The sequence below is a fragment of the Ambystoma mexicanum genome, chromosome 1p (genome assembly GCF_040938575.1).
Source record: "Ambystoma mexicanum isolate Mex_15411 chromosome 1p, UKY_AmexF1_1, whole genome shotgun sequence".
Taxonomy (NCBI): domain Eukaryota; kingdom Metazoa; phylum Chordata; class Amphibia; order Caudata; family Ambystomatidae; genus Ambystoma; species Ambystoma mexicanum.
In genome coordinates this window covers 691,492,826-691,999,732 of record NC_090921.1, presented here as the reverse complement: position 1 = coordinate 691,999,732, position 506,907 = coordinate 691,492,826, and the positions used below count along the sequence as shown (strand labels likewise).

Sequence of the window (506,907 nt, the reverse complement as noted above, 5' to 3'; positions counted from 1 at the left end):
TGCGATTTGGCAGTGTGGGTCCTCCCGGGTGTGCCCCGTCCCCCCTCCCCAGGCCCTGCAGGCAGCCCACACTACAGGGGACTCCCCTACACCCCTGGCCATGCCCTGCAGGCAGCCCATCCACCCCGGGCATGTCCCGCAGGCAGCCCATCCACCCTGGGCATGCCCTGCAGACAGCCCACATGGCACCATGCACTTATGAGCCCCAACACATGTCCACCCACCATTGATGGCCACCTGCCAGCAGGCCCCGACTCATGTCCCCCTGCACCCCCACCGACCCGGGCACCTGCCAGCAGGCCCGACTCATGTCCCCCCTGCACCCCCACCGACCCAGCAGTGACGGGCACCTGCCAGCAGGCCCGACTCATGTCCCCCTGAACCCCCACCGACCCAAAAGTGAAGGGCACCTGCCAGCAGGCCCCGACTCATGTCCCCCTGCAACCCCACCCACCCACCCAGCAGTGATGGGCACCTGCCAGCAGGGCCCGACACATGTCCCAACAAACAACATGTCCTAACAAAACAAACCCATGTCCCTAAAGCCAACCCTAATCCCCCTTGCCCCCCCAGTCCAAGCATGCAACCATCCACAGAACCCACTCTGAAATTACCCATGCCATGATAGTCTAAATGAACCACCATGCCCATGCAGGAATACACAACGGAGCCACCCAGTGGCAACGCATGACTGAGGAAATGTTTAATGAGACATGCACAAAACCAATGACCGAACACACCAATTTAGAAGTTAGAAAAAATGTATTAAAAACAAAATGAACTGACTTGGAGGAATAGTAAAATGAAAATCAATGTACAATGACAGATTCAGAAGAAAAAAATATTTAAAATCCAATGGAGTAAAAAAAAAATATCATGTACAATAAAAAAGTGGTCCATTGCCAATGTTCATAATAAAAATATAATCCAAAAAAAAAAACATTGATCCATGGGAACATAGGAAAAGAAAGTATGTACAAGTCTGCAACTATATACAATGGAAGTCCAAATGGTCCATGATCCACAAACAAAAGGAAACCTACAAAAAAGTCCTATGAAGAAAAAACTATATACACAAAGTGGAGCAATGTCCATTAACTCCAAAATAAAAGAAAAACAAAGGAAACCTAAGACTAATGAACTATATACAATGGCGGCGGGCAAGTCCTATGGCTCACTCTGTGATGTTCCGGGCCAGGGCATCATCGAACTCCACGTTGATGTCCTGGAGGCCACGGAGGGATGCAGTCATGGCCTGTTCCAACTCCCTGCGAGTTGCCTCGAGGCACTCAGCCCGCCTCAATGCCCTGCACATGGAGTTCTCCGCCCTGACCATAGTGAGCCGTTTCTCCTCCGCCCGCCACTGCTCGGCATTTATTCGCTGGCCCAACCGCTGCTACACGGAAGACGCTCCCATTCCAGGGTCCTCTGGCCAATGCCTGTCCCTCTGATGTTGATGGCCCCGAGCCATGATGCCTCCCACGCTGAGTCTGCCGCTGCCTCCGATGCAACTGCCTCTGCCAGCACAACGGCTTCCGGGCTGATGGAATCCACCGGCGCCGTCGTGCACGTGCCCTGCCCGATTATGCCGGCACATCCTCCATCTGCTGGGGTCCAGTTGCTGGGTTGTCCACCCCTGCTGGACCTCCGACTCCCGACTGTGGCAGGGATGGGATCTCCTCCAAGCTGGCTGCGTTGGTCAGGGCAGGTCCACAGGGGGCCCTGGTGGCATCTGGGCCAGAAGATGGCATGGAGAACGACTGGCGCATAATATGCACAGAGGAGGAGAGGGCCACCAGAGTGCCCGACACATGTAGGAAACCCCCGACCATGGCCCCTCCCAATTGGGCCACGTTGGCACGCAGCTCTTCGTGATGACGTGCGTGGTCCCCCCAGGAAGCACGCACGTCATCCCGAATATCACGCATGCGCAATGCGACACCAATCAGGACGGACTCCATACGGTCACGGGTCCCCTTGTCCGTAGGTAGAGGAGTGCCAGATGACGTGGACCTCCCCCCTACCTGCGGACGGGCCTGGGATGGGGCATCCCTGCTGGTGCATGGTGGTGCAGTCACAGTGTCAGGGACAGTGACATGCACAGGCCCCTCCACGGTGACCTGTGCAGCCTCCTGTCCCTGGACTGCACCACTTGCACCAGTGGTACCACCCCCACCAGGCCCCATGTGCGGCTCAGTAGCTGCCTCCTCCTCCTCTGTGCAAACCACCAACCTGGATGGCTCCACACCATCTTCCGCCGTCGCAAGCCCCTGTGGGGGCTCACCCGCCCCTTACGCTGCAGCCATAGTAGCAGACGTGGCACCAGTCCCCTCGCTCCAGGATGATGATAATTCCTGGGAGGGTGACTGGGCCTTGCGTCGCCGGCTGGTGGAGGCATCCCCACCGCTTTGCTCCACAGCGCCGTCTCCGCCCTCTTCTTCACTCGCCGCTGTGTAGAGGGAGACATAGAACACAAGCATCAGGGTACTGTACAATGGTCCCCTAGACAGGAAGCAATAGCACATGAGTGGCACTGTCAAACGTCACTTCCATCATGTCCCTGCACACACACATCCAGACATGGCCCATGTCACACATACAGTCAAGTAGCAAACTACCAGCACACTGCAACATGCCCTGTTTCACACAGCAATGCATGGCCACTTACTGCTCGACTCCAGATGGGCCTGCATCCTGAGGATCTGGTGGTGAAGCACTGGGCGAATGCGCTCCAGGACCCTCATCTGCTGGTTGGTAAGCTGGCTCCGGCGTCCCACTGCATCCACTGCGTCTAAGATGCACCGGGCCTTCTTGAGGGTCCTGGACTTGTAGTCCTCCCAGCGCTTCTGGACTTGTTTGATGTCGCGGGGTTCCACCCCCTCTGCGTTGAGGGCACCCACTATGTCCGTCCAGATCCTCCTCCATCCTTCCTTGTTGGCCTGCAATGGTGTGAAGAGGGCATCATAATGCCCCAGGACTTGCTCCACCAGGATGCCAACTTCATTGGAGGTGAAGCTGGCAGCGCTCTGCCTCTCAGCTGGGGGGTTGCCACTGGTGCCAGATTGTGTTGTGTCGGACATGGCAACCCCTGAGGCAGGTGTGGGTGGGCAACTGGGTCCTGGGGCTGGGCTGTGGAGAGATGGAATGCCAGTCGGGAGTCCTCTGTTCCAGCAGGGGTGGTCACAGCAACTGGACCCCTGTAGATGGCAGATGTGCAGGCACCAAATGGCAGGGCACGGTGGCAGCAGGCAGGCAGGCAGCAGCAGGTGGCTCGTGGGAGGCTGCTCTGGGCTCTGGGTGGCAGTAATTCGGCCTTCTGGGCAGGAGCGTGGTCTTCTGTGTGTTGTCGCGTGGCCAGCTTGATATGGAGTGAATAGGCACATGAAAAAACTGCACGTCAGCGTGTAATTCGAGCAAAGGCCCTTAGTGCATAAGCGCATCTGTGACGTGACACGCGTGGGTGTTCCCCTGGCACAGGTTGAAGATCCCACATGGGTTTTTATCGCTCTGTACGTGCTTTTCGTGGGAAGCAGTGCGTGTGTTTTCCAGGCATTGGGGTTCACATGCGATTACTTCACAGCGGGTGGGTGTTGGCTACGCGTTCTTCTTCTACATGCAAGGCAGACGGTGAGTGGCACACGCTATTTTTCCCACTGCGGGTGTTCATGTTTGTCGTGCACCCCTTTTTTTACGCGCATACTGGCCTGCGCGTTGATCGCGTACATATTTTTTGTGTTTCTGGCTGCCACAGCGTACTGCATGTGTTTTTTTTACACTCACTTGGGCATCAGGGGTCGCTTATCTCTTTTTCTTGCTTTTCTGGGATGCATGTGTGTTGCGTGACACGTCATTTCTCCTAGGGGGCCATAGAATGGGACATTCATCGTAGCTGTATATACGTGTTTTTTTTGTTTGCGCACGCTTTTGTAATGCGCAGGGATGCTACCGCCTGCCTTCGTGTGGCGGACGTGTTTAGGCCTGTGTGTGTCTTTGGCCGTGCGCGGGTTTCCCCTATTCGAGTCCATGAATACGTGTGGTTCGCGGGCGTGTGGGCGTTTTGTGTGCTTCAAAGCAGTACATCCCAAGTTACGCCCTTATTTTCATGCGTTGTTTCCCATTCTGCCCGTTACGCCCCGTGTTCCGCCCCCTTTATGGTGTGTGCGCTAACGTTGTGTGCTTTCACTGTGTGCCTTGCGCACGGCTTTCTGGATGTTGCAATGACGTGTGCACCCGTGTGCGCCACGCACGGATTTGGCGCACTTCCCGGGGGAATCGTGCGCAGAGCCTTCCATGAATCGTGCGCGTGCGCTTTCACGCTTGCACCAGCTTGCGCCAAGATTTTCGGCGCACATTTGTTCCATGAATCGGCCCCTAAATATCTTTGACATTGGAGTAGAAGGTGGGTGTAATAGGCCAAAGGAAGGCATAATAGATTAGTCTGTGTGTGTGCCTGTGTTTCAAGCCCCAGGTTTGAACCCTGATAAGGCTGCTCAATATTGGTGCACACACGGTGATCTATGTGTAACATGCATGCCATACTTCCAGTTCCTAGTTAGATACTGATACATGTTTGCTCTATCTGGGCCCTGTAGAGCCCACATCACCTTGAGACATGTACCTGTGTGATTCCCAGCACAAGTAACTGATCCACACTGACCCCATATGCTTCACTTTTCTTCCACAATTTCTCTTAGGTCTCTTGGCAACAGAGAGACAGCTTAGGTCTGGCGAAGGCTACAAGGTGCACAAAGCAAAGGTACACTTGGTATTGGAGGGGCATTGCATATGGGGTGATCAGTCATGACTCCACCTGCAACCCGCTATTTCAAACTGTCCTCCAACCCCACAGCCCAAAATGTTGAGGCTGGCTCCAGTGCTGCTCTGAGGCAGGAGAAGCACGTGGCATAGTTTTGTATCTAAAGGCCGCGTTCCCTTACCAGCTTCTGAAGCTGCAGTTTTCAGTCCCGCTTCAAGGTGACAGCAGCTCTCCTGGCCTGGGGCTATTGACTGGCAGAGCGCAGGTAACCTCTCCAATGCCACCCTTGCTGCCGATCAGAAATCTGAACGGAACATTTACATTTCTTCACACCACTCGCAAGTACGTTTTTACCCCAAATCCATAGCTCTCAACTCACACGCTTTTGACGGGTGTCACCCGCCTGTAAAGGGCTGACTCACCCGCCAAGCCTCCTGCACGCCCATTGATTCCAATAGGCGTCTCACCCGCCAAAAACAAAATCGGGTGATTTCACCCGCCTTTTCAACACAAATGGTTGAGAGCTATGCCCAAATCACTTAATTAAACATAATAATAGTCATGCATGCTCTTGGGAAGGACCATTTTGGGTGGTATGGTAAATGGTGGTATAAAAGCAAAGTGTATGGCTTTTACGCCTCCCTTTATCGATCCAGTCCGTTTTCAGGCAGTGAATAGGTGGAAGAGGGGCATGGAGCAGAGAAAAGATCTCTGTCAGCATTCCTCCTCCTCCTCCTCCTCGTCCGTGTGTTTCATTGTACACCTCCATGAGATTTTCATGCAGGCAGTCAACAAATGGATTCCTATGGAGTCTGCATTGATTTTAAGCCATAGTGAAAATGTAAGGTGGCCCATTATGTTAAAAGTTCACATTGCATGCTTTGGACCACTGTAGGAAAGGTCCCTAGACGGTCACACCAGAAAAAATACAACCCGCTATTGAAAAAGGATCCATACACCTCTTGCAAGGAGAACAAGGTTTATTTCTGCACAAAATCTGAAGCGCCAACAAAGAACTCCCAGCCCCTTCTGTCCATCTTCTGCCACGTGGGCAATGCTGCATCAATCATCGGTCACAAGGCTGCTAATTGGCAATCGTGTGCTACCTAAAACAACACATCTTTATCTATGTAGCTGTGCACCTGGTACGAGCAGACGGGGGCTCAGGGGAAAAGCTGAGGTCATACTAACTCACACTCTTCACTCATTCCCAGAAAGGCCGGCACCTCTCCAAGCTCTTCCACCCTCGCTCTGGGCTATGTCATCCCTCACCTTGAAGCACAAATCACGTGACCTAGAAGTGAAGGCAGGAAACCCCTGCTTTCTGATCTTTTTGATCGATCGGGGGTCTAGCGGGTACCTTGGAATTCAGAGGTCCTAAAGCTGGGACCTTTGGGTGCTGTAACTTAGAATTGGATCGGGTGGGGTTTGGAAGCCCATGCCCTCCTTCTCATGGAATTGTATCATACAAAGACGCACAACCCTCCTCCCATGGCCTTGCAGGGCACATTCTTCCCAGAGCACGAAGGTTGGCAACATTTTAGACAATGAACGGTTTATGGATCTGTGTAGCTCTGGCCTTTCTCACCAGTGCTTGGGATACAAGCTTTTCCTTTGCTCATATTCGCGGCCTAGGCCTGGGATGCTTACTGCTGCTCTGCATTTAAGCTTTGTGTTCCAATATGGGGGATAATATTTAAGATGGCTGCTATCCCTGTATGTGCACTACCTCTATAAAGCATGCAATGATGTGATCATGTAGCGGCCTTTGACGGCACCCCTCTCCCCTCTGGGCGCTTACATTACCTGTCGCAGGCTTTGCCTTATTCTGAAGCACTTGGGGTTTGGGAAGATCATGTCCCCTTACCATCATTTCCCCCTTTAGATAATTCTACATTAACAAACTCCCCAGTAGCTCCACCTTTACTTGTCCCCTGCTGGCGTTCCTCCTCCAGCCTTTTAGCCTCTAAATAAGGTGGTGATCATTCCTTTGGAGCCCATGCTCTACATACATAACGCACGCTCTGGCCAGATTGGGCATCCTCTTCAGGGGTGCAAGACTATACATACACACATACAACTGCCATCACCTGCGAAATCAGCCCAATGGTCTGTGTAATGCTTGGGGTCAGGTGGGCAGTGTAGTGATAGTGCCGGGAGAGTGTAAGCATTGCTCTATCACCACCATGGGTGGTTTTTGTTTGGGTCATCTGTTTGGATAGCACTGTCTTTTGTACCGCGAGCTGCATTTGATACCCCGATTGACTGATAGTTACTGCTTTGGCGCAACATCGAAGTCCCAGGTGGCAGGTGCAGAAAAGTACCAACATGAACACTATCACAGGCACCAACAGTTTGACGATCGCTCCCATCCATGATGGTGCCCAAGAGAAAAGGTTATCGAACCAATCTCCTTGCTGTATGCCAGCTTCAGTCTGCATGTGTGACCCGAGGGTGTGCAGTACTCTTATTATTTGTGCAAAGGAGCCATTCTCTGCGTCATATGTAGGCTCGAATGCGCAGAAGAATCCCCATTTTTGTCGCAACCAACCTCCCCTCCCACCCCTTCCATCGCTGTGAGCAGATCGAGCACATATCGGTCCTGGAGGGTCATCAATTTTATGGCACACATCTCAACCTTGATTGCGTTGAGGTTTTTTTCTGTGTCATTCGCAAGCTGTATGATCTCCCAACTGTGAGAAACCTGAAGGTGTCTCACTCGCTAGTCCTCGGGGATCTATCATCCAGATGGCCAGAACACAACCATCACTTTTAGATCCAGTTCCTGTGGGCAGACCAGTGTGGGAGGATCACCTGGATGGGGGGGGGGTCTTCGAGGAGTGGAAGTGGGGCACCGGACGGCGAGATGCGGTCTCCCCTTTCCTATAACACCTTTATCCGATCCTTCCAGGTAGAATACTTAGGGATTCAACCTACCGCCCCCTTTCTGACATACAACTCACTGTGAGGGTGTAGAGGAGGTCCCAAATATGGCCTGCACTCCAGCCGCCCATTTTGAGATGCTAGAAGCATACTCGCCAAGATATGTGACGTATAAGGAGCAAATAAACCAACAGAGAGCCACAGTAGGGCTCTGTCCAGTGCCCATCAGAAGGACTTGTATACCTATTGAAGCACCAATAACCAGACAACCATGGGCTGCACGGTACCCATTGAGACAACCGTACCAGCAGCTGACGCGAAATGAAGACTACTTACAAACTGTCCCAGAAGAGACCCAAAGGGCTTTCATTGGAGGTGAATGCTGACGTCACAATGGTCTGGACAGACTCACAGATGAAAGAAACGACAACCAAAAGGTGATAAACAAAGAGGAAATGTTGCGAATAAGGATGTAATGTACATGAAAGAAGAAACAATGCTGAACTATGTAGAAATTTAACCATTTAAACAGAATGGACGTATGTTAGTGGCTAAATGCCTGTAAATAGGCTTGGAACGCAAGAAGCTAATGAAACGATACTGCTTAGTAGGAGGATAGAGCGGCAAGCGCCAACTACCTCAAGCAGCACACTATACAAGTGCGACTCCATTTTACACAAGCATAAGTAAGCCTAGGATGATAGAGGACGGAAAGGCCAGGATTCATAAGTTAGCTCAAAGTCAGACAGAAGAGCAGAATCGAAACTCAGCAAGAAGCAGCTCTCCCCTTTCCTATAACACCTTTATCCGATCCTACCCGGTAGAATACTTAGGGATTCAACCTACTGCCCCCTTTCTGACACAAAGCCTTTCTCACAGGCAACTCACTGTGAGGGTGTAGAGGAGGTCCCAAATATGGCCTCCACTCCGCCACCCATTTTAAGATGCCAGAAGCATACTCGCAGAGATATGTGACGTATAAGGAGCAAATAAACCAACAGAGAGCCACAGTAGGGCTCTGTCCAGTGCCCATCAGAAGGACTTGTATACCAATTGAAGCACCAATAACCAGACAACCATGGGCCGCACGATATCCATTGAGACAACCGTACCAGCAGCTGACGCAAAATAAAGACTACTTACAAACTGTCCCAGAAGAGACCCAAAGGGCTCTCATTGGAGGCGAATGCTGACGTCACAATGGTCTGCACAGACTCATAGATGAAAGAAACGACAACCAAAAGGTGATCAACAAAGACGAAATGTTGCAAACAGTGCTTTAAGTGGGCCGGGGCCTGCCGGGGCCGGGCCCCGCCAGTCTCCAAAAAGTGGGGCTGAGCCGGGGCCCTGCCGGGGCCCCCCGTCCCACCATGCCATGGCAGGACGCATTATCCCGCCACGGCCGCAGCCGCGACGGGAGATGCGCCCGCCAGTGTAACGTTAGGCAAGTGGACAGAAGTGCCAGCCAGCCACAGAGTCGCTGAGGCTGGCTGGCACTTCTGTCAGTCACTGTAACTTCCCTGATGACCCCCCATCTGAGGGGTCATCAGGGAAGTTACAGTTCCTTTGTTTGCCCTCGCCAGGTCACTGACCCTCTGTGAACCTGCAGGCTCCATGATCTAATATGCAGATTAGATCATGGAGCCCGCGGGTTCCCAGAGGGTGAAAGACGCCTCGGGCTCTGTGATCTCTGCTCTGAGCAGAGATCACTGAGCCCGAGGTGCCTGTCTCCTTTGGCAAATCTTTATAAAAGATGCCTTGAAATGTGTACGTTTCAAGCCATCATTTATAAACGTAGAAATATTTCTAAGTTTATAACAGACGGCTTGAAACGTACACAATTCAAGGCATTTTTTATAAAGCTTTGTCGACGGACAAAACCACCTTGGGTTTTGTCCGTCCTCAACGCTTTATAAAAGATGGCTTGTACGTTTCAAGCCGTCTTTTATGAACATAGAAATATGTTACAAATGTCTATGTTTATAAAAGGTGGCTTGAAAAGTACACAAACCATAGTAAGGTAAGCACACAAGTGTGCGTAACTTACTATGGTTTGTATACTTTCAAGCCACCTTTTATAAACATAGAAATATGTAACATTGCTATGTTTATAAAAGAAGGCTTGAAAAATACACAAACCATACCAGTACGCATACAAACATATAAATGCTCTACTACATTTATATATTTGTTTGCGCACCCTACTATGATTTGTGCACTTTTAGGCCACGCCCACAGCGGATGCCACGCCCCCAAACGAGGGCCCCCCCTCAATTTCTTACCCCACTTAAAGCACTGGTTGCAAATAAGGATGTAATGTACATAAAAGAAGAAGCAATGCTGAACTATGTAGAAACGTAACCATTTAAACAAAATGGAAGTATGTTAGTGGCTAAATGCCTGTAAATAGGCTTAAAACGCAAGAAGCTAAGGAAACGATGCTGCTTGCAATGCTTAGTAGGAGGATAGAGCAGCAAGCGCCAAATACCTCAAGCAGCACACTATGCTAGTGCGACTCCATTTTACACAAGAAGAAGTAAGGCTAGGAATTCGAGGTCAACCCGAGGAAGGGAGGAGAGCAGCAACTCCGAAGAATCGAAACTTAAGAGCATAGAAGCCTGCCCCGTGGAGGTTGAGATAAGGAGGCCCAGGCAGGTGGCGAGGCTGAACAAAGGATCTAACACACAAATAGAGGAAAATTGAAGCCGATCCACGGTGAACTGACACGTGACCAGCCTGGCGCAGAGAGGTGCCCACATCTGATGTCAACCAAACCCAGAGGATGCCATAACTTTTCCAGATAAGAAGTTACAGTCCGAGGCCACTCTCAGCCAACTAATTGACACATATGCCTGAAGGTAGTGATTGATGGAAGGGAGGCAGGGTGAATCTTGGGCCATCCCGCACCTGGGTGTCCAATTCTGCATGCTGCTAATTAAAGTGGAGATTTATTTCCAGGGGTGTAACCGACCCAATCACGATGGATCAAATAATCTATGGTCCTATAGCAAGTAGAACCAATAAGACAATGTACTATTAGGGACATCAATTACGAGTGATGTAGAGGGATGGGCATAGACGCCCACCCAAGAAGAGTTATCCAATCCCCACACTCTGTTACCATATGCAGATATAGTACCTATACTTAAGTTACCCTTCCCGACCAATAAGATTGCATGTATGAGTTTTACACGTCAATGATGACGAGAATTTGCTATAAAAGTTACTGTTTGCATGAAGAAGGGGGAAGTTGAAGCAAGACAGGTGATCGCAGCTCTGATGATTTCCATTTGTTTCCCCTTTTTTGTACTTGTCATTAAACGGACTTCCCTTTGCCAAAGCATTGACTTGTCCTTATTGATTGTGTTGGAGTAAGAGAATCCTGCACCCCATCCTCCTCAAGGTGCAGCTATCTCGTTTTAAGGTGCCGGAGGGCGAGCTCTGAATCTCATGGGCCCGTCCAGAGGTCACTCAGCCCTCGAGTACACTTGGTAGCGTTGAGGATGGTTTTGACCATCAACTAGTGAATTTTGATTATTGATAAGAAACCTATTGGCCGTCGACACAAAGTAACTCTAGGTCTTCGGCAATATCACAAGACCTTCGCCATTCAGCTGAGTAGACTGAGAAGCTTCCTGTGGACAATGATAGTGTAAGTCCATCAAAAAACTGCAGAGGGTCTGAAAGAACCTGCCTTACAAAGCATAACCCTTCTCATTCCTACGGGCAGCTGATCGGACAAAAAGACCGAAGGAGGCGGTAAAGGAGGCGGTGATCCCGAGGATCCCGATGCTTTGGCAAATGTTCCTAGGCAATAGAACAAGTAAGGGGAAAGGTAAAAGAGGGATGTGGAGAAATAGTCAAAAGTAGAGAAGTTTATATATAGGGGAATAATGACTCTAGAATAATTGAATAAAAATAGAGTATACCTGGGAGGACACCCGAGATAAAAAGGAGAGTATACCGGGGAGGACACCTGAGATAAAAAGAGAGTATACCGGGGAAGACACCCGAGATAAAGAGAGAGGATACCGGGGAGGACACCTGAGATAAAGAGAGAGGATACTGGGGAAGACATCCGAGGTAGAGGATACGCCTTGTTCTTGCGCTTTAATATAGCGGTCAGAAGAAACGTGAGCTCATAGTCCCACATAATAGGGAAAGACTAGGATACTATGACAATTAAAGACGTCATAAAAGGAGTTTGTTTAAACTCCATGTCAGTGTATTGATTAATAGGCAGAGATATCTGTGTCCAGCTGGTGCCTGTCTAGTCTGTCTAGTCTGTCTAGTCTGTTTAACGTTCGTAATACATGTTCTGTTGATGTGTCACATGTAAAGAAATGTATCCCTTTTGATGTTCGAAATTGCTTAGGGGTTTTATGCGATTCTATAGTTTTCTTAAAAAAAAACATTTTTATTATTTTATTCAAACAATACAACCCAAACTTGCAGTGCATACAGTAACATTTCAATTGTACATCGCTTACTTGTGTTCACTGCTTCCCTTATCCCACCCCCCATTTCGAGCCTACTTCTCCTCACGTTCTGTTCCTGCATCTTGTGATAGGGTTTCTCTTTCCATGGGTTATGCTGGGTCTCGCATTGACTCAAATAACTCTGCTATTCGTGATCTCCAGGCCATCAGGGTCTCTGTCTCCTCCTCCCCCCTGTATTGCTCGATTCTTGCCATACCATGGTTTCTGCCTCTGCCCATTTCTGCAAATCTTTCCACCATACCTCTAGTCGTGGTCTGTGGAATGTCTTCCATCCCATAGCAATTCTCCTCTTTGCAAGCACATATGCCAGGTCCTTTAGTTTGCTCACATGCTTGAGTTTCTGTGATCTATGGAACCCCCCTAACAAGCAGGCCCACACTGTATCAACCACAATCTTAATACCTCTTTCTGCTAGTCTGTGTGCCACTTCGCTCCAAAAGCGCTCGATAACCGGGCATGACCAAAACATATGCACCATACCAGCATTCTCTTCATCACATTTAGGGCATGCTTGCCGTCCTACATTTTTAAACCTAGCTATCCTTTGGGGTGTCATGTATGCCCTATTCGTAATATACAGTTGCATCTGCTTTAATCTTGCATTCCTCGACACCTTCTTATGATACCCTTGGGCCCGTTCCCACATACCATCATCCATCCGGCTCCCACTTCCGTCTCCCAGTCTTGTCTCAGTTGTACTACCTCCTTTCCTACTTTGGACATCATCATCTCGTATATTCTGGAAATCTCATGCCCCCCCTCTGCTATGTCATATATTGTATCTATGGTTACATCTGGTTCTTCCTCCAGTACCACTTCGGGCCATGTCCTCTTAATTCTCTGCACTATTCTGTGATACGTGATATACTGGCCTGCATGTAACCCGGTTTCCTCCCCCAACACCTCAAAATCTATTATAGTCCCCTCTTGCCAAATATCCCCCATTTTTGCTATCCCAACTGGTTCCCAGTGGTTTCTGATTATCATCCTTAGTTACTTTTCTCCACCCGCCAGTGCTACTAGTGGTACCTGCGGGGAACACGGGGATGGGTTCTCCATCATCTAGCATGCCCTGTGCCACATCTTCCATCCCAGTACCATCATCTTTGGATGCCCTTCCATTTCTGTCTTGGGCAGCCACATAATCTCTTTCAAATAAAATGGGGCACAATCTTGTCTAAACAGCCTGTACTCAGAGGTCACCTCCTCTGAGAGCCTTTTAGCGACATATTGCAGCTGGCTTGCTTCGTAATTAGGCAATTTTATACCCCCTCTCTCATAGAAATTCTGTAGCTTCCAGAGGGCCACTCTATGTCGTGTGCCATGCAAGAGGAAATCCCTGCACATACTGTCCAATCTAATGAAGAACTTCTTTGGTATCAAGTGCGGTATATTCCCAAAGTAGTGCAGGAGCCTAGGTAGGACCACCATCTTCAACATTGCCCCACGTCCCATCATTGCTAAAGGCAGCTTCACCCAGAACCTCATGCAATTTTCAATGTTCTTAAGGCTACCTCTGTATTGCCTTTATGCTCCTCTTCCACCGTGTGGTATATATCTATCCCTAAATAGCAAAATGTGCTAACCTCCCATGGTATCTGTAACACCGGTAGCTGTTTCAACGGGATCCCTTTATATCCATCCAATGGGAACATACTAGATTTCTGAGGGTTTACCGCTATACCAGACAGCCCTGCATATCTTTCCATCACTTCCAAAATGTATTGGAGGTTTTCCTCCGGGTGTCGCAAGTACAACAACATGTCATCCGCATATAGGGAGATTAGATGTCGTTCCCCTCCCACAGCAATGCCTATCGTATCATATTGTTGCCTTAAGTATATCGCTAAGGGTTCCAGGGCTAATATATAGAGCATAGGGGACCATGGACATCCTTGTCTGGTACCCCTAGGGAGTTGCCACCTTTCAGATGTCACTGCTCCTGTTTTAAATCTCGCCAGCGGTTCACTATATAACATTTTTGCCCACTGTAGGTATCCAGGCCCCATGCCGTAGCCAGCCAAGGCGGCCAACAGCCATGGCCATTTGACCGAGTCAAAGGCCTTTATTGCGTCCAGTGACACAATTGCCAATTCACCTTTGTTCTCGTTCCCATGCCTAATAACTCGATGGAGTCGTCTGAGATTATTGGATATGTTCCTATTCGGGACATAGCCCGTCTGGTCAGGATGTATTAATTTGCCAATAACCCTCCTCAGTCTGTTTGCTAAAACAGCCATCAGTATTTTGCTGTCTTGATTTAACATTGATAAGGGTCTGTATGAACCACAGCTATGACCTTCTTCCCCTTCCGACAGACCAACCACGCGTATGTTGTTGCGTCTCGCTCTCCCTTCGGCCTCCTCTGCTCGGCTCTCCAGATTGGCTACCTGCTGCTTCAATATGTGGACTTCCTTGGCGTTGTTCGTGCTGGTATCTGTATTGATTTTCACCCCACTCTCCAGGCCACTGGTATGCTATTCTATAGTTGAGAGGGAATCGCACCTGAATTGATATTTTTGAGTAAACGAATAATGTTAAAATTTTGCAGGAAAAGATTGGATTGGAGCTTGCGTTATTTGGTGCTCGCTCATATTGTTGGGAGTGGTGAAATTGCATGAAAGTATTGTTAGAAGCAGAATTCAAGCATGGAAGATATTACTCCACTAGCTCACTTGTGTAAACAATTGCCTAAACATGCACCCAAGCTTAAGAAATACAGTACAGAGTGGGTTAAGGGTACCGCCCACAAGATGTTTATGCCGTGGCCACGGAACGGGTCCTTATCTAAAGCCGTCTTACAACGTATGACGACTTATTTGCATGCCTCATATACAGGAAAACAACTAGAGAAATGCCTCGCTATTGTAGAACTTTGGAAAATGTTTGAACAGTCGAAAGAGGAAGAGCCACTTGCAGACTGGATATTAAATGTATGCAGGGAGGGGGGTGAGACGCCTACCGTGCCACCAGTCCCGCCTGAGCCAGAAACAGAGGGAAGTAAGTCAGAGCGACTCTACCCATTCAGAGAGCTTGGGGCAGCCATGGGGTATAGCAAGCCCGTATATGAGTCACCTACGTACAGTAGTGACGACAATAAGGGGAAGGATCAGGAAATGAATTTCACCTCCGCAGTCCCGAGGGACAAGGAGAGACGTGACGATGAGAGGAAGGATCAGGCACAGATTAGTGCACCTCTCGATAAAGAGAGAGAGGGGACGAAATGGAAAGAAAGTGAAGACAGAATTGATGGTATAGCATTCACAAAAGATGAATGGATGGGAGGACAGATATTGCTGAAACTCGATGGTAAAGGAGGTGATGATGTGAGACCGAGAGAGAGGTCTGATGAGACACAGAGAAGGGAGAAAGAGAAGGATAAGGAAATAAGGGACGAGAGAATAAAAAGGGCAAAGAGTACGTGAACAAAGGATAAAGAGGCGAAAGGATGAGGAAATTTGAAGGGCAGATGAACGTAGAAATGAAAGGAAAAGGGAAGAAGATAAGGTCAGAGAAGAAGCGAGGAAGCGCAAATAATTCGATGATGACATTGAATGTAAGCATAGACAGAGAGTACGTGATCTCGAATTTCTGGAGCGGGAAGTTAGAAAACCCAATCCTGTTGTAGAATGGGAAAACATAGAAGAATTCTTCCCTGCGTACGATTCAGTACCAGGAACGAGGGGGGCAGATATTGAAGATGACTTCGACACCAGAAGCATCGGGGAAACGATCGACAAAATATATGATGAAATGGGGTTGGAACCAACATCCCAAAGGGAAAGGGAAGACGAGTGCTAGTGGGAGCAGGAGACTGTCCCTGGATAGGCTAGAAATCAGTAAGAACGAAGATGACGCAAGGAGCTGCATGAATTGGGAACAATCAATGTCTGACTCTGGAGAGAAGATGGAGTGCGAGGCAAATGAAGAAGGGAGACGGCGCAAAAAGTGGCTCCCAAGGGACAAAGGGGTACGATGGTCAGATGCTAGCGAGTCCGCACCAAGGGCATCAGAATCGACATCACAGTCTGACCGACACGAAGGAACACCCCATGGTCAGAGGGGGGTGCTGGCGCCCGCCTATGCAGACAGGTTGAGGACATTGCCAGGTAGAGGGTGATGTGGCAATATTACCCCAGTGATAGACAGGAGAGCTATGGGGAAAGAGAAGGGAGTCTGCGCGTTCCAATTTCTGCTTCTAAAAAAGGGGGGAGCGAGGCCGCAATATATTCCATGGCCACACATGGATCGAGAGAACTTGAAAAACAAGCTTCCAATGTTGACATCGGGAGCTGGGAAGTGGGTACACGAGTTAGAAAAGATGACAGGGGGTGTCACGTTAGCTATCGGGGATATTAAAGGTCTCCTGATTGCAATACTCGATGAGAGAGCAGATGATGTATGGGCATGGGCTGGGTACCCTGATGTTACCATAATTAACACTGCCCACGACGGAGCACCATTCAACACTTGCAGATCAGCAGTATGGAGAGTGCTACGAGTGCTTTACCCAGATACTTCTGATATGGGAGCTATAATGACTCGCAAAATTAAGGCGTCAGAAGATCCGTTAATTTATATCCAGAATTTCCAAGACGCGTAGGTGCTCGAAACGCATGAATCTTGTATGAAATCTATACCTGTGTTTTACCACATTTTATGCCAGGGGTTACCAAAGCCTGTACAAAAACAGCTTAAGAAATTGGTAGGCGTTGAGGCTTAACCTTGGGCCGAAATACAGTTGACGATTGCACATTATTGTAGACTGTTGGAAGAAAAGAATCGGAAAAAGTAGGCAACTCGTAAAGGTGAGGAAGCAAAGCTAGTGCAAAATAAATTATCCAAGTATGCTCTTGAAGGAGCCATGCTAACTAGCCCAGCTGAACAGAATGCACAACAGGTGTCTATCCCACAGCAAAATAACAAGGGTTTCGTAGGACAATACCCAAGGGGAAGGGGATTTAGAGGAAGAGGATGGCAGAGTAATCAGGGAGGTTTCCAAGGGAATCGAGGAGGTTTTCAAAACGTGCAGATGGGCAATCCAGATAAGTGAAATGGAAAAATAGGCCCGACCACCGCCAGTGTGTTGGCTGTGTAGAATGACAGGGCATTTGGCGAGCTCGTGCAGAAGCCAAGGCACGTGGCAAAATGGCCAAGGATTGGGAGCAGGCACGATGAATCCGCCTGCAATCTCCCAACAGGGCGGTGCACAGAATCACACAGTGCAGCAGCAAGCACCAGGCATGCAGTAGGGGGTTCAGCCCCTGAGCATGGGGAACTTGCCACAAGGGAGATTCCAACATGCACCACCGCAAATGTCTCGGGGCACAAACTCTGGAAGGGGAGGCAACCCTGGGAATGGAGAAAATCCACAAGTGTACAGTGGACCGAACTTGTATATGAACTAGGACAGCTCACTGAGAACCCTGATGTGCTCTATCCTATCAGTGACACCAGACCCTAACAGGGAACCAATGGTGAATGTCGTCATAGGGGGTAAAGAAAATTAGTTGACACGGGGGCAACACGCTCGTGCATACGAGAAGGCAAATTTTCCTTGTCTGGCGAGGCTATAGATACTCAGAGTTTTACAGGAGCTCACAGTCGAGTTCCCTTTACAGACGCACTCCCAGTCTCCATAGGGGAATGCGAAATGAATGTACCTTTGTTGTATTCGCGCCCGACCCCAGTAAACATTCTGGGTCGAGATCTAATGACAAAATTAAATATGACCATCTCGTTTACAGAGGAGGGCATAGTATGCTCTACCCCGGGAATGCATTATTCGAACGTTTGCGATATGATCAGAGCCTATTCAGGACACGGAGCCATGAGAGCTATACAACTGGAACCTGAGGTTTTCACATATGGCATACGTGTACTTATGGCGGGATTACCAGGCCTCACAGACAAGGTCAGGAGAACCCCAGACTAATTTTTATTCAGGCCGAGAATACCAATGCATGAAGAGGAGGGACAAATATTTCCCTTAATGATATCTGCTGCAGCAGTGCGAAGTAGTATAGCATTAGTTGAAGGCTACGATGATGAAGGCAGACAATGGTGTGCAATCATTGCCATTGAAGAAAGATATCGAGTGACTGACGTCACTGATGATGATCTGTTTGAAGAATTACCAGACTCAGAAGAGACAAGGGTAGAAGTGAGTATCATATTTTGGGTAAAAATGATCAAATGAGAAGTGCCCCAGAGAATGATGTTGGCACTGATACGTCCAGAATACTTTGATGACGACATGGCCCGGGTGCCTGTCTCAGTATGGACCACAGGACCATATGACGTAGGCGTCCTGAAGGGGTGGGAGAAGTAAAAATTTAATTGAAACCAGGAGCAATTTTACCAAGAGCACGACAATATCTCATGTCCTGAGAGGCGGAAGAATGGATCGCAAAGACCATTTCTGCCATGATGGACCAGGGCATCTTAGTGATGTCAGAGTCACCATGTAATACCGTGATTTATCCTTTCAAGAAATCAAAAGGAGGGTCTTGCCGTTTAATCCAAGATTTAAGAGCGTTAAACGATATTGTTCAAGCTGAGTTCCCTCTAGTCCCTAATCCTTTGACGATTGTATGTAATATTCCTGTCGAGGCAAAGTATTTCACAGTGATTGACTTGAAAAATGCCTTGTTCTCAATCCTGTTGCACCGTGATTCACAAGATCTGACGTCGTTCACATTCAGACAAATGCGTCTGAAAAGCACAAGGTTGCCACAGGGGTACTGTGAGTCCCCGTCCATCTTTAACAGAGTCCTCCAGATGGACCTGAGCAATATTGCAGTAGAAAGTGTCGTCTTGCAGTATGTAGATGACATTCTAGTCTGCAGCACAACAGAAGAACAATGCAGGCACGATTCAGTTCAGCTACTGACTATACTGGCTGAGAAAGGCTATAAGGTTGACAAGGAAAAACTGCAATATTGTCAACAGGAGGTGCTGTACATAGGCCAGTTAATTTTGCATGGGGGGAAAAAGGTAACGCCAGAAAGGGCTGAAGCTATCATGAACATGGCAAAGCCAATGCAGAGCTTTTTAGGCCTGTGCAATTATGTTAGAGCATGGGTGCACAACATACGGCCCGCGGGCCAGTTGCGGCCCGCCATGCCCTTTTGACCGGCCCGCGAGGCACAAAGACTTTCCTAATGGAGGGCGGCCCGCCCTCCATTAGGAAAGTCTTTGTTGTCTTCCGGGCCGGTGAAAACACTGGCCCTCATTGGCTCAGCACACACACGCATCACGTCGCTCCTACAAGCCACGTAATGCGTGTGTGCTGCACCAATGGAGGGCCAGCACTACGGCTGGTGTAGTCCATAAGGCTTGATGCCGGAAGGCATGCCAGCCTTGGACCACGCCAGCCATAGTACGATTCCAGCGTTCCAGCTTACCTGCCTTCCAGCACGTCTCCGGTAAGTGGTCTGTTTGTGTTTGTGTGTCGGGTTTGTTTTGCTTTATGTTTGTGTGTGTATGTTGCAGGGGGGGTGTGTGTCGGATGTGTATGAATGTTTGTATTTGAATGTATTTTGTGTGTATGTTGAGATGCGGGGGTGGGGGGGTGTGTCGGATGTGTATGAATGTTTGTATTTGAATGTATTTTGTGTGTATGTTGAGAGGCGGGGGTGGGGGGGTGTGTGTCGGATGTGTATGAATGTTTGTATTTGAATGTATCTTGTGTGTATGTTGAGATGCGGGGGTGGGGGGGTGTGTGTCGGATGTGTATGAATGTTTGTATTTGAATGTATTTTGTGTGTATGTTGAGATGCGGGGGTGGGGGGTGTGTCGGATGTGTAATGAATGTTTGTATTTGAATGCATTTTGTGTGTATGTTGAGATGCGGGGGTGGGGGGGTGTGTCGGATGTGTATGAATGTTTGTATTTGAATGTATTTTGTGTGTATGTTGAGATGTGGGGGGTGTGTGAATGTTTGTATTTGAATGTATTTTGTGTGTATGTTGAGATGTGGGGGGTGTGTGAATGTTTGTATTTGAATGTATTTTGTGTGTATGTTGAGATGCGGGGGTGGGGGGTGTCGGATGTGTGTCGGATGTGTATGAATGTTTTGATTTGAATGTTTTTTGTGTGCTGAGTTGGGGGGTGGGGGTTCGGGTCTGTATGGGTGCATGTTTGTGTGTGTGTGCTGAGTTGGGGGGTGGGGGTTCGGGTCTGTATGGGTGCTTGTTTGAGAGTTTGCTGATTTCGGGGGGGGGTGGGGGGTTCGGGTCTGTATGGGTGCATGTTTGTGTGTGTGCTGAGTTGGGGGGGTGGGGGGTTCGGGTCTGTAAGGGTGCATGCTTGAGTGTGTGTGCTGAGTTGGGGTGGGGGGTTTGGAGTTGGGGGGGTGGGGGGTTCGGGTCTTTATGGGTGCATGTTTGTGTGTGTGCTGATTTGGGGGGTAGGGGGGTTTGGGTCTGTATGGGTGCATGTTTGTGTGCTGGGGTGGGGGGTTCGGGTCTGTATGGGTGCATGTTTGTGTGTGTGCTGAGTTGGGGGGTGGGGGTTCGGGTCTGTATTGGTGCATGTTTGTGTGTGTGCTGAGTTGGGGGGTTTGGTTGGGGGTGAGGGGGCCATGGGGTGGGGGGTTTGGTTGGGGGTGAGGAGGCCATGGGGCATAGTGTTTGGTTGGGGGTGAGGAGGCCATGGGGCATAGTGTTTGGTTGGGGGTGAGGAGGCTATGGGGCATAGTGTTTGGTTGGGGGTGAGGGACATATGGGGCATAGTGTTTGGTTGGGGGTGAGGGGGACATGAGGCATAGTGTTTGGTTGGGGGTGAGGGGGACATGGGGCATAGTGTTTGGTTGGGGGTGAGGGGGCCATGGGGCATAGTGTTTGGTTGGGGGTGAGGGGGCCATGGGGCATAGTGTTTGGTTAGGGGTGAGGGACATGGGGCATAGTGTTTGGTTGGGGGTGAGGGGGCCATGGGGCATAGTGTTTGGTTGGGGGTGAGGGGGCCATGGGGAATAATGTTTGGTTGGGGGTAACGGGGCCATGGGGCATAGTGTTTGGTTGGAGGTAAGGGGGCCATGGGGCATAGTGTTTGGTTGGGGGTGAGGGGGTCATGGGGCATAGTGTTTGGTTGGGGGTTAGGGGGCCATGGGGCATAGTGTTTGGTTGGGGGTGAAGGGGCCATGGGGCATAATGTTTGGTTGGGGGTGAGGGGGCCATGGGCATAGTGTTTGGTTGGGGGTGAGGGGGCCATGGGGCATAATGTTTGGTTGGGGGTGAGGGGGCCATGGGCATAGTGTTTGGTTGGGGGTGAGGGGGCCCTGGGGCATAGTGTTTGGTTGGGGGTGAGGGGGCCCTGGGGCATAGTGTTTGGTTGGGGGTGAGGGACATGGGGCATAGTGTTTGGTTGGGGGTGAGGGGGCCATGGGGCATAGTGTTTGGTTGGGGGTAAGGGGGCCCTGGGGTATAGTGTTTGGTTGGGGGTGAGGGGGCCATGGGGCATAGTGTCTGGTTGGGGGTGAGGGGGCCCTGGGGCATAGTGTTTGGTTGGGGGTGAGGGGGCCATGGGGCATAGTGTTTGGTTGGAGGTGAGGGGGCCATGGGGCATAGTTTTTGGTTGGGGGGAGGGGGCCATGGGCCATAATGTTTGGTTGGGGTGAGGGGGCCATGGGGCATAGTGTTTGGTTGGGGGTGAGGGGACCATGGGGCATAGTGTTTGGTTGGGGGTGAGGGGGCCATGGGGCATAGTGTTTGGTTGGGGGTGAGGGACATGGGGCATAGAGTTTGGTTGGGGGTGAGGGGGACATGGGGCATAGTGTTTGGTTGGGGGTGAGGGGGCCATGGGGCATAGTGTTTGGTTGGGGGTGAGGGGGCCATGGGGAATAATGTTTGGTTGGGGGTAACGGGGCCATGGGGCATAGTGTTTGGTTGGAGGTAAGGGGGCCATGGGGCATAGTGTTTGGTTGGGGGTGAGGGGGTCATGGGGCATAGTGTTTGGTTGGGGGTTAGGGGGCCATGGGGCATAGTGTTTGGTTGGGGGTGAAGGGGCCATGGGGCATAATGTTTGGTTGGGGGTGAGGGGGCCATGGGCATAGTGTTTGGTTGGGGGTGAGGGGGCCATGGGGCATAATGTTTGGTTGGGGGTGAGGGGGCCATGGGCATAGTGTTTGGTTGGGGGTGAGGGGGCCCTGGGGCATAGTGTTTGGTTGGGGGTGAGGGGGCCCTGGGGCATAGTGTTTGGTTGGGGGTGAGGGACATGGGGCATAGTGTTTGGTTGGGGGTGAGGGGGCCATGGGGCATAGTGTTTGGTTGGGGGTAAGGGGGCCCTGGGGTATAGTGTTTGGTTGGGGGTGAGGGGGCCATGGGGCATAGTGTCTGGTTGGGGGTGAGGGGGCCCTGGGGCATAGTGTTTGGTTGGGGGTGAGGGGGCCATGGGGCATAGTGTTTGGTTGGAGGTGAGGGGGCCATGGGGCATAGTTTTTGGTTGGGGGGAGGGGGCCATGGGCCATAATGTTTGGTTGGGGTGAGGGGGCCATGGGGCATAGTGTTTGGTTGGGGGTGAGGGGACCATGGGGCATAGTGTTTGGTTGGGGGTGAGGGGGCCATGGGGCATAGTGTTTGGTTGGGGGTGAGGGACATGGGGCATAGAGTTTGGTTGGGGGTGAGGGGGCCATGGGCATAGTGTTTGGTTGGGGTTGAGGGGGCCATGGGGCATAGTGTTTGGTTGGGGGTAAGGGGGCCCTGGGGCATAGTGTTTGATTGGGGGTGAGGGGGCCATGGGGCATAGTGTTTGGTTGGGGGTGAAGGGGCCATGGAGCAAAGTGTTTGGTTGGGGGTGAGGGACATGGGGCATAGTGTTTGGTTGGGGGTGAGGGGGCCATGGGGCAAAGTGTTTGGTTGGGGGTGAGGGACATGGGGCATAGTGTTTGGTTGGGGGTGAGGGGGCCATGGGGCATAGTGTTTGGTTGTGGGTGAGGGACATGGGGCATAGTGTTTGGTTGGGGGTGACGGGGCCATGGGGCATAGTGTTTGGTTGGGGGTGAGGGGGCCATGGATCATAATGTTTGGTTGGGGTGAGGGGGCCATGGGGCATAGTGTTTGGTTGGGGGTAAGGGGCCCCTGGGGCATAATGTTTGGTTGGGGGTGAGGGTGCCATGGGGCATAGTGTATGGTTGGGGGTAAGGGGCCCCTGGGGCATAGTGTTTGGTTAGGGGTGAGGGGTCCATGGGGCATAATGTTTGGTTGGGGGTAAGGGGGCCATGGGGCATAGTGTTTGGTTGGAGGTAAGGGGGCCATGGGGCATAGTGTTTGGTTGGGGGTGAGGGGGTCATGGGGCATAGTGTTTGGTTGGGGGTTAGGGGGCCATGGGGCATAGTGTTTGGTTGGGGGTGAAGGGGCCATGGGGCATAATGTTTGGTTGGGGCTGAGGGGGCCATGGGCATAGTGTTTGGTTGGGGGTGAGGGGGCCATGGGGCATGGTGTTTGGTTGGGGGTGAGGGGACCCTGGGGCATAGTGTTTGGTTGGGGGTGAGGGACATGGGGCATAGTGTTTGGTTGGGGGTGAGGGGGCCATGGGGCATAGTGTTTGGTTGGGGGTAAGGGGGCCCTGGGACATAGTGTTTGGTTGGGGGTGAGGGGGCCATGGGGCATAGTGTCTGGTTGGGGGTGAGGGGGCCCTGGGGCATAGTGTTTGGTTGGGGGTGAGGGGGCCATGGGGCATAGTGTTTGGTTGGAGGTGAGGGGGCCATGGGGCATAGTTTTTGGTTGGGGGTGAGGGGGCCATGGGGCATAGTGTTTGATTGGGGGTGAGGGGACCATGGGGCATAGTGTTTGGTTGGGGGTGAGGGGGCCATGGGGCATAGTGTTTGGTTGGGGGTGAGGGACATGGGGCATAGTGTTTGGTTGGGGGTGAGGGGGCCATGGGGCATAGTGTTTGGTTGGGGGTGAGGGGGCCATGGGGCATAGTGTTTGGTTGGGGTTGAGGGGGCCATGGGGCATAGTGTTTGGTTGGGGGTAAGGGGGCCCTGGGGCATAGTGTTTGCTTGGGGGTGAGGGGGCCATGGGGCATAGTGTTTGGTTGGGGGTGAGGGGGCCATGGGGCAAAGTGTTTGGTTGGGGGTGAGGGACATGGGGCATAGTGTTTGGTTGGGGGTGAGGGGGCCATGGGGCATAGTGTTTGGTTGGGGGTGAGGGGGCCATGGGGCATAGTGTTTGGTTGGGGGTGAGGAGGCCATGGGGCATAGTGTTTGGTTGGGGGTGAGGGGGCCATGGGGCATAGTGTTTGGTTGGGGGTGAGGGACATGGGGCATAGTGTTTGGTTGGGGGTGACGGGGCCATGGGGCATAGTGTTTGGTTGGGGGTGAGGGGGCCATGGATCATAATGTTTGGTTGAGGTGAGGGGGCCATGGGGCATAGTGTTTGGTTGGGGGTAAGGGGCCCCTGGGGCATAGTGTTTGGTTGGGGGTGAGGGCACCATGGGGCATAGTGTATCTAGGGTCAATAAAATATATATAAGTTAATTAAACAGGCGAGATACAATAACTAAATAGAAATAAATTATAACAATGGAAAATGTGTAGTACAAAATGTAAGTTTGAAATGCAAATAAAAATCGTTACCCCTCAAAAACATTCTTTTTCCATGTGTTTAGTACAAATTGGGGGTTTAAAAAGCCTCCTGCCTCGCCCCGCCTACCGCCCCGCCCACATTTACTTTTCGGCCCACTATAGCCCTCTTGTAAGGTACTTTCGGCCCTCTGTCAAAATCAGTTGTGCACCCCTGTGTTAGAGCATGGGTCTTCGATTACAGCTCATATACCAAGCCTTTGCTCCAGGCCCTGAAGAAGGCCCAGATGACAAAGGAAAAGATTGAGTGGACCGAGGCGATGGTAAAGGGGTTTACAGAACTCAAGAGAGCATTTGCATGGCTCCAGTCCTCGGAATTCCTAATTATGCAGAGGAATTCTACCTGTTCTCGCACACAAATGGCAGCGTTATGACGGCAGTGGTCGCTCAAAAAACCTTATTGGGGTACAAATCCCTGGCATATTACAGTGGGAATATGGACCCAGTAATGAGAGGCCAATTCGTATGCGAATAAACCTTAGCTGCACAGCGTTCGCCATAGAGAAAGCGACAACCATTGTAATGGGATGTTCCATGACGTTATACGTTGAGCTCTCATTGTTTGCCATCTTAGAGAAACCAAATGGTACGCTGACAACTCAAAGAGCTCCTGCCTATGAGGTGATTATATCTAACCCATCGATCAAAATAGTTCGATGTAAAACAGTGAACCCAGCTACATTCATAGCTGAGCCAGTCACTGAGGGAGTGTCATGCCTGCACCATGGGCGCATACATTGGCTATCAATATGGACAAATTGTTATTCATTTATCTACAGAAAACTCTTGGATCAACCGCTATTCACTATTTGGACTTTATTTCCCATTGGCGAGACTTTGGTGCCTTTTTATTTTTCCCAAAAAACTACACTTACCATAATGCACTTGGCTATAACCATCTATTCCTGGCTATTCCTATTTTTCTTCATCAGAACTACAATCCCCAGAAGCCCTAGGGATTTGCTCTGCTTCCACCAGCTCAGGAACAGAGAGGGAGGTGGTCGATTGTTTGCAGGTGTGCTGAGCCAGGTGCAACCAATTAGCCTGCCTCTGTGCTGGGCTGGGAGTATAAAAGCTGCTGCCTGCGAGAGCTCAGTCTCTTGCATTGAGAGTCCTTCCGGCTCCTTTTTGCTTCGAGCTACATACTTTGTATGCTGCTTCCTGCTTTCACCTGCTTTTTGTTCCTGTGCCCTGGCGGGCTCCTGCCTTGCAGTCTGCTACACCCTGCTGCCTACAGCCCTAGCCTTTTGGGCTCCAGCCTCCGCCCTTGCCCTGCCGGGCTCTCTACATTGCAGCCGATCACGCTCTGCTGCCTTCCAGCCTCAGCCCTTGCCCTGCCGGGCTCTCTACATTGCAGCCGATCACGCTCTGCTGCCTTCCAGCCTCAGCCCTTGCCCTGCCGGGCTCTCTACATTGCAGCCGATCTCGCTCTGCTGCCTCCAGCCTCCGCCCTTGCCTTGCCAGGCTCTCTACATTGCAGCTGATCACGCTCTGCTGTTTTCCGGCCTCAGCCCTTGTCCTCTGGGCTCCCTGCTCCACAGCCTGCCTCACTCCGGCTGCCTACAGCCCTTGTCTTCTGGGCTTCCTACTTTGCAGCTGATCACGCTCCGCTGCTTACTACCTACTTTTTTCCGCTGGGTTCTCGGCCTAGCAGCCCTCTACAGTCCTCTGCAACCTTCTACGGTCAGCGGCCCTGCCCCTCAGGGCTCACTCCTTGCTGCCCGGCCCTTCTGGGTTCCTTGCCGTGCAGCCTGCTTTACTCTGCTGCCCTAAGCCCTTTCCCTCTGGGCTCTCTACCTTACAGCCCTGCTCCTGTGGGCATTCTTATTGCTTTCCTGCTCCTCTGAGCTCTCAACCTTGTTCCTTACTGTCCTCTGCTATCCAATCCTGTTACACGACTTTCCCTTCATTTCCTTCTGCTAGTTATCTACCTCCTTTTCCTGGATTTGTCTGTAAGTATCTTCTCTTGTACTGTTTGTAGACCCTTTTGTACAGAGCCTGTCTGTTGGTTCCCATCAGTCAACCTCTGCCCCTTCCCTTGTCTCGTTTCTACATTACAGACACCCTTAGCTGCTGTTCCAAGCCATGAGCAAACAGCGTGGGCCTCTGTTATAGCAAACTGTGCAGAAGGCTAGAGTTTTTCCTAAGGTTCGTGGAATACTCTTTTCCTATATCTGCATACACCCCTTGAGGGAATCCATTCTGTTGTATCTTATTCCTTGCTACACTTGACTACTCTTCGTTCTCATTACTTTCAGCTGTGTGTGTACTATTCTGTCCACCTTACTTCGGCACAACCACCCAAACCCTTTCTGGGTGTCCTGTGCCACTCTTAATAGAGTGCCATCCCTGACAGAATGCAAGAGCCAAAAATGTCTTGTTCCATAGGCAGGAAAGGCACACACAGACCAAGGATGCTTTCCTTTCGGGTTAAGAAACCTTTGCAAAAATCTATACTTTCCCTAAAGACAGCAAACAAGAATCTTAGTCTAAAGAACAGTCTCGCCTTAGTAAACAAAGATTTACAAGCACGGTACTACACTCACTGGCTTGCTGACCCTTCTTCCATGTATAACTACTATGACATTTGCGACTATGATCCACAGTCCTTATCGGTTGAAGAGCTACAGCAAGATAATGAATTCTTGCAGATCTTGTTAGCCCAAACAGTGAAAGACACTCCTGCTTCTGATAATTTTTCTAACACTGTTATAGCCAAGGATATTGCACTCATTGTGGGGGTCTCTAAACCAGAGTACGCTGTTGCTAGAGTGATATGTTCAAGATCTGCTTGGCAAGCTCCCCAGTCTACTGGAAACCCTCATTTGACAGGACACGGCATTATGTATCCTGAGGTTAGTTCACCTAGTCCTGGGTACAAAAGACCAATACTGACCATCGGTGGTCTTAATACTTCCCCAGTATCTACCAATAACAATAACCTTAAGGTCAGTCTTCCCATTGCTACAACCGAATTTTCTGCCACACCAGATTCTGAAGCTTTAGATCAGGCTAATGATACATACCTGCTACAAGAAAAACTCCTACGCCTTAAAAGAAAGACCGAAGATCTCTATGATGACTTTGTTTATTTACATAGTAAAAATTCTATGAAGGGACAAAATATTCCAGACCTTTTGACACAATGTCCTACACCCGAAATACTGTCTTTAGAGATCGACATGGTAAGGCCTGGAATTGCCACGCAAAAAGGGATACAGATTTATACCAAGCAGATGGAAGACCTAAATTTAGCATATGCATCCCTTCTAAAGTCTGACACAGCTCTTTCACTTTCCAACCACAGTAACTCAGGTTCTGGTACTCTAGACCATGATTCCAATCCTGAACAATACCCGGTACCTGCCTGGAATCCAGCCTTTCTATCAGTCAATACCCCAGACCCACCAAGTAATTTGAGCACACCAGACTTTGAAGATCAGCCTTCAGAACGCTTACCCAATCATGACCCCACATCTGTCTTATTACCTGTTACTGTATCTGCTAGCCCAATCTCTGCTGCTCCTCCTGCTAATACTTCTAAATCTGCTACTCTTGCAGCATCTCACATCACTCTTTTCGCAGCAGTAGCACCCCCTTCCTCTCTGCCTGCAAGGACAGAACCTGTTACTAAGTCAGATAACAACTTTTCTTTTGGGACTACAGCTCTGGTTGTTCTTGCTGGCGCCTCTGCAGCACTAAAACTACCAGACTCTACTCTATCAGTCTCAGGTGCGTCACTGTCCGCTGGTTCTTCTATGGCACCCACTCTCACAGTTGCTACAGCATCGGAACTATCCACAGCCATTCATGATCTCTCTGCTGCGGTGGCTTCTGAAATTCCTACAAATCATGGAGAACCCGCCACTGTGACTCCTGACGTTTCTGCGGCTAATCTTGACTCTGCCATTGCTGTGTCTGATGCCTTGGAAAACCTTCCTAAAGCAACCAACTCTGCTGTACCTCTGGCTCCACCTTTCACCACCTTACTGTTGCCTTTTAAATCAAGCTTTGCCATGGAACCTGCAACAGACATTCACAGTTCCTCTATTCATGAACACTCTGTTGGGTTTTGTGCTCCAAAGACTGTCTTTTCTGATTTCTACCGCAAAGGTTCAGCACATTGATACCGTCTCCACCTTTCAAGACTCCCACCTTACAACCTTAAACAGTTTTTGGTGCTTCATGATGTGCCTATTTGGAATAAGACTCTTTCACGGTGTGACAGACATTCTTCCTGTTGGTCAGTCTTTAGGGAGCCTGGAGAGGGGTCTGGAGAGGGGCATACTGTCATGCCTGCGCCATGGGCGCATAATTGGCTATCAATATGGACAAATTGTTATTCATTTATCTACAGAAAACTCTTGGATCAACCGCTATTCACTATTTGGACTTTATTTCCCATTGGCGAGACTTTGGTGCCTTTTTATTTTTCCCAAAAAACTACACTTACCATAATGCACTTGGCTATAACCATCTATTCCTGGCTATTCCTATTTTTCTTCATCAGAACTACAATCCCCAGAAGCCCTAGGGATTTGCTCTGCTTCCACCAGCTCAGGAATAGAGAGGGAGGTGGTCGATTGTCTGCAGGTGTGCTGAGCCAGGTGCAACCAATTAGCCTGCCTCTGTGCTGGGCTGGGAGTATAAAAGCTGCTGCCTGCGAGAGCTCAGTCTCTTGCATTGAGAGTCCTTCCGGCTCCTTTTTGCTTCGAGCTACATACTTTGTATGCTGTTTCCTGCTTTCACCTGCTTTTTGTTCCTGTGCCCTGGCGGGCTCCTGCCTTGCAGTCTGCTACACCCTGCTGCCTACAGCCCTAGCCTTTTGGGCTCCAGCCTCCGCCCTTGCCCTGCCGGGCTCTCTACATTGCAGCCGATCACGCTCTGCTGCCTTCCAGCCTCAGCCCTTGCCCTGCCGGGCTCTCTACATTGCAGCCGATCACGCTCTGCTGCCTTCCAGCCTCTGCCGTTGTCCTGCCAGGCTCTCTACATTGCAGCCGATCTCGCTCTGCTGCCTTCCAGCCTCCGCCCTTGCCTTGCTGGGCTCTCTACATTGCAGCTGATCACGCTCTGCTGCTTTCCAGCCTCAGCCCTTGTCCTCTGGGCTCCCTGCTCCACAGCCTGCCTCACTCCGGCTGCCTACAGCCCTTGTCCTCTGGGCTTCCTACTTTGCAGCTGATCATGCTCCGCTGCTTACTACCTACCTTTTTCCGCTGGGTTCTCGGCCTAGCAGCCCTCTACAGTCCTCTGCAACCTTCTACGGTCAGCGGCCCTGCCCCTCAGGGCTCACTCCTTGCTGCCCGGCCCTTCTGGGTTCCTTGCCGTGCAGCCTGCTTTACTCTGCTGCCCTAAGCCCTTTCCCTCTGGGCTCTCTACCTTATAGCCCTGCTCCTGTGGGCTTGCTTATTGCTTTCCTGCTCCTCTGAGCTCTCAACCTTGTTCCTTACTGTCCTCTGCTATCCAATCCTGTTACACGACTTTCCCTTCATTTCCTTCTGCTGGTTTGCTATCTACCTCCTTTTCCTGGATTTGTCTGTAAGTATCTTCTCTTGTACTGTGTGTAGACCCTTTTGTACAGAGCTTGTCTGTTGGTTCCCATCAGTCAACCTCTGCCCCTTCCCTTGTCTCGTTTCTACATTACAGACACCCATAGCTGCTGTTCCAAGCCATGAGCAAACGGCGTGGGCCTCTGTTATATCAAACTGTGCAGAAGGCTAGAATTTTTCCTAAGGTTCGTGGAATACGCTTTTCCTATATCTGCATACACCCCTTGAGGGAATCCATTCTGTTGTATCTTATTCCTTGCTACACTTGACTACTCTTCATTCTCATTACTTTCAGCTGTGTGTGTACTATTCTGTCTACCTTACTTCGGCACAACCACCCAAACCCTTTCTGGGTGTCATGTGCCACTCTTAATAGAGTGCCATCCCTGACAGGGAGAGCCGATACATGACTGTGCAAACTACGAAGAATTCTACGATGAAATCCCAAGGGTAAAAGAAAATGCCCTAGCAGAAGGAGAGATCGTGTTCATTGACGGTTCTTCAAGAATCGACCAAGAAGACGGACAAATATATTCAGACGTTGCCGTGATGAAACACATAGCAAACAGAGAATTTTCGAGTACTCGTCAGTGCATGAATACCATCTCATTACTCAGCACAGGCTGCAAAGTTATTGGCGTTGATGCTCGCCACTGAGAATCACGCAGACCAGGAAGTAACGGTGTACAGTGACTCTGCCTATGTGACATCCACAGTGCACGCAGGCCTAGCGCGCTGCAAATGGAGGGGCTACTTCTGAGCGTATGGCACGCCAGTGCAGCATGCAGCCTTATTGGACAGGCTGATTAAGGCACTACAGCTCCCAGTGGGCATAGTGGTCGTGAAATGTGCCACCCATACTCACGGGACAGATTTGGTGTCGCGCAGAAATCATGCAGCAGACACGGAAGCCAAGCGTATGGCATCCAAAAGTGAGACGATAATGGAAGTAGAAGTGGCGTGCACCTATGAACACAAATGGTGGCACAAACCACACCCGAGGCCTATAGTAACATGGGGCAGACACAACTGATGGAGTTACAAGGGGAGGCACCACAAGATGAAAAGAATCTTTGGAAACGTTGAGGGTGTTCTTTAAACCCCTCTGACGGATTATGGCGGCAAGACAGCACTGGTAAACCAGTCATGCCTATAGCCCTGTTAAAAATAGCACTAGAACAATTGCATTACCCCTTACATACGTCAAAAGAGAATCTAGCAGCAACGCTCGCGGAGACTGGTTCATACCGAATTTAGCAGAGCATGTTGCATTCTTTATGGTGAACTGCATAATCTGCCAGCAATTCACCGCTGGGCACACATTAAAAGTAGTGAGAGGAGTCCTCCCCCGGCCCTTTTCAGCACTTACATACCGACTACGTCGACATGATCCAAGTGTGTAACGGGTACAGGTACTTAATTGTAATGGTGAGTCCATTCTCTAGATGGATAGAAGCAGGTCCCTGTACACACCCAGACTCAACCTGTGTGGCCAAATTCCTGATGAGGGAAGTGTTCCCTAGATGGGGGTGTGTGAGGTGATGAGGTCAGACAAAGGGGCTCATTTTGTTAACTCAGTCTTTGAACAGATCAGCTTGTTGCTTCGTATGAAGCACAAGTTCTCGTCGGCGTATCATCCAGAAGGTAACGGTATTTGTGAGAGGCTCAACGGCTTGTTAAAGGAAAGGATAGCCAAGTTGAAGCTTACTCTAAAGAGGGGATGGTTGCACTGCCTTCCACTGGCATTTTATGCTCTTCGAAACCAACCAGGCTCCGACCATCATCTTACGCTGCACGAGATAGTCATGGCAAGGAGAATGAACACCCCTCTCACCACACGAGATAGAGCTAGATGTGATGCCCAGCCAACCAAAGAGGTCCTGGGAACCGAATTGTCACACTACTTGAACCGTATGACATCCAGCCTTACAGTAATTTCAGACCAGCTGCAGTGGCGACGAAAAGGGTGCAGCACAGCACAAAGCATTACAGAAGACTCTGCAACAGACCCAGCTCAAGGTCGTTGCATACCACTCGTGTTCCCTGGAGACGCAGTTCTAATCAAGAACCACACTGCCATGATGCCTACCCCTGGAGCACCAGGCCAGGCCCAGCACCCCCGGGAGCAGGCATCACGCCCCCGGGTAAAAGCCCAGCGGCCCTTTATAGGGGCTCTTTGGACTCTGTCCTGGTGCTGTTGGCGCCAGGCTCATGTTGGACATCGGTCCTGGCGCCATAGGCGCCAGACTCATAAGGGGAAGTGTTTGGTGCACTTACCTGAAGCAGACCATGCTGCACACTCACCTGATGCAGACCATGCTGCATGAAGAACCAAGCCAAATGAGGCTTAGGAGGGACTATTTTTCTGAAGGAACTATTTTGTTACTTGGGTGGGGCTGTGGAAGAATACTCACCTGGAACTTCTTCCAAGGCTATTTAAGCCACGCCCGGACAGCCACACGTGCTTTGCGTTGTTCTGCATCCCAGCAGCTGAACGCTCACCGTGTCTGCTCCTGCACCTGGACTCCAGCCACGCCCGCCTCAAACCTGGAACACCTGTAAGGGAATAAGAGAAGAGAAAGGTGAAAACCAAGAACTTATTCAACCTTCTTACCTGCATCCGGAATCTTCACGCCAGCATTCGTGAAAGAAGACTTCCATTTAAAAGCACTGCGTTGCTCGCTGCAGCGCCGCGCTTAACTCACCTGTTCCCGAGACGCCGCCCGGCTCCATCGCGGCTCTCAGCACCGGTCGCCACATCTCTGCACCTAGGGGAGAGAAGAAGAGACAAAAGGTGAGCAAGGGAACACAAGAGGAAAGCCGAATTTTCAGCCATATTACTTACCGCCTTTTCTTGGTGAACCATTCCACATCTCGGGTCGGCGCAGCATCTTTGGCAGGTACCGCACCCTGGCCCCTATGGGGAAAGGACAAAAGACATTACTGGGGAATTATAAAGACATTTAGAGGGGTCGCCCTCATCACTAACTCACCTGATTTTACCACCGGCAATTTAACCCCTCAACGCATCGCCTTTGTTCTGCACCTGAAATAAAGAACAGAAAAAACAACATAAAAGGAGGCTCACACTTGAACTTTTGCATCTTCATACTTACGGCGTATCGCTCAGAAAAGTCAAGTGGATTTGCCAGCGCCATTCTGAAAACCAGTGAAGTAACTGGACGAACGCGCGCCCCTGCACCAGAAGCAGGATGGAGAGTTCATCCTTCCAAACCATAAGGTGAGCTTAAACCGGGGGTTTTGGAGGAAGTCAGAGAAGAACGAAGGGGGAAAGGGGGGAGAAAGCACACTATTTAGCAGACAGTTAATCCCCTTTCTCATCTGCAGAAGGATATTCCTACGGGCCAGACAAGCAAGATTTGGGGGTCCTGTCTAATCGGTGGTCCGAATTCTGCCATCATGCTTGAAGAGGCCACAGCAACCCAGACCAGACCAGCGCCTCCGTGGGAGCCAGGTGAGCATTACACACATGAAGAAAAGGTGGGATGAGCCGAGATTCAATGGTCCTTTCATCGTAGAAGACTGCACTCCATCTACACTAGACAACGGGGAAGAACCTCCGCACGTGCAGAAAAGATCCATGGTGAGGAAGAAGGACGTATGAGCAGAAAAGCTAAAACAAAGAATCCGTTTGCAGTTGTGGCTTAAACTGGACAGTTCCTCTAAGCAAAAGGGGATAAGGACATAACGGACACTCTATGCATCTTAGTTGTAGGATGATGAAGATAATTGTGTATCTAAGCCACAACACGTTTGATGACTTGGACTTGTAGAGCAATCACACTGAAGCATTGAAGAAAACAAGACTCAAATAGATTGTGATCAAAGGCTTTCGTCTACAGAGCTAAACACAGCCTACTGACTCATCAAAGAGAAGGACATCGCCTAGCAACTTCAATGGTGTCACCTAGCAGAACTATCACAAGGGATGTGTTGTCCTGTTTTCAATTAGTGCTGGAGACATATCCGTCACTTGTAGGGAGAGTCACCAGTATCACAGACTTTATTCAAGATCCTGCCAACAAGAAAGTAATCTGGCAACTGTTAACTATCATCGCAGAAGCCTGCATTCAGTTACCTGAATACAGTGATAAGGGCACAAATGCTTCCACCACAGGCAATTATAGATGAACTCGTCAATACACTCTTCTTCCACATCATAGAAGAGTGCCCAGCTATTGTCGGAAGAACCACTGACACGCTTACATTCATCAGAGATCCAACAAACACTGAACATTTGAACCAGCTGTGGGTCAAGCTGAACTACCTAGTAGCAATCCACGCAGCAGGAAAGTGCAGGGACTGTTCACGTCAAGGGAAAGGCCTGTTATCCAGAACCCAGCAAGCAGGACAAATGTCCCTGTCACTCGAGGACAGCCGATTAGCGCACAACGTCCTGGTTTGCCTAGTCACTGACTTTCCAGAAATGGTGGGGAGACCTGCCGAGGTTGATGTCATCACCTACATCAGAGATCCAGCTAATGTTGCTCATATGGGAACGCTCCTCCATGGTATCATGTTCCAAGTGGAGCTGTCCAACTTTCAAAGTGAGTATCTGAGGAGATTCCAGTGAAACCTTCCGCCGTGGGACAGATCGTGGGAGCAGGGACGAGAACTTCACCGTTTTATTTTATCTTATTTTTTTACTTTGATTTTGATTGAGTGCTAGTTTTCTATTTCTTCGCATTGAACAGGTTCCAGCATGTCCTCAAGACTGAAGCAAATTCAGGGGGTGGACTGGGATCTCACCTATTTTGAATATGCACAATAAATGTGACTCACCAAAGGTGTTATTCTAATCTTTTTCCATAGTCTAGCAAGGGAACTGTAACCCATAGCCAGAGACAATCGTCACCCACAAGTGGGGGGCCCTCGCGCAGCACCAGACTGTAACGCTCACCTGATTCCCACAGAGGCGCAGGTCTGGCTTCGAGTGCTGATGCTTCTTCAATGGTGAAGCGCAGGACTCTGGAGATGGACAGGAAGGGCCCTCTACTCTGGCTTCTCCGGATCGCAGGAATATTCCCCTGTGCGTGAAAATGGAGTATTACCTACTGACTGAGTTATGCTCTAGCCTCCCACTCTCTTCCAACCCTCCACGATACCCTTCCACGATTCCCCGTGAAGTCTCACCTTAGGGTCTGAAAGGACGAGCTCTCCATCCTGCTTCTGACACAGGGGCGCGTTGAACCCAGTTACTTCACTGGATTGAGGTTGGATGGGAGTTCAGGTGCGCTTGATTATACTGGTAAGGCGCTGTAAAAGTTCTGTTGCAAGTTCAAAAGTTCAAGCTTTAAATAATAATGTTCATTGTCTTTTTTCAGGTGATGAATGAAGATTCCTTTGGAGACTTCTTGCAACAAAGCGCTGATGTTGATGTCTGTTCCCCATAGGGGCCGGGGTTCGGAATGCCGGAGATATGGCGCCGACCCGAAGTGAAACGTGCAGTTCCAGTAAAGATCTGGTAAGTCCTAGATGAGCGCTCAGGTAATGTTTTTGCATTCGCTCATCTAATGTCTTTGTCTTTTTTCCCCATAGGGGCCGGGGTCCTGCTTGGAAGCAGCAAGATCCGAATGAAATGGGAATGACCCAACAGGTAAGTCTTAGAAGGAAACTGAGCTTTTCCTATTCCCTTCCTTCTCTCACCTCTTATTCTTGTCTTTTTCTCTAGGCTCTGGGAAGTGGCTGTGTATCCGGATGATCGCTGCTGAAGATGGAGGAACCCAGGAAAGGTGAGTGAAATGCAGCGCTGCAGCGATCGTAACGAAATGCTTTTAAAAATGATGTCTTCCCTTTCAGGATCGTCGGTGATGTCTCCGTGGTGCAGAAAAGCTGGTAGGTCTCTTGTCTCCCTTTGCAGGTGACCCAGGATGCTGACAGGCATGGCTGAAGTCCAGATGCAGGAGCTGACACGGTGAGCGTCCAGCTGCGAGGAGCAGAACAACGCGAAGCGTGAGTTGCTGATCGGGTGTGGTTTAAATAGCTTTGGAAGAAGTTCCAAGTGTGTATCCTTCCTCCGATCAGGTATGTATCCTTCCCCGACCACACCCGGGTGGAAACTAGTCCCACAGGTAAAGTAGTTCCTATTCAGGCCTCAAGAGGGCCTGGATGTGGCAGCATGGTCTGCATCAGGTAAGTGCACATTAAAACACTTGAACACATGTCTAGCTTTATGAGCCTGGCGCCTAAGGCGCCAGGACAGAGGTCCAACATGAGCCTGGCGCCTAAGGCGCCAGGACTGCGTCCAAAGGGCCCCAGCTTGGGCCCGCTGGCACTCCCCTGGGGGAAATGATGCCTGTCTCTGGGGTTGCTGGGTCGGACCTGGCTCCTTGGAGTTAGGCATCATGACAGTACCCCCCCTCAAGGCCCCTCCCAAGGTTCTTCCCTCCGGAGGTTTGGGCTTGTTCGGAAATCTCTGGTGAAACCTTTGTACTAATCGAGGTGCGTGGACATGGTTACTAGGCTCCCACGATCTCTCCTGAGGTCCATATCCCTTCCAGTCAACAAGATAGAAGAGTTTCGACTTTTCCACCTTGGAGTCTAAAATGTCTTTAACTTCGAATTCTAATTCCCCTTCAATTTGAACTGGATCTGGAGGCTTGGACAATCGGGTTCCTGGTTGTACTGGCTTCAAAAGTGATGCATGAAAAACTGGATGAATACGCATGTTGGACGGTAGATCCAGTTTAAAGGCCACTGGGTTGATTATAGCTTTGATGGGATAAGGTCCTATGAATCTGGGATTGAAGGTTTGCGGGCCCTTGAGGGGTAAATGTTTAGTTGCTAGCCATACCTGGTCTCCTACTTGGTAAGGAGGAGTTTTACTTCGGTGCAAATCAGCGTTTTCTTTATACTTTTTCTTGGCTTGCTGTAAATGAGTTGCAGCTTCTTTGAAGGCTCGGGTTATTGTGGAATGCAGATGATTTACTGCGGGCATTTCCAGGGTCAGAGGTGGATCTAGATCAGACGTCCGAGGATGGTGACCATACAAAGTACAAAAGGGGGTTTGTCCGGTTCCAGAATGCACTGAATTGTTGTATGCATATTCTGCGATCCAAAGGATGTCTTTCCAATTTAACTCGGATTGGTGTTACATGCACCGAAGATATTGCTCGAGAGTCTGATTGGTTCTCTCGGTTTGTCCGTCGGTCTGGGGGTGGTGGCTGGTGGATAACCGCACATCTATTTGTGCTAGTTGGCAACACTTCTTCCAAAAATGTGAGATAAATTGACTTCCACGATCCGAGACTAAAATGGAAGGGAAACCATGTATGCGAACTATATTCTCCAGGAATTCCTTGGCCAAGGTGGAAGCTGAAGGCAAACCCTTTAAAGGGATAAAGTGGGCCATTTTGGAGAATAGGTCCACAATTACAAGGATTGTGTTGTAACCAGCACAAGGAGGCAGATCTGTTATAAAGTCCATTGACAGGGTGTGCCATGGTGCCGGTGGAATATCCAAGGGTTGAAGTAGGCCGGCTGGCCTTTTCTTTTGAGCCTTGTTTTGGGCGCAAATTCCACAAGACAGTACAAAAGACTTTGTCTTTTCTCCAAGAAGGCCACCAGAAGTGGCGTTTGATTTTTTCCTCCGTTTTAGCGATACCAGGGTGTCCTTCCATTAAAGATTCATGATGATGGGCAATAACAAGTTCTTGCAATTCTTTATTTGGCAGAAACAACCGCTCCTGGAAGTAAGGTAAGTCATCCTTAACGGTGTAATGAGACCCCTTTTGACTCCATTCCAGTAAGGTTGAAGAGTCTAGAAGTTCTTTTACTTGCGTTTGGATATCCTCAATAGATTGCAATGAAGTTAAGCCTAAGATTCTTTGCTCAGGTCTGATGGGCACAGGTTCTAAGCTCAAATTAGGTTCTTCCATGCCAATCCGGGATAAGGCGTCTGCTTTTCCATTCTTGCAGCCAGGGCGATAGGTAATTACAAAATCAAATTCCGCAAAGAATAGAGCCCATCGGAGTTGTCGTGAAGATTGAGCTTTGGCCGTCTTTAAATACTGTAAGTTTCTGTGGTCCATAATTACGGTGATGGTGTGTCTTGCCCCGAGAAGGTAGTGACGCCAAGCCTTGAAAGCAGATTTGATGGCCAGTAACTCTTTATCGGTAATTGCGTAGTTGATTTCAGGAGGAGAAAACTTTCTGGACCAAAAGGCCACTGGGTGTAGTTGGTTAGTTTTTGGGTCTCTTTGCGACAGGACAGCTCCCATGGCCGAACTGGAAGCATTGGTTTCCACTATGTACGGGAGATCTGGGTGCGGGTGCTTCAATACAGGTGCAGAGGTGAATTTGGTTTTCAGGTCCTGGAAGGCTTGTTCGGCCTCAAGAGTCCATTCGAAGCGTTTGTTTTTCTTTAGGAGAGCGGTGATGGGTTGGACTGTTCGGGAAAATTCTGGGATGAATCTTCGATAGAAATTGGCAAAGCCGAGCATGCTCTGAACTCCCTTCACCGAGCTTGGAGATGGCCATTTGAGGATGGCGTCCACCTTTCGCGAGTCCATTCGGACTCCTTGAGGTGTCAGGATGAATCCGAGAAACTCAACTTCTGTGGTATGAAAAACGCATTTTTCGAGTTTTGCAAATAGTCTGTGCTGGCGCAGTTTCTCAAGAACTGCCCTAACATGTTTTCTGTGATCAGATTCTGAAGAAGAGTACACCAGGATGTCGTCAATGTAAACAATGACGCAGACATCGATAAGTTCCCGAAGAACATCATTCATAAAGTACTGAAAGGCGGCAGGTGCATTGCACAAACCGAAGGGCATCACCTGATATTCGAAGAGCCCAAATTTAGTGCGGAATGCAGTCTTCCATTCGTTGCCTTCTTTTATGCGCACCAGGTGATAAGCTCCTCGGAGATTTAAATTGGTGTGCACACAAGCGTCTTTCACCTGGTCGATAAGCTCAGGGATCAAGGGCAGAGGATAACGATTCTTAATCGTTATTTGATTTAGGGCGCGATAGTCTATACACGTTCTAAGGTCGCCTTCTTTTTTTGGCACGACGAACAGAGCTGAAGAGACAGGAGACTTGGACGGGCGAATAAAACCATTGGCTAGGTACTGATCTAAATACTGACGCAAATGCAGGTTCTCAGGTTCCGTAAGAGCATAAATCCTACTACAAGGTAGTTGAGCATTGGGTACCAGATCGATCTGGCAATCATAAGACCGATGGGGAGGTAACGTGTTAGCCTGTTCTTTCTGAAAAACGTCTTGGAATTCTTGGTATTCTGACGGTAGCTGTACAGGGTTGGAAGTTGCTGTGGCTAGACCCATAGCTGGATTTCTTGGATAACAAGTTGGTTCACAATCAGGAAAACTTATCGTCTTTGCTCGCCAGTCAATTCTGGGATTATGTGTTTCTAACCAAGGAATTCCAAGAATTACTTGAAATTGTGGGGCCTTGATCACATCAAACACGATTGCTTCCCGATGTCCATCCTGACCCACCAGTGTCACTTCAACAGTGGAATGCGTTACAGGCCCTGAGGCTATTTCGGTTCCATCTACTGTAGTAATGACATCTTGGGTTACTTTCGGGCAGAGAGGAAGCTTAATCCTGGAAGCCAATTCACGGTCTATGTAATTTCCAATAGCTCCACTGTCGATGTATGCTTTTATAGCATGCAACTGCTGAGGCTGTTTTGGGTCCACGAGCACCATTGGCATGACGAAATGCAAGGTCAAAGAGTTAGTTTTCAAGCTCGGCAAGCGGACCCCTACGCTTGCCGGGCTAGGTCGTTTCCCGAATCAGGTGTCACTAATTCGTTATCAGTAGCTCCAACCACCTTCTTAAGTGGTTTAACTGGACAATTTCGAAGAAAGTGACCGGAAGTCCCGCAATACAGACAAAGTTGCATTTGCCGCCTTCTCTCTCGTTCTTTCTGCATTAATGGTCCTTTAACACCACCGATTTGCATAGGTTCAGATACGTCGGTACTCTTGGAGGTAGCGTGGGTTTTGATCGGTGCTCGGTTTTCATACTTGAACCGATCTGCTTTTCTATTTTGAAGCCTGTGATCAAGTTGAACCACCAAGTCAATGTAGTCTGCGCAGACCTGGGGTGGGTTTACTATCTGAGCTAGAACATCCTTAAGCTCTCCGCGCAGGCCTCGATGAAACAATGTGATCCTTTTGCTTTCTGGCCATCCAGTTTCCACAACCAGTCTGTTAAAGGTGGCTATGTAGGACAGAAGATCCTGATGACCTTGTCGTAAGGATAGCAGTTCGTTATCAAGGGCCTGTCCTTGAGAGTGTCGAGCGAACAATCTTTCAATGCTGGCCTGGAAGCCCTGAAAATTCTGGAGAATGGGATCATCCGGATTTACCAATGGAATAGACCAATCGGCAGCACTGCCACTGAGGTAAGATAGTATAAAGGCTACCTTGGTCTGGTCGTTAGGGAAGGCTCCGGGTCTGCATAGAAAGTGTAAACGACATTGGTTCTTAAAGGCGGCATATTTCTTGGGATCCCCAGCAAAACGTTCAGGCGGGGCCAAAGGCATGTGTCCAGGTAGATTAATTTGTACCGGGTTACTCAAACCCATTGATGTGGAAATGTCTCCGGAATTAGGTAAAGGAGTGTGCCCTGCCTGGGCCTGTAATAACCTTTTGGCTAGGTCATCAGTTCTTTCCTTAGATGAGATCAGTTCTCTTTTGAGAGCGTTAGTCTCCTGGCGGGCTGAGTGCACCTCTGCCCGTAATTCCCCCAAAAGCTGGGCCAGCTGGTCAGTCTCGGAAGTCTCCATAGCGCCCGGGTGGGAAATTGTGGGTAGGCTTCGCGTTCTGTAACGCTCACCTGATTCCCACAGAGGGGCAGGTCTGGCTTCGAGTGCTGATGCTTCTTCAATGGTGAAGCGCAGGACTCTGAAGATGGACAGGAAGGGCCCTCTACTCTGGCTTCTCCGGCTCGCAGGAATATTCCCCTGTGCGTGAAAAGGGAGTATTACCTACTGACTGAGTTATGCTCAAGCCTCCCACTCTCTTCCAACCCTCCACGATACCCTTCCACGATTCCCTGTGAAGTCTCACCTTAGGGTCTGAAAGGACGAGCTCTCCATCCTGCTTCTGACGCAGGGGCGCGTTGAACCCAGTTACTTCACTGGATTGAGGTTGGATGGGAGTTCAGGTAAGCTTGATTATACTGGTAAGGCGCTGTAAAAGTTCTGTTGCAAGTTCAAAAGTTCAAGCTTTAAATAATAATGTTCATTGTCTTTTTTCAGGTGATGAATGAAGATTCCTTTGGAGACTTCTTGCAACAAAGCGCTGATGTTGATGTCTTTTCCCCATAGGGGCCGGGTTCGGAATGCCGGAGATATGGCGCCGACCCGAAGTGAAACGTGCAGTTCCAGTAAAGATCTGGTAAGTCCTAGATGAGCGCTCAGGTAATGTTTTTGCATTCGCTCATCTAATGTCTTCGTCTTTTTTCCCCATAGGGGGCGGGGTCCTGCTTGGAAGCAGCAAGACCCGAAATGAAATGGGAATGACCCAACAGGTAAGTCTTAGAAGGAAACTGAGCTTTTCCTATTCCCTTCCTTCTCTCACCTCTTATTCTTGTCTTTTTCTCTAGGCTCTGGGAAGTGGCTGTGTATCCGGATGATCGCTGCTGAAGATGGAGGAACCCAGGAAAGGTGAGTGAAATGCAGCGCTGCAGCGATCGTAACGAAATGCTTTTAAAAATGATGTCTTCCCTTTCAGGATCGCCGGTGATGTCTCCGTGGTGCAGAAAAGCTGGTAGGTCTCTTGTCTCCCTTTGCAGGTGACCCAGGATGCTGACAGGCGTGGCTGAAGTCCAGATGCAGGAGCTGACACGGTGAGCGTCCAGCTGCGAGGAGCAGAACAACGCGAAGCGTGAGTTGCTGATCGGGTGTGGTTTAAATAGCTTTGGAAGAAGTTCCAAGTGTGTATCCTTCCTCCGATCAGGTATGTATCCTTCCCCAACCACACCCGGGTGGAAAGTAGTCCCACAGGTAAAGTAGTTCCTATTCAGGCCTCAAGAGGGCCTGGATGTGGCAGCATGGTCTGCATCAGGTAAGTGCACATTAAAACACTTGAACACATGTCTAGCTTTATGAGCCTGGCGCCTAAGGCGCCAGGACAGAGGTCCAACATGAGCCTGGCGCCTAAGGTGCCAGGACTGCGTCCAAAGGGCCCCAGCTTGGGCCCGCTGGCACTCCCCTGGGGGAAATGATGCCTGCCTCTGGGGTTGCTGGGTCGGACCTGGCTCCTTGGAGGTAGGCATCATGACACAGACACTTTAAGACACTAACTTTCGAGAACCAACAATGGAGTGAGCGAAAGGAATAGAACATTGACATTTTTCTATGATCGAAATGGGAGCCCAGAACAGTAACCTGGTCATCCCACCAGCAGAGGGGCAGGCCCGCTTCCCTGGAAGGAAATGCTGCCACCTGTCTTACCGCACGATCATATGTATATGCATGGTGATTATCATTGTCTTTTTGTCAGTAACAATCAGAACTGCATTCTTTATTGGTGCACAAAGCGGTCCAATTGCAGTGCACCCACCTGATAATGTACGCATGAGTCCCACACAAGCGCTTAGACCCTTTATAGTTATTCCAGTCCCGAGAAAATCTGATGATATGGTAAATGAACTAAAATTGAATGTAATTAGCAGTGATACAGACACACTTGAGTTAACGAATTAAGAGAAAAGCTGGAGACAGGGTCAGATCGGAACAAATGAAAACATAGCACTGACCACTGCACACAACCACACACTAAATGCACATGAACTAGGGCAGGTGTCAATGGCTGCAGAACCTCAAGCAAAGGCAGCAGAGAGCACAAGACTGCCTGCCGAACAATCAGCCTCAGATAACAATGAGAGAGACTAAAAGAAAGCAAGTGGAAAGCCGACTAATGCAGACACAGCAAAAGCCCTCGAGAAGACAGCAGCAGCTACATGAGAATTCACTGCAAGAACACAAATGTTGATAGATAATTTATTCCTGTTCATAGCTAGAACGAAGAAACTCCATGAGGAACTAAAAAATAAACCCGCAGAGACTGCATCGACAAACACACAAGTTCCATCCGAAGGGACAAGCATCGGACCTAATACACAGCCATATGCAAGGCCTGTGTCAGGCTGGATAACATGGGCACTTATACGCAGAAAAGGAAAAATGCATGAGGACCAGGAAGAAGCAGACAGAATCCTGGCCACTCGAATGTCACTGATTAAAAAGCATGCACCATGGATTGATGTGCCTGAGAGCCCTCCAGCACGGAAGAGTCGCACAGACGCGGTTAGAGATGTAGTTATAGCTAACTACAAGAAGACATTAAGAATCAAGAGAAGCCCACATGAAGATAACAATGAATTGAACAATTAACTGGACAGCACAGCGCATCTGGGGAACAACATTTGGTACCAGCACATGAAAGAAGTTGGAAGACGAAATTCAGAAGGAGAATGCTTTGTGTGTGCACTCCTACCGTACAGCATGGGAAAATCCAAGAACTTTGTGGCTGTAGAAATTGATGTCCCGACAGCACACTGTTTGTCACACATAGCAATGTGCCACACCAGAGGACGGTTTATGGGAAAAGATGCCTCACTGATATGGGCAACTGAAACAGCATATCCCGATGAAGATGATTATGTCCAGGACATTAAGACAAGAAACAGAGCTCATACCAGGAATCACGTGATCAGGTATGAAAAGCCAGAAGTGAAAGGAGCAGGAACAAGATGGGAAATTAACCCGAGACTGAACGTCCAAGGAAAAACTCCAGAAGAAGCCCAAATTTGGAAGAATAGAGGCCAAATGCAGATTTGGGGAACAGTGCTTTCACCAAACAGATGGGAAGAAGGAGTAGTGATATGCCGAGCGTGGATGGTCTTTGGAGCCTGCAAAGAAGCAGTAGAAAACTCACAAAAACTGTGCAAATCTCTATGGCCAAAGTTGGTAAAGTTACTAACATGGGTCGAAGATAGAGGGGGACCATTGCAGATAGTGCCACTGGAAAACCCAAAATTGTGCTTCAGGAACAATGGCACGAGGAAGATGGGAGAGAATCAGAACTGCAGACACATCTTTGAAGCTCCAGGTATGACTCACGGAATTGCAGTAATTATGGATCATTACTGGGTGTGTGGATCCAAAGAATACATAAGGCTGCCGAGAAATTGGGGAGGCATATGCACAATAGTGAACGTCCACGTTCCTGCACTAGTGATTCCGAAGAGTGACCTGAACATTGACAGCTTTCCAAAAGCAGATGCCCACCTGAGGAAAAGGAGATCTGCAGAACTGGTATCCCGAATGAAGAGAGAAAACTACTTTTCTGCCAAATCGGAAGAGGCATTACATGCAATCCCATATGAACACAGGCTCTTCAGACTCACCTCATCAGTGTTCACAATGATCCTCATGCCATGGATCCAAGTTGGAGTAAATACTAAATGGTTGCAGATAACCAGATGGGAGTTATTGCAGACCATTAACACTATCATAAAAGGATTCAATGCTATTAAGGAAGAACTAAGAGCAATCCGACTGATGGCCCTCCAGAACAGATATGTACTTGACATGATCACAGCGGTGGATGGAGGTGTTTACACAAAAATTGGAGAATTGTGTTGCACATTTATACCTTCGCATGACGAAGAGAATGGATCTTTAACAGAAGCCATAAGTATGCTGACAAACCTACAGAACCAGATGATCAGTGAAACTGACGAAGTTGATGATGACAGCTGGTTTGGAACACTATTTTCATGGGTCCCACAATGGATGGCAGACATATTCAAGTTTCTGGGAGCCCTACTATTGATGATACTACTAGGATTTTGTGTTATCAAGATAATCATCACACAATGCCAGAAAAGTGCAAAGAAAGCCATTGGGATGAAGATCATGATTGAAGTCAAACCAGGATGGAAGCCGAGAGCCCTAACAGATGAAGAAATAAGAGACTCCGTGAAGGCCAGCGAATTTGCGCCAGAAGGAACAAAATGTGTGTATCCCAGAAGACGTAGACATTATGAAGGAAAATTGATCTATTGTAGCCCAAATGGTCAGTGTCAGTTTATGACCTGGAACAAATACGAACATGTAAAAACAGCAGGAAGCCTGAAAGGAGTGACAAAAATATGGACTCCAAAGAAACACACGTTTACACCATCATGTACAAACCCAGAAGCCGAAGAATTGGATGCAGAAGATCCAAGTAAAAGTAATCTAAAGGAGAAAGAAGAAGTGGTTGATAAATCGACCAGAGGGGGGTGTGTAGAGGAGGTCCCAAATATGGCCTGAACTTCAGCCACCCATTTTGAGATGCCAGAAGCATACTCACCAAGATATGTGACTTATAAGGAGCAAATAAACCAACAGAGAGCCACAGTAGGGCTCTGTCCAGTGCCCATCAGAAGGACTTGTATACCTATTGTATTTAAAAAGGGTATCTGAGTCCTGCTGATGGGGGTCCGGGTTGAACCGTGAGTCACCCGAAAGAATATCCTGCAAACCTTGTACTAAAGAGATCTGGGCCCGACTGAGAGGGATCCAGGTGAATAGTGAATCACCTAAAGTGAATGCTTGTCAAAATCCAAAGAGGAAAAGAACTTATCGTTTTTGTTTGGTTGCACTAGGCCCTCTGAATGAAGAGTCTTTGAGGAGTAAAAGAGACTTGCATACAGAAGGTCCCGATGTTACGATTGACTGTATCCTTGTGCTAAAGAAGTCAGAGACTGTGCTACGCTCAAGTCAACTGCCTTGTCCAGTGCCAAAAGCGTGGGTAAGGGAGGCCAATGGCCTGAACATCCTGGCATATCATTCAATCCACGTCAGTTTTGTGACATGTTTGTTCCAGAATGGCGCACATGCTTTATTCACTTTGGCCAATACTTCATCTCCGAATCCCAGTAGCTCTCATGCTGCGCAACTCATTGATGTATCTTGCAACCTGCTGTCCATGTACTTTATGCCTCGTAAATTCAGGTATGGCCTCTGCAAACATTGGATGCTTCTAGGATTTTGAGTGCATTGCAACTGGTCAGGGTCCATAGCTTCTAGTCACACACTTTGCACTTGAAGGTGCCCCGCAGCCTACACAGTGGCTGATGAACCAGGCATTGAGCCTCTAAAATTGGTAATTCTTGTGATATTAATACTTTGGCTGCTCCAGACGTGCGTGGTTTCAATGAGCAGACATAACTTCCATTCACCCTCCTTTTCCCCACGAGTTCATGTCTGCGTACCAACTATTTGAGAGTTCTGGATGGTGAACGTCTTCTATAGTATCTAAGCCAAGTCCACGGTTTTCGTCATACTTGGACTTCCTAAGTTTCCTCTTTCTACATGCTTAAACTTTGCTATATAGATTATCAAAAGAACTGGTGATAGTAGAACGTATTTTGGAAAGAATAATAGTCATTGTTACCATTGACAGTATTGTTACTTTTGACTTGGTCATTGACATCATTGATATGGGGATTCGTGGCCATGGTGTTGGGTTTAAAAGAAACAGGGACACATTTTAGTATACCTTTGGTAGGATTTACATATTGAATAGACCCATTAATAGTAGCATTTGTTTCCATGCTCCCCCCTCTATTGCATGCCCACCTCTTATAAAAGTACATTCCAAATATATAACTAATCCAAACATTAATATTGCAAACATTTCAGCAATATAATGTAATGCGCATAAAGTTACTTTTCCTATTATAAATGGAATTATTGAAGCCAGTTGAGACCATCGTAAAAACCACGTGAAAAAGAAATGAGCTTAAAAAGAGAATGAGGGGGAGAGAAGGAAAGGTAGAACGAGAGAGAGAGAGAGTGAAAACCGAGAACTAGAGAGAGATGGAGAGAGAGAGAAGAGAAGGAGAGTAAGGATAGGAAACAGTATGTGGGACTACGAGAGTGCACTCTCTGTGCAAATATAATGTGTAGCACCTTTGTGTAGGGCTTGCTTGACGATATTCCTTTACTGTTTTAAAAGAGACTCATGGGCTCTGGTCGAAGGTGGAGTTTGGGTGCCATGGACATGGAGAACTTGTTTTGCGGACATCAGAGAGGTGCACCCAGTAACATAGTTCCTTTACTTTCACAGCAAGGGGAGTGGCATATATTACTTGGGAATAGCCGTTATATCTGGGTTGGTTCCACCAGCAGATACTATTTTTAATGTAAATCCAATCGGCAGGGAAGAACTGCAGTGGGGGTGACGTTGCTGCCGTGTCCTTTGCAGCACTGATTGCTTTCTATGTTTGGGGGGGGGCACAATCTGTTGGGAGACAAATGGTATGGCCTTCGTTAGGGAGGACAAATAGCTGCTCAATTCCTCCTCCAAAATGGAGGCTGCTCTGTGAGCGTCTGATGCTTGTCTAACAGAAGAGAGCGGGGTGTGTATGCGGTGCCGCGTTACCACCTCATGGGGTGATAAATGGTGGTCTTTACAGGGCTGTGTGTCCAAACTGAATAACGCAAGTGGCAAACAATGCACCCAGTTTTTCTTTAATGTGGTGTACAATTTTTGACAGCTTGCTCGTTTATAGGCCATTGATCAGTTCTACAACCTCGTTGGCCCTGGCGTGGTAAATGGTGCACATCCGATGCACGATGCCCAGTAATACTGAACCCTCTTTAAAAAGGTTGTTAAAGAAATGTGTGTCGTTATCTAACCTTAATACATAACACACGCCCCATCGAAGAAAAATCTTCCCACACTAATAATTTGGCACCGCATTTAGCGTCTGGATGTGCACAAGGTCCCGCCTCCACCCATATCTTTGCTGATATTTCTTGCCTCCATAGCAGATCTGTTGGGGGCTATTTAGACACTCTTTTCACACAAAGCTCTTTCTCTTCTTGTGGTGCTCATCACCCTGTAACTCAATCAGTTGTGTAATTGGTAGGGCATTGTACGGTGCTGGCAACTCTTCAGTGTTTGGTGTTAACACAGGACACTCTGAAACTTGAGGAACTGGAAGGTATGCTGCCGTTTTCCCTGCTGCATCCATGGCAGCATGATCGAGTGAGACCTCATCTGTGTGGGCGGTGAATTTTACGACTGCCACTACAGATGGCTGGGAAAGTGCATGGATGAGCTTATCCAATAATGCAGCATGTTCAATGGAGACCTGTTTGTTCTCCTGAATCTCCTCCTCTCCCACTGTGCAAGGTCTGCATGCACTGTGGTGGTGACATATGCTGAATTGGAATAAAGGGTCATGTGGCACCCCTGGGATGCTTGTAGCGCTTCAATAAGCGCTGAGAGCTGGGCAGTTTTAGCCGGAAAATGCATTGGTAATCCCTTCTGCACTAGTGTTTCATATTGGCCAGCCACTATATGGACCACTGCTTCACCACTGTGCCGTAAACCTGTGTCCTGGTCAACTGTGGCTGACCGTCAGCTAATAGTACCCCCCTCCACCTCCTTCGAGTGGCTTATCATGTGCTTGTGGGATGTCATCTTCCTCTCCCTCAAATTTTACACAGTCATGGTTGGCTAAGTCCTCGCCAGAACACATTTCTGTCAAAAAGGTGGCTGGGTTAACAGTTTTGCATCGTACAATGTGAATGTTTGGACTTGATAAAATCTCATATGCAGACGCTTGCTGCATGGTCAGTTTGGATTTGGAGCATTCTAAAATGGCAAAAACTGCTTGCCTGACGTACAATGTTATGGAGCCTCCCGTAACGATAATTGAACTCTTCTCAATGGCAAATGTCACAGCAGTGAGTGCTTGTTCATATGCAAATTAGCCCTGCATTTCTGAATCCAATATACCACTGTAATTGGCCAATGGCTTGTGGCCCATGGGGCTCTTCTGTGTCAGCACTGCAGTCATCAGTTGTTTGTTGGAGTGGGAAGATAAATAGAGCTCCTGGATGTAGTCTGGGGTTGCTAGCACTGGCGCGGTGGATAGGACCTCATTGAGGTCATTGAAATTAGTGACCATGGCCCTCATTACGACCCTGGCGGAAAGTGACTGACCGGACCGCCACAGCGTAAATAGCGTTTCCGCCATTGCACAAAGGAGCAAAGTGCGGCCCATTCCGACCCATCGGGCACGAGCACCACGGCATGGCGGAAGTGCAAAGTCCGCGATGGCGGAAATGACCCCAAAACGGCCCACACCGCCGCCGTACGGCACCCTAGGTGCAATACCGCCACCCATCACAGCGGACACCGCAGTGTGCGCCTACCGGAAAGTACGGTGACCGGAAATATACGGAAACGGAAGTTAAAACATGGGCCCGGAACGGGAAACATCCCGCCGTACACCTATAAAACCACTAAAACCACACAACCACTAAAAACACTACCCTGAGACACACCCCAACCCGTCATCCACCCTAGCGAAACCAAGAAAAATGGGAAAAGTAGCGAAGAAAGCGTGCGACCGCAAGCGGCAGGTCCACTTCTCCCGTGAGGAACTCACCGTGCTAACAGAGACCCTCCAGGAGAATGCTGCCGTCGTCTTCTGCACACAAATGACCAGGACGGCACTTGCAAACAAGAAGGCCATATGGGCTCTGGTGGCACAGCGGGTAAGTGCGGTGGGGACCGCACCCCGCACCCCACAGCAATGCCGAAAGCGATGGGACGACCTGCGGATACGTGTCCGCAGCATACTCTCTGCCAACCGCAACATTGCCACAGCCACCGGGGGAGGTCCTGAATCACCCATCAAGTTGACCCCCTGGGAAGAAATCTGTGCCTCCACCATCGGAATGGAGAGCATAGAGGGAGTCGGAGGGATGGAGAAAGGAGTGCAGACATCCGAAGATTCAGGTAGGTGGGCCAGATAAAACAATGCCAAATCCACAAAGTCCAACCATGTGAAGTACCATGTGTCCACATAGTGCAACAGAAACACATGTCCAGGAGAACGTCCACACACATCGGCCTGATAGCGCACGTTAAAACCCACAATAAATACATAAATAATTAAAAACCCCTAAAACACGCACTACACGTGCAGCAGGCACACCCTAACTGCAGGCTGCCAAACAACTGCACCCTCACTCCACACACAAATGAAAGCACCTCCAAGGCCCCGACCCAAATCACCCTCAGGTACCACCCCAATGCATGTGATACAATGCCATTCCAATTCCCACAGACCCATCAATAACCCTCGCCCTCCTTTACTCCACCACAGGGTCCGATCCAAACGACGAGCTTCAGGACACCCCTACCAGCACACCTGCAAAGAGGGCCAAGACCAACGGCCAAAGACCCTCCACCTCAGCTGCATGCATCAAGACACGGCAGCAGCACAAATCAGGTGGCAGCACAGAGGAGGGAACATCAACAGGCACCCCAGCAGCCAGCATGCCCACACCACCACCACCACAGGTCCCCCCAACGGATGCCACAGAAGGCACTGCCTCTGGTGGCAGCAGCACCATAGGTGACACCCCATTGATGGCAGCATGCTCCGACACAGAAGACGGGGATGTCGAAGACAGATCCATCCATGACCTGTCCCAATCCCCCTGTCTGTCCCATCCCGTACAACATGAGGATACCACGCAGGGGCACCCACAAGACGACGACTGGCCATCCCCCACAAGCCCTGTGGCAAGGCAACATGAGGTCAACAGCCCCTCTGTGACACCCCCGCAAATGGCCATGGCCCAGCAGAGGCAACAGTCCCTCGACCAGTTAATCGTGCAACAGCAGCAACTGGCCACGCTCCTCAAGGACCATGCTGATGAATGTGGGGGCACTAAGGCAGACATAGAAACATCAACTGAGACATTTAGGGCAGAAATGGAGAGAGGTACAGAGACACTAAGGGCACAAATGGAGAGTAGCACCGAGAGCCTGGGAGTCCAAATGGAGAGAAGCACCGAGAGCCTGAGGGGGGAACTGCATGCGATGTCCAAGGACGTATGTGCCGAACTTGCCGCAGTGCGCCGTGTGCTCACTGAGCTCTCGCAAACCCTTAGGGACATGCATGGACGTGAGCAGGCAGAGACATCATCCGTTGCAAGTTCCGTCCAGGGCAGCCCCCAACGTATATCTGGGAGGAACCTGCGCTCCACAGGCAGGGGTGCCCCTGATACCCGCAGAGGGGGCTTGCAATAGCGACTGCCCACTGACAACGAGCATCTGTGGACACTGGTGTTCGGGGGGGAGGTAGGAGGGTGGAGGGGGTGTGTTGGGCTCACTTGGGTGGCGGGTCGATAGGGTGTACAACATGATATCACATATGCCATAAACAGTGCACGATCAACCAATGAGATGTGTGGACATTGATCTTTGTGTACTAGGCCATCATAGGCGTACAGTCCATATTGTGCATGTCCCAGACACACACAGTGCCACGAGTCCCGTGTCCATGTATCAGCCACCAGGCGTGAGTGCTAGAAGCATACATCAATGAGATGCTGACGAATGTCACGGCCCTCCGGTGCCTCGCAGACTCCTTGAGGTGCTGCCACATCCCCGCCCTCATCATGACCATCATCAGGTGCTTGCAGTTCTGCGTCAGGGGGCATGGGCACATTTCTACGTACGCACATGTTGTGGAGCATGACACATGCCATCACCATCTTTGCAACCTTCTCATGGCGGTACAGGAGTGCCCCGCCAGACCTGCTGAGGCAGCGGAAACGACCCTTCAGTAGGCCGAATGCCTGTTCAATGACTACACGGGTACGTGAGTGGGCATGGTTGTAGTCCTCCTCATGCTGGTCCCGTGGGTTCCGGACTGGTGTGAGGAGCCATCTCTTCAGTGGATATCCAGCATCACCTGTATGTGGACGAGAAACGTATGATGTGGAATGCCATTGCTACGTACGCACACCCCCCCCCCCCCTTCCTGCCAGGTCATTGCCGAATCACATACCCCACATTATCATGCATGTAATGAGACTCACCGAGTAGCCAGGATCTGTTCCCTGCGTGTCGCTCCATGTAGCGTGGTATTGTAGAGTTCCTCAAGACCATAGAATCATGGGTTGATCCAGGGAATCTGGCACAACAATGTGTAATGATCCTGTTGGAGTCACACACCATTTGTACATTCAGAGAATGAAATTGTTTTCGGTTGCGGTACTGGGCCTCCATGGCATGTGGGACGACCAATTCCACATGGGTGCAGTCGATGGCACCAATGCAACCCGGTATGCCGGCAAGTGCATGGAATCCCACTTTTGTGTTGGTAATTTCCTGCTCCGAGCGTGGTAGGGAGATGTAGTCGTCTGCGTGCTGCAGGAGGGCATCGAGCACTTGCAATAGTGTCCGTGAGAACAGTGGCTGAGAAATGCCATGCAACTGTCCGACTGTGTGCTGGTAGGTGCCTGTGGCCAGGAAGTGGAGTACAGACACCACCTTCAGTAGGGGTGGGATGGCGGTTGGGCTATCTATCATGCTGACAAGGTCAGCCTGTGTCATGTCCACAATGGCGGCTATGGTGTCCCGGTCCAGACGGTAGAGGGTGTGGATCTGCTCATCAGTGAGGTTGAACGGATGTGCTCGGAGGCGTGGGATTGCGGGCTGCCTGTGTGGTGGTAGTGGCTGTGCTGGCGGCCCTTGCTGGCCCTGCCTTGCCCTCCTCATCCTCCTGCGTCTCCTCCGTGCGGCCGGTTGTAGTTGGTGTTCGTCTTCTTCCTGGAGTTGGAGTACTTGCAGTGCTATCAGGTCCCCCAGGGCCAACATCGCGAGTCCTGCCGGTAGCATTTCGGTGTGGTTGTGGGAGGAGACTGGCTGTGCAATTTATGTGTTTTCAGGCTGTATGGCCTCCACCTGTGGTTATTCATTCCACCTGTGCAAACTGCTCTCCCCTTTGGCCGAGCACGTCCCGCACACAACGCTGCAATTCGGGGAATGGCATCTTGCTATTGCAATCATGTATTTGTACCCGATGGCCGTGTAACATTGGTTGATATGTTCATTCTGCTATGGTCCCATTGTTTCACATACTATCTGTGCAGTCGCGAACAGACTTGTGAAGGGTCAGTGGTCCGTAGTACTCGAGTAACGGTGGGCCCTCATGCATCACTGTACCGAGTTGCAACGACGGGCGGGGCGTCCCATTTGTGGGTGAAGGCAGTTGCCATTTTCACACACAGCCGCACTAGATGGATTAATTAGTGATTTCAAACGGCCACAGATGCTTCTTCGACGTGATGTTGCAAATGAGGAATTCGAAGGGCGGCGCTTTCGGTTTTCAGCTAGCGGCGAGGAAATGCCCACAGGTCTGACTGCAAATATAACGTACTATTGTTCAATGTCCTTGGGACAGGGGCCATGGCGAGGATGCAATGATTGATATGAATGGTTTGGGATGCGCAATAGCGACGTGGGCGATGAGGCCGGACGTTCCCAAATACATGTTACTTCACAACACTGGCATTACGGGCTGGGGCACTGTGGATTTTGCAGGCTGCATAACGCACAGACTCAATGGATATTTCTAATGTTATGTGAGTAAATATTCTGGCGTTTTAATCCCGGGATGAGGGAATGATGAATGGATGCATGGGCAGGTGATTTGATACAGAGTTTGCCATGTACAGGGCTTCTTGGAATCTATACGCCTCCCCTACGCTATGTGATGCAGGGCTGCCATAGTGGGACCATCGTCTATCTGGCCTTGTTGAGCCCTCCCTGTCTCGACGCGCCCTCAGACACTTGTGTCCATGCACGTTACCAATCCCATCTGATGGATTCTGTTTTGACAGACGCATGCACAGGTACACTCGTTTGTGATGGTGTTTACACCTCGATATAGATAGTTATGAGTCGCAAGTGGTTTTTGGGTGGTGATGAACCTTTGGAGTGGGCTAGCATGCATATGGCTGTGGATTTAGTGTGCTCATTGAAGTGAGTTGTTCGAATGTAGTTCTGATGGCCATTCTGTTCTTTTTCTTTTCTTTTGGTTGACAGGTATCTCCTCCCCTTTTGCCACTGCCATCTGTATGCCACTCCTGCAGATGGGTTTTACTCCCGACACCTGCTGCTTCGTGTTAATCAGTGGAGCAGCATTACGATCTTATGGGACGATCGCCAATGGGCCACATGCCCTTACGCAGTACTGGTGGCTCGGAGCAACATTTCGGCCTTTCAGCTGGACTAGTGCCTCCCCATTGGGACGGCCCTGCGGTTCTGTGCGCTTCCATGTTGCCTTTTCGTACGTGAATGTGGCTCTGTGTACCATGATGGAACAGGGCGTCACACAAGTAGTGGCTGGTCATTTCTTGCGGATGCAGCCCACAATGGTGAAATGTGTTTTGGAGTTCATGGCCTGATGGCTGTATGGGCTTGGTGATTTTGTTGTGCATTAAATTTCTATTCTGATTTGGCCCGTGTAGCGTTCTTCTTTGCAAGTGATGTGGCATATTCCTATTTGGGGAGCGATGTATTGTGAGGAGATCTGCATTGGGTTCCAGCTTCGGAGTTTAGTTGCGTGGTACTGTACTGGACGCGTTTGCCTACGAAGCCCGTGAGGTCAGGGATGGGGGCTGCCAATATGACTGTTTGAATGTTGTCATGCTCAGGGGCGGGGGATTGGGTTTTGTGTAACAGATGCCGGTCAGCCAGGTGGACTGGTGGAATGATGTGATTTTCGGAATATTGCTGGTCACAGGTGCCTGTGTTTGCGTGCGTTTCTTGGTGGGGGACTGTGGTCATGTCCATTGGGATGGCTTCTGTATTCGTGCCATCTGTGCCCTGCAGCTCCCATTGGCCCCTCTTGTGTTTCATTTGTTCGTTGGCATGCATGGGTGACTTGTACATTTCAATGGTTGCATTGTGACTTCATTGCACCTACGGGGAGTTGTACTTTGTGGGCAGGGAGCGGTGTACAGGCACTCAGTGGGGCCGTTTACAGTTGATTCGCGATGCCGTACTTCTCACCATGGCGGAATGGTTCATTCCGCCATGCTTGATGGCGTTAGGTACATGTCCGCTAGGGTCGGAATTAGCGTACCCTTGCGCCATGGTGGTGTTTACGGTTTGGCATGGCGCGCGCGCGCGTGCTTGGTGCAGTTAGCGTTGGCGTTCACTACGGTGTCGCTAATGGCTTCGTATTTTGCGGTGACGGGTCATAGTCGCACCGAGCGCTATTCGATGGCGGTATTGCATTTCCGCCATCGTTTTCCGAATTCCGCCAGGGTCGTAATGAGGGCCCATGTCTTCAGTCCACACTATTTTGTTATCTTTTTGGGCTTCCTTGAGACCCTGTCAGAGGGGACTTGTGTATGCTGCATAGTCAAGTATCCATGTCCTACAATATTTGCACAGCCCAAGAACATTTGCATTTCTTTCACTGTTTTGGGTAGTGGGGTGGCACGCACAGAGGCAGCGCAATCAGGAATTATTCTTTTGCCATTATAAGAAATCAATTGACCCAAATAGAGCACCTCCTGGAGGCCGTACTGCAATTTAGTCTTATCAACCTTGTACCCCTTGCAGGCTAGGTGCTGTAGAAGTGTTATAGAGTCCTTCCTACGTGCTCACTGACACTGCACACCAATGAATCATCAACATATTGAATGATAGTGCTAGGCACCTGGATATTGCCCAAATCAGCGTGTAATATTCTGTTAAAAATGCTGGGGGACTCGCAATAGCCTTGAGGCAGTCTTGTGTGTTCAACGTGCATACCCCCATGCATAAACGCGGTGGGGTATTGTGAATCGGGGTGCAAGGGAACAGAGAAGAAGGCATTTTTGAGATCCACCATGACAAAGTGGATCACCTCTTTGGGGATGTTGCAAAGTATTGTCACAGGGTTCGGGACCACTGGAAATTCTGCCTGTACAATGTCATTAAGAGGGCGCAAATCCTGAATCATTCTCAAACTCCCCCCTTTTGCCTTTTTTTATCGGGTATATAGACGTGTTGCATGGGGAGGTGGATGGTACAGTTATCACCTGATTTAGTAGAGTGGCAATGATATCCCATATCCCCTTCTAAGCCTTTCTTGAGAAGGGATACTGCCTCACCTGGGGCAACACAGCACCTGGCTTGAGTTTTATTCGAACTGGGGTCACTCCTTGTGGACATTTGTTATCCAGAGCCTCTCAGGGACCTGCGCTAAACTGGTCTCAGTGAAGGGGGCAGGCTATGAGAGCCATCAGAGAACATTGCCCTTTTCTGTATTTCACCATGATGTCACTTGGAATGGAAATGCTAGCACAATCTTGCCATCACCTGATCGATCTTCAAACAAGTCTGCAGCTGTCACTTCTTTGAGAGGCATTGTGAGTTTCACCTGATAGAGGAAAGTTTCCCTCACTGATGCATGATTTAGTGGCACCTGTGTCAACCATGAAGATGAATTTCTTGTTACCTATCTTAGCGCCCACCAAGGGTTCCTCGTCAGGGTGGACTGTCATGGGCAGGACTGGGCACGCAAGAGTTCTCTGTGGGCTTTCCTAGTCAGGGTATCTGCTGGTACCAGGGAACATGAAAGGGTTGTTCCCCACCACACTCACTCCCCTGTAGGGTACAACAGTGCCATTCAGCACTGCGTTGTTTGTTGGCAGGGTACTTCCATACATGGTGGTCTGTTGGGGCTTGATTGTGTCACCTGAGGACTCTGCACTTGTGCACCCGGGGTTGTGGTAGCCGTTGGGTGAAGGCCTAATGTATCTCATAGGGTATAGAGGTTGGTCTTGGGAATTGTACCTGTGGTTGTGTCTTGAGTGGTGTGCAATAGTTGCTATATGTGTTGCATCTTAACCCCCTGCCTGCTCCTACTTTCCTTGTGAAATGTCCCCACTTCCCACAGCTCCAGGATTGCAAGGGTCCCATACCCACTCCCTGAGGTTGCATACCCCTAAATCCCCCTATGAATCCACCCCTCCTGTGCTGCTGACCTTCTTGCTGCCACTCCGGGTAGAGGAGCTGTGGTCTACCTCCCCACTGTCCTTGTCCTCCTCCTGACCAAAATGCTGCTATTCCGACATCTGGAGGTGTCGGGGTCTGCTCCGCCACCTACGTCGGCACATTTGATGATACCATCCCTTCAACTGCTATTTTAGCTAGCTTTTTCTGTACTAGTTTCACTTCCTCCACCTATAGCCATTGAGCCGTTTCCTTCTCTCATTCCTTTATTCTCTTACAGTGGTGTATTATTATACTTTGAATCTCAGCCCACCCCTTCACTTCAATGCCCACTATTTTTTGCACCTCCTTGGGTAAACCCCTTTTGATAACAAAATAAAAAAGAGGAACCGACCGGTCCCACTGATCCCTCATCTCTGTACGCCACATCTCCTGAACTTAATGTATTGCACAGGTTCTTCATTGTCTCCCATGGTATACTTCATGATACACTGCAGGTCTGGCTTGTCTGGGTACGTTCGCCATAGGGCATCCCACACCTGCGCCCTGATATTGTTAAAGGGCGCAACATTGTGCACTTCATCATCTAACTTTGCTCCTGGATACCCTTCTTTAACCCACACATCTCCAGCTTGGTCCCCCATTATTGCGACAAGCAAGCTTTTCAAGGGTATCCATGCTGTCTGTTTTTCAAATGCATATATCCATTTTCCGGCCTCTGAAGATTATTCTTATCCTTTTATGCCCAGGGCACATAATGTGTCCTGCTTATGTCTTTATGCAACAACGGCATCTGGGTACCTGTACTCCTCCCTTCTTTACGTCCACCACTTCCCTTTTCTTTCCTTGCTAACACCACCCGGCCAAAAATGTTCCTTAAACGCAGTCCCCACAAACTTTCCACCCATGGCGTGACCTCCGTTGCCTGCTGCACATCCCCTTTATTGTCCTCAATCTCATCCGCAGTATCCCATTCATCTTCCCTTAGCTCTCTGTCCGTTTCCCTGTCAGACTTCACTGTCCTGTATCCCGTACTCCCTGCCCGCCCGTCACCATCCCCCTCATTCTCAATGTGTACATCCTTTATTGCAGAGCTGTCTAGTCTAAATATCTCCTGATCTCCATTCATCTAACCCATTCCCCTTTTTTCCTCCCCCTTCCTGTGTCACCCGCAATCGAGCCAATTCCACCCACACAGTCTCCAATGCCTCTTCTAACTCCTTCTGAATCGTACTATCTGGGGGTGGGATGGCACTTGGTGTTGGTATGTAGGATGGTGGGACAGTAGCTGGAGTAGGTACATATGTTGTGTGTGTATATCCTGTGGCTGGGCGAGTGGTGCGTGGATAAAGCCCTGTATGTGGGAGCGCAGCTTTGTTCTCCTGTGTTGTCCTAGACATTGTGTTTATGTTATGTTATGTCATGTTATCTAAACTTATAGAGCGCACGGTCGCCCAAGGGCATCATGGCGCTGGAGAGAGCTGCTTGCGGAAAGGGAGAACCAATGAAAATGGAGAGCTAGAATAAGATGGTCTTAAGGGCTCTTCTAAAACCAAGATGGTTGGAAGTACTTCTGAGTGACAGTGGAAGATTGTTCCAGAGTTTGGCAGCTGCAATAGAGAAGGCGCTGCCGCCAACCCTTTCACGGTTAAACCTTGGAACAGTAAGTAGGTTAGTGGCGGAGGAGCGTAAGTCACGTTCAGGGATATAGCGAAAGAATTTGGATTGCAGAAACTCAGCTCCTTGGTCGGGGACTGCCCAGAAGACAATACACAGCGACTTAAAATGGACACGCTGGGCCACTGGAAGCCAATGGAGTCGGTGGAGCAGTGGCGAAATATGAGCGCCGTAGGGAGAGCCAGTGGCTAACCTGGCCGCCAGGTAGTCAGGTAGTGCATGCGCTGAAGCCGATGTGTAAGGCCGATCGGTTGCGACAGGTAAAGAGAGTTGCAGTAGTACAACCACGAAAGGACTAATGCAGCCACCACAGGGGGGCGGATGGATTCTGGTATCATGGGTAAAACCCTCTTGAGGACCCTGATCTGATGGTAGGCAGCCTGGCACACAGCAGTAACCTGGTTGGTCATAGAGAGGGAGGCAGAGAGAATAACACCCCGATTTTTCACTTTACTAACTGGGCTGGGAAGGGGACCTAGAGAGGTGGGCCAGAAAGCAGAGGTCCACTTTGAGGGATCAGAGGGACAACCCACCACCATTACCTCCATCTTATTGCCATTAAGTTTAAGCCAATTATGGTCCATCCAGTCACCGACTGCCCTCAGACAGTCATGAAGGCATGACGAGACCTCAGCCTGATCTTTATCTGGTTGGATCAGGATTTGGGTGTCGTCAGCATAAGAATAACAGTTGAGTCCGTAGGAACGGATAAGGCAGGCCAATGCCCAGATATAGATATTGAACAGGATCGGGGAGAGTGAGGATCCCTATGGGACACCGCAAGTGAGGGGGCAGGAAGAAGAAAGAAAAGGGGGCATGGCAAGAGTCTGTGTACGGTCTGAGAGAAAGGAGGTAAAACACGCAAGGACTGGGCCAGATATCCCAATCTGCGCCAGTCGTGAGAGCAGAATGGGGTGGTCAACCGTGTCAAACGCAGCTGACAGATCCAACAGAATCAAAGCATCGGCTCCACCCGCATCAACTAGCCTGGACATGTCGTCTTGTACAGAAACAAGCGCACTTTCAGTACCTCTCCCTGGCCTAAAACCAGCCTGAGCATGGTTGAAGATTTTAGAAGAATCCAGAAAAGAGGACAAAAGGGGGTGATAAGAGATTCCAAGAGTTTGGACAGGAAAGGAAGCAGAGAGATAGGACGAAAATTGTCGGGGACTGTGGGTTCAAGTGAGGGCTTCTTGAAAAGGGGGATGACCCTCGCAGATTTCAGCCCCGATGGAACCAGTCCTGACTGGCAAGAATTATTTATGGATGCAGTAATATCTGCTAGCATGTCAGGGGCGATCTTCTTCATAATGGTGGCGGGAATGGCATCCTCAGAAGAGGATGATTTAATTTTCAAGATAGCCGCTAAGACCTCTGCCCTTATGACACCTCCCTCTGCGGTTTGAGCCCCCCACCCTTTGTTAGGGTCCTCCACATCCTCTTATCTTCCACAGATCTAGTATCTCCTTTCTCTTCTGAAGTTGTTTACCCTTATACTTAACAGTTAAGAACGTACTCATGTGATCAAATAACCCTCTATTGTGGGTGCCATGCCCTGGGCAGGAGCGGGGCATCCCCCCTTGTGTCTCTACCACCCATTGTTTGTGATACTTCTCAATTTTATCTCTGTACAATTGTAATGCGTTATACATGTATTTCAATGGCATCCCCCTTCTCATCTTTGCAATTTGTGTGCTAAAAAAAACAACTTGTATAAGTATGCGATGCACACACTTTGATCACAAAAGTCACTACCAGTGCACTGTTCCTGCCTCCCTGTCACCTCCAGTCAGCTCTTCAGCCTCCCCCCTTTCAACACGCCCACACACACACTATTACACTACACACTCTTAAAATTAGTTATCAACACTGGCCCACCTCTGGCCACCACCTTTTGCACAAAAATCATAATACACTAAAATAACAAGCTAAAATAACCAGCTAAAACAGCCACTACTTCAACCGAACCCACTACTTATATGGAGCTCCTACTTTCTGCCTCCTTATCACAAAACAAATGGCGCCATCATCTTCTCTAAATCGGAAAGACTCCCAAAACTCCTGTTTTCCTCCATATAATCCCCTTAAATTATCCAAAAATAATAATAAAAACGAAATCTTGACATGTGGCCTTTCCACACTCCTCCTTCACTCACACACACCACATACTCCCTCACACCCTACGCCTCATTGTTATCCCTCGCAAGGGGTGTACTCACGTCTGCGTATTCATCCAAGCTGCTTCGTCACAGGGTCCCAATAACAGCCTGCACTCTCCCAGGATCTGCACCCTGCTCCAAAAAGCAAACAGGAATTCTGTAAAAACGGCTCCTGCACACCTCTGTGGTTTGCACGCTTGGAACTGGTTGCTGTTGGTGGGCACGCCCCCTTCCGAGAAGCTGCCTGGAAGCCTCTGTCGTCAAGGGGGTTCACTGGGATCATGTCGGCATCATCAAATGTAGGAAAGCCCCCTTGACACACCAGACAAAATGCAACCCACTAGGGAAGAAGGCCCAAAACACCTTTTGCAAGGATAACAAGGTATATTTCCGCACAAACATAGAAGCGCAGGCAAAGAACTCTGCTGCCACGGAATGTTCTGCCAAAATCAGCACCAACAACACTTTATGAAGTCCGACAGCTCCATCAGTGACATCATCACATACAGTAAAAACCTGTGCTGCTGGTTGGTGAGACCCTACACATAAGTCACCTGCTTCACCGGGGATGCCAGGCCAATTTTCCCAGCCCCGTCCGTAGCATCTTCTTCCTCCTGGGTAATGCTGCATCCGTCATCGGTCAGAAGGTGGCTAATTGGCAATTGTGTGCCAACTAAAACAACACATCTTTATGTTACTGTGCACTGGGTATGAGCAGACAGGGGCTCTGGGGAAAAGCTGAGGGCATACTAACTCACACACTTCACTCATACCTTCACCCTCGTTCTGGGCTATGATTTCATCGCTACCTGCACCTCACAGCACAAATCACGTGACCTAGAAGTGAAGGCAGGAAAGCCCTGCTTTCTGATCTTATTGATCGACCGGGTTTACGATCAGTTGTATGGTGCTAGTGGGTACTTTGGAATTCAGAGGTGCTAAAGCTGAGGCATTTGGGTGCTATAACTTAGAATTGGGACTGATGGGGGTCAGAGGCCCGTGCCCGGCTTCTTGTGGGATTGTATCGTGTATCGATGTTCAGCCCTCCTCCGATAGCATTGCTGGGCACATTCTTCCCAGAGCACGAAGGTTGGCAACGTTTTAGACAATGAAGGTTTTATGGATCTGTGTAGCTCTGGACTTTCTCACCAGTGCCCAGGATACAACCTATTCCTTTGCTCATATTTGCGGCCTAGGCCTGGGATGCTTACTGCTGCGCTGCATTTAAGCTTTGTGTTCCAATATGGCTGCAAATATCTAAGATGGCTGCTATCCTCGTATGTGCACTACCTCTATAAAGCATGCAATAATTTGATTGTGTAGAGGCCTTTGATGGCGCTCCTCTGCCCCCTGGTCTCTTACATTACCTGTCATGGCCTTTGCCTTATTCTGAAGCGCATGGGGGTGTTGGAAGATCGTGTCCCCTTCCCAACTCTGCCAATGTTAGCACTTGCGTACTGTTGTGTCCCCTGCATCCAATTTTAAACATTTGCAAGGCAGAGTATAACAGTGAAGAGCAAATGTCTTTACTCTTCACTTCATTCCATTTTACAAAAAAGTAAACGCTACCTACAAGTGACTACGCAACATGTGCAGCGTTTACTAATGGATTCGTATGGAGTCTGCCTGCTCATTATCAGGTGCAAATGTTAGGCAGATTCTATAGGAATCCGTTGGTTTAACACCAGCATGAAAATATCATTCCGGCGTAAAACATGGTGTACTTCCAAGACTGAGGAGGAAATCGAAGCGGAGATACAAACTCTGCTTAAGCCCTGCCTACCCCATGGAAGAGCATGAGAAGGAGATGGTGCACAAACTGAAAGGCTAAAGACATTACGCCTTACTTTTACGCTTACATTTTGCACTATACTTATTGCAAAATGACCCCTAAAGCGTTAAAGTGAGTTTTCCTTTTGATTTTACTCTTTCCTTTTTCACTCCGCCTCGTGAGGGGTTAATCTTATGCAACCACAGCACCTAAGTGCTGATGGTGGTCGTCCCCTGCATGCAATTACCGATTTTCATCAAATGAAGCTCTGTGTCTTTATATGGTTGCCCTGCACACCCCAAAGATAAACGATCAAGTTTAATGAGCTCCACAGCACGTGATTCAGAACAGGGGGCATTGGGAACAAAGCATCAATACGTGTTCAAATGCAAGTCAAATATAAAACCTAAAACTGATAACCCACAGTGTTAAAATGTCCATATGTTAGTATATGCCTTATGAGTTAGCTAGGTTTACCCTGTAAAATAATCGCACTACCGCCACTGTCAATCTGGTGTTATCATAGGAAACGAGACTTCATAGAAGACATCTGAATGTTACTTTTCAGGATCATGGAAAATCTCGAAGATTTCCAACCTTAAATTCTGCAGCAGTGTACGCTTTATCATAATGTGATGGAAGCACTCTATTTCTGAAGTATTTTCACAGTATATGCAGATATGTGAGGTTCCAGGAGAGATATTCCTGATGCTAATAATTTCTCATGTGGGAATGAGATTTAATCTAAATCTCAGGAATGGATTCCTATATCGAGCATCGGGAAACCTCTCCAAATATCTGGGAACACAGCTGTATCTCCTAGTCTCTGAAGCTATGGTTGTGTACAGTTTATTTTGCCGCATTCAATCACTTGTATTTCCCCAATCCCATTCATACAATTTCTTTTGTTGCTGCTATATGGTTAGATACCAAATATCCTCCAGAAAGGTTCAACTTTTCTAGAAGGTCTTGATTTTTTTGCTGAAAAGGGCCTAGGATTTCCAGTCTCAGGTTCTCCATCTGAGTTAAATGATCATGATATAAAGAATGTTTCAATGACACAATAACATTTCTATAAAAAAAAGTAGCAGTCTCCATAGATAATGGACTTACATGGATATGAGGTCAAGTTTGTATCTCACAATTATGATAGGCATGCAGGTCAGTAGCGACAGCGCTTTTCAACATATTTGCTCTGCCTGTTGGCCCAAATTTATGGAGTCTCTTATGTGAGACATTTCAAGGCCATAACCAATTGCTGGTAGAACCTTCGCTATATACTAATTAAATTAGATACTCTAATATGCCATATTTCATGATCATATTTTTCATTTGTAGACAAAGTTGTTCTGTTTAAATTTTTAGTCTTTGTGCCAGAGAGTAGATGTGGAGGACAGATGGGCACTCAGATATTCAAGATAAGTGACTATTTCCAGTTTCTCTACTCCTAATGTCCAGATTCTTATTCGTTTTAGAGAATCTAATGACTTTTGTTTTGTTTGTATTAATTGTCAATCCATTCTCCACAGAGCATAAACAGAATTTGTCTATAAGATTCTGGGTTAACCAGCAGATTGTACACCCTGGCAACTGTGGAGAAATAAATGCAGCTTTTCCCATATATTTCCCCAGATCAGACACGTAGATGTTCAATAGGCATGGTGTCAGGATGTCGGTATTGATTTTGATAGGGCTCCCTGTATATTCATTATGACTTGGAGTTTGGTGTCTGTATGGAGATGAATAAAGCAGTTTAATAGTTTATCTGGGAGTTGCCAGTTCCTCGGCTTGAGCCACAGTCAAGAGGGGTTTACTGTATTGAAAGCCAGGGATAAATCAATACTACAGATAAACAAGAGTGGAGCACCTTTTGGGGAGAAAACATCCGGTATGAAACCGTTTAGGGAGGTACTAACCCGCTTCCTGAACACTGTTCTGAATTTGGACAGTCGGCACATTGTATTAGCCAATCCTCCATCTCCTGGTGAATCAAGGACGCAAAATTGTTGCTCTACGCGTCTAATAAAGCAGTAGGGTGGTAATGTGCTGGATTATATTTAGCCCCTTTCTTTAAAAAGAGAATAATGCATGGTATCTTCCATGAATGGGATGTACTTTTAGATTTTAGAATATCACTAAATAAGAGTTATGGAATAGAAGCCCATAATTCAGGAGCATCTTTAAAGACTCTATTGCTGAGACCACTTGGACCAGGTGCCCGGGAGTTAACCTCACTGCTTAAATGAATATTCCCACGCCCATCCTCCACTCTTCCATAGTGATCAATTCTCTGGCGCTTTATGTAGGGAATCTAAATATCTCACCAAGTTCTCCTCAGTTATGGGGTTCTATTGAATCTCCTTTTGTTTTTGCTGGAAGTTACGTATGAGAGATCAGAAATCGGAAGGGGTTGTCCTCAGAATGGCCTCCAACATACACTCGCCACCTCTTTGTAGTAACAGGTGGTGATGGCACTTGACCACATTTTTGTATTGTTGATGGAGGAGACATTTTTCTCTCCGCTTGTTCATTCTGAGGATTGTTTTGTTGTTTTATTAACCTAATGTCCTTCCGTTATTCTCATTTTCTTGATTTGAACTACTTCGTCATGTGACTGCAGATTGGTTTTTACCCCATTCACATGTAGTCGATTTATTTTATTGGGAATAAAAATGCCAACATTTTCCGTTTGTAATGTGATCTGTTTTTTGACCGAATGTAGTACTATTAAAATATTATTAATGAAGAAGTGTGTTTGGCTTTAGTAAGCTGGTTAGGCAGTGACTCCTCTATATAGGCCTGTTGTGTTAAGTTGCTGATGTTAGTTGACTGATGAATTTGTGTACTCTGAAAACTGTTGCGTCTTGTAAAAAAGCGGATATAGCCAGAAACCGCTATTAGAAAATTATACTGAAGTAATTTCTCTAAACAACGCCAGCTGACAATTCATACCACTCAATTAGTACTCATGATTTCTTTTTTATTATTTGCTGTGCCCTGATACGCGTCGGCTCTATCTCCTGCATCGCATGGGGAGAAAACAGAAACCCACCGCCTGAAGTCGGGAGAGAGATGCCAACTAATCAACTGCACTAACAATTTCCCCCTCTGCATACATCTCTCAAACTCCAAACACAACCACAAACCTACAGCACAGCAAACCGCACAAACTTCACTACATGGCAACAACAAAACAAAAACACACGTAGACACGCACAACAGTACACGACGACTACCGGCCGCAAAACACCCTAGGCCCAGCCAACGGACCCACCGGGCTGAGGCCGCCAACAGCACATCACTGCTCTCTTGCACTTTTCCAGCTCCTTCCCATTAACCAACCCTTCCTTTCCTTTTCAGAGCCGCCAGAGCGCCAGGGGACCACTTCAGTGGTGATAGTGCGCGGTACAAATGTCCTTTAACATTAACATGAACTAGACTTTGCCCAGCTTCGAGAAAGGCTTGAATTAGCCGAAACATGTGTCGCTTAAGGGCACAGCAAAAAAGAAAAAAGAAATCATGAGTACTAATTGAGTGCTATGAATTGTCAGCTGGCGCTGTTTTGAGAAATTGCTTCACTATTAAAATATTACTTTACCAGACTATTAAAAAACAATCCAGTTCTTATTAGAGTTTAACTTTAATCCTGTGAGAGTAGTAGGCTGTGCTAGTGCCACTCCTAAATTCATTGTGGCAATTAGCATGTGATGGTCACTAAGGTCTGTTTCTTTGACATGGACATTCAGACAATTGCTAAATAACATCTCAGTGACAAATATATAATCTATTTGCGAATGAATCGAGACTCTGTGCCAGGTCATTTTACTCAGTATGGCTCCTGTAACATTACCAATGAGCATGTGTAATTCCCCAATCGTTGAACAGTAAGTTCCACTTTTGGCCATGATATTTTTTTAAGTTAGCATGAATATTATCCACAAGATCACAGACATCTTTCTCTTTTTGTAATATAAGACCACCGGAATGAAAATCACCTGCTATCAAGATCTTCCAATCCAATGTGTGTCATACATATATTTCACTGAGCATTTTAATCTTAACCATTATTGCTTTAATATTCATTAGTAATATGCTCCTTTTAATTGGGCCATTGCATATTATTAGTTTGGCTACCAATAAACCTGTTACTTTCTCAAATAAGAGCGGTACGTGGTTCTTTGTGGTGATTATCGGGCTGTCTGACAGTCTGCCACCGTTTTACCAAATAGCCAGTTGTTGGAGCGTATCGTATCCCTCCCAGATGATTGGTGTCATTGAACATGCTTCCTGACGAAGCAGGATAGTATGATTGCTAATCTCAATGCATAATTTTCTATTGTCTAACAGTTTTTAGAAACCCCTCGCTTTCCAAGATAGAATTGATCTTTTTTCTTTGGTAGTAAAGACAATGGGTCTCATTATAACATAGGCGCTCCCGTAATGAAGGGTGCCGATACAGGGCCGGCACCCTTCATTACGGGACGCCCTATTATGAGGTTCCCTTTGCGGGACCCGGTAAGGACGCCTGGTAGAACCAGGCGTCCTTAGCGGGTCCCGTGAGGGGAACAGGGAGCTAATAACGGGCCGTTATTTACGGGCCCGTTATTAGCTCCCTCCTCATTCCCATTGAGCCCTATAGGGGCTCAATGGGAATGGGGATGGGTTCCTTCAAGAGGAATTACCGGGTCCTCCAAAGTCGGAATGACCTGGTTATTCCTCATTGAAGGAACCCGGTACTGGGACCCCGTATGGAGGCAGCCATGCCCTTGTTAAGGGCATGGCTGCCTCTATACTCGTAATGAGGCCTTATGCCTTCTGCCTTTTCACAGTTCCTTCGATAATGCCGCTGATAGCCAGGACCAGCACACGTTAACCTGTGAGGTATGATTTTTCAGATCTGTCAGGTGTACCATGCGATTTAAATGGGGCCATCGGAACAAAATATTTTTTGAGCTTCTCCATACTTTTGAGTTATCAAACTTCATACTTCTTTGTCACATCTGAGGGCCCTTATCTTTTCCTGGGCTAATGGAAGGAACCAGATCATCCCCCATTTGTCTGAATGCCTCAGTGTCTGCTAACAACATGGCATAAACCGCCTTTGAAGGGACTTTAATAGCTACTATGCCAGTTCTACTAGAGTCAAATGAATGTATCAATCCCAAGCATCGTATTTTATTTAATAATCCTAAACTGTTTAAGCGAGTCTCCTCTTGGTATGTCTAGTTTCTTGTACCATCGGCCTTACCACGGGGCACTTGTATCTTTGCATACCTATGCAAGCCGCTACCTGCACATACGCTAAATTCTCGTCATATCCCTGGTCTGTTGAGTTGTCTGCTGCTGTCCAATATTCCCTGGCTCCCTCATATTGTTGGATGTCCAAACTATTCAGTTGGACATGTTCCTCGCAATGGTTTGTCTGCATACCTTGTGCAGCACATGTCACTTTGGGGATGGTGCTTTTCAGATTTGGATCACTCGATTTATCAGATGCAGCAACTGCTATCTCTTCTGTTAAATGTAGTGACCTTGGAGGTTCCTTGAATAATGTTCAATTTACCCTTTTTCTTTGCTGATTATTCATTTTCAATCAATTTTCTACAGTGTACAACTTGTGATTAATGTTATTTTAGGGTGGATCAGTCTTTGCTTTAGCTAGCAGATTTGCCCCATTTTTTCCTGTTTTTTTGTTCAGTGACAGAGGCTCTCACTCTCTACTTCTTCCAATTCCCCTCCCCCTTCAGTTTAATTGTCCACTGTTATAAGTGGCCCATTCATCTCAGGTGCTGGTGTCGTACTGCACACACTGTCTGTTGTGGCTGCAACTATGCTTGACCCTCTTTCCCCAGTTAACGTTGCTCTTTGTATTGCTCCCTGAGGTGCACTGAGAGTTGGTTTGAAAAGATGAGGGTTCCAAGTTTCAAGCAGTAGCTTTATCACACTTGGCACCAGTGTGTGAGATTTCACTTCATCTCTAATGTTGTAATAGAAATTAACAAACAAGCTGAGCACTACAGTCAATGCTGAGATGGTAGGGGAGGTCAACTTGTTTTTATGATCCACATCTCCAAGTAGGGTGTATTCGGGGGTTATCAGAGGTGGTGCTAGATGACGAGTCAGAGTCTCTTCAATATATTCACAAAGCCCCTCTTCGATCTCCTGGATTCCCTCGGCATAGCATACACAAACTATGCCGGTGATACGCAAATCCTCCTCCCCCATTGTGGTACCTACCCTGAAGACTCTGACATGCTGAACTCTACCTATGCCACCATCCAGGATTGGATGGCAACCCACGCCCTCTGTCTCAACGGCAAGAAGACAGAACTTCTCATTGTTGGTTCCTCCAATGTTTTAAAAAAACTGGACTCTGAGTACTCAGCCTTCAACATCAATGGCACACAGAACCCATTCTCACCTGCTGTAAAAACCCTTAATCAACCTCAATGCTACCCTCTCCTTAACCCATCAGATAAATGCTATATCCTCCTCAGCAGCCTACTCCACCAAACTCATAAACGCTGCCATACCTTTCCTCTCCACTTACAATAGCCTGTGCCGTGGTGGGTGCCAGGTTGGACTACTGCAATGTCCTCATTGCTGGTACCTTGGCTGACATACAAAAACTCCAGACTATCCAAAATAACGCCCTACGGGTCACCCTGAACCTTCCCAGATCAGAGCACCTATCAGCTGCCTGCAGAGCAGCTCATTGGCTCCCCACCCGAGAAAGAATCGCATGCAAGATGCTCACAATCGACCACAGATGCATTTCTAAATCTGATTCAACCTATCTGGTTCAGAAAATCGCCAAGAATCACTCAACCAGGCCCACCAGAACCCTTTATACCAACAGACTGGTTCAACCCAAGTTCAAACATGTCAAAGCAGGCGGGTCAAGCTTCCCAGTCATTGCTTCTAAGTATTGGAACTCCCTCCCACATGCGCTAAGGATGGACGAATCCTAGTGGGCCTGCCGCAAAGCCCTAAAAACCTGGCTGTTTGACTAACCTGCTCCTCACAAATCTTCCTTCGTAGCAGATATCTGCTGTATAGCACAGCACCAGAACCACAAGGATTTGAACCCACTGTTCATGCTACCGACTTGTGATGTTTAGTACTTAATATGTAACCGTTATGTATGCTAGTAAATGTTATCCCTGCCTCTGGGCTACATATAACTGGTTTCTCCAGCGCCCTGATGCCTGAGGGTTTGTGTCGCTTTACAAATGAAAAAAATAAATAAAAACAAATAAAAGAGCTCATTGAGTCATTGGCCAGCAGCTCCGTTAGGAGTGATGGTTTAGCTGACCGCAATGTCCTTTGGGTGCTATCTTTATCTTGCAACGATACTGAAGCTGTATCGTCCGCTTCAACTAAAATAGAGTCTTGTTGACTCAGAGAGACATCCATAGCATTATTTCCAGCATGCTTAGGTCATTAATACAGTCTGCACTGGTATGTTCATCAGTCCTGATTTGCGCTGCCTTAATTTCTGTGCTTGTACTTGCTAGGGGGAAAAGTCTAATTTATTTATTTTGCCCTGGTGTCATGCCTTGACTCGAATGATTAAAAATTAGTGACAAGGCAGGCGCTCTGTTGCCAGTCAAGTTTTCCTGCATTAGCTTCTCCTCCAAACACACGTTTTCATGACTCCATCAATCTTCAGGGAGGCTGTGTTTCTTTGCTTTTTCAGGTGTGTCTTCATTTCCTTTTCAGGTGTGGCAAGTTAATTGACTCTAAGGATTCTGGTACTTGTATTTTTCGCACTTAATTTTTATTGCAGGTGGCTGGAAACAACTCCCTCCATAGCACAAATCTTCCCCTTGATGGGGGTAGGGGGAAAGCCATGGTTGTGGCTCTCCATTGTAAGGCATGATGGCCCTGCTGCTGCTGCCTTTTGAGCCCGGGACTCCTGGAACAATGTTTAAAAATTAGTGACAAGGCAGGCGCTCTGTTGCCAGTCAAGTTTTCCTGCATTAGCTTCTCCTCCAAACGCACGTTTTCATGACTCCATCAATCTTCAGGGAGGCTGTGTTTCTTTGCTTTTTCAGGCGTGTCTTCATTTCCTTTTCAGGTGTGGCAAGTTAATTGACTCTAAGGATTCTGGTACTTGTATTTTCCGCACTTAATTTTTCTTGCAGGTGGCTGGAAACAACTCCCTCCATAGCACAAATCTTCCCCTTGATGGGGGAGTAAAGGGAAAGCCATGGTTGTGGGTCTCCATTGTAAGGCATGATGGCCCTGCTGCTGCTGCCTTTTGAGCCCGGGACTCCTGGAACAATGTTTAAAAATTAGTGACAACTCAAATGAGTTGTGGCTTTTTTAGGTGAGGCACATATACCGTTCCTCAAACTCATCTTATTTGTTTCTGTGCCCGGTAGAGCCTCGCCAGCAGATCTATCTGCCACAAACATGCTCTGGTTCTTTTCCATGTTAAATGAGTGGTTTGTGACATTTTCAAGGCGATTGGCAGACTCTGATTTATTCCGCAGGTTAAATTGACTAATTACAGGACACTTGCCCTTACCTGCCATTAACTGCTGACAACTGCACTCGCCTTGTAGCACTGTCTGTGTGGCAATCGTTGCTGTGAATGACTTTTGAATGAGTTGCAGGTCACCCTGTTTCACTTCCCAGTGGAAACACAATACCACAGGGGGAGAGAGGCTAATTTCCGTGATGATGTGGATCGGGAAAATTGGCAGTAAAGGTTTTTAACATCTCTTTTTCCTTATCTGCCTCATTTTTGGTCATATGTCAGGTGGAGTTAGGTGGGCAGGACAGTTTCTAGCCAACCAGGTGCCCGGAGCGAAGCACTAGAAATCCCCCCACTCCTCCCGCCCAAACTGGCACACGTCACTCCCAAACTACACATCTGTGTCGCGAGACAAACCCCCTCCTCAATATCAAATCATTGCTATACAAATTAAGATGGTTTCATTACATTGCAATTCTAGTACTTTACAGAAGAAATCTAATGTAGAAACGTAGATGTTGCTGCCCAAGTAAATTGTTCTTTTTCCACATGCTCTTAGGGAAGGCCTTGCCTGAATGTAGTTTCAAACTGTCCGAACAGGCACACTGCGGTGTAACCAGCCTGCTGGGATCTGAGGGCCTGCCGGGGTCTGAGGGCCCACTGGCCCTGTGTTGCAGGTTGTTATTGCCCCTTGCGAAATACAAGTGAGGTGGTACCAACCATATGAATTATTTTCTGATAGAAGGTTATCATTCCAAGATGGACAGTCTGGTACACTCCTTTTGTACTCTTTCAAAATACCCCTACGAGAGTGGCAAAGCAGAGAAATAGCTCCAATGGGTGTTCCTGTCTGCTTTGCATTGAATCACAAGAGCGTTTCAGCCATATAACAGTGATCAGATATCTTTATATTTGATAAACAAGTCTGTGATAAAAGGGTTATATGTGTGGAACTCTAAATTCATTACAGACACATGGCTTGGTGCTCACACCACTGTTCACAACACACACCCTAACATTAAAATGTTTGCAATCATGAACCATACATACTCATTCGGCCAGCTTACGTTTTTGGATGCGAGTATAAAATGATTGTAACATTATCCACTCAAATGGGATACAAGGGCTCTTTTGCTTCTTGTTTCTGGAGAATTTTAGATGAGTAGGGGTTAGATCTAAGTATGAGCATGTCCAGCCCCCAAAACAGAAACATCTTTAGGGAATTATATCTATAGACAGGAAAGGATACCCTGGCCTAGTGGATGTACAACTTGAGGCAACTTCTTTGTTTGTTTTATGTGTTAAAGTGTAAGCACAGTATGGCATACACGTTAGAGCCACATACACCAAAGTTCCAGTGTGCTATTGCATGGACATGGGACACATACAAAAACAGGCATATGTGCTGTTACATAGAGGAGCACCAGATGGATGTCATTATCCAACAGGGTGCTGACTTGTGCAGTGCACAAATAATTGCTGCACACATATCACAGCATTGATTTGCCATGGACTACTGTCTGGATGGTGTCACAAAATGTACCCTTCTTTCCTTATCAAGGTGTAAAGTTACATTGAAGTGCCATCTAGTGGTTGGCTTGTTAAGAAAATGAAAAGAGCTTTGATGCTGAGCAGATGCATTTAGTCCATGTCCCAAAGCAGTCACTAGAATTACTAAAAGTAATATACAAAACCAAGTTTTGGTGTGTCATATAAAAAGACGTGAATATAGTTAATATAGTTTAAACTTTTTCTGTGTTGCACGTTGATTCCCTTGGAAGAATGCATAGGTTTGGTCATCCTACTGATGCTTTGTTCTGGCTTTCAGAATAAAAATATCCCATGTTCAGTTCTTAACATAAATGTTAAGCACATACTGGGCCTCATTACAAGTGCAGCGGTAACTGTGCCGGTAAAACTGGCAGGTTGCCACCGGACTTGTAAATTTTACCGGTGCCAGGCACCGGGGGATTACAACTCAGGCATTCCGGGAAGTCAGGCGCCGGTAATTTGTTAATCCCCATTCCCATCTGAGTCCCATAGCACTCAATGGGAATGGGGGGACCACGGAAGCACCAGCCCTGTTAATATTGGTGCTGGTGCTTCTATGTAACTCTGTGGGTGGGTGCCGTTCCGTCCGCAAGGTCTGACCCTGGCGGGAGGGACAGCACCCACTCGCAGCGTAGTGTGCCGGTCCGGTAACAACGGTGGCAGTAGGCTTACCGGCACCGTTGTTACCGGACCGGCACCCTTGTAATGAGGCCCACTGTGTAAAAACAATGGCTCATTAAATGAGCCATCGCTTATAAATTACCCCCACTTTAAAGGCCCTGCCAACACAAAAGGCAAGGGGCACAGGGTGGGTGTCTCTAGTACATCTCAGAGGTTGTGTTTGCAATATGCATTCCTTTGTCTGTAACAAATGAATGATTCACTTTTTCTCCAGTGACTCAGGGGCCACAGTCTGGGTGGACCCCTTCCTCCGCCTACCCCCCCTGACCTATTTGGGTGTGCTCCCTGGACAGTTGCCTGCTTCACCCATCCCAGGAAACGGGTTTGAGGGCGGGCAGACATACCATATCCACTTCCATTTGCTCTCTCCCTGACAGACGCAGGCCCTTTACTGCAAGCATGGATTTTCATGTTGCTGGTAATTCTTTGGATTCTTCTGTTATCCGCCTGAAATGTTCACATGTTAAAAGTAGACGCATATCAGTAGGAATTCACTATAAACTAGTTGAGCAGCCCGTGTACACTGGCCAAAGGGTGTGAAGTAAGAAATGTTCAGAGTGTTAATATATTATGTGCTATATTTTGATGTAATTTATGTCAAGAGAAAATAAAATTGACACAGTAGGACCACTATTTTATTTTATTGTTATAGTTATATATAGCTCAAAGAGCGTCTACAACTGATACAATTACAAAATGTTAATACTTAGAACCTTAAAACATTCAAACATACCAATAACATAAAAACAGTCTCATCAACAAACAACAAATCGACATTAATTTCAAATAATCATCAATTCAGTTTACAATTCATTATCACAATTTCAGAACTACATAATGCCATATAACAATACTTTTTAGTGTATAAAGGGATAATTAAGTGTTATTGCACAGTAAATCCAACCGCAGTGTCGTTACTAGTATTCGGTTATAAATATTACAAAATATATATGTATGAATAGTAGTAAAAACACTACTATACTACGTGTAATTGAAACAGAGCAAACGACCATTTACATTCCAGGTGTTAAATACAGAATACAGAAGTTGCTTTCACATTTATACACTGCCAGCATTGGAAATCAGGATCTGTGCAGCTTTCCAAACCCTATACAGGGCAATATGAATCGCTTCAGTCGGAGTATTAGGACAGTAGTGCCAGAAGTGTATAGATGACACATATTCAATGCGATGAACAAATCGATCGTATTCACGATCATATGTAGATACTAATGCTGGACATTCAGTTACAATGGGCCTTAATTTCTCTAAATTATCTTCAACATTACAAATCCTACATGACCGTTGGCCTATTTCTAGCCTCCATTGGGTGCCATGAGTGGCTCTTACGGGCAATTGATTGGTTCTCATTTGAAGTCGAAATTTCCAAACCTCAGAATTCAGGCAATGGAGTAGATACCTCTGCGGGTGACAGAACATATGAGTAATCCCATCTAAATATTGATAATCATGAAGGGAGCTCATATGCTCAAAATTACTTTCCCAATCTTTCATGGCAACTCGTTTTTTAAATGCAAACTTGATAGCAGAGTATCGGCCACGTCGTGAGCGATCCCATGACCATCCCAAGTCAGTGTATAATTCCCTACACATCTGACTATATCCATTAGTGAGGTCGATCTTATTCAGTTGAATAATATTTTCCCCCACAATGGATAACATATGACTAAATGTTTGACAGCAGGCTTTCAAAGGTAAAAGACCTCTAAGTTGTAATATATGAGCTTTCAGTTATGTCAAACCAAATTCAGCTCTGATGTATTGTATCGGACATGAAGGTGGAAGGTCGAGTATATGACGGCAGAAGTAATCTTCCATTTTTTCAAGCCAGTTAGGTTCTTCATCGTGTGTGCTTCCAGTCTATATCCTATAACACGTACAAACCACTGCTGGTACAATGTTAAGACCCCTTCAGAGAATAACCAGCATCATTTAGGACGAATCGATGAACTAACATTGTTATTTGTCTGGCTCAGAGTGTTTTCCACTCAATTAATGAGGGATAACAGTGCTATTATCCAAATCAACACCTATATATTTGTAGGTCTCAGTATATTCAATCACACCCCAGCTGACTTCCATTTTAGGTCTATATACTTTCTTAGAGGCAAACAGCATCACTTGTGATTTTTTTAAGTTCACTTTCAGACTGTGTTCGGCAGCAAAAAGGCCAAGCTCTTCCAGCATCTGCTTCATACCTCTTAAACGCGCGTCGGCTGTTTGCACTCACCTATGTTGAACAACTGGCAGTAATTGCGACAATGATGATTTTGGGTTTTGGTTTACCAATTTGAATAAAAAACCACATGCACCAACAAAAATAAGACTGGACTTATAAGAAATAGGCCTAACTGCCAGAACCTTGGATAAACGAATCCAACCAGCGCCAATACGCAATCAAAGGTTTGTCATCCCAAAAGCAATCAATTGGGAACTTTGGAGTTGGTCCCCAGACGAACCATGATCATGGCTGCAGGCTGTATCAAAACCACCAACAAGTGGTGTGTAGCAGACCGAGAGTCCCGATCCACATAACTCCAACCAATTGAAACTATCATCCAAGGAGCCCCCCCCGTCCCTAGGAAATGACCATGGTCTCTGGTGTTCCAAGAGGCAATACTACACACTGATGGCAAAGCTCCTTCCAATTGACTGAACAAGTTCTTCAGCCACTTCCAACCAGACTGGTTATCAGAGACAATAGTAGGCAAGACAAACGGTTTACACGTAATACTGGTTTTAGATGTGCAACAATGAATGCATTCAGGGGTAGGAGTAGATTGTGGGGGCTCCTTATCTCTTTTTGGGGGTGAATAAGCATGTAGTTGGAAGAACACAGTGGATTAGAATCATTGCACCAAAAACCTGCTTCAAAGGTTCTACAAATTCAAAATCACACAAATTGAGAATTCTTAGCGCTGGAATTTTTGTAAATAGCGCAATCCACGTTGAACGGTTAATGGGCTTTTTTGAGCATTTGGGAGGACATTTGCTAATAGTTACAACTCTCTTATTATGCACACTGCTGCTTTCAATAGGAGGATGTAATATTGGAATAGTCTCCACAGGATCTGTTCGAGGTATTTGCGATGTAACATGAGGCAAAATGGAAGGTGGATTTGCCTTTATCGGAATAATTTCAGGGTGTATAGTAATTTCAGGTTCCGTATTTATAAAAGGCAATTCCGGCTCACTTAGATTACTATTTTTAATCAACCAGCTGGTCAAAGTGCCTGATTTCGTTATTTGTCTTTTCCTGCAACATTTTTCACGTTTTTTAAGGCGTCTAGACTTATTTTTCGTCATACCAGGCGAGGTAACTGTAGAGTTGAGTGGTAGCCAGTGCAGAGAGTCATCATCCTCAATAGTGATAGAAGGCAAAGGTTTAGGATTTCGCCGCTTGTGTTTTTTTAAATAATTGTCTTCTTTGTTTGTGAGTAGGGTAAGAAAGTGGGGTTTCTGAAACATTGTATGAGCTGTGATTTTCTGCACACCTTGATTTCTGAAGGTCATTCTACTGAAGATTCAGAATACAGCTTGTAGAAGCAATATTAATCTGGTTTCCAATTTTTGAGGAAGGATTAAGCTTCAATTCCTGTGTAAGACACTGTAAAATTCGTCACACAACTTGATGAGAATTTTTAATGCAAAATGTAATAAACTATTGAAGGATAATATAGAAGTCCCCGCCAGTCCGTGTCCCTTATCGTTTATTGTGGTTTGTGTACAAGGAGCGGCATAAATATTATCATCATTAAGCATTCCAGGGAGCGAGGTAAACACCGAGGAGTGGCACCTTACTGGTGCAGACATAGGATACAACAAGGGGGAACTCGATAGCCGAGGAGAGTTTACAGGGTTAATAGCTTCAACGTCTAGAAATCCCTGCCCATTGTTGTCAATTGGAAGTTCATTACGGACCTCTTCGGCTTCGGCAGCAGCGCGGTTTGAACCGCAGAAACGGTAACACAAGTCGAGAAGGGAATTATCATCAATAGCACCTTGAGAATTCGCTAGCGACAGGCTGATATTTGAAGATGGCTTATTGTTGTGAATTTCAGCCATCACAAAAGGTAAGCCGTTAGTAGGATCTGAGCAGGGATTGGGTTTGCTCGGTTTGAAGAAATCAGTGATATGACCAGGGATTTTAGTAGGAGAAGGTGAGCCCGCATTGAGAGAAGAATAAGCAGACGTTTCTTTACCTTTGGCATGTTTTCCATTAGGCAAAACGACCCGTTCTTCGTGACGATATCGAGAGTTTTTGCCTCGGGTTTAGATTGGCGAAGATTATTGTTGGCGGTGTCCGGACTCCGCTGTCCGTGAGCCCCTCACCCCCCGTGACACAGAGACATGGAGACAGCGATCTTGCTAGTGTGGGCTCCCCGGTGATTGTGATGTCACTGGGCACGCCCCATTTATTTAACTGCGCACGCGACGGAGTGAACGTCACCCCGTCGTGTGCGTGCCCTTAAAGGGCCAACGCCACACTCCTCCTTTTCCATAACAACAAATTGGAAACAGGAGGGACTAACTATCACACATTTATAAAGCACGCAACTATGTACATACCAAAACCCCCATTTATTAACAGCCACCCTGGATCCCCCGAGGGTGCCTGTCACGGCCTGACCATTGACCCCCGGCCAGCCTCCCCAGCTCAGTCCGTTACATAGTCTGTGAGACGGGCAGGTTTCCCACGCCCTGTTCTCAGGGGGTACCTCCTGCCAACGTCCCTGGCCGGTGTCTCTTGACCTGGTCGGCCTCGCGCCGGAGAGTCCACGGCGGGGCTTTCACCCCCACCTTCATCCAAGGCATCCTCACCCTCTCGGTTGTCCGGGCTGTCCACTCTCGGGTCGCCGATTCTCCTGAAGAAGGAAGCATTGCTAGTCACGGACGACGTCCCATCAGATGCTGTCACCATAGAGCCCTTCACCGCCACGACATCCAGGGGGGCGGGTTCATACGTGAGGGACAACTTGCCTTGTGGGTGGCGATTCCTCACCTGCACCTCATCCCCCAGATCGATGTGTGGGGGTCTCAGGCCCCTCCGGATGTTTTCCATCTGCGTCCTTGCTCGTCTGTCCTCCTCGACCTGTTCATTGTCAATGACGGCGGGGTCCCTGTCCCCCACCTCCGGTATGACGTCTCTTGGGCATCTTTGGAAGAGAGCCTCCGCCGGTGCTACACCCATTGAGGAGTGAGGTGTGGTCCGATAACCCCGCAGGAAGACATACAGGGCCCTCTGCAAGCACTCACCTTTTCCGTGGGCAATCCTGAAGACTTTGTTAAGGGTGCGCATCATGCGCTCTGCTTCCCCGTTGGCCCGGGGCCACAGTGGGGTCACCCGCCGGTGCTGAATGCCATACTCCCTCATGAGCTCGGCAAAACTCTCGCCCTGGAATGGTGCCCCGTTGTCGGAGCACAGCACGGAGGGCAAGCCATGGGTGGCGAAAATCTTCTCCAGCGCCACCACCACGTTCTCAAATGCGACGGACTCTATGAACTCGACCTCCGGGTATCGAGACCAGTCGTCCACCACAACTAGGAAGTGAGTGCCTCTCGACGTGGACCCGGAGTCTGCGTGCACTACTTCCCATGGCCTGGTCCCTCTTGGCATCGTTTCAATGGACGGTTCCCGCTGGGCCGGTGCCGCAGCCTGGCACCATACGCAAGACGCCACAAATGCTTCCACCTTCCGCTCGAGTTCCGGGAACCACACCTTCTGGCGGAGGCGAGCTTTTGTTTTGGGCGCCCCTTGGTGGCCCTGGTGCGCCAAGGCGATGACCTGTGCTACTTTGGCCTGGGGCACCACGATCCTCTCACCCCTTAGTAGCAGCCCCGACTCCGAGAATGTCAGTTCTTCTCTACCTCTCCATAACTGCTCGAGAGCCACTCTGGCCTCACATGTCCTGCGTTCCACCGCCTCCAGCACCGTCTTCCAGGCGCCCCTCTGCATTGCTTCCCTCAGGATGGCAAAACACTCGTCGCTCTTCAATGCGAGCTCCAGCTCCTCCACCTGCATGGAGTTTGGGGTGGCCGTTTCCACGACCAGGCGGACATGTTCTTCGGCCTCTTCAGCCGACCTAGACTCCTGCGAGTCCCCTCTTGGGTGTCGAGAGAGATAGTCCGCCGCGTTGTTAGCCCCTGGACGATATGTCAACGACACTCCATACTCGAGCAGGGCGAGCATCCAGCGCTCTATTCTCGCTGGTGGACGGGATGATGAGCCCGCCATGATCGGCAACAGCGCCCCAGAATGTAGAGGCGAAAATATCTGCAACCCCACAGCACCGCCAGGGCTTCCCTCTCAATCTGGGAGTATCTTTGCTCGGTGTAGGAGAGCGCCTTGCTGGCGTATGCTATGGGTCGAATCTCCTGGTCACTCCCCACTTGTGTAAGCACTGCTCCCAGGCCATAGGGGCTGGCATCCACTATGATCTCTGTCTGCAGGCTCGGATCAAAGAACGCCAGGGTGTCGTCCGCCGCCAAGGCACCTCTGATATCATCGAATGCCGCCTGCTCAAGGGGGCCCCACTGCCAGACGGTGTCCTTCTTTGTGAGAGATCTCAGCGGCTCTGAACGGGATGCCAGATTCCTGATGAAAGGGCCACAGTAAGTGACCATGCCCAAAAAGCTCCTCACCTCTGCAACATTTTCTGGCGGACGCGCCTCCTTTATGTCCCTCACTTTGCGGGGGTCCGGCGACACCGCATCCGCCCTAAATACAAATCCAAAAAACTCGATTGTTGTTTTCAGGAACTCGCACTTGTCCTTGTGCAGAGTAAGTCCCAGCGAGCGAAGGCGTTCAAAGGTCTTGGCCAGGAGTGCCAGATGCTCCGTCTCCGAACTGGCATACACCAGGATGTCGTCGCTGATGTTAAGGACTCCATCCAGATCAGCCAGTGCTCCTCTTATGATGTTTTGGAACACCTCTGCCGTGGAAGACACCCCAAAACTCAACCTCTTATATCGGTAGAGACCTCGATGTGTGGTAAACGTTGTGATGTAGCGGGACTCAGGGTGCAGGACCACCTGGTGATAGCCTGCTCTCAGATCCAGTTTGGAAAAGAACCTCGCCCCTTGCAGTTCCGCTATAATATCATCGATGGTAGGGGTCAAGTGCCGTTCCCTCTTTATGGCCTTATTGGGGAGTCGCATGTCCACGCAGATCCTCACCGCGTCGGGCTGTTTGGGCTTGCGTGCGATGACAATGGGAGACACCCATGGGGTGGGGCCCTCAACCTTTTCAATAATGTCCAGACCTACAAGATTGTCCAGCTCTCGATCCACCAGATCCCTGAGGTGAAAAGGAACTCGCCGGTGCTTCAGCGCCACTGGTTGGATCGACTCATCGATGTGGAGCCGGACCGGCTCACCCACCAACTGTCCAATGCCTTCGAACAGGGAGCTGTGTTTGGCCAGGAGTACCTGAATGTTGTCTAGGTACACTGAATATGCGAATGTTACAATTCCCAGAGCTTCGGCCGCAGCACAGCACAGCAGTGTGTTGTCACTCACCGGTGTGACATAGAATCTGGCCCGGATATGTGAGTCGCCATATTGAACATCAGCCACGAACACACCGTCCAAGGGAAGGGGCTGGTCGCCGCTGAAAGCGAAAAATGCGTGCTCTCGGCGCGGTCAGCGTGGGCGGGGCCTGCATGGTATCATAGTGCTGTCTGGCCATCACATTCACAGACGCACCGGTGTCTACTAGCATTGGTATAGAGTCTCCATTGACCAGCACATTGCACCTGGGCTGTCTCTTGGAGCGGGATTTCAGCATGCTCACACTGGACACAAAGAAAATGTTTTCATCATCCTCTTCCTCCTCCTCCCATCTCCCGAGGGGCCCCTTCGTCACCCTGGTCCACTTGAGCAACGTTGGACGCCCTTTGGGGTCGGAAGAAACCGGCTCGAACAGGCCCCCTAGGCACTACCTTGGGAGCTGCAGATCGGCACATCCTGGCGAAATGGTCCGCGCCTCCGCACCTACCACACTTCACCCCAGTCGCAGGGCATTCAGCCGGGTGCGGGAGATCGTACCCACACTTTGGGCACGAGGAGGTAGTCCCAGGCGGGCGCGGGCCTTGAGTGTTCATGGGGAGCCTCGCTCCACGGCCTCTTCCGACCGCGCAGACCTCCTCCGCCTTGCCTGGGCGGGCACTAGCTTCCATTCTGGTCGCCCGCAGTTCAGACACTTCGTGGCATCTTCCCAGTTCTAAGATGCGGGGAAGGGTGATACCAGGCTCGCGCAATATCTGGCGCCGCAGTTTCCCAGAGGCGCACCCCTGAATGAGTTGATTGCGAATCATGACTTCAGGGTCGTTCCACGCACATGGTGCCGCCAGTCTCCGCAGCCGCCGTAGAATACATCTAGAGTCTCGTCATCCTTCTGCCGAGCCGTCCCCATGAGAAAACGTTCATAATCCGCATTGGCCATTGGCAGAAAATGATTATGGAGTGCATCCTTTGCCGCCGCAAACGACCCATCGCTGGCTGCAGGGACAGAAAAATCTCATGCACTGCCGGGCCAGCAGAGTACAGGAGAGTGGCCAGCTTGCTGTCGTCGCTCGTCTCCATCGTGGCCCTGAAGTACATCTCGAGTCTATCCATCCACATCTTCCACCTCTGTCCCAGGCTTGATGGAGCGCCCGAGGTATCAAACTCAGGCATTGGCTGTAGGGACCCAGGTGGTTTCAGCGGGAGGGCGGGCGGAGGCTGAGCAGCAGGAGCAGCAGCAGCAGCTTGACTCATGGTGGATAGCACACAGGCACCCCAGATGATATGATTAATGGGTCCGCAACTCACCACCAGCAAGCAGCCTCCTGATACGGTCTAAATTCTGCCTCTCACCAGATGTGCCCCTCGTGGATGTACCGCTCCAGCCAGCAGGCAGGACAAAGAAGCGTCCAGAAATTGAGCAGGGGAAAAGACCCAGAGTGCATTCAGCAGGCTTCCAATGGAGTCTCACCCATCTACTTGATGAAAAACAGTGAAAATGTCAATGATTCATTTTAGAATTGACACGTGCTGTTTCCAGTGGCTGTCCGCCGCTGGAATGTCCAAAAATTATGTCCGGATGGCTCACCGGCGCTTCGTTATGAAGCCGTGAGTATCCGAGGCCTATTCATCAAAATGGCCGCCGGCCGCGTGCGTCTCTCCCCTCTCCGCGGTCAAAATTCGCTGAAGCGCTCACGTAGGATCATCTACGCTACGAGCGAATGTCTCCGCCTGTTCCAGGAAGTGATCCCGGCACTCGTCGCCACTGTTGGCGGTGTCCGGACTCCGCCGTCCGTGAGCCCCCCACCCCCCCGTGACACAGAGACACAGAGACAGCGATCTTGCTAGTGTGGGCTCCCCGGTGATTGTGATGTCACCGGGCACGCCCCGTTTATTTAACTGCGCACGCGACGGAGTGAACGTCACCCTGTCGCGTGCGTGCCCTTAAAGGGCCAACGCCACAATTATAATGTTTATTTTTAGGCGTAGTCTTTCCAGGCATGTTCAAACACAAAACGTAGAAGTTAAAAAAATTTCAGTAAGTGCAACCAGCTTCAAGAAGGCAAATTCAAGCGTGAAAAATGCTCCTTAAAGTTGCACTGACCACAATCAGAGGAAGAGATAACAGTAGTTAAAAAATAGGTATCCTCGTTACCTCGAAACCGACAAACAACGACAAACCCTCAGCTGCACACTACGCGTGAGTGGCTATGCGGATATAGAGTTGTGTCCACAGCACAGAATGTCAGGCAGTAGAAAGTGTAGAAAGACTACATGTAGCAAAGGGATCCAGGGAACCAGCAAGTATCTCCACCCCTGACAAACACTCAGCTGTACACTCCGCATGAGTGGCTATGCAGATATAGAGTTGTGTCCACAGCACAGTGTCAGGCAGTAGAAAGTGTAGAAAGACTACACATAGCAAAGGGATCGAGGGAACCAGCAAGTAACTCCAACACAGACAAACACTCAGCTGCACACTCAGCTTCCACTATAAAACCTAAGGCAACAGCTCCCTCTAGTGGTGATGTTGTTGAAATGCCCATTTTGTTCACCTAGAAGATGAACTTGAAGTCTTATTGGTGTATGCATAAGGCAACACCTCCCTCTATCGTCCTTTGCGCCTTGAAACATATTGTGTATAGGCGCATTATAAATACCCAACAAATAAATAACAGGCGAATCTGGCAGGGCAGCTTCGGACAAACATACATCTGGCCTTTTATTTATATAGTATGATGTCTCCCACAATTAAGCGCGGAAGGATTTTTTCACTTTTCCACCAATGTAGTGGAAAAGGGAAGAGTAAAGGCGAGTTTGCCTTTGTTGTACTCTACAGTTTTCCACTGTGTGCTAGAAAATAGGAAAATTGCACAGGGAGACCGTTTGCACCTTTTTTGTGTGAATGGATGTGTTCTCTTCCGTGCAATTTACCTGTCAAATGCAAATGACCTTGGAGGCTTTTCACATTAACTGCTGTGGTTGATATGGGTTGGAGCGGGAGTAGCTTGGTGTGCATTGTAACTCGTACTACAAAGTGGCATGAGAACTCTGCACTGAGGTGCTCACATTGGTGGGCACTGTGAGGAGCTTGCACTGGTCTAAGGAGCTGTAATGGCACTTGCACTGTGTGAAAAACCTTCACTGGTAGACCACGTGAGACAGTGGTACTGGTGGGCAGTGCGAGTCCCATTTGTGGAAAGTATGGGAAGCTGGCACTAGTGAGAGAAAAGTAAGATGCTTGCACTTTTGGGTAGTGTGATAAGTTGTTAAGGCAGTGTGAAGAGGTCACAGCAACTCTTCTACTGTTGTGAGCTATGATGGATAAGTGGGAGGAACTTGCACTGGTTGGTATTGGAGATCGGTTGGCAGTGTGAAAACCTGAACTTTTGAGCTGTGTGAGAAACTGGCACTATGATACAGTGTCAAGGAGCTAAAGTGGTTTTGGGCAGAGTAGAAAGATGTTACAGGCAGGACATGTGAGAGTGGGGCATTAATGAAGACGGTTAGGAGTTGTACCGTGGACTTTTGAGACACTGTCACCTCTGGTGGCCCATGTGAGAGGCTTTCACTGGCAGGAGAGCAGGGCGAGAATCTGGCACTAATGGGTAGGGTGAGAAGCAGTTTGGAAAGCTGCCACTGGTAGACAGTATTCCTATGACCATTTGTCCTCATTGAAGGACTCTCCAATCACTGCATCCTAACTGATCAGATTATCTTCTATTTCACTCACTTTGTAGGTATTTTAAACCCACGAATTCACATCCTGGTTGTTAGTTACATTATTGATCTAACTTTACTATTTTACACTAGATATCTGACCAGAGGGTCTACAGCCTATATCCAGCTGCTCACACCCACTTTCACTTCATTGAAAAACTCAATTCTGCAAATTAATGTTGCTAACCAAAGTCCTTCATGTCTTCTGAGCTCATCCATGCGCTTTGCATTGGGACCAGATGGACCACTTATTCTTTTTCCAAGTAACTCATTGTCCTCCCATTGTAGGGTAATGATGAGTCCGGCGCCCAGGTTATCATGCACTAACTGTAGTGTGGCAAACTTGCCCACGGGGTACAGATCTCCCAGTCTCATCTCCTTATTGGTGTCCCATCTTTTTTGAAGTGCAGTGTTCTAACCCAGGTAAGTGCCACAAGGAGAGAAACGGCCAATATGGGGTTTCGCATCCCACTTTAGTGAATAGGGACGACCAGGCTTGCACCGTAGTGGCCCTAGGATCTATATCTGTGATATTCCCCTTGATACTAGTGAACGGCATCGCCTGAATATTGGAGGGGGCAGCTGCAAACTTTTCGGCTCGTACATGGGCATGTGGTTCGCCTGTGGTAGCCCAGTATCGTGCATAGAGAGCCTGTGCTGCGTGATAGTATAGTAAGTAATCATGGGCTGTCAAACCGCCAGTTTAATATCTTTCACACATCCTTGGCCAATTGAGCCTGACTGCTCTCCCTCCCCACACAAAAGCTGTGGAAAGGTTTTGCAGTTTTTGGAAGAAAACAAGTAAAGGAGTTTAGGGACCACAACCATTTTAAGTAGGGCGACCCGGCCGTATAGAGATATCGGTAAAGCCCCCCAGATTTTTCGTTTTTTGTTCTAGGGTGTGTAAATATGCTTCGTGATTATTTGTGAGGAGTGTTTATCTGTCTGTAGACATTCTTATCCCTAGGTAGCGTGCGGTAGTGGGGGACCATTTAAACCCAGTTAAAGCCGGAGACTGTAAGGTGGCTGGAGTCAGTGGGATAATCTCGGACTTTGCTTGTTTAATTTTATAGCCCGAGTAAGTAGAGAAAGTGGAAATCTCATTCATGATAGGGGGTAGGTGTGTCTCAGGGTATCTAACATATATTATAGTATCATCGGCGTATAAGGAAAGGACCTGCGGGGAACCTCTGATACGGATGCCCCTCCATGTGTGTTCGTGTCTGACCTTGGCCGCCATACCTTCAATTGTGAGGGAAAATATGAAAGGGGAGAGAGGGCAGCCTTGACGGGAGCCTCTCTCTAGTGTGAAAGGGGATGATATAGTATTGTTTGTTCTTACCCTTGCAGTCGGCTGCTTATATAGCACACGGATATACCCTGAAAATGCTAGTCCAAACCCCAATTTTGCTAGGATCAGAAACATATAGTTCCAAGAGACAGAGTCAAACGCTTTTTCAGCGTCAAGCAGCTTTGGCTTTGGGATCAAGTTGTGATGTAATAGTGAAGAACCTCCGCAGATTCAGTGCGGTTGAACGTGTTGGGATAAACCCTGATTGGTCTGTGTGAATCAATTTGTTCATATATGGGGTCAGGCGATTTACTACAGCTTTGGTGTAGATTTTGGTGTCTGTATTAATGAGGGATAAAGGGCGATTGGATGGGGGGTTCTGGGGGACTTGTGCGGCTTAAGCAGAACTGAAATTACTGCTTCCCTTATGATGGTTGGCAGCATACCCCTCTCAAGAGTATCTTCCCAAACCGCGAGCAGCCTGGGGGCCATTTCGTCCTTATATGTTTTGTAAAAGTCGACTGGGATCCCATCCAATCCCGGGCCCTTCCATCTCGAAAGTCGGCAATGGTCTGTTTGATTTCTTCAATTGTCAGTGTGAGGTCCAGTTTTAGCCTTTCATCTTCGTCTAGACCAGGCAACAGGATAGAATCAATATACCTCTTGAGATTTTCTAGATCAACTGAGTCTACATTGGCGTATAGTGAGGCATAAAACTGTTTGAACACTTCGTTGATTGCTTCTGGGGATGTTTGAACCGATCCAGTGCAGTCGAAGATGCTGGTGATTTGTCTAGTTCCCATCTCAGTTTAAATTAGGTCGCCATGGATATGCTGGCCTTGTTCCCTTCACCATATCTTCATGCTCGAATGGGTTGTGAGATGAAATGCAATTCTTTCTCGGCTAGGGCTTTAAATATGTCCATTTAAGTTTGAATTTTCAGTAGGTGTTCCCTCCCCTCATTGGCGGGCTGTTGGACCTTGAGATTGCGGAGCCCTCTCTCAGCTTGGGTAAGTTCCTTTCTTATGTCCCTCAAGATGCCATAGGATGTCCCCATCAGCTGTCCTCTCAGCCACACCTTGAACGACTCCCAGACCGATCGCAAGGATTGTACTGATCCTTCGTTACGCAGAATGAATTCTTCAATTTCAATTCGGAGGGGTTCTACAACAGATTCATCTCTCAGCATATTAGGGGGCATGTGGCAGGTTCTGGTGTTATGAGTCACATTTCTTGATGTCAGCCGTAGGAGGACCGGGGAATGGTCCGACAATGTCCTCGGAAGGATTTCGCAGTGCTCTACTTCGGCGATCAACCCCGGCGAGCATAACCAGTAATCAATTCTCGAGCTGGAGCCATGAGCACCGGAATAAAATGTATACTCTCTCTCTAGTGGGTGAACTTCACGTCAAGTATCTACCAGCTGTAGTGTGGCCATCACCTGCTTCAGAGTCAATGCCGCTTTAATATGCTGCTTGCAGTGTCCCGTGGTCAAGACCCAAGTCCAGTTTTAGATTCAGATCTCCTCCCCACATCACTATTGCGGTGCCAACAGGCGACAGCAGCTCCTGTCATGCCTGCGCCATGGGCGCATCCATTTACGCTCAATTTGGACTATATGTTTATCATTTATTTACAACAGACTCTTGGATCCATCTATATTTACTTTGGGAACTTTATTTCCCATTTGCGAGACTTTGCTGCTTAATTATTATTTCCAACAAACTACGCATACCATAATGCACCTGGCTACAAGCATCGATTCCTGGCTGTTCCTATTGGTTATCAAAGGAACTGCACCCCCCCAGAAGCCCTAGAGACTTGCGCTACTTCCACCAGCCCAGGAACAGAAAGGGAGGTGGCCGATTGCCTGCAGGTGTGCTTTGCCAGGTGCAACCAATTAGCCTGCCCCTGAGCTGGGCTAGGCAGTATAAAGGCTGCTGCCTGCAGTGGCTCAGCCTCTTGCATCTGAGAGTCCTTCCTCCACCTTTTGCATCTTCCTACGGATCTTGTATGCTGCTTACCTTCACTCCTGCTTGGACTCTGCCTTGTTGCTTGCTCCACCCTGCTGCCTCCAGCCATAGCCTTCCAGGCTCCCTGCCTCACAGCCCTGCTCCTCTGGGCTCTCCACACTGCAGCTGATCACGCTCTGCTGCCTTCCAGCCTCCGCCCTTGTCCTACCGGGCTCTCCACATTGCAGCCGATCACGCTCTGCTGCCTTCCAGCCTCCGCCCTTGTCCTGCCGGGCTCTCCACATTGCAGCTGATCACGCTCTGCTGCCTTCCAGCCTCCGCCCTTGCCCTGCCGGGCTCTCCACATTGCAGCCGATCACGCTCTGCTGCCTTCCAGCCTCCGCCCTTGTCCTACCGGGCTCTCCACATTGCAGCCGATCACGCTCTGCTGCCTTCCAGCCTCCGCCCTTGTCCTGCCGGGCTCTCCACATTGCAGCCGATCACGCTCTGCTGCCTTCCAGCCTCCGCCCTTGCCCTGCCGGGCTCTCCACATTGCAGCTGATCACGCTCTGCTGCCTTCCAGCCTCCGCCCTTGCCCTACCGGGCTCTCCACATTGCAGCCCATCACGCTCTGCTGCCTTCCAGCCTCCGCCCTTGCCCTGCCGGGCTCTCCACATTGCAGCCGATCACACTCTGCTGCCTTCCAGCCTCCGCCCTTGCCCTGCCGGGCTCTCCACATTGCAGCTGATCACGTTCTGCTGCTTTCCAGCCTCAGCCCTTGTCCTCTGGGCTCCCTGCCCTGCAGCCTGCCTCACTCCGGCTGCCTTCTGCCCTTGTCTTCTGGGCTCCCTGCTCTGCAGCCTACCTCACTCTGGCCACCTACAGCCCTTGTCCTCTGGGCCTTCCTACTTGCAGCTTATCATGCTCCGCTGCCTACTACCTACCTTTTCCGCTGGGTTCTCGGCCTAGCAGCCCTCTACAGTCCTCTGCTACCTTCTACGTTCAACGGCCCTGTCCCTCAGGGTTCACTCCTTACTGCCCGGCCCTTACGGGATCCTTGCCGTGCAGTCTGCTTTACTCTGCTGCCCTAAGCCCTTTTCCTCTGGGCTTTCTACCTTACCGTCCTACTCCTGTGGGCTTACTCATTGCTTCCCTGCTCCTCTGAGCTCTCAACCTTGTTCCTTACTGTCCTCTGCTATCCTATCCTGTTACACGACTTTCCCTTCATTTCCTTCTGCTAGTTTGCTATCACCTCCGTTCCTGGATTTGTCTGTAGTATCTTCTCTTGTACTGTTTGTAGACCCTTTTGTACAGAGCTTGCCTGTTGGTTCCCATCAGTCAACCTCTGCCCCTTCCCTTGTCTCGTTTCTACATTACAGACATCCATCGCTGCTGTTCCAAGTCATGAGCAAACAGCGTGGGCCTCTGTTATAGCAAACTGTGCAGAAGGCTAGAGTATTTCCAAGGTTCGTGGAATACTCTTTTCCTATATCTGCATACACCCCAAGAGGGTATTAATTCTGTATCTTTTCCCTTGCTACTCTTGCCTACTCTTCGTTCTCTTTCCTTTCCGCTGTGTGTGTTCTTGTCTGTCCACTTTATTTGGCACAACAACCCAAACCCTTTCTGGGTGTCCTGTGCCACTCTTAATAGAGTGCCATCCCTGACAGAATGCAAGAGCCAAAAATGTCTTGTTCCATAGGCCGGAAAGGCACACACAGAACAAAGATGCTTTCCTTTCGGGTTAAGAAACCTTTGCATAAACCTAAGGTTTCCCAAAAGAGAGCAAACAAGAACCTTAGTCTAAAGGACAGTCTTGCCTTAGTAAACAAAGATTTACAAGCACGGTACTATACTCACTGGCTAGCTGACCCTTCTTCCATGTACAATTATTATGACATTTGCGACTATGATCCGCAGTCCTTATCTGTTGCAGAGCTACAGCAAGATAATGAATTCTTACAGATCTTGTTAAACCAAACAGTGAAAAACACTCCTGTGTCTTCTGACAAGCCTTCTAGCACCGCATCAGACAAGGATATAGCACTCATTGTGGGAGACTCTAAACCAGAATACGCTGTTGCCAGAGTGATATGCGCAAGATCAGCTTGGCAAGCTCCCCAGAATGCTGGAAACCCTTATTTGACAGGACAACGCAGTCATTATCCTGAGGTTTGTGCATCTGGTCCTGGGTACAAAAGACCTATACTAACCATCGGTTGTCTTAATGCTTCCACAGTATCTACTAACCACAATAACCCTAAGGTCAGTCTTCCCATTGCTACAACCAAATTTTCTGCCACACCAGCTTCTGAAGCTTTAGATCAAACTAATGATACTTACCTGCTACACGAACAACTCCTAAGCCTTAAAAGAAAGACCGAAGACCTCTATGATGACTTTGTTTATTTGCATTATAAGAATCTTATGAAGGGACACAAGTCACCAGACCATCTGACACTATGTCCAACACCTCACATCTTATCTTTAGAGATCGACATGATAAGGCCTGGAATTGCCATACAGAAAAGTATACAGACTTATACCAAGCAGATGGAAGACCTAAATATAGCATATGTATCCCTTCTAAAGACTGACACAGCTCTTTCACCTTCCAGCCACAGAAACTCAGGTTGTTGTACAGACAGAAAAGAATTAACTCCTCCGGTGGGTCAAATCACGCAGACAGCCATTACACCCCAAAAAAAGGGTGGTCTTCTGATTGGAAATCCCTCTGAGTCAAAGGATGGTTCTGCCCTCACCCTTGCCTATTGTCCAGTACTCACACTTACAACCTCTTCTGAAATGACAATGGCAGCTGAAGAGACTGGCGCAGTTCACACCGAGCATGCTGAGTTGGCAAGCGGGGCTTGCCAAAGTGTGGCTGTGCTATCAGACAACACTCTTGAGCAATCAACATCTTCAGTTTCTTTGATACCCCCTGAATCGCCAGTGGTTGTGGTACCCGATCTACCAGTAGTTGCAACACCTGAACTGTCTGCAGCTACTACAGCACCCGAACTTCCAACTGCAATTCATGATCTTCCTGCTGCTGTGGTTCCTAAACTCCCTGCCACATTTGAGACTCCTCAAGTCTCTGCTGCAAATCTTGAGGTTGCTATAGCTACTGTGATTCCTGAAGCTACTGCTAATTCTGATGCTCCCGATGCCCAGATTTCTACTTCCTTCGCAGCTGTGCTCGCTGCAGCAGAATCCTCTGCTACACAACCTGATCCCTCAGCACCTTCTCTTCCTGATCCTACATCCGCCATGCTAACTGTTGCAAGGTCAGCGAAGGGTTTTCCTGTTAAGACTACTGCTCCAGTTGTTCCTGCTGGTGTATCTATAGCATTAAGACTGCCAGACTCTACTCTACCAGTCTCAGGTGCGTTCCAGCCCGCTGGCTCTCTCATGACACCCACACACCCAGTTGCTACCGCCTTGATACTCTCTACAGCCATTCAAGATCTCACTGCTGCTGTTACCTCTGAACTGTCTACTAATCATGGGAAAACCGCCACTGTGACTGCTGAACTCTCTGCGGCTAACCCTAACGTTGTCATTGCTGCTCCGGATGTCTTGGAAAGCCTTCCTAAAGCTACCAACTCTGCTGTACCTATGGCTCCACTTTCCAGCACCATATTGTTGCCCGTCAAAGCAAAATCTATCATGGAGCCTGCAGCAGTTTTTCGCAGTCCCTCTCTTCATGCACACACAGTTGGGGTCTGTGGTCCAAAGACTTCGTCTATTCTGATTTCTACATCAAAAGTCCAGAACTTTGGTACTATCACCGTCATTCAAGACTCTCACCTTGCAACCCGTTTCTGGTGCTTCATGATGTGCCTTTTTGGAGTAAGACTCTTGTACGGTGTGACAGACATTCTTCCTATAGGTCGGTCTTCAGGGAGCCTGGAGAGGGGCCTGGAGAGGGGCCTGGAGAGGGGCATACTGTCATGCCTGCGCCATGGGCGCATCCATTTACGCTCAATTTGGACTATATGTTTATCATTTATTTACAACAGACTCTTGGATCCATCTATATTTACTTTGGGAACTTTATTTCCCATTTGCGAGACTTTGCTGCTTAATTATTATTTCCAACAAACTACGCATACCATAATGCACCTGGCTACAAGCATCGATTCCTGGCTGTTCCTATTGGTTATCAAAGGAACTACACCCCCCAGAAGCCCTAGAGACTTGCGCTGCTTCCACCAGCCCAGGAACAGAAAGGGAGGTGGCCGATTGCCTGCAGGTGTGCTTCGCCAGGTGCAACCAATTAGCCTGCCCCTGAGCTGGGCTAGGCAGTATAAAGGCTGCTACCTGCAGTGGCTCAGCCTCTTGCATCTGAGAGTCCTTCCTCCACCTTTTGCATCTTCCTACGGATCTTGTATGCTGCTTACCTTCACTCCTGCTTGGACCCTGCCTTGTTGCTTGCTCCACCCTGCTGCCTCCAGCCATAGCCTTCCAGGCTCCCTGCCTCACAGCCCTGCTCCTCTGGGCTCTCCACGCTGCAGCTGATCACGCTCTGCTGCCTTCCAGCCTCCGCCCTTGTCCTACCGGGCTCTCCACATTGCAGCCGATCACGCTCTGCTGCCTTCCAGCCTCCGCCCTTGTCCTGCCGGGCTCTCCACATTGCAGCCGATCACGCTCTGCTGCCTTCCAGCCTCCGCCCTTGCCCTGCCAGGCTCTCCACATTGCAGCCGATCACGCTCTGCTGCCTTCCAGCCTCCGCCCTTGTCCTACCGGGCTCTCCACATTGCAGCCGATCACGCTCTGCTGCCTTCCAGCCTCCGCCCTTGTCCTACCGGGCTCTCCACATTGCAGCCGATCACGCTCTGCTGCCTTCCAGCCTCCGCCCTTGCCCTGCCAGGCTCTCCACATTGCAGCCGATCACGCTCTGCTGCCTTCCAGCCTCCGCCCTTGTCCTGCCGGGCTCTCCACATTGCAGCCGATCACGCTCTGCTGCCTTCCAGCCTCCGCCCTTGCCCTGCCGGGCTCTCCACATTGCAGCCGATCACGCTCTGCTGCCTTCCAGCCTCCGCCCTTGCCCTGCCGGGCTCTCCACATTGCAGCTGATCACGCTCTGCTGCTTTCCAGCCTCTGCCCTTGTCTTCTGGGCTCCCTGCTCTGCAGCCTACCTCACTCTGGCTACCTACAGCCCTTGTCCTCTGGGCCTTCCTACTTGCAGCTTATCACGCTCCGCTGCCTACTACCTACCTTTTCCGCTGGGTTCTCGGCCTAGCAGCCCTCTACAGTCCTCTGCTACCTTCTACGTTCAGCGGCCCTGTCCCTCAGGGTTCACTCCTTACTGCCCGGCCCTTACGGGATCCTTGCCATGCAGTCTGCTTTACTCTGCTGCCCTAAGCCCTTTTCCTCTGGGCTTTCTACCTTACCGTCCTACTCCTGTGGGCTTACTCATTGCTTCCCTGCTCCTCTGAGCTCTCAACCTTGTTCCTTACTGTCCTCTGCTATCCTATCCTGTTACACGACTTTCCCTTCATTTCCTTCTGCTAGTTTGATATCACCTCCTTTCCTGGATTTGTCTGTAGTATCTTCTCTTGTACTGTTTGTAGACCCTTTTGTACAGAGCTTGTCTGTTGGTTCCCATCAGTCAACCTCTGCCCCTTCCCTTGTCTCGTTTCTACATTACAGACATCCATAGCTGCTGTTCCAAGTCATGAGCAAACAGCGTGGGCCTCTGTTATAGCAAACTGTGCAGAAGGCTAGAGTATTTCCAAGGTTCGTGGAATACTCTTTTCCTATATCTGCATACACCCCAAGAGGGTATTCATTCTGTATCTTTTCCCTTGCTACTCTTGCCTACTCTTCGTTCTCTTTCCTTTCCGCTGTGTGTGTTCTTGTCTGTCCACTTTATTTGGCACAACAACCCAAACCCTTTCTGGGTGTCCTGTGCCACTCTTAATAGAGTGCCATCCCTGACAGCTCCACCATCTGAAGATAAAATGCCGGGATGTCAAGATTAGGGCCATAGGTGTTTACAATAATAACCTCCTGATTATTTAGTTACCCCCATAGGATCACATAGCACCCTTCGTCTTCTATGATGGATTTAGTCACCTGAAAGTTTAGACGTTCGTGAACAATTGTGAGCACTCCTCTAACCATCGTAGAGTAGTTCGTGGCCCCCTTAAGGAGTCCCCAGTTTCGCGCAAATGTGTCAGTGATCTTTTTTGTGGCGTGTGTTTTTTGTAGGAGGAGAATGTCCACCATGTGTCGATTTGCGAAAGCCAGTACCTTTCTGGCCTTTATTGGGTGGGCTAGTCCCCTGATGTTCCAGGTGAGCAATTTAACTCCTTGTCCCTTAGTTGCCATCTGGGTCGGTATAATTGACCTCCCATGGATTGAGCTCTATTGAACGTAGCGCTGACTTATTGATATTTCTCATGCCCATATTTGTGATGGTATCATCTCCTCCTCGATGTGAGTCAATTTTCTCGATACTGTATTTCGACGCACTCCCTTCGTGGTGCTGTGCCATGTGCGTTCCAACTCGTGGGCAACAGGCCCTATAGTCTCCCCTCCCCTCTCCCTCAATATCCCCCCAATTGGACAGTGTAAGACCCAAACTTAACTTCAACATTTGAGAAAAATATTTGGGCGGCACTGATTGGTGGGTTGGTCTATGTCACCCTTCCGACCCGACCAATCTGATGGCCACTGCACCATTATCATATGAATTCAGGTGACCATTTCTTAAGTGTTCGAGCTGGACTGTGAGTTCTTGTCTCTTTGTGTTTGCGGGATATTCTGTTCAATGTACCTCATGGCATCCTCTGGGGATTCAAAGAACTGAGCCCTCCCTTCATGTTGAAGGCGTAATTTGGCAGGGAAGAGCATTGCGTATTGGATGGAACGCACTCTGAGGGCTTTCTTGACATGGTCGAAGGTGCGGCGAGCAGCCTGTACACTGTTGGAAAAGTCGGGATATATGTATATCTTATTGGAATCGTACAGCAGCGTGCCCCTCTCCCTAGAGAGGCGGAGGATCATGTCCCTGTCGCAGTAATTAAGGAACCGGGCGATGACAATACACGGTGGGGCCCCAGGTTTAGGAGGAGCAATCAGAGATCGATGGGCCCTTTCTATTAATTAATTGTTGCGAAAATTGGGCATCTGGGAAGATAGTGCAAATCACCTCCTCAAGGTGCACTTCCATTGGGGTGTTAATTTGTTTTTCTGCCAGCCCGACTATTCTTATATTATTGCAGCATGACCTCGATTCAAAGTCATCGCATTTCATTTGTATTTGGGAAAGGCTCTTTTTGATGGACTCAATTTCCTTGCCATGGGTTGTAGTCACATCTTCTAATGTACCAATTCGAGTCTCTGCCTCAGCCATTCGCGTGCTCACTTTGTGTAAGTCTGTCTTGATTGTCTGTCTTGATTGAGGCCATAGTGGATCCCATTTCATCTAACTTGGAATTTACTGGAGGGCTGTCATATGTTGGTCAGGTATGCCATCAGCCGGGCCTTGGGGCGCCGGCTGACTGTTATGTAGGATTTCATCGCTCCTGCCCTCCTGTGTTGGATTCATAAATGCATCCATTGAGCCTTTTTTGTTGGTTTTATTGCCTCTCGTCATGCCTTCTGTAGTGGTGTTGCATCGGCCAGATTGCAGGAATCACGGAGTGCCTCAGTGGGGGGAGTGTCAGGCCGTCAGCGACCCAAATTCAAAACTGTGGCAATGTAGGTATAAGGCAGCCCTCCTGACGCTGTCCGGCAATAATTACAGGATGTGGACGTTAGCCAAGTTACCCGACCACCTCAACTCACTTCGCTCAGCGCAGCCCTCCTCAGAGGTGAATGCTGGTGGGCGAACACCCCACCCGACTGGTGACCCGTGCAATTTAGGATGTGCGCAGTCGGATCTCACCTCCAGCACCCTTCATATGGAATTCCACCTACCTGGCAGTCCGTTTGTGGAAGGTGTCGGGGGGAGGATGCACCCTGAACCCAGCAGCCCTGCCGCTCGCACACAGCGCACACGGCAGCCGCTTGGGAGGGGATATCTGACCCAACCTCAATCAGATTGCAAGCGGGGGGTATGTCTCTCGGGCAAGAACCACTCGACCCCCAACACTCATGGCAGCCTCCAAGGGATGGGCGCTGTCTTTGATGGTAGTGCGATCAGGTATGACTGGCCTCCTTGATGCAACCTGGTGAGCCTGGGTTGCCGGAAAACTCCGGATTGTTGCGCACACTTGTCGCGGGTCTCAGGGGTGAAGCTGGCAGCCAGGAGGGGGTCTAATCAAATCATCGCGGGTCGGCGGCGAGGGCCTGCAGCGAGGACCGCGCACACCCACGACCGCCCCAGGCCAGGGAGAGGGGTGCGGCTCAATACGGCACCGGCCCGCCGGATGGCAGCCGCTGGAACTCTAGGATATGGCTTCTGCAGTGACTCCACATGATTCCGGGGGGATTCCACAGCCCGGTGCAGGCAACCCCTATGGAGCCCCAGCTCTGATTCACATCAGGGCGCTCAGACGTTGGAAAGGAGGATGATAGCCCTTCGCTCCCGCTGAACAGCCACTCACTCGGTGGCGGGAGGCTCAGCTCATCTCCGAGCACACTCTGGGGAATCAAGCTCCCCGCCAATCCCACCAGCTCCAACTCCCCAGCGACCGCCCCGCAATCAGCAGCCGATGGCAGAGACCACCAGCGGGTATCAGCGGGATGGTCTCTCGCTCCCCCGAAGATGCGCAGCCAGGCCTTGGAGGGGGAGGGGCGGGAAGCACAGCGCAGCCCGTGGCTCTCACATAGGGAGCCTGCGGTTTCTTTCAGTCGATATAACTCTGTGGATATCCAGGCCTGGGCAGCTCAGGGTGGATCAAAAGGCACGCCAGGAGGTAAGTCATGCAGCCCAACTTCAATTCAATGGTCTGTCACCCAGAATTCACAGGATTTAAGTTCAGATCTTCTGCTTATGGCGCAGCTACTCAATCAGGCGGCCATTTTCATCGGCGACCAACATCACCCACGTGTTTTTTTTTTAAAGTTGGCATTTTCGGCCGTTGCAATAATCACTTTAGATGCGGATGGTTGAAACACGTATCGGCCACAGAATAAACACCATTTGCTTTGAACTACTGAACATTGTACATTGTTATGAACTCTTAATACCTCCTTACCCAGCACAAGTGATAAGGGCTCTTCTTCGTAGAATTGTGAAACTTCACTTGAGACAGAGGGGCACCGCATAGCTTGAACCCCCTCACATGCAGCAGGTCCTATATATCTTCCTTTTGATTGGCGCAGTCGTTCTCTCTATTCTAGTGCCCACACGTTTGGTTCTGGTAGACGGTATGACCGCACGTGCTATTGAGAAGCACAAGTAGGTGCCAGTGGCAGCTAACCTGAGAGGTTTGCACTGCTTTGCTTTATTTAATGCCCCACGGTGGCCTTAATCTGGCAGCATGTTCCCTAATATCCCCAAGTGTGAAAAAAAATGTTTTAATGTGGAATTTTTTCTCCACGCAGCAGAGAGCTGCGTGGAGTTGCAGTCTGGCAGCTCGTACCTTTGTCTGTCTGCAAAAAACAGTTGCAGTCTTTTTTTCATCACCCTTCATTGAAGGCGGACCCTTCAAAAACCCATCCCGGCCGCGAAGCGGCCGCGGAGAACTGCGTGGAGGTGCAGTCTGGCAGCCCGGCAACCTGGCTAAAATGGTGGACTCGCCCGACATAGCCGACGAGGTTGACTCGACTGACATGGGAGAGTCGGTAACAAAGTGAGAAAAGATCAAGACAGGGCCTGCAGTAGAAGATATAGCAGAAGACGGGGGACGACTTCTACGAAGCGGCCGTCTTACTTTCAAGGATCACCAACCCCGTTTTGAACCACACAGGTTCCACCCGTTCAGCGCCCCCCTTCTCCTCCGAACCTAAGCTGTGACACAAGCTGTGACACCAGGAAAAGATATCAGCCACTCGACTCCTCTGACACTGACACCGATGTAAACCCGAGGTGCGAGACTTTGGAATCCAAATACTCCCCTTCAATTCCCCCGCTCAGATCTCCCCACAAATATAACTCACCTCCGGGTGGCTGCTCGACCCAAGGCTCCAACGGCATGGCGTGTTCCAGCAGCGACGTTCTACGAACTACAAGCCACCAGCGAGAGTTAGCAAACGACCCTGCAGGCGAGACTACTGCGCTGCATTTGAACCCCGCGCGCCCCCTAGTTAACAATTTACCAGCTACTGTACCGCTGCAGCTTCATTCCTCATTCCCTTCCGGCTGCTGCCTCGAGCTCCGCAGCTTCTGCCGGGACGGCAACATCACCTGCAAGGGAAGAAAGCAAAAGAGCAAACATCAAAAGTGGAACAGACAGCAATACAAGACAACAAACTTTACAATACAACAAAAACAGACGAGGAAAGACAAAGGCAAACAGGAACACTTACCTGGAGTATAGTGGCTTAGTCGCAGCAGGACTGGACTACCAGGTGCAAGGGACCAGTGAAGGAACTCGGTCCAGATCATACAAGCGCCCCTGCCAGAAGCAGCAGGATGGGATGCTTGCCAAAACTAATCAACAGGTGAGCTTTTCAGGGACAGCGAATCCCACGGGTACCACGGTTTGGGAGAATGGGTCTGGAAGGGGATCAGGCCCACAAGCTGGCGTACTCAGGCCCCGTATTCTCCATGCAGGGGCAGTCCCGGGCAGCATCAACTATTAACACCACATAAGCGCAGAGGGTGAAGTCGGACCCGAGCAACCTCTCCCCCGGGAGGGCTGTAACCGTGCCCCAACGCCTCCACAGCGACCAGGTGAGTGTAACAGGCCCTGAAGAAGATCAACTGGCCGAAGCTACCCAAATTAATAAAGACGCCAAGATCAACAAATCCACAGAGCCTAAACATCGACTCAAATTGACATTACAACACTACAGAGATGACTCCCCAGTGAGCATATCACGTTCAACATTGTCCACTCCGACAAAGGGGAAAACATAAAGGGATACCTCAAAGACAACGGAAAGAAATTCACCCAACAAAAAACTGGCTCCTTTTGGGAAACTATACAAATCATTGAACAAAACATTAAAAGAATACACATCCATGACAGCTTCTATGAGCTCCAAGTTAACACACTTGGAAGGCTACATCATGGCCGCAGAAGTTTGGAAGGGGAATACAAGAGACCAGGGAACAATGACAGAGAACCTACAAGCACTAGCCAATTCGATAGACCAATACAAACAAGTGGTATTTCAGTTTAAGAAACCGTCTGTAACCACTGGAACACAAACACATCAAGTTCAAATCTCAGAAAGACCTAAAGAAAAAGCCCAGGAGAGCGAGGTCATCGACCTCAACTCGATGGCCAGTAAGGAGAAACTGCAACCAAACAACCAAGGACTACTAGATGCGACAAAACGCGGTAAAAAGGTGGAGACTAGCATGAGGAAAACTAAGTATACGCAAAGTACAATGGAAGAGGGGCGACCAGAACGTTGTTACTCAAAGGCACGACAAGGAAAGTATATCAACCTCAATCAAAAACCAGACAGAAGGCCTGGCTTCAGAGAACTTGCACCATAGGTGAATCAACACAAACCCGAGTTCCACTCAAAATGTTCCAGCAAGAGCAAGCACCTGAGTAAACCTTCAGGTGTAACTGAGAAAGAAGGGAAACCAACTACACTAATATATAATAATAATAACAACTCTGCTTCAGCATCAGCGTGCAAAAACCCCAAATCGACACACAATAAGCATCAAAGGGAGAACACTATCACGTCGAACGAGACCCTGAAAAAATGGTTAACAATCCTCGACAAAAAGTCTCCAAAAAAAGGAAATTTACTGAATTTAAAAAAAAACTTAAACAAGTCCCACAAAGATTTAGGAAACAACACGATTGATCTGCTTAACATTAGTGTGTACTGTATAGAAAATTCAGAATTAGAAATCCCTCCTCCCACAGAGAAAAAAAGGAAAGGTTTCATTTGCTGAAGAGCAACCTCCCCTGCACAACCTAAGGAAGCACCGACCAGAGGACGCCACAGGACCATCAAAAGTGTTTGCACAAAAAAGGAAATGACAAAACCTGGGAGAGAAACAGGACCAGCCCAGCAAAGGGAAGAACTTGTTGACCATCCAGTCCAAAGTCAAACACAATCCTGCCCATTGTGGACAGAAAGCATTGTGAAAATCACTTCTCTAATCATAGAAACAAAGAGAAACCAAACTACTGCTATGAGCAGGGGAACACAATTTACACAAATGACATCCATAGACACCGGACAAAATCTTTTGAAAAAACAAGTAGTTACAACCGAAGAAATTCAAAACTCAACCATCTTCAATTTCTGAGCAAATAAGAACATTGGCCCTTTTTACACACAAGAACCGATCTATAAGGACCTTAATGTTAGAAAAACGATCAAACACAGGTGAAACAATTAGTTTAAACAGAAGAGCTACCCTCAGGTTATTTGACAGAATCTAGAAGGAACACCACATCCGAAGTGAAGACCTAAAGGTCATAGAATTCGCCAACAAAAGAAGGACCGACAGTATTTTCCTGCATATTACATCCCAAACCATAAAGAAATTATTGCTCCTCACAGCCGGCAAACTTCATAAAATGGGATACCACCTTCGGGAAACGACCATGGAAGAGAGAGGACATGATTCACACTCTACAAAGCGAGAGACAAGAAATTGGCCAGATGAAATCAATGTTCTCAACAGGAAAGAAACTAACATTGCAGTTTCGAGCGTGAAAGATCAATCACAACAAAAACCATTGAGCAACCTAAGAATCAGAAAAGGCGACCTCAATAGAGACAAATCACCAATCAAAAGAAAGTATAATGACTCGACCTGCGAGCGAAACAAAACAAGTTGTCCTGTCTGCCCTCTTTCTGACAGACTTTTCCAGTACAGAGAGGGATCAAAATCGAAAACCTGCAGGTCCGAGAGCCACAACTGACGGAAACAATGACAGTCGAAAGAACATAAATTTAGCCCCTGCAAAATCAAAACTAGGGAAGAACATCGACAAAGACTCTAACAGATGGGCATGGATCCCTGCCACCTTGGCACGATACACTAGGAAATAGCAACCACTTACAACTACTAACCGCCATAAAACTGTCGCTGTCAACGGAAATATTCCACAACAAAGATTAACAACTGGATCATGGAACACTAGAGGCCATACACATCTCACGAAGGTCGGAGACATAAACATTGGCCCTTTTGACCTTCTAAGCCTCCAAGAAATGTGGCTCCTCCTCCCTCCTAGCATAGACGGTTACGAGACTCTACTATCTCCAGCACTCAAAGGAACTAAAGGTCGCCCCACATCTGGTCTTCTAATTGCGCTTCGCACAGGAGGGGGCCTGCGACTAGTGTGTAGTCTGGTCTCGTCTACCTTCATCCAAGCGGTTCTTCTGGAATAGAACCAAAGCCTAAGGTCGTTGAAGACCATAATGGTGGATCTCATCTTGTGGATGAACATCTACTGGAACCCCACTGTACAAACAGCAAAAAATGTCCTACCCTCAGGTGACTCAATGGGAAGTGACAACGGCTTAAAACGTGGCCCACATACTCATATGCGCGGACTTGAACGCCACCTGCCCAGATCTAGGAAGAGAAAAAGTACCATCACAGAGCCAAAACCACCACAGAATACAATCAACCATAAGAGGCCGTGCATGGGCCGACCTCATGGACTCTCGGGACTTGTACAATCTAAATCAACTAGACAAATCTTTACCGCCTGAGCCAACTTGGGAGAGTGAAGGGCACAAGAGCACCATTGACCACATTTACTCTTCGAAAGAACTTTACTCAGTCATCGACTCATTCAAAGTAATCAAAACAACCAGTAGCGACCACAACCTCCTAACATCATCATGGCCAGCAACTAAAAAAACATATCAGACATTGAACCAGGAGGTCAAAGTTAACCCTCAAAGGACCAGGCTAAAGTTGACAAAAGAAGCAATAACCCGGATTACGACAAGCTACAAGGGTCAGCATGTCCTAGACACTGACGTACAGGGATAATCAAATTTGGACTACTGCCCGCTCCTTAGCCCCTACTTATTCCAAAGGCCAACAAGAACTGGCCCAGAAAAGCCACATCTGCACAGATATAGTGAGGAGTTTAGTGTGAGGAAGGCAAGCACGTGAAAAGCCACAAGAAGTGTGCTGACCCACCCATCACAACAAAACGTAGCGCTGGCGGCCAAACTAAGAAGAAGCTACAAAATGTGGCTATTGACTTCCCGGAGCAGACTATACCAACATGAATCTGAGATAATGCTACGTGCAATCTGCAGTAGAAATTCCAAAGGCTTCTGGTCTATAGTTAAAAACACAACAACTACAGAAACAGAAATACTAAACAGCGTCAGAGAGGAAGCATGACTGACGCATTATACCAACTTGTTCAAACACCCAACAGCTGGTTCACCTAATGCTGTAAAACACGTCCCTTGCGTATGGGCTATTGCATACGACAGACTAACTATCCTGAAAAAGATAAAGATGCTGAATAACTCAAGTGCCTCAGGCCCTGATGGAATCTCCAACATACATCTAAAAAAGGACCCAGAGGAATGGGAAACATTGATCCTTTAGATTTTCAACAGATGTTGTACCACAAGAAACATACCAGGATCCTGGAAAATGGCCAACATAGTCCCGATTTACAAGAAGGGACCAAAGAACGACCCTAAAAACTACAGGCTAATAATCTTGTTCGGTGTTATAGGCAAGATATTCGGGTCCCTCATCCTGGACGAATTCTACGCCTGGCAGAAAGAATCAAAAACAGCGGACCCCTACCAATCAGGGTTTGTAAAAAACCTCGGAACATTGATTAACATAATGCGGATCAGCATCCTGAAGGCTAATGTGAAGGAAGTTTATCCAAAAATATGCATAGCCTCTATAGCTCTGGTCCAGGCATTTGACCATGTGAATAGAGAAAAACTGTGGCTAAAATTAAAGAAAGTCAGATGTCGAGCTGCTATCCTGGAGCCACTTAAAGCCTTACACCTCGACACCTCAATGAGTGTGCGCCTGAATGCAGCATGCCAGTTATCCAACCCCATAATTACATCAAGAGGGGTGAAACAAGGATGCCCTCTGGCCCTTGCATTATACAACGCTTATATGGCCGACTTCGTTGACACAGAAAACGACACCCGTTCTTTTCCTTCCACAATAGGAGAGTCTAAGGTCACAAGGCCTCTACGTGGATGACATCATTCTCGTGGACCAAACATTCATTGGATTACAGCGCCAGCTTAACAGCCTTTCGGCATACTTAAGGAAAAACAACCTTGACCTTAATGTAAACAAAACAAAGGTGATGATCATTGGAAATACAACAAAAAAGAGAAGAAAACCATATTGGTATATGAATACAGAGAAACTGGAAATTGTGACAAGTCTTACCTACCTAGGAGTCAAATTATCGTGCAGCAGTACAGAAAAGACTATGCAGGAGCATCTCTATGCAAAAACAACAACATTGGCAGCCCAAGCATCGATCTTGGAAAGAAAATGTTGTAAATTCTCACTAATACCAGTGATAAACTTCTATAAAGCAAAAGCCATTCCGGCTATTACATACGCTGCGGAGGAAATGCCACAACTACCATCCACATTCTGGATCAAACTGGAAGGCCTATTATGGTGCAAGGTCCTACAGCTACCAACTTCGACTCCAATGGCAGTAATCAGAAAGGAACTCTGCCTGCCATCATTGAAATTCGTGGTAGAGAGGAACAGCCTGTTATTCCTGTGAAAAATCTTAAGACCAGACTGAAAATACTTGACATCATTCACAAAGAAATGACCAGTGGAAAAAACCGGATGATGACAGCCTGGTTAAAAAGTAATTTAGCTCTGTTTGAAACAATCGGAAGTTCCCAAAGGGACCTTGAACGCATCCCAGACAAAGTCAAAAGAAAAACTTAAAATCTGGGACTGGATCGAGACACTGGACAAATCAAAAGAGTACAAATCAGCCACCCACTAGACAATGAACACTCAAAAAGTGGATGAGGTTTGTTTCCCGACAAGGCACTTCGCACAACCTACCTAAGAGCCTGCCTGAACGTTTTAAAAAACGAACAAAGTCCTATTTTTTCCGAAACGATCAGTGAGCAGTATGTGCCGTTACTGTAAAAACACAGACCCCGTTGAGACAGTACGGCACCTTCTGTTATCATGCATACGGACCACAAACCTAAGGACTACGTACCTACAACCATACAGGTACAAACAGCTCACACTGGACGAAGAATCTTGGTGGAACTGGATGAAGAGCGGAGACAATACATCTCTAACCATCGCTACAGCAAAATTCTTGCAGAGCCTGTCACTTGAAGAAAAAGTCCAAACCCCGATTTCGCACAGAGAGAAAAATTCAAGACTGAGTGAAAGCACAAGCCCGATGAACACTGTCGTCTAATTTGTAAAAATTGTCAAAGTCACAATTAAACACAAATTAAAAAAAAGTATTGCTGTATTTTAGGCATTTTCAGTATTTGTTTTTAAAGGTGCACATGAAATATTAGAAATGTATGTTATTGTATAGATATGACATTTAAAAGAAACTGTATTATGCTACAATCGTATAGAGCTAAAGATTTGGTTTGTAACTAAAAAGCCATTTGAACTATATCAATCAATATAATATCCCGACATGCCTTGCGTGACGCAGTTGCAGGTAGCACTGTTTATGAGCCGTTCATCGATCTGCGCCGCACAATGTGGGACGAGTCAGCAGGCCCACAGAGCCGGCTGACCCTCGACCCTCAAAGCAGGCGTACTGTACACACACACACACACAAATGCACGCGCACACGCACACACTGACATTTGACGCCAAAATCATTAGACTCGCTAAGAGGCACTCAACAGCGTTCACAAGTTAAATGTGATACATGGGACCTGAGGAGAGTTTCTTTTGATAGGAACAAAAATGAACTTGGCCGTGTCCCGAATACACTTGATTGAAGAAGTAGTCTTAGAGTCTCTGCTACTACTGAGCACTGAATTAAATGAAAGAGCTAAATTTAGAATAGCTCGCTTATGTTGCCTTGATGCTATATTGTTTGTCGCAGTGACACCTGTGCATTCATGTCTGTTTGTGTAACATGGTTTTAATATTAGTATCGCGATTGCGTTGACACGCACACTTTTGTAATGTGTATTAATGTTTAAGAATTCTCTTGAACCCTTGCAATAATTGAGGCCTGTACTTATATGTGGTTTGTGTTTTATATATTTCTTGTAGAAAGTGGTCATGCTGATCAACTCTGGGGTATAAAGTCTTTGTTGACCCTTTGAAGGAATCGTGTCCTGAAGATGGCCTAAGAAAAGAGGGTTTTAAGACACTAGAGATAGTGTCTGAAACAAAAAAACAGCCGAAACATGTCGACATCTATCTGAAATACCCTCATGATTTAACTGTGGGATCCATATACAAACAAAGCATTTTTGTGTTGTTTGTACCCCCTTGTTCCATGAGTACATGTGTACCTTGTTCCGTCATAGCGAAATAAGGTTTTTTAACTAATCCTGTCTTGTTCAATTGTGCAATGTTATTTGTAGGGCATTTGACACCCCCTGTTTTATCCACATAAATATTAAAAGTGAATTTATTTTTTCTAAATCGGTGCCTGTATTGGGGTAATGATGTCCCTTAGTAGTAAGAAGGGATGTGTCTAGTCTGTAATTGAGCGTCACGGTGACACATTAGGGCAACGGAAAGAGGGGTAATCAGACTCATTCTCTGTTTTTCTCTTAGAATGAATTCCCTTTGAGTTCTGATCCCCCGAGAAAAAAAGTTTGGAAATTTACCTGGTTTAGGTAACATTGTATAGATGTGACATTTAAAAGAAACTGTATTATGCTACACTCGTATAGAGCTAAAGATTTGGTTTGTAACTAAAAAGCCATTTGAACTATATCAATCAATATAATATCCCCGCATGCCAGTTCGCAGGTAGCACTGTTTATGAGCTGTTCATCGGTCTGCGCCACACAATGTGGGACGAGTCGGCAGGCCCACAGAGCCGGCTGACCCTCCACCCTCAAAGCAGGTGTACTGTACACACACACACACGCGCGCGCACGCAAACGCACACACGGACATTTGACGCCGAAATCATTAGACTCGCTAAGAGGCACTCAACAGCGTGGCTTGGGTGTATAGGCACGCGGTGGACGACATGTTTCTAAACTCTGTAGTCGCAACAGAACTAACGCGTGCACACCTTTCTCTGCTCATGAATGCATAACTAAAAAATGTGAACGTGATACAAACAAATGGAAGCAGGTGCGGAATCCGATTCATTTCCCGTGTTGCTTGCTTCTTTCAGGTAGTGCCGTTGCCAAGGCTCTGGTGGCGGTGAGGTGAAAAAAACAGTTGTCCAAACTCGATATCCTCAAGATGCTTAGTTGGAAACCTATTTTAAGAAAGACGACATTGGATCCTTCTTAAAACTTCATCGCCCTCCCCCACCCGCAGCCAAGATCCCCTGTCCCCCTCCCCTTGCAATTAATGCCCTGGGACAGGTGCCAGCCGGTCCTGCCTAACGAGCAGAATATAGCGCACTTCCACTGGGCCGACTTGTATATTAATAACTTTGGAGCGCAACACAAGCTTTTCGTCTTTGCAGCATCGACTCGCGCCCGCTGTGATAACTCCCCACAGCCCGCGTTAAGTCTTCGTTTTTCGGGCCTGTGCTTCGCCTTGTGCCAAGATGCTGCAGGTCCGAAATGTGTATGGTGGACGCTTCAACGTCATGAAATGATGACGACGACGGAAATCAAGTGGTGGTTGCCATTTGATGAGCCCCACTGCATACGTGATGACCAGCGGATGGGACACACACACACACACACACACGGTTAATACGAACTAGCCTGGCGGTGGGCACTCGCCCAATGGTGAACGCACAGGCGGGCATCAAGACCGCAGCAGGCGACACATATGTCCCGATTCTCACAAATATGAGCATCTCAACGAGAGGTGCAGGTTCACAAAAGTGCGCCTGCACTTCTCATTGTAAGGCATTCATTCACAAACAAACGTACCCCAAATTCACGCTGAGCAACAGAGTAAAACACGAGCACAAGAAATGCACGTGTGAAGTCACATCCGACCAGACGCGCAATAAAATCATGCATTGAACAAAATGCGCAAGCACATGGCGGATGTGCACATTACTTTCGTAAACGGCATCACGTTGCGTGAAAAACACGCGCCTCCGATGGCTGCACTAAGAAGTGGCCATTTCCCCAGAAAAGCTACTGCAACCGAGATGCGGCCCCACAACGCACGTGTGGGGGATTTTGGAAGCTGTACAAACAGTGCCGGCCCCAGGTCTGCCAGCCCTGTGCGAGATGTTTCAGGGCGACGCTCCCTTCCCCCACCCCCTAACATTCTGACAGCGCCCGCCAGGCCCTCACTGAACCCTGCCTGAGACTCTTTTCGACTCAAAGATGTTTGGTTGTCACCTAAACAAATGTGCTGGTGATTACTTTTGTTAAACCTAAACCTTTGTCAATAGCTGCCAATTTTTACGAATGTGTATGCAATTAGAACTGTGATGGGACATTTACAAATGAAAGCGCCTCACGGTTCCAATGACCTCCCAAATATGCGCCTCAAATGCCTATCAAGAACAAGTATCAGCTGCCGAACAACAGAACTGAGCCCCTGTTGGTCTTGTAAAGTGTCTCTAAGAGCAGGGCCCGGCGAGGCGTGATTCTTTAATTGGCGCTGCGCCTTCATGGCTAACTGTCAGGCATTGCTGTGCCAGTGCTCTGTGGCTGGGGGGAGTCGGACCAATAACATATATGCTGTAGCAGCATTACACGGCACACCAAGCCCGTGGGGGCAGAAAGAAGGGCCCTGCAAGTGGGACAAGTGGAGAAGCAGCCTTGCAGGCAACGTTCACATCTTCCGGGATGCTTCCTGCAGAAGCACCGATAGGGACTGGAGAAACAGGCACTGCAACATTATGATTGTTATTAAGGCATATATTGAGTGCGGACCTAACTTCGGGAAGCAAAGGAGCACACATGTTTTTTTAGCACGCTTAATGCCGGACTCCAGCCTCTAAGCTCTTAATGGCGGGGCTAGGTATCGAGCCGCGGGACCAGGTATCGGGCCGTGCTGCTTGGCACCATTTTGTTTCCAAGATAAGCGCATTGCTTCTGAACTATCCTCCCTGCAGAATCCCGACAACCCCTGTACTGGTCCTGTATGTGCCCCTAACCAGTGCAGGGAATGGGCTGGAACAAGACAGAGCGGCGTTCCGGCAAAACACATCTTGCCAGAGTGCCGCTCCGTCCACCAGACCCAGGGGCTCCCAGACAGGGTCGGACTGGGACAGGAAATAGGCCTGTTAACCAAAAAAAAGTGGCCCACACCTCGCGACCCTTGACCGCTGATGACATCACCAGAAGTGACATCATTTGACCCCACCCCAAAGTGACATTCCGGGAAGTGATGAAACACAACCTTTCTCCCCTTGAAAAAACAGGAAGTGGCATCCAATAGCATTGTTCCTAAGTACACTAAATTACTGTGAATCCAAGCAGTCGTCCAAGGCCAAATGATAATGTTATTGTATAGCACTTACGCTTAAGCTGTTTTTTATAGAACAAATATGCATACAATATCACACAACCTGTGTTGGTACTCATTTATCCACCTAAGAAGGATGAGAGGCTTTTCCAAACCGGCCCAGGCATGGCCAGAAACTGGCCCCCACTCACCAGGGACAATTTCGGCCGGCCACAGGCCTGAAAGGCCGAGGGGCCAATCTGACCCTGCTCCCAGACACAACTCTCCCAGACCCTGGGTCTCATCTCGGCCCGAAGCTTACGCAGCCTAGTCTTCTGAAAGCTGTCTGCTCATTGAAGCGCAGGTTGATCTCATTGCACAACCCGTTCTTTTACATATGAGCGTTCAGAACACTAAGTACTAGTGGAGACTGCATACAGAAGCCTCACACAGTTTTGAAGCTGGCCAAACAGGTATGTATGTCCTGTAAATTTACAGACATATTTTAATTAGGGTGAATATTGTGACCAATCAAAAGAGAACAGTCCATTATTCGCTTAAAAGGTTTTCTTGCTGAATCACTAGAAGACATGTTTAACATTTAAAATTGTGAACAATATGATGTTCCCATAATGCTCTTTGCTTTTATGCAAATCGGCATGATTGGGTTCTATATAGAGATATTGTGTAGTGCAACCTGGCCGGGGCCCACACTCCTTGGCCCCACCCCCTCCTTCCCAAAGCTCCACCCACCTAAGAAGTGGTGGTTCCCCGAATTAATGTTTTCCATTTCCAGCACTCCACCTAACTTGTGCTTGGTGATGTAATAGGGTTGAAAGCTTCGCAGCCAGGTGTAGGTGACAGATCTCCCGGCTACACCCCCAAGTGTCATGTAAAAATAGAACATGCTCTTTACAGGCCTGTCAGGTGGAATGACTTTTGGCTGGTGCACAAAGAAAAGGACACATTGGGCCTCAATACAACTATGGCGGTCCGGGCACTACGGTACCAGTAAGCATGCCAGTACCGTAGTTCCCGGACTGCCATACTACGTGCTCCGCCCACGGGTGCCGTTTCACCCACCAGGTTTTTCCTGGCGGGTGTAACGGCACCCGCGAGCAGAACACGTCGGATGCACCGGCACAACTCTGAATGTGCCGGTGCATCCGACGTCTCCATCCCCATTCAGCTCTATGGGGCAAAATGGGGATCGGTATGCCCTTGATTCTGGCACCCGCAAATGGGAAATTACTGGGTCCGCCGAACTCAGCATGACCCGGTTCTTGCCCGGCACGGCTACCGCCAGAGTTGTAATGAGGCCCATTATATCTGTAACTACGCATTTGAACTTGCTGTGATAGCAAAGCTTGCAAAGTAGAGAGAGTTTTAGACAGCACGTTAAGTGATATCACTTCTTGCTTCTGTGAAATAGGCAGGGTCTGCTTCAAAATCCCAATTATATCCATCAAACACAGCCCTCCACCCTTATCTGCTAACAAAGCAGATAAGTGCCTAGGACAAAGCAGATCACAACTGAATTCATTAAATTACAGTTTCACTTTGAAGTTGTTTTCTAGCTGATGTCAGAAAATTGAAGTTCAGTGCCTTTTACACCACACAAGGAAGCATGTGTAGGCTAATTCATGGCAGCAGTCAGGGGAAAGCTGGCAACACCAGGGCCAGGAATGACTCGTCCATACATTGCACATTCTCCCGTGCTTATTGTCAATAGGCGGATGGTAATGATATGATATGATAGGTTATTTATAACGCGATTAAAACCCAGAAGTTTCTAAGTGCGGACCCAGGGATCGAACCTGTGGTGCTCCGGGCTGTCTTGCTTCCAAGGTGAGCACGTTGCCCCTGAGCTATCCTCCCAAGACGAGTTTTAGTTTCTGCGCATTTAAAAGCACACCCATTTTTTGTAATTTGGGATATGCTTGAAATGCACAGAAACCCCTTGCTTTGTGCATTGGTTCTCACACACATTAGGTGCAAGCAAAGGGTGGCACTAATGCACGTCTTCGGTTGTGCCAGTAAAAGGTTTTGATCATCTGGTCAACAGCATTCAGTTTGCACTGTTTGAGCTTCCGGCGTTTCTTCTAGTGGGAGGGATGAAAGTTTATCCACTTTTTTTAAAAGGCTGTAAGGATAGTGGATTATCTATCTTTACTGATGAAGGCTATCCCATCTTGTGACTCATCAGACCCTCTTGCTCCTCAGCTAGTCTAGCCTATTGCCCCTTTAGTGGCCTCTCACCTCGCTGCATTCTTTAACTTGTCCTTCAACTCTGCTTGCTTTCCCTTTATTTTCTTAAAACGGCCACAGTCATCCCTCTCCTAAAAGAGCAAGCGCTGACCAAACCTACCGGCAAACTTTGGCCCTGTGTCTCTCCTTCCACACTACTCTAAAGTGCCCGAAAGGGTTGTTTTGAGCCGTCTTACCAATTTCTCAGACATCCACAACTTTCGAGACCCCCTAAAAGCAGGTTTCCGCTTCTGTCACTCCACGGAAACTGGTCTCATGAATGTCTCCAACTTCATCGCCTCTGCTAAGCAATCAAACCTATCCTCTATCCTAATTCTCCTTGACCTGTCCACTGCCTTTGACACTTTTGTTCCCTCTGATCTCCTTAATACTCTCTTTTCTTGGGATTAGTGATCAAGCCCTTGCCTGGATCGAATCCTACCTTGCGCTTCGCACATTCTCTGTCTCCTGGGGAAACAACACCTCTCAACCCACTCCTCTGTTGGTGTTTCAGAAGGCTCTGTCATGGGTCCTCTCCTCTTTATAGTCTGCACCACTGTCTTGGGGCACTAATCTTCTCCTATAGGTTCTCGTACCAACTCTTTGCGGACCACACCCAAATATTCTTCTCTTTTCCTGGACTCTCCTCTGATTACTCTAGCAACATTTCCAAATGTCTCTCTGCCATTAAATACTGGATGGTTTTGCACTCTCTGATGTTAAACTCTACCAAAACAGAGGTGCTCTTCTTCCCTGCAAAAAACGCTCCCCCATCTCTCCCCCTGCCTATCCAGTTCACACCTGACACTCTCCCCTACTCTTCTTTAGCTAGAAACCTCTGCATCATCTATGACCCTTCTCACACCGTCACTACTTTCATCTCCAAAACTTGGACAGCGCCTCGCTTCAACCTCCTGATAATCAGGACCATCTGGCACCTCCTTCCTGTGAACACTGCCAAGCATCTCTTAACCACTCTTGTCTTCTCTAAACTTGACTACTGTGCCATCGTCCTCTTTCGTCTTCACAACTATCCTTTGTGTCCTCTCAACAAGATCATTAACATCTCTGCCAGCAATTTCTTTGAACTCCATCACTTCACACCTACTTACTAGTACCGTCACCAGGCTGGATGGCTGATGATGTAAAACAGGGCCAGATTTACATTTCTTCTCCTTGTTCACAAGTCTATTCACAATAATGCACCACCATGTCTACCCTCTTCTATCAAACTCTACAAGCCTTCTCGTAATCTCTGCTCTGCCTCCTTGAACAGCCTTGTAACACTGCACCCTCCCTGTGCTTCCTCTCTTCTTGCTCCACTTGCATGGAATTCTCTTTCCCCGAACATTTGAGAAACAGTCCACATAGATTTGTTCAAAACCAAACTGAAAGCCTGTCTCCTTGCCTCCACGTTACCCTCTTAACCTACCTCTCATCTTCCTTCAAGCTTACATGTTTCCCTCGCCTCCAACCTGCCTCTCTCCCTCACTTGCTCTGCCTCCACTCTAGCACTTCTTCCATCATGGTCACATCCTAACACAGCTGGCTGTACCGCCTACCTGCAACTAAAAATGTCTAATGTTGGGTGCCCTTAATCTATGTATGTCCACCCATGATTTTGTCCCTGGTGATTTTTCAATTTTTTTCCCTTCACAAGCTCATCAGAATGTCACACATACCCCCCCCCCGTTGTAAGAAACTCGCTGCTTCCGTCAAATCTGATTTCTTATGTATTGTACGTTCTTTTTTGATCAAAAGTGCATTGTTCCTCCCTGAATATAAATAAATACATATCTAATAAAAATAGATCAAATGTAGCACCCATTACATGCAGAACCAATGCAACATCAAGCACAGCATCTCTGAGCATCTCTCTCTCTCTCACACACACACACACACACACACACACACACACACACACACACACAGACACACACACACCACACACCCCCCCCACACCCCAGGTCACTCTGTTTCAATGTACCCACCCTAATACTGACACCAAGGATCAAGATAGGCCTCAATACCAGAGCACCACTAAGCCAAAGGCATACTCTAAGGTTTGCGATGTATCACACCTGCTCCCTCTCTCCCTGGGGAAATCTTCACTGAGGGTCCTTGCCGCTTTAAAAGCCCTCCACACCAGGAAGCCACGGAATGGCAAAGGTTGTGCTTACCACAGAACAATTTCTATCCCCGGGGATCAGTACTTTTGCCCCTGTCTCCCAGATGGGCTGCATTTCTGCAGACTGCACCCATTTTGTCTATGACTGGAAAAAGCAGACACGGTCCATAGGAATCCATTGCAATGATAGCCACCATGTTTGCATGGCTGAGATCAATACAAATTCACTGAAGTAATTAGTGGAAGGCGTGGTAAAAGGCACGAAATCTCATGGTCTGCCAGGGTTTCTGTGTCTTGCCTCACTGCATGCAGTGAATCGCAATAATCTGCTGGAGAGCATGACACAGAGGAAGCTCCTTCTGACAGTTTCTCCGACTCATCGGGAACGAACATTGGAGGCCATGTAGTGTGTCGATTTGTGCTCTGGCCTCTTTGGCTAATTTGTATTCCATGAATTCTAAGGAGAGTCAATTTCCCTAGTGATGTGGATTTGACTCACAGCAAAAACTTTCTGTTTCAACATATTAGTTTATTATTTTGCCACAGAATATAGAACTGTGATAAACTCAGACATTGCACCAATAATACCCATGCACTGTGAGTATAATGCACTTGAATTAGAAAAATATCTGCATCCCAACTACATGTTGCAAGATAATTGCGTTCTGTTCACTTGTTTTGAGTTGGTGTCTGCTGTATCCTTCACGAAGAAGCAGTCAACTCGCTATATCTCTACGACCTTCGTCTGGACAAGCCATAGCATACTGTCTGTACAGCACTCAATGGTTCTATAACCAGTCCAGTCTTGTGTGAGGAGCCAGAGATTCCTCTTGGAATGGTATTGGCATATCTTAAGAGATGAATTTTGACTGCAGGAGAAGTGTTGGATGTCTGAGTGGGGGAAATTGTGTATTGTGCTGGAAGCTTTAGCTCTCTGTACGCGTTTCGATCAATGATAAAAGGTTGGATGTTGGCAGGCACAAGTTCCAATAGGAACAGGATTACTTATTGGTACAACCCTTGTGCTTGTGGGACTGGGTAATGCTCCGTAGTCCTTTTAGGAAGCCAGACAAATCTAGCATGAAACAGTGTATATAAAATTTAATATCACAGGGAAAGGGCGTTCCAGTGGTGGGGAGTCGAGAGCGAAAGTTCTGAAATGGAAAGGAGCAAAGAGGCAGTGACAAATTTAAGATCTGTTGGGAAATTGGCAATGTTATTGCTCCTTTTATGTGGTTTGAGACAATGGGCCTCATTACGACCCTGGCGGTAAGGGATTTACGCCAGCGTTAGCTGCGCTGACCCCTTACCGCCAATTACGAGGTCCCTCAGCGCCATGGCGCTTTTAACACCTGCTTTTAGCAGGTGTTAAAATCCATGGCGCTAAGGGACCATGGAGTTAATTACGCCACCGTAATTTACGGTGGCGTAATTAACGCCTTCCCCACTCCCATTATGCCCTATGGGGCAAAAATGGGAATGGGGAAGGGTAAATGGGGATTGGGGACTTACCGCCCCCGCCAACCTCGGAATGGGGCGGTAAGTCCGCCAACCACCATGGCGTAAACGTAGTTTACGCCATGGTGGTAAAGTCACGGCCCAGGCGGTAACTTACCGCCTGGGTCGTAATGAGGCCCAATGACATTGATGGAATTGAACAATAAGGTCAGTTTCCCGTATAAGGGTGGATGGGAGACAGCAATCCCACCAGCTTACATTTGGTCAGGGTAACATGGAAGCCAAGTGTGGGTGGTTGAACAGGGTGGAACATTGAGGACTGTTGTAAAGGGAAGAGGGGAAACTAGGAAGCGGGCTGCTACTGAAGTCGAGCAGATTTTACTAATATTTCATAGTTCTTAACAAGGTAGCTTGGTATTTGAAAAGACAAAGATGTAGACTTTGAGTTTGCTGTTGAAGAGGACTGTATGGAAGCAGACAAACGGTGCAGGAAGAATGTGGTATAGTAAGGGAATTATGGGATAGTAAGGGTGCTTTTGGGAATGTGGCTGTGTTTGCCAACACATGTAAGCCAGGGCATTTTGGGCTTGGGTGGCATATGTTATGTCAAGTTCTCATACTCTTGAACCCCCGCCCCCATTCAGAAGGTGCATGTACTGCAAACGTCCTATCGCTTTGCACCCTTCCACTCGCAATCACAATCTGCTTCATCCTCCTCTCTCGAATCAATGCCAATAGGACATCTAGGCTATACTGTTCTACTTTGGTACTTCTGGAACTCCATTAAGGTTTCTAAGGCATCTTTCCTTATACAATCCTTTAAGCTTTTCTACCTTAAGGGAGGTAAGAGCTTCCTGCTTGTATATATCTATACTGTAATACCATTTTCTCACAGCCAGAACTTGTTTTGTACAACAGCTCTAGAAGATGGTTTTTCTGACCACTGGCGTCTGTTAGCCTCAGTGTATCCCAAACTACACAGTATCCCACAACTGTAATACCACTTATTAGGGAGTTTTAGTAATGTCCACCCATGGTAGGACTGTAGAAGACTCACTCTTAGGATTACAGGGCTCCAACTCTTAGATTTGCCCTGAACTACCCAAAAGGTTTGGTAGCTATGGTCGAGCAGCCAGGCTTAGTCTAGGAGGGAGAAGGGCTGCAGTTGAGTACAAACTTTGAGCATACGTATAGTCAAGGAAACACGCACTGTAGTTATATACACATATGGTTATTTATTATATATACTAGAACAATGTTAAAATCAATGTAATTCAGGTACGTAAAAATAGCCCACACAGATAGATATATACAGTGGATATTTGCTGTTGCAATAGTCAGTTCAATAGTAGACCTTTAGATGATAAACAGGTAAGTGTAGAGTAGCTTCAGTTTAGCAAACCATTCATCAACCAACATTTACTTAAATAGCAATACTGGTAGGTAAGCAACATTAGGAAAACCGTTTCTTTAAGAGTCCAACCCTATCTGGTGAATGAGTGTCTCAACAAGTCAGATAAGGGCATGGGGGGGGGAACCAATGACCCTTGGGTCGCAGAACAAAGGAAGGCAGATGCTATGAAAGTTGTCAAATATCAGAAGAAGCTTGTTGCTAATAAGTAAGTAATGAAATTGGATCCAAGGGGTTCAGGGGTGGCTAGGTAGGCCACCTGGAGGATTGTAGCCTCAAGCACAGAGGTCCTTAGGCACGGGAGAACATGGTTGGGTCGCCCACCCCCCAGTTCGAGTCTCTGGCCTTGGTGGCTGGAGGAAGAACTTTTGGCAGGAGCAGGGATGCCCAGCAGATGATCTTCATGACACCTGGTTGTGGAAGCTCGACATAGGCATTGTAGCAGCAACGGTTGTCACCTGGTACACTTTCTTCCTTCTCTCGGTTCTCGACTCAGCTGAGGGGACTTCTATGATCAGGGTTGAGCCCAGACAGATGCCCACAAGTTTGCAGCCAGAACCGTGCTTCATGAGATGATGCACCGCATCAGTGCCAGGGTTTTCGGGTATTGCCGGCTGGGGGGTAGCACTTTCGGTGGGATGGCTCAAACTGTAGCTGGTCTCGAGACTGGTTAGGCCCACTAGTTCAAGGGAGGAAGTCGTCCGGTCTGGATCTTCCCTGTTGCGCAGAAGAAAGGGCTGGAGGCACAGCGGTCACTCAGTCGACTTTGGCAGTCAATGGAGGTGGCTGCAGTCATCCTCCTTCTTTCCTCTTCTCCGAAATGGATCTTCCAGTCATTGTCTCTAGCTTCAGCGTCAAGACCCTGACCTTTTATGCAGGAACCCAGCCAATCAGCATGCATGCTAGATTCAAACTCTGGGTGGTGGCTTTCCAAAGGAGACAGCCAGGCACCCAGTCAGAACTGCATCCAAGCAGACGCAATGGAGGACAAAAACCTGAGGAGTTTCGGGGACCTCCCAGTTTTCTGTCCTCCCGGACCACTTGTGCCTTCAGGCGGGCTTCCCAGTGGGAACCCGGCGAAGACAAAGGTGTGAGCAGGACATCTCCCACTCAGGTCGGCAGAAGAAGGCTAAAAAAGGACAAGTTTTGTGAGTTGGCAAAAAAAAAGAAGACAAGCACCATTTTGGAAAAAGGGTGCCCCATGTGTCCCTTACTGTAGCTGCGAATACAGCCTGCAATATAAGTTTCCCAAAATAGGTAGAAAATCATCCACTGCCACCAGCCACTCAGACCTGTCACTGTAACCAGAAGGTTACAAGAGCAGTGAGAACATTGATACAATGTGTGGGGTGTGCTGATCTCACAAAAGAAAAACATCTGTAGGATAAAAAGTATCCTCCTAGCCTGGTAACATTGTTAGCACAGGAAAATAAAGGAAACCCACATGGGGAACAGAAGGTGCTGCGTGCTGCAATAGGAAAAAACGGATGCCTCTCCTATTTTAGACATCAGAAGAGTAAACAAAGAGATAATCTCCCCACCCTTAATAGGACCTGTCACGTTATACTGAAGAATAAACGCAGGTACCAAATTTGCCACTGCCTGATTGGCTTCATTAAGGTTTGTCGCATGCCATTGAATGAGATTGTGTGCCATAGTTAAGTAAATGATTCCATTTTGATCATAAGCATTATCTGTGCATTGCTCCTTTAGTGGTTTAAGAATGAGACATAGCGGAAGGTGGTCGCTTTCATCCCATGGAACACTGGCTATGTCTGCAACCAAAGATAAACCCTCTGGGTTAGCAAAAACATAGTCTATTGTGCTAGCACATTTCCCATCAATACGTGTAAAGGCCAGTTGTGCATCCCCAGGACACAAGCCATTTAGATGTATGAGTCCATATTCCACTAACATTTTCACCCATGCTTTCACTTGCTTGTTTGCAGTAGGTGATTTAACAGGAGCCGACTTCAACCCAAGTTTAACCACCTGTATCATTTTTGTGGATTCTTTCAATGTCATCACAGACCAAGGCTGCCTCACAGAAATCAAAATTCCACTCTTGGGGCGACCTCTTGGCCCTTTGATAGCTAATTGTTGTACGGTGCATCAAAGTGAACAGTATCTACCATCCAGGTTTCCGGTAATGCAATAATGGTAAATGTCTCCATTTGTGATACCGGACACTCTTCTCCAAAAAGGTGAGCAAATCTGTGTGTGTTCCATCAATACAATAAATTAACATCATCGACACACCGATGCAAAGTGTTGCTTAAATACAGACAGTAACCGCTGCCAGTACCCATCTCCCGATTTGTCCACAGCACTATCCTTATTCTGGATCCATTGAGGACCTATTTTTGCAGATCGAATTTCATCATGGACAGCGATTGGATCACCACCTTGCTTAGACACAGTACCTTGACTATATCGGACATCCGAGCTCTCGATTGGTAGTGTAGTATTGACAGGCAAGTTACCGACGCCAACAATAGCCCGAGAAACGGGCTGCGATTTAACTGACAAAATTAGCACAATTTTGCAGGTGTAGCCCAATCTGTAAAGTTTTTTCTCATATTTGAGTATGTAATCAAGTGTCGCCTATGCCTTAAACCACAAATTTGTCACATACCCAGATATGTGTTCAATCTGATCAACAATCCTAATGTCATTAGTGGTTATCACCCTCAAAGCAGCTACAGTATGGGCCTCATTACACGGTAGGCGATAAATTACTGCCTTTACCGGCATGGCGCTAATAACACGTCCGTGTAGTAAGTAGGCCGCTAATAACGTGGCATCACGAGTACGCGGGCATGAGCTTAACGCCATGCCGGTAAGGACCCCGTAAAGGCTCTTAGCGGCACCGAAGAAAGCGCTGATAGCACTTCCGCCCTCCCACAACACGCCATTAGCAGTGACGCTATTAGCGGTCACCGTAAATAAGCGGACCCGGAAGTAGCGTCATCGCACAGGAACAGCAAATAGCACAGCGGCCATCTTTAAAAACACAATCCATTGCCATCCTCTGCCCCCAGGACCTGCATCCACACCAGAGCCTTCCAAAATCCTTCACAGACCAACTGACAATGCCTAAGGCAATTAAAAAAGGAGCAGAGCGGCAGCACAAGGAACGTTTTTCAAATGAAGAGCTTACAATGCTCACTGACACGCTTGCTGCCAACGCAGAGGTGGTGTTGCCAATGACCTGCGGCGTGCCACCCTAATAAAAAAAAAGCAGATGTGGGCAGAGGTGGCCCGTAAAGTCAGTGCGGGGGGCACCACCCCCCGGACAGTGAGAGATGTCAGGAAGCGGTGGGACGATCTCCGCCTCCCTGTACGCAGCATCCTGGGTGCCCACCGGAACCTGGCCATGGGCACAGGAGGCGGTGGAGGATCCCCAATTAAACTAATGGAGTGGGAGGAGACCTGTGCAAGCACCATAGGGTCGAATCAATCGAGGGAGTCGGCGAAATGGAGCGTGGTGTGCCCACATTGTCAGATGGAGGTGAGTGTCCACACAAAGCACTGCACTGTGAAAGATGAGGTACTTCCCCAAATGTGAGCCCTAAATCATCTCATGGATGTGGCCATCAAACATACATGCACACAACCCAACCCATATGCGTTTCACATCCCAACACACACACATGCATGCATCACCACAGACACGTGTCACCCAGACTCATGCATGAATGACCCACCCAACAGTCTTAAGACCTGTATGTCCAAACATGAAGTCAGAATGCATAGAACAGCATGAACTACAACATCTGCATGAAGCACGTTGACCAATCACCAATGCCATCCCCCTCTTTGTCCCCCACAGGCTCACAAACTGACAGCGATGAGCAGGACACTCCGACGCAGGCTCCACCCACTAAGAAACAACCCAGGGGAAAGGACTCAGGCAACATCGCCAGCACGTCGAGGGGCACAGGGAAGAGTGCATTTGCGCAGAGGGCCAAACCCACCAAGCCACCCATGTCACCAAGACGTGAACGTACGCCTGAAGCAATTGGAGCACCCACTCTAGTAATCCTCCCCCGCACTATCCACCTGCAGAAGGGACACTGTCTGCTGCCAATAGTTCCATCGGCGAGGCAGCAGCCACAGCACCCATGTCTGATGTGGAGGACACTTGTAACTCGGCCATAAAACAACATACACCCAGCCCCCAGCAGTCAAAAGAACCAAGCCCACACCCCACATCACATTCTAGCAGCCATGGCCAGTCTGGTGATGAAATAGTGGCAGGGTGCTGCGGCACCCACCCCACAAGCAAGACACAGTGGCCATGACATGGCCATCATCAGACAGCGCCAGGAGGACATCACTGCGCTGGATGAGGCAGCACGTGCGAGGGAGGAGTGCAGGGAGCAAGCAAGGGACAACAGACAGGCCATAGAAGCCAGCATCAACAGGCTATGTGAGGAAATGTCACTTGTGAGGCAGGTCCTCACGCGCATAGCAGACGCAATGGACAGGCAGAACCCCCCACCGGCACCGGAACAACAGTGCACCTCCTCCTCTGCCAGCTCAAGGCAGACCAGCCCCTGGCGCAGGTCCATGCGGGCTATGCGGCGCACAACCTCTCAACCCCCCAACGGTGGCAGTGGGGATGGGAACTAGGGCCAGCCAGATGTTGCTGACACATGTACAGCTATGCAGCACTGATGTACAAGCCATTCATGGGAGTGTTGTGGGGGGAGGGGGGAAAGGGTGTTTTGGGAGTGTTGTGGGGGGAGGGTGTTTTGGGAGTGTTGTGGGGGCAGGGGGAAAGGGTGTTTTGGGAGTGTTGTGGGGACAGGGGGGAAAGGGTGTTTGCATAGTTGGGTCCATGCACTTCTTTAACTAATAATACATAAAACACCCTGGTGACAAGATAAATCACAGGAGTGGACATTTTCATTGTGTATGAGTGCTTTATTGGTGGACAGGGCCCAGTGTTCACTGCACCACAAAACCCAGTGGCCAAATACCCACATCCATTCAACAAAGTTCAACCATGTGTATTAGAAAATGTGGTCGATCAGATGCTGGCGCACAGCATGTCCCTCCTCGGCATCGCCACCTGCATAACCTGCAGCCCCGTCTCCTCCCACCTCATCCCCATCATCATCCTCAGCAGGTGGTTGCAGTTCAATGTCAGGGGGCATTGGCACATTCCGTCTGATACACATATTGTGCAGCTTGACACATGCCATGGTGATCTTGGCCACCTTCTCATGGCCGTACAGGAGTGCCCCGCCTGACCTGCTGAGGCACCGGAACCGTGTCTTCAAAAGGCCAAATGTCTGCTCAATTACCACGCGGGTACGGGTATGTGCACGATTGTATTCCTCTTCGTGCCTGTTCTGTGGGTTCCGTACAGGGGTAAGGAGCCACCTCTTCAGGGGATAGCCAGCATCACCTGCATGGTGGGTGCAACAATGGGTATGTGTAAGTGTTTACATCAAGTGGCACCTGTACATATCACACAAATCAACTTTGCATTATGAATGACATCCACAAATCCCTGCATGCGTGGAGGCAATCAGAGTAACTGCAATGTGGGAAGGTGAGGTAGTCCTTGCAAGTGGACATGCACCGTGCATGCCTACGGCAGTTATTGGCATGTACTGGGTGAGGTCAAGTCATTTGTGTCTCTTGGTCCTGGCAACGTATGTACCACACTGCTAGTGTACTGCCACCCCGAAGTTGATGTCCCCATGCTATGATGCGGCACTTCAGTAGTGGTGTACGGGTGTGGATCAGTACAATGGCTACAGGAGATCCCTTTGTATGCACTCAAGGCTGCATATTCGTTGTGATGTTGTTCAGCGTACATTTCCAATGCCCATTTTGGCTGCATGTTGCTGCTGTGTTATAGAGGGTATGGTATGATGTGCAATGTGCATGTGGATGGATATGGCATGTTTGGCGTAATGGATTGATTTCTATGTTGTGCAGATTACTACTTGCATGTGGTTTTGTGTCAGGTCCATTGTGGGCTGCCTCGGTGAACAGTGGTGTAAATCTGTATGTCCATTGTTTATCCGGACAAATGTTCACACCCAGTTCGAGTATGCATCTCTCCCCCCCCAATAACACCCAGTTGGAGTATGCATATCACCCCCCCAATCACACCCAGTTGGAGTATGCATATCCCCCCAATCACACCCAATTGGAGTATGCATCTCCCCCCCAATCACACACCACATCACACTGCCATGTGCTTGCCCTGCTACTCACCAAGTAGCCACGAACTTTGTCCAGCATGTCGCTCCATGTAGCGTGGTATCGTTGAGTTCCGCAGGACCATTGAATCATGGGTTGATCCGGGATATCGGGCACAACAATGTGTGATTATCTTGTTTGAGTCACATACCATTTGGACGTTGATGGATGGTATTGCTTTCTGTTTCGGTAGACTGCCTCATTGTCATGTGGGACCACCAATTCTACATGGGTACAGTCGATGGCCCCGATGCAACCTGAGATGCCTGCCAGTGAATAGAAGCCAACTTTGGTGTTGGAGATCTCCTGGGCAGTCCGTGGCAGGGATATGTGTTCACTTGTGTGCTTCAGGTGGGCATCGAGCACCTGGTACAGCGTGCGTGAGAATACTGGTTGTGATATGCCATGCATCTGCCCTACCGTATGCTGGTAGGTGCCTGTGGCCAGGAAGTGGAGCACAATTACCACCTTCAGTAGAGGGGCGATGGCAGGAAGGATGTCTATGAGGCTCACAATGTCGTTGTGTATCATGTCCACAATGGTGGTGATGGTATCCCGGTCCAGACGGTACAGGGTGTGTATCTGCTCAGGGGTTAGGTTGAATGGACTGGCTCTAATCCTGGGGATTGGTGGCTGCCTCTTTGGTATGACTAGGTGCACTGGTGGGGCTTGCTGGGCCTGTCTAGCCCTCCTCCTCCTCCTCCTGCATCTCCTCTGTACTGCCTGTTGTTGTTGGTGCTACAATGCAATCATGTCCTCCAGCCCATGTAATGCTGCTAGCATTGGAATCATCTTGGTGTGGGAAGGGGTGTGGGAAGGGGTGTGGTGTGCTCCTTTTGTGCTGCCCCAGTCTACATTGCCTCCACCTGTGCTGATTGTGGCCACCTGTGGCAGTTGGGAACACTGCACATGTCCCTTCACGGGCGGTTCGCAATGCCGGTATTTCCGCCATGCCGGTATGGGCTTTTTGGGCCTACTCCATGCCGCTATTAGCATGTCCACATGGCTTGTGATTGACTCCTATTTCCGCCATGCCGCTATTGCCGACATGAGGGGCCGCGCGCCCGCAACCTTGCCGCTATTAGAGGCACCGTTCTTAGCGGTGCCGCTAATAGCGGATAGACCAGTCGTAATTGGCAGGAGCGGTTAACGATACCGGTAATCCTTCACCGCATCGTTTTTCCCTTACCGCCTACCGTGTAATGAGGCCCTATGTAATATACAAAGTACCGCTTATTGATTTAGAGGAGGTAAAATTATTGTGGAAGATACAGGCTGGAGTTGAAGTGCCTTACCTCACTCACCTAACTCTGGGCCAACATGTACTGGTATCAGGATAATTGGGGCAACTATATTTGTACCCCATCTGTCCGGGAGCTTGGTCTGGACCCGGATGCCATAGAGCAAGTACAACTAGGGGCAGTACAACTCCCTATTCCAGCCATGCTTACCCCAGGTATATCAGAGTTCTCTGTTACCGGAGTACAAATCCCATAGGTCGGTTCAATCACTTGGTCAGGCCCCACTAATGATGTTAATTGAGCATCAACCTGAGCCTCAGAGTTCTAGCCCAGAGCTCTGCCCCAGTCACCAGCTCTAAAAGCTCAGTACCAGGTGTTAGGGAGAATTCTCTCTTTAGGCTGAATTCCCTAACCTAGTGAGTCCCCCAGCAGCTTTGCTGGATTTCTGGAGTTTGTTTTTTTCCTCCTGCCAAGAGTGAGACTCTTTTTCTCCCGCTCTTGGACATGATTTATGGTATTCCTTTGACTGGTAATGTGTTTTATGGGCTATGGGGTCCTTTACTCCATAGGGTCTCATGTGTTTTTCCTATGTGTGTTACACAGCACCCTCCGTGCAGTAACACAGGGGTGTCATAGTGACACCCCACCATAGACTCCATACCCTGGGACTGACTACTGTCTCCCAGGGCATGTAAAGTCACCATTGGCTTTACTAGTCCCAAATTAACCATCATATTGTGGACGTACTGGTTGGGGCAATTCGATTGCCCTGGGGTCTGTTAGTCGAGGGGGCACCTCTCCGTCCCCCCTGATCGAGTTTTGGCTGGTGGCAGTGGAAACTACTTTTTATATTCGACCGCAAATATTTTCCTATGGGATTTTCCCATTGTTCGAGGCTACCAACTTTAATTATTTAATTCTCATAGCCTCGAACATACCGCCGGTTTATTTAATTAATATTAATTCGCCAGTTGGTATTTTTTGCCAAGACTCGATTCTAAAATGGCGTTTGTGTTCTCTTCTGTGACTCCAACCCAAGTCGAGCCCTTTGTTCCACTTTTTGGCGGGCTTCTCCACAGAAGCCTCCAAAAGTGGTGCCACTCTGTCTGGGTACCACAGGGGATGTGGGAGGGGGTTTAGGCACCCTGGACTGAGTTACCTTGGTAACTCAGGTCGCACTCTTGTGTGATTGGCCCAAGTGGTGAGCCGGCCGGCTCACCACTTAGCATGTTTGAGTGACAGCTAGGCTGCGTGAAGGGGGGTTTTCTGTATAAAAGCAGAGCTTTGGGGACTGGAACTTCAGAAGTCGCCACAGGACCTGAGAATCCGACGAGGGAGAAGCTGAGCCGACCTGCCACGACGACACCACCAGTGGAGCCCTGCAGAACCGACTCACCACTTCCCGACGACAGAGAAGATCTCCCGGCTGGAGAGGCTTCTTCCCCTGACTGGTGGTCACAACCAGTTTTCCTTTCTTTCTTCGCACCCCAGCCCAGTTTGTGGTCGAACTGCCCGTGCCAAGCACCCCGGCAGCTGGATAGCCACTCACCACTGAACCGCAAATGACATCGCCGCTCCTTGTACCTGAGAAACTCTGCGGCTGGTTTCTTCCCTGGCAGTGCAACGGACTCCTGTCTTCCTCCACGACGAGATCCTCTCTTCCCCCGGACGAAGCACCGACTTGCACCCGCTGCCAGGAACAACTGCCCCCGCTGGAGCGTTCTCACCACTTTAAGGTACTGTGTCTGCAAGGCCTCCCTTTCTAAAGATTGCTACAAGGTAATAATAACCCCTTAACCTTCTGGACTGGGCTGGCCGCCTTGACCCTCTAACTGGTCCCTTTCTTTGGTCCAACTCCTTTTTGAACCTTTACAAGACTTTTGTGTACTGCAACTGTGTGACCTTGGACACATTTCGTTTGATCCTCTTAAAGCGGATCCGGCCTCTTGAACTCAAACTTCACGGTTTCACTTTGCCTCTCTCTCTTGTTATGTTCTGGTAAAAGTGTTGGGATCTGTTTCAACTTGTTCTCTGCTTTTCTCTCCCTTTTAAACCGAATTATTAGAGCGCCATCTACGTTAAGCGTTCACCGCTGTCTGAAAATAAGGGGGGCTTTACTTAAGACTTGTCTAATATTCTTTTATGGGAGTGTATATCTTTTAGTGACCGTGTTTTTGAATTGCTTACTATTAGTGCCTGTGTGTTTTTCTAGATGTGGTTTTAAATAAATAATTATATCTCTTTTACACCAAGCCCTGGTCAGTGTTTACCTGTTCTACTGTGTTCTCTTGACCTATTGTGAATACTCTGTATACTGCCTAACTCTTCTTGAGGAAGTCTGACTGCTCAGCCACAGCTACCAAGTGAATCTGTGTGGTATAGACTGCTACCAAGTGGGTTTACTGCCAAACACCTGTAGTCTTAAATCTTTTGCAGTGGTCCCACAGGTTTCTGCCTAACACCAGGTCCCAGTGTTTCTTTCACAACACACGCATTCTTGCGCTGTTTCAGGAGATTGTACATGAAAGCCTGAGAAACAGTGTTCACCTTTTGCTTTGCAATACTTAACGTTTTCTTTGCTTTACTACAACTTGCACCTCTTTGTCTGCTGAGTGCTAGGTAACAAATATTTTGCAGTTCTGTAGGAGAACCGATTGGATGTCCAATTTGTTCTCAATACACTCACATTTCACCACCAATGTTGTCAATACATTTCCAAATGCCCAAAACACGTCATTAGAGGACATGCTATTTCGAGCTTACATCATTCATGCTCTTATTAATGGCTCCACTGGGGACATGGTCCACCACATACCCTTCAGTGCACGCGACACCATCCACACTCAGTGACGAGACTATACCCCCTTGCATGTCATCAGATTTCACATCACACTCGACTTGGTCTTTTGGTCCATTCATCCGTGCTTCAAAAAAATTCAGAGGATCTACTTCCGCATGACATGGGGTAGATGACAATTCCATAATATCCCCCATATACTCCACTTCAAGATCCACATTTGACATATCGAAATTAGTTAGCAATTTAGGTGAAATTCCATTGCCTACTTTGTGACAGCTGTGTATCATTGCAGTCACCACCACCTTTTCTACCACTTGTGTGTTATTTGCCACATTTGCTACATTTAAATCTAATTGGTCAGGATTCGTGACCAACTCACAATCAACATGTTCAGACTCATGAGCAAGGGGCTCCATGTTATTTGTGTTAGCAACCGCCCCCACCTCACCCTGTAGCACCACCTCACTAGGGGGGCGGATTACTGATTCTAATAGTTTAACTCCCACACAATCCAATGACGTACACTTTATTTTGCAGCAATATCTTCCTCTATCTTGCTTAAGGCCTGGGCTTTTGGGAAGTAAGTCAATATTTTTTTAAATTTCAACCCACCTGAAGATTACTAATAGTCTTCAGTGTGCATATCCTGCGACACCGCTGCATAGGTTTCAGTGGACTTACTATATTATTAGCTTGTTCACAAGGGAGATGATCTGGCTTATCACCTCCTCACGCACCTGCTTGCATTGTTTGCATTGTTTCCATGCTCACTACGTAACACTGTGTGGGTCGGACAAGTTGTCTAAACCAGTTATTAAACAAGGAGTGAACTAAGCTTAACCTCGAGAGCATATCTCTCATTTAGATAGAATTGTAAATATTAGCATGTGCCACACTTAGATGGAATTGTGAATGATAACATGTACCACACTTAGATGGAATTGTGAATGATAGCATGTGCCACACCTAGATGGAATAGTGAATGATGCCATGTCCCTCACTTGGGTGGAATTGCGAATGATAGCATGTTCCCTCACTTGGATGGAATTGTGAATGGTAGCATGTGCCTCATCTAGATAGAATTATGATTGGTAGCATATCCATCACTTAGATGGAATTGTAAATGGTAGCATGTGCCACTCTTAGATGGAATTGCAAATGGTAGCATGTGCCACACTTAGATTGAACTACGATTGGTAGCATATCCTTCACTGATAGAATTATAAATTATAGCATGTGCAACACTTAGATGGAATTGTGAATGATAGCATATCCCGCACTTAGATAGAATTGTAAATGACAGCATTTGCATCACTTAGATGGAATTGTGAATGATAGCATATCCCGCACTTAGATAGAATTGTAAGTGATAACACGTCCAACACCTAGATGGAACTGTGAATGATAACATGTGCCGCAATAAGAAGGAATTGTGAGTGATAGCATGTGCCACATTTAGAAGGAATTGCGAATGTTATCATGTGCCACACTTAGATGGAATTGTGAATGATAGCATGTGCCACACTTAGATGGAACTGTGAATGATAGCATGTACCACCTTAAGATCAAATTGTGAATGATAGCATGTGCCTCATCTAGATAGAATTATGATTGGTAGCATATCCTTCACTTAGTTGGAATTGTAAATTATAGCATGTGCCGTACTTAGATGGAATTGTGAATGTTAGATGGAATTGTGAATGATAGCATGTGCCACACTTAGATGGAATTGCGAGTGTTAGCATGTGACACTCTTAGATGGAATTGTGGGTGATGGCATGTGCCACACTTGGATGGAACTTTGAATGAAAACATGTGCCACCCTTAGATCGAATTGTGAATGATAGCATGTGCACCACCTAGATAGAACTTTGAATGATAGCATATCCCGCACTTAGATAGAATTGTAAACGATAGCATGTGCAGCACCTGGATGGAGTTGTGAATGGTAACATGTGCCACACCTAAATGGAATTACAAGTGTTATCATGTGTCACACTTGGATGGAATTGTGAATGATAGCATGTGCCTCATCTAGATAGAATTATGATTGGTTGGTATCATATCCATCACTTAGATGGAATTGTAAATGGTAGCATGTGCCACACTTAGATGGAATTGCAAATGGTAGCATGTGCCACACTCAGATTGAACTACGATTGGTAGCATATCCCTCACTTGTATAGAATTATAAATGATGGCATGTGCAACACTTAGATGGGATTGTGAATGATAGCATATCCTGCACTTAAATAGAATTGTAAATGACAGCATGTGCAACACTTAGATGGAATTGTGAATGATAGCATATCCTGCACTTAGATAGAATTGTAAGTGATAACATGTCCAACACCTAGATGGAACTGTGAATGATAACATGTGCCACACTTAGAAGGAATTGTGAATGATAGCAGGTGCCACACTTAGATAGAAATGTGAATGTTAGCATGTGCCACACTTAACTGAAACTGTGGATGTTACCAAGTGCCACACTTAGATGGAATTATAAATGGTAGCATGTGCCACACTTAGATGTAATTAGAAATTAAAACATACTGCGCACCTAGATAGAACTATGATTTGTAGTATATCCCTCACTTAGAATTGTAAATGATAGCTTGCACCACACTTAGATAGAATTATGATTGGTAGCATATCTCTCACTTAGATAGAATTGTAAATATTAGCATGTGCCACACTTAGATGGAACTGTGAATGATAACATGTACCACACTTAGATGGAATTGTGAATGATAGCATGTGCCACACCTAGATGGAATAGTGAATGATGCCATGTCCCACACTTGGGTGGAATTGCAAATGATAGCATGTTCCCTCACTTGGATGGAATTGTGAATGGTAGCATGTGCCTCATCTAGATAGAATTATGATTGGTAGCATATCCATCACCTAGATGGAATTGTAAATGGTAGCATGTGCCACTCTTAGATGGAATTGAAAATGGTAGCATGTGCCACACTTAGATTGAACTACGATTGGTAGCATATCCCTCACTTGGATAGAATTATAAATGATAGCATGTGCAACACTTAGATGGAATTGTGAATGATAGCATATCCCGCACTTAGATAGAATTGTAAGTGATAACACGTCCAACACCTAGATGGAACTGTGAATGAAACATGTGCCACAATAAGAAGGAAATGTGAATGATAGCATGTACCACACTTAGATGGAATTGTGAATGATAGCATGTGCCACACTTAGATGGAATTGTGAGTGATAGCATGTGCCACACTTAGATTGAATTGCGAATGTTAGCCTGTGTCACACTCAGATGGAATTGTGAATATCATGTGTCACATTTAGATGGTATTGCGAATGTTAGCATGTGCCACACTTAGATGGAATTGTGAATGATAGCATGTGCCACACTTAGATGGAATTGTGAATGATAGCATGTGCCACCCTGAGATCAAATTGTGAATGATAGCATGTGCAACACCTAGATAGAACTTTGAATGATAGCATATCCCGCACTTAGATAGAATTGTAAACGATAGCATGCGCAGCACCTGGATGGAATTGTGAATGATAGCATGTGCCGAACTTAGATGGAATTGTGAATGATAGCATGTGCCACACTTAGATGGAATTGCGAATGTTAGCATATGCCACTCTTAGATGGAATTGTGGGTGATGGTATGTGCCACACTTGGATGGAACTTTGAATGATAGCATGTGCCACCCTTAGATTGAATTGTGAATGATAGCATGTGCAACACCTAGATAGAACTGTGAATGATAGCATATCCCGCACTTAGATAGAATTGTAAACGATAGTATGTGCAGCACCTGGATGTAATTGTGAATGGTAACATGTGCCACACTTGGATGGCATTGTGAATGATAGCATGTGCCTCATCTAGATAGAATTATGATTGGTAGCATAACCCTCACTTAGTTGGAATTGTAAATGATAGCATATGCCACACTTAGATGGAATTGTGAATGATAGCATGTGCCGCACTTAGATGAATTGCTAATGTTAGCATGTGTCACGCTTAGATGGAATTGTGAATGATAGCATGTGCCACACTTGGATGGAACTTTGAATGATAGCATGTGCCACACTTAGATAGAACTGTGAATGATAGCACATCCCACACTTGGATAGAATTGTAAATGATAGTATGTGCAGCACCTGGATGGAATTGTGAATGGTAACATGTGCCACACCTAGATGGAATTGCAAATATTAGCATGTGCCACACTTGGATGGAATTGTGAATGATAGCATATCCCGCACTTAGATAGAATTGTAAGTGATAACACGTCCAACACCTAGATGGAACTGTGAATGATAACATGTGCCGCAATAAGAAGGAATTGTGAGTGATAGCATGTGCCACATTTAGAAGGAATTGCGAATGTTATCATGTGCCACACTTAGATGGAATTGTGAATGATAGCATGTGCCACACTTAGATGGAACTGTGAATGATAGCATGTACCACCTTAAGATCAAATTGTGAATGATAGCATGTGCCTCATCTAGATAGAATTATGATTGGTAGCATATCCTTCACTTAGTTGGAATTGTAAATTATAGCATGTGCCGTACTTAGATGGAATTGTGAATGTTAGATGGAATTGTGAATGATAGCATGTGCCACACTTAGATGGAATTGCGAGTGTTAGCATGTGACACTCTTAGATGGAATTGTGGGTGATGGCATGTGCCACACTTGGATGGAACTTTGAATGAAAACATGTGCCACCCTTAGATCGAATTGTGAATGATAGCATGTGCACCACCTAGATAGAACTTTGAATGATAGCATATCCCGCACTTAGATAGAATTGTAAACGATAGCATGTGCAGCACCTGGATGGAGTTGTGAATGGTAACATGTGCCACACCTAAATGGAATTACAAGTGTTATCATGTGTCACACTTGGATGGAATTGTGAATGATAGCATGTGCCTCATCTAGATAGAATTATGATTGGTTGGTATCATATCCATCACTTAGATGGAATTGTAAATGGTAGCATGTGCCACACTTAGATGGAATTGCAAATGGTAGCATGTGCCACACTCAGATTGAACTACGATTGGTAGCATATCCCTCACTTGTATAGAATTATAAATGATGGCATGTGCAACACTTAGATGGGATTGTGAATGATAGCATATCCTGCACTTAAATAGAATTGTAAATGACAGCATGTGCAACACTTAGATGGAATTGTGAATGATAGCATATCCTGCACTTAGATAGAATTGTAAGTGATAACATGTCCAACACCTAGATGGAACTGTGAATGATAACATGTGCCACACTTAGAAGGAATTGTGAATGATAGCAGGTGCCACACTTAGATAGAAATGTGAATGTTAGCATGTGCCACACTTAACTGAAACTGTGGATGTTACCAAGTGCCACACTTAGATGGAATTATAAATGGTAGCATGTGCCACACTTAGATGTAATTAGAAATTAAAACATGTGTCTCACCTAGATAGAACTATGATTTGTAGCATATCCCTCACTTAGAATTGTAAATGATAGCTTGCACCACACTTAGATAGAATTATGATTGGTAGCATATCTCTCACTTAGATAGAATTGTAAATATTAGCATGTGCCACACTTAGATGGAACTGTGAATGATAACATGTACCACACTTAGATGGAATTGTGAGTGATAGCATGTGCCACACTTAGATTGAATTGCGAATGTTAGCCTGTGTCACACTCAGATGGAATTGTGAATATCATGTGTCACATTTAGATGGTATTGCGAATGTTAGCATGTGCCACACTTAGATGGAATTGTGAATGATAGCATGTGCCACACTTAGATGGAATTGTGAATGATAGCATGTGCCACCCTGAGATCAAATTGTGAATGATAGCATGTGCAACACCTAGATAGAACTTTGAATGATAGCATATCCCGCACTTAGATAGAATTGTAAACGATAGCATGCGCAGCACCTGGATGGAATTGTGAATGATAGCATGTGCCGAACTTAGATGGAATTGTGAATGATAGCATGTGCCACACTTAGATGGAATTGCGAATGTTAGCATATGCCACTCTTAGATGGAATTGTGGGTGATGGTATGTGCCACACTTGGATGGAACTTTGAATGATAGCATGTGCCACCCTTAGATTGAATTGTGAATGATAGCATGTGCAACACCTAGATAGAACTGTGAATGATAGCATATCCCGCACTTAGATAGAATTGTAAACGATAGTATGTGCAGCACCTGGATGTAATTGTGAATGGTAACATGTGCCACACTTGGATGGCATTGTGAATGATAGCATGTGCCTCATCTAGATAGAATTATGATTGGTAGCATAACCCTCACTTAGTTGGAATTGTAAATGATAGCATATGCCACACTTAGATGGAATTGTGAATGATAGCATGTGCCGCACTTAGATGAATTGCTAATGTTAGCATGTGTCACACTTAGATGGAATTGTGAATGATAGCATGTGCCACACTTGGATGGAACTTTGAATGATAGCATGTGCCACACTTAGATAGAACTGTGAATGATAGCACATCCCACACTTGGATAGAATTGTAAATGATAGTATGTGCAGCACCTGGATGGAATTGTGAATGGTAACATGTGCCACACCTAGATGGAATTGCAAATATTAGCATGTGCCACACTTGGATGGAATTGTGAATGATAGCATGTGCCGCACTTAGATGAATTGCTAATGTTAGCATGTGTCACACTCAGATGGAATTGTGAATGATATCATGTGTCACATTTAGATGGTATTGCGAATGTTAGCATGTGCCACACTTAGATGAAATTGTGAATGATAGCATGTGCCACACTTAGATGGAACTGTGAATGATAGCATGTGCCACCCTGAGATCAAATTGTGAATGATAGCATGTGCAACACCTAGATAGAACTTTGAATGATAGCATATCCCGCACTTAGATAGAATTGTAAACGATAGTATGTGCAGCACTTGGATGGAATTGTGAATGATAGCATGTGCCGTACTTAGATGGAATTGTGAATGTTAGCATGTGCCGCACTTAGATGGAATTGTGAATGATAGCATTTGCCACACTTAGATGGAATTGCGAATGTTAGCATATGCCACTCTTAGATGGAATTGTGGGTGATGGTATGTGCCACACTTGGATGGAACTTTGAATGATAGCATGTGCCACCCTTAGATTGAATTGTGAATGATAGCATGTGCAACACCTAGCTAGAACTGTGTAGCACCTGGATGTAATTGTGAATGGTAACATGTGCCACACTTGGATGGAATTGTGAATGATAGCATGTGCCTCATCTAGATAGAATTATGATTGGTAGCATAACCCTCACTTAGTTGGAATTGTGAATGATAGCATGTGCCGCACTTAGATGAATTGCTAATGTTAGCATGTGTCACACTTAGATGGAATTGTGAATGATAGCATGTGCCACACTTGGATGGAACTTTGAATGATAGCATGTGCCACCCTTAGATAGAACTGTGAATGATAGCACATCCCACACTTGGATAGAATTGTAAATGATAGTATGTGCCACACCTAGATGGAATTGCAAATATTAGCATGTGCCACACTTGGATGGAATTGTGAATGATAGCATGTGCCACACTTAGATGAATTGCTAATGTTAGCATGTGTCACACTTAGATGGAATTGTGAATGATAGCATGTGCCACACTTGGATGGAACTTTGAATGATAGCATGTGCCACCCTTAGATAGAACTGTGAATGATAGCACATCCCGCACTTGGATAGAATTGTAAATGATAGTATGTGCAGCACCTGGATGGAATTGTGAATGGTAACATGTGCCACACTTGGATGGAATTGCAAATATTAGCATGTGCCACACTTGGATGGAATTGTGAATGATAGCATGCCCTCATCTAGATAGAATTATGATTGGTTGGTAGAATATCCATCACTTAGATGGAATTGTAAATCGAGCATGTGCCACATTTAGATGGAATTGCAAATGGTAGCATGTACCACATTTAGATTGAACTACGATTGGTAGCATATCCCTCACTTGGATAGAATTATAAATGATAGCATGTGCAACACTAAGATCGAATTGTGAATGATAGCATGTACAACACCTAGATAGAACTTTGAATGATAGCATATCCCGCACTTAGGTAGAATTGTAAACGATAGCATGTGCAGCACCTGGATGGAATTGTGAATGGTAACATGTGCCACACTTGGATGGAATTGTGAATGATAGCATGTGCCTCATCTAGATAGAATTATGATTGGTAGCATAACCCTCACTTAGTTGGAATTGTGAATGATAGCATGTGCCGCACTTAGATGAATTGCTAATGTTAGCATGTGGCACACTTAGATGGAATTGTGAATGATAGCATGTGCCACACTTGGATGGAACTTTGAATGATAGCATGTGCCACCCTTAGATAGAACTGTGAATGATAGCACATCCCACACTTGGATAGAATTGTAAATGATAGTATGTGCCACACCTAGATGGAATTGCAAATATTAGCATGTGCCACACTTGGATGGAATTGTGAATGATAGCATGTGCCACACTTAGATGAATTGCTAATGTTAGCATGTGTCACACTTAGATGGAATTGTGAATAGCATGTGCCACACTTGGATGGAACTTTGAATGATAGCATGTGCCACCCTTAGATAGAACTGTGAATGATAGCACATCCCGCACTTGGATAGAATTGTAAATGATAGTATGTGCAGCACCTGGATGGAATTGTGAATGGTAACATGTGCCACACCTAGATGGAATTGCAATTATTAGCATGTGCCACACTTGGATGGAATTGTGAATGATAGCATGTGCCACACTTAGATGAATTGCTAATGTTAGCATGTGTCACACTTAGATGGAATTGTGAATGATAGCATGTGCCACACTTGGATGGAACTTTGAATGATAGCATGTGCCACCCTTAGATAGAACTGTGAATGATAGCACATCCCGCACTTGGATAGAATTGTAAATGATAGTATGTGCAGCACCTGGATGGAATTGTGAATGGTAACATGTGCCACACTTAGATGGAATTGCAAATATTAGCATGTGCCACACTTGGATGGAATTGTGAATGATAGCATGCCCTCATCTAGATAGAATTATGATTGGTTGGTAGAATATCCATCACTTAGATGGAATTGTAAATCGAGCATGTGCCACACTTAGATGGAATTGCAAATGGTAGCATGTACCACATTTAGATTGAACTACGATTGGTAGCATATCCCTCACTTGGATAGAATTATAAATGATAGCATGTGCAACACTAAGATCGAATTGTGAATGATAGCATGTACAACACCTAGATAGAACTTTGAATGATAGCATATCCCGCACTTAGGTAGAATTGTAAACGATAGCATGTGCAGCACCTGGATGGAATTGTGAATGATAGCATGTGCCACACTTAGATGGAACTGTGAATGATAACATGTGCCACCCTGAGATCGAATTGTGAATGATAGCATGTGCCTCGTCTAGATAGAATTATGATTGGTAGCATAACCCTCACTTAGTTGAAATTGTAAATGATAGCATTTGCCACACTTAGATGGAATTGTGAATGATAGCATGTGCTGTACTTAGATGAATTGCAAATGTTAGCATGTGTCACACTTAGATGGAATTGTGGGTGATGGTATGTGCCACACTTGGATGGAACTTTGAATGATAACATGTGCCACCCTGAGATCGAATTGTGCATGATAGCATGTGCCTCATCTAGATAGAATTATGATTGGTAGCATAACCCTCACTTAGTTGGAATTGTAAATGATAGCATATGCCAACACTTAGATGGAATTGTGAATGATAGCATGTGCTACACTTAGATGAATTGCGAATGTTAGCATGTGTCACACTAAGATGGAATTGTGAATGATAGCATGTGCCACACTTAGATGGAACTGTGAATGATAGCATGTGCCCCCCTGAGATCGAATTGTGAATGATAGCATGTGCCTCATCTAGATAGAATTATGATTGGTAGCATAACCCTCACTTAGTTGGAATTGTAAATGATAGCATATGCCACACTTAGATGGAATTGTGAATGATAGCATGTGCCACACGTAGATGGAATTGCAAATGTTAGCATGTGCCACACTTAGATGGAACTGTGAATGATAGCATGTGCCACCCTGAGATCGAATTGTGAATGATAGCATGTGCCTCATCTAGATAGAATTATGATTGGTAGCATAACCCTCACTTAGTTGGAATTGTAAATGATAGCATATGCCACACTTAGATGGAATTGTGAATGATAGCATGTGCCACACTTAGATGGAATTGCGAATGTTAGCATGTGCCACACTTAGATGGAATTGTGAATGATAGCATGTGCCACACTTAGATGGAACTGTGAATGATAGCATGTGCCCCCCTAAGATCGAATTGTGAATGATAGCATGTGCCTCGTCCTAGATAGAATTATGATTGGTAGCATATCCCTCACTTAGAATTGTAAATGATAGCATGTGCCAAACTTAGATGGAATTGTGAATGATAGTATGTGCCGCACTTAGATGGAATTGCGAATGTTAGCATGTGCCGCACTTAGATGGAATTACGAATGTTAGCATGTGCCGCACTTAGATGGAATTATGAATGATAGCATGTGCCACTCTTAGATGGAATTGTGGGTTTCGGCATGTGCAACACCTAGATAGAACTGTGAATGATAGCATATCCCGCACTTAGATAGAATTGCAAACGATAACATGTGCAGCACCTGAATGGAATTGTGAATGGTAACATGTGCCACACCTAGATGGAATTGCAAATGTTAGCATGTGCCACACTTGGATGGAATTGTGAATGATAGCATGTGCCACACCTAGATGGAATTGTGAATGATAGCATGTGCCACACTTAGATTGAATTACGATTGGCAGCATATCCCTCACTTGGATATAATTGTAAATGATAACTTGTCCCACAAGTAGATGGAATTGTGAATGATAGCATGCGCCACACTCAATGGAGTTGTAAATGGTAGCATGTACCGCACTTGGATGGAGTTGCGAATGGTGGCATGTGCCATTCTTGGATGAAGTCGCGAGAATTGGCCTGCGTCGATTCTAGATAGAGTTGTGGGTGTTAGCATGCCCCACACTTGGGAGGAGTCGCGAACATTATCCTGAATCGCATCTAGATAGAAATGCAAATGTAAACGATAATATGCCACCCTGTATCCCTGTGTACCCTGCTTTCCTGCTCCATCTGTCTCTATGTGTCCGTGTGTCGCTGCGTTCCCCGCCATCCTGTTCACGTGCCTGGTCTCGGGCGCTTTAAAGATAACCATCTTATCGCATCACTATGCTTACTCTCTACTATACACCATCAATCAACTTGAAGACAGCTACACCCCTGACTAATTCCGCCTAGCTATTCACATACAAATATGACCCCATGAACACTTCTTCACCCTAATAAAACGCAGCTAGCCGAGCACATTCCAGCCTTATTGCTTACATATGCATCCTTCAGGCCTAACGCAGCCAGAGCCTAGTCTGGGTGTCCACCCACCAGGCTGCACACATTCAACCGATATCTTCAGCACCACACCTAACGCTAGGATGCAGCTACCATCAGGCAATTACATCAGCTGCACACATGACTGGTGCACCCACGCACCCTACGTCTCTACCTCTCTCAACTGACCAGAACTACGGTTCCTGAGGCTTTGAGGTCATACCAATGATATATAGAGCGCCATATAAATGCCAAGTAACATAACATAACATAACAATGTCAGATGTCAAACATGTGAGCGAGCGAGCACCAACTATTAAAGAGAAGATCTTTTGGAACTTACTCTGATTTCTTCGCATCCGTTCGGGTATGCATGTGCGACAGGCTCCAATGCTGAAAAACTGCCCGCAGCGTTTCCTTTAACAAATTACTGTTGCTGCCCTCAAATGTGCGATGGGGTCAGGGGGAAGCAAAGAGGAAGGAGGAAGGAAAGAGCTTGCCGCACCGTACTCTAAAATCCAAGGCACAGGGCACCGGCGCTGCGCACTGCAGAACAGCAAAACAGCACTTCCAGTGCACTTCTAACAATGTTTCCCTGATTAAACTGTGATAAGTGAGGTGCCATTGCTAGAGTGGCTATATTGCTGCCTTTTTCACTTGTTTCCTCTCTGTATTTAAAGTGAAAATGTACAGTCATCTATAGTAGTAGGGCATTGCTGAACAGTTTGTGTAGAAGTGGGAGAAATGTATTTCTCAGAGACGGGTACAATACTTAGTGTGTGAACAAATAAATAGCCCTCATTCTGTAAATAAATCACCTATGAAAAGATGGGAGGGTGACAAATAGCACAATGCAATTTACTAGTGAGTTTAAAATCAAAGATTATTTTGCCAACATAAGAAAGACCACACACTGTTATATTTAAAGTACGTCTGTGATGGTGATTCAGCCCAACCCTTCTGAGCATGCAATGCACCCAGAGCTATCTGCTCATTTAATTTGTCACAACACTCAACCTAACAGCACAATGTTTGCAAACCACTTGGCATATGTATTTTGCACAGCTTGAGTTGTTGGATGTGAGGCTTTGGCTGTTACAGATGTCTGACAGGAACTTCATTTCACCAAAATGCCAGGGGTAGCGGTAGTGACATCACATGACTCTTGCCTTATGATGATATCACAGGAAGTGATGTCATTGGACCCCGCCCCCAAGTGACATCATGGGCAGTGGTGGCAAGCATCCTTTCACTCCTTGACAAAACAGGAAGTGGCATCATGTAACATTTTTCCTCACTACACTAAGAAAAACATGGTTAGATATCACTGCATATGATATACATTTCATACAAGAATGGATCACCACATAAACGTTCATATTAGTGCGTAATTACTGTGAATGTAAGTAGACGTCCAACACAACAACCTGGACTATCGTACATCACTCAGCTAAACTGTAAACAGACAGAGCATCTCGAAGAGGCCTAAACTCCAAAGTGCAGACATCCAGTGCCTGCCACTTGTCTGGCCACAGACTGGAAATAGCAACTGATCAACACAAGACCAACCAGAAAAATGATGGTCTGGAGAGCTTTGCAGTGGTTATGAATTATTTTAAACCTTCCAGCCATCGCCTTTCTGTTTTACTTATTTGGTCATCAACCCACTGTTTTTTTGTTAGCGGGGAAGGCGGTGTTGCAGGTCACAGTAATTGTAGGTTTTTTTTTATTTTAAAATGTAAGTCGCAGCTCCACGACATCACCCCTAGAAAAGCTTGCTGTCCTAGAGACCTAGGCTACTCCTCACTCATGACACGCAATGAGGCTGGAATATGTCTGGGGAAGCTTGTGGTCTCGTTCAAAAAAGATGTGACCTAGCAGTTTGGGCCTGACTGCCCCTTTTGGGGTGGGACCAAGCATGATTTGCATATGGTCTTTCGCCTTCTGTAGTGGCTTGGCAGGCTAAAAACGGATGGTCTGGACGGTTGCCCAGAGCTGTGCCAGTGCTTATAAATGACTTTGAAACCTTCCAGCCATCACCTTTCTGTTTTGCTTATTCGGTAAGTAACCCACAGTTTTTTTTGTTAGATGGGAGATGGAAGGGAAGGATGTGTTACAGGTCACAGTAATTGCAGGTTAAAAAAAAATATGAAACGTTAACAGCAGCAGCAGCTCCATGCCACACTACAACTCTGCGGGTGGAGCCACTGCGCCCGACAAGTCTGACCTGCCAGGCGAAGCGGCACCTGCCCTCAGAGTTTTCCGTCTCCCCACTAATGGGGAACAACATTTTCCGGCGCCTGACATCCCGGGCCATCAGGACTTGTGGCACCGGGATATGAGGTGCCAGAAAAGTGTTACGAGTCCGGCGGCAAACCACCAGTCGCACCGCCGAACTCGTAATGAGGCCCTATGTTGAAGTACTAACTACAGGAGCATCTCACTCCTGCAATGCGCTTAAACAATAGCGGATAGGAATGTCTTCTGCTGAAGACAATAGGGAACGACAAGTCTCTGAATATTCACTAGATGAGCTCGAGATTGGGTATCATTATGGCAGTCTTGGTCAGTTGCAGATCCTCCTAAAGCAAAGCCGGGGTGGATGGCTCAGGGGCAATGCACATGCCTTGGGAACAAGATGATGCTGTGCATCATGGGTTAAAACCCTGGTCCAGCACTTTGAAGCTGGAGGAGTCTGGCATTAAGCACACTATAAATGCATATGCATGTGAGTGCTGTTTTGAATTCTTGTTTGAATTTCCTTGTTAAACGTGTCTCTCGTGTTTACCTAGAAGCGCTGTCAAGATTTGTATGTTCTCCATGCAGTAAGGACTGCATTTAGCCTAGCTTGCACTTAACTGTGACACACATTTAGTATGTTGTTACATTAGACGCTTCTAATTTCTTGCAGCTAGTGTGCTTCTCCCGTGCTTTCAAATTGTAGTTCTTGAGAACTACATTCCCCAGCTACCCCGGTCCTCTTCTTCCACCTGGTGGCGCGTCAGCACTGGCGCCTATACAGAGGCCTATTTTCGACAATTGTCGTCTGGGCTCAGACGCTCAGCGCTCTTTGCCTGCCACACTGGTAAGTCCTCACAGAAGTAACTGGGCAGGTCCATTGTTGTTTTACTGATTCGGCTGCTCACAGTACTAATAGTGCTATTGTCTACCAGGCTGATATTGCAACCATCACCAAATGCTATGGTTGAAGTAAGTGACACCAGGGCGGAGAATACAATCCAAAGAGATGACAACAGCCAATAGCTCCGAGTAGCCTCTACGGGAGTGCAACTAAGTCTCCTCTGACAATAAATGATCAGGATAAGGGATTTCTAACTTCATCTGATAACGCTAGTTGTTTGTTACCTCTCAAATGTCTACTGTTAAACAACAGAGCTTTAGTTAAACATGCTCTAGAAGTTGCAGACTACATTGTAGAAGAAAACATTGATATATGTGCCATGTTCCAAACTTGGCTACATGCAGCAGCAGGCCCCTCACTATCACTGGCAGTCTCAGAAGGATATAGTATCCCTAGGAAAGATTGTCTCTGTGGTAAAGGAGGTGGGTTGGCGCTTATTTTTTGGAATGACTTATCCATTAGACAGGTGAATCTTGTGGAAATATCAAATTGTGAAACATTATCTGTTAAAATTGAGCTCAATCCGAATACCACACTTAATTTCTACATTCTGTATCACACGCCCTCGTCTATGCCGGATTATGCAGCCAACCTAAGTGAATCGATCTCTTCAACTCTCAAACTTAAATCCAAAGTAGTAGTGGTTGGAGACTTCAATATGGGTTTCCACGACTTATCAGGCTCTTTGGTAAAAGCAACTTTGAGTGCATTGGAAATTCTTGACTTCACTCAATATGTATTGCAAGCAACACACTCTGGAGGTAGAATACTTGATTGGGCAATGGCAAACGGAATTGAACTTGATAAGACCGAAGTGAAACCGCGTCCATGGTCCGATCATACTTTCATAAAATTCGAAATACCATTAATTTCTGCCATTAAGAAAGTCAAACAGGCACTGGGGAAAAGTCCTCTATCGTAATTTACGAAACTTACTCCAGGGGCTTTTGCTCCCTTTCTTAAAATCTTGCTCAATATATGTCAGCTGCTCACTTGTCGGCAGTATACAATAAATTGATGACTGAAGCTGTAGATAGTCTAGCTCCTTTGAAACTAAGACCGAAAAAAACATTCCCTCCAAAAGATGGTACACATCAGAAATCTGTAACCTGAAAATTAAGAAAATCAAGACTGACAAGGAAATGGCAGAAACACTATCGGCTGGCTATAAAGCTAACTGTAGCCGTGCAGCTAAAGAGCACAAAGAGGCTATCTGCACCACATAAAAATGCTCCTATGAGAATAGCGATAAAATCAGCCGCATCAGACACAAGGGAACTTTTTAAGATCCTAAAAGAAGTGGAAGACCCTTGCCCCAACAACGTTACAGTCGTGAAAGACTCAGACTTGTGCAATCAAATTGAAAAGGCTATGGTCAGTAAGATCTCCATGATCAAAGGGTACATTGAAACCAGTCTTGCCCAATTGAATCTGCCATCTCTCTCTACTCATGCTGAACACCAGTCTCCTCGGTTTAATCATTTTACCTTTCAAGAGGTGACTGAAGCAGAAGTTCAGGGTATACTAAGCAGGATAAAACCCACCAGTTGTAGGGGAGATATTGGCTCTGCTAATATAATAAAATCTTGTGCCCAGTCGCTTGTCCCACTGATTACCAAGTTTGTAAATGCATCGTTTAATGACATGTCCAGTAGCCTTACACAACAAGCAAGCATTGATCCTTCCTCTCTTGAAGAAGCCCTTATTGGATCCATGTATTGCGGGCAATTGGCGCCCATTCACGAATTCCCCTTCCTTCTGAAGGTGTTGGATAAAATAGCACATGGACAGATTCAGGTGTTTCTGAGTGCACACAGCATACTAGGGCATAAACAATCAGGCTTTCGGAGTGTGCACAGCAATGAGTCCACCCCGTTGGACCTCAAGACAAACGTTCTTCGATATATGGAAAAAGGGTAAAACATCTCTGCTGATGCTCCTAGACCTGACTGCCGCATTTGACTTTGTGGATCATTCCATCCTAGCCAGCAGACTGCTAGAGAGGGCCTTTTTCTCTAATGAAGCAGTTAGTTGGGTGCTATTGTTTCTGTCAGACCTAACTGCCAAGGTCTTCCATGAGGATGCCATGTTAGAAGGCGTGGCCTTAAAGTGCGGAGTACCACAAGGCTGGTGTCTATCGCCTACCCTCTTCAATATATTCATGCTCACACTTTTTCAACAACTTGAGGATGATGGTACCTATTACGCTAACTATGCTGACGATGCTCAGTGTCTTTTTTCACTTTCAGGTGATTACATCAAAGACACTGAGGTTGTCAATGCCACGTATAACCAAATCCATCTCTGGATGTTGATTAATGGCCGAGCCCTGAATAACTCTGAGACCAAGATCATGATCCTGGTCTTCTCCCTACTCTCAAGAAAGTAAAAACCTTGGGTGTTACCATTGATCGAGGACTCGCAATAAAGGCCCATATCAGCTGCCTAGTGTCAAACACAATGCATTACATGAAATTACTGGCACAAATCAGACCGTACCTTGATGTGGCCAGCTATGCCACTTTAGCCAGGGCTGTCATTGGGAGCCACCTAGACTATTGTGCCAGTACCTTACTGGGCTTTGGTAAAGGGGAACTTAACCATCTGCAAGTTGTTCAGAACAACGCAGTGAGGGTTGTGATGGGTCTGCGTAAAACTGATCATGTGTCAACAACTCAGAGAGCGTTACATTGGCTCTCTGTAGAAAAGAGAGTTATGTTTCACACGCTTTGCATCTCACACACCTGTTTGTATGGCAGAAGTATGTCCTACCTAGCAGCCCAGCTTAAATGGCTACCGAATAGATGCAGTCTTAGATCCAACAACACTTGTCTACTCCATATACCCATGGCAAAATGGACACAGGTAAAAAGTGGATGTTTTCCATTTTCAACCCCACGCCTTTGAAACACCTTTCCCCTCGACTTGAGGTTATGCCCTAGTCTGCTCTGTTTCAAACGTAAGCTGAAAACCTTCCTTTTTAAATGAAATTGATCACTGCCCTGCTTACCTCCTACCGGCTTCCCCTACTGATGTATTGCTCTTCTTGTTTTGTGGTGTATGTTAGTCCTAGCGCTCCCATGCTTCCGGGCCTTTGTTCTAGCACATTAGAAATAAATAAGTAAATCACTACAAATAATAAAGGTTTGTGAATGCTGTAAAACACCAGATGCTATGTGGCACCAACACCTCAAGTGCCAGACCATGCCAGGCAACAGGGTATTCTTAACCACGAGGGCATTGGCAAATGTGGCTGAGTGTTGCAAAAACACACTTCAGGCAACCGCCAGGCTAAGAGGATTTGCCCTTAAAGCTCTGAAAATATCTGAACAGCGCATAGGATGCTCTTCTGATTATTCCATGGAACATAGGAGAGGTGGGCAAGATCACTATTTCTGAAGTCGCTCCCAGAGGGGGAACATGTTAAGCAGGGGCCATGAGGAAACATTTGTTTTTCCAAAGAAGGTATACCGGTGTGGCAGAGTCAAGGAGGCCTTTCCAAGTCCCAGGGCCTATAACGGGCTTATCTGGACTCCAGCTGGTGTTTGCAGTGGCATTTTCTGAAGAATAGATCCTTACGAGCAGATGACTAGCCCCACCCCTGAACATCAGGTTGTTGACAGACCAACAGTGCAGGGAAGATTATTTGCCACTATTAGGTAAGCAGAGCTTTGCAGGCCCAACCACTCCAGGAGATGATCATTTCCAGTCAGAGTTTCCCTTATTTATGGTGCAATGAAAGGACCACACTAGCAGGTGACTCACAGTTGGGGTTTGTGCTAAGCAATATCTAAATGTTCACACTTACTCATGTCATGCATTCAAACATCAAGTCATCTCATGGCTACTCTAACAGGAAACCTTTCATCGTGCAGGGGATCTTCTCAAGGGGAGGAATTACCCAAGAAGGGAAGTTGTTACCCTGCATTCAGACGTTGATGGATTGTCCAATGACCGTTGTGCATTCTCTTGTCACGGTGGGGAGATGGGAGGCTATTGCAATTGGAAAACTCACAGATTGTCATGCAGAGCTTGCGTTCCAGAGTCGGAATAACTAAGGCATCCTTCATAGGAACCAAATTCCTTACAGCTGCTAGTTGGTGGAACTGTCCGTTCACACGTCTTACTCTAGTGACCTGCGTTATGGCCTCTGTGTAGCTTCCCCTTAAAAGTACCTTCCTTCCGTGCAATCATTCGTCAATTTTATTTATTTATTTATTCATGCTCTTCATTCAGGCGGTGAGTGCTTACTTGTGCTTTCAAAACGAATGGGGAAGCAAATGCACGTATTGTCTTGCAATGTGGCTTTGTTTAACATGGGGCAAATCCTGCCAAATGCTGGAGGATCTCTCTAAAAACACTTATACAACAAATCCTAACTGTTCATTTTGGTAGTCACTCTACCAGCCATACCCATTCCCAATGCTTTAACACAAGGCATGAGAGCAATTTACTTATGACTGAACATAATTGTACATCTGCAGTGTCAAAATGAAATTTGCAGCTCTCAATCAAGTTAAATTAGATACAATTATGTAGGCAATATGTGTCAGTACCAGCCACTTGCCATGCACATCAATAATAAAATGAAAAAAACTAGAGCAAGAAGCTTAATGCAGCCACACAATAGAACATGTGACAGAATTACCAGAAGGACACACAAGAGATGAGACATCATTTAGAATATTGTATTTATTTACAGTTGGAATTAAAAGACAGTGTTCCAATTCCACATTAAAAATTGACCTGAGAGTCCCAAGTTGTAGATGAGTGGGAGCGAATGCCCCCGAGGGATGGGAGGGGTGGGCGGGGCTCATGGTGAAGACATTGGGGAGGGGTGCTGATTTAAATAATCCTAAACGCTTAAACTGTCAGCTGTGGTGGAGAAGAAAGGTTAAAGATGGATGGAGAAAATGGGGGTGGGTATGAAATGGGGGTAGTCGCCGAGGGTCAGCTGCTCTTATGTCTTCTTCTGTTTGCGACCTAAAAAGGGAAAGAAAGAGAAAAAATTCATTTGCCTCAGGGTTTTGGAAATGTGTAGGGCGATGATCTCTTCTCTAGGAGGACGGCAAGGGTGTAGCATATATCATAGTTTTCTCTAATGAAAACCTATATACAGTTAGACCTCGTTTGACTACATATCACACTTACTCTATAATGAACATACATGTAGCCCACTTACATTACACTTGCAAAAGGTGCGTATATTTTTCACCAAGGAAATAAAAAAGTTACTGACTTGTAACAGTCAGTAACTTTTTTGTAACAGTTTTGCAGCTTCCTATGTGGTTATACAGTCACATGTCCTGCCATTTTGTAGTTGGATCTGGGATTATCATCTCAGTAATGGTTTCAAAGAAAAATGATGCATCGCGGCTCAAGGCCAAGTCTGCAATCTGAATGCCTCATGATGGCGACCAGCACTGAACCCCATGCAGCTGTTCAACAGATCTCCTCCAGGTAGCTAGTACTTCTGAAAGCTGCTGTAGGTTTGCTTGTAATGCTCTGCAGGTGTGCTTTGCAACTACTTCCCAGCCAAATGGCAGCACGTTGTAATACATTAAAGCAATGCATCTTGCACCGCTGGCCTTGCCAATACAATTGCCCTTTAATGCTTGGCCAAAAGTGACTAGTAGATGTAGACCCTACATCTCCTTCATTCTATCTAAATGCAATATTTGTGCTCGAATGGCATTTCTTTGCTTGCAGGCTGCTTTCTGGTGAAGATGTTGGATTTTTGGCAATTCACTGGTTTGGTTCCAATCTAAATATTGACTTGCCTTGGGGAGAAATGTTTTAACTGTATAACCGTGTTATAAAAATATAGTGAATTATTCATCCACCAATAACACTTGAATTGTATTCACTTTAGCGACTGACGTGATGATCATCACTAACAAGGCCAATTTCTGTGATAGATGCCCAATGGCCCGCTTGTTACCAGTTCAAACTGTGGTCTCATCAGTCGTGTTAAATCTGTGCCCATTTGTCATACTGGTGCTGGCTTTCGGTTGAGGTAAGGTCTTCTCAGTAGCTCCAGGAAGGGCTGAGGCGCTAGATACTCTGAGTTTTACTAATATGCAGTAAGTGCAGATAAGTGCACCCTAATTATGGGATAATCCTACTCCTTATTTACTGATTGTAGCAGGCAGTAGCACAATACAGCGGATAATAAATAATCGTGAATAACAGGATACAATATAAATTATCCATAAAAGCAGCGACGACGTGACCATATCATGCCTGTCCACTCCTACATGCCTCTGGAAGAACACAGGAGTTTTTCTCCCTGGTGAAGCAGCCAATGACCAGACTGGGAGGTACTGTGCCTTTTCACACTGCGCCAAAAGTGACTGATGTTTTTGTCATAGTTTCAAGAGACAAGGCCCCAAACCATTGCAGTGTCTATTGTCATGCATCTTTCTACTCACCTGTGTTGCACTGGTAATTGATTTGTATGCATTTCTAATTCTCTTAAGGGTCTATGTGTACGAATGTTTTATAAGGTTCTGTGTGGCAATGGTTGCCTGTTATTTGTATCTGCTTAGTGTCTAAACTAAAGGCCTGATTAACACATTTATTGCTATATGCTTACCTGTCTAACTTGAAATATTGGTGTTGCTCTGTGTAGACTCATTATAGCCCTTGACCACTCTCACACCCTTCCTGAGAGTATGCCCTGCTGCCCTGCTACCTCACCTTGATTGGCTTTGGCTAACCTTTCAGTGTCTTCCCTGTTTATCATAATAGGGTGGCCACCCAAAATCCTCCCACGAGGGTTAATTTTTTTAATCCATTTTAACCATTTAAATAGCAAATTGTCCAAATATGGATACATAAAGATGTTGCTCGTCTTTAGATAAGCGGCTGCTATACACTTGGCGAAAGGTCAGGGCACTAACTTCAGACCGAAAAGTAAGACTTTGTCTTTATGCTCCATCCGCACTATGAACCTCAGAACAGGACTGTGATCCTGTCTGATGGGTATATGGAAGTAGGCATTTTGAAGATCTATTGCAGCAGGCCTGTCCCCTCCTAAGTGGATAGGGCGCTATTTGGTGCAATGTCAGCATACTTACGTTTTCTCTTTTCGGCCACTTGTTCATCAACCTGAGGTCCAGAATTCATCTGAAGCCTTTCTTTTGTACTTTTTTCCTCACCTGGAAGAACTTGGTGTATATTCCTTTCCCCTTTAAAACTGTTGGCACAAGTTCCAGTATATATTGTAGTCATAATAAGAGTGTTACACTTACCTTAACGAGCAAAGCACATTATCAAAACCTAGAAAAAACATACATTATGGGCAGTGTGGTACATTCCTATTGTATTCTTTTGGAATACTTGCATGGGAAAGGGCAAGGGGACAAATAGCCACAATTTGGGTTCCAGACTTCTTTGCATAAAATCAAAGGGCATTTTGGTCAAAGACTTTTATTAAAATAAACAAGGGTTGGGAAACACCTCTCGGTCCCTGCCGTAGAAGTTTTTCCCTACCTAAAACCAGAACTAAGGATCTGTCAGCGGTCTGAATGTCCAAAACAAAACGTCCTGTGTCCAAGGTTTCATTCTGACCCTCACATTCTAACAAAACAAAGTGAAAAGGGAAATGTCTTTGGCCTTGAGTGATGTATAAATGTTCAAAAGGGCAATGCATAACTCCAACACAAAATGTTCCAAAATTATAGAGTTTTTCTCCATAGGGTAGTTCCCCTCCCCTTTATTTCTCTTCTATATGGGTTCTGTTCAGGATTATCAGTCTCTTGAGCTTTAACACGACTGGTGCAAAACAACTTCACTCTTGGGGTACCCGGAGTACCTTCCTGCCAGGTTTCCTTTCTCCTTTAATACATTTCCTTTGCCTTTTCCTGATGTGCTCTGATCAGGATTTCTTGACTCAATTTCTTTTTACACATTGTTCATCTTCATGCCTGATATGCTTTCCTGTCAGGGCTTCCTTATAAAGACATATGTTCACAATTAACATCCACCTGGTATACTCTCCTGTCAGGGACTTTCTTTTATGAACACTCTTGCAATAGGCATCTGCCTGGTATACTCCCTTGCCCGGGTTTTTCATTCATATATATAGATATAGTCTTGTGGCTTGCGCTGGCCTGGTATATTCTCCTAGCAGGACTTTCTTGTATAGGTGTTTTCTTAAACTCTCAAACTGCCTGGTATACTCTCCTGCCAGGGTTTTTGTTAAACCCACTTGTAACAGCCTAGTATATTCTCCTGGCAGAATTTTCTTAAAAATACTTGCAACTGCCTAGTATTTTCTCCTGTCAGGGCTTCTTGCAACTGACTGAAATTCTCTTATGCCAGGGCTTCCATATGCGGGCTCTGCGCATATTTCCAATATTGATAGTCTCTTACAAATATTCTTTTACTGGTATTGTTTCTGCCTGGTATATAATTCTACCAGGACTTCTTTCACATGTGTATTGCATACACTCATACAGTTGTAAGTCTCTTATTCTGTTTACTTTTCCCGTTTTATAGTAATGCTCACTTGTATGTTTTTTTACAAGTGCTGTCTTATTTATTAATGGTGTTTTGTATGTCTGCCAAAACTCCCAGGTGTCCCTGCTTCCCTTCCATGGACTAACCGGTTCTTTCTGGCGTATTTTGTCTCTCCCACGATAAGCTGGTAGCAAGCGTTGGGCGTCCTGCTCGCCCCTTCCGTTTCTCAGCTTCTCTGTTTGCCGTTGATCCTGCTGGGCTCTTCAGCGTCTTCCCCAGCCTCCGGTAAGGTGGAGGCTGCCTCTTGACACCTGCAAATGCCCAGCAGACTTCTCCAGGCTTCTGGCATCCATGCAGCACTTTTGTTTCTCGCGGCAAGCTTCACTTCTCCTTCTTGATGAGTCGATTGTCTCCATGGAATGCCTCCCAGCCCCTCGGTCTCTCGGTCGATTCCAAGGGATGCAGTCTTCTCCCACCACCAGCTCTCCTTCTTCAGCTGCCTCTGTTGTTTAAATTTCACCGCTGTAGGTAAACGCTCACAACAACTAGAGCATGACTTGTACTCTTGGGCTTGGGGGATCTGTATTACTCAATCCATATTCCTCATCTCGGCATTGTTGTGCTTATGGGAACGGAAGTCCATTCTTGATGACGTGCATATGAAGTTTGGGCAAAAGTTCTTTGTGGATTGTAAGGGCACGTTAGCTCTGAATTACTTGTAGGTGGAATCTGGGAGGATGTTTTCATGAGTTGTAGAGCAAAAGTCCGATTTTGATAGTTCACATGCAGATCTTGTTAGAGGTCCTTCAGTACCCTTCCTCGGTGGATGAGCGCAGGCATAATAATTTGCCATCAAGGCATTGGCTATAGATGGGGCATCCTTAAGGGAGGAAGGAAAACACCATGCCTTGTCTGATAGTGCCCAGCTGCTCCCCTGGAGGTTGTCCCCTCGCTGCATGTGATCAACCCTCATTTAGCCCCCTCACCCCCAAGGTCAGGATCAGGTAGTGCCTGCCACCCCCTGGCTACATGGGGTGAGGTTACCACCAGGAATGAAGTGATAACACTATCAGATTCATCACAGAACATAGGAATGACCACAGCTCTTTGTATTTGACAAATATGCCTTTGATAAAATGGTTGCATGCTTGAATCACTAGGTACATAATTTACACTGGGCTTGATCACAATTGTATTTTTGCCACAGTAACCCGGACAGTAAATATTGGTAGCCCACACCTTGTTTTTGCAGAGGAGTCGTGTTGCTAGCATATTACGTTAGAGGGCATCCACATATTGAAGGAATTAAATTAGGAGATATAGAAAGCAAACCCCTCCTATACGCTGATGACATCCTTCTCATACTGACTATACCAGAGGTAGCTTTACCCCCCTTACTGTCTGTCACTGGGAATATGGCTCTTTTAGGGTATAAAATGAGGCAAGATGGAAGTGCATCATCTGGGCTCTTGGACAGCACCCTTCAATCTTTCCTCGGCTTCTGGGATACAAGTCACTACCAGTTTGAAATACTTGGGCATTAAAATAAAGAGCACTCTGGGATCTACAGCCAAATCGTACATGTGTGAGAAGAAGGAGGGAGATCTAAAGAGTGGGAGCCCTCTTCCACTATCTCTAATGGGGGGGATCGCACCATTCAAGATTGTTTCCTTCCCTCGACTTATATTTTCTATCTTGTTCCTCATGGTCCTGTGGAGCTCAAATCCTGAGTAGGTCTGTATATAAAAAAGAGAGACTTAAATCAGGTCTTACTGCTCAAAGTCCTTTAAGGCACAATAGCCACGTTCTTATCAATAAAAACCCTTCTTCAGGACGACGTGGGATTCACTGGAATAAAGGTACTTACATCAGTCTTTCACTAGTGGAAGTTTTGCCTCCTTTGGTTCCCTATATCTGATGTATAACCTCTCCAGGAAGGATTTTTTGAGAAACATCCAGCTTTGACAATGCCTTCAGCCTTCGTTGAAGCATAAGCTGGAAGGAGGCCAAGTAGTTTTGCCAAATATTGCCTATTTGACCAGATTTGCTGGGACTAGGAAGCTGATTTGAGTCACCTTTACGATGCTCCAAGAACACAAAACAAAACCTTTTCCATTGCTTAAAACGACCTAGGAAAGAGATCTGGATATAAGCATTTCTAATGAAGAGTGACTGGGGGTCTTGGAGAGCTAGTTGTCACGCCCTAGAGATGTAAATATCCATGTTGTCTCCTAGAAAATCTTGGACAAGGCATATTGGTACCCCACAAATTTACAGAATGTTAATAAGTCGTTGTCATATTCTTGTTGGCACGACTGCCATCCGCAAGGCATCCCTGCATGCCTCCTATGGGACTGTCATGTAGTTGCAAGCTTTTGGAAAAAGGTCTTTGAGATTATTACACTGGTCTTGTCGATCCAAGGTCTTGCAATATTGGACTTCCTAGTTATCAACTGGATCTAACGAATCAACAATGTGGAGAGAGACTACTGGCCTTGGGAAATGCCAAGAAAATAATTATGCAACACTCGAAAGACATGAATCCGGGACTCTTCTCTGAGTAGTCGGATCTCATGATTCAGGTGGAGGTCTTCGAATGCTCTCTTGTGAAAGGAACATGCCAAGAAAATAATTATGCAACACTCGAAAGACATGAATCCGGGACTCTTCTCTGAGTAGTCGGATCTCATGATTCAGGTGGAGGTCTTCGAATGCTCTCTTGTGAAAGGAACATGCCAAGAAAATAATTATGCAACACTCGAAAGACATGAATCCGGGACTCTTCTCTGAGTAGTCGGATCTCATGATTCAGGTGGAGGTCTTCGAATGCTCTCTTGTGAAAGGAACATGCCAAGAAAATAATTATGCAACACTCGAAAGACATGAATCCGGGACTCTTCTCTGAGTAGTCGGATCTCATGATTCAGGTGGAGGTCTTCGAATGCTCTCTTGTGAAAGGAACAGTTACTGAGGATCAGAGCCCTGCCACTTTGGGAAGCTTTTTTGCAATTGATTTGACAGTCAAGACGTGTTAGGGCCGGTTTTTCTACTCATATAAGGTTTACTGATGCTACCTTGCTCTGTTGGCTAGCCTGAATATTTCCTTATTTTTCCGTTTTTTATGTTACGAAATATTTTAAGGAGAATATTACTGCTTAGTTATTGTCCCATGGAAAAAAATTTAACAAAAAGATATTCTCAAAAAATGTTGGTAGCCATGAACTATACATACTGATTCAGACAGCCTCAGGATTTGAATGTGAGGATAACATGGCTGCTTTTCTTTCTGGTGGATAATGTTTGCTCTCGTCCACTTAATTGTAGAGAATCAGGGCTGGAAGGGGCCCCCAGAACCCAGGGTAAGGATAGTTTTGCACATGCTCAGTTGCCAATGCCCAGACATCCTTAGAAAAGTATATATATGACTATATATATACATATATATCTACATATATACTTACAACTATGAATAGTGACACTACCTAACGTACTTGGGGACAATTGTTCTCCGTCTTAGTAATAATTGGGACCCCGGCATTACCGCCTCCCGCGAATGGCCAATTATCGGCCCACTCATCTCGAAATGGGCCGGTTATTGCCCAATCGCAGGAGGTGGTGCCGGTAGCGAGCATGGCGGTAGCCGTGCCTGCGATACAGGCACAGCTACCGCCATGCTTGTAATGAGGCCCAATGTCTCAAGGGGTTCACTTGAGTACACCTTGAGTCCATCACAAAGCCGCACACTACAATTAGTACTGCTGATCTTTCTTTCTAAAAACCGTTTCCAAGTAAATATGACCTGTTACTACAGACACCTTTCAATTGCCTCACCTCTGCCTGAATCCCACATTTTGTTGATCTCTGCCCTCTTTCCTATACCCCTAAACACCATCATTTTACCTCTGCAGACTTCACCCTGGCAGGGGCACTTCATCAACTTCCAGAGATAGGTTGGCGCTCTGAAACCACCAGGGTGGTGATTTGGCACTGTATGAAAGGTTTGTAACATAACAAACACAATATTAAACTTATCTATAAATACACAGCGACCCAGGGAAGTAATTACTTTGGCATATGCTGTACAGAACAGTGGTTGAAGGGGCTAAAACTACCCCTTCCATTATGGCCACCACTGCTCTACAAGTTGCTGTTCCTTCTGTTTACAAAGAGCAATACGGGTGGCAACCAAGCGAAATTGTGCTGCAAACAATGTGTAGTCAATTGTATTGCAGCAAAGGGCAGATCACATGTCTGCGAAGATTACAAATGTCTATGACCACATTTCTCCGTCAGATATCAGTCTGCAGTCAAAGACCCCAGTTAGGCCTGTTAGGCCTAACTTACAGAAATAAGTATTGGCACAAGAGGAAGGAGAACAGTGTTGCTACATCCAACAAAGGAACTGAATCTCGAATCCCACCAAAGCTGCAGAGTCAATCAGAAAACTCTCACCATTCGGGCAGTTCCTTGAGAATAAAGAGGACCATAAGCTCCTATGAAAACTCTGCAGGATTTCAGACAAGAAGGAGGCCACAGAAAACCGGTCATGCATGTTGACACCATACTCCAAAGCGGGTGGATCTTGCCACAAGGCCGAGGGGGATCAAAACACAAAGTGAACTATTATAAAAGGTAAAATATGTCTTTATTGATTTAGAAATAATGAAGGATAAATGGGTGGAAGACTATAACCACCCAGAAATATGCAGGATGACTATTCCTCTAAGGACCATAGTGAGGCGACCCATTTACTCTTCCAGATTCCACTACTATGTGGTACAGAAAAAGGTCATAAAAATCCCTCAGTTTTGAGTGTCTTTGCAATTCTTTATTGCTTTTCTTGCCTATGGTGTCAGGTTGCTTCTCGTCGTAGATTACCCGACCCCACCACCAATCAGGCCAGGAAGCCTCTGCACGTATGCTTGTGTGTCAGACTATTTTGAATCCTCTCAAGGATCATCTCGGGTCTGGGGTTGTTGGTTGTATCCATGACCCAGTGGGCTAGCGATGTTTGGTCTTTTCTCCTCCCTAATGTGAGGAACCTTTGAATCCAATTGGTCTGGCACATGCAGCTTTCCTTCTCACCTTCCTGCTCCTCCTTTTCCCTTTTCTTTCTCCTTCTGACCTAATCCCTACTCTCGTTTCCTAAACTCTCCTTCCCTTCAACAGCTCATCTCTAATCCTCCTCTCCACTTTGCTATTTCTTTTCACTCCTCCAACTCCTTCTCCCAACTCCCCCTTCCCTCCCTCACCTCTCCTTCGTTCCTCGTCAATTCCTTCTATTCACTTTTCTCCTTTTCCGATTCTCCATCTGCGACAACCTCTTAACGTTGCACACAACCCATACCTGCTGGTCTCTTATCCTGGTTCTCCCCCAGTTCCCCAATACACCGTGATCAGCTATGGTTCGTCATGAGCTGAGCGATGCGTTTGGTGAAATGGCAATGACTGCATGTTTTTGCTGAGAGTATGGGCTTCTTGAAGCGTTACAGAGGGCTGCCCATCAATGGGAAATCTGCCATCTTGGTTTCAGAGGCCATGTTGTTTGTGCCGCAGATGCTTCGGCAGCAACAGGTTTGTGTGTGGTTGAAGTGCACTGTGCGCTCTCAGAGGTGGTAACTGCAAGGACAGCATTTTGTGGTTTTGGGGGGAGGGAGGATCACAATCACCTGCAATTGCCTCCTGCTGCCAAGATGGTTTATCAAACCATTCCTGAGTATTCAGGGGGCCCTTGGCGTACGAGCTGCGAAAGCGCAGTGGTATGTTTGCAATTCAGAGTTTTGGAAGGATTCCTACACTTAAGCATGGTCTGCAAGTATCTGGTCACGCTTATTGGGGCAACCACGGCCTGGGGAGCCTGTCCTGAGCAGCTGGTACTCTGCAGAACATGTAGGGTGAGCTGGTGGAGTCTCAGTGTCGCACGGTGGGTGGGTGGTGGCACCTGGCCCCCATGGGTTTCCCAGCCTCATTCCGCAGTGTCTAGCACGCGCCACACACGGCCCCAGGACCAGGAGCTGGGAGTACGTGATTATGGCTTTCATCTAAAAATGTAAAATGGAGCTGACGGGTCATGATCTGATAATTATTCATAATTAAGCTAAAAATAAGCAGAGTGCAAGCTGAAGAAATGACCACAAAGGTGCACGCCATGTGTGAGATAAAACATTGATTCTCTCTTCCCCCATTAAAGTATAAAAGCTGTATTCATTTTGTGGTAAGTTTGAACTTCCATCAGGTGTGTGTGTGCGTGCGTGTGTGTGCGAGAGATAAGGAATGTCACCAGATTTGTCCAGATTTGAGGGGCTCCCAAATGACGTGAGCTTTAACAGGGCCCCGGTGCGGTCCCTAGAGCTGTATGGACTATCTAGGCCAATGACCTTATGGTCTTTGTTTGGCTCCTCTCCTAGCATTATAAATTGCCATTCCTGCTCCTTCCTTGATTTGAGTCTGTGTTTTTTCCTTCCTTCTCCTCCTCCTCTTGATTTCTAGATGCAGAATGTATCAAATGTTAAGTTGTCCATTTTCCGCACAATGTATTCTATTTTTTAATATTATCTTTAGTTTAAATAACAATTGATTTGCAAAAAGAACCACAGCAACTCCGCTACGACCTGACTTTCTGAAAATTATTGAAATCCTAACTATTGCTCCTAATGACCGTGCGGACAGTCCCCCAGGGGTGATAACTTATCAGCCAACTGCTGCATGACCAACGTCCCTTTCCCTACCGCCTCCATGGTGACCTCAACTAATACATGGTTTATGGTTCGGCCCTCCAATATTTGCTCCTTGACTAGCGCTTGGCCGAGGAACCTGTAAGCGCTCCCAAATCTTGAGTACCTGCAAGCCATCCAGCCATACTGTTCTTTACCCACACAACACACACACGGAATACTCACGCGTCTCATTGTTTCTGGTGATGGCCACAGAGGCGCGGGCCCGTGGTCCCTGCTGCGTGAAGTGGTACCCAAAGCGGATGATGGAAGGGCAGTTCTCCACCATCGACGCCATCTCCATCTCGACAGAGTCACCTAGATTGTGGCGCTGAAAGGAAAGGGGGGATCTAGGTCACATGTAATGAAAGGGTGTGGCGGGGATGCAGCTTCAGTCACACCACCTTTCACATAGGGGTACTTCTAGTGTTGCCACCATTGCCTTTTAAGTCCCGGCTCCCGTGTCTACATGTAACATGCTGTGTGATACTGGCCTATGCCTTTATTGAGGTCTCTAAAGAGTCTTTAAGGAGTGGACACGATGAGGCAAGCTAGAAACCCGTGCATCCACACATAACTGCCTTAATGTGCCACTGTAATCCAATTAAAAAAGAAAATATTCAGAAACAATATCTGTAATGTAGCAGTGCACTGGTGCTACAGAGCAGTGCAACATTACCACCATAGCTAGCTTACCACAGTTATAATGGCCTCTACCATATCTATGACAACATAGCGGCGTAACAAAATGTGGGAGCCCTCCTGCAAGCCATGCTGAGGGCTCCTATACCCCCCCCGCACCCACAAGCTTGCCAACAAAAACCCTGGCCGAGCCATACTCTGTGTCAGCCTGTACCACCATGCATGCGCAGTGCACATAACGATCGTGCTGCTGCAGGGGCACGCCGTGCCCTGCACTAGATGAAAGATGCAAGCATGTGTTTTAATCAAACTTTAAATCTTTAAATCTTTCACCTAGTGTAAAAACAAGGGGGCTGTGCCTGGCTCCTGAAGTCCTGAGACCCAAATCTACCCGTCAACTCTGTGCATGGCCAGTAATAATACAAACAATAATAATACCATAAGAAAATGTCTTTATTCTGGCAGTCAGTATATGCTAGTATCACCATGAACGAACATTCTCTTGTTGGCTTTGCCCTTAATGACAGTAAAAATCTCATGCCACAGGAAGAAAATATGTTCATGCTGCTGCAAAAATGTTTGCCCAAAACCCACACCACCATGTGAGAATACTCTTCATGTTGACTTTGCCCTCAATGTCAGTAAAACATGTGCTGCTGCAGGAAGGAACCATTGCCTTGTTTGGCTGCACAAATGCTCCCACTCTCCCCATGTAAGAACACACAACATATTGGCCATGCCCCTTCTTAGAGTAAAAAATGCCATGCCACAGAAATACAATGTCCAGCCTGCCTGCCCCATTGTGCTATAAACCCCCCACCCCAAACCCTCCTCCAAGTAATAACATTCATCATGTTGGCTTTGCCCAAAAATAACAGTAAAACATGTAACAAAACGTTTATGCTCCAATGCCGTCTGCCTGGACACCAGTCATGCATGCACACATTCATACCCATTCTCCCACCAGCCACTTATCCAGTGGCTGGAATTTCTTAATTAGAGGGGTGTAAATATTTCCCACAAATATGGCAGAGTGACCGAGCATAGCGAAGGTGCCCAAACCAACCAAAGGAGTTTGGGGTGTGTGGGGGGGGTTCTCCCCCACCCGCGAGAAATTATATTTAACAATGGGCTAAAATTGTGAACTATACCGCATACCTTATGTGGAAAATTGGGTAAAAATCCAGAAGGTTTGCAATAGATTTTGTAGGGTAACCCCAATCCAAAAATCCAATAGATGCAACTCGCCAACAGTGCACAGGAGCATTAACCAACACATTTCAATGCTGCCTTTGCCCACAATATCTGTGAGTATAAAACAATGTCATGCTGGCTGTGCCCATACATGTCCATAATGACTGCACCATTATAAGCCAGTATTCTCAAATAAGAACATAATCATGTCTGCTTTGCGTATAATTCCAGTAATGAAACTATAAGAAAACATGTCCAGGCTGGCTTTGCCAATATATGGCTGCATCTCCATGCAAGGACATACTCCTGTTGGTTTTGACATTAAAAATGTCATGCTACAATAAGAAAACATGTCCAAACTGGCAGCACCAAAATGCCAGTCTAGCAACATAATAACACTTATCATGCTTACTCTAACATAGATGGCAGAAAAAAAGCTATGCCACATACAAAATAGCTAAATTGACTAAACCAAAATGCCAGTCTAGCCACGTAATGACACCTCATGCTTGCTTAACCATTGATGCCCAGTAAATATTGCTATGTTGCAGTAAGAAATGGCTCGACTGGACAGTGCCAGTGTAGCCTGGTAATACTAACACTTATCATGCTTACTTTATTATAAATGCCCATTTAAAAATATCATGCCACAGTACGAGATAGTTAGACCCGCTCCATCAAAATTCCAGTCTACCCACATAACATGTTTGCTATACCATGGCTGGATGCGCATTAAAGAATGTTGTACTAGCGCACCCCGCCCCTCAACCACCAGAATTCGTTCCTCAGTGGCAGCCCAGTACTAACACATGTGCACACCTTTCACTCACTCATTTACACATGCACCCAGCCACCCATACATCATACACTCACTCATTAAATAATACATAACACAACCTTGCATGCATGCACACACACATACATCAAACATGCACACAGACACACAATGTATTTTTCGAACTTGCTCTGGACTCAAATTAGTCTTCCCCCGATGAAGGACACTGCTCTGCTCCTGCAGCCAGCTCCCAGGCTTCAGCCTTCATCACAAAGACAGGAACCAGGAAGCTGGGAGAGCTTACTGGTTCCTGTCATGCGCAGTGAGGCCTGGAGCGCCGCAACTGGATCTTTTCTTTTTGAAGTCAGAGTGCATGCACTCAAACTTTAAAAAATAATGAAATAATTTATTTGTGAAGTCGGAGCTCTATTTCTTCGTGAAGTCGGAGCAATTGCACTCCAGCTTCACAAAGAAATTAATTGACTGACGAAAGAAATCCTTTCTTTCTGAAGTCAGAGCACATACAGTCTGGCTTTCTGAAGCCAGTCATGGGCCCCCATATCACCGGGGCCATGGGGGTGGGCCCGCTATGCCAGTGTGATAACAGCCATCATGCCGGCACAATTACATGTATGAAATCATGTGTATCACATACATCACAGCCTTTGTGGCAGAGTATCACAGTAGCACTGTGCATCAGTGGCGCAGGGCCCTTGTGACAGAGTGCCCTTGTGGCACAGTGCATTGCTGTGATGCTTCAGGATGGTGTGTAGACATGAAAGTGCAGTGGACAGGTCCCCCTTACCTGGTTGTCCACCTTGAGCTCCAGCAGAGTTGAATTCTCCTTCATGGCTTTAATGACAGCCATCATGCCGGCGCTGGTGATGAAGTTCGACTCAATGTTGAGGCTCTGAAGTGTCTTGTTCTCTTTAATCATTTCTGCCACTGCCTGCAAAGACAGCAGAACACAGACATTTGCATCAGTAAGGGGTGCAGGTTGCATGCGGTGAGCCCATGATCTAACCAACAAACCAGATCACATTTCTGGTGGCCCTTCCCCGAGCAAACCAATCAGTGAACAGCCACATCAAGAAGAGTGACCACAGTATGCAATCCCCCAAAAGCCACAGCACTGTCACATTTACAAACAACCTGAGAGGTGAATAATAAATCAGAGGCTATGCCCATTAAGAGCTTAGCCGCTTTCAGGACCAGGGGTGATGACTTATCTAGAGGATCCCAGGAAAGAATTGGAAAAGTTCTTTACCCACGGGATTATACATGAATGGAGCAATGCCAGCGCTGAACAGATTTATAGGGAATGGCACCTCTGAAGGGCAGTGATGCCTCTAGCTGCTCCCATCAAAATAATAATAGCTTAGCATTTATATAGCGCTACGAACCCTCAGGTATCTGAGCGCTGCTTATTATTACCCACCGTGTGTGGTGCACATTTATCGACCTCGAAAGAATGAAAAGCTGAGTTTGGCCCTGTTGGGATTCGAACCTGCGTCAGCAGGCTCTGCACAGATGTCAAAGCGAGTTAATGCAAAAAAGCCATAGCAGAAACAGACTCCCTGCAGGAACTGGTTAATCCTTAACTGCAGGGCAATATGCTTAAATGAGTGGGTCTGACAGTTCGTATCAGAAGGGGAATGGGTAAACTAAATGGCCTATTGTTTTTTGTGCAGGAAATGTGAAGATTTTAGGAGCTTGGCAGTGCTTCTCCAATAGGAAACGGACACAGTGGCTGGGATGGAGGGTCTTATCTGCGGGGACATGGGCCTATTGGATGTGGCTGGTGATCGGCAAGAAATAAGCTAAAAGCATGGATCTAACAGCCCCAGTCTTCAGGAAATGGCCCACGTGGATGGGGGCTGGGTGTCCTTATCTTTAGGGAAAGTCACTATATGTATTCTTCTAAGGCTCACCTCCTAGCAACTCAATTATTCATTTTGGAGGTTTTTAATTCAACACTTTGCTAGTCTTTGATTCGTGCTAACGCCAGACATATTAGCGGAAAAGTCGTTATATTGGAACAATGGGGGAGGACTTACTTTAGCGACTGGGTCGTTACTCCGTGTTGCTACCAGGCTCAGCTTCTTAACATGGGTGTTGGCTTTCATGGCTTCACAGATATCCTTCAGCGTGGGGATTGGAATGTCCTGCAGAAATAACAATCAGACATACAAGCTTAAGGTTTTGGCAGGTGCACAGTAATTGATGTCCATGTTATCAATCCCTACAAACCGGCACTGCTGCCTGAACATTGTCTGAGACACCAGATGTTGCCCCGAAAGGCCAGGGCTGTGCCCGCCACAACACAGCCTGTACTCGGCTAGCAGACTCGGCCTCAGAGTGAAAGATTCACTGCAATCCTCCATTCAGTTACACAGCCATCCGAGAAGCGAGTAGGTCCACGCTCCAGTCTGATCTGTTACCACATTCTTGGCTTTCAATTGCTCAGCACATCACACTCAACTCCTCCACTTGGACAATGGTCATGGGAGAGGCATTAGCAGCCACACTACTCATAGAGTTTGTCTCTTAGGGCCTCTGCCCATCATCAATAGTTGGCATCAGGGTGATCCCTGCCACTCCCTCTGTGGAAGGCAGACCATAACCCATGACCTCAAACCACCCAGTGCCCTGAACCCAGCCAACAGGTATCTCATGCAATTGGAAGTCAATTATCTGGACATCTATATGTGTAGCTAATGAGAAGGGACGCATCTCATGACTTATCGGAACTACCCAAGATCCATTTCTCCCAAGGCTTGTGCTTCTGTGTTGCGTGGAAGAAACCATATGCAGCTCACTTGCGATGTGTGTACTTGTTTATTCCTAGTTATGATATGATAAGATAGGTTATTTATAACGCGCTTAATACCCAGAGCTTTCTAAGCACGGACCCGGGGAGCGAACCTGTGTTGCTCCGTGTCGTCTTGCTTCCAAGGCGAGCACGTTGCCCCTGAGCTATCCTCCCGAGACAACACTCTCTGGCAGAGCAACACTCTCTCACTATCCTGTTTCTGCGTTCTGCTGTTCTAAGCAGTGGTTTCCGGGGTGAACACTTATGGGGGACGCCGCATATAAATCATTTAGTGCTCGAGTGGTGGAAGAGGGATGCTTGCACCTGTACACAAAGTGGAGGAACGGCATAAACCGCCTGAAGTTCGACAATAAATCCCCATGTCTGCATCAAAACCAGTCTGACAGTAATTCGATAGTGCCTCCATCTACCTAGGCAAGGAGGGCGGCCAGGTAGGATCCCCAGTCAGAGTGATTCTTTGGTGTCAGGGACTTCCCTACTCGCAATGTATCATAACTTTACAAATAGTTGTGATTTCTGAAACTAAGCGCAATGATACTTACACCTTTCTACATGTGGTTGAACAATATGTTATTATGAAAGCTTTATAAATCAATTTGGATTTGTTTGTGGTTATTTGAAGAACATGGATGTTAACTTCGATCAGAAATTACTTACATGAACACATTTACAGATGGGGATTGCAGCATTTCCACGATGGATGCTTGTACATAAAGATGAGAACAATTAGTGAGCCAGCGTATGGTGGTGTAAAACATTAGGACATATACCAGGGACTAAACAAACAGAAACAAAAGTCAACAATTGTGCTTGTAACTTTTGTCACTCTCTTTCCCACTCCCAAGGCCATCCAAGTTTGGTTCGGGGTGGGGGAGTCGCTGTCTTCTTTCCCTATTGTATCCCCCTACCTACTTCCAACACACAGTCAACTCTTGGATCATACATTTCTGTCAATGGGCTATTTCGTTCCAGATCACATTAACTCTATTCAGGAGGGAGTTTAAACATTACTTCCTGGCTCCCCACAATTCATTCAAACTCTTGAAGACACCTCAAGGCCATCATGCAACCATAACTAGACTTTTAATACAACTCAACACATTTTAGCAACAGTACACACCACAAAGGGAGATTCAATAAGGTCACTTTGCTCCCTTTTCTTCTGATATACACCTTCTCTGAGCAAACACACACTACTTTTTAGATACTTCCCTGCTACCACTATCACTCTTGCTTCTGTACATCTCACCCCACTGTTCTGAACCATGCCTTGTGTTTAAACAAACAGGGAAAGCTTGTATAAGCTATCGGACACGGACAAGCCGTTGGCGTCCTTTTAACCGTTAACAAGGTACAATGCGGTAGCACAAAAACAACATTTTAATAGGAGGGTAGTTAGTCAAAGATATTCATAAATGCAAAGCTAAGTAATTGAATGCTCAGACTCAAGAGAAAAGGAGGGCCACCCGGCTCAGCGTATGTCACCCTGGGGAAGAACACCCTGTCCCTATCGGGGATGCCTGTCCCTGGGTGGCGCGTGCTGTATCGCCTATCTAATAGTAATAGAGGAGAGGACTCTACCTAACCTTCTATACTGGTGGCTGTGTCTGGTGGCAGACGAACTATACACAATAGCAAATATTAGTGGTGTTTTCCAAATAGGTGTTGCAGCGATAGACAGAACTGTGAATTAGATTGTGTAGCTGCTTGGTCTAAGTGGAGACAACCTGGGAAACAGGTCAACTAATTGTATTCCATCCAAAGTGTACAGCTTTAATCTAGCCCTTTGGTCACAGTAGTTGGAATGCAGAAAGTACAAATGGAAAACCCACTAGCAAACAATATGGTTAAAACAGCTGAAGAGCTGAAGGGCTACAAGTGGCTCTTATAAAAAAACAGCTCACTCAGTGGATGTGAGTGTGCAAGCAACTAATTATTCAAATAGTATCTCTCTGCTAATGTGGGAGATATCAATAGTTGGTCATGAGAGCCCTCATGACCAAAGTGGTCGACCGGTTTCAATGGCGTCGGTGGATAGAGCCATCTTCATCAAGATTGTTATTCGAGCTGCAAACTGAATTGTCGGAGTTCAGATTTGCTGAACTGAAGGTACCCTTGGGGAGTACTGATGTCTCCTGTAGGGAGGCAAAAAAGGGGGGGAGAGAGGGGAGGAGGGAGGTAAGAACCACTTGGCAACAGCTTTTGACTGCATGTGTGGGAGTGGTGGTCTTCCTGCATCTGAGAAAGTATATGGGAAACCAAATGAATTGGCCAGAGAATACAGGGGCGGTTAAAGGTGCTTGGACACCAGTGAATTGGGCCTCGCCGTCACAAGTGGGAGTGAGGAGGGAAAGGTTGTGCAAGTGGTGGGCCAAAGCCCCTGGATGGTGGAACTGGACACTTGGTTTATGGAACAAAGCCAGTATGCAGGAGGTGTTGGTACAGTGGCTGCAAAATTGAGGTGGAGCATGCTGTGCAGGTAGGGTGAATGGGCAAACAATTACCTCTGTAATGGAGGCCAGAAGGAGCAGGGGAGAAGCTCTTGTCAAGGGTTGTTTCCAACAACTGCAACAGCAAAAATCATTGCAAAAATAACTGCAACTGCAGCAACAAAAGTAATTGCAGGTTAGCACAAGACTGTTGTGGGGGGTGCCATTGAGTATGGCAAAAGCTGGATAGAATGTACCTGCTCAATGTAGCTGCCTGCTCCGTGCACGCCGGGTGCTGTGCAGCAGTGTACAGCTCTGAAGGCGTACGAGTAACGAAGTGCCCAATCACCTATAAACACAAAACATAAGCGCGCTCGCGCTAGTGCTATTGTGACGCGGCGGGCATCTTGGTTACGCCCTGTTGGAGCGAGATGCTCAATTATCAGAAAAGGAGGTTTGATCGCCTCCCAAAACAAAACAAAAGCCACTCGCGTTAGCATCACAGCATGCTCCACCTCCATTTTGCAGCCACTGTACCAACACCTCCTGCATACCATCTTTGTTCCATAAGACAAGTGCCTCAGTTCCACCATCCTGGGGCTTTGGTCCACCACTTGCACAACCCTTCCCTCCTCACTCCCACTTGTGACGGCGAGACCCATTTCACTGGTGTCCAGGCACCTTTAACCACCCCTGTATTCTCTGGCCAATTCATTTGGTTTCCCATATGCTTTCTCAGATGCAGGAAGACCACCACTCCCACACAGGCAGTCAAAAGCTGTTGCCAAGTGGTTCCTAACTCCCTCCTCCCCCCTATCATTCCCTTTTTTGCCTCCCCACAGGAGCCATCAGTACACCCCAATGGTACCTTCAGTTCAGCAAATCTGAACTCCGACAATTCAGTTTGCAGCTCGAATAACGATCCTGATGAAGCTGAATCTACCCACCGATGCCATTGAAACCAATCGATCACTTTGGTCATGAGGGCTCTCATGACCAACTATTGATATCTCCCACATTAGCAGAGAGATACTATTTGAATAATTAGTTGCTTGCACACTCACATCCACTGAGTGAGCTGTTATTTTATAAGAGCCACTTGTAGCCCTTCAGCTCTTCAGCTGTTTTAACCATATTGTTTGATAGTGGGTTTTCCATTTGTACTTTTTGCATTCCAACTACTGTGACCTAAGGGCTAGATTAAAGCTGTGCACTTCGGATGGAATACAATTAGTTGACCTGTTTCCCAGGTTGTCTCCACTTAGACCTAGCAGCTACAGAATCTAATTCACAGTTCTGTCTATCGCTACAACACCTATTTGGAAAACACCACTAATATTTGCTATTTTTGTATAGTTCGTCTGCCACCAGACACAGCCACCAGTATAGAAGGTTAGGTACAGTCCTCTCCTCTATTACTATTAGATAGGCGATACAGCATGCGCCACCCAGGGACAGGCACCCCCGATAGGGACAGGGTGTTCTTCCCCAGGGTGATATGCGCTGAGCCGGGTGGCCCTCCTTTTCTCTTGAGTCTGAGCGTTCAATTACTTAGCTTTGCATTTATGAATATCTTTGAATAACTACCCTCCTACTGAACCATGCCTTGTCACCCATCTTATCCCAGCGTGGCCAACTCCCCTCCCTGATTTCCCTCCATTCATTTCCTCCCACAGACCACAGTCTTGCTGGACACCCTGCGACGGGGCACAGTTTGCTCAGCCACAGACAAGGGCTGGGCACTCTAAGACCACTGAAGAGGTGACTTGCCCAGTAAGAAACAGATAACCTACTTTAACATAGGACACCTGGAATCAAAATAATGGCAATAATGGCAAACCCATGTATTCTCAAGTAAGCATTCTATTTATTAGGAGACCATATACAAGTGGTGCCAAATGAACTGTAAAAGTTGGAGATTCCCAGAGACTGTAGGTACAAAAATAAATCAGTCGGGACGGTCTTTTGGCATAAAAGTAAGTCTTCCTTGAAAGACCACAATACAGCAATGTTAGAGTATGGGCGTAAAATGAAAGATTAGGTCTACTGGGTGAGTTAGAGACTCTGAAACAGCTAGAAATCCCAATTATTTCACTTAACCAACATGTGCGTTCCTAGGAAGATCACTTTACCTTGCAGGGCCCAATTTCCTTTAAATTTTAAAATTGTGATCACCAAAAGTGTTTCAGTTTAGCATGCACTATAAAAGAATCATTCATCTAGTACTTCAGACTTCACCTTTCACAGGATGTCAGTACTTGGGCAATTGAGGTTGCACTTTCTAATGATCACAGCACTTGGGCTTGTGAGGCTGTAACTTACATATGATGACTATACATGTGAAATGGGGTTTATGGGTAATGGTCCGATAAAGGTATGTGAGGTTACGCTTAGCCTATTCTAGCAGTGCCCGGCAGGTGTGGCTGTATAAATGTATAAAACACATTATGGCTATAGCCGCATGTGCGTCTTCAACAGATATAACATGGCAGTTACTGGTGTGACAAAGCTAGGAAATTCTGCCCAAGGGGACTACGGAGGTAATCCCGCTATGCTTAAGACTCCTTAGGGGCAGGGCAAGCGGGTCCCCCATCCCCACCTTAAGGGACAAGTAATCCCTAGGCAAAGATTTTGTTAGACCTCCCCTGAAACAAGAATCCCAAATGTTTGTGGGCTATATGGGAATTGAGCAATGTACTAGGGTGCAGGGCCATTAAAGACTATGATTTCTGACCTGCAACTGTTAGAATCGCTATATGTTGAAAAGAACCAATCAACTTTCCCTCCTGTTACGTGGACGAACATAAGGCTCTGGCAACAATATCTAAGGGGGGGGGGGGAGCCGGATGAGCATCCGCTTGGCAGCTGAGCCACAGCAGGAACACAAGCACATCCTGGGAAAAGTGGGAGTCAGACAACTCCTCCTTGCATCCGGCAGGGGCCATGGTAGAGGAGAGAAGTTCACAGATTGCTGCTTCTGACCGAAGGGTCTGGAGCTGGGAAAACTTGGCCTGGCTGGCATCAAGCCACTACGGGAGTCGCCAAGCTGGGGCACAGGCAGGAGCTGAATCCTGACCATCGTCAGCCACATAGGGGGAACAGCGAAGCCAGAGCCACATTGAGGAAGAAGCCCAGGAAGCCCTCGAAGTAACGCGGCCATGCTTGAAGAATCCCCCAACACAGAAAGTATGTGGGTCATTCAGGGAACCCGGGAGGCAGACGGGTGGGTGGATTAACCAGATACCCTAAGCACGGGTGAGCCAACCAGAAGCCCAAGAGTTGCATGTATTAAAACAGAGAGCCCAAGAAGGGCTAGAAACAAGAACTGTGCGAACTGGGGCGACAAACCCAATGCCCATACACAGAGGTGAACAAACCAGAGTCCCAGGAGGGGTGTATAGTGAGACAAAGAGCCCACGAGGGGCTAGAATCAAGAAGTGTTGGAACTGGGCTGACAATCGTCATGCCCCATGCAAGAATGCTAAAAGCCCATGAGGGACTAATATTGAGAATGGCCTGAACCGCAGTGACAATACCCATACCCAACGCCAGGGTGAGAAAGCTGAAGAAAAGAATACTCCACGAGGGGGTGAAAGCAACCTGATAAATGGACGACCTGAGAGGTCATACAGCCCATGAGGGGCTGAGGCACAGTGTACCCCATGATGAGATGAATGCTATGCAGTACACAGATGGCCTGGAGGGCCAGATAGCCCACGTGGGGTTACAAGACAACCACAAGAAAGTTTGCAAAACCAAATAAGGGCTTTCAGAAACCAGCCACTTGACGTCACTTGACACCAAGTATAGCGGGAACCAACTTACTTAGGTAGTTGGTTATTTAGGTTATTAGTGGTAGGGTAGAACAGAAGATGGAATAAGTTTGGACAGAAGACAGAATTTTGGTCAAACATCTGTCAAGTCCAGGTCAGATTGCCTGAGAGGCTTTGATAGATCTTGTAATGCAGTTGGATGTTCGTCTTTCTGAGAGAAAAGGGGAGTGAAGACGAACGTTGGGTAATGGAAAAATAAATCCTCGAGGGGAAAGACCCAGGTTGGATTTTTTAAACAAAGAGAGTACATTCAGGATTCAAGAACAGGTGGGTAGGATTAGGGGGCACCTTTCTAAGGAAGAAAAGGATAGACGAAGAGAAAACAAATTGTGGCTATATTGAGGTAAAGGTGGGAATTTATTAGGCAACTGCCCCAACACTCTCAAGCAATTCCAGATTTCTGCAAGTAAACGTCAACTGGTCGCCAATACTCTTCAGGCAGCAGTACTGCACATTACGGTGAAAATATCCTTGTTTTATGAGACTATCTTGAAGGGGAAGGGTCCAGTGATGATAGATTCAGGAGCCAGGGGAAACTTCATTTATTGGGGTGTCAAAATCTCTAGGTATTTCTTTGGTGCAGAAAGCTTTGGCAGGACATGTGAGGGCAGTGGATGGTTCGGCACTTCAGGACCCATTACTCATGAAACAGCTCCTCTAATGATGATCATGGGAGAGAGTCATGGGGAGTTAATTGATACCCCTCAGTTAAAGATTATTTTGGGAATGCCCTGGCTCACTTTTCACAACCCGTACATTGACTGGGGTAGGCGTGTTATTGATTTACAATCTGAATTCTGTAAAGTGCATTGTTTAGGATATCAACCATTGTAGAAGTCAGGGTTTCAGGGGGTTTCTGTGGTTATAGGTTTGGCAGAGGCAAGATTTATGTCATATTCAATTGCGCTGTGGTTGGAGAATCGCTGGAGTGCTATCAAGATTTCAGAGATGTATTTGATGAGGTTGAGGCAGGAGAATGATCCCCTTATAGACCGTTTGATTGTAAAATGGACTTAGAACCTGGAGTTATTGTACCTTGCAGTAGTGTTTATTCCTTCAATGAAAAAGAAAATGACTACCTCAAAGAGTATCTCGCTGAGAATTTGCCCAAGAAGGAGAGAACTCTTTAAGACATGTATAGACTCGGCCTGTGTATAAAGTCACAATGAAGAATAGGTACCTGTTTCCTCTCATCTCAGAGATGCTGGATCAAATACAGGGAGCCACCATTGTTTCTAAACTGGATCTGCAAGGGGTCTATCATTGGTACGTGTTCGGGAGGGAGATGAGTGGAAGACGGCTTTCAAGACCAGAGTCAGCCTTTCTGAGTATCAGGTGATGACTTTCGGCCTCTGCAACGCTCCTGCCGCATTCCGATATTTCGTTAACAAGGTTCTGAGAGAATTTCTTGATATCTTTGTGGTCTATATTGATGATATATTGATCTTCTCTCAGAGCCTAGAACAACATCAAGAACATGTCATGCACGTCCTTTTTAAGTTGAGGGAAAATCATTTGTACGCCAAATTGGAGTAAAAACAATTTCAACTTGGAGCCTATAGAATTTCTGGGATTTGTGATTCCTCCCAAGGGCTTGGAGATGGATCAGAGGAAGGTTTTAGCAGTTCGGGATTGCCCATCTCAGACCAAGGTGAAGGAGGTGCAGAGTTTCCTCGGCTTCGCTAACTTTTATTGAAGATTTATTGAAGGGTTTCTCCCATTATAACCCCGACAACACGTCTCCTAAAGAAAGGGGTTTCTTCTAGTTGAAATTCCAAAGCTGAGGAAGCATTTCAGTTGTTAAAGGATCCCTTTACTTCAGGGCCAATCTTACTGCATCCTGATTCATCCAAGCCATTTTTTGTGGAAGTCAACGCTTCAGATTTGGCAATGGGAGCTGTGCTGTCCCAGAGACATGAAGAAACGGGGCAGCTTCATCCAGTTTCATTCTTCTCTAAAAGATTCTCTCTGGCGGAAAGAAACTACATTATAATGGACCGTGAACTTCTTGTGACTAAGGCAGCACCCAAGGAATGGTGGCATTTCTGATGGGAGCAAGGCACAGTAACTGTTTTGACTGATTATTGAAATCTTCTCTTCTGAAAAAATAAGCCAACACTCTCACCCCAAGACAACTAAGATGGTCTTTATTCTTCGCTGATTATGGTTGTGTGATAACATTCAAGCCTGGGAGTTTGAACGGCAAGGCTGATGCTCTTTCTCATCAGTTCCCCGCAGGTGATCAAGAAACAGTTCTGGAAGAATAATCCCTGATACCTCCCTATCGTTTTGTTTTGGGAGGAACTTCCCATGAAGAAGGTCTGAGAGAAGACATTCAGAAGAGAATGAGCCAGTCGGAAAGGGAGGTATGGGTACATTTGGATCCGGCTAGAAGACTTAGAGATGGTCTGCCTTTTCTCGATACCAAATTATTTCTTGCCAGCAAAGCCCTGCGGGAAGGAGTTGTAAAAGAATGTCATGAATCAGCTCTTCCAGGTCATTCTAGTTTTCGTACCACTCTAGAATTGGTCAGGAGAGATTTCTGGTGGAGTACCATGCGGGTGGATATGCTAAACTTTGTGAAAACATGTGAAGTTTGGCACGGTCTAAGACTCTGACAGGGAAACCTTATTGCTTTGCTGGAGCCACTTCGAATTCCTCTGAGACCCTGGCATACTTTATCTTTGGACTTCATAGGTGATCTCCCTATAGATCAAGGCTGTTCAACTGTGATGGTGGTGGTTGATTTCCTCACTAAAGAAGGACATTTTATTCCTATCAAGGGTGAGGTAATGGCGCAAAGACTTGCACATTGTTTGCTTCAGAGGGTAGTACGTTTGTACGGATTAACTAGTCAAGTGATTTCAGACAGGGGTGTTCATTCCTTACCTGGTTTTGCAGGACCTTTTGTAAGGAGCTGGGGGTTGAGGTGAAGTTGAACTCAGGTTATCATCCTGAGACTAATGAGCAGGTGGAATGGGTAAATCAGGAATTGGAAAAATACCAAAGGTATTATCTGCAGGCTGGTGACAGTTGGGTGGATTTAATTTGGTTAGCTGAATTTGCATACAACAACTCTGCTAAAGATTCCACTTCTATGTCCCCATTCTTTTGTAGTAGGGGTTTTCATCCATTGTTCATGATGGACGAGATCAGGAGGGAGTGTGCGAGTCCTGAGGTGGAGGAAAGATTGGAGGCCCTGAGGTCAAATCTTCAAAGAGCAGTTCGAAGTTCACAAAAACGTAAAGCAAATTACAAGTGTTTTGCTGATCAGAAGCGTAAGGCCTGTCCTGAATATCAAATAGGTGATTGGGTATGGTTATCTACCAAGGATTTGCGAATTAAAGGGAGGAACAAATTTAGTCCACAATTTGTTCGCCCTTTTGAGGTTGAGAAGGTAATAAATCCAGCGGCGGTGAGGTTGAAGTTGCCCGCTATTATGAAGGTGCACCCAGCATTTCATGTGAGTCTGCTAAAACCACTACAGGAAGGAAGTAGGCTGGGTCCCTTGGCCTCATCAATACAGGTTGAGAATAATTCAAAAGAATATGAGGTGAAAGCTATTTTGGATTCTAGGAAACTGAGAGGGAGGCTTCAATATTTAATTGACTGGAAGGGTTTTGGTTGTGAGGAACGTTCATGGGAGTCAGCTATGGATGTACATGCTCCGTTATTGGTAGCCAGGTTTCACAGGAGGTGTCCAAGTAAGCAAGGCCCTGGGACAGGGCCGTGGAGAGGGGGTACTGTCAGGTCCAGGGCAGAAGAGTTTACGATTTTCCTGTGGGTTTAGGGGTTCAGTATTTTTTCTTTCTGATTCTCTACTGTAACTTTGGTTTAGGCCTTAACTCTTGCATTCAGAGTAGGGAAGTTCCCCCAAGCCAAGATGGAGAAAGAGACTCTACACCCTGATTGGCTATTGAGACAGTAAAGTCTTGAAGGTCAACATTCTAAACTGCCTTTCATTAGTCAAATCTCAGGTGGCAGGACATGTTTAAGAAAGTTCTTAATAATTAGGCCCAAAGACCCAAGCAGCAAGATACTACCCTAGGAAGAGTATCAGGAGTCAGGAGAGTTGAGAAACTGGAAAGAAGAAATCATCTGCAGGTACTCAAGGCAGCTAAGTTCACACTTGTGTTCATCTATACTAATGTTTAGTTTTTAAAACAATAAGAACTCGTTTTTTTCTGCAGTTTTTGAATAAGAAGAATTTATTTGCCGTCAAAGGAAAGTCCTTGTTGAGAAGCTGTTCATTTCAAGTACCATGTGTTTGTTTATGAACGGCATGCTACCTTCTGTGCGGCGTGTTACTGAAGGAGAGAGAGCATGAGGCATACAATCTCTAACCTGTGTCATGATTAAAGAACTGTTTGGTACTGCTTACCTTTGCGTTCTGCTGCTTAACGACAAGAAGTGTTTGGTGCAATTTGTGTGGCGACAGCACGGAAGCTCGTAGGAGAGATCTTTGAGGTAAAAACTGCTGGTGACTGAAGTGTGGCAACTCAGCTTACATTTTTGAGACGAAAGAGGGCTAAGCGCCCTCTAGAGGACGTCCTCAAATACTGCATGTGTGCAGGAGTTGTTTATTTTCCTTTTCTTCCATTAAATTAGTTGAAAGGACACCGTTTCATGGATATGAGTAAGACATATGTGAACTAGAATTGAACCAGGAAAAGAAACAAACCAGATCTGATCTGCAATAATGGAAGAAGTAATCAGCAAGATACCAAGACTTCATAGTGCAAGCAGAATAAAGGTTAGCTTAGTCCCATTTTAGTAAAGACCTTACCAAGAGGATTCATGCCAGAATTTGTTGCCCGCAGAAGAAAAGCAATTTGTCTTCAAAGAACTGGAAAGAAGAACTCGGATAAGAAGTCTCTCTGCACTAGTCTTTATGTACAAGTCCTCTTAGCAGTTCCAGAGGGCAATTCAGGTATGTTATAGACTTCAAGGGGATAATGAGAGAGGGTAGTTTATTGAGGATGTAAGTTAACTTGTTCTCTCTCTCGCCCAATTCAGATATCCACCAGAGTCAAGACCAGGATTCAGATCTGTTTGTTATTTTATCCACTTCCCCTTTCTATTGGGGGTGTCCCGGACTTAGACATTTTTTAAACCAGGTTGAGGATGCAACACCTTGGAGGGACTGTGGGGTTCAGCAGCTTCTGAGGGCATCAGAGACGATCTCGACCGACACAACATCTAGATGAGCACCCTTTAATCATTTTCTTTTGAGGTTAGGGAAACCCATCATCTTAGCTTTAGGGATAGTTAAGGCCTTATTTTCTTTCGTTAAATCTTATTGACTCATTTCTTCTTGTCCGTCTCCTGTGTCTGAGTTAAACACTGGCCATAGTAGGAATTACTGATATTTAAAAAAAAGCAGTGCTATTGGGTTATGATGGTTCTGCTGGGCTTGCCACCAGGATATCATCACTGCAACCATTACATATTGGGCCACTACCATAGTTAATGTATGATTGAAAACTAAAAAAGCTGTTTGTCCACTTAGTACTATTTGTTTTATTAATCGTACACTGTTATCTTTTATTTTTGCAATGTCACTTCCTCTGATGTCACCAGTGGCAAACATCATATGTGATATCAGGGTTAAAGGTCATGTGCATTCATTTCCTACGATGTAATTGGATATAGGACGTTACTTCCACCACATCTGGCAATTGGGTGAATTAATGTCCCTGCATTTTTATCAAACTTAAACAATCACTGTAACTCAACTGCAACATGTCTTGGACACCTGCTACTTCTTCTATCCTTTGCAGTCAGTTTAAGGCCCTACTTTGGGGTGGAGGTCACCCTTCTTGGCTGTTGAAATGAAGCACTAACTGTAACTAACAGCGGTGAAGAACATTTAGCCATGCTAGTTATTAAATTAAAGAAGCTGTGTAGCAAAGGCTCTTCTTACCCAAGCTTTTCAGTGGGGACGTGCTTACTGTCTGTAGATTAGCAAGTGTTTAATTATTAATTTCCGTCCTCATTTTAAATCTTACCATTGCATTTTTTTCATGTACATGAACACAAGATTCAACAATTATTTCACACTCCACATAAAGTTTCGGATCAAACTGTCCTTAGCAAGAGGTCTGTGAAATGAATTGTACTAAATGATCTACAATGAATTACTCAACAGAGGATTTTTGACAATCAGCCCTTTTGATATCAGATTCTGCTGCCAAGCTGTACTTGTTTAAGAATAGTTTATTTGGTACATTGTGGTATCTTACATATTTTGAGTTCAGTTAGTGTTTACCTAGGCTACCAAGGGAATTTAAAAAGAGTTGCTCCGAAAGAAACCACGTTGATATTAAAGTAATGTGGTCTTGGTAGAGGGCAATTCTGCAAATAATATTGCTTCGCTGTGCGTGGCACTGCAAAAAAATAAATATGCAGTATTCTCATATTAGTGGGATAGTGGCAAAGACGAGGAGCAGACAGGCTGTTGTGTTGGTGACTTAATGTCGGAATTACCTGTTGGCTGTGTGTTGAGTATGGAATTCTGTTGTGTTAATGTGGGTAGTGCTAGCCATAAGGGCGGTACCAGAGTTAAGGTGAATAGCGCTGGATGCATTGGAGTGAGTTTTAATTAGGCTAACCGTCATTTATTTACAAGCTTATTTGCAAGCTTTCATGATCTTGTGATCACTTCAGACATGGAACGAATCGTTCAAAAAACATTGCAACATAACCAGACCCTTCTGGAAGCACTTCAGATGTCACAACACCCACACATTGCATTTTCAATTTCTGAATGGCACACTAAACTAAGTGGGGACAAGGGAAAAAACATTGTTTGAATGCTCTCAACAAGCCATGAGCTCTCAACAACCCATGAAAGGATGCTACAGAGTCAGTCATAGTAGGTAAAGCCCTGTTTAAGACAGGTGTATGTCAGGCTGGCCCCTTTGCAAGATTGGTGGGAGCACAATCACCCACATCTTCCTCTTGCGTGTCTAGAACCTTGCCACACCAGCCTCCACGAGTCAAAGGCCTAATACTAACACATGACTAGATGCACCTCCACTCTACCAGCCTCCTCCCTACCAGCCCAGTGGCCACTTTACTACCAAAACGGGTCAGTAGGCAACTGGCCACACAGGCTGGGGCATGGCTTTGGCTATAGATACTCCAACCTTCAGCTTGCACAGAGAGGGGCGGGGGGGGGGGGTTCTCATAAGGGTGAGCCTCATGACAACAATGAAACATCAGAGGGACATTGAAGGTCAGCTCACCAGGTAGGAGGTTACAGGTTGCTTCAAAATATTAGGATAATTGCTAGTCTGCCTTTGATCTCTAAGGTCTTAGTGCAGTGAAAAAGGCCCACATCAACTAATAAAGAACTTGTTAAATCCTGTCCACTTTTGTTTTAGTACCCACACAATACATTTGTGATGGCTGGTAGTATTTGTTTTACTAAATCTCTCAGTGGAATTTGTTACAAATACGATTTATAGTCTTTTGTCCTGGTTGACCGAGTTGGCAATGATTAGATTTAGTGGACTTTGTTAGTTCAACTCCTTGTGGAAAGACAAGGTTTCTGCCATCAGATTTCATACATTCCCGGCTTCTTAGCGAGGAACTGAGTGTGGTGTCCCCCGGGGTCCTCCGTCCTCCTCAGCTTCTATATGGCACTTCAATTACAGCTCATTGAGTCATTTGATGTTGCCCCTACTAGCTATGTTAAAGACTAATGACATTGGCCTGAACCAGTATAAGCTGCTTTCAAACTGTCTAGCTTCAGTCGAAATTTACTTGTAAGGCAATTCTCTCACCAGTTGAATGGAGTGAAAACTGAGGTGGTACTCTTAGCGGGGACTTCGAGTTATGAAGTGTATAATATTCAGGTTATCTCGTTCCATAATCACATCGAAGTGCAAAGTAAAGAACTTTGGTGTGTGGAGGGAAGCTCAATTCATGGCTTGTGTGAAGAATCCCAGGATGTCGTCACTGCTTCCGTAGGGGCTGCCCCATCCCATGAGGCCAGGTGGGCGATGCCGCTACCCGATAGTCCCCCTGGTGGTGGTACTCAGTGGGTGGATCTCAAGCAGTGGGAAACCCCCTACAGGCCCAGTGACGACTATTGTGGGAGAATGCAGTATCTGCCTAACACCTACACCTCTCCTTCACCCCACTCTCTCCATTTCATATCCCATGTACTTCTATAAGACTTGAAATGAGAATAATAATAGGGAGGAGTTGAAAGACTGATAACCACTGAGAAGAGGTGCGAGCTAATAAGGACTACTCTGCGGAACCGATATGAGCGGTCGAGACAAAAATGACACAATAGGCACATCATATTACTAAAAAGGAAAGAGGGACTGCTAAGAGAAAAAGATGCTTCCAGGAGGAGCGAAGGGCAAGGAAGTCATCCGGCTTGGCGTGGGGAGAAGATTGCTGACCGGAACACGGTGGCAGCTCTCGTGGGGACCCCAAAACTATCTTCAAATGGCAGGCAGGAGAGAAGGGTGGAAAACCAGGGGCCAGGCAAAGGCAAGCCCTGGACCACTTACTAACTGTGGCACCACCGCAAAGGAAGCCGAGCCAGAGAGAGTGAGAGCGGAGACCCGAATGGAGCTGCTGGAGCAGTCCATGAGCAGAGCCACACTTCCGTATTTCAGAGCTGCCACTGAGGAAGCTAAGTCAGAGAGCATAAAGAGGAGACCTAAACGGAGCACCTGGAGTAGTCCAGGTGCAGAACCAGAGAAAGAAGAGCGCTCTCTGGCTACCCTTCTCATAGCGCTGCAGAGCCACTGCAGAGAGCAAGGATCCCAGGAGAGAGAGAGACATTGGAAGACCAAACGGAGCGACTGGAAGCATCTGTTGGTCTCGAGGAGACCCAACTTTCAACCCATAGGCACTAGGTTTGTTAGGGAAGGCCATACATGTACGAGGAGCCAGAAGGACTGGGTGTGGGGCCCATAGCAAAACCAAGAGTCAGTAAAACCCAATAACACCTGGCAGAACAATGAAACAGGTGTGCAAGGAAGAAACAGAGGGTCATTCCTTTTTTGGGACTGCAGTACCTGGACAGAGAGTAAACCAGGTCTGCGCACAGGATCTGGAACCCCCAACAAATAGGAGGAGTATCCAAGCCACTCTTCCTCATTGCAGTACCTGGTAGAGAAGGGGACCAGGTCTGCCAACCAGGATCAGGGACCCACACAGATGGACATGGGAAGAGAGACATGTTCCCCACTAGTTGAAACTGAACTGTGGGAATTTTACAACCCAGAAATACCTTTTGTCCAGGGGAAGTGAATCATTCCTCTGGATCAGAAAGATATCCCCTTTGATTGGTTCCATGTGATAATGTCCCTGCAAAAATGTCGCCATGCAAAATATTTGCCGGAAAATTGATGGTTTTTTGCAGAGATATTATTAGATGGAACATGCGGGGGACACCCCTGCAGCCTCCAAAACCTTTTTTTTCTCAAGGGGAGTGGGTACACCCCCTGCAAACCTCGCTACCCCTGTCCCTATATGTATGGTCACCTATATAATGTCACAAGAAACGTTTCCTGCCGACATTATATACAGCAACCATATATATAGGGACATTATAACCTGATAGCCTTTGATTTAGGTTAGCATATAGTGTGAGGGACAGAGCTAGGATTCTGGCATTGGACTATGGACATTAGTATTTTTGTTGAGGCAGGGAAACCCCTCTTAGAGTTGGGGCACGAAGCCACAATGACCCATCCATGTCAGAGTCTTACTTCTGCGCCCTTACACTGGCCATAGGCAAGGGTGAGATGGACATCAGTCCAGGTCACTGAGGCTGGACGACCAGCTGTGTTTGTTTATTCAAAGAGGTGTCCCTGTTTCCACATCTCGTTGTCTAGACTGCAGGCTCCAGCCTCTAAAAGCATGTACCTTGCCACATGACTTGTCAGCCCAAATCAAATGCAAAAAGGCAAGAGCAGCAACAAAGTAGGTCAGTGTGTACAGCACCAGCCAAGGTCTGTGCGCAACCTGCCCACGCGAATCAAGGTAGTACCTGCCATGTATCGGCAAACAATAAAACAAGTGACATTGAATCTGTTAAAATAAGCACACAAGAAGCACTTCCGTTTGTGGAGTCATTTATTGTAATAGTCATTATCATTAATGAAGCCTTTTCTTTTTCATTGCTTGTTCATTTATTCCAATGTGCTTAAGTTGTTGTGCGGTAGGTCTGGGATTCGGATCCAGACCTGACGTTTTCTCTCAGCATTCTAGTACTTGCAGTTTTTCTTTTCCCATTGTAATGAATGATAAATCCTAAAATATTTATAGAAAAGGGGATTGGATGAGGTACTCATTCATAACATGGGACTGACCACTCGAGATCACAGAAAAGAGTCATCTGAAGCAATTGATGGGACACACTCAGGCAGACTCCATCGAATAGTGGAATGAGTAGGGGTCCTAATCTAATTTCAATGATAATCAGATTTTGGAATATTGATAAAAAATGAAAGACCCCCTCACCCCCTAACAACCTCCTGCCCACCCAGCTATTTTTTTTAAGTATCCTCTGGAGGAAGCTTTATAGCCAAAATTAGAAGCAGACTTTTTCAGAAATAGGTCAAATCCGTTTACCTGGAACTGTGCATAATTCTATACAATTCTGCTGGATTTGCGATACATATCAAAGGCAAAAGTACTATCTGCAGTTCAGGGACACTTTTATATTTAACAGTTTCTGGGGAGATTTGATGAAATGGAATATACATTTCAGTCTCTTATTATTTGCCAATTGCCTTTCCCTTAACGGTGTACCTTTCCCTCATTGCGAGCAGGGTAGGAGCTAATCATGGTTGTACTTTAGGGGTCTCTATGGTACCAAGGGGTACCCCTGGCCACTAAGATCAGTGCCATTTCCATGAACAGAAAGCAAACAGGGACTGGAGGAGAGCCCTCTTTACTTTCCACGGTTCCCACGTCTTGTTCTCACATTTTCCCCTCAGCAGCATCATAATGGCTGCTGGAGGGTTCTGGGAGAAACGAGAGGTGGGAACTCCTCCTCTTACCCTTCAAGTTCCTGATGCAACGCGTGAGGAGCGGGAGATAGAAGCAGTTGCACATGTTGGAGCCAATCAGAGTACACAGGAAGAGGAGGCTGCGCGTGAGTCACTGGAGAGACTAGCCGAAGAAGCTGCCCTCGTGTTCAAAGAGCGTGTTTAAAGGCAAGTGAGGGGTTGGAGCAGCAGCACCACAACATGTCTAGTAGTGGAACATTATAGAAGGTTACTATATTGAATGACATGACTCGGGCTTTTGAGGCTGCACTTGACATTTTATGGCACTTTTCAGCCAGTGCCTAGCATATGGTTTTGGCAAGAGATGGCAGCCCATGCACAGCTGGTGTGTGTGTTACCGTACATCCGGTGGCTATACTTACACTGGCATTTGAGGCTGCACTTGGAATATGGCAGTGCCTGCAGATGTGAGGCCCTCTGTAACAAATGAGGACTATACCAGGTGAATGAGGCATTAACTGGCAACGCATGGTATAGACGTGGCTCATGTTATAGCTGAGTTTGCTAAAAGAAAAGGCCATAAACACACATTTTAATGATTTGGTCTTTGATGTATTTGCGATTCAGGGAAGGATGATATACATTTTCCCACTATGGTTAGTATACGTTTTGTAAGGATGTGGAAGCTAGACTTATGAGCTCTTCTTTATTTCCATCTTATCAGCATCTTTTGCTCGGAAAAATATCCTAAAGACCGGTGTCTTATTAAGCTATCAGCTATATAAGGTCACGGCGCCCGGCCATCTTCCTTCTTTTTGGCAGGTGATCCTGGGAGGAGTGGAATTCCGCTGTGACTTCATTGTGATCCAAGCGCGGGACAGAAAGATACCCAGCAGTAGCGCATGGCCGCAGTCTCCATCCAGCAAATCTCGAGGCTGAGGAAGAACAAGAGACAGAGGTGAACGGGAGAGGAAGAAACCGCTGGGCTAATCCTAACCTCGGTGTCCTTAATAAAATCATGATTCTCTACCGAAAAGGGGAGAATCTATATTTTACAGCATGACACAGAGGCCAGCATTATGCAAGTTGGAAGCCATGCTATAACTAAGGATGCCGTGCTATATATGGTGTGGTAGAGTTTACTCCAAAAATAGAGGTGCTGATGATTGCATCCTGCAGGATTCACCAGAGCCACCTCCCAGGCGTGGGGCCAATACCATCCAGAAGTTCTGGCAATGTGATATCGGGAGCTTAGAAGCACCTAGGGGCCATTCTGCACTTACACACATGCAAGCAGCGAGCAATGCAGAGCTTGCGGTAAGCAGGGAAGACTGGGTAGGACATCGAGGTTGACAGGGTCCATAGTGTGGCAAGATGGAGAAATATAAACCTTGTGGTTGGTATGCTGTAGGAGCATCTGGGACCCAAATATCTATAGGCAACAATAGACAAAAGGGTAGTGGGTGTGAGGGGAAGGTCCCTGAGACAGAGCAAATCATTATCGGGCTAGGGGAGCAGCAGGTGGGGGACGTCAACATCCAAATGGATGAAAAATAAGGGGAGGGGGGTTTGAGATGCGGGAGAGGCTACTCAAGATCATCTTCTCCGCCTATCTGAAGACCAGAAATGCAATCAAGCCCTGATGAGGTTGGTGACCTAAAGAACTGGCCAGTGCAATGAGGCTACGCCGCTGTCGAGGAAGAACAGTATATCCAGCGCAGGAGCCCAAACAGGACTGATGTCTCGTTCAACACACCAGCCAAGTGCACCAAGAGGAGCAGTAGTTTTTAAACATTCCTTTTGCCCAGATGGAACTGATGTAATCTTGAATCTGTGAAGGAGGTAGCTCAGCCTAGCAGGATATTCTCCAGGCAGCAAGAGTCAGGAGACCCTGTGCACACAATGGGTTCCAGGAGATGGCTGGGAGCGATGGGAGGAGGGGAAGTTTGCCTGAAAGGCTACGAAAGACTGAAAACGGTTCTGGAAGTGCCAAAGGGGGTCTATCCTGAGAGGAGTCTGGGGACCAGGCTAAATTGTAGACCAGTTCTGGCTAAACGCATCGCCTGGTTGCCAAATAAAGAAGGGGCAAAGCAGCCAGTTCAGGTGAGAGGCAGAGAGGTCAGCCTTAAAGGGGCCACATGTGTCCTGCATGGTAATGAAAACCTCCCTCCCCAGGCAGAGTCGCTGGAGTCAGTAGAGTATCGCCAGTGTCAGTCTAGTAGCTTATTTGTCAAACCAGGAAGATAATCCACAGACAGTTGCAAGTGCCACTGCGCTAGGTCTACTAAGTGCTTGGAATGTGTGCCTCCCGTGTGGTTCAAGTAATTGCCAGCTCAGACCTTGTCCATCCTTAGAAGAATGGACTTCGTAGAGATGCCTAGCAGTAGGCTATACAGGCCAAATAATGGAGCTCTAAAACATTTGTGTCCTTCAGCTTCACTCTAGCTGCCCCATCCGCAGCCCTTTCTGTTTGCATCTTTCTCCAGGACAAAGTTGGATGTGGACACATAATGGCGGAGCCACTCCAAGACTCCATGTGGTGAAGCCATTAATGGGCATCATGTCTGGCCAGAATGGAGACTAAAAGCTTCTGACCCCAAGGATATGCATGCCTCAGGTAAAAGCCCTTGAGATGCTAAAGGGTGATAGAGGATATGGCCTGGAAAATGTGCCTGAGTCATATAGGACTAGGAACCCAAAAGGAGAGCCAGGGTGGAAAGTAATAGCCAGCGAAAATCCAAAAACGTGCAGAGCTCCTTCAGGGCACGGCAAACCTTGTTGCTCAGCAGCTTCAAGGTGCATGAACTGGTGCTTATTGGAAACCCCAGAAATGTAGTGGACCCAGAGGATTCCAAAGAGTGCTTCCCAAGGTTAATCATGATGCCCGAGGACTGAATGAGGTGCACTGCCATGGAGCTGTGCATGTGCAGCTTGGTCTCATCTTGCACCAGAAGGAGCAGGCCATCCAGACAGCTATTCTGGTGGACAACTGAAGGCAGAGCGCGGCAGGTATCAGGTCTTTCACCAAGGGGCCAGAGATCAACATGAAAGAGAAAACGTTTAATGGACCAGGTCTTGCCTGCAAAGCAGAACCTGGAGAAATCCTGGTAAGATGTGCAATTGGGACGGTGATGTAGGCATGCTTAAGGTCGATGCAGTGGAGCCAGCCTCTGCACTGCAGAATGTCTCTCTGAAGAGGCATTACCCGATTGTGAAGTGAGGGTACATTACCCGGGTGTTGAGGGATGTGAGATTGATGGTGGGCCTCCTACCTGCATTGTCTTTTTTTTCAACCAGGAAGAGCGTGCTGAGGAAGGCAGTGGTCAGTGACCTTGCCTATGGTGCCCATGAGAGTGGGGGTGGTAACGTTTTGATGTCCTAGGCATGCTTGCACTGGTTCTAGGCAGGGGATGCATCCCCAGCACTGGGTTATCCAAAACTCTGTCTGTAGAACACACAACCTTCTTGACTGAGGTGAAGACATTGGGTAGGGATTAGTTGTCTGGTGCAGAAGCCTTGGATACATCCACCTCAGAACCTTGTGGGTCCTCCAAGTGTCTCCGGTTTTGTTGGCATTTTTGTAACTGCCCCCAATGGTACCATGTGCGCCCATCATTGGCAGGGTTGTCGGGCCCACATGAACCTGTGGGAAGGACCTGGCAGCAGGGTGGGATTGAGGAAAGTCAGGCGTCCAGATGGAAACAAAGGTATTTTTAATCCGCCCTAACTTCATTCCATCTTTCCTCTGGCTCAACTTTATTCACATGTTTTGTGTGGAAGGAGAACGGTGTTGAGGAAAAAAAGGGCCACATCTTTGCATCCACTGGTAACAGTTGCATGCAAAAACCCTGCATTGCCTCCTTGTCACACGCATGCGCGTCAGATTGCACACACCGGGAAGACCCATATGGGGAACGTCGGTCTGGATAACAGCTTCTGTAGGGACACTAGAGCATGTCTGTTGGTGGAAAGGTGGGTGGTTGGAGGGGGTAGCAAGGTGATGTGGCTCTCTCAAGTGCATTTAAGCTGCTGATTCAGAAGATAAACCAGAAAGGACGCCGAAAATGAGAAAGCGGAGCTTGCACAGGCAACAGAGGACAGCAGAGTAGAGATAAGCAGTTGCAGGCACCTAAGAGATATGCGGATAAGGGAGAAGCTTGCCCCAGAACAATAGCAGATGCCGATCAGTGCCCAACACCAACAGTAGGTAAAGTCAACGTCTAGAAAAGGCAGGTGTAGGTGACGAGCAGGAGATAGAGCAGAAGCAGTGCTACTTATGTGAAGCCAGAGCAGCCAAAAAGAAGCATGATGGCTGGGTGCTGCTGCCTTACATAGGCGCTGTGCTATTTTGACATTAGTTTGTCTGATGTCCTCCTTATTGAAAGATTTTGCTCGAGTGCCGCCACTAAGGAAGAATGCATAATACTGGCCTTTGTGTCATGCTGTAAATTTGCAACACATTTTTTTTATTTCAAGTACAATGACAGAAAGGAAACATCTATGTACTCTGTGACGTACGCAACAGTAATCTGCCGGTAACTCTATGCAAAGTGAACCACCCTGCCCATATGAGATGACGGCTAACATTTTCCTCAAAGTGGAAAATTCCCTGGCATCTTCAAAGCCGTGTGCAGTGTTACACAATGTGCTTGCTCCTTCAGTTCGGACCCTAAACGAAAACATTAATAACAAGCGCCATTTAAATCTTTTGTGAATAATTTTGAAGTTCCTGTTATAGCAGATGTTTCTAGAGGTATTTCAATTAATATTCTTACATTTTCCTTCTATAACATGAAGCATATGGAGGCAGAGCCAGTCGGGTGAACCACAATCTGTTATGTTACCACAAGGTTTGGCACATGTGTGTGCAGATATTCTATTTCTGCTGCATAGGGTGCCAAATTGTATTTTTCTTCCGGGGCTATTTCTAACCAAAGGCCACCATGGCCTATAAGCTCAGATGGGAGGGGCAGCCTGAATGTCGTATATTTCAACTACGGTGATTACACATTGGAGGTCATTACAACTTTTCCAGTGCGGAATGAATGTGCCGTATTACCGTATACTGGCACGTTTCCCTACCAGCAAAGCACTAGTTTGCCAGAAGAGCTGGAGGTAATTACGACACCCTACTGGCAAATCCATGGAATTGGGATTTACCACCCTTACTGGCACTCGTAATCCAGCAGCAATTCCGCCGAACTGAGTGCTGGTCATGGTATTACCATTTGCCGGTATCCTGGCAGATTTACTGGCATAGTTGTAATGACTCCCATTGTTCTCTCATGTGTGACCAGGACTGAGTTGATACCTTTGCAAACTCTAGACTAGATCACTGCAAGAGGTTTCAGATTGGCCTTTCAATTTGTCTGGTTCGAGAACTATGTTTAACACAAATAGGGTGCCTGCAAGCCCTGCGCTCACATCCCACGGCTAAACAGATGACATTTGATTAGTGGCATTACCCATGGTCTCCTTAATGGATACTACTTCCATAAATATCGATCTTCAGCATGGATTCTCTCGGCACGCCAACCAATTGTGCTTTGGCGTTGCCTCTCATTCTCACTAATCAAAATATCTCCCTTCTAAAAAGATTGCTTAGGTTAGACGGGGCTTCTGTATCGAGGGGTCCAATCTCTTTCACTGTTGTCTCTGAGAAGCAACCCCCAATTATGAGGAATTTAGAACGAGAGTAGAACTCCATTGGTCCACATAATCTCACCATTTGAGTGGCTGTGAGGGTCAGGTAGTTAACCAGCAACTCAAGATGCTTCATTCTGTATTGGTGTGTCTTATATGTATTCCTTCACACATAGCAGTAAGTAATCACAAGGTTTCCTTGCAGCAGAGACTTGATGCCTAGGAAACCCTATCTTCACGCGCGTTCTCTCCGTATCGTGCATCGCGTCTGTTAAGGACACCTGTATACGATAATGCACCCTGTAAGACTTTTAGTTGGTTCTGCTTTCATCTGTTCCCATTGGCGTAATATGGATGAAAGTGTATGATGGCTGCTGCCCTAGGTTACTCAAGCATTAGGGCCTGAGACTATGATTGGGGAGTTTAACAGTTTTGGATGGCACAAGGACCAAGGTGATATCAATAATACTCAAAAGGTGTCTGAGGAAACCTGCCCTTGACGCCGATTTAGTTGGTGCAGTAGAACCAAATGGCATCAATGCACCGAAGACGTAAGTCCGAACGTAGAAAAGGGGCTATGGCAGATCAATCTCCTGAAGTCTCAGATGCAGGGTACAGTCAGCTGAAGTTCACTTCCAGGGTAGGTGGCAAACAAGCAGCGTATAATGTACAGCTGTCCCAAGCAACATGCGATATCTGCCCAACACGTGATATCTGCCCAACACATGTCTGCCCACCACGCGATTTCTGCCCAAGTGGAACTCCTTGCAAAATGCAGTGGTCAGGTTTTGCCAGGCTGGAAGGGGTGCCTTAGAACCAGGTATTTCTATCTAAGAAATCCTTTTTCAAAAGCAAGGTTTGAATACCTCAACTAGAAATACCAGCTATTTGCTCCAGGTCTATGGTGTGATGCCATTTTCCACATGGCGGTGGCCAAGAGCAGGCTCTGTCCTGGGAGGGAATATGAAACTCTAGGGGTGGGGCTCCCTTTTACGCCATTTTCACCTCAAATGGGAGCAGACTACGGAATGCCAGGGTAATGGCTTCGGGGGTACAGTCTTTATCACCGGTCTGTTAGTGAAAGAGTAGAACCCCCGATCGGCAGCGGTGTCTTCCCTCCACTTCAGCCAAGACTGGTTTATGGGGCAGCAGTCTGCTAACGGGAGCTCCACTGAACCCCAATATGCAGTGCTAGGGAGCAAGAAAGCCACAGTAGGCCAGCAGGCAAATGGCCGGCATGCCCTAGGACTGAAGTCTGGTAGCATGTCTCCTTCCACTGGAGTATGCCAGAGTGAAGTACTCTAAGCACACTGATTGTGCAGCAGGAATCTGGGGAAGCGCTTGCACCGATGACTTTGTGCATGGGGCAGGAATTCAGATATGCCATAAGCGAATCCAAGGGCCTTGTGCTAGGCCAGTAGTATTCACTTCTAAACGACAAGAAGAAGTCTGCGTGGGTGCACCTTGAAGTACATATCCAGTCCCTCACAGGGAGGGAGTCTGTTCACGTTGCTGCCAGATGTACCATTGTGTTTTCACAGGGGGGGCGGGGAGGCTCCAATTCCTGGGGTGCCCATATGAACATCAAACGACTCATGACAGGGTCTGCTCAGGGATTCTGGGCAGAGTAATCCCACAGGGGTCAGGAAAGTGTGGAAGTCAGCTGTTGGGACTTGGTTGGCCAAATGTCTTAATCTTAATCCTCACTCAGGACATCTTTGCTGCACCTCTGTGCATGTGCCTAGGTCATCAGGCTGCACCTCACTGAAGAACCCCAACAAGTCTGGGCATGCTTGTCTGTCTGTGCAGGTGGGGCTTAGCCCTGTAGCTCTGTCTGGACGTCAACATTTGGGGGGCAGAATCAACACGAATTCTGATATGGTGGCTCACATCTGTGTTGGCAGACATGAGATAAAAAGCAATGGAATGGAAAGTTACCAAGAGGAATTCCCAGTGTTTACATGTATCGCTGGGAGAGGACTAGATTTTATTCCCTAGTGAAATACACTGTGGGCCCAGCTTGTCCCGGCCACACACATCTCTGTGCCCCCCAGGAAAGACAGTCCCTGTATCTCTCCCCATTCATTAGATGCTGCTTCCTCCATGCGCTTTCTATGGAGGGCTCACAGTTCCGAGTAGCGAGTCTCCTACAGGAGTTGGTGAGGGCCATGAATTATTTCCACTGTTCCTGACTGGTTATAGCTCAGAACACAACACAGGACTGAATAGGGCCAATCATTACATTTCCCGACAGGCTGGTGATGCAGAAAAGCTGGGAGACAATCCCATGGCAGGTGTACGAGCCACGTTATCACGACTAGATAGTACTCAATGCTCTCATTTTAATTTGGACAAAAGTAGAAATAAACTAAAAGATTTCCTGTCCTTCCAACAAGCTGTCAAACCTATCAGGGCTAAGCGCCAGAAACCAAAATCACCAACAGACATCACATATCATCAGGCACTAGGGGGCCCAGCAGGGAAGTCCTTTTTTCTGACCCTTACGTTTCAGACCCTCAAGGAAGATTCATCTGGGAGACTGTAAAACGAATGCAGCAACCGGTTGAAGATCACAAAATGTGATTGGCTTACCTGCTACCCCTCTGCAGATGACACACGCATCGTATACAAAATGACAGCACCACCTGACATACTATTAGAAACCAGAAGATTTTTCAGAGAAAGATTTGAATGCTCTGCCTTTTTCATTATGGCTGCAAAATAAATGGATCACAATACCAAGGGAAATCTGCACCCTATAGGACTACCTGAAATTCAGGAACAGTCTAAAAACCCGGGCCTTCGATACTTAACAGGCAGAGTTTAACTTGCACCCACCCCAAGCAGCGGAAACAACACGTCTCAGTAGTTTGACTTTGACACGCAGAGACAACTCAAGGAAACGCCAGCTCCTGACTGCCTGCTTAGAACACAATGCATGGCACTCTGGAAACTACAAGTACTAGGACAAATCACATCAAGGCACCACCAAACCCTGACAAAATGCCTTCCCTGTCTCCTGGAATATCTGAACATCAACACAGGATATATTCATTTATCGACCACTAAAATCCAACACCTTTCACCACTATGCCAGTGACAGCAATACCAATATTCTGTAATCGCTACAGAAACACCAAGAACATTCCCCACCACTTTACTAACTCTCAATTTCTCACCACTTTTTTTCTCACCACACACAAATGCAAACTAGCCACTTGCACATGGCTTTTAAAAAAAGACCATCTCCCCAGACTTAGAGCATTAAAAACGTACATCTCGAACTACAACGGACATACTCAGCCCCTAGCCAACACACGCCCATACTAGAAGCAAGTGGCCAGCTCCCTTGATGCCTCCTACATTTCACACCTAGAAAGTTTACAGCCATTAAGAGCTCAGGGTACTTCCGGTCTGCAACCTCAAAGCAAGGCTGTGCAATATTGCCTTTCCATCTCCTCCCAACTATCCAAACCCACCACCTCAAAACAAGGCTGTGCAATCTTGCCTTTCCATCTCCTCCCAACTATCCAAACCCACCACCTCAAAGCAAGGCTGTGCAATCTTGCCTTTCCATCTCCTCTCAACTATCCAAACCCACCACCTCGAAGCAAGGCTGTGCAATCTTTCCTTTCCATCTCCTCCCAACTATCCAAACCCACCCGCTCTCTTCCAGATCCACCAGAACATGCAAATGGCAGAGGTGCGCGGTACATATCCCAATAACACAGCATAACAAAAGGGGCTGATTCATAACTACAATTAAGCCATTACCATTGGGAAGACTGCTTGGAAATAGCAATGGCAGCCCTGTAAAAGCCCATAGTTGTATGTTGCTGCATGATGAATGCTAGAGCTAGCTCAAAGTGATCCCAGGAGAGTGTATATTTGAGAGGGAGGGGCCGGGTGTGGGTGGGACCAGCTAAAGGTATTAGCATGGCAAAGCACAGTCAATGGCTGGGGAAAAAAAACACCAAACAACACCCACAGGCTTTGTGTCCTTCCGCCGCAGCCCATCTCACCCTAATCTGTACTCCAATAGGAATAATTTTGGCATTATATGTGACACTGATGATATGATAGGTTATTTATAATACGCTTAATACTCAGAGGTTTCTAAGCACTGGACCCAGGGATCGAACCCATGTTGCTCAGCGTCATCTTGCTTCCAAGGCGAGTGCGTTGCCCCTGAGCTATCCTCCAGAGACGGACGCACCATGTAATAGCCAAAACTAAAAAAGATCTGAAGTACATCAAGGATGGATGTGCTGTGGAGAGCCAGATCCCAGAAGACTGTTCAAAGCTCATGCTAGGCCTGCTGTGCACACTAATGCCGCCGGGCGGTAATAGGCTAAATATAGATGTGGTATATTAAAAGCCTCTGTTCAAAATAAAAAACAAAAATGGAAAGCATATCAAAAATAGAAAGGAAAAATACATACATGGTGGTTGATGAAGGTCTGGTTTTTATTTTAATCTACTAAACCTGTGTCGCCCTTCAAATTCCCTGGAGCAAGTCAACATTCTCCCAAAAAAGCCTTTCGCTAAAAGGGACAACTCCCGACCGGCATCTCTGGGATGTTTCGTGCCATGGTCAATACCCTAAAATGTGCTTCACATTAAAAGTGGTTTCATGTGTACAAAGTGCTGTACACATGCTGTTATGTCAGTGGCCCTCATTACGACCCTGGCGGAATTCGGAAAACGATGGCGGAAATGCAATACCGCCATCGAATAGCGCTCGGTGCGACTATGACCCGTCACCGCAAAGTACGAAGCCATTAGCGACACCGTAGTGAACGCCAACGCTAACTGCACCAAGCACGCGCGCGCGCCATGCCAAACCGTAAATACCACCATGGCGCAAGGGTACGCTAATTCCGACCCTAGCGGACATGTACCTAACGCCATCAAGCATGGCGGAATGTACCATTCCGCCATGGTGATAAGTACGGCATCGCGAATCAACCGTAAACGGCCCCACTGAGTGCCTGTACACCGCTCCATGCCCACAAAGTACAACTCCCCGTAGGTGCAATGAAGTCACAATGCAACCAGTGAAATGTACAAGTCACCCATGCATGCCAACGAACAAAAGAAACACAAGAGGGGCCAATGGGAGCTGCAGGGCACAGATGGCACGAATACAGAAGCCAATCCAATGGACATGACCACAGTCCCCCCCTCCCCGAAACGCACGCAAACACAGGCACCTGTGACCAGCAATATTCCGAAAATCACATCATTCCACCAGTCCACCTGGCTGACCGGCATCTGTTACACAAAACCCAATCCCCCGCCCCTGAGCATGACAACATTCAAACAGTCATATTGGCAGCCCCCATCCCTGACCTCACTGGGCTTCGTAGGCAAACGCGCCCAGTACAGTACCACGCAACTAAACTCCGAAGCTGGAACCCAATGCAGATCTCCTCCCAATACATCGCTCCCCAAATAGGAATATGCCAATCACTTGCAAAGAAGAACGCTACACGGGCCAAATCAGAATAGAAATGTAATGCACAACAAAATCACCAAGCCCATACAGCCATTAGGCCATGAACTCCAAAACACATTTCACCATTGTGGGCTGCATCCGCAAGAAATGACCAGCCACTACTTGTGTGACGCCCTGTTCCATCATGGTACACAGAGCCACATTCACGTACGAAAAGGCAACATGGAAGCGCACAGAACCGCAGGGCCGTCCCAATGGGGAGGCACTAGTCCAGCTGAAAGGCCGAAATGTTGCTCCGAGCCACCAGTACTGCGTAAGGGCATGTGGCCCATTGGCGATCGTCCCATAAGATCGTAATGCTGCTCCACTGATTAACACGAAGCAGCAGGTGTCGGGAGTAAAAGCCATCTGCAGGAGTGGCATACAGATGGCAGTGGCAAAAGGGGAGGAGATACCTGTCAACCAAAAGAAAAGAAAAAGAACAGAATGGCAATCAGAACTACATCCGAACAACTCACTTCAATGATCACACTAAATCCACAGCCATATGCATGCTAGCCCACTCCAAAGGATCATCACCACCCCAAAACCACTTGCGACTCATAACCATCTATATCGAGGTGTAAACACCATCACAAACGAGTGTACCTGTGCATGCGTCTGTCAAAACAGAATCCATCAGATGGGATTGGTAACGTGCATGGACACAAGTGTCTGAGGGCGCGTCGAGACAGGGAGGGCTCAACAAGGCCAGATAGACGATGGTCCCACTATGGCAGCCCTGCATCACATAGCGCAGGGGAGGCGGATAGATTCCAAGAAGCCCTGTACATGGCAAACTCTGTATCAAATCACCTGCCCATGCATCCATTCATCATTCCCTCATCCCGGGATTAAAACGCCTGAATATTTACTCACATAACATTAGAAATATCCATTGAGTCTGTGCGTTATGCAGCCTGCAAAATCCACAGTGCCCCAGCCCGTAATTCCAGTGTAGTGAAGTAACATGTATTTGGGAACGTCCGGCCTCATCGCCCACGTCGCTATTGCGCATCCCAAACCATTCATATCAATCATTGCATCCTCGCCATGGCCCCTGTCTCAAGGACATTGAACAATAGAACGTTATATTTGCAGTCAGACCTGTGGGCATTTCCTCGCCGCTAGCTGAAAACCGAAAGCGCCGCCCTTCGAATTCCTCATTTGCAACATCACGTCGAAGAGGCATCTGTGGCCGTTTGAAATCACTAATTAATCCATCTAGTGCGGCTGTGTGTGAAAATGGCAACTGCCTTCACCCACAAATGGGACGCCCCGCCCGTCGTTGCAACTCGGTACAGTGATGCATGAGGGCCCACCGTTACTCGAGTACTACGTTCCACTGACCCTTCACAAGTCTGTTCGCGACTGCACAGATAGTATGTGAAACAATGGGACCACAGCAGAATGAACATATCAACCAATGTTACACGGCCATCGGGTACAAATACATGATTGCAATAGCAAGATGCCATTCCTCGAATTGCAGCGTTGTGTGCGGGACGTGCTCGGCCAAAGGGGAGAGCAGTTTGCACAGGTGGAATGAATCACCACAGGTGGAGGCCATACAGCCTGAAAACACATAAATTGCACACCCAGTCTCCTCCCACAACCACACCCACTCCGAAATGCTACCGGCAGGACTTGCGATGTTGGCCCTGGGGGACCTGATAGCACTGCAAGTACTCCAACTCCAAGAAGAAGACGAACACCAACTACAACCGGCCGCACGGAGGAGACGCAGGAGGAGGAGGAGGGCAAGGCAGGGCCAGCAAGGGCCGCCAGCACAGCCACTACCACCACGCAGGCAGCCCGCAATCCCACGCCTCCGAGCACATCCGTTCAACCTCACTGATGAGCAGATCCACACCCTCTACCGTCTGGACCGGGACACCATAGCCGCCATTGTGGACATGACACAGGCTGACCTTGTCAGCATGATAGATAGCCCAACCGCCATCCCACCCCTACTGAAGGTGGTGTCTGTACTCCACTTCCTGGCCACAGGCACCTACCAGCACACAGTCGGACAGTTGCATGGCATTTCTCAGCCACTGTTCTCACGGACACTATTGCAAGTGCTCGATGCCCTCCTGCAGCACGCAGACGACTACATCTCTCTACCACGCTCGGAGCAGGAAATTACAAACACAAAAGTGGGATTCCATGCACTTGCCGGCATACCGGGTTGCATTGGTGCCATCGACTGCACCCATGTGGAATTGGTCGTCCCACATGCCATGGAGGCCCAGTACCGCAACCGTAAACAATTTCATTCCCTGAATGTACAAATGGTGTGTGACTCCAACAGGATCATTACACATTGTTGTGCCAGATTCCCTGGATCAACCCATGATTCTATGGTCTTGAGGAACTCTACTATACCATGCTACATGGAGCGACACGCAGGGAACAGATCCTGGCTACTCGGTGAGTCTCATTTCATGCATGATGATGTGGGGTATGTGATGCGGCAATGACCTGGCAGGAAGGGGGGGGGGGGGTGTGCGTACGTAGCAATGGCATTCCACATCATACGTTTCTCGTCCACATACAGGTGATGCTGGGTATCCACTGAAGAGATGGCTCCTCACACCAGTCCGGAACCCACGGGACCAGCATGAGGAGGACTACAACCATGCCCACTCACGTACCCGTGTAGTCATAGAACAGGCATTCGGCCTACTGAAGACTCGTTTCCGCTGCCTCAGCAGGTCTGGCGGGGCACTCCTGTACCGCCATGAGAAGGTTGCAAAGATGGTGATGGCATGTGTCATGCTCCACAACATGTGCGTACGTAGAAATGTGCCCATGCCCCCTGACGCAGAACTGCAAGCACCTGATGATGGTCATGATGAGGGTGGGGATGTGGCAGCACCTCAAGGAGTCTGCGAGGCACCGGAGGGCCGTGACATTCGTCAGCATCTCATTGATGCATGCTTCTAGCACTCACGCCTGGTGGCTGATACATGGACACGGGACTCGTGGCACTGTGTGTGTCTGGGACATGCACAATATGGACTGTACGCCTATGATGGCCTAGTACACAAAGATCAATGTCCACACATCTCATTGGTTGATCGTGCACTGTTTATGGCATATGTGATATCATGTTGAACACCCTATCGACCCACCACCCAAGTGAGCCCAACACACCCCCTCCACCCTCCTACCCCCCCCCCCGAACACCAGTGTCCAAAGATACTCATTGTCAGTGGGCTGTCGCTATTGCAAGCCCCCTCTGCGGGTATCAGGGGCACCCCTGCCTGTGGAGCGCAGGTTCCTCCCAGATCTACGTTGGGGGCTGCCCTGGACGGAACTTGCAACGGATGATGTCTCTGCCTGCTCACGTCCATGCATGTCCCTAAGGGTTTGCGAGAGCTCAGTGAGCACACGGCGCACTGCGGCAAGTTCGGCACATACGTCTTTGGACGTCGCATGCAGTTCCCCCCTCAGGCTCTCGGTGCTTCTCTCCATTTGTGCCCTTAGTGTCTCTGTACCTCTCTCCATTTCTGCCCTAAGTGTCTCAGTTGATGTTTCTATGTCTGCCTTAGTGCCCCCACATTCATCGGCATGGTCCTTGAGGAGCGTGGCCAGTTGCTGCTGTTGCACGATTAACTGGTCGAGGGACTGTTGCCTCTGCTGGGCCATGGCCATTTGCGGGGGTGTCACAGAGGGGCTGTTGACCTCATGTTGCCTTGCCACAGGGCTTGTGGGGGATGGCCAGTCGTCGTCTTGTGGGTGCCCCTGCATGGTATCCTCATGTTGTACGGGATGGGACAGACAGGGGGATTGGGACAGGTCATGGATGGATCTGACTTCGACATCCCCATCTTCTGTGTCGGAGCATGCTGCCATCAATGGGGTGTCACCTATGGTGCTGCTGCCACCAGAGGCAGTGCCTTCTGTGGCATCCATTGGGGGGACCTGTGGTGGTGGTGGTGTGGGCATGCTGGTTGCTGGGGTGCCTGTTGATGTTCCCTCCTCTGTGCTGCCACCTGATTTGTGCTGCTGCCGTGTCTTGATGCGTGCAGCTGAGGTGGAGGGTCTTTGGCCGTTGGTCTTGGCCCTCTTTGCAGGTGTGCTGGTAGGGGTGTCCTGATGCTTGTCGTTTGGATCGGACCCTGTGGTGGAGTAAAGGAGGGCGAGGGTTATTAATGGGTCTGTGGGAATTGGAATGGCATTGTATCACATGCATTGGGGTGGTACCTGAGGGTGATTTGGGTCGGGGCCTTGGAGGTGCTTTCATTTGTGTGTGGAGTGAGGGTGCAGTTGTTTGGCAGCCTGCAGTTAGGGTGTGCCTGCTGCACGTGTAGTGCGTGTTTTAGGGGTTTTTAATTAATTATGTATTTATTGTGGGTTTTAACGTGCGCTATCAGGCCGATGTGTGTGGACGTTCTCCTGGACATGTGTTTCTGTTGCACTATGTGGACACATGGTACTTCACATGATTGGACTTTGTGGATTTGGCATTGTTTTATCTGGCCCACCTACCTGAATCTTCGGATGTCTGCACTCCTTTCTCCATCCCTCCGACTCCCTCTATGCTCTCCATTCCGATGGTGGAGGCACAGATTTCTTCCCAGGGGGTCAACTTGATGGGTGATTCAGGACCTCCCCCGGTGGCTGTGGCAATGTTGCGGTTGGCAGAGAGTATGCTGCGGACGCGTATCCGCAGGTCGTCCCATCGCTTTCTGCATTGCTGTGGGTTGCGGGGTGCGGTCCCCACCGCACTTACCCGCTGTGCCACCAGAGCCCATATGGCCTTCTTGTTTGCAAGTGCCGTCCTGGTCATTTGCGTGGAGAAGACGACGGCTGCATTCTCCTGGAGGGTCTCTGTTAGCACGGTGAGTTCCTCACGGGAGAAGTGGACCTGCCGCTTGCGGTCGCACGCTTTCTTCGCTACTTTTCCCATTTTTCTTGGTTTCGCTAGGGTGGATGACGGGTTGGGGTGTGTCTCAGGGTAGTGTTTTTGGTGGTTGTGTGGTTTTAGTGGTTTTATAGGTGTACGGCGGGATGTTTCCCGTTCCGGGCCCATGTTTTTACTTCCGTTTCCGTATATTTCCGGTCACCGTACTTTCCGGTAGGCGCACACTGCGGTGTCCGCTGTGATGGGTGGCGGTATTGCACCTAGGGCGCCGTACGGCGGCGGTGTGGGCCGTTTTGGGGTCATTTCCGCCATCGCGGACTTTGCACTTCCGCCATGCCGTGGTGCTCGTGCCCGATGGGTCGGAATGGGCCGCACTTTGCTCCTTCGTGCAATGGCGGAAACGCTATTTACGCTGTGGCGGTCCGGTCAGTCACTTTCCGCCAGGGTCGTAATGAGGGCCAGTGCCTTTCTTGATCCGCCTGTTGTGCTCAATTGTATAGACCTTTGTCTGGCATAAGGCCAGATGGGCAAGTTCACATGCAATCCACATGATCTGCTTCACACTTGCTGAACTCTTCTATAGTGAATCAGTGAGCTGTAAAGTGGTCTGCACAGGCACTCCCATTGACCATATCATTACAGCGCAGTATAAATCCCATGAACATAACATAACAGTTTACACTGGTAGCAACTGTATGACCATGTCTTCATTGTGATGGAAAAGGTTGTCTTCTAGGTATCTACAAGACCATGCATCTTTCACATTTTTCTGACTCTTGTGAGCACACAGGTAAGGTAATTGACGTTCATCCTTCAGGGTCACACCTGACTGTAGTTTATGCCATTGGACCTCATTACAAGCATGGCGGTAAGGCAACACCGGCACTGGTATCACTACCGGCACCGTTGCTACCGTACCGCCATACTAGGAGTTCTGCTCGCGGGTGCCCTTGCAGCCACCAGGTCTGAACTGGTGGCTGTACCGGAACCCGCGAGCAGAACATGATGGTAGCACCCTCCCCATTTCCCTCTGAGCCCTATCAGACGGTCCCGTCTGAGCCCTATCAGATGGGAATGGGGATGTACCGGGCCCTGAACCCGCAAAAGGGCAATTACCGGGTCCGGCTGGGCCAGAATGGGCCAGAATAGCCCGGTAATTGCCCATTCGCGGGTGCCGGACCCGGATGCGAGTTTGGAGGTACCCTTGCCGGTAAGGTAAGGCAACCGGCACGGCTACCTCCAACCTCGTAATGAGGCCCATTGTGTTCTAACATAGGTAAAAGCAATATTGACAGTTGGGGCAATGAGCGGCCCGGAAGCCTTCTGCACTTGTATCTAGCATCTTAGTAGGTCCACCCTTCCCTGTTCATTGACCATCTCTCTGCCGCATGTGCAATCTCAGATCCCCGCCGCTGCCATTGATCCTTGCTTGCATATCATCAGACACTGGTTTAACACTCTGCCTCCTTGGAAAAGGGTCAATCTCCTTTTGGGTGGGGTGTCTGGAGGTACTGGGTAACGTAGTGTGGTTTGTGGACCTCCGGCTTGCCACATTCTCCTCTGAGCGTTACATCAAGGAAGTAGGTGTCATCTTTACCAAAGGACATTGTTAATCAAATTGGTGAATCCACCTGGTTCAAACTATTTAGAATCCAGCACAGATTTGATTCTGTCCCAGTCCATGGCACATTTATACACATCTATGGAATATGTAGTTATGGACAATTTATGTCCATATTTCACCAAATGCTAGTTTTCAACAGAGTTTGGTGGCAATGTCGACACCTTGTAATTGCAGAGAATGGTTGCACTCAAACTTAACATTGTTTTTGTATAATATTAAAAGTGCAGTAACTGCACCAGAACTCCTTAGGAATGGAAACTGTAGTGCCTCTTGTTCTGCTTCAACTGCTTTTTGGGGTATCACTACATATTATCCCCACTAAAAATATCGCCGTATTTATGGTTGTCTGGAACGGCCATAGGCGATATTTTTGGGGGAGATCATTTTGGGGGTTTTTGGGAGCGGGGTGTGCCCCGCTCCTTTAAAAATAATGCAGGTGTTGCGGGGGTGGCCCCACGCAGGTTCCATGCTTTAATATCGCCGCAAAAATATGCCGATTATTTTGTATGGCGATATTTTTGCGGGGATATTAACACATGGAACCCTTTTTGGGGGCTACTCAGGTGTACATACTCAGTTGCGTCCTTTGCATAGGCCTATAGGTAAATGCCGGCGGACACTCCATCATTACCTCACTCTGACTTTCCCCAGCCCTCTTGGCCTTACAGAAATAGCAACAGGCCTGAAAAATTAAATGTCCCTACCTGCCAATCCACTTGTGGTTCTACATCGGGGACATCCACTATGTTCCTGCGCGTACACTGTACGTGTAAGTGGTATACGTATACCAAGTGGAACCGTGACCCCGGCTGCGGGCAGAGTGGGCAGGAAGGGAGCAACATGCAAAACGTTTTTCAAGGGTTGGCGACATGTGGCTTAACAACCAATTGCGTTGAAAAGATGTCTGTTTAGCTGTAACTGCTATTGCGTGGTAAGGTGGGAGAAGTGTGCTTTAACTTCAGAAAGAACAGTTCTGGAATGATGAAAATGCTTGCAAAAAGTAGTCAAACTGTTAACGGTAAAAGTTAAAAGTAGTGGGACGCCGCTCCGGACCGCTCCCGGTCACTTCTACCACCGCCATGTGCAGACTGAGCAAACCTCAGCCAGTCACGCGCTTCTTAACGACCGCTGCTCTACTTCGATCTACTCCTGGCACCACCTGTTCCTTTTCATCCTCATCTGTTCATCAAACACCAGACCAAGCCCTTCCCCACTCTCCAGGGATAAGGTGTGTGTCAGTGTGTGAACACTCCTGCCAGGTGGAGATTCGCATAACAGCGCTTCGTCTACACGCCCGGTCAGAAACAGGAACGGGCTTCCATTTGGCACAGCCTGCCACCTGTTGCTCTCTGTGTCACCGCTGCCAGCTTCTCTTGCTGCTATGCCCTTTTAAGGCGTAGCTTCTTTACCTCTGCTCTCTGCCACAGCACTTGGGCGCACAGCCGCTTTAACCCCTTTGCATTACCTGGCTGGTGGCCGCCTTCTTGTTAGGGCGCTTTAGAACACAGCATTTTTTATCACTACCCTTGCCTTCTGCTGGGTACTTTACTCCCGCCCCTCTTTTTACTGTATTTTCTTCCCTTGCACTTTAGCACCGCGGCACTTACAACGCCTTTCCTCTGCACGGCACCACACTTTAGCAGGCGGTCACTTCCCTTCCTCAATATCTACTGTTTTATCTGCAGCTAAACGTCTCTACTTCGGGCACAGCCTGCCAGGCTCCTGACCATGCGGACCTAGGCCACCGTCCTGGCAAAGGGGTCCCATGGCAACAGGACCTGCAGGCCTGTGCCTCCATGTGTAGGCCTGCCGCCTACATCAATAAGTGAGACACGGACTCAGACCAACCTCTTATGGAGTCTGCAGCCGTTCTGTCTCACGTGCCTGCAGGGGCTCCCTTTATTCATCTTGGGCCATGACACAGTCATGGCCCATCTTAAAGGGGCAACACACGTGGGAGGGACACATCCCCTTAAAGGGGCAATACACATGGGAGGGTCACACCCAACAGTCTCCAACACCCACCTTCCTTCCCCGGAACTTCAGCAAAACTCTATCGTTACCGCTCCCGTCCCCTCTCTGATGTCTCAATTGTAGCACACTGGCACTTAGCCGTTTCTTCCCCTCTCTACCGCCTTTTCCGCTGTTGCACTGTGGCAAAGCGCGTCTTTGCCACCTCTTCCCCCTCTGTGTCCTTTTCACACTCCCCGCGCCCCCTTTCTGCGACACTTTAACACATTGGCCTCGCTTCCTCGCCTTGTCAGCTGCCTTCGCGCTGTGCAGCACTTCAGCGCAGGGCCTTCTTGTTGCCACCTCAGACCATATACACTGTCCTTTCTGCCACCAACCCATTGCACACGTATTATTTCTCCGCAAGCAGTATATGTACCTGCAGACTACCGAGCTGAAGAGGGCTATGGAGTGCGGAAGGGGTGGCAGCACCGACTCTCCTGTCTTCGAGGGTCACAGCCAGGTCAGGCTTTCAGGAAAACGAAAACATTCATCATATAAGATACGTTAGCATCTACTGGGTGCAAAGGGACACTCGTTTACCTAGGCAGTGGTTATCCTGACACCTCATAGGTTTCTAGCTGAAGATGTGTAGGGGCCCATTTCAACATGATGGTTGGGCCCCCCTGCTTAGAGCGTAAACAGTCGGAGGCACCGTGGGGGGAGGGGGGGGGGCGCTTTAACACACATAGTGGATGTGACGTCACCAGAAACGAGCAGATCAAGGTGAAATAAGCAATTTTCATTCAATTGGCTTTCCATAACCATTCAAATTGCACAGGACGAATGGCATTTGGCTTTCCTAAAATCAATACACACCACCATCGAAGAGAGGATATTTTCTTCTAAGAGCGATCGCAAATGTAAAAAGGTGTGCATGTTTTAAACTCCAGAATCAATACCAAGGAATATGCAGTCCCAAAATATGTAATGTCAACTTTAGTTGTATGTTATACCGCGCCCTCTGTATGTTATTTTCTCATCAGGTTTTATGGTGCAGTGGTGAAGTACCTGGCCTGCGAACCTGGCGATCGCGGTATGAATCCCTAGGTTAGCATAGATTCAAAAGAGACAGGTTCCCATTTTACCTCTAAAATACCAAGGGGGTGGCGGCTGCCCTCTGAACAAAGTGGTTTGACGCCGTCCACCCACGTGTCCCCTCGACTTGAGCTCTGATTTGGCAAGCGAGATAAGTTTAATAGCCACAGATTATCACACAATGGTCACTGAAGAGCTCTAAACCCTTCTTTGTCAGCAAGTAGCTGATGTGGAGGAACCAGTGTTAAAAGGCAATGAGGTGATGACACTTCTATATATCCTGTGGGAAGAGAAAACACCGCTTGTAATGGAAGTGCTGCAAAGTGCACATTTAAAGCCCGGAACGAAAATAAATACATGAATATATTGCCGTGTTACAAGACTGTTGACTGGCAACATGGGGGCAGTTGCTGGGGAGGGGGGGGACTTGAGACTCCTTTCATTTGAAAGAGTTGAAAGGCCCTGACACAGTCCCTGTCTATCCTCGTGGTAAAGAGTTGTGTAGAACCTCTGCTTCATGCTCTTTTAGACCTTTTGAGAGGAATGAGATATCAGTGTTTGAAGGAGACCCCTCACCAGGGGACAGTCCCTGGTATTCCAGTAGGCCTTGTTTGCTAGGTTTCGGCTTACAGGGCTCATAGTGTCCCTCTATGCCACTTACAGGGCTGCATTGGTGAGGCTCCCAATGCTGCAAGGCATTCAAATATGTCCTTTTCACCAGCGAATTTCAGTGAAAAATGTGTGCCCAGGGCTCCAATAGTGGACGATATAAAGGATTGTGGCTTTATCAGACACGCGGCACGTGCAAGCACACACCAAATACAAACCCCACACCAAGGACAGAACCCACATATTACACACTTCAGTGACACATACACATCCTTGATTTTAACAAGCAGATGTTTGGGCTCGATGATGCTGGGCAGAAATGTGGAGTGGATTATACTGCCTGGTATCTGGATTGGATTGTTCAGGCTGGGGCTACAGGTGCACCACTTAGGCATAGATCTATAACATTGACTATAGTGGGTGCATATTTGGATTGGGTTTACTGGATACTATCTGGAATGGATTGAACTGGTTGGGATAACACGTGCATATATCTGCAATCGAATTAGTCTGGGTTACAGATTATTATGGCTGGAATTTCAAAATGGGAAATCGAAGCCTACACCCCCTAATGTTTGTTTGGCTGGTGATGGCTGGATGAGCCCATTGGCGTTGGTGGTGCAAGAACACAGTATTGGATTCCCAATGAAGACACGGGTGCGGAACAACCTCAGCATCCCCGCGCCCCCTCTCACCCCGACCGCCCCTGCCTCCATGTACAGGACGAGGATTTTACCGTGATATTATTGAGATTAACTTCTTCTAAATCCTTGTCGTTGCTCTTGATTTTTGCCAGGGTCTGTTCCACATTGGTAGGGTTCGGGGGCTCATCGGGAACCTGTTTGTATGTGTCCGGTTGCACCACACCTGAGAAACAACAAAACCCAAATTACATACAGTTTAAAGCCAAGTGAGTACATTGAAGCCTGGTCAGCATGGCATAACTATCCACGTCACACGATTTCGGACATATAAGTCTATTACCCTCTGTAGAACCCACCAACATTTTAGGTACCCTAAACACCCCCTTACTAGCCTGGGAGAAGTAATAGTTTCCGTCACTTCAAAAAAGTGGTCCATATTCGCCAATACGAATGTAGGTCTTTTAACACCATTTTATATGATTAGTACTCAGAGTTTCTGTGGAAATGTATGGATTTGAAAACTTATTGGGCTATTGACATTTGTTCAAATCAATCACTACATGGTGCAATAATTCTTTAAACGTGCCCACCCTGGCCTCTTGGGATAACTCTTCGAGCCTGGCTGTAAAGGCCAGTCTGAGATGAAAACCACCAAATGAAGTATCTAAAATGGGTACTGGCAGAAGTACTTGGGCGGAGGTGATTGGTATTATTGCTGTTTGCATTCCCTCCAAAATGCAAAGACTGATCAAACAAAACTGGGGCTAGCGTCAATCTTTCCCAGATGCTTCTAGACTGTTTTATGGAAGCGGATTACTTTGTGGTAACTCTTCTCGTCAGTAATAGGACAACCCTTCTAGGGCAGGGCGCAACTGGAGCAACCATTAGTTGGCACATGTCTTTCCTCATTTAAGAATCAGAAGTACAAATACCAATACGGCCGCATCAATGACCAGGTCTTGCCCAACACAGATCAAAGTCTCTGTTCCGCTACTTTCCTTTCACACCAGAGTGCAAAGACCTACAGGAGCAGACAGAAGGGTTGCCTGGTGAAACGTCAGCAGAAAGATGATCTATGAACTTAGGAGTGCAAGAGTTACAATGGCGAGTGCCATCTACTTAGTCCTGCTTCCATGTTGTTAATAGGGTTTGTACAGCGCACCACTGCCAATTACATGGTCTCCAGGAGCTCTGGCGGATCTGAAAAAGTGTTGCTGGGTTGGATTAGTCAGGAGGAAAGGGAAAATGCAACATTTCCGTGCTTTGTGTTTTTACATGAAGACCAGAAGTACATGTGAGTATTCTACATGTGTTCTGATTAAAAGCGATTTTGGCTTTGTGTCCAAAGAGGAGACCTTGTTTGCCTGGCGTGCAGGGGTGCAATGCTTATGAGCTGTCCTGTTCTTATTGGAATTTAGAGGTGTAGAGCTCAGAGGTCAGGGATGGGTCTATAAACAGTGATTTGTGAGTGACTAGTTTATGCTTCTGTGTGATGTTTTATGTGCAGATGTGCAGAGCTTCAGGATAAAATAGGGTTCATGGTCCAGCCTTGTTCTTGTGTGAGTGTGATTACCGTCAGAAGTCTGGTATTTGTTGCTTTGTGTTCGTTTTCATTGCTCTTCGCTTGGTGAGTGTGGGTGCCCTGAATAACTTTCACGGTAGGGTATGGATGTTGGTGGGAGCCATTGCAGCATTCACTTGGAGTTTGTTCCCTGTCCTACAGGCACTTGGTATTGTGTCTGTGGTGGTGTGGTGATCGTTGTTTGGACGCTGGTCGGTAGGAATTCTCCATATACCACAGGAGTTCTCCATATGCCCCGTACTGGTTTGAGCATCAGGCGCCAGTGTGGTGTTCCCCCTGGGTTTGTTGTATGTCATGAATCTGAATGCCACGTGCAGTGATTTGGTTTCCTTTTTTAGCATTGGCTGGTTAGCTTCTCTGTCACTTACACATTGAATAGCCATATCTAAAGATTTTTCCTGAATTTAAGGTGCTCATGGGCTAACTGTAGAAACTGGGGTATCACTTCCTGAGGCACTACAAGTCTTCTGTAGTCTCCTGGGGTAGACTCAATAGGCTCACTGTAGAGAAGGCCATCCTTCAAGTATAGCCTGGGCTTCTGTGACTCTTGCCCTTCCAGCTGGGAAGCTGCCTGTTGGCGAAGTACTTCCAGAGTAGGACACTCTCTTTGACCTCTGCTCCTGTGTAGTGCACGCTTCTCTAGGCAGCGTGTTGGAAGGTTCTCCACAACAAGTCTACCTACTTGCATACTAATAAGCAGATAAACAATAATTCCTTGTTAAGTTTGGAGTATACAACCAAGGTCTTGCCAAAAATGTTTTCCGGTGTGCTTTGACTGAGTATCTAATCTTGATATTGTCTCATATGTTTAATGCTTGCAGAAAGCATGCAAAGTAGCCCAGGTGGCAGCTCTGCAAATAACATCACCCACAATGCATCATTAAAAAGCAAGTGCCACATCTTGGCCCTAACCTCATGTGCATGAAAGAGGTTTGGAGGGGTTATCTCTGGTTGTCTCCGACCGATTGACAGCCCAGGATGCAGATGCCTTGAAAGCCATTTTCTGCTGGAGAAGACCCACCATAAACCTTCAAAGGTCTTTCTAGGGGTTTGATAACTTTCTTGTGGCAGCATTAGAAGACGGGTTCTGGAAAAGTAAGCAAGCTAATGTTCTGGTTGATTAAAAAAAATCCCAAAGGATCATTAGGAAAAGAAATAAGAATGGAGTGGGACTATTTTATTGCCCATATAGAAATCAGTGGTTGCCTCCTGAGAAGAGAACACCTCTCAATGGCCAGCAATTTAAGCTTTTCTTTAAAATTATGTTTTTATTTCAATGTATGTTTTGTTTTTTTAGCATTTTTCAGTGGTTTTGTGTTTTTTCAATTTTATGATAAATATTTTAACATAAGACAGCTGTTAAGGGATGTATACTCCTTTATAGGCCTGTATAATGACTGCGATGGGCTGATATAATAAGCCTCAACTTGCTCCATTTACGTCCCTGAGGCCAAAGGCTAATTGTTGTTATGGCTGAAGGTGCTAATGGGGTCTCGGGCTGCAGGAACATGTTATATCTTCATCCGGGAAGCACCAGGGATGCACATGGAGGTTCTAATGTACTTTATTCAATTACACCATCGGCACCCATAAGACACCGCCCAGCTTCTCCCCTTTTCCAACCGTCTATGACGCTCGCCCTTTTCTCCCCATTCCATGTTCTATATTCTATGTGAACTCACATTCTATCTCAGCTCACAACACATCCCCCACCCTACAATTAATAAGTACCAAAGAAAACAAGCAAACGCTCCACTATCTGGAAAACTGTGAAGTAAACTATACATAAACTATGTACTCCAACTTAACCATGTGTAAGCAGGCTGTGTGACAACTCTGTGCAACCTAATCAACATTTAGAGAATATAGGCCCTAACGCTTAAATAATATATGCATTGTAAATGTATCTAGTCATGTTACAATCCTGTGTCCACTTGGGTGGTCTTCTCACTCTCTTATTCCTACTTACAGAATTCCCCTCACAATGTTCCGTATTTCCTCCACTCTCCCCGTTTTCTTCAGTACTTCCTCCACTCCCACCTCTCTCCTCACTCGGCACGCAACAATCATTTCTTTAATCCCAAATCCAACTACACCCATCACCAACTTGAACCTCCTTCTCCTTCCTAGCAAACGTGCCTGAATACGTAGCCCCTCTCTTCAAATTCCAAACGGAACCATCTTCTATTCTCACTTCTCAGCTAGACCCAGAAATTACCTCACTTAATCCTTATTTCCTAGAACCGGTGCATTCCTGATTGCCTCTAATGCATCATGCTTGGGTCTGTACCCTTCTCCGTTCAAAACAGGCCCCAAATATTCTACTTCCGGTTTTTGAAATGTACATTTTGATCTTTCAATCGACAACCCCTTCGCCTTCAACCTCCTGAAAGGCTGCTTCCAGGCTTTTGTCATGCTCTTCTAACCCTTCCCATAAATCAAAATGTTATCCTGATAAACCTCTGTTCCTGAAAATCCTTGAGTGACACCATACGATGAAATATGGCTGCTGCTGATGCCAGCCCAAATGGCATATGGTTAAATCATTACAATCCAAATGGCACGATGAATTAAGTAATGTCCTTGCTCTCTTCAGTTAGTGGAATCTGATGGTCATGCTGCTAATGGATCCAAAGTTGTGACAATTCTGCTCCACTGACAATTTAGCATCTCTGATATCTTTGATAAAGGGTACTTGCCCTTTTTTAAATTTTTGTTTCCATCCTTGAGTTCAACACACTCTTATTTTTCCATTCTTTTTGGCTGCAACTACTATGGGGAATATCCACTCTGATGATTACATTTTTCGATTATTCCCTCCTTTTCTAATCTGTCCAACTCCTTCTCCACCTTCCTGCTTAAAGTCTTTGGAATGCTCCTTGCTCTAGGCATCACCGGCTCAGCTCCCAATTTCAAAATGATCTTGTGTGCATATCCTTTAACACAATTTATGTTAGAGGTGAGAATATCCTCTAATTGCTCATCTTCATTTCCTCCTCCCTTCCGTACGGATCTTCATGACATGGATCCAATTTTATTTTGAGTGCAGCTTGGTCTTTTCACCCCAGCACCTGCACACCCTTCTTTGCAACAAACACTTTGATTGTTGCCATTCTGCTCTGAATTCAGCCAGAACTTGGAAATATCCCATTATCTGAATCCTAGTCCCTTCAAATCCTCCTGGCTTTTTTTATATCTGTCCTGCATAAGGTTGCTTTAACACCTCACTGTGTTAACTCCTACCATTTCTCTCTAGGGATTATGCTATATGGCGAACAACTGTCCACCATCACCTTCATTCTTATACTTCCACATGCATCACACAACTCAGGCATTTGAGGTCGGACTTATTTTCTTCACATATTATTTTTATCATTCTTTCATCCTCAGATGTATTGTCCTCTTGTACCAAACAAACTCTATTTTTTATTTCTACACACAACAGCAAAATGCCACAATTTGCACATTTAAGATTTGCTGCAGGACAATATTTTAAGTTTCAGTAATGCCCGCTCTTCCCACAGCAAAAACATGTTTTTTCTCCTTCTTCCAGACGCCATTTGCTCTCTCTCCTTCTGTTTGATGCCAATTCCTATTCACACTCTGCTCCTTATCTCCATCATTTGGAATGTGAGTTTTTTCTCCTTCCTGGTGTCCTTTTCCTTCTCTTTCACATGTCCTTCCATCTTCTTCCCCACTACATTATCCTGCGAGTTTGCCAGGCCTCCTTACTTCTCTGACTTCGCCTGTAAAACCTCTTTTTTCCCCTTTAATTTCCTTAAAGCACACCTGTGAGTGCTTTATCTTCTTCGCTATTGCAATTGCTTCTGCTAGTGTAGGGTATCCACACATCCATAGTCTATGTTGTATGAGTGTGTTATTCGTGTGTATAATAATCTGGTCTCTAATCAATTCCTCAATTGTAATCCCCATTCCAAACTTGCAAACTAAAGACAACGTTTTTAATACTGAGACATCTTTTTCTGTCGATTCGTCACATTTCTGCACTCTCTAATAAAAATTAAACCTGTTCATAGCTACTTTCATTTCAGGTGCATAGTTTAGCTCCAATTGTTTCATGGTTCTTTCATATATGTCCATGTCGCCTGCTCGTAAATCTGTCGCACTCAAAGGAGCTAGCTGCCTGTATTTCGGCTATCCCTCTGGTCCAAGTGCATGTAAAAGCAGTAATTTATTTTCTGATGTCAATCGTTCATGTTACACTGTCTTCATATAATTCCCCTAATATTCTTTCCATTCCATCCACATAATTCTTGATGCGTCCTGAAACATTAAAATATATCTGCTGGTGGGTGGATTTTAATACTCTGCATTATAGTAAAATGTATTGGTTTGTGCAATTTCCAATAATAATTTAAATTTCTTGTGCACCAACTCTCTCATTGCAATCAATTCGAGAAAAGAAATAAAATAATCACTGTTCCACTTATTCAGTTCAGTTAATTCCTCTCTTCTGTTCTCGTTTTCGTGTAATGAAGTAGGGCGCAGGCACACCAGGATGAAGTATAAGGAAAGTTTATTGTTAAAACCCTGCAGCATAACTCCCAACAACCAACAACAAGAGATCCTTCCCACCAACTGACAAACCCCCACATTCCATGTTCCACAGTGACCTCACAGCCTTCTGAATTAGAACGTGTGATAGCTACCACACATCTTCCCCCCAAATTCCTTTAACTTAATGACAGGTGAGAACATACATAACAGTGAATAAAACAATGGAATAACTTCATAACATTTCATAATATGCATACTAAACAGAGTAAACTATGTACCTTGTAAATACACAAAGAGACCTGACAAAGACAATTGAATAAAAGATACATCCTGATACATAAACATAAATCACCTAATATAATTCTTCATCCATACTGGCCCTCTTCTTCTCCTAACTGAACCGCCACCAACACAATCACCCCAATACTAATATCAGCAGAGCCCACTCCAATGACCTCACCAGAGGGGTAGTTATACCCTATTCCTACTCCACAATCATCCCCGAACACATCCCCCAACCCTGGAAACTTCCCCCATGCACCACTCCTTCGTCCACACCTTCCACCGCCACCACTCTATCAAGATTCCAAATGGACCCATCATCCAGCCTAACCGCATTGCCCAAACACTCAAGGACCCTTTTGGGCTCTGAAAATTTCAACATTCTTTCGACTGTATGCACCCCCTTCTTCACACGCACCCACGACCCAACCATCACCTCGACACTCGCCTTTGTTCTGCGAGCCAATTTTGCATCATAATAACTCTTGTTTCTTGTTTTTGCTTCACTCATCCTTTCCCCCAACCTTGTATCAAAATCTAGACTCTCCTGGGCCCTCCATACTACATCACCAACCTTAGTCATTTTGTTCAACCACGCAGGATTGAGGCCCGTGTTGGCCTCCCTACCCCTCATAATCCTAAATGGTGACACCTGCATTACCCCATTAGGAGGCATCCTTACATTCCATAAGAATCTCCGAACAGCTTCTTTCACTTACATGCCATTCCTCACCCCTTGTTCAATCACACCCACCAACACCCTCTTAAAACGCTCAACAGCACCAATAGACTGAGGCCTATACAAGGATGTGAACCCTCTCTTCCTAGCATACTCTGACATTTCCGCACACCTAAATTGGGTAGCATTATCACTCCACAGTTCCACAGGGAAACCAACCCACTCTTCTGAACACTTGTTCCAGAACTTAATTATCTCACCACTAGAAATGTGTTTGACCCACCTCACCTCCCGCCACTTGGAAAAATAATCCACCAGAACAATCAACAACCTATGCTCTTTCCCAAACTTCTCATACGGTCCCAGATTGTCTATAGCCACATGCGACCACGCTCCCTCAGGAAACTGCAGCAGCAAAAATTCCTGTCTGTGAGTCTTCAATGCCTTATCACAGTTGCGACAAGCACCACTCTCCCTAATCACCCGCTCCACCATCACATCCATTCCTGGACAGCAATACCTCTCACTCAACTTCCTCTTGGTGCACATCGTGCCAGAATGCCCTTCATGAGCTTTGTTGTCAAGCTTCTATCTAAAACACATAGGTACCAGCAACACCCGTCCCTTCCCCTCAACAACACATCATCCTCCAACATCAACTGGTCCTTAATTTCCCAGTACACCCTCAACTCATCAGAAAAATCTTTTTTTGTACAGCTAACCCTGTTTCGTCCACAGCACTACCTTTTCAAGCACAGAATACTCTGCTAAGCCATCCTTCCACTCGCCTTTCTTAATCACCACATATTAATCTGCAATCTCCTCAAGAAAAGCCACCATAAGTTCCTCTTCCTCCTGCACAACCTCCAAATTCCCTGTTCCCTCCAAAGGTGCCCTTAACAGAAAATATGCCACTCTAATAATAAAACCAGGTACATATTCTACCTCAAAATCATATTCCTGTACTCTCAAGTACAACAGGCAATCCTAGGCGTGGTTCTCATCATTCCTTTTTGACTGAAAGTACCTCCACCAACGGCTTATGATCCATTCTCACCAAAAACCTTTTGCCCCACACATAGTTCCTGAAATGTGCAATTCCCCACACACATACCAGCAACTCCCTCTCTATCACCGAATATCTACTCTCGCACTCTGTGACTGCTGTCGATGCATGACAAAGTGTCCTTTCCTCTGTTCCAAAACCTTGAGAAAGAACCGCTCCTAACCTTTTCACACTGGCATCCACTGTAATAGTCCACTAATCCTCCACCTTGAAGCCTCCCAAATTCTGTGCATCCCAAATTTCATCCTTTATTACCTCCAAAGCCCTCTGACACGCCTCATACCAAACAAACTCCACACTCCCCCTCAAAGGTTTGTTAATTGGTTCCGATACAACAGCGAAATTCTTAAACTTGTAAAATTCAGCAAGACCTGAAATTCCCCTCACTTCATCCTTATTCTTAGGTACTGGTGCTTCTCTTACCGCCCTCATGGCATCCTTCTTTGGGCGATACCCCTTCCCACTCACTCACGACATTTCCCAGATACTTTACCTCCTCCACCCTGAATTGACACTTACTCAATTCAATCGTCAACCCTCTATCTCTGAGACTGCTCAAAACCTCAAACAGCCTCTTGTCATGCTCCAATGCGGTTTTCCCATATATCAAAATGTCATCCTGGTACACCATTGTACCTTTAATTCCCCTAAGGGCCTTGCTCATCACCTTTTTAAACATTACCGCTTTGGACGCTAGTCCGAACAGCATCCTGCGAAAACACAATAACCCAAAAGGTGTGATAAAGGTTGTTAAACATTGACAATCTGTGATATACTGCAGACAAGACTAGGCTGGTAAACACAGCCGCCTCTCCCACACTGCTCAACATCTCCGTGATCGCCTGCAATGGGAAGTTGTCCACAAGAATGTCCTTATTGACGCCCCTAAGGTCAAAACACATTCTGATCTTCTCATTCTTCCTCTGTGCCGCACTATGAGGCTGATCCATTCCGCCTATGAGCAAACCATCGCAAACATCCCACCTTGCTGGTAAACACTTCTGGAAAATGCTCCTCCTCCGTGGCACTGCTATGTACGAACAGAACTGTTTCATTACTCCTGGGGTCCAATCTAATACCCAAGGCTGCCTGATCTCGCCAACCCAAGATGTCCACACCTTTCCATGCTATGTACATGTTGACCACCGCCAGCCTTCCTTTGTATTCCACCACTGACTGGAACATCCCCTTCATGGTAATCCTGGAACCTTCAAATCCACCAGGATACTTGATGTTGGATCTCCTAAGCACTCTAGATAAGCCTGCTTCCCGCAGCTTCTCCCATCTGGCTTCCCGATTGTATTGTGTAGGGTGAACAACTGTACACCATTAGCTTAACCTGAAAACCATCTATCCTGGTCTTAAAACATCAGCACTTCATTTAAGAATAATCCCCTTTACTCTCCTGCACAAATAGTACTTGATCCTCATCATCGAAGCTTTTATCTTCATCATCATCTTGAATACAGGAAACTTTTATCTTCCTCCGGCACGTCACTGCAAAGTGTCGCTTGAGACCACAATTCGTGCACTTTTGGTTAAGCGCAGGACAAGTTTTAGAGCTGGCAAAATGTCCATAACGGCCACATCTGAAACACTTCCTGTTTTCAGCATCAGAAGATGGCTACCCCTTCTTCTTCTCTACCATGGCTTCACCTTTCCGTTTAGGTTCTTCCTTCTTTGCATTACCTTTTTTCCTTCTCTTGGTGACCACATTCACCTGGCACTGTTCCTTTCCGGAATCACTTTTGCCCACCTCTGACAAGTCACTCTTCTTTTTCTCTTTTATGGCATGGGAACACAACAAGGTGTGCTCCACTTTTATAGAAATAGCCTCTTCAAGGGTGGGATTCCCACACATCCACAAGCGTTCCTGGATAACTGTATTATTTGTGTGGATAATAATCTGGTCCTTTATCAACTCATCAGTCCCCATCTTTGCAGTGAACTCACATGTACCTGCCAAAGTCCTCAGTGCACTAACATACTCCTCCACCGACTCGTGCTCCAGCTGCTTCCGAGTGTAGAAATTATAGCGATTTATAGCTGTATTGGTCCTGGGTGAAAAGAATATGTCCAACCGAAGAAGAGCTTTTTGATATTCATCCATATCACCCCCTCCTTGGGCATCAGTCACGAGCGGCAAATCCCTATATTTCTTCTGGCCTTCCTGCCCTAAGGAATGCAACAATAACATCTTTTTGACCGGGGTCATTCCTTCATATTCAATGGCACCCAAGTAGTTCATCCAATATTCCTTCCATTAATTCCAGGGTGTGTTTGGCGTACCAGGACTTGGCAGGAAGGCTTCTTGAGGATGACAGTCGCCAACATTTCTCCAGCACCGGAACCTCAGCCAGTCCCTCCTTTCCAACTCCTTCACTAGCTCCCTTGACTGGAAAATACCCACTCAGCACCTCTCAGCTAGTGCAGAGTGTCAAACCAGAAGTAAAAAAAAAAGTATTAAAAACCACTGGAAGAAGAATCGTTCAGGAGCAATGATGATACCGGGTTCATTGTTTACGGTAGGTTGCTGCGACAACCAAGATGGCCACTCCACGCTTCCTGATGCTCGCTGCTCCTTCTTCTAAGCCGCGAGCACTCAAGCTGCTTTGCTCCTGCCTCTCAAACTGCTCCGCTTCGACTCCCAAGGGAGTGCTTGGCACATGCAGCTCCTGGTCCACCCGACCACAGACACGCCCTTGACTCGCCGACAGCGAGCCTGTCCTCAGGGCCCTCCACACCATATCCGCCGCTGGGTTAATAACACTTGCAAACACCAGAATTAGTTACGCAGGCGCGCATCAGCACAACAGGCCCAGAGGAGACTTCCGCTATTCTCATCGCCAAATTGAGGTAGGGCGAAGGCACACCAGGATGAAGTATAAGGTAAGTTTATTGTTAAAACCCTGCAGCATAACTCCCAACAACCAACAACAGGAGATCCTTCCCACCAACTGACAACCCCCACACTCCATGTTCCACAGTGACCTCACAGCCTTCTGAATTAGAATGTGTGATATTATTCAGCTCAGTTCATTCCTCTCTTCTGTTCTCCTTGTTGTGTAATCATAAGGTTGCCTTGGCAACCCTTCTTTTCTCTTCCCGTCATTCAGTGTGCAAGGCGCGTATTGCAAAACGGTTTCTTAATTCAGCATTTTGTGGCACTCCGCATACCGTTGCTTCGGAAAAGCAATCAGGACTGATCCGCGCCCTGAAACTGCTACTCCCATGACACAGAGGCATACGTGATGGTTGGTGCAGATGAGCTTCACTCCCGCTTGTCTCCAAACTGTTACAACTTCATCCAGGAGCCAACCAGGGACGCAGATGGAGGTTCAAAGGTACTTCATTGAATTACACCACCAGTACCCATGCCAGCAGACGGTAAGACACCGCACAGCTTTGCCCCTTTTCCAACCGTCAATGACACTCGCCCTTTTCTCCCCCTTCCATTTTCTATAATCTATGCGAGCTCACATTCTATCGGAGCTCACGACAGAACACATTGTGATACCAGCATTTGAAGAAAACATACTTCATGAGAAACTTCATGAATGCTCCAAAGGTGTTTAGCAAAAGTGCAGTGCAAAGTAAGCTGCAAGCTGAGGTTGAGACTGAAACTGACCCACCAGATCTGGCACATGTTGATGGCGTGGTATTGGGTTTGAGCACAGTAAAGGCTGACCTGGGATGGAAGTAACCTATCTGGGGAAAGTAAAGTAGTGCCAAACTATCAGTGGTGCTACTGTATATTGGAGATGGTGGAGACTTTAAGATGAAGACCCAACAAGATCACTCACCCACAGAACCTTAAGACAAGCCTTAGGTGTCAGCATTTTCAGATGCTATAACCTTACGGGGAAAGTCCTGCAAGCCATGGACAAGATAGCAGGGAGAACTTTTGACAGGTCTAGTCATGAGAATAGTGTGCCTTAGTAGCTGTTGAAAGCTCCCGGGACACACGTACTTTTTTTGAGTGTCTGATGACCTTTGACTTCTAAGCCGCCACAGCCCCTGATTCGGTCGCACTGAGAGCTCCAGGGCCTGGAACATGGGGCGTCCACATCCTGTGCTGGGTAGCCAGCAAAGCCAGCAAAGCCAGAAAGAGCCCCTACTAGAGTGAAGCCTTAGAATGCCAACAGTGCAGGGACAGCACCCGATTTCTTATTTTGTTTGTGTTTCTCCTGACTCATATCCTCTCTAGGTGAATTCAGGTGGAGCAACCACTTTTTAGAGTCGAAATTGACTTTTTGCAGTCTTCAGGACTCTTTCTGGAGCCCGTCTGCCCAGGTAACTCGGGATGGGATGGACCAAGCCCCAGTTTTAAACGGAATAGACACCTCCCTACCTAGCCCATTGTTTGGCTGAATGTGCTCCTCAAGACAGGGCCCAGTGTTGATTGCATTAGGGAAACGTCAGGAACACCAAGTGTAACTCTTTGAAGACACCACTGAAACATTCACTTGAGCAGGCCAGCTCTGATAGCAAAAACCATACACTAAATCGGTCCGGTATGTTTTGCCTTCTGAACTTCTGGTACCGTGCGAGGAACTTCTATGATGGCTAGCAGCCAAAAAGCCTGGTGAGCCACTGATTGTATTTCACTCTTCTGTCTGAGAAGGACTTGAACATTGTCATGGAGCTGAGGTGGGGGAATCAGTGAGACCCATGTACCCAAACAGATGGCTTCAATTGGATTTATTTTGGATAACACACATAAAGTTTCAACTTGGAAAAAAACCTCAGGATAGTTTCTCCTTGGATCTCAAATTAGTACAAAAGAAAGTTCCTCTTCTTGAGTTTCAACAGTCTTACAAGTCCGAGAGCCTTCTTGGCAATCCTTGGGTGGGCTCAGTCATGCCCAGAATAAGGGTACTTAAGGGCCCTCTGCACATCTTTCGAAGTGTCTAAATGCTGTTTTCTTTTTCTCTTTCACTTCCTTTGTAGGGTCCTGATGCCGGGTTCACAGTCGATGTCCAGATCTGGGCAATCATTGGAAGGAGGCTAGAGGCTTCTAAGAACCTGCACTGGCCCCTGGCTGGATAGCTAGGTTGGAGGGAGGTTCCTCTCGCTTTGGTCTAGGGGATGTCTAACTGCAACCCAACTCCCTTTTTGTCTGTTCTCCTCATGCCTCCACAACAATCTTGTTCCTCTGGGACATGTCTCCGTTCATATTTCCCTTCCACTGCTATACGATTCCTCATTCTGAGCTCTTGTGACATCCAGGTTGGGTTGCAATGACTGGACACCACACTGGTCCACAAGGCATGTAGCTCACTTTAAGTACCTCCCCTCTTCGCCTCAGCTTTCACAGGCTATGCCTCTTCCACCTCAGCTTCACTAATGGCTCTGCTACCTCTTGGTCTGGCAGCATCTCTTTTAGCAGTCTCACTACCACGTCCTCCTGCCCTCTTCCCATCTCCTCCTGATATCCCTTATCCTCCTTCTGATATCTCTGGCTGCTTCACCATCTTCTCCCGATATCTCTCTGCCTCTCCCCCCCCTTTGTCTCCACCATCACCTGTTGTTTCCCCCTTCTTTCTCTGCCTCTCTCTCTCTTTCTCCTGCTCCTAGGCACCACCTCTCTTGCCCCCTACGTCACTTTCTTCAGTCTCCTCCAGCTTCCTCATCACCATCCTCCGTCTCTTATCTTCTCTCACCTCTGCAATGCCATGTTGATGTGTGCAGATATGAAAAAAGAGAACGTTCTGTGTGTCTAGGTTTTAAATATGTTGTGAGTTGTCTGGAACAGTGAGTAATGTGTGCCTCAGATTGCTAATGTAAACTGTTTGTGTGGTTGTCTACAGCGCCTCTGGCAGTGGTGTCTAAGGCGTGTGGAGCATCATGTTTATGTGTCGGTGGTGGGTTAATGTGGCGTTTAGGGACATTCAGTATAGACACATGTCTTCTGGTGGTGTAACCTGGGTTGTTTCGGTGTTGGAGTTGTGTGACAATATGTGTTGTTGGTTAGTGTAGGAGGTAGAATGACTTTAGGTCCATTATTATTGACAGACCGTGCCCAACAGCCCACCCAATAACAGCTGGGGACAACCTTTTTCACTATGGAAACATCACAGTGGTCGCTTTTATTTGTTTACATCCATGGGAACATTCTTCCGAGAGCTTTCATGCCTTGTTATGTCATATTGTGTAATGTTAGGCTAAGCCATGCTACCTCAGGTGACAATATTCCCTGGCACAAATCCAGGGCCCACAGTTCCTAGTCAGTTGCTCAGGACCACCCTTCTAACTGTCCACTATAATCTCAAAGACACCCTCAACTCTAGCGCCACTCAGACTTACATTGGGTATGGTGCAGTGTAGATGGACATGCACAATGAACTAGCAATTGACAAGATCAACCATGCACCAAATCACATCCACAGCGTTACCATTCTGGCAGGTGCCATTACAAATGTGCATTTTGCTTTTAAATACTATCATATTTTTGGGCATTGTAACTGCTCCAGTGTGCTTTAAACTGCACCATTCAGTACTGATTTGACACTGCTTCCTGCTAACATTCCTTGGGGAGGGGGACCACGGGAAGAGGGTCACAGACAAGTACGATTTCCTGGCAAATTCTCTGGAGGGGGCTAGTCCTTCCCTGGAGTTTCAGTTGTAATGGCTTCCTCGCGAGTGGGCAGTTTGCTCCTGCAGGCAGAAAGGGATAGTTCCCACAAGTCTCGCCCAGTGGTTTCTGTCCATGTTTCCATTTGAACAATACAACCAGGGGCGGCAGAGCACTAAGATAAGCAAAGGAATGATCTGGAACCCTGAGATAACAAACATCCAAACAAACGGTTTCAGGGGGCGTTTGCCCCTCATTTTCCAAAGCTCTTCCCGCACGTTCGTACTCACACAACTATGCACTGTTAATCTGACAGTAAGCACACAAAGAGACATCCTCGAGCTAGCCTGCGCCATGCACTTACTGTTGATGCCTTCCTTGTTGGTGATTATTCCGGAAGTGATGGCATCGTAGTATTGCTTGTTACTCATCAGTGTGTACATGCCGAGGATGGCTGCAAAGAGACAGAGGCAGAAGATTACAAATGCATCAGAACATGTATCACACATGAAGAGGGCAGCTGCCTCTGCAAAAGTCATATAGAGAGGGAGATAACAGGGCAGCTAAACTGTCACGTAATGAAAGAAATACGTAGATTAAATACCTGGTTTAAAGTAAGAAACAAACAAGCCACACCACTCTTCGTAATGTTAAGAGAAGTAAGCAAAGACGATACATTGAGTTGGTTAGCTAAACTCTGCGTGGGCTTTTTAAAAAAAAAAATGTTTATTTTTGAACAAGGCAGGAAAGCATTACATTCACTTAAAGTCTACATTTAGGATGCGTTATTATACGAAAGTGTTACTCCCTTTACACCCACCCGCCCTGTGTTTGTCCCGTGTTCAGGTCCCTTCTCCTTGTTCCTGCTCCTGAGGGGCGGGCCCACTCTCTAGCACCCTCCTGGCCAGCTGGGGCTTGTATGTTAGTGCTGGGAAGTCTCGATCGAACTCAAGGACCAGGTTCCAAATGTTCTGGAAGCGGTGGAGGAGACCCGCTCTAGCTGCTGTCACCTTTTCTGTGATGAGCACATCCCAGAGCTTCACCCACCAGAGGGGCAGGAGAGGGCCTCCTCTGACTTCCATGTGCGGGACACCACTATTCTACCCGCCAGCAAGCATTGAGATAACAGTTTGGCCTTGGGGCCTGTCCGTGGATAGAGACGGGGTACCGGGGTGCCCAGGAGAATAGGTTCGGGCTCTAGTGGAAGTGAAATATGCGTGATTTCTGCAATGACCGCTAGGCATTCCTTCCAGAAATCCTGAGCCCTTGGACAAGTCCACCACATGTGAAAGAAGGATCCCAATTGGCCACATCTTCTCCAGCAAGCAGGGTCCACAGAGTGGTTCATGTAGTGCAGTTTTAGCAGGGGATAGTACCAGCGTAATAGGATTTTATAGGCGCATTCTCTATTCGTGACGCAGGCAGACGCCGATTGGGCGCGGATCCAGATGTCCACCCAGGATTGGTCCTCTATGGGGTGTCTTAGGTCAGCCTCCCATTGTGCCATGGATCGAGATTTGGAGGTGAGAAAATCTGTTTGGAGCAGCTTGTATAGTACAGAAATCTTACCTCGGGTTGGTAGGTCTTTGAGATTTAGTTCTATGGGCGTAGAGGCGCGAGTTGCTTCTTGGTGTGTCTGTGGGTGGATGCACCAGTGGCGCAGTTGGAGGTATGTAAACCTGTCTTTTTTGAAAGGTTTCTTTACATTGTTCGTAAAATAGAGGCTGTGCTCCTTCGAATAGTTGCCCCACTGTTTCTAATCCTCCCGCAATCCAGTTTTTTAAATTTTGGTGAGCTGCTCCCGGTGAGAAGGCTGAGTTCATAAAGACTAGGGATAAGGAGTTGAGTCCCCTTGGGATCTTCTTTTGCTTCAGCGTTTTGGCCCATATGGCGACAGTATGTCTAGTGGCTAATAGTAAGTCCTGCAATTGCCGTCTCGTTGCCGCTGGGAGGTGAGGAAGAAAGCATAGGGGAAGAGCCAGACGCTATTGTTCCAAGTCCACCCATCTGGGGCGATTAGTGACTGTTTGCCATGCTTGGGTGCAAGCTAGTTGTGCTGCCATCTGATATTTCTGTAGATCTGGGACCCCCAAGCCGCTGAGTTTTGCATTCCCCATCATCGTGTCTTTCGGAAAACTGGGTTTTTTCCCCCATCCAGATAAATTGAAGCATTTTTCTTTGTAGGTTCTGAAGCGACGGGGCCGGGACCATCACCGGGAGTGCAGAGCATGTGTACAAGAATCTTGGGAGTAGGTTCATTTTACACGCTGTGATCCTGCCCATCAGAGAACTCTCTAGGGACGCCCAGCGCTTCAGGTCGGTTTCCAGTTCTTGGAAGAGCGGAGGAAAGTTCAAGCGATATACATCTGCTGGTTTGGCTGGGATCTGGACCCCCAAGTAATTGATGGCTTTCGTTTTCCGTTGGATCGGGCACATCAGGATAAGGTCTTCTCGCTCTCTCGATGAGACTCCCACCCTGAGCGCTGCTGATTTGTTGAAGTTAATGGTGAATTCTGTGACCCTTCCATAGTTGTTTAATTCTGCCAGGGCGTGTGGCAGGGAGCTGCAGGGGTCGGTGATGGTTAGGAGAACATCGTCCGCGTAGAGGGCCAGTTTGTGGTGTGATGGGCCTACTTTGAGACCCTTGTCGCGCCTTGAAACACTTGTGTATAGGCGCGTTACAAATGCCATATCATATCATATCATACCCTTGATTAGGTGGTTCAACCTAATCCGTTGGGCGAAGGGCTCCATGATTAGGGCGAACAAGAGCGGGGACAGCGGGGATCCCTGTCTAGTTCCACAAGTCAGTGAGATGGGGGCCGATAGATTGCCATTGATTCTAAGTAGGGTTTTGGGCGCTTTATAGTTGGCTAGGATCATAGTACGGAATTCCAGCCCAAAGCCGAATGCCTCCAGAGTAAGCTTCATGAATGTCCAATCCACCTTGTCAAAGGCCTTTGTCGCGTCTAGTGCTATGAGGACCATCCCTTGTGAGTCACGGGAGGCCAGGTCCAACAGGTTCAGGGCTCTGCGAATATTGTCCGCCGTAGAGCGGTTTTTCAGGAAACCACTTTGATCAGGTTGGATTATGTCTGGGAGAATGTGAGCCAGGCGAGTTGCCAGAATCTTCGAGTAAATATTGGTATCAATGTTGAGAAGAGCAATGGGTCTGTATGAAGCTGGGCTCCTTGGATCATCCCCGGGTTTGGGGAGAAGGATCGTAATCGATTCTTGTATGGAGGGGGTTATCACGCCGGTCTCTCTGAAGGAGTTAAACAGTTGTGCCAGGGGAGCGAGTAGCTGTTGCTTGAAAACCCTGTAGAACCTGGTTGTGTAGCCGCCTGGGCCTGTTGCCCGGGATTTGAGAGATTTAATGGCTTCATCTACCTCCTCATTGGCGATTGGCACGTCGAGGAGGTCTCGGGTGGAATCCGGGGGAGTGCTGCTTTGCGTAAGTATTCCATTTGTTCGTTCGCCTCTCGTGGTGGGGGGGTCTTCACCTGTTTCAAATGCTCCGCTGCCAGGCGTTGTTTGTCTTGCTCTGCATAGTAAGTTCGACCTTGCGTGTCCCGGAGTCCAATGATTGTGTTGTTTTGTTTTGCTTTGTCCAGTTTGGCTACCAATAATTTATTTGCTTTGTTATTTTTGGAATAGTAGAATTGTTTTGCTTTTGCCAATTGATGTGCTGTATGTTCGGCATAGTGGGCCTCGATCTTTTTCTGTGCCATGCGAATGGCTCATTGGGTTCTCGGCGACCATCCTTTTTCTTTATGAGTTTGCTCAGCTTTCCGGAGGTTGTCCTCAAGGGCTAGTCGGGTTTGACGTCTTGCCTTGTGGAAGGCCACTCCTTGTGCTATTAATTCCCCACGTACGACCGCTTTCATGGCATCCCAAGTGTTGGCAGGCGAGGTGTCGGCTGTAGGGTTTTCCCGGAAGAAGTTCTTGATCGTAGTTGCGATCGAGTGCCTAAGCAGCATTTCATTAAGGATTGGGTCATAAAGCGTCCATTTACATTGGGTCTGGCAGGGGGGGGTTCTGAGCTTGGATCTCCAGGGACACTCGACCATGTCTGACAGAATCCGTGGGCCTATGGTGACGTCATTAGTGAACGAGAGGGTCTGAGGGGAAACCAGCAGGAGATCAATCATCGAGAAGGTTCTATGAATGTGGGAGTAGAATGAAAAATCCCTTTCCGAGGGGTGAAGAACCCTCCATGCATCTACCACCTCCAGCGTTCTGAATAGCTGTAGGAGTGCCAGAGCTGAGGAGAAGTCTCCGGCTGATGGAGGATGGGATTTGTCTTTTGTGGGGTACGGATCTCCGTTGAAGTCTCTGCCGATGATAACTTGGCCCTCCAGGAAGGAGGGAAGGGTAGCGCCTAGGGCATCGTAAAAGGCGGCTTGGGCAGAGTTAGGAGCATTTATTGATACAATGGAGAATAGCTACCCGAGTAGCAAGAATTTCACTGCCACGAATCGCCCTTGTGGGCAGAGTTTCGTGTCCAGAATTTGGGGATCCAACCCCTTCCTAAAGAGAATAGCAGTGCCCCCTTTCTTGGAATCTCCGGAAGCGCCAAATTGATTCGAGAAGAGGCGGGAGCGAAGGCGCCCGAAATCGGCTGATAAAAGATGCGTTTCCTGCAGCATGGCCACAGCGGCATTTTCATCTTAAAGTTTTTGCAGTATTGACTTGCGTTTAGCTGGGGAGTTTAGCCCTCTAACGTTCAGCAAGACGAATTTCAGGGTCGAGTGATCTGAAGTGAGAAACGCAGGTATCGTTGTGTTTAGGGTGGGGACAGTACGCGAGGCTGTGTCAGCCAGCATCTCGTAGATCCTGCGGATGCCAGCTCTCCTGCCATTGAAATTTTTTCTCGGACCACCAACCGGGCGGCGGAGATTTAACTGGAGGGGAGCAGGTTTGTCAGTCCAGCACCCCCCTTGGCCAACGTGGCCAGGTAACTGTTCATAGCCAACATTACCAAACCTATCGGTATCGCCTTCCAAGGATTTAGATGGATTGATCCTCAGAAGCGGGCATAGGCCGTGGGGTAAGGCACGCCGCCCCGACCACCGGGGCATTCTCCAGCTCAACATGGCTGATGGGGTTCCTTCAGGTGAGGCAATTTCTTCCGTCTGAACCTCGGGACTCTAGACCAGGAATTTGATTTAACATTGGGCGACCTTGGGAGATCCAATTTGCTGTTCTTCTCAGGATTTATGGGTAACTGAGCTTCTGGGGGGGGTTAGGTTCATGATCTTCTCGGTGTCTTCCAGATGGCTGATTCTTCTCTGGGTACCTTTGTAGGAGAATTGTAGGGCTGTGCGGAAGAGCCACCGGTAGCGGATTTGTTGGTCTTGTAGAAAGGTAGCCAGGGGTTGGAGCGCCAGTCTTTTTTGAAGGGTAAGGATGGATAAGTCTTGGTAAATTAGGATAGGGGTGCTCTGAAAGGTTATTTCATCCCGGGAGCGGCTGATTGCCGAGATGGCTTCTTTTGTCGTGAAAAAGTGGACTCTAGTGGTGACGTCTGGTGGAGCATCTGATTCCACCAAGCGGTGCGGGCGCAGCCTGTGTGTGCGATCCAGGAGGAGTTGTGACTTTTCAAAGTCCGGGAGAAGGGCTTGGAATAGGTCCCCCACATATTCTGCCAGGTTTTTATCTGCAACTGAGATCGGGACCCCCCGGATGCGTAGGTTGTTGCATCTGGCCCTGTTTTCCAAATCTTCCTGTTTAAATTGTAATATTTCACATTTATCCTGAAGGAGTTTGATTGAGCGTTGGACCTCCCACAGGGTGGACGCATGGTCCTGGGTTCGGTCTTCAACTTCCCCTAGTCTCTGTTCCGCCTCTGTGACCCTCTGGTCAGTGTTTTCCAATTTGGTAGATAGTTCCAGCATGCAAGCTCAGAATTCGGTTTTAATGTCCGCCATGAAAGCCCTAATGTCATTTTTCGTTGCGTGAGTGCTTTTGTCTTCAGGGGCTTCCTGAGAGGTGGAACCCGGGAGTTCTTGTTTTTTAGCTTTATCCATTGACATCAGCATCGCTGCAATTTCTGCGTTTTTACCGCCTTTGGGTTGTTTGGTCATCTTGTTTCCTGGTCGAATAGGAGATATTGCATTCCCTAGAGGCTGGAGGGGAGATTTCAACAATGATGGGGGGGAAGTGGAGCACCAGAGGTGGGTAAGAGGGTCGTAGAAGGTGGGCAGGGGCGCCCCAGGAGGACTGGAGGTTTTCTCGTGTGTCCGGTTAGTGGATGATGGTGAGATGGTGCAAGAGGATCATCAGACCTGATTGGCTCCCACTGTTCTGCTTATGAGCTGCTTCCGGGTCTATGTGGCTTGTTCCCCCGGGGGCTTGGACTGCCACCCGGAGCTCTGTTTCATGTTAAGGCCAGGAGTGAGGCGGGGGGATCTCGGCGGAGAGGCAGGGCTCCACTGCTGCTGGGGGGGGGTCCCTCACTCCAGTGGCGGTTGTTGCGGGCCGCTGAGCGTGACGGTCTTCGCTGCCTGTGACGGCCTGACGTGAGAAAAGCTCTGGGGCAGCACAGCGTGGTGGATGCCCACACCCCCCCCGGCTCACCTTTACACTCAGATGGCGCTTCCTTAATTGGTGCCGGTGGGGCCGTCTGTCCCCAAAGCGGAGGACTTCCGACTCCTCCCGGGGCCCCAGGAGCGCTGCTAGGGCTGCAAGGCGGGCCTCCGGATCGTGTGCGGGAGGCTCCCTCCCTACGACTGCCGAGATCTCACCGCCGGCTCAATGCTGCTGGGGCCAGGGGACGGCGCATGAAGGCCGGACTGCACGGGTCAACGCCGGCGGCAGCTCCACAGGTTCACAGCTGCATGCCGAGTCAGGGCGGGGAGGGGAGCTCCCGCTGGAAGGGCTCGGGTGCGGGCTAAGTGGCGGGGTGCCGCAACAATGATTATTCAGGAATGGGAGCCCCTCCTCCACTCACGCCGTCCTCCGGCCTCTTCGGTCCTCTGCACGTCCGTCCGCCATATTGGCTTGAGGTGTGGGTGGGTGATCGGAGCCTCGTATCACCGCGACCGGACCTCAGCGAGCTCCAGGAGTGCGGCCAACTCCGCTACAGGGTCTCACGAAGCCTCAGCCATCATTAGGTTCACTGCTATGGCGTTATATCTTCCCCAATTTATTGAGGCAGCGGGCACCCCACGGAGGCCATCAAAGGAGCGTCCTCATTGTCGGCGTTCCAGGCCACGCCCCCCTGTGTGGGCTTTTTAAAGAAATTAGAGTGTCCCTTAGAGATTACTACTGATGTGTTAACAATTACAGTTCAATGGCGGTTGAAATGGGAAATGTACCAACATGTCGCCCTCAGAATTCCGACTCCCGAAATGCCGACTTCTTTTTTTTTTACCCCCCCTTACACCACATATATATGTGGGGGGGCTATGGGATATAATAGTAGTATGGAGGCTGCAGGGGTCTCCCCCCGCATATGTATGTGGTGTAAAGGGGGTTGGGGAAAAAAAGGTCATCATTTTCAGCCGTTGGAATTCTGGGGGTCATACTAATCACATAGATACGATGAAATGCCTCAGATGGGACTTTATGAACACTCTGGAACAGGTGGGAAGGTACACATCTCTCCAAAAGAGATTATGCAAACCTATAAATTGTTCAAAACCCCAGCCTTACCGACCAAAATGTCCATGTCCCTCTCTGAGATTTTTTCTTTCAGCTAGATTGAAGCAACCACTTGCTTAGCTGTACTTGGCCCTCGTATGAACTTACTGCGTGATAAAAGAATATGTCGGGCCTCACTATGAGGCAGGCAGCCGCGTAATGAACGGTGCCGCTACGGGACCGGCACCGTTCATTACGGGCTGCCCTATTACGGGGACTGCTGCTGGACCCACTAAGGAACGCCTGGTCAGACAAGGCGACCTTAGCGGGTCCCTCTAGCACTCCAGGATGCTAAGAACGGGCCTGTCATTAACGGGCCCATTGTTAGCATCCTCCCCATTCCCATTGAGCCCTTCGGGGGCTCAAATGGGAATGGGCATGTACCGGGTCCGAGTCCCGCAAAAGGGATTTACCGGGCCCTCCAAAGTCGGAATGGCCCGGTAAGTCCCCTTTTGCGGGACCCGGACCTGGAACCCGGTATGGAGGTAGCCATGCCGCTTTTAGTGCCATGGCTACCTCCATACTCGTGATAAGGCCCGTCTTTGTAATGACCCTACCGGGTATAAAAATCTAAGGGCCTCATTCCAAGTTTGGAGGTAGCCATGCCCTTGATAAGGGCATGGCTACCTCCAAACTTGGGTCCGGGTTCCCTGAATGGGGAAATACCGGGCCATTCCAACCTTGGAGGGCCCGTTATTTCCCCATTCAGGGAACCCGGACCCAGTACATCCCCATTCCCATTTGAGTCCCCATAGGGTTCAATGGAAATGTGGAGGATGCTAACAACTGGCCCGTTAATGACGGGCCCATTGTTAGCATCCAGGTCTGCTCGCGTGCCCGCTAAGGACGCCTGGTTTTACAAGGCGTCCTTAGCGGGACCCGCGAGCAGACCTCGTAATGAGGCGGTAGGGGGTTAACAGCGCCGGCAGCTCTACCGGTGCCGTTAACCCCTTACCGCCAGGGTCGTAATGAGGCCCTTTTCATGCAATGTACTAGGTTGAAGGTCTAACAGCGGAAACTACTGAGTAAGATGAAATATAACGAAGATACTTTGGAAACAAGAATGTTTTGGGGTTGGTGTATGCAGGCAAACACTAACCTGATAATTATAGCCTTGAGGACATTATGGAATATTGCAACAGATATAATGGATAGGATGCCAATTGATTTTATTATCCTGCTGTTTCAATGGGCCTCATTACGACCCAGGCGGTAAGTTACCGCCTGGGCCGTGACTTTACCACCATGGCGTAAACTATGTTTACGCCATGGTGGTTGGCGGACTTACCGCCCCATTCCGAGGTTGGCGGGGGCGGTAAGTCCCCAATCCCCATTTACCCTTCCCCATTCCCATTTTTGCCCCATAGGGCATAATGGGAGTGGGGAAGGCGTTAATTACGCCACCGTAAATTACAGTGGCGTAATTAACTCCATGGTCCCTTAGCGCCATGGATTTTAACACCGCAGGTGTTAAAACCTCCATGGCGCTAAGGGACCTCGTACTCAGGCGGTAAGGGTCGGCGCTGTTTACGCTGCCGTTATCCCCTTACCGCCTGAGTCGTAATGAGGCCCAATGTATCTATTAAGTTATATACTCAGAAGCGCTATCGAAATTTACAGTTACATTTCTAGGTAGTTTATATATTGAGAAACCATTAAATATTGCTTAACATGTTGTATTGTATTTCAAATTATGCTTCAACTTTTGGTATGCAGTTTATGAACATGTATGAAAAGCAATGTCTTACTGTAACATACCTAATAATAAAAACAAACAAAAAAGTAAAGAAAGGACAGGCTAGGGCAGCTATCACACAACAAAAGGCAAGTGCAGACCAGGGAAGTTATTGCACAACAAAAAGGCCAGGGAAATGGTAGCATTGACTCAAAGAAGATTTTTCTGAGCCTGAAAGGTGCAGAGATTTCTCAGGCAAAACGGTGTTCCATGGGAATCTCTGCATTCACCCATTTACTGAATATCAGCCTCTAGGGCAGCCACATGCCTGCATGTATGTGGAGTCATGTGTGTATTGGTACCTCTTTCCCTGCCCCAGTTCATATCAGCCTCTGCATTGGTCAGGACTATTTCTCTACTAGTCCATGTGGTTCCTCATAGGCATGGCTTTTAGAGTGGTCTGCTGTACCAACACAAGACCAGAGACTACAGCTATCTGCATGCAACACCCTCCTCATACCAGTGGAATGACTAGTAGACCCCAAGGAGCAGCAGTGTCCAGAGACCATTGTCAGGGACAACAAGTGCAACACTGCATCAGAGTTCAACACCAATACCTGGCCAGGAACAGAAGAAAAGGAATGGGTGCCTTGTGAGAAATTAACTTTTGTCAACCATGCTAGAGCCGAATGGGAGACCCAACGCCTGCCACACAGTCATTAGACACACAACAGAGGAAGAGTGGGGCAGTGGCAGCAGAGCTGGAGCCAACAGGAAGCAGCACAGCATTTTGGGAGAAAAGGGAACACCTCCCAAGACCTATATAGACAGTGGCCTACCTGATACAGGGGGAGAACAGAGAGGAAATAACCCTGGAGACCGCATAGCAGGCTGGAAAGAAATGAAGACTAAATAGTGGGGAGGGGCTCAACGCCCTTATGAAGACTGCCAGGAATAATTCCTATGGTGAAATGACATGAGTGGTTTGGGGGTAGACAAGGCAGAGATTGGCACAGGTGCACAGCTGACTCAAGGACCTAATGGGAGCATAGAGAACCTTCTACATCAGAAGGCGATGGCACTAAAACCAAGAAGAGTCAGTCATGAGAGAGATATTTGGGTGAGGTGGGAGGAGATGCAGGAGGACCAACAGACCAGAGAAGAATGTGCAGTGGTTGGAGGAAGAATTGGGGTAGAGTACTGGCAGGTTTGGACAGAGTGAATGTAAGGTTTTGGGATTGAGAGAGTGGGATCCATTTTGTTATGGGTGTGTTTTTGTGAAGGCGAGAAACAGTGAGAGGAAGAGGAAGATTAGGAGGGAGGAGGAGAGAAAATATACGAGGAGAGGGAGTAAGATCAGGAGGAGCATAGAGGTAGGAGTGGGAAAGGGAGTAATATCAGGAGGAGCATAGAGATAGGAGTGGGAGAGGGAGTAATATCAGGAAGAAGTAGAAATGGGAGGAGTGAGAGGATGACTAATGTCAGGATGGAGGAGGTGAGTAGAGATCGGAGGAGTAAGAGGTAAAGAGAAGGGGCAAGGCCCAGAGGAAGAGAAGAAAGGAGGAGCAGAGGCAAGAGTGACAATAAGAACTGAAAGGCCATTGACAGAGTGGATGAGGAAGGCGAGATGGTCAGGCTACCTCTGTTTCGGTCACCTAGGGAGACATTAGTTAAATATGTTCCCTCACATAACTTCCGTTCAGCTAACCTTTTGCTTCTCTGTGTACCACAGGAGTATAGAAGTACAATTGGTGGTTGGGCTTTTTAAGTACCAGCTTCAGTTCTTTGGAATTCACTTCTACTTTCTTTGCTGACTCCCTCGCGTCATGTGGCTTTTAGAAAGAAGCGTAATGCCTTTCTTTTTGTTTTGTAACTAGGAGTGGGTCTGCCTTTCTTGTATTATGACTGTCTGCTTGCTGATTCTGGATCTTTCACTGCCAAGATACCCTTGGGTCGTATCTGTGCTTAACACATTCTCCTAGGATGACAACAACATAGGAAGTCCCTGAGGAGGAAAGATAGATCAGGCTATGACATTTGGCCTTCACAGAGCAGGGCAAGCTTAGACAGAAGGGGAACTCTTTCTATAGAGAACCAATAGTATATTGAGTCTTTTGGGTGAAGGGAGTTTGGATTAGAGAGGTGGAAGGTTGAAGGGGACCATGTAAGCACCACCCCTAGAATCGGAGCCCCAATTGCTTTTATTTGTCTGTTTTATCTTAATAAAAACAAAAAAAACGCACTGGTACTGTCCAGTGAGATATTGACAACTCATCACAATAGACTGTTGTAATAATCTGGTCAATATGAATGCCTGCATTATTTCAGATGTGTGTTGGACGTCTACGAAGAGGAGAGTTTGTGAAAGACGAAAGTGGCAAGTTTTGGTTACTGCATTTACTTGGAAGTGAAAAGACAGCTTTGACTCCAAAACCTTTCCCAGGTTTTTAACTGTTTCCGCATGCAAAGTGGGGCGTCCCAGGGTCGAGGGACATTGTATCAGTAGATTCTTCTGTTTTTAAAGGCTGCTTATCAAATCTCTATTTTACTTCCATTTAAGTATAGGAATCTCTGTTTCATCCTTTCATGGAATTGTTGTTAGGCTGGTAGGGCAGATTGATTGCCTTTTCCCTTGACTAGATGACTCATAAGCTGGGATTCATCTGCATAAAGCTTGAAGGGATGTTGAGGGCTTCCCAAGGAGGGGCAAACAGTCTGATGCACACATTAAATACCGAGGGCAATAAGGCAGAGCCTTAACATGCAAGTTGTCAATGGCCATCACGCTTATGAGCCTGACCACTTCCCAAGGGATCGGCCAGTTTATATCCTGTTGCCATTATGAGCACCAGGGAACGAGGCTGAGAATGTGTAAGGAGAAAATATCACACATACTATCCAAGGGTTGATATCACAAAGAATGGCAAAGACCATGTTCGTACTGAAATAACTGAGTGCAGAAGTTTCACAAAGAATCAAGCTCTTAATTTAGTACAGATGATACACTTTGTGTGGTTGCCCTGTTCTGGGAAATGCCACATTCACCTTATTCACAAAGAACACCTGCACATTTCCTGAGGGAGTTGCGCTAATGCAAATGATATGCTGCCCTGACCCCTTGAATAATTAATTCATTTTTTATAACACGCTGCAAACTGGCGTGTTATAAAAAATGAATTAATTATTCAAGGGGTCTCTAAGCGTGGGACCGGGATTCAAACCTGTGTTGCTCTGCGTTGTCTTGCTTCCAAGACAACCACGTTGCCGCTGAGAGGATACTCTGGGCCCTGAGCACTTACATTAGTGTTTGCCATGCACACCCAACTATGGCAGTCGATACTACTGTTGTCCTTGGTAAAATAAAAAAATAAATGCAGAGAAGGGTCAGCAATGGCCATTCTGCCACGAGTGGTGTGTTCTCACCCGTCTGGACGAGAACACACCACCCATGGCAGATCGCACCACAGCAATCAGCCCACCCGGGCAATCGTAAAACAATTACAGACCGCAGTCCAAAGACGTGGCAATTAGCCAAGCACACAATGCCTTGATAAGGGCGCTGAGGGGTCGAAACACGTCTCGGCTGACCACTTAGATTCATAATAAACCCCACTGTATTAATCAAGTGTGGCGATATCGAATCTATTCAAAACAAAGAGCAAGGTATCTGGGTACAAACAAATCGCAAATCCAAATGAGAGGTGGGGGCAACACCTCTACAAACCCGTGACCGTGCATCTCATAAATCTGGAATAAGTAAACAATTAAAACAAATAGAGTGAAGCACATGTGGAGACTATGATCTAGTGCCCAAACACTCTCACATATTGGGCCTCATTACAACTCAGGCGGTAAGGGTTTTACGGCGGCGTAAACAGCGCCGACCCTTACCGCCTGAGTACGAGGTCCCTTAGCGCCATGGAGGTTTTAACACCTGCTTTTAGCAGGTGTTAAAATCCATGGCGCTAAGGGACCATGGAGTTAATTACGCCACCGTAATTTACGGTGGCGTAATTAACGCCTTCCCCACTCCCATTATGCCCTATGGGGCAAAAATGGGAATGGGGAAGGGTAAATGGGGATTGGGGACTTACCGCCCCGCCAAGGTCGGAATGGGGCGGTAAGTCTGCCAACCACCATGGCGTAAACGTAGTTTACGCCATGGTGGTAAAGTCACGGCCCAGGCGGTAACTTACCGCCTGGGTCGTAATGAGGCCCATAGTCTTTTGGTTGTAGCCTCGGATAGAAACTCAGGGGCTAAAACCAAAAGGCTAGCTAGCCCTGAGTTCCGACAGTCCCGACATTAGAATAGCCCCAGATCTTTTCCAGACCTAGCAACATCCCTTGTGGTGGGGATTGGGGGGGCGGCAGTCTGGGAGGAGTGAGAATCTCTCCATCAAGCCTGTGAAGAGGATGAGGTTGCCTGTTTCTTGGTGGTCAGTCTTGGGTTTCTTCTAACTCTGTCTGACCCCAGGGCTGCTTTGCGCATGCCGAGCCCCAAAACCCAAGCCACGGATCATCCCAGGAATTAAAGAAAAGAAGCAGAGGACCTGAAGAAATTGAGGAAAGATGGAGAGAACCCGAATTTGTAGAACAAGGAACCAAGAAAGATGTGTGGACACTGAAACTCCAAGACTGAATTACTGAGGAACTGGGATCTGAGGATATATCCCATGAAAGGATCCTAGTTTAGTAATTAGGGAAATTCGAAGACTTTGCTGTTTGAACGTAAGTAGATGTCATCCTGAATTTGGGGTGCAATGTGTATATTGAAGAGTGACCATTCCATTGATTCCCAATGGTTGTTACCTGCGGAAAAGCTTCCAGGGATCTGGGAAGTGATTAAAATGCATTTTTATTTATTTTGGCCCAACTTTGTAACCTTACTCACTCTATCTCTACGTCTGTCTGGTCAGCCCTTACTCCTGAAGGCAGTAAATGCTAGAACTCCCAGATCTCCCCCACACTGTCCATTGACAGCATGTGAGACCTAGAAACACACCTTTCCATAGGTCTAGAAAATCTGTATTGGGCGGGGAATCTCTGATAGATACATGCAGGCAGCTAAACATAGAGAAACACACGCAGCCTAGTTTGATTGGGGCAAGGAGTCCCAGGATTTCCTGCCTCAATAGGACCAAACTCTGCATGATCAGATCCTGGACATTAAAGCTAATTATAAGGCAGAGCCAGAGATCAGGTGCTTGTGCTTGGCGTGCAATCCTGAACTGCAGCTCTCTGTCAAATGGGCACTATTAGTCAGAGGAGTGCCAATATCCAATGGTCCAGGCAGGCAGATAAGTGTGAGGGTCAAACCACTAAGGGAGAAGGTGAAGGCCAGGGCCCAGAGCTATTCAAATGTAAATAAGCCCAGGCCTAAGCAAGTGAACCAACAACATATTGTCCCGATCCAGTTATTATCCAGAAAAGACAGCCATGCTGCCCTAGCTTTATGGGGAAGATGAAAGCATTCCGGTGGCGAGAGAGTGTGAGGATAACAGGAGGAGGTGGAGAAGTTGGAGTGAGAGGGGTAGGTGGAAACACAGGAGGGAGAGAAGGAGGAGGCAGAGCAGCTGGAACAAGGGTAGGAGGAGGAGGGCAAAAACTGGAGTATGCATACCAGAAAGGGCCTGGGGCTAGAGCCAGTAACCCGGAATTGGTTAACTTCAGGATATCACAGGAACCTGATGCCCATTTTTAGTATCCATGCTAAGGCACAAGGCATGTTAAGGACCCAAAGACAAGCTGGGAGGGACCATCGCCCCTAAAGGGTTGCTGCAGTGAGTCAGGGGTGATGTATCCCTGACGAGTGCCACAGGGACAGGGTGCTGTATCATCAGGAACGGAAAAACTATATCATACAGACCTAGTTCGGATCAGGATAGGCGGGCAGTGAGTCGGCCTTCAGCACAGCCTCTAGACTTTGGAACTAGTACCCAGTCAGGGGAGAGAAAGACCCTGTATCCAGAATTACCCAGCTGGGAGAATGCAGCCTGAGTGTCCCAAGCGAGACAGCCAAGACTAGGAGACCCAGAGGGCAGGAGGGGGAACTATGCACCTGCCCACTGCAGACCACCAAGTACGAGGGGTTCAATTGACACCATAGCCCATCTCTTCATCTCAGGAGGTGATGTGGATAAGACACAGACACCAAACCTCAAACCTGGTCTCAGAGGGCCAGACCCACCGGGACTACAAGAATTGTGCAGTCGCATGATAATTCCCTGACACTTGGAGCGACTTTGTTGGAGACTGTCCTGAGGGACCATTGATTCTTTAGAACAGGAACCCCACTTTTGAACTCAGGACCGTTGGTCCTTCTAAAGCAAGGTATACACTGTATTATATGACCCATACTAACACTTTGTTTATATTAGAGAATGATTACACCTTCTGTTATTCAAGAAATTCCATAGGCAAAAATGAGTTGTCCCAAACCATACCGGAGGCCCTTACATTTTGGGTTTCTAAGCTGGTAGGCTATTGGTGGATAGAACCATGGAAGGGAATCATTGAGGTGAAGGGACGCTTTATTATTGTGTATGTTATTACGCTATTGCCCAGATGGCTATCTATGTTTTGTTATTAAGAGTTGTGGTTTGGGGACTCCAGTTCCATCAAAACAGCAACGTTTCCCCATGCTCCGCCAAAGTAAAAGAAAGACTAAAATAATAAGTTCCTTTTAGAATAAGTCTGTATTAGCTTACCAGGATGAATCCCTGTCTGACCCGGCTTTGAGTGGATTCTCATGAAATACCTATAGAATACCCCACTGGTGAGACTGAGACCGATCCCCGGGAAACGGAACCCATGGAGGAAGCTATGGAATGAGTGAATCTTATCCAACCTGGCACCAACTTAGTGGTCAAATGGCAAGACAAGATGCCATTAGAAAATCTTCTGAAACAGCTAGTAATCATTAGGTTGATGCTGAGAAGTGATTCCCATTAGGTTGTGTAAAGACCACCTTTACCCACTGAGTCCGATCCTCTAAACTTTCACCTGTTGTCTTTTAATACTAACTGGTTTGTGAAGACGCTGATCCTTTATTTATTCATTTTTTAAATACATTTTGACCAGGTTGCAGAGACTTCCGGGTGGGCCTGAGACAGATGGTGAAGATACATTGCTTGTATGCAAACTGGGGAATTACAAGCCAACTACACGTTTCGAAAACCCTCATGTTACAACAGCATGTGATCATACTGAGGTGGAGATGTCAAAGTGTATTGGCCATGATCCTGACATTTCTAGGCAGCAACTAAGGGGAATTCAGCTAAAGAAACCACTCACCAACACTCATATAAGATTGAGGATTTCATCAATAAATGGTTAATAACCCATTTAATGCAACTCAGACTGCCAACGGCCACCAGAGAGCTTACCTGTCCTGCAACCCAGTGGTAACTCCACCTAAAGCTTTCTTTAGGCAGGGAAGGGGGGAAATAACCCCTGCCCGGTTAGTGGACCTCAACCCAAGGGAGCTCCTGAACAGAGTAAAACCCTCCGATCCAGACAACAAGTGTGGGAGGCATACAAGAACTATGAGACCCCTTCCCACTGCCCTTGACGGTGCTCCTCCAAATGGCATTCCAGTGGAAGGAGAGGCCATGTTTTCCATGGTTGTGTGGATTCTCAGCAGGAAGAACCTATGGATATAAGCTAGACCTGGCCAACACCCAGCGTAAGAAGCCGCCTATGTATCGGGATAAGTAGAGGATGGAGGATGAGGAAGATGATGATGCTGGGGTAGGAATGCTGGCACAAAAACCTGGGGGTCTAGGATAGAAGCTCCCTGTCCAGGTGGGAAGGGCAACCACTGAAGCTCTTTTAGATTCAGGAAGTCAAGAAAAAGATGTTGGGGCCCCTTTTGTATTCACCAACAACTATTTTAGGGGAGACCAGTACAAATTGCATGCATGTATGTATGGAGGCATAGTGGTATACCTGTAACGCTCACCTGGTTCCCCCGGAGGCGCAGGTCTTGATCTGGCGAGGATACTGTCTTCAGTGTTAGGCGCAGGGTTTGTTTTGCTCCCGGACTGGGCCCCCTTCCCACCGACAGTTTAAGCTGAAGAGTGAGATGTCTGCAAGGGTAAACCAAGGTATTAGTGTTTGGAAGGTTCGGAAAGTTCCTAGACCTCTCGCCCTTTCTTTCCCCGTGGAACTGGGTTGATATTGCGCTTACCTTATATAGGTAAATGCCGGGCTCTCCATCCTGCGTCTTGTGCAGGGGCGCTGGGTCCAGTTGCTTCACTGGATGCGAGCTCTGCCTCTTGATAGCAGAGGATTTGCTGAGAGCGAAGACGCCGTTAATGCACGAGCGTGCCTTGTAAGTATTAAAGTTCCTTTTGCATTGTTCTCTTCTCTTTCAAAAGTCTTAAGTCTGTAAAGTCTATGTCTTTCCCTTTTCAGATGCTGTGACGATGAAGATTATCCTTCTAATGGCACGTGAGTAGAAAGACTGCACTAGCGCTGGAGAATGCTCCGTAATGTCTCTTTTGTCTTTGCAGGTACTAAGGTGCAGCGCGAACAGATTGAAAGCGAACGTAACACAGGTAAGCAGTCTTGTAACTAAGCGTTACTAACCGATGTATCTTGCCTTGCAGGTGCCGGAATGCAGCGCGAGCTGAGTTGGAACGGGCGTAACACAGGTAAGCAGAACTTGTAGTTGAATATTACTGACCGATGTTCTCTCTCTTTGCAGATGTCGGATGCCGGAAGAGAAAGGCAGAAAAAGGCGCCTTGGATGCTGCCGTTGGATTAGGTAAGTAGATTCACTGCCTTTACTTTAGCCTAACCTGTGCCTTTGTTTTGCAGGAGCTGCAGAAGACTGAAGAAGACTGAAGATTGGATTCCAGAAGGTTATTTCGTGTTCACAGGATCTGGAGCTGGAGGTTTCCTGGAGCTGACACGGTGAGCGTCCTGCTGCAGATGCAGAATAACGCGAAGCACGTGAAACCAATCGGGTGTGGTTTAAATAGCCTTCTGTAGTGCTTAGGCGTCTCCTTCCACGGCCTCACCCAGGTAAGAAAAGAGTTCCAGATTTCTAGAAGAGTTCCTTTGTTCTGCTTCCAGGGAGTGGCTCCTGCTCCACCCAGACAGAAAAAGTAGTTCCAGGCAGAGAAGGATCAGGAGACCAGTTAGCTGGTAAGTAAGCAGCATGGTCTGCTACAGGTAGGTCCACCAAGCACTCTTATCTAATATGAGCCCGGCGCTTCCTGTGCCGGGACCAGTCATCATCATGAGCCTGGCGCCACTGGCGCCAGGACAAGGTCCAGAGGGTCCCTCTAGGGACTGGCTGGTTCCTGGTTTCAGAGTCATGGGCCTGCTTCCAAGGTCGTGGGGCAAGTCCTGACCCCTTGGAAGCAGGGATCATGACAGCCCCCCCCCTCAAGGCCCCTCCCAAGGTTGACTTCTCCGGAGGTCTTGGTTTGTTAGGAAATGTCCGATGAAATTTCTTGATTAGTCGGGGTGCGTGTACATGTTCTGCAGGTTCCCAAGATCTTTCTTGGGGGCCATAGCCTTTCCAGTCAATCAGGTAGTGTAGTTTTGATTTGGAGATCTTGGAATCCAGGATATTTTTGATTTCAAACTCAAGTTCTCCGTCAACTAGGATAGGTTCAGGAGATTTAGTCAATCGGGTTTCTGGTTGAACAGGTTTTAGTAGTGAGACATGGAAGACTGGGTGCATTTTCATGCGAGGGGGTAACTCCAACTTGACCGCTACTGGATTTATTATGGCAGTAACAGAGTAGGGTCCCAGGTATCTTGGGTTAAAGGTGCGTGGTCCCTTTAGGGGTAAATATTTTGTGGATAACCAGACTTGATCTCCTATTTGGTATTGTGGGGCTTCCTTTCGATGTTGATCTGCTCCTTTCTTGTATTGTTCCTTGGCCCTTTGAAGGTGGGTAGTAGCTTCCTTGAAGGCTTGGGTGATGGTTGAATGTAGGTGGTCAACTGCTGGTGTTCCAAGATCCTGAGGTGGATCCAGGTTAGAGGTTCGAGGATGATTACCATACAAAAGAAAAAACGGGGTCTTTCCGGTTCCAGAGTGGACTGAGTTATTGTAAGCGTACTCGGCTATCCAAAGGATGTCCTTCCAAGTTCCTCCTGTCTTTTGCAGCATGCAGCGTAGGTACTGTTCCAAAGTCTGATTGGTCCTTTCGGTCTGACCATCGGTTTGTGGGTGGTGACTGGTGGAAAGCCTCACATCAATTTGAGCTAACCGACAGCAACTCCGCCAGAAGTGGGAGATGAATTGACTTCCTCTGTCTGAGATTAAAACTGAAGGAAAGCCGTGCAACCGAACGATGTTTTCAAGAAATTCTCGAGCCAGGATTGCTGCTGACGGTAACCCCTTTAGTGGGATGAAATGTGCCATTTTTGAAAATAAGTCTACGATTACCAGGATTGTATTGTATCCGGAACAGGGAGGTAAGTCAGTGATAAAGTCCATGGAAAGGGTATGCCAGGGATGAGGTGGGATTTCAAGTGGTTGTAAGAGGCCTGCTGGTTTTTCCTTAGGACTCTTGTTCTGGGCGCACACTCCACAGGACATGACAAAGTTTCTGATGTCTTTTCTCCAAGATGGCCACCAAAAGTGACGCTTGACCTTTTCCGAGGTCTTGGCCATACCCGGGTGTCCTTCCATTAAGGAGTCGTGATAACAAGAGATGACTTGATTTTGTAAGCTGGTACAGGGTAGATAAAGTCGTTCCTTGAAGTATAATAAGTCGTTCTTTACTGTGAAGTCTTCCCCCTGAAGCTGCCATTTTTGTATGTCCGTTGGAGTTACAAGTTGTTTAACCTGGGTTTCAATTTCTTCAATGGATTGCATGCTGATCAAACCCAGGATTCTTTGTTCAGGAATAATAGGTACGAGCTCAGGGTTAACCATGTGTTCCTCTACTCCGATTCGAGAGAGGGCATCCGCTTTACCATTCTTATTGCCTGGTCGGTAAGTGATTATAAAATCAAATTCGGCAAAAAATAATGCCCAGCGAAGTTGTCTGGAGGATTGAGCTTTGGCTGATTTAAGATACTGTAGATTACGATGGTCAGTAATGACAGTGACTGTGTGTCGGGCTCCTAAGAGATAATGCCGCCAGGCCTTAAAGGCGGACTTAATAGCCAACAGTTCCTTATCGGTAATGGTGTAATTGATTTCTGGGGCTGATAATTTGCGAGACCAAAACGCCACGGGGTGCAACTGGTTGGTTTCTGGATCTCTTTGTGAAAGCACTGCTCCCATAGCAAGGCTGGAGGCATCGGTCTCGACGATGTAAGGTAGTTCCGGGCGGGGATGTTTTAAAATCGGGGCGGAGGTAAATTTAGTCTTTAGCTCCTGAAAGGCTTGTTCTGCCTCGGTAGACCATTCAAAACGTTTGTTTTTTCTGAGGAGAGCTGTAATGGGTTGGACTACCCGAGAAAAGTCTGGAATAAACCTGCGATAGAAGTTGGCGAAGCCCAACATACTTTGAACCCCTTTTACAGATGATGGTGAGGGCCACTTGATTATTGCATCTACTTTCCTCGAGTCCATGTGAACTCCGTTAGGTGACAAAATAAATCCCAGAAATTCGACCTCAGTAACATGAAAGACGCACTTCTCTAATTTTGCAAAAAGTTTGTATTTGCGGAGCCTCTCCAGTACTGCGGTTACATGTTTTCGGTGTTCTGCCTCAGAGGACGAATAAACCAGAATGTCGTCAATGTATACAACTACACACACATCAATGAGTTCACGGAGCACGTCATTCATAAAGAACTGGAATGCGGCCGGTGCGTTACACAACCCGAAGGGCATCACTTGATACTCGAACAGTCCATACTTGGTACGAAAGGCCGTCTTCCATTCATTGCCCTCCTTTATTCGCACCAAATGGTAGGCTCCTCTGAGGTCTAACTTAGTATATATGCAGGCGTTTTTGACTTGGTCAAGTAGTTCTGGGATCAATGGCAATGGATACCTGTTCTTAATTGTAATCTGGTTCAGGGTACGGTAGTCTATACACGTTCTTAAGTCTCCCTCCTTTTTTGGCACGAAGAACAGAGCTGAGGAGGCCGGGGACTTCGAAGGACGGATGAATCCGTTAGCCAGGTACTGGTCCAAATATTGCCTTAGGTGGAGATTTTCAGGTTCAGTAAGGGCATAAATCCGACTGCACGGAGGAGTGGATCCGGGAATCAGGTCTATCTGACAGTCGTATGATCTGTGGGGAGGCAAAGAATTAGCTTGGTCTTTCCGAAAGACATCTTGGAATTCCTGGTATTCAGGAGGCAGTTGCGGACTCTCAGAAACAGTTGCAGCTAGTTTGGTGGAGAGCTGAGGGTAGCAGGTAGAAGCGCATTCTGGAAACCGGATTGTCTTTGCTCGCCAATCAATTTGAGGATTGTGTTTCTCCAACCAAGGAACTCCCAAGATGACTTGAAACTGAGGGGCCTTGATCACATCAAACACGATCTTCTCTTGATGCCCATCTTGGCTTACTAACGTTACTTCCATGGTGGTGTGAGTTACGGGTCCGGAAGCTATTTCCGTCCCATCCACGGTGGTAATGACGTCTTTCACCGTCTTTGGACAAAGAGATAGATTCATCCTGGCGGCCAGCTCACAGTCCAAGTAATTCCCGATTGCGCCACTATCAATGTATGCTTTAATGGCATGCATACGATTAGGTTGTTCAGGACTCACGAGGACCATGGGCATGATGAAATGCGAGGTCAAAGAACTGGTTTTAACGCTCGGCAAGCGGACCTCTACACTTGCCGGGCGAGGTCGTTTCCCGGCTCAGAATTCTCGGTACCTTTATCAGACGCCCCTACTATCTTCTTCTTGGGCTTCACTGGACAATCTCGAAGAAAGTGCCCTGAGTTTCCGCAATAGAGGCATAATTGCAGTTGTCTCCTCCTTTCCCTCTCCTTTTGGGTTAAAGGTCCTTTTACACCCCCTATTTGCATGGGTTCCACGGAATCAGTTCCTTTCGTAGAACTTTGTGGCCTTGAAAAAAGTCGGGTTTAAAATCTGGATCGATCGGCTTTCCGATTCTGTAGTCGATGATCCAATTGCACAACCAGATCGATATATTCGGAACAGTCTTGTGGAGGATTTACCACTTGAGCCAGAACGTCTTTTAATTCCCCACGCAGACCTCTGTAAAACAGTGTGATCCTCTTTTCCTCCGGCCATCCGGTTTCCACCACTAGTCTGTTAAATGATGCAATATAAGTCAGAAGATCTTGATTGCCCTGTCGTAGTGAAAGAAGTTCATTGTCCAAGGCCTGTCCCTGATAGTGCCTTGCGAACAGTTTCTCCATACTGGCTTGGAAGTCCTGGAAGTTATGGAGAATGGGGTCATCTTGAGACACTAAAGGAACAGACCAATCTGCGGCACTGCCACTGAGATAAGAGAGCACGAAGGCCACTTTAGCCTGGTCTGTTGGAAAAGCGGCGGGTCTGCACAAAAAGTGCAAGCGACATTGATTGAAGACACAGCAAACCTTTTTGGATCACCTGAAAAGCGTTCGGGCGGAGCCAAAGGTATATTTCCTGGTAGATTGATTTGTACCGGATTCGAGGAAGCTGGAGGAGCGTGGCCCCCACTTGGGGTTGGTAGAGGAGTTTGTCCAGCTTGGGCTTGCAGCAATTGTCTAGCCAAATCGTCTGTTCGCTCTTTGGAGACCACTAACTCCCTCCTTAGGGCATTTGTTTCCTGACGTGCAGCGTGTACTTCCGCCCTCAACTCCCCGAGTAATTGGGCCAACTGGTCTGTGTCTGAGGTTTCCATTGCGCCTGGGCGGGAATTTTGTGGTAAGGCTTCGCGTTCTGTAACGCTCACCTGGTTCCCCCGGAGGCGCAGGTCTTGATCTGGCGAGGATACTGTCTTCAGTGTTAGGCGCAGGGTTCGTTTTGCTCCCGGACTGGGCCCCCTTCCCACCGACAGTTTAAGCTGAAGAGTGAGATGTCTGCAAGGGTAAACCAAGGTATTAGTGTTTGGAAGGTTCAGAAAGTTCCTAGCCCCTCTCGCCCTTTCTTTCCCCGTGGAACTGGGTTGATATTGCGCTTACCTTATATAGGTAAATGCCGGGCTCTCCATCCTGCGTCTTGTGCAGGGGCGCTGGGTCCAGTTGCTTCACTGGATGCGAGCTCTGCCTCTTGATAGCAGAGGATTTGCTGAGAGCGAAGACGCCGTTAATGCACGAGCGTGCCTTGTAAGTATTAAAGTTCCTTTTGCATTGTTCTCTTCTCTTTCAAAAGTCTTAAGTCTGTAAAGTCTATGTCTTTCCCTTTTCAGATGCTGTGACGATGAAGATTATCCTTCTAATGGCACGTGAGTAGAAAGACTGCACTAGCGCTGGAGAATGCTCCGTAATGTCTCTTTTGTCTTTGCAGGTACTAAGGTGCAGCGCGAACAGATTGAAAGCGAACTTAACACAGGTAAGCAGTCTTGTAACTAAGCGTTACTAACCGATGTATCTTGCCTTGCAGGTGCCAGAATGCAGCGCGAGCTGAGTTGGAACGGGCGTAACACAGGTAAGCAGAACTTGTAGTTGAATATTACTGACCGATGTTCTCTCTCTTTGCAGATGTCGGATGCCGGAAGAGAAAGGCAGAAAAAGGCGCCTTGGATGCTGCCGTTGGATTAGGTAAGTAGATTCACTGCCTTTACTTTAGCCTAACCTGTGCCTTTGTTTTGCAGGAGCTGCAGAAGACTGAAGAAGACTGAAGATTGGATTCCAGCAGGTTATTTCGTGTTCACAGGATCTGGAGCTGGAGGTTTCCTGGAGCTGACACGGTGAGCGTCCTGCTGCAGATGCAGAATAACGCGAAGCACGTGAAACCAATCGGGTGTGGTTTAAATAGCCTTCTGTAGTGCTTAGGCGTCTCCTTCCACGGCCTCACCCAGGTAAGAAAAGAGTTCCAGATTTCTAGAAGAGTTCCTGTGTTCTGCTTCCAGGGAGTGGCTCCTGCTCCACCCAGACAGAAAAAGTAGTTCCAGGCAGAGAAGGATCAGGAGACCAGTTAGCTGGTAAGTAAGCAGCATGGTCTGCTACATGTAGGTCCACCAAGCACTCTTATCTAATATGTGCCCGGCGCTTCCTGTGCCGGGACCAGTCATCATCATGAGCCTGGCGCCACTGGCGCCAGGACAAGGTCCAGAGGGTCCCTATAGGGACTGGCTGGTTCCTGGGATCAGAGTCATGGGCCTGCTTCCAAGGTCGTGGGGCAAGTCCTGACCCCTTGGAAGCAGGGATCATGACAATACCTTGAGGCTAATCTAGCCCTCAGATTTGAAGGCACAATCATTCCTGTAGAGACAGTCATAATGTCAGGGCTCCATGATCATCATGGGGTTAAGAAGTGGAATGACCCATTGAAGGGCCCCTCAAACCTGAACAAGAAGGTAATTTCTCCTCCCGGTTGACCTTGAATCGCAGCTGTTTGAAATGCAGACAATCAAAAAGAGTTGAGACAATTCTCATTGAAACAGGCAGGCAGAAAGGTTTCCATCCTTCCCCTGCTTGATTCTAACATGGCAGACCCATGCAGTGGCTAAGCCTTAACAGTGTACAACTAGCCTCAACTACAGATAAGGGGGAGAGGGTATACCCATAAATTGGCGGTGAATAAATAGGGACAGTGCCGTTTAAATGTAAAGAAACTCGGGCAAGAACATGACAACCAATCGGAGCCATTATTGTCCCAATCCATTTATTATCCATATTACAAAAAGCACCCATACCCCACTAGGTTTGTGAGGACGAGGACAATGTTTCAGCATGGAGGGACTGCTAGGAGATCAGGATCAGGAGGATTTGGAGAAGCCAGAGCGAGAGGAGGCGCAGGGGACCTGGCGATAGAACCTGGGAGGGGACTGATAGAGAGTAGTGGAAAGGTTGCTTATGCAGGTAAGGGTGCTATATTCTCTAGAGTTTCTTGAAGTGAATAAGGCATGATTTGTCACCTAAAGGCTTGCTGAAGTGAGTTGGGGCACTATATCCCCCCAAGGATGGAAGCGGAGTACTATATTCCTCGGACCCAAAAAGTAGTACCAAAAAGGCAGGACGGGAATCATACTAGGGTGGCAGTGGGCCAGCCATGAGTACAACCCCTAACCCTAGAACTAGTCCCCAAGTGGGGAGGGGAGCCAATACAATACAAAACTAACCTGTTGAGGAGGTGGGAATACCTAAATGACTGGCCAAGGCAGGATAACCAAGCTCAGTAGATGCCGAAGGCAAAAGGGGGAACCATACACCTGTCCACTGCAGACCACCAAGGTCATGAGGTGTCCAACGACTGCTAGAGGCAATATCAATGTCCTAGAAGGTGTCACATGCAAGGTACAGACAACAAACCATGGCAATGCTATAACTCTTGACCCTGTAAGATACTTTGTCAGTTACTGTCCTGAGGGGGAAGACTCCGTCACATTGTTTTCTATCGTTCAAGAGCAGGTTATACACACTATCATTTGTTCCATCCTTCTTTTATTAGAAAAAGCACCCTTTGTCTGTTGTGCAAGGAAACCTCAAGTGCCTACCAACCATGAGATCTTTACTGTCTGGGTATGCAGGCTGGAAGGCTATTGGCGGAGTGGAGCAAGTTGTTATAAATGCATAGATTACTTCCCTGGTAACCACAGTGCTAGCTATGTTTGGTTATTCCCCGAGGTGTGCAACCTCCTTCTATTTACGAATAAATTCTGTGTCCAAATGTTGGTCTCAGGATGTTCTGTACCACCCTCTTTGTGACATGTCTCATGAAAACAAACAAAAAAGTGCTCAATGAAGTGTAGCAAAATTAAAAATGAGCGTAAAACAAAATTATACCCAAAAGTTATTATTTAAAAGAAATTATTACAAAAGTGATATATAAAATACAAAAAAAGCAAGATTACTAAGAAGGAAGAAATGGGGAAGTAATATTTCAGACATCTATATATGTATTTATGAAAGTGTGTTTGTATGTTCGGGGTTGGCTACAGTCCCATAACAGTTGGTGGGCTGAAATTTTGGCTTGAGGTTGGCATACCATTCTGGGGTGTACTGGCAACACTGAAATCTGATCAACCCCACCCATTCGCCCTGCACAGGGCAGGGTCCGGCCCTGTGCTCTCAATATAGGCGATTTGAGGAGATTGACGATTTTGCGACTTTTTCAAAAAGTGGACGTTAGGACACAAGGTCAGCATACCAGTCTGGGTTGTACTGGTGATAGTGACATCTGACCAAGCCCACTAATTCGCTCTGCACAGGGGTGGAGTGGGGTCCGGCCCTGTGCTATTGGGATGCCGATTTTGCGATTTCTTTAAAATAGGAAGTTAGGAAACAATATAACATACACAAGGCTATAGCAGACCCCCATGTGCATGTCAGTTACAGACCTGGGCAATGCCAGGTGTTATGGCTAGTATGTTTTTAAAAAAGAAATTGCCACATGTAACAAGGTAGGGCAAATGGCTTAGGACCAGTGCCCTACAGGTAGCGCAACAAGGTTTAAAGTAGGGATAATGGGATCTGTGATGAATCAAAGGTATTTGTCACTTCTCCTCAGGGGGGAGCCTCCCCCTTTAAGGATAGGGAGGTAAGACCACTCCGCAAGACCCGCCCTACGGGTCTGGGTAAATGTCACCTCACTGGGAGAGATTCCCCATTAGGAGACAAGAACTCCCTAAAACACACAACCTAGTAGCATACATGGTACTATCTGCTACGAAGGCTAATGTAACATAAACATATTTGCTGAAGGTAATGGTGCAACCAATCAGCCTGGAGAAGGAAAGGAGAATGACCCATATTTAACTGGGACGAGTGGAGGAACATGGAAAAACAGAGAGCATCCTACTCCAGGGAAGCCCCTGACGTGAGCACGCCTTGGAGAGGTGGACCTGAGACTAGCCACGGAGCCCACGAGTTTAGAAGAGCTGCAGAACGCCAGAGTGAGACACCAGAATCCGGGAATATCCAATGACAGAAGAGCCATTGTGTAACAGGAAAGCAGAGTCCTGTGTAAGGTGGTGGTGAGGTTGTATCCCTGTCGTGGTGGGCAGGATGCCTGACGAAACACAGTGAGACTATCAAAGAAGGCAAGTGGAAGCATGCACAGCTCCCTAATGGTGATCCCAGTATACGACATAAGGGAAGCTGAGAACGGGAGACCAACGAACACACAGAACGAGAAGGCAACTGTGAATGCAAGCAGCTTCCCAACGTCAACCTCCGTATAAGGCAGAAGAGAAGCCGAGAAAAGGAGCGTGACGAAACCAAGGAACGAGAAAGTCAGTATTGAAGAGGATCACCCGAGCGAATGCCAGTACCTGCAAAGTTCGCAGACATACAGAGAGGTAATGGCGAGAAAGTAGTAGCAGGAGGCCGCTAGGGCAACCGACTACGAGAAAAGAAACCCGTCCCAGTACTCACGATGAGTTACTGAACATAATTCTGTGTAACTGGAACTGTGTAAAGCTGATAAAGAGGAGAATGACTAACACTGTATGGGAAGTTTATGAAGACTCCGAACAAAGACCTGATAAAGGAAGGATATTATTTGAGCACCAAGATGAAAAGGGGTGAAACTGTGGCATAGCACCTTGCAAAAAAGAAGGACAGATAAAACGATCAAGTGAAGAAGTTAGTTATAACGAGAGAACCCAGGAGAGGGGAAATATCAAGTGGAAAGAAACCACAGCCATGCTGAGAAAACATGGATCAGTAGATTATGAGAGGTCTAAAACCTCCAAAAAGAATGTGAGAAAGTGTCACAAGAAAAGTTGTCACAAATACCTAACTAAATAAAGTACAACACCCAAGACTATTTTAGAGGAACTACAAGAGTTAACCTAAGGGATTAAAAGAGACTGTTACAGAAGATTGTTCTAGACAAGCAGCACAAGGAACAGAGACATTGATACGAGACTGTCAGAAGATATTGGCACACTAGGAGAATTAAGCCAATCTCCTGGACTTGTTTACGTTAGTTATCTTAGTGGAAGAGACAGGTAGACAAAGATTTGGACTGAGGACTTTTATTTCTTTGGGACTTCCTGATGACAGACAAGCACCTTTAGTTCCTTTAGATTGGTATGGAGCTCCCTCCAGAAATAGGGGAATAGAGGTATTTTTTCGTATAATTTGAATAAATGTGCATTAGAATGTCCTCAAGGAGTCCAACGCCTTCTTACGACCCACCACAGACCACACATCCATGTGCCTGAGATAAACTGGGAAGCAGAATGAATGATGGTATTTAAAGGTGCATGTGAGGAGCAGGAAACCCCATCAAGAAGGTAATTCCTCTATGTGGAAGAGATAAGACCAGTGTCTGAACAGCAGTAGAAAAAGCTCAGAAAAATAAATAGCATTATGACGGATTTAAAGAGGAGAAAGGTAATTTAAAATTAAGATCAGTGTTGAGTATAAAATTGAAATATTTTACAAAGGATACTGAGGTAGGAGGAGTAAAACTAAGAGTGGACTGTGAGGATATCCAATCATGGGACACAGAAGAAGAAGAAAAGTCCAAAAGAAACTTTAGTGTTAATACACAAGAGAAAGTAGGCAATCGCCATGAACCATCCTAGTTTTGCCCTGCTTAAGAACTTTGTCATGTTAAGTTACTGCATTTCCTCCAGAGCATTATCTTGATACTTTCAACAGTTCTTAGTCCGTTTTCCTCTGCCTTAGTGTATTTTGATTCTAGTCTCAATGATGCTCCCAGAAAATAAATTGCCATTCTATCTCACACTTCCCCAGAATATGTCCATGCTACTTTCACAATGCATCTAGAAAATGCTCAGAAAATGCTAATGCCAGTTTCAACAAATGCCGCCAGCTGGTAATTGCACAGAAAATGGGAATCTTTCCGGCGTGTTTCCCCCCAGCTCAGAGCTGGGGTTAAAAACACGCTGGATTCGAGATTGGGTGGACCCTTAAATGTTGCTGTGACACTGTTATCACCACATTTAAGGGCTAACGCTTAATTTGTGATGAGGCCCACAGCATTTGTCCTCTAAAGGAGATATTCCTACCACCATGCCAGAAGAGGTTATGGCCTATTGTCTTTTTAACTTCTCTCAACCTCCTGTTAAATCTAAGGACAGACAGGCAATTAGAACTAACAGTCTTTACCAGGGTCAAGCAATTAGCAATAAGGGCCTGTACCTGAAATTAATTGCCCCACCCAAGAAGCATAAAAGGCTGCAGTGGGAGGGGAAAGTAGAATGGTGCTGGAGCAGGAGCTGGAAGGCTGGTAGTAGCAGAAGGAGAGGAGCACGAAGCTGGCAGTTCATGAGGAAGTGTGTTTACACTTAAGGGACGCCAGGCCAAGAGGAAAGCAGATTTCACTTGCAAGTCCTGAGAGAGTCCTGTGTTCACAAACTCTGCTTTGTTGTGGCTGCACTGAGAGAGACGTGCTGAGGTTGAAAGTCTTCCCAGGGGAGCCTAGTGGCTGTGACTGCAGAGCTGTGACCATGCTGCAACCCGATTCCTGTGTACAGAAGAAAGCAGAGGAGTTCAGGAGACTCTGTGGTTAAGGCCAGACTGAAGACACCTATGCTGCCAAGGGGTGTCGGCCCCAAGAGTGCCTAAAGTAGTAGCAGAAGCAAAAGAAGTCAGGAAGTGGAAGCAGTTTGCAAGCACAGTGTTCCTGGAGCCGGTGAGGCTTTGTGTGCAGGTTCACTTTAAAAACCTTGCCAGTAACTGTTATCAGCTGTATAATAACTTGCGTAAGAGTGGGAGCGAGTAGAAGTTGTTCATTGCTGTGAAGAGTCCTGTGAACAATGAAAATGTATCAAGTGTGCTTCTAATGCAAGTTGGAGTGTTCGTGTATAAAAGAAAACTTTCATTTTGCACTGGTGAACTGTTTAATTGTTACCGGAGTGGTCGCGTGTCTCCAATTAAGAAAAGGAACGCTTTCCAAATCACTCGGAAACCTAAAGCTGACTTTCACAAAGTGTTACAAGCTATCTTCCATCAAAGAGGTCACGTGTGAACAATTGAGATTCCGACCGGAGCCAGAGTATAACTCTGTGTTACTAAAGGGGAATACAATTCTTTATGGGTCTTGAAGTTGAAAATCCTCCTCAAAGAGTGGTTGCGTGTACCTAAAACTGTTTTTATTCATAAGATTGATCCTATTAACATACAGACAAAGACTTCTATAAATGTAGAAGTTGTTAAACTGACAAGAAGAACGAGCATTGCCCAAGCCAGTAGGCAAATCCTTTCTATCGTGAAACCAGCCCTGTTGAGATCTAGTCACCTGCGTTCTGAGGTCGTTCAAGTTGGTGAAGGTCCAGTGTCCTGTGACACAAGTGTGACATTGTTATCCAAAGCTCGAGGTGTGGCAATACAGCCTCAGGGTAGCTATTGGAACCATAAAGGTGTGAATGAAGCTGGGGAAGGGAGCCGGGTGCTTGCAAGAAGATTAAGTCAACAATGTGTAATGCTGAGACTGTTCAAGTTGAAAGAGGAGCAGTCTGGAAGCAGAGGCAGGTTAAATTGGTATCAATAAGACAAACAAAAGAGGTAAAGCGGCTGCCCCTTTCTTATAGCCTAGAAAATAAGAGTGCCTTGCCTACCTGCGGAGGTCGAAGAGTCTTATCTTTAAAACATCTAACAATTCAAATTGAAGTAGAACTTCCAGAGCTGTGGTTGTGTATAATACTGTCAGTACATCTTACCATAAAGCTGGTTGAAGTAGTGGCACATTATGGAACAAAGGTACCTGTTCCCATGATAAAAGTAGCAGAAGGGGGTTGTCAAGAGGAAAACAGCACCCTTAGCAGAAACATCCTGACAATTATACCAAAAACACTGCAGAGGTCAGAAATACAAAGGAAGTTGTTGAAGTAGAAGTTGTTTTTATTCTTTGAACTGTGGCAAACCAATCCTGGAAGGTGGTTATCCAGGATCAGCATTGGTGCTGTTTTCGTGGCCGGAATTGGAAGTGGAACTTTACAACAGAAAGCTGAAGAACTGTTGCCAGTGGTTTTTTTTGGTGAACTTTTATTTCATTTGGAACTTACAAGAACTGGTTCAAGACTTTAATTTTCTTTTAGAACATTTGGGAGGAATTGACTTTGAGCAATTTTAGGAAAGGGATTTACCCCTGGTAGGTGGAGGTCACCCAAAACACTGGCTCTTGGTTATTCGGTTATTTATATTGTTTATGTTTTACTTTAAATGTTTTGTTGTTTAGCGTGAGGGCCAGTTTGGATGATGCTAGGAGTATTTTCCTTAGACTAGGTAGGGAACTCCCTGTTAAAGTAGGTTTAGTGAGGATTGATTTGCACTTTTTACCTTTAATAAAATGTTTAATTTGGATAAAAACACAAACAGTTGTCCACTTTGCATTACTGAGACCTCACACTGCCCCTTTCATTTTGCCACAAAAGATGGCCCAAGGCCATTTGATATTGACCCAGCCTTGTTGTCCTACTTGTTGTATATTACTCGAGGAAGTATGCCCTGTAAAATTGAAAGCCCACTTTTCATCTCATGAAGTAGCTTCCTGCACTTTCCTCTGGCTTTTATGGGTTTAGTATTTTGATTTTCCTACCAGTAAGGTTTAATCCAAAGCCTGACGGGGAGTGTGGCTTTTTAATGTATTCTTCCTTAGGAGTCCTTAAAGCTCTGAGGGCAGGGCTACCCCAGTGGTGCCCCATAGTGTGAGAGAGAAGGTGCTCCTTTTGTGTTAGTCATGTGACTAGGCTGGTGGTGGCTTTTTCGCCTGTGTAATGCGATTCCTCTGTGTAGAATCTATTTTACCTGGCTGGGCCCTTTTTGAACTCCTCCGCCATTCCATAAAATTGAGGTTGCCTTTGTTTACTTATAAAAATTGAGGTGTCCACATGATTATCCCTTGTCCCTCTTTTTGTATGTGAAAGGAGGCAATCTTGGGTAACTGAATGGCTGTATCCCAGGACTGGGAGCTGTAGTCAGCATGAAACCAGTTCTGACAAGGATATGAAAATGGCAGTCTGAGATAATGTGAATTCGCTACCATTATATGTGAATCCTTCCTGATTTTATCGGTGTGTTTGGTAGGATAATCTACCATTGCCTGTATACCCCTATGTTTGAATGATACTTGGTGTGTGATTGGGTGCTCTGTTCACACACTGCCTCCCGAGGGTGATAAAAGCAGACCCACTTACTGATTCCCTGTTTCTACTGCTTAATTCTGTACATGCACACCTGGAAGACCAGTTGCTCAAGGAAGGGCCAAAGCTTTGCACCAATATTCTTTGATGCTACACCGAATCTGATGTTGAAGCTCTGCCTCTCCAGAAGACCAAAAGGAACTTACTGTGACACTCCTTTCCTCTGATCCAGTGGGGACAACTGGATCACAGCTCCTGATCAAAGGCCTTGGGCCTCATTACAACTTGTGCGGAATGGGTTTAACGGCGCCGTTAATGGTGCCGGTGCCGTTGAACCCACTCCACACTATTACGAGGGGACCAGGGAGCTAACAATGGGCCTGTTCGTAATGGGCCCGTTGTTAGCTCCCTCCCCATTCCCATTGAGCCCTATGAGGGCTCAATGGGAATGGGGATGGACCGGGCCTGGGTTCCCTGAAGGAGAAAATACTGGGCCCTTCATACTCGGAATGGCCCGGTATTTCCCCATTCAGGGAACCCGGACACGATTTTGGAGGCAGCCATGCCCTTATTAAGGGCATGGCTGCCTCCAAAGTGGGAATGAGGCCCCTTGTCTTTCTGAACCACCTGACCATATTTGCATTGTTGGATCCAGTAGAGGGAGCCTCTTCGATTGTGGTCGACCTCGCCAGAAGTGTCGCTGTTCTGTGTTTGCACCCGAAACTTCGGTGGTTGCCAGCTTGTGGTACAAGTCACCTTCCCAGCCTCAAGAATTCCTGTCCTAGAAAAGCTTCATCAACTGTGAATGGATGCATGCCTGTTGTTGTCTGTGTGTTTGGCTGTCGCAGGAACTCTCCTTTCTCAGTCTTGTGAAGTGTCCCGAAGAGTCTTTCATCAGTGAATTTAGCATTTCTTCCTCGCCAAGGCTTGCTTCTTGCATCTGGAACTGACAGGAAGAATCCTTGCACCCACAGCTCTTGAGCACTTCTCACCAGAACCGACGGTGGGAAATCCAACCTTCAGGGACCCATAGTCCTCTTGGAAAATCTGATTCAGGGGGTAAGTAAACACAAATCATTTGTCTACCCGTGTCATCCATAGGACAACATTTTGTTTCCTGGTATTTGATTATTGTCGAACCGGGGAAGTACATTCTGAAAGAGAACGCATTTACTTACCTAGTACCATTGTTGAATATCTCCTTTGAATCCATCACCAACACAAGTAACTTACCTGCTACAGATACATTCTGGGGAGAAGCATTGTGACATTCTTCTTAGGGATTGGACTGTTAAAGTTGGGGAAAATCACTTGTGACTTGGTTTCATCTTTACTGTATTACTTTGCTTACCTCTTGTGCTGTTTGTCATTTCAATGCATTTTAAGAACCTATAGTGAATCTATATATGTTTACTATTGAGTATTGATACTGAGTATCGTGTGATTATATCACCTGCTAGTTTAATTATTTTTAGTGTTTTAAGGCCTAGCATAAATATCTGTATTTTTATACATTCCTGTCTAAATTGAATTATTGTTTTGACCCCACTCATTCTCTCCTGAGAATAGCCTTAACGCTTACCCACGCTTACCTTGAATGGGTTTTGGCTAACCTCTGAATTGCCTGCTCACTATAACCAGGGTGGTCTCTTAAAATCTGTCCAGGCCAGATTCTAGAAATCCATTTTAAAAAGTGCCATCTATAGAGAATGGTGAGATCAAGTTTAATTGGGATGTTTATTTTACCAGATTAATATATTCCTTCAATAATGTGATGTTTCAACAAAATGAACTAAAGGGATTCTGTTGATGTTTTAGCCATGAGGTAGTTTAAGGAAAATGAGAAAGGCAAAGTGGAGCAATTGAGTTTTGATTTGTAATCCAAGTCGAGGCATTAATGAAGTAATTTTAATTGCATGAGAAAGTTAGAATTTGGTGTAGTATAAAAGCTCTATGGTAAGTTAGGAAATCAAGGAATTTGACACCACCTTTATTCTTAGATTAAGTTTATTTAATGTCATTTCTGGGGGTTTGTTATTCCAAAGAAACTTGGGAGAGCAGGTTTTTTAAAAATTATATATAGAATGTGGTGGAAATCTATGTTGCGATCATTGGGATTGTGTATAAGACAAAAGAACTAATGGTCATTTGAATGTAGTCAAGGCAGCCCCACCATGTCCAAAATAGCGGAGACCATCTTGAAATCATATGTTTAATTTTCCAAGAATTAGTGATACATTTAAAGCAATGGTTGTATCAATATCTTTTGAAATATGAATGCCAAGATATTTAAACGCTTTAGGGGACCAAGGCATACCATATAAAGAAGTATTTGTGAGAGAACATTCATTGTTTAAAGGGTGAATTTCAGATTTATCGTAGTATGTTTATATCAAGAAACTGAGGAAAAATGAATTGAGGCTATTAGATTGAATATACTGAGCAGGTTTAGGTAAATAAAGCAGAATATGTATGCATAGGCAGCCAATTCGACTGAGCAGTCCCCCTCTAAGTATCCCAGAGATATTCTCATTCATTCTCATTTTTTGTAGGAGAGGTTCCAAGGCTAAAATATGGATGGGGAGTAAAGGACAACATGGTCTGGGTCCCCTCGGAACAGTAAATGATTGTGAAAGTAATTCATTAACAAAAAGTCAACTACCCTCTACCTTACCCGCCTCCCAGGACTCTCCACTGTGTTGATTGGCACTTGGGCCTAGTATTTGCAACACCCGCCTGGTGTACCTGAAAAGCAGACCACTCATTGCTGCTTTGGTGACCCAAGCCCCATGCTGAAAGTGTATTCTGCTCATTTGTGTGTGCTGGGCCCCTGCAAAGCACTTTGTAGCATTGTTTTCCATCTTGGTTGTTTTTGCCACGCCCAAGGTCCCTCTTCCGTCTCTCCTGCCTGGCTCGCAACCCTCTCCCCTGTGTTGATAGGGCCTAGTATTTGCAACACCTGCATGGTTTTCCTGGAAAGCAGACCACTCGGTGCTGCTTTGGTGACCCAGGTGCCGTTCTGAAAAGGTATTCTGCTCATTTGTGTGCGCTGCGCTCCTGTAAAGCTTTTTTAGCATGTTTTTGTCCATCTTGGTTGTTGGTGCTGCGTCCAAGATCTCTGAGCCCCTCTTCCACCCAGCCCTCTTCCGTCTCCCCTGCCCACCTCTCAGCCCTCTACCCTGTGTTCATTGGCCCTTGGGCCTAGTATTTGCAACATCTGCCTGGTGTACCAACCGTCCAGATCTGTCATCATGCTTCTTGGATATGGACTACTGGATGACGACCAGCCGCCTCATCCTCAATACTGTGGAAACTGAAATCCTACTCTGTGGGAAAAGCATTGCTCCTCCCGGACCGCAATCCCTAGGCTCTACAGCGGTAACCTCTACCTCGGTGAAAAACCTCAGATGCACTCTGGACACAGATTTATCACTCTCCTAACACATCAACTCTGTTTCCAGAACCTGTTTCTTCCACCTACGCATACTCGGGAGTATTTTTCCTTACCTCACCTATCCACACCATTTCTCTGCCATCATCACCATCACCCTCATAGACTTTGAAAACTGTCTTTACCTAGGGGCTCCAGGGTTTCAGCTAAGGAAACTACAAAGAATCCAACACGCTGCAGCCCACATGCTCATTAACCTACCTCCCAGAGAACACATCAGCCCTCCACTGGCTCCCCATTGGTCGACGCATTACCTTTAAAGCCATGTGCATCCCCCACCGGGCGATCCACAACGCCATGTGGGAATTCCTTCAAAACAAAGTCACTCACTGCAACCCCCTCACGCACAGCATCTCTCCTACTAGTGCCATATTACAACTCCTCCAGACTGGGCAGATTCTCTTTCTCCATCCTAGCGCCAATCGCCTGGAACTCGCTACTCCTGCACATTCGCAATATTGACAATCACCTGGAATTCAGAAAGGCCCTCAAAACCTGGCTTTTCCCCCCTCCTCTTGAAAGCCTCCCCCACTCTACACTCTCGAGGGGCGCACACAAACGCTGACCAAAACACAACAACATTCCTATCCACCAATGCTCCAGGGATGCTGACAGCGTTTGCAGCAGCACACTGTGACAAACTTGTCCTCTCCAAACACAACAACACTCCTACCCACCAATGGCCCACGGATGCCAGTAGCATTCGCAGAGGCACACCGTAACAAATTATCGTTCTCCACTCACACCCCCACCCCTCATCCCTGCGGGCCCTTCTCCCACTGCTCAGACTTTTGTTCGAGGGAGACCACGAATAGCGAGACCAGCCAATCACATTGGATCAAGAAAAATAACACTGCAGTCGAACTCCATTCAAGCCTATGGTACGTATACCTTACACCACGTCTGTGGACACAGGCCACAGGCATGGCAACCCATCCATGCACTCTAGAATGCAGCTATGGCTATGCTATTCATCTGGCAGCAGACATAGACGTCCACACTGAAACCCCTTACATACCTCAACACCTCTGCCATTAGCATACAGCGACAACCAACGAAAACAATTTGCTCTAGCTGGGCACACATCGAATCTTCAGCACTAGCACTCTATCCTAAACCACCAACAGCACCCACCCACATGCCTGACCTCTGGGCTGCTTACTGGTGCCTAGCTAGCCCACCTAAGTACTAACCCGGCAAAAATGCACACATGCATCTTTTAATTTAAACTCTTATAACCTCCTACACATGGACACCGAGGGCATCCAACCATAAAGCGCATTGAGGCCATACAAATGGGGAAACAGCGCCATATAAATTAATAATACAATACAGTACAATACAATACAAGGTATCATGAAGTAAGACACGGACAACAGATTCACTTTTCTAAAAATTGAGCTTTTATTTCTCAAATGTCAGGATGGGGTAAGGCCTAACTTGCCCTATGCTGAGGTGGAATTACCTACCTAAAGAAACTAAGGATAGTATGTGTCATAAAGTTCAACTCAAAAGTGTGTCTGTGTCCAAAACCTATGCTTGCCCTCACAACAAACTTTATACAGTGTGTAGGGATGTCGGCAACCAAAGAAACAGTGTCCAAAGTAAAGTTCTGAGCTTCTTACAGCTCTTAGCTTCATCCTCAGGTTCAAGCGGTTCCAGAAATAAAGGTCTTGGAGCTCCCTTCCCCAAGTTCAACAAAGTTCCAAACAACCTCAGGGTTCCCTTCCCCAAGTTCAACACAGTTCACAGTCAATTCAACTTTGTCAGCTTTCAGTATGAATGGCATTCCTTTTGGCTTCCTTTTCATTCACTTAGCTCTTCCTTCTCTTTAAGTCACTTCCAAACTAATGAATCAAAACAAAACAACTTCAATCTCCTTGTTTTCCTTGGCTCACTCGAAGTAGGGGTTACTCTGTCTAGGCGCAGTTGTCGGACCACGCGGTCCACCCATCACAGGTCACGCAACCGATAACCCTTGGCACTTTATAATGTTCACTGTTTCCTTCCTGCACTTGTGACATAAGTCTGTTTGCATTCTGGTTTCTTGTTGGCAGTCACTTGACTCTGCCAACACGTGCCTTTCACACGCTTCTCTTTACTGTGTTTATTCTTTGTTATCACCTCGCTTTCACACCTACCAAAAGCTTCTTATTTGCCTTTAATGTGCTTCACCAATTCTCATTACTGGTTTTCACTTGGCTTTTCGCTTTCACATTAATTTCATTCTGTTCCTAAATACACATAACTTGCTCTCCAGTCGTGAATCTTTTTTATTTCACGTGTGCATAACTTTTCTTTAGTTCGATATTCAATATTAGTTAAATACTTGGTAATTCTTTCAACACTTAATAATGTCCATCGGGTGTCCAGACCCATTTATCATCTGCATTCAACTGTTCAGCCCCTTCTTTGGCCCATATTAAGCCCCCAGAGCTTTCTCGGTACGTGTGCTCTCTCCCTGTCACTCACCGGTATGCAGTAGCTCCTCCGGGTGTCTCTCATATATTGGGAGCACCGGTGAGCCACGCTCGCCTCTTCTGCTCCTTGTTGCTGCCTCCTGCAGCGAGGTGGAAGCTTCTGTGCACTCGAAAGGAGTCAGCTCATGGGTTACCGCTGTACGAATCTCTGTGGACATCACCCAATGTCGAAGTTGGAAATACCAGAGCCTTTCCCCCTCGCCCTCACCAAATTCCCATTTACAGTCCTCGAAGGATTTCACCTGCTGATCACGAAACAGGTCCCTAATGACCCTACATCCCCCTTCCTCCCACTGCTGGAACGCCCCCTTTTACAATCCCGGAGTAAAGTCCCCATTATTGAAAAGGGGGGTGAATGATGACGGGAACGTGGTAATCCCCAATTTCTTCACGACCCCATCCCATATATCCACCAGGCCCTTTGTGATACTGCTCATATGGAGATGCGCCGCTCTGAGCCTACACGGAAGCCAAAGTACCTCACCTAGATGATGCCGAGCTACCGCTCTATCCATCTTAACCCAGTGCTTAATATAATCTGCTGAGAACCACTCCCTAATTACCCGCAGCTGTGCCGCCTCATAATAGCGGCAGAAATCTGGCAAAGCCAATCCCCCCTCCCTCTTGATGCAATCAACAGTCGCTTAGCCAAGCGCGGCTTCTTACCGTCCCAGATAAATTCACTAGCTGCTCTGTTCAGTTCCCTAAAAAAGCTAGCTGGGATAGCCAATGGAATAGCTTGAAACAGGTAGAGCAGCCGCGGGAGGATCACCATTTTCAGCTCCACGCCCCGTCCAAGCCACGATATCCTTAGGGAACTCCACTTCCTGAGATCCTTTTTAATTGCGGTCAAAAGGGGAGGATTAGCCAAAATCTTAGTATAAATTTTCGCGTCCAAATTAATGAGTGCTATGGATCTGTAGGAGGTACAATCCTCTGCGCCCTTGCCTGCCTTGTGGATTAAAGACATTTTTGCCTCCTCCATGGATGGGGTAATGCCACCCGAAGTGTGAAATGAATTGAATAATTGTGCTAAATGAGGGGATAAGATGTTGGAGAAAGCTTTATAAAAGGAGGCCGGGAACCCGTCGGGACCCGGCGCTTTGTTATTGGGGAGAGAAGCGATGACAGCACGCACCTCATCCTCCGAAATAACCTGACCCAATGCCTCCGCATCCTCCTCAGAAAGACACGGAAGGGACAAGGTTCCCAGAAAATCCCACTGGGACTGAGAAGACGGGTCCTGGGGAGTGTACGGAGCTTCATAAAATCTGACTAAGCGTTCCGCGATATCTTCCGAACGGGAAAGCCTCCCCCCCTTTCATCTTTTATGGCCGTGATCGCATTTCGCTCCCTATTCCCCCGTAATAACTGCGCCAACAGAGAGTCCGCCTTATTCGCCTTCACATAGTACAGCTGCCTGACCCTCAACATTGCCTCTTCGGCCTTTTTAGTCCTGAAAACCCTCAGTTGCCCCTCGGTCAGCCTATACTCCCTATACGCACTACTGGAGGGGGCCTCCCGCAACCTCACTCTCGCCGCCTCCACCTCCCCCTCCAGCTGGACCTTCAACAAACGCAGCTGTCTGTTCCTTTCTGCCTTTAGAGCGATGAGTTCCCGTCTCAGGGTGGCCTTAAAAGCATCCCACTGTATACTGAGGCTCGTATCTGTGTCATTATTTCTTTCAAAAAAGGATCTAATGCAGGTGTCTAACTCCTCCCTAATCAACTGGTCTCTCAGAAGTTCCCCTGGGAAGCGCCAACTCCAGATCCCCGGTCTATACCTACCCACTTGCAGTTTCATCTGCACAACCTTGTGATCCGCAATACCTATTGGGCCTGTCTCTACCTCCTCAACCCCTCCCACCAGGCTGGCAGATACCCAAATGTAATCAATTCTCGATTGGGATCTGTGCACATCCGACAGGAACGTGTGACCTTCTTCCTCTCCCCTCAACACCCTCCACACGTCTTTCAACCCTGCCCCCTCAAACCGCTCCCTCAGTTGAGGAGAAGCCACCACCCCCCTCTTCCTCCTGCATGCTGCGTCCGATCCAGCCGTCTATCCCATGCCAGATTAAAATCTCCCATCAGGACAATCTGTCCTCTCGCAAATCCGTCCAGCGCCACTAGAATCTCCCTCAAAAACCGCTCCTGTCCCGCATTTGGAGCATACACCAAAGCAATGGTGTATGTGGCCCCTCTGCACTCCCCCCTCACCATGAGGTATCTCCCATTCTTGTCTCTAAGGACATTTTGAACTTTGAAATCCACCCCTCTACCAAATGCCAGAGCCACCCCCCCCTTCTTGGTCGGACCTGACGCAAAAAAGATCTGCGGAAAGCCTTTCAAACGCAGGCGGCCCTGATCAGTACGCAATAGATGTGTCTCCTGCAGCGCCACAGCATCCGGGAGATGCGTTCTAACAAAACATTCCAATTTCGCACGCTTGAGGGGGGAATTCAAACCCCTCACATTATGCGTTACCCACCTAAGAGCCAAATGACAACCTGCCCCTCTCCAGTTAGCCCCCCTCTCAGCTCTATTTCCCAGTCTCCCGCTCCCCCCCAGCCCTGATCTCCCCGACTTCACCGCTTCATTCCCCCCGAACCCCTTCCCCTCACCCCTACCAAACTTCCCCCAGCCCAGAACCCCCAATTTAGGACTGACCGACCCCCTCCCCCTGCCCTCCCGCCCTCCTCCCACCATTTACCGGATGACCTTGTTGTTTCTTGTTCCAATATGTTTTACTCCTCCCCCCCAGGCAATATTCACACCCCATGAGTCCACCACCCCCCATCTGCTACCCCAAAGCCCCTAGGGAGCCCCAGACCCTTCTCCATTGCCACCGCCCTTGCCCTCTGCATTTCGAGCTAGCATCTTACCCGTGGGGCCTAGCCCTGCCCCCTTCTTCTTGCCTCGCTCTCCCACCGTCGACCATTCCCATGGCCTGCTCCTCTCTCTTTGGCCCCCCCGGGGTGCGGGATCCCCAACAACATGGTCCCCTCCTCCGCTATCCAGATCAAGCTTAGAATGCTGGCCGCCTCCTGAAGCGTAGTCACTCGCTTCTGACTCCCCTTCCATGCAAATACCAAACCAAAAGGGAAGGACCACCTATATTTAATCCCCTTTCTTGCCAGCTTCCTGAGCACCGGGCCCATATTCCTTCTTTTCAACAACGTGCTTGCAGCCAGGTCTTGAAACAACTGAATCTCTTGACTCTTATAGAGAACTGGCTCTCTCTGTCTGGCTGCCCGTAACACTGCTTCCTTCTGTCCATATCTAGCAAAGGCCACCACCACCTCCAGCGGCCTAGGGTTTGTTCCCCCCAATGCCCGACCAAGCCTGTGGGCCCTATCCAGGACTATCGAGCACGGGTCATCCTCACACACAAGCTCAGCGAAAATCTTCTGGCACTCCTCCTTCAGCTGATGATCCGCCACAGCCTCGGGCAGCAGCTTAATTTGAACATTGACCCGCCGAGACCTATTTTCTAGATCCTCCAGCATCACCTCCATATTCCTTGTCGGGGAATCCAGCCGGTCTATGGCTTCAGCATTAGCCATTGTCTCTCGCTCATTCTCCTGTAGTCCCCTCTCCAGTAAATCCGTCCTTTCTCCTAATTGAGCGACTTCCCGGCGTATGTCGCCCAGAGCCGCATTGAGGTCAGTCCGCATGAGTTGGAACTGCTCCTGGAACGCCTGGGCCAGCGACTCTCTCAGAGTCAGCATTTCCCCTCTGAGATCCTGCCTTGTCATCTGCGCTGATTCCGCTACTGCTTTGCTACCTCTGCTCTCCTGCGAAGTGGCTGCGCCAGGTTTATGCACCTCCTTAGTGTCTGTAGCAGGCCACAGCATAGGTAAAGTTCCGTGCGAAGCACTGCCAGGGAGACCACCCCCTCCAGTCTTTCCTTTGGATCTGGAGGACATCTGTGCCAAGTCCAAGCCACTCCAGGCGTCACGGAGCAGTTCAGTAGATTAGAAACACCCCTCTGCCGGCCGCAACCACAGTTTATTTAAAAAAAAATAAAATAAAAAGGGTCTGGCTCCTGCGGGGAGCATGCCTTCTCCTCCAAGGGGACAGAGTGGGTGACCCCCCCGTGTGGAGCCCAGCTCCCTTCCAGTTGCAACCAACCAATCCTCTCCTTTGAACAAGAGACTGCAGCGCTCCACTGATGTTCACCCTGCAGAAAAGTATTGCCACCCTCCCTATATCGAGGACCCAGACCAGGGGGAGAGCCAGAATGCCGGAGTTTGACTTCCCACCTACAGCGCCTCCACCGTGCGTCTCCTGTGGCACAAATCCGTCTGCATGCAACCGCACCACTGAGCCTCCCAGCCCTTCTCCCCAGGCAGTTCACAGCTCCAAGCACGATCGGAGGCAGGGGAGCACGGCTCTTAGGGGCCCCACACAGGCTCTTAGCAAGCCTCTCGCCAGAGGGGAGCCAGCCAGTCCAACAGCACCCACACTCGTCTCCCCCGTCCCAAAGTCACTGTGTTCCTCACGTTTCCACAGGCCGAGAGGCTCCCCAAGCTGCCTCCTATGCCTCCACAGAGTCTCCTGAGGCGATCCAAGTGAGAGCAGCTCGCGGCCGCCTATCTATCACTCCATGGGCAGCTTCTCAACAGATGCCACGTTACTGTTCGATCTCGTGGCTCGCCCGCCTGCACACAGTCCGAGGGGGCGGTGGCACCACTCCTCCAACGCTCCTCACCGTCCAAAATGCAGGGGCCCCACAGAGGCCACTGCCCGGTCTCACGTCGACCTCCGGAGCCTGTAACTCCACTGAGGGGGGGGCAGGGCAGTCTGGCCCCCAACACCGCCTCCTCCTGCCAAGGGGCGCCACGCTCCTCCTGCTCCCGATGCGGGGCTGCTGCCCAGGCGCTATCCTCGTCTCCACAGAGGCGCCGGGACCATCCACGCAGGTATATCCCGCAACTACTCCACTCCACACTCACCCGCGCTCCGCGGGCCACCCGATCCCAGATGCTGTGCCAGCGTGGCACGTCCTCCATGCCGGCGCTACACTTGCCAACGCCCCCCATCCCGGGGGATTCAACTCTCTCGCTACCCCTGAATGCGGCTAGCCTCCACTGCCACCCAGATGCCCGCCTGACAAGGAGGGGGTGGTGGAACCGACAGATCTAGGCCCGTGGGGTCGGAGCAGCCGTCGGCACGTCACACTATGCCGGCGGCCAACTTGGAATCTCGTCACTTCTTTTTATATACACCTGCAGCCTCTTAAGGGGTTGCAGGTGCAAGTCATTTGCCTGACTACAATAATTGGGACATGCCTGACTTTCAGAATGGTGTTCTACTGTCCTCTTCCTCGTCCCAGTACCAGAGTGGTGTGCACAGGTGGAGGTGTGCATTCCTCCTAGTCGCCTCTACCTCATCCCACTCTTAAAGGGACCTGAATGGGATATAGGTGGAGTGTGTGATAGGGGGAAGAGTGGTAATAACCTATTAAATGATGTTTGGGGGAGGGTACAATGTATTTTGACACAGAAAAGGGGGATACCATGCCTCACCTAAAGTCACCCTTCCTCCACTACCCAAGCTCCCTACACCCAGGTGATCGTCCCTCGCATATCCACCCCCAGGGTCGTGATTTAAAAGCGATGGCTCTTACCTGGTCACCTTAGAGGATGATCCTAGGGGAGCAGATGGGAGGATGCCCTTGGGTTCCTCACAATACCTTAAGCATCACAGAATTACAGCTCACATAGTCCCTCCTGCAGATATCCCATAATCTGTGCCTGTTTGTACCTGATTTGTAGTTTTGCTCAGAGAGGCATGTATTGGATGTTCAACTCCCCCACACATTGCGCTCTTCAAGGTCTAAATGGTACACAGTGTTAAGAGGGTCAGGGGGAAGTGAAACTGGAGAGCAGGGAAAACAAAAAATATAAACAGCACACACTGTTAGGGGTCTCTCGGGAAGGCGGGAGGGGATGGTTAAGTGTCAGTCATTGTATGAGCAGTCCAGTTGAAGCTCAGTATGTCAGGTCAGTCCCTTTACAAGAACAGTGGTAGCACAATCATCAACTTGTCAGGTTTGAGCCTCCCGACGTCTTAAAAAGGGGATATACAGACAGTTTATGTTTTAGGCCTGTGACCCTAGGAGCCCAGTGTGGTAACTTTGTGTGAAATACCATATCTGGATTGTGTTACATCACAATTCGTGAGTAAAGGGTGGGGTTTGAGTAGGGACAGGGGCTTTGACCAGTCTCTGTGAAGCTTTTTAGCTGGGAAATTTTGAGGGCAGATGGGTCTGGTTTGGAGGGAGTCTGTCAACAATTAATTGCCTTAGAGAGGATGGTGGGGCTGGTGCAGTGCCAGTTGAATGTCTATGAATGGCTTTGGAAAAAACTATGGAAAGTGTCAGGTCTGGATGTTGTGATCCCTGTATCTCTTTGCAGGGGCGTAGGAGACACCTAAAATCTGGGGGGGACAGGGGACATCTTGGGGACTTAGCTTTATTTATTTATTTATTTATTTATTTATTTATTTATTTATTGTGTTTTAGTTAAAGAACTCGACTTTTCACAAAAGTAGAATTAAAATAGCAGTACGTATTAAATTACAAATATCACTGCATAAAACGAGAAAAGAAGAAAAGAAAACAAGAAAATTAAAGGATGCAGCAGCAAAGAACATGTCTTTGTATGTTGCATTTCTGGATTTTTCATCTGACTATGAGCTCATGGTAAGAGAGAGGAAATAACAATTACTTCCAGTGGGCCACAGCTAGGACGGCAGCTCGTTAAGAGGCAGATCACCTGTAAGTGGACTCCTGCCAAATAAAGGAGTTGAAGCCTTTTCTATCAACTGCAAGTTGCTACTTTTTTTGTGTGGGGGCAAGGAGACGTGTGTGTCTCTCGGAATGGAAAAATGGGGGTTTCAAAGAAAGAGGAAATCTTGTTTGTACCTCTGAGTAAGCCCTGTTATGTGAGTACAGGGACCAAGTGTGTGATGTTGCTGCTTTGACTGTCCTCCCGGGGGCTGGGTGGGGGGGCGGGTACAGCAAACAAGGAGGATGAGCGATCGCAAGCCCACCCCCTCATAAGCACTCCCCAGGTCCGCGGCCGGATGTGTCGGACCCGGGGGATGCCTACTAGGTGGGTTGTATGTGGACCCAGGGGGTGGCCAGAGAGGCAGCCCGCTATGTGGGCTGCCCCTCTAGTGCCCCTGCGAGGGCCGGGCCAGCCTCTCACGATGAGTCTGGTCTCTCTTATTCCATCTCATGCTGGCTTCAGAGCCTAGCCTTTCTTTGCCTTTGTTATTCTGAATGCGGAGCTGGACTCTGTTCCTTTCTCGTTTAACATTTGCTGCAAAGCCTGATATATTTGATTCTCTCATATGTTACTAGGACGGCAGAGCATGAGTCCTCTGCCCTTTTACATTATTCAAAGAGCCCCTCTGGCCTTTATTTGCCTCTCCCATGTCTCACTGCTTGCTTGCTTAATACATACCTCCTTGCTTGAACACTCAACATATTCTCCCTAACACAGCAAAGGCAGCTGCAGTCTGTCTTAACTTCTATGTGTTCCGTGTCTTGAATTGGCCTCTTATTTCCGCTTTTCTGTCTGCAGGGGAAAGGCATTTGCCAGTCACTGCCATGATGGTTCTACCTGGCCATAAGAGGGCAATGGCTAGCCAATATCGGAAGAACATGTGCATATTATGCCAGAGGCTGGCAACTGCCCTCCTAATGCCTACACAAGAGACAAAACTCTTGCCTTTGTTTCTAACAGTAATTCAGTGGACGAAGAAACACAAGAGCACACATATTGCAAGTGTGATGATGTCACACTTGGTTAAGACATTTTGATCACGCCAGGAGCTAATTTCCAGCTGCAATTAAGCAATTACCATTTAGACTTCTGACTTTAAATAATGTTAGTATCACCTGGAAAGCACAGAGATTGCTCAACCTTTAAATAACGTTAGTATCCCCTAGAAAGCACAGAGGTTGCTCAACAGGGTTCCTGGAGCACGAGGGGTACCCTACTCGTGGGCATGGATGATTGTAGGACATTCTTGCCGTTTTGGAGCCTGGCCCCTACAGCCATGATGGGGGGAGGGGCCTATTACTTTTTGTTGTACGTACCCTTTGAGGGTGGGCAGACACTGGGCCTCATCACGAGTCTAGCGGTAACCCTTAAATGTGGCGGTAGCGCTATTACTGCCGCATTTAAGGGTCCGCCAGATCATGGCTTTGGCGGATTTCCCCCCCCAGCTCTGAGCTCTGGGGAAATCCGTGGCAAAATTGCCGATTTTCAGCACTATTACCGCCGGCGGGAAATCCGCCGGCGGTAATAGCGCACATTTTCCCCATTGGGCCCAATGGGGCATGAGGAATTCCCGAATGGGCCCAATGGGGAATGGGAAATAACCCTTCCGCCAAACCCGTGATCCAGCGCTAATAGCGCCAGAGGGTTTGGCGGTAGGGCTATTACCGCCCAACTCGTGATGAGGCCCATTGCCTCCTACTTTAGCCCACCAACAGCTCTGCTTTGCAACTTTATCACACATACCTGTCTGGTGGCATGTAACTCAATGCTACTAATGTTATCAGCCTCAGAAGTCTGGAATCCTTTGCCACATCAACTAGGGTACAGGCTTGCCACCTGAGACTTACCCATTTCTGAGTCGGCATCTGTCGCCCTGTGGAGAAGACACACACAGAAAGAGCAGAGCACATTGCCCTTGTGGGTTTTTCACACTTCTTCCTCCGGGTGGGCACAATTGACACCGGAGAGAAAGTGGCACTTGCTGGGCAACATTCTCCCACTTTGACAATGTCACCCAAAGAGCGAAATTGACCATTTGAAATACCTCTGTTGACTTATTATTGCGCAATCCACACTGATGGGTTTCAGCACCTGCTTAGCGCGAGATGGCAATTAAGGGCATTTGCCAACGAACTCAAAAAGCACAGGACACCCTCTTACCAGCGACATGCCATGCTCACTCATTCAGATCACGAATTGGCATTTATCTGGGGTCATGTTAAATTTGTTTATTTATTTATTACATGTGTAGCATTATGCAAAACCCCCAAGCATCAAGGCACAGAGTAAACTGCATGGAGTGGACCACTGCCATTGCCGCACATTTTTACTTTTCTGCTACAAGATGGAAGGTTTTAGCGTAAAAGGCAGGTGAAATCACATTGCTTTTCCACTTTGGAAGAGTGTAAATACCTCACGCAATTAGTGATTGCTGGTGGAATTGACAGTGGCTTCCTCTGGACTGCGCCCGCTTTTACCAGGTTTTATTTCCAAGCAGATCCCAGAGGAACCCCTTTTCTTATTTCCAGCATGAGAATCCATGCTGGCAGTAAGGCCGCATTTGTCTGGTGGAGCGGGAAATACATGGGGTCCTGGTGTGTCCACTCGGCTCCCGAACCCCACCCAGAAAATGCACGAAAATCTGACCAATTAGAAAAAGCAACAGTAACAGGGTTTTCAACCACTTTTTCTGAACCAATTGACCTGGAAAATGCTGTGTTGCATCGGAAGCTGAATGCATTCACTCTGCCATTTATCCCACTGGGAGATTAAGCCAGGTGCTTAACACAGGTGTTACATATTCCTGTGCACAATCTGCATTTGGAGAATTAACTAACTGAGCAACCTTACAAATGATATCTCCTCTGGGGCTTTACCGTCTTAACCCCTTAACTGCCATGGGTATTTCCCCCCCGTGCCAAGGCCTTTTTTGGTGATTTCGGTATGTCACCATTCAATCCCTTGTAACTTCTTTGTTACATGAGATATCTCAGCCAAAGTTGGCCCCTTTTTCCCCACATGTAGGCGGTCGTGACACCAACTAGGAATCCTAGTATACTGTAGGGGGGTGAGAGAAAATAACCAAAAAGGAGAACATTTGGGGTTTTTTCAGAAAATGCCAATAAAATGCTGTACAAAGAAGCCTGTGGTGTTTTCCTTGTAAGATCTAGGAACAAATAGTTTTCTGTGCTGGATTCGCCATTTTCCAAGCTTTCAAGAACCGATTGAGTGGAAACCAAAATAACATATTTTGATATGCTAATCAGCCGTTTTGTGAGAGGTGGGCGATTTTGGTGTTTTTTGTCCAATAGGACATGTGTCGACGGAATGGAAGAAAAGGGTAGGAAAGCTGAATGGGAAGCCAGAAAGGCATACATTTCTGAAAAGTAGACAATATTCCAAGTTTAGGAAGGGGTGATTTGCACAGGTCAGGCAACAACTATGTAGGGAAAGATTCCATAGTTTGGGGGGAAATCGGGAAAATGACAGAAAAAAACACAATTTCCGCACATTTCACTCTGGTCACCCACCGAAACACGCAGCCAACAACACATGGACTACCTTCCCGCGTTCTCACAGGTTTCCCGATGAAAACGGTACCTCACATGTGTGGGTGCACCTACCTGGGTGCAAAGGGAAAAGCCTAAAACACTGTTAACCCCAAGTCTTTTCGCACAGCAGATTTTCAGGAATTTTGCTCATGTGGACAACCTACAGATTTGGGCCTAGGGTGTCGAAGCCACGAAGGAAAACAGGGAACCCCATGCATTTCCGAAAAGAAGACACCCGTGGGAATCCACAGAGGTCTGACTTGGGCGAATCACCCCATAATTTATGACCCACAATCCCTGACAAAGTCTGAAATTTAGTGGAAAAAACACAATTTTCACTTTGTCTGGGATTATGGGTAATACATTCTGGGGCGATTCAATCAAGACAGGCCTCTGTGGATTCCCACGGGTGTCTTCTTTTCGGAAATGCATGGGGTACCCTGTTTTCCTCCGTGGCTTCGACACCCTAGGCCCAAATCTGTAGGTTGTCTCCCCAAATCCTTTGGGGGTTACGAGTGGTTTAGACTTTTCCCTTTGCGCCCAGGTAGGTACACCCACACATGTGAGGTACCGCTTACATTGGGACACCTGTGGGAACGCGGGAAGGTAGGACATGTGGTGTTGGCAGCATGTTTCGGTGGGTTGCAAGAGGGAAATGTCTGACAATTGTAATTTTTTCACCAAATTTGAGACTTTGCCGAGGATTGTGGGTAATGCATTCTGGGGCGATTCGTGCAAGTCAGACCTCTGTGGATTCCCACGGGTTTCCTCTTCTTGGAAATGCATGGGGTTCCCTGTTTTCCTTCATGGCTTCGACACCCTAGGCCAGTGGTCTTCAAACATTTTTGGCCTGGGTCCCCCCTGAGCAACATTTGGGCATGCCGGTCCCCCAAATGTGCCAGATGAACATTTTTGCCCCATCACTGCACCCTATTCCAAGTACAGAAACTGGGCTCTCCCCCACCCTGCTCCCACCACTATCCCAGTGTTCCCGCCCATCCTGCTCCCACCACAGTCCAATAACACAAGCATACACACATCCATACACATATTTAAATAAAAAATAAATCACCATAAACGTAACTTCTGCAGGGGCCTGCGCGTGGTTGCTAAAATACCCGAACCAGGTTGCTCTGGCCTATGTGCGAGAAGATGCAGGAGCACCCCCTCGCACATACATGCATGCAGTGCCCCAGCCAGCATTTCCAATGAGCTATGCAAGGCTGGCGAAGCAAAACATCCCCAGCGTTGTACTGCTCAGTGATCATGTATGGCTGGGGAACTGAACTGTCAAAGGCAAACATTGTTTCCCTTTGACAGTTCAGCCAGCCCAGGAGCACTCCCTCAGATGGTAAAAATCAGCTGAGGGAGTGCTCAGTGTTTCACTGGGCTGGCTCCACGGCTACTCCATAATGGTTGAGGGGTCCAGTGGGTGGATGCTCCCTCACCCATTAACCCATTATGGATGAGCCGCCAGGTTTGGACTGGCCTATAGGGCAATAGGGCGATGACCTTACCAAAAATGCAAAATGCTAGTGTAGGCCAGTTAAAAGGGCCACTTTTTTGGCCAATGTGAGCCAGTTTGAGGAGTTACTTCACTATGCAGTTAGTAGTTTTGACCATTGTTGCTGAATAAATATTCTTTAAATATCACACTTTGTTTACATTTGAACAAAAAACACCCCCTTGGGTACTATTCAAACATGCTGTGACTAAAGGACTGAATATCTATTTGCAACTGCTGGCCACTTTTTCATTGGGGACTAAGGCCGTTTTTATGGTCCAGTCTGACCATGTGAGCTGCCCCTGGCCATTTCCTCCAATCTAAAAAGAAATGAAACCCCCCCTTTTTTTTTTTTACATTTCTAGCTGGCCTCTCGCGCCCCCCCTATGGGATGCGGACATGCCCCTCTTGGGGGGCGCACCCCACAGTTTGAAGATCTCTGCCCTAGGCCCAAATCTGTAGGTTGTCTCCCCAAACCCTTTGGGGGTTACCAATGGTTTAGCCTTTTCCCTTTGCGCCCAGGTAGGTGCACCCACACATGTGAGGTACCGTTTTTGTCAGGACACCTTTGGAAACGCAGGATGGTAGGACATGTGTTGTTGGCGGCATGTTTCAGTGGGTGGCCAGAGTAAAATGTCTGAAAATTGTGGTTTTTTTCCACCAAATTTCAGAGACATTTCCCTCTGCCCACCCACCTAAACACGCTGCCGACAACAGATGTCCTACCTTCCCGCGTTCCCACAGGTGTCCTGACGAAAACGGGACCTCACATGTGTGGGTGCACCTACCTCGGCGCAAAGGGAAAAGGCTAACCCACTGATAACCCCAAGCCTTCCGGCAAAGCAGATTTTGCTCATGTGGACAACCTATAGATTTGGGCCTAGGGTGCCGAAGCCACCAAGCAAAACAGAAAACCCCATGCGTTTCCGAAAAGAAGACACATGTGGGCACCCCACTTTCCACTAAAAACATCCATGGTGGTTTAGTGACCCCCACCCACCCAAAACAAGTTATCATTTTTTAATTTTTGTTTTTGTTTTGCCTCTTTCCTAGGGAAAGATTGTGCTAGCAATCTGCCCCCAGGGAGTGCTACATGAGATGCCCCCCATCCATTTGGGGTTGGGGGGAGAGGGCCTTTTCACTAAAAACATCCATGGTGGTTCAATGGACCCGCACACCCACCCAAAACTGGTTATAATTTGATTTTTTTTTGTTATGCCCCTTTCCTAGGGGTAGATGGGCACATGTGTGTGGCCATCTGCCCCCTGGGTGGGCAAAATGTACTGCCCCAGGCTTGGGTGGTGTCTCTGCCAATATTTGCTGTCGCCTCCCCCCTTCCCCAAATGGATGGGGGCATCTCATGTACCCCTTCCTAGGGGCATACATCTGCCCCCAGTGAAGACTACTAGGTGCCCCCCCTTCAAACACAAACAATCCTGGTGGTCTAGTGGGCCCCTCACCCCCACCCAAAACAAGTTATTTTATATATATATATATATATATATATATATATATATTTGTTTTGCCCTTCCCTAGGTGCAGATTGCACATGTGTGTGACCATCTGCCCCCGGGCGGGGGGTCAAAAAGTACTGCCCCAGGCTTGGGAGGGGTGGCTTTGTCAATATTTGCAGTGGCCTCTCCCCCCACCCCAAATGGATGGGGGCATCTCATGTACCCCTTCCTAGGGGCAGAACCTGCCACCAGGGAGGGCTACATAAGGTGCCCCCTCATCCACTTAGGGTGGGGGGGGCAGAGTGCCACCCGCCTTGCAACAAACCCTGGTGGCTAGTGGTCCCACCCACCCTACCCAAAACTAAGTTTTTAAAAATAATAATCTTTTTTTTGTTTGCCCCCCCCCCCTTCCCTGGGGGCAGATGATCACCCATCTGCCCCCAGGGTATTGCCCCCATGCTTTGAGGTCCAGGGGGAGAGGGTAGCTTACATAGTAAGCAGCCCCTCCCCCCACTTCAAAAACAGATCCCTGCACGACACACCAAACACATATTCTGGGGGGGATAAATTACATTACATCCCCCCACTTAAAATTGTGGGGGGATTTGTCCCCCCTGTCACAACCATGTCCTACGCCCATGCTATGGGTGGAAAAGGTATGTTAGTTTAGTGACTCATGAAACTGCGATGTCTGTTCAAGGCCCCTGCCAGTGTATTAAAAATGTGCATGCATTTGAAGTCATAGATCTTCCTGCCTTTGTCAGTTCTGAAATTACTTTGGAGTACAGCAATTTTGAGATCATCAAGGGTATTATTAGCTTCTGAAAAATGCTCACCCACTTATTTATTTATAAAACGCTTAAACCCATAGGCATCAAAGCACATTCAAGCATTAACCATGGACAAGATGGACTACACACAGAAAAACAACGAAGCAAAAAGCCGGGCCTCATGAAATCAGACCTAAGTGACACCCCGAAAATTCTGTAAAGTAATCTCTAAGGAAATGAGTTTTCAACAGTTTTTTTAATGTAACAAAGTTAGAAAAAGAGCTCAAGCGTGGTGGTAGCATATTCCACCAATCCGAGGCGATTGTCTGAAGTGATTTGCCACCAGCACGTTTACGCTTGTAGCACTTGCAGGATAGGAGTTGTTGTGTACTAGAAGGAAGAGATCGACATGGTTTGTGAAGTCTCAATCGAGCCTTTAGATAAAATGGGGCATCACCATATGGTTTTGTACTTGTTTCTCTGAGCAACTGGCGGCCAGTGCAAACTTTTCAATGTTGGAGTGATGTGGGACCTGCTGGGAAAATTATTGCCACAATCCGAGCAGCAGCATTTTGTATCACTTGGAACATTTTACTCTCATGCGACGGTGCTCCATTGAACAGTGCATTGCCATAATCTAGTTTGGCCCCTATAATGGCCTGGCTATGGTAGCAGCATTGGAATCAGAAATAAGTGGCCTTATTTGGCAGAGCACGATCAGATAATAGTGGCTGGAGCTAACTGTGGCTGAAACTTGGGCGTCCATATTCATCTCAGTATTGATATCACAGTCACGAGAAAAGGGTGGGGTTTAACTAGGAATAGTGACCCTGACAAGTCTCTGGGAAGCTTTTCAGCTGGTGCATTTAGAGGGCAGATGGGGCTGGGTTGGAGGGAGTCTGGCAGTGATTAATTGCCTTAGAGAGGCAGGTGGGGCTGGTGCAGTGTCGGTTGGGAGCCTGTGGACGGCTTTGGAAAAAATTATGGAAAGTGTCTGGTCTGAATGTTGTGATGTCTGTATTGATGTCTGTATCTCTATGGGTGGAAAAAGTGAAAGTCTGTTAGTTGGGATAGTGACTCATAACAACCGCAATGTCTGTTCAAGCCCCCTGCCAGTTTATTGAAAATGTGCATGCATTTGAATTCATAGCGCTTTTTAGCTTTGTCAGTCCTTTTATCATAAGCATAAAAGTGCATTGGAAACCCAAATGGCTAAATAAGAGTTGCAAGTGGAATAGTGTATAGCAAGAATAGTAAATGACTGAATACAGATCCTTGAAGATTACCACACAAGGACACTTCCCCTTCTCCGCGACTGACACAGTCACCTTCCATCTCATCTACAGACCACCCAAACCAAACGCTGCCTTCATCAGCGAGCTCACAAACCTGGTCACCACCATGTCTCTCACACACACCAACAACATTTTCCTTGGTAACTTCAACCTCCCAGGCAAGCCAATGAAGGACGCTCTCCTTGGCCTTCCTGACACCCCCCGCCTCATACAGCGACTGAAAGACCCAACGCACGAGAAAGGTAACATCCTTGACCTACTCATCAATGCACTGCCTTCGCTCCACTACAGCTCTACTCTTCCGCTTGATTGGTCTGAGCACCTGGCCATGCCTTTCAACATCCTGCACACCACCCCAGTCAAGCACTCCCATCAGAAACCCATGAGACAAACCTTCAGGTCCTTTAAGAACTTCCTGGTGGAAGCCCTCATGGAAGACCTTGCCAACCTCCACCTCACATGGACTGAACACCTCCAACCGAACTGTGACTCTCTACTGGAAGCACTCAATGCCACCCTCAGCCTCCATCGACCAACACAAGTCTCTGAAACAACGCACCTGCAAACCGAAACCAGCAGCACCCTTGTACACGCAAGAACTCAATCTCAGCAAAAGAGTTATCAGGAAACAAGAGAAAACCTGGTGCTGCTCCAGGACCGCATCCGACCTGGCGCTCCTCAAGAAACTCCGAGCAACTCGCTGGCAACTAATCAACACAGCCAAGGCCTCCTACTATCACAACACCAATGCAGAAGCTGACAACAAAAGCAGAGACCTATTCAAAGCAGTCAAGCACTGTGTGAACCCGCTAACCAACCCTGCTATACCACACTCCATTGATAAATTCACTGCAATCAACACCTACTTCATCAACAAAATCTGCAAGATCCACCAGCACATAGGCACCAGCTCTGCATCCACAGACCCACCTCAAGTTCCCTCCTCACAAAATCTCCAGACCCTGGACAACATTCAAGACACTCTCTACAGAGGACCTGGTAGAAACCCTAGCCACCCTCAAAGCCACATCCTATACAAACAACATCCTCCCAGCATCCATCCTCAAGACCCTCCCTGAAGAAGCTCTCCTTCCCTACCTGGAGATCATCAACAGCTCACTAACTCAAGGCACCTTTCCATCGAACCTAAATACAGGACAAATCACCCCATCATCCATCTTCCCTTCCTAGGCAAGATCATCGAGAAAGCGGTAGACGCGCAACTGCAGCAACAGATCGACACCAACAATGCAGCAACAGAATGATACCAACAATCTCCTGCAAACCTACCATATCTGGGTTCAGAACCAGATGCAGCACAGAGACAGCAACCAAACAGGTCGAAGATGCCCTCAATATCTGTGACAATGGCCACACCTGCCTCCTGGTTCTACTCAACCTCTCTGCGGCTTTGGACACAGTAGAACACTTGATGCTCCAGGACACCCTACACCAGCCCATGGGGATCAGTGACCTTGTCCTACACTGGTTCAAGTCCTACCTCGTCAACCACCAGCAGTTTGTTCATATGGACTACTCTAGATCACCAATGCTACCCGTCACCTGTGAAGAACTGCAGAGTTCCATCCTCTCCCCAGTGATCTGCAATCTATACATGGAGCCACTGGGAGCCTTCCTAGCCACACGTATCATCCACAGCCACCAATTTGCTGATGACACAGCTATACCTCAAGATCGACTCCATTAAGGACATCCACACAGTCAAAACCTGCCTCTCGCGGATCCAGTCTTGGATTTCCAGTACGTACTTGAAGCTCACCACTCTAAGACCAAATTCCTACTCCTCATCAAAAACACCGAACACCCAGACATACAGATCTGGCTATCAACCATGAACCCTGAGGGCTTCACACCCAGGCTTACCTCCTGCGCCAAGTCCCTCAGGTTCCAAATCGACAATACTCTTTCCTTCAAGACACACATAGCTAAAACAACTCAGATAGCTTGGTTTCAGCTCTCCCTCCTGAGAAAAGTCAAGCCCTTCGTCCCTCCCAACAACTTTAGGTCCACCGTTCAAGCACTGGTCCAATTACACCTAGATGGGGACAATGCCCTCCTCAAAGGCCTCCCATCGTGCTCACTTGTGCCCCTGAGAAGTGTCCTACACGCAGCTGCACACCTCATCCAGGGTCTACGCAGATAGGACCGCATCATCCTTCACTGGCTCCCACTGCACGCATAAATCACCTTTAAGTCTTGCTGCATCATTTATAAGGCCAAAAAAGAAGGTGGGTGAGGCGTGCACTCCCGGTCCTGGTCAATTGAACCTGTTGTAAAAAATAAGTAGCTGGGTCAAATCCCAAAATGGACAAAAATTCACAGGGTTAGATCCCTTCTGCTGCAAATCAGGTACTTAGTAATAACAGGGTTAGATCCCTTGCTGCAAATCAGGTACTCAGTAATAACAGGGTTAGATCCCTCGGCTGCATTTCTGTGGTCTGTAGTTGTTCTCCTCCTAGCGCTTTCTTATCTCAAATAATCATCAGGGAGGCTGTTGAGCAGGTGTGTCTAATTAGACTCAAAGGATTCTGGTAGCTGTAGTGAAAACGTTTTTTTCTGTTCAGGTGACCAGCAACCGACACCCCTCCAAAGCACAAGTCCTTCCCAAATTTGGGGGAGGGGAGAGAACCATCTTTATGATTCTCCAAAGTGGGGCACAGTCACCCCGTGGTGCTGCCTCTGGAGCCCGGGACTCCCATAGCATTCAGTACAAAAAAGAAGGTGAGTGAGGCGCGCACTCCCGGTCCTGGTCAATTGAACCTGTTGTAAAAAATAAGTAGCTGGGTCAAATCCCAAAATGGCCATTTCCTCCAATCTAAAAAGAAATGAAACCCCCCCCTTTTTTTTTTTTTTTTTTTACATTTCTAGCTGGCCTCTCGCGCCCCCCCCCCTGGGATGCGGACATGCCCCTCTTGGGGGGCGCACCCCACAGTTTGAAGACCTCTGCCCTAGGCCCAAATCTGTAGGTTGTCTCCCCAAACCCTTTGGGGGTTACCAGTGGTTTAGCCTTTTCCCTTTGCGCCCAGGTAGGTGCACCCACACATGTGAGGTACCGTTTTTGTCAGGACACCTTTGGAAACGCAGGATGGTAGGACATGTGTTGTTGGCGGCATGTTTCAGTGGGTGGCCAGAGTAAAATGTCTGAAAATTGTGTTTTTTTTCCACCAAATTTCGGAGACATTTCCCTCTGCCCACCCACCTAAACACGCTGCCGACAACAGATGTCCTACCTTCCCGCGTTCACACAGGTGTCCTGACGAAAACGGTACCTCACATGTGTGGGTGCACCTACCTCGGCGCAAAGGGAAAAGGCTAACCCACTGATAACCCCAAGCCTTCCGGCAAAGCAGATTTTGCTCATGTGGACAACCTATAGATTTGGGCCTAGGGTGCCGAAGCCACCAAGCAAAACAGAAAACCCCATGCGTTTCCGAAAAGAAGACACATGTGGGCACCCCACTTTCCACTAAAAACATCCATGGTGGTTTAGTGACCCCCACCCACCCAAAACAAGTTATCATTTTTTAATTTTTGTTTTTGTTTTGCCTCTTTCCTAGGGAAAGATTGTGCTAGCAATCTGCCCCCAGGGAGTGCTACATGAGATGCCCCCCATCCATTTGGGGTTGGGGGGAGAGGGCCTTTTCACTAAAAACATCCATGGTGGTTCAATGGACCCGCACACCCACCCAAAACTGGTTATAATTTGATTTTTTTTTGTTATGCCCCTTTCCTAGGGCTAGATGGGCACATGTGTGTGGCCATCTGCCCCCTGGGTGGGCAAAATGTACTGCCCCAGGCTTGGGTGGTGTCTCTGCCAATATTTGCTGTCGCCTCCCCCCTTCCCCAAATGGATGGGGGCATCTCATGTACCCCTTCCTAGGGGCATAAATCTGCCCCCAGTGAAGACTACTAGGTGCCCCCCCCCTTCAAACACAAACAATCCTGGTGGTCTAGTGGGCCCCTCACCCCCACCCAAAACAAGTTATTATATATATATATATATATTTGTTTTGCCCTTCCCTAGGTGCAGATTGCACATGTGTGTGACCATCTGCCCCCGGGCGGGGGGTCAAAAAGTACTGCCCCAGGCTTGGGAGGGGTGGCTTTGTCAATATTGCAGTGGCCTCTCCCCCCACCCCAAATGGATGGGGGCATCTCATGTACCCCTTCCTAGGGGCAGAACCTGCCACCAGGGAGGGCTACATAAGGTGCCCCCTCATCCACTTAGGGTGGGGGGGCAGAGTGCCACCCGCCTTGCAACAAACCCTGGTGGCTAGTGGTCCCACCCACCCTACCCAAAACTAAGTTTTTAAAAATAATAATCTTTTTTTTGTTTGCCCCCCTTCCCTGGGGGCAGATGATCACCCATCTGCCCCCAGGGTATTGCCCCCATGCTTTGGGGTCCAGGGGGAGAGGGTAGCTTACATAGTAAGCAGCCCCTCCCCCCACTTCAAAAACAGATCCCTGCACGACACACCAAACACATATTCTGGGGGGGATAAATTACATTACATCCCCCCACTTAAAATTGTGGGGGGATTTGTCCCCCCTGTCACAACCATGTCCTACGCCCATGCTATGGGTGGAAAAGGTATGTTAGTTTAGTGACTCATGAAACTGCGATGTCTGTTCAAGGCCCCTGCCAGTGTATTAAAAATGTGCATGCATTTGAAGTCATAGATCTTCCTGCCTTTGTCAGTTCTGAAATTACTTTGGAGTACAGCAATTTTGAGATCATCAAGGGTATTATTAGCTTCTGAAAAATGCTCACCCACTTATTTATTTATAAAACGCTTAAACCCATAGGCATCAAAGCACATTCAAGCATTAACCATGGACAAGATGGACTACACACAGAAAAACAACGAAGCAAAAAGCTGGGCCTCATGAAATCAGACCTAAGTGACACCCCGAAAATTCTGTAAAGTAATCTCTAAGGAAATGAGTTTTCAACAGTTTTTTTAATGTAACAAAGTTAGAAAAAGAGCTCAAGCGTGGTGGTAGCATATTCCACCAATCCGAGGCGATTGTCTGAAGTGATTTGCCACCAGCACGTTTACGCTTGTAGCACTTGCAGGATAGGAGTTGTTGTGTACTAGAAGGAAGAGATCGACATGGTTTGTGAAGTCTCAATCGAGCCTTTAGATAAAATGGGGCATCACCATATGGTTTTGTACTTGTTTCTCTGAGCAACTGGCGGCCAGTGCAAACTTTTCAATGTTGGAGTGATGTGGGACCTGCTGGGAAAATTATTGCCACAATCCGAGCAGCAGCATTTTGTATCACTTGGAACATTTTACTCTCATGCGACGGTGCTCCATTGAACAGTGCATTGCCATAATCTAGTTTGGCCCCTATAATGGCCTGGCTATGGTAGCAGCATTGGAATCAGAAATAAGTGGCCTTATTTGGCAGAGCACGATCAGATAATAGTGGCTGGAGCTAACTGTGGCTGAAACTTGGGCGTCCATATTCATCTCAGTATTGATATCACAGTCACGAGAAAAGGGTGGGGTTTAACTAGGAATAGTGACCCTGACAAGTCTCTGGGAAGCTTTTCAGCTGGTGCATTTAGAGGGCAGATGGGGCTGGGTTGGAGGGAGTCTGGCAGTGATTAATTGCCTTAGAGAGGCAGGTGGGGCTGGTGCAGTGTCGGTTGGGAGCCTGTGGACGGCTTTGGAAAAAATTATGGAAAGTGTCCGGTCTGAATGTTGTGATGTCTGTATTGATGTCTGTATCTCTATGGGTGGAAAAAGTGAAAGTCTGTTAGTTGGGATAGTGACTCATAACAACCGCAATGTCTGTTCAAGCCCCCTGCCAGTTTATTGAAAATGTGCATGCATTTGAATTCATAGCGCTTTTTAGCTTTGTCAGTCCTTTTATCATAAGCATAAAAGTGCATTGGAAACCCAAATGGCTAAATAAGAGTTGCAAGTGGAATAGTGTATAGCAAGAATAGTAAATGACTGAATACAGATCCTTGAAGATTACCACACAAGGACACTTCCCCTTCTCCGCGACTGACACAGTCACCTTCCATCTCATCTACAGACCACCCAAACCAAACGCTGCCTTCATCAGCGAGCTCACAAACCTGGTCACCACCATGTCTCTCACACACACCAACAACATTTTCCTTGGTAACTTCAACCTCCCAGGCAAGCCGATGAAGGACGCTCTCCTTGGCCTTCCTGACACCCCCCGCCTCATACAGCGACTGAAAGACCCAACGCACGAGAAAGGTAACATCCTTGACCTACTCATCAATGCACTGCCTTCGCTCCACTACAGCTCTACTCTTCCGCTTGATTGGTCTGAGCACCTGGCCATGCCTTTCAACATCCTGCACACCACCCCAGTCAAGCACTCCCATCAGAAACCCATGAGACAAACCTTCAGGTCCTTTAAGAACTTCCTGGTGGAAGCCCTCATGGAAGACCTTGCCAACCTCCACCTCACATGGACTGAACACCTCCAACCGAACTGTGACTCTCTACTGGAAGCACTCAATGCCACCCTCAGCCTCCATCGACCAACACAAGTCTCTGAAACAACGCACCTGCAAACCGAAACCAGCAGCACCCTGGTACAAGCAAGAACTCAATCTCAGCAAAAGAGTTATCAGGAAACAAGAGAAAACCTGGTGCTGCTCCAGGACCGCATCCGACCTGGCGCTCCTCAAGAAACTCCGAGCAACTCGCTGGCAACTAATCAACACAGCCAAGGCCTCCTACTATCACAACACCAATGCAGAAGCTGACAACAAAAGCAGAGACCTATTCAAAGCAGTCAAGCACTGTGTGAACCCGCTAACCGACCCTGCTATACCACACTCCATTGATAAATTCACTGCAATCAACACCTACTTCATCAACAAAATCTGCAAGATCCACCAGCACATAGGCACCAGCTCTGCATCCACAGACCCACCTCATGTCCCTCCTCACAAAATCTCCACACCCTGGACAACATTCAAGACACTCTCTACAGAGGACCTGGTAGAAACCCTAGCCACCCTCAAAGCCACATCCTATACAAACAACATCCTCCCAGCATCCATCCTCAAGACCCTCCCTGAAGAAGCTCTCCTTCCCTACCTGGAGATCATCAACAGCTCACTAACTCAAGGCACCTTTCCATCGAACCTAAATACAGGACAAATCACCCCATCATCCATCTTCCCTTCCTAGGCAAGATCATCGAGAAAGCGGTAGACGCGCAACTGCAGCAACAGATCGACACCAACAATGCAGCAACAGAATGATAACAACAATCTCCTCCAAACCTACCATATCTGGGTTCAGAACCAGATGCAGCACAGAGACAGCAACCAAACAGGTCGAAGATGCCCTCAATATCTGTGACAATGGCCACACCTGCCTCCTGGTTCTACTCAACCTCTCTGCGGCTTTGGACACAGTAGAACACTTGATGCTCCAGGACACCCTACACCAGCCCATGGGGATCAGTGACCTTGTCCTACACTGGTTCAAGTCCTACCTCGTCAACCACCAGCAGTTTGTTCATATGGACTACTCTAGATCACCAATGCTACCCGTCACCTGTGAAGAACTGCAGAGTTCCATCCTCTCCCCAGTGATCTGCAATCTATACATGGAGCCACTGGGAGCCTTCCTAGCCACACGTATCATCCACAGCCACCAATTTGCTGATGACACAGCTATACCTCAAGATCGACTCCATTAAGGACATCCACACAGTCAAAACCTGCCTCTCGCGGATCCAGTCTTGGATTTCCAGTACGTACTTGAAGCTTACCACTCTAAGACCAAATTCCTACTCCTCATCAAAAACACCGAACACCCAGACATACAGATCTGGCTATCAACCATGAACCCTGAGGGCTTCACACCCAGGCTTACCTCCTGCGCCAAGTCCCTCAGGTTCCAAATCGACAATACTCTTTCCTTCAAGACACACATAGCTAAAACAACTCAGATAGCTTGGTTTCAGCTCTCCCTCCTGAGAAAAGTCAAGCCCTTCGTCCCTCCCAACAACTTTAGGTCCACCGTTCAAGCACTGGTCCAATTACACCTAGATGGGGACAATGCCCTCCTCAAAGGCCTCCCATCGTGCTCACTTGTGCCCCTGAGAAGTGTCCTACACGCAGCTGCACACCTCATCCAGGGTCTACGCAGATAGGACCGCATCATCCTTCACTGGCTCCCACTGCACGCATGAATCACCTTTAAGTCTTGCTGCATCATTTATAAGGCCAAAAAAGAAGGTGGGTGAGGCGTGCACTCCCGGTCCTGGTCAATTGAACCTGTTGTAAAAAATAAGTAGCTGGGTCAAATCCCAAAATGGACAAAAATTCACAGGGTTAGATCCCTTCTGCTGCAAATCAGGTACTTAGTAATAACAGGGTTAGATCCCTTGCTGCAAATCAGGTACTCAGTAATAACAGGGTTAGATCCCTCGGCTGCATTTCTGTGGTCTGTAGTTGTTCTCCTCCTAGCGCTTTCTTATCTCAAATAATCATCAGGGAGGCTGTTGAGCAGGTGTGTCTAATTAGACTCAAAGGATTCTGGTAGCTGTAGTGAAAACGTTTTTTTCTGTTCAGGTGACCAGCAACCGACATCCCTCCAAAGCACAAGTCCTTCCCAAATTTGGGGGAGGGGAGAGAACCATCTTTATGATTCTCCAAAGTGGGGCACAGTCACCCCGTGGTGCTGCCTCTGGAGCCCGGGACTCCCATAGCATTCAGTACAAAAAAGAAGGTGAGTGAGGCGCGCACTCCCGGTCCTGGTCAATTGAACCTGTTGTAAAAAATAAGTAGCTGGGTCAAATCCCAAAATGGACAAAAATTCACAGGGTTAGATCCCTTCTGCTGCAAATCAGGTACTTAGTAATAACAGGGTTAGATCCCTTGCTGCAAATCAGGTACTCAGTAATAACAGGGTTAGATCCCTCGGCTGCATTTCTGTGGTCTGTAGTTGTTCTCCTCCTAGCGCTTTCTTATCTCAAATAATCATCAGGGAGGCTGTTGAGCAGGTGTGTCTAATTAGACTCAAAGGATTCTGGTAGCTGTAGTGAAAACGTTTTTTTCTGTTCAGGTGACCAGCAACCGACACCCCTCCAAAGCACAAGTCCTTCCCAAATTTGGGGGAGGGGAGAAAACCATCTTTATGATTCTCCAAAGTGGGGCACAGTCACCCCGTGGCTCTGCCTCTGGAGCCCGGGACTCCCATAGCATTCAGTACAAAAAAGAAGGTGGGTGAGGCGCGCACTCCCGGTCCTGGTCAATTGAACCTGTTGTAAAAAATAAGTAGCTGGGTCAAATCCCAAAATGGACAAAAATTCACAGGGTTAGATCCCTTCTGCTGCAAATCAGGTACTTAGTAATAACAGGGTTAGATCCCTTGCTGCAAATCAGGTACTCAGTAATAACAGGGTTAGATCCCTCGGCTGCATTTCTGTGGTCTGTAGTTGTGCTCCTCCTAGCGCTTTCTTATCTCAAATAATCATCAGGGAGGCTGTTGAGCAGGTGTGTCTAATTAGACTCAAAGGATTCTGGTAGCTGTAGTGAAAACGTTTTTTTCTGTTCAGGTGACCAGCAACCGACACCCCTCCAAAGCACAAGTCCTTCCCAAATTTGGGGGAGGGGAGAGAACCATCTTTATGATTCTCCAAAGTGGGGCACAGTCACCCCGTGGCGCTGCCTCTGGAGCCCGGGACTCCCATAGCATTCAGTACAAAAAAGAAGGTGGGTGAGGCGCGCACTCCCGGTCCTGGTCAATTGAACCTGTTGTAAAAAATAAGTAGCTGGGTCAAATCCCAAAATGGACAAAAATTCACAGGGTTAGATCCCTTCTGCTGCAAATCAGGTACTTAGTAATAACAGGGTTAGATCCCTTGCTGCAAATCAGGTACTCAGTAATAACAGGGTTAGATCCCTCGGCTGCATTTCTGTGGTCTGTAGTTGTTCTCCTCCTAGCGCTTTCTTATCTCAAATAATCATCAGGGAGGCTGTTGAGCAGGTGTGTCTAATTAGACTCAAAGGATTCTGGTAGCTGTAGTGAAAACGTTTTTTTCTGTTCAAGTGACCAGCAACCGAAACCCCTCCAAAGCACAAGTCCTTCCCAAATTTGGGGGAGGGGAGAGAACCATCTTTATGATTCTCCAAAGTGGGGCACAGTCACCCCGTGGCGCTGCCTCTGGAGCCCGGGACTCCCATAGCATTCAGTACAAAAAAGAAGGTGGGTGAGGCGCGCACTCCCGGTCCTGGTCAATTGAACCTGTTGTAAAAAATAAGTAGCTGGGTCAAATCCCAAAATGGACAAAAATTCACAGGGTTAGATCCCTTCTGCTGCAAATCAGGTACTTAGTAATAACAGGGTTAGATCCCTTGCTGCAAATCAGGTACTCAGTAATAACAGGGTTAGATCCCTCGGCTGCATTTCTGTGGTCTGTAGTTGTTCTCCTCCTAGCGCTTTCTTATCTCAAATAATCATCAGGGAGGCTGTTGAGCAGGTGTGTCTAATTAGACTCAAAGGATTCTGGTAGCTGTAGTGAAAACGTTTTTTTCTGTTCAGGTGACCAGCAACCGACATCCCTCCAAAGCACAAGTCCTTCCCAAATTTGGGGGAGGGGAGAGAACCATCTTTATGATTCTCCAAAGTGGGGCACAGTCACCCCGTGGTGCTGCCTCTGGAGCCCGGGACTCCCATAGCATTCAGTACAAAAAAGAAGGTGAGTGAGCCGTGCACTCCCGGTCCTGGTCAATTGAACCTGTTGTAAAAAATAAGTAGCTGGGTCAAATCCCAAAATGGACAAAAATTCACAGGGTTAGATCCCTTCTGCTGCAAATCAGGTACTTAGTAATTACAGGGTTAGATCCCTTGCTGCAAATCAGGTACTCAGTAATAACAGGGTTAGATCCCTCGGCTGCATTTCTGTGGTCTGTAGTTGTTCTCCTCCTAGCGCTTTCTTATCTCAAATAATCATCAGGGAGGCTGTTGAGCAGGTGTGTCTAATTAGACTCAAAGGATTCTGGTAGCTGTAGTGAAAACGTTTTTTTCTGTTCAGGTGACCAGCAACCGACACCCCTCCAAAGCACAAGTCCTTCCCAAATTTGGGGGAGGGGAGAAAACCATCTTTATGATTCTCCAAAGTGGGGCACAGTCACCCCGTGGCTCTGCCTCTGGAGCCCGGGACTCCCATAGCATTCAGTACAAAAAAGAAGGTGGGTGAGGCGCGCACTCCCGGTCCTGGTCAATTGAACCTGTTGTAAAAAATAAGTAGCTGGGTCAAATCCCAAAATGGACAAAAATTCACAGGGTTAGATCCCTTCTGCTGCAAATCAGGTACTTAGTAATAACAGGGTTAGATCCCTTGCTGCAAATCAGGTACTCAGTAATAACAGGGTTAGATCCCTCGGCTGCATTTCTGTGGTCTGTAGTTGTGCTCCTCCTAGCTCTTTCTTATCTCAAATAATCATCAGGGAGGCTGTTGAGCAGGTGTGTCTAATTAGACTCAAAGGATTCTGGTAGCTGTAGTGAAAACGTTTTTTTCTGTTCAGGTGACCAGCAACCGACACCCCTCCAAAGCACAAGTCCTTCCCAAATTTGGGGGAGGGGAGAGAACCATCTTTATGATTCTCCAAAGTGGGGCACAGTCACCCCGTGGCGCTGCCTCTGGAGCCCGGGACTCCCATAGCATTCAGTACAAAAAAGAAGGTGGGTGAGGCGCGCACTCCCGGTCCTGGTCAATTGAACCTGTTGTAAAAAATAAGTAGCTGGGTCAAATCCCAAAATGGACAAAAATTCACAGGGTTAGATCCCTTCTGCTGCAAATCAGGTACTTAGTAATAACAGGGTTAGATCCCTTGCTGCAAATCAGGTACTCAGTAATAACAGGGTTAGATCCCTCGGCTGCATTTCTGTGGTCTGTAGTTGTTCTCCTCCTAGCGCTTTCTTATCTCAAATAATCATCAGGGAGGCTGTTGAGCAGGTGTGTCTAATTAGACTCAAAGGATTCTGGTAGCTGTAGTGAAAACGTTTTTTTCTGTTCAAGTGACCAGCAACCGACACCCCTCCAAAGCACAAGTCCTTCCCAAATTTGGGGGAGGGGAGAGAACCATCTTTATGATTCTCCAAAGTGGGGCACAGTCACCCCGTGGCGCTGCCTCTGGAGCCCGGGACTCCCATAGCATTCAGTACAAAAAAGAAGGTGGGTGAGGCGCGCACTCCCGGTCCTGGTCAATTGAACCTGTTGTAAAAAATAAGTAGCTGGGTCAAATCCCAAAATGGACAAAAATTCACAGGGTTAGATCCCTTCTGCTGCAAATCAGGTACTTAGTAATAACAGGGTTAGATCCCTTGCTGCAAATCAGGTATTCAGTAATAACAGGGTTAGATCCCTCGGCTGCATTTCTGTGGTCTGTAGTTGTTCTCCTCCTAGCGCTTTCTTATCTCAAATAATCATCAGGGAGGCTGTTGAGCAGGTGTGTCTAATTAGACTCAAAGGATTCTGGTAGCTGTAGTGAAAATGTTTTTTTCTGTTCAGGTGACCAGCAACCGACACCCCTCCAAAGCACAAGTCCTTCCCAAATTTGGGGGAGGGGAGAGAACCATCTTTATGATTCTCCAAAGTGGGGCACAGTCACCCCGTGGCGCTGCCTCTGGAGCCCGGGACTCCCATAGCATTCAGTACAAAAAAGAAGGTGGGTGAGGCGCGCACTCCCGGTCCTGGTCAATTGAACCTGTTGTAAAAAATAAGTAGCTGGGCCAAATCCCAAAATGGACAAAAATTCACAGGGTTAGATCCCTTCTGCTGCAAATCAGGTACTTAGTAATAACAGGGTTAAATCCCTTGCTGCAAATCAGGTACTCAGTAATAACAGGGTTAGATCCCTCGGCTGCATTTCTGTGGTCTGTAGTTGTTCTCCTCCTAGCGCTTTCTTATCTCAAATAATCATCAGGGAGGCTGTTGAGCAGGTGTGTCTAATTAGACTCAAAGGATTCTGGTAGCTGTAGTGAAAACGTTTTTTTCTGTTCAGGTGACCAGCAACCGACACCCCTCCAAAGCACAAGTCCTTCCCAAATTTGGGGGAGGGGAGAGAACCATCTTTATGATTCTCCAAAGTGGGGCACAGTCACCCCGTGGCGCTGCCTCTGGAGCCCGGGACTCCCATAGCATTCAGTACAAAAAAGAAGGTGGGTGAGGCACGCACTCCCGGTCCTGGTCAATTGAACCTGTTGTAAAAAATAAGTAGCTGGGTCAAATCCCAAAATGGACAAAAATTCACAGGGTTAGATCCCTTCTGCTGCAAATCAGGTACTTAGTAATAACAGGGTTAGATCCCTTGCTGCAAATCAGGTACTCAGTAATAACAGGGTTAGATCCCTCGGCTGCATTTCTGTGGTCTGTAGTTGTTCTCCTCCTAGCGCTTTCTTATCTCAAATAATCATCAGGGAGGCTGTTGAGCAGGTGTGTCTAATTAGACTCAAAGGATTCTGGTAGCTGTAGTGAAAACGTTTTTTTCTGTTCAGGTGACCAGCAACCGACACCCCTCCAAAGCACAAGTCCTTCCCAAATTTGGGGGAGGGGAGAGAACCATCTTTATGATTCTCCAAAGTGGGGCACAGTCACCCCGTGGCGCTGCCTCTGGAGCCCGGGACTCCCATAGCATTCAGTACAAAAAAGAAGGTGGGTGAGGCGCGCACTCCCGGTCCTGGTCAATTGAACCTGTTGTAAAAAATAAGTAGCTGGGTCAAATCCCAAAATGGACAAAAATTCACAGGGTTAGATCCCTTCTGCTGCAAATCAGGTACTTAGTAATAACAGGGTTAGATCCCTTGCTGCAAATCAGGTACTCAGTAATAACAGGGTTAAATCCCTCAGCTGCAGTTCTGTGGTCTGTAGTTGTTCTCCTCCTAGCGCTTTCTTATCTCAAATAATCATCAGGGAGGCTGTTGAGCAGGTGTGTCTAATTAGACTCAAAGGATTCTGGTAGCTGTAGTGAAAACGTTTTTTTCTGTTCAGGTGACCAGCAACCGACACCCCTCCAAAGCACAAGTCCTTCCCAAATTTGGGGGAGGGGAGAGAACCATCTTTATGATTCTCCAAAGTGGGGCACAGTCACCCCGTGGCGCTGCCTCTGGAGCCCGGGACTCCCATAGCATTCAGTACAAAAAAGAAGGTGGGTGAGGCGCGCACTCCCGGTCCTGGTCAATTGAACCTGTTGTAAAAAATAAGTAGCTGGGTCAAATCCCAAAATGGACAAAAATTCACAGGGTTAGATCCCTTCTGCTGCAAATCAGGAACTTAGTAATAACAGGGTTAGATCCCTTGCTGCAAATCAGGTACTCAGTAATAACAGGGTTAGATCCCTCGGCTGCATTTCTGTGGTCTGTAGTTGTTCTCCTCCTAGCGCTTTCTTATCTCAAATAATCATCAGGGAGGATGTTGAGCAGGTGTGTCTAATTAGACTCAAAGGATTCTGGTAGCTGTAGTGAAAACGTTTTTTTCTGTTCAGGTGACCAGCAACCGACACCCCTCCAAAGCACAAGTCCTTCCCAAATTTGGGGGAGGGGAGAGAACCATCTTTATGATTCTCCAAAGTGGGGCACAGTCACCCCGTGGCGCTGCCTCTGGAGCCAGGGACTCCCATAGCATTCAGTACAAAAAAGAAGGTGGGTGAGGCGCGCACTCCCGGTCCTGGTCAATTGAACCTGTTGTAAAAAATAAGTAGCTGGGTCAAATCCCAAAATGGACAGAAATTCACAGGGTTAGATCCCTTCTGCTGCAAATCAGGTACTTAGTAATAACAGGGTTAGATCCCTTGCTGCAAATCAGGTACTCAGTAATAACAGGGTTAGATCCCTCGGCTGCTTTTCTGTGGTCTGTAGTTGTTCTCCTCCTAGCGCTTTCTTATCTCAAATAATCATCAGGGAGGCTGTTGAGCAGGTGTGTCTAATTAGACTCAAAGGAATCTGGTAGCTGTAGTGAAAACGTTTTTTTCTGTTCAGGTGACCAGCAACCGACACCCCTCCAAAGCACAAGTCCTTCCCAAATTTGGGGGAGGGGAGAGAACCATCTTTATGATTCTCCAAAGTGGGGCACAGTCACCCCGTGGCGCTGCCTCTGGAGCCCGGGACTCCCATAGCATTCAGTACAAAAAAGAAGGTGGGTGAGGCGCGCACTCCCGGTCCTGGTCAATTGAACCTGTTGTAAAAAATAAGTAGCTGGGTCAAATCCCAAAATGGACAAAAATTCACAGGGTTAGATCCCTTCTGCTGCAAATCAGGTACTTAGTAATAACAGGGTTAGATCCCTTGCTGCAAATCAGGTACTCAGTAATAACAGGGTTAGATCCCTCGGCTGCATTTCTGTGGTCTGTAGTTGTTCTCCTCCTAGCGCTTTCTTATCTCAAATAATCATCAGGGAGGCTGTTGAGCAGGTGTGTCTAATTAGACTCAAAGGATTCTGGTAGCTGTAGTGAAAACGTTTTTTTCTGTTCAGGTGACCAGCAACCGACACCCCTCCAAAGCACAAGTCCTTCCCAAATTTGGGGGAGGGGAGAGAACCATCTTTATGATTCTCCAAAGTGGGGCACAGTCACCCCGTGGCGCTGCCTCTGGAGCCCGGGACTCCCATAGCATTCAGTACAAAAAAAAAGGTGGGTGAGGCGCGCACTCCCGGTCCTGGTCAATTGAACCTGTTGTAAAAAATAAGTAGCTGGGTCAAATCCCAAAATGGACAAAAATTCACAGGGTTAGATCCCTTCTGCTGCAAATCAGGTACTTAGTAATAACAGGGTTAGATCCCTTGCTGCAAATCAGGTACTCAGTAATAACAGGGTTAGATCCCTCGGCTGCATTTCTGTGGTCTGTAGTTGTTCTCCTCCTAGCGCTTTCTTATCTCAAATAATCATCAGGGAGGCTGTTGAGCAGGTGTGTCTAATTAGACTCAAAGGATTCTGGTAGCTGTAGTGAAAACGTTTTTTTCTGTTCAGGTGACCAGTAACCGACACCCCTCCAAAGCACAAGTCCTTCCCAAATTTGGGGGAGGGGAGAGAACCATCTTTATGATTCTCCAAAGTGGGGCACAGTCACCCCGTGGCGCTGCCTCTGGAGCCCGGGACTCCCATAGCATTCAGTTCAAAAAAGAAGGTGGGTGAGGCGCGCACTCCCGGTCCTGGTCAATTGAACCTGTTGCAAAAAATAAGTAGCTGGGTCAAATCCCAAAATGGACAAAAATTCACAGGGTTAGATCCCTTCTGCTGCAAATCAGGTACTTAGTAATAACAGGGTTAGATCCCTTGCTGCAAATCAGGTACTCAGCTGCACACCTCATCCAGGGTCTACGCAGATAGGACCGCATCATCCTTCACTGGCTCCCACTGCACGCATAAATCACCTTTAAGTCTTGCTGCATCATTTATAAGGCAGTTGCCCTCAAGTCACCCAGCTAGCTCACAGAGAAAATCAGCATCTCTGGCGGACAGCACACCACCAGAAGTCAGGACACATTCAGACCTGAAATCTGCTGCTGCATAAAGGAAAGGACCAGAAAATAAGGCTTCTTTGCCTATGCCCTAAGACCTCCAACACATCAGCATCAAACTCACCCCAAGCTCCTACAATTAAGAAAAGAACTCAAAACCCACCTCTTCAAGGAGTCGCTCCTCCTCAACTACTAGGCCGTTGCATCTGTACCCCTCCTCTGTGCCCGACGGTATCCTACCCCTGCTGTATAGATGCGTTACAAATGCCATATCATATCATATATCTGTTCTGTTACCTCTGAAAAGCACTCTGTTATGCATCTGTACTTTTGTAAACTTCTGTAAAGTGCCCCATTGTGTATCTGTATTGTTGTATTCCTCTGTAAAGCACTCTGTTGCTTCTCGAAGCTAGGTCAGCGCTCAATGAATACCATAATAATAATTATGAGTATCTGAAAAAGGGCTTAGTGCTTCATACCCCCAGTAGGAACCTTCGTTCAAAGGGTAAATGCCTGTTGATCGTCCCCAAGTTTAAATTGAAATCTGGGCTGGACAGTTCCTTTTTGGTGCAGGCCCCCAGCTTGTGGAACAGTGTTCCAGAAACACTCAGAACCATTACAAACCTTACTGTTTTTAGGAAAGGGTTGAAGACTCATATTTTCAGATGATGAACAGGGATACGGGGGATTATGACCACCTCATGGCTTAGCGCAGACGTTCCTATTGTATTGTTTTGTTTTTCGTTGTTTGCCTAAGCGCCCTGATGCCCACGGGCTATCGGCGCTATACAAAAATAAATACATACATACATACATACAATAATAATAATAATAAAAGAATATGAGCCTTTCCAAGAAACAGAAAATGAACGTTGAGAAAGACTTGATGAAAACCAGTTATCGCAAGTGAAGAAAAACAAGAAATAAGTGTAGGGTGATCCACGGTGTCGAAGGCAGCGGACTGGTCAAGAAGCACTAAGGTGGCAGATAGCTAGAGAGAAGAGACTTTAATATAGAATTGGATACTTCTATAAACACTGTTTTGGTAGAATGACCAGCTCAAAACCCACATTGTAAGGGGGATAGTAGTTTATTGGAAGCTAAGTAGTTGGATGCCTGAAAATGAACAATTATTTCTAACAGCTTTGACAAATATGAAGAGGTGATATTGGATAATAGTTAACCGGACAAGAACTGTCAAGATCAGATTTTCTTAGCAATGGAATGACAGTAGCATGTTTGAAATCAGAAAGAAAACAACCAGTTTGAAGAGATACATTGAATAAAATCAGAAGGTATGAAACCTAGGACAGGAATAAAGATTTAACCAACGAAGGAGGCACAGGGTCAAAAGGTGCCACCGTAGGATTAGACCGAAAAATAACTGACATAACAGCAGCATCACATACAGTTGAGAAGGTAGAAAGAACAATTTGCACTAAACAGAACAAAAAGCTCAGTAAACTTCTCCACTGCAATACAGGAGCGAATATCCTTCATTTTTGTAATAAAAATGTATGCAAAGTCTTCAGAAACTAATGTGGGTATGATATGATATGATATGATTTGGTATTTATAACGCGCCTTTACACAAGTATTTCTAGGTGCCACGAGACAAGGAGAGGAGACGGAGGGCTGACAAGACAAACGATCTTACTAGACCTTGTGACATTCATATCGTGCAAGTGCAACAAGAAGTGCAGGGGAGGGTGAGGGAAGAAGTGCAGGGAAGGGACACGAGGCGAAGTGCAGTCAGGGTAGCAGGGCTCTGAGAAAGTGCGAGGACAACAGAGGACAACACAGGTGCAGTACCAGACCGTAAGTACCTGGTAGGCCAGATGTCCGGATGACTGGTCAAGGTGGTGGGGTGTGGAACCCTGTGTAAATCTGAGGGCAACCATGCCACCAGTCAGAACAAGCAGATGGATGGATTAGCAGGGGAGAGGGAGAGAGAGGGAAGAAGAGAAGAGGAAGGTCTTGAGCATCTTCCTGAAACTTCAAGTGATCCGGCTCCAGTCTGAGAGGAGCAGGAAGGCCATTCCAGAGGGAGGCACCTGCAGAGGAGAGAGATCTACCCCCCAACTCTCTGTTTGGAGAAGCATTTTACCCAAAGAGAGTTTGAGGTAGCTCAGCAGAGGGATCTAGAAGGAAGGTATTTAGGAAGAGAGTGTTGGATATAGAGAGGTCCATGGCCTCAGAAAGCCTTGCGGATGATTCAGAAGAGGGTCTTGCATTTGATCCTTGCGGCCATGGGGAGCCAGTGGAGAGATTTCGGAGCTGGAGAGATGCGATCTCTGGGCATGAGGCCAAGGGTAAGTCTCTCAGTCCTGTTCAGGATTAGTTGAAGAGGGCGAAGAGTAGAGTTAGGAAGATTGAGAAGAGGATGTTGCAGTAGTCCACCCTGTAGAGAACCAGAGCTCTGCAGACAGTGAGCTTCTGGGGGAAGGTGAGAAAAGATAAGATATTTCTAAGGAGGTAGAGCTAGAAGTGGGCCTTCTTGGCAAGGTCTGTGATGTTTGGAGAGAAGGAGAGCGTGGAGTCGAAGAGGACGCCAAGGTTTTTTGCCTCACAGAAGGGTGAGGGGAGGAGGCCCAAGGAGGGTGGCCAGAGGGAGAGAGGAAAGGCAGGAGTAGGGGTCCCAATGATAAGAATCTCTGTCTTACTGGCATTGACCGATCAGCTAGTGGTGCTGACAGCAACCTGGCAAGAATGAAAACGAGGTGATGAAAAATGAGATGATATAAAGATCTTGATAATATTCTAATATTCTGTTTTGGCATTATTTTTTGGCATTATTTAATGCTGATATATATATACATTATTCAAATCTGGGAAAGCTGAAAGGTTTTCAACTGTTCCATTTTATGCCAACGTTTGGTTCTACAGAGTTGTTGCAGTAGGTTCAGTGCTGGCGATTGGGCCGGCTCTTGCCGGATCTGAGATCCGGCACCAGATGTGTAGCCGGATCTCAGGATCCGGCCAGAGTCAGCGCTTGGGGATGTGGGGGGATAAAAAAAAGAAAGTGACCGTGAGCAAGCTGTAACTTCCACTGGTGACCTCGAGCAAGGGGTCACAAGAGGAAGTTACAAACCTCAGCCAGGACCCAGTCCTCAGCCACAACTCGGTTTATTAATTAATTTGTGCAGTGTTTGTCGGATACATGGACCCTAATTATATATGTATTTATGCAATGTTTGTCGGATGCCTGTATCCGACCAACATTGCATAAATAAATAAATAATCCGGGTCCATGGCCAGACGATGCAGCCACCCAACTGCTTGCAGAGAGGAGCTGCAGGAGCTGTGCTGGGTGTGGTGCAAGTGAAAGAAAACGTTGCTTATGGCAAACAAAAATCACCCTGTTTGAATAGTACCCAATGGGAAGTTTAAAAAAAAAAATGGGATGCACCTTGTGCATTTTAAAGAATATTTACTCAGCAACACTGGTCAAAACTATTATCCGCATAGTGAAGTTACTCACCGCCAGTTCCATGGAAGTGGTTTAAAGCGGACTTGATATATATCTTGGAAAAGAAGCAGCATGAAAGAAATAGCGCCGCTTTGAACTATTATTTTGGACATTTCCTTTGATTGGAAGCCAACTGCTAGCTCCACTGCCCTAAACCTTGCCTCCTCGGGCAGCGCCCTCCCCCCCTCAAACTCTGCCCCCACCCCGGCCCTTGTGGGATCCACCAACAATTATTTTCCATTTCCACCAATGAGTAGGTTCAGTAGCCATCTATGCAACCAGGGACGAAAAGGCTTATATTTAGGAGTAGAAGAGGATTTAGTGAAGATCGAGCAAAGATGAAATAGACTCATGAACAAGTATCTACATCCTATGCAGACATTTCTGCCTGAAAAGGTAGTAAGGAGAGAATTGACTCTGACAAATGGCGTGTTGACCAGCTTTCTGCGTGCTGCAGAAGGTGGGACAGAAATGAGGGTGTATTTAAACACGTGCATCCAGTGCATTATAGGGTTCCAAAGGCTTCCTGTTTTCAGTACCTAAATAGAAACATTTGTACCAGCGACAGCTCAGTGTGTGTGTGTCCCCGTCCCATAGTCTGCAGGGTGCTCATGGATCTAGGTCACCTGGCCTAAGCCCCACCTGGTGCCTTCCTGCCTGCCGCTCTTTTTCCCTACTTAAGGAGCCCTCCAGCCTCTTTTCCTTTGCAGATGGGGAGCAGGTGCCAGTGGATCTAGGCCACCTGGCCTAAGCCCCACCCACCTGGTGCCTTCCTGCCTGCTGCTCTTTTTCCCCACTTAAGGAGCCCTCCAGCCTCTTTTCCTTTGCAGATGGGGAGCAGGTGCAAGTGGATCTAGGCCACCTGGCCTAAGCCCCACCCACCTGGTGCCTTCCTGCCTGCTGCTCTTTTTCCCTACTTAAGGAGCCCTCCAGCCTCTTTTGCTTTGCAGATGGGTAGCAGCTGCAAGTGGATCTAGGCCACCTGGCCTAAGCCCCACCCACCTGGTGCCTTCCTGCCTGCTGCTCTTTTTCCCCACTTAAGGAGCCCTCCAGCATCTTTTCCTTTGCAGATGGGGAGCAGGTGCAAGTGGATCTAGGTCACCTGGCCTGGCTGGGCACCACCCACCTTCTTAGGCCTGCCTCTTCCTTCCTGCTCTTAACTATTAGATCAAGGGCATTTCCCTTCTCCCTTTTCCTATCTCCTCCCCTTACTTTCTTCTATGCACTTACTCTATCAGAATTGTCCCTGGACCTAGTATGAGAGCAACCTCATCTGTCTCCTCCCCACTCCCCTTACTGTTTTTTTCCTCCCAACCACCCCCCCCCCCCCTCAAGCACTATCTGAAATGTTGTGAGGCCTGGTATGATAGTTGCTTGTTTTGTTCCTCCCCTATTTTTCTGCACCCCTCTGCCTCCCCTCTTGTTTTTCTCCGGATCTACCAGAAATGTCGTCTGAAGCACACAGATTTGGACCTAAGATGGTTTATTATCCAAAAACTAGCACCCACAGTAAGATTAGGCGATTTCAATAAAGCATTGACACAACTAGAACAGAGGTGGGTTCACAGATTAGAGACGGTAAAAACAGGCCTTAACATATCTGTGGAATGTAAATCCTTTTTATAGGTCGATGTACTTTGCCTTAGACACATGATATATTTACACAGGTACCATTAAATGAGAGATATGAGATTTGGTCCTAGAAAGACTGACTGTTTTCTGAATTGCAGTTCTTATCTCTTTATACATGGAATTTGTTTTGTACCTAAACTGTGAAATTAGGTGTTACTTAACTCTGTGATACCCATGTATGTTTTCACTATATTGGATACATAATAAGTCACCCTGTCTGGATTCACCGTGGATAGATCAACACATGTTTCTTTTTAATTTCTACATGTCTGATGTACACCTTACCCTGTGCAGGGGTTTGTGCATTTTTCCGTGTCGCATCCACACCCCGCGCGTACACCACTTGTTCCTCCTCCCCCCATCTGGAGGTCAGCACGACACAGCCGCGAGGACATGAGGTTTACCAATCCATGCCCGTATAACTCCTTAGGATGATCTTATGCACGTTTTCTGTGACAGTACTTCCATTGGCACACGTGACTTACGTTCTTAAGACATGTGTTCCAGTATCGATCGATCACTTGCGATCGTTTCCGAATTGGTGCACCGTTCCATTAGCACCGGTGGCTCAGTGACTGTTCGACTTTGTGTGCTAACAGTCCCACGTACTACAACATCGTTTGAGTACACACGGGAATGGCGCTCTATGTTGTGTTGTGTTGTGGCGCTCATGGTCATGGACACCGACATGGGGTCGGCACCGTTTCAGGTTTCGCATCATAATTCTTTTATTCTGATACTCATTCACTCGCTGGATTGAGTACTAATTAGACCGTGTTCTTCCAGTGTTTCGTCTTTTCATGCGAATGGTTGCCATGGAAGCGGACACAAACACGGAACGGGAATAACACAAAAATGACCTATACTCCAATGTGTCTCACGACAATTCTTTGTCTTGCTTATCTTGTGACTACATACTCGGATATTCATCATAATATCCTTCTACGCGGATACCATTCCAAAATGGCCCCCGCTATATGTATCTTTGGCTCTTAGCAACGGCGTCCTTACCGCTGTTCTTTCCGTGGAAGCTGGCTCAACAGCAGCGCTTCAAGATCCCCACGCTAGTGCTTCTGCAACACGCTGCAGTTGTTTTGATCGACCACAGGGACTAACACTCCCTCTAGCAAGGTACAACGAGTATGCATTCCCAGATCATTACGAGTTGTGCGGCTCGGAGACACGCTGCTATAGGCACTTTTTAATCTGTGTCTACATGTATTTTGCAGCACTCAGGGCTTGCCCCACCACTGATGCAGACACTTTCACATACTATGGTGCCATCAGCGATCCATTAACCACGCGGCTTACTTAACATAGGTAAGCCCGTTTTTTAGTTGTCTCAGTTGTTTCACAATGACATATACTGCACTCCCAGTTGATGAATATATACATTGACATGATGCTTTCAAGTTCAGTCCACACCAGGCCACTCATTGATGCTGTTGTGTGTTCTCTATTCCTCCAGTTCTGCATTTACGGCACCGCCATGACTATTATGCTGAAGCATTCGATTCAATCGACTTTTCGGCTGCCTTAAAATAGTTAAGACCGTTTTTTGTAGTGTTTTTTTAGAATCACTGCTATTAACACACTCCACCCTGAACTAAATTACACTAATACATTTAGTAACTTTAAATCTTCCCCCTTTTTTCTAATTAGGTGTCCACTGTGACTATTACCCAAAGGCGACTTGGGCCTTGGGATTACCTTCTACATTTACACCTGTGGCGAGACTCTTGTTCCCACAGGTAAGTGATGTCCATTAAGACATGATAGACATCTAGTGTTTTATTTCACATGTTTTTTTGCTATTATGCTTGGAGCTCCCCTCATTATCCCTCATCCATCTTACAGCACCGCCTGAACATCCAGGCTGCATAGTCCTCCTCTGTCCTGACGAAGGCCCTAGGAAGAAATTGGCTCACATAGCCCCATTATAGGGCTGAAACACCGGGTGTAGACGCATTTTCCCTCTAAACACAGGGTTACCAATGTTTACTGTTTTACACTAATTTATGTATTATATACTTGTTGTTCATTTGTTTATCGAGTTTTTGACCCCTGTCGCCCCCTTTGGATAGTGACAGTAGTAATTGTATTATGTTCTCTGTATAGTACCGTGTGCAAGAGTACCAACTTGCTTTTGTTTTGCTCCGATTGTGCAAACTGTGGTTGCTTGTTTTGTTGTAATCACTGATGTTCAGAAGTATATTTTAAACTACGAAAAAAGCAGATACCAAAAACTATATAAAACACGTAATTGGAAGTCTATGTGTGTTTTTTACACATCAATGTGCTAAAGCTTGAATGAAAATAAGGGAGGAGGCTCTCAATTGGGTTTTTTTTCCGACCCTTTCATTTGTGTTCTAGAAACAGGCATTGAGGGGGACAGTGAAAGAGGTGCTGACGTACGAATCCTGCAATACTCGGGTAGCGCCTAGAAACACACAAAGAGGAAGTTGCACATGGACAGAGGTTATTATTTTGATAACACAGCTGTTTTAGTTTCTCCCACTTTCACTCTCAACCTTTTCTTTGCATTCTGGCCTAGTTCTCAAATAGGCCCAGGTCAGGTGGCTGTAGTCCGAGTCCTGATTTCTCTTTCTTCTCGTTCTGGGACTTGTAGTCGTGCATTTATAATGGAAAAACAAAACTACGACTACCAAAAATAAAAAGATAAAAACAGGACCCAATGGCCTGCCCCTGCCCGACATGCGTCTCATTCAGAACTCTTTCTTAAGGTAACGGTCTACCACCTCAAGGCGAATTTGAGACCACAATTACAGAATGCAGAAAAAGCAGGGCTGCAGGAGCTATTCAGACTCCCATATCTCCCTCTACATATAATAGAGGGCCTCAGTTATCCTGTGCGGGCTATGAGCTATTCAGCCATGCTTCGATTTTTAGCTGAGATCGAATTGCATTCTGAAGCTGTGGCGATATTTGGAAAAGTAAATCCATAAAGACCAAGCTTAAAAACCAGTGCAAGTTAACAACTCCCACCTGCCATGCGACAACTTGAGATGTTTGTTCACATTTTGAAAGTTCCCAGCATGAAGAATAGAGAAAGTAAATGAATCTGTGAGACTCTGGGGTGCAAGTAAAAAACTATGAAAATGCGTATTCAACCTCTTCATTCAGCCTCGAGAACAAGCAGCAATGCATGTAATGGTCTATCCGTTGTTTGTGATATTTTCGAAGGTTATCTTGGAGGGGCTTTACAGCTGGCATTAGAAGTCAAATATCATAGCCAATCAGGTGTTTGCAATGTAACAGCTACAGTGCTTTATAATGAAAAAGGAAGTGCGGTTACTCAGTAATCCAGGCTTTAAGTGAGGCAGGGCTCAGACTCGGTAAGGTCTTGCTTCAGTGCCGTGTGGATCTCCCCAACTCGTTCCCAGTAAATGTACCCTGACTCCCCGTCCAGATATGTAATTCTCCATCTCACTTTGTATATGTGTCTTGCTCTGTGTGTCTCACTATCTGTCTCTCTCCCCACTTTCTCCTGCTCCAATCATATGTTAAACCTCTCTTTCACTCGGTGTAAGCCCCTTTTTTTCTGAGCTTGTGCTTTGGGACCTTGGCACACTAGCAGTACAATCAGGGATTCCAACTAAAAGCTCAGTGAAATAGTTACTTTTTAAGTAATTTGCTTGAAATTTGATGTCAGCCTAATGCAGTCATCTCTCAAAGACGTCATCAATCACAAACTGGATATGCCCTGTGTTGGCACCATTATCGTGATGTATACAAGTTGTCAGGCTTTAAACGATAGGCAGGCCAGAAGCACAACTAATATTATAGAACTCACTATGCTTCTATGTGTAAACTAGAATTCCCTAAACCGAAAAATCACAGCTAAACTCACAATCCCCATTGCAATCTGCAAAGGACACAGGGCGGCTGCATAAATTAAACAAATGAGCAGACAGGTGTATAACTTTGCGTCAAAAGTGATCATCCTAATGAGCTGCTGTGCAGACTTCTAGATGCAAAACTTAGCGGAAGTGAAGTGGAAAATAAGGTCAAAACTCTGCGTACATCTTTTACTTTGTGATTTTTATACTTCTTTTACCACTCTGAGAGTTTTTTCATTGTTTTAATTGGTTATTTATAACACGCTTAATACCAAAGAGGTTTCTAATCACGGACCGGGATTCAAACCGCGTGTTGCCAGTGAGCTATACTACCTGAGCCCGGGATATAAATTACCCCGTAAATGTGCCCCATAGTTAGAGGGCATTTCCTCTCAGGCCCCCCACTTTTTGCAGGTAAGGTACAGTGAGATTGAATTATTTGCCCAAGAGCACACACGTTCCATAAATGATGAAACCAGGATTTAAGCCTAGTCAGCAATCTAAGCTCTTGGCCACATATCTTTACAGCCATACTTAAAATAAGTATTTGTTAAGGTTTGGGTTGGAAAATATTAAATAATAGTTTTACAGAAATGCAATTAAAGTACACAAATTACATACAACACTAACCTGCCATTATATATATTGGTTTAGAAAAATGTTGAGCAAAAATATAATTATAGCCTTATTTTACTCATCCGGACTAGTTCATAGTAAAAGCCTACACGTGTGTGAGGTTTTAAAACTTTTGCACAGTGAAAGAAAATGCACCGCAATGCAATGTTATCTGCTAGAGTCTTTATTTCTCAAGCATGCAATGTTATGATCCCCTCCCATTTATTATCACCCCCACCCCATTCACACCTCTTAGTGGACAATAGTCCTTCCCAAGGCATTTTCCCCCCATGGGGAGCCCTAAAGCCCCAAATGGGAAAGCAGATTTAGGCAGAAACACAACGCGATTGTGTTTGAAAACGCTGCGTTTTTTCTTTCTAAGTTTCTCAGGCTCAGATGAGCCTGAGAAACTTAGAAAGAAAAACCGCAGCGTTATCAAACACAATAACGTTGTATTTATGTTTGCGGTCGCTTCAAAAGCTACTGCAAACATAAATACAACGTTTTTAAAGCTGCGGTTTTATTTCTATGTTTTCCGGGCTCCGCCGGTGACATTACCGTTGTACAAGGATAACATTGAGAAACACCATAAGCAATGGGTGGAGGAGACACAAGGGTGCATGTTTCGCCCATAGATAGAGCAGGGTACGAACAATAGAGGGATATTGCAACATATGTACACACGTTTGGCCACTAAATATAAGGGTAACAAACATCAGAGGAGAAAAGAGATTTCAGAGTTATGGAAAATTGTGGAGGACATAGAGGACAATGATGAGTGTAAATCCCAGTGTGACAGCGGCCCAACCCTGAGTATAGTTAAAGCAGCAGTATCTGGGGAGAAGGAAGCAAATCGGGGTGTGGACTAGACGAATGGAGAGCCGGAGACATTTTGTTTAGATCAGACAGTACCGCGATTAAAGATGTTCATATTGAGAAGGAGAAAGGGAAGAGGGATTAACGAGGGGCAGGGAGTTTAGACTACGGGACCATAGGGTCAGATGGAGATACAAATAGGGAGTCATGGGAGGAAGTGTGGGACACGATGAATGAATTAGAGGATGAAGAGGAAGTGCCAGCAGTTACCCCAAGGGTAGAGAACTGGGGGGTCCACAGTTGTGAAACAGTTTAGGGCAAGCAGCAGTGGCAAGAAAGAAGGTGAGCGACAGTAGGAAGGGGAGAAGGAGAGTGGGCACACAGTTGCCATTATTGCAAAAAGGCCCCAGGAGGGCGCAGTTTGTACCCTGGGCTCAGATGGACAAAAACAACTTGATCAAAGTGCTCCGCCCCTCACTGCGGGGGTGTGTAAATGGATATATGCTTTCAAAAAAACAAACAACTGTATTCCTTTAGCAGTAGGAGATATGCAATTGATTCAGTCATTTTAACCCAATCATGATCAAACAGGGCCCTCTTTACTTTAGTCGGGTTATCCATTAATACGTTTTTATCCATTCAAATTTCTGACATTATAATTTCACATTTCTGGCCAAAACGTACTAGAAACAGGGGATTCTTTACAAAGCTTACGGGACTCATAAGAACCCCTCCCATAACCTCATATACAGAGTCAGTAATGGGGCACGTCAGTTTAGCAAATAAACCACTGGACACGGGACACAGGCTCTTAATGAAACAATCCCCAAATCGTATCAAATGGCTGCTAACGGAATAGCATTCAGAACTTTCAATACTCTACGTCATAGCTTGATCTCCATATTTTCCAAGTTCCAGACTCAACTATATATTTTTGGTATTTTCCCCTTTGAGATAGCCAAGATCCTAGTTTTAGAAGGATTAATTAGGAGGCCATTCTCTTTGGCATATTTTTAAAAAAGTAATTAAGAAGTTTCTGCAGACCGACTTTTGAATGATCTAGTAACAAAAAGTCATCGGCATAAGCCAACCATGATACTTTACATGTACCTATTCTTGGAGAAAGCAAGGCTGCTTCCGTGAGGCATTTGGCCACATCAGACACGTATTGGTTAAAAAGCCATGGGGCCAAGACACCACCCTGCCTTAGACCCACATAGGTACAAGATGTAATTAGCATCCTTTGTCTGCCTTCCCATCTTGCCACATAGACTTATTCATTGAAGAAGCAGCACTGAAAACCCATAATAAATTGGTGCAGCTTTGGCTGGCTTCATGCAGTGGCTTTTTGGCATGCAAAAGCCTTCCCCTGGTCTTATTTTATGTTCTTTTTACCTTATAAAATAGCTCTGGCCTCCATGATCTAATGTGCTCTATGCGAACGCACTGTGCACACAAAGCCTGTTTGGCAGTGCGCTCGCACTGAGCACATTAGAAAACAGAGGCCCAGTGGCATATCGAGCGGGGGTGGGGATCAGCTGCGGGACATTTATCAATGGGACACCTCTCCTGTTCAGCCCCTCAATGAGAGTGCCCAGCAGCAAAGGTGTCCTGAGCAAATCATGCTCAACACGCTCATTGTCCTGGCTGTTGGACACCTTACGTTTTCTGAATTGGAGAGGTGTCCTGCTGCCAGGAAATGCCCCAAGGAGCTCCGGGCAGCAAATGGGCGCTCACGTTGCTCTGTGTAAACAGAGCACTCGAATGTGAGCCATTAGGCACTGATGGGAGGGAGGGGAACTATTAGCAGAGACTTTTGTCCCTTTAGAAATGTCAATGGGAGGGAGTGATAAGTGTGCATAATGTTGGATGCTTTATGAAATACTGACTCTGGGCCTCATTAGGAGTGTTGCGGCCATGGAATGAACGGTGCGGTTCCGGGCCGCCACATTATGAGGTCTGCAGCGGGTCCCGCTCTAGACGCCTGGCCAGACCAGACGTGCAGAGCGGGACCCGCTAGTAGTGCAGGATGCTAGCAACTGTCCTGTCATTAACGGGCCCGTTGTTAGCATCCTCCCCATTCCCATTGAGCCCTATGGGGGTTCAAATGGGAATGGGGATGTACCGGGTCTGGGTCCCGAGAATGGCAATTACCGGGCCTGCTGAAGTCGGCATGGCCCGTTAATTCCCTATTTTTGGGACCCAGACCCGGTACCCGGTTTCGGGGTAGCCATGCCGCTAAAAACGGCATGGCTACCTCCAAACTCCTAATGAAGACCTATAGCTTTAAAACCCAAGGGGGATTAGTTAGGCTCTCTTTGAATGCAGGATTGGGGGAATAAAACTATAGCCATACTCTTATTGCTCAGCTTATTTCTATGACAATGTATGTAGTGTGTTGTTAGTTTACTATGAAAGGCTAGTTTATTATGTAGTGTGGTTTGCTTCCAAGGCATTGCTATAAACAAAGTATTATTTAAGCACATAAAATGCAAAGCAAAACCTTAATAAATACATATATCAGCTAAAACTGGGAAGATGTGCTCGGTTGTTTAAATTGTCCACATCCTGGTTTCACCATTTAACCAAAGTGTGTGCTCTTGGGCAAATCATTTAATCGCACTGTGTCTTATCTGCCACTCTGTAAGTGATTCTGATTCACTTCATAGCTTATTTTAGTATATCCTGCTATTATAAAAAACATATCCCAGTGACTATATTGTTGTTCCATATATAACAATAGTCCAATTTATATATGCTGCACCACCAAGTTATTTGCCACTTGGTTTACTTATGTCAATTTATTCTAAAGCCATGTCCATGGTGCCTCCAAGTATCAAAGGCGATGTTCCTTGAGAGGTCCTTTTCTGTGACGTCACTTCTGTTAGTGTAGTCCATATGCAAATTAGGAGGTTTGCAAGTATTGTGCCACAGAGCACTTGGACCGAGCCCTCTATAGATGGGTTTCCTGCATCTGTGATGATCATGCAGTTTTATTTTTGTTTGTTATGTGTTAAAATGCCATCTGCCACAAATGTTACCAAAAAATTAGATTGGGGTAAGAGTGGCCGGTTTGGGGGCGCGAATGAGACCGTATGAATTGCGCGCACTGCATTTGGGGTGAAAAGTAACAGGACTTTTTCATGGCTCACCTCCCTTGGACCCACTCTTGCAGTGCTGGATACTCCCCTGCCGAGGACAGCCCCCAGGTTCGCATGGGCCAAAGACCCTGTGACAGAGCAGAAAGCACACTGTACACACAGAGCAGTACATTATCGAGCCGCAAAGCTGGGGGCTCGGTGATCGTTGCCTTTCCCAAATAGATTCTGGTATTTGTAGTCTTGAGAAGATGGCTTGAAAAGTACACAAATCACAGTAAGATACGCCCACAATTCTGGTATCTTACTATGGTTTGTGTACTTAAGCCATGAAAGAAATTGCTCAATGTTTAAACTATTTCGAACATCCTTTGATCAACTGCCAGCTCCGCCCCCTCCTGAGCTACACCTCCTCAGAACTACACCCCTCCTCCAAACTGCACCCCCACCCCAGCCCTTGTGGGATCCCCCTTCAAATGTTTTCCATTTCCACCACTGGGTAAAATGGCCCTTCAGCAAATGCAGTTAGTTGGGCGGGTAACACGTACAACCTTTACATGCTGGAGCTTGAGAACTGTGTTTCTGCATATTTTGTTTCCTCCAAACGACTGCACATAATCTGGCCATTGCACATTGGAGGAGCAGAGAGCATTTTTTCGTAATGCTGAAATTGGACGCCTTTAAAGCCGCACAGGTGCTGCCCCGCCGCCCCAGACTCGTGTGAGGTAGGTGGGGTCTTTCTGTCACTTACTTTTGAGTGACGGCACGTCTCTCTGCGTTCAAGGCTGAACCTGCAGACTTCTACCTTCTCCAAACTTCGCCACGCACCCCAGTATTCAGGTGCTGATGGTTTACATCTCCCTGCCCCCTTCGCCCACCGATCCCTTTTCACCCCCCAAAAGCCTGCTGCTCATGACGCAGGGCTCAGAGGCCGAGCTTCAGTCCCCTGGCCTCCGGGAGACCGTGTATTCCCTGTAGACATCGGTGCCCATTTCCTTTGGCAGGAAAGCAGACACCGGGTTGGGTGGTGCTGATTTTAGCGCTCCTGGCCCAGTGCTCCTGGCACAGCACCAGCTGCTGACCGCTGGGAATAGGAGAAGCTGAACGCCCGCTCACATGACCAGACTAACACTGTCGAACGGAGGGAAAGCAAGCCCACGAAGGCCCACTAATGAGAGCGGAAATGAGCGCGAGTCTGGTCAGAGACACAACAGAGTGTGGCTTCAGACAATCCCATTCAAGAGGCGGGAGTGACGTTCTTTCTGAAGCGCATTCAGCTGAGGGTTGGGAGGCTGGGCTCCTTAACCTACTGAAGGGAGAGTGGGTATCGATGGTGTCAAGTGGAGGGGCCCACGGATCCTAAAGGACGGGTAGTGGCCCTGGTCAGTGGCAGTGAGGGGAGTCCAATCAGTAGCGTGTCCAGACTATTTTGACTGGGGTGGGGCACAGACTTATGCAGGGGTAGCATGAAGTACGAGCTCACACACAGACAATGATCATAGTTTAGAATAATTGGGTGGTACCTGGGGTGGCCAATCAGATTCCAGGGGTAGCAAGTGCCGCCCCAGGCCATTCCCTGGACATGCCTCTGGCCCAATCAAAGATGCACTCTACGGAATGAAGAGAAAGTATTTCATTCAGGGGTAACAAAGCCAGAATTCATAGGAACTTGAGTTCACTCTCAGAGATTCTCACACAAACACGGCTGCTTAGTGCCAGGCTAACTATGCAGGCGACCGTCCACATGGCGGGAAGGTTTGCGCATCTTTCTCCATATTGGAAAGATGTCGGGGACAAAGCAAATGCTTTACTAATCACTGACTCAAATGTACGTAGATACTGAATGTTATGTTATATGGCATTTGTATAGCGCTCAATGGCCTCAACGCGATGTGGGGTGAACACCCATGGAGGTCCGAAGTCCGAGGTACGAGAATTGAAGGAAGATTTTTAGAATGCGTGCGTGCATTTTAGCCAGCACGAACGTAGGTACGGGTGGCTAAGTCCCTGAGAGTGACCCCTGGGATCTGGCTAGTGGATGGCTGCTGTGATAGACTGTCGGGAGAGAATACGAGTCAAGGAGATTGTGTGCTCAACTGGACCGAATTTTTGCGCTATGAAGTCGAGTAGTGAATTGCTGCAGATTTATGCGGGTGAGTGGCCATTGCCCAGGCTGGATACGTCTATTTTCCATTGAGATGGAGTGCTATACGTACCAGAGCGTCTCTGTAGGCTTCGAATTGCATCCTACAGCACTATCCCTATGGAAGAAGATGCAAGGTAGTGGCATAAAACAGTAACTAGATACAAAATGCAGCCAGGCCACTCTGGGGCGCCTTTCTTTCTCACTCCCCACACTGGGTTGTTCACAGTCTCTCCCCATTCTGGGCTTGATTCTTTCTGTCACACCCCCGACTCTGAGCCTTCTCTCTGTCACAGTCCCCACTCTGGGGTATTTACTGTTTCTCCTCACTCTGGCGTTCTTCTCTTTTGTACTCTCCCACTCTAGGGTATTCATTCTCTTTCCCCACTCTGGGGTTCTTCTCTTCTGTACTCCCCACCCTGGGATATTCATTCCCTCTCCCCACTCTAGGTTTCTATCTCCCTCTGCCCACTCGCCTGCCCGACTCCCTTTCCAGTGGAGACACTGCGTATCTGCTTGTCTGCTGTGGTGCTCACTGGGAGGCACATTGAGTCAGGCCGCTTCTCCTGTGCTAGCGGAGCTTCTTCGGAGACTTCTCTGTTGGTCTCTGCCTTGGTTATTCGAGGTTCTCCTGCCTCGCTCTCGCAGCCTCTCCTGGCTGCTCTGGTTGGCCTTCCACTGTGCGGTACTGCACTCTATTGTGCTTCCTCCACTGTGACGCTGACACCAGCGTTCTCCCTATGTCACTGTTTGGTGTGGTTAAGATCCATGCTGCCTCTAAGCATCCTCTACAGAGGTATCCCGCCTGCCCTGTCCCGTAGGCTCTGTTAAGCGTAGCTGGCTCACTTCCCTAGTCCCAAAGGGGGGAGTGAGCTATCCCTTGGGGAGAGGTGACGATCAGCCTTTAACATGGGTGGCTGCCCTCCATTTATCTCTCAGTCTCTACAACTACATTATCTCTTCTCTATCATTTCAACGAACATTTTGCAATTTAAGGGCTTTACTCTGAAATCAGTGCAGGCCAAACATTTGTTAGCCAGTAACTTTCAACCTTTTTCAATATAACAGGAGCAGGTTCCCCTCCCCGAACCCCTTTCGCACAGTTCAATTTATAAACAACAAGCATCGCGAGGATGAGGGGCCAATAGAATAGTCCTGGGACCGTTCTCTTCCATTTAGTGACGTAGCATCTGTTCCCATTGTCCTCTGGCTTACTAAAAAAACATCTGCATCCGTCATAGACACCCCTATCTGATCCCTTTGAAAGGAGTCACCAGCATTCTTGCTCCCTCCCTTCCCCACTTATCCAATGCCTCCATTTGTCTCTATTCCTCCCACATTATCCTCTCTCCACGTTTTACTCCATCAATCTCTCCTTCATCTTTAAAGTGCTCCAGTTCCTACACTCCCAGGCTTCAGTCATGGCTCACTTCACACACCCAGCAATGGATCACAGAAAGACTGAATTTGTGAGCATGGGATTGGTGAGCAATGCCCAAATGGATCGCTAGAGGAACGCCCTCTTCCTGGATCCATGCTTGAGTCTATCTAGTACCAGGGGTGTTGCTAGGTCTGGAAAGGATCCGGGTCTAAGCTAATGTTGGGACTGTTGGGGCTAGCTAGCCTTTTGGCTGTAGCCCCTTAGCTCTTATCCGAGGCTACAACCAAAAGACCCAGGTTTATAGTCCCCCTATGCATCCCCCTCCCTTGCAATGCCTGTGATATCTACAAGTAATCGAGGTTGCTTGTAAGTGGCCGGCAATAGAGGCTTAAGGCCCGGGGAAGGGGGCCTCCTTTAAATCATAGTCTGCTCCCACCCTGCCCATCGAAAATAGAGGGATCACATTTAGCCCTCCACTGATGCCAGCCCAGATTACAGAATCAGATTTTTTAATGGGGCGGTCTAAGAGATTCCATGATCTGCTTCTCTCCTTTGACAGCCCAACCCTTCCTGTGTCTTCCAGAGGCCGCCATTTCCAACTCCTTTATGGCTCCTAAGCTACGACCGGCGTAGTCGGAGGGAGGAAGGTTAGAAGGAAGATGCATAGAACAAGTAAATCAGTAAAATCAGCCCATGACTACTTATTTTCTTGCCTCTTGCTCGGTCGTTACATGTAAGGGGATACACCTGGTTGCACTACAGATCACCTCTGGCCATTATAGACTGGCACTGGTCCCTCACAACCTGCAGCAGCCCAAAACACATCCTGTTGAAGTTATAGCAACTCATCTATCAGGGATTCATCCATCCTTCGTGCCTGTACGCCGGCAGCCACACCTCTGTAGCCATGCACTTGCTCCCGGACCCACAGGATCCCCTTTTCTACACCTGCAGCTCTGTGACATCCTCCTTGCCCCCCAGTTCTCACTAGGTGTGTTCACTCCCACCAGCAGGCATTAAACAGCAGCACATTCAGATCTGCCATGGACATGCACAGGCAGAGTGTTGTGTGTTGACTTTTCTGTGTGTGCCCTTTTCGCGTGTCAGTGTTCCTCTGTGGTATGTTTAAGGAAGGGAGACAAGATCATGCAGGAAGGGAGACAAGATATAACACAGTACCCCATTCCTCCCTCACTCTCCATTGTATCTCCATGGTGCCACAGGCTCTTCTGGTGGGGGTAGGGGTACCTGCAGATGGCACAGTCTCACTGCCATCTGGGACTTCAGACAAAGCTATGCGAGAGGGAGTAGGAGCATCTGTGCTACTCGACTCTCAGACACTCCTATTCACTTTCAGTCTTTGCTCCAAGCAAGCAAATTCACTGGAGAGTAGCAACCACCGAGTGTCCCTATTATGTATCTTGATTAAATCAAACCGAACTCCATGAATACTATAATGAAACAAATAGACTTATTGCTACAGTGCTTGGGTTCAGCCTGGTCATTACAACGGTTATATTGTATTTGTGTTGATGCAGCAACTTGCCCGGGTGTGAGAGCTAGCCAAACACTGGTACCATTAGGTGGTCCACGGAAGCGAAGGCATACCCTATTTGCCTAGTTTTGGCAAAGTAGCATTGACTCCTAACACTAGACTTGAGGGCGCCACCCGACAAAGAGGATTCATTGTGTACGAAGACACAGCATGCACCTCAATTCAACATACAGTACTAATCTATATAACCAAAACTCATTGTGCAAGTGGAGTAAACCTGTATCCGAACTAGTTTCTTTAGAAAATATTTTTGCATAAAAGCAGGGGAGTTGCTAGGTCTGGAAAAGACCTGGGGCTACGCTGATGTCGGAACTGTTGGGACTGGGGGCTAGCTAGTCTTTTGGCTGTAGCTCCTGAGATTCTATCCGGGGCTACAACCAAAAGATCAGGGGCTATAGCCCCCTTAGCCCCCTCCTAGCAACGCCCCTGTATAAAAGTACTGTGCCTACCAATCATGGTCCGTTAAACATTTTTTTATAAAGATTGGAAAACAAAACTACAATCAAAACAATCATTCCTATATACTGTCATGATTCCTGCCCCTCATGTCCCCAGCCCTCCAAGATGTCAGGCTGGAGCCAGGCCACGATCACCTACATGGCCCTCAAGGGCCTCTCCATCCCTCCAAAGACCCACTTGGAGTCAGACTTGGCGCTTGTGGCACCAGACTCACTCACTCCCATAGGATAACATTGGGGATTGGACTTGTAGTGCTTTGATGGGGACAAGATGGATGCCCCCACATATTTTGGTTCCCAGAACTGCATGTGCAGTCTAGTCTTTTGGGTGTGGGTCAGCTCAGAGAAACCTGGGATACCCAGAGACTATTTAAACCACGCCCAGGCTGACAAACATGCTTTGTGTTTTCTGCACCTGCAGCGTGACACTCACCGTGTTTGGATCGGTCTCCAGTAGGCCTACATCTTTCTTCTGTGCTCAGCTCCTGCAAGAACAAGAACACTGTTAGGAACAGCCTTACCTTGCGGCGCTTCTGCCCATCATTCATCGCGTCTTCTGTTCTGCGGGCATCTTCGGCGGTGTCATTCCCATCCCGGCATGCTGCTTCCTAAGGAAAAGGGAAAAGAACAGAAAAAAGGCATTAGTAATCATTCAGCAAATCTTTGCTTATTTTTAAAGACTGTATGAGCTTTAAACGCTTACCTGAATCCCAGCCGCTCTGGGGGAACTCTGTCTTCGGAACTTCTCATCCATCTGCAAGAGGGAAAAGACACTCCAGGTTAGCGTGGAAACATCTAGAAGCGCCGCATACCGCACTTACTCAACGCATTTCTTCTTCATAACCAGCATCCACGCTGAAAACGTTACGGCACCTAAAAGGCACAGAAAAAGAACTCATTTCCATACAAATACGAAAGGGTCGCATCGCGCTCTCACTCACCTTAAGCACTACACATCTCAGCAGCACGTCGCCATCCCCGGACGCCGGCCATCATCTAAGGAAGGAAAGGAACGCAGTTAGAGAACTGTTCAAAAGACTCATTATACTTACCTGTCGGACTCTTGCCAGTGAAGTAACTAGGCAACAACGAGCCCGCATCAATCAACGCGCCCCTGCGCTGAAAGCAGGATGGAGAGTACACTTTCCAAGAAAACAAGGCGAGCTGTGGATCAAAGGGAGGGGTTAGACCCCGGCGAAGAAGGGGTTTAAGCACACAGAGACAATAGGGAGTTAAACTCTACCAATCCTGTGTTTCAGGCCCAGTCTCCAGTCGAGTAGACTCCAGGGAAGGGTTTGAGGTCGTCAGAGGTCAGAACAGGCTGAGTGATGTCCCCGTGGATACCAGGTGAGCATTACATATACTGGACAAATATTTAATGACAATCTTAAAAGACACATTTTAACACTTTGCTAATGTAAATTATTTGTAAAGATACTTTAGGAAGGATTTTTTTTTGCATGGTTAGGCAACACATACATGATGCGTTCTAGCTAAAGCTTACTCTGGGATTTAGTGTGCAAATGTTTGGTGTATCAAACATATATTCCTTTCTTCAATTTGGTAAACTTATGTATGAGAGGATCTTTTAGGTTTGAAATATTAGTAACAAAACAGGAGGATAGCTCAGGGGCAACATGCTCACCTTGGAAGCAAGACGACACAGAGCAACCCAGGTTCGATCCACGGGTCCTGCTTATAAACCTCTGGGTATTAATCACGTTATAAATAAACCATCATATCATAATAAACTACCAAAGAACATTGACAAAAAATTGTTGTAAGTAAATCCTAATTTTTGAACAAAAGATGCATTTATATTCAGCAAAACAGCAGTTGAAAAGCACAAATAAAGAAAAGAGTACATGAAAAAACACAAAGGAAAAAAACAAGAAAAAACGTTAATTTTAAGCCTCAAATAATGCTTGCGATTATTAACAAAGATTCAAATTAATATTGTGTCCAGCAGTGAAATTATAAATGCTATACACGTGATGACTTATTCTTCAATATATAGTGCTTGGTGTTCGGTCAGTTACTCCCCCTTGATAAATGTTTTGTTTTAATAGTCCTCCTATGGGAGGTGCAAGAGTGCAGACGTATGAGTCTGACACAATGGTGGCATGGTGATTGGCAAAGACGTTTATTCAGGCAAACATAAAGAAAGAAACCTATCTCTCCCCAACACTAAGAGGGGTGTCCCTGCCTCTATTAAAGAATTAAGTAATCGGACAGAATGGCCAAGTAAATAAAGAGTCAACCGTCGTGTCAAAATGCCTACTTCTATCCCTCACACATGTAACTACTAAGCAATAGGTTTGGATCTTCTTGGTCCAGAAGAATTACTCCCTTCTTCTGGACAGTGAGCCATGGTTCGAATTGTAGGGAGAATTTTGCCTTTGAGAATGACTCTCTTCTGTGGGTTTCCGTTCTTTCCCAAAGAAACGAACCAAGTTCCAGCTTGTGGTGCTGCAAAGTATTAACACCAATTCAAAAGAAAAAGTTCCAATTCCAACATCACTCCTGATTGACCCTAGTTTTACTTCACTATTGGGTTCCTGAAGAATACCTCTCTTATCCAGGTATTTGGTTCTCAGTGTCTTCACGGTGCCAGGGGAATGAATACCTTCCCCGGGTGGTCTTCTGTTTGGCTTCACGACACACAGCCTTCACTATTTTGGGTCCTCTAGGAATGTCTTCCTTCTCCAGGTATTTTATTCTCAATTTTCTCACAGTGCCAGGGGAATGCCTCCTTTCCACAGGTCTTCTTCGCTTTGGCCTCACAATACACAAACTTTCTTGGCTTCATGGGGTAAAACACCTGTAGGTATTGCCTCCTTCTCCTGATGTCTCTTGGCTTCATGGTTAACAAAGGCTGGGCAGATTGACTCCCTCCCACCAATCCCTTCTCAGACTTCTGTATGCAGTTCACACTGCCAGCAGGAATTCCTCCCTTCCACTGGCTTGATTTGCACTTCAAAAGTTCACAGTTCATATCTTATGGGTGTGGGTCCCTGATCTGTGTATTTCTCTTGTCCTTTTGCAGTTACCATGGTTCACTATCCTGCCATGTACTGTGACTATGAAGATGACGTTGATTGTTCTTCATAAAAGGGCGCGGCTCGCAGACCCGTGGGATTCTCCCCTCTTGGTGCTGCAGACCTGGTTCACTATCCTGCCAGGTACTGTGACTATGAAAATGACCTAGGTTGTTCTTCATTAAAGGGTGAGAGACCCTGACCCGTATTCAGACACTTGTCATCCTTTCTGAATGCCCACCAACTGTCCCGGCAACCCAGGTACCTGAAGGGGGCTTGCTGGTGTTCTTCGGTCAATTGCTGGCTCTTCTCTGTGTTCTTTCGGGCCTCTCGTGGCCCCTGCTGCTTTCCGGAGTGCTGCAGCGGCTCCACAGCGTGTGGGTCCTCGCAGGCCGTGCGTCTCCTGTCAAATGCGCATTCCAGCTGCATCTCAGGCCTAGATGCCGGTTTCTACACAGCTCCAGTCGGTTTCTCCTTGGGGGACCGGATAGGGACAGCTCTGCCTGCAGGGCAGCGTCCCCAGAAACAACTTTCTCTGTTCTCTGCTCTGCTGCCCGTCTCGTGGTTCCTCCCGGGAGGGCTTCTCCCACCTTCCTGGTTTCCCTCTTCAGTTTTAAATGAGCCCTGACCAATCAGGCTTCGAGAAATACTAAACTGTTCGTTCACCTTCTCATCAGTGCTCTCTATGCTTCTGCACTTCTTCCTCATCCCAGTACGGATCTTGAGGTCTCCCAGTGAGTCAACTGGTCTCTCCCTCGTCTGAATACTTAAGGAATACATGTCCCTTGAGAAGTCCACACTCTTCTTGGTCCCATTATTTCCTATATTGGTGGTATGGCAAAAACGTATAGTAACACTAGGGAAAGCGTTGGTGGAGGGGTTAGGAAGGAGTGTTAGGGTTAGGTGGTCTATGGGGATAGCATGTTATCACAAGGTCGTCACTAATCTCATAGGGGCTCCCCTCCCCATGAGATCCACCCGCTGAGTACCAACCCCAGGGCTACATTTGGGTAATGGCCTCACCACCCTGGCCTCATGGGAAGGGGCTCACCCTAGGGGAGAAGTACGACATCCGGGGTGTCGTCACCAAGGCAATATAACCTGCACGTAAGTCTGCGAGGGGGGATGTTCAATTAGTAGAAGTATGTTAGACAGATATTAATAGTTAAACTATTTAGTTTTGAAACTGTACTTAAGGAATAATAACATACCGACCAGGAAACTAACCCCTTTAGGTGGATTTGCTTTTTTTCTGTACAGTATTTGTTTTTTCTTGTAATTTAAAGTTAAGAGTTCAATAGATTTAATTACACAGAACAAACAGAAAAAGATGAAAAAAATATTCTTGGAATAAATTGCAAATTTAGCTGGCTGTATTTGGGTGAAGAACTGTGAGCTATGGCAATGAAGGTAGTTTTCAAGGGTGTTTTATACCTTCTAAGCATGAAGGATTCATTCAGGGATTTAAATTATATTGCAAGTCACTTCAATTTGTTGTACTTGTCAGGTTATATTTTGTTAATAAATATTCTTGGGCACTTTGCAGCTGAACCTCATATCATATTAGAGGTACTAATACATAATTTAATAGGTTATACATGCTATTGTCAGGGTAAACTTCTTGTTTCAGACACATGCCAGTGGAGGTGTGCGTCTAACGCAGAATTAAAAGCTCTATCTACTATCCTCAGCAACCTGTATGCCATGTTATCTAATCGGGTCTGATTGATGTAATCGCATATTCCGCACTCAGCATCTGCCCGCAGCGACCTACTGAAAACGTGATTGCATATTGGCAAGTTCCCTGTGTTCCATTCCAATGTTGTTTGCTATGTTCATGCGATCATGCTGCTGTCAACAACTTAATTCTCTTGTTTTGCAAAGCTTAACATTTTGGAACGTTTATTTGCTCAAATTTGGATTGTTTATTTGCCAGAGGAGTTTGATGAATCCTTTTTACATTTCCTGCAATATAAACTTTATGAATTATGTATTCGTAAATCTTAAGTTCGTTTTGTGAGGACAAGTTATCAGGATGAGTCAGATCTCCTACTAGGCATTATATAATGGATGCATCTAACATTCTTTCTAGATTGCAGGACTGAATTACGTAAATAACATCTCTGCATTCCTGAGTTCAGTTGAGTCTGCCAGTTATAATAGGGGAGGGCAGAGTTCTCCTGCTGTGTCCATAGAAAAGGAACAGTAGATTCATAAAGACATAATTAGCTAATGAGCAATGCCAAGTCCTCCACTGATGTTGCCTGTGTAGAGTAAGTGTTGGCCTGCTTTTATTTTAACAGAAATTCCCTGTTATCTCCTCTTTCACCCCGCTGAGATTCTCTATGCGTGTACGTTGAATGTTCTCAAATGTTGCCCCTGGGTGATCTTTGTACCAGTGAGCTGCAAAGCAGTATCTTTTATCTTCAGTTTTCATTGCTCAATGGTGTTCTCCGATTCTTATATCTAAGTTCCCTGTTAGTGCTGACTATATCATTCTTCCCACAAGCACAACAGACAACATAAAGTACATAACTTCTGCAAATAATACATTGTTTGACTCAAATGGAATGATTGACTATTGTTGTGATTTGGCAAAGATGCAGATATTACATATGCCGCTCTATATGCCACACTTGAAAACACCTTCTAGGTATTTGTTTATCCAAGTATTGGGCTCCTTAGCAACAATATGCAGGTGACTCGAAGTCACCTTGTTCTTAATAGTTAGCATGTTTATAGACAATATGGATGGAAACTTTCCTATGTACATTTTGTCATTATAACTGTGTCCTTTATTGTGAGCTCTAAGTTTAAAAAGACAGTTTCGGGTTTACTGCAGTGACAAGCTAATCCTTTTCCATATTTGTTGTTTTTCAAATGCTTGAGATAGACATCAATTTATTCCTTTTCTCCTTGCCATATAAGTAAGATGTTGTCTATGTACCATGACCAAAAGACTATACGTTTCATCAGCTCTTTGCTTGGTGATAATGCTTGCTGGATTTCAAAATAAACCAGGAGCAAGTTGACAAGAGTTGTGCATACTTTGCTCCCATTGCTACTCCTTTAGCCCCTTAGTCTGGTTGTGTGATTGGATATTGAATAGAAAGAAGTTGTTCTTCATCGATGGTAACAAAAACTCATTCTGCACTGGAATTTCACATCCACCAGAACTTACTTGTCATCTTGACTCATTGTACACAAGATCCCAATATTTCTCAAAACTTAAGAGCACCAGCATTCATGCATCAGTGCCCAATGTGCACCAGAACTCATTGTGCATTCGAACCCAATGTACACCAGGGGCCAGATGCATAAACTCAGCACAATGCCATGATTCAGCCAGTAGTTTTTCTTGCATTGACGTACTAATCAGAACGAATGCAAGGAGACTGTGTGTGATGAGACATGCATGGGCCACCTCATTAATATTCATGAGATGGCTTTTCCTTGTGTACCTCAGCAACACATGTAGCGAGAGAAGCCTTTGGGTGATGGTAGGTGTGATGCTGGAAATGCATCGGAGGGACAGGGCATCCGTATCCTTGTCCTTTACTGTTTTTTATCGTGTGTTCTGTCATGTTTTCCGAGCAGGAGTTCATGTGGGACTCCTGGCGGTGCAGCTCTCTTTCTTTTGGTTTGGTGAATGGACCCGTGGGATACCCTTATGGCACCCATGGGTGGGGTTACAACCCTGTGCCCCTAGTGTATGTTTTTGGGCACCTGTGGGTGGCCCACAGAGCAGGGTATGGGCTGGTGGCAGCTCCATACTGAATTTGACAGGTGCGCGGAGTATCCTCCATTTTGGGATACCCCGGCCCTGCCATTGGGATCAGTTGATTCCTGATGGAAAACAAGATGGCCCCTGTGGCCTCTTGCTTTCTATTACCCATTACCTTGTTTTCCCAAAGTCCTGGGAAGCCCTGACTCTGTCCCTTCCCCCTGACTGGCTTTTGGGTGGATATGCCATATATGGTGTTGTTGTGAAGGCCCGGCCAGACTAGCTGGAGCCTTCCCGGTGATGTATGTTGTGGGTACCTCCTGTGGGTGGGACCTGGGTGAATAGAGTGTGTGATGAATATGCATTCTGTGTTGTGGGTGTCTAGTATCTGGTGGTTGACACAATGACAGAGACAACCCTGCCCGAAACCGGTATGAATGCAGCTTGGAATGTTGAATGGCTCGGTACTTGTCCCAATACACATAACTTGTTGTGAGTGTCTGGAGAGAAGTGAATGGTCTGAATACCTCGTGTGCCTGATTGGCTGCCTGCCTGCATGAATGCCCCTAGTCGTGATTGGATGCTTGAGTGTGACCCAGCGGAATGAATGGGAGATCAACAGTATATCTGGGGACCTCTCACTGCTAGGAAGTGTGTTCAGAAGCTGAAGTCCACTACGACGAGTAACTGGAGTAACTGACGCTTGACCTTGAAGCCCTGCTGAACGAGAAGAATTGCTGTTGCTCTCCTTCACACTCTGAAAGCTGCTGCCCCTCCAAGGACTGACCCAGAGAGGACCTGGTAAGGCGCCCTCTTCCTGAGCTACGAGGGACCATCGTGCACAGCTGATCTTTGCCAAAGCTCCCTGGTAGACAGACCTTCGAGAGGCTGCCGACCCGAGACGGGGACTGCCGCGGAATCCCAAAGAGAAGCACCCGGACTGTTGGCCGCCACTGTCGACGACCGCCGTCGCCGACCGGAGCCGCTGTGCTCCCGTTTGCCTAAGAACTTCCATTGATCATCGGACGCTCTCGTCTGCATCGTCACCACTTGTCTCCCGCTGGAGAAGGCCTGACCGTCGACGCGCCGAGGAGCATCCGCTGGTGGGTTTCCCGCTACCTAAAGATCGCAGAGACGCCGACGACTCGACGCCCTTGCAGGACCACAGTTCTTCGTCATCTCTTTGCGGTCCAGAACTATCGTCACCGAGGTGCCCCGCACGCCTCTTCCTTGCAGGACGCCAACGCTCTGTCGTCGACGAGCACCGCTAGGAACGAAGCTGCCACTTCACGGCCGTAGTTCAACCTGTTCACCGTCGGACGTTCGACGACCCGTGACTCCCGCCTTAAAGGGAGGGCACTCAAGAAGGACCGTCGATTCCCCGACACCGAACGCTGAGGTCCTCAACACCTTTCGACGATCCGTGGCTCCTGCCGGAAAGGGAGTCACTCAAGAAGGATCGGTCGATGCATCGTTGGAGACCTCGACTCCACCAGGTACATTGGGGGGGGTAAAACGTTAATAGGAGGAAGTAAGACTATCGGACAATATATGGACTGGGCTTGTGCTATATATCTTTATTTACAGGTTGCCCAGGTGGGGGGATCTCCACACAGAACGGTGCCTAGTGGTAGGGGTCAGCATTCTGCCTATTGTTTCAACCATCTTACGTTCCTGCCTATCTCTATTGCTGGTTTCCTCGTTATTAATCTGTGTGACATTTTACCCGTACCGTTGATGCACTTTAATGAGATTGGATAACATTAGTGGTACCACTTTAGAACTGTATATATTTATCATTATTGACTTCCGAGTACAAAGTGCGTTATTGTGATCGTGTACATACCTTTGAATATTAATTATATAAAGACTGTGTTTTCAGTAATACAGTGTGTGGACATTCCTTTGTGGGGGTCCGGGGACTACACTGTACTTAAGAACCAGCCTGCATCACCTCCTGAGAAGGTAGGCCTTGATTGCTCGACCACGTACCAATCATAGAGAATCTTGGCTGGGGTCCTCTGTGCCTCTCCTCTACCATATAGAGAGCGGAAGTACAGACACCCCCTACCAGTCTTTACAGTAGGCTTCCACACCTATATGTGCATTAGCAAGGAAAGCAAGTGGAACGTTTGGGGTGCAGGACGAAATCTTGGCCGACCACTGCCTGCACGCCCCAAAGTCAGTCACAGCACCACCCATAGTAGAGGTGGTCCTGATGGTCTGCTTCCACGTACACATGGTAACCGCCTACCTAGTTGAGTCAATAACCATGCAATGAGCAATCACAATAAATTGACAAAAGACCTGGCAAGTACCGAGGAAGGGAGCAATGCCCAGTCAATGACCTTTTCGCTTGTAACTTGCAAGAGGTCACAATGTTCGCATTGCAATTCACATAGGTGATTGTGAATCGTAGTGGCACATGTGTACATCACAAATGATGGTTTCACGTTTGCAAATGTACTGCATTTACGATGCCCTGTTATTCTTGAACGCAAAACACATTCATACATATCACTCCTTTATTCGATGTGCACAAGAATTCAGTTTGTATCACAGGTTGAGTGTGTGTATTGTCTTCTTGTGCATGGTGGGGGGTTTGTTCACTCGGAGTCCACGCGGACTAAACGTGTAACTGAAATGAATTGCAACAGTCACCAAAATCCACGGTGCTTTGTACTTGATGTGCACTTTTAATTAACGTGCACCTGAACCATTGTGTTTCATGACGCATAGTGCACCAGAACTCAGCGTGGACGAGAACTGGAGTCGAAAACCCACCCGATGCTCACCTGGTCCGAGTGCACCCTAGGATTCAATGTGCACCAGAGACATCGTTCTCTAGAACTCAATAATCATCATTATTCATTTTGCTCCAGAAATCAATGTACTCATAAATTGAAAGTTCATAAGGACTCAAGGCATCCTAGAACTCAACAAATAGCAGAATTGTGCGTGCATAAAAATGTAATGATTACCAAAACATTATGTTCCACAGAACCTACTATGTCCCTGAACTCCACGTGCACCAGAACTTAATCATCACAAACCTTTAAAGTACAGAATGTAATGTTCACCACAATTTAATGTACACCTGAATGCACCATGCATTACAACTCACAGTGGTCCATAGTTTAACATGCCCCAAAACATAACATGCGACCGAACTAATTGCTTACCAGAACTCTATGTCTGCCAAAATGCAATGTGAATCAGAGTTCAGAGCGCACCTTAATTCAAGATGCACCGGAATTGAATATCCTCCGGAACCCAATGCTCCCCAGGGCTTTCTATACGCCAGAATTCAATCTGCACCAAACCTTAATTTGTAACCTGAGCTACTCTCCAGCACAACTAATTTTACAAAATCTCAACGTGCGTTGGAACTCATGGTGTGCAATAACTCAGTGTTAGCTAGAACGGAACCTACACCAATACCTATTATTTGCCAGGGGACAAGTGAATCAAAACTCAATCTGCATCACAACTCAATACGCACCAGATGTTAAAGTCTACCAGAAATCAATATACATCAAAAACCTAGCTGCTACGAGAACTGCACTAGAATACAACACACAAAAAAACATAATGCACGTAAGATCCTAATGTTTGTCAGAACTTAGCATGCATCAGACCCGATTGTGCAACGTAACACAGTGTGCATTGAAGCTCAATGTACAGAAGGGGCAACATGCACACACTAACGGCTATAAACTATCAATGCTTTGCGACTGCACCAATGGTAGCACACCACTGATGGATTCCACTGAGTATCCCAGAAAAGGAGTGTTACTTCAATACCCGTAAACATCTCCCTGTGACTCATAAGAGGTCAATCACGATGTGCACGCTTCAATCTGCAACGGCGAGTGATTTGCAATGTCAAGTACAACAAATCCAGCACATTTGTGTTATGCTGGTTTTTCCATTGAAATCCAGTGTATATGTTTTTCACCCAACTCGATGGGCACAATAACTCACAGTGCACCAGAGATAGAGTGAGGAAAAGCTCAAGATTATCAGAAACCAACAAGCAACGGAACCCAATGTGTGCCATAGGTAGAGTGAAGAAAACCCTAACATGCATCAGAAAACAACCAGAACCCAATGTGTGCCAGATAGAATACAAAAGCTCAATAAGCTTCATAAGTTAACATGCACCAGAACCCCAAATTGTACCAGCCGTACAGTGACGAAAGCCTCAACATGTTTCAGATACCAACAAACACCAGAACCCAATGTGTGCCAGAGGTAGAGTGAAGAAAACCCCAACATGCAGCAGAAACCAACAAGCAACTGAACTCAATGTGTGCCAGAGGTAGAGAGAAGAAAGGGTTAACATGATCAAAAACCAACACAAAGTTCTGGACACCTGTTTGTCTATTCATAAATCAACAGCAACCAGAACTTAATGTGTTCCAGAGGAAGACTGAGAACAAGCTCAACATGCATCAGCAACCAACAAGCAGCAGAACCCAATGTGTGCCAGTCATAGAGTGAAGAAAAGCTCAAAATGCATCAGACACCAACAAGCACCAGAACTAAATGTGTACCCCCGATAGAATAAAAAAAAGCTCAACATGCATCAGAAACCAACAAGCACCAGAACCCAATGCGATCCAGGGGTAGAGTGGAGAAAAGGTCAATATGCATCAGAAACCAACAAGAACCCAATGTGCGGCAGAGGTAGCGTGAAAAGAAGGTTCAGATGCAACTGAAACCAAAAGAGACCAGAACTCAATGTGCGCCAGAGGTTGAGTGAAAAGAAGGTTGAGATGCATCAGAAACCAAAAGAGACCAGAACTCAATGTGCACCAGAGGTAGAGTGGAAAGAAGGTTCAGATGCATCAGAAACCAAAAGAGACCAGAACTCAATGTGCGCCAGAGGTAGAGTGAAGAAAAGCCTAACATGAGTCACTTACCAACAGGAACCACAACACAATGTGTGCCCCAGAAGTAGATTGAAGAACATGCATCAGAAACCAACAGAGACCAGATCTCCACCTGTGCCAGAGATAAAAAGAACGGATGCACAAATTGCATCCGAAACCAACAGGCAACAGAATGTGATTTGCCTTTGATGCAAAATGAAGAAAAGCTCAGCATGCATCCAAAACCACCAAGCACCAGAAACCAACGTGTGCCAGTTGTAGAGCGAAGAAAACCTCAGCATGTATAGGAAACCAACAAACACCAGATGTAAATGTGTGCCAGAGGTAGAGTGAAGAATGCCTCAGCATGCATAGGAAACCAACAAAAACCAGAGGTCAATGTGTGCTCGAGGTACAGTGTAGAAAAGCTCAACATGCATGAGAAACCAACAAGCTCGAGAGGTCAATGTGTGCCAGAGGTACAGTGAAGAAAAGCTCAATATGCATCACAAACCAACAAGCACCAAAACCCAATGTGCGTCAGAGGTAGAGTGAAAGGAAGGTTCAAATGCATCAGAAACCAAAAGAGACCAGAACTCAATGTGCGCCAGAGGTAGAGCGAAAAAGAAGGTTCAGATGCATCAGAAACCAAAAGAGACCAGAACTCAATGTGCACCAGAGGTAGAGTGAAGAAAAACCCCACATTCAGCAGAAACCGACAAGCAACGGAACTGAATATGTGCCAGAGGTACAGTGAAGAAAGGGTTAACATGATCAGAAACCAACACAAAGTTGTGGACACCGGTTTGTCTATTCAGAAATCAACAGCCACCAGAACTCAATGTGTGCCAGAGGTAGACTGAAAATAAGCTCAAAATGCACCAGCAACCAACAAGCAGCAGAACCAAATGTGTACCTTGGATAGAATTAAAAAGAAGCTCAACATGCATCAGAAACCAACAAGCACCAGAACCCAATGTGCGCCAGAGGTAGAGTGAAAGAAGGTTCAGATGCATCAGAAACCAAAAGAGACCAGAACTCAATGTGCACCAGAGGTAGAGTGAAAGAAGGTTCAGGGGCATCAGAAAGCAAAACAGACCAGAACTCAATGTGCGCCAGAGGTAGAGTGAAGAAACGCCTAACATGAGTCTCTTACCAACAGGAATCAGAACACAATGTGTGCCCCAGAGGTAGAGTGAAGAACATGCATCAGAAACCAACAGAGATCAGATCTCCACCTGTGCCTGAGACAAAGGGAACCGATGCACAAATCACATCTGAAACCAACAGGCAACAGAATGTGATTTGCCTTTGAGGTAAAATTAAGAAAAGCTCAGCATGCATCCAAAACCAACAAGCACCAGAAACCAACGTGTGCCAGTGGTAGAGTGAAGAAAACCTCAGCATGCATAGGAAACCAACAAACACCAGAGGTCAATGTGTGCGAGAGGTAGAGTGAAGAATGCCTCAGCATGCATAGGAAACCAACAAGCACCACAGATCAATGGCTGCCAAAGGTAGAGTGGAGAAAAGCTCAACATTCATCAGAAACCAACAAGCACCAGAGGTCATTGTGTGCCAGTCGTAGAGTGAAGAAAGCCTCAATATGCATTAGAAACCAACAAACACTAGAGGTCAATGTTTGCCAGAGGAAGAGTGAAGACAAGCTCAACCTGCATCTGATACCAACAAGCACCAACACCCAATGTTTGCCAGTCGCCGAGTGAAGAAAAGCTTAACACGCACCCGAAACCCACAAGCACCAGAACCCAATATATACCAGAGGTAGAGTGAAGAAAAGCTCAATATGCATCAGAAACCATCCGCCAACCATCTTGGCCCTCTTCCTGCTCCCACCTGCAATGCTAAAAAGCTCAGGATTATCTTCGACTCCACACTCTCCTTCTCTCCTCACATCTCTGATGTCTCTAAGAAATCACACTACCAGCTGCACCTCCTCAGAGGTATTCTTCCTTTCCTCTCCTTCCCCCAGAAGCTCACCATCTCCAGAGCCCTGGTTCTCTCTAGGCTGGGCTATTGCAACAGCCTCCATCTAAATCTGCCTACCTCTACTCTCCGCCCACTGCAACTTATCCAGAACAGGACTGCGAGACTTGTCCATGGCCTCAAGCCCAGGGATCGTATCTCTCCAGGACTGAAATCTCTGCACTGGCTCCCAGTGGCTGCAAGGATTAAGTTCAAAACCCTCTGCATTGTCCACAGGGCCTTCTGGGGCCTAGGGCCGCACTACCTTCAACTATCTCTTCCCAAATATCTTCCTTCTCAAGCTCTTCGCTCATCCGCCTCCAACTCCCTCAGGGTCCGTCGCTTCTCCAAGCAACGAGTTGGTGGTAGATCTCTCTCCTCGGCAGGGGCCTCCCTCTGGAACAGCCTTCCTGCCTCCCTGAAACTTGAGGAGAACCATCTCTGGATTCAGAAGCAAATCAAAACCTTCCTCTTTGCTCCTGCTTTCTCTCCCCCTCTCCCCTGCTGAATTCCTGGCTGAAACTGCACTGGCTACCTGGCCACCCTTTGTGACCCTGGGCCCAGGCCCCGCCATTTGCACACCTGCACTGCCTCCCTGGCAACCCCCGCACCTGGGGACTGTATTCTGTATCCCTACATTCCCCCACCAGCATTTATGTCTGCTCTTACCTTGCACTTGCCACCATCCGGCCATTTATTTATCTTATTTATTCTACTATCCCATGTATCGCACTTTCCCCTCTCCCATGTACTGCACTTACCCTCTCCCTTCCCCCCGCACTTTTCCCTTTCCCCCTCTTCCCATGCACTTGCGCAATCTCAATGTCACCTGGCCTAGTAAGATCGTTGTCTGTCTTCCCTCTGTTCCCCCTCCATTGCCTCGTCGCGCCTCGAAACACTTGTGTATAGGTGCGTTATAAATGCCATATGATATCATATCATATCATATCAGACCTCAATGCGCACCAACGGTACAGTGAAGAAAAGCTTAACATGAATCAGTTACCAACAGGAACCAGAACACAATGCGTGCACTAGAAGGTAGAGTGAAGAAAAGATCAAAATGCACCCGAAACTAACAGGCACAATAGATCAATGTGTCATAGGGGTACAGTGAAGGAAAGGTCAAAATGCATGACAATCCAACCGCCACCAGACCTCAATGTGTGCCAGAGGTGGAGTGAAGAAAGGCTAAAAATGCATCAGAAACCAACAGCCACCAGAACTCAGTGTGTCACAGGAGTAGAGTGAAAAAGCTCAGCAGGAATTAGAACTTAATGTGCGCCAAAGGTACAGTGAAGACAATCTGGGCATGCACCAGAAATCAATAAGCACCAAAGCTCCTTGAGAACCAAATTCAATGAGCACTAGAGCATAAGGTTTACTGGCACTGAAGATGCGCCAGAACCGAGCGTGCACCAGAGTGTAGTGCGCATCACAACTCATCATGCACCAGGATAACGCATCTCCATATTGGCGAATGACACGGAAAGACCAGATCGCCACTTTAACAGTCAGTCAAAATATTATAGGACAAGGCCATGTAAACAGATTCCAATTGAATACCTTATATAGAAACTGATTACATTTCACATAATATGGAATATGGAGACCCGGCACAAATCGCATCTTTATGTTTAAGAAACGTCATAGCAGCTCACACAAGTAAAACCGTGAAATTGTAGTGGAAGTGCACATACAAAGGAAAAGGGGTACGTATATAGTTATTTTACAGACCCCTTTTTAAAAGCCAGCAATTTGGTGCACTAACTTTGATCGAGCCAACCAAATACACAGGCATGTATGTATATAACTGTATGTATGTGGGTTGGTGGGTGATGAGGGAGCGAGGGTTGAGTAGAGGTGGAATTGAGGACCCCCATAACAAGAATAAAGGCGCATTTTAAATACTTGGTTGAGTTTTGGGAAATTCACTTGAAAGCAAAGACGTAGACAGGGTAGGGCCTGAGCGGGCAAGGCCAACCCTAAATCTGGAAATGCCCGCTCAGCAGCGCTGTGTGGGTATTGACAGATGCTAATGTCACTGGAGTGCACCCAACTACACCAGCTTCAGACCCCACTTGTTAGACAATACTGGCTGCGCCTCTGCGTGAAAGACCACAGAACCGCCATGGAAGAATGAATACATATATTATCATAAGTGGTCACATCACACTGAACCGCCCCCCCCCCCCGCTACCCACTCACTCCAAAAAAGGAAAAAGTTGGAACATTATTTCAATCAATGTACACATTCCTCTCTGGATTTGACCAATTGTTATTCATGTCAGCCATTTGCAAAGACTGGGTGCTATACTAAAAACCTATCTGGTCGCTAAGCATTTTTCAATGTTAAAATTTGCAAACATAAACCTAGAATCATATATAGAGAACACATACAAGCTACAAGCGAAGCGACCCCTGACAATTACCACCTTGTTCAAACAGCAGAGTGGCCATTAGCTCTCATAGTAGCCTGAAAGGCGTCACACACCCACTCCTGTGAATTAAGATTGTGTTGTGAAGCACAGTGCACTCCCTTTCATAATACACAGGGCATGGTAACACAAGCATACATGAGATTAAACCAGGGCACTAAATAGGATAGGCTACATATAGTATAATGTTTAGCCACATTTTAGAATTGCTGCTTTGTTTAAAAATGGCAGTACTTCGATTGAGCACTGTAACATTTCAGCAACCCCCCCAGGAACTAATACCATAATAAGCAGCAAAGCATCCATCATGGGTGCTATTAAATACCACAGGTGGTAAAATAATGCGAATTACGAAAAAGTGCAATGAGGGTAATCTGAGAACTCTGCCATTTCCTTGCTGATTTACCGCCTGGATGTGGAGTCCAGGTTCAGGATAGTTGCTTCTACAGTATGCCCACCGACACGCCATTGACCCCGTGACTTCCTGCGGTGCTTTGGTGTGTAGGGCTCTACTATCAAGACTAATGCATAGAAAAAAGATCCTTAACAACCAGGGGATTTCTGGCCAATACTATGCCTGCCCACTACTGCTAGGCACCTGGAAATAAATGTGAGTGGCCAGATACTGGCACATTTAGGCCAGTACCACTGCACGAGGGCATCCGCCCCTACCACAGCCCGGATAGATTAGTGAGAAGATGTGCTGGATCAGAAGCACCATGGCCAGAGATCTCTTGTCCTCTTGCTGGGCTTGCCAGCCATTCTCTAAACAGTGGACTGTGAAACCTTGAACTGCAGACTATCATCCAAGGGGGCTCAGAGAGAAAGCATGGGAATGGCTCAACCGATTCTTTTCCCTTCTTGCATCACCATCACTGGGTGCTAACAACACCCCTAGATCTCCTGCCCTAAAGTATCACAGAGGTCCCCTTATTTACCATATCCCATTTGTCCACATGTTAAATTAATGTAATCTTTTATAACACACATAATACCGGAGAACAGTCTCTAAGCATAGAGCAGGATTCGAACTTGTGTTGCTCTGCGTTGGCTTCCAAAACAAACAACTTGCCCCTGAGCTATCCTCCCGTCTATAGGAACTGCAGCTGCAGTCATACACTACTGATAACTGGCTTTCTTTTTGTACAGACAGACCATAAGGTGAAAATAAGCTCTTTTTGAAATGTCTTGGGAAGATTTAAAGCGGGATGCATCTGATAGGTCTCTGATAGGTCTAAAAAAACAGTAAGACAAGACTTGGGTTATTTTTCTGCCTTCTTCCCCGCAAACGTGAGAATAACTAGGGATTTCTGAATGCCACTAGCTACACATCTTCAGAAAAAATCTTAGCCCACTACCACTCTTCAAAATCTGTGGGTGGTTTTGTGTTTATAGATCATATTCTTTCAATTTCAACTGCAAGGGGGTTCTATATTGACATCCGAAAGGTGCAGAAATATTATGCTGCCTATTGTCTTCAGTGTTGCTTCGTAGGGAGGCAAACCTGTAGTCTGTCTTCCCTTTCACTGATTACTCGAGAATAGAAGACAGACTAAAAATTCCTGCATAGAAGCAGTTACCACTAGACGGTTATACAGGTTAATGGTTCTGCATGCGCAGTTTTTCCCCAGGTGCCACATGGCGTTCAGGGCGTGAGCCAGAGGGTAAAGAAGGGCCTACCAGAGTGAGCCCCTGTGTGTGGTTCTCTCTGTCAGCAACAAAAAGGAGCAGTACAGAAGTGCAGTGTCTTTGCACTTCACCTGACAAAGTCAAAAGGGGTACGTGGGCAGCAGGTGTGCAGGGTTGCCCCTCTCTTCTCTCGCTGCCACCATAGAGGAGGAAGAGAGGTGAGAAGCACCCTTCCCCTACTCCTGCCTCTCATGCTTCTCTGAGTTCCTGGGCTTCGGTTGGCAATACCCACCATATGGCATGAGTCCCTTAGCATATGATGTCACTACCAGGAAAATGCTTTGTGTTTAATGTAGAGTGACCAGATTTCAAAAGTCAAAAATCCAGAACAGGACAACTAACATAAAAGTAGGACTAACTCTTGAAACTGGCTGTCAAAGCGCTACACTTCAGTAGCGTTTGGAGGAGATGGGGGTTTAAGTGTTACTGTTCAAAGAAACACATATTATAATTAATTCATCACAAACTACCGCTATCTTCAGTTGTAAAATGCAGCATTCTCTGTGCGAGATTGTCTACCAAAAACCGGGACCACTGCAGCTCCCATTGGGAACATAATCTTGAGAAAGGGGGACAGAGCAGCAAAAACCTGGACGTCTGGTCACCCTAGTTTAATGGCATTTCCAGGAGGAACTTGGCAAATGGTGTCAGTACCCAGCAATACCTGGCAAATTGTATTTTTAGCTGGGCATGTAATGGCAATATCTGGCAAACGTCGGCAATCCCTGGAATATTATATGTATGACCGGGCTGCAGGCTCAATAAGAAAAATGGGCAAACTAGTTTAATGCCAAAGCAAAACTCTGCATGGATTTGGGAAACTTGCTTATGATGGCATCATCCGGTTTATGGTTGTGATACAGGTGATATGATAGAACCTGGAATGTGGTGGAAATACCTGGCAAATAGAATGAGCCGGGAGATGACAGTACCTGGCAATACAGAACACATTTTCACTTGCAAAAGCCAACAGGATGAACATTGTCAATGCATATATTTCTTTAAGTTCGTTCCGAAGCCCACTCCCCGCCTCTATGTGATGGCTTGGCGCAGAGCAAGCCTGCTGCGAGCCAGCAGCTCATCTTGGTCCATTGAAAGGCTTCTGATCTCAGTCACAGTGGAGGAGAATTGCCCTGGAAAGGCAGGCTACACAGACTCTCCCTGCTTATGTCGATCACAAAAGGTTAAAAGGGCTTACGTGAACTGTTACCCATTCGAAAATAATGTCGGGAGAACGATATGGCAGCAGGTACAGTTTAAAAGGTGCTGGAGGGAATCACGGATAGGAAAAATCCACAGAATTACAGGCACACACTATCATGTTCAGCTGTGGTTAGACTCCCTGTGAGTTGAGGTTTAAACATGCAATAGTTATCGGGCAAACTAGGGTAGACCTTTTGGGCTGTCCAGTTGAGCGAATATGTTACATCGCGCAGCCTGTAGTTTTCTGCATGTGTACCACCTAGAGCAAACCATTATATCAGACCAGCCCTGTGGTGGCGCTCCTTCCCAAGAGCCTAACCTGGCTCGCTTGCTAGAAGGACCAATGGCAGATGACATACTTTGGTGTCCTACGACCGGCTAGCCCCCTCTGTACCCACCATCAGGTTTTCCTCTAAGGTTCTTCGGCTAACCCCTGATTGGTCTTTGAATGGAGAGGAGGCCAGCAAGGTTGGCGGCCTAGACTTTGGTCTTAGAAACACACACTGCAAGGATGGTAGTTGGGGCGGTCATGTCCTTCATGGCCGGGCCTGGGATTGCGACCTTGAGCATTTGCATGATAGCCACAGGCACCCTTGCCCCATTCTTGCCCAGCTAAATGCAAAGTGCCATGCTAGATGGCAAGGCCAAGTGAAACTGTTGACTGAACCATCCATGGCAAGGGTGTAAACATATGACAACAGCCCCAGTGCGCGTGGCTTATTTCTCCACACATATGGGCACGGTGGGAATGGCAAAAACAACTCAAAGTTAGAAGATGGAATCCCGTAGTTTTATACTATTCAGTATTTGCTATGTGTCCCACGCTGTAACTATCCCACGGTGATTCCCAACTTATAATTAGGCGGTATTTTAAGAACAAGTGATATTTAAAATACCACACTTTTTACCCTAACCTCCATATTCATTATGAAGGCCGAGGTGTTTTAAAATAAATCCTATTTTTAAAGCGCCATGCCACATAATTATGAGTTGAGATCACTTGGGACATATCCTGCATGGGGCACACAGATAGTGCTGCGCAGGGTAAATAACCCATATTCAAAAGGCCACCTATTTACTATTTGGGATCGCAAGGCATATTTACCTCCAGAGAGAGACAAAAAGTACTGCATGCGCTTAAATGACCGAGGTGTTCCCCATGTGGCACTTTGAGCCTCATCACGAGTTTGGCGGTAATCCTTAAATGCGGCTGTAATGCTATTACCGCCACATTTAAGGGTCTGCCAAATCACGGCCTTGGCGGTTTTCCCCCCAGCTGTGAGCTGGCGGCAAATCTGCAGCAATTTTACTGATTTTCGGTGCTAATACCGCCGGCCGGAAATCCGCTGGCGGTAACAGCACGAAAATTCCCCATTGGGCCCAATGGGGAATGGGGAATTCCCGAATTGGCCCAATGGGGAATGGGCACTAGCCGTTCTGCCAAACCCGTGATCCAGCGCTAATAGTGCCGGGGGGTTTGGCAGTAGGACTAACCGGTGGTAATACCGCTGGCATGACCGCCAAACTCGTGATGAGGCCCTTTGTGTATACTCCATGCAGTAAATATTCCATGTAATCCTAACTCATAATTAAATGGTATTCAAACATCACGTTGCTCTCCTAACCACCATACCCATAGCGAGGTCCAGACATATTTTCCATGTCTAGGAAAGGGGTGAGGATGGAGAGAATTAATGGTTGGTATAAATGGTAACGGCATACAAATGCCTAGCAAATAAGCATTAATAATCCCCCAAAACCAATTCAGAGAAATTCCAAAAAAGGAGGTTCCCCCATGTTTTTCATTCTTGTATAGTGAATCTGTCCAGTCTACCATCAATGTGATTTAAAATGTTATCAATTGTTGGGTATGTTCCCCTCCCCCACCACCACCCTGAAGTGCGGAGATCCCCACCCCTGCGTTACCTGCAATGTCGCACATCTCTGCGTCGGTGGCGTTGGCCAGGGCCTCCTCCAGCTCGGGCTCCAAGGTGATCTGCTCCTCTTTCGGGATCTCCCTCTTGGCTTGCTTCGGAATAAAGGGTTTCCCTGCTCAGGAGACACAGAGGAAGAAGGGTAAATAGGTGAAGGAACATCATTCCACTTCCTTGCGGTGACTTTCTCTTTGGAGTCGGATCCTACATGTATCAAGATCTGCTTTCTGAGCTTCCAATTCCTTATCCTATCAATGTCCTTTTGACATCCAAACTATGAAGAACCTTGCCTTAAGGTGGGCGAATATCGGAAGTGAAACAACCACGTTTATGAGAAGCATGGGAGACTGGGAAGGCAGCTGGAAAGAAATCTGGGAAGAGTTCCAAGGACAATCATTATTGTTATGCAAAAAAGCATGTTGCCAATTCACAGAGAGAGAGAGCTCACATCACATTCATTTTGCTAGCTGAGATCATTGCCGCATTGAAAGCTGCTTTTAGAGTGACACATTTTCAACGTCCATTGAAAGCTGCTTTGAAAGAGGCAAATTTATAAGGTATGTTTTCCTCAACCCTAGAAAACATTGTCACACACAGGTCAGTTTCTTCACAATAGTATCTCCTGCCGCCCACACCTTATGAAGCACATCAGTGATTGCCTACACGCATGACGCAATCAAGAGCTCCTTCTAGGGGTTGTGGCAGGCCTCTGAGCAATCCTTGTAGTCTCTATGCCAGGCAAAGAGGCTGCTTGGCAAAGAAAGAAAGCAAAGGCCTTTCTCTTCTCTTCTCCTGCTCCAGTGGACACATTGCTTGACTGTGCAGCTGTACCAGATGTTGCATGGTGCAGGATTACCCCAAGAGAACTCTGCAATCATGATAGTTCAACTGCCAGCAGAGTTGTCATGATTTTTTTGTTATTATTTTATTTAAATTGATTTAGTTGAAAAAAAGAATTCAACCTTTCAAAACATAAAAATCACTATAAAATCACAAATTAATACATTTCATTATAAAATCACAGCAATACTACATCATTTGTAAACATCGTGACATATATCAATTAAAACATATAACAGGGCCTGATTCATGGAACGTTTTCCTATGGGATTGCACCATTATAAAACACTTCCATGAATCAGGCCCATAATGTGTAAGAAAATGTGTTACATTGCAATGTCATTTCTTTGGCATTTGGGCAATTCTCACTTAAAATGTGATTACTTTAGCTTTAACATTAATACATAATTCACGAGTGCCAATGTCAACGATGTTTGGTGTGCATTATATCATCGTTCCCACATTATTTCAGTTGTTAGCAATTGGTAATCAGCAAAAAAAACAATAAAAGTACAACTTTCGTTCTTCTACGAGGCAGGGCAGACTGTTAATAGATGTTTCAGTGTTTCATGGTGTTCTGATTTCATACAAAATCTACAGAAATTCCCTGCTCTAGTTACTAATTTACACATTGCCAACACATTTCTTGTATAGCACAAATTTAGCCGAAATCTTAAAAATTGGTTTCTGTAACTTGCTCCCGGAAATGTAACTAAATACTGTTCCGTTGTCTGTGCATTTTCTGGTAACGACCTATGTTCTCGTAAAAGCTGCATTGCATAGATACCTCTCTTGCAGTAATCCAATCAGCCTGCCATTTTTTGCTCTATTTGCATTAAGTTTCAGCAAATCTCCTGATATATCAGCTGCTAAGATACATTCCTGTACCTTCTTTCTCCATGCTTTTCCGATCTGGGGCTTTTCCTGCTGTGTGTGAACAGGACAGCAGTGAATGGAACACACTCCTGGCAGGCTCTCCGCCTTGCTCTCTAGGAACCAAGAATAAGGAAGAGGTGTCTGATGGACAGCTTCTCCCCTTTTTTTCTGCCTGAAAAGTGTGCAGGGATGGGCTTGCTGAGCAGCAGTGGAGTGAGCAGGAGTCTGGAGCAGAGCCGACAACCACGCAAACATTGCATTGTGTGAGTGACTGTGTGACTGAATTTGTGTGCGTGTGTGTGAATGCTGAGTGAGAGTGCATGCGGGCCTTGTGAGGTGCACATGGTGGATGCAAATGTGAATGGGCAAGTGTATGCATGCTGCTGACTGTGCAAAGATGTGCATGGGCAAGTGAATGAATGCTGCTGACTGTGCAAAGATGTGAATGGGCAAGTGTATGAATGCTGCTGACTGTGCAAAGATGTGAATGGGCAAGTGTATGAATGCTGCTGACTGTGCAAAGATGTGAATGGGCAAGTGAATGAATGCTGCTGACTGTGCAAAGATGTGAATGGGCAAGTGTATGAATGCTGCTGACTGTGCAAAGATGTGAATGGGCAAGTGTATGCATGCTGCTGACTGTGCAAAGATGTGAATGGGCAAGTGTATGAATGCTGCTGACTGTGCAAAGATGTGAATGGGCAAGTGTATGCATGCTGCTGACTGTGCAAAGATGTGAATGGGCAAGTGAATGAATGCTGCTGACTGTGCAAAGATGTGAATGGGCAAGTGTATGAATGCTGCTGACTGTGCAAAGATGTGAATGGGCAAGTGTATGAATGCTGCTGACTGTGCAAAGATGTGAATGGGCAAGTGAATGAATGCTGCTGACTGTGCAAAGATGTGAATGGGCAAGTGTATGAATGCTGCTGACTGTGCAAAGATGTGAATGGGCAAGTGTATGCATGCTGCTGACTGTGCAAAGATGTGAATGGGCAAGTGTATGAATGCTGCTGACTGTGCAAAGATGTGAATGGGCAAGTGTATGCATGCTGCTGACTGTGCAAAGATGTGAATGGGCAAGTGAATGAATGCTGCTGACTGTGCAAAGATGTGAATGGGCAAGTGTATGAATGCTGCTGACTGTGCAAAGATGTGAATGGGCAAGTGTATGAATGCTGCTGACTGTGCAAAGATGTGAATGGGCAAGTGAATGAATGCTGCTGACTGTGCAAAGATGTGAATGGGCAAGTGAATGAATGCTGCTGACTGTGCAAAGGTGTGAATGGGCAAGTGAATGAATGCTGCTGACTGTGCAAAGGTGTGAATGGGCAAGTGAACGAATGCTGCTGACTGTGCAAAGATGTGAATGGGCAAGTGTATGAATGCTGCTGACGGTGCAAAGATGTGAATGGGCAAGTGTATGAATGCTGCTGACTGTGCAAAGATGTGAATGGGCAAGTGAATGAATGCTGCTGACTGTGCAAAGATGTGAATGGGCAAGTGTATGAATGCTGCTGACTGTGCAAAGATGTGAATGGGCAAGTGTATGCATGCTGCTGACTGTGCAAAGATGTGAATGGGCAAGTGTATGAATGCTGCTGACTGTGCAAAGATGTGAATGGGCAAGTGTATGCATGCTGCTGACTGTGCAAAGATGTGAATGGGCAAGTGAATGAATGCTGCTGACTGTGCAAAGATGTGAATGGGCAAGTGTATGAATGCTGCTGACTGTGCAAAGATGTGAATGGGCAAGTGTATGAATGCTGCTGACTGTGCAAAGATGTGAATGGGCAAGTGAATGAATGCTGCTGACTGTGCAAAGATGTGAATGGGCAAGTGTATGAATGCTGCTGACTGTGCAAAGATGTGAATGGGCAAGTGTATGCATGCTGCTGACTGTGCAAAGATGTGAATGGGCAAGTGTATGAATGCTGCTGACTGTGCAAAGATGTGAATGGGCAAGTGTATGCATGCTGCTGACTGTGCAAAGATGTGAATGGGCAAGTGAATGAATGCTGCTGACTGTGCAAAGATGTGAATGGGCAAGTGTATGAATGCTGCTGACTGTGCAAAGATGTGAATGGGCAAGTGTATGAATGCTGCTGACTGTGCAAAGATGTGAATGGGCAAGTGAATGAATGCTGCTGACTGTGCAAAGATGTGCATGGGCAAGTGAATGAATGCTGCTGACTGTGCAAAGATGTGAATGGGCAAGTGAATGAATGCTGCTGACTGTGCAAAGGTGTGAATGGGCAAGTGAACGAATGCTGCTGACTGTGCAAAGATGTGAATGGGCAAGTGTATGAATGCTGCTGACGGTGCAAAGATGTGAATGGGCAAGTGTATGAATGCTGCTGACTGTGCAAAGATGTGAATGGGCAAGTGAATGAATGCTGCTGACTGTGCAAAGATGTGAATGGGCAAGTGTATGAATGCTGCTGACTGTGCAAAGATGTGAATGGGCAAGTGTATGAATGCTGCTGACTGTGCAAAGATGTGAATGGGCAAGTGTATGCATGCTGCTGACTGTGCAAAGATGTGAATGGGCAAGTGAATGAATGCTGCTGACTGTGCAAAGATGTGAATGGGCAAGTGTATGAATGCTGCTGACTGTGCAAAGATGTGAATGGGCAAGTGTATGAATGCTGCTGACTGTGCAAAGATGTGAATGGGCAAGTGAATGAATGCTGCTGACTGTGCAAAGATGTGAATGGGCAAGTGAATGAATGCTGCTGACTGTGCAAAGATGTGAATGGGCAAGTGAATGAATGCTGCTGACTGTGCAAAGGTGTGAATGGGCAAGTGAACGAATGCTGCTGACTGTGCAAAGATGTGAATGGGCAAGTGTATGAATGCTGCTGACGGTGCAAAGATGTGAATGGGCAAGTGTATGAATGCTGCTGACTGTGCAAAGATGTGAATGGGCAAGTGAATGAATGCTGCTGACTGTGCAAAGATGTGAATGGGCAAGTGTATGAATGCTGCTGACTGTGCAAAGATGTGAATGGGGAAGCAAGCTAGTGACTTGCCTTTATTTTGCTATGACAGCGCATGAATGTGTGCATGCACGCGTCTGTATGGGTTCCTGACTGCTTGTTGTGTGAATGGGTAGGCATGAAATGTGTGTGTGCGTGTGTGTGGCCAGCAAATACTTACCATGTCATGTCATTCTGTGCTGGTATTAAGGGCAAACTGAATGAATGAAGGGCAGAGGGCATGAGTGTTCGTATACATGGGGGACATTTGTGTTACCAGCAAAAGCATCTTTTCTTGATCCTTCATGACAATTCATACTGAAATTATATCCAAGGCCAAGATGATATGTGAATCAATGAACACATCTCTCCTTCATGCCATATTTTTTATTTTCAGTCATGTAAACTTTAGAAATTAAGTTCGTACACGTCGTGTGTTAGTAAATATATTTGAAAAAAGTAACAAAAAGCTGACTGTATGGCCTTGAGCTTGCGTTTTACTTGCATTGCTGAAGGGAATTGTCCCTAACTTATAAGGTGGACATAAAGTTAAGATGGACTTTTGAAACACACGCACCAATGTCATTTCATTGCGAAGGAATCTTACCAAATATATATATGGTTGTCACCAGGATAGCGTTGGACGGTGGAAACACCCGTTTAAATTTATACTGTATTGCGGAGGGGGTTCAACCATGTGTGACATGTTGACTGCATGGAATAATGAACCATATTCATAACTGTTAGCGCGTATACAGGGCACCTGTGTACATTGAGACTTCTTTGAGAATCTTCTCACGTAGTTCATCAGTAACTATTGGTTGAAGAGACAGGAATGTTTTTGCACTTTGCCTTGAAAAAGCCTGAGTGAGTGAGAAACTGATGGCCATACAGTCGGCCTTTTGTTACTTTTTTCGAATATATTTTGTCACATTTACTAACACACGAAGTGTATTCACTTAACTTCTAAAGTTTACATGACTGAAAATAAAAAATACATAATTATAATTGAATTTTAGAAAACTCTGTTTAACAGAGAGGCGCAGGTCTGAGTGATACTTTCATTGATTCACTGTATCTCTTAACCTTGGGTTGTGAGCTAATTCTCCTGGACAAGCAGCCCTGTGGCCATTTGAATATTGTATTATAGAGTAAAAAGGCACAGCTCTACAGGGTTTGACAACCACTTTTTTCATTACAACGTGACAAGTGTTGTGACATTTGGGCGGTGGAGGGGATTTAGTAGCCAGAAAAGATATATTTCCTTACTATGGCACAGCATTATATACAGGCATTAACGGCAAAGCTAAAATGCAGAGGGTGAGGGGCATTGTGTAGCCAGAAAAACATGTTTCCTTGCTATGGCATGTCATTTCATACTGGCATTAAGGGAAAGATCAACATGATGAGTGTTCTTACATGGGGTGAGGTGCATTTTTTCTGCAGCCAGCAAAGACATTGGGGGTCATTACAAGGTTGGAGGTAACCATGGCGCTATTAGCGCCATGGCTGCCTCCAAAACCTCACCGACTGCGCCCTGGTGAATGGAGCTATTACCGCCCCATTCCAAGGTTGGCGGGGGCGGTAATTCCCCATTCACCAGGGCCCTTCCCCATTCCCATTTGAGCCCCCATAGGGGTAAAACCAGGCGTTAATGGAGGTCCCGCAAAGGGAACTCGTAATAGGGCGGTAAGGGATTACCGGTACTGGTGCCCTTACCGGTACCGGTAATCCTTTACCGCCCGGGTTATAATGAGGCCCATTTTCTCTTAATGTGGCATGCCATTTTATACTGGTGTTAAGGACAAAGCCAACATGATGAGTGTTCTTACATGGGGTGAGGTGCATTTATTCTGCAGCCAGCAAAGACATTGGGGGTCATTACGAGGTTGGAGGTAACCATGGCGCTATTAGTGCCATGGCTGCCTCCAAAACCTCACCGACTCTGCCCTGGTGAATGGAGCTATTACCGCCCCATTCCAAGGTTGGCGGGGTGGTAATTCCCCATTCACCGGGGCCCTTCCCCATTTCCATTTGAGCCCCCATATGGGTAAAACCAGGCATTAAGGGAGGACCCTCATAGGGAACTCGTAACAGGGCGGTAAGGGATTACCGGTACCGGTGCACTTACCGGTACCGGTAATCCTTTACCGCCCGGGTCGTAATGAGGCCCATTTTCTCTTAATGTGGCATGGCATTTTATACTGGTGTTAAGGACAAAGCCAACATGATGAGTGTTCTTAATTGGCCATAATGGCCTGCATTTGTGCAACCAGTCTTTGCAGGTATTCGTACTATGGCAGGGAATTGTTTCACTGGCTTCAAGGATAAAGCCAACAGATGTATGTTCGCAGGTGGGCGCAATAGCATGTATCGCAGAGCCAATTGGACATGGTTTCTTATAGTACCATTATTGGCATTCTTGGCAAAGCAAATATAGGATGTGTTCTTGTCTGGGAATACTGGTATATGTTGGTGCAGCCAGATTGGGCATGTAGGGGCACAATCAGCATGAAAACATGTTTTATACTGGCATGTAGCAGGCAGAGGTATCATGAAAATGCAACAGAAAATGCTCCTGTGCACTATTGCTGATTTGGCATCTAATCGATTGCTTGTCTGGGAATACTGGTATATGTTGGTGCAGCCAGATTGGGCATGTACGGGCACAATCAGCATGAAAAAATGTTTTATACTGGCATGTAGTAGGCAGAGGTATCATGAAAATGCAACAGAAAATGCTAGGCAGAGGTATCATGAAAATGCTCCTGTGCACTATTGCTGATTTGGCATCTAATCGATTTTTTTCATGTGTTACCCTACAAAACGAATTGTAACCTGTTCAGCTTTTTCCTCAGTTGTTCAAAGAAAGCGTGCTGAAAAACGCACCATGCGCCCAGATGCCTTCAGGCCAGGCGCGCTATATAAATAAAATAAATACAAATACAAAATACACCATTTTAACCCATTATTTAAAAATAATTCTCGGGGAGAGAATGCCCTGAACCACCCTTGGTTGCTTGCGGCTACCTCAGTATGCTCGGTCACTCATATGCAGGGGAAATGTTTAAGCGCTTCCAATTAAAAAATTCAGCAACGCCACTGCATCAACAAGATCTCCTAGGTCTAAAGAAACTACAGATCTTTGGATGACTTGCGAGGAGCAACAAAATGTCTAAGGAGAGATTTCTGTATCCATCTGATAAGGCGAAGTCTGTGGCTGCGACGGGGCGAAACAGGTCTAGAAATAGTGCTGGGTGAAAGTAAAGGGATAGAAGAAGGTTTCAGGAAGAGCTGTTGCAGAGACGGGGGTGTTGCTAGGTCTGTAAAAGATCAGGGGCTACACTAATGTCGGGACTGGTAGGATTCGGGGCTAGCAAGCCTTTTGGTTGCAGCTCCTGAGCTTCTATCTGGGGCTACAACCTAAAGACCCGGGGCTTTAGCCCCTTTAGCCCCCCCTAGCAACGCAACGCCTCTGTGCAAAGAGAAGACAATTGGAGCACCACTCGAGTGGCGTCAGTACCACTCAGCATCATAAGAGTCTGTGTCGTCTTTTAGAGCTCAGCCTGAGCTGCAGCCTGGTTCCTGAACATCTAACCACTGGTGCAGAGCTTCTGGGGGAGGTCTGATGTTTTCCCCTCGTCGGTGAGTGTTGGCTCATGGCCCGTTAGGCAAGTTACATCATGGTGCCAAATGAAGTGTGTAGCCCAGCAGGTGAGGTGTGTGCCAGTGCCACACAAGAACTGTTGAGCTCATGCTCATGTGCTGCCGACATGCAGTGAAGCAGTCACACATTACTCCGGAATGGGTCTCCATCTAACATAGAGGCCAGCCCCCTGGCCCCCAACTGGGGTTCTAATGCAGCCTGGCCCCTGCTGCCTGTGTCCTCTAAGCAATACAGATGGTGTTGCCACCTGGACTCAAGCAACTATAGGAGAATCTCTGCTAACAGTAACCTCAGAAAATTGTTTTGTAGCCACACTTCCTACGGACAGTAACAGAGAGTAACCAAACACCTAACCACAGACCATATCTTCACCTTGCATTCCCTGTTCAACAACTATGTAACTATGTAAAGAACAAAAACAGTGGGCATATATATATATATATATATGCTTGCTGTACCGAAATCCCAAAAAGGGTTTGATTCAATCCGTCTCCCTGCACTAAACCTTGAATTACTGCAGGCTGGAATACAAGGAGACCTATCGCGTGATAGAAACCAGCCAACTCAATCAGCAGCATGGTGAAGATTAACAATATGCAGACTGGGACCTTTAAAGAGTGAGGCAAGGGTACAAGCTCAGGCCAACTCATTTCCTAAAACAGTGACCTGGAGTAATCCCAGGCCCCAGGTCTAAACGTCCTGCTATATTGAGGTAACCTGGTCATACTGGAACCCACCAAAGAGGGACTCCAGCACAATCCTAACCTCCTCATAGAATACTGCAGAAGAAGTGCCCCACGGTTTGACAGTGTGGGAAACCATAGACAGGAGGAGAAACTGGCTAAGGACGTACAATAGGCCCTAAAGAAGCAATACACATTGAACTGGAGAGCAGAAACATGACTGCACAGCAAGCTAGAATGCTACAGGGCATTGGGGCACAATTTTGCAGATTAACTGTGAAAAAAAATGAACCCTGGTAAATAATCACTAAATACAGACTAATCTACCACACTTACCACACTCTGGAAATAAAGACTGCCTAACGCAGGCCATACGAGAAGCTCGGGGGTGGGGGGGACAGAATCTATCAGTAGTGTGAGAATTAGGAGAAGTAGAAAATGTAGAAGTAGAAAATGAGAGATGCTTTTCTCCTGCGCTGTTCTGCATACAAAGACATTCGAGACGCTTATTTCCCCACCTTGCGCGAGAATTAGGAAATCTTGTAAGTAAAACCTGCCATGCATTGCTCTGCCTCTTCCTTGGACAAATGCTAGAATTAGCAGAGAGACCAGCAAAATACATGCCTCCATCCCACCAGAGAAGGCAAAGTTCATAAAGCAATGCTGAACACAAAAATGATCACTGCTGAAGAGAATGTAACTGAGGGCTGCATCAAAGCTCCCCCTGAAATAAAAACGCTGCAAACATTAAAAGCCTCATGAAAAAGCAAATGGAAATGCTGGTCCTCACAGAAACGTGGTTCACAGATGACTGGAACACCATCCTGGGCACCTTGGTTCAAGCACATGCCAGAATTATGACTGAGAACCGACATATGGAAAGGTCCAGGGACATTGCATGGATCTACCCCAACTCCCTTAGATGGCACCCCATTGATGCCTGTGGCTTCCTGTCCTTTGAAGACTGGGCTGCACACATCTGCACAAACACTAACAATTGCACTCTGGACCTCATCGTCGACCAGACACGCTACAACCCCAAAGTAGCGAGAAACGAAGGCCTCAGCAACCAACTGGCTAACAAGATTCTGCTGACAGGTGACCTCAACCTGTGCACTGAGATTAAGGGCAATGGCCCGGTGCAAGAACTCCAGGACTCAACGCATGGTTTCAGTTTCAATCAATGAATCCAAGGCTCCACCCCCACGCAGGATCACACCGCTGACGTCCTGTTCACATGAAAATGGAACTTGCCTAACACCAGAATCACACCAGTCTTTTGGTGGGACTGCTCCATGATCCAATCCTTTCTCCACTCAACATGCCAGAATGCTTGCAAATATCCCACCCAGCCCAAGACAAACTCACCTTCAGACTGGAGAAAAAGATCTCCCTATAGTTATTCAACAACAGTGTAACCTTTTTGTTCTACAGCAAGGACCCTGTAAAAATGTTATGAAGTTTCAAGAGAGTCATCACGAACACGGTCGATGCAATAGCCCCCCTCATCTCCAAGTAGAAAAAAAGCCTGACAACAATGCAAGAAACATGAAAAGAGAGTGTCAGAAACTAGAAAGAGTGTGGATGAAACATACAAAAATACATCCAACATGACAGAAAATAGAGATTCAACATCAGCCAGAAAAGCCACCTTCATTAATCCCATATATATCATTCTATGGAACGTCTGTGCATTGGGACCTGGGCTTTCCATCTCAGCCTGTGGATCTAAATGGAGTGACAGAGGTCACAACGGTTTCATTCGAATTATCAAAATAGTGAGGCTGCCCAAAATAGTTTATGTGGTTTATTCTTATGAAAACTTTAATGTTAGGGTGAATGGTGTGAAAACGGAAATGAACACCAATCCCTGTGTGCATAACATACTTAAGTGAGTCAAGCATACTTCACTTTTATCATAGGCATATTTTTCAAATTGAAGAATTGTGGTTATTTGTCTGTTCTGTGAAGGCATCATGAAGCAAGACGCAGACAACAGATTTCAGATTCAAACAAAAAGGTTTTATTAACTCAAATGCCTGGATGGTGGAAGGCCTAACTTGCCCTATCCTCAGGCAGGATACCCATACCTAAAGAAACTAAGGAAAGCCTGAGTAAGAAAGTTTGACTTAAAAGTCTGTGTCCGAATCCCATACTTGCCCTCACAACTAAAACTAAACAATGTTTAGGGATGTCAGTAATGAAAGAAATGGTGTTCAAAATAATGTTCTGAGCTCCTTTTAGCTCCTGGCTTAATCGTCAGCTCCCCTTCCCAAGTTTAAGACAGTTCTATCAAAGTCTCAGGATTTCAAGCAGTACCACAAAAACCTCGGGCGTTCCCTTCCCCAAGTTCATGACAGTTCCACGACACCTTGGAGTTCCCTTCCTCAAGTTCAAACAGGCCCCTTGTACTTGCTCTAAGTCTCTCAAAGTTCAAGATTAGTTTCAGATCAACTTTATACTGCTTTAGACCTCTTGTAAGTTCATCAGTTTGCTTTCCCTTGGTTTGCTTCAGCAACCTTCTTGGCTTTTCACAGTTGGGACTCCCTGGTCTAGGCACGGTTGTCAGACGGCACGGTCCACCCAATACAGGTCACGCAACCAGGAGTCCTAGGCTCTCCTACCCACAAAGGTTCTTCTGTGTTTGTATCTGTATCAGGATTCACACTTTACAACCTCGCTGTCTTCTCAGAGTTGGGGCTACCTGGTCTAGGCGCTGTTGTCGGACCTCATGGTCCACGCAGTACAGGTCGCGCAACCAGGAACCCTATGTTCTCCTTGTTAGCCTCTTGGCTTTGCCACAAACTGTCACAACTCCTTCGGCAGTTTCTGGCCTTGTGACACTGTATTCCTGCGTACATTTCACTTTATGGCTATTTTGTTTCTTTACCACTTTGTTCTTGCGTTCACTTTCAATTTCCCATCTCTCCTTTCTTTTGTGATTTACACAGTTTTATATTTGTCTTTCAAATGGGCAGTATCTGTTGTTCATGCAAATTTGTCATAGGCTCATACCTTTGCTCAAAAAGCTTTCATTTAGTTCGCTATTCAATCTGCACAATCTTTCACCCCACCACTTGCAGATTAAATGACTTTCTAATATTTTCTCTAGTTCGGTTTCTCATGTGCATGCATTTAATTCATTTAGCTTCCATTTTGGGTTTCCGTTACAGCCCCAGGAGTGCCCTGGCTCGAGTGGCTTCTCTCTGCACTCACCGGTCCTCAGCAAATCCAGCGGGCAGCATTGCACCTTGCTTCTGCCTGCATGTCTTGTTTCATTTGCTAGCCCTGCTCGCACTCTGAACATGACCAGCAGATCTGCTTTCCTTCTGTGGACACTGTCAGTCTCTTCCTTCATTCGGGAGCCCTGCTTGCACTTCAGATTCGCTCTGCACCCAACCGGCAGCTCTGCTTTTCTTCTGTGGATGATGTCGGTCATTCTCCCTCCTCTCACTAAGCTCGCCGCTCTGGCGGCGCACCTTGGACCATTGAGACCTCCCCAATGTGGCTTTCTCGCAGCCTGTCGACTCCTGGGCTCCACAATTGGTTGGGGTCTCCTTCTGCCGGTGTCCTGTCTCTCCTGCAGGTCCCAAGTTGGCGGCCTCCTCGCAAACAGGCTTCCCTGCTGGTTTGGTTTCCCATACTGCTGGTCTCTTCCCTTCTTATACACCTGCAACCACTTTGCAGATTGCAGGTTGGAATTTCAAATTATAATTGCCTGGTTGCAATTAGCAGAGATTTTGGGACATGCCTGACCCTTAAAACACTCTGCAGGCTTCTTCCTCATTTCAGTACTAGAGTGGTGAAATGTGTTACAAGTGTTCATTAATCCTAGTCGCCTCTTCCTCGTCCCAGTACTACAATGGTTTGAATGAGGGGAGATGTATTGCAATGGTCTATGAAGGCTGATGAAGGATAAGATTGGCTTTCATAAGGAAAAGAGGGATACCATGTCTCGCTTGCCACCCCCTTAAACCTTTTCTTCTTCACCCTTTTCCTGGTGTTTTTATAGTGATAAGATCTCCTGGTGTTTTCTTGGCTCGGGGAACAGGGGTAACAATAACCCATAACTGCTTCTGGGATTGAGGGTTCCAGCTGAAATGGAAATAAGGGGTACCGCGTCTCACCTAAAGACGTCTTGTAGAAGAGCAGGTGTTGTCACCTCTAGTGCCTGCCCACTCACCTCCGACATACTGGAATAACCGCAAGAGAGTGCTGTGTGTGACGCCAAGTATCATTCCAATAAAGCACTGAAGATATGAGAGACGCTAGGCACTCAGAAAGCCATATCGAATGTGCCGTTGTACTGAAGTGGTGGAAGGATGTCGACATACACCATTGGACATAGAAGAGCTGTAAGTGCAAACTGACATGAGTAAAGTGACGTCATAAAGGGAAGACCCAGGGACGCATAGAAACGATATGCAAATACTTGAAGAATGAAGGTGCAATTGAAGGAACAAAGTAAACAAGTGAAGAGAGAGGAAGAAATCGTCTATGTGGAAAGGATGAGTGAAATTAAGCTCAATTAATGTACATATGCAGAAATGCAAGGTAGATGAGACATATAGAAGCTTGCTGCAATAGCAACTATAATGTAAGTAGAGCGGCCTTGATGGAAAGATAGACGTCGGATTGGGTTGAAACTACTTCAGAGACAAACCGAGGCTGCAGAACTAGGAGGTACTGCAGAAACAGCTTTGTGAGGAGAACAAAGAATAACTGTTTTACTAAGACTAAGGATGACACATCAAGACAAGTACAAAGGGAGTAAACCAGGATAAGATATGAACAAAGGGCAAATTTCTCTTAGATTAAGCAGAAGCAAAAACATCTGCAAGTGCCAAGTATTGGACAATTAAAGATGCAAAAAGCATATGTAAAATGGAACAACCAAGTCTCCAGAGGCCAAAAGGAATAATAGCATCCAGCACAATTAAATCAAATAGCAGTAAATAAAAGGATGAAATGGACACATTCGTGGCGCAAGAACAGAAAAAGAAGAAGACAAGGTCTATTCATTAAGCCTCGAACGAAGATAATGGCGTATCCTGACTCCCTTGGAAGTTCCAGAGAAGAAAACAATTAGCAAGGTCAACTATAAAGGAGAAGCCTTGACTTTCGGCCTAACTGATGAGAGATGGTAGGCTAATTGACCAAAGTGGGCAGTGGACTATCGTTGTTCTCTGCACAAGGGTTTTGCTTTGCTTACGTGCTGCTAGCGAGCCACATGTCCAAGGTTGGGAGGTTATGACAGCCAATCATGAGTGGCTATGAAGCAGCATGCTATAGAGTGTTGTAAAAGCCAATGCGTTGTTAGAATTTCTCTATAATCAGTATTAAACATATTTTAGGGGTAGCTTGAGGCGTGCCCACTAGATAAGGGGCAGACAATGGTGTTATTAACACTTACACATACTATAGGTACACATGTTCCCCTATTCAATCCCTCTCCTCAATAGGTTTTGTTGTTTGCCACGTAGGATGATGTCATACCTGATGTACATTGTAGTATAAAGTCTTTGTGTAACGGAAAATGAGACAAGAGTGAGTGAGCTGCATTTCGTATGATCACCAGTTTACCCTCCTTTATTTGAGCTGTAATAAAGTAGTACTTTGCCATATTCTTTGAGCCTGTCTGGTTATTTGGGTCTGAGATCACACAGTGCACATTTTGGTAGCAGTGCAGATGGTTCTGGTCCAGTCGACCTAGGCCCAGATCTAGACTCTTGATGATCGACGACTTCCGCCATTAGCCAGAAGACCGTGGAGCTTCCTGTGGAGAGTGGTCTGCAATACACACGTGTGAAAAGAATTGGTCGGCGGGTGCCCCTTTGAAGAAATTCCTGTCCAGCCCCCGCAGGTGCCCGGAGGACTGAAGGCGAACTGGCCAATTGGGGAAGAGTGGATGCCGAGGGACTCGAGCTGAGTCACAGATGTAAGTAGAGCATTGAAGGTGGCAAATAAAGGTGAGGGGCTACATTATAAGTGTAAATATATGGTAACATGATATGTGTTTAAAGAGATAGATACCTCGATTTTGAATTCCAAGGCGACCAAAGGGGACCAAGGAATACATATTAAACACTATGCAGAGTATATGGAAGGGAATCCTGAGGCAAGTGCCAATAAAGAAGAATGTGTATTACACTCCAAATTGGGGTAAATAGTGAGATGAGATAGGGAAAGTAAGAGGAGGGTGATCACAGAAAAAAGAAAAGTGCACGTTAATTTGGGGTTATACATACGTCAGTGTAAAACTTTTATTGTGTATAAACTAAGAAAAGGTTAGCTATTTTAGAATTGTGGAAGATGTACCAAAAGAGAAAGAAGACCCACCTGAGAAGGAGTGGATGATTAATCAGCATAAATAGGAGGATGTAACACGCTAATTTCCTCTTACTCCTCCCAAAACGTATAACACAGTGGGAGATAAACAGGGAATTTATACTTTAAAGGAATTGAAGGCAGCGGCGGGGTATGTTAATCCAACATACACACCTCCCACTTACAATAGTGAAGACAGCATGGAAGAAAGTAAGATTATTGAACGAAAAAATATATTAGCACGCAATGGACATAAACAGCATGATGAATGAAGAAGTAGACAGAAAGAAATGAACGAGGAAGCTAAGAGACAAAAAGAGGAGAAGGACAGAGCCAAAGATGGGATTGCAGTGCAAAACGAATGAGTGGAAGGACAGATTGTATTGTAATAGATTATTTATAATGCGCTTTATACCCATAGGTTTCTAAGCATGGACCCGGGGATCGAACCTGTGTTGCTCCGCATCATCTTGCTGCCTAGACGATAGGTTTGCCCCTGAGCTATCCTCCCGAGCCCAGATATCATTCAAGATAGACTGAAAGGGCATTGATGGTGTTTGAGAGAGGGAAGAAAGAGAAGCACGGGAAGAGAAAGAAAAAGAAGAAAGAGCATACAAAGAGGAGAAGGAGAGATTAGCAGACAGAAAATGCAGTGAAATAGAAACCCACAGAATGAAAGAATGCAGGTTGCTAAGAAGGTGAGAGGAAGAAGAGAACAGGGAGATGAGGAGACGGGAAGACGAAATGAGAAGGAGTAGGGAACGTAAGGATGACTAAATAGATTATCTTGTTAAATGAAACATGGTGCCAGTTGAAGCATGAGAATGATGGGAAGGAGTGAAAGGATCACAACAGCCCCCTAGAGAGCTGCAGGGAACACTGAGAATACAAACATGGGCTGATGAGCAAGAGACAGAAAGTATGCGAAAAAGAATTGAGGATCTATATAGGCAGATGAAGGATAAAGATGGTTACAAAGAAAAAGACAATATCAAAGGATCTTTAACAGAAGGAACAGAAAGTAGATTGGTTGACATAATGGCAGACGAGCGCAGAGCGCTGTCATTAAGCTAGTTAGATCTTGATGATGAGGAAAGGGACGAAAGCCATACAAGCTGGGGTATAATGATGTCAGATGAAAAAAGGGAACAAAATGAGAAGGCACAAAGAGAGGGTTCATGCGTTTTTTCGGTAGACCTGAGTAAAGAAAAAGGGGTAAAATGGTCAGATTTAGTCAACCCTAAGGAGAAAACACCAGAACCTACACCATATTCTGAACGACCACCAGCACGATCGTGCAATGCAGGGGATATATTCCCGCCATATGTAAGCAGGTTAAGGTCGCTGCCAGGACGAATACAGATGGGTGAAACTAGCCCCACCTGGAAAACAAGAATCGTAGGTGGGTATGATTATGTGCGAGGGTATATGCAATTGCCATTATTAGAGAAAGGGGGAGGGCAACCGCAATATATTCCTTGGCCACAAATGGATAAAGACAATTTGAAATGTACATTGCCTAGTTTGACTGCAGATGTGGGAAAATGGATTCATGAGTTAGAATATGACAGCGGGAATGATGTTGGTAGCAAGTGATGTGAAAAGCCCGCTGGCAGCCATTATAGGGGAGAGAGCTGATGACATTTGGACATGAGCAGGGTATACAAGTTTAACAGCACAAAACACGACACATGACAGAGCGCCATTTAATAACTATGGAGCAGATGTACGGAGAATGCTTAGAGTACAGTACCCCGATACATCAGACATGGGTGCGATATTGACAAGGAAAGTGGATGAGCATGAAAACCCTGTTGCCTTTATTGAAGAGATTCAAAAGCACTGGAGGTTCGAGATGAGAGAACCATGGGATAAAACAGTGGTATTATTTTACCACATTTTGTGTCAGGGGCGGCCCGAATGAGTGCAACAGCAATTGAAGAAACAGGTGGGAATGGAAGCGAAGCCCTGGGCAGAAATACAATTGACTATTGTACATAATTGTCGCTTGTTGAAAGAGAACAAGAAAAAAGTAAAGGTTAGAAAGCAAGGAAGCAAAGTTAGTTCAGAAAAAGTCAATATTTGCTATAGAAGGATCGGTATTGACATGTGGGAAAGGTGTGGTAACACAATGGGTACAGCCAGAACAGCAAAGTAATGTAGTGTATCCTATGGATCAGAGTGTGTATAATTTTTGGCTATGAGGAAGAGGGAATGCGCCTAGAGGCGGACAAGGGGGATTTCACAACTTTCAAGGAGGAGGAGGCATTAATCCAGGACAGTGTTGGAATTGTGGGAGAATGGGACATATAGCCTGATCTTGTAAGAGTAGAGGGAGCATGAGCCGAACTGGCAGGCTCCAAGAGGGGGGATGAGTTATTCTCCACAGTACAATGCAGAACCACAAGAGTATTTACACCCAAGATCACACACTGAATCAGACACATGCGCCGCAAATATAGCAAGCTCCAACACAAGTACAGATGCCACAAGGGTATCTACAGCAAGCGCCTGTACAAGCACAAGTACATACTCAGCAAGCAGTGGCACCACAATGGACTACGAATATAGGAGCATCACAAGCACCTACACCTAGCATAGAGAGTGTGGCCATAGTAGGAGGTAATCCGTTCACGGGTACTGGGATGAATTTATACCCACAATAGAACAGCCGAAATAGTGACCTGATGTGTTCAGTACTATCAAGAGGAACGAAGGGTCAAGGTGATGATAGGAGGCAAGACATGTTTGTTTCTTGTAGACACTGAAGCGACTCGTTCCTGTGTTCGAGAGGGAAAATACTCATTGTCAGGCATTGCCATGAATGCGCAGGCATTCTCTGGGGCAACAAACATAGCTGCTTTTACAGATGAATTACCAATTTCTATAGGAGAACATGATGTATCTGTGCCACTATTTTTCTCTCGACAGACATCAATATTAGGACGAGATTTGATGACAAAATTAAATATGACGATCTCTTTCACTGACAAAGGGATTGTGTGTTCCACTCCAGGAATACATTTTCTGGATGTAAGAGGGTTCATATTACCATTTGCTAAACACAAGGTATTACAAAGGGTCCCTTTAGACCCAGAAGTATTCTTATACAGAGTAACAATTTTGTTATCATGGCTACCCAGATTAGTAAGTCAAATATTGAAGATAGCAGAAGAATTTTTGTTTAGACCAGAAATACCTATGGATAATGAAGACAGACAGGTAATTCCCCTGAAGTTAGAAGCAGCAGTAGTTAGAGAAGAAAGGGTAGTTGTTCATGGGACAGATGAGTGAAGAGGATGGAAAGCAGTGATAGCCCTTGGGGAAGGGTACAGACTGACAAATTTGACAGACAAGGAATTGTTCACAGATGATTATTCAGAGGATTAATTAGTATTTTTCATATGTCTCACTTCTTGGGTTAAAATAGAAAACAGAGAAATCCCACAGGGCATGACATTGGTGAGAACTGAACCGTCATTCTTTTGGGAAGACTTAGAGAAAGTGCCAAGCATCCTGTGGACTAGTAGTCCCTATGACGTAGGTCTACTAAAAGGAGTAGGGCCAGTTAAAATCAAGTTTAAGCCTGGAGCTATTTTGCCACGAGCAAAGCAGTCCCCATGTGGAGAGAAGCAGATGAGGGCGTATTTGAAACCATTTCCACTTTAAAGCAGCAAGGAATATTAGTGCCATTAGATTCTGCATGCAACAAGGCTGTGTACCCCGTGAAGAAATCAAATGGGACGGTCATGGAGATTTATTAAGGCCCTCTTAATAATATTCTTGAAGCAGAGTTTCCTCTAGTTCTGAATCCAGCTATGATATTGTGCAATATTCCACCTACAAATATTTCACAGAGGTAGATTTAAAAAATGTGTTCTCCTCAATTCCCCTTCATGAGGACTCACAGGATTTGACCTAATTTTCGTATAGAAATCAGCATCTAAAATACAATTGTTTGCACCAGGGGTACTACGAGTCCCCCTCAATATTTAATAGAGTCCTTCAGATGGACCTAGATAATGTAACAGCTCAAGAGTACAATAATTTGATACATAGATTATATATTAGATTGCAGCTCGATGGAAGAGAGATGTAGAGAAGACTCATTTGAACTCATGACTCTATTGGCAGAAAAAGGCTATAAGGTAGACAAAGAGAAGTTACAATATTGTCAGGAAGAGGTCCTGTACATAGGACAGTTGATTTCTCAAGAGGGGAGAAAAGTAACACCGGAGAGAGCGGAAGCAATTAAAAAAACTCCTAACCCGAGACAGTAAAATAGATGGAACAATTTATGTGTAATTACAGTAGGGCGTGTTTTTGTGAATACAGTACATATTTCCGACCACTGTTAAAAGCACTTAAGGAAACACAGGTGGACAAGAAAACGATAATATGGACTGAAGAAATGACTGAAGGATTTGAAGAATTAAAAAGGGCAATTTGCACAGCCCCTGTGTTAGGAATACCAGATTATAATGAAGAATTTTACTTCTTCTCGCATTCAAATGGAGTAGTGATGACAGAAGTCCTTACACAGAAAACAACTTTAGGAGATGGGCACAAACCATTAGCATATTACAGTGGGATTTTAGACCCAGTAATGCAATGGCCCATTTGCGATTGAAAAGCCGGCAAGTATTACGATGGGGTGCTCAATGACGTTATTTGTCGAGTATGCCTTATTCGCTGTTTTAGAGTAACCAAAAAAACATTGACTATACAAAGAGCATTAGGATATGAGGTGATTATTTTGAATCCAGCAATTAAAATTGTTAGAAGCAGAGCCGTGAATCCAGCAACATTTGTAGCAAAAGTGGTGGGGAAAGAGGACTATGTGCATGATTGTACAATATATTGATTTTTATGACATTCCCCAAGAAAATGCTCTCACAGGTGGGGTTCTCTTTATTGATCGTTCCTTGAAAATTGACCAAACAATAGGGTGAAAGACATACTGGATCGGCAATAGAAAAGATGTGAAGGTGAATTTGAGTTAGTGACAAGTGTGAGACTGCCTTTGCATTGTTCCGCAGAGGCTGCAGAGTCAGTGGCAATTATCGCTGCACTCCAGAGATACGAGGATGAGGAAGTGACAGTGTACTCTGACTCCACCTATGTGACATCAATTGTACATGCAGGATTGTCACGTTGGAAAGGAAGGGTTTCCTCTGTGCAGACGGCTGACCAGAGCAACATGTACCACTATTGGACAAGCTTATTAAAGTACTAAATCTTCCATTGGCTATTGCAGTTGTGAAGTGCGCAGTGCATACTAAAAGGCAGTTTTGATTTCTGGCGGTAACAAAGCCGCAGATGTAGAAGCCAAAAGGGCGGCATATTTCCCAAACATTTCTGATTCTGATGTAGAGAGTGTTAAACAATTGGCAGGGAGATGCATGATGATGGAGGAAGGGTTTAATATGTTGTCCATTTGTACAATTAATTGAGCTGCAAGGTCGAGTACCACAGAAGGAACAGGACATTTGGAAAAAACAGGGGTGTTCTTTATCCCCCACTGAAACAGGACAGCACTGGAAAGCCGTTATGCCTCTAGCATTATTAAAAGTGGCACTGGAGCAGCTTCAATACCCAGCACACACAACAAGAGAGAGTCTTGCTGCCACGATTGCAGAAGACTGGTTCTCACCAAATTTATTAGAACACGTCGCACAGTTTATTGTGATTTGCATTATATTCCAGAAGTTCACAGTAGGACACACTTTGAGAACAGTGAGATGAGCAATCCCAATGTCAAATCGTCCTTTTCAGCATCTACATATAGATTATGTGGATATGTTGAAAGTTTGCAATGGATATAGGTACATGTTAGTGGTAGTTTGTCCCTTTTCCAGATGGATTGAGACAGGTCCGTGTATGCACCTCAATGCAACATGTGCTGTCAAGCTCCCTGTGCGTGAGGTCTTTCCAAGATGAGGTGTGTGTGAAAGTCCTGCGGTCGGACAATGTACCGCATTTTGTAAATTAACTGTATGAGCAGGTCACTCTTAGTAGGTATAAAACGCACAGTTGTGTCTGTGTAGCATCCACAGTACCGTGAGAGATTAAACAGAGCCTTCAATGAGAGGATAGCTAAAATTAAGATTACCTTAAAAAAGGGGTGGCTGTATTGTCTGCCCCTTGCTTTGCTTGTGCTGGGAAATCATCCTTGTTCAGATCACCATCTGACTCCTCATGAGTTGGTGACTGGATGTCATATGAGAATACCCCTTGCTTCTCCCACTCAAACAGAAACTGATGCCCATAGCGTAGTGAAGGCTTTAGGTGATGAGATGCATGATTATTTGACAATTATGACTGCTAGTGTCTCTTTTATTTCTCAAAAGATCAAACATCAGAGGTAAGGATTGAAGAAGATTGAAGAAGACAGCCAAACCGATGATCTTAGTAAACTGTTAAAACAGCCTAGTGTGTACCCAGGGGACCATGTGTTAGCACAAAGTTTGGGGCACACTTGGAATAAGCCCCACTTTGAAGGACTGTACCGAGTAGAGGAGGTCATACCCACAGCTGTTAAATTAAAAGGTAGAAGAGCCTGGCTGCACCTGAATGACGTAATGCTCTACAAAGGAGAGACCCATATCCCTCCAGCAGCCAATAACAGAGAAGCAAGAGAAGAAGTTCCGTGCAGGCAGACCAGATCGGATACCAAGGGCATAAACAACAAGTCAACAGAGTGACATTTCCTCGAGCTTGATAGGAAGTGAAGGGATTGCTGCTGTTCCAGAAACTCTTTTCAACTAAACTAAAATTAGATTATACATTAACAAGAAGAGGCAAAGAGTGCACAACAAATTGTATGCTTCTAGAAACATTGCAGCAATTTTTGAATAATGTGTCAGAAACTAAAAAATGACGTGTATATAAATATAATTTCATAAAACCCATAACTGTAACGCTGTGCACATTTTTGACTGCTCTTTTTACCTATACTCTCCAGTCTTACCCAGCTTTAGTAAGACAAGACGTGGATGCTGTCACATGTTTTTGGATCCTAAAAACAGTCCCATCAATCTCAGAATTGTCATTGCAATTATTCTGCAATGTTTGTTGTAAAAAGGAAAACATTGTATAAAAGTGCTGACACCCTTCCCGGACTGCCAAACTACGAGTTTGCCAGTAGGGGCACAAATCTCCTGACAGGCCTGACCTCTTAGCTCTACTACGCATGACAGCGACCAAGGGTGTTTTTGCTCCAAAGCAGCTAATTCAGTGACCAAAATTCATATTGTGCTGGACAAGGCTGAGCATGACTGCAGGCACAACATTTAATTTGAATGCCAGCTCGCCAGATCACAGAAGAGAAAGAGGTTTCTGAGGCGCAAAAGGAGGGAAAAGGGGAGAGTTCCTTTACCGCCAGAATTGTATGGGGCTTTACGAGGGAAAGGACCTGTGGACCCAGCAGTTTCCCACTGTTTACAACAGCGAAGTTTGCTCTTTAAACACATATCTCCTCAGAACAAGATACTATACAGACCCAATTCTTGTATGGAATTGTGTATGATGGCCCCGATGAAGGTGGAGGTGTTCGATGAAAAGAAATTGACCTCGCGGAAACTCGAGTTGGCCAAGCTTTTAGCTTTTTTTCTTTCGATTAGCATTTTTATGGTTGGAATGTGGTTACTAATTGACGTATTGTGCATCGGGGGTAGCAAATTGTCACACATTTAGCTAATGATAAAGAAAGCAAATGCCAGCCAGGATTAATTACTGTGCGCATTGTTTGTTAATTCAAGATGGTTTAGTAAAAATGTTTAGAAGTGAATGTGTGAATGTGTGAGTGAAAAGAGGGTGAGGTATGCAAGCTGTTGGTGTTAGAAAGTAAAGTGTCAATTGAAGTGTCTGTATTGAGGTATATGTGTTTTTGACTTTTCCTTACATTTTTCAATAGTTCTTTTATAGTTTTTTCATTATTTCTTTAAATGTGTGTACAATAGAAGACTTTGTACAGCTGTCTTCATTTATTGCATATTTACTACTGTATTATTACAAAATTGAATACATTCTTTCACTGTTTAAATATTAAAATGTTGTGAGTCATTGATTTTATTGACTGACCTACTGAGAATTCAGGCCCCTACAAGCAGTGTTTTCATGGAAGCAGTGTCCCCATTCCCGCACAGGAAAGGGGATTTACCGTTCCACCACTGTGAGGAATTCGACCATCCGCACGGTCGGTGTGCGCTCACCTGGGGTTTTTTGAAATTTTAAATAAAATTTAATGATGGTAGATCAACCTCTGAATGTGTGGGGCAAATCCGCATATATTTTCCTATGCTCACCGCACAACATAGACATAGACCTGTGTAGTCTGGGTGACCACAACCTACAGGCGCCGTCCCCCCTGCCATTATTATTTGGGATCTGACCACCAGGAGTACATGAAGACATCGCAGAAGGGGAGGGCAAAACCTTCCTCCTGCCATTGCCAGCCATTACCTAACAAAGGCTCCATGGATCTGCCCTGTCCTTTGTTAGCTGGTGCTGGCAGCTTTGCATACTAATAAGAGTTGATTCAAGCAGGTCCATGCCAGGCCTGGTCTCAGGACCAGCAAAAGAATACTGAATCCAATGGACACTCCATTTAACACCCCTTAACACTGCTGTCTTTAGAGACCATCCTGCCCCAAGATATTTTCTTCAGACAGCATCCTTCCACACGGGTACTATACAGAGCCATATTTCAAGTCAGATAGTCAAGGGGCAAATGCCAAATGTGGGGACGGAAAGAGAGAATGTCCTGCTTCTCTGTACAAACAACCAGGGCTCCACATGGCCTCCCAGTGAGGACTCAATTATCTTTTAGTTACCTTTCAGCAAACCATGTACAGTGGGCAGTGATTAATGGTGGAAATAGGCAACTGGCAGTGACTTTTGCTGTGGCGCTTTTCTTCTTAGAACTGTACAGGGTGTTAACAAGCTATATAATTGCAACTGTTGGGTGATTAGAAATGATAGGGGTACCCCCCACAGGAATTTATATAATTTAGTAAGTAGAGTAGGAGAGCAGAGTGGACTTAACACGTCTGTTTTCTCTTCCTGGCCAACCTGCAAAATCCACTTGATTTTGTGCAAGCATGCATTTAATGCTGCCTAAAAACCAATGGATTCTGTGAAGAATCCTATAGATCCCTCACTGAAACCCTACCTAAAGTCTCCTTGCAGGTGGCCAGGTGAAGGAAGAAGCTTCCTGATCCTGACCTTGGGGGTGGTGTACTGGAGAAGGATCACCTGGGAGGAAACAGAGCCCAGGGTGGTGACAGGATCCTGTGGGATGAGACTCGGTAATGAAGCCTAAGAGCCCACGCCTGAAGGAACCTGGGAGGCATAAAAGGCCCCCGCAGTTGTGGGCAATTGGAAGGAGCTGGAACTGCGACTGGAGTGCGAGTTGTAGCAGTAGTAGCAGAAAGAAGAAGGCACGAAGCTGGCAAACCAAGCAGAGGTGGGAGAACAAGATGGGCGCCGGAACGTGGAGACAGCAGATTTCACCTGCTTGTTCTGAGAGGGTCCTGTTCCCCCAAACTCTGAAGTGCAGAGGCTGCGCAGTGGAAGGCATCCAGGATAGCTGTCTGTCTCCATGTGAGCCTGATTGACATGGTTTCCGTGCAGCAAATGTATTGGAGACCGAGGCGAGGAGCAGTGGCCATGGGTCTCAGGAGTGAGAGGGGTGGACTGAAGACACCTTCAGAGAGGAAGGGTGCGGATCCCCAAGAAACCAGAAGCAATAGAAATTGTGGCAGAAGTTGTAGGAACAGTGCGATTCGCAAAGCAAGTGTTAAAGAAGCCGGTGAGTGAAGCCTGGCATCCAACATCTTGTGCGAGCATTGCCGGCAACATTATCACGTTCCCTATACACGCTTGTGATTTAAAGCAAGTTGAAGTTGTTTATTGAAGTTTTAATACATGAGCAATAGAAAAGTAGCCCTCACGTATATTAGGAAAGTCCTTTTACTTGCATGGAGAGCAAATGCTGCTTAAACCCATTGCTAAACCCTGAACAGACTGTATGTACCTGAAGGAGTGGTCACATGTCGCTAATTAAGAAGAATGAACGTTGCGAAGACCATTACCGAATACCTAACCTTGATAAAACAATTGTTGAAGTCTTTAACTTGTGAAAACGATACCAAAGACTGGCTGTGTGTGTCTAATTGTGATTCCCAAAGGAAGACAGAACTCTATCCTTTACTTTCACAAGATAATACAATTCAGTACACGTCTTTAACCTTAAGAAGTGATCATGTTTGTCTAATGATGATTCCTAAAGAAAGACTGAACTCTATTCTTTACTTTAACATGGCATACCTTTCATCTATATCAGGTTATGGTGTATTCACTATTGAAGAAGAGTACAAGCATTGCCCAAGCCACAAGCCACCCTATATTAAAAGTGAAACTAGCATTTCTCAGAGTTAAAACGAAATCTAACTGTTACTGTGAAGTTAATAACAGTTCAACTGGCCTAAGATACATGTGTGCAAACATTACCTGAAGCTAAGAGAGTGGCACCAAGGCTTCTGGGTGGTTGCTTGGGCTGATAAAGTTGGGGAAAGGAAACTGGCTGCTTGTAAAGATTATTTTGAAGTTGACACAACCTGTAGTGCCAACGATTGTGGCAGACAGAGAGAAGTGAGTCTTAAAGGCAAACCCAAGTTGTTATTGTGGCAGACAGACAGGAGAGGCAAAGAGGCTTCCCTTTTGAAGAGAGATATTCAGAGGGAACGTTCCTTGCCTACTTAAAAGTGTTGAAGTACTTTAAAGTATATCTTGTTGAAGCCTATCTACAAATACAAATCACTGAATTTGTAGTAGTAGTTCAAAGTACTGAAGCTGATGTGGTATATCTGGTTGTAGGTAGATTCAACATTATAGTTGTCTAAACAAAGTGGAGTACTTTGTGACAAAGGTGACTGTTCTCATGGCTAATCAAGTAAAAGTGAAGTTGTTGAAGTGGAAGCAGCAGCGCTGATAAGTCATCCTGACAAATATACCATTGTGAATTCATAACCTGTAACTAATTAAATACTAACTGTTAACCAAGACCTGTGTCTGACTGGCAGTTGCAGAGATTGCATTGCTTATGAACACTAGCAAGTCTTTCTGAAGTGATGACAAAACATTGTGGCTGCAATTATCATTGGTGCTATTTCGAGGAAGTGGAAAGTTGATATTTCACCAAGTAGAAAAGATTTGCTATCATTAGGACTTTGGTTAACAAACCTTTACTTAGACTTTGAAACATCAAGAACTGATTTGAAACATGTTTTTCATTGGTTGAACATTAGCTCAGTTGACCTTGAATCCAGGGGAAGGGAATGTGTCCAGGAGATCAGAAGGTTATTCAGAAATTGTGAATGTTGTTGAATGTTGTTTATGTTATTTTATATTGCCATATATTTTCTGTGTGTATTTGTTGCTTAGTGTGAGGGCCAGCTATCCTGAGTGTTTTCCTTAGCTTTGGTTAGGCAGAGAAATCCTCATCAGATTTGGGATAGTGATGCATTTTATTACATTTATTTTGAGAATAAAATGGGCATGTTTTGATAAATCATCAAACAAGTTTCTGCCTCGCATTACTGACCCCTCACAATTCCCAGGAAATCCTCCTGAATAACACTTGGTAAAAGCAGGCAGATTCCATTGCAATCATTTGCAGATGCCTCCTGTGGTCGTTAATTGTAGAAGGCATTAACATTTTCCCAGTCACATAGTGAAAAACGGAAGAATTAAGGTGATTTTTCCTGTGTTTTACTACATACTTTTCCGCTACACTGTGGATATTGCCTCCATGCAAATTAGGATTAAAAGAAAAATGACTCCTACACTCCTTTTGATCCAGGGGAGGAAGGATAGCTCAGTGGCAAGGCATTTGCCTTGGAAGCAAGACAATGCAGTGCCACACAGGTTTGAATCCCAATCCTGTGTTTGTAAACCACTTGTTGGTATTCAGCACGTTTTAAAAGAGCAATTATAATTAACATGTTTCCACAATGGCTTATACTTTGTCAGGTTGGTTTATCGTGTGATTGGTCTATTTCTAAAGTCATCTGTATAAAACAGAGTATTGTTTTAGGCCTTCAAACCCAAACGTTAACACATATTTATACTAGCTTGAGCTGGAAAAATATCGGTGAAGTACCTACATTTCAGATGAGGCTCAAATCGCAGCTTCCCGACACAACCCAATTGTGCTATCCTGGCCAAATCATCTAATCTGTCTGCGCCTTATCTAAAAGTGATTCAGTTCGAGTGTATGCTATTCCAAAAAAGCCTTGCTTAGGGTTTACTAGGGTTGTGTTGTTTAATATGTAATAACAGTGGCCTTTCGCACCCACCATACGAAGTAGCAGACGTTGTTTTCAAACCTCTATGTCTTCCTGGGGATCTTGGTTACATTTCCAAATGCTGTTTCACCCAGGCTTTCTCCCTTGCATCCTAGCACTCCTTCACATTCTCAACACAATTAAAAATATGTTGCAAAATGCATAAAAAAATAAAGTTTGGGCTGTGAAATGTGATTTTGTAAGCTACGAAATGTCCCATCCATGTGGCAGCTTTCTGGGGGGCAGCAGGGTTTGTCTTTCACAACAAAATTCTGTTACCACAAGCTTCTCTTCTGCAACCTGCTGGGACTGGCCAGAGCGTTCAGGTATTCACTGTTGGAACATGCTAAACCTGAGATGCAGTAAGTGCCGCAGTAAGGGTCGAAAAAGACAAGGCAGGATGCGTATATTGCATGGGAGTGGTGGTGAATGAGAATGATGGGGAGCGGGAGCGGATCGAAGGTGAATGGGTTGAAAGGTGGACGGCGAGCAGATGGACTAGAAAGAGGTGAATAGATGTGAAGGGAAGAATGGCAGATAAATGTTTCCACACTACTTTTCCTGCTTCTCTTTTGCTCTGGATTTGTACTGTTTGCATAGCTCCATTAATGTTTATATGTTGAATAAAAAGTACATACCTTTAATTCTTAGGGCATGATTAATTAGTATTTACCTCTTAGGCTCTTGATCAGGGATCTGAGGTGTGCAGTTTACATTTTTCAGGCTTTGGCCAAGGCAGTTTTCCTTATGGTGAAGGGGAGAGAGGTGTAATGAATCAGGAGTAAGACACGGCCACAGAGATATTGTGATGACTGCTATAGACTTTTATTAAAGTAAAAGAAGGGTGGGAGAAAGACCTATCTCACCCTAACACTATGAAGGGTTTCCCAGCCTCAAAGGAACGAAAGGATGTCAGTATGTCCAAATCCCCCCAAAAAATAAAGTGTTCTCCATCCTGTGTCCAAAAACCTATCCTGACCCTTACAAGCTGAACTTAAAAAAAAGTGCAAAGGGATTAAATCTTTCAACTGGCCATCTGCAGTCTTCTTTAATGTTCCAACATAAAGTTCTAAAAGGTACACAAATGAAGCAATGATACAAGTTCCTCAAGGTTTCACAGCTCTCAGGACAATGGGGGAAGGCTTTTCCTTCCCTCAAATGTTCAGCTTCTCTTCAGCTCTCAACCACAGTTATTTTCCTTGGCAAAGGGAACTTTCCAATTAAGGGGGTATGATCCCCTTCCCCAGCATCACACACTCAAGGTTTCTTCCTCCCCCTTGACTTACTCCACAGTTCATAGTCCTTTTACAATTATTCCATTCAGGGTGTATGGTTCCCTTCACCTAGATTTCACACTCTTGAATTGAGACGCGGGTCTCCATTCTCGCTTTCACTGTGGCCTGGTTTGATCTCCTGCCAGGACTTCATGATATTTGCTTTACATTCAGTTTGGCCTGGTATACTCTCCTGCCAGGACGTTACAACAAGTTACTTTTCCTTTCAGGTGCGGGTCTTCGCACATATATGTGTGTGCAGGTCCCAAACTCGCACAGTGCCTGGCTTACTCTCCTTCCAGGATTTTTCACACTGTCTTTCACAATGTAAATGGGTTTCAGACGTGCACACTTTACTAGGCAACAGCCTTGTCCATGCCATTTTCATCAATTGGGTCAGTGACCCTCCACCTTCTCGTTCGTTACTTTCTCTCTTTATCATAGGGCTTTCCACCCGCTATAGCAGACTCCTCAACTTTTCCCATAGTGAGTGGCATTTGCCCTGAAGTGCTCTGCTGTCTCGCATTTCCCTTTTGAGATCACTGGTTTGTTTTGGCTGCTCTGGCATTCTTTGCGTCTTCCCACAGTTGCTGTGGCTTGCCGGCAGCTAGGAAACAGCGGTTCGCCCCTTCTCTGCTTCTTTCCTGGCCTCCTGCATCTCCTGACAGCCTTGCGCTGCCCTCGACCTCACTACGGCAGACCTCTGGCTTCTTGGCTTCCTTTGAACAGCATTTCCAGCAGCCTTCCAGTGTAAGGCACACTCTACTTGCTTTCCAGCTTCTGACCGGATTCACTTGCAACAAGGTTCTCTCTGTGGCATCTCACTGTCCTCCATCCAAACAGCTGATGGGTATTTAAGCATCCCGCTCCTATATAGCTCCCACCAACAACTAGAATGCAGCGTGGGCTTCCTGGTTCTTGTAATCTTCATCACTTAGGTCTTTTTTTTGTCTCAGTACTTTGGTATAATTTGTCAGAAGGAACCCTGATGTCAGTATAAGATGGCTGGACGGGTTTAATACCAAAACAAGCCATGGGTGAGGGGTTAAACCCAGAGCGGAAAAATGGGTACTGCGTTTCTTGCGACCAGTCTCTCTCCCTCTCAAGAGTGTTCTCTCCCCCAATATGATCCTCCCTCAGGCAGCCACCCCCAGGGTCGGGAGCAGGTAGTGTCTGCCCTTCCATGGGAAGAGAATTTCCCTAGAGAGGGAGTGGTGCTGGATTCATCACAGAGGATAGAAGGTGAAGAAAGCAGTGGATGAAGGTGAGGGGATGACTGATGGAAGATGAATCGTAGTATATTGAAATTGAGAGGGGTGCTGGGACATGTGGAGATGAAGAGTTTAGCAAGTGGAAGCTGAAAGAAATTGGGTTTATGAAAGGAGAAGAGGGCAGGACATTTTGGAAGGGTACGTGAGAGCATGAGGTTTTGTGTAGGGGAATGAGGAGCATGTGATTTTGGAAGGCAGGAGCAAATGGGAAGGCAACATTGGTCCCTAACATTCATCATTGTTGCACTTGTGACAGCCATTAAATCCATCCATCCTAAGCTCCGCCTCCACTGCCCACCTAACTGGAATCCTCTGTCAATATTGCTCACAAGGCCTTTCGCCTTAAACCTGACACTGTTTCTAAAGAAAAGTCCACCTAGAAACAGTCTCCTGTACAATGTTTTGGAATTTGCATTCAAATGATACAGAATTTATTTTGAAAGTTCATTTAATGACGTTGTTTATTTGTAAGAGCTTGCAGACTTTTTCGAAAAGATGCACAGGATGCAAATAATTATTTAAACGAATTCAATGGATTTAAAATGCGTGCAGGTTGTATTAAAGGATGCAACTATGTAGTAATGTGCAGAATTCTATCATAAAAAGGCAAGCTTATGTTTAATCGAGTACATTTTTACTGACTTTTTAAGAGCTGCCTAGATGTGAAAGGTGGGAGGGGGTATTTGAACAAGCGATGCAATCCAACGTCTGCAAAAACAAAGGAATACCTCGGTAGGGGCTTTCTTTAGCCCAGTGTGGGGTTTGCAGGGGGAACCCACCTGCTCCACTCCATCCTCCATGAACCCAGGAGGGATTTCTGAAGGCAAGCGGGTGAGACTGGAGGGGCGAGGAAGCCTTATCTGGTCAAAGATGTCTGGATGGCCTGTAGGGCATTTATCTGTAGGCTGGCGGTCTTTAACAACAGTCTAACGGCCCCAAACAGGATGGATTAGCAGTCCTTATTTTTAGAGTAGTGGGAAAATGAAGAAATAGGATGGGCCTGGTAGTCTCCGTCCCCAAGGAAACAGGCAGACTGGATGGGCCTGACAATGCCAAATTCACGGAAATGACTAGGGGTCGATGTGTAAAAAAGGAGTGGATGTGTGTTCCCCCAGCCCTGCCCCCTTCTTCTCCTGCCAACCCCAACCCTGCAGCCTACCAACCCCAAGCTCACCTCCTCTCCCCCTTATTCAAACTCCTGCATTTCCTCCACTCCCCCCAACATGCAGTTTTACAACAGTACAATCCAGGCTGAAGAAAACACAATGAAAGAAAATACATTTCAATGACCACCATTAGTTGCAGTCCTTGTCCCCCAAAGCAAGCAGCTTTATGCACCCTTCCCTTTCCTATCACCCACCGTTCACACCTCTAAGTGACATGGCGAGGGCTATAGCCAGACACACTCTCTTGCTTCGTTGCAGAAGACAAATTCAGATCACTGGCTGTTCGGGAATGCAGTCTATTCAAATAAACAAAAGTAATCGGGCAGCGAGATAGCTCAATAGGATGTGATACTGCAGGGCTACCAGCAGGTCCCAGGTTCGGATCCCCAGGAGGGGAGAAGTAAACAAAATTGAAAAAAAGGTGCCCTTCACTGCTCCAGATGTCTTAAAGTAAGGGAGTAAGGGTGCATTTCCTTGAAAAGTAGGGTAGTTTCAACTTCGACCTTTGGAAATGAGCACCCAGCATGTGACTGGGTCTGGGGGTGCAGACTGACTGCAGGGAAAATTCAGATATCATTGTCTTGGGGGTGGCTCTGTATTGACAGGAGCAGGCAGGTGCTAATCAGATGGGAAATTTACATGAACAAATCCAACAGATACCATGAGTTCACTGATTATTTTCCTGATGTCTTTGCCTACAATAAATGCCAACATTCTGTCAGTGTGAGAAGACATTTCATGCTTGCTGTGCCCAGTGATGCCAGCAATTTCACTATAAAAAAAGGGTCCATGCTGGAAGTGACAACATATGCCAGAATTGTCAATTAACACTGCTTTGCCCATAATGTAGTAATGCCACTGTAAGAAAACATGTCCATGTGCTCTCCACAATGAATGTCAGTATTTGCCATGCAAAACACTTGGATTTTAGCTTTACCCATAATGCACTAATGCTGCTGTAACAAATCTTGCCCATGCTGGCTGTGGCAATATACTTCAGTAAACATGTAAAAACACACTCAATTAGGATTGTCTAGCAAATGGGGCCCGGAAGCTAATGTAGTTGGGCCCACTGCACTGACAAATATATCTATAAATGCCCACACAGCGCTGCTAAGTGGGCATTTACAGATTGTGGGTGGGCCTTGCTGCACAGGCCCTACCCTGTCTACGCCTCTGAGTGCACTAAGGTCACTGTAAGTAATCATGTCTATGCTGACTGAAAATAAACCTGAGAAAATACCAGACTCCTTTCAGCTTTTCCCACAAAAGACTGAGAAAACTGCTTCATGTAAATACCAGCGCTGGCGCCAGCACCTTGTTCTGCTTCAAGTACCACTGTCCCTTGCCTCGCAGGCTCCCTCTACTGGCACTGGCCCACACGCCATTACACATTCACACTGTGCTGATGCACACACACCCACAGATATACACATTGCAAACATTCAGTCGCAAACCCATTTATGCACACACGCGTAACTACACACACACACACACACACACACACACACGTACACATTTACCTGTTCATCTCTGCCTCTACTCCAGACTCAGCCAGTCATCACTGCATGCTGATCCGGTTGGCCTGCCCCGGAGGAGCCAGTTAACTGCTGATTGCCCACCTTGGTTGCACTCAGCAGGGCCGCCCTTGATTCACTGTTACTCACATGGTGGGGCATTACCTCAGATACCCCGCCGGCCTTCTTTAAAATCTTGCACAATCTGCACAGCCCAAAGGGCACTATGCTCAAAAGAGGGAGAAAATAGTATTGGGCCTCACGCTCCCTGCACAGCGGCACCCCTACTGTTATTAGGGCTGGCAGCCACCATTATGCCTCATGCTAGATGAAACAAATTTGTACGTTTTGAATTTAAATGTACATTTTTTCACCTAGCCAGAAAATCAGGTGGTGGCACCTTGCAGAGGGCCTGCATCATGGAGGGAACCCCCTGAAACACACTCAGTTGCCTCATTTCTTTACAGCAGTGACGACAAGGGGGGCCCTGACCCCCTTAATGAGGCACACAGATAATCATGACTTGGCCCCCTCCCTGGGGGGACCTTGGCCGGAAGCCGTGGAAAAATGCCTCCAGCCGGCGAAATGGTGAGGGGCAAAAGCAAAGCCCGTGAAGAAAGGCAAAGGTTGGTGGGCTGTGGGCGGGGATGCCATGCCGGAGCCTTTTTGGCCTCTCTGAGGATAAAAGGGTCTTAGTTGCAGAAGGCAGCATTAGATTGTTTCTGATGCTGATGGGTCTGCCAGGCAAACTGGCAAGAAAGGACATTTTCCAACGAAGGAGCACTATGAAAGGATGGCGAAGAAGGGATGGGCCAGACAAACTGAGCAGAAAGGAGACGCTAGGCGCCCCATAGAATGTTTCTATTACATGACATAATTAAAGGGCTAGGGGAAACCTGCAGAGATCATTTTAAAAACCTCAATGTTAGAGCAGCCTTTTCCCTGGCATTTTTTGGAGCTTTCAGGATCAGTGATATGGTATCAATCAACAAAGAAGGGGGGGGGGGCTTCTTAAAGATAGAAGGCATCATGAAGTCAGAAGCAGCTGCACAGTTGCGCTTAAGAAAGTCAAATACTGAGCAGATGGGGAAGGGAAGGATTATTGGATTGCACGGCATTAAGGTTAGCCCTTGCTGGCCGGTGAGCTGCCTCACGACATATCTAACTGTGAGACCCTCAGGCCGAGAAGGGGCCCCGCTCTTTATGCAAGCCAATGGCTCTGCCCTAACAGGTTTCAATTTAAAAGCATGATGCATTTGGCTCTGAAACACATGGGGGCCACGGAGGGGGTTTTCAGCACACACTCTTTCGGGATCGGAGCAGCCACATCAGTGGCAGGTGCAGGCATGTCCACGGAAACCAACAAGAAAATCCGGGCGGGGTGGAAATCAAACTGTTTTAGGAGGTACGTGAGGCTGGAAAAAATATAACAGAGCCTTCCTTATCACCCTTCCTCTTTCGCCACTGCACAGCATCGAGAAGGTTCCGAAGAAAAGTGGGCCACTCATTTGTGACAAGGGCCAAGGCAAGGCGCACACTGAAACGATAGAAAACGACAGCAGGACACTTCAGGGTCAAATGGTGGTGGATTCCAGGGATGAAGTGGGGTCAGTTAGAAGATCATGTTGAAAGGCTTTTGGAAAGGTACCCCAAACCTGAAGTCTTGTTGTTGCACATGGGAGGAAACAACCTGACAGGGTGGGGAATGTTGATGATAGACATGATGGGTACATTGCAAAATTTGGGAGCACGCTTGGGAGACACAGAGATTATGTGGTCAGTGATTATTCCAAGACAAGGGTGGAGGGGAGCAAAGTCGCATTCAGCAATAGAAATATCTCGAAGAAAATTAAATGGATAAATGGCAAAATTTTGCAAGGGCAGAGGTTTCACTCAGATCAGGCACGCGCAATGTCACCAGAGTATTACGAGAGAGATGGAGTGCATCTATCAAAGAATAGCAAGGATCTGTTCTTTTGGAACATACGCACAAAGTTATTGGAATTATGGTATCGCATTTGGGGGGAGCCAGTGAAGCGTGTCGACCCATCTGTAGCATGGTGGTGTGTAAGCGACCACTGGCACTGTAAGGACTAGAAAATGTGCTTGGTAAGAATCGCTCCTCCCGGGATCAGCGCCCCTCTGAGGCCCAGCAGCAAGGGCGCTTGAGGAAAATAAGAGAGCTCAGCTTCGCCGTCATAAACGGCATTCCTCCAGCTCATGATCTCCTGCAAGGGCAGGCAGATCAAGGATATCTGCGGTTGGGGGAACTTTGACCTAAAAGTGTAGTTGGTTGGTAATAAGGGGAGAGCAAGGAATTGATGATGGATTTGGCTGGTCGCCGTACAAGAGGAATAATTTGCCGAAGTGCTTTTTTTGCTGAGATGACAATCATGTAGTAGTGAAATAGATAATTGATGTGGATTGTAATAAACCTGCAGCCTTTTTATGCCACAAAGAACCAACTGTCGTTGACATTTATGTATTTGTTACAGATAAGTACAGAAATTGAGGCATGTAACATGTGCGTTATGGTCTAGTAAGTGGACAAGTGCCCAGGTTAAACTCTTTGCGGCACTCTTACACTCCTTCCCTCGAGCCCGCTCTTCCCCTCTCCACACCAAACTGCAGGATACTCTCCGTCACGCGTGTCCTTCCTCTTCACTGGCCCCGCTGCATGTTCTGTGTATCATTGCTCTGCAACCTGCGGCTCTCCAGATATGTTAGACTACTACTCCCATGATCCCACACCATTGAGTATACTGGTTGGGTAAAGATGGAAGTTGTAGTTCAGAACAGCTGGAGATACAAATGCTGCAGACCCTGGCTTTTATGAAAACCACGCTGTAAATCAGTGGCTGCAGAATTAGCGGAGTGAATGAGCACGAGGATTCTCCACCCGGGGGTTCTCATCTGGTGTTTCTTAGCTGCACCGTATTTCTGTTTTCAGGTGGCTTCTTTTGGCAGTTTGGGCCTGGTGTTACTTTCAGGGAACAGCCCCTATACTGCTTGCAGGAAAATCCCCTGCAGGGCGTCAAGTATTTCACATGGCCTTTTCTCAGCACATGGCAGAGAACACGGCTCTCTGGGATAGTGCACGGTGCCTCACAACAGCTATTTCAGTGCTCTGCCACGTTTATGCCGTTTACGCCAGGCTAAAAATATACCACTCCTCCTCTCAGCAGCTACACAAGCTGTGAGAGATTCTCTGCACTAAAGCGCTGCAGATCACCTCCAAAGTTGATGTTTGGAACAGGTTGCATGGCACTGCATGGCGCCACATGGCCCAGGGAGGCCTCCAGAATGTTCCATGTGGCAGTGTTTGTGCTTTGCTCGCCCTATCACTCCCATGTTCCCCTTTACTTCTGCTTCTGGTTATAGGGGCCACTCTGGCGCTCTAGCAAGCTCCTTAAATGTGAGGAAGAAGTAATCCAAACCTGAAGGGTGAGAGACAGAGCTATTTTAGAAGTCACGCTGGTAGGCAGTGGGGCCGGATTACTGCTCTGAGCGACATCCTTTTAAAGGTACTTAGGTCACGGTGAAGTCAAAATTGCTCTGTTCATTTTCGAAAAGGTTTCAAGAGAGCGAGTGCGTCAGGTCTCTATAGCTTCATGGAGTTTTCATTTTGTTTTGAAAAGCGCCATGCGAAGTCTAATAGTAAAAAACCTTACACTTCCCGTAAAGAACTAAAGGTCTGCCTGTCTGACTTCAGCATAACTATTCAAAATCCCCTCATAGCCTTGACTTTCAACAAAATGGCCTCCCACACTGTCTCTCCCTCCCACCCACCGAGCCAACATGCCTGCTCAAATCCAACTGTTCCGCATCCAACAATAACAGCTGACAGCCAGGATTAATTCTAGCCATGGCAGGGGGAGGTCAGAAATTCCCTGTTCCAGTCTCCTCCTGCGTATGTGTCATATCCCCGTATCCCCCAGTCCTTCAGTGTTATCCACTTTCATTTTACTAAACCAGTACTTCACTAGGGAAGGAGGAGCTGGAGAGAGCAAAGAAGGGCTTAAAGGCTTAATCTTAAACCCTTCTCTGTGTTTGCTCTCCCAAATCTGAGATCACTGTGGTTTTTGCAACACTAAAGAGGGATGACTGGGAGGCTTTGAGCCACTCTTGACGGTTCTATGTCATTCTATCGCCAGGTTTTCTTGTCACAGAGTTTTTTGCTGATGATTTTTGGCCTCAAAAACTCATTGAAATATTTTAGGAGGGTTTTTCCACTCAATCCGCCCACAACCCCTACCCCTTATATCCCTTTACCCTCACCCCCATATTTTTCTATGAGATTTAAAAAAATAAAGAATTGCCGGCAAAGAAATCAGCGAAAAGAAACCTGCTGATGAATGAACGTCGTACCAACCATCTAAACCACTGAAATGGCTCTGGGCAACCCCCCCCACCCCGGATCATTACAGAAGGGTAAAGACCATATGCAAATCACGCTGGGTATCACCCCAAGAGTCCAGCACAAACTGCTACGTCACATACTCTTCTGCATGAGACCTCAAGGAACACCAAACATAATTTGGACTCATTGAGCATCCTAAGTGAGGATGAGCTTTTAAATCTTGGCATGTCTGTGGTTAAAGGATGAAAAATCACAGGTTGGATGGTTGCCCAGAGCAATGCATGTGGTTGTCATTTATTCCAAGCCTTCCAGCCATCAATCTTGACTGTTGCCTTTATCACCCTGTTACGCCTGACCTGTACTTCGTGATGAGTGCACAGAAGGGCATATAGAAGCCTTACAGGTTTCGAACAGAGTACCAAGTCTACCACAACAGCAGATACTGCTTTGTCTGCAAGAGGATCAGCTTGTGGGCTTTTAGCTACTTAGCATTATCCCAGCACAAACCGTACAAAGAGAAATCCATTTGGAGATTCTAGTGAAAATGTTGCTTCTTCGTCCATCTAAAACTAATTTTTTTTTGACAAAGTAGGTTGGACCTCCTGCAATGGTCTACATTAGAGAGCTGTCTCTCCACATAAGACAGATGAGGTGTAGGGAGGAGCACTAGCAATGAAGCTGATCAACTCAATGAAAACAGAAAATCCGTTTTGGGGATTGAGTGAGGTTTAGCCCTAAGGGCTGTCATGTTTACTGTGGCATCTTGAGACATAGGTTAATTGGTGGCTTTCAAATATAACAAAACTAAATAGAAAGATAAATAGCCATCTTGTGGAGGAAAACAGTAAATTTAGTAACAGGACTCTCCGTGAAGAAGTAATTGCACGGAACTGGAGGGGCAGATATCAATCGGATAATAAAAGTCATTAGATTTTCCCCACCACCAGAGAAACTCTTCCATTTTGAATAGAAGGGGTTTCAGTGAAAGATTTGATCATCCTTCACCAAACAAACCTTCAGAAAACAAGAAAAGACTTGGTGAAAATCCTTCAGCGCATCAGACTTCCCCATGGTCAAGGAACTCTCTGCTATATGCAGGCAACTGATCACCATTGCCAAGGCCACTATCATCAAAACACCATGGCCCAGGCCAGCAATGAAAGCAGAGCCCTCTTCAAAGCCATAAAGCACTACATCCACTCTCTGTCTGACCCACCCATAGCGCACTTCATCCAAAAATCCACCACCATTAACTCCTTCTTCATCGACAAGATCAGCATGATCTGTCAACACACAGACACCAACAGCACAACTGACAGCACACTACACATCCCATCCTGCAAAACCACACCTACCTGGACAACTTTCAAGACACTCACTATGGAAGAACTCACTGCCACCCTATCATCCCTCAGGGCCACATCATAGGACTGTAGAGAAGCAGACATGTGCATCATTAATAGAACCCGCCCGCTCCTCCGACATATTGGATGAAGGACAAGAAGACTCGGTGCATGACACCAGGTATTGTTCCAATACCGCACCGGATGTGTGAGAGACGATATGCACTCAGACAACCGTATTGAATGTACCCTCGAACTGAAGTGGTAGCAGGAGATTTGCAGACACCACTGAACATTGAAGAGCCCAGGGCTGCAGAGCTGATAGACGCTGAAAGTGGATTTGTGTATGAACAAAGGATAGCTGTTGGCCAGTGATCAAGGATGCCACAGCACGAAGCGAATTGCAGGGTACAATGGAATTTAACAAGGATAAGCAACATACACAGGATATATTTCTCTTAGATTAAGTAAATGAGCGAACATTTGCGAGTGCCAAGTATTGGACAATTAATGATGGAGAAAGCATATGTGAGACAGTGTAACCAAGTCTCCAGAAGCCGAAGAGGGTAATGACACTTGCCATAATTTAATCAAATAGCATTTATTTACTTTATTTATTTATTTCATTTGTTACACGCATAGACCCTTAGGTATCACGGCGAGATTTACAGACAACTTATCATATATCTTATACAGTGTTTCACATACATCCTATATCTTATACAGTGCTTCAAATACAATAAATATAATAACAGTAGGGCAGAATAGATTTGTAGTTACACAATTGATGCTCAATGTGAATCCCACTGAGGGATAAGCATAGTTTGCAGGTAGGCATTTAATTAGAAATATAGTTATGACTGGGTAGGTGACGGTGGGCGGGTCAAGGTCATTATAATCAGTATTGGTTAAATAACCACTTTTTCAGTGATATTTTTAATCTGGCTTTGATCTGAATACTCTGTTGGTCATGTTTTTCTTGATAGCATTGTTGAGGTAACTAGGGGCTTTGTCGGTGAGCCATTTATGTACAACACATAGGGCCTCATTACAAGTAGGGCGGTAAGGGTTAACGGTCACCGGTAACGAGACCGGTGCCGTTAAACCCTTACCGCCCTACTACGAGTTCCCTTTGCGGGTCCTACCTTAACGCCTGCTTTTAGCAGGCGTTAAGGATGGGACCCGCAAAGGGACTTTAGAGCTAATAACGGTACCGTAATTTACGATACCATTATTAGCGCTTTCCCCATTTCCATTGAGCCCTATGGGGGCTCAAATGGGAATGGGGAAGGGCCCTGGTGAATGGGGAATTACCGGTCCCGCCAACCTTGGAAAGGACCGGTAATTGCTCCATTCACCAGGGCAGAATCGGAATGAGTTTGGAGGCAGCCATGCCACAAATAGCGGCGTGGTTACCTCCAAACTCGGAATGAGGCCCATAATGTTTTGAAAATTATTCTGGCTTTAATGGGCAACCAGTGATTTTCTCGCCTTATGTTAGTAATATGATCTGATTTCTTTATACCTACTGCTGCTCTAAGAGCTTTGTTCTGCAGTAGTTAAAGTTTGCTAATATTAGCATTAGACGTTCCTAGGAGGAGAATGTTGCAGTAGTCTAGCTTAGTTAATATCAATGCTCTGGCTAGCATTAAGCAGTTGGCGGGTGTAAGGAATTGACGGCTCAGAGCAATGACTTTGGCCGTGTATGCTGTGGCGGATGAGAGGGCTGATATCTGTTTACCCATAGTGAGGTTGGCATCTAAATATACACCAAGGGTTTTGACCTGTTTGAGAACTGGTATCAGTGTTCCGTCGATATTAATGCACATGTAGTCAGGGTGGAGGGAGGCTATTCTGGTTTGGGATCCTACGATAAGGACCTCGGTCTTTTCGTCATTTAGACAGAGACTATTTATTGCCATCCAATTCTGAATGATGGCGTAAATGTTGTTTATAGTCTGGGTGTCTTGGGTGTAATACCCGGTGATGGGGATGAGGATCTGGGTGTCATCTGCAAAATTTGTGTAGATGACACCCATGTTGTCTAGTGCTGAGAAGAGGAGTTTGGTGTAGGCATTATACAGGGGGGGGATAGGCAGGAGCCTTGGGGTACTCCGATGAGTACTGCTATAGGGTCAGCCGCATCTTTCCCAATGGTGACTCTGGAGGTTCATTCAGCTAGAAATGATTTAATCCAGAGGGAGGCATCAGTGGAGAAACTGAAGTCCTTAGTTAGAGTGTAACAAAGGTTGACATGGTCTACAAGGTCAAACTCTGCTGATAAATCCAGCTGCAGCAATATGGCCAGTTTTCTTGAATCTTTAATAGTATCTATTTGTATTTTGAGGTCAGTGAGAGCGGTTTCAGTACTGTGATTAGGTCTGAACCCAGATTGTCTAGCTCCTAGAAGGTTATTGTTTTCAAGGTGATTTTGTATTTGATTGTATGCTATTTTATCAATGATTTTAAGAAGGAATGGGACTGTGGTTATGGGCCTATAGCTTGTTGGTATTAGGGGGTCCAATGAGGGCTTTTTCATTAATGGCGTGACCCAGGCTTCTTTGATGCTTGCCCGGACCAGGTTGGTGCTAAAGGATGCATTTACAAGGTTGGTGATGATAGGGGTGAGGGGGGGGCACATAGTTTTACCAAGTGCGCTGAGAAGTTGTCCCCTTTGTAGTTCAATGCCTTTAGTTTAGCTATGGTGTTTAGCACTACATCTTGGGTGACTGGAGAGAAGTGGAAGGCTGGTATGTTGCATACTACAGGGCTGGAGTTAGATTCCACCATGGTGTGTTTTTGTGCTAGTGTTTTCCATTTGGTGGTGATTTTGCTTTTGTAGTAGTTGTATTTTAGCTGCGAGAGCATCTTGAATGGTGTTGCACTATTCTTTACTAGATTGAACAGGATTAATGATTGGCGTAGGGTTTTCCAACTCTTTGAGAATTTTGAATAGTTCTCTTGAGTCTGAGGATGCATTACTGATCCTAGTATTTAGCGCATTTGCTTTATGTGCAATGATGGCTGCTTTATACATTTTATTTGCATGGTTAAAGTTGTGTCAAGGGTAGGGGATTTGTTAAATCAGTGTTCACAAGAGCATTTATTTCGTCTAAAGAGTTACTAGTTCCTCGTTAAACCAGAATGAGTTTTTTTTGTCTGGTCGTCTAGATTTAGTGATAGAGGGTGCTAAGGAATCTATTGTAGTTGTGAGGCATTTACGGTATGAGTCTGCAAGGGCGCATGGATTATCGCTTCTGATCATTTTATCTGTGAGTGTAGTCTTTAGAATTGGATTAAGGTTTTCAGATGATAGATCACAAGTATTTCTAGTTTCGTAGGAATCCAGTGTGGTAGGTTTGGGTGGATCAGGTTAATTGCAAGAGATAGAGCAGTTAATGCTCTGGTGATCTGTCCATGTTAATGGGTGATCGTTTCCATGGATACAGGGGTGTTGAGGGATAAAACCCAGTCCAACGTCCTACCTTTATTATGGGTAGGTGCACTCACCAATTGCGTGAATGCCATGTCTTTAAGAGCGGTGTGTAAGGCTTCTGCTTTCTGATCTAGGCTGTCATTGAAATCGAGGTTCAGATCGCCAAGGATGATACATTTGGTTTTAGGCTTCATCAATGGGGTTAGTAGTAGAGGTATGTCTACTTCTGGTTGAGAGTTGTTATTCGGTGCTCTGTATATAGCTACTAAGTTGATGGTAGTTTTATGGTTGGTAGCAAGTTTAGTGAATAGGATTTCTTATCCTTCTAGATTATCTGAGGGGCAGGCTCTTAATTTGAGGTGGGTTTTAAAGATGATGGCTACTCTGCCCCCCCTACGGATTTGGTTCTGTCCGTTCTCAGGATAGTGTAGTTGGGTGGGATGGCAATGGTGAGAGTAGGTCCGGAGGCTTGGTGGAGCCAGGTTTCTGTCACTATGAGCAGGTCAAGTTCCTGATCTATTATATAGTCATGTATTTATGTGGCATGGGCAGCAATAGATCGTGCATTGATGAGCGCTAGTTTCAGTTTAGTAATGGATTGGGTCTGTGGTACAGGTTTCATAATGGGGATGCCTACTTTATTTGGGGTGTTCTGAAACATACTGGTATTAGAGATAGGCTTTTTTGGGTGTCTAGGTAGGTGATCTATTATGGTGGTGGTGGAAGTAGTCTTGGTTTTGGTGTGGGCAGCAGAGGTTGGGCAGTTGAAAGTACGCAAGCTAAGTCGTTGCTTTCTACTATTGAGCTGTGCTGGGTTCAGTTTGCAGTGATTATTGTTTGAGTGGTCTATCTTTGGAAGAGGAAGGGGAATGTGCGTCCGTGCTCCAAGACGGAGGCATCTCAGTGTGCCTAGGCTTGGGTAGGAGCCCCTTATGAGCTTATTGTTTGTGGTATTGGTAAATGGGGTGGGAGTGAGACTAGATGTTTGTTTACTATTCTGCGCTATGGAGAGATTATTGTAGTTCTGATGGGAGCGGAAGGGGCATATTTTAGGCAGAAATGGGGTAGGACAGGGCATGGGGTGGTGTCTAGGGCACGCTGGTCTGCTGAGACCATTTGCATGGACCAGGAAGTGAGATACTGTGCAAGTTAAGGCGATGGGTGCAATGCAAAATGGAAACATGATGAGTATTAGCCAGGTTGTCATTACTACTTATATGTGGTGGGCAGGCGGTTTAACAGCTGTGCTTTGCTAATGCAATCGTTCTAGGTCGTTCGTTCTGTATCAAGTTAGTTACTTATGTTGATAGAAGTGGTATAGGTTGCTTAGCTGCATATATAACTACCTAAAGATATGTTTGTAACGTTTCTATATGGGGTTATAGAGCATTGCATGATCAAACCTTTGCTAGCAGTACTGGATTAAATGTAATAGAAAGACACGGTGGACAATATCATGGTCTCTTCACACATGATACAAGACCAGAAAACAAGACCTATTCATAAGCACCAGATGAAGATAATGATGTACCTTAACTCCCCATACATTTCCAGGGAAGAGAACATTCAGCAAGGTCAAGTACAAAGAAGAAGCCTTGGCTGAAGGCGTGTCTGATGAGAGATGGTAGACTAATTGGGCAAGTGGGCAGTAGTCTAACGTTGTTCTCTGCATCTGAGTTTTGTTTTGCTTACGTGCTGCTAACGAGCCAAATGTCCAAGGTTGGGAGAGAATGCCAACCAATCAGAGGGCCTATGTAATGGTGGACCATAGATTCTTGCACAGGCCACTTCGCTGCTAGTATTACGTTCTTATGTGTATTTTACATAGTTAGAGGTTGTTCAAGGCGTGCCTATTAGATAAGAGGCATCCAATGATGATACTAACACTTATACAAACCATAAGCAGATATGCCACCCTAACCAATCTCTCCATCCGATAGGTTTTATTATTTGCCAGGTAGGATGACAAATGTAAAAGAGTAAGTGGACTACGATTTGTTGTTCGTCAGGTTTCCCTACTTTATTGAGGTGATAATAAAGTAGTACTTTGCCATATTCGTTGAGTCTGTCCGGTTGTTTGGGTCTGAGATCATTTATTATGATATTCCCATTCTGCGCATACGAATACCCAAGGGTGCTTGTGCGCATTTTGGTAGCGGTGCGGATGGTTCAGATTCAGACCCTCAGATGCTCGACGTCTTCCACCATGAAGCAGAAGACTGAAAAGTTTTCTGTCGAGAGTGGTAGTATAACACGTGTAACCTGAGACGGTTGTCAGGTGCCCCTTTGTCCAGTCCTCACAGACACCCCGTGAACTGAAGGCGAAGTGGTCGATTGGGAAGAGTTGATACCAAAGGGCTTATACTGAATAATGGATGTAGGTAGAAGCATCAAAAAGTGGCAAATAAAAGGGGAGAGGCCAGATTGCATGTACATATACATAGAGGGGGAATGTAACAGTATGTATTAGGAAAAAACCTCAATACCTTTCCTCAAGGAGGAAGAAGGGACTGCACCAAACTCTGAAACAGATTATTATTTAGGAGATTCCTGCAGCTACAGCCAGAGAACAGTGCCCAACACACTCCAAAATGGAGTAAAATAGAAATGAGCTATGTCTATCAGGAGAATAGGACAACACGATCATAGAAAAAGTGTGCACACGTGTTTGGGGGTTTGAAAAAATATCAGTGTAAAAAGCATATTTTACATATTTTGTATTAGTGGTGATAAAATAGATTGAAAGTTTAAAAACTATAAGAATGGTACAATTTGACAAAGTTATTAGACCCTAGAAAAGCAAGCGATTGGTGCAAATCAAACCAAAGACGCTACTATTTGTGGAAAAGTAGAATAAAATAAGATTCTTAAACTATCAAAAATAATAGGATAATATGAATTGATAAAAATTATAAACAAAGAGATGAAATTGATAGTGCTGTATAGGCTTGGAAACGGTTTGAAGAAATTGTTTTTTGGAAATGGGCAGCGATAGATGGTGCTGGCCTGAAGTGGTTGTTGTAGTGTGATTAAATAAATAATAATTGTAAAAACCTGGCAAGTATTGACAGTTAAAAATGACCTGTCATGATGGGGTCACTCACCTTCTACATCGTTGTAGGACAATACCAAGATACACACCTACGATTAGAAAGTACCACGCTCAGTGGGTAAAAGGCGCAACTAATAAAACACTCATGCCGTGGCCTGAAGAATGCTCATTATCAAACACAGTACTGGGACACATGACAACATACTTGCATGCTATATATACAGGGAAGAAGCTACAAAAAAGATTAGCTGTTTTAGAAGTATGGAAGATGTAGCAGAGCGAGAGAGAAGACCCGCCTGAGAAGGAGTGGATGCTCATTCAGCAAAAGGAGGAGGATGCAACACCTTTAGCTCCTCTTTCTCCTTCTAAAAATGATAACACAATGGAAGTCAAACAGGGAATCTATCCTCTAAAGGAATTAAAAGCAGCAGCAGGGGGTGTTAATCCAACATACGCACCGCCCGCTTTTAATAGTGAAGACAGCATGGAAGAAAGTAAGAATAAAGAACGTAAATATATGTCCATACGTGACGAACATAAAGAGCGTAATGAGAGAAAGGACAGACAGATAGAAATAGAAGAGGAAGTCAGGAGACAAGAAAGAAAGACAAAGCGAGTGGATTGACATTAGTACAACACCAGTGGATGGAAGGACAGATACTACTGGAATTAGAGGGAAAGGGCATTCATGTTGTTAAAGAGAAAAAAGAAAGAGAGGAAAGAGAAAAGAGGGAAAAGGAGTGAGAAAGGGCTTGCAAGGAAGAGAAAGAAATAGGAAACTAAAGGAAGAATAGAGGATGTATGAAGAACAGAAAAAAGAGAACAAGAGAATAGAAGAGAAGAAATGTGAAGAAATAGAAGCCCAAAGGTTGAAAGAACATAGGTTGCAAAGAAGGCAAAAGGAAGAAGAGAAAATAGGGATGAGAAGAAGGGAAGATGAAATGAGAAGAAGTAGGGCACAAACAGATGAGGAGATAGATCATTTTGTTAATAGAAGTAAGATACCCATTGAAGCACGAGAGCTATGGGAAGAAGAGAGAGGGTCACAACAGTCCTGCATGGAGCTGCAAGGGATACTGAGAATACAGACATGGGCTGATGATCATGAGGCAGAAGGCATAGGGATAAGGATTGGGACCTATATAGTGTAGGGAAGGCATGGTTTCACAAGTATGACACTGACACAATGGGTACAATTTGTAAAACCTTTATAGAAAGTGTTGGGGCTGGAGAAACTCCTTCTTTGCCCTATTACTAAGATGGGAGTAGTCTTGACCATCAAATAATAAATAACACAGTCTTATTGGAGTCTGTCAAAACAAAATGGCCTATGTTAACAAAACCTAATGCCCGCCCTATCTCTTCCACAAAAAAGTGTAAAAGGAATAATGTATGCAAAAGGAAAAATCAGTGTTCAAAAAGAATAAATGTGGTTGAGCCAGCTCTCCTCCCCACGTTAGACTTCATGGAGTAATGTGGTCCCTGTAGACAGGATGACACACTCTGGCTCAGTTTCCCACACAATAAACTGTTCCAAAATGTGGATCGAGGCCCGCCTGGCCTTCCACATTAAAGTCTCTTTTTCTGACTTTCAAAATAATGTTTCAACCAAAAAGTTCACAAAGGTCCCCCTCTGTCGGACTAAGACCTTTCTCCAAACAGTTCACATAGGTCCCCCTCTGTTGGGCTCAGACCTCTCACGATAAAGTTCAACACAAACTTGCAAGATGACTCCCTTCCCCAAGCTTATTATACTTCAGGTCTCCCTCAGTCAGGCTCGGACCACTTTCAGATGTCGAAAACTTTCGAATGTGTGTGGTTTTCTTTACAGACCACCGCAGGACCCCCTTGACTCAAAGTTCATGGTTCAGCTTTCACTATTCCCTTCTCTAGGAATTCAACATCTTTATTTCACTTTTGCTGTTCATTTGCTTTATCCCTTTAAACAATGTACCTTTCACAGAGACTTTCGAGTGGGCTACTTCCTTTCACCGGACCACTCCATTACTTAGTATCGCTGATTTCACAGCTGATTTCACAGCTGTATTTTACATCAAAGTTCATTCACCGGTCTGCCATTCATCGCGTCTCATCCACATGTGTGCAGCTTTCACTCGCGATATAATGTTGCTATTCTAAACTTTAACACACACCGGTTTCTCAGGTCACTTGCCAACTCACTGGCTGTGTGTTTCTCTTTCTCGGTTTTGCGATTTCTAATTCACAAGTCAAGGTTAGTACCACAGGCTTGGCCTCGCATTCCCAACTCTGCCGTTCACCCGTGAGGGTCGTTGGCATACTTGAAACACAGTGTAGTCTTCGCTTATGAGATCTGGCCTTCTCCACGTGTGTTTTGTGGCCTGTCAGAGGCAACAACCTCCAGTAGGGAACTCTTGGGGTTTTTGACCCACAGCTCTCGTTCCTTGGTCCGTTGCTCTGCTCCAGTAGGTTTGCCTTCGTCCCGGAAGCCCTGCTCGTACTCGTGTTTGGTCTTGCTCGGAGTGTATTATTGGGTTCTCCCTTTTATTCGTGTGAGGAGAGCAATTGGTATCAGGTGTATGCACTTAGAGTCAAGTGCCTGACTTTGCCTGACAGAGTACGATGTTTGAAAGTCAATCTGGTTACTCTCAGGTACACTATTCCTCGGCCCAGTGTTTGTGTAAAAGGGGGCAGAAGTTGGGAACTCAGAGAATCCTAAAAAACAGGAAGAGATCAATAAACAAAATAGGGGAAATACTACATCCCACCATCGGCTGCCTCACCCCCACTCCACAAAGTCCACTCACCCAGTGTTACGCTCACCTGACTCCCACGGAGGCGCTGGCCTGGTTCGCGCTGCTGTGACCTCTTCTAAGGTGATGCGCAGGGTTCGGAAGACGGACTGGACCGGGCCCCCAAATCCGGCTTGTCTGGCTCGCAGAAGTATCCTTCTGTAGGCGAAAATAGGGGCTTAACTGTCTGCGGGGTAATGCAATCGGCCTCCCACTTTCCCCTCTCACCCTCCTTGAATGCTATATATACAGGGAAGATTTCTCGTAGCGTCTCACCTTAGGAACTGGAAGGACGAGCTCTCCATCCTGCTTCTGATGCAGGGGCGCGTTGGTATCCAGTTACTTCACTGGATTTTCGGATTGGTGAGAACCAAACTTGCTTGGCTTCCAGGTAAGTTTTTTTTTGATAAGAGGTTCCCCTTGTGTCCATGCATTAGTGTACTAATGCTAGTGTCTTTTTCCCCATAGGGGCCGGGGTACGGAATGCCGGGGAACAGGCTCCGACCCGAGATGAGAGGTGAAATCCTTGTAGAAATCAGGTAAGTCTTTAATGAGCGTTTTTTGGTAATGTCTTTTCATTCGCTCATTAACGCTGATGTCTCTTTTTCCCCTTAGGGGCCAGGGTCCGGAAATGCCAGGATGCGGCGCGGACCCGAAATGAAGAGGGAATGAATCAACAGGTAAGTCTTAACATGGAGATTTAGCTTTCCTCATTCCCTTCTCTCTCTCACCTTTTGTTCTGGTGTTTTTCTCCCTAGGCGCTGGGGCGTGACTGCGAATCCGGATGATCGCTGCTGAACATGGAGGCGCCCTGTAAAGGTGAGTGGAATGCGGCGCTGCAGCGATCGACGCGATGAGCTTTTAAATTAAAGTCTTCCTTTACAGGATTGTTGGCGAGATGTCTCCGGGATGCGGATTTAGCAGGTAAGGACTTTTCCTTCTTCTGTTCTCTTCTTCTCTTCCTTTGCAGGTGATCCAGGATGCTGGCAGGCGTGGCAGAAGTCAGGATGCAGGAGCAGACACGGTGAGCGTCCAGCTTCTAGATGCAGAACAACGCGAAGCACGTGTGGCTGTTCGGGTGGGGTTTAAATAGCCTTGGAAGAAGTTCCAGGTATGTATCCTTCCTCCAATCAGGTATGTATCCTTCCCCGACCACGCCCGGATGGTAAATTAGTCCCACAGGTAAAGTAGTTCCTTTCAGGCCTCAAGGAGGCCGGGATCCTGCAGCATGGTCTGCATCAGGTAAGTGCACCCAAGCATTCCCATAATGAGCCTGGCGCCTATGGCGCCAGGACTGATGTCTTTTATGAGCCTGGCGCCATAGGTGCCAGGACACTGTCCAAAGGCCCCTATATGGGGTTGCTGGGTCCTTTCTTGGGAACTGGATGTCTGCTTTCGGGGACGCCAGGCTTGAACCGGCTCCCCGGGAGCGGGCATCATGACAGCACTCCCCCCCCAAGGCCCCTCCCAAGGTTGTTCCCTCCGGGGGTTTTGGTTTGTCTGGGAAGAGTCGGTGGAATTTCCTGACTAATCGAGGTGCATGCACATGGTCGCTGGGTTCCCACGACCTCTCCTGAGGTCCGTACCCCTTCCAATCAATTAGGTAGAACAGTTTTGACCTAAACATTTTTGAGTCTAAAATGTTCTTCACTTCGAATTTGGGCTCCCCATCTATTAGAATAGGTTCTGGAGGTTTGAGTAGTCGGGTTCCGGGTACCAATGGTTTCAGAAGTGATACATGAAAAACAGGGTGAATTCGCATAATAGCTGGTAAATCAAGTTTAACAGCCACTGGGTTAATTATTGCCGTAATAGAATAAGGTCCCAGATATTTTGGGTTAAAAGTTCGAGGCCCTTTGAGTGGTAAATGTCTGGTAGCTAACCACACTTGATCCCCAATCTGATACGGAGGTGCTTCACTCTGATGTAGATCAGCATTCTCCTTGTACTTTCTCTTGGCTTGTTGTAAATGCGTAGTTGCCTCTTTGAAGGCTTGGGTAATTGTAGAATGCAGAAGTTCTTCTGCAGGCATTCCGAGGTTCTGAGGTGAGTCAAGGTTTGAGGTTCGAGGTTGATGCCCAAACAAAGTATAAAAAGGACTGTGGCCAGTTCCAGAGTGTACCGAATTATTATATGCGTATTCGGCTATCCAAAGAATGTCTTTCCAGTTGCTTTCAGATTGCTGTAACATACACCGTAAGTACTGATCAAGGGCCCTTACTATACATTAGTTAACAATTGGCAGATTATGTGGTATTTCAGCATGAAGTATTCACAGTTGTGTTGTGAAAACAGGCAGTATTGGAAATGCTGCCTATTTTGACCAGTACAACTAAGGTTATAAGGAGGGCCCAGGTATTCCACCTCTGTAGAAGCTGTAGTCGCAATCGTGGATTGGTGACGTTGTGTTCAAGTGTAAACCACGTGTGGCCCAGTGGCATGCCAAATCCCTGCCTCAATGCACAGAAGTTCACAAGACGATCTCCCGCTACACCTGCCGCTCGATCCGTCACTCCTAGGTTTTAGAAAAATAACTCATGATCTCTGGCACACCGCCTAGATGTTCCTTTATTAATTGTCTAGTGGCAGCTGGCCAAAAGGGGGTGCTAGGGTGCCAACCCTCCATTTTTGCAAGACCCTGTATATGTCAAAAAGTGACTTGAAACAAAAATGGGCCTTTCACTCGCACCCTAATGCAAATGTAGTTTTAGAATTTGCAAAGCTGGAAGCTATCAGTGCTCAAGCCCAGACTCGTACACCTCCCTAGGGAAGGAATTAGGGTGACCTGCCTGACATCACAGCCTTCCTTTCCATCCAGGGGCACAATATGGCCACTTAGGACAATGAAGGCCTCTTCACCTCTCACTGTGCCTGTCTGCCTCAGGACAGGGCTGGGATGAGAGTGCTGAGCCAGGGCATGGCGTGATTTCTGAACAGAGAAAGGGAGGGTGAAGGAGGCTTATAACTCCTAACCTGCTGCATGTTGCATTGGCCTGGAGTAAGCTCATGCTGGCCAAAGAAGATGACACCACTGTTGCACGAGCCAAAGTAAGTGGTTACATTTTTTAAAAGTGTATTTTGCAAGTGCAGAAGTGGTTGCTGTGCGCGGAGTCCGTCGTAGAGTCCAGTCACATGCCATATAGCCGGTCTGGTGTTTAGCGCTGTGTATTTTGTAAGTGCAGAAGTGGTTGCTGTGCCTTTAAGCAACCGTTTATCTTCACTACAGAGGTGCGGAGCGCCGGCGTAGAGTCCAGTCACACGCCAGTCGACTGCCCGGGAGACGCTGAGACGCAGAGGTTTCACTATGGAGGAATCGCACGCTCTGAGAAGTAATCGACTGAAGCGCGGTACAGGAGCAGACAGGGAGCTGCTGCCTTCTACGGCAGCCTTGAGTGGGGGTATACGAGGCTGTACAATCCTTATCCGGTGATTCTCCCCTATCCCACAGAGAGCCTCTGGAAATCTCTGATAGACCCTCCAAGCCACGTTTATCATGAGCACTATTGTGCCAACACTTTCTCTACAAGTATGCCCCCAATTGGTGAACAGAGGAACAGCGAACAGTGGAACACACAAAACTACTATAGAGGAGGCGAGAGAGGAAGTGAAGGTGGAGTGTGAGGAGGGTGAGTAGCGGTACGGGGGCTGCCCCACAATCTGGCCCAACAAAGTGAGTCAATGACAGAGGCTGTTCATCCATAAGGAGGTCACCAAATTGTAAAGGCCTTGATACATGGGGCCAGGCTCACTAAATATGACAGATTCCAGTATACCTATAAACATCCTACCAATGGGTAATACATTGAACAAGCTGAATAACAACTTGGAAGCCAGTGTACTGCAAGGGACGCCAACCCCAACAATACCAGTGGAGCAGGAGGACACCAGGAAGAGCTACCTGGATGTGGAAATTGAAGTAGTGCTGGGGGCGGTGGGAGGGGGGAGTGCGGAGGTTAAGGACTCAGAAGATCCTAGACACTATACTGTGCCACTCGACCAGGCAATACTGGAACGGGGAGAGGCGTGGACTTGAAAGTTTTGAGAGTCCCAGTGCCAATAGTGGCTGAGGGTAAAATAGGGGAGAAAACTGGAAGCCTCCTTCAGGTGACTGCGATACCTGTGGGCAGCCCACAGAGGCTGGTTCCGAAGCCTTGCTGTGACTGAAAAGCATGGCAGGGGCAAAATAAAAATGTTTGTAATGAAAAAGGCTGAATGTCACCAATGGACTAAAGGAATAGGCGATGTTACAGATGCCGAAATACTGGAGGAGGTGGAGGAGAGGTCCCCCTATACGAGGAAGGAAAAGAGCCCGCTAGCGGCTGAACCCTTTAATCTCCCTAATAAATCTATCTACACTAGATCTTTGTCGGCACACTCAGAGAAGGTCACAGAGTGTGGCAGAGAGGTCTTTCAGCCACATGGCTTGCAAGAAGGGATTACCCCCTTACGCGGGGCATTCGAGGCACTCGCAGCTGCCCATGCTAGCACTCCTGGCCCGGCTGTTGGTTTTGTGTCAAAAATGAAGGAGAGAGCCTTTGAAACATCTTTAAGGAGGGATATAGCAAGAATAGAAAAAATAATTCAAATGGTTGATTCTGGCTGTTTAACCCCCTCTGTTAATCAGACTAAGTTGGCTGTAACAGCTCCAAATGTGAAATTGCATGAAGGTGGTGCGCGAAGTATGGCAATTGTGGGGCATTTGAAAAAAACACTACGGGCCTTCAGAAGAGATATACCGCTCACTAACCAAGATGAGAGGAACGATGTGGGTGAGGAAGGCCAATCTTCATTTAACTCCTCAACATCATCAGGTTCCTCGTATTCAATACAAGAATGTATTAGAGGGGAAATACTTGGAGAGGGCCGAGGTCAAAGTGATCCCCCCACGCCAGACTTGTTTCGCTCTATGTCAATGTTGACCATCGCCCTGCCCCCGTTCTTGAAACTTTACGACTCCATCAATGATAATATGAAGGATCAAGCGACTCTAAAGGTGATGTTACATTCCAAAATCCTATTAATTGAGGGATATATCACTGCTGCAAAGGAGGTTGTTTAACAGGGAAGTAACAACAGAGAAATGCCCCTGAGAGATCTAAGGGAAAGACCCATTTCAAGAGAATGTCTTTGTACCAACACAAGAATTAATGATAAGGATGAAGGTAGTTCAAAACCCCTGGCAGTGCCAAAAATGACTGACTGGTACTGATGTTGAACATCAGCGGCTAACGGAAATGAGGTTTCAGGTAGAGAGAGAAAATCCACTCAGGCAGAACTCCGGGAGATTGTTAATGGAAGAACGAGTGCTTGATTCAAGCGCACAGAGGGGCATATTGGATCGTACCCAGAACATCTCAAAACTTTGCATCAAGAAGACAAGTGATACGGAAAATTGCTTAGCCCAAGATTTGCCTGAAACATCAAGGACTTAACCAATTTTTGGGCTGAAATGAAGGAAAAGAAATAGAAGACCACAACAGCTGGTAAAATTGAAAAAAACAGAAATCTTATTTTAAAATCAAACGTCTCTAGAAAATGCTTGCAAAATCTATCAGACCTATCCAAATAATGGGGCATGTGAGAAAAAGAACAGGAAATTAAACAAAAAGAAGAACATGGTAGAAGAGGTGAGACAAAATCCTGAGCAGCCAGTAGAGGCAGACAGAGCGGAGGGGGAGTTGGACAGAGCCCCCGCAAATTCGCTAAGAGACTTGTCCGTTTACACAAGTGAAGAGGACGAGAATCAGTGCAATCTTATAAACAATCACAAAAATTCCTCACTGGCTTGTCTGGATGCGTCGGCTACCAGCATTAGAGCATCCGAGGAGCAACAAGTTGTAAGATTTCAAACATTATTGGAAAAAAGACAGCAGCAAATATTAGATTTATTTTAACCAAAAATCTGCCAATACAAATAAGGACTTGCAAGTAGTCAATGCAAAACCTGTGGTTTGTAATGGGCCTTCACTCAAGGTGCCCCCCTCATTTGCATTTAATGGTAAAGAGTCGAAGGCTGGCTCCAAGACTGGTTCACCCATGAGTCCTAAACATTTCTTAACACTGGCCCAAAAGAGGATAGCAGCAGATAATTTACATATTCAGGAACAGAAAAAAGCCACTGAGCCGCAAAACATTGTTCAGATGCCAGTTAAGACCTGGGCAACAGAAGTAAATCTTTAAAAGAGACAAATCAAGGTGTCTAACGTTAGAAAGGTTAGTGGACAGTGACGATAATCTAATCCTGAATAGAAGAAATGTCTTGGATCTTCTCCACTGTATTCCAAACCTCAGACAAATCTGCTCCGATGATTTATCGCTGATCGAATTTTGTGGAAGAGGATTGTTTAAACTTGGGGTATCTTCACATCCACTCACAAATTGTTAAATACACATTATTAGAAGCGACTGTGTGTCTTCAGTTACTGGGTGTTGACCTGACGCCATTTATGGTTTAAAGGAACATGGTGATCCCATTTGTTGAAAAGAAGTGATGTAAATTTCGGGGAATTCAAATTGATATGCCTGCAAGAGACTTAGTTATGTCATAAACCAACCCTAGAAGGCTTCTCAATCTTCTTAAACCCAGCAATCTTTGACATAAAAGGAAGAACAGATTCTAGATTATTAACGGCTGTTAAAAATGGAATGGACTAAGTTAGCAAGACAGAAAATATAAGTACATATATACAGCAATTAGTGACGCATTGGAATCTCCCATCCAGTTCAATTTCAAAAACTCATAGGAAAGGTCTGACAATTATCAATCTTTACTAGAACCCGTCATTGGTGGGAGAAGATGAGTTCATCGCGAATGTGTCAGACTTGACTGATGATGCATATACCGTGGAAGACAAGGGTATAATAGTTTGTGGCGATTTAAACATCACATGTGTGCCCAAGAAGGGAGAAATCAATCGCAATGCGACTGTTCATCTAAATCCATCTGAAAGAAAAGGCCTCACATGGATTGCCTTAATGGATTCTAGGGATTTACATATCCTGAAGGGCCACACAAAAGCAGACAAACCAGGTTGGCCAACGTGGTACTGTGGTAGTCAATCTACAAAAATTGACTACATATTTGTTTCTCGGAATCTGTTGCAGGATGTAATAACCTTTGAGGTGGTAAATACCACAATTAGCGATCATAACTTGTTGAAAATGTGCTAGTCGGGAGGGGTCGAAAAGGTGGGGGCAATGATGAATGCTAACATGGAGGTAGTAAATGGGGGATATCGCCTTAGTATGCCAAGGAAGAACATTGAGAGTCTGGTAACCCAATATTTACGGTGGGTGCTTTTATGGGAGGGGGTCTGAACCAACAAAGATATTAGGCTATACGCCTATTCTGCAGAGCTTTGTCATTATAAGACAGGGCCAGCGGGAAGTGTGTTTAGGCACTGTCACATACATGACAGTATGGTAGTAGAAAAGAGGAGGGAAATGAGGAGAGACCTTAGACAGTTAAAACGTTTAAGGTTTGTGGCCTCTAAGATAGCTGCTAACAAGATAAAAATAGCATATACAAATTGGCTCAGTTGGTATGAGGTCATGACGCTGCAGCAAAATAATGAGGAAATGTTAAGAGCTATTTGTAACAAAAACCCGGGTGGGGTATGGGATTTAATCAAGAGTAATGATACCCCACAAATGGCCTTTCAGACTAACAGTGTTTCAGAGAAGGCCTGTGTGGAAGACTTTAACATTCTATACTTTGGTAATTGTGAGTCACAAGAAGAATGTGGAAAAATGGAGTCAGTAAAATTGCATGTTTCACATAGCAAAGAAGATATACTAGCATTAATTAAGAAGGCTAGTGCTTCTAGTGCACCGGGACCCGATGGTCTAACCAACGCCATGTTGAAGCAAGACCCAGACGCGTGGGCTCATTTCTTACATATTCTATTTGGGCAAATTGAAAGATATTGCATCATGCCAGACTCATGGAGAAGAGCGACCACAGTTCCAATATTTAAGAAGGGCAATAGGGACCATTTTAAACACTATTGCCCTATTGCTCCTTGGGATGTCGCTGGGAAGATTCTTAAATCACTCCTACTGTCCAGATTGAATGAGTGGTCGATAAGGGACAGCCGTAACGACATCTTTCAAATGGGGGTTCGTACATGGCCTAGGAACAAGCCCGAACATCACTTTGTTAACTTTGCTAAAAGACAGAGCCCTGAGAGGCAAGTCAAAGACCTATGTGACCTTTATCGACCTGGTACAGGCCTTTGACAGCGTTAATAGGTCCCGGCTGTGGGATAAACTTGCCAAATGGAACTGTCCAGTCGACCTTCTAGAGCAATTGAAGACATTGCATACGGTCACAAGCCTGAGGGTTAGGCTGAACACTGCTGGTTTGCTATCAGAGGAAATAAGTACATCTTGGGGGCTTAAACAGGGCTGCCCCCAGCACTGATCAATCTTTACCGCTCAGACTTACGTGACAAACTAATTTAAGAAAAACACTTTCCCCAGAGATTTGAAGGTAGACCCATTAGTTGTCTGCTATGTGCAGATGACTTGGTCTTGATGGACCAAACGGCGATTTGTCTTCAGCGCCAGCTAAAGAAATTGAAAGAATATGTTCAAGAAAATGAGCTGGTCATAAACCAGAGAAAACAAAGATTATATTCTTAGAACAAGCACAAAGAAGGGTAAGGTCCACATTTCCTGGTATCTGGGTACAACCCGGATAGAGCAGGTGGAGTTTTTTGTATACCTGGAAGTGTCTATTAATATGAGTAAGGTAGAGTCTAACAGTGTGAGAATTTTAAGAAAGAAGGCATAAACGTTGTCGAACCAGGCAAAGATACTAGACAAAAGAAATTGCAGTTTCTCCATATTGCCTGTGTTGGATTTTTACAAGTTAAAGGTTACGGCTGCTCTGACGTATGGCGCTGAATCTTTGTTCTTTATACCACAGACCATATGGTCTGTCGTTGAAGGCATATTCTGGAAGGGGGTGTTCCGGCTGCCGGGGTAGCACTGATTCAGGTGATTCGGCGTGAGCTAGGGCTGATTTAATTAAAATCAATGGTGGAAGGGATTAGATAGCTCTGCATAGAAAATGTGTTCTAGAAGTGTCGTCTCCGATCTTTGATATAGTGAAAAGAGAGATTGTAAATGATCAGAATGGTTTACTTGGGAAAAGGGAATGGCAATGTAGAAATTTGCTGGAAAAAGTATGTGCCTCGGAAGACGATGTAAGGGGAAACCCAGACAGGGTGAAGAGGAAACTCTGGAAATTGGATTTGATTGTAACAATTGAGGAGACCAAAAAGTATAAACATATCCATCACCTGACACATGAATCTAGAGATTTTGGTTCCATTCCAAAATATTGTTGTACATTTCCGAACAGCTTCTACAGATCTCAGTTCATGGGATTTGGTTACACCTACTGCCAACCAAAGAAATTCTATCTGTTAGGCTCTGCACCAGGCTGAAAGATGTGCAATGTAGCTATTGTAACAGAGAAGGATCGGTTGAAAACTTGCACCATATGTTGCTATTTTGCACGGCGCTAACGTTTTTAAGAACCAAGCACTTTAAGAATTTCTTGGTTTAAACACGTTAACGCTGGAGGACAGGTGGCTTCTTCTATTAAGTGCAGAATCGACAGTGTTGGTTTTAGCAACTGTAACATTTTTAGAAATAGTGTTTGATAGGAAACATTTAAAACATTTAGGCTCTGATTCAGGGATTATTTGCGCAAAAAAAAACGGATCCCATTTGTTAAACAGGGATTTGCGGGCAGAATGGTGCACAAATCTCGTTTTATTTTGGCCCGAATAATCCATGAATCAGGGTCTTAATTGTCTGAAATGTCTGTGTGGGTACTTAATTAGCCTGATTCATGGAATTATTTGCGTGATAAACGCAGATTTGCGCACCTTTCTGCCCGAAAATCCCCATACTTCAAACAGGGATTTTCGGGCAGAATCTGCGTTTATCACGCAAATAATTCCATGAATCAGGTTCAATGTATTTCTGAAACTGGTTTTATGTCGAAATGATTGAGATGAATTCAATGTTAAAAGGTTTGTTGAAACAATGCTAAAAGATTTGTAATACACTGAAATGCAAATAAAAAAGATTTAAATATAAGTGCATCTATGGCTGCGTGAGTAGTTGTGCAAGTGTGTTCGTGTGTGTGTGTGTGTGTGTGGTGGAATGAACAGGTGCATGAGTAAGCGGTTGTGTCAGAGATTTCCATGTTGCGCTGTAGGCCTCCCTCCCTCCCCTGCGTTTCATGTGTTTGGCAGGGAGCTAGGCCGGCCGCACACTATGTAAATGAGTTTTACAGAGCAATAATTCCGTTCCTGGGTTAAGCTGAAGAGCGTGTTCTTACAGTGGCAAATACTGGCCCTAATTGAAACTGCAACCGCGGACATATTTTGTTAGTGTGGCATTACTGGCATTATGGGCAAAGCCAACATGGGTGTGATGTGGGTGTGTTCTTACATGGGAATAATGGCATATAGTGGCACAAGCAAAGCCAAGATGATTCGGGTCTTATGTGGCGAGTTGGCAAATATTGGCTAAGCCAGCATGATTACGGTTTCTTACAGTGGCCAAACTGACATTTTTCGGTGCAACCAAGGCGAACATGTTTTCTTACACTGACAAATATTATGGGTAAAGGCACCATGAAAATGTGTTGGGAAATTCTCCTGTTTACTGTTAGGGATCTTTTACGGAACCTGGGATGTCCTAATAATCAAATTCTTTAGGAATAGGGTATGCGTTTCTTTGCTGGACACATTTCACAATGAATGTCTATTGGCTCCCAAATACTCAGCAACAAAAAGTAGCATATTTATTTAGACTTTTTAAGAGAGGGGGGTTTTGATATTTGCCCACCTCTTTCATTTTCTTTATTCAATGTTTTTTCATTTCTCAGATTTGAGAGTCATAGGGCCTCCATTACCTGCAATGGGGACTTACCGGGTTACTCCGACATAGGAGGACCCGGTAATTCCTCCTTGCAGGAGCCCATCCCCATTCCCATTTGAGCCCCCATAGGGCTCAATGGGAATGGGGAGGGAGGTAATAACGGGCCCGTTATTGCCTCCCTCTTCCCCTCGCGGGACCCGGAGAGCACGCCTGGTTTTATCAGACGTGCGATCCGGATCCCGTGATGGGAAGCTTGTAATCGGCGCTCCCGGAATAAAGGGAGGCCGGTCCCGTACCGGCCCCCTTCATTCCGGGAGTGCCACCCTTATAATGAGGCCCATAGTTTTCCCTCACCATCTTTCTATAGATAGTGCCAAAAAACACATACACCAGTATACATAAAGTTGAAAGGAAGCGGCAGACCTGGAATCTTTTGAATTTCCTTTGTTACCCTAAGAACCCAATAACAAACTATATGGCTTTTTACCCAATGTTTCACAATAAGTGTGCTGTAAAGTACACCATTTTAACTAATTATTTTAAAACATTTCTCAGGGGTGGCATCTCCATGCACCCTCATACATTGATTCAGGCCCCCAGGCTCCCTTGGTTGGCCTGGTTACATGCACACATCTGTGGTAAACATTTTCGTCCCCTGCACCCCCCAAAAGTAAATCACCAGCCATCAGTGATGTTCGCCCTGACCAACAGCGGGCACATATGATTATCCTTGAAGGTGATTCCCAGATTGTGCCTTTGGCCTCCAAGAAAGAGCTCTGCTTCAGGGCAAAAAATCTGCTCTGGCCCCTTGACCCTGAGTCTGTCCCTATCAATAAACACACAACTCGGATTTAAGAGTCACTACTAGATCCCCCCTCTCCATCTGACCCATGATCTCACCCCAGGCACCCCTTCCCTTAAGTGCTTATGCAGTGGTCGAAGTGTACGAAAAGAAGTAGTGGAACTATGTTCCCTGCTGGTCTGCCGGGCTCCCTGCAAACCACCATGCCCCCTGCCATGCGCAATCCAACCCCCAAACATGTGCCTGCTGTTCAAGGGAATGTTCAGTGCAATGCACTGAAGTCCAAGTTTCAACTTCTTCCTACACTTTTATTTTAACACAACACCATTCCGGAAAGGTTTCTTTTTTAAATAAAAGTATAGGAACAGTAAAACTTCATTTAAAAAAGTAGAGGAGCACTGCTCTCAACCGCTCCCGCCCACTTCGACCACTGTGCTTATGGACTGAATGCTGTCCTCTGTAAAGTGCACCCCTGCTTTTCAAGGGGATGCTCGCCTTATAAACATAACTTGAAAAAAGGATGTATAGTGTTGCCTTGGAGACTGCCCAACTGATTGTTTCAAAGCTGCAAAGAAAAGAATTTAACAACAGACAAGAGCTTTGTGAAAGCGTACTACCAGCTTGCCACCCGAGTAACGGGTACGTTCCCTCCTGGAACATCTTACTTGCATATTTTTAGTAGCCAAGAAATCAAGCCCAATTACGAAAACAGTTCAAAAGGCAATTTCCACTGCTGCTGTTTGATAAGAATCCCATCAGCATATTCAAACCGCTTGTATACACCATACCTTTGCTTCACACTCTACTTTAACTCACTGTTAAATGAGGCCTCGAGGCCAGGTAGATATCAGATTTTCAGGATATCACTCATTAATATTCATGAGTTGAATTTGCATACAATGATTGTAGATGTATGCAAATTTACCTCTTGAATATCAATGAGGGCATCCTGCAAACCTGTCAGGCTCGTGGTCCTCGAGGCCTGGAGTTGGACACCCCTGCTCTAGACAAATGTATTTTATTTCATGATGGTATTTATGTAACAAAGCACTCGTAGCATCGAATGCCAATTGTAGAGCTCTGGTTTATCGCATAGTATGGTCGCTGGGTGCAGCAGGGAAGAAGGGTGGCTTCTTTATGACTCAGCCCCAAAGTACATGGATCGAAAAGGGTGCCTCACTGACCATTTCCTTTTAGGGAGGAATCACAAATAATCAAGTTTTACTTATCAAACTAACATTAAGGAAAGCTGTTATCGGGATATATTGCCATCGTCATCAGTTGCTACCCCCACAGAATCTCTCATCGGTGTCCTTCCTAGTCTAGGAAGTCTACCAAGCTACGGAAGCGTCGCGAGATTTTCATGATGTGCCAGACAAATGCAACTCTTTCTCCAATTTTGATAGACAGCTTCATCCCACAAGTCGTGCAGTCTGTTCCCTGTTTGCAGATCCCATGCACCTGTCTCAATAACAGTGCTGGGACAGTGCAGGCCTGCAGAGGATTGCAGGCTGCCAGGATTTCCATTGCAGCTGTCAAAGTCTGTCACTAACACCACGACAACATTATGTTGTGTTATTTCAGAACTTTCAAATCATGCTCTCGCCCAGTAGGTAGGCCTCAAAAAGACAAATGGCCTCGTTTCGTTGAGGTGCTAAACGCCCTGGGGCGGAGACAAGCATTCTTCTGCCAGTTTCTTACATTGCAGGATATTTTGATGGATTCTTCTGGATGGAACAGGGGCACGGAGCATAAAATCTGCCTCTGCTGCTGCTTTGAGGAAAACCACATGCATGAAATTCTCGGATGCAGGTGGAGATGCTTGAATCTCTGGCAAAAAGCAGGTGGAATCCATTAGGAGTGATTGTAGTGCCGGCCGCCATGCCTTGCTCCTCTTTATTGGGACCTTCTTCCATTTTCCCTTTGATCTATCATGTCTACTCTCTTTTTCGGGTCTCTTTGAAAAACCACCTACTTCACTGTCCTTGATTGTTTGCTTTTCGGATTGGATATTTGAATTACTCTTTATCAATCAATTTGTGTTTTTAACTATGTACAGCGCTTTGGATAAAAGCGCTCTATAAGATTCAATAAAATACAAATACAAAATACATACATGGTGGCAGGCATTCATGCTTCTTCTCTGGTGGTGGTGTAATAAGTCACGGGAATCCAGAACCACGCAGAATCCTGTGACTTTTCTACAACCCAATTAGAAAATCCAATGAAAATGCCAGGGAGAGGAAGGCGGACACACAAGTGTTAGCATAAACTGACGTTTCTGTATCCCACTTAAAATGAGGAAGGAAATCATCGGCACTGGAGGCTGGAAATCCAACACTTAAATCAAGATATAAAGGTTGCTGGGTAGTAGATGAGGCCCTAGTTCTTTGTTGTTCACCAGACCTGTTCAATTGGCTTTGTAGAGAACAACACACTGGCTAGGTGTTTCCAATGTGGACTGAGTATATTGTGGGCTAAACTATCTGTATCCTTTTCTGTTTCAGCACTTGTCTCTGGTTGGCTGACTTTTGCCTCATAATGTTCTCTCACTCATCCCTTGAACGTTTTTTTTCTGTTGTGGGGATTTTTGCCATGGTACCCTACGACACCACTTACCACCAAAGATTGGAGGTTTTTCTTGGCCAGCCCTTTAAAAATCTCCCCATTTTCTTATTGTTGCCTCTTTCTACCTTTCTTTTGATTTAGTGTTTATTTCCCTGTCTGGTTTGCTTGCAGGGTCCTTGCTAGTGCTACCTTTAGTGCCTTCTTTTTGCTTGCAAAGCCTTTGTCAAGCCATGCTGTTGCAGGTCCTCTAAATGGTCCATTGTTCTTTCTTTGAATGGAACCTCGTCAAACATGCTGTTGCAGGTCCTCTAGTTGGTCCATTGTTCTTTCTTTGAATGGAACCTCGTCAAACATGCTGTTGCAGGTCCTCTAGTTGGTCCATTGTTCTTTCTTTGAATGGAACTTCGTCAAGCCATGCTGTTGCAGGTCCTCTAGTTGGTCCATTGTTCTTTCTTTGAATTGAACTTCGTCAAGGCATGCTCTTGCAGGTCCTCTAGTTGGTGCATTGTTCTTTCTTTGAATGGAACTTCGTCAATCCATGCTGTTGCAGGGTCTCTAGTTGGTCCATTGTTCTTTCTTTGGAATGCTGTTGCACATTCTCTAGTTGGTCCATTGTTCTTTCTTTGGATGGAACTTCGTCAAGCCATGCTGTTGCAGGTCCTCTAGTTGGTCCATTGTTCTTCCTTTAGATGGAACTTCGTCAAGCCATACTGTTGCAGGTCCTCTAGTTGGTCCATTGTTCTTCCTTTAGATGGAACTTCATCAAGCCATGATGTTGCAGGTTCTCTACTTGGTCCATTGTTCTTTCTTTCGATGGAACTTCATCAAGCCATGCTGCTGCAGGTCCGCTAGTTGCTCCATTGTTCTTTCTTTCAATGGAACTTCGTCAAGCCATGTTGTTGCAGGTCCTCTAGTTGGTCCATTGTTCTTTCTTTGAATGGAACTTCATCAAGCCATGCTGTTGCAGGGTCTCTAGTAGGTCCATTGTTCTTTCTTTCGATGGAACTTAATCAAGCCATGCTGTTGCAGTTTCTCTAGTTGGTCCATTGTTCTTTCTTTCGATGGAACTTCATCAAGCCATGCTGTTGCAGGTTCTCTAGTTGGTCCATTGTTCTTTCTTTGACATACTGTTGCAGGTTCTCTAGTTGGTCCATTGTTCTGTCTTTGAATGGAACTTTGTCAAGCCATGCTGTTGCAGGTCCTCTAGTTGGTCCATTGTTCTTTCTTTGGATGGAACTTCATCAAGCCCTACTGTTGCAGGGTCTCTAGTTAATCCATTGTTCTTTCTTTTGATGGGACTTTATCAAGCCATGATGTTGTAGGTTCTCTAGTTGGTCCATTGTTCTTTCTTTCGATGGAACTTTATCAAGCCATGCTTTTGCAGGTCCTCTAGTTGGTCCATTGTTCTTTCTTTCAATGGAACTTCCTCAAGCTATGCTGTTGCAGGTCCTCTAGTTGGCCCTTTGTTCTTTCTTTAGATGGAACCTTATCAAGCCATGCTGTTGCAGGTCCTCTAGTTGGTCCTTTGTTCTTTAGATGGAACTTCATCAAGCCATGCTGTTGCAGGTCCTCTAGTTGGTCCAGTCTTCTTTCATTCGATGGAACTTCATCAAGCCATGCTGTTGCAGGTGTAACTAGTTGGTCCATTGTTCTTTCTTTCGATGGAACTTCATCAAGCCATGCTGCTGCAGGTCCGCTAGTTGGTCCATTGTTCTTTCTTTCAATGGAACTTTGTCAAGCCATGCTGTTGCAGGTCCTCCAGTTGGTCCATTGTTCTTTCTTTGAATGGAACTTCATCAAGCCATGCTGTTGCAGGGTCTCTAGTAGGTCCATTGTTCTTTCTTTCGATGGAACTTAATCAAGCCATGCTGTTGCAGTTTCTCTAGTTGGTCCATTGTTCTTTCTTTCGATGGAACTTAATCAAGCCATGCTGTTGCAGTTTCTCTAGTTGGTCCATTGTTCTTTCTTTCGATGGAACTTCATCAAGCCATGCTGTTGCAGGTTCTCTAGTTGGTCCATTGTTCTTTCTTTGACATACTGTTGCAGGTTCTCTAGTTTGTCCATTGTTCTGTCTTTGAATGGAACTTTGTCAAGCCATGCTGTTGCAGGTCCTCTAGTTGGTCCATTGTTCTTTCTTTGGATGGAACTTCATCAAGCCCTACTGTTGCAGGGTCTCTAGTTGGTCCATTGTTCTTTCTTTTGATGGGACTTTATCAAGCCATGATGTTGTAGGTTCTCCAGTTGGTCCATTGTTCTTTCTTTCGATGGAACTTCATCAAGCCATGCTTTTGCAGGTCCTCTAGTTGGTCCATTGTTCTTTCTTTCAATGGAACTTCATCAAGCTATGCTGTTGCAGGTCCTCTAGTTGGCCCTTTGTTCTTTCTTTAGATGGAACCTTATCAAGCCATGCTGTTGCAGGTCCTCTAGTTGGTCCTTTGTTCTTTAGATGGAACCTTATCAAGCCATGCTGTTGCAGGTCCTCTAGTTGGTCCTTTGTTCTTTAGATGGAACTTCATCAAGCCATGCTGTTGCAGGTCCTCTAGTTGGTCCAGTCTTCTTTCATTCGATGGAACATCATCAAGCCATGCTGTTGCAGGTGTAACTAATTGGTCCATTGTTCTTTCTTTCAATGGAACTTCATCAAGCCATGCTTTTCTTTCGATGGAACTTCATCAAGCCATGCTTTTGCAGGTCCTCTAGTTGGTCCATTGTTCTTTCTTTCAATGGAACTTCATCAAGCTATGCTGTTGCAGGTCCTCTAGTTGGCCCTTTGTTCTTTCTTTAGATGGAACCTTATCAAGCCATGCTTTTGCAGGTCCTCTAGTTGGTCCATTGTTCTTTCTTTCAATGGAACTTCATCAAGCCATGCTTTTCTTTCGATGGAACTTCATCAAGCTATGCTTTTGCAGGTCCTCTAGTTGGTCCACTGTTCTTTCTTTCAATGGAACTTCATCAAGCTATGCTGTTGCAGGTCCTCTAGTTGGCCCTTTGTTCTTTCTTTAGATGGAACCTTATCAAGCCATGCTTTTGCAGGTCCTCTAGTTGGTCCTTTGTTCTTTAGATGGAACTTCATCAAGCCATGCTGTTGCAGGTCCTCTAGTTGGTCCAGTCTTTTTTCATTCGATGGAACTTCATCAAGCCATGCTGTTGCAGGTGTAACTAGTTGGTCCATTGTTCTTTCTTTCAATGGAACTTCATCAAGCCATGCTGTTGCAGGTCCTCTACTTGCGCCATCATTCTTCCTTTCGATGGAACTGAAGGTTCGTGGGTTTTGGGGAGTCCATTGGGAAACCATGTGGTTTCCTATAGTCAGATCTTTATATTTGATTGCATCAGATTCTGAGAGAATGCCTTCACTCACCTTTTTGAGTACTAACGTTAACAAGAAATCTGATAGGTCTTCTTTGCTAACCCCTGTCCAGTGAACCCTTGTTCTATTCATTATTTTTAGGTCTCCTCCAACCCACAATTTGCATTGAGAGTGGCCTTTCCTCAGTTGTCATGTGACTGGACTATCGTCACTTTCTACTCTACAGATAATATATGTACATATCTTTGCTCTTTTTATCAGGAACAATATTTTGTTTCTTTTCCATTTCATGGAAAACCTGTAACTTGCAACTATATGCACACGCGTCACTTTTCACCCCTTTCTATGGCTTTTTCAAGAGTTCCTTTGTTTAGATGAACGCAACATGGAGGTTTGAAGTATCTTCCCTGCCCCTACCTCCTAATCAATAGGGCACCATTTATTCACCAACAATATTTGAAAGATACCTTGATCGTAATTAGGTGAAGAAAGTAACCAATCAGTCTCGAAAAGTCCTTACATTCATCCTATAGTTCCTGATTATTGTCCTTCATCTATGTATGTCCACCCAGATATTGTCCCCGGTGACTGTTCCATTTACTCCTCTCCACAACCTGGCCAGAATGGCACTCAAACTCACCCCATCATACAAAGCTCACTGCTCCCCGTCAAATCTGATATCTGTTGTGATCAAAGGGGCATTATTCTTCCTTGGATATTAATTTGAATAAATAAATAAACCACTTAGCTTGGGATCATTTACTTGTTGTACCTATTTTGAAATACACGTTTATCAAATACCTAGATTTGGACCTAATAGAGACTTATGAAACAAAGCTGTAGTTATTGCATTCAGATTTTCAGGCAAATACAATCAAATACATCCTGATTTGTAGCATTCGGGCTGAAATAGTAATGACAATGGAGGATTAATATTCTCTGACACTTGAGATGCCCTGGTGAGAGTCAGAAGAATCCCATAGAAAGGGGTGCGACATCCACTGAGTCGTCCTTTTTCTGTGTACCGGACACCGCAGATAATCATGGCAAGAACTGATGGGAAATACACGGATTGCAACTCGGTCTGACTTCTGCCTGCTTCAGTGGAGACCCAGAACATGACGCTCTTTTCACAGGGGTGAAGAACGTTCAATGCAGATAATTCCATTATCACATGGATCAAGCATGCACAGTACTGACAATTCTATCATCAGATAGGTGCAGAATGCACAGTACCAACAATTCTATCATCATACAGGTGCAGAATGCACAGTATTGATAGATCCATTTCCATATGTTTGAGGAATGTACAGTACAAAGAATGGCATTACCGGTACTGTACTCAGCATTCCGTCATTCAAGGGATACAGAATGTGCAATCCTGAATATGCCATTAAATGGGCACAGGATACACGGTACTTCTAATTCCATGATCATATAGAGGAAGGTACAGTAGTGCTGATACTTGCATTATCACATGGGTGGGAATGTGCAGTAGTGGAATCCCCAAGATTAACTGTATGAAGAAGGCACACACAAGCACCCCCACCCTCGACCTCCACCAGCACTCAGCTCCAGTGCTCCCCTACCTCGCTTCTCGCCAGTGAAAGGCACCAGATCCTCACGCTCTTTGGCCTCCAAGGCCTGCTTCTCCAAGTGCTGCATTAGTGAGTCCCGATCCAGGGGCCCCGTTGGGGTCTTCTTCGTCTGGTCCCTCTGGCGCATCCCAGCAGGAAGGAGGATATTCTGGAGCAAGAAAACCACCAAGTCTTTGAGAACCAAGTAAGAGTGGCCGGCTGTCCACCGTGAGTGAGGAAGGGAGTGGCGTCTCCCACTCCCTTCCTCACTCCCTAAGTTCAGTTACGGGAACTTAGCACTGGTGAAGGGCACCAGAGTGGAATCTGAGGATTTACAGACCAGGTACGCTACTTGCAGCACAGCAACAGTGCAAGACTCCCTTACACACACAGTACATAAGCAGAATGGGCAACAGCAAGACTATATATATATATATATATATATATGTATATATAAAATCTTTGGCGTTCACCACAGACCATTCATTCCTATACACCCAGCTCAAAATCACATTAGGAAGTGCACAGAAATGAATGAGTGCATGGAAATCTTCCCTTCTCGCACAGAAGGCAGCAGTAAAATGTAGACCAGGGACAGCAAAGAGATTCTGAGGTTGGGTTTTAGGGAGAGGCACAGCAGGTGGGTGCAAATGAGTACCGGGAGTGGGGGATGCTGGGGGCGGGGAAACAATTCAAGTTATTTGAAAGAGAGATGAGCCCACCTGATACAGTTCTTGACCACTAGCTTTGAAACTGTGGCTAAAACTGGCTTTTCTATTTATCATTACAGATATATATATCTCATTCACTGTATTGTCGCCACTGTGGGGTGGTGTCCCAGATTAGGGACAATGTGCCATGAGCTTTCTAAGTTTGGTGAATAGGGGAAGAGTAATGCAAGGAGAGATTGCATAATGTACAGTGCCCTGGACCCAGGCATGCTGGCTTATTAAGCACCATGTTGCACAAAGCACGGCGGCTCACACCTCACAATTTACATGCAAGATTTCCATGCATTTCTCCGCACTGCTTCCTCTACCCCAGTACAGCACAGACACACACTCTACACTTACAATAGTTCACATCTCTAAGTCATGCTGTGTGTTGTCTCAGACGCCACGCAGCTTTCACAGCACATATGTAATCAGTGGGCTTCAAAATGTGAGCTCATCATCACAAGAATGCAAACCCCAATCCCGCCTGGAAGAGCAGCAGACTGAACGCCCCGTCATGAAAATGACAAGCACAGACCACCGCTAAAGGGAGCGAGACAAAGCCTGTGTCTAAGAAAGTGGAACACATGCATGGATGTAGTGATGCACAAGCAATGAGGATGCATAAGTCCAGCCCACATGTTTTCTAGCCCGACCCCAATGGCATATTTGGCAACTATTCTGCAAAGACTGGAAAGGTTAATGCATTTTGATTATGCAGAAAAGTAACATTTAATCAGTGGTCGAAGTGAGCGGGAGCGGTGCTCCTCTACTTTCTTAAATGACCTTTTACAACTCCTATACTTTTATTTTTAAAAGGAACTGTTCCGGAATGGTTTTGTTTTAAAATAAAAGTGTAGGAAGAAGTTGAAACCTTCACTCTCAGTGCACTGCACTGAGCGTTCCCTTAAACAGCAGGTGCAAGTGTTTGGGGGTGTCTATTGTGTATGGGAGGGGACGTGGTGATGGGGTTTGTGGGGAGTGGGTGCAGGCCAGCAGGGAATATAGTTCCACTACTTCTTTTCGTACACTTCGACCACTGCATTAAATACATTAATCTTCTACCCTTAAGTGCTTAGGGTGTCTATGTTTGCCCTGAATTCCCATAAGAAATCCTTGCAGACTCCGCCCACTCCCGCAGTTAAGTGGATGGGAACAGAAGAAGGGTATTGCAGGATGCTGCTGTAATGTGATTCACATAACTTTGCCAGGTGTAATGGCAACAGCAGCCACACTCAGAAGTACAGTAGGGTGACCAGACGGCCCGGTTTTGCCGGGACTGTCCCGGAATTTGGAGCTCTGTCCCCATTTGTCAAGATTATGTTTCCATTGGAAACTGCAGTGGTCCTGGTTTTTGGTAATAGGTCTTCATAGCTAGCAGGCACATCACACACAGAAATGCTGCATTGTACAACTTAATATAGTGTTCGTTTGTGATACATTAGGGATACATTAATTATAATATGTGTTTATTTGAACAATAACACTTAAAACCCTTCTCCTCCAGACTCTACTGAAGTGTAGTGTCCTGGCAGCCACTTTCAGGAGTTAGTCCTACTGTTATGTTAGTTGCCCTGTCCCGGTTTTTACTTTTTAAATCTGGTCACCCTTAAGTACAGAGAGCTTCAGTGTCTAGCAAAGGCAGTCTACCTTAACCACGAAGGGATCCGTGATATCGATAAGCGAGAGAACAGAAGAGTGGGGTGGGTGGCCGGGGACCATATGCATCAGGAAATGCATTGCTTTATATTTATTAACTTGGTAATCCATGTCTAGGGTCTTCGTTTTTACAATTCACTGTTCGGAACCATTCTTCGAAATGTTCTGGACCAGCCATCCCGGCCGCCCCCTTCCTCGTACTACTTAGAGGTGCTGGGCTTGCTGGCTACAATACTAGGGTCTCTTTTGGCTCCCAGTCCACCCTGTGCGTACCTGTGCATACCGGTTGCATTTGTTTCCCCATGCAAGGCCTCAGATGTTTGGCTGGTCAGGGTGCTCTGCTATGCTCGTGACATTAGAATGTTGCTTCTAGAGGTGTAGGTTTTGGCTGTATTTAGGCCGCGGAGAGAGTTTTCTGCAGCTGTTTATATTGGTGTGGTTGATCAACATGTGGTGAGTGAGGGTGGTTGAGCAGGAGGCCGTTAGTGGTTTTCTACATGGCAAGATGTGAATACAGTATGAGACGAATCTAGAACAGGACGCTTTCTTAATGCAACACACAAGCAGCAGCAGTGCACGGTTCACTCACACAGAAGAGGCACAGCAAAGGCAGCAGGGGTGGAAGCTTAACTTTACCAAAAAAAAGGTATCACACCAAAAATAACGAGGACGAATACTGCATGTGCCAAAACATTGAATTGTTTCAATCCAATTTAAACACAGTTCATCAAACAAATAGAGGGAGGTTGTTTTGGAGTATTAAAGTGGGGGAATGTCGAGGAGTCTCCCCCACATTTCTTTCAATGAACTCTAAAATTCCATGTTTTTTTACTCGCAGTAAAATGTTCGTTGTTTTCACCTAGATCCATGAATCAGGCACCCAGCACAAGCAACAGTAACTCAAGCTTTCCTTTGCAGAGTTCCCTATGGGGGAGAGTTGTAATGATTATCCATGCAAGACTATTATGAGATCTACAGGTCCCAGACTCCCAGAAGTCCTACCTCGGGGTCCATCTCCTGTAGCTCCATGTCCAGCTGGGCAAGGTCCTCTGGAGACATGGCCTTCAGGATTTCATCCTCATCGATGTCTCGATACTTCTCCAGTTCCTTCTGGTAAGACATGTCTGCGCAGGTGGGGGGTGCGAGGGTGCTCTGGTGCACCGGCAAAGAGTCAGATCTAGGACCAAGGCAACGGGTGTTAGAGATATCCCAGTGTACACAATCATCATGACAGCCCGCGACATGTGATAATCACACTGCACACCAGAGGGACCCAGGCACAAGCAAAAGTGTTATCACGACATCACACTGCACATGTGGCGGGCCTATGAGAAATGCATAGTAGACATACCTAAGCACATGAAAAGTGACATCACACTGCACATGTGGCAGACCTATGGGAAATTCACAGTAGACATGCCTAAGCACATGGAAAGTGTCACATGAGGGACATCACACTGCACATGTGGCGGGCCTATGAGAAATGCACAGTAGACATACCTAAGCACATGGAAAGTGACATCACACTGCACATGTGGCAGGCCTATGGGAAATGCACAGTAGACATACCTAAGCACATGGAAAGTGACATCACACTGCACATGTGGCAGGCCTATGGGAAATGCACAGTAGACATACCTAAGCACATGGAAAGTGACATCACACTGCACATGTGGCAGGCCTATGGGAAATGCACAGTAGACATACCTAAGCACATGGAAAGTGACATCACACTGCACATGTGGCGGGCCTATGGGAAATGCACAGTAGACATACCTAAGCACATGGAAAGTGACATCACACTGCACATGTGGCGGGCCTATGGGAAATGCACAGTAGACATACCTAAGCACATGGAAAGTGACATCACACTGCACATGTGGCAGGCCTATGGGAAATGCACAGTAGACATACCTAAGCACATGGAAAGTGACATCACACTGCACATGTGGCAGGCCTATGGGAAATGCACAGTAGACATACCTAAGCACATGGAAAGTGACATCACACTGCACATGTGGCAGGCCTATGGGAAATGCACAGTAGACATACCTAAGCACATGGAAAGTGTCACACGAGGGACATCACACTGCACATGTGGCGGGCCTATGAGAAATTGCGCGTGAGGGGGATAGCACGGAAAGTGTCACATGAGGTATATCACACGCACCACGAGGAAAGAGTCATGATAGGGACATCACAACATAAAAGAGATACAGAGAGGCACAGGGAAGATCTGGACACAAGGAATCGGCCACTTTATATAAACTACAGTCATTACTAAGCCAGTGTGGGCTCGAGGAACAGGTCATAACAGAGACATCACACTGCACCTGAAACAAGCCTAGGGACAAGTAAAAGGCCACACAAGGGACAAAACACTGCGTTCAAGACGGTCCTCATCCCATTCGAGACATCCTTATTCCCGGAGTCTGCTCTGGGCACAAGGAAATGGTAGAGGTTGACAAGACAATGCAGACTCGAGCCAAAGGCCCCATTGTCTATGGCCCAGATGTGTGGAGTGCGTGACAGGAGCGCTGCATTTTACTTTAAGGAGTATAATTTGCTTGCACAGTGCCCATATCTTATTGGAAATTGGAGAAGCAGCCTGGTCTAAGCATGTACCTCAGTAATAGTACCCTTCTAAATGATGGTAGACAGCACCACAACATGTGCTTTTTTTTATTGCAGTGTACATGGCCCATTCACCAATGTGTTTCCCATAAAACACTTTCTAGTAGGCTTACAGAGTTGCTGAGATGCACCAAAGGTACAAATCCAATAATTTTCTGACATATTTGTAGGAAATATTACTGATCCTGAGGAGAATTGTGCCCAATGAGATGAGTTGGAAATTGAGGGATTTCAAAAGAAATGAATGGACTCTGTCAGGATTGATTGCTGACTGTCAGGATTAGCTGTCTCAAGTTGCCCCATGTCAAATTTAAACAACCCCTTCAGTCATGTTTTCCCTCGTACTTTGGGTGGGGCAGCTCGTCTATAATGGGTGAGAGGGTGCCGACCCACCCCATTATGGAGGAGCCACAGTAAGGCGTTGTGCCTCCCCATCCTTGCATGGCCCATTGAGATGCTCGCTGGCGATGTGTTACTCTGAATATGCATAGTGAGTGCTCCTTGCACATGCAGAAGGCCGCAGGCATTGCTTCAGGGGCGCGCCATCTCCTGCGCCCATTTGCAGGACCCAGAAAGCGCTCCATGCTTCAGGGTTCCTCTTTGTGTTCGGGAGACTGAGGGCTTTTAGGGAGGAGCAGCAGCAGCATTCGAACAGGGCAAGAAGGTAAGATTATGTATGTTTAAAGTTTAATGTGTGTGTATATTTATTTATTTATTTATTTATTTATTTTGCATTTGTAAAGCGCACTGCAGCCCACGGGCATAGAGGCGCTATCAAGGATACTTAAGAAGGCTTGCTTGAGGGTTACAATAAGCGGCCCAGAAAAACTTTGCTTTGGTTGGTACGATACAGAGAAACAGTCTTATACATACAATGGAAGGTGTGATATTTAATATTCAGAGATGGAGCATGTGTCAGGAATCGTACATGGGTGAGCCCACTATACAAAGAGCCTAGTTTTTAATGCCTTGGGGAAGGCAGAATGTGCTTGTATGCAGGTGTAATGTGTGAGTGTGTGATGTATAATGTGCGTGTGAATGAACGAGTGCATGGTGTATGGGTGCGCGTGTGAATTAGTACTTGAAAGCTGTGTGTGAATGAGCAAGTGAGCGCGTGTGCATGTGCTTGTTTTTGCTGGGCCGGGGCACTGATTTCCGTGGGGTTGTCAGGAGGCGGAATAAGGGTGGAAATGAGGGTGTGTGAGATTTTCTTTTTGAAATCTGTTTATTACCGTACAACAACATAGCAACGTAAACCCCGACCCTCCCTATGCCCCCAGTCCTCTCGCCTTCAATTCAGAAAGCCCCCAGTACAGTTACATGTCCTGTTCCTCAGGGGTCCATGTCCATGTCTCTGGTTCATTAAATTAGTGGGTACCTTGCTGATCTATCCAACTCCCCACTTTCATAAATGTCTCTGTGTTTTCTCAGGGGGGAGGTCATCTGGTGACAACTGTAAGTCATTAAGGAGTGTGCTCCATTGGAGATCCACATCGACAGAGTCCTCTTCTCTGCTCTGTTTATGTCTCTCTCTGTGGTGGCCCACTTTAGTATGCCCTGGAGCCATTATTAGTAGACCTTTAGGGTTCTCCCATGATATGACCATGCAGCGTTTTTGCTAAAGCCAGTAGGAAGGCTGCTATTTTATTCCAGCATCTCTGTTCTGCTCTCCCCTCAAACCCCGGGAGAAGCCCCAACAAACATACCCGCGGCAGCCAGTAGGAAGGCCGCTATTGTATTCGAGCATCTCTGTTCTGCTCTCCCCTCAAACTCCGGGAGAAGCCCCAACAAGCATACCTGCGGCAGCCAGTATGAAGGCCGCTATTGTATTCGAGCATCTCTGTTCTGCTCTCCCCTCAAACCCCGGGAGAAGCCCCAACAAGCATACCCGGGGCGTACACTCTAGCTCCCTCCCCTAAAGGGTTTTGAGCCATTTTTCCACTGCCTGCGAGTACCTAGATATCTGAGGGCATCCCCATATGCCAAAAATCGGCAGACTCCCCTTTACATCTTGGGCATGTGGGTGGGATCTATGCATTCATCGTGTGCAGCTTCTGTGGCATAACATAGACCCGGTCTATCACATTAAATTGAATCAATTTGAGGTGAGCATTGCGTGAGACTTTTGAGATGGTAGCACAACATTTTGAACATGTTTTCCCTTCTAGTGGCAATCCCAGGTCCCGTTCCCACTTTTCCCAGACCTTTAAGGGGGGCAGTGTTTTGCTCTCTTGCAACGCTGTCTATAACTGCGTGATTGCATGCTGCTCCGCTCCTAGTTTGAGAAACGCGTGGAGCACTGGCGTGGTTAGGGTTCCTCCAGAATAGAATCCCAGTTCGTCAGTCTTTCAAAGTTAAAAAATTGCCCTTCTGTAATGTGACATTTTTGTGCCCATGCCGGCAAAACTAGCGGGCCCCACCTTCAAACATGTCTCCTAATTTGTTTATGTTCCAATTGATACACCTGTTCGATCCCATGTCTCCCATGATCCTCTATATTTCAGGGTCCAACCTCAGCAGAATGTCGGGACTATATCCCCTTCCAAGTTTCAATTTTGTTTTGTACACACTTGCTCCATACCTCCTCGACCACCAATATGATGCACGTTACCCGAGATCCCCCTCGTTTCCCCCACAGAATTTCTATCCCTGTATGTAACTGTGGGGGTGCGCCTATCAGTCGCCTGTTGGACCCGCCCGTCAGCGACTCCCATTCGGCTGCATGCTGCAACTGGCAGGCCAGGTAATAAAGCTCAAAGTCTTGGAGAGAAAGTCCCCCCTCTGAGTAAATCCTTCTCAGTGTATCCAAGGACAGCCTATGCCTACCCCCAGCCCATAGGAATCGAGAGAACAGGCTATCCAACCTCTTAAAGAAGGTAGGTCTGATCAAGAAAGTGATATAGGCAAAGAAATATAAGAACCGCAGGAGAACTATAATTTTACAAACCGCTATTTTCCCCATGTGATAGAGAGGTAGTCTGCCCCAGAACTTCATGCTGTCTTCTAAACTGGACACTGCCCTCCCCAGGGGAGTTTCTAGGTCTGGAAAAGACCTGGGGCTAAGCTGATGTCGGAACTGTTGGGACTGCTAGCCTTTTGGCTGTAGCTCCTGGGATTCTATCCGGGGCTACAACCAAAAGATCAGGGGCTATAGCCCCTTTAGCCCCCCTAGCAACGCCCCTGGCCCTCCCTATATTATATTGAAAGGTATCTGCCGTATAATGGTGCACTTTTTTGCGCCCAGGTACTTGAACATCTCCCACTGTACCCCCACCACCGGTAAATCAGACCGTGCCACCCTCCTCAGTCACCCCAACGGGAATGCCATTGACTTGCTCCTGTTCACTGCGAACCCCTACAAACTCCCTATATTGGCCATTAGTTCTCACATATATGGGACATGCAGCCCAGGGCTGTGGACATAGAGAAGAACACCATCTATGTACAGAGAAATAACGTGTGTTTGTCCATCCACCATAATACCTGCATCTTGGAACTGGCCCCTGAAGATGTTTGCTAGGGGTTCCAATGAGTGCGTGAAAAGAATGGGGGATAGTGGGCATTCCTGCTGCGTGCCCCTGCTCAACTGCCACCAATGGGTGATTTCCCTGCCTGTTTTCACTATTGCCAGGGGGCATTGATGCGTCAGCTGTATCCATTTCCGCTTGATCAGGCCTGTCCCCAGTATGTCTAACACCTGGAAGAGCCATTCCACTGAATCAAACGCTTTGACCGTGTCTATGGCCACCACTGCAAGTTCAGTATCTTCCTCCCTGACCCTTTCCATGAAGTGATGTAAACGTCAACGTTAATCATGGTGTTCCTCCCCTCCATGCAGCCACATGGATCATGGTGAATTAACCCTGCCACCTGCCCCATCAGCCTATTAGTTATATACTTGCCTAGAATCTTACCATCTACATTCAACAGGGAAATAGGGAGGTAGGGCTCGCATCTGCATGGGTCGTTCCTGGGTTCTGCCAGTACTACTGGCAACTCTCGTTCACTGCATTGCCATTTTCTGCTCAAATTTCCAGTGCTACACTGATGACACTCAACTCATTTTCCAGTTGCGCTCGGCCACCTCCTCTCCCTCTTTCATCTCTGACTGCCTAACTTCCATTCAAGATTGGTGTGCCGGCAATGATCTTTGTCTGAATGCCAGCAAGACGAAGATCATCCTCATCGGCATGCCATCTCCATCCTTTTCCCTCACTCTCTGGCCAGCCTCCCTTGCCCTCCTCCTTGGGGTCATCTTTGACTCCACACTTTCCTTCTTGGCCCATATATCTGAGGTCTCTAACTAACAAAGTCAAACTTCCTACTGCACCTCCTCAGAGGTATTCTTCCTATCCACTCCTTCCCTCAGAAGCTCACTGTCTCCCAATCTCTGGTTCTCTCTAGGTTGGACTATTGTAACAGCCTCTTTCTAAATCTACCAGAACAGGACTGCGAGACTTGCCCTTGGCCTGAAGCCCTGGGATTGTACCTCTCCAGCTCTGAAATCTCTCCATTGGCTCCCAGTGGATGCAAAGATTAAATTCAAAACCCTCTGCATTGTCCACAAGGCTTTCTGCGGCCTGGGTCCAAAATACCTTCAGCTATCCCTCCACCTGCTCACCCTGCCACCTTCCTGCACTGCCTCCTGACCACCCCTTGCACTGGGAACTGTATCTGTACCCATACAGCCCCCCCTCACTTTTTCTTCTTTTTCTGCACTTATTCAGACTTACCCAGTCTGCTGCCTTAAACATAGCACTTGCCACTTGCTGGCTGCACTACCACTGTTTATTGCCTCCGTTTTCTATTTATTTTTATTTCTTTTATTTATTTGCGCTTCTCTGCTCTGCACTTTCCACTCTCTCCCTTCCATGCACTTTTTCCCGTTTCCCTATCCCATGTACTTGCGCGTTCCAATGTCACTGGGCCTAGTAAGATCGTTTTTATGTTGTGCTGTGTTCTCCCCTGTTCCCCTCCCTTGCCTAGTCGCGCTCTGAAACACTTGTGTACGAGTGCGATACAAATAAAATATCATATCATATTATATTATGGCCTCCCGCATGGACTCCCGACATCATGCCTTTCTGGAAAGCCGCTTTGTAGAGTGTCTTCAATTTGGGCACCAGAAGGTCCACATATGTCGAATAAAATTCCACCAGGAGGCCATCCCCTCCTGGTGATTTCCCCATGCCCAGAGATCGAATCGCCCCTCTTATTTCCTGCTCTGTAATTGGGCCCTCCAGTTCTTCTGCAGCTGCAGCCGCCAGTCACAGTAGGCAGGCTCGGTTCAATACCTCCCTCATGTCATTCATGTCTTGTGGCCCCCTGCTTGTGTTTAGTTCAGCATACTGTTATGGCAGGAAAGGGACACGGCCCCTTTAAAGCAGAAGTGAAAGCAAAAGGAGAAAGGGGGGCGGGACGGGAGGAGGGGAGGCGGGAAAGGGAAAGTTGGCAGTTAGGAGATAATAAAGTTACGTTTAAGACGTGCCACGGTGTCTGTGTGTTATTTCAGGGCCCTGGTAGACTGCAACAACTGGCGACGAGCGGAGGTGCTCACGCGATTCAAGAAAGCCGCAAAGCTGCTGCAGAGAAGGAGGAACGCAGCGCTGTCGCCAATGGATGAATGACGGTGAAGGGGAGGAGACCCGAGTCGTAGAAGGATGGCTGCCTGCGCCGGTGAGGAGGCCCGACGTCGACAGGCAGCGTGACCGAAGAAGGAACACAGAGGCGTCGCTGTGCTGGTGAGGAGGTTCAGCACGGCGAGTGGCTGTGGCCCAACGGGAGCAGAGGGAGCACCGCCCGCCACCCGGAGAAGGGAAGGAGACCTAGAGGAGACCCGGCGTGCACCCACCGAGGTGAGCCAGCTCAGCGCCACACGTCAGGCAGAACGAACGCGGGAAGGAGGCCCTGCCAAGCGCAGACAAGCGGGAACACACAGAGCAGGTACGCGCGAAGGGCAATACCAATAAACATATAAAAGGGAAAGCGCAGCTGAGACCACTTGAAAGCGAGGATCCACAGTAATTGGACGGCACCAACCACATGCCTCCTACATGAGCCACTTGAAAGCGATGACAACACCAATAAATATATTAAAGTGAAAGCGCAGCTGAGACCACTTGAAAGCGAGGATCCACAGTAATAGGACGGCACCAACCACATGCCTCCTACATGAGCCACTTGAAAGCGAGGATCCACAACCACAGGACGGCACCCATTACATGCCTCCCGCATAAGCCACTTGAAAGCGAGGACCACGACCTACCACGAAAGGGGCATAAAGAACACTGAGCAAAACCACAAATTCCTTAGACACTGCATACATTAGTGCAACGTGAATCCAAGCAGAGTGTCACCGAGAATAACTTACACAGGTGGAAAGGAAAGGGAAGAGGCAGATACACACGCTACCTCACCACAGGATTATTAGTGGCTGCACCACCACCCGAGCCACACACCACCAATCATGTCGCAACCAGGGTATGCTGCGGCGGACAATACCGCACCCGCTGCTCCAGGAATCACCCCCACAAACCCTGTGTCATTCCTATGCCACCAAACCCGTTCCCACTAGAACCCCAGGAGAATCAAGGCCAAAGGTGGCAAGAATGGTGGTTGGAAACCAGGATGCACCAAACAAACTAGACATCTTTACGAACCTAGTGGGGAAGGATGTAAAGAGAGTTATCAAGACCATCCCGCTGGCAGAGAGAATGATTTACCCAAAACTCATCGAAGCCATCAACAGCTGCCTGGTAGTAGTGCCCAACAGAGGCTATGAATGTTATATTTTTAACCAGTGCACCCAAATGCCACAAGAAACGATTGGTCAGTTCATATTACGACTCCAGAGGAAAATTACCTATTGCGACTTCACCAACTTCAATGACGAAGAAGCTATCCGCCTGAGAGTAATTGAGGGTTGCCTGTCCTCAATATTTCGCAAACACCTGCTGAAGAAGCTACTACCCCTGAAGGAGATAGCGGAGCTGGCCAGAGTATACGGGAGGGTTGACGTCCAGGCAGCACACATAGAGAACCCAAAGAAGAATGAGACGATAGCAGTCATTACATCCGGTCAACAAGGCCACCAACCGGGCACAACATACAGGAAAGACCAGTGGAATCCTACGAGGTGAATAACTCCAGAAAGACAGTGCTACTGCTGCGGGTTTGAATTCCCGCATAAAGGCCAGTGCCCCACAATAGGACAAATGTGCATGAGGTGTAGTCAGGAGAACCATTTTCAGAGCATGTGCCGGGGGAAAACACCACTATTACCAGCGTAGCGGCCTCCGAGTCAACAGATACAGGCAAGACGGTTCAACCCTCCAAGACCCTTTAACCCTCAGCCGTATCCTGAGCGAGAAAGCACCAGAAAAAACAACCCCAGACCCATGTCCAACTCGGGGTTTATCAGAGCAGTAGAAAACCTACAAGTAGAAGCAGCTAACGAGAACTACCCCAGCCAGGAACAAATATACTAAATGCAGTCATACCCTGAGGAAGAATTCAGCAGAGAGAACAGCACGAGAGACCCATATGAAAACCCACCCCTCGTGGATCAACCACCAGAACAGGAACAATACGCAGAATATGACCGGTACAGCAGAGAGTATGTCCGACTCATTTCTGAAGCCTCAGACAACAGCACTGCACCCCGAGTGACGGTCCGTCTAGGAGGAGCCGACACCCCATTCCTGGTAGACACCGGCGCCACCATCAACGTCATGAACCACCTGACCTATGATCACCTAGCGTTCATATTCCCACTACAACCCTCGCAAGCCAACATATTCCAATGGGGCGCTACGCAACCACTAACCTCAAAAGGGCAATTTGCATTTGTGATCTCATCCACCGAGGCAAAAGAGCACGGACAACGATACATGTCATCCACAGCCCGGCAAAGGGGAGATGTTTACTCAGCCACAAAACCACTGTCGCCCTACATCTCATGGACATTCACTATGACGAATCAGAAACAATTCAGGGGATCCGGCCCGACTCCCAAATCATACAAGCCATTGACCAGGAACCCCTAAACATCGAGACACAAAAGACCACTTATCCAGCCCTATTCGAAGGAGTAGGTATGCTATGTCATCAAGTTACACATTGATCCGAAGGTACAACTGGTAACACAACACCCCAGGCGGATAGGATTTCACCTACAAGCAAAAGTCACCCATGAACTGCAAACACTACTGGACAATGACATCATCGAGAGGGCGACAGGGCCCACACCGTGGGTGTCCCCACTGGTGATCGTCCCCAAAGCAGATGAACATCTCCGTCTCTGCGTAGACATGAGGATCCCCAACACTGCCATCTAACGGGAAAGACACACAGGCCCAAATATCGAAGACATGCTAATACGGCTCAACCAAGCCACCAAATTCTCAAAGCTGGACCTCAACCAAGGATACCACCAGTTGGTCATCGATCCCGAATCAAGACCCATCACCACATTCCTGACCCATGAAGGCCTGTTTCGCTACAAACGGCTGAACTTCGGCATCTCATTTGCCGCCGAAATATTTCAGGACACTATCCACAGACTGATTAGCCCGGTCACCAACGCATTCAACTACAGTGGTGATATCCTCATATTCGGAGTCACCCAGGATCAACATGACGCAGCACTACATCAGGTCTGCCATATCCTCCGAGATGCTGGGCTCACACTGAACAGTCAAAAATGTGAGATCAACACCCACACCCTATGCTTCTTTGGCCACATCTTCTCGAGCCAGGGCATCAAAGCCGACCCTGACAAAATCCGCGCCATAACAAACCTGCCCAACCCGACGGACACATCTGGGCATGGCAGGTTACTGCGCACGCTACCTCCCACAATACGCCTCACTCACGTGCCCGCTCAGACAGCTGCTGAAGAAAGATCAGCCCTTCACATGGACAGACCAATGCCAACAGGCATTCTCCTCCTACAAACTAGAAATGGCCACGAATAGACAACTAGCACACTTCAACCCGAACTGGCACAATGAAATCACTGTGGACGCCAGCCCAGTAGGGCTAGGTGCAATACTGGCTCAAAAAGACTCACAAGAAAGCACAAAAACTCACATTGTTGCATACGCCAGTCATGCATTGAACGCAACCGAACAAGCATACTCGCAGGCGGAGCGGGAAAGCCTGGCAGCCGTGTGGGCGTGCAAGAAATTCCACCATTTCGTCATCGGACACACTTTCACCCTCATAACGGACCACCAGGCCCTGCTGGCCCTCTTCGGTAATCCGAAAATCAAAATGCCTCCGAGTATCGAACGATGGGGCATCCGCCTTCAAGAATACGACTATACAATCATTCACAAACCTGGAGGTGATGCAAACCCAGGGGACTACCTATCCCGTCACTGAGACGGTGCGTCCGACGCCACTATGCAGAGTGAGGCCGACAAATACGTTGCATACCTGTCGCTAAACGCCCTTCCCCCAGCCATCATAGCACACCTGTTCACAGAAAAGAGCAGAGCATACCCCACCATCAGAGCAGCAGTGCACCTCACCAACACGAATAAATGGTGACTAGCAGCCAACGAACACTTTGAGCCGGGGAAGGGGGGAAGTGGACAGAAGAGACCTAGCCAGAATGGAAAGAATACACAACGAACTGGCCACAACAAGCCAAGGCACGCTACTCAGAGGGAACCGCCTGGTAGCTCCCAAAAGCCTAAGGAAGTCACTAGTCATGATCGCACACGAGGGCCATAGAGGTGTGGCTAACACGAAAAAGATACTGCAAAACCAAGTGTAGTTTCCCCACATGGACACCATTGTGGACAATACCCTAAGACACTGCAACCCGTGCCAGGTAAATGCAACCGGCTCACCACTCTGCCCTCTGCAAATAGTTCCGCTCCCGGACGGACCATGGCAACGAGTAGCACTCGATTTTTATGGACCACTGGAAGAAGGAGGTTACCTTCTAGTGGCCATAAACGAGTACTCACGTTTCCCACTGGTGAAACACATGCAGTCCACAGCCTTTCATCACGTGGTAGGCATAATAGATGAGCTGTTCAACGAGTGGGGCATCCCCAACACAGTGAAAACAGACAATGGGTCCCCGTTCCAGGGACTAGAATTTAAGAAGTTTGCAGTGCACCTAGGGTTCCACCACCAAAAGATTACCCCGCTATGGCCCCAGGCTAACGGGATGGTGGAACGCTTCATGGCAAACATTAAGCACACACGCCAGAAAGCAGCGACAGATCAAGCCTCGATGACGCAGGCCATCTCACAGATGCTACGTAGCTAACGGCACACCCCACATGAGGCCACTGGCCGCACCCCGGCTGAACTCATGATAAAGTACAAGCCGCGATCCCGACTTCCTCAACTCGAAGATTACACGCCAGAGGAGGACGACGAGATACGACGGCGAGAGGCAGGGAAAAGACAAAAGGCCAAAGAATGGGTTGACAGGAAACAGAAAGCAAGGGAACCCTTATTCCCGGTAGGAGAAACCGTACTGGTCCGGCAAGCCCAGCGCTGAAAGACAGACTCGAGACACCGACCCAAACCAATGATAGTGACGGAAGTAAAGGGACCCATGGTCACCGCGACAGGGGACCAGGGTGAGATAACTCGAAATGCATCATTCTTCAGACGAATGTTCCAAGAAGATCCGACTGAGGACATGCCATTAGAAGAAGAGGACCATGAGGACCCCAAGACACCCCCAGGCCCCCGCCCCGAGGCGCCGGAACCAGCTAGCCCGGACTATGAAAGAAACGAGCCAGCCGGACGGCCTCAAAGGGCAGCCAGAAGGCCCACCCGGCTCAATCGATAAGTAAGGGGGGGTTATGGCAGGAAAGGGACACAGCCCCTTTAAAGCAGAAGTGAAAGCAAAAGGAGAAAGGGGGGCGGGACGGGAGGAGGGGAGGCGGGAAAGGGAAAGTTGGCAGTTAGGAGATAATAAAGTTACGGTTAAGACATGCCACAGTGTCTGTGTGTTATTTCAGGCCCCTGGTAGACTGCAACACATACAAATGCTGAAACTCTTCATTATTATCTCCCTGCATTGTGGCCACCCTGCCCCCAGCTGTGACGATCTGGTTAACAATCTTTGGTGGGTTTTCCCTCCTCAATAACCAGGCCAATAATCACCCTGCTTTGCCCCCTTCTCCGGTCGCCAAGCCTTTCCTGCACCTCAGCCCTAAGCCTTTGCTCCCACAGCAATTCTGCACCGTACAGGGAGCCCCTGACTAGGCCCCCCTCCAGATGCTGTATTCGGGTCTCGGAGTCACTCAAGCGGGTTAGGAGTTCTGCTCTTAGCCCATTGATGGTGGCAATGCACTTCCCCCTTATGGTGACCTTTAACCCATCCCATAGCGACTCATATGGCCTCATTACGAGTTTGGAGGCAGCCATGGAGCTATTAGCTCCATGGCTGCCTCCAAACCGGGCTCCTTTTCCGGGTTCCTGCAATGGGGACTTACCGGGTCATTCCGACATAGGAGGACCCGGTAAGTCCTCCTTGCAGGAACCATTCCCCATTCCCATTTGAGCCCCCATAGGGCTCAAAGGGAATGGGGATGGAGGTAACAACGGGCACATTATAAGTGTCCTATTGTTACTGCCCTCTTCCCCTCGCAGGACCCGCAAAAGGACGCCTGGTTTTACAAGGTGTCTGATCTGGGTCCCGTAATGGGAAGCTTGTAATCAGCCCCGACGGAATGAAGGGGGCTGGTCCCGTACCGGCCCCCTTCATTCCGTCAGCGCAAGCCTCGTAATGAGGCCCATAGTCTCCCACGTACCCCTCATTAAAATCAAAGTAGTTAATAATAGCCTGCCCAACGTCCTGCTTGAAGAGTGTTTCTCTGAGCACTTCTGCTCTAAGCATCCACATGGTCGCTGTACTTCTTCTCTTTCCCCATGTCATTGTGGGCGTAAGGGGGCGTGGTCTGGCAATGTTTCCCCAAATAGGTTGTCTCGTAGTATGCCATGAAGTGATCCCTGCTGACAAACAGAAAGTCTATGCGTGAGTGAGACCCGTGGGAGTGAGAATAAAAGCAGCAACCCTGCTCCTCCCCCTCTGTTTGTGCCAAAGGTCAACCAGACCGAGCCCCGACACTGTCTTCTGAAGAGACTTCATTGCCACCAGCTTATGCACTGTGCCAAGGCCCGACCTGTCCAACTGTGCATGCATCAGGCAGTTGAAATTGCCACCCACACCGTCTCCATATATACCTGACCTCTCAGCAATTGTACCACTCAAAGAAAGTACAAATCATTATCTATGTTCAGAGCATAGGAATTAATAATGCAAATCGCCCTCCTGTCTAGGATCCCCAGAAGAATCATAGATCTGCCTTCCTCATCCCGTATGACTTTGGTGATCTGCAAGGGAGCCCCCCTCACCACCCACGTTCACACACCTCTGGAGTAGGTGGAGAAGTGCGACCCATACACATCACCTCCCCAACCCGCTTTAACCCTCCCAAAACCACTTTTGTCAGATGAGTTTCCTGCAGTAGTGCTACTTGCACCCCCCACGTTTTCAGGGAGCCCATTATCTCTCTCCTCTTCTTAGCCTGCCCCATCCCTCGCACATTCCATGTTAGAATTGTGAGTGCACCCATTTTAAGTGAATGAACTTTGAGTCGTCACCCCTCTTTGCCACCATCTCACTGGGAGCCCTGCACTGTATCCGGTATAGGTGATAATCCGTATTGAAGGTCTACCCCCATCCCCCAAATAACCACTCACCCCTCTCCATCCACCCTTCGCCCTTTTTTAATTCAGATGTCAAACTTGTGCACCCCCCTTTTCCCTCGCCCCATAACATCCCAACTTTCCAACCTTCAACAACTGGGAACTTGCCCTCAATGGGAGGGCTTATGCACTAAATACCTGCACTTTATGCGCTGGTCGGGCAGTCACTTCCTCGTCAGCTTGGGGATTCAGGGGGTCCAACCTCCGCCCTGCACTTGGGGTACATTTTCCTCCTTCACCCCTGAGGAGGGGGGCAGCCAGCTGGGAGCGTGCGGGTCTCTGGCAGCTGGCTGTTACCCTTTCTAATCACAAGTCCCCACCCATTGTCGACCGGTTAAGGACGCGTACAAAGTCTTAACCTCTGCATTGAATTTTTCTCTTTCAAGTGTCCTGAGCGGGGGAGCATCCCGTCTGTTCTGGAGAATCTATTCCATAGGCGTGATCATCCGCTGAGTCAGTTCCATCCGCTCCATCTCTTTGAAGAGAGCCATCCTTCGCCACCGTTATCCTGTTTCTGCTGGTGTCCCCCAGTGCCTCCTCCTTCCGACTCAGAGCTGACCTCCCCGAGTGGCTCCGGGGTCCTGAGAAGAACTATAAGTAAAGTCTGACAAGTGTAAGAATTTGGGTGTGTTTGGGAAAGTCATCTTTCGGTGTGTTTGGGAAAGTCATATTTGGGTGTGTTTGGGAAAATCAAATTTGGGTTAGTTCCTATAATTCATGTTTGGGTGCGTTTGGGCAAAGTCGCATTTGGGTGTGTTTTGGGGAAAGGCATAGTTGGGTGTGTTTGGGAAAGTCAAATGTGGGTTTATTCCTATAATTCATTTTTGGGTGTGTTTGGGGGAGTCAAATGTGGGTGTGTTTTGGGAAAGTCGCATTTGGGTGTGTTTCGGAAAGTCAAATTTGGGTGTGTTTGGGAAAGTCATATTTGGGTGTGATTTTGTGAAAGTCAAATTTGGGTTTGTTCCTGCAATTCATTTTTGGGTGTGTTTGGGAGAGTCAAATGTGGGTGTGTTTTTCAATTTACTTGGCCCTCAATTGTAACCTGCTAGCCTGGGGACTGCTTCACACCTCTGTGCTTATATATTTCTCCTACTGCATCCTCTCTCTACCTGCCCATGCTGTTATCTGTTTCCCCTATCTATTCCAACTGTTTCTCTATCAACTATCCCTCCCTTCTCACTACGTCTGGTAAGAAGATATTCAAAAAGGTTATCCTGGCCTCCAACCCAGGTCTCCCCATCGCTGACACCTATTCCAGCACCTCTGCCAGACAAGCCATCACTGACATCCTTTTTTTCGTTCCCTCACCCGATCTCTGTACCTCTCATATGATCTAAATGGTACTGTCATGGTACAAGGCCCTCAGGCTAATCAACTCCTCTTTGATAGGTGGTCCCTCACTTCATCAACTTCCTATCATCTCCAGCTGTCCCCTACTCTCTTCCCCTGGCTACCTTGCCCTCCTCCTCTTCCTCCTCTGCCCCAGCTCAAGCTCCTTCCACACCTCCGCAGGGCATTCCGCTGATTTGTACTCCTTCCTGGAAGGTCTTTAAGGCTGCTAACCTTCTCCATCTTTCCACTCTCAACTCTCGCTCGGCTGTTAAACACTCCTCTGACAGCTGTCATCTCCTAGAAGAACTTGACCTTGATGTCCTTGGTCTCACCGAGACGTGGTTCACGGGCAGCTCTGTCACAAGTTATGACTCTCCTCCCCGACGGCTACAAGATCCACTCAGCCCAGAGATCCAATCCGCCTGGAGGGGGTGTAGCCCTGATCTTCACTGAGTGGATTCCCGCCTCTCTCATTCCCACTCAGACGTACTCCTCTTTGGAATGCCTAGTCTGCAGGTTCCCTCTCTCTCTCTTAGCCCCTCTCTTACTGTTGTTACTCTCCACCGGCTCCCCGGGCAAATCATCTCTTTCCTCTCTGAGTGGGCGGACCTCTCCTCCTCCCTCTTGGCCTCAACCACTCAACTCCTCCTCCTCGGTGACCTCAACACCCATCTTGATTCTACTTGTCCCTCATCTTCTCTCTTCGGCAACCTTTGTGATTCACTCTCTCTATCCTTCCCTTCAGCCCGACTCACTCTGCTGGTCACACACTTGATGTCTTGATCTCCTCTGGCCTCCCCCTCTCTATCCCCTTTGCCACACCTCTCTCCTGGAGTGATTATTTCCTCCTCTCTTCTCATCTTTCCATCTCCTCCCCACAAGCCAAGCCCACTCCTAGACTGCCACCCACCTTCTCAAATACCCAGCCCATGAAACATGTGTCAGTCAAGGCCTTCGCTGCAACCTTCTCCCCCTGCCACACTCCAGGCTGACTCACGCCCTGACACAGCCCTCTCTCTTCTCTACTCCTCTATTTCTGCTGCTCTTGATACTCTTTCCCCTGCCATGAGGATCCGTTTGAAGTCCAAAGTCAAGTGCAATTCTTGGTATGACTCTGACCTAGCTACACTTAAACGTAAGTGTAGGGTGGCGGAGAGGAAATGGAGGGCTTCTTGCTCATGCTCTGACAAACTGGCTTGCCACCTGCTCCAGCGGCAATACCGACTCACTGTCTGCACTAAGAAGAGAGCTCATATACAAGCCTGCGTTTCAGCGGCATCTAACAATTCAGCCAAACTCTTCAAAGGCTGCAAGGAGCTGGCCAACCCTGTTGCAGTCTCCACCCCTCCTCTCGCCTCAATGCCCTTGCCTCTCACTTTATCTCTAAAACCCAGGACATCCTGCCCTCCCTCTCCTCTTCTCCCACTCCTCCTCCTCCTCCTCCCTCTCCTTCTCCTTCTCGGCTAGCTTCCTCTTTTCTCCCCCTATGAGGTAGCTAGACAAGTCTGATCTATGAAAACCTCATCAAACAGGTCCATCCCTGTTCCTCTAAAACCGTGAAGGACCACATTGACACCCTTGCTCCAGCCCTTGCCAATTTCTGCAACCTCTCCCTTGCCTCTGGCTCTCACCCCCAAACCCCCTCTTAAGCACTCCCTTGTGCATCCTCTCCTCAAGAAATCCACTGCTGATCCTTCATGCCTGGCAAACTATCGCCCAATTTTCATTACTCTCTTTTTGGGTAAGCTTCTGGAAAAGCTAGCCATCTGTCAGCTTAATCTTCATTCCAACTCTGTTGGCTCCCTCCATGACCACCAATGTGGCTTCAGTGCTGCCAGAAGCACGGAAACTGCTCTCCTGAACATCTGTGAAGACCTGCTCTCCAACCTCGACTCTAACATTCCTTCTGTCCCTCATCCTACTTGATCGCTGCTCTGCGTTCGACACCATCAACCGTACCACCCTGCTCAATCGTCTCCGTGACAACCTGGGTATCACTAATCAGGCTCTGGCCTGGCTGACCTCTTTTCTTTCTGATCGACCCTCCCAGGTACAACTTGGGTCCTTCCTATCTTCTATCTCCCTCTCCACCTGTGGTGTCCCCCAGGGGTCTAACCTCTTGCCCTGGCTTTTCAACCAATACCTGCCAACTCTTGCCTATTGCATCTTTATTTTCTGCTCAACTTTCCAGTGCTAGGCTGATGACACCCAACTCATTTTCAGGCTTCCTTCAGCCCCCTCCTCTCCTTCCCTCATCTCTGATTGTCTAATCGCCATTCAAAATTGGTGTGCCGCCAATGAGCTTTGCCTAAATGCCAACAAGACTGAGATCCTCCTTATTGGTACACCATCTCCATCCTTTCCTCTCACTTTCTGGCCGGCCTCCCTTTACCCTCCTCCTACCCCGACTTGCGTGTCTAAAAACCTGAGGGTTATATTTGACTCCACAGTTTCCTTCTCCACATACATCTCTGACGTCTCCAAAAAGTCAAACTTTTCATTGCACCTCCTTAGAGGCACCCTGCCTTTCCTCTCCTTCACTCAAAAGCTTACTGTCTCCAAGCTCTGGTTCTCGCCAGACTTGATTACTGTAATAGTCTCTTTCTAAATCTACCTGCCTCCACCCTCCACCCTTTGCAACTAATCCAGAACAGGACTGCTAGACTTGTCCTTGGCCTCAAGCCCTGTGATCGTATCTCTCCAGCTTTGAAATCCCTTCATTGGCTCCCAGTTGATGCAAGGATTACATTTAAAACCATCTGCATTGTGCACAAAGATTTCTGGGGCCTGGGCCCAAAATACCTTCAACTATCCCTCAGTAAATACCTCCCTTCTTAATCCCTTCACTCCTCTACTTCTAACTCCATCAGGGTTAGTCGATGTTCAAAGAAAGGAGCTGGTGGTAGGTCTCTGTCTTCAGCTGGGGCCTCCCTTTGGAAAAGCCTCCCGGCCACCTTGAAACTTGAGGAAAACCATCTCTGGTTCCCGAAGCACCTCAAGACCCTCCTTTTTGCCTCTTTCTTTGCCACCCCTTCTCCCCTGTTGATCTGTTTCGTCTCCTGGCATCTTGCACCTGGCTACCCTCTGTCACTCGGGCCCAGGTACCTGCTCACCCTGCCTCCCGCCTGCAGTGCCTCCAGGCCACCCTCTGCACTGGGGTTCTGTATCTGTACCCATACAGCCCCCTTCACACTTTTCTTCTGCACTACTCAGATTTACCTTATTTGACTAACTTTCATCCGCCACATACGGGCCGCACTAACATGGTTTATTGCCCTTATTTATTTTATTTAGTATTTATTCTGTTCACTCCTCTGTTCCGCACTTGCCACTCCCCCCTCCCATGCACTTTCCCCCTTTTTTCCTTTTCCTTGCACTTGCGCTTGCGCTTTCTTAAATGTCACTGGGCCTAGTAAGATCGCTGTTTTCTTTTTTTTGTTTTTTCTCCCGTGTTCCCCTCCCTTTTGCCTGATCGTGCTCTGAAATACTTGTGCATGAGCGCGATACAAATAAAATACCATTTAATTTCATCATTTTAAAGTGACGACATGAAGTGAAGAGATGAGGGCACACTGAAATGATATGCAAGTACTTTAAGAATAAAGATGTAACTGAAGTAACAAAGTAATATGAATATGCAGATATGAAGAAATCCTATATGCGGAGAAGATAAGTGAGAAAAAATGCAGTAGTTGTATATATGCAGAAACCCAAGTTAGATGAGACATATAGAAGCTTTCTTAAAGTAGGAACTATAACGTAGGTAAAAAAGCCATGTTGAGAAAATGGACGTCGGTTTTGCATAATAGTAAGCTAGAAGCCTCAAAGAGAAAAACCAAGGCTGCAGAGCTGAAAGGCGCTGTAATACAAAATTGTGCAAGAACAAAGGATATTTGTTTGGCTCAGGATCAATGATGCCGCAGCAAGAATATCTCATCAACATATCTGTACACTTAAAGTCATGTTACTGAATACTAGATCTGTCATAAAACATGCCATAGAGGTTGCTGCTCATATCCAGGAACAAAACCTGGATATATGCACTCTTACAGAAACATGGAGTCATGCCGCAGCTGGACCATCCTTAGGGATGGCTATTCCCGAAGGTTACTCCATATTGCGCAACGATAGTAAAGGGGGCAGAGGAGGAGGCATTGCATTGATCTTTAAATCAGAGCTAAATATCTGTGAATTAAGAATAGACGATATACAAGGCAGCGAGGTTTTGCTAGTAAAAATGAGCTTGTGTTTCCACTTGTATGCAGCCACACAACACACGGCCCGGCATCACTCACGGAGAGCCGACCTCCTATTTTGGATTTTCGATCAAAATGAAGTAAACGGAGCAGATTCTAGAGCATGTCAAGTATTCCATGCCTTTTGGGAAGTGCAATACCTATTCTCCCCAACCACATGGACATCCATGGGGACCCCTCTAACTAGGTGGGATCCCCTAGTACCATCCGTCCAGCATTCTAGATGTAGACAAACCAACCTCTTAAAACGTCTGCCCAGCCCTGATGAATGTGGCATTCTTGCCACTGAAACCGGTAGGCTTTTTGTGGCCTTGAATATCAGGAAGAGTCTTAGACGAATAACCAATCAGTCTACAACTCGCCGGACTCCCTGATTCATGATCTCCCATAAAACAGATGGGAACTCTTAAAAATTTCCAAACTGAATTCTGAAGAAACAATGATAAAGATCAGAATAGAAGAGGAAAATGGGAAAGTTTAAACCCGAAGCAAAACCGAAAAAAACTGGACGCTATCTCTAAGACAAGTGAACATAAGTACATAATAGAAAGACGTCTATTTGTACTGTCCTTTTTAATATCCCGTGGATAGAGAAACCCAATAAAATCATTTCTTTCATCTATGAAGTAGTTTTTTAAGAAACCTTAAGTACCTCACTCGAGGGCGAACCTAAAAATAAAACTAAAAAAAAACTAAAAAAATTATTAAAAAAAATGTAAGATTTTTATTAAAATTTCCCCACAGAATTAATCAACCTGAGCTTTCTATTGCGTTAACATATAAGGGTATACTCAGGTCTGAGACCCCGTTGTTGGTCCTTTTGTGCCAAGTAGTAAAAATTAGCACCAACAGTAGCACTGAACTTCTATGATCAATTATGCAACAGTATTCTTCCACTGCTTTAACCCAACACCAAACTGTTGTTGTTAGGAGATTTTAACTACTGGCTTGGTGATTCGTCAGTTGTCAAGGCAAGTGCCGTAGAGGCTGCACTTGACACCTTGGGCTATCACCAAGCTGCTACAACCCCGACTCACGAGAAAGGGCACACTTTGGACTGAGTGGCTGCTCACAATGTTAACATTGAAGTTAATCGAGTAGAACCATGCCCGTGGTCAGACCATCATTGCATTTATTTCTAGGTAAAAATTGAATGCTTTACCAACAAAATTATATATACTAAGGTCCCTATTCTAGTAAGAAATAAGAAGAATCTGACAGCTGACATTCTGATACCTTGTGCTTCCACCCTAAACTCAGAAATTTTGGAGGCAGATACGCTACAAGATATGACTACTTTAGTCCTCTCCACAATTAAGGAAATTACAGAGAAAAAAGCACCATTAAAGAAATAATTCTGTCCCACTGAACGGAAATCATAGAAAACACAATCCCACAACAACGGCTTCCTTCCTCTTAGGGTATGAGTTTGTCTATAACATCTGTCCACTACACATACACGCTACTCATTCAATATGTAGGTAGACACACAAGGTCTTTCAAAAAATAACACATAACACATTTTAATGTCTATCACAGTCATATAAACTATAAAACACAAGTAATACATATAAAAGAACCCTAATGGTTCACACAAAAGTGCATCTGTTCACCAATTCTTTAAGTATGCATCTAAACATCACCCATTAGGTTTGTGCAATCAAACATAACCTGTGGACACACCGTAGTTGTACGTTCTTATTATAATATTCTCCTCTTCTTTGGGAGAAATAAATGTGCCAACACTGAACATGTGTTTCTAGAATCGATACTTTTCTCAAGAATACAATCAAATTAATTTCCTTTGTATTTCTTCATAGATTCTGTCTTCAGGACACTGTTTCTTTCTCACGTAGTCATGTTAAAAATGTGTTGCATACCAGGGGCACCCATGTGCTCCCAAACTTAAATCTACAAAAGGATATAAAACAAGACAGACATCTATATCAGATATCATGTGTGGTATCATGTAATGTGGAACAAGACACAGCTATTGCATACATAATCTCCTATTGCTTTTTAGCCTATGGAACAATTATTCAATCAAACCCTGATCGCACCTGGATCTGAGCCACACCCAACCCCCAACATGAGTTATGTGCTTCATATATAAATTCATTGTCATGCGCATATCCATGTCACATGTAATTTCTTAGCAGATATCCTACATTTTAGCATATAAAAAAAAAGACATCTTCATATGTCATCTATAATTGTCATTATTCTTCGCTCATTTCATATTAGCACTATCACATATTCACTCACTTCCAAATATGCTTGGGTATTGTGTGCAAGTGCTTCACTTTGTTTCCTTAGTGAGCTTCTTCAAAAACTTCTACTGCACGACCATGTCTTGCTGACTTGTTGCGATCTGCCTGATAGTTAATCACAAAAAAACAATTCTCAATTACTAAACGGAGTCTCAACCCATTGCAAAAAATAAGGACACCGCCTCTCTTCGTGCTTACCGCCAAACGGGAAAGCCAAAAATCACTTCCTCGTCTTTTTCAGCTAGTTCAAAGCCATTTCTGCTCGTAGTCATCAACGTTTCACATCCGCAAATGTCTAAACATAAAAATGTACCGTTAGAGATGCTCTAACTCTCCGTGGTGTAACCATCTATTCAACAAAAAACCAACCCTCACGTTACCTTAGTCAAGGGAATCGGACGTCTCTCGATCGTTCTCCTCCCAACTCTCTCAATTGTAACGGCCTTGTGTGTAAATAAACCACCTGACCGCATCAAAAAAGAGTTTGTGCGTGAACGTGTCACAGCGTTCTTTTTGGCCTCGTGACCGTGAGGCGTTGAATCAAGAACTACTCAGAGCCCAGATGGTTATGGGCTATGTAGTTTCTGCATTTGCTTGCTACATAACTGAACGGAAAAACAACAAATGTGTCAATGTAGAAATCCAAGAATTAAAAACAAAAAATACTAAACACTTCCATGACTGGAGAAAGAGATATTATGTAAAGACGCTGCCAGGACCTATAAAAACGCAATAATTCAAGCAAGAAAAGTTACTTTCAACAACAGAAGTATTAAGGCGACCTCAGACAGTAAAGAATTATTCAAGATTCTGAAAGAGCAGGAATGCCCCAAAGGTCCTAACAAAACACCACTTGTAAAAGATAAAGTATGGTGGTCCAGGAAGCCATGACGAATAACCTAGAAAACATCAAAAAGAAACATTGATGAGAAAATAATTACTCTTAATAACTCAACTGAAATAAAAATAAACTCAACTGAAATAAATAACAAAGAGGTTATCAGTCAACCTAATACACAGCAGGAATTTTATTTCACACGAATCACAGAGCCAGAACTAGCAGAAGTCATCAGACAACTAAAAAAGACCAGCTACAAAGGGGATCCGTGCTCAGCACTTATCATTAAAGAATGCGCACCCTCTCTACTACTACTAAAATTCGTCAACACATCGTTCTCCCAAAATTCTGTGCCTAAAGATCCAAAGGAAGCATGGATAACACCACTCCTGAAAAGATCTACCTTATGCCCATTATCATTATGCCCATTATCCTTGATGAACTATAGACCAATTACAAACACACCATTTCGCCTTACAATTTTAGACAGGGTCGCTTATAATCAAATTTCCATATTTCTCAACAACCACAATATATTAAATAAACATCAATCGGGTTTTAGAAAACACCATGGCACAGAGGCAGCCCTTCTCAATTTGAAATCCAAATTTACTGGAAGCCATGGATTTAGGACATGCTTTGTTACTGATGATCCTTGATCTTTCGGCAGCGTTCGACCTTGTGGACCACTCCATCATGGCCACCAGGTTGAGGGATACAGCACACTTCTCTGAACAAGCAACTCAGTGGATCATATCTTTTCTAAGTGACAGGCAAGGTAGGGTAGCCAGTGAGGAGCCAGAGTCGGAACCAGTAAGATTAATCTATGACGTACCTCAGGGGGCATGTTTATCCCCATGTTTTTACAACATATTTATGTTGCCTTTCTTTGATATGCTGGGACATATGGGTGTCATATTTTCCAACTATGCTGATGACACACAATGTGTCATCCCACTAACAAGAGTACACAACATTGATGAAGTAGCAATTAATAAAATCTATGACACAATCCAGATATGGATGGTGAATAACGGTTTACCATTAAACAATGACAAGACGTAGTTAATGGTGATGGGAACAAATAGTAAGCTGGCTGAACTAGGAACAGCTTTTAATCATTTTAAAATTGCATATCGAGACCCTAAAAAAGGTCAGAACTCTGGGCATTATTCTGGATCAAACTCTAACCATGGAATTCCAAGTTAACAACCTCATATCCTCTTCCACGTACTACCTGAAGCTATTGACACATCTCAAACATGTAGTATCACTAAACAATGCGGAAACAATGGCCAGAGCCATAATAGGTGCCAAGATAGACTATTGTTGTAGCATACTTATAGGGGCCACACTAACATAAATCAATTGATCACAAGTTATTCAAAATAGCGCAGTAAGGATAATCAAAGGCCTCAAAAGGAGAGACCATGTATCTGACGATAGGAGAAGCCTACATTGACTACCAGTTAATGCTAGAATGCAATTTCGATTGTTTCTTATCGTACATAAATGTGGTGCAGGCCATACGCCTACCTACCTCTTGGAAGGGGTGGTAGAGAAACAAAGTCAGAGGACCCTGAGATCCAGCAACATCCATTTACTGAAAACACATAGATGCAAAACTAGTAAAACACTTAAGGGAGCCTTTAGTATGGCAGCACCCATATAATGGAATGCTATAACACAAGACCTAAGAGAAACAGAGTCCACTGATTCCTTCAAAAAGAAATTTAAAACTCTACTATTTCACTAGTCTCCTTACTAACGAAAAACCCTAGGTAGCAGAGAACATCAGAGACCCAGGCCCTATATTGTAGCACTGTTATATGTGCACCCATAAGCCCTCGGGTACCCCTGTGCGCATTAGAAATTGATTAAAGTAAAGAAGCAACTGCAAGACACGAAAGGAGTCGAAGAGGACAAGCCATGTACGTAGAACATATTTCTCTTAGATTAAATAAAGGAGTGAACATTTGTGAATGCTAATTATTGGACAATCAAAGATGAAGACAGCATATGCAAAACGGAGCAACCAAGTCTCCAGAGGTTGAAGAGAGTAATTGCACCCAATATAATTGAATCAAATAAGCACTAAATGAAAGGATAGAAGGACAAAATCATGGTCTCCTCACACGTGGTGCAAGACTAGAAAACCAGTGCTGTTCATGAAGTCTCCAGAGGAAGATAGAAATGTACCTTCACTCCCTTTAACGTCCAACGGAAGAGAACAGCTAGCAAGGTCAACTACAAAAAAGAAGCGTTGGCTTAGGGCCTAACTGATGAGAAATGGTAGGCTAACTAGCCAAGTGGGCAATTGTCTGACGTTGCTCCCTGCACCTGGGTTTCATTTTTCTTGCGTGCTGCTAATGAGCCAAATGTCCAAGGTTGGAAGAGTGTGCCAGCCAATCAGGATGGCCAATGTGATGATGGAAAATACATTGTTGCAGAAGCCAATCCGCTGTTATTAGTCTACTATTATCTGAATGATATGAAGTTAGAGGTAGTTCAAGGCATGCCTACTTGCGCCCCATCTAGATGGAATTGTGAATGTTAGCATGTGAAAGTTGCATTTAGAAAGTGTGCCCTATAGCCTCTCCTTGAATTTTAGAAATGTGCCCAATAGCCTCTCTGGTAAATGGAATTTAGAAGTGTGCCCAAGATCCTCTGTGAAAGTTGCATTTAGAAGTGTGCCCAATACACACTCTCGAAAGTTGCATTTGAAGTATGCCCAATAAGCTCGCTGTGAATTTAGTAGTGTCCACAATAACCACTCTGTGAAAGTTGCACTTAGAAGGGCGCCCAATACCCCCTCTGTGAAATTTAGAAGTGTACCCAATTACCCAATAACCTCTGTGAGAGTTACATTTAGAAGTGTGCCCAATAGCCCCTCTGGTAAATTGAATTTAGAAATGTTCCCAATAGCCTCACTGGAAAATTGATTTTAATAGTGCGCCCAATAGCCTCTCTGTGGAAAATTGAATTTAGATATGGGCCCAATATCCTCTGTGAAAGCCGCATTTAGAAAGTATGCCCAATAGCCACGCTTTGAAAGTTGTATCTAGAAGTGCTACCAATAGCATCTGTGAAAGTTGATTATAGAAGTGAATCCAATAGACACTCTGGAAAGTTGCATTTAGAAGTTTGACCAATAGCCTCTCTGAAAACTTGAATTTAGAAGTGTGCCCAGTAGATGCTCCGTGAAAATTGCATTTAGAAGTGTACCCAATAGCCTCTGTGAGAGTTACATTTAGAAGTGTGCCAAATACCCTCTCTGATAAATTGAATTTAGAAGTGTACCCAATTGCCTCTGTGTGGAAAATTGTACTTAGAAGTTTCGCCCAGTAGCCTCTCTGGGAAAGTTGCATTTAGAAGTTTGCACATTGAAAAAGCATACAACCCATCATATCACACCACCACGCTTACTCTCTCCTTTACATCACCACTCAACTAGAATACAGAGATACTATGACACCATTCGGTATAACTGTTCTCATACGAACATCCGCCGCTTACTCCACATCATTCTATGTAAACACTGCTGGTCTCACACCCCCAGCCAGGCGTTTTCCTCAGGCCTAACGCAGCCACATCCGTTCCGGATAAATCCTGCCAGAACGAACACATTCTCCTGATCTCTCAACCACCACACCTACCGATAAGAAACAGCTATTACACAAGTACCGCACGAGCTGCACACATATCCGGTGCTCACACGCACCTTTTGACTCTCCCTACTCTCTCTACTGATCTGAACTGCGGTTCCCAAGGGCGTTCAACCTACCAGCGCCTTCAGACCATACCAATGGTATATAAGGCGCTATATAAGTGCAAAATAACAATAACAATAACAATATTAACATCTGAATAAGCTGTAGGTATACATGTTCCCTTAACCAATCCCTCTGCATGATATGCTTTACTTTTTGCCATGTAGGATGACATCATAGCTGACGTACATCGAGGTATAATGTTTTTTGTGTAACAGAAATGCTCTGAGACTGAGTAAGCTGCAAACTTGTTATGCTTGCTAGATTTGCCTTTTTTTTGAGCTGATAATAAAGTAGGGTTTTGACATATTCTTTGAGTCTGTCCGGTTATTTGGGCCTGAAATCAGTTATTGTGGTAATCCCGTCCAGCACTTGGTACACTGCAGGTACTTCTAGACAGCTTCTTCTGGAGAGCTGTAGAACCAATGTCTATCTCCTTGTATGATTTTCAGCCGGGCCGGACTGGGTAAAGTAGCATGTAACGTTATCTATTATCATTTTGTATAGTCTGGAAAACTTAATACAGAGCAGTTATCCATGCATATCGGGCTGCACCGCCTCGCCATCTGTAAAATTGCCTCCTGGTCTCTATAACTAAAGCTCCTAGCAATCACTGTATGAGGTCTCGCAACGGGTGGCAGTTTGCTGGCAAGGACTTTATGGGCACTCTATATTTTTAAACACTTTTAAAGGCCCTAGGATCCCAGTTTTTCCTGCATTCATGATTCTAGAAAGAGCATCATTGATTCTCCCTCCTGGCCCTCCGGGTGTCCGATCATGTGAACATTGTTACTAAGGGAGCAGCTCTCTGCATCCTCCGCTATTGCTTCTAGTGTTTTGGTTGTCTGCATGAGTTGGGATACCTGTCTTTTCAGTGGCTGTAGCTCCTCTGTCACTGAGGTGACTTTAATGTCTTTTCCTTTTTGATTTTCAGACATCTTCTGTAAGTCAGCGTGTAACAAATTGAGTACCTCACTGAGGTGGCAGATTTGCAGCTCCAGGGCCATCCTGGGATTTCAGACCACCATGAGAACCTTCAAGATTCTTTCTTCCAGAACCAATGCAGGTTCAGCTTTCCTTGTCAGGGAGGCTGCTTGGGCAGGGGTCTGCAAACGCTTTGTAGGAGTCGTAAAGGAGTACATTTTTGGTTGTCACCCTTTTCCTCCCATGCTCTCTTTGGGTGTAGTGCCCGGGAGCAGGGGGCATCAGTTCACATTACATAAACGACGTATGTCATTAACAAATGTCATATGTGTAATATGAAATGATGAACTAATAGCTTGTCAAACACATGTCGATATAGGGGCATTCAGTCAATTAAACCTTTCTTGGAATACAATTGGTAGTCTCATAGTGTATATTTCAAGGACAGGCACATGATAAGGGGTGACCTATTGCTATGCTAAAATGCAATGACAGTGTTGCTTTATTGTAATATAGACCACTCTCAAAAGGGCCCAGCACTCAAGTACAAGGTTCACACTTTTTGGTGCTCATTTATTTGATGTTCTTGGCATACTTATTCAGTTTAATATCTCCTCAAAGGGGATAAATTACTAAGCAATCTCACTGATGGAGCAGCTTGGGCAAGAAAGCGAATACAGTGGCTGACTTAGCCTGGAATCTGAAGGATAGATGTACGGCATGAGTAGGAGAGGGCGGAGTGTCTGTGATTTTATAAATACTGAACAGACACTTCCTTGTGAGGCAGAATGATCTAAAAATTACTATGCAGTATATTTGTGTATAGAGAGATTGGGAACTGGTCGATTTTAAGGAGCCTTAAGAAATGCAGTGGACAAAACTAGTAAATGTGCAATTTGGTAAAGAATTATATGATTAGGTTCCATGCGAGACACACTGGATGCAGCAGTTCAATGCACTTTGTAATGGGAAATTCAGAAATTCAGAAATGATTTTATGGAATAAGTATGCAACTGATAAGAATTGCTGCTATTGCACCTTGCACTTTATGGATATGTATGCACTTTATGAGTCGAATGCAATTTTGCACAAAACCAACTACGTTGCCAACTGAAAGTTTCAGTCGTGATACATTGTTATGCTGACCAATACTGCTGCTACTGCACTATGCACTTTACACATTTTAGAACATCAGAGATAGGAACATGATCACAATCATTGCTACTGCATGATGTGGTTTCCCAATATATTGGCACTGAAGGATTCCAAGGCTTTTATATGAACAATACCATGCTGCTAAATCAGAAAAGGTTTGGCACTTGTTGCTATTTGCACTATGAACCTTATGGAATCATCATAACTGTTGCCACTGCATGATGTGGTCCATCGATATGTTGGCACATAAGGATTCCAATGCATTATTTATGAATAATATCATACTGCCAAATTAGAAAAAGTTTGGCGCTTGTCGCCTTTTGCACTATGCACCCTATTAATTGAAGAGCAATGAAGACAGCCACACTATCAGAATGACTGCCATTGAAGTATGCATCATCTCGCTACCGACATGTCATAGGATCCCAATGCACTGCGTAGTATAAGAACTGTGCTGCCGATTGTAAGCCAAAGATGAGACAACTGGATCATTAATCAACATAGCCATTGGTGCAATATGCATTTCATGAAATACAAAGGTTTCTGAGAAAGTCAATGCTATGCTGATCAATGAAGCCACTAGGCGTTAATCGCACATTGGGACTGGGTGGCCCATAACCCTGTCAGTGCATTGTGCACGTGTTTGGTAGAACTCTGTGTCAAAATACCGTTAAATGTCTATGTGGCTGTTTATAACTTTGTGGCAAGTCGGGCATCTACATGACATTAGATTTGAAATGTCAGATACTGTGTTTTCAAAAATGCATGGAATCCCCAAAACAGAGGATACTCAAGCACAATTTAAAATATTTGATGCACGAGGGGTGCTATTCATGTGTCTAGTGTAGAAAAGCTGCAAATAAGAGTCAAAAGCACTACCTCTGTCACATTATAAGATGGCCACCATGCTGTTGCTAGACAAGATGTGCATTGGCTAAGGGAGTCCTTCTTCTATTTTGACCAAAATAATCTCCAGTGTTTCCCGTATGCTCTGCACTAATGTTTTAAAACTCACTGGTTGTTGGGGGCTTACTGTTGTGAACAAGCGGCGAGATTTGCAGCGAAACGCGTCAATGCCCGAAAACGCGCACTTTTTTGCCCTATGGGAGTGCCACATTTTGATGGCCTGTAATTTTAACTTTTAAATTTTGCTTGCCAAGTTGTAAGGATCCAAATAAAGAAAACTTTTTTCTACCAAACGACAATTCTGAATCGGGGGGGTGTGAATCCCACCGTGTCCACTGAAATTTCAATCACTTGACAAAACTTTACTTGCTTTTTCCCTATTTCCCAGCATTGTAAGAGCATGCTTTTGAAGACGAATTCCCAGACACAATTGCTAACCTTGGGGTGGACCAAAAGCACCCACTAGTACTTGGTCATTTTAACATGTGGTCTGAGCAAAATCACAGACACAACAGCAAGGTCTCTATTTTCAAAAGCCTTCAACTTAAACAACTAGTCAAAGGAATGACACATTTAGCAGGCCTTACCGCACAAGGGATAAATACTCAAAAGCATACAGGGGACAAATGAGTAACAGGATCAACACACTTTGGGGAGTCCCCCGGATGAACCATTCAAAGACAAATTTAATGGCCCAGTCTTAACTCATACTGGGTCCCACTCCGTAGGTTATTAACATCACCACACAGAATGTAATACACAGTGCACTGGATTTTTCATTTAATATAAAAAAATTGTAATTTTATTACATAAGCCATGGGTCCTACGTTTCACAGAATAAAACAAGCCACATACAAACATATATTAATGTGGAGAATGTATATATACATCTAATAGCATTTTTGTGGTTAATTCATAAAAGCTAAAGGTGACACAGCCAAAATTCTCTAAAATGGAGGAGAACGGGCACACATGCTGTCTTCCTGGCCCTATCTGGCTAACAAGTCACAGAAATGCTCCATAAAGCAGTGTCACCTAATACAAGTTCTAAAATTAATTAAACATGGCGAAATAAATTACGCCTGACCAAAAAACACAGATCCCAGGTCTACGTCCATAGTTGCATTATTAAAGGATAGTTCCGGGACTTTTTTTTTATTGTCCCTACGGTTCGGCCATGTGTTTTTAAGCATAACTCGGTAGATCGTAGAAAACTTTCCTATGGACCTTACCCGACTTTTCGTCCATTATCGCACTCGAAATCAGCCGCCATTTTCTGATAATCCTATCATTTCCCCCCATCGCCCTGGCTCACCTGCTTTTGCGGCACTAAATCAAATCCCCCGCCCCTGAGCCTGACATCAGCAGACGCGTACCGCCCATTTCCCAACGCCAAAGCACGTTTCGTGTCAACAATCGCTGCGCTTCAGCTAATGAAGTGTCGCCATGGAAATGGCAGGACGCCTCTTTCCTCAATAAGTATAAACACACCGTTTCACAACACACAGCAGCAGATTTTCGATTCCATTACTCTCTCTGTTTTACTTTGAGTATTCTGTGACTCATTTCTGTGCTCTGGTCAGCTACCTTCGCCGCGTCTAGGCCTTGTGAACACCTGTACCATCTCTGTAAATTATTTTACTTTCTTTACCACACAATGGCTACAATAATGCCGTATATGTACGAGCCCGAGTACACCGAGGAAGAACTACTGGAAAGGCAAGCACGCGAAAACGATGGGGATTCGGACGGCAGTTGGGAGGACCAGTCAACGGATGAAGAGCCTGGACCATGTCGCATGGACGGCGTCTCCACCTGGTGCACGTGCAATCGGTGCGAGCTAATTCCAACTGAGGAGGAGAACTGCTGCTGCCGTGAAAATTCCGGGTGCTTGGCCTACATTTCGGAAGGCGAGCCAAGTCCGCAATGCATCACCGAGCTGCCAGAGTTCAGGGAAGCCTGCCTCTCACGGACCGTGTTGAGGATGATGATGCACGAACTTCGCGGCACTGTTCGTCCGCGTAATCCGAGTAACGAGTAAGTATACTCTGGTTGTGATGTCAGTGATGCCACTACTATTTCATGGTCGTCTCCCACATATAAAATTACATCTACATATCATTCGAATGCATGTAAATTGGTTCCATATTGTGCATTTTCTAGATAGAATTTTTTTCAAAGCAGAATGACATTTTTTACCTGAATCGACAGTGATAAGAAAGTTTTGTCATTTTAATACAGTTTGCATCTTTCTTTTTCACAGGTGGTACAGGCTGGTGGCCTATCGTTGCTTCACTTGGTGGCTTCACGGGAGGCTCGGACACCGCGTTCGGAGAGTAATACCTGCCTGTGCGGTACTTGCCATTAGACATTTCCCCAGCGACAGTGGACAATACCGCGGATTTTCCCTGGATGTGCTGCAACCGGAACTTTACAATGTGTAATGTTTATTATTTATGTTCAATTGAAATTAAGATCTAAAATAAAACCCAACATATATTTTAACAATGGTTGTTTTGATTTTTTAAATGAATCTAGTGTGTCTCCATTGAATAGTCTTCCTGTGCCTTGTCTTGTCACACCACATGTCTCCGGCCAGCATCCTCCCTCACGCTGGCCGCCCACCTTCAATCCACATAACCGTTGAACCCATATGCAGCAGACATACATATGTTATTTTGCGGGTTGGCATCAAGCCTAGGCATCCAGGGTCTCCAGGGTGAACTGCACCCATATATTCTCCTGGGACGGTGAGGTATTTATAAACTCACCCCCCTGCCTTCCATGTACTAGATCCTGCAGCCTGCCTCTTACATGCAGTTAGATGGCCTCTCCTTGGTGAGGCCCTGCGGCAAACGAGTCTTGTCTGCACGACCACCACCCCAATCCACCCCCCGCCCTATCAAAGGCAGTTCGCAGCGGGGTACTTGTGCTGGCAAGTGGAGCTGTCAGGGAGCGATAAAGGCCAAGAGGTGCCAAAGACCATGTACACTTCAAAGTGGTCTATAGAGCATGGGTTGTTGTTCCCATGTCTACCTCCAGACCCCGTGTCTCCTGCCAAGCATCCCCCCTCACGCTGGACGGCCCCCTGCAAACCGCATAATGCCACGACATATACACGTCATTCATTCACAAACACACCCCTGTTTCGAATTCTTTATAACCCACTTCATATTTCTAATGAGAACTTCTTTGCGCTTTGCTAGTCAACCCGTGAAGGTGCTGGTTATCTGCTCTTCGTCTCTGTGAACTTCCGTGACCACTTCGAGGAAACTCGTCAGTTTGCAACCTGTGAACTGCTCACTGTTCTACGACAAGAAACTACTCTGATCCCGGAATCTAACTGTTTGTTCGTCAAGGTAAGGCCATGTACCATAATCATTTTGCGTCCAATTTCTTTTCGTTCAAGACAGTACATGCAAGGAACTAGTCACATGTTCTGAGTTTAGTCAAATTATTTTTCTATTTTTTTAAAGTTATTCAAATACTTATCCGCATGTGAATAACCTGTATAGTTCCAAGAACCAAAACGAACATTGCATTGAACCTTTTATGTGTCATTTAATTTTTTAACACATTGGTATTCATAGAGAATTGTTGATCTTTACTTTTCAGAACTTTCCACAATGCCTGCCTGTTCCATTGGCGGTTGCCCTTCGAAGACCCATAATAAATCTGAAGGTACTATAATGCATGTTTTCCCTAAGACAATAGATCAGATAAGAGAATGGGTCCGATATTGCGGATATCCACCGTCTGAGCTTGAAAGTAGAGTCCTAGAAGTCTTTGCGGACAAGAGGGGTGATCGATACCGCATCTGCAGCAGGCACTTTAGCTCAGACATGTACTCCACATCATTGCTAATAAAGAAGAACACACCGCGAGCGAGGCGAAAATTGCTCTCAACCGCTATTCCCACTCTATTCGTCCACATCCCTCCACTGGTGAGTCAAGTTTACGTATTTATCTCTCGGCCTTGCGGTAGTGTGTAGCATTAGCTAACAATAATTTCCCCATTTATGTATCCACTCAATATGAAGGCGGAAGATTCTCCATCCGTGTCGTTATTGCAGTCATCAGCCACTTCAAGCGCCTATCGGGTAATCTTACTTGGCTATTCTGCCACTGACTTGTTTTAGGCATGTAAATCAATAGTTTTAATTTATCATGTAATTATTTTACCTAATGGTACACCCTTGTACTCGTCCTCTAGTCTTTGTTTTCAGTTATAATTATTGTTATCCAAAATAATGCAAGTACTGTCTTTCAGGGAGATGCTGAGGAGTCCAACGTATTGACGACAACCGTTGATGTCACTCAGATGCTCGAGGTACGTTTCCGGACAGTTCCATCGATGGAGATCATCAGATCTTGCATTCTTGTAGCATGATTGTTACACACAATGTTTCTTTCGTTTTTAGCCATTGATATGTCCTTCTGTCGTCGCCCTCCTATGTGTCTTCTTTTTTCAATATTGTGTTCATTACTAATGAAAGTCCTATGTTTCAGGGAGTCGATGGAGCATTATTCCAAGAAGAAGGGGGAGCATGCAGTTACGGGTTGGCGCAACAGCTTGCAGAAGTGTGCACCGCAGTTACATCGTCCCTTGATGTTCTTATGCATTTCGAGGTATGGATACTGACAGTTCGATCAAGCGAGATCATATGACGTGATTACATCCGCTATACTTCCTTCTTTATTAACGCAAGTACTATGTTTCAGGGAGATGACGGAGCTTCTTCTACAAGAACATCACCCCTAGTAGTTGATGCAGATCTCTGGGTGGTGACACTTCCAACGATCGAGCAAATCGAATCATATTTACATATCCATTATTTATTTTAGACAACTGATCATTTGTGCAGGTCTATTTAGATGAGCCGTTGACGCCTGCACAAAGTTTATGTTCTTTTTAACAAAATAGAAAACCATACTAATGCAATTACTGTGTTTCAGGGAGTTACTGAAGCATCATCTTCAATAATATCATCAATGGAAGTCTATGAGGAGCCCGAGGTATGGATCTTGACAGTTCCATCTATTTAGATCAACAATGCGTGAATAATTGTCGTTTGAATGTTCTACACAAAGCGTTCATTCGTGTTTTGCAATTGAGATGTACGTGGGTATTGGTCCCCAAGTACATTTTGTGTTTTCAATATTATTATACATACTAATGAAAGTTCTATGTTTCAGGGAGTCGATGGAGCGTCAGTGCGTGATGGATGTGCTTATCATGAAAATATAGTCGTTGCAGCGCAAGAGGAAGTGGAGACATGCACACACGAGTCGGAGCAACAGCGTCCTGATGTTGAAGTTCGAGGCAAGAAAGTTTCAAAGAAAAGAAAGCAAAAGAAGGTTAGTGTCCTGGTCACTATATTATGTTGTTTTTCACTGTTAATAGTTCAATACTGTAAGTTGTGTTTAAACTGAACATCCCTTTTCCAATCTGTCCTCTAGTTGCGAGTGGGTGTACGAACTAGATCTACACAGACAGTGAAGCGAACGAGAGATGTTGCTTGTCAAACCTTTTGGCAGGGACTTGAGACTGGAGATGCATCGTGCCAATGGGAAGAATATGAAGTGATTGACAACGGAGCTATACCACATCCAGCCATCGATAGTGAATGTCCTCCTGGTAGTTCGGATGCAGTCGGAGATCAATTCACAGAATCCACACCCGCAATAACTAAGACCGCGAGAAAGTTGAAGAAATTGTTTTATTCACCCATCGCCGGAGAAGGAACAGATGTTGCAATGGAAGAGAATGAAGTGGACGACAATGAAACACCATCAATATCACTGAACATAGCGGAAGACGATATCAGAGATTCTACCTTTCATGTGAGTGACATGTCCTCAACGTTACAGGCCGAACCAGCTGGGATGCAGAGTGACAGTATAAGGAAAGAGGCCAAATTCATTGTATTCGATAGTTGTTTGATTGATATTATTATTCAGATGAAATGTGGGCATTCGGTTGGTGGGGAAGTATGTGGGGAGCCATTGATTAATGTGACTCGTGCAATTCGAGGCACTAACCTTAAAATACATGCCACCTGTACAAAATATCATCCTTTCTCATGGTCTGCACAACCCATGCTGGGGCAACTGCCAGCAGGCAATCTACTTTGTGCAGCGGCTGCACTTTTTAGTGGTTCAAGTTTTAAAAAGTTAGAGTCTTTCTTTCAGTTTGTGGGAATCCATTTCATTGCGAAAACTCAGTTCTACAAATACCAAACCGATTATCTATTTCCAGCCATTAGCGAAGCTTGGAGAATGGAAAAAATGTCTATTGATAGTACATTCGCGGGCAAACGGTTCAGGCTAGCCGGTGATGGACAGTGCGACAGCCCAGGATTTTCAGCCAAGTACTGCACCTACCACTTTCAGGACATGGAAAGTAAGAAAATTGTGAGTTCGGTGGTCGTGCAGGTGTCACAAAGTACATCCTCAGTGGCCATGGAGAAAGTTGGCTTTGTAGCATCATTGCAAGAACTACAATCGCGGGGAATGGTGATCGACCTGATAGCCACGGACAGACACGTTTCAATTGCCAAGACAATGAGAGAAGAGTACAAAAATATAAATCACCAATTTGACGTTTGGCATCTTGCAAAAACAATCAATAAAAAAATGTCGGCTGCAGGTAAAAAAAAAGATATGCAAGGTATTTCACAGTGGTCCAAGTCAATCAGCAACCATCTTTGGTGGAGCTCAAAAACATGTGGAGGGTCGTTGGAAATTCTACTGGAAAAATGGCGGTCAGTAATGCTACACTGTATCAACGTTCACCACTGGACCACAAACCAACATTTCCACAATTGTGAACATGGCCATTTGTCCACAGAGGAGGCACGGAAGAAGAAGTGGTTGATTCCTTCATCACCCACTCACAAAGCCATTGAAAAGATTGTATTTGATAAAACTATAACAAGAGATTTGAGGGGACTCACGGAATTCTGCCACACAGGAGATTTGGAGGTGTTCCACAATATGTGCCTAAAGTACAGGCCAAAACGATTGCATTTTGGCATGGAGGGCATGATAAATCGGACTCTTCTAGCGGTCTTGGCACATAACCATAATGTTGGCCGTCAACAAAGTAGGACGACTGGAACTTTAGGGACGCTTCGCTACAATAAGGCCTTCACTAAAAGAAGTAAACAATGGGTGATCAAACCAGTGTTTGAGGATATGCAATATGAGTTTATTGAGAGACTTATTGTTGATGTCCTAGATAGGCACATACATGGAGTTGTGAACGAACCTGTGCAGGGGACAACTGCATTGCCACCCAACATTGCCTCTGTTCCATGTCCACCTAAAGCAGAGCTCATTGAGAAATACACATCACGGTTTAAATGATTGTAATTTGATTGTCTGTTCTCTCGAGTCTCCTCATGTCGCAGGCCCATTGAATATATGTAGCTATGTATTGTGTAAATAAAAGTGATTGCTCAGTGTACATGCAATGTGTCTCTCCACCCTTGCCCCTCCCTTCGCCGTGCAGTTGTGCGAACCACCCGGGTGTCACCTGTGACTTTGCTCTGGAGTCTCCTCATGTCGCAGGCCCATTGAATATGTGTAGCTATGTATTGTGTAAATAAAAGTGATTGCTCAGTGTACATGCAATGTGTCTATCCAACCTTGTTCATTTGCGCATTAAATTAAACCAAACAGTAATATAAATCATTTTTCAAAAAATATAGAATGTCTCCGTATTTATGGTTCTCTGGGGCTGCAAATGCACGCAGACAAAATGCAAAGATGGAGTGTAAATTTCAAGTCCTGTGAGATGGCCTTACACTGAATGTAGCTAACTAGGAATGTGTGCTCGTTCAAAGTGAAGGTCAGCTGCTTTGATTTTTTGCTCGAGTGCCGGAATGGCCCACGACTCAGTATAAGGTTCTATTGTTATTTGACCTTGACAGGCCGGGACCATCCCGAAAGACTTCTTTTTGGGGGTGTGGTGCAATAACTTAAGAAACGATAATGAATAAAATTTCAGAAACGATAGCCATTTAATGTTCGTTCATTAGAAGAAATAACGTCGGCATAGAAGGAGTGGTATTTCGGGGCTGCCCTACGCACAGACACAATGGAAAATGCAAATATAATGTAAGTAACTCTTTAGATGAGTTTATACCGCAATTTAATTACTATACAGTAGCTTTAAAGACGGGTTAAGTTGTACTTGTTCGTTCTATGTGGCATATTGTTTTGTACCGCGCACTATCTTGAGGAGAATCATCTCCTTTTACGGAAGCACCTCAAAACCTTCCTCTTTGCTTCTGCTTTCTCTCTCCCTCTCCCCTGCTACAACTGGTCCACTGTCTGCGACCTCGGTCCTGGGCCCTTCCACTCTCCACCTGCACTGCCTCCCTGTCAACCCCTGCACTGGGGGGCTGTCTCAGTATCCTACAGCCCCCCCTTGACGTATAATACCCAGTTGCACTGTCCTAGCTATGAAATAATTTCCCGACCTAATATATAAAATGAATAATTTTAATAAAGATCTGATGGTGAGACTAATTTCATTTTTTATGTTTTTCAAACAGGTACATCATTCATTATTGTATGTGTCACGAGTACCAGACACCGGCGGATGGCTTTTTTAACCGCCAGTTGCTTCTCCGCGTGAACAACGTTACCACCCTGACCATTTTATGGGACGATCGCCAAGTACAAGTATGCCCTTACGCGGTACTAACGGCTAGATGCAACATACAGACCGTTGTGGTGGCCTAGTGCCTCGTTGTTGGAACAGCCATGCGATTATCAGTGCGACCGAAGAGCTTATTTTATCGTAAACCAACACCCTGTGTACTGCACACGAACATCGCTTGCCTCAAGACGAACTATTTTGGATCGAGAGCAAAGAAAAATGCAAATCGCTGAATATTCTCGAAACATTTGATGTCCAATAAATGTACTTTGCCAAATGTACAATCTTGCCGTTTGCTTTTAAACCACAGTTTCATATTCCGAATTGTGGCGCTGTATTGTGAGATGATCTAAGACCCTGTGTACAGCAAAGGAACATCGCGTGCCTCAAAACGAACTTTTTGGAACGTGAGCAAATAAAAATGAAAATCGCTGAATATTCTCAAAACATTTGATGTCAAATAAATGTACTTTACCAAATTTACAATCTTGCGGTTTGATTTAAAAGTACAGTTTCATATTCCGAATTGTGGTGCGCTGTGTTGTGAGCTAATCTGTGTTGATTTCCGGGTTCTGTGTGGAGTCGCGTAGAAGACGCCTGGGCGCGTTTGCCTACGCAGCACAGTCACGTCACGGATAGAGGCGGGGAATATGAATGTTTTGATAAAGTCTGTTTCAGGGGCGGGGGATTTGATTTAGTGCCGCAAAAGCAGGTGAGCCAGGGCGATGGGGGGAAATGATAGGATTATCAGAAAATGGCGGCTGATTTCGAGTGCGATAATGGACGAAAAGTCGGGTAAGGTCCATAGGAAAGTTTTCTACGATCTACCGAGTTATGCTTAAAAACACATGGCCGAACCGTAGGGACAATAAAAAAAAAGTCCCGGAACTATCCTTTAAGTCATGTAGCATAACTCGATGACACGGAGAGATGCAAAGGACGTTTCGGCCGAACATCAATTATGCTGCCTTCGTCAGGACCCCAGGGGAATTGGAGTTCTGTGGATGTGATAAATGATTATATTACTAACACATAAAGGCGTATTAGCAGCCCAAAAGATGCAGCTACTGAAAAGATAATATACTAAACCGTGTGGGAAAGAAACGAAATCCTCCACCAACCAAACACCAAACTACTGTGTATATGTGGGAGCCCATACCTAACCAAAGTAGTTGCATCAGTATAGAAAAAGCCCCCATATGAATTAATCATTCGTTGAACCCTTCCCCGACACCGGGCGAAAAGGGGACAGCGAAAACATAAACGATCACCAAAGAACGTGAAAAAGGGGAAATAGAAACCAATAATATAGAAACCCCCCAAAAAGGATGGGTGTGTGGGGTGGTACTGTGTCCAAATACCGGCATGCCAAGTGCCCCAAAGCACCAGGCCCAAAACTAAAAAATCCGCAGGGCCCAAAACAGAGTACATAAAGGGCTGTATGGGCCCAACACTTACTGAAAGAAATGTAGTGGTCCCTCCAAGAAATGTATTGCTGCCACAAGGGCGACAAGGGGAAAGTAAAATGGAAGGACCTCCGAGTCTATAAGCGTGGAACAGAAATAAAAAATAAAAAAAAGAAAAAGTAAAAATAAATATAAAAGTGCAATGCCCCCCTCCCCCCATTGAGGCCCACTACTAAAGGGAGATGGACCGATAGGGGACTTGACCTATCCCCCACTGTGTTCCCAAAAAGAGGCACGATTGCTCACCTTAGTCAACGGGCTAGACAGATCCTAAGTAAATGTCCCTCAACCGGCGGTCGCAATGGTCAAAAAGACCGAAATAATCGAATTTGGAGAAGCGGACAGTTGTAAAATAAAGCGTCCTCGCAGCACCGTTCCAAAACTGGAGAAAGAAAGGGAAAGAAAAAGGAACAAAGCGGACCAGCCGTTAATACAAAGGTGTAGAGTCTACAACCCAGAGAGGCTGGCAGTAACAGGCCCTCCTCGAATGGGAGTGCATAAAGAGTATCCTGCATAGGTTGCAAGGTGGTGCACGTTATGCCAAACCGCCCGCCTCGTATACCATAAATAAACTTGGACCAATCTCACAGTACAGCCTGGAAGTGAAACTCCAACCTGTCCGTGTCTCATGAGCGCTGCATTGGTGGCGCCGATGTAGCAGGGCTGTCAGGCCTGTATACCGCGCCGTAACCCTTCCGAAATCCGCGCAGTCCGCTACCGGAGAGGTGAAGGAAGTGTCCCATGAAATGGAAACAGCAGACACAGAAAACGGACTCACGGCTTCCTAAAGCCCGATGTCCGCGTAGGCCGCCCATGTTAAGATAAAGAAATGGGACTGGAAAATCGAAACAGCCGCCATGGAAAGACTGATGGAACATTACTGAAGGGGTCACGTGCAAGCCAATACGTGCCCACTCACGAAAGTATAATTGAGCCCCACAACGGGCCCCACCTTCGGTCAAATAATACATGTAAATAGTGATAATGAGGTACTAAATAAGCTGGTGTTGTGGTCCAATGCCTGATGTCGTTGCTAGCAATAGACACAAAAATAAAGTAGATACTAATCAGTCTGTAGGAAACCCACAGACAGCTGAATTTTTGTAAAAATATATATAGATATGTATAGTGAGCCGACAGTCGCCAGAGCTAACTTCCTTAGGGTGGCTAGCCCAAAATTTGGAAAAAAGAATCCACGGTGGAAAAAATTAAAAAAGGAAGAAGAAAAAATAAGAATAAAAAGAAAAATGAAAAGAAAAAGAAAAAAAGAAAGAGAAAAAGAAAAGAAAAAGAAAACTATAAACAAAATTGGGGCGAGGGGGACCAAGACAGAAACAAACGGGGGCCTAGAGCAGAATAACACTCCGAGAGGGACAGCACCCAAGACCCACAGATTGTGTTCAGTGGCTAGAGCGCACGTTAGTCATGGAAGGAAGATAAGTAACCTGTCTGAGGTGGGGAATAGGGGAGTGTCACCACCGTAGGGGGTTACTTTCATTTAAACCCTGTTCAATAGTGTCAAGCCGATGTATCCACCTGGCCTCGGCCAGGTTCAGTCTGCGTGCTGAGATATTTTGTCTTGGAAGTGCTTCCAAGATCCACCAATATAGATCTTCGGGGGAGTGGCCATGTTCCATATAATGAGATACTAATGGCGCATTGATGTTCTCACACCTAATGCGGGATCTATGTTCCACAATCCGTATGTGGGTAGGTCTCGAGGTCTGGCCGACATACTTAAGGCCACATGGGCACTGAATGCAGTATATCGCATTAGGAGTTTTGCAATTGGTCATGGCACGAATGTCCCATTTCCTGTCTCTCACCTGGAATTCTTTGATTCTCTTGGTGTATTTGCAGACTGAGCAGCCTCCACATGGGAAATGTCCAACCAACGGACGGAGGTCCCAACCAGTAGTTCTGTTTCTCAAAATCTGAGGTTTCGAATGCACAAACAGGTCCCTCAGGTTTTTCTGTCTGGTCATCGCAAATAGTGGCATTGGTTCATCGCTCAATTCCAATTTAACCAAAGGCCAAAATTTCTTGATCAACTTCTTAACTGCATAAGTATGCGTAGTGTAAGGCAACACACAGACCAGTTTTTCTTCCGTGGTTGGTACTTTGGGAGTGAGGAGACATTCCCTAGGGGTGAATCACGCTCTTTTAAATTTGTCTTTGAATGGTTCATCCGGGGGACATTTAGCAGGCCATCACTCGAAGGATCCATCTGAAACTAGTTCATCACAGCTGTAGCCGCGGTGCTGCCTCAGCCATGGAGTAATCACCTCTCCATTCACCCCCAAATAACCAAACCAAGAAAATACCCTCCAAAGCCACAGGAAAAACTCATATCAGAAAGGGAGCATGGAACACGGTCCACCTAGAAGCACCGAACACATTACAGAAGAACACAAAACCAGAGACTGTCTCATGGTACCACTCCCACATTGAGGAAGGAGCGTGCATGATGTGAAATTGGATCCTAAACACCCTGGAAAAATGGCACCCATGAAAGTGTTCTCTCCCTTGATGAAAAACAAAACTCAATGTGATACACACTAGAAATGGGCAGACTCAAGAAAACCAACAGGAAATCGGAAATGACGGAAGAGGGAAGGTACAACAAAGAGGTCAAAGCAGCCTACCAACAATAACCACAACACTGCAAAGCAGCAATACGAAGAGCATAGAAACTCCACTGCGTCAAATGAATCAGACATGCATCTTGGGCACAAAAGAGGTGTTCAAGCTCATGAAGGAAACGAGGGATCCAGCCACCTGCAACAACACCCAAAGCCATAACAAGAGCTTTGTGACAACACCACTGGCCACTTCACCAACAAAGGTGTGATGATCGGCAAGACCTTCGATGAGATTTAAGCAAGTCAGAAAGCCGAACAAAGAATAAAACATGATTAGGCCACGGAGGCACACCAAAAACATAACTCCAAAGCTATCCTTAAACTGGAGGGCAACAGAGTACGCTTGCCAACAGACCCGCACCTTCTAGAAATCTTCTGTTTCTTCTCAGAGAAGATGCACCTCTTACCTCATTCTGCACACCAATGAATGAATGCCTAGTGCAAAGAGTGGTACTTCAGGATTTGAGGGCCGCATACCTCAAAATCCATACCTGAGAAAACAGCAGGACCACCAACAACAACAAAACTCAACAAAACCTCACCAGATGTCTTAACCAAGTGGACTCTTCTGGACTCTTCAATGTTCACAAATAGACTTAGAATTAACCCCAGCAAAATGGAACTTATGATCTGCCCCTAAAAATCAACAACCTCCACATAATTCCGCTGGCCGACCGAGGAGGGAATCTGCTTGCAAACATCAAATGTGGTAAAACCCTCAGAACCATAATGGACAGCCAACTAACACTGGAGCCACAGATGTACGTTCTGGCCAAGAACTGTTTTATTTCCACTCTGATCCATAAGATCTATCTTACTATTTCTCACCGTCCCACACAGAACGCACCTAATCATATCCCGAGTCCAATCAATGCTTGATCACACCAGTAACATCGGTCTTAACATCACAGAACCTCTGTTACATACGCGATACAAAACAAAAACCCCAGGCTGCTACTACAACTGGACAAAAGAGAACATTTCATACCAGACCTCTACGCTCCATGTTGGTTCTTCGCTAGGTGAAGAATAAGGTGCAAAGCCGTTTACATAGCGCAAAGCATCTACCTGGTAGAAAGCGAGAATGTATTCTAAGGCAATGCATGCCCTCCTCCCCAATGAAAGCCCTTGGATCCAGCAATGCTGCACTGCTTGCTGAGCCTTGCTACCGCATGGAGCTCACTGCTCACAATCATTACTACTAAACCCTGCAATGCCCCCGACCGACCACCTCGCCTTCCAGGATTACTCAAGACCTAGATTTTCAACAGACCCTTGAAAATCAGACATCCCTTTGGAAGCAAAAGTATCTACTGGACCAGTGTCGCAGATGCAATCGTGTGGACCCAAACTGTTGGAAATAAAAGAATACATGAGAGATGCAGACACAAGATCAATCATACAAAGTCTAAAACAGACACTCGGACACCAGCCTTTCCTGCACATAAATCAGCACATCAATAAAACCATCAATGGGTTCATATAACAGTAACTCGCCTTGTGATACCGTCTGGCCCCAGCCACTTCTAATAACCTACTAACCTTCCAGTACCCTGCCCTGAAACCACATTTCACGATACCATCCTGACACGTAGACCTTCTATACCTAGCGCAATGACCGGTAATATGAAATGACGTCATCTTGGAGGCTGCATGCTAAGTCCTTAGGCTCTTTATTGGGATTCATAGTTATCAAGTTGCAATCAAGACCTTAGGTGCTGGAGATTAGGAATGGGATCTTAAGTATCTTCAGGAGAGCCCACTGGCTCCCACCACCTACACTACATGTTTCCAACTGCACAGGGTGGAACTCTCACAGCCAAAACATAACATTCCAAGCACCTGCAGGACATTCCATTATGACATAGCTCCACACACACATACAGGGAAGGGAAACAGGATATAACATACTACCACAATGTTCTTATTCTACATAGACGTACCTTTATGGAGCACCCCACATACACACCCATGATAACAAGGACACATCCTTACCAACCACTCCATGGCGTCTTAACCCACAAACACTGCATACGAGACACCCCGGAGCAGGATCTCAACGGATAACCTGCTTGCACACCTTGGGCACACACGGCGGGTCGCGTCCCACTGAACAGCATGTCTAAAACACCTAGAATCTTACCCTGCGCAGAGAGCCTGTTCCCTATCAAGCTGTACACATCAATGCAGCAGCAAAGCAATCTTGCCCCTCTCCTACTAACACTAACTGAACATAGTCTCTTGCAGGACCTGAAGGGCCAAGAGCCCATGGAAATAGCAGAAGCAGCGCTACGTGGGTCCCAGTGACATTATAGAACACTAGCTGTACCTGGCGTAGCATATGCTGATCTAACACTCACCCTCACCCTCACCCTCACCCTCTGTCCCTCCTTCCCTCGCTCCCCCGTTCTCTTTATCTCTTCCTCTGCCTGTGCTTTAGTATGACAGTCTTGCTGAGCTCAGTCTCCCTCCCTGAAGGCAACCTGAGATCCAAGGGAAGGAGGGGCTAAGCAGAGGAGTGGGGAGTCTTGGTGAATTTCGGAAAGAAAGGTCTGAGTGGGAGATCCAGGACAGTATATGTAGGGTGACCAGCTTCTCTACATCATAAGCCGGGTTTGGCCATCAACACAAAGGTAGAACTACAATTTAACGGTGGCTGCCAACACTTCAGTAGCACAGAGGAGGTCGGACATAGCATGGCTCTTGTTTGTAATGTAATAGCGATGGCAGTGATTGCATACTTTGGAATGCTAAACAAGCAGTGGTCGAAGTGTGTGAAAAGAAGAAGTGGAACTATGTTCCCTACTGGCCTGCACCGCTCCCCACAAACCCCATTGCCACGCCCCCACCCATGCACAATACAAACCCCAAAACACATGCTCCTGCTGTTTAGGGGAATGTTCAGTGCACTGCACTGAAAGTGAAAGTTTCAACTGCTTTCCACACTTTTATTTTAAAACGAAACCATTCCGGAACGGTTCTTTTTAAAATAAAAGTATAGGAACGGTAAAACTTAATTAAAAGAAGTAGAGGAGCACCACTCTCGATCGCTCCCGCCCACTTCGACCACTGTAAACAAGGTAATCTGAATTGGAAAATGTATTTGCCCAACCGCAAGTCATGCCACCAAAATATGATTGCATTGAATTATATTTCAAATGTGCCGGTGCACGATTCCTTTTGCCCTGTTATTTGGGGAGATGTTCAGGCAGAGAACCACTCAGGACAGTGATGTTAGGAGGCCCTTCTTATCAGGGATCCGTCTCGGCGAGAGGTCGTTTCTGCAGACCTCATGCACCCCGTCCTGTATATCCCGGGCTCCCCTAACATGATGATTATTCCCCGTTTCCCAGTCACCTGCTGTTGCTGTGCTGACAGTCCTGCGACTAGGGATGTAACGGTATTAAGGTATACCGTTAAAGATACCGTGAACCACTCAATTAAACAATAATAACCGTCACATTGTTTATACCGGTATACCGTTTATACCGTTAAGTGTGCTTTTCAATCTGATTTGAAAGGCTGCAGTAAGCAAGTGCTGCACAGTCTTGGTCTTGCACTGTTGGATGTGCCGTCTGCAAAGTAGTTTCAGTTGGAGCAGTTTTTAATGCCCTTCCATAAACCACACGTGCCTGACACAAAATCAATATGTTAGCAATAGGAAGAATAAATACAGTGCCAAGAAGGAAAAGGGTTTACTTTGGGTTGGCGGCTTTGGGGTTTATATATTTATAATGGATAATGTTTGCTAAACATATGACAATGGAGGATTTCCCTGGTTCTATCATTGAATTTACATATAGTAAGTCACACTGTGAAATTCACTAATCTCTGTGGGTATTCCCTACTGTCATACCAAAGGGTAACATGTTGGCCCGCAAGTAAACTAAAGGCTGTAACGTAAAGAGAGCGTGCGTGTGCGCGTGTGTGTGTGTGTGTGTGTACACAAGCTTATACTACCATCATCCTCCATTTATCTGTGGCATGCAGGTTATAAAGATGGCAACATTTTCATCTTCCCCAGTAGCCAGTGGGGGAGCTAAAAGCCTAAATGATCACTTAAGAAAAGCTATCAGTTTACTTTCCCAGTTGCAGCAGGCCCCCTTCCCCCTCCTCCTCTCCACATGTGTGTTTGGGTTTGGTGGAAGTAAGGGGTGGCATTTCAGTGGAAAGTATGTTGAAAACCCCAATTCTGTGTGCCTGGTTTAAATTTGTGACCTTTTAGAAAATATTTGTTAAGATTAGTTAACTCCGCCTGCTATACCGCGATAACCATGATATACCGTCATTTGGCAAGAAGTTTATCGTACCGTTATAAAACTAATACCGTGACACCCCTACCTGCGACCAGAGTAAAACACTATAGGCTGCCGCCCCGTTTGCATTGGCTTTCCCCACAATTCTATTGCTAATCATTTTTGACTTGCCGGACAGACCTGGGTAACATTTTCCACAACAAATGTCTCGCTCATGCCACTCCAAACTGGACATTTTGGAAGTCATTTGTCAAATAGTTCAAAGGTTATTGTGCATAGAAGAAAAGAAGCGTTCAGCCTCCTCTCGTTCATTTTACCATAGAGAAGTGGGTTCGTCGATGGAACACATGCAGGGTGGGAAACGCTAGCTTGATTTGCACCAAATAAGAGGCAAGTTGGGACAATGGGCTGCAGATATTCCTTTGCTTGGTCTGGTGTGAATCTGCCTTTTTCAAAGGTGGTGGCCCAGGTTCAAAAAGATTCCCCAGTCTGCATTGCAGCACTGAGAGTTTTCGATTCACACAATGATCCTATGAGATTGCAAAAAGAAAATGTGCCCACAATTATGTTTGGGGGGGAGGAGGGGACGACGGGAGGTTTCACAATAAGATGGGTGTGGGGAGAAGGAATGGGGACAAAATGGTTAGTTGGTCAATTAAAGACTTTAAGAAGGGCAGGAGAGCCTTTTTTTGTCAGGCTGGTTTTGTCTAACCGCTTGATTCCCACAGGAAAATCACAAGATGCGATGGGGGAAAAACGTGTGTCATGGGAAAAAGTGAGGGATCGAGGAAAATAGTTGAAGGGCAGGAGGGATATCTACAATGGGGGAAAGATAGATAGAGATAAAAAGGAGGCGGAGCACACATGTGGAATGCCAGTGAGGATCGACATACTATATTTTCAAGCACTGACGCATTACCGCCCTACTCAGAAATTGCTGCGTTTCCATGGGAAAAAATGTTGTGTCATTCAAGGCTGGGTCACGGTAATCAGGGTATGCATGCACAGGACATTTTGTGGGAAATATTGCAGGAATGAAAGAAAGGTGAAGGAAAAGGGGGGTGGGGTGCATTGGTCACTGGTCATAGCCAGTGACCCATGGTCTTTTAGCCTAATTGGTGCAATGTGGAAAGTGGCCACAGCCGACGGCTATGGGAAGTGGGTGCAGGATAAGATATTGCGTAACAAAACCCTTGAAATTCAGTGAAAAGCCTTTAGTTAGGAGAGAGCTGCTGCAACAAAACCCATGGAGTTTAGCGAGTTTGGGACGTGGCAACAATCTTATCTTGCAGTCCCCCACTGTGCTCAGCCCAAGAGCACACACGTGAGACCACATCAGGGATCAACAATGAGATAAAAGAATGACAACACTGGTGACATCTGTGGGAGATGTTCAAGTTAAGATTGCCATCATTTCCCACAACTGCCGAATTTCATCGGTATAATAACTTAACCTTAAGCTATGTAATGAGCCCAAACTGCCTATCAACATCACTTTACTACAAACCCATCACAGTGCTCGGGAGAAGGGTAATGTTAGAGGTATCTATGTGGGCGCTAAACGCACTTGTCAGGGAAGAATGGGTGTAACAACCCCCTAGAAATAATCCCTGCACTACTATGCAGTGGAGCCAGCTGCAGATCAGCAGAACTAGAGTGGAAGCAACCAGGGGAGGGTGGCTGCATGCAGTGTCAAATACAACCCCAGGTGGAGACGACAAGGATATTGGCAAAGCCCCTACCAAACCGCCCAAGGTGATGCAGGCAAACTGTGGGGGACTGCAATTGTTCCAATTACCTAAGGCCTGCCCGCCTGATACGGCAGTGCAAGCAGGTGTGGAGACTTCCAGTAAGAGTTTCTTTACCTTGTATACCCAAGAAGATAGCTCAGTGAGATGAGCACATGCTTTCAGGATCTGTTAGTAACCTGCAGACATTAGGTTTGAATCCAAGCCAGACGCCCCAGTCTTTCATCCATTTGAGCAAGATACAATTAGTATTAGTGAATAAGGCACTAATAAAAGCAATTCTTCAATGCAATAGGAGACAATTCAGCTTATGGAGTGACCTTGAAACATGATTAGATGGAATCATGTAAGGTCTACTACGGGCTACGTGTCCAAGTGAAGGCCAAGGCTGGGCTTCTAGATCTGAGGCCACCAACCTGGGTACATGTGTTGGTGGGAGACCCGGGGAAAGAGATAGCATGCATGGTACATATTAGGGCTGAGATGCACTGTATCAGTCACTTTACTGGAATAGCACAGGGTTTGCACAGGGTTTGCAGGTCGTTTGCATTTCTTTGAAGAACAGGGATGTGAATTTCGATCAGAAATGACCGACAACAACATATTTACACATGCCAGAGTGGTGAGCCTGTTTACAAGCCTGTTCTATGTCCTAGGAACGAATTACAGTGCGGCAGTTGGCAATCCGTTTAGAGGCGGCTGGGGTGAAGGAGAAAAATGTCTAAATGGAGTCAGAATGGAGTCAGAAAAAGGTGACAGTGAAAGCCAAAAGGAATGAGATGTGCCTTTCTAGGGCAGGCCTATGTAGGGTGAAGAGCAGAGGTCAAAGGACTGATCCGTGGCAGGGAGAGGTGTGGGATCAGAGGTTTGCGAGAACCAGTAGATTGTGAAGAGGCACACTTTAATGTAGGAAGCAATCCAGGTGAGGGCAGATTTGCAAAACCAAAGGACCTGAAGAGTGAGGAGGGAGGAGTGGTGGACAGTGTTGATAGCGGCAGAGATGCCCAAAAGGATGAGTACAGAAAAGAGTTTGCAAAGGTGACCATGTGAGAGAAAGGTGGAGACATGCATGAGTGCAGTCTCTGTGGAGCGTTTACTACGAATCCACATTGAAATGGATCACCAAGGCCATGACCCTCAAAATGCTTAGTAGTCTGGTTGAAGAGCACCCGCTCAAGGACTTTTGAATAATGGAGTAAGAGGTTAACCGGGCGATACAATGCATGTTTCTCTTGCAGAAATTCTAAGAGTAACAACCTGTTAAAAACTGGACAGATAGCCAGTCACGCAAAATAATACGTATACAAGTACAAATTCTAAATACTCCAAAAAGTACACCATTGTCAGACCTATGAATTAAAAAAAATAGGATATTCAATAGTTATAAAAACAACTATTTTAAGAAAATACAGAAAGACATTTCAGACAGTCCAAATCATGAATGGAACATGCATATCTTAAAGGACAACTAAGATGGATATTAAAATGTTTCCTGTTGAACCAATGCCAACTTGCTCCCGTGCTTCCAACACGACGATACAGCTTCCTCTAATAAGCGCTATTCCAGTGTTAGTTTGCTGCCCCCAGCTGACATCTATGTATTGTCATCAATTACAAGCTACATGAAGGGATCAAGGCCGACCGTATTTTGTTTGTATGACAGCTTCTTGACTATGAACATCTTATGCTCGTGGGGAGCCCTTTGCTCATGACGCTGCCTGTTGCCTACAGAAGTTCTCCAACACTGCACATGCTTCACCGTCTCCCCCTCTCCGTCAGGATCATATTCAAAACTGCATGCATCACCTACAAAGCAGTGCCAAATTTAACACCAACATACTTTGGGCTGAAGTGCACACCTCTGGAGGCTCTCGCATCTCGTGCAGCACAACCACCAAAAGGCTGGAGTCAAAGCTAGCCCGCAAAGAGAAGACTCACAAGCAGTCCATCTCCTGCCACGTCCTGACCACCTGGATCTCCATCCCGGCAGAGGCTTTCGAAATGCCTCCACCATCTTCCAATTTCCGCAAAACACTAAAAACACTGACACTATAAGAATCCCTCTCTCCCTCCACCAACAGTACTGCGCTACTATATAAAATGCTGCCAACTCCAATTCGGGCACCCTCCTGTTGTAAAGTGCTCTGCTGCTATTGAGCTAGGTTTGCGCTATAAGCAATAAAATAATAAAATAAATCAAGAAAACCACTGAGGCGAGCCCCTCCACGGGCACCATGCATGCCGGGCGTCACTGCATACAAGGTGCTGTGGCATAGGCGAGCCCCTCCACGGGCACCATGCATGCCGGGCGTCACTGCATACAAGGTGCTGTGGCATAGGCGAGCCCCTCCAAGGTCAGCATGCATGCCGGGCGTCACTGCATACAAGGTGCTGTGGCATAGGCGAGCCCCTCCACGGTCAGCATGCATGCCGGGCGTCACTGCATACAAGGTGCTGTGGCATAGGCGAGCCCCTCCACGGGCAGCATGCATGCCGGGCGTCACTGCATACAAGGTGCTGTGGCATAGGCGAGCCACTACACGGTCAGCAAGCATGCCGGGCGTCACTGCATACAAGGTGCTGTGGCATAGGCGAGCCCCTCCACGGTCAGCATGCATGCCGGGCGTCACTGCATACAAGGTGCTGTGGCATAGGCGAGCCCCTCCACGGGCAGCATGCATGCCGGGCGTCACTGCATACAAGGTGCTGTGGCATAGGCGAGCCACTACACGGTCAGCAAGCATGCCGGGCGTCACTGCATACAAGGTGCTGTGGCATAGGCGAGCCCCTTCACGGGCAGCATGCATGCCGGGCGTCACTGCATACAAGGTGCTGTGGCATAGGCGAGCCCCTCCACAGTCAGCATGCATGCCGGGCGTCACTGCAAACAAGGTGCTGTGGCATAGGCGAGCCCCTCCACGGGCAGCATGCATGCCGGGCGTCACTGCATACAAGGTGCTGTGGGATAGGCGAGCCCCTCCACGGGCACCATGCATGCCGGGCGTCGCTGCATACAAGGTGCTGTGGCATAGGCGAGCCCCTCCACGGGCAGCATGCATGCCGGGCGTCACTGCATACAAGGTGCTGTGGGTTAGCTGTTTGTGAGTCTATATAGAATAGCACGAGAGGTGCAGGTCTGGGTTCAACTCTTTTTCTAGAGCTGGGTGTTGTGGGTTTATATATTCAGGGCAGGAGTCTGCAACCTTTTGCTCCCCAAACATTTTAGACTACGCTCCTATGATCCCTCAGAATTGCAGATGTTTGCTGTGGCTAATGGGAGTTGTAGTCCAGAACATCTGGAGAAGCAAAGTTTGCAGGCGGCTGATTTGGGTGTTTTGCACCTGCATGCAGAGGCAATGGCTTCAGGGCGCTAGTTTGAATGCTCAGACAGAAAATGACCTGGCCTGGGCTGTAGTGGGAGGGCACACCCTGGGTTCCTCCTCTAGTCCCAGGGCGCAGTGGAGTCTTTATCTCCCATGCCAGACGTCTCCTGCGGGTCTCACACACCCAACAGCGCATGTCTCACTGACTGTTCTGAAGGCCTGGTCTCTGGGCTGCCAGCTCTCATCACCACGAGTGCCAGAGCGCCCACTTCTGGCATGATGACCCCATGCGCTGATGGGTTCTTTCTCTGGAGGACGTACGTCTCTTTGAAGTCAGAAGTGCAAACAACACAGGATATAGGAACCGCCAGATAGCACGGTGGGCTCCGTGTAGGTTTGCACATGTTGAAGTCCCGACTCATCCTTTCATCTTAGGTAGATATTTAAAGTAGGTGGAAGTAGGTTACCAATTACTTAGCCAGAAAAAGAAAAGTCGCTGTCTATTTATTCTCAAAAAATTATAATTAAGCACCTACCACTTTATTAGTTCAATTTAAGATGGTTGAGGGTTACTCCTACTCAAAACAAAGGGCCAGGATACTCTTTATCGCGAACGTGTTTTCTAAATGGCAAATTATACCAAATTCCTGGGGGTGTGCCCCGTGGTGGGTGCAGGCGTGCGTGCGTGCGTACCAGGCGCAGGCAGGCTTTCCCCTTCGAGCGCCACTCGGCTATTCCGGGGTCTGAGGGTCGGTTCTATTGACTCAGCAATTACGACGAGCCACCGTCGGCCGTGGACCGCCTGCATGCGAAGCCCCCTGGTCGTTGGCAGGAGAATCCCATCCGGGCGGCAGCCCCAGTCACGCCCCCGGCCATATGGCGTTAATGTCGCCGAACACGCCATGCTCGCCGGTGGGACTGAGAGTTGCTCTGACAGCAGCTGCGCCCGTCTACCTCTGCAGGGTGGTGGCCGTCCACACGGCAGAACACGCGCCGCTATTGGCCCGCCAGCTGAGCTACCGCCCCCCCCCCACCCCGCGAGGTCCCGTGGACACTGCTGCTGAGGCTCAGATCCGAGAACTGCCAGCTATGCCCATACACCTGAAAGTGGGTATTAAAGTGCCCACACCCATCCTGCAGAAGTGGACAAGTAGGCAAACCAAACATGTACATGGGGGAGTCTTTTCAGAGGAAATAAATAAACAAACAAATAGATGAGGTCGCAACCAGACAGAGAATACATGGTGGTAGGGTGGCTGGGAGCCTCTCAGAGGACAGGCTGTGCCCCCTTTCCGCATAGGACAGGTGTGGGGGCCCTCTAATAGGGCAGGTATGGCTGACTTCTGACTCACTGATGAAGGGTGTTTACAGAGGAAACAAGCTTTGGCAGTGCCAATAGTTTGGTCTATTTATGTAGGGGTGAGGTATTTGCCAAGCACTGGCCTTATAGTACTCACTGGACATTAATGGAAGCAGCTGGAAAGTGGTGCATGCAACTGGGCCTATGACAGCAGTGCCTGGAAAATACTTATCTGATACCTATTCACAAGCCAACAGAGTTGGCTTTGCCAATGCTTGCTTTTAACAGGAATTCGCGGAAGGGCACGAATGGTGCTTATAAATCACGTGGCTGACGGCGGCCCACCCGAAGCGCGTTTACAGCTCCAATTAAACCAACACCTCCCAGAAGAGTGCTTTGAAAAAACCCTGGCAAGCACTTTGAGTGCAAAGTTTGGTTTTAAGGCTTGATAAAGAGAGCTCAGAGAGATCCCAGGAGGGTGTGTTTTGGTCGGGGTGGAGGGACGGGGGCAGGAAGTGGGTGGCAAACGCCATGGGGATTATCATTGCCATGGGCAGTCAATGGGTGGGTAAATAGCCAAACAACACCTACAAGTCGTGTCCCTCGTCATACGCCATTTCTCCATAGCTGTACTCCAATGCATTGGTTGAGGATTATTGGCTGCGAGGGCGGGCATGCCCCTTGAACAGCGCAGGGACTAAGCCACAAAAGCACCCTCCCAGTGAAGGGCATGTAAGAAGAACCCATATTTACCCGCTTGATCTCGTCTTTGCTGCCTCTCCCCGTGCCAAAGTGCCTCGTCACCTAAATAACGGGGCATGTCGGTCAGGCCAGGTGAGGAGTACAGATTGCCGGGCGTCCCTGAGGAGAAAGTGTGGGGGCCCGCTCTCAGGAGGCCAGGCGTGGGCAGCGCTTGCTCTGCGAGGCTTGGCCCGTCTGTGTCTGCGCGCGGGCTGCCTCCATGCGCACGAGCCATTCGCCGTGTGCCGGGCTTACCTTGCTGCGAGCCGCGAGTCCGGTGCCCTGGTGGGTGGCGGGTAGACCGAGCTGCGAGTCCGGCGCCCTGCAGGGTGAGTGAGCAGAGCAGCAGCCTGGCGGGGGCAGGGTGGGCAGAGAGGGCAGGGGGGACGGGGGTGACATCAGCATTTTATTATTTTGGCTGCACAGCTGGTGCACAGATCATATGGACGGGCGGAGACCCGTCACCGTCCGGGGGGCTGTGGACATCGTGTGGTGGGAGAGGGCACAGCAACCCTTACACTCTACACCGAGTGCCAAGCGCCCTAATCGTTATGGCTACACTATAGCGCCTTGTGTGGCAGTGGAGTTTGCACTGTATAACAAATACTCACTGCATAGCACGGGGTGTGCGCAACGCATAGACAGGCCTTTGGAGCTCTGAAGAGCTTTTTCAGACAGGCCAGTCACTCTAAAAGACCAGTAGAGTTGGGGGCACGTGGCTGACACTACCACAGCCTTATGGCCTGTCTGGAAATCTCCACAACTCCCCGTTGGCCTGTCCGCCTCTGACTGGAGACCCTAGTGTCAGGGGGCGGGGCACCCAACAGAATAGAGCCATGCCACGAGCCGCGTATTTATATCGCCCGCAGAAAGTGCACGGTTACTGCGGGTCAGTAGCCAGCTTAAGAGTGGACCATTCCACCGAGGCCGGGTGACTTCCTTTCCCTTTCCCTAAAGATTCACACTCTTAACAAGATCCTCTCTACTTGTTTCCTTCATTCCTCGCAGTTTGTGTGATTAAAACGTGACAGCCAGTAAATAAAAACTATCCAGCCAGGACTAGCTTGGTTTAAATGAGTAAAATACATACTCCTAAAAGTGATTTGATCTTAACCACCCGTTGCTTGATGGCGGTTCTATCTGACTTCATGACTGTGCACAAGTGTTTCAAGGCGCTACAAGACAAGAGGGTGGGGAACAAGGGAGGACAAGACAAGAACGATCCTACTAGGCCTTGTCACATTCGGAACGTGCGAGGACACTAAGGAGAAGTGCACGGGAGGGGGGAGTGCTGGTCAGGGCCAGAGGCGTTGCTAGGGGGGGCTAAGAGGGCTATAGTCCCTGGTCTTTTGGTTGTAGCCCCGGATAGAATCTCAGGAGCTACAGCCAAAAGACTAGCTAGCCCCCAGTCCCGACAGTTCTGACAATAGTATAGCCCCGGGTCTTTTCCAGACCTAGCAACACGCCATGTCAGGGCGGAAGGGCCTGTGAGAAAGCGAGTGCAAGGGGAGTCAAGGTGGACCGTGCAGGGAAGGAAGGTCCAACCCTTGTAGGGGGTTGGAAGGGCTACAAGGGTGCAGGCAATCCAGGCTAGTGCCAGGAAAGGGACCTGGAAGGGCAAGTGCAGGTGAGGTGTGAGGGGCAAGGGAGACCAAGTGCAGGGGTCGACTGGAATTGGGGGGCTGCAGGGGCGACGCCAAGGGGGGGACCATGACAACCTTTAATTTCCAGTGTGGCCACCCCTATGAAAAATGTCTGGGGGAGCCACTGAGGGGCTGGTGCCCTGTAAGACTGAGGGAACCAGGTAGCCAGTCAAGAGGCAGATGGGGACATTAGCAGGGGAGCGGGAGGGAGAAGGCAGGAGAGAAAAGGAAGGTCTTGAGAAGCTTCCGGAACTTATGGAGATCCGGCTTAAGTCTGAGAGGGTGGAGAGGCCAGTCCAGAGTGAGGCACCTGCGTAGGAGAGAGATCTAACCCCTACTCTCTGCTTGGAAAAGTGGCTGATCTGCAGGGAGTTAGATGACCGCAGGCCTAAGCAGGGAGGTATTTAGGGAGAGACAGTTGGACGTAGAGGAGTCCCAGGCCCCAGAAGGCCTTGTGGATGATAAAGAGGGTCTTGAACTTGATCCTCGCAGCAACCGGGAGCCAGTGGAGCAATTTTAAGGCTGGAGAGATGCGGTCCCTGGGCTTGAGGCAAAGGATAAATCTTGCAGTCCTATTCTGGATTAGTTGAAGGGGGCTAAGGGAGGAGTTAGGCAGATTGAGGAAGAGGCTGTTGCAGTAATCCAGGCTGGAGAGAACCAGAGCTCTAGAGACATTGAGTTACTGGGGGAAGGCGAGGAAAGGGAGAATGCCTCCGAGGAGATGCAGCTGAAAGTGGGCCTTCTTGGCGAGAACATGACCCTGCACGCTCACACCATAAAAAATACAGCCCGCTAGGGGGAATAGGTACAAGACACTTTTGCAAGTACAGCAAGTATTTATTTCGTACAAAAGAAAATGCATCAGCAAAGAACTGTGGGGACATGCAGCACATTATAAGCACAAATTACTTCACTGATGACGTAATCATATAGCGTACAACTCTACAATCCTAACTTGACAAGCACTGTATGTGTAGGACCTGCTCCATATGGGATGCCAGACCATTGGTCCATCTTCATCTGTTCATCTCCGTCCACGTGCGCGCTGCTGGGCTCGTCATCCGAGGTGAAGTTTGCCTAACAATGAATTGGCTACTAACGCAAACAATGTTATTTTATCGTTGTAATAAGCAACTGGCAGATACAGGGATGGGCTGGGGGGGGAGGGAGGAAGGTGAAAGACAAGGTCGCAATAGCTCACACACATCACTCGCTCCCAGACAGATCAGCATCTCCCAAGGTCCTCCACCTTAGTTTTAGGCTATATTTTTGTTGCTACCCTGCACATCGCTGCACAAATCACGTGATCTATTTCTGAAGGCATGACAGACTTGCCTTCTGATCTTAATGATTGATCAAGGGGTGTAAATGTTTTATGGCGTTGGTCTGGGTTTGGGTGGTGCTGTGGCATGTGGGGGCCATGGGATGAAAGCATGGCAAAGTTGTATTTTTTGTGTGGGGATCGTTGGGGGCAGGAGGGATTTGCTATCTGTCCCGTGGGATGGTACTGCCAAGAGGCGCTCTGCTCCTTTCTCATGACCTTGCAGGGTGTATTCTTCCCGGGGAGCGAGGGCCTGTAACCTTCTTAGAACAATGGAGGATTTTAAGTTCTCTGCAAGATCTGGCCGGTGTGAGGGTGATGTTCGTGCTCATGCAGGGGGCCTAATACTAACACACGGAATGTTGTTAGCCGCAAATTGGGCCTAGGTCTAAGATGGCTGCTTCTCACCAAGATGGCGTTCACTCCCGCATCTGCCAAATAACTTGCATTGCATGCACGGAGGTGATTGTGCACCCTCCTATATGTGTACCCTCCTCCCCTCTGCTCTCTGGATGTGCTCTCTTAGTGGTTATTTCTCCTTTGGTATCGCCTATGAGGGTGGGAAGACCCTCTCTCCTTCCCAACATTGGCCAGGTCCGTGATGTGAAGTGAGAAGGAGAGAGAGGAGTTGAAAGTGACACCAAGGTTTTGCCTCCCAAGATGGTGAGGGGAGGGGGCCCATGCAGGGGGGGGGGTCAGATTTTAAGAGGGAAAGAGGAAGCAGGGGTCCCAATGAGATGGATCTCTGTCTTACTGGCATTATGGCAGAGATTGTTAACAGTGCACCATGCCTGAATAGAAGGCCGGCAGTCAGGAATGAGAGAGGACGAGGAGGAGACAGAGGAGGGAAGCTTGAAAGAGAGCTGTGTGTCATCCGCATAACACAGGAAGTTAGGACAGAAGGCAGGGAACAAATGGGCTAGAGGGGCCAGTTAGATGTTGAAAAGCCAAGGAGAGAGGATAGTGTGCCGACACTCATGTCAGTTGGTTTGGCAAACCCAGTGCTCTCCCTTGATATAGGGATGGCTTCTTACATACTAAACTTGTGAAAGCCTCCACACTACTAGGGCCTGCTCGAGCCACCCTCGAGTCCATCGTGCAACCGCTCACCATCTACCTGCATCCAGTACCATGCTTCGTCGGTTCTAGATATTGCCATCACAATAAAACTCTGCTCTAATCCGAGCTGTATTCACCTGACACAAAGGCCTGCAACACCCTAGCAGGGTCACAATATACCACGTTCCGGACAAGTCCCGGTGCCATAAGAACACTGCGGTGGTGATGGGCGCAGTATTAATATTGGATAACATAATGTCTGAATTCCAGCCGACTGCAGATTGAAAGGCGAGAGCGCCCTCTGTGTTCATGCTGCGCCTGGTACAGGAAGACATTAGTGCATGAAGAGGTTACAAAAGGCTGTATCTTAACGCTATGACATCACAACAGTGGAATACGAATTGACCTCACAAAATGGGCATTTACAATTTTTTGGCCCCATTTCTTTTGGCCCAGGTAGTCTGGGGATAATTTTCTAAAAAGTGTAAATTGCGCTGAGGGGGTGGCCTGTGTGTGCACTTCTGTCCACTCTCGTCCCCCCTGTGCAGTTTTCACCATTTGCACTACAAAGTGCATACAAAAATCATAAACCTAGAGAAACCAGATGAATGTGATTTTATTGGACTGCATGGTGCAAAAAGTGCAAATGCCTCCAGCAATGTACACTTATGGGAGGCATTCACAATGGGTTCCTATGGGGTCCACCTTTTTTTTTTTTAGCAGGGGCTAAAAACAAACACCTTGAACAGGACTTCCATGCATGAAAGCCAGCATGAAAATGACATGATGGAGCTAATGCATGGTTTTTTGGCAAGTGGAGCGCATGGGTCAGGCAAAAACATGAATTACGCCCAGCGCCCCTGTTTTGCAAAATAACAAAAATACTCTGTTTTGTAAAAACAGATGCAAAACCTATTACACCTGCTTTTGTACTCTGGGAACTTGCAAAACGAGCCCCTCATGCCTCTCTTATCCACTCTCTGTGCTGCTTCTCCATGGGGACAATTCAGGGGGTCTAAAAGGGACACCGAAAGGAGCTAAACACATCATAGAATTGTACATGAACAGCTATCAGCAAAGGGGTTCCTTTATATTGATTACAGTTATCATGAGTGTATTTATTGAGCACGGACCTAGCTCTGGGAAGCTACGGAGTGCTTTACAATCATAGGGGGAAGAACATGGTGGAGTGAAGCCGAGAAACATGGGGGCAGTGAGCTAACAGCAGAGCGTGAGGGCAGGAAAGTTGGTAGCAAGGAATCTACAAGAAATCCGGGGAAGAAACAGTGGGGAGCAGATCACCCAGTCTCAGGTAGGGCGGTGAACTAGAGAGTGTGTGGACCTAGGTGTCAGAGAGGAGACATTAATTGAAGAGGAGCGTTTTGAGCTCCTTCCAGAACTGTTAATTTCACCATGCGGTTCTGATTGACATCTTAGAATACTCAGGTTTTGCTCCAGCTGTCTATCAGATGTCACGCAGAACAAAGGAGGGTGACAGTTGACCACCTGAGTTAATAGGACTAACTGGAGTGAGAGCTTATAATGAAGGCAGCAAGCGCTTCCCACTCAGGAGGACCCACCTCAGAAAAGATGGCTGCCATGGAAATGGCAAAGGGAGTTCTAAGAAGAGCCCCTTTCCATTTCCATAGTGGTTGCTATGCGGAGGCCTGGGGGGCAGGTGAGAAGCGGCAGAGGAAGAACACAAGATTTTATTTAGGAGGTAGGTGGCAGAACAGAATCAAGGAACTGGGGAGTAGGGGGGAAGCAGGGAGAACCGAAGCGGTCAACAGTTTCATGAGAGCCTGCACTTACATTGTGGGAGTCAGCCCTCTTTCTAAGCAACCCGATTGGCTGGACACATGGACTGGCTGCTAATTTGATATATGATGTCTTTCCTTTGGGAGAGTTCTCTGTTGAATTTTCATTGGAGGCCTTTGAACTGTCAGCAATGTACCTTCAGTAAGGACACCTCTAAATGTGAGGTCATCAGTAATAGCAGCTCCCAGCTCCCAGTGTGATGTCACTATACGAAGGGCACCTCACAGTGAGAAGTCAATGCAGTAAGGGTTACGAACCGGAGATTGGAGCAATGGAATTTGTAGGTCCACCGCACTTGGTGGTTGAAATACTGTATGTTCTGCTGCGCCTGTAAGCGGCCTCCTAGGGAAAGTGCAGCACTATCCCTGATTGGAAATAGAGAATTGGGTGAGAGCCCAACCATATACGCGGTGAACATTTGAAGAATTCTCTTTTCTCTTTTTGCAATTAATTCTTCTTTAGTAATGCTCGAAGAGTCTTGTATTCGGTTTCAACGCTGCCTGGCCATTACTCATTTTGCACGGTGGAGTGAGAAGGTGTAAGACACATGCGTATGCTGCATTTTACCCTGCACATTTGCACTCTGTCGTGCAAATGACAGACATTTGAGGGCAGCGATCTGGCTACGACCCAGTACAAATGCACCAGGTCCCCGCATCAAATTACAATAAGGAGCAATATCAGCTCCTATGAGTACTACTGGTCCAAACAGACCCGTGGAGCTGATGCTGGTGGATCGAGGGGGCTGGCACCTATGTGTAAGATTCCCATTTACTGTTGTGTGTAGTTTTAGACCGCCTTTTTCTTTTTTGGGAGTATTTCACTATTTTTAGGCAGTAGAAATGGCTGATACACCCTCTTGTCTTTAGGGCTGCATATGCCGGTTAGTATAATACAACTCAGGGTGCGGTCTAGAATATTAGAGTGTTTCTCAAATATTCCTGGATGGTATTAACAGTGAGATGCTCAGAGTGCCAAGCTGACAGGTGTGGCACTGGTACAAACGTGACACCCCCTCTACCGAGGCGGAACATGGCTTAAATGGCCTGTCCTATGGAAAGGTGCCCACCCCAGAGGGTCGGCCATCATGTGTTAGCCCAAGGTGCCCTCCCATAGGAAAAATATCTATTTGCATATCAGTCTGACCCTGGCCACAAAGAGCGTGCTGCACCAACATGCTAAGCCCTCCTCCTGTGGGCAAGAGTGTCAACAATAACCCCAGGCAGCGCATCCCAAGTGAGGTGATGCTGTGCCTCTCTAGACACAAAGAGCAGGGGCTCCATGTCTGGGAAGCCTTGGCAGCTTAGAGTGAAATCCCAAGCCTTTAAATATGGGTCTTACCTTCAAAAAGTTACATGCGAGCGGAGATGGGAAGCCTACATCACCAGTCACATAGACTTTCCAGCTCTGCTTGCAGGGCAATGGACATTTTAGCCTCCGGGTTGATATTGTGGTTGGTAAAATGTCCCAGTAATATCAAGTTGTTCCATTACATGGGCAGAGAAAGGCCCAAATCAGTCAGGCTGGTATGGAAGTACAGGTCGTGACCCAATAGCTCATGGCTAGCTTTAATGGCAGAGTGAGTATATTTCAGCTCTCCTGTGGAATTTCTGCTCTCCGTCTTAGGTACATTGAAGGCGTGTAGGCGTTTGGATTGATGACTCGCTAATAGTCTGAAAGATTTGGCCTTGAGGTGGTAGGTTGGTGCCATAGTTTTCGACCATGATTCATGGCTCCTGGCCTATCCTGGGCACAGGCAGGCTTGTGTTTGGCACACCTCCATCATGGCAGCCAGATCCAAAATAAGTAGTGACTTGTAGTGCAAGACAGCCGAGCACTGCAAGGAGTAGAAAGCACTAGGTCCAACTTGTGTCCGCTTTGTAGTATAAGCCTGATGTCAATCAGGTGTGATAATTCAAAAACTAAACAGGCACAACCTCTTTTCTAAATAATCCCAAGAACAATTACAATTAGACAGAGTTGAAGTTCTACTATGTTTAAAAGTAGAGTGCTGCCACCCAGTAAGGAACAGCCCATTGCTTGTGCCGCTCGCGCATCAGCCCAGACCAGTGACTTGGTCTGCCACCTGTGAAGGAGCAAGAGAATGGTGACCTGGCTCCTGCTGTGGACACAGAGTCAAGTTCTGCAATCCTGGAAGTCATGGACCTGCAGGTATGATATTCCGGACATACATGCCCGTCTTTTGCTCTCTACAGTGGAGTCACACCCTTCCTCCATTTTTTGTCATGTTGACTGATGAGGCTTTAATCCACACACTGGTGGGCTTGCATCTCCAAACCTTCACCCCACTCTCCCGGTTAGCATTCATCTCCGCCCCTGCTTACTCTGATCCCTCCACTTATCTGGACTTTGGAAATCCTACTTTTTCTGGCTTCAATTGTAGCCACTGCACTACTGGAACACTCTATTATCAAAAGCAACATTCTGCAAAACCTTGTACCTACCAACTTGCTAAATCGAAAAGCCAAACTCCGGCCTCTTAAACATTCTTTGACACTATTAACTCACTTTAGGTCAAAATGTATCACTGCGGAAATGAAAAACTAATTTGCACATTCGAATGAGTCTAGTAAACTACATGCATCCTGGACTTATTTGATATGCTGCTAGATGTGACTGCTTAATTAATTTTAGTTGTTTCATTACTACTATGGTAACACGGAGAATCAGGACTGGTGGATCTTAAATGAAGGGCCCCCTCGTGTCAACAGCCTACAAATTGCTTGCCTCACCAACAAAAAGAACGATTTAGTGCTGTAGATTCGTGCTTATATTTTTAGTAATGCATTCCGTGGTTATAATTATGTTGGTTTTTATTTGGAGGAACATTTGTATAGTACATTTGTAATTGTATGAGCAAGAGTTGACAGATTTTTTCAAAATAAACCAAACCAAAAAAACATCTTGACCATGGTCTCCTTACATTGTTCAGATGCTAGGCTGTGACAGATTGTCATTTGTGAGGATGTGAACGCCCAGGCCTTTTTGATTTTTAATAATATAAAATGTTGCAGGTAAATCTGTTTCTGAAAGGGAGGTCTGCTAATCAGGCCACCTTTCATAAATGCGGCCAACATCACGGTGCACCAACGTGAATTGCTGAGACAGCTTTGTGGTGCCATCGGCACCAGCGCTGCCTTGGCACAGGGCAGGTTCAATGGCCACATGTGCATTCCTGACAGTTTCTAGAACACAAGGTCCCTGCAGGAAGAGGTGGCTTTTGAATGTTACCAGTTTCCAAATGTAATAATTGTATGTCTTAAGTCAGTCTGGTAGCATGCAAATCTTTAAATATAATCTATACCTGGATGGGGCATGGATACTACTCATAACACACAAATATACAGCCACAGCAATTTGATATCACAGCAGTGTCAGCTCTGTGAGCAGGGTCCAACTATGACACGGCTGATTTGTATTAGTCTCCAATGCTGCATTGTGGAACAATGGACCTGCTGCAGCCTTTTGATCCTCCTAAGAGAAGGGCAACACTCCCTTCTCAGGGCAAAGGAACCCTCAACAGGAGATCTCCTGGGAATTGGCAGCACTGACATAAAGCCACATTCACACCAGGGTGCTGAGCGTTGGCGTCCATTTGAAGTCAGTACTCATGGAAATGGGATGGAGTTACAGTAGCCAGAACGGAAAGCTGGGCTGAGAGAGGGGTTCCACCATCTTGGTTTCTGTAAAGGATCTCTTTGACTTCCTGTCTCCCCCATTTCCTGCTGGACAAAGTACTCTCAGTATGAAGTCAGAAGGAAAGGGTCACTTGTTACAACAGGAATTGGACCCCAGTTCTACTAAAAGAGGTGAGGAAGCAATACCTATCGGGCTGTGTCTGCTTGACCTTTATGATTGGGATTATTATGCCGGTGAGCCACTATGCATCCCCGTACTCCTGCAGAGCAGTAACCATTTTATCACATAACCACTATTGGATTAAGCAAATCTAATTAATTCAAGAAAAAGAATCACTATTAGGGACCTTCATATTTTGTAAACACAGCATTTGAACTGGCTGGCACACGGCTCATAGGTATCCCCACGATTGCCGTTCGGATGTGAAATGTTTAGGAGAGACAAATCAACAATGACACATCCCTGTCACAATACTTACTGTGTAGATATAGCCACGTTTACTCCAGCAATTGAATCCAGTCAAAAGTCCTCACGTCGTACAATCAACTAGAAAGCGTGACAAGCTTGAAGAGATTTCAGTTTTGTTTAATTGCCCTTAGGGAACAACTTGGAAGCGACCCTGTTACAAAAGGTATGCCATGCAAAAACCTCATTCATTTCAAATACTTTGTAAACTTTATTGAGACAGACCACAGTACAAATATGTCATAACAGTAACATTGTGTGCACACAACTAGACTTAGAAGATTGGGAGAAAATACTGTAATCATCTGAATTCTCGAATTTCATCCGTGGACATAACAAGGCATCCACATTGTGGGTGAGTTGAAATTCAATCTAATATGGCTGCTATGATTTTTTTTTAATGCAATCTGGTCTTTCGGCCAGACACAGCACTTTTTCAGCGACTTGTCCCGCTTTAGACCAGTACACTTGCATATGGAGAAATACAACAAAGTTCAGTGACCCTGACAGTTCCAATAATCTCACTTATATTTCTCTTCTGTTTCCAGAACTCATATTTCTTTTTTTGAAACAATTGGTAAGAAGGACTCGATTATGCTACAAGTTATGTTATGTTATGTTATTTTGCATTTATATAGCGCCTTATGTACCATTGGTATGGTCTCAAGGCGCTGGTAGGTTGAACGCCCTCGGGAACCGAAGTTGAAGTCAGTAGAGAGAGGTAGAGGGAGTCAAAAGGCACGTGTGAGCACCAGTTATGTGTGCAGCTGGTGAGGTATTCGTGTGATAGCTGCTTCTTAGCAGTAGGTCTGGTGGTTGAGGGATCAATAGTATGTGTTCGTTCTGGCAGGTTGTTCTCCAGACCGATTCTGGCTGTGTTAGGCCTGAGGAGAACACCTAGGCTGCAAGGTGTATAACCAGCAGTGTTTAGATAGGGTGATGGGAAGTATGAGGCAGAATGATGGTATGAGAACAGCTATACCGAATGGTGTCATAGCATCGCTGTGTTCTAGATGAGTGGTGGTGTAAGGAAGAGAGTAAGCGTGGAGATGTGATAAGGTGGTTTATCTTGGGTGCTTGCGGTCGCGCTCACTCCAAAGGTTCCATGTATGCCATCCGTTCCATGTACTCAGACTGTTCTATGCGTTTACAACCATTTCAGGCGCTTAAAGCCATTCGGATCAGTCAACCGCATTACGCGCTCATCCGGACTACACACTCATCCGCTCAATATACTCGTCCGCTCTATGCACTCATCAATCTACGCATTCATCCGCACAATGCACTCATCCGCTCTACGCATTCACCTGCTCTACGCACTGACCCACTCTATTTACTCACGCGCTCTATTTACTCATCAGCTCTACGCACTCACCGGTACTACGCAATCCTACGCTCTAGGCACTCATCCCCTCTAGCACACATCCCCTCAAGGCACTCATCTCCTCAAGGCACTCATCCACTCTGTGCATTCATCCACAAGTCCCTCCGCAGGTTAGTGCAGTGACCCTTACTTTACTTTTGATTACGATCCAATAGAATCATATTGTAGTCAAGCTCTTTTTCTAAATATTATTCACTTTTATTACAATTTCAGAACAAATTTCCCAGATATCTATACCTGAGAAGGGCTTTACGCCCAAAACGTACTTACTTAATTCTGGAAAATGTAATACTTGCCTGTATAATTTTCTTTTCTTTAGAAACCAATGAAACTGTTGTGTTTGTACTTGACTGTATTGAATTCTCAAGTTATATCTATTGCTGTTTAACTTAACTGTGATGAAAACCTGTGATAACACACATATTACATTTTGTTTTATTAATACATCATTTGAAAAGCAAGTTTGACTTCTCTTGTTTGGTAACTCTTACTAAATCATTTTACAACTTTTGAGTTGTTCATGCTGTGCCCTTGTTTGTATCTCAAGGTATTCAAGGAACCATTTCTTTGTTCACGCCAACCTGTGGCCAACTCTAAGCTTTCACTATAGCATCTGAAATTTAGAACACATTTATAGAAGGGTCCCGTGACAGTGACCAATCTCTTGACAGCAAAAAACACTATATAAGAATTACATTAGGTACCCTCCCTTCAGCTAGCATCACTTACGGTTGGTCCAAAACAGAGACTATGGGCCTCATTACACGGTAGGCGGAGAACCATGGCGTAATTAGCGCCATGGTTAATGCTGGTAAAATACCGGCACCGCCTTGGTGGAAAGGGGAATTACCGCCCCATTCCAAGGTTGGCGGGGCGGTAATTCCCCCTTCCACCATTGCCCTTCCCCATTCCCATTTTTGCCCCATAGGGCATAATGGGAAAGGGGAAGGTGCTAAATACGGCAGCGCAAATTGCGGTACCGTAACTAGCTCCCTGGGTCCCTTTGCGGGTTGGTTTTTAACGCCTGCAAGAAGCAGGCGTTAAATTCCCCAACCCGCAAAGGGACCTCGTAGTAAGGCGGTAAGGATTTACCGGTACCGGTAAAATACCGGTACCGGTAAACCCTTACCGCCTACCGTGTAATGAGGCCCTATGTGAACAGATTGCGCCTGTGCACATTATGTTTAATACTAGTCCAAAACATTGCGCCTGTTTAATACTTTACACTACTTTCTTTCTTTGCACTATTTATCAGGATCTACGTAGCGCATGCCTGATAGCAATATGGAAATTATGTAATGTCAGAACCGTAATCAATATTTCAAATATCTGACATTGCTCTACCTTGAGGCAGTTACAGTTTGACGTATCTATATTTTGGGCCAGGTGTTGATGTAAAAGACACATGGAGATGGCAATATCAGCATATGCTTCAAAAATAAAAAGAGGAGGATTACTTTGGCTGCTGTGGTAGTTTAGTGCGGGCAAGTTGCTATGCAGTAAGTAGGGATTCAATGTTGTCGACAGGTTTATCCAACCCCATGTAGTTTAACACTAGGGGCCTGATTCATGGATGTGTTTTAGAATGGCGCAATCCCATAGGAAAACGTTCCACGAATCAGGCCCTAGATATTTAGGTTTAGCTATAGTATGTTATTTTAAATTTAAGATTTTGCTAAGCGATTTTTTTACTTATTGAAAGCGGTCTCTGTTTCGATGATTTTATTATACAATTAGGTGATTATATACACATATGTGCAAGAATACATTTTGTAGTAATTTCCCTTATAAAATATGGTTTTCAAAGAATGTTTTATGGGGAGTTCATCCCACATTGTTTGGGGGAATAAATGAACGAAAATCAGGCATGACATGATGCACCCCACCATTTGGAAGAAACAGCTTCATACAATGGCCTTAATTTGGGGATCTGTTCATAAAGAGTGAGCTTTTTTGTATCCTTGCTGTAAGGTCTGTGCAGGCTCACATTTCTTCACCTCTGGGAATCTATGTGGAGGTGTTGTGCTACCACAAATCATAAGTTCTATTTTGGTTTAGTATGAGTTTAGTCAATTTTCCCCCGGACTCCTGACCTCGCCAAGCCAGCAATGAAGGAGAGCACTGAATCTAGGGAAGCCCTGGGGTCCTTTCCAGGCAGCAGGGGCAGAATCAGATCTATTTGCACTGATTCTGCAATCTTGTGGAAGACTCACTTGCGACCTGGATGATCTCCATACTACCGTACAACAGCACAAAGCGCACTAGAGTCAGCTCAGCGGGAACTATACAGCTAGGTTCATGGATTAGAATCAGACCCACTGCTGACTGAGCAGAATTATCGAATGGGGGTAGAAATACAGCGGTGTCCTGGTCTGGGACCACTAATCCAAGATCCAGAGGTTTGGTGGCTAGTGTGGGACTACACGAAAGAGAGAGCAATTTACTTCCCCTCTGAACTTTCTGAACCTGACGTGGAGTACTGAGGAGATACCTGGTAACCAGTGGCATAGCACACAATTTGAGGACCCCCTGCGAGCCATGCTGAGGGTCCTCCCAACTCTGCAACAAATCACAGATCGCGCCATACTTTGGGCCGGCCTAGATGACCATGCTTGCGCAATATGCACAAACGTGCTGCTGCAGGGGTACACCGCATACTGCACTAGGAGAAATATATACATTTGTTTTAATGCATTATACAGCACACTTTCTGAGAGAAATTGGCTAAAAGGCCAGAGCGTTTGCAATGGTTTTGTAGGGTAACACCAATCCAATATATGCAAGTTACCAACAGTGCACAGGAACATTAATTCTTTAATTAATATAATGCTTTGCTATTAAAAACATGTCCAACTGGCTGCACAATGTAGACCAGTCTAGACACGTAATAACATATTACAGTAAAGCATGCCGGGCCACATTTAGACATACCGAAATTGGTTGCACTAAAATGCTAGTCAAAGCAATAACACCTATCATGGTTATGTTATCTCAGATGCGCAGAAAAATATCCAATGCTGTAGTAAGAAACGGCTAGACTGGCAGCACCCAAATGCCAGTCTAGCCAGGTAATTACACTTAGCAGGACTGCTTTATCAGAGATGCCCAGTTAAAAAAAAGTTATGGCAAACTAAGAAATGACTAGACTGGCTGCAGCCAAATGTCTTTCTAGCCACTAATACCACATATCATGCCTGCTTAGCCTGGACATGGATGACCATTATGATGATTTATCGCACAATCCCCATCCCACCCCACCCCTCCACACATCCCCTACCACAACACCCAAAATCAGCGTATTGGCCCAGGATTACCTCTACATCCCTTTTCCTTGTCCTAGTGCTTGCGTGTGAGGCGCCTTGCCTCATATGTAAGTCCTGGGATGAGGAAGAGTGGGACTAAGAGTAATGAAGATTACAGGTAACTAAGCCAGGCATTACCTCCATGTTGCTCTACCTCATCCCAGTACTTGTGTATGAGTCAAAGAGCCTCATACACAAGAACTGGGAGGAGGAAAAATAGGGCTAGGAGTAATGATGATTACCAATAAGTAACCAAGGGATTAAACACAAGTTGTGGCGCAACACCATTGTGCTGACTGTGTTTCTTTCGTCACCCCCATCCCTCCTTTGAAATTTCAGGCTATGTTGACTGGACCTGGCTGACCTACAGAGCCGTTGCCTTACAGAACGGGACAGAGATGTTAAACGGCACCTGGGTTTCACTGGTAACAAAGACCAAGCAATTACTAACGTAAAGCATTTCACTGTAAGTACCTGCATTCAAATGTATAATTCTTTAGCAACCGCTTATTCGCACAGCAGTCCACAAGTGGGTGCTTTCAGACTTCAAGGAGAGAGTTAACTCTTTGTAACATTGAAGATGCACTAGAATAGTCTCATTAAAATGCATAAAGAAGTTAGATGCCTCACAAAAATAAATGTGCCCCTCCCCCACCGCTTGTGAAGTAAGTACCTCTTCCAATATTTGAAGGGTTAGCACCCCCCCACCCAAATGCAGGTTTTGTTGCGCCCCCGAACACAAGCACACACACCATTCTCCATACCCACACATGCACGCCCAGCCACCCATACATTTAAATGTGCAACCTTTCACCATACACTCGACACACACACCCAGCCACCCATACATTTAATTGTGCACCGCTTCACCATAAACTCACGCACGCACGCGTCATGGGGTTGAGGGGAGCCCTATTACTTTAAAAAAATGGTTTCTTTTTAAAGTCACTCCGACTTCATAAATAAATCATTTTCGTTAAGGACCAAACCCATAATGGAAATAATTTATTTATGAAGGCAGAGTAACATCAAAAAGAAACAATTTCTTTTTGAAGTCATAGAGCTCCACCACCCCATGACATGGAGGCATCTAGCCTAGAGGCTTCCATGTCATGGCGTGGGGGGAGCCCTCAGACTTAAAAAAGAAATAGTTTCTTTTTGTAGTCACTCGGCCTTCATAAAGAAATGATTTCTGTTACCCTGTAAAAGAAAACATTTCTTTAAGAAGGCAGAGTGAAAAAAAATCATTTTTTTTTGTCCAAGAGGTCCACCCTTCCAGGACATGTGGTGGCGGGGGGACCCCGCACCACAGGGGTGCAGGCCCCAATTACGTCAGTGCTGGTTACCCCTTTTTCACTGCTCCTGAAACATTTCTATTACAGTGACAAGCTTACTATTATGGCTGGTGGGAGTGGACACACTTTACTGACTTTTGTGTGATTTTATTTCGCAGGCTGTCATTACCGCTGTGGTAATGCACAGAAGGGTCACCATTCTTCTAGACTGGTGGTGTCTTACTTTGTTTGCCCTTTTTAGTGTGCTTGTCCTTTTGTGGCCTTTCTTCTGTTGTCCTGTGTTGTGGAGGTCCTGGTTGTACTTTTGTCTTTGGCAGGAACCCTTTTATTAGCCCGCCGAGGCTCCAGAAGACATGTGAAGACATGAAGCGAGGGAGGAGTCCGTACCTCTGCTCAACTTTGTCTTCTGGTGTGCCTGAGAGAATCCAGTCCCCACTGTGGGTTGGCTGTCCAGATCGGCCAGTTACCTGCCCCTTTCAGTAAACTGTAAACTGCAGGGAGAGTTTGCAGAGGTTGTGTGGGTTCTGTGAGAAACCCGAGGGCGTCTTCACATCTACTCCTCTTGTGTCCTCTTCTCAGGTGGCCAGGGAAAGGCCATCGCTTTTGGATCCGGACCCTGGGGGTGGGGAAGCGAGGGAGGATCACCTTGGTAGAGGGTCCTTGGGGAATTGGGGACGAGATGTTCGCAGGTGAGACACAGTATTCATTATTTCCCTTTCATAAAGAACCCTCTATCCCAGAGACAGTTATGGGATATTGCTATCCCTGCCCCCACTGACCAATAACACATCAGGAGATATTATCCAAGAGACATGATATCCCCTTTCCCTATTGAAGACCAACCTAACCCTCCCCCGACCTTTTTAGGCTATTGAAAAACGTCTCCCCTTTTTCCGCACCTTTTACCGACTAACAGTGATGAACACTAACACCTAATTTCACTACTGTAGTACTGGGTCGAAGACGATGCCTGTAGAGTGCTTTAAAGGTCAGGCATGTCCTTTTAATTATGGTCAGGCAAGCCCACTTTAAAATTCACACCTGCAACTTGTCAAGTGGTTGCAGGTGTATAAAGGGAGACCAAAGGAGCAGCAGAGAGAGCAACCGGGAGGTCCGTGTGGGAGAGACCAGCAGGGGACCCATGTCATGAGGAGGCAGCCGTGATGGGACCTGAGAGGAAGCCAGGACACCGGGCGATGTGCAAGAAGACCTGTGGAGCCCAGGGCAAGCAAGGCTGTTAAGCTGCCACAGGCGTGGGAGCCTCTGTGTTGGATAGAGAGCAGCTGGAGCTGCGAGTTTGGAAGAAAGAAGAAAGGACGCTGTCCGGGTCCGTGCTGAAACAGCAGAGCCGCCAGCGTGTGGAGGACAGCATCCGGAATGCGAGCAGGGCTCGCAGAGGCTGGCCCACCGACCTGAGAGGCAGAAGAGGAGAAGCAGAGCCACTGGAGAAGAACGCCAAGGACCGGTGAGTGTTGGGAAAATTCACTCAGCACTTGGGTGCACCTAGCGGGCTACGCATAGGCAATCAAGTGCCATATATGTTTATTTAATACCAAACTGAATGAAATTTTCAAACAAAGCTGAATTACATTTATTGAATACTGAATTGAATTAAACTTTGAAACAAAGCTGAATTACGCATATTGAATATCGAACTGAACGAAAATCTTGCAACGGAGCTAAAGTAAGCTTATTACATACAGAACTGAATACAACTTTATGGGCATTGCTAATAACGGCTGAAAACCAAAGGGGAACGTGCCCATTTGCAAGCAACTTACTGAAAAGAGTGCAAGTGTGAAAGAATACAACAGAAAGGTGGGACATGAAAGAGATCACCACAAAGTGAACTTTATGACTGGATACAGTACGACAAGGCCAAACACTGGCAGGAAGTGCGTAACACGTTATGGAAAAGCCAAGAGGCTAACCAGGAGAGTGTGAGAGTGTGAAACTGCACACAGAGCTAAGAGGCCCATAAAGAGAACTTAATTTAATTTGAATCTGTACACAGGGACAAGCACAGAAGAACCTGTGTGGGTTGGAGATCCTGGGGTTCCTGGTTGCACAACTTGTGATGGCGAACCCTGAGACTTGAACTGAAATACTGTCTTGAGGACGGAACCTCAAGACCCCCTTTTTTGTGTGAACTGTGCTGCATTGAACTTGTGGAAGGCAAATCGGAGGATTGTGTGGAACTAGATTACCTTGCACTTGGGAAAGGTAATATTGAGACTTTTGTGGAACTTTTTGGAACTTGGGGAAGGGGAGCTGAACAGGAAACTAAGAGCTGGAAGATCTGAAGTTTGTGTTAATCACCATTTCTTTTATTATTGACATCCCTGCACATTGTTTAGCTTTAGTTGTGAGGGCAAGGATAGGTTTTGGACACAGACAGACTTTGAACTCTTTGACTCAGACCTCCCTTAGTTTCATTCAGGTAGGGAAATTCTGCCTTAACATAGGGCAGTTTAGGCCTTATAACATCCTCACATTTGATTTAATAAACAATTTTTCCTTTTGGACTTTGAATCTGTTCTCTGTGTCTTGCTTCATGATGCCTTCACAGTTCCTGTATATCTGGCCTGGATCTGGAAGCTGAAGACAAGTAGACCATTGGAACAGAAGATCCAATGAAGAAGAAGAGAAGACTGCCGTGGCTACTTCCAGCAACCGGAGATAACTGCTGGGTAACCGCTGTCTGTGCTGACCCCTTCTTTGACGCGATAGAGGAGTCCCAAAGATGAGGACCCTGACCGATAGGCTGTTGTCAGGGCCGGTCTTTGTGTCAGGCAGATCAGGCGGCTGCCTGACGTCAGTCAGCTTTTAGGGGGTGCCGTACCAGCAGTCTGCTAGTCTGCATTTCATTAAAAAAAAGAAGTTAAAAGTACATTTGTGAAATAATTATCTTTCACTGTTTACTGTACCTTATTATGACACACACACTGGCTGTGCCACGTGGCACCACGCAATGTGAAGGTTTGCCCCGTGTCTGAGCCTCAAGTACTTAGTTAATTCACAGTTTGCAGTTAAATTACAAAAATATTTGTTAAAAGCGAAGAAAGTGTACCCTTAAATGAAACTAAATGGTTCAAGGAAGCTTCCGCTCAATTGAACTCCCACCGACCTTCCTTGGGAGTGAAGAAAAATTATGTTAAAATGGGGCCGAACCATGAAACCAATCAGGCACTTCCTTAATAACGTTGGGAAGAAGGATGCCCTCCCCTCTGCCCCAGGGCTTCGAGAACTTCATCCCCGTCTTTCTTTGTTGTCACAGGTATCTCGAGGTAAATAAGCAAAAAGCACAATACAAAATGGAAAGCAGCAAACATTCCACACTTCACAAATCGGGCAAATGCAAGAAACGGCCATTAATCACATGCAGAAAAACGTAGAGTTGCTCTGAGTGCGAAATAAGTACGCGTCAGTTAACATTTGTAAGAGGAGTCATTGCTTTGCTGTATGTTTCCAATCTGAAAAAAGAAACACTTGCCGTCCCCTCCAGAAGGAAGGCACTAGCTGGCAAGCCATCGCATGTCACATGTGACGCCTTCACACAGCTCTAGAAGTATAAGCCATCTGCACTCGCATTTCTGTAGTTGTCGTTTTCTAATTCCCATACGTGTGCATCTGCAAACATATGCTTAAAAAGACAGTACTGACTAATCTCACATGACGGGACACAGTCATAATTTCGTGGCTTTAATTACGCGGACAAGCTTTCGGCGGCTCTCATTACTCTGTACTGAAGCCAGCGGAGACCACTAGCTCGGCACGGCAGTGTGGACACTGAACATGGGGAGTGGAGGAAATGGAAAGGGAGCAGGGTCACGGAGAGGGAGCTGGGTCTTGGTTAATGACGGAACAGATGGTGGTTGACAGACCATTGGGGAGGGCAGTGACTGTGAGAATAAGTGGAACTAAGTCATGTTCTGTGGAAAAGTGGCCTGTGGCAGCATAACCCTGATCCCTCATGAAAGCTTAATAGGTTTGATTTTGTGGCATGAGACACCTCTATGCCAGCAGTCATTCATCATCGCTGCTGAATCTTCATTTGACACCGTAGGTCTCAACAAACTCGGCCGGCCTACCACTACCAGTCATACAGGGGCCAGTCTGAGTGGCGAGCGCATGCAAGCAGTCTTTCTCTGCATTATTTTATCTCCAGCAGCCACTTTCATTTTTATATAAATTATAATGCATTGCTAGCACTGCAGTCTCAGCTCAGGGCAGCAAATAGCAACATTTGTTGCTTCATTTCACTTCCCCGGGTGGCACTGGCACCATACAGCCAGGCCCAATGCCTGGGCACGTGCCCTCCTCCAGCTCATGCTCTGCACAGTGCATTGACTGACACAGGGGGATTGATGAGGGCTGGGCAGCCTGCCCTTCCTTGACCTGCTGTCCCTGTCTGTGTCCATTGGCAGTGACACGGAAATTGCAGATGAAACTGATCGGATCAAGGACCAGCCACAGCCAGACCCAGTGAGCCAGAGCCTGCCTTTGCCATCTTGACCTTGGGTGCCGAGTGCTTCTCCCTGATGATCAATAAAAAGTAAGTATTGTACCCTAAATTCTATCCACTATCAAGGGGTGCCAAGATGCATCAGTTCGCTTTGCTTACCTTAATGTTGAAATGGTGTCAATAGGGTGCCGTGGCCGAATGCTGTGTCCCGCCTTTGCCTATACTAGAGTCTTTGCATATTTGCTGCAGGCATCTAATGTATGTCCTTTTGCTTTCACCAGGAGCTTTTGAAGAGCCTGCCCCGGACATTCACAGGTTTTGTCTCCCCCTTTCCCTTGGACAGTGGGACTGCTGGACGCAGCCCGCGAGCTCTACCATTCAGTAGGAAGGAAACAGTTGGCACACACGTTTTCACGAATCTACCTCGAATTGTGATAGCACTTCAAAGTTTGAATCCCCGGCAGGGTAGACTTTCCCTATTCTAATGTGGATACATTTGGTACCATTAACAAGGGTATTAATTACATCCTTTATTATAGCGCTTCATATTGGGAGGAATTCACCATGAAGCGCTATATAAAAAAAGTGGTATATGATTTTGGAAGGATCAACAACGGTCAAACATTTAATCTTGCAGTTCATATGGAAAGGGTCTGCCCTTCAACAATCGAAGGAACAGTGAGTTTGTTTAAACATCAAGTGCAACCAAAAAAACAGAAACATTGCAATTAACCTAACAGTCTCCTTAAAGCAAAGTTGTTTTTGGGAAGTGCCACAGGCCCTCAAAGCTGAGCCACTTTAATCATCTACTTTGGATCCATTAGACTCTGACCGTGAATCTTGTTTGATTTCAAGCAATGCGTATGTCCTTTGACTGATGCATAAGGCTAATGGGGTAGAGGCCAAAAACATTTGATCATCGCATCATACAGCAACATTATTAAATTCAACTTAAGCAGCACATTTGATGCACATTTAACCTCGGCTCACATTCCTTCAGAAGACTCACTTTAACAATAGCAAGGGTGTGAGCTGCCAAATATTAAGAATTCTTCAAGCATGGAAATCGGGAACAAACTGTAAACAAAAGCCTCCTGCCCCACACTCGTAGAAGTACTAAATGGGTTACAAGGCATGTAACGTGTTGCGTGTAGGAATGCAATAACAGCCTTTCAAGTGGGGCAATTTATAAGTGATGGCTCATTCAACAAGCCATTGTTTATGTGCTTAACATTTCAGTCTTAAGAACTGAACATGGGGCATTTTCATTCACCAGGCCAGCACAAGTATCAGTTAGCTGATCAAACCCATGCATTCTGCAAAGAGAATTAACGTGCCACACAGACAAGTGTAAAACTATTTTCTTTAATTTCATGTCTCTTTATTTGATACACCAATATTACCTTTTAGTTACATATGGTGCATCCCTGGAGAGGTTAACTGACATTTTTTTGCTTAAGTATTGTAGTGTCTGCTTTGGACTAAATGCATCAGCGTAGCATCAAAGGTCTTTTAATTTTCTAAACAAGCCAGAGCCAGCCAAGGCCTAGCAGGCACACCAGAAGGCAACCCAATGTGACTTGGCACCTTGATTAGGAAAGCAGGATTTATTGTGTCACTGTGCAGACCATAGACCGTGGCAAATCAGTGCTGTGATATGTGTGCAGCAATGATTTATGCACTGCCCAATTCACCACCCTGTTGGTTAATGGCGTCTATGTGATGCTCCCACATGTTTCAGCACATATACCTGTTGTTGTCCGATGTGCCCAATGTCCATACTATAGCACACTGGAATGCTTTGTGTATGAGACTCCGACGAGCATTCCATACTGTGACCACATGTAAACACAGAAAGCAATCAAAGAAGTTGCTTCAAATTGTACATCCACTAGGCCACACACCCTTTCTACACTGCCACGCCATGATTTTCACTTGCTGCATATCAGCACTAATAAGAGATGCTAATTCCAGCTCTTTTAGATCATGGGCCTGCTCTTTTTTGATGAAATAACCCCTGAAGCCTGCGTAATAGTGAGGAGGTGGTGGCTGAGGAACTGTGGACCCTTTACAGAGCATTAGAAACCAGTTATGTTTAATACGCTTCATCAGTTTATTACTGATCAGGCTAAAGTTTGTAAGAGGTACAATCCTTTCTGTGTACCCTTTCTGTGCATTGTTTATTGTGTCTCTCTTGTGCGGTATCCTGTCCTGTCTGTAGATATCATTCCCAAAAGATGTTTCTGTATTGGGTTGGGCATGCCCACAGTGAGACCCAACCCTTCCGCATCTAAAATTCTTCAGAAAAAAGAAGCAAAAGAGCCCTTGTACCCCGTTTGAGTGGCTGATGTTGCAGCCATTTAATACTCGCATCCAACAATTTAAGCTGTCCAAATGAGCATGTATGGTTCATGGTTACGAACATTTTAATGTTAGGGTGAGTATTGTGAACCGTGATGTGAGCACCAATCCATGCATAGGTTATGCATTTAGAGATTCACACATACAATCCTTTTATCACACACTTGTTTATCAAATGTAGAGATCTGTGATCAATGTGATAGTCCTGAAATGCTGTGATTTAATGCAAAGTATACAAGAATCCTCATTGATGCTATTTGTCCCCTTTCCCACTCTCAGAGAGGTATTTTGAAAGAGTACAATAAGAGTGTACCAGACTGTACATCTTGGAATAATAACCTAGTATCAGAAAATTATTCATATGGTTAGTGTAGTATTGCCCCTTGTGAAATACATGTGAGGTGGCACGAACAGAACACCTGCAACACAGGAAGAGTGGTCAGTGGGCCCTCAGACTCCGGCAGGCTGGTTACACCACAGTGTGCCAGTACAGACAGTTTGAAACTGCATTCGGGAAAGGCCTTCCCTAAGAGCAGGTGACAGAAAAACCATTTTACTTGTGCAGCAACAGTTGTGTTTTCACATTAGAATTCTTCTGTAAAGTACTTGAATTACAATGTAATGAAACTAGCTTCATTTATATAGCAATTATTTCTTCATATTGAGGAGGGCTTTTGTCGCGCGACAGAGGTGTAGTTTGTGAGTGACATGAGACAGTCAGGTGTGAGGGAGGTGGGGGTTGCAATGATGCTTCCCGCCTGGGGTGCAATCTGGTGTAAGGCCGGCCCTGACTGTTGGGACCATAAGTCTTAAGAAGACCTGCATTTTGAGCCCTCCCACAATGAGTTGTGACCTTCCTGGGCTGCAAACCACCAATACGCTGGGACCTCAAACCTGTGTACTGTGCAATGTCTTCTGAAGAACAAATCTCTCTGAAAATTTGGTGGACTTCTGTTGAACCTCCAGAAGCCTGATTCCACTCCTTGAGTTCCACCCACCAGAGTGCTGGACCAAGATAGAAAGGCATATCTGATTGACGATGAATGTCCTCAATTGTGGTACTTTGAAAAGGGCGCCAAAAACACAGAGCCGTGAGAAGCACAGAGGAATCCCTTATTGGGAGCTTTTTCTGTTTGACTGCTGCTGCAAGTTCCATCCACAACCAAGTATACAGAGACTTGGTCCGGTGCTGCTGCATAGTGAAGGCGTCCATCTGCAAGCTCTTCTTCAATGCTGAGGTACTGTGTGGCTTGGGCTAATACTTACATAAAGTCTGGCATGGCTCCTGTGTGGCTAGGGTGGTCATTCGTGCAGATGGTACTTCGCCCAGACCGTCTTCCCAGGCCAAATGCTGGAACACATCTAGAGAGCCTTCTACAAAGTCCTTGCACACTTTTTACTAACTCTAAAGTCTCTACTTGTTGGACGTGAAATCCTCTGGAACTCTGACATTCCTGAATCTGTGCCTATGCTGACCTGCCTACTGTTGGCCACTGGACCACCAGTGTTCCCCCTAAGTCACTCATGCCTTAGAATAGGGAAGGACTTCGAACTATGTCAGAGCTCAAATGTTAAGAATTCGGTTGAATTTAATGCCAACAAAACAAATTCTGGCGTGAAGAAGGTTGATTGCCAAAAATTAGAGTATGTGCCGCTTTTGCAATGATCAAACGCAAATTGAAACTCTTTGCCATTTAGTGGTTGATTGTCCTGCTTCAACCACTATCCGTCAAAGATATTTTATTAACTTCAATCAATTTCTATGTCCATGAACTAGAGATTAAATATGGGGCTTTCTGCTATCCAGTTCAAAAACATCAATACATATTGCACTTGTCGAGTTTGTTGATGCGTTGATACCTAGGGAGCAAGTTAGATATAATGTGACTCTTAAGGCTCTATTGCGATTTATGTGCAATCAACTAGGCAAAGTATCTGTTGTATTATATCTGTTAGCTGAAATGGTTTTAAGATTAGTTGTTTTAGGTTTAATATGACATATTATTCTTTTTAATGACTAATATGTGACAATGATGTAATGAATTATAGAATTTTCTTTTTAACTTTCTATGTTATATGTAATGAAATTTGAAAGGTTGAATTATTCAGCCAACCAAATAAAAAAATTTAAAAAAATAAAAAAAGTATAAGACTTCTGTCTAGAAAATCGAACCAGTGTTGCAAAGTACTTACTTGCTAATATGTTAGTGCTGTAACTGATATCTCTGAAATAGAATAAGTTACAAAGTGTTATAGAGTTCTTACTTACCTATGAATCGCTTACTGCCGTTCTGAAAAGTATACAAAGTTCTTACTTACCAATGTGGGGATGGTCCTTCAGTCACTTTAACCCAAACAGGCTGATCACTTAAGTGAGTACACAGTTGTACATAAAGCAAGTTTATTGTACAAGGCTTTGGGGAGCGGATAGATGTTGTTGCAGGACAAAACTAACCCAAGTCCCAACAATACAACATCAGTTGACATCTTATGTACTTTTTTGCTACAATTAAAACATTCCCAGATACTCTATTACAATCCACCCCCACACATATGATTGGACGGAAACTTCTTCAAAGAAATCCCATTTTTTCCAAATTCTTCCATTTACATTGGCACGTCTTCTCTTGGTAGTCATCTTCAGATCACATTCAGAACGCACCTTTGCGCCTTGAAACACTTGTGTATAGGTGCGTTATAAATGCCATGTCATACCTCTTCTTTGGATTCGTCCTTAGTAGGCCATGACTTCAGCACATGGCTAAACATTGGTACTGAAAACATAATTCTTTACTAGCAATAACTGGCCTCGGGGCTTTAACTGTAAGTATGATTGCACATGGTCCGCTTACATATTTTAGCAACTACGAGGAAGGCCTGAATCAACAGGATCTTCTTTGAACTAATGATTGCAGTCTCAACTACCCCAGACTCCTGGCACCTCTGAAGACCTACTCTTTTATGCGACCACTACTCCAGAACATACAGCCTGCTGGCGATCTGTAAAAACAATTAGCTCGCCAGATACCCTGGCCTTGGGCTTAATTTTTGTTACTAGCCCAAACAAATGATAGGCCCTCTCTAAGTGACTTCAATACAATGAGCGAGATAACATCTGTTCCCTTGTGGGACTGTTAAATCATAAAACTTGTCCTGTTTGTAAGCAGACCTTCTGACTAGATGACTCATTCTTCTTTCCGTCAACAAATGTCCCTGCTACTTAAAATTCATGTGCAGCAGCTAACCACAGAGATTAAAATTACTTATTCACAAATTTACTGCTGTCTGAAAACTTGAGAAAGTCAGTTTAAAAGTCAACAGGCATTTTGCAAGAGAATCCCAAATACCATGTTTCTTTTACAAAGCACCCTCTTCTGTATGTAGATTGTGCTCATGGTGCATTTTGTAGTTTTAATATTATACCTTTCTACATGAGTGAATATCTAATCTGTATACATTTAAACAACTGTAACACTAAAAGTAACATATCCCATCCATAATTAACTGCACTCAATACATATAGATTTGCAACATTGCACCCAGTTCACTGCCATCCCTCTGTCATCAATACGGTGCACGCAACATGAATCCCTCGTAATGATGGGAACCCTTTCTGATCAACCCAACACTTAAGCTTAAGGCCCCTCTGAAAAGTATAGAAAGTTATTTATTTACCTTTGAATTGTGTTCCACTATTCTAGACAGTCACAGAATTGGTATTACTGTATTATTCCTCAAATAGAATAAGTGTTACAGTTTATTACCAATACGGGTTTACTCACATTGAATAGCTCACTGCCATTCAAAATGTGTAGCATTACATCTTGCTTAAATAAAACTGTTTACTGCCTTTTGGTAAAGTCTTATAGAGTGCTTGCTTATCTTAGAATTGTGTTCCAGTCTTCTGAAAAGTAACATTGGTATAACTACATATTCTGGCAATAGAAAGAGTGTAAGAGTGTATTACCAATAGGGTTTTACTGTGAATAGCTACTGGCTATTCTAAATGTGTATCCAGAGTTCTTACTTATCCATAAAGTGCGCACTGCCCCTCTGTAAAGTAATTAACAAGTTATTGCTTACCTTTAAATTGTGTTCCGCTATTCTAAAAAGTAATGTGGCTGTAAATGTATCATTCCTGAAAGAAGAATACGTTACATAGGTTGCAAGGTGTCTACTTGTAACATTGTTGGTACAACTATAATATTCCTGAAACTGAATAAGCAATATAGTTACCAATAGGGTGTGCTTACCTTGCGTTACTTGCATTACATCATTCTAAAAGTCTACTAATGTGGTTTTACTCCCTGTAAATAGCTTTCTGCCATTCTAAATGTGTATCACTACATTCTACTCACCTGGAACTGCAAACTGCTATTCTAAATGTGGCTTATGCATTGGCTTACTTACCATAAGCATAAGATTGCTTTTTATGTGTTTATGACTTCTAATAGTATCTACCTTTCTGAAGAATTCTCTTTGCCTGTGTATATAAAATAAACTTCTATTTTTACAGTACATCAGTGTGTAAGTGTTTCTTTGGACCATATCTATACTACAAGTTCTTTGTACTGTCCTACAGCCCGTTCTCCCTCCTAAAATAAGCCTGACTGCTCTGTCCACGCTACCAACTATGTAGTACAGGTCTATACTAAGAGTTGGAGTTTACAAGCCCCTTGGGTGCCCTTTAGGAAAACTCTCCTAACACTATAGAAAACGAGTTGTAATTGTTATGGAGTTTTACTAAAGTCCACCTGTGGCAGGACTACAGACGACTTACTCTTAGGAGTACTGGACTCCAACTCTTAGGTTTGGCCTGAACTAAGCCAATAGGTTTGGTAGCTATGGTCGAGCAGCCAGGCATAGTGTACGAGGGAGAAGGGCTGTAGGTAAGTACAAAGACCACAGAGCGCATTTACAGTCAATAATACACTTACACGCTGTAGTTTTATTAATAAAATAAGGTTATTTAATATAAACACTAAGACAACTAACTCATTACTAGGATTTCAGGTAAGTAAACATTCACATATATACAATAAGACATTGGCTGAGCATTACTCACAACACTGGTAGACTTTAGATGATGAACAGGTAAGTAGTAAGAGTATCATTCAAGTTAGCAAATAAATGATTTAACCAACATTCAATATAATGCAACAAGGATACTGGTAGATAACATGTAGGCAGCCTATATGTTATAGAGTCCAGCCCTACCTGGGGATGAGAGTCTCAAAGTCAGCTGGGACAATGGGTAACCAGGGCCCATGGGCGGAGAGAACAAAGGAAGGCAGATGCTGTCAAAGTTAAATGTTTAGCAGGATTCTTAAATGTTGAAGATAGTAAAATGTTTAGCATAAAGAGGGTTCATAAAGGTCGGATAGACCCACTGATAGATTGTAGCCTAAAGGACTGTTGTCCTTAGGCCTGGGAGAACACGGTTGGGTTGTCCACCCCAAAGTGTCTCAGGGAGGAGTACAGATCAACACATCAGGTACCCAGGTAAGCACCTAGGAGCGGGACAGTACCTTTTCCGATGAAGAACAACAATGTCACCTGCAGCTCCCCAAGGTGAGGCAACAGCAGCTCATATTCGGATTCTTGGCCTGGAGGGTGAAGAATGAAGTTTTGGCGGGAGCAGACGGTCAGCTTTTTCAGACGGGCTGCCCAGCAGACGATCTCCACGTTACTGGTGTGTTGGAACTCGGCACAGGCTTCACATGGCAGACTTACCTCTATTTCTCAGTCCTTGACTTGGAAGAGGAGACGTTCCAGAGCAGGAAAGAGTCACTGTATGCCCAGGAGGATGCCCATAAGGTTCCAGCCAAAAACGCTTAAGGGGACGATGCACAGCAAAATGGTCCAGGTCCCAGGATATTGAGAGATTGCAGCTCAGGGCGGTTGCAGCTCTTTGAGGAATAGCTCGAAATGCAGTTGGGCTCGAGATTGGTTGGACCCACCAGTCCAAGGGAGGAAGTCATCTGGTCTGGAACTTCCCTGTTAAGCCGAAGGGGAGGTTGGAGCAGCAGCGGTTACTCAGTGGTCACTGGCAGTCGCTGAGGGGGCTGCAGGCATCTTCCTTCTGATTCTTCTTTTCTTTCCATTGGTTGACTCTCCTTTCTGCTCCAGGATCCTTGCCTTTTATGCAGGAAAACTGTCGAGATTCACCAATCACCATTCAAGCCTGCATGCAAATCTGGGGGCTGGCTTGTTCAAACAGACAGGCAGCGTCCCAATTCAAACATTCCAGGTAGACACACTGCAAGACAGAGAGCAGGGGAGTTGCGGTCACCTCCACCACGTCCTGTACTTTCAGGCACACAGAGAGGCATGGCAGGCTTTTGCAAGGGAGCCCACCATACACAAAAGACCTAGCAGGACCTCCCCCACCCAACTAAGTAGAAGAAGGCTCAAGAAAGGACAAGTCATCAAGAGTTGCCAAAAGAAAAGTACAACCACCATTTTAGGTCAATGGTGACCCACATTTCCCTTACCGCAGCTGTAACATTTACAAACAGTCAGTAGAACTCATCCACTGCCACCAGCCACACAGAATAACGTGTCACTGTCACTAGAAAGTTACAGGAGAAGTATACAAATTGATAGATTGTGTCTCCCTCAGCACTTCATAAAAAGTAGGGTGTGCTGATTCCTCAATATAAAAGGTAGGATAACAAATAGTATCCCCCTGTCCTTCTTAAAGTATGTTATCACAAGGAAAATAAGGAAAATAAGAAGGGCAGCTCAAGTAGCTCCCAGCAACACTGCACAGAAAAGAAAGTGCCTTTTGCTGCAATAATACATTGCAGATGCCTTAAAGATGGAGGAAAGCAGGACTCCAAAAAGATACAACCAAAAGGTTTGAAAAAGGTTCCCAAAGATAGAGTAAAAAACTGAGTTTGGAAAAAGGTCCCCACTCACTCAGTAAAACTGGTAAAAAATAAAAATCCAAGAGTACTGCTAAAAGTGCTGGGGAACTCACAAGTGGGGAGACTTGCACCCAAAAAGGAAATTCTACACCCTATTGTAACTTGGTAAGATACCTCCAACATTGGAGACCATTAGAACTGGGTTGGCGCTTTCCTTAATGTCACCACTGCTAATATGGGCAAGCCAGGTAGACATCAGACTAAATACTCCTTTGAATATGGACTCGGTCTAAAAAAGCGAAAGACAATGCTGACGTACATTAGCTGTTGAGCAAGCAGGGGGCTCTGCAACCTCACTTCTGAACATAAAAAAAAGTTTTTACAACTCAGGGAAGGTCTTGACTAACTAGATGACGAAATGGATCCCCGCCCCCACTGGGCTGCCAGCATAAGCACAGATCATAACTTACTGCAGCAGAGGAGAACATTTATGAGGTGGAAGATTCATCACGCACCTTGTCCCCCCAGCATGTCACACTACATCACCCATCAAGTTGTTTATTTTTGAAATTTGTTTGCACACTAATTGTTGGCGGCAAAAACAATGTGCGTAAGGATGATTTTTCACCCTGGCCTTTACAGATTCCCCTGGACTGCCAAGGATTTTTCATGCATTTCTAAGTCACTGTAACGTCTTGTCACCTGACAAGTTAAGCGAATTAGACCTCAGTCGCCATACTCGACTTCTGTTACCGTCACAAACAATATCACTCTCTCCAGCCACGAACAGATGAGACACTGCGCTGCCTGCAGGAGGCAGCTGGGGAAAGAAACAACGTCAGCAACACAAAGTACGCACTTATGGGCTTCGGACTTACTTTGCCTACATTTGAATCGAGTGTGGCAGCGAGTGCTGCATTTTATGAAACCTGCCCTGTTGGGCTTTGTTATTCGTCAAGTTGTGCTCTGCAGCTCCTGCTAAGTTTATATGGTAACATTTGGCCTGCTTTGCTCATCTGGATCGCTGCATTGCTCTGTCCATCCACTTTCCATCATTGCGCTGTCTCCCCTGACCACTGGAGTGCTCGGATGCCGGCCCTGCCTCCAGCCCGATTGGCCACCCTTTCCTACTTCATTGCCAATCACGAGCCGGCAGGCGAGAGTCAGCCCACGTCACGAAGGCCCTCACTAAAGCCCACTGTCTGGTCCTTTCAGGAGCACCTCTCGCCTGCAACTCCTCTTGGCAATGCACCGAAATGACTCACACCACGTCACACTTTGACCTCCATCAAAATCCTGACTTTTCATTTGCTGGTAAGCAACATGGATCACATCGGTCTGGTCCTCACACCTCCCTGGGACTTTGACTTTGGTTGTTCCCCTGCTCCTTTCCTTACCTGCCTAACTATAAAATCTAATCTCTGTACCATTTTAAATATGCATTTGGTTGTGCCTCTTACTGAAAACTCTCCGCTGTTTTCTTAATGCTGTGCTTTGCCAAAAAATTGTTAAAAATGTAAAACTCAGTATTGATTCTCAGGTGTGTCTCCAACTGGGCGTCCCCCTTTTTGTAATGCTTTTAGTGCTTTCTGACAAATTCGAACTTAGGTGTGCTTTCCAACTGTGCATCACCCATTTTGTACTGCTTTTTAGCAAATTCCAATTTAGGTGTGCTTTCCAACTGTGCATCACCCATTTTGTACTGCTTTTTAGCAAATTCCAATTTAGGTGTGCTTTCCAACTGTGCATCACTCATTTTGTACTGCTGGGTGTCCATTCCAACTTATTAATGAATGTTTTAATCTTAAACATTTCTAGGGTGCTCAATGATTTTGTCTGCTTGGCCGTCTGGTGAGATTCTATTGGTCATAGTGCTAACCCCTCCCCTGCTATCCTCAGATTCCCCCCCCCATTTTGTCTCAGCCCCCATGGTGCTCTTTGTCTCCCCTATCAATACTAGTTGTTTCTCCGACACCTATCCTCCTTCTCTCACGAAGTCTGAAAGGAAGAAAGGCACTCTTGAGTTCCAACCCTGGTCTGCCCATTGCAGACACCTCAATGCTTCCTCCAGACAGACTATCACTGACATTCTCTTTTCTGTTCCTTCTTCTGACTTATGGACTTGCCCATATGGTCTCCGTCTTCTCCCCTTTTTCTTTTTCACCCGTTACTGGTGGCACCAGATGGGAAGTGCTCTTGGCTCACTTCACACCCTCCAAGTGCACCATTAATGTCTATCACAATGGCAATATCATGGCCCAGGGCTCTCAGCCCAACCTCCCTCTTGACAGACGTCTCCCATCTCTCTTCAACCACCCACCCTCTACTACCACCATTCAATCCCTCAACTCCTCTCTTCCAATGGTGGCACCCCACCCCTGTGCCCCCCCTCACAAATCATTTAAAGGGGTCAACCAGATTCACTTAGCAGAGGGATTATTGAGGGCAGCTATCAAACACTCCCCTTACATCCGTCTCCTCCTTGAAGACCAGGACGTCCTTACTCTCACCGAAACATGGTTCAAGGCCAGCTCCGTCACTGCTTTTGACCCACTTCTCCCTGAGGGCTACAATACCTTGTCCAATGCCAGGTCCTCCCAGCCTGGTGTTGGAGTGGCTCTGTTCTTACCTGAGTGGGTTCCTGCCTCATCATCTCTACTCATCATTTGAAAGCCTAGTCTGTAGGCTGTCTCACCTACTTTCCCTCAGTATCCCTACAAAATATCCCCACCAAAAATATCGCCGTACATATGGCCGTTTGTCTCGCCATAGGTAATATCGTTGGGGGGGATATTTTGTGGGAGCGGGGGCTGCAGGGGTGTCCCCCCGCACATTTTAAAATAATCTCACCATCTACAGGCCCCCTGGACCGGCTTCCCTCTTCCTCTCAGAATGGGCGGGTCTGTCCTCCTCTCTTCTTGCCTCCTCCCCCAAACTCATCTTCGTTGGGGTCTTTAACATCCAACTCCACTCTCCAGATGTGGCTACTGTGCTCTTTTGCGACTCTCACTATCCTTCCCTCTTGCCAAACCACTTCTCCGGACACACCTTGGATGCTCTCATCTCAACAGACATCCCACTCTCCAACTCACTTACTACCCCTCTCTCCTGGTCCGACCACTCTATCATTTCTTCCCACCTCAACCTATTGTCCCCCTGATGATGCCTTGGCCCACACTGCCAGCATCCTTCTCCATCATTTGACCGATGAAGCGTGCATCAGTCGCTGCATTTGCATCTTCATTCATCCCTCCCCCACCTTCTTTGACTGGCTTTCTGATTCTCTTCTAGCTAATCTCTCTATCTCTAACACCCTTGACATCCTTGCCCCTGTCATGAGAATCCGCATGAAGCAAGCCTCCAAATGCAACTCTTGGTATGACTCCGACTTGGCAGCCTTGAAATACAAGTGTAAAGATGCAAAGCAGAAATGGCAAACATCTAGCTCATCTTCTGAGAAACTGGCCTGCAGCCTACTCTAAAGGCAATATCGTCTCTCCATCTGCTCCAAGAAGAGGGCTCATGTCCAAGCCTGCATCTCTGGAGCCACCAATAACACGGCTGAACCTTTCAAAATCTGCAAGGAACTCGCCAATCCTACTGCAGTCTCCTCCTCCCTCCCAGGCCCTCTACACTGCACTGGCCACCCACTTCTCCTCCCAAACTCTGGACATCCTGTCCGCTCTGTCACCTACTCCCTCCTCCACCTCCACCCCCTTCTCTTGCCTCCCTCAGCCCCCTTTTGCCCCCCTTACTCTTCTCTCCCATTACACAAGATGCAATCTCTATAGTTGTCCACTCTATGAAATTCTCCTCTAAACAGGTGCTTCCTTGCTCCTCCAGAACCATCAAGGACAACACCTCTCTCTCTCTTCCCAGCCTTGGCTGACTTCTGCAATCACTTCTTTGCCACTGGCTCCTTCCTACAACCCCTTATGCACCCCCCCCTTAAGCACTCTCTTGTGAACCCTCTCCTAAAAAAGCCGTCTGCTGACCCTTCTTGCCCGGCTATCACTAGCCATCTCCATCACCCCTTTCTTGGGCACACTCATGGAGAAGCTGGTCAACCCCCAACTGACCCTCCTCGCTGAAATGGCTGGCTGCCTCCATGACCACCAGTCTGGTTTCAGGGCATCCAGAGGCACGGAAACTGCACTCCTGAACACCCGTGATGACCTGCTCTCTAACCTGAACTCAAACACTCCCTCTGTTCTGATCCTTCTCGATCTTTCTTCCGCCTTTGACACAGTCAACCACTCCATCCTCATAAACCGTCTCCCTGATACCCTAGGCATCACTAACCGGCCACTGGCGTGGCTGTCCTCCTTCCTTTCAAACACACCCTCTCAATTGCAAATGGGCCCTTTTCTCTCCTCCACCTCACTCTCTACCTGTGGCATCCATCAGTGTTCTTCCTATTGCCATGGCTCTCCAACATTTACCTGGCCCCTTTGGCTCGCCTGATCTCCACCTTCGCCCCACATTTCCAGTGTTATGCAGATGACACACAGCTCTCCTTCAAGCTGCTATTCTCTACCTCCTCCTCCACCTCCTCTCTCATACCTGCCTGCTATTCAGGCATGGTTCTAAGCCTTAATGGCAGTAATACATAGATCCTTCTCATTGGGACGCTTGCTCCTTGTTTACCCGCCACTCTCTGGCCAGCCTCCTTGCGTCCCCTCTCCTCAGCCACGAGTGAGGCAAAAAACCTTGGGATTATCTTTGACTCTTCTCTCTCTCTCCACACATCACAGACCTTGCCAAGAAGTCCAACTTTCAGCCCCACCTCCTCAGGGGCATTCTACCTTTCCTCACCTTCTCCCAGAAGCTCAATATCCCTAGGGCCATGGTTCTCTCTAGGCTGCACTACTGCAACCGCCTCTTCCTTAATCTGCCTCTTTGCTCCCTTTGCACCCTTGAACTAATCAAGAATAAGACTGCAAGACTTATCCTTGGCCTCAAGCCTAGGGACTGCATCTCTTCAGCCCTAAAATCTCTCCACTGGCTCCCGGTGACCGCAGGGATCAAATTAAAGACCCTCTGCACCATTAACAAGGCTGTCTGGGGCCTGGGAACCATCTACATCAAGCTTTCCCTCCCTAAATACCTCCCTGCCAGAGTCCATCGGTCCTCCGGCTCGTACTCTCGGCAGGTCAAACGTTTCTCCAAGCAGAGTGTGGGAAGTAGATCCCTTTCCTTGGTGGGTTCCTCACTCTGGCCCCCTCAGACTGAGCTGGATCTTTTTAAGTTCCAGAAACTTCTCAAGACTTTCACTTTCTCCTCTTCCTTCCCTTTCCCCCCTCCCATGATAATATTTTCCTTTGCCGCTGCAACTGGGGCCTGGTCCCTTCAGAGTCACACAGGGACCAGACCACCCCTCTACCATTCCCCCCAGCATCCCTCGCCAGCACTAGCCCTTGGGCCCCCTTCCCCGGACTAGCCCTAAACCTGGTCCACCCTGTCCACTGCACTTGAAGTAGAGGGCATAAACATTGCCAGAAGTACAACGAGCATCACTCTGTGCACCAAAAGCAACCTGCATGGGCTAATCTCCAGATGAACTGCAGCTGAAAGGATGGCCAACGGTCAACACCACAAGAGTGTCAAATTGCCAAGCCATGCTAATTCATGTTGGGGAAACCACTCCACATGGGGCAGCTGCTACTGCAGATGCAGCACATCACTGTCCAGTGTCACGCCCCATGGTCACCACCACACCCTGCACGTACCTTCATGGAGGATCTATCAGCCCTGGCGGATTCACTGTTCCCTGAAGCGATGCCTGCAGATTGGTTGCACAGGCACTGGGTTGCAGCAAGTGAGCTGCTTCGATGCTCCACACATCGCAGGCGCCACCATCTTGACATGACAACACAGACACGGAGTGCTGGCCCCATGCCAGCGTGCATGCACTCTCTGGCTGGTGTCCCAGGTTCCCAAGACAAACTCAGTGCAGGCTAGGAGCCTTGATCCCATTGCGCTTCAGTATTTCAACCGAGTGCTATCACAGCAGGACACGTCTCAATGTTTTTCCCACTACATCTGCTTGCACCTTTACTTGCTCCTGTATAGGCCAACCTTGCCTTCCTGGCTCTTTTCTCTTCCCCTCTCTTGCCAGCGTGATTTCTTTTGCTAAACGGGGAAAGGACACGGTGTCACAGCCCATGGTCACCGTGCTTACCTTCATGGATGATCCATCGTGCTGGCAGCTTCATGGCTCCCCGCAGCGATGGCTGCAGTTCGGGTGGCGGAAGGGCCTGGGACAGCAGATGGGCCACTGCAGCGCTCCACGCATAGCGGGCACCACCATCTTGATGGGATGACGCAGGCAGGCACAGAGTCCCAGTCTTATAACTGTGCGGATGTGCCCTCAGGTTGGCACAATCAGAGCAGGATGTGTCAACGCGCAAAGTGCCAGCATTTTGTTTCCCACTAACTCTGCCTGTACCTTTCCTTGTCCCTGTCAGAGCCAAACTTCCCTTTCTGGCTCTTATCTGTTCATTTGTCCTCTCTTGCTAGCCCGATTCCTTTTGCCCCTCTGTCTTGCTTGGTCTTCCCTTGCCTCTGCCCTGTCCGCTCAGTTACCTGGCCCTTCCTCCTTGGGCCTCCTTCACAGCTGCATTCGGACCATCGCAACTGCCTGTCCGAGTCTAATGCCTGCTGTTACCATCTATTGCCGCTGGCTCTCCGGTCCAGTGCTTTCCGCTGTCCCTGCTTCACGCTAATACTGGAGAAGCTGATCCACGGTATAGGGAGTTGATCGTTGGGCGCACTTCCGTATATAGCTGCAGGGGGTGTTCAGTCACACAATCTTGCCTCTACAGCCCAGAAACAACTACTGGACCTCAAGCAGGGACAAACCGACTTGATCGCCTACTTAAGTCACTTCTGCAGTTAGCTGCTGACTCTCGATGGCCAGAAACAACTCAGCAAACCCTATTCTGCAATGGGCTGCATGAGCAATACAAGGATGAGCTGGTCCACATCTCAGAACCGGGCTCCTTCCAGGGTATGATCGATCACGTTATCTGGATCGATCATTGGTTGATGGAACGTCAGGGTGAACACAGGAAGACCGGAGAGGCAGCGTTTCATTTTCTCCCAGCAAGCGTCGCAGCACCAAAGGAAACCATTGAGGAACCTATGAAGTTAGGGTCATTGTATAAGCCACTATCAGAGGCGGCAAGAAGGAGGTGATGATCAAGCCGGTTGTGCCTCTACTGTGGAGGAAGCAGACCATTTTGTGCTACCTGCCCAATATGACCACCTAAACCGATGGGAAACTAGAGGGCTTGCTGAGGATAACGGAAGGGAATAACAAGCCCAGAGTTCAGGAGAAGTCTTCTGGTTACATCAGTGGACACCTATTCTGGAGCATGGGAACCAAGCATGCAGACACGACAGCTCGGATCGATTTGGGGGAAATCTGGGAATTACATCAACCATGATTTTGCTGCACAGACCTCCATACCGTTACTGCTCAAATAAATACAGTGAATGTCTGGATAGAGGTAATTGATGGCATGCCATTGGCATCTGGTTCTGTACGTCAGCACACAGAACCTGTTTCATTACGAGTATCCGATCATATGGAAGACATCACTTTCAACATAATACAGACACCAACCTACCCCATTGTACTGGGTTTTCTCTGACTAGGGCTGCATAACCCAACCATCGACGGGTGCAGGCAGACCTTGTTACCAGCCCGCGTGAAGCTCTTGCATGCAGCACACGACTGGTAGCAGCCCTGACCATTTAGCTGCAGACTATACATCCACGTCAGGGGTGGGAGATACCCTACAAACGATCCCTGCGATCTATCACGTGTTTGTCCATGTATTTTCAAAACCTGAGGACATCCCTCTACCTACACACTGGCGTTTTGACTGCGAAATCAAGTTCTTGTCTGACAAACCCGTTCCCCACAGGCGTGCCTTTTCACTCAACATGTCGGAAAGAACAGAACTCCAGAAATAACTGAATGAATCTCTCCCAAAAGGCCATACAACACTGTGCCGCTCTCCTGCAGGAGTCCCCCCACGTTTTCCCTGCCCAAGAAAGACAGTACTCTACACCAGTGCATTGATTATTGCCTTCTTAATGACATCACGTTCAAGGTCAGATATCCGCTACCCCTCATTTAGGACATCCTCGAGTGCCCACAATATTCTACCCTCTACACCAAGATCAATCTCTGGGGTGCTTACCACCTACTCCATACAAAAAAGGCGATGGGTGGAAGACAGCATTTAAATCACCCCTAGCAAAGTTCGAATGCAGGGTCATGCCCTTCAGCCTAAATAGCACACTGGCTGTTTTTCAAAAGTTATGGACTTAATCTTTTCCTTCTTCTATGGGGTATACGTTTGTGGAGGTAGTGGAGTAGTTAATCTAGTGTTCCTGCCTGATTCACATGAGAAAAGCCAGGTGTTGCATATTTTCTAGTTTGTCGTGGAACACGTCTGGACTGGTGTGCTTCCAAGGTCTGATTGACGTCAGAGAAGTCATAAAACTATCTGGTAGTGGTTTATCTTGGGTGAATATGGTGAATGGCATAGCACAGTGGTCAGCCTAAAAAGGAGTAGTGGAGGTTCTATAGTGTCGTTTTGTACCAAAAAACACCATCCAAGGATGTGGGCCCTCTTACTAATTGCTTGACGTTCTGCATGTTCAGATTCACCAGTAGGGATTTGGAGACTCTGTTCTTTGCTTCCAACTTGAGGTTGATATCTTCCAGTATTGTCACACAACTACTGGCAGACTATCTTGAGGTTAGCTACTGCATTTTAAAAGTTGTCTGGGAATTATGGCTTGTATTAAGGGGGCGTACATTAGAAGGAAGACCAGCATTGATGTGTGCAAAGAAGTGATCTGGAAAATAAATGATTTGCAATCTGGAATCGTTTCTGGAGATGATATTTATTCATCAGTACATTCTTCGAGCACAATGAGATTCCTCCTCTCTTGATGGTGAGGTTGCCAAATGTAATATTGTAATTCAAGGGAATGGTCTTGGTACTTGCTGAGAAATTTGTGGCTGTCTGTACTTTGGACATGAGACAAGCATTGAAGCAGCATCTGGTGCCATGTTTCTTTCTCATTTGGTCTCATAAAATGACTTCAACATGTTTGTTAGTGGGGATCAGGGTGGTTGGGTTTCTGGTGTGCTCTACCTTCATCTTAGAAGAGACTGGGGAGATTAGTTTTGGGATTGGGAATGGCTTTTTGGCTCTGGTTTCAATTTGCTGTAAGGCAATGTTTTGTAATGGATAGGTAGATCTGTCGCACATCAAGCAGTAATATCTTCTCCAGGTTTCTTGGTGTTTCTGTTGGTCAGTTGTTGATTTCTAAACTCAATCTGGGATTAAGGAAGCCTTGATGGTGGATTGTTTCGTCTTTTGCCGCGGTCAGGTCTTGTGTGTCAATTGGTTTTCACATTATGGAAATGCACCGGTTCCTCAATGTTGCAAATATCTTCGGGGGTATCCTAAGATCTAAGATTTGTGTGTGGTCTAGCAGAAGGGCCGCTGGTGTTACAGCTGTTGGCTCCTAGTTCATGGACTGGTCTGTGTCTCACATGAGGTTCAGCTCTCTTTGCATCCCTTTGCCATGTTATTAAAGGCCGTCTGTGAGGCCACCATAGTCCTAGCTGGGGGTGTTCTGAAAGTAATAGTTTAAGAAAAGGTGAGAGTTATAGGGTATGATGTTTCTGTCTTGAAGGAAAGAAGGAAAACACATGGTGTTCTGTCTGGAAGTATAATTACTCTCGGAAGCAGAATCAAATTGGGGATAATCTAGCAGCAAAATTTGAATGGTGAACCATACCATAGATCCAAACACCCAAGAGTAAACATTACAGTGGGGAACACTTAAAATTACATTTAGAGAGGGGGTTGGGGGGAACAATCACAAGGAGTACCTCTAAGCAAAATAGTTTTATTTATTTGGAAGGTGCCGAAAGCTGTGGGCATCAGGGCGCCCAGAACCCTCACAGGGCAGGACGACCATCAAGGAACAGGACAAAAGGGGAGCACACAATTGGGGGGAGGGGAGAATCCATTGAAAAGATATGTTTTCAAAGCTTTTCTGAAAGTTCGTAGTGCCTCTTCCGACCTCAAGGTAATGGGGAGAGCGTTAAAAAATATTGCTGTCTTAACTGGAAAGAATCTGCCAAGACCATTACTGCATCTATGACTAGGGCAGATAATCTGCTTCTTTCCACTGCACCACAGATGTCTTGGCAGACAGTATTGTGGAATGGATGATTTTAAAGAACCCTAGTTCCTGTCTTAAACAAGATTCGTTCCTTGACAGGAAGCCAGTGAAGGTTATGTAGGTGATTGGAGAGGTTAGCAAGCCTGGTAACCTTTTTGATGATCTGTACAGCATCATTTTGGAGAACCTGAAATGTTTTCAGGCATGAGCTTGAGGCTCCAATAGGGAGTTACAATAATCCAACCTCAAATTGATTGCTACTCGAGCTATTGTGGCACTGTTCTCTTCCAAAATGTATCGACAAGTGTTTCTGAGAAGGTGCAGCTAGCAATTACAATTTCAGATCAGCTGATTGACATGTGCCTCAAAACTCAGAGTGGCCTCCAGCTGAACACCAAGCATTTCCACCTTAGTTTGAACCTGGATGGTGTTGTCTTCGAATCTAAAACTCGTGAAAGCCAGTTTGAGATTCGCCCGGGCCTGCCTGGAGCCAAAACCAGAATCTCTGTCTTGTTGGTGTTTAAACAAAACCAGTTGGAGGCCATCCAGAGTTCTATCTGGCGGAGATGGATCGGTTATCCGTGAAATGGTCCCCAGTGGATTGTAGGACCAGCTCAGTGTCATCGGCGCAGTTTGTTAAAAGAAATACCCATTGATTTTCCAAAAGTGAACAGAGAGTTCTTGTGTATATGTTGAACAAGATAGGGGACAAACCTGCCCCATGAGGAACTCTGCACCAAATGGAGCTGATGGATAGAGGACCAATCCCCACTGAATTTTGGATTTGCGTCCTGATTGAAACCAATCAACCGCAATCTCGGAGCAAAGTCCCAGATGGCTTAAGGACTGCAGGAGGTGTTGGTGATCGATCAAGTCATTCCCACTTTGCCCGTTTCAACGATACCCAGCATTTGAGATTGTAGATCGAGTAGCGGTGTCTCAGTACTGTAGCATGGTCGAAAACCTGATTGTCTGTCGTGGAGGATGGTATGTGTTTCTACAAAGGTTTGGAATTGCAAGTAAGCAGTTTTATCCAAGATTATAAGGAGGAATTGACAGTTGGTTTTAGGTCTCAAATTACCTGGATCCCTATAGCCAAGACTGTTTTTTTTTTTTTTTTTGTTTTTTAGCAATGGAGTAACTGTAACGGCTTTAATTGCAGATGGCACCAAGCTATCTCTAAAGGATGTATTAATAAACCTGGTCAGGAAAGGGGCAAAAAGGTCTCGGTGTTCCAAGATGAGTTTAGGCAAAAGGATGTTTCCAGAGCATGAGGTGGGACGCATAGTGGATACAAGATTCTGCATCTACAGTATAGATATAGGTGAGAAGGCGAAAAAAAGGTCAATAGTTTCGCTTCTAGGAGCATGACCCTGAATCTTAGTTGAGAGTGTGACATTAGGCAGTGCTTCAGTGATTTTCTCTCCGGCCTTCATTATTTTGGCTACAAATGCTTTTTCATCTAAGGAGTCCTGCTTAGAGGGAACAAATGGCGTAAAAAGGGATTTTGGTTTTGAATTTCAAAAAGTTTTATTCAGCAGTTGGAGGCCTTGTTAATCTGAAGGTTATAATACTCCTTCGTAGTTTCGATGATTTTATTTTTGCAGGTTGTATCTAATTCTTTCTATATTTAATTGTTTTATCAATTTGATCTTTTAACCAATGCAGTTCTAGGTTACGTTTTTCCTTCTTTATTGCTGAGTTCAGGAGTAAACCATTTTTTGTGATTGGGGTTATTCCTCACAATTTTAGATCAAAGAGGAGCTTTTTCTTCAAGCAGTTTAGAAAAGGTGCTTGAAAATGAGGAGGCCAAGTATTCAGCTAAATGCGCACTCACAGTCTCAGTCATGAGAGTTGATAAACAGAAGGACAGGTCCTGCACCTGAATCCTGTTGACAATACGATTGATAATGGTCTTGGAGGGGTTCTGAGGTTTAACTACCGCCTCTGATAATTAGAAGTGGAATTTCATGATGTAATGATCCAACCAAATACGGGGATATGTTTGGTCAATAGTGGATAAAACATTTCTAGAGACTACCCAATCCAACACATGGTTCTTATCAGTGGTGGGGTCCTTGTTTACCAATTGAAAGTTCAGATTATGTAAGGTTTGTTCATGTTGAATAGATCCTATATCTGTTTTATTTCCTCTCCAGTAATTCAAATCACTAAAGAGAAGAGAGGCTCGGTTTCGACCCTCAAAGGAGCTTAGGGTCTGAGAAATGCCCTCTACGAAGTCCAGCATACCCAATGGAGGGCGATAAATAAGAATAAAATTCACACATGTATTCGGGTTGTGGGTCAGTGTAACCATTAAGATTTTGCAGCCATGGGAGAAGCGAAGAGCGCCAAATCAGATTTTGCTACGAGTGCCACTCCACCTCCAAGACCCTCTTCTCTGTTTTTGCAGAAGGTGGAATACATTGAGGGGATTGCAAGATTAATGGATGGTCCACTGGTGTCTCTGATCAAGGTCTCGGAGAGAAACAAAAAGTCAAGTTGACTGTCCCGGAACAGATCTTGGATGTCGTGGGCATGACTAATCAGTGAACTGGTGTTCAAAAGGGCAGCTTTAAGACTGTACCCACTTGTTCCTGCGTTAGAGGGAACTCGGTCAACTGGGGGTCACCAGGGGCGTAGATCTAGGATCCTTGGAGAGGGTGTTGGTGTGAGTATACTAGGTGCCGTATGGCTGTTACTGGTCTGGTTAGATTTGCAGGTCAAAACATCAGTTCTAGCGAGTTCAACAGCAGGAACTGCCAGCCGCGTGTGAATCTCATTGGCGATATTCAGACAAGGTGGGGGGTGTTCATTTGGTCCTCCAACCGTAACATGCGTCTGAGTAGTTTATGGGAATTATTAGCATTTGGTAGACACAGATTTATGTCATCTAATTTAGAGTGTTTTAATGTATTAATCAGCGCAATCCGGCTTGCTCGCCAGTGGGCCAGGGATAATGATTATCTTGAGGGAAAACCCATGTTGTATAGTAAGGCAAACCTTTGACCTAGCAGAAATGACGATAATGAGTAACCTACTAATACCTGTTAGAATGGAATCTGGGCAGGGAAAGATGCCCAAACGCCGAATACGACGATGACCGGCAAGGCCCTCTGAGAAATGTAGTATCCCACTCGGAAAGAAGAACAGTGCTGTAAGCATGAAATTATCAAAACACTGCTTTAAAAGCAAGTTCTTAAGCTTGCATGGAGCAAACAGATGGAAATAGGCAATCACAAGTCATAGAGGAATTCACACGAGCTATTCGAAAAATACAGAGCAAACAGACACTTGCCTTCAGTGGTTAGCACATACACGGGAGAGAGAGTGAGGGCACATAGGAGCAAAGACACAGTGGCAACATCTTTGGGGAACATATAACAGCAAATCCACACTGGGGAAAGCTAGGAGCTAAATCACACATGGAGATTCTAGGGGAAAAACTGCAGCAAGGAATACCTATGAGCAAAGTTGCAGCAGGTTGTACTTTGAATTAAAACTGAAGTGAATGCATAAGATCATGGAGATCAACAGTAAATATGATTTTTAGGATATCCCTTACCTGGTTGATGCACTCTATGTCCAGTTTTAAACAGGACCATAGAGGGTCACATCAAACAGGTAACACCCTATGCCAATCCCTTTCACAGGCTTCCTGGGAAAGGCTGCCCTGGGGAACACTGGGTAGTGGAGCAGGGTGCTGGGACTGAGTCATGTGACTTTTGAACCCAACCAGCTGTGGGTCGAGCACAAAGGCTGATGGGAGAGGATTGGGGTTTGGGGGGGGGGGGGGTCAGGAGAAAGGGAAAGACGGACGTGCAGGAAGCACAAAGGTGCCATTTATTTCAAATACAAATGTAGTTAGGGTTCAGCTCAGTTACCTTGGTGTGTGAGCTGGTCCTGTGCATCCCTGAGAAAGCCTTAAACATAGACTGAAACGCAACAGACATTCACAAAGATCCCAACAGACCTTCATGTACCATTCATTTTGTTTTTTTATATTTTGAATATTTGTTAAGCACAAATATTCTTATAACTTACATAACCAAGAGTTGCATAGGTGAATTAGTTGTTTGTTAAGCAGGTTTAGAGGAAAGGAGCATATGTAAAACTATTCAGCGAAGTTACAATTGGAAATTGATAAGGAGGAATGGATAGGCCAGACAGGGAGGGGGTGGGGAGAAGGTGGCTAAACCAAAGGGAGTACACATTTCAGATGAGCAAATGTTGAGGAGGTGGCAGGGCAGGGGCTGTACTAGTGAGAGATGCTCCTTTAAGACATGCATCTTGAGCTCTTTCCTGGATTGTAAGAGGGCAAGAGAGACCCTGATGTCGAAGGGGAAAGGATTCCATAGGCCAGGGTTTTTGTACTGAGGAGTCTCCTCTGGCTTCCTGGAGCTAGAGTCTGTCAAGCTATCTGCTTTTAGAATTATGAAGTTGATGGAGATAAAAAGCTGCACTGCAAGGTAACAGGGAGATTATGCTATCTGAGACATGAGGCGGGATGAAATTCATCTTGAAAATAACATACTCGAAGAGGGAGTGATTGTAATTTGTTGAACTTCGGGGTTATATATATATATATACATATATATGCTCGACAGTCAACAAACCCAAGAGAAGGCATATATCCCATCACATAACGTTTTAGATTTCTTCCGTTTCCACTTTCCAAGGGGCTCAAAGTCTGAAATTGTGCAGCAGAAAATAAAAAATATAGCAACAACTGCTGTTGCCAAATGAGCATTGATATTTGTAGGTAAGGTTCAATGATAAAACCTCACGTGTTTATTTCACCACTTTCTGGTTCAGTCTTATCCGTCACCACAGAATGGCTAAAATATTGAGATGTGCATAAGCTTTGTTCTTAGGAATCCTGCGCCCATGTACCGAGGTGCAATGGAGTGGAGGGCCCCTTCTGCTGTTCCATGAGAACCATATCACGAGGGAGGGCTGGGAAGTTGCTCTTGGAGAAGAGTAGAAGTCTAATAACCAGAACTGATAAGGTTCTGCAGGCAATTTGAGAATCGGTCAAGCTCTTCCAGCACTGTACCTCTGAAGAATCTTGTGGATGAATGGAACTGGAAGCATGCATGATTTTTTCTGACCAGTCTACCAGAAGAGCATGCCAATGGGATTTCTGTGGCAGGAGGCATGCAATCAGAAGTACCTTCTTTGATGAAAAGGCGCATCTCTGAGGAGCTCCAGCTATACTACATGGCTCAAGAGATTGTGGCATTTAATTTCCCTTGGTTTGAGCATTACAGATGTGAAATTCTCCCTCCTCACAGTCTATAAATGGGACCATGCCTGGAGGCAGAAAACCACACATGCTGTTTGAATTGTAATACACATTTGTAGCAGGGCTTCATTTGTAAAAAAAAAAAAATATATATATATATGTGCAAGGGGCCAAATATTTTCTAGCATGCCTGTGACACATCGGGACAGGCAGCACCCCCACACCTTTGATACCACCCACGTCTGTTCCATACATTGCCAATATATTTGGAGTGACAGTTCCACTGGTTATCGAGGGTGATAGATGCACTGTACAATTTACAGATCTCAATCGACATAACATTTTAGTTGGGCCTTAAAATAAATGTTGAAGTGTTTCTTTAAAACACATAATTGTTCAATTTTTCTCTGATCCAATTGGTGGCAAGCGGAACATTTTAACCATCTATCCACGGAGGAAAAAGCAAACATGTTTTCCTCTTATGGTAAATTCATGAACAAATGCAGGCAAAATCATACTGAACTGATGAACCTGCCTGGAAAATACTGCAGCAAGATCTTCTTGCGTAGGTTGTGACTTGTGACAGGCACTCCTCTTCAATGTTGGCTTTTTTCACTGGCTCTGCCCCTGTGCTGGCTGGTGACGGACCAGTTGTTGTCAACACACCGTACTGGATATTAAAGTAGATAATTTGCAGCAATGTCCTGCAGGGGCACTGGAACAGTGTGCAGGAATGGCCTGCATCAGCGCCAAACATCATTACCCTCTAACTCATTGATAAATAGCCCTGCCACTTTGGTCCTCTTGTTCATGAGTAACAATGAGCCAGCCTAGCATGCAGAAACCCTGGCCAGTACACACTGTTGTTGATGATTATATTACTGACTGGCAGAGTTATAGTAACTCATACTAGAGTAATAGAGTACTCTATAGTAATAGAGTTGCCAAAACACAACATAATTAAGCTTGGCTCAGAAATACGTGTTGTGGGTCAGAAAGGAGTGCCAAGGCTGAGCCCTTGAAGTCCCCACTGCACACAAATTAAGCATCAGTGTGTAGCTTCTCCCAACACAAGTGTGAGTCCATTACCTCCACATTCCAAGTGCCCCTTTCAAACTCTGGTGGTGCGTGGGCATGGTACCCTTAAGTGCAGCAGTATTTGTGTTTAAGTATCTGTTAAATTGTTTTCTAGTATTGCCTACAGCAGGGAAGGTATAAGGTAAAATCTTTTAAATGTTAATGTGCCAATTACTTTGCAGTATCTTCATTTGACTGCATCCTTATCTTCCTCATACCAGTCCCAGTGTAATGCATCTCGATACCTTGGAGAGTGCATGAATCCAATTACATTCCGTTTGCTTGATTTAAATTCATTGATGACCTGTTCAGCACTAATCTGGTTTGTGTCTTCCTTCAGACTACAGGACAGCTGTAGCTGCAGAATCACAAGTCTGCTCTTTTTCAGATTGGCTATGCTGCAGCTTCACCTTTGGTATACCCTCTACACCTTTGGGAGATCCTCAATTGAAGGAATTTAATCCCATCTTCCTCCAGCTACAAAGATCCTTTTCAGGTAAGGAGAACCCATCTCACAAAGGAACGGAGATGACGATGTCACTTTTTGGAGTTAACCATAGACCTGAATGGTTTGGGTAGGACTTGGGAGTCTCAGGAAACAAAGGCAGCTGTGGTCCCACACTGATGGTAAGCTGGAACCACTCAGCTACCTTTCAAGTATTTGTGGTCTTTTCAGAATTGCTGGAGGGCCAACATGTTCTGATCAGATCAAGAAATCAAGTAATATTGTAGACATTAATAGGCAGGAGGTGTAAACTTTGAGCTCTCAAGCACACATCTATTCTATAGAAAGCGAGTTATTTTCAGTCATTGTGAGGCATGTATGCTTTTGGCAGACAATTGACAGGAAAGTCAGGCTTTCCTCTTCCTCACTTTGCTTCTGCTTTCATTTCCATCTCCGATGGAGGACAACAATATTTTGCCCAAGCTCATTCCCATCTCAATCAGCTTAGAAGAGCAGAATCTTTTGCCCACAAAACAATGTGAGGGTTCATTTACCGTAGTGCTGGCTGGACTGCAGAAAACAAGTCTTCAAGATATTTTAACTATCATTGGAGTTTTACAGTGGAGAACAAGTACCAGCAAATAAGACTTAGAAAATCCTAAACTTGTCTCCTTTTCAAAAAAAGGTAGCAGGCGCTCCTCTCCAGAAAGAAAATGGCATGATAACCTGTCCTGAGATGAGAGTTTGCAGCACACGCTTTTTGCTTACTATACTTTTCGCAGATGGGAAATATGCATTTGCATATCAGTCTTTGTCCCGCCCACATGGGCAGTCCAGCACCGAAATGCTATGGCAATTCCTCTTTGAACAAGAGTACCAACAGCAACCCCGTACACGTGTTTCTGCCTTGTTGGGCCTCATCAGTGAGGTTAAGCTGCGCCTCTCTGAGCACAGTGAGCAGGGAGTCCACGTCTGGTTGCTGGACTGCCCATGTGGGCGGGACAAAGACTGATATGCAAATGGATATTTCCCATCTGTGAAAAGTACAGTGAGCAAAAAGCGTGTGCTGCAAACTCTCATCTCAGGACAGGTTATCATGCCATGTTCCTTCCTATTTGTAAGGAACTTGGGGTTGGTCACCCCGAGTTACCTGGGGGCAACCAGACGTGGAAAAAAGAAAATTACCATCTACTGGCCTTGCAAAACAGAATATAATCTTTAAAAAAAAAAAAAGGTATTGCCCAGATACTACTGGTTTGCAATGATTTTTTTTGATTTTTCTAAAAGAAACATTTCTCTATCTAGGCCTCTGGCACTTTCAAGAGTGAAGGAGATGATTACTGCTCCATTCTCTCTCCATTTGCTCTTTTGAACTTGCAGTGAACAGAGAAAGGAGGGTGGCAAGAGAGGAGTGCAGGGTGAGCTGTGCTTTATTTTAATAGGGCAATTTAAAATCACCAACTGTGCTACACACAGTGTCAATTCAATTAGCTACCCTATAGAATTGCGTGGCAAATTACAATGCAACACTATTGTATGCTTTGCAGAGGGTGTCGGTTCCCTGATTTTCTTGAATTTGTAGACAGCTTTTCACATTGTGGATCATAAACACCCGATGAGCTTGGTTCTTTCCAGTCCCTTATGGACTGCTTAAGCATCAAAACCTTCAAATTAATACTTATGCAAAAAATTCTCAGATTTTGCAAAAGATTGGATGGAGATTCGGCATTAGTGGCAGGCTTCTCAAACAGTGCATGCTAAAAGGGAATTGACTGGATGAACCGTAATCAGTTGGAGTCGTATCCTCCCAAGATTATGTTCTGGCACAAACATAAAATCTAAACACCAACATTTTGCCTGTTAGCAGACTGTCCTGCCCCAGTTGTTGAGGAGTTTAAGATTAATTATAGATGAGAATCTAAAAGCTAGACACACAAATAAAAATTGCTTTTGAAAATATGAAAATAGTTGCAAGGCCTATTTTTCATTTGCTCCCCTTTCCCTACTGCGTTGGTCTGGTCAATGCCTTGGACTCCTGTAAACTGAACTAGGGTGGCAGCTCGCATCTTGCTTTTATTGGTTAAAAGAGACTTTAAAAATCTTTGCCGACAATCACTCCTCCATCCCAACAGCTATCACCTGTGGAGTGCCCCAAGGTTCCTGCATCTCCCCTGCCCCTCTACAATGTCTATATCAAACCCCTCTTCGAGCTCCTGGACTCTCTCAACATCAAGATCACAAACTATGCCGACACACAGACCCTCATCCCACCCACCACCCCCTGTCACTGGAGATCACCACCTGGACTCCAAAAAAAAAAAAGAAAAAATCAATTCCATCTATGAAGCCATCCAAGCCAGGACTGCTACCCATTGCCCATGCCTAAACGACGACAAAGTTGCACTCCTCCTTGTAGGCAACCCTGCACACCTCGCCAAACCTACCAGCTATTCACCAATGACAATCACCCCATCCACATCTAGCCGGCTGTCAAGATGCTCAGCATCCATCTAGACACAACTTTCACCTTGTTGTGCCATGTCAACGCCATTGCCTCTTCTGCTGCTTACACAACCAAGTTAATCAATGCAAGTCAACCCTTCTTATCCAAAGACAATTACCTCAACATCGCCAGAATCATCAAAGGTTCGGAGTTGGAATATTACAAAGCCCTCCTTGCAGGCACCTCAGAGCGTAATCTAAATAAGTTGCAAACCATCCAGAATAATGCCCTGGGAGCCACCCTGGGCTTACATAAACACCATATCACTACAGCAAGAAGAGAAGCGAACTGGCTCCCAGTCAGAGAACGGATAAAATTCAGTATTCTCACCATTACTCACCGCTGCTTCGACAATACTGCCACAGGCTACCTAGCGCAGACATTCTTCCAGCCGCCCACCTCCAGGCCCACACATACTGCCTATGCCAACTGCCTAAGCACTTCCAGGTTGAAGCGTGCCAAAGGCGGTGGTTACAGCTTCCCCATCTCTACTGCCATACTTTGGAAGGCCCTCCCACCTGCCTCGACATCCGAGCCTTCCTACGACCCTGTTCCGAATAAGACTGAAAACCCACCTGTTCCATTAGCAGCCTCACTGCCTGCTAACTGTTGTTCTAACAGTGTAACCTGTATCAAGCACCTAGACGCTCACAGGTTAGGTGCGCTCCACAAATGTATAAATACAAAAAATATATATCATGCCAGCCCTTCCGAAACTTCGCTGACTTAAAGTGGCCAGTAGAATCTGCTTTAGGATATCTTGCAAGGTCGATTGAGCCCTTTTAGTCATTGGCCCGAGGTACCTTAATAATTAAAATTATCAGTTGCATTCATTCAGCTCACACCTCACCACTCCCCCGCCCCCCTGCAGAGTGGTGTCGTTCAAGCGGCTCAAAGGAGGCATTTACTCCAAGCAAAGGCATTCTAAAGAACGTCGGTAAGGACTCAGTGAAAGAAGAAGCTACGCCGAGAGATTAGATACATCTTTTCTTAACATACTATATTTACAAGATCATATGGGGCACCGGTGGTTAAGAAGCAACCCTGAATTCCAGAGATCGGAATCCTGCAGAAAATGCCATAGGCTCAGCAAGTTATAATGGGAAAATCAGTACCAAAGCATCTTAATCTTTCCCACTCTTCTCTTTTCCTCCGCTTGTTTTGAGGAAGAAATAGGAATACCGGCAAAGAAGAGTATGAAGAGTTCAACAAAGGTAGCAGGCGCCCCTCTCTCGGAAGAACAAGGCATGATAACCTGTTCAGTGGTTGTTAACCACATTGAGAGTTCGCAGCCATCTGCTTTTTGCTCATGAAGAGGTTTATCTCTCAAGCCCCCGAAAGCACGCTTTGATAGACCAGATAGAGTAAGTACAATGCTGTTCTCAGCGATTCAGCACCCAAATTCCTATTTCAAGAGCAACCTGTATCTATAGTGTGTGACCAACACCCTGGATAGAGTTCTGCTTGACATCAAAACCTGTGCCTTCAGGACAGTTTAGGGGCCATTTTTGAAAACAAGACCGCACCAGGCAGCATGGAAATCCGGTTCTGCTGGAGCCCGGGATGAAGTAGGTTACAAAAAGACCATTTAAAGGATAGTTCCGGGACTTTTTTTTTATTGTCCCTACGGTTCGGCCATGTGTTTTTAAGCATAACTCGGTAGATCGTAGAAAACTTTCCTATGGACCTTACCCGACTTTTCGTCCATTAACGCACTCGAAATCAGCCGCCATTTTCTGATAATCCTATCATTTCCCCCCCATCGCCCTGGCTCACTTTCTTTTGCGGCACTAAATCAAATCCCCCGCCCCTGAAACAGACTTTATCAAAACATTCATATTCCCCGCCTCTATCCGTGACGTGACTGTGCTGCGTAGGCAAACGCGCCCAGGCGTCTTCTACGCGACTCCACACAGAACCCGGAAACCAACACAGATCAGCTCACAACACAGCGCGCCACAATTCGCAATATGAAACTGTACTTTTAAATCAAACCGCAAGATTGTAAATTTGGTAAAGTACATTTATTTGACATCAAATGTTTAGAGAATATTCAGCGATTTGCATTTTTATTTGCTCAGGTTCCAAAAAGTTCGTTTTGAGGCACGCGATGTTCCTTTGCTGTACACAGGGTCTTAGATCATCTCACAATACAGCGCCACAATTCGGAATATGAAACTGTGGTTTAAAAGCAAACTGCAAGATTGTACATTTGGCAAAGTACATTTATTGGACATCAAATGTTTAGAGAATATTCAGCGATTTTCATTTTTCTTTGCTCTCGATCCAAAATAGTTCGTCTTGAGGCAAGCGATGTTCGTGTGCAGTACAGAGGGTGTTGGTTTACGATAACATAAGCTCTTCGGTCGCACTGATAATCGCATGGCTGTTCCAACAACGAGGCACTAGGCCACCACAACGGTCTGTATGTTGCATCTAGCCGTTAGTACCGCGTAAGGGCATACTTGTACTTGGCGATCGTCCCATAAAATGGTCAGGGTGGTAACGTTGTTCACGCGGAGAAGCAACTGGCGGTTATAAAAGCCATCCGCCGGTGTCTGGTACTCGTGACACAGACAATAATGGGTGAAGTACCTGTTTGAAAAACATAAAAAATGAAATTAGTCTTACCATCAGATCTTTATTAAAATTATTCATTTTATATATTCGGTCGGTAAATTATTTCATAGCTAGGACAGTGCAACTGGGTTTTAAACGTCAAGGGGGGGCTGTAGGATACGGAGACAGTCCCCCAGTGCAGGGGTTGACAGGGAGTGCAGGTGGAGAGTGGAAGGGCCCAGGACCGAGATCGCAGACAGTGGACCAGTTGTAGCAGGGGAGAGGGAGAGAGAAAGCAGAAGCAAAGAGGAAGGCTTTCCACAGGAAGACTATTCAATGGAGACACACTAGATTCATTTAAAAAATCAAAACAACCATTGTTAAAATATATGTTGGGTTTTATTTTAGATCTTAATTTCAATTGAACATAAATAATAATTATTACACATTGTAAAGTTGCGGTTGCAGCACATCCAGGGAAAATCCGCGGTATTGTCCACTGTCGCTGGGGAAATGTTGTCTAATGGCAAGTACCGCACAGGCAGGTATTACTCTCCGAACGCGGTGTCCGAGCCTCCCGTGAAGCCACCAAGTGAAGCAACGATAGGCCACCAGCCTGTACCACCTGTGAAAATGAAAGATGCAAACTGTATTAAAATGACAACTTTCTTATCACTGTCGATTCAGGTAAAAAATGTCATTCTGCTTTGAAAAAAATTCTATCTAGAAAATGCACAACATGGAACCAATTTACATGCATTCGAATGATGAGACGACCATGAAATAGTAGTGGCATCACTGACATCACAACCAGAGTATACTTACTCGTTACTCGGATTACGCGGACGAACAGTGCCGCAAAGTTCGTGCATAAGCACCATCATCATCCTCAACACGGTCCGTGAGAGGCAGGCTTCCCTGAACTCTGGCAGCTCGGTGATGCATTGCGGACTTGGCTCGCCTTCCGAAATGTAGGCCAGGCATCCCGAGTTTTCTCGGCAGCAGCAGTTCTCCTCCTCAGTTGGCATTAGCTCGCACCGATTGCACGTGCACCAGGTGGAGACGCCGTCCATGCGACATGGTCCAGGCTCTTCATCCGTTGACTGGTCCTCCCAACTGCCGTCCGAATCCCCATCGTTTTCGCGTGCTTGCCTTTCCAGTAGTTCTTCCTCGGTGTACTCGGGCTCGTACATATACGGCATTATTGTAGCCATTGTGTGGTAAAGAAAGTAAAATAATTTACAGAGATGGTACAGGTGTTCACAAGGCCGAGAAGCGGCGAAGGTAGCTGACCAGAGCACAGAAACGAGTCACAGAATACTCAAAGTAACACAGAGAGAGTAATGGAATCGAAAATCTGCTGCTGTGTGTTGTGAAACGGTGTGTTTATACTTATTGAGGAAAGAGGCGTCCTGCCATTTCCATGGTGACACGTCATTAGCTGAGGCGCAGCGATTGTTGACACGAAACGTGCTTTGGCGTTGGGAAATGGGCGGTACGCGTCTGCTGATGTCAGGCTCAGGGGCGGGGGATTTGATTTAGTGCCGCAAAAGCAGGTGAGCCAGGGCGATGGGGGGAAATGATAGGATTATCAGAAAATGGCGGCTGATTTCGAGTGCGTTAATGGACGAAAAGTCGGGTAAGGTCCATAGGAAAGTTTTCTACGATCTACCGAGTTATGCTTAAAAACACATGGCCGAACCGTAGGGACAATAAAAAAAAAGTCCCGGAACTATCCTTTAATTTTTAACTATTTAAAAAGGAATTTGACACAGGCCCGACTCGTCCCGCGCTGTCTCTTTGTATGTGTTTGAGCGTCGCATTGTCAGGTACACGTTAGCTAAAGCCACTCCAAAAGGTTGCTGACAAGAGGGGGGAGGTGCGGGGGGAGAATAGCTGGGAGTTTTCTTTGGGGGGTACTTTCTTCAAAAGTGAAACTTGTAAGCCGGATCTGTGGCTCAGTGGACTAATGTATCCACTACAGGGGCCTGGGTTTCACCTCATGGTCACAGGTTGGAATCCCAGAATGTCTGCTCAGCCCTTCATCCTTCTGAAGTCGATAAAATGAGTACCATTAAGTTGGCTAACAATAAGCATCTGTTATCTGTCAATAGCACCAAGATACCCGTCTGGGGGGGAAGTTAGGGCCACAAATACACCCACTATGCTAAAGGTTGAAAGCGACTCCCAAGTCAACCTATGTTTCAATCAAGATTACAGAAATCGTGGTATCGTTTTGCAGATAATTTGCTTTTTCTACAGTTTGGACTTTTTTTTCCTGCAATTTAACTTTTATAATGTAAAACATTTTCGTATGACAGTTTCTGTTTGGTACTTTTTGCCTTTTGTATTCATTATAATGGCTTCCCAGTCAAGGTTAGCATCCTCTAAATAACGTCAGCTGTGCTCGAGGCTCCTTTAATGTTTATTAAGAAGAATCCGCTTAATAATAAGATACTTTTAGTGTAAGTATTCTTTTTACTTTAAATACTGCGGAACAGCTAATTCTATATTGTTTTAATGCGTTAGTAAACTTTTTTTTTAAATTACCCATTTACGATTACCTTAAATGTCCAGGCCAATAGGAACAGAGTATTTTCAAAACAGTTACAAGACAGCTGCGATTCAAACTGCATACCACGCCTCTCCAGCACCGCACCCACCATAATCTGAAATCAGGAATGAGTTATCAAAAAGATGGCATTCCTGACTTCAGAGAAACGTCCAGCAACCGCACACGACTACTTCGGGCTTTCCTCCTTGCTGAACCGGATAAGCATAGTAGCTCTGGAATCCACCTACAATATGAAGCAAGTGGTCAGCAACATGTACAACGCACAGAAGGGGTAAAACTAAATTGAAGGCAGAATTTCCATTTTTGCGAAGCTGGTTGGCACACACCTCCAGCAATTCTCCGGAAGATATCCCGGCAGGTCATAAACAGAAGGTAATGGACTACCAAGGGCCAGGAGCACTGATTTTAAGTCCTACACTGATTGTTGAAAGAAGCCATGGCTGTCTTGAAAAGCAGCCAGTGGCTCTCGCAAATCTCTCAACTCAACACACTTAAGGGAGGTTTACAGGTGTCGACGAAGGCAACACAAAATGGAGGAGGCACCCCGATAACTCGGGCAGTGTCCCCTCTCCTACCTCCCCTTCACGGATGAAAGGGGAGGAGCCAAGCCCAGCGCGGCAAATACAACAGAAGCCCGCGAAAAGGCGAGGAAGCGCGGCAAATCCTAGGAAAGCCCGTGAAGGGTAGACAAAAGAAAGGGGAGGGGCTTCTACTTTATAAACAAACGGGAACTCCAGGGAAATCAGCAGCCAGCTTCGCAGGAGACCCCCGCACGGACTTTAAGGAGCTTTTTCGTTTCGTTTTAGGAGCAGCTGAGTGATTTGCGGCGTGAGCTGGACGAGAGGAACACCGGAGGAGCCCCCGCCCAGTGAGAGCGCGAGTGAGCACGGGAGAAAGAAGGGAGGCACGGAAGCCGGGAGCAGCCGAGGAGCCGCGGCGCGCATCGAAGCGCCAGCCCAGCTGTGAGGAAGGTGAGCGTGTCAGCCGGAGGAAGCACCGAAACCAGGAAGCCGCGGAAAGCGTGACCGGGAGAGAGCGAGCAACGCCCGGCACACAGCGAAGAACAACATTGCCTAGCCTACGGCCTTATCGTCGCAGAAGGAGCCAGCGGTCCTCCAAAGGAATGTGCAGGGGGCATTCCGAGGCACGTGGAGACCGGCGGCGGCAGAGGGTGCCAGCGGTCCCAAAAGAGCTCGCAACAGGCAGGGGCCTGAGGCCAGATAACCCGGCAGGCGCACGAGAAGTGGGGGTGTGCGAGTAAACTGGGACACGTGTTATTGAGCACACAAGGTGACAGCGGGCCCCCCAATACGACTTGCTGCAGGCATCAGGGGTTGCAGCAAGGGGGAAACAGACTGCATTGTGCCCTGCAAAAAGGTGGACACGGGGGCAGCAGGGCATCGGTGCACCAGGCAGCAGAAAGCGCCAAGCATGGATTTGGAGGCTTTTATCTCCATGGCCAAGCTGGTGGTGGCTAAACACGGCAGCAGATGGATGGAGGCACTTGCTTCTCAAGCAGAGGATGATCAACCAGGGTCAAGCGAGGGCCCGGTTTCCCCCTTGATGTTTCCAAATGAGGAGGACGTGCTGGAACAGGAGGAAGAGGGACGTGAGGAAGAGGAGCCAACCGGAAAAAGGAAAAGAGTCATGACACAAAGGGCTTTGGCAAGCAGAGAGCAGGCGGCCAGAAACAAGAAAGCTAGAGCTACCGGGACAAGTAGCAAGGGGAGGACACAGGAGGCTGTGGCCATACCGGCGCCCGAGCCTGTGGGGACACCGAGGAGACAGGAAGCACCCAGCACGCCTGCAACCAGACGGGTGGCTGCGAGGGACGAAGGCCCCACATCCTTGGAAACAGTTGAAGGTATGGTGATGCAATGTATGCAAGCTTGGGGGAATGGTGTGAGTGGTCAAATGTTGAGCGGGAACATAAATGCTTTTAACCATTTGGGTAATGGGGCGGCTGTATTGCAACAATGCAGGGTGGCACCAGGCTCCGGGGTAGTGGGCTCCGAGGGTTATCAGCATGCCATGGGGAGCTCGGGGGCAGGGAACCTGGGTGTATGGCCAGCATCAGCAGGCCAAGCCACCGGCGGGTGGCAGGGTCAGGGGGCCAAGGGCTGGTCCACAATGCCATCTCCAAATATGGGAACACAGCAGCCAATCACCCAAGGCAGAGGCGGAGCGGCACAACAGCCACTCCAGCAAGGTGCAGGGGCGGGGGTTAGTGGCGACAATGTGGGTATCGCTGCGGGCCAAACCCCGCAAAGTCAGCAATCCATGCCGGCGACAAGCACCGGTGCAATAATTGGGGTTGCCTCAGGGAACCAGCAAGATTTAGCAAGGGGAGGAGTGGCAACGCAACCCCCCTCATGGTGGGGGCAGGGTGTAGCGAATACAGGTTTACCCCCGGGGCCTAGTTCCTTTGTCAACCAGGACCGAGTGTGGGGTACTATGACGCAATATGTGAGAACAATGCCGGGCTTCGCGCCGGTGAGGGTAGCGGTTAATTCTCTGTCTTGGCATATACCATTATCAATCAAAGAGAAAGTATGGAGGAAGGAGTTCATAGACATTCTAGAGTTCATTGGGATGGAGCCTTTGGGTAACGGGTTGAAGGAATTGTCAGAGAAAGATAAGGAAAAAAGAGAGAAGGAATCACCTAAGACAGAAGCTACTATGCATAATTGGTTGCAGGCATTTTTTGTGTATACGTCAATAATGGTGGAGAAATACCCGCAGGACGCATTGTCAATGCTGGCTTATGGTCATTACATTCAAAGTATTTATGTGAAAAGAGGGGGTGAAGGATGGCTGCAATATGATAGAGCGTTCCGTTTAAAAATGCAAGTATGGCCAGCCTTATCCTGGGATGAAATGGATGTGGGCGGGGTTTCGGATAAATTGGTGCTTACGGGAGAGGGAAGTGAGAAATCCGCAGTTGAGAAACCTCAGTTTTGGA

The 506,907-nt window shown here is 46.5% G+C and overlaps 1 protein-coding gene across 2 annotated transcripts; it reads right to left on the bottom strand.

Annotated features, from left to right (window-relative positions):
- Positions 1-145,308: 145,308 nt before the first annotated feature.
- On the bottom strand, positions 145,309-450,055 carry TMOD4 (tropomodulin 4). 2 transcript variants are annotated; one of them, XM_069649872.1, is made up of 13 exons: positions 449,937-450,028; positions 418,325-418,549; positions 418,143-418,239; positions 417,940-418,049; positions 395,711-395,885; positions 392,349-392,505; positions 325,262-325,384; positions 215,502-215,591; positions 200,529-200,659; positions 160,479-160,586; positions 159,227-159,370; positions 155,997-156,141; positions 145,309-145,617 (listed from the first exon to the last, which is right to left on the bottom strand). In XM_069649872.1, exons 5-13 carry the CDS (start codon positions 395,828-395,830, stop codon positions 145,595-145,597), a joined length of 1,041 nt encoding a protein of 346 aa, XP_069505973.1. In that variant the 5' UTR covers positions 395,831-395,885; positions 417,940-418,049; positions 418,143-418,239; positions 418,325-418,549; positions 449,937-450,028; the 3' UTR covers positions 145,309-145,594. The 2 variants fall into 2 exon arrangements, with proteins under 2 accessions (XP_069505973.1, XP_069505967.1); XM_069649866.1 differs by lacking the exons at positions 417,940-418,049; positions 418,143-418,239; positions 418,325-418,549 and having other exon boundaries at positions 449,937-450,055.
- Positions 450,056-506,907: the final 56,852 nt, after the last annotated feature.

What these genes read in the sequence shown, in the direction of transcription:
- TMOD4 (XM_069649866.1), bottom strand. Translation starts at nt 395,830, where the DNA reads ATGTCTTACCAGAAGGAACTGGAGAAGTATCGAGACATCGATGAGGAT. An exon ending in TTAATCTCAATAATATCACG is followed by an intron (nt 160,587 to 200,528) that starts GTAAAATCCTCG and finishes TTATTTCTGCAG; the next exon opens with GACATTCCAATCCCCACGCT. An exon ending in AGCTCAAGGTGGACAACCAG is followed by an intron (nt 156,142 to 159,226) that starts GTAAGGGGGACC and finishes CTTTCCTTTCAG; the next exon opens with CGCCACAATCTAGGTGACTC.